This window comes from Saccostrea cucullata, unplaced genomic scaffold (assembly GCF_032062105.1).
Source record: "Saccostrea cucullata isolate Sc308-1 unplaced genomic scaffold, CSIRO_AGI_Scuc_v1 ctg74, whole genome shotgun sequence".
NCBI classification, from domain to species: domain Eukaryota; kingdom Metazoa; phylum Mollusca; class Bivalvia; order Ostreida; family Ostreidae; genus Saccostrea; species Saccostrea cuccullata.
In genome coordinates, this window is record NW_026934212.1 from 379,816 (window position 1) to 930,632 (window position 550,817).

Here is a 550,817-nt window from a genome sequence, read left to right on the forward strand (position 1 = left end):
TATTCCCCGAGGGCTTGCCCGAGGGGAATAGTTCCTGTCAAGGGCTTGGATGAAAGAGCTATCCCACTCACAACCAGTGGATAAGTGTTTTATTATATGTATATTATTATTTCTAAGGTTTGAATTTTCTTTGGAGTTAGATAATACTGCAAGAATGAGCTGAAATTGTGATGACTAAAATAATTTGAACACACAGCACAGAAATCAGCCTATTTTAATCAGCAAGTTGCCTTGCTTCAAGTTTTCAGGTGTCTGTGTAACTTGTCTATACCCTTAAAGCCCGAGATAATAAGCACCACCTTCAGATCCCCCTGTCAATCAAATAAATTAAGGTCCATTATTGGGTACTTGAAATTGATTGACATTTAGCTACTTGTCCCTGTGTATATCTCTTTCACCTTGTTTGACACGCGTGGCCACCATCAAATTAACTTTCGGTCTTCTGATATTTACCGCTAAATTACCATCGCAAAAAAGAAGCCACTTCGATGCAAACAATATCAGCTTGATTATAATTAATTAATTATCTGTATTGCAAACATGTCATTAAAAAATGAAATTTTCTTTCATTGTATTTCAATAAAATAAATCAAGATTGTGTACTTTTTTGTGTTGCAGAGGTGAATGAATTTCAGAAATCTTGTTTTCACTCGTAAAAATTAAGAATGTTTCTTATTTTGAGACGCGGCAAAAAATTAAAATGAAAATAAAGGAGAAAATAAGCTGGTAACACTTTTGAATAACTAAGGATAAAAAAAATCTGATAAGTAACAACTTCGCCTGGACAAGTATTAAGAGTTTCTTTGTTCTCTTTTCCTTTTTATAACCGAGTATTTCTTGCTTTGTGGGTTGCTTTGTTACCTCCATTCAAGGTCACAGGTGTTAAAAATAGTTTTGAAAGAAATACATAATTATGTTAGCAATAATCTAATATTTTGTTTTAAGTTGTTTAATTATAATCTCAATTTACTTAAATAAACAAACACTTGTATGTAATTTTAAATTTACAAAACGATCATTATCGCGAATTTTTCACAATAGGATACAGAATGTACATTTGCTAAAAATAAGACCACGCGACTTTTTAAACAAACGGCATTAGAGTTACTGTTACCATTTGACCGTGATCGAAGCTCTAATTAATTGTTACTATATTTACGATAATTATGAATAGTTTTTAAGATTTTGAAAGGGACAGACAAGGATGAGTATTTTACTTTTGAAATTATACATGTATTTCATAATGATGATTATTTTTTTTTTTCACAACAAACTCAAGTCGTTGCTGCTGTACATGTGACGTGCAACATACCGTAGATTTTTTTTTGACAAAAAGTCGGCCTGCGAGATTTCTGCTTGTTTGATATTAGATATGAGTATGAAATTAGGAAATTTTACAATTATCGTTTATTATTATTGATATTTTTTATTCACGATGTCGAATTCTTCTAATTTTATGATGAACAGTAGGCCATCAAGCTGTACCACAGGCACCTGAAGTATGGATAATACCCCCCCCCCCTTTTTTTGTTAATGAAAAAAAATGTAAGAGTGTACAATATCTCAAAAATATAATACCTATTCGGTATAATAAAAATTACCGAATAGGGTCATTCTTTAAACGTGAGAAAAAGTACAATCTGCTTGCATATAACGACATACAGATGTGTTTGACGGGGAAATTTTATATTTTTGAGATATTATACACTCTTACATTTTTTTTATTAACAAAAAAAAGGGGGGGGGGGTATTATCCATACTTCAGGTGCCTGTGGAAGAAACGAGATCTCCGCGACATTCACGTGGGGCTCACGAAGGTTCTACCCTACAGGTTTGTTGATACATGCTATCATTTCTCATATCTCCATGGCTTTCAAAGTAAAAAAAAATCAGTGTAAACTCAACGTAAAAATGCACTTATGACATATAAAAATTATTGCAATTTGAAAAGCAAACTGTATTGGAACTGCCGAAAGATATTTTGTTTGACATTTTGCCGCCATGAGAGAGTCCTGCACCCGAATACACAAAACGTCAACATTTGAACTTAATCAAGTTAAATTCGTCTGAATGCAGACTAATATGTTTAATATTAATCATTTACCGGAAATTTAAGATATTTTGATTCTCAGAGTTGCTTTTACTTAATATTCCATTATAATTGTAAACCCTACATTGTATGCACGTGCCATTTTAGAATTCATGTGGTACAAATAAACAGAACTAAGTTGTACGACCCTTGATTTTACAGCAGATTTTAATTACGTTAATTTTACATGAGGAGAGAATATTAATTTTTCTCAAATGCTTACTTCAACTTTTTACCTTATTCCTGAATGATATATTGGGTAAATTTGAATGAAAAAGCACACGATTTGCAGCCGTATTGCCGCTTTAAAAATTTGAGTGTAAACCCCCCCCTTTAAATCTAATTTGTTCTGTGAAGTTATCACCATACCTGCACATCCTATCTTATTTTATTGAACGATATTTTTTTCTTGATATCTGGTATGGAGTTCACGTGCCCAATACATGTAACTGCAAGTTAACTCTCGCCATTGAATGCTTTCCGGTAATTTGACACTTAATTTGCCTGCACATTTATATAATTTTTAAAGCAAAATAAATTAGAGCAAAGTGTTCTAAATTTGGGAAAAGAATATAAACAATATGAAGATGTACATTTTTTTTTTCAAATGAATGCTGAAAATCGTTTATCGAAACTCGCACAGTCTGAGTTCAGCATTATTACAATTCGCATATAATATGGAGAATTTTTTGTGAAAAACTAATTAATATTTCTAGTATTTAATTTTGTTTCTTGTTAGACTCTCAATAACACACACACACACACAAAATAATAACCAATTGTAATGTAAAAATTTATTAAAATTTTCAATTCTAATTCAAATTATTATTGATAAATAGAAACAAAAATAAACATATTTTTTCTTAGTTTAATTTCTATTCATCATAGCAAAATAAATAAAAATTAATAAACATACAGTGTCATTAATTTTTATTGTTACTGGGAAAATTTGCAAATTACAATTCAGGGAGATAATTAACTCCCGTTTGTTTACGATACTAATTGTCAGTAATTAAATGATGATTTAACCTCGGCGGGGACAGGTAGGTGATGAATTTCCCGTGGAGGGAACGCGGTTTACCTGTCTCACCTGGTCAAATACCGCGTTGTGATTATACTGCGCCGGGGCGCCGGAAATACAGGATCTGCGTTGCCTGTACTGTAATTCTTTGCTTTGTGAAAGAAATTCTTCCTTTTTGTCATGTTTATTTTTTTTAGACTTAAGGACAAATGATACAAACAAATTTTTGTCAAAAATCTTGAAAATAACAACTGAAGTCATGTCCAAAGAAGTAAATTGAACAAGAGATGTTTGTAAAACACTTACTAGTATGCCCCCTCCCCCAAATTGTAATTTTTCCAAGTCCAAAGGGCATTACTCTATCAAACACAGGTAATCAGAGATTACAGAGCTCACCTCAATGAATGTTGTCTTTAAGTAAGGCAAAGTCACACAACCAACAAAAAGTGAACATCCAAAAATGCAAAATTTATGCAATTTTGATCTGATATTTTGGAATAGACCTATATAAAAACTTCAAACTAGTTCTTCATAATGAAAACATAATTAAAATCCAGCATCTGAAGCAAGTCTCTGTCTGGGAGTTTTCATCCCTTGATGCATCATTTGTGCAAGTTTGGTTTATATAAGCCATATAGTTTCTTGGTAACAGACCTGCACCCATAACTTTTACCAGGTCCATTATCTGGAAAATGTATGTCGAATCCAGCATCCGGAGCAAGTCCATTTGTGTGCATCCTAAGATGTATCATCCATGCAAATAATGCTATATATGCATACTGTTACTCACCATGCGTTTTCAAAAAAACACCCATTACAAAGTGTCAGTTACCTCAATATACCCCACAGGTGTTACTAAAGGGCAAATTATCACCATTGTATGGGGGAAAGTTTGGTAAAAAAATTATAATACTTGTAAATAAGAAATAATTTGCTTAATCATAAACTGTTATTTAGTATTTTTGTTCACTTTATAATTACACATCAAGGCTTCATCTTAACAGTAGTTGTTGTTACATGTAAAGTTCATGATGATAATATTGGCTCAACCATTGACATGATTGCATGATGCAAAATCTGTTTTGAAATAGGAGGAACAACAAAATGATTTAAATTTAAAAATTGTTAAATACTACAGCCAATAGAACAAAATATCAACCCTGGATGTTTTTATTACTTTTTAAGTGTAAGACGTCCAGATTTTAGTGCAATTAAATATATTTATTTTGAAATTGTGTATGTAATTCTAAAACTATATTTCTGTAAATTATAAAATAAAATCTTCTGGTCTCTTAACAATAGAGCTAATGAAGAAGCATTAAATGTTTTAATATCGAAAACGGTAACTCTATTTCTTACTTCTGTGAGATACAAAATCTGTTTCACAGATGAAACCAATTTTGTTCATCACCATGATCACCAAATTCATTATATTGCCTGATTTTTAAACAAGAGGTTCATGGGCCTTATACGTCACCTCATGTAACAACTTTCCAACAAACGTATTTGGTTCGTCTTTTAAACCAAAGGCCATGAATTTCACAATTTTGAAAGAGGCACCATTGCGCATTATAGCTACATGTACATGCTGGGCATGCTTACTTTGATTACTTTAATAATAGCCAGACAGAGCAGAGGAACAAAGAAAATATGCATTTTCACTATATAATCAGTAGTGCCCAACCCCAAAGGAACCCTTGACCCTTGGGCCACACATTTCACAATTTTGGAAAAGGCACCCTTGCTCATTATAAATGTTTGATCAATACCCACAAAAAGCAGATTTCAAAGTATTAATTCATTTTCAGTATATAATCATTAGAATCTCCCCACCCAGACAACCTGCCCAAGGGCTTTGAAATTCACAATTCTGGAAGAAGGACCCTTAAGCTTGCTCATCATAACTTTGTACTTAGATCATCAGTTTATTACCCAGTAACAAAGGAGATTTTCAAAGAATTAGTGCATTTTCACCATACATATATACATGTACTCAATAGACCCTCACCCTAACACCAGAACCCCTGACCCAAGGACCATGAAATTCATAATATTGGAAGAAGCATCCCTCTTCATCATACTCATGTACATTGTTCATTGGTTAAATATCAAGGAACAGAGGAGGAGATTTTCAAATAATTAATGCATTTTCGCTATATGATCAATGAAGCCCCGTCCTAACACCAGAACCCCTGACCCTGGGGCCATGAATTTCACAATTTTGGTAGAGGCAACCTTCCTTATCATAACTATGCATTTAGTGTGTTTTCATAATACCCAGGAACAGAGGAGAAGATTTTCAAAGAATTATTGCATTATTTTTCACTATATGATCATTAGAGCCCCGCCCTAAACACCAGAACCCCTGCAGACCCTGGGGCCAAGAATTTCAAAATTTTGGTTGAAGGCTCAATGCTGATTTCAATCATGCCAACAGTTTGGCTGCTTGATGTTCAGGAGTAACGAAGAAGAATTTTAAAGATTGCATTAATTTCAGTGGCCTTTGACCCACCCCTCAGGCCCCAGAGGGTAGGGGCAGTGTTATTCAAAATTTTAAGTCCCCTTCACCTGTAGATGCTCTATGCCCATATTGGTTGAAATTGGTTTAGTGGTTTCAAAGAAGCTGAAAATGTTTAAATGTTAACACACGACAGACGACGCACAGCCACAGACGAAAACAGATAACAGTAAACTCAGGTGACCTAATTACAAAAGGTGGCTGTTTATTGAGAATTGATATTAACTTTAAAATGATATCCTAACAATTCATACCTTGCTTTGAACCTACACTATGTAAATAACATTAGAAATGTTACTGATCTAGGTCATAACATAAGAGAACAATATCTGGTTGTGAATAAAAAATACAGTGGTAATAGTTTAAATATAAGTGAGTACAACTTTAAATAAATTTCTTTTGATGCTGACCTAATTAAATAAACTTATTCTAAAGAAAGTCTTAGAGTACATTGCTAATCTTGCAATCTTGCTAATTAAGAAACAACAACCTGCCAACCCAATAAAAACCAACTCTCTTATGCTACAGAAAATAATTATACCTCATTCATTATGTCAGATTAATTAATTTGCCCTTATACCAAAGCAAACCCATTAATCTAGAAAGATTTCCTTGACTTTTCTAATTAATGCCTCACCTTGGGTGAGTCCTCGACTTTTTTGGCAACGGTCACCTCCTTTTTCGGGGTGGTCTCCTCCACCGGTGGTGCCACCTTCCCCGTACAGATCTTACAGTTGAGGTCAAACACGTGAAGTTTATGTTGCCCGGTGGTGTCGGTGATGACGTCCGAGGTTTCCGTGTTAGCCTCTTCTTCCTGTGAGGTATCATGCTTCTTCTCTCGCCCTACTCCTTTATCCTAGGAAAATCAATAGAAATTTGTATATAGTACACACATTCCAAGTACAGGTATCAATCCTAAAAAGCAATGAGTTCCTGTCTTTAGCTCTAGTGTGCTTAGATGTACTGTACAGTGTATGTAATAATCTGTCTTGACTGAATTACTAGTAGTTAACTGAGATGTACAAGTATGTACTGTAAAGTCATGTTTATATGAAGCTCCTCTTTGATCAGAAAATTCTTCAAAAGTTGGGGTGCATAGGCTGCATAGGAAGTAAATTCAACCCCCCCCCTTTCTACATCTTTTTCTTCTCTCTATGAGGATTGATTTTCATTAATAACACATTGTAAGTTTATTGCATATTCCCCAATTTTTTAAATGATTGTTATGTATAACATACAGTAAAAACTCAGTTATAATGAAGTCACTGGGACCTATGAAATTACTTTAATATATCCTATAGGGAACTCATTAAATTTATTTACTGTAACTGGGAATCCAAGATAACATTTGCTATATCCATGGATTTGCAATATCTGTTTTTGTACTAAACAAGTTTACTGTAGATCCTCACTACCTTTGTAAATACTGTAGGTGTACATAAATTGGCATATTCAAAATTTAATGCATTCACTGGGTATGGAGTTGTTGGCGTAATCATGAATTAGCGCTAAAATATGAAGCCCGCTTTTTTAAGTACACAAACAGTAAGAAAACTAGAAATATGTCCATAGGACATGAATGCCCCGCCGAGGATATATTAGTAAAGCAACATGAAAATTTAATAAAAAGTTTGGTTTATATGTGAATAAAAATGTAAAATTTGCATCATCCATGAAAGTTTGGTTCAGGCAGGGCTTATAGTTAAATGGGAATGAAAATATAGGCATAGGGCTAGATGCATCATAGTTGCTTATAGTTACTGGGGAATGAAAATATAGGTCAGATCCAGCATCCGAAGAAAGTCTGGTAGTGTCCATCCCTAGCTGCATCATCCATGCAAGTTTGGTTCAGGTAGGGCTTATAGTTGCTTGGGAATGAAAATAAAGATCAGATCCAGCATCCAAAGCAAGTCTGGTAGTGTCCATCCCTAGATGCATCATCCATGCAAGTTTGGTTCAGGTAGGGCTTATAGTTACTTGGGAATGAAAATATAGGTCAGATCCAGCATCCGAAGCAAGTCTGGTAGTGTCCATCCCTAGATGCATCATCAATGCAAGTTTGGTTCAGGTAGGGCTTATAGTTACTTGGGAATGAAAATGTAGGTCAGATCCAGCATCCGAAGCAGGTCTGGTAGTGTCCATCCCTAAATGCATCATCCGTGCAAGTTTGGTTTGGGTAGGGCTTATAGTTCATTGGAAATGGACCTGCTCCAAAAACTTTAACCTGGTCACTCATCTGGAAAATGTAGGTCAGATCCAGCATCCGAAGCAAGTCTGGTAGTGTCCATCCTTAGATGCATCATCTATGCAAGTTTGGTCCAAGTAGGTCTTCTAGTTCCTTAGGAATGAACCTGCTCCAAAAACTTTAACCTGGTCACTCATCTGGAAAATGTAGGTTAAATATCCAACATCCGAAGCATGTCTTGTAGTGTTCATCCCTAGATGCATCATCTGTGCAAGTTTGTATCAACATGTGAAGTTTGATAACACCATCTTGAATGGTATGTTTAAAACTGAGCTAAACACTAATTTAAGAAAAGTGAGGTCAAGGTCAAAGGAAAGGTCAAGGTCAAAAAATGTTGATGCAGTTGCATAGCTATCATCAATATCTATCAGCATATGAAGTTTGATGAAAATATCTTGGATAGTTTCTTTGAAACTTAGCTTTGAACAGAGCTAAATGCAAAGTGTGACGGAAGGACGGAAGACGGACATGACAAACACTATATGCCCCGGCCATATTCATGGCGGGGCATAAATATACTTTTTAAAAATATATACATTTTTCATCATTTGAAATTAAAAAATAAATACCATACAGCAGGTTTTCTTGACAGCTATGTGTAAAATTTGGCATTCAGCTAGCTAAAAGGTATACATGTACCAACAATTTTGTTGTAATTAATTTTAGCAGAAATATGATTTTAACACGTTGCAAAAGAACACTTAGAAGAATATTATTTTTGTGATTAAAATTTTAGCAGGTTAAAACCAAAACGCTAAAATAAGCCAAAATAACCTGCTATACAGTAAATATTTTCTTCCAAAACCTTTTTTCAAACTTTTTTCTTATCTGGTTAAAATCATTGCCAACATTTTTAAACTCCAATTGAACCTTATCAAGGTCGTATTTGTGCAACAAATTCCGCCAAGGTTATTTCAATATAACTGCCATTTTAAACAACACATTCATAATCAATAAAATCTATTTAACAATAAATGTGTACTTACCTTGTTAAAATACCTGTTATCAACTATCAATTATATGTGTGACACTTATTACCTTTGGACTAATTTGTTTATGTAACCTGTACATGTACAAACATGTGCTTGGAATGCACTGTCAGCAAAATATTTTAATATGCATTGGGGAAAAATATATTTTATAGGTACTTCAACTAATAACTAAAAATATAATTAAAGAACTATTGAAATACAAAATAAACTTTTTAATAAATACATGTTTATGTAGCATACATGTAAACTGAATTTGCTTTTGTTTTTGAAATGAAATAAATTTTTATGATTTTTTCATCAAACACTTTCTTCACAATACTTGTGCTGTTAAAATAAGAATGTGCATGTGCATTGGTGCATTTTATCCATAGGACCTGTTTTTTTCCTAAAAAAAAAAAAACCCTGACAACTTGGGGGAAGAGAGACTTCCTTATATGAGTGTGGCCTTTACATGTGACTAAAGATGTACTCTATTTTTACCTCCAGTGTGCTGAGATCTTCGTCCATATCAATCTCGCCTTTGTGTGTTTTCTTCACGATGTGTTGTCCCTCCATCATGTGCTCTTTCTCCACGGCCTCAATCATCTCAAGTTGCTGTTAATTAAACCAAAATTTCTTAAACAGATATAATTACTGTCCAAATTCTCTTTAGGAATCATACATGATTGATTGATTGTTGTTGTTTTAAGCCAAGTAGGCAATATTTCAGCCATCTTTCAGCAGAGGAATTATACATGAACTAATATTTAAATTTCATGCAATGCAGTCACTTCTTATATAAATGTACAATAAAGGTGATTTGTAAATTATTTAAACAGTCAATACATTTTTAAGTGTACACTTTTAAGATACATTAGAATTAACTTTTATCATTATTTCAGTAATATCAAATCAACTGAAAACAAAAGAAACTTTGAAATTTCATGCAGCAAAGGATCCAAAATGGGGCAATCATAGCAAGTGGAATTTTCATATATGAAGGTTGCTCGAAAAGTTCGTTGAGGATGTCAATCTTCGTTATATTATTCACTACAAATTTAAAATAAGCACAATATAATATGTAAAAATATTTGTTTTACTGATGTGTGAAGTTTCATTCCGTTCGATTTAACAGAGATCAATTTACTTCATTTTAAAATCAACGTTTTGTACCCGTGGAGCACACTTCACGGCAATGTAACGTCAAAATATACAGTGTCAAAAATTTCTAAAATATACTATTCCTATATATTTCACAAAGTATATTTCAATACTCACTCATTAAATCCTTTTTCTAATACTTGACATTTAATTTTTAAGAATTGCTCTCGTTGTAAAATTTCCTTTGTTAGGATTTTAATTTCTTTTATTAGTTAACTCGGCTTTCACAGGGTAAGCGACTCTAAAGTGCCTATGTCTTTCCTTGACATTCCAACTTTTTCAAGTTTTTGTTAAGATTTTTACAGTTAAACCTTTTCTTCACAGATTGTCCTCATCTGATAAAAAGTCCCTGTTACTCAAATACTGTATGTACTTTTTGTACACACATGCACAGCTCGCTTGTGACATATTTTTTTGATTCTTTCAATTCTTTTTTTTTAGTTTATTCAGGATTTTTCCTCAGTAAAAGACAAAATTGCATCGCTATCAGCTGCTCCGTGACGTTCTAAAACGTCATCGTTTTTACCATTTTAATGAGGACTACCTATCTTCTCAGGCTGATTTCTTTTAAACAAAGCAAAATATTGAGCCATAATTTGGAATACGAATCGATGTGACAATTCTAAATTAAAATTTTTAGGTTGTTTTTCAGTTGTACTCCATTTTACAGAGAATATGACTGCAGAACATTATTTAGTTTATTGTTTGTAACTTACTAAATTTTTACCTGCTCCGTGATCAAATTTTTCCATTTTTAAAGTCTGGATAAGTTTTGAAAACATAGGTAATCAAAGATTATGAAGCTCACCTCAACGAATGTTATCAGTTTAAGTAATGCAAATCTCACATCATATTTTCTTAACAGTTAGTATTTATCCTGACAACAATATTCAAGCAAGTTCAGTTTAAATAGGTCTTTAAGTTCAATGGGGATTATTCTGTTCCAAAAACTTTAACCTGGTCACTCATCTGGAAAATATAGGTCAGATCCAGCATCCGAATCAAGACTGGTAGTGTCCATCCCTAGATGCATCATCCATGCAAGTTTGGTCTGTGTAGGCCTTATAGTTAATTAAGAATGGACCTGCTCGAAAAACTTTAACCTGGTCACTCATCTGGAAAATGAAGGTCAGATCCAGCATCCAAAGGAATTCTGGTAATGTCCATCCCTAGATGCATCATCCATGCAAGTTTGCTCTTGGTAGGGCTTATAGTTACTTGGGAATAGACCTACTCCAAAAACTTCAACCTGGTCACTCATCTGGAAATTGTAGGTCAGATCCAGAATCCGAAGCAAGTCAGGTAGTGTCCATCCCTAGATGCATCATCCATGCAAGTTTGGTCCGAGTAGGCCTTATAGTTTATTAAGAATGGACCTGCTCAAAAAACTTTAACCTGGTCACTCATCTGGAAAATGTAGGTCAGTTCCAGCACCTGAATCACGTCTGGTAATGTCCATCCCTAGATGCATCATCCATGCAAGTTTGGTCCGGGTAGGGCCTATAGTTACTTGGGAATGGATCTGCTCCAAAAACTTTGACCTGGTCACTCATCTGGAGAATGTAGGTCAGATCCAGCATCCGAAGCAAGTCTGGTACTGTCCATCCCTAGATGCATCATCCATGCAAGTTTGGTCCGGGTAGGGCCTACAGTTACTTGGGAATGGACCTGCTCCTAAAACTTTAACCGTGATGCCGACGCTAACACCGACGCCAACGCCGAGGGTATAGCATAAGCTCATCTTGACTTCATCGAGGTGAGCTAAAAATCGTGGCATTTAAAAAAATTTAATACAAATCATTTGGATTTATTGTTAAAATATTTCTACCAAATTTGGATAACATATATAATGACATCAAACAAGCAAATTCAAAGAATTGTGGTCCCCCGCTTTCGGTGTCTTTGTTGGTGAGATGTTATTTTTTATGACATATTGTTTAATATAAACATCCTATCATATGTCATTTCATAGAAATTATCATTGAAGTTGATTTTTTTGAAGGAGAAAATCCTTACATAAAAAGTTATGGCCAAAGTTAACGTTTTTTAAAAGTAGGTCAACTCCAAGGTAAAGATCAAAGGGTCAAATTTGTTGATGAAAGGTTTTCTCACAAGGATTACATATGCGAAGCAAAAAAGCCCTAGCCCTAATCGTTCAAAAGTTGTGGTCAAGGTTAAAGTTTTTACATAAGTACGTAAATCTTTAAGGTCAAGGTCAAAAGGTAAAAGTTGTTGATATCCAATGAAGGACTTGTCACAAAGAATACATATTTGAAATATAAAAGTCTTAGTATCTACCGTTCAAAAGTTGTGACCAAAGTTAAATTTTTTTTTAAAGTAGATAAAACTCCAATGTCAAGGTCAAAGGGTAAAAGTTGTTGGTATCCAATGAAAGGTCTTCTTAAAAAAATTACATATGTGAAGTAAGCCATAGCCCTCATAAAAGTTATGGTCATGGCTAAAGTTTTACATAAGTAAGTAAATCTCCAAGGTCAAGGTCAAAAGGTCAAGGTTGTTGGTATCCAATGAAATGTCTGCAACAAGGAATACATTTGTGAAATATAAAAGTCCTATTATCTACTGTTTTAAAGTTGTGACCAAGGTTAAAGTTTTTAAAAAGTATTTGAAACTCCAAGGTCAAGGTCAAAGGGTAAATAGTTATTCATATCCAATGAAAGATCTTTTCTTCAGAATTATAAATGTGAAGTATGACAGCCATGGAGTATTTATTGTTCAAAAGTTATAGCCAAGGTTAAAGTTTTTTCATAGATACGAAAATCTCCAAGGTCAAGGTCAAAAGGTCAAGGATGTTGGTATCCAATGAAATCTTACAACAAACAATACATTTGTGAAATATTAAAGTCCTAGTACCTTACATTCAAAAGTTAGAAGTAAAAGTTTGAAATTTCTGTGTTAAAGTGGGTCAAACTCCAAAGTCAAGGTCAAAAGGTCAAATTTGGTGGTACCCAAAGAAAGGTCTTGTCAAAAGGAATACACATGTGAAATATGAAAGCCATAGCTCCTCTCAATTAAAAGTTATGGGCAAGCTTAAAGTTTTTGTGATGGACAGTAAGGGACTGAAACAGGTCTGATACATTATATATGTGGGTTCTCATTAATTACAGTAAATTGTTTTTTTTGTTTGAAAACTTTACTGTAAATGTATTACATTTGGCTATGTATTCTTTTTAGCAGCTTTGGTGGATGCCAGCTCATCAGGAGTCATTTTTACCAATTCACTGGGCTTTATGTGCCCATTCAGGATCTTACGGAACAAACCCTGCAATAAACAGAACAGATTATTTTTAAACAATAATGTAACTTGACTGTTTTGTACCTTACATCATTTCTATATCTCTGTTCAAAATACTGTACATGAAGTAAATACCCATAAAACTTATTCTATTGTTATACACATGGAAATTAGCGAGAAAGCATTATACATGTATATTTTACAAGTGGGTGCTCATTAATTAAAGTAAATTGTCTTTTATGTTTGAAAACTTTACTGTAAATGTATTACATTTGGCTATGTATTCTTTTTAGCAGCTTTGGTGGAGAAGAACTCCTGCTAATTCAAATACACGCTAAATGTCTTCAATATATATACATAAATACGAACAATAAGAAATGCACTAAATCAAATCTACGCTAACTTGTTCAAAAATTAATTTCCGCCAAATATCATACACACTAAATATAATACATTTAGTATTTTCCCTTCGCAAATATTTTATTGTCAATTTATAGATCTATTTTATTAAAGATTGTGTTTAATAATAATTAAACAAGTGAAAAAATTTCTCAATAATAACTATCAAGCAAAAATGTGCATTGAACAATTGATAATCTACATTATACAGGTTAAACTCTTTTCTTTTATATCTAATTCTATAAAAAAAAAATCCTTTCATGTGCTATACAACTATATTCTTCTAAAAACATATACCCTACAAAAATACCTCCAGTCATCGATTCTGTAAATGCATATTCTACATAATGAGCAGAATCATTGACAGTAATGGTCTTTAGATCTATGGTCACCTGGTTCCTTGAGTCCTTGATGTTGAAGATGAGGCTCCTGTATTTGGCCTTGTACTTGTGACTTGTCTCCTGAAACACAGCAAACAGCTCCTCCTCTATCTTCAGCGCGATGGTTCGAATCTCAATAGTCGACAACATCACGTCATCAGCTCCCTCAGCCCTGCATTAGCAAACAAGAATTGGTTTTGAATTATAACTCATTTATTATCTGTGCTAAAAATGTAATACAAGTATCCAGAATTCACAGAAAATATAAGCAAATCTTTAAGGTTAACATTGTTGAAATGAAATTACATGTACTGGTAATTTAGCAGGGCAATGTTACCAGTCTAAAAAGGAGTGGGAACTGACTTTCTCACTCTTTTGTGCTTATAAATTTTTAAATCTTTGAACTTTCAAAGACGTAAGTTAGAATGCTGGATCTTTGATTAAATTAAAATAAATTACTTCTGGCAAGGATTCACACAAATATGCCACTCCTTAAAAAGGTAACTAAGCGATACATGTAAAGTCTGGGTAAAATGAGAGGTAAAAATTTTCTGGAAAATTGATTCTTTTTAAGTCCTAACATATTCTCTTCACCTGTTTAATAGTGCGTCTCTGAGTGACTTCCTGACATTGAGACGGACGACATCGGGCCCGTCCTCTTTCTTGCCTTTAGCCTCCTCAGACACCTTATCCAGGGCTGGACCACTGTGACTGGGTCTGTCTTTACTGTCACCGTGCTTGTCTTTACTGCTGTGGTGTTTATCCTTGCTGTCATGGTGAGCGGGGGACTTCTGATGCTTGGATTTCTCTTTATGATGATCTTTGGATTTACCATGACCTGTGAAAGAATAAATGACAAAGCAGTTTAACAGATATAAAATAAATATTTTTTTAAGAAGTCTGATAATCTGAATAATGCCCCTTTAACCAATTTTTTTTCTGTTTTCCAGTATATCAAAAGACCTGATTACAAGTACTTCAGAGAGATAAATCTTAGTAAAACATTTACTCAGCAACATAGTTTTAGGTGCTAATACTAATGTTAGATTGTTCTACACAGCTGATGAGTTCTTACCTCCACTGGCTGAGCTTTTGGGGTGGATCACTTCAAACGTGGGGTGTTGTAGGAGCCAGGTGATGAGTACACTCTCCAGTGGAGCGTTAGTACCAGTGTACACCCTCCCTGTCTTCCTCTCCCTAACAGGAACACGCCAGAGGGGACCGTGCTGTTAAATAGTACCAGGAATAATAAATCTATTGGGAATGGAAATCTTAGAAAAATAAAATATCTACTTATAAGTCTCACATCTCCATGATGTACAATATCAACAGATTTTATTAAAATCTGTTGGGAACAGAATTTTTTGACAAATAATATTTTCATTATATATCTCACACCTCAGTGAGAATTCCGAAAATATTTTTTTTATCTTCTCAGGAAACTTCAGCTTGACTTTTCAAATAAACATATCTAATACAAACCATGTACTTCATATTAATTGGTTTTATTACTTACAGTTTTTCCCCGCTTTGCGTCATATCTATTGAGTGCTCTCAGAGAGTCTTTGGCGTGCTGATGTATACAATCCGTACCACAGTAAACAGACTCTCTCTTGGCATACTTGTTACACTGAGTATTCACACATCTCTGAGCTGCAATGTCCTGTAACAAAAGTATGAAGGGTTTTTTAAATCATAATGAACTTTTTAAATATTTAAATTGTATTTCAAAACTATTAGAAATAATAACATTTGTCAGAAACTATGCTGGAACTCAAATAAATTACACAACTTATTTCCAACTATATATATTTTTAATATATACTGATTATTGCAGAGGAGACAACTGTGAAAAATGAAAATTTTCTTCTCTCTTAGGCAATAAAAACACATCAACATATAAATGACCATACCTTCTTCACTGACTCAGACTTTTTCTCCCCGTGATTTCTGTCTTTTGAAGTGGAGTGAGATCTCTCTTTTGTGGGTGTTATCTTGGAGTGAGACTTGGAATCCAGGGAATGCCTGCGTTTCTCATCACTAGGCCGTACATGAGTGGAGGACTTGCTTCCCTCAAGCTTATCCTGTGGAGTAAATGAGCATTCATTTCTACAGTTGTAAAACTAGCAAAGTGACTTGGCCTGTCAAGCAGTTCTTATTTTGACTTTTGTTTCTCATATATGTTTTAAAATAGAAATTTTTTTAAAACAATTTACTGGCATAATTTTTTTTTCATTCTTTTCTAACCGTTAATGATTTTAATTTGAGGCCTTTGGGTCAGTGTTCATGGGCAAGGAAAGTTTTGTTGGTTTGTGGGGACATATTATCATAGGCAACTTGTATTTACAGAAGGTTCAAAGAATAAATATGTCAATAAATTCATTGTTCATGGGGATGTAAATTTGTGGATATTGGTGACCCTCGAAAATTCTCATGGGGATGTAAAATCCTGGATAAGGGTAACATTGATGATTCGAGTGATTACTTTTACCTCCTTGAGTTTTTTGAGGGGGGACTCGGTGTGATGCTCCGCCTTCCTCTTGCCTTTCCCCTCATCAGACCTGTCCGAGTCCCTCCTTCCTGCCATCTCCCCCTTCCTGTGTCTCTCAGGATCTCCTTCCTTCCTCTTCTCCCCACTTCCCGGTCTCTCCTCTTTGGTTCCTTTCTTGTGTTTCTCCTCTTTATCACTGGACACTGTGCTGTCTGCAGGCTGAGCAGATTCTTCCTTGCCACCAGCCTGCTTTTCTGTTTCATAAAGTATAACAATTATTATACTCATATAGTTTCCATGAAAATACATTGTACACATGAGGGTTTTAAACATGGTATTAGTGCATTGATAGAAGTGGTTGCTAACAGATTAAAGATTTACGTCAGTACTCTAAGCCTTTAACATAATAAAAGTTACTTTTCCTACTTCAAGTTCCTTGTAAATGTTACAGTGAAATGTTTCAGAGGACCTACTTTTTCGTAATGATATAACTAGATACAGTATCATTGTTTCTGACCTTTACAAGGAGGACACAGATACTCTTCATTATTCTTCTCCATCTCTTTCCCCTGAGCTTTAGTGATGCCAACACAGGAACCATGGTACCAGTTCTCACAGGTGTCACAACAGATCATAAACCTGTACAAAGAAAACAAGCATCAACATATCATAAATATGTCCAAAGAATGCAGATATTAAGGAACATCCTTGTTTATCTGCTTACCTCTTGCCATAGGGCTGTTTACAGATGCAGTATTTTTCTCCTGGGGCCTCATAATCCGAGTCATTCTCATCATCCTCAAAGCTTAACTCATCACTGTCATCTAAAAATAAACAAGTACATAAATATTACAATATCTGAGAAAAACTTTTTCTGCAATAATAACTATTTCAAATGCAAGACTCAGATGAAAATGAGATTCAAATCTGCATTGGTCAATGCATTTTAAAGTGAAATAACTAAACATTAATGCATGTTCTTTAAGTAAATTTAAGGGGGGACCTATGTCGTTCTACGTCAAGGCAGCGTTATGTGACGTCACCATAGTGACGTTTGTTTTTACCTGTTGACTTATGCAACTGTGATATAGGCATAACATTGTTAATAATCAATAACATACACAATTTACTAAAAGAAAATTTATTCATCATTAATAACAGTTTATTTGATTTATGGAGTTTGTTAATATTAGAATTCTCTTCCTTTGGTTGATAATTCATAGCAATTTCAGTTGTGAAAAAATACTTCGATAATATGCTGATATTATAGTGCAAAAAAGAGATAAAATTCAGCAAAGAAAGCGGATTAAATCAGGGAAATATGTTAAATATTATGATTACCATTATTTGTATTTTCTAGGTAAAACTAACGGGTGAAACACAATATAGGGCGCATTTAGAATACCACATTGTTATACACGATTTTAAGAAATGTTATTTTCTTTATAATACTTGCAATTTATTGTAATTCATTTATAGGAATACTTATAAAGGACTTGTGTGCAAAATTTTGTTGATCTAGCCTTAACAGAATTTAAGTAAATACAAAAAATGTACCCCAAAAATGACTATTTTTCAGCGTTATGCGGTTGCGCTTTGAAATTACAGCATTTTTCAATTGAAATAATTGTTAAATATCATATATTTTCATGACAATGATCATTATCAGACTTTAGAATTTATTTTACAAGTTATTTTGGTGCTTGAATTTTCAGAATTGAATAACAACTTTTGAAGATATGAAGAAAATTGTAACAGGGGTGCAATGTTATACATTTTTCACATAATTGTACCCCTCTCATTATGCCAAATAAAGATAATGTCCATATTATTCAATTTTTCAGATTTCTGTCTAAAAACACAGTATTAATGCTCTGTTACTTACAGAAAAAAAATTGGGTTATGTAACCATTGTAAAGAAACTTCATGTTTTAATGTGGAAAATTAAGTTTATACAAAAAACTGTAGTGTCCGTAACCACTTAAATTCTGTGAAATTGGAAGGCTCTATAAATATCTTAACAAATTTCCTAGAGAGGCATTTTATATAGATGCTGATACGTGTTGTAATTTTCCTGATCATCACCACTGTTTCTCTGTTATGATCACAAATGTGGTTACGGACACTACGAAATCCTGTAGTGTCCGTAACCTGTACTTGAGGCAGTTCGAAACAGGCTGTGTTAAAACACTAATGCTAGTGTATTCACAAAGGTCAGAGGTTTGTTTAACAAGTTAATCAATGTACTTTATTTTCTCCCTCATTTTGATAATGCAACTAATGGGAAACCCAGATTGCACCATTCCATACACAAGATCCTTGGTGTTGCATCACCTTGATATTGGCAGATGCTATTGACATCCTAGGATTTAAGTCAAATATCATTTCATTACTTTTTCATTGTTTAAGTCAACTGGTGTTACATTTAAGAAAATCTTGTTAGAATTCCTCTATTTAAGGTTAAGTTTCATCCTATTTTAAATAACTTGTATAGTGTAGTGTCCGTAACCCAAAAGTTGAAAAATGAATATCTTTATTTTTTTCTCCATAAAATTTACAGATAAATTTTTGAACCGGTGTATTCTTAAATTTAGAGATAAAAAGGTGTTTATTGGCTGGAATTCTTTTAGATTAGGTGGTTTTTTCTTGACTGCTAGTACTTAAGATAATGACTGGACACCTAAAATGACATAAAAATAGCTAAAAATTATTATCATGAGTTACATAATCCATATTTCTTGTAATATATTGCTTCAATTGTCTAGTTGCTTATTAGGTAATATCTTAAAATGTGTTAAATGCAAGTAAATTTGCATTCAAAATGTTAAACAGCAGGGAAGTAATTTGGTTACGGACACTACAAAAAAATTCAAAAAAGAAAACAACTAAAATTACACCAATTTCAGATAAATTATTGTAACTGTTTGAAGAAAAATACAATGCTTCATAGAATAAAAAAATAAATTAAAGAAATATAAGTGAGCTACACCTGTATAAAGTTACATGTGTATATATTTATTCAAAGTATATTCGTTTGGTTATGGTATGCTTTTATCAGATGAAGTTGAGATCTGAAGAATAAAAAAAATCGGGAGAAACAGAAACGACAAATAAAATCCTGAAAAAAGTTAGGAAAAGGGCTGAAAAACAAAAACTTCATCCTCAAGCCTGTGAAAAATTTAAGTATTGTGTAGTGTCCGTAACCCTTAAATTTGGTTAATTGACTTCGTTGATCAGTGTACCTATATTCTAAATAGTTTTCATAAAACTTTAATGAATTAGAGAACTTTTCTTCTGCACTTCAGTTATATAGTTATGTGAAAAAAGGAAGTTTCAGGATTTCTTAAACTGGATTTTTTTTTACTATTGGCATTAGTTCTGCGAGTGAATTGTTTTTACTTAAAACAAAATCTAATTTTCATGCATTTTGTATTTGATAATCATTTAAATCTGATTTCTAATAGTTCAGAAGTTTATAAAATGTTTTTTTTTTTACCACAAACCAAAAGCCAATCATATATATTTGGGTCTTGTATTGTCCGTAACTTAATGAAGCTATCAAATTATTTTAGAAAATAATAAAAATGATATTTCCTATTTTAATGGAAGTATTTATATTTCAAAAAAGGCATAAAATTTTAATTTATAAATAGTTCTTTCTTTATTTATATTGGTTTTAAAGAGTTCACATAAATTGAAATACTACCATTTTAAACAAAAATGAACGAAGTAAGAACTGTTTTCATTTTAAAGTATAATGCAACCTTTTTTAGTACAACTTTTGTCCATATTTTGTATTTTTATATGTTGTTTGTTTGTGAGCAGTTGAAAAAATTAAAGTTTATAAACAGTTTTCAATATTTATTTAAAAAACAACAACACTTGTAGTGTCCGTAACCTGTGTAAATGAGGTTATTACCAGCTTGTAAAAAAACAAAGTTCTAATGTGAATTTCACAAAACCATTTATGATTCAGATCATCGAGATAATCTACTTTTTAGAGAAAAAAAATTTGGGCCAAAATAAAGATATTAATTTTTTACCCTCAAGCACAACCTTACTGTCCCCTTTATTGTGTTTCACCCGTAAGAAAAAAAAATAAGAAATGTACTTGTACCTATATTTGCTTATTGATTTATAGTACATCTAGTTTTTATTGTATAAAATCATTCCTAGGTTCTAATAGGTGTTGGTTGTTGACGGGGAAATGGGGGGGGGGGGCAGAATGATTTTAATGAAGAAGAAAATAATTTATCTGTTTAAATTGTTTTTAATCAAAACAAAATACTCGTTTTTCGCAAAACAGTTTTATATTCAGATGTTTGTCAGTGCTTACTTACCCTTTTTTTTAGTGCAGAAAGGTCAATATTTATGACACAAGAGTACGAAAATAAAAGAAAACGTCATTTTTTATCGTTTATTTTATCATAAAGGTATACTTTTCTCTTTGTTAAAATAAAGAAATAAATAATTTCTTTCAAAAAATATGAATTACATTTTCACACAAAAGATATTAATTTATATAATATATATATAAGATATATTTAAGATATTACCTGTTATGCATGTCGGAATTGTAAAAAATACGACAAGAAAAACGGGGTGATACTTACATTTTGTTCCATTATAATTTTTCATGCGGGATGAATTTCAATGAATTTGCCTTCATTTTAAAGATACAAGTGATATAAATTAAAAACATGTTGATTTCGAATGTAATTTGACATTTTTGGTTCTTTTTAGCGGATATTTGGGGTAAAACAATAATGTCTAAAATAACCTATTTTTAGCATTTCACACTGTTTTTGCACGTGCTCTTGTGTAAAAATAAGCATATAAAGGTATTGTTTTTAATACCTAAAAATTAAGAGAAGGTGGTCAGGAAAGAAATGTCAAAGTTTTGAAAATTTCACACAAAGACTTTTCGGACATAGGTCCCCCCTTAATATGTATATGTAAAATGGTTGACCTTGAGAAAATTCATTAAGATAACAGTGTTTTCCCTTTATTTCAAAGTAAAGGGTAAGAAATCAGTTGTAACAGGCTAGGGGCTGAGGTTTATGATTAAAATCTCTGTGGACCTTACAAAAGAAAAATTATTTCAAAGCGGCATTTTTGTCAGTTGAAGCGGTCAATTTGGCCGGTTGCCGGTTCTTAAGGAAAACACTAAGATAACTGTTTTAATCAGAGTTATCCTTCATTGCAAGCTATCACTGTAAACCAAGAAATAAAATCCAGCTGAACTTCAACATTTCTAACATTCCTTATAATTTTTACATGGATAAACTAAAAATAAAATATTACCACTGTCCACCTCCTTCTCTTTCTCTTCGGCTGGCTTTTTCTCCTTGACTTGCTTCTTTTTGATTGGTCTTTTCTCTTTCTCAGTCATTTCAGGCAGCTTTTCCCTGAGGAATTTCAGCTTCGCCTTCCTCTGAGCCCGCCCACCAGGAGAAGCCTCCACATCTTCACTGGGTGGTGTTTTAGTTTCCTCTGTCTTCTCCACACTTTCAGACACTTCCTCTGTTTGTGTTATTTTTCCCTCAGTGACTTTTTTCTCCTGATCAGTGTCTGTATCCTTTTTATCAATTGCTTTATCATCAGGAAGAGATTCATTTTCTCCTTGTGTTTCTTCTTTGTTTTCACTAAGAGATGATTTACTTTTCATTGAGTCTTTTTCCTCAACATCAGCACTTTCATCCTTTGTTTTCTTTACATCTGAATCCTTCACTGTCAGTTTTTCACCCTCTTTTATAACTTTCTCTTCTTTTGTGTCTATTTTCACTTGTTTTTGTTTCTCTGTGTCTTCACTTGTTTCTGAACTTTCACTCTTTATGGCACTCTTTTCTGCTGTTTTAGATTCTTTGTCAGATTTTTCCTTCTTATCCACTTTACCTACCTTAACATCTTTACTGTCTTTTTTATCACCACTTTCACTTTTATCTTTCTCTTTTTTAACATGAGTACTACTTTTCTTCACATCCCTTTTAATCTTTTCCTTTTCAGAATCTCTGCGAATTCTTTCATGAGATGATGTTTCCTTTTCAGAATCTTTGCGACTCTTCTCTATTGCCGTGTCTTTAGAATCTTTATGATTCTTCTCTGTTCCAGTGTCTTTCTTGGGTTTTCCAGTATCTGCAGATTTATGACTTGAACCTTTATCAGAAACCGACAGTTTTCTCTTAGCGTCACTTGTCTTTTCCCCTGATTTAGCTGTTTCTGTAGCTGAAGGCAGCTCTTTTTTCCCACTCACACTGCCCTTTCTTTTGCTGGACACATCCAAGTCAGGTTTGAACAAATCTAACATGCTCTGATCTACCTTGACTTCCTCTGATTTCCGCGGTTTCTTTTTCACAGGCTTAGGTTTTGTCTCACTGTCTGCTGTCTCCTTCTTGGCAGTAACTTTGGGTTCTCCCATAGATGTTATAAAATCCTCATAATTAACTTCCTCTACTTTGGCTTCGACTTCCAATGTGAGCTGTTCTGATTCCCCAGAATCATTCGCATTCGTTTGATCACTTGTTCCTGCTGCGTCCACATCTGCAGGTGTTTGGTCTCCACTTTGTTCTGATTTTTTACCAGTGGTAATGGGCAGTTCCAACACCTCTGTCACAAGAGAGGAAACAACAGGCTGGGAAACTTCAACAGTCTCCTGTTGTCCCTCTTGAATTAATCCACTTTCAAACATTTTAAAAATACTCCTTGGGGAATCCTCAGAGTCTTTATCTTGAGCTAGTTTCTTCCCTGGAGTTTGTGGGACTGAGGTTTTTACCGAGTCTGATTTCTCATCACTCTCCTCCTCACCCTGTCCTTTCCCTTTCTTTTTGGGCGACTTTTCACTCGGGCTTCCTTTATTCTTTTTAATATCCTTCAAAGGCACATCATCCTCACTCTCTGAAGAATCTTCTTCCTTCATTTTCCCTTTTCCTTTTTTCTTTCCTTTAGGACTTTCCTTTTCCTCCACCTCCTCTTCCTTTCCTTTCCCCTTTTTCCTTCCTTTTTTCCCCTTCTGAGGAGTGCTGTCTGTGTCTGACTGGTCCCTCATCCCACTCCTGGTCAGCCTCTTCCCCTGCTCCTTCGGGGACTCAGCTTCACTGTCTGTCGCCTGGTCCTTCTTCCCTCTTCTTCCTCTCCGGACTGGAGGTTCCTCCACCTCAGAATCCTGCTGTTTCTTCCCTTTTCCTTTGCTGTTTTTATCTGTGTCTGTTGCTGAAGATTCTTCTGTCTCCTCTTCAGACTTTTTCCCTTTTCTCCCCCTTGCATTCCTGGCAGAGGTTCTCTGAAATTCGCAAGATTCCAATATATGTGAAATTCTGAAGATGCATCCCAAGACTGCATCACAGTAGACAAAAATATTCTACTTTGCAAGATACATCTATACATAAATCCTTCTAGCTAAATTCTATGGATTTTTTTGGTAACAAAATTATTTACTTTAGGAGTGATGCTTTCATCTTCACTGCTCTCCTCTTCATTCTGAGATTCTTGCTGGGATTTCCTCCCCTACAAATAAAGGCAACCAACACTTATAAAACACTGACTTTCACATTCAGATTTACTTTATTATTAGAATTACAGACACACTTTATGTCTGTGACAGTTAAGCTATAATTTAGATATAAAGGCAAGTTATAATGTACAGTGAAGTTTATACATGTACCCACCCTCTTATTCTTGGCTACTGAGGCTTTAATGCCTCGAGGTGCTGATTCTGAGGTGTCTAAGGCCTCAGTCTTTGGAGGTCTTCCTCTTCTTGGCCCCGTCTACAGAACAAAAATGAAAGTCAGATATGAAATCTGGATAATTATGTCAAAAACAGATTTTAAGTTATCACTTACTTTCAAAACAGCCTGAAATAAAACTGGCATAAACTCCATGTATTACTCTAATTATATATCACTAAAAGTTAATGTTTTAAACCTTAACGGTCTCTTCCTCTGGTTCCTCTTGTTTCCTCAGTGCCTCTAAGGCTGCCTTTTCCTGTAGGAGATTCTCCTGTCTGATCTTCTCTGCTAAGTCCCTCTGTTCCTTATCACTCACTCGACTAGATCTCCTGCAAGTTATACAGAAAGGATCAATTTTCAACATCTTAAGTTTTTTGTCTTTTGTATCCCCAAATAAAACTCTTGAGACATACAACAACAGCTTTGAATAAATAATGCCATTTTTTTAAATATAAAAATTGAATAGCTCCTCGTGTACCTAATATTAGTGGGTGTGTCTTCAGGTATTAGACTCCTCCTGCCCCGTCCCCTTCCTCTTCCTACACCAGCATGTTCAGGGTGAACTATCCCAGGATGCACTGCTCCCACAAATCCAGGCTGAACAATCCCAGGATGCACTGCTCCTACGAAGCCAGTAGTAGAAGACTCTGCCTCACTCTCCTCCTTTGACTCTCCCTCTGGGTCTCGACGAAGAGAAATTCTCGCTGATTTCCTTGGGGAGGTGGTTGGGGTGGTGCTTGTGTTTGTGGCTTCAACAGTGAGAGGTGGCACCACTGATGACTGAACTCCAGGATTGGGTACAACTACTACTTTAGAGTTAGTTGTCACAGCATTTGCAATATTCGGCTTGGACACTTTCACACAATAAGGATGATCCAAATTAGTTGAATGTGTGTTTCCATTCTGTTTTTGAAAAACAGCATATAACTTAGTTATCATTTATCAAACTGTAATGAAGGCAAGATGTAATACACTTTTTGTTTTATTGATTCTTTGTGAAAATTGCATTTTTAAAGTTTACTGCAAAAAACATTTCTTCAAATGTTATAAAAAAAAATAACAAGTAAAATAGAACATAATTTTAGTAGAATTCCTTCTGAAAATATTGAAAAGGGCCTCAGTAACTCAGTAACCTCAATAAATAACAATGAATCATTAAAGTTTTCAGTGTATGAACTATAAACAATTTCCTCCTTACATCCAGCATTTTTAGTAGATCCTCTCCCAGGACCTCTGCTGTAGTGGATGGCGGGGCGGTTTCCAGCTGAGCCATCGTGCTCGAGAAATCACCCTCAGATGTCTGCTGCAAGATTTTCTTGGCCTCTTCTGAAGAAAGAAACTCGTCTAGTTTGCTCAAATGCTCCTCGGAAAACCCACTGAAAGGATTCTTATCCTGGAAGAGAAAATGCAGGCGTTAATCGTTATAAGGACAATTTTGGGAAGAGTCACAGCCTATTTTCTGTATTTACCTTTTAAAGTTAAATCTGAATGGGTAAACAACAAAATATATACAAATCCTAATTAATGCATCTCAAAGTAACAACAAAAAATATACAAATCCTAATTGATGCATCTCAAAATATATGTGTTAGAAGAAAACAGAAAAATATTCAGAACAAAATTCAGAATTGTCCAACTTTACTAACAAAATTTTGTCTGCTTGGTAAAATAGTGTACTTCTTCCAAGATTCAAGATTGGAAATTCAAAAATGAACCATCCGTTTTAGCTATTAAACAAACCTCTGTTGGCCAGCTGACATCGGTGTGTTCCACACCATTGGCTGGAGTTTCAGAACTGGATACACCGCTATTAACTGCCGGAGTTGGAGCTACTTCTGTAACGGAAGTGCCTGAGGTATCATTGTTTTCAGTCGACATCTCCATTTACTTTCTACCTGCAAAACATATCAATGAAATGTGTATTTTAAGTGAACAGTTTAAGTTTTCATGAAGTTTCAAAAATCTTGAATAACAAACTGAGAGACTACAAATTTTATTGTAACTTTAATGCATATAAAACTTATATATAATATGCATTTTGATATCCCTGATTTGACATATAGGGTAAGTTGTACATGTAACAGGTGGGGAAAAATGTCAGCAAGAATGTGACTTGAACCCAGGACTTCCCACTTATGTTTCAGGTGCTCTAACCACAGAGCTACCACGCCAACATACCCGAAACCCATTACAAATAAATTTCTACTTTGCATTAACCATGTTTAGTCCAGTGAATATTTTCTACCTTTATACTTGGGCATCTAGACCTATTGACACTTAGCTACTTCTACTTACTTTTTTACCTGTCTTTCAACATGTTCAAAATATAAATAAATCATTTATAACTTAAATAGGGCTGGGACGATACAACTTTTTCTATATCGATACATATCACGATATTTGAGCCACGATACGATATTTATCACGATATGTTTAATTGCTTATAAAATCTTTTTTTGCATTGAAATAAACAAATTATTTCTTTGCAAATGAGAATAATTTATTCAAAATACTATATACAGGGAAATTTTCACCCCTTTCGCCCTAGCCTCATTTGGGCGAATTTAAAATGGGGCAAATTCATATAATACAGTATAGGTACTTAAACAAAACTTTGACAGAGCGAATTTAAAACGGGGCAAAATTGTCCGCAAGTGTTATAGGGCGAAAATAAAACGGGGTCGAAAATAACCCTGTATACAGTAGTTGTTTATATGTTGTAAAACAAAAATATTTTACTCAAGTGGTGTTATTATTTATTTCATATCTATATCTATATTTAACTTATTCATTTTATATATTAAACCCCAAATGTTAAATAAACAAAGAAAAACAGAGGTCAGATTTTTTTGGGCAATATTTCGATATTTTTTCAAATGTATCGATATGTGTATCGTCCTCACATATATCACGATATATCGATATCTCGATATATCGTCCCAGCCAGAATAACTAAGGAATAATATATTATGCATGTTGTTAAACATGCTCTGAAACTGCATGGCCAGATCTGTGTGCAAGTATTTAAAGGAGAGGCAATGCATAAAGAGTAGTTTCCAAACCTTTTATCTGACTAGATGCAAGAAGATCAGATTATAAGACATTTTTGGCCTCCTAGCCTACCACTCAGCTTTCATACATGCCAACTTTTGAAAATTTTCTTGGGGGAGATTGCGCGTAACGACATTTTTTAATGTTCTTAATTCGCGGCATTTTGTCGTGAAAAATAGCTATTTGTAGGTTGTTTTTTTAAATATCAATCTACTACCTTGTATCATATATTATCACTACTTGTAAAAGTGTTTTCTTCTCTATATAGCAACTTCAACAAAAGCACAAATATAATATCATTTGAAATTATAAAAAATACTTTATTCAAAATTATTTAATATGTTTATATTAGGATAAATATACTCCTTGTCTCAAAGAATGTGATACACAAACAGATATGTAAGGATGCTACACTCTTCAAATAAGCTGTTGCAAGTTAATTCATTACCATGTGATGACTGTTCATTGTCTGTTGGTAAATTACAAAGTTTATAAGGCTACTGTCACAGACACAGAATTATTTTTTTTAGTCAGAGAGAATATTAAGAAGTCACTTTAAACTATTTCATTCAAAGTCTTCCAAATCATGGTCTTTTCCTTTCTTTTTCTGAATGACTCCTAATGGTTTGTACTTGCACTCTGCACATCTTTTCATGTTGGATTTTGGCAGTGTCTTTTTTCCATGAAGTAGATCATAATTTAATGAGGAATGCCATATTTTCAAAACTTGAAACTTTTATAGACGGTTTATATGTATATTGTCAACGTTTGCTGTAAAGTGTGAACTCTCACAAGTTTGTCAGTTTGTATCCTGTCGTGTGTATTTCTAATATTTCCCACATCTGGCTTAATTGTCCAGGTTAAAATACACTGTTAATGAGGTTCAGGAGCAATTAAAACCACTTTAATGACCGGTAGCACAGTTGACACCTTGTTGATTACCTGTTATCAGCGGCAATAAACAGATATCCTACCGATAAACAATGAAACAGCCATGTTTTCTGCACATGGAAATACTGTATTATTCAAAGCAAATCGGTAAAAAATCCGGATTTTCGAAATGTCGGTAGAAATGGTGGGAAAAAAATAAATCGGTAGACAAGCGGTAGACAGGGTTCAAAATCGGTAGACTCACGAAAAAATTGGGAAAGTTGGCATGTATGAGCTTTGATCCTCAGTTCCTACATGTTCTAGAAAATGGAACTGAATGCAGATAGTGACGCCTAACTACGATAGTGATTTATTAGAAGGTAATAATTTTTTTTTCCAAATTCTGTACTGTCTTCATCGTCAGTGCGACTGTATAAAGAAATTTGGTACCTGCCATCCCGAACATATTGCCACCTCCCCACATTTGGCCACAAAATGCAAGTAAAGCAGAAAGTAAGTGAAATAGTTACATGCAGTAGGTTAATTACCAAGGTAGCTAAAAATAGCTAGGTTGGTAGAAATAGTTTTTGGACTAGGCCTGCTAACCATGAAATCAAAATCTAACAATAACAATTAGCACAATAACTCTGACAATGTAAACAAATTGATAAACATAGAAGTGCAAGATAATATAAGATTAAGCTTTGAGTTTCTCTTCAGAACTTCAGTGTTTCTTTTCTATATATGCATATTCGCTTTGAAGTTAGAGTATATAATTTCCTGAAAGTTATAAAACAAGGTTTCAATACCATGCTAATCTGTCAGAAAAGGCAGGATCCTCGCCCACACCATTTCTCTCAATTTAATTATTCTTTGCAAACATATATAATAATGGCATTCTTTTATTTTTACTAATGAGTAATCGGACATTTTTCTCATGCAAATTTAACGATGATGTCGTCAGAAATATCGGTCATCATAACACAGAATCTCGACCACATGTTTTGAGGTCTGCATAATGAATCAACACAAACCTCGTTTTCAAGATTATAAATATGTTTACCTTTTGCATAACAGCGATTGTTTGAAGAAATCCTATCCTTTGTCCAGATTTACTTCAAAATATACGAAAAGAGTTTGAAATGAAACACCTAATAATAAATGCGTGTCATTCAATAATCTTTCATTTCGATATCGCTTCCAGTCGCCATGTTGAAAGTATGGCATGCAGTAACTGCTTAAGTTTACTGGTCAGTATCTGTGGGGCCTTCAAAGAAATACCTGAACAATTACGTGACATGAATGTGGAAGGATTTATCAGTTGAGCATTGCTGCAAAATGCTGCCACATTTTTATGATTTTCATATATAATACTCGTCATATCATAATTCATTGCAGACATTTCCACTTATGTTCACCATATTTTTCTAAGACCACGTGATAATATTGATATTGTTTATATATTCAAGAAGCATATTTTACACAAATTGACGAATTTGAGCATTGCATATTCTATAAAATTATATATATTTATAACTTTTTGACACAAAAACACAGTCGAAAAAGAAACACGGGTATAAAATTTATATGAAAGTAGATATCTTTGAAAAGTAAAAATGGCGCCAAATTTAATGATATACCTTTGGAATGCGCTCTCGAGAAATTTAACGTATAAGTTCAAAACAACGATCATTTTGCTGTTTTGGAAGACGGAACCATTCGTTACTTTATATCATGCAATTACCCGTGGTAAGTGATTTTATTTTTAAAAATTGCTGTTATATTTTTTAATTAAATACGTATTAGGCCCACTCAAAGGCGATTCTATCTAGATAGGCTTTAGATACATCAAGATGAATTATATAATTTTTATTTCGGTGTATTTTTTTATTAAACGCAAAAATCTCTTTGCACTAGGCCTAGGCGTTCAGATGGAAAGTATTTTTGCCATACACCGAACCTAGCTGAAGCTTACTATTGTACGTAATGAATTATGTAATTTTCAAAGTGAGTGTGGAAAACAATACGTATACTCGCTTCTCATTATATCGCGGGTTCCATTGTATCGCGCTATATTCCAAAAATTCAGATACACAGCTCATATCCTTTCTGTTTAAATACTACCTGTTTGTCGTCCGAATGTAAACTTTTGTGACGATTAAAAAGTATGGAACATGTGTCAGTAATTTTTTATTCAAATAAAACGTAATTTTACAGATTTCCATTACCGTTTATATCATATTTAGATCATTGATTTTATAACTTAGTATAAGCCAGAATAAAGTTCATGTTTCGAAAGTCTTTAGTTTGTATAAATGTTTATTTTTAATGTAGAATTTCACCGTAAATATAAAAATAAAAATTGAAGTCCATGTCAGCCACAAGTTTTCATGTTTTCGATACTATGAGACTCTACAATTTAGGAGGTAAATAAGACATCCCGTTTTAGATATAGACAACAAATTAAACAATGCAAACTTGAGAAATAATTTGACACTAAAAAGTTAGGCCATAGATTGGTTTATGATTAGTATTTGATGAAAGTTAAAGTAAAAAATTGGAATAACACTTTTTATGCAAAAGGATTAAGTACCGCGATATTATGAGACACCAGTATATACGACATTTAACTCCGGACACTACATTGTCCAGACTTTTTACTACCGTTTCTATAATTATGATATCCTAAATATTTTTATATCGCTTGGTGGGATTTATTAGCAGTATCCCAGGGTTTCATGTTGAACCAGGACAAACATCTCTCTTTTTTACAGATATGAATTATAAATTTAGTCCTAAAATTAAGAATCCCATGGGAGAATGGTGGGATTTTCAGTCCCACCAACTACCCCACTTTTCTCCCATGGGAGAAAAAAATGTCAGATGGGATATTTTCACCCATGGATTTTTTTCTTCCGTGACTTTGTAATGGGATAAATCCCACGAATATTGACAATGAATTATTTTCTCCAATACGTTGTTTAACGTGGAATATATGCTATAGATTATGATGAGTGATTTGTCATTGTGAAAATATGAAAACCCCACCATTCTCCCATGGGATTCTTAAGGACTCACTGTCTAGTTAGTATACTATAGTATGCCAGGGCATCAACGCTAGTGGGAAACATGGGGTAATTTGCATAGCGGGCGAAGGTGGAAATTACTGATTTGTAATTCATATACATGTAATTAAAGAAATCAGAGTGCCATTTTTTCCCCTAAAACGATTTTCCGACAGAGATTTCATAGCGAACAAATGATAGACTGTGGGCTAAACTAAAGAGATGTTTGTGAGTTTAACATGAGACCCAGGGATGCATATAAGAAATCCCACCAAGTGATATATATTATTTACGATATCAAAATTAGAAATGGTAGTAAAAAGTCTGGACAATGTCGTGTCCGGAGTTAAATGTCGTTCGTTCGAAATCTCTCCATGCCATAATATGCAATGTTTATGTTGAGTAGAAAAGAATTAATCAAATCAAAACCGACAAAAAGACAATATTTGCCTAAAATTTTATTTGATTGACATCAATTAATATTTTCAATAATGAAAATGGTTTTTTTTTAATTCAAGAACTTTCAAATTTAAAATGAAATCATAAAATATATAGTTATAATCATGAATTAAGCTCATTCAAAATTATGACTCACATGAAATGTAAAATTGTTCGGTGAAAAAGTCCCCAAGACTCGAAGTCTCAACACGGACCCTCGTTCGGCGTATCATAACCTCCATTTCGATATCTGAAATCTTCATAAAAAGTGTTGCTATAATGCATTAAAAATAAATCGTGGATGTAATGAGCCCCTTAAAACCCTCCTTAGTAAATTTATAATTTGGTTGTCCATGCAGCTAGTATTTTATTTAATGATCGATCCTTTAAATCAAAGAAAACAAGGAACACCGCTTTTGCTAGCCGAAGCATAAGTTTGTCCCCCACATTCCTACTGGAATTGAAAGCATGCAGAGAGCCAATATTCCGAAAACTTGGAGACGCTTAGATACCAATAGTACGTGTACATGTAGTTTTACATATACCAGTAACTGGAAAAAAATCGATATAAAATTAAATACCGTATTTCCATTTCTAATTTTTCTCTCTGTGATAACTCTTTGAAAGTTAGCGGAGTTGATTTCTCGATAATTCTACCGGAATGTAAATTAAGCAGGTCGATAGGTCAGGAGCTAAGGAGGCGTATTTGCATGCAAATCTCGTGCACATCTGTCTCTGTGTCTGACGCTATTAAAGAGGCCAAATATGCATGTAAATCTCGTGCGACTGCCTTTGTGTTTGACGTCAGTGGGCGAGGACTATTGAAATTGGCATGGGAGTCCTCGTGTAGTTTAAATCGATGTCTACATTTTTAAGTCTAAATCTACAATTAAATTTCACAATGAAATGGAAATATAAGGAATCACTGTATAGTTAGTATAGTATGCCGAGGACATCAACGATAGTGGGAAACATGGGATAATTTATGCATAACGGGCTTTATATATTTTCTTTCAGATGTAATTATCCTGTATGTTGAAAAATTAATTTACATTTGCTAAATGTAAATTACACGATGACTTTGACTACCGAAAAAGATAGTGACTTCAGCGTCAACTGGAATGACAACAATTACAATGACGCAGAGAGACGCGAACACATCAGGCGTCACCTTCAGCACATGCCTTATATTTCCAATGCGAGGAATCAAAAGATGGCGGTTTGGACAGATGTCAAGGAAATATTCTTCCCTTCCTGTACTAAAAGCTGTGATATTGTTCTTAGGGAACTGAAATCCATTCTCAATTACCCAAAGTCAGAGAAATTCATGCATCCATGCACACCACGTGACCATGTTGCCTTCCTTAGACAATTTCGATATGTCTCTATTGGAACCCTTCTGGTTCAAATAAATAAACTTGATTATGGCGAAGTTTCTTTGTGGGAAAGGGTTTTGAAACGGCATATATCTCCTAGCAAAGACAGACAGTTTTGTTGCTCTCCAACAACGAAAGGCCATCCACCTGCTCACGAAGAAGTGAGTTTCACAATTACAAAGTTTCAGAAAATATTCGTGGATGCAACTCTCGATACGGTAATTTCTTCACAGGAATTTCTAGTACCAGCTATTGATGAAGGTAAAAATCAGACTGGAAATATCAGAAGGTATATCCCTTTGCACATTCTGGGAAATAATGTACCTATTGTTCGAAAGAGGCTGGTGGATTTTTGTGGACGTCACGTGGTCAAATTCGACAATACCATTAGTCGTTGCTGCTCTGCTGCAGAGGCAAGAGAGATCACGACCTGGCAATACAATAGACAGGGTGGCTGGGGTAGGTACACTGATACAATGAGGTATAATAATTTATGACTGCTTAATGAATTATGTTTTAATTTGCAGATCAATGAGGCAGTTATTTAAAGACAATATCATGTATTTTTTGACAGGAGGTCAGTGGCGACATCTCACAACCCGTGATCTGCTGGTGTCTTTTACAAGCTGCATGAAGTTCCTTAATAAATACTGCAAGGACTTAAACGTAACCCAAACAGCAGAGAACGAGATAAAGGTAACATACTTAGAACTTGCTTTCATTTTTTATGCATCAGTAGTCGGAGATTCAGATAAAAATATTTTTGGTTCGTCTGTCTGTCAATTTGTATTGGTCCACAAAAGTTTATCATGACCATAGAAATTGAATGGGAGGGACTTTAAGACCTTCATATTTCACGTATGTATTCCTCGTGATAGGTCCTTTCTGAAAATACCAACATTTTACTTCAGGGAATTAAAATGGTAAGGTTAGAGTCAGACTGAAATCAAAAATGATTTATTCTATTGCCCCCAAGCCTTGGGCTTGGAGTTTGATTTATCTATCTTTGAAAGACTTTCATTTTGTACATGTCTTCTTGGTGCTAAGGCTATTTTATTTCATATCAGCCATCTTTTTGACAAGTCCTCTCTATTCTGTAGTTCTATACCCTCTCTATACTAATGCTTTTAGCCTCATAACCTTGGTCTTAGAGTTTGGCCTACTTAAAAAAAATTAACCATGGTCATGAACTGCAATACGGGGCATGCCTGCTTCACAAACACATCCAGATCCTTAATTTGCTTCATTGTGCTTTACATATACATGCAAATACCAAATGATGAGAGATAGCAAGAGAGGAAGAGGGAATAATTTTATTGTAAAGATGAACCACTAAGTTTCATTTTGTAGATTAAAATGGAAAGTGGTATCTGTCAAACCGGAAATTTGACCAGGGCCTTTGAGGTAAAATTCAAGGAAGTTAAAACAAATCCAGAAAGAATACCCAATCTCTTCCCAAACCTTTATTGCAATTATCAAGAGCAAACTCCCAAAACTAAAGCAACTGTGAAGACTCCAGAATGTAACACGAGCAAGGCCACCTTAGAAAAGAAGCGCCAAAGAATCAAAAGCCCTAGAGATGGTGCAGACATCAAATGGGAATTCACTGAATCTTCGAGTCAAGGAAAAGCATCAATCCGAACAAAACCGTCGCCAGAAAACGTAAACAAGTCAAACAATTTACCAGCTGTTGCAACTGCTGCAACCGTGTCCGCAAATAGTTCTTCAAAATCTGAGATAATTAAAGGTGGTCATGCAGACGGTACAGCGCAACAAAAGAGCATGACGAAATCAACTAATTATCCTGAAATAAACCAAAGTAAGGAGCCAACAGCTTGCAGCAATTCAGGTCGAAATTCTCTGAGGCATAAATTTAAGAAGTTTCCAAGTCAAAATGTGGATGAGCAAACACTCATGGATCTTGTGTCATCTAATCCTTTTAGACAGAGTATTGAGTCAATGAAAGCTATTAGAGAAATTAATATGGAGAGACAGAAGAAGGAGTCAGACATACGGACAAATGGAAAGACTAGTCAAGAAGCAAAGAGGGATGGAAATATGCAAGAAAAATCAGAAAGGAAGACAGAGAGCAGACCGAACTGGTCGAAACATACTGTTGTTCTACCAGTCATAACAGGAGCTCAGAAACTAAAGACGGTATCCAAGGGTACAAGTCTGCAAAATAAAGTTAGGGGTGTTGAGTCAACGAATGGTGTTCAGGACAGAAAGAAACATTTGTTAGGTAAATCAAATGTGAATGATACTGAAAATGAGACTTCCAGCAAAGAAAGGAAAAATCATGGCTCTATCTTGAAAAACTCTTCAAATGCAACGACAGATTTACCTTCCAGTGAATCATTTTGTACAGCTACAACTAGACAGGCACCTACTTCTGATGTATCAAAGTCTTCAGAAGATGGACAATCAGACACGAAGTCTCGGTGTTTCTCAGATAGCAATTTAGAGAAGGTAAAACACCATGGAATGAAAACAGATAGAGATTCAGCAAGAGGTTTAGTGACTCAAGCTGGCAGGAAGATTAAGTGCAAAGTAAATCAGGCTTTTTTAAAGAAAACTATTACAACCAAAAGGGTTTCGTTTGAAGGCGATGGCCGTATCCAACTAAACATTCCAAAAGCTGACTGCGGTTTACCAAGTGACAGGAATGATTCTTCAGAAAAAGCCCTAGAATCAAATAATGACAGTTTTACTGATTGCATGTTTACTAATGAGCAAGACGACACTGGCTTGAAGATAGTGTCTGTGCAAGGAAGTGATGCGACGAGCATGAATTCCGTTGAGGTTTGCAAACCTTTGGAAAAAGCAAGACCTAAATCTGACATGAACGAGTCAACCGTTTACATTGACCTTACTCCAACTAAAAATGATGGTGATACTTTTCATCCCAAGAAGAGATGGGTGAATGACTTTCTTTCTTTTCATAGTGACCAAAAATCAACGATGGTTGACGCTCAACAAAACAAAGAATTAGAACAAAACAACATGATGCAAGCTATAGAACAGGATGTTCAGGAAACAGAAGAAAAGCAAAACACACCCTCTACCGCAGCTGAGGTCAAACATCCAAATAAAATGATTAAAAACGACGAAACAGTTACCCCAGCTAAAGAGAAAACTGTTACCGAGTTATTCCTTCTGCAAGACTCAAATGTTGATCACGAAGAAGTGATTGATGAGAAACTTCGCGAGGATGTTACAGTAATTAATGACTCAGATCTCTCTATACATCCGCAGGAGACCGATTTTGTATCAAAGAAAGACTTCAACGACAAATTTAGAGTGGATTCACCAACTGTCGATGACATGGCAAATACGTTTAATAAAACAATCAAAAGCATAGAAAAGAAAAAGGAGAAACCTGATGAAAGCAAAAGCTCTCACGAGTTTCAAGAATCGCATGTAAAAAGTATAGCCGAGGAAAATAGAAAAACAAAGATAACAAGCAAAGTTAAAAATGGTTCCAATATGAAAACAGTCATAGATGTTGATTCTTACATTGGAACTGAGATTGTTGATGCAGAATCTAATCATTTAGACGCAAATAAAGGAAAAAATCATAAGAAAAGCAAGGGAAGAAAGAAAAGCAATACGGAAAAGAAAGCAAAGAAGGGCAGAAAAAGAAAGCCAAAGACTGCAAAGAGTGTCTGTTCAGTCGACTGTGAAGCTGAAGAATTGCAAAAAGCTATTCGAATCCAAAATGTTATCGAGGAACAGAAAAGAATCCTCCATATACTGACAAGTAAGAAACACGTAGAATCGAGAACCCCTCGGGAAAATGAAAACAGAAGGCGTAAAAGTGTCAGTGAAAATGAACTGATCGACATGGAAGCAGGTTTTTCAAGAGGAGCACCTAGCTCGACTCCAACTCAACTTCTAGAAAAAGTCAAACAAAGCGATGATATCGGGCGAAAGAAGGGAATACGGATCAAAAGAAAGAATAAAATAGAAATCAAACAGGAAGGAGAGGGTGCGCCGCAAACTTCAGAAAGTCAAATATCATCGTCCATAAGCACTGGACATATATATCCAGCGCTAGGCATTGACTTGTTCGATATAGGGTAAGTCGATTTTTTTAGTGGAATATTACCAAGACAAAGTTTTTGAGCATTCAAGTCATATTGACTGGTTGTAAAGAAATTATTCGGATACTGATTGTTGCCAGTTTCTCTCCTCCAGATATGACGTATTTCGAGACGATTCTGGAACAGAGACTGGGGGACTTGTCCTACATCCGGGGTTTATTCTTCCATACGTTCTTGTCAATGGCTTCCAATACATCGCCTTGGCAGACGCGTACAGGTTGTTTCCTGGATGTCAAAAAAGTTGTAAGATACTGAGGAGTACCCTGAAGAATGAACCGGCTTTACAGCTGACATACTGCACCTGGGAACAAGTAAGTTTTTTTCATTTTTCTTTTAGGGGTCATACTTTAAGTTAGATAATGGGCATTATATTGATTACTGATGCAAACAGTTTTACAAAAAAAAAAACCACACGTATAAACTATTTTTCTGGATATTTAATTTATGTTGTATAACTTGACATTTCCAGCTGTATGTGTTGGATCTGATCTTCTTTGCCAAAGGCCGGAGGCTGGTGACGGGAGACCCGATGATAAGGTTTGATGTACTGATTAGCCGTTACCAGGATCTTCTCTGTGCTTTATGTCAAAGACATTCAACTGATACCAAACATAAGTGTTCTTACTGATTTACCAAGACCTCTAAAGTCAAGCAGTGTTTGATCATTAAAGATTGATGAAATGATTTATAATACGTTTTTAATTATTTTGTAATTTTTTGTTGTTGTTACATGAGGTAGACTACATGTATATACATGTAATTCAGTTAGATATTTCAAGTCCCTGTGTTGTTATCATAATATGCCAGTCCATACGTTTTTCTGTGGTGAGTAAGATTTGCTGGAATAGTACGTACACTGATTTTCACTTTCATTGTATATTCCTACAGAAGGCTCTTGCTTTACCGGTATGAGAACCCTTAATAAGTTGTTTTATGTGTGTGTATGTGAGGGAGGGTGTGTGTGTGTGTTTTGCGAATTTAATGTATTAAATGATGAATAGTTCTTTAGGATTAAAAGATATGTGAGCACGAATTGCATAACTTTGTTGGATTCACTGAAGAAAATTTTCAACGGGTACTTCATACATGTATATTAAACTACTGTAACAATTTGTCCTTGTTTGTTATTGAAAAGTCATGTTTCATTTTTATAATAAAAGAAAATAATTTCAATCTATAAGAATTTATCCAAAAAAAAATGCAATTATTGTTAAAATCTTTCTGTGTTTCCCACTGCCTACATGTGTCCGCCTTTGCTCAAGATGTTTGCCAGTAAGAATTCTAAATATACAGTAACAGTTGATTCATTTATATGAAACTTACCGGTACTTTTGAATTGTCATGTCATGGGCAATAAAAAAAGTTATATTTTTGGATGGATTTTGTGGGGAAAAAAAAAAGAAATCCTGGAACGCCATTCATATTCCATGTGGAAGACTATAATTATATCGGAAAACGAGGAAAGATGATTATATGTATCGATGTATCTGTCATACATTTTGATAGACTCAGGGTGTTGGAATATTTTCTCCAACCTGTTTCTTCCATAAAGCTGATATTACGATTCTTATCATCGTAATAAAGTCTTACAAATAAATATGTATGAACATAGCGGGTTCCAGTAAATGTTCCACCCACCTTCTTCCTCTACTCCTCACTAAAATATTAACGGTAATGAGTGACAATCTTCAGTACTGTGCAACAATATATATTCCAGAATTGGTGTTTATCAGAATGATGTGATGATGTGGATACATTAAAACTCAAAGGAACTTTTAGAACATTTGAAATTACAATTGTTTTAAGGAATCACTGTCTAGTTTTGAGAGTATGCCAGGGCATCAACAATAGTGGGAAACATGGGATAATTTGCATAACGGGCGAAGCCCGTTATGCTAAAATTATCCCATGTTTCCCACTATTGTTGATGTCCCTGGCATACTCTCAAAACTAGACAGTGATTCCTTATATTTCCATTTCATTGTGAAATAAAATTGTAGATTAAGACATTAAAAATCTAGACTAATAGATTTAAATTATACGAGGACTTCCATGCCAATTTCAATAGTCCTCGCACACTGACGTCAAACACAAAGGCAGCCGCACGAGATTTACATGCATATTTGGCCTCCTTAGCGGCAGACATAGAGACAGATGTGCACGAGATTTGCATGCGTATTAGACTTCCTTAGCTGCTGACCTATCGACCTGCCTAATTTAAATTCCGACAGAATTATCAAGAAATAGATTCCCCCAACTTTCTAACAGTTATCACAGAGAAAAAAATTAGAAATGGAAATATTGTCAAATCAATAATAAAGCATACGACTTTTCAACACTTTATGCCACCATTTCCTAAGATAGATTTTTTTTACATCACAGAAAGCTGCTTTTTCAATAACAGTGGAACAATGCCCACCTTTTCACCTTTTTTCTGATCAGTTGCAAACTTATTTTGTTAAAACATTTTGTTTTACATACAATTACACTGAAGTTTATATTTTTATAAAAGACGTTCAGAGAAGTTTCTGAATTTTTTATTCATGTATTCCTCCGGGGCAATAAAACTTGTCCACTCACGTTTGAGATCAACATTAATTGAAACGGTCTCATTTTTTGGACTCGAGTTAGGCGTGCCATAAAAATTGTCAATCAGTCTCACTTTCCTTTCTTAAGTTTGGCCTCACTTTGATTTTGAGTTAAAAGAGTTAGACAACTTAAAAGGTGTTTAACTTTTTGATTTGTGTTCTCACTTTCAATATATGGCGTCTTCGGCAGCAAGATTGAATATTTACAACATCATTAAAAGGCAGAGAAAGGCTCCACGTCCGCGTGTTTTTTCGAGATAGAAGTAACCGATTGGAGGATTTGGGGCCGATCGAATGGGGTCTATATTAAATATCGTTTTAGGCCTGCTACATCCTATTCTTCGTGAAAAGATCATTATTCAATCAATTTCAATTTATTATACTGAATTACTGAGGTAAAGATGACATTATTTTTCTCATGAATATACGTTTGTTAAAGCCTCTATTAATTCATAATTTTAAGATTGTAAATATTTCCCCCCATATATTTCTTGCAAGCATGTTAAAAATTGGTTTCTCAAAGAGGAAAAATCACTACTTTGCCCTACAAGATGGCGGCTAAGGCGAAAACTCCGAGGCAAAATATATGTCCTAGGAAAAGCTGTTCAATGATCTTGTTAGACCCACAAAACGGAACTCCGCCCTGTCTCCTCTTTTACAAGTTCTGGTGGCCCTAGCTACTATTCCTAGCCACTGGTTCATTCTATAACCTCGTCGGTGAACCGCTGGAAATCGCCAAGTGTTCGACTGGAATGGCCACTCGTGTGTAGATCTATCTACAATGTACATTGAAGAGTAGATTTTTTGCGGGTACGTATATCATGTTTAACATCATCGTTATGAAATACAAACTTTCGTTTTACATTCAACTGGAAATTACTCTCATGCCGCTGAATGAAATTTAATGAGACTTTCACAGAATCTTATAAATTTATATACATAATGCCATTGTGTACCTCCTATTTTACCTTTTGATCAAGATATGTAAAGTTAGCTACTAGTAACTGGCTACTAGTAGCTGGATACGACAAGTGGGTAAAGTTGGCTACTAGTAGCTGGCTACGAGAAGTTAGTAAAGTTAGCTACTAGTAACTGGCTACGAGAAGTAAGTAAAGTTGGCTACTAGTAACTGGCTACGACAAGTAAGTAAAGTTGGCTGCTAGTAACTGGCTACAAGTCAATGACTTGAACCTTTTAGTACCTTTTGTGTAAAATTATGCAAACTTGGGATACAAATGTTTATATTCTTGAAGTAGCAGGATTTTTACATCGCTGATATCCACTAGTATTGTTGATAAAAACAATCTCTGAGCTTTTCCAAATGATATGGCACTAAAGTTACCAAGATATCTGTATTAATAAACTCAGCTACTGGTACCTTTTTTGTAAAATTATGCTATTTCAGGAGAATAATCTTGATATTCTTGAAGTAGATGGATTTTTACATCGCTGATATCAACTGATATTGCTGATAAAAGCAACCTCTTAGTTTTTCCACATGATCTGGTCCTGATGTCACCAAGATATCGTCAGTAATAAACTCAGTTACTACTACCTTTAAAATTATGCAAACTTGGGATACAAATTTTGATATTCTTGAAGTAGCTGGAATTTGACACCGCTGATATCCACTGATATTGTTGATAAAAACTATATCTGAGCTTTTCCACATGATCTGGCACTAAAGTTACTAAGATATCCTTAGTAATAAACTCAGCTACTGGTACTTTTTGTTTAAAATTATGCTATTTTGGGAGACAAATCTTGATATTTTTGAAGTAGCGAGATTTTTACATCGCCGATATCCACTGATATTGCTGATAAAAACAATCTCTGAGCTTTTCCAGATGATCTGGCACTAAAGTTACCAAAATATCGTGAATAAATTGATATTGTTGATAAAAAAATATCTGAGCTTTTCCACATGATCTGGCACTAGTAGTACCTTTCGTGTAAAATTATGCAAACTTGGGATACAAATGTTGATATTCTTGAACTAGGTGGATTTTTACACCGCTGATATTGCTGATAAAAAACAATTTCTGAGCTTTTCCACATGATCTGGCACTAAAGTTACCAAGATATCGTTAGTAATAAACTCAGCTACTAGTATTTTTGGTTTAATATTATGCTATTTTTGGAGACAAATGTTGATATTCTTGAAGTAGCTGGATTTTTACACCGCTGATATCCACTGATATTGCTGATAAAAACAATATCTGATCTTTTTCAATGATCTGGCACTAAAGTACCAAGATATCTGTAGCAGGTCATGAGGAGAAGCTAACAGAATGACTTCATCAGCTATACAAATAAATATCAGCTTAGTAAGAATCAATGATTCAAAAAATATATTAGTTTCTGTAAAGATATCAAAAGATAAACGTAAGTCGTAAACGTAAATCATCGGTAATGTGTTATGTGAAGAGAAGTTTCTGATTAGCCGTGTCAGTAGATATCTGCTCTCTAAATACCCAGCTACTTGAAAAATGTCGACAAAAACTATATTTCACAAAATGTACTAGTAGCAAAAGACACCGGTATAACTGCAGATATCGTGGTGACTTCGATGCAAAATGTAGTGGAGAAGCTATAAGAATGTTTAGATCAGCAATATAAGTAAATATCTGCTTGCAAGAATCAAGTTTGTTAAATGATGTCGATATTTATATCCAAAGCTAGCTTTTTATTACACACAAAAAAGCTAACAACTTCAAATATCTAGGTCATTCAAGTGTAAGATCCTTGGAGAAGTTAGGAGAAAATTTACATCAGCATTATTAGTAGATATCAGCTAAGTAATTATTTCATTAAGTTACACGAAAAGTACTAGTAGCTGAGTTAAATAATTAGTACAGATATCTTGGTAACTTCAGTTTCAGATCATGTGGAGAGCGTGAGATAATCTTTTTATCTCTGATATTAGAAGATACACATGTATCAGCTATATAAAATTTATTTTACTTCAATGGTGCTAACATTTCTTTCCCAAAAGTGCATTATATCACACAAAAAGGACTATTAGCTGAGTATATTATTAGTACAGATATCTTGGTTACATTAGCACCAGATCATGTGGAAAAAATAAAGAGGTTGCTTTTATCAGCAATATCAATGGATATCAGCGGTGTAAAAATCCAGCTACTTCAAGAATATCAACATTTGTCTCCAAAAATAGCATGATTTTAAACGAAAGGTACTAGTAGCTGAATTTATTACTACCGATATCTTGGTATCTTTAGTGCAAGAACATGTGGAAAACCTCAGAGATTGTTTTAACAGCAATATCAGTTGATATCAGCGATGTAAAAATCCATCTACTTCAAGAATATCAAGATTTGTCTCCAAAAATATAATTTTAAACAAAAGGTAATAGAAGTTGGGTTTATTACTAACGATATCTTTGTAACTTTCGTTCCAGATCATATGGAAAAGCTCAGAGATTGTTTTTATCAACAATATCAGTGGATATCAGTGATGTTAAAATCCAGCTACTTCAAGAATATCAAGGTTTGTCTCCCAAAATAGCATAATTTTAAACAAAAGGAACCAGTAGCTGAGTTTATTACTAAGGATATCTTAGTCACTTTAGTGCCAGATCATGTGGAAAAGCTCAGATATAGTTTTTATCAACAATATCAGTGGATATCAGCGGTGTCAAAATCCAGCTACTTCAAGAATATCAACATTTGTATCCCAAGTTTGCATAATTTTACACAAATGGTACTAGTAACTGAGTTTATTACTAACGATATCTTGGTGACATCAGCACCAGATCATGTTGAAAAACTAAGAGGTTGCTTTTATCAGCAATATCAGTTGATATCAGCGATGTAAAAATCCATCTACTTCAAGAATATCAAGATTAGTCTCCCAAAATAGCATAATTTTACAAAAAAGGTACCAGTAGCTGAGTTTATTACTACAGATATCTTGGTAACTTTAGTGCTATCATGTGGAAAAGCTCAGATATTGTTTTTATCAGCAATACCAGTAGATATCAGCGATGTAAAAATCCAGCTACTTCAAGAATATCAACATTTGTATCCCAAGTTTGCATAATTTTACACAAAAGGTACTAAAAGGTTCAAGTCATTTACTCGAGCCAGTTGTGGTAACTTTACTTACTTCTCGTAGCCAGCTCCTAGTAGCCAGTTACTAGTAGCTTACTTTACTTACTTCTGGTAGCCAGCTACTAGTAGCCAGTTACTAGTAGCTAACTTTACTTACTTCTCGTAGCCAGCTACTAGTAGCCAACTTTTCCCACTTGTCGTAGCCAGCTACTAGTAGCCAGTTACTAGTAGCTAACTTTACGTATCTTTTTGATCACACATATTTTGGGTTTCCCATATCAAAACATGGACACTGCCATTCTTTCTATAATATGCCATGTATAGGTAGGTACCCATGCATCACATCCCTTAGCTGGAAGCATATTAGTACCTAGCTGCAATAATGTAGCCCTCTCCGATTTTTTTTTATCTGATATTTTCTGGAGAGGGCTACAATTCCATCGCATCTCCGTAATGGTGCAAATATATTTTTTTGATACGGGTGATTGGAGGCAAAATAAATTATTTTTACATTAAACTTACTTCTTATAAGACGGAATTTTTATTCACTGTCAGCAACATAGCCTTTTAAACTCTAAAACCATGTGAAATAAATCTGTGTCTTTCCCAGCTGCAATATTCAGCAGCCATGACAGTTCACGCGTGACGTAGTGATGCTTTCGCTTGAAATTTGGAACAACCAAATAAAGCAGTTGTCGATGTTTATAAACGATTGTGCTATAATATATTACAAAAACACGATAAATAAAACCATTTCAAGTATTATTTTTGCGCAAACAGCGATACATATGCTTAAAATAAGGGAATTCCTTGTAGATCCGCTCCTATAGAACCTAAATTCTCATTGGCTGTCCCAAAATACAATCCATCAAGGTCAGTAAACATGGCGGATAAATTCAAGTTAAGCTGTTGACACACACGAAAAATAACCGATATATGGATTGTTGTGAATATTTTTGGATCGATTTATGTTTTGCATAATTACATATTTGAATTTCAGGTAAGAGATGATAATAAAATAGCCGTTTACTGATAATTTGAGCCGAAATCCGTGCGGGAGTGATCCACTGCCGCATCTGCGCCATTATAGAGATCCTATGGAGTTGTAGCCCTCTCCCAAAAAAAAAAAAAAAAAAAAAAAATCGGAGAGGGCTACATTATTGCAGCTAATTAGTACCTGATATAATATGTTTTAAGTTGGAAATTCCAACTTTAAAGTTGGCTTTTCCAACTATCTTCGCTAGTTTGCCACTTTAAAGTTGGCTCCTACTTGACCCTTGGCTTTTCCAACTTCAAAGTTGGCTTTTCCAACTTGCATCTTGGATTTTCTAACTTAAATCTTGGCTTTTCCAACTTAAACTTTAATCTTGGCTTTTAACTTTATAGTTGTTAATTTTAACTCTAGAGTTGGCTGTTCCAACTCTTATCTTGGCTTTTCCAACTTTAAAGTTGGTAATTCCAACGGCTTTTCCGACTTTAAAGCCAAGACTTGGAATTGCCAACTTTAAAGTTGGTAAATTAAAGCCAAGAATAAAATTGGAATTACGAACTTTAAACATGTTAAAGTTGGAAAATTAACTTTTAATTTGGAATTACCAACTTTAAAAAATTACTCTTCCGAACGCAACTCCTCCTCTACCATTAAATACAAATTTATTCGAATAGGTGATATCACCTTTTCAATTTGATAAAATGATATCACTTATTCGAATAGGTGATATCACCTATTTGAATACTAGTAGGTGATATCAACTTTTTGCCAGTACTTCAAGACCAAAACGACGTCTCGTAAATTGATGTTTTTATAAAGCAATGTAATTTTTTAATGTCTGGGTTTTTTTATCATATTGTAAAATATTTGCAAATTTTTTTCTTTCTACTATTGCCAGAAAAAAAAGAAAGAAAAAAACATGATTGCGGCTTTCGAGTTATTAGCCATCTTGAAGCACCGGCGGCAAACGGTAAATCTAGTTTTCCAGATTACCCTCAAAATAAGTTTACTATGCTGAATTATCATTGTCACCAGTCCAGAAGAGCTAAATTTATGTGCTTTTGTTGATAATTTTATGCATTTCGGATTGTTTTAATCAAAAATCTAGTACACAGCATTCAATAAAAACTGGAAATCCTGGGAAAGTCGGCATTTGCGAGTACTAGTTTTACCGCATTCCAACGCCATTAAGCTTTCAGATCGGAGGAAAGGTTAACAAATCGTGGTGGTTTTAAGAAACAAAGCACCTAATAATTGACAATTTCTTCCTGTTTTTAGGTATTCTTGTTGTTGTAATTGTCAATTATTAAACTTTGGAATGACCACGCATAGATTTGTCGAATGCACAAATGCTACCTTTGTGCAGATTTGCATTACGAGGCCATTTGAGAATTTTACATGCTCTACGAATAGTCTCAAATTTTCAAAGTATCGGCATGATTGTACATTACAAGAGTGAGACAAATATGTAGATATTATGTAAACTTGAGATGGTACGTAAGACTGTGAAGTTCTTATTTGGCCGTGGGGAGGGGAGATAACGCGGGTTGTCTTTGCCATGCATGGTGCATTGCACGTTCATTTATTGACCAACATGTATAGATTAGACTGTGAAAGGTACAAAAGATTGTTTATGGGCATTAAGAATGTAAGAGTATAAATGATTATTTGTTAAATGTAATACACAACAATGAATATGGGCATGATAACCCACAGGAGTCATCAGTTTTATCTATAAAAGGAATGCAATCTAATAAAATTAGGAATGCAATCTAATAAAATTAGACTTGTATTTTTCTTCCTCTACTATAGTATAGGCCTACGCTTCAATACATTGAAGCATATAACGTTACATGTAGTAGAGGAGAAAAATAAAAGTCTAATTTTAAAAAGATCGTAAAGGAAGATAAACTATAACCAGTGAGCATATTGAAGCTCACTGGTTATTGTTTATCTTGTTTTAGGGATAAAATTATTGAATCCTGTGCATAACCATAGGCACCTTCAAGGCTATTGATGAAGAATAACCACAGGAGTTTGCAAATTTCCTGAGGAATAACTGAATGGTTTCACAATAGACAATTTTCACATTCTACGAGATATCTCCCATTTTCAGTGTAACACTCATTTTTATCACTACACTCTTTATTGTTTGTAACATACCTGTGGAAATGTTTCCACCTTCAAATGCTATTGGACATATTTGATCTGTTCCTGTATTGCCAAAGGATGGGGCAACATTTAAAACATATTCAAAATAGATTTCATTCATTACAGGAAGTTGATAATGTTATAGAGGGAAAAGAGTATGACACTAGATTCAGTAGTAGATTGACCCTGTAAAAGTTGTCTATACGGAAGAGACCTATCCTCCACTGATGGCAGAAGTGCCTATGTATGAATCGGTAATTGAATTCACAGTGACATTGCCCACAAATTGACTTGTACACTGAATAAACTAGGCCCTTTACAAGCGATCAAGTCATTAAAAATAACCCAAACATTATGTTGCACGCAAGGTGTTCTCAAGAGTGCGTTTCTGATTGAAATTGTCATTGTTATCATAAACTTTTCGCATTTTCATCTTTTTCTCCTCAAGAACCACAGGGCCAATATCAACTGAACTTAGCACTAAGAAACATTGGGTGAAGGGGAATCAAAATTTTTGAAATAAAAATCATTCCATCTTTTTAAGGGTAGATGATAAAAAAAATTGAAAATTTGGTGTGATCAATTTATAATCTTAAGAACCTCTGGGCCAGAAAAGATGAAACTTGTAACAGTATGAAAGCTTCTTGACATATGTTCAATTTATGACCAATGGGGGTAGGGTACAACTTGGAACCATCATTGGCAATCAAAGTTTAATATTGAAATTTATTAGTAAAATCTTCTCAAGGACAACAGAGACATAATCATTTATATTTATATGAAAGCATCTTCCGGTACTGGTAGTGTAGATTAAAGCTGAACACGACTCGTAAATAGGCATACGCCATTTTCGATAGCATTATCTACGATACATCAATACTAGGGTATTCTTGTCGCTTTCGTTACACCTGACTGCTTTATTGTCAAGAGTATCGGCGTGGAATGGCGACCCGTGTTCGTGATTTTCACTACCTTTGTTTACATTTTATTGCAGTTACGTTTATCTGTGTTGTTGTATAGCCTACTGCACTGACTTATACGACTATAATTGTAAATTTATTTGGTATCTTACTTGCCTGCATTTGCCATTAGACGAAGTATTACGTTATTATTCTTGCTACCAACTCCTGTATAGCATACATCCGTCTACACCGGTGTTGACTGATTACAATGAACAATGACCAACTCCTGCCCTATTTATAGGGGTCTGTAGAGTAGCGAGACTCGGGAACTAAAATGGCGAACACATTCTTTTTACAAATCATGTTCAGCTTTAAGTTTAACTCAGACATGACCCCAGATGCTAGAGTGGGTCCACAATGGGTGATTCAAGATTGACATAGGAGTAAAAGTGAATTTATGATCAGTTAAAGCAAAAAAAAAAAAAGTAATAAATTTGAATTCTATGAATATACAGGTTTTGTGAAGAATGGAACAGACTGTTGTGACTGATCAGCCAATGGCAGATGCCAGCAAAATAAAGACTGAAAACATTAACTCAGTGTATCAGTCTTACGTCCAGTATCCAAACCCTGGACAAACAGCCAATCAGCAACAGCAGGCAGCTCCGGTCAACCAACCAAAACTGTCCAACAAGAACCCAGTCATGCATATCAATGAACTCAGGAAAGGTAATTAGGGACACAGAAAACAAAGGTTCAATGTCAGAACCCATAGGTTTTCTCTCTGTTACACTACATTAAAGAAAAGAAAACCTATGGGTTCCAACAACAACAAAGATTCTTGCATTATTGTCATTTGAAGTACTATTCATGTGATCTTCATTTAATTAGATCTTTGCTCCTGTACATGCTATGCTCATAGGAGTATGAGATTTTTTTAATCAGCATTATTTAACATGTTATTTAAAATGTTGAACAGCCACTGTAAGTCTATACCTCCACTTCTGAAGAGAATGTGCAATTATAAATATCTGTGGAGCTATTAACTTCCAAGTTTTTTTTTAGTTTTATTTATGCTATTTTTTTGTTGATGTTTTTTAGGACTGGTGTTTGATATCAGCACAGTGACCACAACAGAGGAGAATGTCATCGTGAAGACAGAAGCCTCTACGACAGAGGACGGTCCTGGTCAGACTTTGGCAATCACACCAGAGCCAGCCAATAAAAAGAAGAAGAAGCAGGAGACGGCCTACAGCTGTAATGTTAAGGTGGACGGGGAAGTGTTTACAGGGACGGGAAGGTCACAGAGGCTAGCCAAACTGGAGGCCTGTAAATACGCTCTGTTAAAGAAGTTCAACATCCTCTATGTACCAGGTTTGTTTAAAATTATTTATATTTCTAGCTCACCTGAGTCAAGGTTGAAGTAGATTTCTCTCATAGATAGTTTCCTTGGAGTGCATGTATGCACATACACTGAACATATATATTTTGATGAATTTTACAGTAGTCTTGGTTCTTATGAACATGAGCTAATTTCAAACGGTCAAATACATAAACATCCAAATCTCATTTGATATCTCGCACTTGATGGGGGTGTAATTTCAACATTCTGTAATTGATATTGCTAAGGTAACTAAATTTAATTAGTTTATGCTGCCATATGTTTTATTTATTAGCATAAATGTATGTGCATATTTGTGAGAAAGGTAAGTGCTATGGCCCATGGGCCTCTTTTCTTTCAAGAAATAAAGAATGCAAAAATGTAGGAATTTGAAATTCATCAGTGATAATATTTATAAGCAAGAAATTTATAGAGAAAAAATTGTTTTTAAATTTCTTTTCTAAGGTTATGAAAATCTAAGTGAGGAGTCCACAATTTTCACTGGGATAAAGAGAAAAAACCCAGGACCTCCTAATGTCCCTAAACCCAAGAAGCAGAAGAACAGTGCTCCCAAGAATGCTCTAATGGTGCTGAATGAAAGACACCCAGGATTAAGTTACAACGTGGTGTCCCAGACTGGACCTGTGCACGCCCCAACATTCGTGATCTCCGTAGAAATTGATGGACAAACTTTTACAGGAACCGGAACATCCAAAAAATCGGCAAGACTAGCAGCAGCACAAAATGCCTGTAATGCATTGAACTTAGCATATGTTTCATAATTTCATATGTTTCATAATAGAACTCTTTTTCAATATTTTCTTGTGTGTTTTACTGTGAAGACAAATGGCATTTTGTAGGAATTTTGTAAATATTTTTAAAAAGTATTTAGATAACAATGAAACTAAAAAGGAGAATTGCATGTATCTTGCATGCATCTTTGTTAGCAATCCTATTTACATAGTTAACATGTTAGGGAGTTTTTCACAAGGTAGTTTATTCTTTATGACACTTGTTTTTCTTTAGATTTTTTGTTAAGAGACTTTCAAGGTTTTTCTTAAAGATGATTATATTGTAAAGGCCAAGTTTCAGTTGTGTGTTCAAGATGGTAGAATTATGTCTTCCTCATAGGAAGGAGATATGCTGAATATGTTTGATTTTAATGTCCATTCAAGAAGTTTTTACTCATAACAAGACGTTACTTTTTGTCAGTCAGGGAAACATCCATTAAACGTGCCATCTTGAAAGACAATGTTTTAGTATGGAAGTGGTCCTGTTGTTTCTGTGTACATGCAACATGTACTGTAAACCAACTTTTATTCACGTGCGAGAAATTTTCGCGAAGTTCGCCAGAGCCTCGTCATCGCGAATATTTCATGCCGCGAACCGGTCCTCAAAGTCTCTTTGTCAATCAGATCAAAAAAGGCTTGATCGCAAAAATTAATCGTTGTGAACTAGTTTAACCCCAATAAATCGCGAAATAAAGTTGTCGCGAATAAAAGTTGGTTTACAGTAATCTAGCATTAAAACATAAAACATGATATATTGCCCCCACAAAAGTCAAATTTTGAAAACTTCCTGAAATGTGCTGAATTCAATATTAAATTGTATGAGAAATATAAATTAACAGAAAATAGTATAGTGTCAAAGCAATGTATTCACAATTTTTGTTTTATGACGTCACAAACTAGTTCGATTTTATATTCAGAAAGAGGACAAAAACAAAATTTCAACAATTTTAGCTTTAAAATTTATCAAGTTTGTTCAGGAACAATATGACATATTTCATTGATATTATCATTCTACACATTATATCAAAATATTGATCCTGAACACACACTACTCAAAATATCGACAAAATATGTACATTTTTCTGTAAAATTCATAAAAAAACTGAAATTTATATGTTTGTGACGTCTACGTACATATGGCGTCATTACTTATGAAAATAATCAGTGCTTTGAAGTCAGCATATACTCCCCTGTTTAAGAACTTAATTTAATATATCTCCATCAAAGTTTGATTTGGGGGGCAAATAATGGTTATTACCGAATAAAGTTCTTTAAATGAGGATGATAGGGGATATTGAATCTCATGGAACACAACTTTGTCCAACAAACAAAACATTCTGTAATCTATGTTATATTTCTTTTCAAAACTATACACAGGAATAAATATGGTTGAACAATGTTTGTTTCATCTTGGTAATAAGATGTTATAATAAACAGTTAACAGGAGAACTTCATGGTGAATTTTTGTCCTTATTAACTTCCACACTTGTTGTATATGAGCAATTTCAAGAAAAAAAATGGACTGAAAGTCGTGACTCATGGAGTAGGCAGTGATGAATTTAGTCTTCTATTGAAATTGTTAGCTGCAATACCTACAGGACAATATGTTGTACCTTCACACACTCACTGTGTGCCTCTTATCATGAATGGGTAAACAGAGAAATACATAGAAGTATGAAAAATGACAGAACAATTGTTGGTGTAAGTGCTTTTGCATAGCCCTTTATTCACTGACAAGCTTGAAATGCTTCATACAGAAAAATGTATCACTTTTGTGAAACCGATTGTATATTGACCATACAAATACAATAAATTATTGGTGATAACAGTTTCTTAAATGAGATAGGCTACAGACATACAAGTGCATGACACAAGTATATCAGTTATCCCATTTAAAGTCAACATTGTTGGTAGTGCATGCTCCTATATTTCCATCTCTTTTTGTTTTCTTTTTGAAAATTCATTGAATGTTCGATGAGTTGATTTCTTGATAATTCAACCAGAATGTAAATTTCGCCAAGTAAAAGGTCAAGAGCTAAGAAGGCAGAATATGCATGTAGATCAAGTGCGTCCAGCTGTCGGTGTGTATGACGTCAGTGGGTGGGAACTATTGAAATTGACATGGGAGGCCTCATGTAATTTAACTAAAATTAAAACGATTTTATTTCACAATGAAAAGAAAATAAACGGAATCACTGTTTGGTTTGTGGGATATGCCAGGGACATAGCGATAAGTTGGATGCCCGTTATGCAATTATATCACGTTTCCATTTATCGTTGATGTCTTGGCATATCCAACAAACTAGACAGTGGCTCTTTAAATATATTCCCGAAAAAAAATAGACGTTGAAGATGGCATTTTCGTTAATGAACTTCTTTCGGAGAAAAATTTAAATGTTCAGATTGCTTTCGGTGTGTGTTTAACAGTCCAAAATATCTGACGTTTTCCAGTTTTTTACGATTTTGATATTTTACGTGCAGGTGTAACGTTGAATATTGACCCGAGTTGAAAATTGACCCGAGGTTCATTTTTTCAACGTTGAATATTGAACCGAGGTGTTTTTTCTCCGTTGAAAATTGAGACCAAAAGTCATTGAATTTATACCCGGGGTCATTTTTCAACAGCTTGATAATTTTTTTCTTATCCCTGATGACCTCAATAAGTTGAAAATTGACCCTGTTGAATATTGACCCCACCTCAGAGTTTGAACATTTTTGATTAATTGATTGATTGATGACAGTTGTCATCCCGTGTATATAGACATATGTACATTTAAACAGGTTGGCCAACAAAGGAGCACAATTAGTGCCCATCGAAATTCCAAGTTTTGAAGGAATAATTGGTCTCTAAAGACTGCAAAAACGGTGTCGATAAGGAACTACAGGTTTTTTTTAATATCAACTTCAGGATACTTTTAGGTAGAATTTAGTACTTTTGGACATTATCAGTTATTAATGTTGTGCATTAACTAAATAAGCATAAAAATGTACGTCAGTGCATCATGCGTTTAACTCTTACCATTTCCTAAATACTAATATTACGAATTTTAAGTTTAAAACAAATGAAGTGTTGTTAACAAAAAGCAAATATAGATAAACAAATTTCTGAACAAAATTGATTTGTATATTGTGTAACTATGTATACTAATATTCAGGATTTACAAATACAAAATTAATGTACTTAAATGTTTTGAATAAATACTGTTGAATCACAAGTTTTCCTGGGGTTTAATTTTCATAGTTTTTGAGGTATGAAGAGACCCACGAATTCGTGTCCACCACGAAACGTAAAATATTACATAGATAACTACTCAACAATTCTACATCCACGAAATCAAATCCTCACGAACCAAGAGTTTTTCCTAAACCCACGAAAATTTGACTAAACGAAAATATGTGATTTTACAGTATTACACGAAATATTGGGATTTCAAGCTACATGTACATGATGTAACTCCGAAATCTAAGATATTTTTGTTTATGTTTTATTCTAATAATATAACTGAATTACTGAATTAAGTGTGTATTGATTACATTAGCATCGGAAGCAAATTAAAAGTGCGCGGGGGGGGGGGGTACATTGTAATTCAAAAATAAAAAAAGATTAAATCTGAAAAAAAATGACAAGAACAAAAAGAAAAGGGGGTTGGGGTGGGGGAGGGTAGGATCCAATATTTTTCAAGCACTACCACTTACTCCTCGATTCATTGACAACACTGTTACGTGTCTGGTGAAAGGGGGAGACTAAACCAATATCACTTTGTTAAAAAAGGGGGCTAAGCATCCCTAGTCCCCCCGTTCCCGACTCCTATAGATTTAAAACCAAGTCATAAATATGTGTTTTTATGCTGTTGAATTTAGAACCGGTTTCATGATCAAAATTCCACGACCCGGCTCAGTTTTCAATGGACTAGGGTCTAAATTCAACACCTTTGGTCTCAGTATTCAACGTTGAAAAATGACTCTCGGGTCAATTTTCAACCCGGGTCAAAATTCAACGTTACACCGGGAAACCTGGCACGAAAAGTATCAAAATTGTTTTTTTTTTAAAAAAGCCTCGAAAACGTCAGATAATTGGGACTAGTCTGACATTGCAATTTAGATGTCTGAAAAATTTACACTTTAATCTGTAAAATTAGCAGTTTATTGATCTGTTAATCTTTGAAATTTACACCTAAATCTGTAAATTTTGTACTTTAATCTGTAAAATGTACACTTTAATATGTAAAATTTACAATGTTAAGTGTGGAAATGAAAAAATAAAAAATGGTCCTAGTGGCGCCGTACTCTTCCGTACAATGTAGAATATATAGTGTTGTGAATCTTTTAAAATAGAGATAAAGAAAACATCAAGGTCAAGAAATCATGAAATATCTGCATTTTTTAAACATTTACTAATTGTGTGTATTGCTTATAGCGGGGGTTAGTCTATTCGGAATTAATTATTATACACATTGACAATATTGTATTCGACATATTCTGTTAAACGTACTTCGAGTAACCATTATTCATTGCTAGAGGGTAATATAGTAGAAAATTTTATGCAAACTTTATGAAGGTTTAACCTATCTAGGTTTAAAACTGTGTTATTTAACATGAGAAGTCAACGAGAAAAGGAAACAATCAATTAAGACTTGACAATAAATGCATGCCTTTAAATACTGACTTTCATTGTTCTTGTAACGGGATACAATAATTCAAGGTAAATCAGTGTGTGTTTTAACAATTGTCTTTGGAATTCTTCTGTCTTGATGGACAGTTATGGATATGACGATGCAGGCGATGTCAGTTTGGAGCGCGGTACCGTACACCGGAAACAGCGGCGGATTTTTTCTGGTTCGGATCTGTATAGGATATTTTGTAGACTTGCTACAGTTTATATCCCTAATTTGTGTTAAAAGGATAACATTCTGGCCTATAGTGTACATATACATTGTGTTCATATTCATGTGTACGTGCATTTTCTTTTACACAGTGCCGGTTGACTTTAGTACAGAATCAGAAGCTCTTCTGACGTTAGTTTTCTTCAAATCAACGTCATTTACGAACGCTGTTTACATTTTTGCGCGTCTGCGCACGCAGTCAGATCGACTTCCTTTTGATGTCGTACTTCAGTTAGTGTGCCTCATTGATTTGATTATTAACCTGATTCAAACTTTACAATGTTACTGGCTCCTTTTGACACTACCGCGTGTTTGATGACGTGAATTCTCTATTGGCAGTGCTTTAAACATTTTTTAGGACATCATTCAAAACAATTCCCGGATTGTTCTTAGACTTCATACCTGGTTCAGAATCAATCTTAACGGGAAGATAATATTTGCTGATCGTCTTCATCAATGCTCAAAAGTACAGAATCTTTTGTGTGTTTTATGACTAAAGAAGAGCTTGTCTCTCGACTTTAATTCTTTTCAAACCAATTAACCAGGTTCCACAGGTGCAATAACTGGAATGCATGCTATGACGCTTTTACAAATATTTTTTGTATGAACCACTTAATCCAAAAATGTTTTAAAAAGATGGCAAAATATTGCCATAAAGTGCATTATATTGAGTAGTAGATTAATGAGACAATCTGTATTGTATATATTGACGCATCCTTGAGCACGAAAAATAACATTATATGTTTTTATTCCTTTGTAAAATGGTATTGTTGAAAAGATTTTTTATCTTCTTTGATGTCTGAATAGTGAATAACACATTATTCGTTAAGTACAAGTTTTTTTTCATCAGTCAGGTAAGGTTTATTTTTTCCCGGGTACGGACCAAAGTCATCTTCAGCTTACTTAAAAATTAGCTCTTTGAACTGTATGCACAGTTTTATTAAGAAAACACTGTTTGCAGTCTATCTGGGTCATTTTCAAAAGAAGTCCATTTTTTGAATGACAAATTTTTGAAAAATGCAAGTGGTTTGACTATGATTTTTTCAACTCTATCTGAATAATACAGTATTAAACTACTAAAATTCATCGCATTGCAAAAAAGAAAATATTTCTCTAAAAAATACATGTATTGACATTTTATCTTAGTCATTTAAATTTTAATGTCCTTCCTGTTACTTTCATAAAAAGGGCTGTAAAACTCTATTTCAAAATGTTCATCAAATCATCTTTTGTATATATTGTTAATTTTTTTTTAAAAAATATCATTGAATGCCAAAATGCTTGACATTTTTCTAATATATGACCGTTTAAAAGCATGTCAAACTACCATATACCAATCAGAAGCAAAATCTACGGGTTTCTCTTCATGAAAAACCTTATTGCAAAATGTTTATGCACTATAGTTGAAAAAAACATACTTGTACATTATTATGGTAATGAGAATAAACAATTACAGAAAGTTAATTAAACAGGTGTTCTGCCAAAGCAATTTAAACTAGGAAAATATACTGGTAACAGTAAGGACCCGGGTAACAGGAAGGACAAAACAGTAACAGCATGGACAAAACAGTGTAACAGGATGGACAATGAAATCTAGAATTAAAACAAAAATTAGACTTTTTATAACTTTATTGGTTAAGAAATGAGAAAGAAATGTAGAATAACTAAAAACATGATATTGTTAAATCTACGCAAGTTTCGAGAAACTCTTCGATAGAGGCGCAAAAAATACATTTCATTAAAGACATAAACTGCATAAATAAATGAATGTTTATGACTTTTAAAAATTATTTTAAGTTATAGAAAGATAATAATGTTAAGCAGTGATGCATTTCATGAAATTTAATTGTAAAGTGCTATGAAAACGAAATAAAGTATATATCTTAATTGTACAAACATTTTCTAAAATTTTTTTTTCATATAATAAGGAAAATAATCGATGTGTCATTTAGATTGCCAACATGCAATGTTCATGCTATTGCAAAACTTAAGAAATTTTCACTTTAAAAAAATTATAGGTAAAACAAATGATACAGTAATCTGAATATATCCAATATATAAATACACCATAACTGTCCCACCTGTTTGTTTACGCGACAACGAAACTCCCCTCCGTAAATCACCAGGATATATCTGTATGGACATTTAAGTAAAGTGCTATTAAAGTATATATTATTTTTTACCATTGTTAATTATGAAAACTAAGAAATTTTCATAATTATAGGTAAAACAAATGATACAACTGAAATAGGTATATAAATACCAGTATAAGGCCAGGATATATCAGACATAAGTGTTTTTTTCGTCGATATATCTAAATGCAGTTGAAGGCCACAGCAAACGCATAACGAACAGCAAGCATTTTCTTCTCATGTAAAATTTTTTGAATAAAGTATGCTTCATATACAACGGGTAATAATATATAAAGATATATGTCCGTAATATTTGCATTATTCATAATCGAAATGTTAACAATGATGTTTATTTTTTTTTTCAAGTATATTATAGTATGGAAATATTCAATGATTTATAAATAAAACAAGCAAATTCAAAGAATTGTGGTCCCCCGCTTTCGGTGTCTTTGTGGGTGAGATGTTATTTTTTATGACATAATTTATTGTGTCTAATATGAACACCCTATCATATGTCATTTATTTAGAAATTATCATTGAAGTTGATTTTTTTAAGATAAGGTCAATCATGAAGGTCAAGGGGGTAAGAAATCATAGCATGCTCGGAATTATCTTGTCACAGGTAATGCACATTTAAAATATGAAAGCCCTATCTCTTCTCAATATAAGGAACAAGATGTGTTTGTGAAACACTGATGACCCATGCAGTATGGCAACATAAGGAAGAGTAAACTTTTCTTAAATGCAAATTAAATATATTATTACCCAAAGTAGGGTTTTTCTCACAAGAAATACGATTGTGAAATACAAAATCCCTAGCACCACCTGTTCAAAAGTTATAGTCGAGGATAAATTTTAGGTCAAACTCCAAGGTGAAAGGGTCTGATTTGTTGGTTTCTTAAGAAAGGTCTTGGCACAAGTAATAAATATATGTGAAGGATGAAAACGCTAACCCTAAATGTTCAAAGGTTAAGTTATGGCCAAGGTTAAAGTTTTTTAAAAGTAGGTTAACTCCAAAGTCAAGGTCAAAGGGTTAAATTTATTTCTTGGTATCCAATGAAAGATCTTCTCACAAGGATTACATGTGTAAATAATAAAAGCCCTAGTCTTACCATTTAAAAGTTATGGTCAAGGTTAAAAGTTTTTCATAAGCATGTAAATCTCCAAGGTCAAGGTCAAAGGTCAAAGTTGTTGGTATCCAATGAAAGGACTTGCTACAAAGAATACATATGTGAAATATGAAAGTCCTAGTATCTACCATTCAAAAGTTGTGGTCAAGGTCAAAGTTTTTAAAAAGTAGTTAAAACTCTAAGGTCAAAGGGTCAAAGTTCTTGGTATCTTGTGAAAGGTCTTTTCACAAGGATTACATGTGTGAAGTACGAAAGCCCTAGCCCTTACCGTTCAAAAGTTATGGTCAAGATTAAAGTTTTTTCATAAGTACGTAAATCTCCAATTAGGGCAAGGTCAAATGGTCAAAGTTGTTGGTATCCAATGAAAGGTCTTGCCACAAAAAATACACTTGTGAAATATGAAAGTCCTAGTATTTACCGTTCAAAAGTTGTCACCAAGGTTAAAGTTTTTAAAAAGTAGTTAAAACTCCAAGGTCAAGGTCAAAGGGTTAAAGAGTTGTGGTCAAGGTCAAAGTTTTTAAAAAGTAGTTTAAACTCTTAAGGTCAAAGGGTCAAAGTTAATGGTATCCCGTGAAAGGTCTTTTCACAAGGATTACATGTGTGAAGTACGAAAGCCCTAGCCCTTACCTTTCAAAAGTTATGGTCAAGATTAAAGTTTTTTATAAGTACGTAAATCTCCAAGGGCAAGGTCAAAAGCTCAAAGTTGTTGGTATCCAATGAAAGGTCTTGCCACAAAGAATACATTTGTGAAATATGAAATTCCTAGTATTTACCGTTCAAAAGTTGTCACCAAGGTTAAAGTTTTTAAAAAGTAGTTAAAACTCCAAGGTCAAGGTCAAAGGGCTAAAGTTCTTGGTATCCAATGAAAGGTCTTCTCACAAGGATTACATATGTGAAGTATAAAAGCCCTAGCTAGCCATTACAATTCAAAAGTTATGGTCAAGTTTAAAGTTTTTCATAAGTATGTAAAAGTCAAAGTTGTTGGTATCCAATGAAAGGCCTTGCAACAAAAATACATATGTGAAATATGAAAGTCCTAGTACCTACCATTCAAAGTTATGGCCAAAGTAAAAGTTTTGAATTTTTGTGTAAAAGTGGGTAAACCTCCAAGATCAAGGTCAAAAGGTCAAATTTGGTGGTACCCAAAGAAAGGTTTTGTCACAAGGAATACACATGCGAAATATGAAAGTCATAACTGCACTAAATCAAAAGTTAAACGGAAAGTTTTTGTGACGGACGGACAGACGAATGAAATTTAATGTCTCCTCGCTTTCGCGGACAATAAATTACCAATTCATGGAGCTCCTGGCACAACAGGTAAGGTATCTATACGAAGTGTTGCCTCAAATATTGAGAATAAACATTTTAAACAAGATGTGTTTGTGAAACACTATGCGCCCGGCGGCAACAAAGTTTGAAATAGCTATTTTAGCATATAGGTAAAAGTCAAGGTCAAAAGGTCATTGACCTTGATGTCATTTGAAAGAACTTGAATAGTGGAGTATGCATACCAAATATGAAGTCCATATCTCCTATGTTTCAAAAGTTATGGCGAAAAATCGAAAAAGCTATTTTTAACATATAGGTCACACTCAAGGACACAAGGTCATTGACCTAGATGCCATTTGAAAGAACTTAATTAGTGGATAATCCGTATTCATACCAAATATGAAGTCTCTATATGCTATGGTTCAAAAGTTACGGCGAAAGTTTGAAAAAGCTATTTTTACCATATACATGTAGGTCACAATCAAGGTCATAAGGTTATTGACCTTGGTGTCACTTGAAAAAAAAACTTTATTAGTGGAATATTCATACCAAAAATGAAGTTTCTATCTGCTATGGTTCAAAAGTTACATCGAAAAGTCGAAAAAGCTATTTTTAGCATATAGGTATGCATTCCAAATATGAATTCTCTATCTCTCATGGTTCAAAAGATATGACAAACAGATAAACAGACAGGACAAAAACAATATACGCCCTGGATCTATCGATCCGGGCGCATAAAAAAGAATACTCCCGGTGGGCATAGCAGAATTCCTTGTTTGATTGAATCAAAGTGTTTATTAATTACAAGCCTTACTTAGAATCCTTTCAAGTATCACATACAAGGTTGTTCGTTATTCAAACTTAAGTAATTATCCAATTAATACATGAAAGAAAGAGCGAACATATTCGGGGAACGACTTTTTATAGTATATCAAATTTCCTCGAATTAATTTTGCACGTATCAGTTTATAAGTATGTGTTCAAAGATAAGATTTTTTTCCTGTAAAAGGGATTTTCTTTTTTTTTTTAATCAATTATACAAAATTTTATTAAAAAATAAAGTGAATGGGATCGGGCAGCAGGCAAAGCCTATTTTAGCACTCTCCCTAAAGAGGGATGCTCCACGCGTGGAAAAATGCTTCGACCTTCGTGTTCCTCCACCTCAAATCATTAGTGGGGGACATTAATTAATTTACAAGTCAAATATATACGTACTGATATACATCAAGTTTCCTGAAGGTGTCAGATTATATGCACTTTTACTTACCCAAGATAATATCTCATTGACAAAATACAGTCATTGTTTTAACGTTAAAGAGTAAAAATATCAAAAAAGTGTATGAATGAAGTAATTATTACATTTATTTCTATTATCTTTAAAGAAAATAAATTTTTGAAATAAAAAAAAGAGATGTAAATATTAAGTCCGAATCACAGACGGGATGTGGACGACCTTACTGAGTAATCAAACGGTTTAAATTTTGAACGCTGTTAATCAAAATAAAATAGCACTTTTCAGTTCCATTTACCGATAATGTTTACTTTTGCTTTTGTATCGGAAAATACATGGACGCATCAAGGTGTCCGAATGATCAATGTCGATCTAACAACCAGTTATCTGTCACAGTCTCAGCTGATCAGTTCATTGCTGAGCACCAGGCGAAAGACAGTTTTTACTGAAAAATGAAATCATGCTTCTGGGGATTATATTTGCTGGTGAGTATGAATTTATTTATGAAAAATAGAAAGAAAGTGAAAATGTTATTTTAATTCATTAATAATTTTATTCTCTTTTTAAAATGACACTTTTTTCTATTTCTGTTCAACAGTTTTTCTGATAAAAGATACAGTGCATTCTACAAATGGTGAGTATTTTTTTTTTCTTTTACTTCCCCAAACCATTAAACTCGTCCTGCTCTGGTCTGCACGCGATTTTCAATGGGTTTTCCTGTGGACCGGAAAGATGCACGATTTTCTTCGTCGTATTTTGACCGAAAGGAAGCCCTGAATTCTGCATAATGGGCCAATGGCTGCTTGATTTTCAATCGCTTCCGGTAACAAGTTAGTCTTCTGACGAAAAGGAAGACAAACCTCTCCTCACATGGTATGTCCGAAAGTCCACCTAATGGGACGGAGCAAATGAATTATCAAGTTGTCATCTATTAAATTTAGAATTTTTCTCCATTTTATGCAAAGGGACAGAAATTGTTAATTTGGTAAAAAATAAAGTTCTAAAATATGAAATATAAACTTATTTTCACTTTCAGCATTATTAATCATAGCTTATTAAAAATGTATGTTCCTCTCTGTCCAATTTTAATTTTCACTTTTCGTATCTATAGCGATTTCGTGTGATTATCATAGAAAGTTCTACATTTGTTCTAGGCATATTTTTTACATATGACAGACAGACAGACAAAGTGAATGTGTCTGTCTATCGTAAGCGTAATGATTGATTGTTGTTTGTATCCAATTCCATTATATTTTACTCATATAAAGACTAGTCTACTGATGACAGGATTCAAATTTTGACCTTTACTCGGTTGCCTAGTTTTTATCGACTGGGTTCGAATTTGTTCAAGACCCCCAGATCATGGAGCGAGCGCTCTACTAAACGTAATGAACTGATTATAACTTTGACATGCAAAATTCATAAACACAAAGAATGCTATGTACAGATTAAAGCATAAATTATCCATAGTTCCAGTTAAATTCTCATGCCTGTTACCAGTCGACAACATAAATCTTCTCAAATAAATAAAATCCGTTGTCACTGGACCCAAGAACAGTATTGACTTTAATAGTGTGTTCGACATGTTTCCACTGACAGAATGTTAACAACCAAATTCATTGGACTTGCTTGTATCGAAAATATTTCTATGTACATGTATAAGAAAGTTATTGCTTTTGAATGGGTATAGTCAGGGAATATAAAATACCAGATGCATAAAAACCAAAGTTTTGAGGGTTTGGTCTTGAATACTGTTTTTCTCGCTTGGTGCATACATTTTATTTTCCAAGGAAAAAAGAGAAATTCTATCTTTATGAAGATTTAAATGTCCATAGTTTGTCGACATGAAAATGTTATCATTGACCTTTGTCTGGAAGTAAAAATATTTATTTAATTTTATGATGAACTTTGCAAACCTGATACAACAGAAAGAATGACTCCACTAACGACAGTAGTGACGACACCGATCACGTGGTACCATAGAAACGAGACTCGGAAAAGCCAAGGTGTGCTTCAAAGAGAATTATTTACAAAATGTAATAGTTGTTTGGCTATTCAGGACTCAGTGGGAATCATAATGTTAACATAAATACGAAAAATATTTTTATGCACTCAATTCCCGTAGATGATTGAAATGACAGGTACAAATCTTTTCAATTAACAGTAATCATAAAATGTTAATAAAATTGATTTTTGACATCCCAGAATTAATTGACCGTACTATACATGCCTGTCATCTTCGCTTTGTCCAGTGGTAGGAATCAAAGTATGGTTTAATGCATCAAAAGGTTCAAATTTGTCGTCATTCGGTCTTTTATCATACTGTTCACTAATCGTGGTATTGACGGAATGGTTTAAGACATTATATTGGGGATTTAGTGTGGAGTTGAATCCAGGACAGCCGTATGTAGGGATAGGGTCGAGTTGAGGATACTTGGTGGGATATAGGTTCGATCCAATGGTCATAGACAGACATAGAGAAAAGGCAAGAACCCCAGACACAACGGCAGACTGTTAAAACATACAGACACATGCTACAACATATTAGCTAAAGGAAAAGTTAAAATATACTTTAATTTTTAAAGAATAAAATAATATTTATTGATAAAATCCGACTTTATCAAAATAATAAATAAGAATTGTAAATACTTTGCATTATTTTGTCTGAAAAAATTATATGTTAAAGAAAAGAGAGAGAGAGAGAGAGAACCAAGTAAGCATAGCTGTCTGATGCTACCTTAGCTGTGGCCCATGGGAAAATCATTCCTAATAGATAGACTCCCACGAGAGGTCCCGATGTTGCAGATAGGGTCCCTAAAGTAATCTACCACCAAAATAATTACAAATGCGTATCACAGAGTTTTCAATGATTAAAAACATACTATTATTATATGTTTAAATTAATCCTTTACGATAATGATAGAAAAATCAAAATTGGATAATTTTTTATTTTTATTAAAATTTTAGAGATGAACAAATTGCCGAAAACAAAAATATGCAGCTTTCCGAAAAAAAAAATGATCAAGAGTTGAATTTAAGTACTATGTACTAGTATCATATACGTACTGATGATTAAAAAGTGAAGATTGAGATCAGTAAACAAGCTGGTCAAATAGATCTTTAATATTTCTGATTATATACTGCAGTCCATTAAAGTTTACCTGTGTTATTGTTCCAGGTAAATTCATTGTCAGGAATGACATCCCAACGATTATAATACCAAAAACAGGAACTTCAGTTTGGAAATAAAATAAATATCACATCAGTTATGAACTTAAAATCATGAATTGCTTTATTTTGGTTTCTATATATTTTTGTGATAACACATTAAATGGTGAACAGTGCTCAATCTCACAGATCCTGTAAATAACATGAATTAACAGGACAAAGACAGATTACTGGAAACACCATCGTTGGGATGAAATGCCTATAGGAGAAGAAAACATCCCCAAGTTTACCAGTGACGCTCGCCATGAGCTGTCTATTCAAATTACGTAAACGGGGCAATTTGAAGTCAAAATTAATAAGCAAACTATGGGCTAATACATATAATTAGTACATTCCAGTCAAAATGCTACCCAACCATAATTGCAACCAGGGTTATTATAACTGTATACAGTGTTTTATTGTCTTGTCCAACCAGACTCTCGACTGTCTCCGTCACGTTTACAGATTAAAAGCCAGTTGTATTTTTTAAATCAACCCACGGCTGGTTTTACGGTGAATAGGAAATGCCTACTACTCCTAGGAACTCGGTACCTATTCCTAACTGTTGTGTTTCCAGGGATCTGTTGGTTCGTCCATGTCTCTATTCGTTTTGTTTACAGGTTTTGTGAGGTTGATCACTCTTCTTTTCTTCACTCGTATTTCAAATAAACTTATCTCCCTTTTTTTCTATCAGATGAGAAAACATGGTTAAGATTTATATGTAACCTCGAATCAGTTATATTTTTTTTTACCAAGTGCTTTGCTCTATCAAAATAACAGAAAGTATCAGACCATATCTTATTCTGGGAAACTGTTACATGTTACAGAAACAAACGAAATCATTCGGAGACAAGGAAAATTGATATATTCTAACTATATTTATTTATTTTCTAAGAAGAAAAAAAAACTTTATTTTGGTTAATAACAGTTTGTAATTTACGGATCAACAAGCCATACTCACCTGTACTCTTGGTGACAATACTAACCTGTACTCCTGGTGACAATAGACCCTTGTCTCAGAGAGAAGCATTGGAAGTAGGGCTGTATAATGTCCTCCCAGACCAGGGCAGAGATGGCATTTAGTCCAGAGGACATTGTACTGAAGTGTAAAAAAATCCTTCAATTAATTTTTCCCTTAAGGACAGATGATACAAACAAAAAAAAAATGGATGCCTGGATTGGTATATATTTTTTGACCTCATTTCATTGCAAATAATGCAAATAATAAATTTCTAGAATATAATGAAATTGTAAACATTTGTGATGTTCAAAATTCTACCCTTATGAAACCATCCTTATTATTCTTTACAAATATTTTTCACTTTAAATTTCACTTTTGTTCAACTTTGAATAAAAAATTGAAAACTACGTGAAACTTATTCATTTAATTCATTAAAACATGACCTAAGTTATTATTTTCATAATTTTTGACAAAAGTTTGTTTGTATCATCTGTCCTTAAATAAGCGTCATTTTTAAAAAAATATTTTTATATTGTAATGCTTGAAAAATTATATCAGTTCTGAAGGGCGTTAAATTCACATTAAAGATTCATAAAATAAACAATTATGAAGAGGGAAAATTAGAGGATAATATGGGGTAATGTAAATTATTGTTCTTTCTTTTCACTGCATCACATTTTCTTCGTATTGTCATAAGCATAAAATTATTTTTTATGCGCCTGGGTCGATAGATCCGAGGCGTATATTGTTTTTGTCCTGTCTGTTTGTCTGTTTATCTGTTTGTCTGTCTGTCTGTTGTCAACTTTAACCTTCTCCATAACTTTTGAACCATGAGAGATAGAGACTTTATATTTAGTATGTATACTCCACCAATGAAGTTCTTTTAAATGACACCAAGGTCAATGACCTTGTGACCTTGAATGTGACCTACCTGCTTAAAAAAGCTTTTTCGAACTTTCGCCAAAACTTTTGAACCATGAGAGATAGGGACTTCATATTTGGTATGCATACTTCACTAATGAAGCGCTTACAAATGACCCCAAGGTCATGACTTTTTGACTTTGACTGTGACCTATGTGCTAAAAATAGATTTTACGAACTTTTGCAATCAGTTTAAAACCATGAGAGATAGATACTTCATATTCGGTGTGCATACTCCAATAATGAAGTTCTTTCAAATGACATCAAGGTCAATGACCTTGTAACCTTGACTTTGACTTATCTGCTACAAATCGTTCTTTAATTTGAACTTTGTTGCCGCCGGGTGCATAGTGTTTCACTAACACATCTTGTTTTTTAAAGTAAGTAAATTAAAATGTTTGATTGTTAATTTATGTTTGATTGTTAATTTAAGAAAAAACTAGAGGTATTGTGAGCACTGAGCTCACTAAATGATACCCCATCCTTCCATATGACTAAAATGGGAAAGTCCAAAGTTTGCTCTGGCCGGGAGACCCAAAATAAGTGTCAGATCAAAAAGGAAAATAGAAGCTAGGTGCATAATGGAATAATATAATAAAGAATCTATGAAAGTATCATTTAATTTTATTCAGTGGTATAGAACGAGTTGCAGATAAGAGATGGGTACCCTTCAATATTATAGAAAGGATGGCAGTGTCAATGTTTTGCTGTGGGAAACCCTAAATAAGTGTCCGATCAAAAAATAAAACAGGAGGTCACAATGGTACTGTGTAACAAAGAATTTTTCAAAGTTTCATTTAATTACATTCAGTTGTATAAGAGAAGTTGCGGATAAGAGTTAGGTACCCCAAAGCTTAACAGACGGACCTACGTACAACTAGACGGACGGACGGACATCCCGAATTACCAGATCACTATTATACCCTCCCACCTTTCACGTGGGGGGGGGGGGTATAAAACATTAATTTTAAAGTCTGTCTTTACTTCAAGGTCAAACAGTATACAGTTAAAGTATATCATTGAGGGAGTCAGCAAGATTCCAGTTCCCCAAGAGCAAGTCTATTTCCCGAGGCGCTTGCGCCTCAATGATATACTTTAACTGTTTTATTATACCGGTACAAACAAGACATTTGAAAAAGTTATATTCACTCGCCATTTCTGTTGTCGTTTGCTACCAGTAAACTGGTTCTTTTTGATTGATATGGGACCAGTTGACTCGCGATGCATTTCGATTCATTAATGAATATTCATGAGTTTATTCGGAACATTTCTAAGTTTGTCGTAAGTTTAAAGAAAATGCTAAGTGTTCCGAATAGGTGTGTATCAGTTCATGAACGAGCTTTTTTTTGCAGGGAATCAGTCTGTTTTGTAGGGAATTTGTAGGTTTATTCACGGTGATTTTCAGGAAATCAGCAAAATATATCGATTTACTTTTATATAGTGAAAAATCTGTAGAGGTATAATAAAAGCAATTGTCAATAAAGTCGTTCTTGTAATTGCAGAATACCACGTAATCACAGCCAAAGATCAAATTTAAATGCTCCAGATGTTTATTTTCTACTTTAATGTTGCAGTAAATTACTGAAGGCAATAGAAGTTTCAATTCCGTAGATTGCTGATAATTGCAGTTGGTTGGTGAACGTGAAAAATCGACAAATAATCCGTAGCACAGACAATCCCTGAGAGAAAAGTATCATTCTCCAAGTATGTACATCATGTCTGATCTTTTTTACTGAATCACTTATTTCTTGAGAAAAAAGGAAATAAAAGACAACCAAAAAATAACATAATTTGATGATGTTTTCTCTCATAATATCCCCGCTTAAAAAGTGAGAGGTTGATTGGAATGTCCGACCTTCTGTACGTCATTTCGTCCGTCCGTCTGTTACGCTTTGGGGTACCCATTTCATCTGCAACTCCTCTCATACCACTTAATGAATTTCATTTCACTTTTTTGATCGGGCACTTATTTCGGGTCTCTCAGAGCAAAACATGGACTTTGTCATTTTTATCATATGGGTGACAGAATCATTGTGATAAACCTAACAAATTTACATGTAGTATCAACCTAACACGGATGGTGCATTAACGAACTCATGGACATATCTTTAGCGAAATATTTTTTTTCTTCTGTAAAGTGCATATATTAAAATTATATAGATATATAATTTTTAATTTGAAAGAAAGAGATGTCTTTGTTTCTTACGAAGGATATAAGTTGTTTTTGCTAATCTGTCCCTTTCTGTCATTTTCACGCAACCAGTATTAAAATTAAAACCGTGTAAATAGAACATCAATATCACAGAAAAACAAGTATTACTGTCGATATATTCTGGGAAACCTGCAGCAATTGAACAATTCGTTTGCTTACACATTTCACTCGTACAACTTAATTGTTATCGAACTGTCTAGAATTGATGGTATCTCTTTAAATACATACTTGGTGATCTCTTTCATTGTTTTTATAGATGAGATAGGAATATTTAAATTTGGGAAGTCAGGGAAAACATATCCAATAATAACTGCAAAGCAAAATAAAGAATTTTTTGAAGTAGTTCGAATAAGCTAAAACAATCACCCAAAGAAGAATACTAGCTAGTACATAATTACAAGTATGTCTACTTGCTGCAAGCAAATGTAAATTTGTAGTATATTGAGGCAGTTAATAATTGCAATGAATTGTTTTGTTTGTCCAAAAATCTTTCATTTCTAGATGAAATCAAACCCAACCCCTTAGGTCTGACTTAAACCAAAGGAGACTCGCTCAAAATGATTATCTTTTGTTGTTCTAAATAATAAATGTCTTTTATAACGTTTATGTTCTTTATATCGTAAAGACATCTCTCAGAGAAACCGGTATGTTTTTCTTTATTAGAAAAATATATATTAAAACATATAATTATAATAATCTTTTAATTATTGACATGTATATACTTTTATTACCGAATAAAAAATAGGAATACACTAGTTCCTTTCCTCATCTTCTATCTTCTATCTGTCCGTCTGTTTCATTTGGTTTTTCACCTTTTTCTACGAGTTTGCAGATATTAAGCTTATTTAAATATACGAGTACGGAAGCGTATTAGTGCCACTTGCACACTTTACTTTTTTTTTGACACTTTAATCTGTAAATTTTACACTTTCATCTGTAAATTTTACACTTTAAAGTGTAAATTTTACACATTAATCTGTAAAATTTACACTTTAAAGTGGAAATTTTACACTTTAAAGTGTAAATTTTACACTTTAATCTGTAAATTTTACACTTTAATCTGTAAAATTTACACTTTAATCTGTAAATTTTATACTTTAATCAGTAAATTTTACACATTAATCTGTAAAATTTACACTTTAATCTGTAAATTTTACACTTTAATCTGTAAAATTTACACTTTAATCTGTAAATTTTACACTTTAATCTGTAAATTTTACACATTAATCTGTAAAATTTTCACTTTAAAGTGTAAATTTTACACTTTAATCGGTGAATTTTACACTTTAATCTGTAAATTTTACACTTTAATCTGTAAATTTTACACTTTAATCTGTAAATTTTACACATTAATCTGCAAAATTTACACTTTAAAGTGTAAATTTTACACTTTAATCGGTAAATTTTACACTTTAATCTGTAAATTTTATACTTTAATCTGTAAAATTTACACTTTAATCTGTAAATTTTACACATTAATCTGTAAAATTTACACTTTAATCTGTAAATTATACGCTTTAATCTGTGAATTTTACACTTTAATCTGTAAAATATACACATTATTTGTTTTTTCACATAGTCAATTTAGCATCTTCACACATCCTCAGTAACACATTTGTAAGCCAATAAAATGTTAGTTTAAGCAAATTTTTTGAATTGATAGGATTTATAGATTATATCACAATTGTGTCATCCATATATTATTTATTTGAAATAAGTCTAACAGGCCCTGGAATCTATATTGGGGGGAGGGGTCCTCAAGCAGCTGTGATCGGGAATATGTGCATGTATGTTTGATATGCTCTTCACTTTATATTCAAAGAAAAGTTTTACTTTAATATAAAACATCAGAATTAAATTTTATCATGCACGAAACATGGTCTGTTGGCTTAAAAATGTGTTACTCAGGATGTGTGAAGATGCTAAATTGACTATGTGAATAAACAAATAGAGTGTAAATTTTTTTGTAAAATTTACAGATTAAAGTGTAAATTTTACAGATTAATGTGTAAAATTTACGCTTTAAAGTGTAAAATTTACACTTAAAGTGTAAAATTTACACTTTAAAGTGTAAAATTTACAGATTAAAGTGTAAAATTTACACATTAAAGTGTAAATTTTACAGATTAAAGTGTAAAATTTACACATTAAAGTGTAAATTTTACACATTAAAAAAAGTGAAGTGTCCAAGTGGCACTAATACGCTTCCGTAATAAGTGTATCTTGATAAGTTACAGATCAACTTTGCATTACTGAGATTTTTGACGTATTCCTATTCATTTTAATTTTCTGCGTTTGCTTTATTTCCAAATCTTGCAGATATTTAGCTGATTTTCTGGTATATCCCTCTGAGTTATAGAATACGATTGTATTTTGCTCCGCTTCAGTATTTTTTGACGGAACTATGGCGTTCTCAGATTTAAATGGGAACCATATTTCACTTGCTGGTATGGAACTAGTATAGAATCTAATTCAAATACTCCCAGAAAGCGTGTTTTAAAAGGCCTATCTTTCACAGGCACGTGACGTTACTTATTTTTCTTAAAAAAAATAACCACACACCTAATACAATACACGTGTGTTATTAGGTATGGGGGTATTTTTATATACGAAAAATAAGTAACGTCAAGTGCCATTGGTAACTATACAGTAAGTGATAATTCGGTCATTCAAAGCGAGCTAATAGTAAAATATCTTGTCATATAATATACAATGAAAAAAGACCCATTTTTCGTCTATGTTTTCGTAAATTAAATGAGGATCTATTTTATAAGTGAACACATGTCTACATGTGCTCCAAGGTTATACATGTACATGTATTCCTTTTAAGAACAAGAGGCCCATGGGCCACATCGCTCACCTGAGCACTGTGGCTAGGAAAAAGCAGAATTGGTTTATACTCGAAAAGCTTAAATCCAAAAGTAGTCCCATGACAAATCATGGCTTTGCTATTCTTGAGAAGAAGATTTTTAAAGAATTTTCTTATACATTTCTATGTAAAACTTTGGTCGGCCATTTTGGCCCCGCCCTACCCCTGGGGGTCATGATTTGAACAAACTTGAATCTACACTACCTGAGGATGCTTCCATATAAATATGATCAATTATGGCTTTGCTATTCTTGAGAAGAAGATTTTTAAAGGATTTTCCTATATATTTCTATGTAAAACTTTGGTCGGCCATTTTGGCCCCGCCCTACCCCTGGGGGTCATGATTTGAAAAAAACTTGAATCTACACTACCTGAGGATGCTTCCATATAAATATGATCAATTATGGCTTTGTTGCTCTTGAGGAGAAGATTTTTAAAGAAATTTCCTATATATTTCTATGTAAAACTTTGGTCGGCCATTTTGGCCCCGCCCTACCCCCGGGGGTCATGATTTGAACAAATTTGAATCTACACTACCTGAGGATGTTTCCCCATAAGTTTCATCTTTCCTGGCACAGTGGTGCTTGATAAGAAGATTTTTAAAACATGCTACCAAATTTTCATTAATTCCCAATTATCTCCCCTTGAATGAGGGCGTGGCCCTTCATTTGAATAAACTTGAATCCCCTTAACCCAAGGATACTTTGTGGCAAGTTTGGTTGAAATTGGCCCAGCGGTTCTTGAGAAAAAGTCGAAAATGTGAAAAGTTTACAGACAGACGGACGGACAGACGAAACGCCGGACAAAATGTGATCAGAAAAGCTCACTTGAGCCTTCGACTCAGTTGAGCTAAAAATAACAATATTTTCCAGTTCTCAATATAAGATAAAACATATTTCCTTGTAGTTTTCGAAAAGAAAACAGATCTTAATACAGTATTCCAGTGTTGTCAGTTGATATAGTAAATCAAACTTGACAGGGTCCCTCGGATGAGACCTTAAAAACCGAGATACCGTGTCACGGCAGGCGTTGACACAAACAATCATGAGATATAAACAACAATCAATCAAAATTGACATTACTAGGGGGTATCAAAAAGTTCGTGGACTGGTGTCATAAAATTAAAATCGCTGCAGGTATATCAATGAATTCTAAACTCTAGTTAGCATCATCTTTTCTTTCTATAGAAAAACCACAAATCTTAAGTTTCATTTTTTAATAACTTAGTTATGTTTTTGTAAGCAATGGTATGTCCAGGCGGCGCAAACTCGAACACGACGTTTTTTCGACCTAAGTGTAACTTAGAAAAACTCTTTTGATATGAACATTTAACATCCAAAATCCCGTTAATCCAGGTTGGGACACTATTGTTCCATAAAATATGGAATTTTTACCTTATTCCGGAAGTTCTATTAAGTCTTATCGTAAATTTTACATGTGTCCATACAAAAAAGGCCTGGAAAATGACGTCAAAAGGGGGGATGGGTTTCCTTTTCCAACATTCTATAAAGTTTTGCCCTGGAAAAAACTGGTATAGACCTAGGAAATGTTTAAACTGGCTACGGAGAAATAAAATTCAGAGTACTTGTTTTTAATGCCAAAAGAGATTCAGAGAGAAAAGAGATGCACAGTTTATGTCGATTGGTAGTCACGGTGTGAAAAATCAATCACCTCAAAATATGATGTTGATCATGAGTTGTAGATATTAAACTCCAGAAAGCAAAATATGTTGGCACAATCAGGCGAGGATCTCTCCCAATGTATAAATCCATTTGGAATATTATATGCATTAAAAGCCGCTGTTCATGGCATTGTGAAGTTATATAAACAAGTTGGGTTTAAGTCCTTACTCAGCTCCTGGAAATGTCATCAAAATAAGTGTATGAGGTAGAAGAAGCATTCATTAAAAACAGTGACGTTGTCGGACGTCATGAAACTAGATGGCGACGGTGCCAGGTGATCATATTATGTCGTTTTTATTAGCTCACCTGAGCTGAAAGCTCAAGTGAGCTTTTCTGATCACATTTTGTCCGGCGTCCGTCTGTCCGTCCGTCTGTCCGTCCGTCTGTCCGTCTATCTGTAAACTTTTTACATTTTCGACTTCTTCTCAAGAACCGCTGGACCAATTTCAACCAAACTTGCCACAAAGTACCCTTGGGTGAAGGGGATTCAGGTTTGTTCAAATGAAGGGCCACGACCTCATTCAAGGGGAGATAATTGGGAATTAATGAAAATTTGATGGCATATTTAAAAAATCTTCTTCTCAAGAACCACTGTGCCAGGAAATATGAAACTTATGGGGAAACATCCTCAGGTAGTGTAGATTCAAATTTGTTCAAATCATGACCCCCGGGGGTAGGGCGGGGCCAAAATGGCCGACCAAAGTTTTACATAGAAATATATAGGAAAATTCTTTAAAAATCATCTTCTCAAGAATGACAAAGCCATAATTCATCATATTTATATGGAAGCATGCTCAGGTAGTGTAGATTCAAGTTTGTTCAAATCATGACCCCCGGGGGTAGAGCGGGGCCAAAATGGCCGACCAAAGTTTTACATAGAAATATATAGGAAAATTCTTTAAAAATCTTCTTCTCAAGAATAATTCATCATATTTATATGGAAGCATGCTCGAGTAGTGTAGATTCAATTTTTTTCAAATCATGACCCCCGGGGGTAGGGTGGGGCCAAAATGGCCGACCAAAGTTTTTAAAGATATATATAGGAAAATCATTTTCTTAAAAATAGCAAATCCATGATTGGTCATGGGACTACTTTTGGATTTAAACTTTACAATAAAACGCCATTTTCTGCTTTTTCCTACCCTTAGTGCTCAGGTGAGCGATGTGGCCCATGGGCCTCTTGTTCTGTAATAATTTGGCAAATAATCAACGTATCAAGCTCAAATTTTCAACATTTCTTTATGTTTTGTTGTTTTATGTTCCTCATAAATTTTGAAAGCACAGACTACACAGTACTAATTTTATAGCCTCAGTCCACGAACTCTTTGATAATCCCTCGTACATTATCTCCGCTAGCCAAGAAGCTACAGATATTACATGTACATGTACCATCTTACCTTAAAGTAGCACTGAAAAAACTAGCAAGAAAGAGACCCGCCAATCCCGGAATCTCAGCCAACTGGTCCATCATGAAATACGGCACAATCTGAGAGAGAAATCAACGGTTTTGTAATAAATTTTAATGGAGATAACGAACAGTATATAAGCTCAAAAGTCCATTAAACAATGCAAAATAGGAGCAGAGTAAACATGGGACTCTAAAACATCAGAGGTGGGATCAGGTGCCATGGATATATGAGCATCCCATGCCGACCGGTCACAACCGCCGTGTGCTCCTTGTAATAGGAATACAAGGTTAAAGCAATATTAGCCGCATTTTTTAGAATTTTGTTTTGCTGTTAAAATGTGCTATTATGATAAATCTGTATATAATTTAATCCTTTTGATCAAGTGGACTTAACTGAATTGTTATTCATTCAGAAGAAATATTTCTGTACAATGGAATGTATGGTATTATTATATAAAAACTCAATATTGTATTGGACGATAATAATGTGATTTTGCTTCAATTAAAGCTTTAAGATAGTTCTTTCATCGTAAATATGAACAACAGGACTTGAAAATGTTTTTCTGTCATTGAAAAAGATTATTTTAATATTGCAACAAAAATTTCCGACATCAAAGTTGCAGCTCATATTGCTTTAACATCAAATACAAATAAATGATAAACAACATAACATTGAAATAAGTTTCGATCTTTAAAAACAATCTTTTTAAAAGCAATGAAACATTAGATCAAATTATTAAGGAATCTCTTTGAAGTAAGCTACATGTAGAAGTGTTACTTAACCGAAAGTATCACTAATTTATGTCTAGGTCAACGTTACACATAAGACAATAAAGATGAAAATCGACATCGATAATGGAAACAATTGTTGATTTTTTATATTTGTTTGATAAATGAACCCGTTAAAGGGAATTTTCAAAAGTTTTTACATCATTGCAATGCTCAGAACAATACTTGTGTTTTATGACTTAATATTAATGGTATTTTTTTTATTGATGTTTGTGATCTAAGAATCCTACCCACACTATATTATTAACAATGTTTTTATGAACATGCATTTATAATACTATGTATAACAGAAATTAAGACGGAGGGTCACAATAAAAGTTTATGTTTTGACTTTTTAAAGATATCAAATACGTGCACTTCCTTTAAACAGTTAGCACTGTTAACTTTTCAAGTAATATATATCTTCTTTGTCGGACCAAAGGTATACATTTGTAAAACAGTTAGAAACGAAAAAGTAAGATCCATTTCATTTTCATAAAAATCTACAGAGGGCATTAAATTAACACCGAGGTTATTAAGTTCATACGCTTTTAAATGACAGGTTGAAAAGGACGACTTCGTTGTATCTGGGTTGGAATCCATATATATGTAGATATTTTAAATCATTTCTGACTGTTTCAGTAATTAACAGGAAGCGTTTTACAACAAAGCAAACCATAAAGTGCTAAAATCAATGAGAAATACGCCAGTTTAGTGTGATTGCTTCCATAGAAAGCGGGGTAATGTTGTCTTTATTTGAAGATTTCAAAAACATTTTAAGCCAATCGATGAAGGGTGAACACATGGTTTATTCAGAAAATGAACAGTTATGAAGCTCAAAAGTCTATTAAAACAATACAAATCAGGATCAGAGCAAACACAAGAGTATTAAAATATCAGAGATGGGATCAGGTGCCATGGAGGAGTGAGAATCCCCGGCCGATCGGATTCACACACCGAGCCCTCTTTGTCATGATCTGACAAACGGAAAACGTACATTATCTTTTGATGAGATCTTTGTATTGAACACAGAATTTGCAAACCTATGGTGACATATTTATGCCATCCACATAACTTTTTTGTTAACATAGCAAATCAAGATAACTATCTAGTCAAGTCATGATAACTTTCTGATTTGTCGACGTACACCGACTTTATATCTTGTACAGTCAAGATAAGATATCACATTTGTTGCAATAGCTATTTTGACTTGACGAGATAACTTATCTTGTATCATGAATAAAACAGCCATATCGCAAAAATACGATTGCTTTTATTGACTGGACAAAATATAAAGTCAGCGTTTGTCGACAAACAAGAAAGTTACGAGATACGAGATAGTTATCTTGATTTGGCATGATATGCGATGTTAATAAAAAGTTATGTGGATGGCATAAATATGCCACCATACAAACCGATGATTTACAACGAGACTCTTAATATTTTTCAACTTTGTTTGTCAGTACCTTGCCTTCTATTAGAAATTATTCGTACGTAGAATATGCATTTGCGTAAGAATGTTTTATAACCAAACTTTTTTTGTAAATAATCCACAAGGAATAGGTTGGTGAATACACGAGTCCCATTTTGAAAAAAAGAACCCCGCTATTTATGATGTAAAAAATCCATTGACTTTCATTTATCACAGGGAAGTGTTACACACCGTGTTTAAAAGTCAAAGGTTTAATGATATTATTTTTGATTTTAAAAAAAATTAAGTTAAAGTTTTCTTAAAGTTCATTGGAGTGTTTTTAGAATTCGCATCTAATTTACAACACTGCTCGTAAATATTGATGTACAGTCCATAAGTTTTTCAATCAATGCCTTTCAGTGACGACTGAATAAAGATGCCTTGTAGAAAATTTACTGAAACCCGCTATGTAACTTTGTGAGATTTTTTTTTGTTGTTGAAGTTTTGGAGTCCATTATTGAGAAGGTAATTCAAGTTTATTTTGATTGTTGGAAATACTAAAAATATTTTAAATTGGGTATGATTTTGAAAAAAATATTCTCTTCGAAAGGAAGCTCTATGGGTATCAGTTGGTTTTCCATTTGCGGGTTTAAAAATCCCTGTTCTTCTAAAGTAAAATCCAAATAACCCTAACAAACAAAAGACAATATTAATTGTTACCAATGTAAACTAGAGGTACTGTGAGCAATGAGCTCAGTAAATGATACCCCCGCCTCCCATATGAATATAATGGCAGTGTCCATGTTCTTTTGTGGGAAACCCAAAATATGTGTCGAATCAAAAAGTAAAATAGGAGGTGCACAATGGCAATATGTACTAAAGATTCAGTGAAAGTTTCATAACATTTCATTCAGTGGTATGAGAGGAGTTACGGATAAGAGATGGGTACCCCAAAGCATAACAGACAGACGGACGGACGGACATACCGATTAATACGTCAAATTTTATCAATCGATAATGAAATGAATCATATTTGACAAAATGAACAGTAAATAAATCAAACCTCATTCGAACTCTGAACTAGCCCAGCACCTAGTAAATCACATTTGGCAATAGAGAAATAAGCAAACATAACCACGCCCAGAAATGTCATCAGGCTCTCGTATAACACAGCGGCAGGTAGGTTGAAAAATACAGACCTGAAACAAAACCAAAATTAAAAAGTATTTCGTTTGCAGCGAAAGACTTAAACCTATCAGAATTTGAATAAAATAAATACTTGTAATGTTGAAATTAAGAAACTTATAATTAAAGCAATTTGTGCCAAATTCTAGAAATGTTAAAAAAATAAAACAACTGTTGATACATATTTTCAATATAAAACACCCAATGGCATATAATTACATTTTAAAACTCGGGTAAGTTTATTGTATTTGTGCATTGTTCTTGAAATTTCCTTGCACAGTTGCAATGTTCTGTTCATATGTATACAAACTTATGTTGTAGTGGTACAATAATCTTTATACATATATCTTTTTAAGTACGTATATGTTTGTTATATTACTAGTAATGGAAACATTACCAGACTGTTAACATAGTGATTTTAAAATCAAAATTAAGCACCATGAAAGGAAAACTATGAGATCAATTTTTTTTCCTCAGTTTCATGAAATAGTGGCTTGAAGTTGGATAAAAGGTAGAACCATTTTTTAAATGAAGAGGTAGATTATACTACCATGATCAGTATATAATAAAACAACATTATTATGAAAGCACCAGGAAAAATCCCCTATACAAAGGTTTATTGATCTATTAGCGTGAAATTTAATTGATTAATGGGTGATATGCGAGTCTATAAGTAGCCTCACTTCGTTAGTAAAAATGATACGAGGCTGTTAACTGTAATAAAAAAAAAAGCAAACAATAGTTTGATTCTCATTTTAAAAAAAAAGGTAAAAAGGGGTCTCGACTCCGATAACATTGACCTATCCATTTTAAGGCTAACTGGAACTTCCGGTTTTGATTTCAGCTTACGACAATGAGACTTACTTTCTTGCTTCTCCTATAGATTCTGTTGCGCAGATTCTTTGAATTCCGGACTGGCTTAGAGCGTTTCCTATCCATGAGGTGATAGTCCCTATGGTCACTGCCCAAAACGTCTGCCTATTTGTCGGATCAGCATCAAAACTTAAAAAAGTTTTTTTTTGTAAGTTACATATATGTGCTTGTTGTCACTGCACCACGGAAAATTGGACCATTTGCTCCGTCATCTTTAGAGTGAAGGAGCGAGTAAACGAATATTAAAATTTCAGGGAATAAAATACCAAAATGAAAAAAACTATTCTGTGTCAAATTCATGCATATTAATTATTCTTAATGAAAGTACTTGAAAAATTGAAGCCTATCTTCAGCTTTGGCTGTGTTCCATAGTTCTTCCACGCTTCTCTGATGACAAACCTTCGGACAAACAGAAATCATTGTATCACAATCGAACACTTATCAATAAAAACATATACATGTACCTTTCAAATCAGGTTTACAAAATACAGTATACCTTTATTAAGAGTGTCAAAATACCGGCCAACATTACGACGAACTGAAACACGTCCGTCCACACCACGGCTTTTAATCCTCCCTACAACAATTTCCGGTATGACGTCATTCATGAAATTTTGTTTGTTTTCTTGCTTGATGATTGATAATATTTGTACAATGAAGAAATGCTTAAATGCCTAAATTATATATTTTTGATGATTAATAATTTGTAGCATTAGCTCTATTGTTCAAAAATATAATTTGAGGAAGGGGAGGGGGAAACTTACCAACATAGTGTAAATTATAACAACGACAGCAACAACAACTATAGAAGCCCATTTAGGGAACCCAGTAACTGAAAAGAAAACAGAAATATGTTGCATTAAAAAATGTTTGATACAAGCAATTTCCTTCCTAAAACAAGAATAGAGGGATAAAATGATTTTTTTTATTGCAGTTTTGCTTTTTATTTTTCTAGGCTAGTAATGATTTAATGAACAAGGCACAAGATTTATTTTTTTTCCGATTTTCGCCTTTTGAAATAAAAGACACACATATTTATGCGTTAATAATAGTGAAAATCTAAATAATTAAATCGACTCAATATTTTGATTTTGCCTTTCTTACTTTTTCGAAATCTATGATCAATTTCTTACATTCTTTGTAAGAAAAAAGTAAACAGCAACGTTTACATCTTTCATTAAAGGATGTTTTTTAAACCATATGAATTCAAATCGGGTCCTTTTCTTAATTTCATTTTCCTTGTTGAGAGTGGATAATAAATAAATTTCATTCTACTTACAATCTCGATTAATGGAATTCAGTATCAATTAGTTCACATTACCAGATTCCAATGCAAGTCCCGGAAGGAATAGACAAACTGCCATGTACGTCATCTATATGTATAAAATTTCATTTTTATGCATCTATTGTATCCTTGTATTTTATCTCATGTATTTGACAATGTAAGGGTTCTGAAGACTATAAGATGAAAGGACGTACCGTAAACAGAAGTCCTAAAACACAGCCTACCAGTCTAACTGATCTGGACTGAAACCTCATTTCCAGATACTGCAAGAAAAAACAAATTGCAATACTTTAATAAAAGTATGCCAGTTAGTTAAAATATGAACAAAACAGCAACGTTTACATCTTGCTTAGACAGCAAACTGTATGTTTTACCTCATACACACTAGTGATTTGGAGAGGATGAAGAACAGGGACGATGAAAATGGCAACGATTGAATAGCCGACAACCAGACCCACAATTCCCATGTAGATCTGTGTTCCGTAGTAGTAAATTTCCACTGGAAGTCCTAATAAACTGATGCCTGATTGAAATGTGACAAGCAGCGACAATGCCACCGGAAGACACGTAATCCGGCGGTTTCCCATCAGGTACTCCTCCACAGAGCGTTGTTTCCCGCCAGAGCGAGAAAAATAGACTCCGATTACCAACGACATTACCAGAGAAAGTCCCATTACAATGTAATCCACGTAGCCAAGCACTTTTGACGTCTCCATTTCACTTTGGGTTTTATGAAAGTTATTTTTCCAGAAGTTTTTAAACTGTTTTGTGCAGTCAAACTTACAATGTAGGAAATGAAACAATGCTCCAAAGTATCTACAATGATCAAGGGAAAGAATTTTATACTACATTCAACGAAGAATGATAACACCAGAAATTACTTTGTGAATAAATGCAAACTCATTCACGGCACGGTTTAAGTGACGAATATTATATAAACATATATATGCAAGATCATTTAAAATGAATGGACATTAAATAGATACACCTGTAGCCAGAAAAAGCCAACACTTTGAGATGGGGGTGGCATGAATTTCTTATCTTCGTTGAATTGATCGGTCACGGTAGCCTAGTGGTAGAGCGTTCGTTTCGTGATCGGGAGGCCCAATTCTCGTTCGCGGTGCCGCGTCAAACCTAAGACGCAAACATGTAGTAACTGTTCCTTCGCCAAGTGCTCGGTACTAGAAGTGAAAGTCACGGGTCTTTCGGATACGACCTTAAAACGGAGATCCCGTGTCACGGTAGACGTTGGCACGATAAAAAAAACCTCTCTGCCCAATGGCCCTCAGTGCCTAAGTTTAGGTCTTAATTTGAAGCCTTCCACCGGCATACAGTGACGTCACTATATGAGTGAAAAATTCTCGAATGGGGCGTTAAGCAATATACAATCAATCAACCTTTATTGAAGTGTTTATATGGCTCCTGTTTATATTTTAATATTCTAGTTTCATGTTTTTTAAGCGTACAAGAAATATATTGAGTTAAATGCCAGGTTTCTTGAGTATAAAATATCAAGGTATTGTGTGTTTACAGCCATAATTTTGTTTACTGGCTGTACGCACTAGGTATACACAATGTAAAATACCATTTGACTGACTTATATTGCATCAGCACAAACCAAAGTTTCTATTATGATAAATCCATATGATACAATGTTTCCTCATGCATTTTTGCTTGTAACATATGACAATTTTTTTCAGTCCCATGTAACGTGACTGTAACACACAATTCCCACGTGGTTTTTCTGTCCAATGACAGTGTTGTTTATGCTTGTAACGCTGGTTACAACCAATCAGATGGAAACACTCTTCTCCACTGTACACAAGACGGCGTCTGGAATGGAACAGAACTTATATGCAAACGTAAGTATCATGGGGTATGAAATTAATTGGTTATTTTTTCATCAAATTTTTGAGTGACAGTTATAACATCTTTCCAAAAATTGTTATTCAATATTTAAAGACTCACGTTTTTAACTCCTATTATTGTATGCAAATGTTATTTATATTTTAATCATTAAAAACACCCAATCTCCTATATAATTGTCGAGCAGCCCTTGACTGTGGACCTCCTTTAGTCGGAGATAACATACAGACAGACTATAAATCAGACTCCAACACCACATACGGAGCGGTGATAGAGTTCGTCTGTAATGAAGGGCACAGGAAGAAGGGGTTACACTGGGGAGAATATATCTGTATGGAGGATGGCAACTGGGCATTGAAAGGAACAGATTATAATGGACCATTGTCATGCAGTTGTAAGTATTTTTTTTGTTGAAAACTCTATTGATCGGGTATTAGAATTTCAAATCTTTTCCTTACAACTTACAATCTTTGTTAGAGCTCAGATCAAAATAGTGGGAAACCCATAATACCAGTAAACGAAATAAAGCGAGCAAAGCATCTTAATTTTGTACGGAGACATATTGCTAATTTCCGTTCTTATTGTCATATTCACATACATTGCAAAGAAAGTTGGATATATTTAACATGGATTAGGCAACGGTGGCAGTTAAATTAGAAATCTATGTGTTGACGAGTTTTCTCGTATCAAGAATATCTAGAAACAAACTTACTCAAATCAATTTATATTTTTGATTATGCTGTTTCAACTGTTTTGTATTCTTATAGCTTCTGATATATACGCGGGCTGTTATGCGACAGAAAACTTCACAGTCATTTCACAGTTTACCCAGATTTCAAATTGTCGACTGAAATGCACAGTGCAAAATGCAAGATTCGCTGGTATGTTATTTGGAACATAAGAAAATTTTCTAACGTACTAGTTAACTGAATAATTATTATTTCTTTGTTCTCTTATTTTTTTGTCTATCTTTTGCATTTGCGTTCTTTTCAGGGCTATTTTTGTCCATACCTGCCCCTACATGTGTTTCTTTTCAGGACTTTCGTCGAACACTTGCTACTGTGGTGATATTGTAATTGGCACAGCATCACCAAATTCGAGCGACTGTAATGAACCGTGTCCCAACAGAAACAAAGTGAGTCCCTATTATTGTGGAGGACCCAACGGTCAACTCTCTGTCTACACATCTAGTGAGTCGCCGGAATAAGTATGATTTTCAATCATGTTCAATGATAGTAGTAGAAATCACAAAGAATGCCCGGGGTTAAAAGGTCGAGAAAAAGGTTTAGTTTTTTTTATTAATCTCAGGTAAATATCATATTGATTGACTTTTCTTTTTCCAGGAGAGAAAATGAGTTCTTTTATCAGTGTTGGAGCCTTAAACTTCTCATTGAGAACTGCTGTGTATGGAAACGAGGAATTGGCCTGCAAGCAACTCTGTTCGGGTGCAAATGCGTATTATGCCTTAGTACAACTTGGAGAGTGCATGTGTACTAACACGACAGACAATGGAGAGTTTGTCCAGCCCAATTCCACAGCTGCATCTGAGGATTTGATAACCATGCATAATCTAGGTATGGTTTACATAGTAAAAATTATTAAGGACGTTCGATCCTGAGCTTTTAAGCGGATTTTGGTCCTGTCCTTTAATTATAAAACCCTGCATAAATTTTAAGTTCTAACATTAAATCTGAATTCTTCAATGCAAATTGAACTATATTTAATGAAACCAGAAGTCTCTGTCGAGACTGTAGCTCTACTGGTTTGTATTTATAATAAAGGAAGAAAAAAGTAGCAGTTGGGACTTAAAACTTAACAAAAGTAATAAATAGAATAATGATCCTTGATTAAGTCTCTTTGTGGCAAGATTGCAATAAGACTACAACTGTAAGAGTAGCTTTTAATAAAATTTTACAGAATTTTCAATTTAAATTACTTTGACAACACCAATCATCAAAATCAAAAATACAAAACTGATAATTATGTATCTCAGTGTAGTCTACATGCATACCGGGTATTTCACAGAAATTTCTATTTTTAGTAACCAAGGCAACACCGTTCATCGAAATCAAAAACCGATATAAAGAATTATGTATCTTAGTCTAGTCTACTTGTGTGCCAAGTTATATTGAAATCATACCAAAATTGTAGGAGTTGCATTTTGAAAAATTGTTTACAGACAGACAGACAGACAGACGACGGACGCATTACTATCGCATAAGCTCTTCTGGTCTCTGACCAGTAGAGTTAAAATCCGCGATTAAATTTCATTCAAGTAGAATCAAGATAGGAACTATATTTTGTGGCGGAAGGTTTTTCAGAAGAAAATGATCCGTTTTTTCCCTTTTGAACTATAACGGTACTGTTAATTTTAGATTCCTATTTTTCCATGCTGGTTGCACACAAAGTTGTTTTTGCGGTGAAATGTGTTATGCTGGTTCTGAAATATCTATTAAATTATTTCTTATGAATTTGTTCAACGAATTGTGATAACTGTAGTTAATATATTTTGAAAATCCGGAGAAAAATTGAGCCAATTTTAACGTAAAATCGTCACTTTATTAGTAATATCTGAAAATTTACATCATATACCCCCACTTTTGATGTTCTTTTCTAAATATTTAAGATAACTTTAACCTATTTGCTTAAATTCAGTAAAAGTTTAAGACTTTCAAATAATTTTCTTGCAAAATACATTTTCAATGCCAGAAAAATCACACTTTATTAGTGCAAAAATGTCAAATAATTTTCTTGCTTAATAAATTTTCAATGCCAGAAAAATCACATTTTATTAGTGCAAAAAGGTCTTGATTAAATAAATTGATTATGCGAAGCAATTTGAAACTTTTTTCTTAGTCACAATTTTAAAGGGTCTTTTTTTAAATAGAATCAGAGTTCATTTTGTTTCATGCTTAAATTGGATAAAGAATATTCGAGGGAAAACGTCGAAGATGTATTTTTTAATTAAGACACACATTTCAGTGTAAAAATGTCATATTAAATGTACTGTAGCGCCAAAAGAAGCATATTGACCCCCCATTTTTTTATTTGAATTTTAATTAAGCTATATGTATGAAGACACTAAAAATATACTTGGCAAAAAAAGTTTAAGACTTTAAATATCAGGATCCAACGTCGTTAAAGAGGCTCGGTCATGAGATTCAAAAAGCCAGTAACACTCTTTGCTTGATTTAATGTGTTCACTCGACATTGTATGTGCAAAAAGGAACTAGGGAACCAAATCCCCCCCTTATTTACACGCGATGAAGAAAAAGATATTTATATATAAACATAACCGTGTTTTTGATAAAATATCTTGTGGCTCGTGTTTGGAATCGATCAAAAATAACTATTCTTAATAAAACAAAATATTACCAGGGTCATTTACGAGCGTTTATTTCGTGTTTTGCAAACCCGTAAACCTGCAAGCCAGTTGTAGTTTTCAGAAGTCTATCACATTTCCCCAAACACTATATCCGAGATTCAACACGGGATTGGACTACGGAGTTTCTATAGATCATATTTGACCTATCACTAACAGTGTTTAATGTATTAAATGAATTTTAATCAAATAGAATATATTTGAAATCGTTCTGCTTTATTTCATTCTTATTCTTTCCAAAAATTAGATATACGATTCGAAGCAAAGATTCATGAGTAATTTTACACACGTCACAAACTACGTTTTGACGTCGGTGTTGCGCCAACGGCTATTATGTAAGATCAATTAGATTAAAAGAGAACCATTAATAGAGATAGTTTAGTTAATTATCAGAAGCATTTAAAAATATTCATAATGATGCATGTTAATTTTAAATTCTATTGCATCCCATATAAGTGAAAAAATTAGCTTTTCTGATTGAAATTTGTCCTTTTTCGTCGTCGTAGTTGTATACGTTTCACATCTTCTTTTCAAGAACTACTAGACCAATTTCAACCAAACTTTGCACAATGTGTCCTTTGGTATAGCGAATTTAAGCTTATTCATTAGAAGGTTCACAACCTTTTCCAAGTACTTATAATAAAGAAATAGTGAAAAAGTGGGTGATGTAATGTAAAAAAAAAAAAAAAAAAAGAATGTGCTTCAGAGGAACCACTGGGCCAGAAAAAGTGAAACTTGTTTGTAAGCTACCTAACAGTAAGTTCAAGTTAAAATCATGACCCCTGGGTGTAGGGTGGAGCCACAATAGGGGATCCAAGTTTTACATAGAAATATAAAAGGAAAAGTCTTGATTAGTAATATTGATATAGCAGCATCATAAGGTTATACAGATTCAAATTGTTCATATCACGACCCCCAGAGGAATGTGAGGCTACAATGGTGGATTAAATTTTAGGATAAGGATATATAGGAATACTAATTTATGATAATGATTATACAAATTGTCACAGATGAGCGTTATGTCCGTTGGCTTCTTCTTATTGGGAGTTGAACTATGTTTAATCTCCCTTGGTCATCACGCATTTAACATCCGCAGTAATTTGTGTTGATTATATAGAGCCGAAAGCGAGGCTACTGTGTCGACCAATTTACCCCGATGATATTCAACAGAAAACATGCATAAACATCGGCCACAAATAGTTCATGTCATTTTCTCCTGAATTGATCTAATTTTTATAATTTGAAATGTAAGTAAATGTAATGATAAAGTAATCTTATTTTGAATATTAGATTTCTTTCAAAGTAAAACTAAATTATAAAGACGGCAAGTGGTAAATCTAGTCTTCCCGACGCCCGACGGTCCCGGATTTTGGATTTTTAGCAATTTCTTTTTTACCGGTGCACAGAATTTATTCAAACTTTTCATGAACATTTTCTTGGTTTTATTGAATTCATTAAAACATAAAACTTTAGGAAACATGCGTATTTATTACTAAATCAGCAGTATCACCTGCCAAAAAGCGGTAAATCTAGTACTCTGATATAAATGTTAAAACCAGAATCGCGATTAAAAACAACAAAATGAAGTATATATATTTTTTTCAAATAAAAGGAAAACCTCATTTACATACCAGATAATTTGTACGCACACATGTACAAACTCTCACATATACCACTGTTTTTATGTTTGGTCATTTTAAAAATATTTGTTTTTTACTTGGTATTGCTTTTTTCTTCACAATATTAAAAAAAATTAAGTTCTGACGTACTCCATGTATAATGTTCGTGTAATTGAAATACATTTATATTCACAGAGAAGTTTTATAGAACAAACCTGTTAGCTCTTAAAAGGATGCTGTGTGAAAATCCACATTTTATCAACATTGATATTATTCCTGTGAAACTGAAATTTTCATAACACATGGGTAAAGGTGCCAAGGAAAAATATACCCGGTATTACAAATTTGAAGATGAACTAGAGGTACTGTTGGCGGTGAATTATATAAATGATCAACCGCCTCTAATATGAATATAATGGCAGAGTCCATGTTTTGCAATGGGAAACTCAAAATATATGTAGGATGAAAAAGTAATAGAAGGTGCACAACGGTAATATGTAATAAGATTCTATGAAAATTTCATTCAGTGGTGTAAGAGGAGTTGCGGATAAGAGATGGGTATACCTAAAGCGTAACAAACAGATGGACGGACATCCTGATTAATGAATACCCTCCCGCTTTTTAAGCAGGGGGTATATAAAAAAGGACTAATGTAGGCAGGCAAGCATTATGGCCCATGCATTTTTTCTTTTTGCTGTTCAATGTCTCTGAATGTCTTTCTCGAGATTGTTGCAACACAAAAAATCTGAAACAGTTGTCTGTATTTGAAATGATAATATTGTTCACTTACTTAACCTCCTGATCAAAGATTTTGAATTATGTATGTTTAGCTTTGTACCTGTGGCGGGAAAAAACATGTGAGAAATTGTATGAAAAGCAAGTTCGAAACAACGGCTGGTACTACATGCAGGAGAATGACGCACCTGTATATTGCAGTTTTGCAGGTTAGTTTGATATTTGAATGATTTAATGACTATATACGATAAGGACCAACCAACAACTAAAAAGATTGATAAACTAGATAACTTCAGCTTTTCCATAAGCATTTTTTTTTTAGTTATGAAGTATCACCTGCTCACGATGTTCATTTCGGTAATCAAGAGCATGCTCAATTCTTTAACCTAGGAAGATCTATAGTAGGCTACTGTTTATATATATATATATATATATTAGCTCACCTGAGCCGAAGGCTCAAGTGAGCTTTTCTGATCACATTTTGTCCGTCCGTCGTCCGTCCGTCCGTCCGTCTGTCCGTCCCTCTGTAAGCTTTTCACATTTTCGACTTCTTCTCAAGAACCACTGGGCCAATTTTGACCAAACTTGGTACAAAGCATCCTTGGGTGAAGGGAAATTGAAATTATTAAAATAAAGGGCCAAGTCCCCTCACAAGGGAAGATAATCAAGAAAAGACCAAAAAAGGTGGGGTCATTAAAAAATCTTCTTAAGAACCACTGGGCCAGTAAAGCTGAAACTTATGTGGAAGCATCCTGGGGTAGTGTAGATTCCAAATTGTTCAAATCATGACCCCCGGGGGTTGGGCGGGGCCACAATGGGGAATCAAAGTTTTACATATAAATATATGGGAAAATCTTTGAAAATCTTTTTCTCAAGAACCACTTGGCCAGAAAAGCTGAAACTTATGTGGAAGCATCCTGTGGTAGTGTAGATTATAAATTGTCCAAATCATGACCCCCGGGGATAGGGCAGGGCCACAATGGGAAATCAAAGTTTTACATAGAAATATATAGGAAAAATCTTTGAAAATCTTTTCTCAAGAACCATTGGGCCAGAAAAGCTGAAATTTATGTGGAAGCATCCTGGGGTAGTGTAGATTTCAAATTGTCGAAATTATGATCAGTTGGTAGGGTGGGGTCACAATATGTATTACAAGGGGGAAATCTGGTAAAGAACAGAATGGTCAAAGCTTCTCAGGTGAGCGTTGTGGCCCATGGGCCTCTTGTAAATATTATATTGGTTCAGATGGCACTCCTTGTGAAGATGGATGGGTTGGATACGCAGGGAGCTGTTACTGGTTTGAAATGCAATACATGAACTTTGATGATTCTTTGTCCGAGTGTTTGTCCAAAAATTCTTCACTTGCTCCCCTGCGAAACAAGGATATAATGTCCTTCGTGGATGGTTTTATTAAAGGTAAGAATTAATTTTCCTTTTCTGTGTTAATTCATTTTAAGCTGATATCCATGTATGTAAATATGTTTGGTATAATGCATATGTAGGGAAAGGATGATAATATATTTCTAATGCTTATATTGGCCAGTCTTTCTTCATTTAAATAAACATATGAAGAACATACAATAAGTGAAATAATAACAATTTATTTAAAATAATATCAGATCAAGTATTCCATTGGAAAAAAAAAATTTAAAAAAAAAGTAGCAACTTAAAGATTTTTTTAATTAACGATAAAACTATAGCGTTGCTTTTCTGATTCCACAGATTTTCATTCGGACCTGTATCAGGTGATGTGGCGCTTTGGTGCTACTGATGTTCACTCTATGTCGTCCTATGAATGGTTAGATGGCAGCCTGAGTGATGAGTTTTTCTATAGGTCTGGCTTTCCAGCCTATGATTACTATGATTGCTTATATTTACACAAAGGATCTTGGATCGACGGTCATTGTGTCACTGAAACTCCATTTATCTGTAGTAAAGAACAAGGTAAATTATTGGGTTCACATGCAATTTAAATTTCTTCTCAAAGAATATTTGTTCTGGATAAATCTCAAATACATGGGCTTTCTCATTTTAATAGTGACAGGCCAGGGTTATAATGATTTTTTTGGCAGGAATGTTCAGATGCGTTGATTTTGATGAGGGTAACAATCCAGATGTTGAAGTGTCCAAACAAACAAATGCACAGATGAACAGACAGCTGTGTATTCAAATTTGTGGTGGACAGCTCTCCGTGAACGCCTTGCTGAAGAAGAAGGACTGTTTGTGTACCAACACGAGTATTGAGTCACGTGTGACCTACTTACCTGAGTCAGAATGTAGGTCACCTTGTCCAGGAAATGAACACCAGCTCTGTGGAGGGAATAATAACAAATATAGCTATAAAAACGGTTTGAAAATTATTAACTCACCATTAAATTTAGCATGACACATATTTAGCGATTAATTTAAAAAAAAATGTTAATAAATATGTTATTTCAACGATTCAACTTATAAATGAAAAGTTTAGTATGACACATATATATTTAGCAATTAATAAAAAATCGAATATTAGCGATATCAGTTTGAACATACGCAAATAATGCCAAAATCTTTGCTAAAAGTACTGTTTATACGCCTATACAAAATGAGCTTTTTTTTCTTTGTATCAGAACATTCATTTATAAATTGAAATATAAATATATACAAATTATTTTTGCTTTTAATTTCAGGTTTAAATAATATAAGAGCTGCAAATTGTAAAGTCCTTGAAAGACAAGGAATTGGTGACATTAATGTTATGTTATTGAATTCATCACAACCGACATTTTGTCCAAATCCAGGCGAGTTTATTTTTTTTTTCATCTCAAAAAAAAAAAAAAAAAACACCAGATTTTTTTGTAAAAAAATAACATGCAAAGACTGATATTGGCGCTGAGTGCCAGTATAGATCTAAATTTGAAGCCCTTCACCGGCATACGGTGACGTCTCCATATGAGTGAAAAATTCTCGAGAGGGACGTTAAACAATTTACAATCAATGATCCTCCGCCAAAATAAATGTTGACCATTGAATAGTTTATCATGGTAAGCAAAATTGTGAACTTATTATTTATTTATACCTAACAGAATGCCCGTTTTCATGGATAAAGAGGCCGGGATATTCTTCATGCTACAAGTTCGCTCTCTCAGTGAGCCGCGTTCGGTCAGCTTTAGAGTACTGTTCTTCCCATTCAGCGTCATTGGTCTCTGTTGATGATCTCGAAGAACTGGAATTTCTGCAAGGCTTAATCACGAACGTTCAGTCCGATTCATCGACATCCAATTGGATAATAGGTAAAGTATTTTAAATTTGTTTCTTTTGGAAGATAATTTGAAGATATTATTTTAAAAACAAAATGGTAGCATTCCTATATATAGATTCGAAAAAAAAATTCAAAATCATTTAATGCAATTTTTGAGGGAATACATTTGTTTTGAGACCGTTGATGTTGTCATACAGTGTTTGACAGCAGAAGGATGAACATAGGATGAATAAAACTGTTCAATTTAGATAAAATGGAAAAAAGAGAGTTATTTGATATAATATATTTCAAACCTGTGTGTATGTTAAAATTTCATTGGGACAAAAACAAACGCAGCTCATTTTACAAATTGGATCCTTTCATAAATGACTTATGGGTAGCTAATATATTATAAGTTAATATATAGTTATATAACCAAGTATAAATCAAATGTATTGGCTGCATTACGATAAATTTTGAAAGAAAAAAATGTAAAGAAAAATTATCTTTACTAGTAAAAAGATTGGAGATGTCAAATTTAATCTTAATCGTAAAAGATTTGTGAAAAGGAAACGGCTAAAATTGGCTTTGCCTGCTGCCCAATTCTATTCACTTTTATACGTGGATAAAATTTTGTATAAATAAAAAAAAATGAAAGGGTCTAAAATGATCATATCAAATTCTGTATATTTTCCACCTCATAAAACGCGAAATTTTAATTTTTTCAAAAAAAAATATGAAAAATGATTTTTAAATCTGATGAATAGCTTTTCTTACCATCTTACAAAAAACTGTAAAAACCTTTTTAGAATGTAGTTCTTTAATCGTTTATTTCAATTTCAGAATACTGATGTATTTCCTCTGTGTGTTTCTTTACCTTTCAATGTTATGCGAATGCATATCCATATTGTTTTTTTGTTATTTGTAGGTTTTAAGGCCACAGGTCAATATTCGCCTTATTTCCGGTCGTCCATGGGGAGACAAATAGGAAATCTGACTTTTCTTGATACAACCCAAGAGGAATACACATACATTTACACAACAGGACCGATAAAACGCTTCGAAAGCACGAGAAGAAATTTCATTTGTGAAATGTCTCCAGGTAATAATTTCTTTAAAACAATTTCATTCTTATCTTTCGTTGAATATAATGAATAAGTTTTCCAGAAAAAAACTAATCTAAAGTCATGTAATGCCAAAATATGATGAACTGGCTGTTCTCTGTGTAATATATTTGTTAAATTTCAAAAAGTGATACAGTAGGGAAAAAGATTTAAACATGTTTTCTCAGAAAAATCATACAAGTTATTTTTTTCATATGCATTTATGAATGCTAATTGTGACGTCACAAACATATGTATTTTCCAATATTTTCATAAAAAGTTGCAGAAGACACCCCATTTTTCAATGGAATTTTCATTTAGATAATATTGTCCATGGGCATTGTCCACCATAATTTTGAGATATGTGATTTTTTTTAAATTAAAGTTTGCACAACACATCCAAAAATTAAAGTGAGCGACGGCTGTGGACACTATTTTCTGAAGGAAAATTACCCTTGAAATTGGTTATTTTGAGGCTTTTTTTGTTTTTTAAAATAGAAAAATGCATCAAATTAATGATGTCATATTTCCAGAACAGAATGGTATTCCTTTAAACCATATTCTTTTTTGATCTATCACAGTCATAAACTCAACTAATATATAAACTAGTTTCAAAACTTTTTGAAAACATAAAATTTTTAGGGCACAATAAAGCTAAAACCATACCTTCTTCTTTTGAAATAAGACCAATATTTACAGTTAAATTCTTTCATCTACTTTGCAAAACTATAACATGTTGAGGAAAATAATAAATTTTTTAAAAAAATGCCTTATCACAAGATAAAAGATTGATAAAAATGAATACTATTACTTATCTTTAATGCCTTTTTACAGAGTATGTGGGCTGTTTTTTGAGCAACGATAGTTTTCCTGTAGTCTTGACCTCGGATACCATGACGATAGAACTATGTGTGGAAACCTGTCGTATTAGAAATACAACCTACGCTTTGCTGTCTCCGTCAGAATGTAGATGTAATGACACACATCTGATGAACACCTCAAAATCCTGCAAGTCCAGATGCGCCAACTCCAAGATTCAAATTTGTGGTGACTCGGCATCCAGTGTATCCGTCTATAAGATAGGTATTTTAATGCTCTTACTTATTTAATTTTATTGTAATGTTAAATATTTATTTTTGTTTGTTCCAAAGTAGCTGCTTGTGATTGTAAAAGCAATTAAAAACAAGATCTTATATATTGATCATCAAAATATATAAAATCAAATAAACATGCAGACACTTACTTCATTTGACACTCTTTTATAGATGAATATTCCCTGTATAGCTCCTGTGAAACACTATTTGATTCGGGAATACGAATACATGGCTATTATGCACTGAAAGATGGTATTCAGTATTGTAAATTCTATGGTAAGTTGAAATTCAATTTTAAAAGTACATATTTAGATAGCAAATAAAAATTATTTTTGCCCAAATAAGAAAAATTGAAATGTTACAAAATTTGTACATTTCACATGAAATGAAATGAAGATGGTTCCGCTGATTGCGAGGAGGGATGGTATGCTTTGAACGGAACCTGTTACAGTGTTCTGTTGAACTCGACTACTGGATATGGATACCAACCGATTCTGGAATGGAGGTCTGCTTGTGCACAACAAGGAGGTAGACTGGTTTCGATCAACAACCAGGAGCAACATCTATTCATTGCCAAAGTTATCATGGGTGTGTCCTCTTGAAAACTTCTTTTGTTATTATAGAATCATATACAAGTATATTGTATGTAAACAGATTTCAGCAGATGATCAAGAGGGAAGAAAAAAAACCTCAGAAGAGAAGAGAACAAGTTTTGTTGTTTTGATATTTTGGGATTACAATACCTTTTTGCAAATTGTAGGTTCAGAACGTTTAGTTAAGTCCGTGGTGTTGCTTGGATATTTTGAATCGATCTTGCTAGGAGCACCTTCATGGACTTCTGGTTCAATGTCAAAATACATGATTGACGCATATTTCTCTGGAGATTCGTATCAAGAAAGAGCACTGTTCCAGGACCAGAAATACCTGAACACTGTCATTGGTACCTCGTCCGACACCCCTCAGGCCTCGGCAGCTGTGTGTGAAACCGAAAAAGGTACCAGAAGATCTTATGATCGAGTTTTCATTTTATTGATCACTCTGTACATTGTTCTATTAGGAGATGTTTTGTTTTTAATGATTAAATTTCAATTCGTTTTTTCTTTTGTTATACAAAATTAAAAAAAAGAAATTTTAAGAAAAAACTGAATACCAATTTTTTACATTAGAAAACTTTGATTTTATCATTCAGATTTTGTTGGAGTGTTTCAGCAACCAACAAACCTGGTACCTTTAATTCTTCGATATGGCATAATGACTTTAACTCAGTGCAAACAAGTCTGTGTTGGGGCCGATCAAAGGTTTGCCATGGTTGGAAGAGATACCTGCTGGTGTGGAAATTCCACAGATGTTGATTCGCTTACCCTTGATTTTTCGGGTGCAAGCAAAAGACGTACTGGCACAAACGAAACCTTTTGCCAAGGAAACAACATCCAGCGCTGTCCAGATGGGGAAAAAGTTGATGTTTATAATCTAGGTATCGGTATCTTTGAATGAATTTATTAAACACGGCTACCGTCGAAATTTTTGACAATCTTATTATTGAATTATCAGCTTTGTGTGATTCATTGTGATTTTTTTAGGAGAATTATCGAATATATATACATATCCAAATTTCCAAAACTTCAACATGTGGATCTAGAAGGGGGTTGGAAGTTTCAAATCTACTTCCCTTTTCGGATTTTTCAGTGAAATTAAATTTGTTTTTAAGTTACAAAAATGTCCTTAAACCCCTTTCCCTGAAAAAAAATTAACCTTTTGTAAAAAAGTAAAGATGGTCAAAATAAATATGAAAGTAGTTTTCTAGAATTAGGAAAGTAACGCCAACCCCTTTGTTTCTGGGCTTAACATTTTTCATTTAAAAGTTTTCAAGTCTTGTGCTATTTTTTGAGTGGATGTTCACTCCCAGGAAAACAACATGGATCCGCTCGTGACCTCTATGTTTATATATGTTGTATAAATCATTAAATTTACTTTCATTTTAGAATACGATAATGAATACACAGCCTTCTCTTGTGATCATCTGTATTCACATGGAGTGTTTTATAACGCTACATACACAATTCAGAACGAGAATGGGACGTCAAAACAGACTTGTGGATTTACTGGTAAAAGAGTCATTTGTGTATACTAATTGGAAAGATTAAATGATAAAAGCTGTTTGAAGTGTATTCATTGTATACCTGCTTGACGAAATAAAAATCGTAGGATGATACTTTGTTATAAAAATTAATGTTGATGCTATAAATGCACATCGGAAAAAAAAAGAATTTTAATGTCTAAATTAAGATATACTGTCAGATATATATGTCTTCCATCGTTTGACTTTGATTATTTACTGTGCTTTGTAAACGGTTTATATATATACCTGAACATGTAGAAGACTGATTATATTTTTATTATTGACATGAATAATTTATCTTGATTTCTAGACCAAACAGATTGCCAATCAGTCCCCATGTTTTGGGGTTACAGAGACCATTGTTATAGATTTGGAACAATGTTAACATCCGGAGAGACGTTCACCTCTCAGTGCATTGAGAGCGACAGCCTTCCATTTTTTCCCGCGGAGAATGATGAACTCGTCTCTGTTCTGAAACTTATAGTTCCAGTTTTTCAGTCAGAAACTCATCTTTTTATCGGAACATCCAATAGGTATTTCAAGATGGATTTTACCACTTAAATCTTTGAGAGGTTATGAAACGTTATTTAGATACGGTCCCGAAATTCTATTTTTGCAAATTTGATAAAGTATTACAAAAGTATTTCAAGTGGGCTTTCTTCTATGACAGACAAACTTATATAATGGACAAGGGCAATTTGGCTTATATTCGTCCATATTAACAAGATCTGTTTGTATGCTTGGTAAATAATTTCGAAACATCTAGCCTAACAATTTTTTGGAATGTCACGTTTTAAAATCGATGTTTCTAGTCAATGCAATACTGATGTATGAGGCCAAATTTCACTGACCGGAACACAAGTCGATAAACTTTTTGTAAAAAATTAAAAACCAGTCCCAGACCTATAGGTCTTTACTTTGTTTATAACGAAGTTATCCTTTCATTTATTCAGACTGCACAACAATCATTACACATCAAGTGAAGGATTCTTTGTGAGGTCACACCCTGATGTAACCTTCAATGGTTCCATAGGATATATGACGTTAAAAATGGACACATTTGAATGGGAAGAGGCTTCGGGAAAACACTTTGGCATATGTAAATCCCCAGTTAATGGTAAATATACATTTCGTTTTCCAGTTTCAGAACAGGAATACTGTTTTATATGTTCGTTATTGAATATACATTATGGTTTCTTTTTCTTTTTCTAGGTAGTATTAGATGCATCGCCATAAACAGTTTAAATGGGTCATTACTATTTGAACACCAAAATATATATCCGATGACGTCATCAATATGTATTCAGCTTTGCCTCGGTAGAAATGCTAGTTATGGTGTTGTTCGTGAACAAGGGTGTCTCTGTTACGCTAACTTGACCTATGAGAAAAAAATTGGCGAATGTAAGGCTTGTTCTGGCCACGAAACCCAAATGTGTGGAGATGACTCGAAAGGAAGTGGAGTTCTGGTTGATTTAGGTTTGATGTTTTAGGCAACTTATTAAATATTAAATGATTTTGGTTATATTAGAAAATAAAGCACGTTAAAATTTGTACTTTAAAAATTTGAATAAAATAAACCTGTAAAAATGATAAAAGATATGTGAATTTTAATCTCTTTTATTATACCTCCACTGGTATTTTTCCTATATAAAAGTAATGCAGTAAAATGTGGATGATTTCCTAGAAATCTCAGTGAATGGACTAAAAGGTTAAATGAGCTAATCCCTTCTCGGAAGTATTCCTCGGTTATCCGTAAAGATTTTACTTTTGTATCAGTCTATTATGTTAATGGACTAATTCCCCGTGCTTTAGTCTTGAAGCTATTTCCCCGAAATTCGTAATCCTCTATTTGTATCGGTATAATAAAACAGTTAAAAAGTATATCATTGAGAAAGTTAGCAAGATTCCAGTTCCCCGCGACCTCGGGAAATAGTCCTGGTCTTGGGGAACTCCCTCAATGATATACTTTAATTGTATGATAATTAACTCCTTAAACATTTCTATACATGCTTATTATCTTTTTGCAGACTATTACAGAGAGGAAACAGTTCAATCATGTGAAGAACTTTATTCTTATGGTATAAATATTCCTGGTCAATATTTCATCCAAAGAAACGGTACAAGTTACCTTGTGACCTGTTTTGACCGAGGTAATACCTCATAACAGTACGAGTTTCTTTCCTGTGATAAAAGAAAAAAATTAATAATCAATGACTATCTGTATACAGATATATGTATTCCTTTAGGCTTATACGAGGGCTGTTCAATAAATAATGTCCTCGGTGCTCAGAAAGAAGCAAAAGACGCTTTTCAATGATTTAGTCTCTATGATTTTACTTATTAATCACTTTTAATTAAAACACATGTCCGTAACATTATTTATCCAATTTCTGATTGTTTTTAGAATCATTTTTTATGACCCTTAGTATATGGAAAAAGTCCAATGATGGACTTGTTTCTTCTGAAAGGTGTTTTTTTCAAGTTTGGAAATAAAAACAAGTCAACAGGTCAAAGACCTGCCCAATACTTTTAATGTGAAAAAACATTAACTTTCTATTTATCCCGAAAACCTCTTTACTCTTCAGGGCACGCGGGTTTGGACGCTGTCATGAAGAAATTCAATGTAGTGGATTCCTGATTCTGGGTCCTTCCTCTAATAAATCTTTCGATTTTTTTGGCAAAAAAATTGCTTTCTAGACTCCTCCAGAAATTAAACTGTCTCCCCGAATACGAATTTGAACAACAATACACTAATATTTAAGAAAATTGCAAATAAATCTGTCTTTGTGCTCTTGCATACCTTTGCTCTTGTGAGACCTTCGCCGTTTTTATCGAGTACATCTTATGGTAAATTTTGTTTTGAGGGTTTTAAGCAAGAGATTTATGTTCCAATATCTGTTTGAATATAAAACAAAAGTAGATAACTACAATTACTGATATCTTAAAATAATTGTTAAGACTTTTGTACACGCTGTCATTTTCACTCATTTTTCAAAATATGGGGTGACCTTTGAGTACCAAGCTTTTTTACCGCCAAACGTTTCTTAAAAACAGTGTAAACTACTCCCGATATGATGTCTATCAAATTTGCTACCAGGGTATGTGTCTTAAAGTCAATCATACATCATAAAATATTATTTGTCGAAATTTGGCGAACAGAACATGTTCTTATAATTTTTGTTGGCAAAGACGGTACCCATTTTTGATGCCCATTATATAATTTTTTATCATTGAAATCCACCTGCTCATTTGTCTATAAAACAGGAATTGGTTGCTGTAAATGTCACATATTTCAGTGAATATTTCTTTTGAATTTTTAACAATTTTTATGGCAGCTTTAATGAAGCTTATATTTTCACTCTATTTTACTGATTCTTTATCATTCATTTATAATGCAGTGTCCCGAATAGCCCTTGTTTCCCAGCTTCTAACGATGAAACTATGTGATGAGAAGTGGTCACATAAACTGATATAAATTCATTAAAGATTCAATAATGAGAGAAAGTCAATTTTAATGCCATATGATATCTGTATTGTATGACATACAGTTCAGGACATTATTTATTGAACAGCCCTCGTACAGCATTTAAAATATTTGGCATAAAGTTTATGGTAGTTGCTGCTAGATATTATCCACATACTGAATTTGCAAATGTAATTTGATTTTTTTTACATTTAGATCCATCATTATCAGTTATAACAGATTACTCCATTACTACATCTACAGAATCTGGCATTTCAAACGAGGATTACCGGTAAGGTTTCTTTGATATTCACGCTTATATGTTTAAAAGGCATATGTTCAGACCAAAGGCGTACTTAGTTTTTCAATATAGACTGGTTTTATCTAAGTTTTTTTTTTTCATTTTTACGCCTTGTGCTGAGTAAGGACAACTGGAAAGATTTTTTGGTTATATTCATGTGATAGGAAACTGTTGTCAGCAAAGATTGTATAAGTTGATTTAGTGAAGGTTTCAAATAAACAACCGACCAGAAATGAAATCATTGTCTTTTCAGAATTAATGTATATACTAACTACAACACAGACAGTAGCTGGAAACCGGAATTTTCTGACACTGAACCACAGATAAAGTTCACATTTACAGAAGACTACATACTTACTGCTATTCAGACGCAGGGTAGGATATTGATGTCATGTTAAAACTAGTTTTCCAGTGCAACGAAGGATGATAGGAGTTGATTGGAATAAAATACGTACTTTGGAAGTATAGCAGATTTTGAAAGATTGTCCATTTTGTAATATCGTTTCTCCAGCAACTGGTTTTACAATTTGATCTGATAAAGAATTGATACCGGTATATTGTGGGAAATATGATTTCATCTGTATGTCTCTTGAAGGTGATGTGGTAACAGAGTCCTGGGTGACGTCATATAAATTAATTTACAAGAATTTAGAGAATGAAGATATAGATGTTTCAATTAATGGATCAACTAACGTAAGTTGGTATTTCAGTGGTCAACTTATTCACTAACGTCATAATTTTTTATTTGAAAAAAACATTTTGAAATTGAATCATCAGTCCATTAATATGAATTATGATTCATTAATATTATTTTGTTTGAGCTTGTTTTTAGTTTAAACTTGCTGCGTTCCAGTTCCAACGTAAATTACTTTTGTGTTTCTCAAAAAAGAAAAAAATCAACGTAAATAAAAATTGTTTAAAGAGGCTGGGGGTGGCGGCCATTTTCAGACTATTTCGATCTCCTTTAAAAGAAAAGCTCCATATAAAGATATACAAAAATGATCAAATTTTAAAACTAAAATGTATGAATTTTTTCTTTGCCAAATGATAGTTGACAGCGGAAGATACCGCATCTAAAAAAATAAGTTAAATCTGGTGGTTAATTTGTGGTTATTTTGTTGACCCCCCAGCCTCCTTAATGGTATACCTGTTTGAATTCAACTGGAAACTTGTATTTTTGTAATAAACTTTGTTAAACGAGAAATAGGCTAAATGGTTTATATATACATTTTTCTGTTTTAGATAACTGGAAATATTGATAGATACAGTCGTGTTACACAGTTTTTCTCCCAGCCAATCATAACACGAGAATTAAGACTTTACCCGCTATCTCATCAGCAGCGGGTTTCTCTCCGTGTTTCTTTATATGGACAACCTTTGTCACTGTTTAACCGTGAGAATATATTTTGTCATTGAAAATTAATGAGTGAAATGCATCGTTTACATAAATTGTGTACTGATAAGTTGAGAAGATATGTACTCTCTAAATTGTTTATTTAGATTCCACTACATATTTGGGATGCTTTTTGAATGTGGAAGGAGATATTGTTGTTCAGTCTTTAGTGTCTTCAGAAGAAGGTTGCAGAACCACATGCAAGGCGTTGTATTACCAGTTTTATTCCTTTTATGAAAATCAAGGTATTCAAATTTTGAAAAATCTCATTTTTAAGTGTTTGATCTATATGAATTGCTTTTTATTTCTTCCAATAACTTCAATATGCGTGTGCATTAATTACAAAAAGACTTACTGATTCTTGTCTTCTCTTCCAGATTCCTCAAGACATTGTTTTTGTGGAAAATCCCTTTACGTTTACGGAACAGTACAAGATAATTGGTGTTTTCCTTTTACAAATAGTCCAGCCCTGCCAGTGAACAGAACGTACGGTTAGTATAACTTTTTTGGCCTTAGGTTTTTTGCAGATCTTTTGATTTATGTACACAATTTGTATGCAACATCAGCCAATAGAGCCTTCTTCCTTACAGATACTCACTGTGAAGAAAAGATTGAGGAAGAGGCTTCCTTTATTTCCTCCTTTCATCCTCACTCGATTGACTTCTTCACTCTTACTTCCCAGATACAATTTGAATGTAACCCAGGCTATATTCTGAGCAATAATGCGACGTTAAAGACGGTTACGTGCCAAGAAACCGACGGAGAGTACTACTGGAAAGATGAACTAGGAAAATGCATAGGTGCGATTTTAATCATCCTGTTTGATTTAATAAATTTATTTCTACGTCTATGTTCGTTAAAACTTAATAAAATAAAATATATGAATTAATTGTCATAATTGAAAGCAAAATGCATATAAGAATTTACTTCCGATGTTTTAGAGGTCCATATTTGCTTTACTTCTATTTTGTATTGTTAAATAGACTTTTGATCTTGAATACTGTTCATCATCTCCATATATTTATTGAATTATCAAAGTTTTATTTTCAATAGCATTGTAACTGTACTAATGATGGTCTCTCTTTTTTAAGTAAAGAACTGCAGCTTACTTGAGTTACCAGACACGGGATATACCTTAAGCACCAACAACGTAACCTTCGGTACTGTTGTCACGGTGACCTGTAATAACAGCCTACACATGGCTGACGGTTCTGGTTCCAAGACAGTGACCTGCCTCAGTACGGCACAGTGGAACGACAGCGTATCTTCGTGTTCATGTTAGTCCTTCAGCTTGTATAAACCATTATGATACAGATACATATGATTTAGTATCGTATAGCTCATATCATGACAAAATTAAAAAAGGGAATAAGCTCTTTCTCTTATAATTTATAATCTAAGTAATTACATTGTATACGTATAAGATAAGAATCCTACTTTTTTCCTTATCACAATTCTAGATAATTATTGTCCTTCATTCCCACCCACGTTACCCAATGGGGTTTATGTTTTGAGCCAAAACACGCTTTCTGCAACGTTCACTTGTAACCAGTTCTACACGCTCTCCAGTCTGAAAAGTCAGGAAACAATTTCTTGTCAACAGAATCACCAGTGGGAAGCTATCAATTTTACCTGCGAAGTCAATGGTAATTTTATCTTTAAACTTAAATCAATACAAAGAACCATTTTCTATTGAAATTAATCGTGTTTGCGCCTATATGTTGTGTTTTACCCCGCATATCCTTTAAAGGATTATACATGTATACTATTTAAGTATGCTTCATTATCTTTAATCATTGGCAATATTAATTTTTTTCTAATTCTAGATTCGGCTGTGATCTTCAAGCAGGCGGAGTTTGATCTGATTGGACTCTATGAGAGACCGGGTCCTGCAGATTCGGTTATTACTGAGGCTGTGTTCTCCTCCATCTTTAAATGTACTGACAAGTGTGTTAAGACTAGACATTGCACGGCCTATGCCTATAATATGCAGGGAGGAGTGTGTATCTTGTTCAAAAGCCGTGTTAAAATTTCCGATCTCATTCCTACTTCATCATGGAAATATTTTGAACTAAAGCTAATTGTGATGGAGTAACATAAACTGGACTAACGTATGCTACATTTTCTACCAGTTAATTTGTTTCACTGGTGGTGAATCAACCCAAATTATCTTTTTATCTCACCATCTGCCATAATTTACTTCTTTAATGAGTTCAATGTTCTAACAAACTGTTGCACCAAAATTTCAATCCGAATTGCTAACGAATTAGTCCTTTTATCCAGTCTAGACAAAAGGCTAACGGTAGGTGCGAGCGGTGAACATGGAATGCTTACTCTTTCATTCCACCTCCGATGTTTTCATTGGTCCGATTTTACTCTTTATCAAATTTCTTGGACAGGATGGGAACCTCTCAATTTCTTCTCATTCACTTGGTGTAAAATTTTCCTTGAATCTAAGTTTTCTTATACTTGATACATGTATATACACTAAGTGTTTGTAATTGTCATCAGATCAGGTTGCACGGTCAATAACCCTTCAATAACCATGTAATGGTCCAGTCATAATGATTTTGAAAATGGTCTAACCGTTATGATATTCTAATAATGGCTAATTTTATATCTACAAGAACTAATAAACAAAAAAAAAATATTCGAAGATAAAAACTCCTTCAGGAAACAGGCAATCAAGTCTTTTTAATGATACTGGAAAACATTCTTAAATTATTTTTGTTTAGGGTGGTTTGAATTAAACATCTTTTCAAAATTTCTTTTAAAACATCCATGTATACATTATTGCAAATGTTCAATACTTAGTAATATTAAACCTATTAGATATTAACATTAGGCGAATTATACTTGTTATGCAACATGCATCCTCTTATCCGCCAATTATTTTTGTCCCCCTGTTATTTACCCATTTCTTCGCTGATCTGATTGTATCTTAACGATATTGTATATTTTGATAAGGTGTAAAGCTTTAAGTAATAATAAAGTAAAGACAAAAGTAACAGCGATTTATTTATAAATGCAACATATAACACTATTTTATATCACATAATTGTGACAAACAAATAAAATCCACTTCATGAATAACCGGTATATCAGGATAGGGTAATTCGATATACATAATTTCTCCGTTACGGCAGAAAAATTGACGATTGAAATTGTTTAGTGATTAAGCCGTTGAAAGCTTTTCAAAATAGTTGCTTTAGGTGCTTAGTATGAGTGTGTTTTTTCACAAATACATGTTGTGAATGTTTTTGATAAATCTATCAATACATGTAATCCTTTTTTAACCTTTAATTCTTGTTGAAGTAACCATGGTTATAAAGTTAACAAGTAGCTTTTGTTTCACATTTTTTTAAGTTGGATGTTCACTAGTCGAATATTCTTTTGGCATTTTGATTTAAAATATCCATATACACACGTAATGCATTTCTGCAGATTACAAAACAGAGGAAATGCAAAGTCCAAAGACTGTAAAAATCTCCGTATACTGTCTTCCTGGAAATGGGTATTTTTGCGCATTTCATGTAAGTTTTCATTACCCAGCCTACCGAGAGACGCGCCGACTAGGTGTGGCAGAGGACGTGAAATTATTCGTTGAATAAAGAATTTAGTTGATGCTCATACAAGGCAATTAACAACATTATTCCAATTCCTACCCCAGCACCTCCTAACTGAAAGAGGAACTGTCGGAACGGTCTTTGCTCCCGATTCCCTGCGTCCAGTAAACTCATCTCTGGCAGCTGAAAGATAAAGGCCTTATATACAGTTTAATTTACGGACAATTATTTCTTTTTTAATATATATATATCATTTCACAAGAAAACTTAAAGTAAGTAGAAATTTACTAATTGCTATTTGGTTTTTTTTTAAGAAAAGGCGTTTTTATTATTAAATTTTTTTGTGACATTTATGTTTAATTAATATCTATTTATATTATAATTATTTTGTTATAACTTTTTATTTGATATATAAAGTTCAGTATTATTGAAATTGCTTACTAGATCTACCAGTGAGATGTACAGGAACATGCCAGCGATTCCAACAAATATCCACGGACTAGAGTCTCCCATGTTTCCTACCGCCAACCCAATAGCCATGCCAATAAACGACAATAAGGAGGACACACAGTTACAGAGGATTGCCTTCTTAATTGTCATCCCGTTCTTCAGAAGAACAGCAAAATCACCTAAATAAACGGACACAAAGTATACTTTAAACATCGGGTGAGAGTTTCTGTTTTCTTTGATTCGTTATTGAAACTAAATCCGCTTAAAAGTCTATAAAATTTTGTTTCTATAGCCTAGATAGATATCTACTGTAAATAGTGAAATTATCACTCTTTTTTCGCCCTCGTTGTAAGAATGCTTATTGAAAAAGGCACTGTATAAAATATTGTTTAAATACTTTAAAGACCTACCCATTTCGTGTGGTAATTCGTGACACAGTATGGCGACTGAGGTACTAAGACCTCCAGTGATACTGGCAGCGAACGCTACACCCACCGCTATTCCATCACTGAAGTTATGAATGCCATCTCCAATAATGACCCTCCACACTAACCCTCCCATACTCCGGGGGACAGGGTGGTCGTGTGAATGGCCGTGACCTTTAGGGTGTTCATATTCGTGGGAATGTTCATGTTCAATTGAATGTTTGTGTTCATGTAAATGGCTGGTTTCATTCTCTTGTGTCTGTTTTTGTTCGGTAGTATCCTGGTCGTCAGAAAGTTTAAGGGCGATGCTTTCTGATTTTTCCTCGTCTGAAATAAAATTTAAATTTCAGATCTTACAGACACAACATTTTAAAAGAGAATTTATTAAGTTGATGCTACGCAAGTTTGAGAGACAAAGAAGTAACGTACCCTCTGAGATTATATTCAGTGTCATGTCTAAATAGTTTTCTTTGGTGCCTTTATCTTGCTCCTTTAATAATAGAAATCATGATGCAGAATTCAACAAAATTGTACAAGACTTAATATACATTTCTGATTATTACTTCATAAGACATCGATCTTTTTTTATCACGTAAATTGCTATAAATGAATCTAATCTTCTTAGAATTTTAAAAACTGTTTATGCGTTAAAACTTTTTAAAAAATTGACACCCAATTAACAGGCATGTGACGTAAACTGACAGTCCTATTGACTTACCTTGACCTTCCTGCTCATGTAGATGCCCTGTAGACGACCAATAATAAAGAAGCAGTAGATGCCAGCTAAGCCACACAACCCTTTATATACCTCTCCTCGACCCCCATCTGTGTCACCTCCTTCGCTAGTGAAAGCCTATCACACAATGGGAGAAAATGCATTGACTTTAAAGATATCACTGTAATTATTAATGATTATTCTTCATATAAATCAAATAAATATTAAATTGAAAAACAAAATTATAGCGATTTGTCATGGTTGTTCTTTTTTAAAACATCATTTTGGGGGGGTTTTCCCATGATTTGGTTAAGATTAAATGATATCGTTGTAAGCAAATTCGCTATGTCAGAACTCGCTATAAACGTGTTTCACTGTTTCTTTTATTTTTTTTATAATTTTATATTTACATGTGGGATGAGATGAAGCAGGGCGTCGCCGGATAGAGCCCCCACAGCTAGGGAGACCAGGAACTGAAGGACGGTGTTCAGAAAAACCCTCTGTAAACAGGGAATCACGGTCACAGCCAGGAGGCCTAGGACACTGATGGTAACGATAGAGGCGGATCCATAGCCCCAGGCTAGATTAAAAAAAATACAGAGATTGAGGCGGATCTATAGCCCCAGGCAAAAGAAAAAAAAAATACAGGTTGAGATAAGGTGGGTCAATAGCCCCAAGGTAGATAAAAAGAAACATACATTCTTAAATATTGTTCTCCATATATTTCAATCTATTTATAATACAAGTAGATTGAAATATATGGAGAACAATATTTAAGATCAAAAATCCATAAAACAATACAAAATAGGAGCAGGGCAAACACGGACCTCCAAAACATCAGAGGTGGGACCAGGTACCATGGAGGAGTGAGCATCCCCTGCCGACCGGTCACACCCGCCGTGTGCTCCTTGTCATTGTCGGGAAATAACGGAAAATCCATCGTCAAAATATTGTCTAAATAATGTATTAACAATTATTATGAAAAACGTCAGTCAGCATTTAACTCAATGATAAAATGTATTTGCTGACAAGGTCATTGAACCGACCGTAGAACTTACGAAATGATGACTTTAAACGAGACTGCTGTTATTTTTGTTTCATCAACTTGTTTGTCAATAATTTATCTCGTTTTAGAAATTGTTCATACGTAGAGCATGCTCTTGCATATCGAATCAACTGAAATATGTAAACTCCGTATGCAGATGTTGAAGGTGTATTGCTGCATAAGTAAGGGGAGCTGACAATTGAAAATTGAAATTGAATTGAAAAGTAAAGGTCATCACTTTTATCATAGAGTTTGCTTGTTAGATAACCATTAACGTCTTTTCCCAAGTAAAATATCCAAATATGAAACAGATACGTTAGACTTGTTTTTAACAAATTAATTTTGCAAATGACCAATGACAAGGTAAGTAAATTTACGAGTTCCATTTTGATTGAAAAAGCAGCTGTCAATGATATGAAAAAGCCAGGACTTTACTTCATCGTAGGGAATGGTTGTGTATAAAGTTGAAAAGTCGTAAGTTTTTAAAACTGTTAAATTTGGTAAAATCTTGTGATTTCAAATTGTCCAAAAATTCCTTGGAATTTTTTTTGTATCTAGATAAGATTTACACCACTTCTTGAATATATTTTTGTACGGTACCCTTGAAGTTTCTCCTTCACTACTGTTAATATCTTCGTGAAGAGGCTTGGTTGAACATTTACTAGATCCCGCCATGTATCTTTGTTTGAAAGGATTGTTATGAAGTTTCGGAATCAAATATAGATTAAAATTTATTTTGGTTCTTTGGGATAGAGACGTATCCATTAAGAAAAACGAAAACATGATTTGCGATAAGTTGAAGAGCTCCGATCTTTTATTCAAAACATAATAGGGGCTTGCACCAGGAATACAAGAAATATTTAAACAATCAAATACTAATATAACCACTTAAACTACAGTTCGATTTAGTTTTAGTAATTGGTGTTTGAAATTTTTAAATAAATGGTTTTTACATTTTGAGAGCACGTCTTTGTTATAAAAGATTTTTAAAAAAAAATGCCTGTAAACTTCCAGGGGTTCAAATTTTTTTTTGTCATAGTCAAGTCCAGGACTTAAAGAGTAAATTTTAGGCAAGTCCGCGAAAGAAATTTCAGAGTCCATATTTACCTATACATCTTTAACTTTATGTTACTTATAATTTATTTTCATTTGTTGCATTGAATGAATAAAGACCATATGTATTAATATTATATGTTTTATTATTCCTCCATAAACTGTCATATAGTCATACATGAGTATTTCAACACAATACCAGACTGATAGATTATTGGTACAATACAATAACTTTTACAAATACTCACTACTGAATAAACCATCTGTTACAATAAATAGAAATTAGAATGTGCTGTAATTTAACAAACTCATTGCTGTTTGTTATATTGAGGAAACATGAGGAATTGCGTAAAAGCAAGAGTCTTACCGCAACAGAAAATAAAAAGACGGATTGTATTTTCGAAACGTTCATAATGTTTTATGGGTATTTTATTTTAACGTCCACAAACCCACATTTTTACTTAATACATTTGAGAATTTGCTTTATTTTTAGCTTTACGATCATTTTTTTAACTTAAAAAAAAGATTAACAAGAAACATAGCCAAGTCCCAGGACTTTGGCAAGTTCTAAATGTCGAGTCCGGATCTGGAATTTGTTAGTCCGGGACGTCGGGCTTGAGGAATTTTGAACCCCTGACTTCATAATGATAATGATAAATTATTGTATTTTGATAAAGAGACCTGAAAAGTTTATTTAAATATATTAATAATAATGTTATATACATATAGAATGATTATTTAATTTTAAACAATTTCTCTTGCATTGAATTCTTTTTTTAAAAAATCACAAAGGAATACCATAACACTGGGAAAATTTAATAAACACTATAAAGTCAACGTATCAAGGATACCTTCCTATTATGTGGGTGATTATACCTATTTCTTGCCCTCAATTTTACTCTATTGTTTGGGACGCGAGTAAATTGTAATGTTCATTGTTAAATAGAGATTACTTTAATTGCATATAGATTGTTTCCATATGTTATGCAGTGATGATAAATAAGTTTCAATAATCTCATGCCCCTCGGACAGTTAATACTAATGAAGTTACATACGATTTCACGATTAATATGGACTGGTAATAATGTTAGCATTTTTCTATATGTCATGAAGGATACACAAACACAGAGACCCTTGAATATACTCTAAAATAACCATTCATGTAGTTACTTTAAGATGTTTTTGATAGTTTGTATTTCCCTATAAATTAAACCATTTTTTATTTTATTTTACTTCCGTATTTGGAAACAATCTGTTGTAAATTAAAGGTCAGAGTTTTTTAAGTGCCAAGTTAATTGGAGTGCATATGTGTTCTTATAGATACAGATACTATAGCATTGTACCGCAGAATATCATTTTATCAGCAGAATATCTTTTATATCATCGTATCATTGACCTCACTGGAAGAGTGTTTACACTAAATAAAAAACAAAGGAAATAGAGGAATACTAACCTTCTGGTAGAATCTGGATAATTTCCTCCATCCCATGGGAATCTGTCAAGAGCTTATGATGCTGCACATGCGCCTGGGGACATGCGCGACCATCGAGCTGGGCCATCATGACAGGACACATGTGATGAAATTGGTCAGCGGTAATGACATTGAGAGTACTGAATCCGAAAAGCCTCACCATGTCAACAGGAAAAAGGCACTTTAAAAATAACAGACAGGTTAATTCGTTTATACTTATATTGAAGTACCAATAGATTTCAAGCTTAAGTTTTAGAATCACACGTGGATTGCTTTTTTCGGAGACATCCCTTTATCACTGTTCATTTTTGCCTTTGGATTCAGGAATTTTGATACAGTCATACTACGATGCTGGACATCTGTTAAGTCACTATTTATAAATTTGTATCTGCGTATTAAGTACTACACTTCATACAATTGGAGGCACTTGATGTTTTTAAGAGGCCGTGTCAGTAACCATTGAGATTTACATGGAAAGTCAAAAATTTTGAATTGGGCAAAAACCACCCTAAAATATTTGAACAACAACAAAAAACACATTTAAGACAAATTTTACAAATTTATTCATCATCATTGGTTTCCATGGCAACAAATGTGATTTGCATAGTAAATTCTCAATGAAACATTGTAAAATAATACAAATTTAGACATATTTAAATGCAGAGGGGGGAACAATTGGAAGGTCTAAATTTGTTTTCTTATACTGAAATAATGAAAGATGCATCAGAAGAAAATATCTTTATGTCTGTAAGTATTTTTAAAAATTTTGAAATGGTTGCTATGGCAACCGAAAAATGACAAGGTTTTCATGATGGGAATATCCATGGAAAATTAAGTTTTTCAAAAGTTGAATACTTAAAAACGCAACAACCATAGATATTGTATGTCATACAAAGTTAAAGATATATCCCAATCCTATGTAATAATAAAATAAAAATTGGTAGTCGGATGTCCAAATTTTTTTTAGGAATCAAAATTTGCATTTTTTTCAAAACACTTTCAATGGATTTTCGCAAGTTTTGGCAATTTTTTTTTAATATTACAAGAGATATTTAACAGTTAGATGCCATATCTACAGAAACATAGTACTTAAGAAAAAACTCCATAAAATGTACGACTTTTTTACAAAACAATAGGAAAAGTAATCTCCATAGCAACGGAATTTATACCCTAGCAACTGACTTGACTAGGATCGGCAAAACATGAAACATACACCCAAGAAATTAAAGCCTCTCAAGTGGAATATTTGGGTCATGGCATCCTGATCAACTGTCAACCCTGTTGTACTTACCCCATCATATAAGTAATAATAAGTACCATTGCTCTACAATGTCTAATAGTTATACAATATAGTCAGAATGTGGACCAAATACGCAAAAAATTGACCATATATGACATAACAAAAGCTGAAGTTATATGTCAAAATGACGCACTGTTCAACCCAAAGGGACTCCAATGCTGTCTACTGGCTAATTTACATTGCTGTATCATGTTTATTATTCAAGTTATAAACCTAAAAACAACTAGAACTGTCCAAATGGGACAAAATACCCCCCGCTGGGTTTTTCAGAAGTGCTAAATCATGAATATTTTATGGATCTAAGAGAAGAGAGAAAAGCTAAAACATTTTAGTGCAAATGTAATGGCTTATTATTTTTTTTATAAATGAAACGAGGGTGCAGCCTAAAAAATAAACTAAATGTATGGATCACACATGAATTATTATTTTTTTTGTCAGTGACCTTGAACTTGCATAAATGACCTTGGTTTAAAGTCATGACAAGTTCTCAGGTCAAAGCAATGTTTGTGTAAAATGGGAACCTTCCAAGTTTATCAATAAGAAAGATATGGACCAGGCATGAATTATAATTTTTTTTACTGTCTGTGCCCTTGAACTTGGACAATTGACCTTGGGTCAAAGTCATGACACACCCTATGTCATAAGTAATCTTTGTGTAAACAAGAAAGTATCCAAGTTTATCAATAAGAATGATATGGACCAGGCACAAATTATGAAGTTTTTCCTTTCAGTGACATTAAACTTACACACAAAGAACCTTTGTTCAAGGTCATGACACATCCTCAATACAATAAGCGATTTTGTGTAAAACAGGAATTTACCAAGTTTTTCCATAAGACAGATATGTACAAAACATGAATTATGAACTTGTTGCTTTTATAACCTTGAACTTGCATAGATAACCTTGCATCAAGGTAATGATACACCCTTAGGTTATAAGGAATCTTTGTGTGAAATAGGAACTAACCAGTTGATCCATAAGCAATATATGGACCATGCACATATTAAGAAATTTTCCTTTCAGTGACCTTGAACTTAAATAAACTTTGCTGAAGGTCATAACACACCAGGTCATAAACCCTCTTTGTGTGAAGTAGTAGATTCAAGTTAATCCAAAATAAAGATATGTGCCAAACATGACTTTTACAATTTTTCTTTTAGTGACCTTGAACATGCACAGATGACGTTGGGTCAAGGTCATGACACATCCTTAGGTCATGAGGAATCTTTTTGTAAAATGGGAACTTACCAAGTTAATCCATGAGAAAGATATGGAACGGACACAAATAATGAAATTTTTCTTCCAGTGACCCTGAACTTCCCCAAATGACCTTGAGTCAAGGTCATGACACACTCTTAGGTCATGAGCAATCTTTGTATGGAGTAGTAGATTCTAATGTTCCTCCGTAAGAAAGATATGGACCGTACATGTTTGCACACCTAGACAGACGGACGGACGGATAGACAGACAAGCTGATTCCTATATACACACCCCCCAAACTTCGTTTACAGGGGGTATAATGAGAAGTCGTGTCTGTGAAACACAAGACGACATTATACTTATTCAAATGAAAATAAACCTTAACATCAGCAAGGCTTGTGAAAATGTAGTTTACAGCAACTTTATATTTCAAGTTTTATCTTATTTTACTATCAAAGACCAATCAACTGGTCAAATATCAATGCTCACTAAAAGTATCACAGATATGAACGTAAAACAAGAGTTTTCCAATAAAATGTGTGTCTCAGGAATGACATATCAAATTGTGACAGACAGATAGACTGATGGTCAGCTAGTCAGACTGACAGACAATGGAGAAGTGATCCCTAGGAGTCCCCTTGCTATACAGGCGACACAACTAGGCACCATTACAGCATATCTTGTACCTGATTCTGAGACTGAATTTTTTCTGAAGTGTACAGTCAAATATTTTACAGAAATATTTTGCTAGAAATAATAATATTTCGTATAAGTGGAAATTTTAGCGAGATGCAAATTTAGCGATTTCTACCAAAGTCTGGTATTTTATTTTTAGCCAGAAGTAATTTTAGCGATTTTAAAATGTTTACTTAAGAAGCTTTTACAAATAATAAGACATTAACTTCTAGCAATATTCAATTTTAGCGATGTCAGCACCCTCTCTAATAATGCCAAAATTAAATCCTCGCTAAAAATTCTACTTATACAGTATGTTCTTCAAAGTACATTTATGCACAGTAAACAAGAAGTATGACACATTTGATTTTAGACATTATCTATTTTAACCAACTAGAGCTAGAGCAGTATAATCCAAGTGTTGTCCACAGACAGATGGACAAACAAACAGGGTGATTCCTATATCCCCCTTCCAAAAACTTTGATATCAAAATCTTAAACTTAGTAAGAAAATGTTTTTTAGTTCACTGCTTTAAGAGCCATATCAGAAATCTGATTCAAATTGTTCATGTTCCCTTCAGCTGTCAAGTCATTTTCTTCACAGTCAGTGTTAGACCTCTGCCTTTTCACCAATGGTATCAAGATACATAATCAAGGTCTTCCTTCTATGTAATGGACTATCTTCATGCTCTTGAGAATCCTGGCATTCAGATAACTTTCACAAGGTGTTTGGAAAAGTTGTCGTCTGAAGTTGATTCCACCTGCAAAAGAAAGATACAAAATCAATCCAACTAACAACTTCATTTAAAACAAGTTCATTTTGACACAAATAATACTCATGCTGAGACAGTGTTTCACAGCCCTGAGCCAAAGTCACACCTTCAATGTCAAGGTCAAGGTAAAATTTGATGGAGTTTTCAGGTCTGTATTTCTATTAATTCTATATGCCTCATGGAACAGCTTCATACTTGGCATACAATGCTCCTAATGATAAGGTGGTGTGCCATGACCCTAACTCCATGTCAAACTTCAATGCTCAGGTCACAGTAGACTTCAATGAAATTGTCTTATCTGAAATGCATTTCATACCTGCCTCAAAAGCTCAGCTTACATGACACAAATGTGCATCATGATATCAGTCTTTAACAACCTTTGACAGAAGACCAGGTGAGCAATATTGGCCCATTTTAGGCTTCTTGTCTGGGTTTAAAATATGAAGATCATAGGTCAAATGGATTTAAGTTATTGAGTCACAATCCTTTCAAGTTTGAAGTTTCCAGAACATATAGCATTTGAGTTATCTCTCAACAAAGAAATGGATGAACAAAGTGATTACCGGTACTCTTTGAGGCTGGGCTCTTATTAACAAGCTGATGCTCAAAGTAGTTCTTAACAATTCAGTACATGTAAAAAATTCAGTACAAACCTCTATTTGTTCCATATGCTTTGAATCTGGTTGTACTTCATGGTTATTTGGTAGTTCACATAGCAACTCATCATCATCATGTATTCTGAAAGTATTTCATATCTGTTTACAAATTTCCATGACCCTACTGCATATAGTTGCTGATTCTTTATAATAAACAAGCTGATGGTAAAAGTAATTTAAAGCAAGATAAGTTTGTGAAACAGTATGCCCCAATCGTCAACAAATATAGAAAAGCTAGTTTTAGCAAAAAGATCAAGGTCTAAAGGTTACTGATGTTGGTGTAATCTTAAAGAACTTAATTAGTGGATTATGTATACCAAATATGATCTCACAGTTCAAAAGTCATTGTAAAGGTTAAAGCTGACAACAGATAGAAAGAAAGGACAAACAAAAATATATTCATGCTCTTTGGGCATAATAATTCAGTACATGTAAAAATTTCAGTACAAACATTTATTTGTTCCACATTAATTGGATCTGCTTGTACTTCATGGTTATTTGGTAGTTCACATTGCAACTGATCATCATCATGATTCTCCTGAAAATATTTTAGACCTGTTTACAAACTTACTTGAGCCTATAGCATATATAGTGACTGGGATATGATATAAGACATTAAACTGGACAAAGGGGATACTCCAATACTTCTGATACTTAACTTAGTGGAACTCTTTCACGATGGAGGTAGGGAACGTCTGTTGACTGGGGACAAATGTGCTATTGAATACAATGCAAGATCGATCATTGTAGAATTTATAAGGACAGATAAGTAAATAAATCCTGGTGGAATACTGTCCTTAACAATCGCTGAACCAGCCTAATTAATTTTTGAGAGGAGCTAATCCTTCAATGTTACATTTTTTACGATATTTTTAACTAAGCGGGCTCTTCTCATTCAATTTTCATTGAAAATCATGGCATTTTAAAGCTGATAAAATAATCTAAACTTTCCTTATTTGACAATCTACTATTTGGAATTCAATTCTTGGCAATACATTGTACTTTCGGCATAAAATTGTTCAAATCATTCGATTGTCCCTACTGTTAACAATGCCATGTGCCCTGGTAATCTCGTGAGATTTGAGCTTTCTCAACTCCCCCACAAAAGAGTGGTAGTAAGTTAGATAACTGCGAGGTAATCACGATATTACATATTTAGTCTCACATTTTCAGAATTATCGTATTCAGAAATTGTGCCAAACCTGATCAAGGGCTTAGGAGAAATAGCACCCCACCCACTCCTTACTTTTTTGGGAAGTCAAAATTTCCTGTAGTTAGAATTTATAAATCCTGGTTCCCCTCCCCTCCACTTTAAGGGTCAGGAGCAAATTTTGAAACCAGAGTTGAGTCTGTTATCCTAGTTTCCCTTCCCCTTTTCCAACCAATATTAGCAACCTCAAGTTTTGTCATCTTGTTTTAGTGTAACTGCAGAACTGTAGCTCTCCAAAAAAATATATATTGATAGACCCGAGATAATGAGGTATAGCGGGTATGGCTATGAATTTTAAGAAATATTGTTTGAAATATTACTTATCAAAGGAACACTAATATGCAGACATACACGATTGGAAATCTACCAATTTGACCTTATCAGTGATTGATGAATATGCTCTAAGTAATAAAGTCTGAAATATCTGGCATTTTCCAGTTTTTTTTTTTTTAATATTTTCTGTGCCAGGAAAACGTCAGAACCAGCGCCATTACGAAAACTGGAAATTTCGCCATTTCCAGTCAGAGTTGATTTCCCATACTTGGGAACCGCATTAAATGCCGTTGTCACAATTTATCAATGGCACAATGCTTTTAGTACTTGACAATATCAATGAAAAGAAAATAATCACTCATCATTTCGATACAGGACTTGTATATTTTTTTTTTTAATTTGTAAACGCACGAAATGAAAACAAATCTCGACAGTCAGAGAAAATGTTTCCATCGGATCATATATTTACAAACAAACCATAAAAACTATATTGGTAAGTACTAGAGGCATTGTACTATTGATAAATTGTGAGTTTGACAAGTAATTGCAAGTATCGAAAATACACCCGAGAATGCTGCCTCTGCTTGGAATTCCCAGTTTTCGTAAAGGCGCCGGTTCTGGCGTTTTCCTCGCACGTAAAATATAGAAATAGTTAAAAAGCCAGGAAAACGTCAGATATTTCGGACTATAAATAGTACTTTTCAGTCACCTACAAACTCTTGATGCTGTCATGTTCTGTCATGTCCTCTGTAACCGCACAAGACCTGCTTTATACATCTTTACATAGTGTTTTTCTTCTCAGACTTCTGCTGCAACAGCAACTTTCTGTTCTTTATCAGCAGGAGAGTTCCACAAAAGGGAGATAATCGTTCACGCGTTTTCATATTTGTGGTGCATTCTAAATCAAATTATTTGCTATAGACTACCCAACTACCATTTTTTATTATTGGATTTATAACTTCAAAGCTCGTAGTTTCTATTGCATGTATGATTATGATAGAGTTTGGTTGCGTTTTCGTGTAAAATATTTATAAAAATCATGTTGATTTTACAGCATTTGGTAGAAACAAAGCAAAGTAGGCCCCAATGCTTTAAAATGAACATGGGAAAAATTAAATCTCCCATATATATTGAAATTAAGAAAAACATAGTTTGATTCTGTAATTAATTTTGACAGGGTTATCAATAATCAAATTTCACACTTTCCAAGCATTAAAATCACCGTTGCTATGGTAACAAGGAAGATGTGACCCAAATAACTCATGTTTGAACGGACATTCATCTAAACTTCCATGCACCCAAATATTAAAGCAAAATATTTTTTTTCACATTCCACTCACTTTATATACAATACTCAATGGTTACTGACACGGCCTCTTAACTTTCCTTTAAGTGACATACCTATGGAATGCCATATACGACAGCCAACTGCTTACTGCCAACTGCTGACTGCTTACTGCCAACTGTCAGCTGCTTACTGCCAACTGCCACACATATTTGAATAAATTTTATTTTCATATTGATATTTATGTAAATTAAAAAAAAGGCGCGGATCTATAGGACATTTTTTCCAAGGGGGTTACTCTATTAAAAAAAAAATCCAACCCAGAAATTTCTTGACAAGATAAAAATACGTAAATACCTTTCCTAAATGTGAAAATTAATTTCGGCCGGGGAGAGGGGGTTCTTATGCGTTATACCTTCATGTGTATGACATTTTCAATACCACCTTAACACGAATCCACATTTTCGGTTGGGGAGGGGGGGGTGGGTTCTAAGGTCCCTTTTAGTTGATTTATTTTATACATTAAATAACTTTTAGTTGGTTTAGTTTGTGCATTAAATAACTTTACAAATTTTAGAGGGGTGTTCCGGACCCCTCTCTCTAGATCTATGCATGTAAAACATATTTTATTTGTACAAACAAAGAGATATAAATGTTTGATCGGCGTTTTGTAAGTGGAGGGTCCAAGGTCAGTTATACCGATAGTTCGTTTAGTTTATTTAACGTATTACTGAACAATTTTTAAATGCCCCCCCCCCCTGATCTATGCATGTGAAACATTACAGGGACGTAGCAACGGGGGGGGGGGGGGGGGGCAGGCCCCCCTGCTTTTTTTCCCCCAACATTACCGTTACTGTATATTGAAAGGATGGTTGCCCCACCCCACTTCTTACCATAGTATAATGATATCAAGGATATGTAGTATTGTATGGAAAACAATTGGAAGTGAAAGGTAGTTGGCCTTAAAATAAATTTAGCCACCTACCCCCCCCCCCCCCCCCTAACTAAATAGTATTTTCGACTTCGTTCAAATTTTATTTTTTTTTTTTTTTTTTTTTTTTGCTTGTCAACTTTTTCAGGTAAGTAACAAAAAAATTTTCTCTGTCTGGCCCCCCCCACTTTCAAAAACGATGCTACGTGTCTGCATTATAACACACAGAGATATACATCTTTAATTTGAGGAAATTTTTAACTATAGAATATAATGGAAAACGGTAATTTATTTTCAAAACGTCTTTCTCTGCGAAAGGACAAATCTTTTTTATTATTATTCTCTCTTCAAAGGTTTTGTTGTCCCAGTGGGAAGGGGGTGGGGCTTCTTCAAAGATTAAAAGCAGAAAATAGTCTTTTATTACCTATTTCAAATGGGAAAACAAATAAAAAAAATTAACAATGTACTTTATCAACCGCATATTTTGAATATACATCATTCAATTCAATTTTACCGGGTGACCCCCTTGGAAAAAATATCCTGGATCCGTGCCTTTTTTTCCTTTTTGTGAAAATTCATATAAATATCAATACAAATATAAAATTTATTCAAATATGTGTGGCAGTTGGCAGTAAGCAGCTGACAGTTGGCAGTAAGCAGTCAGCAGTTGGCAGTTGGCTGTCGTATATGGCATTCCATACATACCATTTCATCCCTATCTTAAAATAAATTCATGCGGAGTTCAATTTTTTATCAAAACACGTCAAATACGAGTGTAAGTGTTCTCAAATACTATTTAGAAGATTAATAGACGCAAAAAGGACAGCAGTATCATATAGTCTCATTTTTAAAATATTAACCAATCTAAATACGTACAGTGTATAATAATATGATAACAATATAATTGTATTTCAACCAACAAATGAAAAAAAATTTACACATGTCTTTCATTCTTTACTGTACATTAGGCTAACAATATAAAATACTTTCTTTTTTATATTTTAAAACATTGCGAAAATGCTTTGAAAATAGGACTTTCTCCAACAGTTGCAACAGTCACTTCCCATAAACTCTTTGAAAGAAAGACTTTTATTACGTTAAATCTGTTATAAAGTACATTTAAAGAATTGTATCGTAGATCTGTGTGTTGCATTTATGGAAAAGTCCACTTTTTAAAAATTATTTCATTTTGAGATGAATTTGGTCAATATTTTTTCTCAAAACTTTATAACCTGCGTATTCATGACCATCGCCTCATTATACAGAGTCCAACTTACCTTAGAAAATATATCCTGATGCCTCCTATGCCTATGTCTCCTTTGCAAAACTCTTTTCTTCTTCGACTGATGTTCATGGTCCGAATGCAAGGGTACAAACTTGGCATTTTTAAAATGTTCTTTTATATCGTGTGCTATTTGAATATCACCTATTTCTAAATTTTGGAAAAGGTGTTCCAATCCTTCAAACGATATAAAATACTCGTTTCCGTACTTTTGAAAGATATGCTTGATGAACATTTTCTCTATAGAAGACATGTTCTGATTATCTCCAGCAATCTCTTCCACGCATGTTATAGATAAAATCACGGCAATTACAAGTATTGTCATACCTAAAATTGAAAGATTATTCAAGATTATATCTTTCTGATACACTGTGAATTCTTTGTATCTTGCATTCGATATCCTTTTTCATTTCACTCAACCCATGTGGTTATGTTCATACGTGTGATTATATTTTATCATTCTGATTTTTTAAGAATTAATTATTTGTAAATTTTCATCTCCACGTGTATCAAAGATTATTAATTTACTTGAACACTTTTCTTGGCGAATGCTTTCCAAAAAAATATTTATAAACCTCCAGGCTGACCAGTAGGTTTAACAAAATTTGCCTTCTAAGTATGAGAGTATCAGTGGACAAATAGATCTTTGGATGACAAACTTTTTTGTTCATCTCTGTTGTTAAAATTTACTAGAATAACAAGGAGTTTAAGATTTATTAATTAAAATCTCTTGGAAATTTCACCCAGTTGACTCTTATTTATTCCACAAGTATCCTTTCGAGTTTAAGTAAACAATATTTCAGTAAACTGGCATATTAAATAATCTACCATCCAATAAAATAAAAAACAATTATTTACTTTCATATTAATTTTGTGTTTTAATATATTGTAAATTTTATAAAATATAAATATAATCAAGCAGTATTTACCCATTTGGCTACGTGACTTCTATCGATTTCCTCGGTATACATAAACGGTAAACACCTGACAATTTAACTTCATTCAAATCTTTTTAAATCAGATCTAATGGTTTCTATGGCAGCATTGTAAAAAAAAAAAATACGTCATCGTTCATGTTTATATGGGGTCATTAAACAATCTACTGTGAAGTGCTCTTCACATTATCTGTTAGTCTCCATTCAAATTCTTAACAAAGTACATCCGACTTCTATCAGTTCAGGCCTTCTGACGAGTCAAAGAAAAGGAAACAGTTTTCTCCTTGTGTAGAAACTGATAAAAACATAAAGCTCTAAATATGCAGCTGAATAAGGCAAAATTATCGTAGGAGTCTCGAACTTTCGAATTTAAATTGAAGCATCCGTTTTCCTTAATATCTTCTTGTATAAATTGAAAACATGCACACGTACATGTAGTTCCTCCTGTCATTGAGTGTGTTATGTATAACTGCAAAGAGCATTGACGCAATGAAGATTGTTACTATGACATTTTTAATCAAAGTACATAAAATTTTGCAATAATTTTTTAACAATTAAATAACAGATGGAATAATGGATTAAATATGACATTGACATTTAAAAAACAGAGAATTACATGTACATAGAACTTTTAAAAAAAAATATTAACATATCACATTGGTTTAAACAAACAGCTTGGTTTCATTGCTTAATATGGTAAATGTCACACTTATTAAACTAATTATAAACACTGTACAAATGCAGAGAAAATTTTAGTGCGTAATTCTAATAAACTTCAGCATCATGTTCCTCAGTTTATTTAAATAATAATAGTAGCCGTCAAATATGTCACTTGGGTCCGAGGATCTGTGCTTTAAAAATCTTTAATTCTATATCGTAAAAGGCTTTAAACTTAATAATATAACCAACTGCAAAATCTTTGCAACAATAATTTAAATACATAAAAATAAAGAAGGTACATTATCTTAGTGGTATACAGCTGTACATGTCAATATAATTAACTCTAATACGGTTCAAGTCAAACTTTTCACATACTTGTATAATGTTCAAATACATTACAAAAAATTCTCTTTACATCGGTTCTTCAAGAAGGAATAAAGAAATCGTAATCTGATGTTTTGGCACCTGTTGTCTTGAATTTCCTTTGACGATGATAAAGGCGTGTAAAGGCATCAAATTTATGCCCCTGGTACCAGCTAGGAGAATGACACTTTGGTCTATAACTCTGGTCACTATAGCTAACCACTGGGTCTTCTACTGGCTGATTTAGCAGATTCTCAATGGAGGTCAGCAGATACTGTATATTTTTATACTTCTGGATATTTGCAGGTTGTTCCGTGCAGTTGTTTTCATGATAGCTACTGGAAGGTCCAATCGCCAAAAACATAGAAGCATTTAATATGGTCGAAACATTTGGTAAAACAGCGGAAAGGATAGCTATCGATTTGAAAGTACCATTGGTATCGGATTGCTGTCCTGTTTTTATGACCTTGTACAGACCTTGAAGATTAGTGTCGACTTCAATTTCAGTTATAGCTCCAGACACAGTATCCATTGTCAAACGTACAGGATAATCATCGAAGTCATTCCAGCGCTTTAATCCTGCGTCTGATCCGTTCTTTATCCTGAAACATGCAACGGTAGAAATATGCGTGTAAACGTCATCTGTACTGCGCTCTATGTGAAGGACAGGTGCATACACTCGAATATCTTCACCTTTACCAGCTCCATTCAAAAAATCTACTACCAATTCGAGAGATTTAGGTTGCGGTGCTCTTTCTTTCGCCGGAATCAAATCCAGAATCTTCGAAAATTTCAGCTGGTCTTTGCAAATGTTTTTGAAGTTGTTCCTCTTTGGAGCAGTAGTTTTTCTTGTGCGTTTTTTCTTACTAACAGCTCCATCCATTTCATCATTTGTGGTTTTCTTCTGTTCCTTCGTTTCTTGCTTTGGGTTTCTCTTTGTAGGATGTTGTGGTTTAGAATTAGCAACGGAATAAGGCATCAGTAATATCTTATCGCCCAACTGAAAAGTATAAAATGGCATTTTTCCTAATAGCTCTTTTGGCGTATTGTATGATTCGTCTGAGTGCAATTGCATAGGTAAGTTCAAATTTTCCACCGACCGTTTGAATTCTGCAATGGGGTTTTTACAATTTTCAGCTGTGTTGGCATGCGGTTTTGTGTAATCGTGGTCTGATTTGTCTTGAGAATTTTCACTGAGAGAATCACTATCAATACTCCTCATCAACCGTTCGTACTCACAGTAAAAGCATCCACTACAATCTTTCTCAGGTGGAGCTGGACTTTGTCTAAAAGGCGAATTACTTGGAACTGAATAGGTCAACGGCTTATCTAATCCCGTACTTGAATTTTGTGCATTATTATTTGGCATTGGTTCATTCTTTGTTTGAGGAAGTTTGTTACAACACGGACGCGAAATCCCAGAGCTTGATGTCTTCTCGGCTTTTTTCTTGGTGAAACATCCCTTTTGGTGCATGGTTTTAAGAGGTGACATCTGGTAGTTTTTAAACGATTCGTATTCTGACATCGTCATAACCGTATCTAAATAATTTTGCTCAGTCACAAGGTCTCGAACTCTTTCTGTAGATTGAATTGAATAAAATTGCAAACTTGCTTCATCAGAACTTTGCTTTTCTAGTCCCGGGAGCTTGTCGTATGATGTAGAAAAGTTTTTAGTCGGTGATACAGATGGTGTTCTGGATGAAGTTGCTTTACATTCGAAGGAGTTACAAATAGGCCTTTGCATGGCTGGCATACTACGTACATTAAGAAGACCTTTGGTTTCCTTCATGGTATGGATACCAGGCGATACCTCAATCAGTGACTCCGAAGTTTTTGATACTAGTGGTGTGGTCGTAATTTTACCTGTCTTTTTGTATCTCTGCCTCATTGATTTACTTTTATCCTCTGACATTTCTGATATTTTCACCGCTGAGTTTTCAAGCTTCGATTTTGTTGCTCTGATGAGTGCATCGTAATTTTTTGGAACGATGATTGAAGGACCACGATAGGGTATGGTGTAGCGTGTGTTTTTATATCTCCTTGTCAAAGATTTCTGGCTCTTCTGTAGTGATGCTTCTTGCTGTTCGTCCTTCGCATGATGATCATCTACACCTTTTAGATCCACCATCAAAGGAACAGAAGTCCTCTTTCCAGGTATGCTTTTCTGGGGTGTGATCGTGTTCTTAATTCTTTTCTGTTTTGTATCTTCATTTGAAAAATCTTTGGAAATAATTTCTTCGTCAAGTTTCTCTTTTATTTCCATTTCTTCCTTCTTTTGAAGAAGTTCCCGAACAGTTGGAGGTCTTGTCTTTGATTTATTATGAGAAAGGATGGTCGGGGCAACTTTGCACTTTTTCACTTGCATTACGTCTTTATCTAGAGGAGGGATTTCAGCAGACTCGTTTGAGATTTTGTTTAGCTTGGTAGTGAAGTGGTTTCTGGCTTCTTTCAGAGGGGAAACTGACTCTCCTTCCAGTTTACCTGGAGTATTTGTTTTTCCAACCACTTCTAGTCTCTGAAGAGCCGGTTTATAGTCCTGTATTTCTAAATCACGCTTCACATCTGAGAGCTTTATCAGAGAAAGATGGGTAGGCATTAATTTCGTCTTTTGTTTTGGGGGACTTGTGTCTGTTGATACTAAATCATTTTTCATTTTTGCACCCAATGATAGTCTCGGAGATGTTACCATATCCGTTATGAATGATTTGTTTATTTTCTCTTCGTAATTAGAATGATTTTCCAGCGAGGAGGAACTTTTGTACTTTTCTCTTGAGATGTAATTTCTGGTGCAAAGACTATCTTCATGTTTGATGGTTACTGACGACATATTTAGACCAGAGGCAATTTTTTGCTTTTGAGAAATTTTCTCATTCGAAAAAGCATTGATAAATTGGGGGTTTTGTTGTAGGTCTGTTGACGGCTTGATTGCGTCATTTCCTATGTTTGAACAAGTTCCTTTGGCCGTTGTTTTCTGGTCATCTATAGACCCTGGCTTACTAGGACTGATAACGCTGTTTCTGGTGGATTTATTCACGCTGTAGTTGTGCTTAATTTTGTATTCTATTGTAAATGGAAAAGATTTTGCAGAAGGTGTATTGTTGCTAGGGGACTTTTCTACACCTGAAGGGATACATTTTGGTATATCTCCCTCTCCTAACTTTTCTAACACTACAGATGCCTTTTTGATATGTATTTTTTCCGGAGTGTTGATTTTAATTATCTCTCCCGTGGGACTTTTCATCAGAAAACCTTCTCCATTTTTGACGCAAGCCACTGGTGACGGAGTATTAGGTTTGTCCAAATCTTTGGATGAGCTGGCCATTTCTAAATAAAGATGAAGCAATCAGAAAGAAAGAGTACAGTTATGGTTGCAAGCCTTTCTTTGAAAAAAAAAAGTTTGAAACACTTGTTGACTTGAACCACTTAAATATCATTAAAAATTATATTTTATATTATAAAAAAAATAATTGGTATTAACATGCTATCCATTTTATTTGGGGGGTTTCTGTTCCAGTTGAAGGTTAAAGAAAAACAACCATTTTATAAACAAAAATTTCAATTCTACATGAATCTAATCTACATTAGAGACCTGAAAGGCATGTACATGTACCAATGAAGGTGTTCTGATTTTATTTTAAATTCGAAAGTCAAAATTTACAATTTAAAAGTCATACCTCATTGTGCTCACGCTGATTTTAAGAAACTTCAATTTGCGCAAGATTGAAATTGAAACAAAAAAATTGCTTTCATCATATCGGGACCTGTTACTTTTTTGTGAATCTCTGTTTAATATAAATAATGTTGTCAATATTCTGTGAGAATTTTTTTTCAAAATATTTTTTTAGTTTTAACTATTTTAATGCAAGAATACCGATTTACTCCTATAGAATATACGTGCTTAATAAGATTAATTCTCTAACCACGGCAAGTTTCTAATAATTAAATAAATGTGATGTTCCTTATCTTCATATTTTACATGATGTTATATACAGGACTTTGTACGACCTCGGTTAAAACCAGCATTTCACAAATATGGTCGAAGTAAATTAATAATGTAATAAAGTATTATAAGTTCATTGTACAACAATATTGACTACAGATTAAGAGACTACCGCTGATGTGACAGGTCGACAGGGGATGCTTATGGCACGCCAAATTCACAAGAATGAGCTAGTCATAGTTTCACAGTCGATAAACTAGGTTTATCGGTTGTAAACTATAGTTTACGGACTGTAAACTATAGTTAGCAACGTTAATCTATATTTTACATCTGTAAACCATAGTTAACGCGATAATCCATGTTTCACAACCGTAAACTATACTTAACACCGAAAACGATCATTTGCGATTGCAAAACATAGATTATCTGATAAATACAGTTTCACGATTTGTAAACTATAGTTTACAAACCGTTAACTATAGTTAACGATCTGATAAATATAGTTTCACGATTTGTGAAACTATGATTAACAACTCTTAACTATAGTTTACGGTTGTAAACTATAGTTTACAAACGTGAATCTATGTTTATCAACAAAATCTATTGTTAACGCTTTATTCAGACAGATAAACTTAGATTAACATTCGTAAACTATAGTTAACGACCGTTAAATATAGTTTTACAGATGAAAACTATACTTAACGAATCGTTAACTATAGTTTACGGTTTGTAAACTATAGTTTACAGTCGATAAACCTAGTTTATCAAATGTGAAACTAGGTTTATCTAATTTTTGTGAATTTGGCGTGCCATAGATGCTTACTCCTTCTCCACACCTGATCCCTATTCTGGTGTTTCCAAAGCTCCATATGTTGTCATGCTGACATGCACGATTCATGATTCCCATTGATCGTTATATTATCTTCATTTTATTGGAGAAGTGCAAGGCGGTACTTAGGGTGTTGATACTCATAAGTTATGTTATTTAAGTTGATGATTTTGAGAATGAGTTAATAAATAAACAGATCAAGAGGCTTGTTAAATGTCCTGATGTTGTTGATGTGGGATTGTCACTTTATATAGAGAGAGATAAGTCGAGGATAAGTAAAATGCATGCATGGTCAGGTGGTTGATGTGAATCTATTTAAATCTAAATTTATATTTGTAGCATCTGCATTTAGACTGCAGGAGACTATTGTTAGGGTGGATAGGGGGACCAAAAATAACATTGTACAAATATTCGTATGAACTTCGATTTTATATATGAATTAAATTTTGTTTTAAAAATGCAATATTTTTTACTTAACATAAGGGGATTGTTGCGGAAATGGAAATGAACTGTGTTCATTGTTTAATAAAGTCTATTAATTTACTGAAATAATAACCGACTTTTAATATGTATTGAACGAACGCTCTCCCACAAAGAGATCACACGCAAATCTCATCCGCAATTCCTCTTAATTATACCACTGTAGAGACTTAATTCACAGAATCTTTGTTATATAGCGCCATTGTGCACCTCCTTTTTTACTTTTTGATCGGACATATATTTCGGGTTACCCACAGCAAAACATGGACAATGCCATTCTTTCTGTAATATTGAAGGGTACCCATCTCTTATCCGCAACTCCTCCTAAACTATGCACTGAATAAAATTTAATGATACATTCACAGATTCTGTATAATATAATAAAATTGTCCACTAGCTAGCTCCTCTTTTACTTTTTGGTCTAACACTTATTTCGGGTCTCCCAGAGCAAAACATAAAATTTGCTATTATAATCAAATGGGAGGCGGGGGGGGTATCATTTAGTGAACCCATTGCTCGCAGTATTTTGTTGTTGTAGTACGAGTGTAACTTTCTACAATATGACTTTAAAAACGGCTGATTTTCAAGAATTTAAGAAAGGAGCGTCTGTACTAAATATATAAAGAAAAATAAAAAAAAAATATGTTTGCAGGAAACATGTCTAAATGAGTATATTATACAGGCCTAAAGGCATAAAAAGCTGACATTATGTTTTAACTATGCGTTTTTAATTTCCATAATCATAACTGAAGATCATTGGTTAAATGAAAAATGGGTATGAATAACTAAGTATTTCGGTTGTTTAATAGTTTTCAGTTGTTTACTTGCGTTATAAAACATAAAAAATAAAAGATGAAAAAAAATTATGATTACATTTAGAGAGACCAATCATTATCATATGATGATATTCTAAACAAAATCATAAAATTGATTCTTAAGTTTCAGTCAAAAGGAATTCATTCTAATTTTTCTGGACATCATTTTGGCTGCTAAATATACATGTAAAATACATACAAGTTCATCATAGGCGTCGGAACCGTGGGGGGGGGGGGGGGGCTTTTTTTCCATATATGTACTTAGTATAGACATTGAACATATATTCGTAGGTTTAGCCCCCCCCCCCCCCCACTTGCCACAGATACGTCTAAGTAAAGGTTAAAAATGGGGAAAGTGGTGGTGTTTGGAAAAAAATTGTTGGTACTGAAGTTCCAACCTTAACCCCCCCCCCCCCCCCCCCCCCCACGAAATAGGATTTTCGTGCTTGGGAAATGGATTTGGGAAATGGATAATTTCCCTTTTTTTTTTTATTTTGCTTGTCAGATTTTTTGAAGGTACAATTTTTTTTTTACACTTAGCCCCCCCCCCCCCCCACTTTCAATTTGCTTCCGACGTCAATGTTTTAGTAACGTTTTGTAAAAAATGAAAGTGAATTTGAGAGCGGTGCCGAATTTGAAAGTTTATGTTTATTTCAAAGGTTTTGCTTGTTTCGGTATAATAAACAATTCATTGCATGAATGTTCGGGAAACATGAAGACTTATTCAGCCAAGAAATATCATATTCCCCTCTGGCGAAGCCCTCGGGGAATATGATTTTTCTTGGCTGAATAAGTCTTCATATTTCCCTCATTATCATGCAATAAATGTATATTATATATAAAAATATGAAAATGATTTAATACTGTTCATCGCTACTGTACAGTATACTAGTATTACACTTTGTATTTCTCTTTATACTATATCACCAGCATCAAGAATCAACAATGAGAACTAATGAAATCATAATTAAACTCAATGTGAATTAACGAAAATAATAATTTTTGAATATAAATGCAAATTATGTACATAGTCTTTCAGGTAACTTTTTAAAAATCAAAATGAGTATATAAATATAAATAAAATCGACTGATATCTTTAGGTGCACATTGCATTGTCCTGTTTTTGCCCATTTAAATGATTTTTTTGCAAGGGATATAACTTACCTGGAATGAAATCTTCAGAAGGTCAGATTCCTGCAGAGTTTTGAATCAATAGATCTGCATATATTAGAAATGACGTCAAACTTAACGAATTTGACGTCATCCATTGTTCAGGAAAATATGCCGTATACCGAGGATTAAATTTTAGAATCTACGTGTATTTTGGTAAATTCATACAATTTGAAAAGTTAAAGTACATGTATAATTATTTTTATTTAATCTGACTTTTTAAAAATTGCCTTAACTGTATTTCTAATGAAAAATGCTGAATTTCTGACAAAAAGACAATTTTATGCGATTTTTTTTTTTTTACACCTGACATCGATAAGAAAGTTATGATAAAAAAGACTGACTAGTACAGTTGATTTGAATTTTAACTCTGAATATTTTTATATTGAAATATTGCTGTTATTCATTGTTTAGTTTCACAGATACAAACACTAGTACCTTGACACAATCCTTTCCCTGCAAGCCCCCCCCCCCCTCCTCACTTTCACCCAAGTTGTTTTACAGGGGCGTAGCTACGTTAGGCTCGAGTAGGCACGTGCCTACACATTGTCACAAAAAAAAAAAAAAAAAAAAAAGCCCATAAATTTTTGCAAAAAATAATTTAGGCCCAATGTTCATACATACAGGTTTTAAAATCGGATATAAAATTATTATTCGTCTGACCTTTTCTTTTTATAATGTTCCTACATGACATTAAGGTGCTTGTCGTAATAGAGAATTAGTACATACACGTCAAGCGTTTAATTGATTATTTAAGTCATGGATAAGTTTATCACCCGGAAAAATTTAAATTCAGTGTGTAGACCAAAATCTGTATCTAATGACAGCAACAGTGCCATAAATAACAGTGATGTGCCTACCTATCCAGATCTTGGTAAAATTATTCCCGAGTCAAAACACCAAATTTCAGATCACTGCAAAGTGGAAATTCTCAAATCTAAATGGCATCAGCATGACTTTGAATTTCCGTCAAGGTTAGTACATACTACAATATGAACACATGAAGAAACCTTACAGTCTTCTAAAATTTGTGAAATATGCTGATGGTGCCGACACCGTGCGAGCGGAGTACTTGTTATTTAAGGCCTAAGGGCCTATAAAGATCAGGCGCGGATCCAAGATTTTTTTTTCCGGGGGGGGGGGGGTCCAATTCTGTCCAAAAAATTCTACCCTAGACCTTTTCCTCTCCACAACTCATTTAATGAAATAAAAGATGGTCTTCCCAAACCCCAAATTCTCAAAATATTAATTCGGGGGGGGGGGGGGGGGCTAGTACTTTTTCAAAGGACAGTAACTCTTTCCAAAATTCTCAAAATCCTAATCGGAGGGTGGGGGTGGGGGTGTGAGAGAGAGAAGAGTTTTTGCTACTCGCTACGTCAATTACATACCCCTCTTCCTTCCACCTTTTACCAATATATTCCGGGGTGGCAAACGAATAATTTTTTGTAATCCACAAATTCCAGTGGGGGGGGGGGGGGTCAGAGGTCATTTTTTAGTTACTCTACATTCTCTATTTTGCTATTCCGCAAATTCCAGGGGGGGCCCCTCAACCCCCCCCCCCCTTTAGATCCGCGCCTGAACATGTTAACGCATTCATTTAGGGGTGGTGCATGCTGACGTAGGCCTAACATCGTATTTCATTTGAAATTGAACCAAAACGGGCTAACCTTAGACTATAACTTTACAACTGTTTTAGATATAAAATAGCGACGTTAACAATGTGTTAATGACAAGATTCAAAATATCCTATAGATCTAGTACGTACAGGGTTCAATTTTAACAAATATAATTCTTGTAATGTTTACTACTAGGCCTAAAATAAAATATCGTTTGTTTCCCCTTACCCACCGACCCACCAAAATCGCCGCGACTCAAAAAATTTTATTGCCTCATCTGAGGAAAAAATATTTTTTAAATGATTTCATTCCTATCATACCTGAACTCGGTGGATGTGTCTAATATATTTGCTATTAAACATTGATAAACAAATTTAAACTTAATCAAAAAATTACAAATGATTGAACTTTATTGTCTGATATCTAATAATTGTTGTTGGAAAAAAAATAAAATATTTTTCCTACCTACCGACCCTTAGGTCACAATGCTGAGTCGGAAAGGGGAAACAAACAATATTCTAATTTAGGCCTTATGATAATATATTTATGGGATTCAACATACCTTTCTTTGCATATACGTAAATACTAATAAAAGGTATGTTGAATCCCATTAATCTAATTAAACTTTATCTAATTATGTGCGAGCTCTCTGTGACAGTCCGTGTTGCTTTGAACACAATATTTGCTGCTTTAGCTTCGTACCTAAATATCAGTAAACAATGAATTTATTTACCAAGATCATTGTTCAGATACACATCTACAAACTATAAGAAAGTAGAAAATTATTTTCATTCTAAATATTACCTTTGATCTTTGATATTTAGTCCTCAGACACTTGTGACATGGATCAAGACCCCCACCCCCTATTCCCACCTTATTAAGGTAAAAACTCATATACATGTGTCCTTCTAGCATGAATTACATTGACAGGGTTGCATAGTACTTTACATTGGTTTTCCTTTATTATGTTATCATTTGAATTGTAGATATTTGTACATAAAGCAGTCATATAAAAACAAGTCACACATCAAATTATCAATTTCATCATTTATTTATATTGATATTGGATAGACACATTTAATTTTTCTTGTACTTGCAATATAGATTTAAATCAACCACCCCTTTTTTTGTCTTTGTCAAATTTGGTTTAAAAAATGTTGATAAGATTTGCTGATTACATAACTTTAATAATCCATGTCAGAGACAATAAATAATTTTTTGGGGCTTAAATACAAAAAAAGTCAATCCCAGATTTAAAAAAAAAGAAATAAAAAAAACAAAAAAAGAAGAAATGAAATTAGCTGATTAGAGGAGGGATGGAATATTGATCCAAGTCCCAAGTACCGAACGTAAAATAATAAGCATTGTTGGTGGTTTGCACAAAGAAAATTGAGAGTTGGATGAGTGTACCTGAATGCTGGCTATATTTAAATTTTACAGGTCCTTTGGTACCAAATCTCGGCGATTCCAACCATCTTGGTTGAAAGACCATCATTGGATGCGCTATTCTATTTCCACCGACTCTGTGTTTTGTGCGTACTGTTTCTTATTTGGCAATGCTGATTCGAAAGAAAAATCGTTCTTATCCAGTCCAATGACAGACTGGAAAAATCTGCTATCAATTGCGCGGCGCCATGAAAATTTAGCATTTCATAAGGGTTGTGTAACGGCGGGGGAAGAATTTGTACGAGTAAGTGAAGGGAAGGGAGATACCGTTGTGAGCATGCTATCATCAAGCCACAAAAAACATACTGAGAGAAATAGACATATACTTAAGACAATTATCGAAGTGCTATTACTATGTGGTAGGCAGAACATCCCTATAAGGGGACACACTGAAGATAAGAGTAACTTCATTGCCATCCTTTCTGAATTTGCCAAGAGAGACCCCGTCTTAAGCGACCACCTTGCCACGCGTCACGCGTCACGCTCTACCTACTTATCCCCTGATATCCAAAATGAACTAATCAATCTGCTTGGAAACCAGGTGCGCAAAAACATTGTGGATTCTTGCAGGAATTCTAAGTTTTTGGGCATTATTGCTGACGAATGTACCGATTCCTCTACAAAAGAACAGATGTCTTTGTGCATTAGGTTTCTTGATAGTATCGATGGTTGTCTTGAGATACGAGAAGAGTTTGTTGGCTTTAAATATGCAGAGAGTGTGAAAGGTATGGCAGTTTCCAATATCATCATTGGTTTTCTTGCTGAATTGAACCTGAATATTCAGAATCTACGAGCTCAGTGCTACGATGGAGCTGCTAACATGTCGGGGAAATACAGTGGCGTCCAGGCCAGGATACTTCAAGTTGTTCCCGAGGCTTCTTATGTTCACTGCAAAGCACACTCGCTGAATCTTGCATTGATACACAGCAGCAAGGTTATGTGCATTCGAAACATGATGTCAACAGTGCAGGATGTGGCATTTTGTTTTGATTATTCTGCAAAGCGTTTGAAAGCATTCTCCGACGAACTGGCTGAAAACGATGACGTACAGGAGCAGATGGACCGACGAACAAAACTCAGAACACTGTGCGAAACGCGTTGGTCAAGTCGAGCAGATTCACTGTTCACCTTCCGCTCAGCTTTCCCCGTGGTCGTTGCTGCCCTCCAATCACTTGAAGATGCTAAAGATGAGAAGGCATCGCAATACTTAGCTGCTATTTTGAGATTTGAATTTATCATTGCACTAGTTGTAGCGGAACACGTTTTGAGCTCTACAGTAGCCTTAACAAACTATCTTCAAAAAAAGGACATAGACCTTTTAGAAGCAGTAACAGAGGCCAAAGTCGTTATCAGGAGATTAACTGATGAAAGAAACGACATTAGTGTTTGGGATGCATTGTATGGCAGGGCAACTGAAATAGCTGCAGAGCATGACTTGCAGCCATGCGTTCCAAGAAGAGCAGGACGTCAACAACACAGAGAAAATCATCCCCTAAACAACCCGTCGGATTACTGGAGAGTTTCGTTGTATCTCGTCTTTTTAGATCACCTGGTAAACGAAATATCTAGTCGAGTAACAAAGAACGAAGAGAGATTTTTAATTTCGTATTTGCTACCAGCCAAACTGCAAGACCTTACAGCGGATGTTACAGATCGTCTGTACAACGCCTATAAGTCAGACCTCACTAGCAAAGTAGAGTTTGTGGATGAAATAACAAGATGGAGGATTAGATGGAATCTTGCTGGTACCGATACAGGACCGAATAAAATCATCGATCTCCTGAATAAAACCAACAAAGACATTTATCCTGGCATTTTCTGCGTTCTGTCCATTTTCTTGACCATGCCAGTATCCTCGGCCTCTAGTGAGCGTTCGTTTAGTGCGATGCGTAGAGTTAAAAATTATTTGAGAACAACTATGGGAGACGAAAGGATGTCCAATCTTTCTCTGTTGCATGTACAACGTCATATGCCAGTTGACATTGATGCTGTAATTGACAATTTTGTTGCTGTGAAAAACAGAAAAATCAATTTCATTTGAAGGAGAATTTGAATTTTAAAGCAATAAAAAATGATAAAATTTTGTGGATAATCTTTTTAAAATCTTACACTAAATCCTATCAATTTCATATTACATGCACAAGTCATTTTTAATACAACACGTAATACCACATGTCATGACTATGCGTGCAAAATCTGGTACAAAAATTCTTTAAAATTACATCATTTTAAAGATATTTGTAATACAAAATTTAATGTCTATTTCAATATTTTTGATGCTCAGAGTAGTGCAAATGAGTCCTAATATTTCAAAAATTTCTCGGGGGTGACCCCCCGAACCCCCCCAGCGGGAGGGGGTGACCCCCTCCCGCACCTACCCCCCTTTAGGCGCTTCGCGCCTCGGTGAAACCTTCGGTTTCATTCTTCGGCCTACACGTTACAATAGTCCTAGCTACGCCCCTGGTTTAGAATATTGTTCAAGAATTCATGGTAGTTTTTGGACTCATCAGGGTAACACAGATTTAATATTGTATACTGGCTATTTTGAGGATTTATTCTACAACGTTTCACAAGCTGTGATGGAGAGGTTGAATGATCTGTAAAGGAACTTGATAATTTCGATCTAAACATTAACTTGTATATAACTGAGGAACATTTTTTCTTGTGATACTCAACTCTGGAGACAGTGAAATAAATTATTTTACTTTTTTTTTATTTACAGACGATAAGTTATGGATAATATTTTTTAAACAAATTGTGTCTATTATTAATGATTAACCAACCGACATCGTCTCAAGCCACGGTTCGGAGTCCGCATATATAGCTCCTACCAGAATGGGAGAGGATCGTACATTTTGGCCTTGGTTTGCGACGATGACCAACCGAGTATATGCAAGTTCCGACACCGATTAAAGTCTACAAAGAACCTTTAATTCACATTTAATACATGAATATTCCGTTCTGCATTCATATGATACTATTATGTAGGTTATGATCTGTATTGTTGTATTCTGGTATTTGGATGTACTTAACTATATTATTTATGCTTAGATACTTCATACTTAGTAACTTCAACACCGCCCCCTCCCCTTCATATTATTAATATTCGTTAATTTTTATTCAATCTTGTATCGATCTAGTTTAATTAAATTAATTAATTGAGTCTACCTTTTTATTTATTTTTTTTTTATTTAGTTATTTATTTATTTATTACGAAAGCCGGATAGGCTCATTTGTGAAAAGATAAAAAAAATATTTAACTCGTTATAACGAGTTAATTATCTCGTTATAACGAGTTAGTATCTCGTTATAACGAGTTAGTATCTCGTTATAACGAGTTAATTACCTCGTTATAACGAGATAATTATCTCGTTATAACGACTTAGTTTTATCTCGTTATAACGAATTACTTATCTCGTTATAACGAGTTAGTTATCTCGTTATAACGAGTTAATATCTCGTTATAACGAGTTAATTAACTCGTTATAACGATTTAGTTATCTCGTTATAACGAGTTAATTAACTCGTTATAACGAGTTAGTTATCTCGTTATAACGAGTTAATTATCTCGTTATAACGAATTAATTATCTCGTTATAACGAGTTAATTATCTCGTTATAACGAGTTAGTTATCTCGTTATAACGAGTTAATTATCTCGTTATAACGAGTTAGTTATCTCGTTATAACGATTTAATTATCTCGTTATAACGAGTTAGTTATCTCGTTATAACGAGTTAATTAACTCGTAATAACGAGATAATTAACTCGTTATAACGAGATAATTAACTCGTTATAACGAGTTAGTTATGAATTAAGAATGGCTGTAGTTTTAATGCCATTGATGTTTAGTTGATAATTATCAGTCATACATCACTTCAATATTGATAAAAAGTTGCAATTTTAATTTGCGATATGGTTTAAATAATATTCATCCTGAACTATCTTGCTGTCAATAATCACAATTTGATAAGTATAGCAATCATTATTTACACATTTATACGTGAACTTCTCCAAGGACACAATATAAAAAGAATCTATTACCAAAAGTACTTGCTTCAAAGTTTGACAATTTATTTATGACAACTTTCTCCGATAAAAGACACTAATTTTTCTGATATGTTTGGATGACTTATTAGCTTTCATAACCAATGTCTTAGTACCGAAATTAATACATTATAATAGGAAGCTAACGCAGGCGTTAATGCAACATATATCATATACACTTACAGTGTGATATATATATTATTTTGAGAGTCAGAAATGTTTTGAAGAAGGGGGATATGGAGACATCAGCAATGAGGCCATGGGCGTAAAATTCGAGGGCTACTGCTCACTCATAACACAACATCAAGAGGCAGTCATAAGTTTCCGTATACATGTATATGTATTTGTCTTCGGTTTTTTAAGTATACAATACAAATCAACTGCATCGTTTATACATAAACAGAATACAATCACAGGCACAACCCCTCGAAAAACAAAAAAAAAATAAACTAGTTTGCTGTTTTTCAAGAAAAATCTTTATCATACACACTATAAACAAACTTGATCAACTTGGTTTTATATGTTATACTATTATACTTCCTATCACTTAGATATATCAACTTTAGATCAGTTTTTAACTCGTCATAACGAGAAAATTGACTCGTTATAACGAGAAAAATTAACTCGTTATAACGAGTTAATTTTCTCGTTATAACGAGATAATTAACTCGTTATAACGAGATAACTAACTCGTTATAACGAGATAACTAAGTCGTTATAACGAGATACTAATTCGTTATAACGAGATAATTAACTCGTTATAACGAGATAACTAAGTCGTTATAACGAGATAATTAACTCGTTATAACGAGATAATTAACTCGTTATAACGAGATAACTAAGTCGTTATAACGAGATACTAACTCGTTATAACGAGATAACTAACTCGTTATAACGAGATAACTAAGTCGTTATAACGAGATACTAATTCGTTATAACGAGATAACTAAGTCGTTACAACGAGATAACTAAGTCGTTATAACGAGATATTAACTCGTTATAACGAGATAACTAAGTCGTTATAACGAGATACTAACTCGTTATAACGAGATAACTAAGTCGTTATAACGAGATACTAACTCGTTATAACGAGTTAATTTTTTTTTATCTTCTCAGAAATGAGCCTATCCGGCTTTCGTAATTTATTTATTTATTTATTTGAAATTGTTTTATTTGCATCGGGCTCGAAAAACCGTTTTCTGTTGTCTTTTCATCTCGCCATTTCCGATTTGACATCCCTGTGATCATGAGTTTTCAGAGTTTATACTTGTAGTAACTAGTTGTAGCCCGACACGGAAGTAAACGAGCAAAAATCCTTTGTGAAGCAAGAAATAGTCCTTGCAGAATTTTATACCGTAAGTTTATGATATCTTTTTTTTTTTTTTTTAAATTTTTACATTTTTGGTTTGACCGTGACTTGAGCAGCTGTTGAGGTATTGGCGCCAGTTCGCCATGATGCCTGAACGCCTTGTTGTCCTGGCCACGACAACTGAAGTCGTTTCACCGGTTGCAATTTGCCACTGTTGAATAATTATTAGATTAATTAGTCTTGAAAAAAACAATGATAAGTAAAATTAATATTTACTAGGTGAATAACAAAATGAACTTACGCGAATGTGTGTACAGGTGGTTATCATGGTTATTGAAAATAAAAACAAGTGAATTTGGGACATTAACCACGATGTAACAATAAACCAATAACCTACAAGTAAAATGACTGAGTTAGCCCAAAATAGTTTATTTTATTAACACTGCATGAAGTTAATTCTCTTAATTATTATGAATTTAAATTTCGTGTGACAAATATATGTACACGTAATCAGCAATCATTGATTGGAAAGGGCTTGCACCATTGGAGAAAATTGAGGCGTGAAATAAACTATTGATGGTTCTAAGGTGCACATTTAATTTTTAACGATTCTGTTAAAAATGTTGTGTGTAAGAATTTCATAATTGTTTTTCATTAAATTTTGTTTTAAATGTAATCAATATCATCAGTTAAAAAGTCGTCAAAAACTACTTCCTGATATATGATATATTTAATAGCAACAAACTTTGAACAAAGGTATATCACCTCACTTATTTCTATGCTTATTCCAAATTTTAAAAATGTAAATCCCCAAATATGGAAGATTTGATCATATTGTTTACTTGATCCTTTAAATGAGCAGAACTGAATGCATGAAAAAAATCAGCTAAGTAATGAACAAAAATGTTTTCTAACATATTTCCTAATTTGGTATTTCTTTAAAAAATAAAATATATATGACCCCTTCATTTTCAAAATGAGACATTGTAAACAGGGAAATGTTGACAGTTGTGCCAGTGGTTCATTGACCTTCATATTTTTCCAATTGAAATCACTATGGGAACTAGTTTTAGCATTTTTAACACTTAATATGTATATACCTTAGTTTAGAAATTTTACAATGCTACATGATCCAGAGACCTTGTCACCTTCATCATATAAGAAACTTTACTCCTGTGTATTCCCATACCAAAATAAACTAGTCATGATCCTATGATAACTAGAATATGCATGGTTTTAAAAAAAATATTTCTGAAATAGCTTGTACGTACACAAGTTAGTGAATGACACTACCGGTACTAGTGAAAATAATAAAAAAAAAAAAATAAACTAATGAATAGAGAGGTTATCATTTTATTAATTGTTGGCCCCATGGTTAGAACTTCTGCTCTAGAGTTGCAAGTAAGGAGTAGATCCTTATATCACTGAATTGATTTCCACTGTGGGACATTGAGACTGGTCCATTGGATTAGACTGTATAAACCATGCAAGGTCCAGTGTCACAGTAGGTGCTGGCACGAAAAAGATATCTAGCTGTTCATTGATGGGCAATTTGCAGCTCTCCACCAGCAAGTGGTGGCGTCTTCATATGAGTTAAAAATTGTCAAGAGGGACGTTAAAAAAATAAACATTTTATCAATTGATATATGTACTAAACTAGAAGGAACGTTAATTTTTGTTATGCAAACAAATTATTTTTAAAAAATGGTTTGGGGGGGTCTATATTCAGTGCACTGGCACTGGATCTACCTTTGATTATTGATTCCAGGCATATCCAGCATTGTATTGATTTCTGTAGCTGTATAAATTCATACAATTTAAAAACACAATGAAAGTATGGTGTAATGATTGATGCATAACAAATTTAAGCATTTATCTAACATTCACAGTAGAGGCAAGTATTGAAATTTCGGAGGTAATCATGCATATTGAATGAACACAACAAGTATTTAAACAATGTGTTATGAATAGGTTGTAAATTTGACACACTTTTTTAGGTCACCTGAGTCACTCAGGTGACATATTGCTATCCGTTTTCGTCCGTCGTTGATCGATGTCCGTCGTCCATCGTGTGTTAACATTTGAACATTTTCAACTTCTTCTCTGAAACCACTGAAACCAATTTCAACCAAATTTGGTATACAGCATATATGGGTAAAGGGGAACAAAAATTATGAATTTTATGATCCCTGCCCCCCTGGGGCCTGAGGGGTGGGGCCAAAACCACTAAAATTAATGAAATCTTTAAAAATCTTCTTCTTTACTCCTGGACATCAAGCAGTCAAACTGTTTGCATGATTGTAATCAGCATTGAGTCTTCTACCAAAATTGTGAAATTCATGACCACAGGGTCAGGGGTTCTTGTGCTAGGGCGGGGCTCTATTGATTATATAGTGAAAATGCATTAAATCTTTGAAAATCTTCTTCTCTGCTCCTGGGTATTAAATAAACTAATTAAGTACATAGTTATGATGAGCAAGAGTGCCTCTTCCAAAATTGTGAATTTTATGGCCCCAGGGTCAGGGGTTCTGGTGCTAGGGTGGGGCTCTATTGATTTTTAGTGAAAATGCGTTAAATCTTTGAAAATCTTCTTCTCTGCTCCTAGGTATTAAATAAACTAAGTTATAACGAGATAATTAACTCGTTATAACGAGATAACTAACTCGTTATAACGAGATAACTAAGTCGTTATAACGAGATACTAATTCGTTATAGCTCGGTATAACGGGATAATTAACTCGTTATAACGAGATAATTAACTCGTTATAACGAGATAACTAAGTCGTTATAACGAGATACTAACTCGTTATAACGAGATAACTAAGTCGTTATAACGAGATACTAACTCGTTATAACGAGATAACTAAGTCGTTATAACGAGATACTAATTCGTTATAACGAGATAATTAACTCGTTATAACGAGATAACTAAGTCGTTATAACGAGATAATTAACTCGTTATAACGAGATAACTAAGTCGTTATAACGAGATACTAACTCGTTATAACGAGATAACTAAGTCGTTATAACGAGATACTAACTCGTTATAACGAGTTAATTTTTTTTTATCTTCTCAGAAATGAGCCTATCCGGCTTTCGTAATTTATTTATTTATTTATTTGAAATTGTTTTATTTGCATCGGGCTCGAAAAACCGTTTTCTGTTGTCTTTTCATCTCGCCATTTCCGATTTGACATCCCTGTGATCATGAGTTTTCAGAGTTTATACTTGTAGTAACTAGTTGTAGCCCGACACGGAAGTAAACGAGCAAAAATCCTTTGTGAAGCAAGAAATAGTCCTTGCAGAATTTTATACCGTAAGTTTATGATATCTTTTTTTTTTTTTTAAATTTTTACATTTTTGGTTTGACCGTGACTTGAGCAGCTGTTGAGGTATTGGCGCCAGTTCGCCATGATGCCTGAACGCCTTGTTGTCTGGTACACGACAACTGAAGTCGTTTCACCGGTTGCAATTTGCCACTATTGAATAATTATTAAATTAATTAGTCTTGAAAAAAACAATAATAAGTAAAATTAATATTTACTAGGTGAATAACAAAATGAACTTACGCGAATGTGTGTACAGGTGGTTATCATGGTTATTGAAAATAAAAACAAGTGAATTTGGGACATTAACCACGATGTAACAATAAACCAATAACCTACAAGTAAAATGACTGAGTTAGCCCAAAATAGTTTATTTTATTAACACTGCATGAAGTTAATTCTCTTAATTATTATGAATTTAAATTTCGTGTGACAAATATATGTACACGTAATCAGCAATCATTGATTGGAAAGGGCTTGCACCATTGGAGAAAATTGAGGCGTGAAATAAACTATTGATGGTTCTAAGGTGCACATTTAATTTTTAACGATTCTGTTAAAAATGTTGTGTGTAAGAATTTCATAATTGTTTTTCATTAAATTTTGTTTTAAATGTAATCAATATCATCAGTTAAAAAGTCGTCAAAAACTACTTCCTGATATATGATATATTTAATAGCAACAAACTTTGAACAAAGGTATATCACCTCACTTATTTCTATGCTTATTCCAAATTTTAAAAATGTAAATCCCCAAATATGGAAGATTTGATCATATTGTTTACTTGATCCTTTAAATGAGCAGAACTGAATGCATGAAAAAAATCAGCTAAGTAATTAACAAAAATGTTTTCTAACATATTTCCTAATTTGGTATTTCTTTAAAAAATAAAATATATATGACCCCTTCATTTTCAAAATGAGACATTGTAAACAGGGAAATGTTGACAGTTGTGCCAGTGGTTCATTGACCTTCATATTTTTCCAATTGAAATCACTATGGGAACTAGTTTTAGCATTTTTAACACTTAATATGTATATACCTTAGTTTAGAAATTTTACATTGCTACATGATCCAGAGACCTTGTCACCTTCATCATATAAGAAACTTTACTCCTGTGTATTCCCATACCAAAATAAACTAGTCATGATCCTATGATAACTAGAATATGCATGGTTTAAAAAAAAATATTTCTGAAATAGCTTGTACGTACACAAGTTAGTGAATGACACTACCGGTACTAGTGAAAATAATAAAAAAAAAAAATAAACTAATGAATAGAGAGGTTATCATTTTATTAATTGTTGGCCCCATGGTTAGAACTTCTGCTCTAGAGTTGCAAGTAAGGAGTAGATCCTTATATCACTGAATTGATTTCCACTGTGGGACATTGAGACTGGTCCATTGGATTAGACTGTATAAACCAAGGTCCAGTGTCACAGTAGGTGCTGGCACGAAAAAGATATCCAGCTGCTCATTGATGGGCAATTTGCAACTCTCCACCAGCAAGTGGTGGCGTCTTCATATGAGTTAAAAATTCTCAAGAGGGACGTTAAAAAAATAAACATTTTATCAATTGATATATGTACTAAACTAGAAGGAACGTTAATTTTTGTTATGCAAACAAATTATTTTTAAAAAATGGTTTGGGGGGGTCTATATTCAGTGCACTGGCACTGGATCTACCTTTGATTATTGATTCCAGGCATATCCAGCATTGTATTGATTTCTGTAGCTGTATAAATTCATACAATTTAAAAACACAATGAAAGTATGGTGTAATGATTGATGCATAACAAATTTAAGCATTTATCTAACATTCACAGTAGAGGCAAGTATTGAAATTTCGGAGGTAATCATGCATATTGAATGAACACAACAAGTATTTAAACAATGTGTTATGAATAGGTTGTAAATTTGACACACTTTTTTAGGTCACCTGAGTCACTCAGGTGACATATTGCTATCCGTTTTCGTCCGTCGTTGATCGATGTCCGTCGTCCATCGTGTGTTAACATTTGAACATTTTCAACTTCTTCTCTGAAACCACTGAAACCAATTTCAACCAAATTTGGTATACAGCATATATGGGTAAAGGGGAACAAAAATTATGAATTTTATGATCCCTGCCCCCCTGGGGCCTGAGGGGTGGGGCCAAAACCACTAAAATTAATGAAATCTTTAAAAATCTTCTTCTTTATTCCTGGACATTAAGCAGGCAAACTGTTGGTGTGCATGTAATGAGCATTGAGTCTTCTACCAAAATTGTGAAATTCATGACCACAGGGTCAGGGGTTCTTGTGCTAGGGCGGGGCTCTATTGATTATATAGTGAAAATGCATTAAATCTTTGAAAATCTTCTTCTCTGCTCCTGGGTATTAAATAAACTAATTAAGTACATAGTTATGATGAGCAAGAGTGCCTCTTCCAAAATTGTGAATTTTATGGCCCCAGGGTCAGGGGTTCTGGTGCTAGGGTGGGGCTCTATTGATTTTTAGTGAAAATGCGTTAAATCTTTGAAAATCTTCTTCTCTGCTCCTAGGTATTAAATAAACTAAGTAAGTACATAGTTTGATGAGCAAGAGTTCCTCTTCCAAAATTGTGAATTTTATGGCCCCAGGGTCAGGGGTTCTGGTGCTAGGGTGGGGCTCTATTGATTATATAGTGAAAATGCATTAAATTTGAAAATCTTCTTCTCTGCTCCTGGGTACTAAATAAACTAAGTACATAGTTATGATGAGCAAGAGTGTCTCTTCCAAAATTGTGAATTTTATGGCCCCAGGGTCAGGGGTTCTGGTGTTAGCGCGGGGCTCTATTGATTACATAGTGAAAATTTAATTGATTATATAGTGACAATTCAAAATTGTCTTCTCTGCTTCTGTGTATTAAGTAAACTAACTTAGTATAAAGTTATAATGCCTCATTCAAATTTGTGAATTTTATGACCCTTGTTTCAGGGTTTGCCATTTGGTGTAAGGGTGGTGGGGCTCTTTTGATTATATATTGAAAATACATTCATTCTTTGAAAATCGTTTTCTTTGCTCCTGGGTATTATGCTAATGATCCAAGTTTATATATATTTGATGAAGTAAGGTGCATCTAGCAAAATGGTTAATTTCCTGCCCCCTGGGTCACCGTCAGGGGTATCAAAGGGGGGGGGTACATAGTCTGAAAATAAATTAATGCTTTGAAATCTGCTCTTTGGTATTAATCAACCATTTATGATGAAATAAAATTTCTGATAAAATTTCCAAACTTTTGAAATATGTGGCCCCAGGGTCAGTGGTTCCTTCTGGGTGCACAACTGGTTATAAAGTGGAAGTGCATTTTCTCTTTGCTATTCTGGTCTACCTCTTGGTGTTAAGTAAATAGAGTAAGCATGCCTGCTTAGTTTTATAATTATGATAATCAATGGTGCCTCTCTCCAAATTTTCAGAATTTCATGGCCTCTGGTTTAAAACAAGAACCAAATTCAATTTTTGGAAAGTTGTTACATGATACTCAGGTGACCTATAAGGCACGTGGGCCTCTTGTTTCTTTTTATAACAGCTTGTAATTTTCCATGTATCCGCTTACTCTATAGTTTGGAGAGGAGAGGGGGGTCAGGTAAACTCAGGGTCTAAAAATCTGTTTTATTGCTGGTGGATATATATTTATTGTCAAAATTTTAAATGAAAGAATTTTTTTTCAAGCACCCACCCCATTAATATTTTATCAACTTTTGCTTTATTATTTATGCTTATAGACGAACAAGTGATCGAAAGAGGGAAATGTCTCATTATTTTAGAAATGAATCAATACTCTAGCAATTTTCATTTTGATTTAGATATGTATAATGTTTTGTTCACATTCCATGACTCCAAAACAGGATGGTCTTTGCATCTCCTTCGATAATTACAGTCCCTTTATTTATGACTACCCAGCTTGTGCACAAATGAATTCAAGTAATACATATAGATATTTTTGTGATAGAGGGATACAGGTTTTAAGATGTAACCGGAATAAGTCCTATTAAATTTAACAAGATTTTTTTTGACAGATTTATAAGCTTTCAAAGTTTAAAAGCATATTTACTTCCAGTCATAAAACAGGCTCTACTTGTACAAATAGGAAGATGATGAAAGGCTTATTGTTTTCTCGATAGGGATATAGTGTTATGTCATATGTCGCTGAGATATAAAGAATGACCCAGCTTGTTCAATTAAAAACAGCAGGAGTGATTAATAATTAGCGTATTAGAGAGAATCCTCCACTTGAGTTTCTCATTCTTCGTCTCTTGCTGTGATAACACAACCACCTGTTTGGAACCACTGTTCCACACCAGTGGTAATCACTAAATCGTGAGATTGTGTCCCACTGTTTATTTTTTTTGTGGATGTAGAAGAGTTACGGGCTAGGGATTTGTAATTCTATCTCTGTGTGGCAGCTCACTTGTTCAAATTCTCAGTGCTGGTTTTTTTTTGTTCCAGTGAGAGTACAGTCCAGGACCAGTGAAGTACAATCATGGCTCAGTATAAAATTCCTGACCCTGAGGAGATGATTCCCTGCCCCTACGACAAGGTTCACATGATTAGGGCCAAAAGGATGCAGTACCATCTGATGAAGTGCAGAAAGGTCAGTGTACTGTCACTCAAGCTTTTGACTGTTATGATAATTCTATAAATTTTATCTTAAAATTGGAATTTTGAAATTACACTTCTTGGGTTATGCTCTGAATTTTAATAATTTATAGGCATTGCTAGAGATACACTTAAATACAGATTCCATAAATACCTTAGATTCATTCAACTATTCATATCTATAATTATAAGAATAGGCATTTCCATTAACACTTTATTCAGATGAAAAGCTAAAATTACAAATAGATACCATCTAAAATACTAAAATTGAATTTTGTGTTACTATAATAATAAAATTTCAAAATACAGCTTTTGAGAAGGATTTTCAACTCTTGGTTATTTTGTCCCTTCAGAACTATGTTGGAAGCGACTTTGCCACTTGTCCTTTCAATGCCAGGCATGAGATGCCCAAACCAGAGCTTCGTTATCACTTAGCTAACTGTCCTGACAAGGCTGTCATTGAGCCGATGCTGGCCTATGGTAAGTCATTATAATCAAAAAGTCCATAAGCATTGGCGTCGGAATCAAATTAAAAGTGGGGGGGCTAAGTGTAAAAAAAAATTTTTTTTGTACCTCCAAAAAAACCTGACAAGCAAAAAAAAAAAAAGGAAATGTCTATTTCCCAAACACGAAAATCCTATTTCGTGGGGGGGGGGGGGGGGGGGGTAAGGTTCAAACTCCAGTACCAAAAATTTCCTACCTATACTAAGACGTATCTGTGGAAAGTGGGGGGGGGGGGGCTAAACTTACGAAGATATGTTCAATGTCTATACTAAGTACATATTTGAAAAAAAAGTGGGGGGGCTAAGCCCCCCGTAGCCCCCCCGGTTCCGACGCCTATGATAAGTGTGCAAATTTTTATTACTGTAAATAAGTTTCTGTTGAAATCATTCATTTTATAATCAATTTTGTTCCATTTTGTTAGGAATTTAAAGTGTGACTTGTTTAGTTTTGGGGAAATTTTTGCTCTGAACAATAATACATTAACCTTTTATGTGAGAATGAAAACTCTGAACAAAAATACATTGACCCTATATACAACAGTGAAAACTAAAAATGTGTTTTCTATGAATATAGAGTTCGGTAGCCGTAAAATGTCAGGTTAGGTAAAGTACAACTCTTTTGAAAAAAAAAACCACACTCATAATTTACAATTATATGACCCTAAATATATATATGTACTTGTTCATATAATGATAAAATTGAAAAATATTTGACTAGAATTTGAAAGTTGAACATCTGTGCTTTGTTTTGACAGAGAGCAGTAAGAGGAATGGAGAGGCGTCCATGTTTAGAGGCTGTACTGATCTACCTGTCTATGATAATGTTGTAATTAACAGTGAGGAAAACTGGGACGATGGTAAATACATATCTAACTTTGACAATTAATTCTATCAGAAATATGTATTGAAAGGGAAAGTCATTCTTAATGGCCATAAATCTCTGCTGCCACTTTTACTTCACCCTAGCCACAGGGAAGTGAACTACAGCGTCGTGCCATAAGTATTCGCGGAAAAATGGCGGACGTGATTTGAGAGTTATCGCGCTTGCAACATAAAAGTCACCCAAATACAACAAAAACAAAACAAACGCTTACCTTTAGTACTTTGTTAAATGTCCCTTGGATCGTATACATGCCATGATGCGTTTTGGGATGGATTTATAAAGGTTTTGAATATATTCTATGGTGAAATTCTGCCAAGTGTGCAAAATAACAGCGAACAGCTGATCAGGGGTGGTAATATCTCCGGCGTGATTTTGGATCTGTCTTTTAATTCTATGCCAACAATTTTCAATGATATTAATGTCCGGACTCTGGGCAGGCCACACCATACCCCAATATTATTTGCACGCTTATATTCCTCTACAACACGGGCTCTATGTACCGGAGCATTGTCGTCTTGAAAAACGTAGTTGTTTGCAGGGAAATGTCGGGCAATAACAGGCCACAGGTGGTTGTCAAGGATATTTATATATTTCTCAGCATTAATATTACCTTGTACCTTGCATAGAGTCCCTGGACCATACCAGCTGATGCATCCCCATATCATTACGGAAACTTTTGGTTTTGAAATCGCATACATGCACTCCGGACGGTACGATTCCTGGGCGGATCTCCAGACGTACACACGATTATTTTATCCTATAACCACTTGAGATTCATCACTAAATATGATAGATTTCCAGTTTTGTTCAACAGTCCATCTTCGTTTGAGTAAACACCATGCTAAACGTTTCTTTCTATTTACTTCTTTGACAACCATTCGTTTTCTCACTACTCGTCTGTAAATTTTGTTATTATGTAAAATCCGCTTGACTGTCCGTTCACTAATTGGTTCACAATAATTTCCATTATTAAAATCAGTTGTTATGTCCTTCAAAACACTTCCCCGGTTCTTCCTAACCATACGAAGTAATCTTACTTCACCACGTTTTGACACTTTCCTGGGACGTCCCGAATGAGGAGCTCTTTCCACACATTTTCGCTGATGAAACGTTTTTAAAATTGATCTACATGTAGATTCGGGAATTTTCATAATTCTTGAGATCTCACTGACTTTTTGTCCGTTTTCTTTCAAATCTATAATCAGCTGTTTTATCTCTAGTGACAGTTCTTTTGATTTTCTACCCATGTTGTTTACAGTCCGTAATATTCGGCAGTCTAACTTTAGCAGACGTCAAACATGACATCACGGTAAACTTTGACCTTACGCGGTTTTGGGGATGATGTCAAAATACAAAAAAGCGATTGCATATTGATTTAGAACAATTTGAAAAACGCGAAGCGTGAACGTTTTACGACGGCTGCCATTTTTCCGCGAATACTTTTGGCACGACGCTGTAGGTAGTATTATTGTGGATCCATTGAGCAGAAATGACAAAATTATTGTTAATTTTTTTTTTCTTTTTTTTTTTGTAATTTTATAACAAGTGTTTTTTCCACCCCTCCACCCATTATTATGTATCCATTAGATTTACTAGTATTGCTACAAAAGCTATTAGAGGTCCAAAGAGGCATGTTAAAAAACAAACAATGGTGTCCATTTTGATAATTTTCAAATTCTGAAAGACCTCATGATAATATTTTGTCAGTGCTATCACCATTTGTAATGTTAAGAAGACTTGCTTTGGAATAAATGTGTCAGCTTTGTGAAATAAAATAAAAACATAAAAATATACACTTGTTTTAATTTCTACGTACAAGATTTCTCAATCTTCTTGTTTGTTGTTTTACAGAGATTCCTTCTGTGGCCAGGATCGGGGTGGATCCACAATTTTTTGCACGTCAGGACCACATGATTATCCCAGGGTACTGTATATTTAACTTGAATGAGAATTTTTGTTTTAATTTCTACATTGTAAAGTTAATTAAGGTTTAAGACATATTATATTGATGATTTTTTACTATTTCAGTCTGACAAAATCAGAGAAGAGAGAGTTTGCCAAGCAGATGCACATTCCAGCAGAGGACAGGAAGTATGTGTTTCCTTATGATTTTCCTCTCTGCTAAAAAAGAAGGGGGTACAGTTGACATTGTTTGTCTGTCTACCTGTTTTCGTGATTATATCAAGTTCATAACTTTTCAAGAGGGCAAAAATGGAAACATATCAATCAAAAATAGTTTCAAACCTTGAAAATTTTCATATTAACCTAAATTATTTGTTCAAGTTCAAGGTTATAGTGAAAAAGTGTACAATTTATTTACTATGTCTTCACAAGAAATTTTGAAACTGGAACTATTAAGATTGCTCCTGATCTGCCCCATGGTTTGCTATGTAAATGAAGAAAAGTAATACCTGTTCCTGCCATATTTTGATCATGGAGAAATACCTGGTCATTTTCTTAAGAACTTTGTAACAAAAACGCATCAAAAGTGCATACTTCATACATGCACAATGTATTTATTGCCAGAAAACATGAACTGACCAAAGGTTATTAACTTAAATTCAAGTTGCAGAAAGAATACTTAAAATCTGAATTGTAACCAACAATCTAGTTCTGTTCTCTGATTAAAATTTAATTTCACTTTTATAAGGTCGTTTTCTTGAAATAAGTAAATCTGTTTCTCAAAATTTGCCAAGCATTTCAATGTAAAACCTCTGTGATACCTTATTTTCCGTGTTCAATAACAGATACTTGGCCCACTACAAGGAGGCAGAGGAGCCCATTAAGGATGAACAGCCCAAACTCCGCCTCCCAAAGACTGCAGCTCAGACTTATCTCCCTCACCAAAAGAAGCTCGATCAGCATCCATCGGCAGTGTTTGCATATTCATTATCCATGGCCGGTGTGGGGCGAGGGCTTCCAGGTATCAATGCTACAGAATGGATCAGTTATTAAAACAAGAACATCTTAAGATTGTAAATTGCTAAGGCCTACAATATATTTTAAAGTCAAAACTTGACATTTGATATTGTTATATTGACAGCCAGCAGTCAGAATGGAGTAATGAATGGCTCTCAGAATGCCCCACCTGGTATGAGTAGAGGGAGGGGGCGTGGGTCCAGCCCCGCGGTGGGGAGGGGAATCAGCGTGACTGAGATGAACGGTGACGTACCTCGCTCTCTAGGACGGGGAATGACCTACGGTGAGGTTCCCTCCTCGTCCCAGCAGGAAACCCCAGCAGTGAGACCAGCAGAGCCCCAGACTAACAGCCCGGTGTTTAGCGTGGGGATCGGCAGGGGATACAAAGTGCCTAATGGTTTGTATGCATTATTGATATTCTAACCCACAGGTTATGAATGTTTTTATAGGGTATAATTGAGGCCTATTCTCAAAAGGAGGCATTGATAAAAATATTTTTTAAAAATCTTATGTTAGTGTCTTTCACAGTATTTGCTATGTAATTCAAGATTACACTGTATTTTATCAAAACAAATACATACATAGAGAAGAAAAGAAGTTTGTCTTTGAAATCTCTTACTTCATGATGATGCTTTTCAATTGATGAGGAAGATTTTGATTAAGTTTCAATGTTCTAATTTAAAACCAACATTTACATAGAATTGTTTTTCCAGGAACAATTTCACCTCCATCCTTTGTGGTTCCTACAGTGCCCCAGCAGAAGAATAATGGTAAGAAATAACTCTCAGTATTATTATATTTTCATGTTACTCTGTAACTAAATGTAACTGGTTCACATGCATTTAACAATGCATTATGTTACCCTTAGTATTAGCAATACACTTGGCAATATGGTTGCAATAAGTAGCACAACAACCTCATCACAAGTTTGTAATTTGCAAATGTAAGGGTTGTAGATTTCTCGTAACATCAGTTATGGTAAATGAATCAAAGATTGCATCCAATTTAAGAGTTGATTGTAAACAGCAAATGAAAGACAAAAATAATTTGATGTGCAAAAATAGTCAAATTTAAGATGATAAAGAAGTGATAGAAAATTTTAAAAGCTTTATTTTGAGTAAAAATGAATGAGGAGTTTGAAATGGGATAAAAGTGTTAACACTTATTTGTTGGATAGGAAAGGAAAAGGAATCAGACTTGGAATCAGAAGGCTCGCAGGTGATTGAAGATGTGGACAAGAAGCTCAAAAAGATTGAGAAGAAGTTGAGACAGATAGAGCTTCTGGAGGACAAGGTGGGGGAAGGATACACCTTGACTAAGGAGGAGGTAGGGGTTTGATATGTTGGCTATGGTTAAGTATATCCCCTTTTAAGGAGTGTAGTTGATTTTATATCCATGACGTTATTAAATAGATGAACTACTGCTTTGCAATCTGTGTAAGTTTGTTTTACTATGATGCTAAATAATGAATGTGAAACATATCTTGGGTTACATTTCAAGATGTACTGTATATCTGAACATGTATAATAATGTACATGTGTACATACATGAATATATTTTTAAACAAATGAATCAATGTTGCTTGTTCATCTTGACTTTTAAATATTTTGCAGACTGCAAAGGTGAACATGAAGGAGAGCCTTACAGCAGAGAGGGAGAATCTACAGGAGAATGCCAGGTTAAACAAGTAAATGGATAAATGACTAGCAAGGAGGAGAGGATTGTACTGTACATATAGTAGTTACTCAGGATTGTTCTGTATATATAGCTCTTGGATGTGTTGCAGGAACTTTACATCTTTTATTTTATACCCTTTTATATGACTTGTTTTAAGGGGAGTTTTATTTCTATACCCAATGCTCAGATATAAATTGTACTGATAATACCAAAGTTTTGTAATTCTTTGTACTTTGTACATTGATGTTTGAGGTTTGTCTGAAGATGTTTAAATAATCTTTAATGTAGGAACTGATTGGGTTTTCTGTTGTCATTCTTCATTTGTTTATTTTTTTAAGCCTATCTAGTATTGTCATTCTTGTGCTTTGTCCATTTAGCACCATATGGTACACAAAATTCTTTTTTGTATAGAAATGCATTGTGACTTTTGCCTACTATGATTTTTCAGGGCATTATGATAGGCATGCTAAGTTAAAAAAAAATTTCTTGTTGAGTGGCCCAGAGAATTTTTAGGGCACAAATAAAAGTAATATCTACACTTGATACATTTCAAAGAACCAAGATGTTTTGAAGATTGAAGATACAAAATGAGATCTGACAGTGTACTTTCATGTAACTCATAAAGCAATGTCATCAAAATGTATAGACAATTCAGCTGTTTTACCATTACATATGCTGGTGATGATAATAAAATTGTTTTGGAAGTTAACATTTTACACTTAACCAAGATGGTTTTATATACTACCATGTATTTTACAGTACTGATGTATTTTAAAGTGCAAGTATTGTTTAACATAAAGGAATGAAGATATTGCTTGTTTCTTTTTCTGCTCATTAAATTGTAACATATAATTTGACAGGGACATGAAAATGTTTCAAGAACATGTTGATCATGAAGATCATACATGATAATTTTTGCAGTATGCTTTTTCCTCGTGGTAAAAAAAAATGAAAACATTTTTCCTATAGTAAAGGGGGGGGGTTACTACTACATGTATCCTATGAAAGAGTATGATGTAAATAACGCAATATACAATTACATAACATAGATAAACGTGTGTAGTACACATTGAAATTTGAAAAGGTAAACAAAAATCAAGGTCATTTAGTTCTTTAAAGAAAAGTCTTGAAATCACTGAATATGCAGCAGTAATTTAAACAATGAATTTGCCATTTTAGATCAATCGAAATATTCCAACTGTTCATCATGTACTGGATATTGGCAGGCAGCATCAGTGTTAATTCATTCATGCAGTCCATTCCCAAGTAACTTGAAGCCCTACCTAAATCGGAACTTGAATGGATGATGCATCTAGAGATGAACACAACCAGACTTGCTTTGGATGCTGGATCTGATCTACATTTACAAGATTAATGAAGTTAAACTTTTGTGAGCAGGTCCTGTCCATTCCCAAATAGCTTGAAGCCCTACCTGGACCAAATTTGCATTGATGAATGATGCATCTAGAGATGAACACTACCAATTGCTTTGGATGCTGGATCTGACCTACATTTTCCAGATTAATTTCGGTTGATTCCCCAGCTCCCCAGTGTCAATGAAACTAGCCAATATTATATAGTTTCCCATGATATTCATAATTTGGGTCAAGATCTCAAAAATGAATAACCCCCCTTTCAGAATTTTTTTTTTAACACACGTTTTCTACAAAAAAGCCAAGTTATTTATTTTCTTTTTTATCACAGCTGTATCAAAAAGAAAATCCCAAAAGAAGAAAAAATAAATGAACCCATGTTCATGGAAAAAAAATTTAGATCCGTCCATGTGATAATGCATAAAAATTACGAAACAGTGGCTGGCGTTTGCATTCTATATTTAGAGGTCGCGTCATCAAGCACGTGACCTGGTGTATACATTGTTGGCGCTTAGCTTTGCAGTATCTTATTACAGACGATGTCCGTCAATATTTTTTGACTAATTTCAAGAGTTATTCAATTCTAAACAGGTTGGTAAGATTTCCCTATTATGCTTATTAATACAGACTGTTCTCTGGTTTGTATGATGGAAAAAAAAAAAAAAACTTTCGATAACGAGCATCATAACTACGTACTTTGGGGAATCTACTTTTGTTTTGCCGCTTTGTTTATAGTCTCGTTCAACCAGACCCTCGGCTCTCTCCGTAAATCTCCGACCAGCCTGAGTTTGGTGTTCCAAATTAAAGATTAGTTTGTTAATGTAAAGTCACAATCCAGAAGAAGAAACATATATACCATTTGTTTTAAAAAAAGGATCGTCAAAATGAAAACAAGATAGCGCCCTCTGACGGTTACAAACGAAAACGTGTTTTTATACTTCCAAGTGCCTAAGAATTTCGCTATGCGAAAGTCTTACTTCCGGTTTATCCAAACTGAATAAAAAGACAAGTTCTGATTGGTCAATAACAAAATAAAATTTTACAGCTGGATAGATGTGAAGGTAAAAAATTTATTTTTCATGGTATATTAAACGTTTGATAAACAGTTAGTTGCAGTATATATATATATATATTAGCCAATTTCAAAATAAATATCTGATTAATTTTTATATATTAAAAAAAAGTCATGATCGTTTTTGTGTATGTGTATTGACATTGACCAAGGGTCAGAACTTGTCTTTTTATTAGATTTGGATAAAATAGTAAGACAGTCTAGCGAAATTCTTGGGACTTTTTTTTCAAATGAACATCAAACTTGAGCAACCATAATGAGTTGTTTCAGGAAAAATAAATATATTGAAAGTGCATATTAAATTGAACGAATTTTTTTTGATACAGTGTATGTTGTAGAAAGGCACAAATATGAAGGAAAAAAATACATGCAATTGTATAGATACCTTTTATATAAGGAAAATATATAAATAGTTAACATGTCCATGTCACTCTTTGTTTATATTCATTTAACAATAAGGCTCTCTTAAATTTCACAGTGAGTTTGGTGTTCCAAATTAAAGATCTCAATATCATAATGATGTATGGATTTAAAGGAAAAAATATATACCATTTGTTTTAAAAAAAGGATCGTCAAAATGAAAAAAATTTGATTTTTACCAGACATTTTGTCTGGTAACAATTTTCAACTTTCGCGTAGACTGGTTTACGGAGAAATGATGTTTTATTTTGAAACCAGGAAGGAAATCAGGAAATGTAAGGTTCACTCTGCATGCTGTGATAAGATAAATACCAGTAAAACTATTTGGGGGAGGGGGTTGCCAGTCAGAGTTGACTAATAAGAAGCCAGTTAGAGTATGTTTACTTAGAATACACTTGTAGGAATAAGAAACAAAAGACCATTTAATTTCACACCTCCCCTTCAATAATCTGCTAATTGGACCAATCTGCAATCATATACATTTACTAATGTGTAATTCTTGACAATATGTCAAAGGGACTGTACACAAGTTAGAAAAGCTTGTATAGTCCTCTCCAAACTGGACATAAAATCTGAATTATAAGCCATACAACATTTATTAATAATTTTTTTTTTACAATATTAAACGTGTACATAGAAGAACAATTTTTTTTTTAAAATTTGTTTTTTTTTTAATAACTGAAGAAAATTTTGACAATTGAAAATAATGAAGATAATACAATGTTGATTATCGTTACAAATAATAATTTCTATGCTGTTATTGCTTATAATCTTGTTTTTGAAAATAGAGTTATATTTCAAAACAGTGCTGTTATTTCTTTAATTAAAAAAGGAGACTAGAAGATGAATTTAATAATGTTTCAAGAAATAAAATGAATTAAAAAAAATTATTTCAAATTTGGTATTTAAATGTATGAATCTGAGAAGAAAAGTATGTAATATATGCATAGGATCATACAGACTTTAATCATATGAGAATCTAAGAATATTTTTATTATGGCCTTACACCCCATTCAGTTTGTCTTTAAAAGTTCGTTAGATGGCAAAACGTATTCTACTCCAATTTTGGAAGGTAAAAAACTAATCCTCCGAAAGGGAGTTCACCAAGACCTGTTCAGCCCTTTGACATTTTATCAAAACATTTTCTTTGATTTCCTATTTTGTTGTTCTCCTACAGAGACATCACAGCAAGCGTAGGGACAGTATGGCGCAGTACAAAGTGCCAGATCCAGACAAAGATGAAGTCTGCCCTTATGACAAATCACACGTGTTTCCAGCCAAAAGGATGCAGTACCATCTCATGAAGTGCAGAAAGGTCAGAAAATGTATAATGTACCATGCTCGAGAAAATACAATTTATATCAACATCATGAAAATTAGACATAAATTTTTACTATTTCTACATATGGACAAACGTATATTTCAGTATTTCAAAGTCATTATTTCTCCACAACCATGCTGCCAATTTTACCACAAAGTGCAATTGACCTGCTGTACTGATTTTTTACATTTTCTCTTGTAGAACCATAAGGGAAGTAGCTTTGCCACCTGCCCTTTCAATGCTAGACATGAAATGCCTAAACCGGAGCTGCGCTTTCATCTAGAAATTTGTCCAGACAAGGCAGTGATTGAACCATTGCTGGCTTATGGTAAATCAATGATGTCCTGTTTTATTTTTATAAATGTATGTTGGATTAAAAACAAAACAACAACATAACAACAACAAATCCCACTGATGTTGTAAAGACAAGGTTTATGCAGATCACAGCATCTCTTAAAACTGTTAAAAATGGGAAAAGGACTTACAAATTATAATGGGTTCACAAAAGGCAGAAATATAGTTCCTAAATCTTTGATATTAAGAGTTGTAGGATAGCAAACTTTTAAGAGACACGATCTTGAGACCAGATGGTAATATGGTCACAATTACCTACTTTCTGTAATTTTTAAAAAAAACAGTTAAATTAGCCTTTTTAGATGCTAAGAATCATTAAACTTTGTCATTTAGTACATGATTATACTTTAGAGCAATAAAATTAGCATGTTCAGAAGTAGGCAATTAACTGTTATGCATTTCATCAGAAGAACAATTCTAGATCCCTAAACCTATAGGTTTTCAAATTGAATTCTGGCATTACTGTTTAGTTTGAAAACAAACTAATTTCAAAATGTTAAAACTTATTTGCTAATGAAAAGGTTGAACATTGTGCATTGTTTTTACAGAGAACAGTAAGAGAAATGGAGAAGAGGGGTCCATGTTTAGAGGCTGTACCGATCTACCTGTGTATGACGACGTCACAATTAACAGTGAGGAAAACTGGGATGATGGTAAATCTACACAAGTACCACTTGCAATAATATCTGTAAAAAAGTACTTTAAAAAGAGAGAAATCTTCAGTACTTAAAAATTATATCTCTATAATTCTTATAGCTGTCAGTCCAGTAAGATTTGAGTTGAAGTTATATACAAGAACATTCAATTTTAAAAACAAAATGGCATGTAATTTTTAAAATCATGACTCGTATGTTTGAGTCATAACAGTTGCAATAGTTGTCCAAAGTTGTATATAGGATTTAGTGTAAGAAGCCAAGGCCTATTTATACACTGATGCATTTTTATTTGGATTAAAAAAAAAATTGTTTGGTATATGAAGGTATCGATAATTTGAATTTTCAATAATTAGAAAATTCATATATTGAGATATTGGAGTGCAGTTGTTAGACTATTTATTTTTTTGTTGTTTAACAGAGATTCCTTCTGTGGCCAGGATTGGGGTGGATCCACAATTTTTTGCGCGTCAGGACCACATGATTATTCCAGGGTAGTGTATTCTTAAATTGAAAATATACATTTGTTATATGAATATAGTGGTATGTTTGTTCATTGCTGATTTTGAATATTTCAGACTGACTAAATCAGAGAAGAAAAAGTTTGCAAAACAAATGTATGTTCCTGCAGAAGATAGAAGGTATGTGGTATTAATTGTTGTTGGTTCCTTTATAAGAAACATTATCAATGCTTTGTCTGAGAATATGGAGTAAATGAAAACAAAAGGCCAGTATAAACATGATTATGAATTTACTTTATAACAGATACTGGACACATAACACGGAAACAGGACCGCCATTAAAGGATCATGAGCAGTCCAATCTGCGTCTCCCTAAAACAGCGGCCCAGACTTACGTATCGAATCAGGAGAAGTCGCTTCAGCAGCCATTAGCAGTGTTTGCATATTCGCTATCTATGACGGGTATAGGAAGAGGAATACCAGGTAACTGTATCTAAGGAAGTATTAAAATAGTTCACAGATAAATTAAAATAAATTGTTTTGCAAAATTTTTCATGCTGAAAGAGTTATAAATTTAATGCTAGTTTCATCAAGTTTCTTGTAATTTGCCATTTCTGTACAGATAATGGTATGAGAAGAGAAGTGGATAAAAGACTAGGTCGCGGCAGAGGGAGGGGCCGTGGCTCCACCCCTGCGGTGGGGAGGGGGACCACTATTGCTGAAACAAATGGAAGGATGTCCCAGTCCCATGAAAATGGGTTAACTTTTGACAAGGGTGGTCAATTTTCCGCTGTCCAGACAGGAACCCCAGCAGCTGTTAGATCTGAGGGCCTGAAAAGCACCCCTGAGTTTAGTGTGGGGATTGGGCGAGGATACAGAGGATCTGATGGTAAGCGTGCAATTTATTTTAGATTTCAAAAAAAGAGTTTTGTCTTTCCTGAATTATTTTCAAAAACTCAAGGAAGAGGAACTGGAAAATAATGCATTCTGAACTTTTGATTATTTCAGGAACAACGTCATCCCCATTCTCCTCTGTATTAGATGCAATGCCTCAACAAAACAAGAATGGTAAGAAACTATTATTTAATGATATTCAACACATTATTCTGATGATTGTGGATTGTTCAAAGATAGAAGAGGTACATGCCATGAAAAAGTTAATTAAAGCAGTCTGTTTTATAAAACTACAGCACAAGAAGACTTGGACAGTTTGAAGGATTTGGACAAAAAGCTGAAGAGAATTGAGAAGAAGCTGAGACAGATTGAGCTGCTAGAAGAGAAGATGGAGGAGGGGTATACTCTGACAAAAGAGGAGGTAGGAGCAGGTTGACTTGATTGTACAGTCAAACCTTATTATCGTGAACTTAGTGGGGCAAAGAAAATAACTGAGATATATGTCCAAAGATTTGAGATACCGTATAAGTGGAAATAGTAGTGAGACGCAAATTTAGCGATTTCTCCATAAAAATTAGTATTTTATTCTTAGCGATAAGTAATTTTAGCAATTATAAAATGCTCACTAAAGAAGCTATTACAGAATTTAATAAAATGCAATTAAAATTTAGCGATATTCAATAGTAGCAATCTTAACACCCTCGCTAATGATGCCAAAATTATTTCTCGCTAAGAATTCTACTTATACAGTATCTAGGGTAAAATACTGAAAGAATAAGTATTAATTTGGACTTCCATATTATTTCAACAAATCCTTGGCGTTCATGATATTGGTGTTTAACTGTGCACAGCCCCTTAGTGAAACCATATCTGTATCATGTGTAATGAGAAACAAACTTGTGATTTAGTTTACTGAAAATTGTACGCAAGATAGTGCAACATACAGTATTCATGCATCTACTATGTACAGTATTTTGTTCATATACCTGACAGTTACATTTTAGTTAAGTACACATTAACTGTACAGTATTCAGATCACAAACACACACATTTGGTACTGTATGTACACATATACTCTGTATAAATATTCATTTCTCTGATAAAAATTTTCTGATTTTTTATAGGCTGCAAAAGTTGGCATGAAGACAACTCTGAGAAATGAGAGAGAAGAGCTGCAACGGAAGAACGTGTCAAGAAAAATTTAATAACTCTGTGCAAGACTGAAAATGACTCCAATCTATTATCAGATAATTTTTTAGCTCACCTGAGCCGAAGGCTCAAGTGAGCTATTCTGATCACATTTTGTCCGTCGTCCGTCCGTCTGTCCGTCCGTCTGTCTGTCTGTCCGTCTGTAAACTTTTCACATTTTCGACTTCTTCTCAAGAACCACTGGGCCAATTTTGACCAAACTTGGTACAAAGCATCCTTGGGTGAAGGGGAATTTAAATTGTTAAAATGAAGGGACATATCCCCTCGCAAGGGGAGATAATCAAGAAAAGACAAAAATAGGGTTGGGTCATTAAAAAATCTTCTTCTCAAGAACCACTGGGCCAGTAAAGCTGAAACTTATGTGAAAGCATCCTGGGGTAGTGTAGATTCTAAATTGTTCAAATCATGACCCCTGGGGGAAGGGCGGGGCCACAATGGGGAATCAAAGTTTTATATAGAAATATATAGGAAAAATCTTTGAAAATCTTCTTCTCAAGAACCACTGGGTCAGAAAAGCTGAAACTTATGTGGAAGCACCCTGGGGTAGTGTAGATACTAAATTGTTCAAATCATGACCCCCGGGGGAAGGGCGGGGCCACAATGGGGTATCAAAGTTTTACATAGAAATATATAGGAAAAATCTTTGAAAATCTTCTTCTCAAGAACCACTGGGCCAGAAAAGCTGAAACTTATGTGGAAGCATCCTGGTATATTGTAGATTCTAAATTGTTCAAATCATGACCCCCGGGGGAAGGGCGGGGCCACAATGGGGAATCAAAGTTTTATATAGAAATATATAGGAAAAAATCTTTGAAAATCTTCTTCTCAAGAACCACTGGGCCAGAAAAGCTGAAACTTATGTGGAAGCATCTTGGTATAATGTAGATTCTAAATTGTTCACATCATGACCCCCGGGGGAAGGGCGGGGCCACAATGGGGAATCAAAGTTTTACATAGAAATATATATTGGAAAAATCTTTGAAAATCTTCTTCTCAAGAACCACTGGGCCAGAAAAGCTGAAACTTATGTGGAAGCACCCTGGGGTAGTGTAAATTCTAAATTGTACAAATCATGACCCCCGGGGCAGGGCGGGGCCACAATGGGGAATCAAAGTTTTACATAGAAATATATATTGGAAAAATCGTTGAAAATCTTCTTCTCAAGAACCACTGGGCCAGAAAAGCCGAAACTTATGTGGAAGCATCCTGGTATAATGTAGATTCTAAATTGTTCAAATCATGACCCCCGGGAGAAGGGCGGGGCCACAATGGGGAATCAAAGTTTTACATAGAAATATATATTGGAAAAATCATTGAAAATCTTCTTCTCAAGAACCACTGGGCCAGAAAAGCTATAACTTATGTGGAAGCATCCTGGTATAATGTAGATTCTAAATTGTTAAAATAATGACACCTGGGGGAAGGGTGGGGCTACAATGGGGAATCAAAGTTTTTTATAGAAATATATAGGAAAAATCTTTGAAAATCTTCTTCTCAAGAACCACTGGGCCAGAAAAGCTGAAACTTATGTGGAAGCACGCCTGGGGTAGTGTAGATTCTAAATTGTTCAAATCATGACCCCCGGGGGAAGGGCGGGGCCACAATGGGGTATCAAAGTTTTACATAGAAATATATAGGAAAAATCTTTGAAAATCTTCTTCTCAAGAACCACTGGGCCAGAAAAGCTGAAACTTATGTGGAAGCATCCTGGTATAATGTAGATTCTAAATTGTTCAAATAATGACCCCCGGGCAAAGGGCGGGGCCACAATTTGGAATCAAAGTTTTATATAGAAATATATAGGAAAAAATCTTTGAAAATCTTCTTCTCAAGAACTACTGGGCCAGAAAAAGTGAAGCTTATATATATAGAAGCATTCTAGGGTAGTGTAAATTCTAAATTATAGGAATCATGACCCCAGGGGGAAGGCCGGTGCCATTATAGGGAATCAAAGTTTTACATAGAAATATATAGGAAAAATCTTTGAAAATCTTCTTCTCAGGAACCACTGGGCCAAAAAAGCTGAAACATATGTGCCCATGGAAGGATCATGGGTTAGTGTAGATTTCAAAATGTCTAAATTATGATCAGTGGGGTAGGGTGGGGATGCATTATGTATAACAAGGGGGAAATTTGGTAAAGAACAGAATGGTCAAAGCTTCTCAGGTGAGCAATGTGGCCCATGGGCCTCTTGTTTTTGTTATGTAAAAAGTGTTCAAAGTTGAAAACATTTTGTATGTGTAAATATTCAATTGATATCATTATGTAGTACATGTACTTTATGTTTTATAACATGCCAAGAAGCTTTTGCAGTTGTAATAAAACAATTACTTGTATAAAAGTTGTAAATTTAGAATTTTATTCTTTTGCATAACAATTTCACAGTGTTCATGCATTTATTAAATTCTTCCTTTATAAATGAAGCTCTGCAAGATTTTACCATAGACTTAAATTGAAGGATTGAAAGATGTGGCGTATTTTTTATAAGTCCGGACTAACTAAAATTAAAATGATCTTTTTATTTGTTTTGTTTCTTTATATTAAGATAGGACTTTCATGTAAATTACACAATTTAAATCATTCGCTTTTCATAGATATCACAGAATTGAAACAAAAACTGATTTATTTCCTGCTCAGAATTAAATATCAAACACAGTTTAAGGTCAAAAGTTGGGGTATTTAAGTTCAAAATCTGTGAAATTTTGAATTTGAACGTAAATAAGAAATATCATGTAACTCTACACTTGATCTCGTATTTTTATTTTTTAGCTCAGCTTTAATTAATTTTGCAGAAAATTATATGTATCAGTTACATGAATAACAATTGAATAGTATACTACCTATCAGTGCCAGATCCCTTGAAACTCTTAATTAGCACTGTAGTCCCTTAGATAAGTTTTATGAATTGTTTTACGGATATTTTACATACAATAAAATCAATATCTAATGACAACAAAAAATGATTCATTCATTTTATTAAATGTTTGGGAACAAAAGGAGGGAGATCCCCCTACCCACACACCCCCACCCCCACCCATGCTCTTTATATCTACCAGTGCCATTGACTGTTGTATGAAAATTGTAATAATTTCTTTTTAAATTTTGCTTAGGACAAGCAATTTAAAAATTTTCATTGTTCATTTATAAAATATTTTCAATGTGCATGTAAAAGGTGTACCAGTTACTGTATGAATATTATTACGAACGAACTGTCCAAAATATAGTTTGACGTCATGAAATATATATAGCGGGAAAAGAAGAAGCTGAGAAAGTTGTCCAGTGTCACTTTAGGACGATGTAAATTTTGTTAGTCAGTTAAGGTAATAATAGGAAAACTAATATAATATTTGATGACGGGGAAATACTTACCATTCTTAAAATCAAGAAAATGCGCGAAGATCGAAGATGGACTGCCCTGCATGCCTGACCAAATGAGCACGATGAGTGTTTAGTTCTACTACACATTAATTAAAAAGATGACAATTAGAATTTGACGATTTAAAATCATAACTGATAATATAGGTAGTTTAAAAAATAAAAAATTAAAAGTAACGCATTTCTATACACAAAAAAACTTTTACAGAATTGTATTGCTTCGACATGTTTTGGATGAGTAAATGAGCTCCATACATGCTGTATTTAATTTATGTACTAAAGCCCTTTTGAACAATGTTGAAAGCTCGGTATTCCAATGCTTGGAAATTTAAAAAAGAAGTGAAGCTTGCCAGAGAAAAAATATTTGCCATTAACTAGAGCAAAGGCCGATACAAGGCAACGAGTAGGTCTTCAGACAGAGGATGCAGGCCTGTAGGTAGGAAGGAATTTCAGTTCGGGGGTTGGGGGGGGGGGGGGGGTACAGCCATACAATTTTATTTATGGGCACTATCAACTACCAAAAACCCTGGACAAGCAGAAAGTCATTACTTTTATTTAGGGGGCACAAGCATATGTAGTAGCAAAGTTTTCTACAGTATTCTGTATACATGTATTTGCAATATACCCCCTCCCGGTGCCCCCTGCTTCCTATATATGGCCATGCAATGGATGTCATAAATAATGTATATAGTCTTTATAAATTCAGACATTTCTTTGCATTAGATTGTCTCTTCTGGTTCAAAAATTGCAACACGAAGGCCAAGAAAATCTTTACAGATTACAAATCATTTGAGTTGCGTCAAGCGAAAAGGGACCTTCGTGACATAAACGTAATTACGTCACAATAGCGTTTCAAAGACGTGACGTCGCGCCGGTGCGTTTGCCGATAAAAAAAATCTTATACGATGAAGCAAAACAAAAATTTATTTGTGTAATACTAATGTTAAGAAAAAAGACACGCCTATAACTGTCCGAAAAAAATGTTTAATGTCGTCAATTTATAGATTTACTGGTAATTTTTCCAAAAAAAGTATTCTAACTAATTGAATTTTTGATAGTTCATGAATGGCCTTATTCTTCATAAGAAGTGAAAACTATCTACAGTCTATATGAACAAATCCATGTACATGTATGTGTTTACCTCAGTAATCTGTGAAGACAAGCGCGTCATTGGCATCTCCGGCTGAGCTCCGGACTCTAAAGACAAGTGGTCTCCTGCATTTATTTCAATGTTTTTTTTGTTTTGTTTTTGGTGTGGGGGTGGGGGTTACATATTAAACATTCCAGGTTGTTTCTCTGTTTGTCAGAAAAGCCCTAGAATTGGCGATTAAGTAATCGAATCAAGTTAACTGATACTAGCATAGTTCAATAGCATTTTGTCAATATACATATAAGTAGGAAAAAAAACATGAATGCAGCATCTAGGAAGCTGTAGCAATGTCATAAAGGATGAAGAGGCAAAAACCATACGGACTTCTGTATCTCCTCATCTACACCATCACCTTTTATTAAATTTTCTCAACACTCTGAGGTTTGAAAACTGACGTAATAAAATGTGAAGATAATCATCAGTGGTCATTTTCAAAACTTATTGAAGGTCTTGTATTCATTGCCTAAATTTATTGAAATAAATTAAAATTAAACATGTTAATTTGGGTTAAACTGATGTTGTTAGCTTCAAGTCGAAAATTAAGACCGATGACTTCAAATATTTTCTGATTTGAAGTTTACTAATTTAATTTAAGACAAATACAGAAGTTCCAGACATTTTGAGTCGAGCTTATAATCATGCACAATATTGTATAATTAAATGATTTAATTACCCCGCCCCCTCCTCCCCCACCCCAACCCCCACACATCCTCGAGCGCGCACATTTTTTTTGGGGGGGGGGGGGGGGGGGGGGGCTTATGTTCGTTTTATATTACTATGGAAAAGGAATCTTTTCAAGAATTAATTCCGATTTTTTTTCGTTATTCTCTCTCTTGATTTCCTTTATTTTTTTTTTCTTTTTAATAAATTTATTTTGTTTCGGTTTTGCTTGTTCTTTTTCGTATTTATGCATTAATTTACTATTAATTTCTTTTTTATTTTGACTAAAGGCACTTTGAAAATACAATCTCACATGCACCCCCCCCCCTCCCTTCTCTAAAAAGATCGCTCCTATATTTGATCAATTAAGTGCCGGAACATTAATTGTCTTGTTATTCACATCATCATCAATTGGTGGTAAAGATTCTTATTCTGTTTTTCAAACAGTATCTCAATAGTTCCGTTTTCTTTATCATACACTGTATATGTAATTGCAGAAGATTAAAAGAATTTCATATTTTTAAAGTTGTGCAACCTCTTTCTTGATGTTGCCGTAGACCTATCTCAAATTACACTGCGATTGTGAAATCAATGATTATTTTCGCTCGTGCATGTTCTTAATAATATTGTCTGATGACTCCTTTTTTAAATATCAGACTGTAAAATAATGTACTTTTATAACGAATGAAGATTCTTTCTATGTGTCTGTTTACTGCATATGATTTTAAAAATATATACATTCTGTATATATATATTCTTTTGTTAATTATGTATGAGAGAAAGTTTGATCTTGTTACAACCTGACTATAAGAATAAGAAGTTGGACTTGAAAGAAAATACTGCGTTTTGTAAATAATATCCTATAATCATCATTAATTCGTGACTATAACTTTTTTTCTTTCTTTCTTTTCTTCTCTCTCTCTCTCTTTTTGGATATCACTCGGAGCTCCTCGGATGGCTCGAACCTGTTTGGAGTGAAGCGGAGTCTGCCGAGGATTACCGATTGAACAAATGCATAATGATCTATAACAAAATGATGCTGACAGGGGCTGACAAATAGATTTTTCAAGCACTTGCCCACGGGCAAGTGCATGGTCAAATTTCACTTGCCCTACTTCAATTTTTACTTGCCCCACCAGCACCTTATATTCATCAAAATGAATTAATTTGTCTCTAAATCAAAAAAAATTTCAGCCAAGGATTGTTATTTTGAATATTAGCGACATTTAAAACCACCTGCCATTAAGTACTGCGTACCATACAATCTGTTGATTGACTGAATGCTGTTTTACGTACCGTTCAAGAATAATACTTTCTTTCATATAGAGACGCGCTATAGTTTTCCACGAAATTAAAATTATTTTGTTATAAGAGTTATCTTCCTTCCTGTCACACTTCGTATGCAAACCACTATACTGGTTTGCATACGAAGTGTGACAGGAAGGAAGATAACTCTTATAACAAAATAATTTTAATTTCGTGGAAAACTATGACATTTTTAAAAATATTTATTGATTGGTTATTTTTTTGAGCCACTTGCCCACGGGCAAGTGCCTATTAAAAATTCACTTGCCCGCCTCTAAAATTCACTAGCCCCGGGCGTCGGGCAATGGGATTTGTCAGAGCCTGTGCTGAGTATAAATCTAAAGAAAGTTCCTCCGATGGCAGCGTGTATACGTATATTATATTCTTTGGATTTCAGGGGATGAGGCCCATGCATCCTACACCATTTAAACATATATTGTCTTGATCTCTTTGATACAGCTGAATATCAATTAAACTGATTATTTAAATACATGTACATGTAGGTAACTGTGTATCAAATGTTTATATTATACAGTTAGAATGTCATCCGGTACCATTGACTTATATAACGATTTTAGTATACTCTGAAAGTATGAATTTTCACGTCTGACTTTTATTGTAGTCTGACAAATTGTTCTGCATCAAGCCTATATATCTACATAACTTAGATATTTTTATCGGTATATTTTAGTGCTGAACAAATTCAATTCCTCAATATTTTAAGCATGAGAATAAAATACAAGATTTTCTCTTTACAAAATTGTACAACATACGATATTAGTCTTTAACAAATTTTTAAGAATTGCAAGCGAAGTAACGTGTCTTTGTTCCATGGCAAGTACAACTTGCAGGGCTAATTTTTGAAGAAGGCCTACCCCCACCCCGTTTCCCCATATAGTTAAGTCAAAATTATTGATACAATGTGTACCGCTATATTTTATTTGATTTTAGCATATCAAATCACTGTAATATATGCAAGTAACATCGTTAGGGGGGGTGCTAAAACAAACCCGTTTAATCTAATTAGATTTGGGGAATTTTCAACATTACAATATAATTTTCAATTGGAATGAAATAAAAGGACATCGATTTTCAAAGTGTGATATAATTGATAAGTAAAAAAATAACAATGCCTGAAAGCTGCACCACACCAACACACCCCTAAAAAACATTGTTCAGGGAAGTACAACTATATCATTTCCAAAAAACACATGTACATGTAAGTACTGGGTAAGGGTTTGTTTTTGTGGAGGTAAGTTTGCTGACATTCCCGAAAGGGGAAAACAATACTTTGACCGGGATTTATCCTTACGACCTTACTACATGAATATAAATTTTAGTCCCTTGCAAGCAATCGTAAATACTCGGTCATTTCTGTGCATATAAAATATTTCTCCCTTGGAAAATATCCGTGTTGTTACGAATGCCTTGCGAGATAACTTCTGATTAGGAACTTTTTTGGTTCTGTACAAATGGTCAGCGGCCTCTATCCCCTTATGGAGAGGGCTTATTTAAGCTATGCCTGCTGCCCAATCCATTTATGTAATTGTTACATAATAAAATATGTTCAAATCAAATCCCCTTGTGAAGGACCCTTTCAAATACTAATTTTTCAGAGATTAAAGCATGCTTATATTCATGTTGTAAAAAAGATGAAATGATGTTGTTGAATATATTCTTTAAAAATGTACGACTTACTTTATTATTTCAATATTGACCAACATATACATATACAAAAAATGCTTTTTTCCCAACAGCTAACGCTATTTTACAATGTATACGATCATATAGATGCTAAAATTTGGGGGGAGACGTTGAAAAACTTAAATACATGTAGAAAAAATAATTCATACCTGATACAAAAGGGTTATTTAGTAACAATAACGTTCCAAATATCAATAACGTTATGTGACGTTATTCAACGTTTTATAGCGTTATCTTTTTAAAATTGCATTGCTTTCATTTTGAGTTTTAATAAGAATTTAGAAGGTATACAATAAAAAATTTGGTATCAAAATATTCAGAAAAACTAGCTCTTACAGAATCGGTGAAAAAACGATTTTCTAAAATTTTGTCACGAAGGTCACTTTTCGCTTGACGCAACTCATTTTATACTTATTTGTGAAAATGGAAATCGGAGAAAAAGTGGGTGCAACGCTTTCAGTGTTTTGGTGGATGGGATGCCAATATTTACAGCTGTATAGGCTAATTGTATGTAGTATTGTGTATGTCCTATCATATATCATGCAAAAATAATCTCCAGAGTTAAAATTTTTGAAAATTTGGTCAAAAATCAAGGTAAAGGGGTAAATAGCATGCTCAGAATTATTTTGTTAAAGGCAATGCACATGATAAATATGAAACAGTTACTTCGAGTAGGTCATGGGGTCATATCTCTTCTCAGTCAAAAGTTATGACCAAGGTTTAAGTTTTTGTGACAGACTGACAAACAAACAAGATGTAATATCCCCATGCTTTTGCGAAAACAAGGGGCAATAATAGGAAACTGAAGGAAAACATTTCAGTTTTCCAAAGGAAGTAAAAAGACCTTAGTTTGGTACATATAATAGAGTGTAAAAAAATTTTTTAAAGTTGATCCTCCTTTTAAGAAAAGCAAAATCTTATAAACAAAAGCCGGATTCAGGTGAGCTTTGTGGCCTGTAGACCTCAATATAAAATTTTTTACAGATTCCCTTGTTATTTCTTTAATTTACAGACTATCCTAAATGGCGCAGTACAGAGTGTATGATCCTGAGCAGGAGATTCCCTGTCCGTACAACAAATGTGAGATGATACGGGCCAAGCGAATGCCGTACCACCTCATCAGATGCAGGAGGGTCAGTCAGTTTTATTAGCTCACCTGAGCTGAAAGCTCAAGTGAGCTTTTCTGATCACATTTTGTCCGGCGTCCGTCTGTCTGTCTGTCTGTCTGTAAACTTTTCATATTTTCGACTTCTTCTTAAGAACCGCTGGGCCAATTTCAACCAAACTTGCCACAAAGTATCCTTGGGTAAAGGGGATTCAAGTTTGTTCAAATAAGGAAAGATGAAATCAGGAAAGATGAAACTTATGGAGAAACATCCTCAGGTAGTGTAGATTCAAATTTGTTAAAATCATGACCCCCGGGGGTAGGGCGGGGCCAAAATGGCCGACCAAAGTTTTACATAGAAATATATAGGAAAATTCTTTAAAAAATCTTCTCAAGAATGACAAAGCCATAATTCATCATATATATATATTCAAGCATGCTCAGGTAGTGTAGATTCAAATTTGTTCAAATCATGACCCCTGGGGGTAGGGCGGGGCCAAAATGGCCAACCAAAGTTTTACATAGAAATATAGGAAAATTCTTTAAAAATCTTCTTCTCAAGAATGACAAAGCCATAATTCATCATATTTATATGGAAGCATGCTCAAGTAGTGTAAATTCAAGTTTGTTCAAATCATGACCCCCGGGGGTAAGGCGGGGCCAAAATGGCCGACCAAAGTTTTCAAAGATATATATAGGAAAATTCTTTAAAAATCATTTTCTAAAAATAGCAAATCCATGATTGGTCATGGGACTACTTTTGGATTTAAACTTTACAATGAAAAAACATTTTCTACTTTTTCCTACCCTTAGTGCTCAGGTGAGCGATGTGGCCCATGGGCCTCTTGTCATAATTAATGGGGGGGGGGGGGGGTAAAATTAAGTATCAGATACCTTTGTTAAATTGCATCTGAGGTGCATGCTCTCAGTGTAGCTTTCAGGGCAAAACTTAAACATGACAGATATGGTTCACTTGGTCAAAACTTTCATGAAGTTATTAGCTCACCTGAGCCGAAGGCTCAAGTGAGCTTTTCTGATCACATTTTGTCCGGCGTCCGTCTGTCCGTCCATCTGTCTGTCCGTCTGTCTGTAAACTTTTCACATTTTCGACTTCTTCTCAAGAACCGCTGGGCCAATTTCAACCAAACTTGCAACAAAGTATCCTTGGGTGAAGGGGATTTGAGTTTGTTCAAATGAAGGGCCACGCCCTCATCCAAGGGGAGATAATTGGGAATTAATGAAAATTTGGTGGCATGTTTTAAAAATCTTCTTCTCAAGAACCACTGTGCCAGGAAAGATGAAACTTATGGGGAAACATCTTCAGGTAGTGTAGATTTAAGTTTGTTCAAATCATGACCCCCGGGGGTAGGGCAGGGCCAAAATGGCCGACCAAAGTTTTACATAGAAATATATAGGAAAATTCTTTAAAAATCTTCTTCTCAAGAATAGCAAAGCCAGAATTGATCATATTTATTTGGAAGCATCCTCAGGTAGTGTAGATTCAAGTTTGTTCAAATCATGACCCCCAGGGGTAGGGCGGAGCCAAAATGGCTGACCAAAGTTTTACATAGAAATATATAGGAAAATTCTTTAAAAATCTTCTTCTCAAGAATAGCAAAGCCATAATTCATCATATTTATATGGAAGCATCCTCAGGTAGTGAAGATTCAAGTTTGTTCAAATCATGACCCCCAGGGGTAAGGCGGGTTCAAAATGGCCGACCAAAGTTTTACATAGAAATATTTAGGAAACTTCTTTAAACATCTTCTTCTCAAGAATAGCAAAGCCATAATTCATCATATTTATATGGAAGAATTCTCAGGTAGTGTAGATTCAAGTTTGTTCAAATCATGGCCCCCAGGGGTATGGCGGGGCCAAAATGGCCGACCAAAGTTTTACATAGAAATGTATAGGAAAATTCTTTAAAAATCTTCTTCTCAAGAATAGCAAAGCCATGATTGGTCTTGGGACTACTTTTGGATTTAAGCTTTTCAAGTTTAAACCAATTTTCCTTTTTCCTAGCCACAGTGCTCAGGTGAGCTATGTGGCCCATGGGCCTCTTGTATATTTCTATGACATACCTCTTTTCAGAAAGTTTAATTAAGGTATATAATTAAGTTGTAATTTTGCTTGTAGAATCATCCCTGTTCAGAGTATGCTAGTTGTCCCTTGAATGCCACCCATGTGGTGCCAAAACCTGAGCTACGGTACCACCTTGAAAACTGCCCAGATAAACCACGACTGGAACAGGATATCTCCTTTGGTGAGTATGAAAATTACTGAATAGATTTTTAACTCTTTTGGCAGTATTCTTTAAATTCTTAATAAAAAAAACCTTCTGTTGGTTGAAATGCCATTTTAGAAATGAATTAAGATATGGGTTTTGAATTTTTCCAGGAATTTTCTTAAATACTGTAAATGTTTATTATTTTGATGACTTTTGAAGTTAGCATAGATTTGATTTGGAGCATTTCTAAATTTTCTTATTTATGTGAAAATGTGCAAGACATTTAATTGTATTTGATTTTTGTGCGATCCACCAAAGCTGCTAAATAGAATACACAGCCAAATGTAATATGCTTACAGTATATATATGTCTTTTTGCACAGCATAAAACTTATTAAATGATGGGGGTTTAAGGACACCAAAAAAGAAATTCTACCATGCATGGTTTGAACAGAAATTGTGATTCTTTGGAATTATGACCTCATAGAAACAAGTACATTTACAATATATATACATGTACTTGCATCATTTCACAGCATTGATTTATTTACCATTACAAATCTGACAGAATAAATAACTAAGTCATGGAAAAATGGAAATATATATTCTCCCTGTTTTATTGCTCTTCATTCTAAAATTGTCTGATTTTTAAATCAGAAGCACAGAAGAGGGAAGGAGGCACCCTGTTCACTGGTTGTACAAAGTTACCCACATACAGCCAGATAGACTTAAAGATTGAAGATGACTGGGATAAAGGTGGATTACTCATACAGTAGAATTTAATGTTACTGTATTCATCAAAAAAATTCTGAAAAGAAATGAATAATGGATAAGTACGGGTAAATGTAGATGTAAATGTTTTATTTTAAATACTCTGTTTTAATTTAATTTTACTAACATTGTACATGTACTACTTTTTTTCTTGCTTCCAGAAATTCCTCTTCTTCCTCGTATTGGGGTGGATCCAAATATTTTTGCCAAAATGGAAGGAATTCAACTACAAGGGTAAGTGTTGTGTATACACCATTATGAAATTTAAATTTGCCTGATTTCATTGTAAAAATTTTTAGCAGAGATTATTTTTTTTTCTCAAATTTCTAAACTAGGCTTACAACAGCAGAGAAGAAACACATGAAGGCACAGTATGCTCTGCCACAAGAGGAAAGAAGGTACGTATACATATATGTGCAAAGTAAAATTAAAGTGGATATTGTAGCAATTTTTTAAACCATCTCAATACTGTATTCTGGGAATTTTTTGCTCAATCTTATTTTCGCGGCTTCCGTCCTAAACATATAGATTGGCAAATTTAAAACTGGGCAAATTCAACAAACGCAGAATAATTTTTAAAAAAGAAATGTGACGTGGCGAATTTAAAACGGGTAATGTTGTTTGAAAGTACATAAGGTCATAAATATCACTGGACAAAAATAACCCGTATACGGTACTTATAAAGATAAAGTTGTTTTCTGATTGTCACCAGTAATGGTTGTTATTTTAGGTACTTTAAGAATCCAGATAAACCAGAGGAGAAGCCAGTAGCAGGTGCCCCAAAACAGGAGGAGGAGGAGGAAGAAGAACTGAGGATTCCTAACAAAGCCCCCCAGACCTACGTCCCTAAACCCCAGTCAACCAAACAGCAGCCCCACACTGTGTTCGCCTTCTCCTTATCCTCTACAGGAGTTGGCAGGGGTCAGACAGCATCAACGGGGGAACAGCCCTCCATGGAGGGGCAGGGGGTGGGGATGGGAAGAGGAATGGCAGGTGTGGGTCGGGGGATCACAGGGGTGGGCAGAGGAAGGGCGGAGTCAGTCTGGCTTGGCAGTGAAAAGGTGGACAATTCTTTGAACTTGATTGGGAGAGGACAGAGTATTAGAGGGGGTCATGTGATGAGGGGTAGTGCAGGAGGGGGTCAGGTGATGACAGGTAGTGTGGGAAGGTTGATGATGGCAGGGACTGGACGAGGTATTTCCGTGGACAAGCTAGATAAACAAGGTACATTGGATTATGTTTGTTAAGCTGAGCTTTGTCTTCATTTACATTATGGTACTGCAGTGCCGAATTTGCCCTTCTATTCAGGAAAAAAATAATAAAACTGGAACAATATATAAATGTTGAAGATCATACAGTAAATGAAAATGATTAATATTTAAAAATAATCTAAATTTTATTTGTGGGGATTCCATGTATAAGGGGAGAATTGAATTGAAAACAGTAAGGAGCTTGCTTAAAGCAACTAGTGTGGGAATTAATTATTAGTATGTTTTATTTACCATTTCAGATTGATCAAAGTCTGAGAGGAAGTACCTACATTCAATTGTTTAACTTTTAGAAGGCTAAATATGAAAAACTGTTGTAAATTGTATTTAGGATGGCCACTTTAAAATATGCATTTCAAAGAATTTTTTTGTTCCCAAAATAAGAATTGTGTTTTTCTTTTGATTACTGAAAGTGACTGTTTTGAATTCAGATTGAGAGGAGTTAACATTGAGAGTCTAATGAGAGGATTTTTTTGGTTATTTGGATATGTACTTGTATGCAAAATTTTCATAAAATACATGTAATGGACATTTATATGAGGCACAGAGTTTAGTTTTGTTAGTGAACATTTTATTGATATCATTTTAGCTGTGTTGCAATTTTCACACACTTCTTGCATCAAAGTCAAATGCATAATTTTAATTTACTAAATATTGTTTTACCTTTGTTTAGAAATTTGCATAAATAGTGCATTTACCCGTCCCCTTTTTTTTTAAATGTACAGTGAATTGGTACATCTTGATAGGAATATTTTTATGACTTTTTTGTGTAAAGCTAAGAATGAAAATGCAGTTAATAATATACATATGCAGTGAATAGACTGCTGTGGCTGTCTAGTATTATGACATGTACAGATTGTGTGACACATATTGCTATAAACATTTTGTAAAAAAAAAAAAAAATGAAAATAGACTACAATCTTTTTAAAGTAAATACAAGTAGTTACTTTAAACTTGAAATAATATCAAAAAATTTTGAGAGTTTTCCATACTTTTGTTACAGTATTGTTTAGGATATCTTTTGTTTGTTTTATACAAATAAAGTATTTGTGAATCTCGACATTTCGATATTTTTTGTTTTATATACATGTATATGAGAAGCTTTTCATATTTTAAAACAATATGTGTTTTTGAAACACTGATGCCCCTGTATGGCAACAAAGCGAAGGTTAAATTTTTTCAAATGCAAATCAATCATATTGATACCCAAAGTAAGGCCTTCTCACGAGAAATACAAATGTTAAATATAACTTAAAAACCTTAGCACCACCTAATCAAAGGTTAAGGCCAAGGTTAACCATTTTTAAAGGTAGACAAAATTCTGGAGCCAAGGTCAAGGTTGTCATTTTTATAGAGAGACCTTGTCACAAAGATTTCATATGTTCATTATGAAAGCCCTAGCCCTAACTGTTCAAAAGTCAAATTGCCAAGCTTAAATTTTTTTTTAAAAAGTAGGCGAAACTCCAAGGTCAAAGGGTCAAAGTTGTTGGTATCCAAAAAAGGTCTTGTCACAAGGTTTGCATATGAGAAGTATGAAAGCCTTAGCCCTTACTGTTAAAAAGTTATGCTTGTGACAAGACCTTTCTTAAGAAACCAACAACTTTGACCCTTTGACCTTAACCCTGGATTTTGACCTACCTTTCAAAAACTTATCCTTGGCCAGAACTTTTGAACAGGTGGTGCTAGGGCTTTCTAATTCACAATCGTATTTCTTTTGAGTGACACTACTTTGGGTACTGATATACAGGTGACTCTCGATGGGTCGAACTCCGATCTCTCGAAGTGAACCTACGGTCCCGTTTTTTTCCTCTATATAACTAAGCAAATTTACTCCTGATCTCTCGAACTTTTATCTCTCGAACCAAAACCTGGGTCCCGTTACACATATTTCATTGAATTTTACTCTCTATCTCGAGAAGTTTTGATTGCGCGTGTATACTCGCCAATCAACCGTAAAATTGATGCAGCCTGGACTTACCTGGAAAACAGTAAACGCCTGGGGGTGGCTTGTAGGTGTTAACTGGGTGTTTACATAGATGACACTTCACCTGTGGGTCGTCCATGTGTTGATATAATTACAATGTAATTGATTATTATTGGTAAATAATAAACCATTAATTCACAATTTATTTTGACTTGAAAGCGAGACGATAATTTTTAGAAAATTATTTATAGATGTTCGGTTCATTAAGTTCCCATAGACTATGACCTTTTATTAGAGGCTAGATAATCCCAGTATGGCAAATATTGCACAAGAAATTCCTTTCTCAAGGACTAAATACTGGTTAAGAAAAATCTGGTAAACACTGGTGAAGGAATTGTCCCGATCAAGCCGAGGAATAGTAAAACTGACAATGATATTTGGGTATCATGTAATCATGAAAAAAGAACAAATAAATATTGAAACTGTAGGAATTCCTTTTATTTATTCGAAATATGACCATAATTGTTGATATCAAGTAAATTACCTGTAAAATATGATTGGAAACGAGCAATTACTTTATTTACATATACTTCCGGTATATTTAAAAGTAAAACATCGATGGTCGGAAGTGAAAATTCAGGATTTTATTGACTTTCTATATCTCGAACCCTTCGATCTCTCGAACTTTTCTCGCGGTCCCTTTAACCTCGAGAGATCGAGAGTCACCTGTATTTAATTTGCATTTAAGAAAAGTTTATTCATCGCTAAGATGCTATACAGGGGCATCAGTGTTTCACAAATACATCTTGTTTACTTATAACAATTAAATCATAAATTTGTATAATCATAACAAATTTTAATTAACAATACTTTGAAAAGAAGACAATATCTGATCGAACAGACATGGTCAAATATGTTCCAGGGTGAACAAATCTGATACCATAGATCATAGAGGTGGGATTTACATGTAGTACAAATTAATTGCTCTATTCTGTTAACTATATAGCAGATTGTATGGAAACAAATTTACATTCTTATTTGCTCCTCGAGCATAATTTATCAACTGCTAGGATATGATGATTCTATGGAGAACACGTTGAATTCTGTTCCCTAGTGTTGTGCAGATAGGTCCTCTGGTGGAGCAAATGTCTACAGTGTTTTAGAAATGTCAGTTTTAAATATATTCTGCATGTAAACGCATTTATGTTTATTTTCTAGCCATGAAGTGAAATCTAAACAATTGGTGCCTCGACCAGGATACTCCAATGATGTGGCGATTTCACTGAGAGGGGAAGTGACAGGAAGATAGGTTCATATGTGACTTAATAGCTAACTGATAAATAATTTGCTAAGAGTTCATGGGTCATGAGTCTAGCCAGGCTACACATGTACGAGCATATTGATAAATTATTTGTTACATCAATTCTTCAATTAATTTTGATGTCTTAATTTGCAATATTTTTTTATAAAGACAAAGGTGTTGTATGGTATTTTCTAATATCAGATAATTTTCCAATGTCAAATAATCATTTGTTTTAATGCCAGAAATTATCATTCTCGAGAAACTGAACTTGCAAATGAAATTACATCTTTATTATGTACAATATAGCAGATTTTCGTTGTTTAATATTCACACAATGTTTTTACTTTTTTATTGGAAAAAAAGGATTGATAATCTCTTAATCCATTAATATGTCATATTTTTATATTAAAGGGAATATTAGAAAATTCCAATGTATTTTTTTTTAATGTACGGGAAAAAAAAAAAAAAAAGAGTGTTCTGATTTAATAAATTCATTTTTTTTTTTTTTTTTGTAAAATTGTTCTTTATTTCTTTTTTCTAAAAAAATCAATATTAGAAATAAAGCTGTTAATTGAAAATTATCTGTTATTTTTAAAATACGTTTCTGATAATGTAAATTAGTCCCTTGATATTACGAATATTTTACGTATGACTATTTCAAACTTTTAGGTCTGTCTTGCGCTTGTAAAGTACGAAAAAATCTTCAACGAAAAATACATATGTTATGACGCAGATCGTAACACACCACAACAACCCGAAATGACTCAGTCGATTGTTGTACAAGGTAAATATTTTGTTGTGATTGATGTTGTAGTTAAATTCTTTGATTCATAAAGCATATGATATGATAGATGACTTGATATACAATATTTAGCAGTAGAGACTTAGATGACAGTAGTTATAGCATGCAAGTTTTTTTTTGGTATCTTAAAATTCCTGAATACCAGTCTCATTGCATTGTTGCATGCAGTTTATATTTAAATGGCTTTGACAATATTTGTAGCCAAAAAAAAAAATTAATTTGGAGACTAAGCCAATTAAGTTCTTAAAGTTAACATTTTATTATCACATCAAATATCATTTTAGTTGGTCAGTGTGGAAACCAGATTGGATGCAGATTCTGGGATTTAGCATTACGTGAGCATGCTGCTGTCAATAAGGTAGGTGACATTTTTGTGGCATGACATGTCTACTGCTTCTGATCTAGTTGATGGATTACTTTTCAGAAGAGTGAATTTTGTGGTTTAGAGTCACATTTTCATTTTTACAGAATGGTGTCTATGATGAATCTGTAGGGAGCTTTTTTAGAAATGTTGATTCTCGATATGAAAACCCATCAGACATTCCTTTGGGCCAAGGACAAGGAAAGATTAAGTCTCTAAAAGCAAGAGTGAGTCAATGTGAGATAAAATATTTACTTAAAGCTCACAAATCATTGAATAATACGATTATATCTCAATTTACCTAATAAAACTTTTATTAATATGGAGCATCCTTTACTACACTTAAATTTTAATAAAGAGTTACCTAATTGAGTTTGATAATTTTTTTTACACACATTTTCCAAGCAAGGTAATTTCTCTGGTTTGACTATATATCATATCATTAGTTTATCGTTTCTGTTCCTTATAGGCAGTCCTGGTGGACATGGAGGAGGGAGTGGTCAGTGAGATGACCAAGGGACCACTAAGGGAAGTGTTTGATTACCAGCAGCTCCTCACTGATGTGTCAGGGTCAGGAAACAACTGGTAGGTCACTGCTTTATACTGTAGACTCAGGAAGATTAAATGAACATCAAAGACACAAGACTTCAGATTACTGTAATTGGACCGACATGCCAGACATAAAAAAAAAAGTTTAAAACATTTTAAAGTACATGTACTTTCACAAGCTCAGAAGTAAACATTCAAGATAAATGCAAGATTAGATTTTTTTAAGTGGGTCAAACTCTAAGGTCAAGGTAAAACATACTTATAACATTTAAAAGGTCTTGTCACAAGAAATACACATATTTAGCATGAAAGCACTAGTACTAGCTGTTCAAAAGTTGTGTCCAAAGTTAAAATTTGGGGGGCTTTTTTGTACAGAGGTCAAGGTCAAGGGGTCAAATTTTGTGGTACCCCAAAAAAAGGTCTTAACACAAGGAATACACCTGTGAAATATGAATGTCACAGCCTCACCTACTAGTCAAAAGTTATTTGCAAAGTTAAAATTTTTGCAGACACACAGATAAACAGACAGACAGACAGACAAGGCTAAAACTATATACACCCAAACATTTGATTGTGGGAGCATCAAAAATTGGTCTAAATTTAGGAAGCAGTTTCATTAATTTATAGATGATGAATGCTAAAAATGGCATTTTACTGATTTTAAAGTTATTTTTTAACAGTATAAAGTTAATTTCAGTACAGGAACATATACCTGTATTTCCTGTATTCAATCTCATTGATTTTTTTTCTTACTGTTTGTATGTAGGGCAGTAGGACATAAAATGTATGGTACGATGTACAAAGAGAAGCTATTAGAGGTTATACGGAGGGCAGCAGAATTCTGTGACTGCCTTCAGTGTTTCTTTGTTCTGCATTCAATGGGTGGAGGTAAGTTCTATTATGCTTGTATAGATTTCTTTTACATTGAGCTTTGTGGCATTATATACTTAAGTTATGCCCCCTTCAAACAAGTACAGACATACTGTAGATCACAAAATTTTGTGACACTTTATTTTCGGGAGATAGTCATTGACTCTTTATTTGCAAGACATAATTTTCACGAATTGTTGCTTTTCATCTATATAATCGTAAGGAATACTTTTGTACGCAAGAATGAAATTTTTGCGAGCCCATTGTCCCGCGTAATAACACGTAAATAAAGTTCTCACAAATAAAAAGTGATTTACAGTTTGCTTCTGTCTGTCGGTCCACCAACAATTTCTTTTCATTTTCTTCACAGAGGTTGCACATACTGTAAATTCCTTATTATACGCGTGGAAATAATTATCGCGTAATTTCGCGAGAAGCACCAATCGCGAAATAAAATTACTCGCTTTTATTTTTTTGATGCTAAATACAATGTAAAATCTCTTGATTAACCTTCAATTCGTGAATTATTATTCTCGCGATTTGACGTTGAAGAGGCCTTTCGCGATAATAAGTACTCGCGAAAAATAAGGAATCTACAGTACTAAAATGAAATTCAATATTCAGATTTGTTATAAGAATGTCCAAGTCAAGTTCTGTTTTGGGTACAATCGAGCAATTTTTGTCAGAGTGAAGGTTCCTCAACTTTGCTGAAAGAAGCTAAAAATTTTACTGTATTGTGATACAAATACTGTATATCACAATACTGTTTGTCATATTATATATGACATTTCAAGAATTTAATATAATAAAAGAATGTGTTTTATGATAGATTTCCTATGTGTCTGTCTAGCTGTCCATCTGTTTGTCTCTGTTAGGTAACCTTAGTAAACTCAGGTGACTTAAGTAAACTCAGGTGACTTAAGTAAACTCAGGTGACTTAAGTAAACTCAGGTGACCTAATTGCTATCCATTTTTGTCCTTCGTGGATTAATATTTGAACATTTTCAGCTTCTTCTCTGCAACTGGTGAATCACTTTTAACCAATTTGGTGTGTAAAGCATTTATGAGTGGGACAAAAATTGTGAATTTCATGGTCCCTGCCCTCCTGGGGCCTGAGGGGTGGGGTCAAAACCACTAATGGAATCTTTAAAAATTTCTTCTTTACTCCTGGACATCAAACGATCAAACTGTTGGTAAAATTATATTTAGCATTGAGTTCTCTACCAAAATTTTGAAGTTCATTGACACAGGGTCAGGGTTTCTAGTGCTAGGCTGGGGCTCTATTGATTATATAGTGAAAATGCATAAATTCTTTGAAAATTTTCTTTTCTGCTCCTTTGTATAAAAAAACAAACAAACAAACAAACTTAATGTATAGTTATGATGATGAAGGGTGCCTCTTTCAAAATTGTGAATTTCGTGGCCCAAGGGTCAGGAGTTCTAGTGCTAGGATGGGGCTATATAGATTATATAGTGAAAATACATATGACTGCTGTCATGAGAAAAGGGCCCTTATCTTTTGACGTCACAATGCTCAGAAAACGACGTCAAAGTCGCGGTATTGAAAACACGGAAGTAATTTTTGTTGACTACATTTTGTTTACAACAAATAAAATTGAATTTCAAAGCGTAACAAAAATTTGAAACATGATGCAGACATTTTTTAATAGATCTATGCTATATTTACAGTTTAGTACGAAAATTTATTCATAATTTTGTTTTAGTATTTAACTTGATGTAGATATACATGTACGGGGCATTGGACATGCACGTTGCTAGCTCTGAAACAGCGATCAAAACGATGTCTATGCATGACTGAATTAAAGATGCTGCATATTTGTTTTCTGAGCAATTTACAAATGCTTAATTGAATTTTGAATTCATGTTAAGAAGTCTTAATATTAAAAGTTATATTCCATGTACATGTATATTTTTTTTCAGAGAGAGAGAGAGAGAGAGAGAGAGAGAGATCTATGCATATATAGTAATTACCGTTCTTTTAAGCACTACTTTTTTCTGAAAAATATATACCATAATTTAAAACGCATTTACATGTAGCCATTTTAATTTTAATCCATAGTTTATCATACTGATATACCCCAATAACCAGCCTTGGTGAACTGTCGATTTAAAAATGTGTGTAAAAAAGGGGGGAGGGGAGAAGACAAGCCAAAAAATCTACGAATAAAAAGACCGGTAAAAATTATAGCTAAAAACATAATCCCTCTTTGTTTGAATAAAGATACTGGTAACATGGGAGATCCAAACCTTTTACACAAACAATAAATATTTTTTTTTTTACTAAATTAACAGTAATAGAATATGCTAAGGGAAAAAAAAATACGAATGATGGGGATGCTAAGTAAATTTTGCTGAAATAAATTTTGTTTCAAAAACTAATTTTAAATGATCAAATAAATACATTCCAAGGAATTGTATGGTACAGATTACTATTGTTTCAAATTTCTGAAATTGTTCCGATGAAATGAATGAATGAAATCCCTCTGGAACTTTTTTTGCAATATGTTAAGAAATTAAATACAGCTAATGTAGACTTTTCCCAAAAGCAATATACCCAATGTTGAAGAAATTAACAATAATACATCGACAGTGATATTATGAATGAGGATATTTATAAACCAAAAGGAGGAAAAACTATATCTAAGCAAAAAGACGTACAAATTTGTGGATAACATCAAATACATGTACATCACTGAAAGAGCAAAAAAGTATGTGTGAAAAATTGTTATGGGTGTAATTTCCAAAAGTTGTGAAAATGTTTAAAATCTTAAAAAAACTTTAATGAGCGTGAAATATATATCACTGACTATTCATGATATGAAATAAATAAGTCACATTTTGCGTTGAAATCTTCAACTCTGATACATGTATCAAAATACCCGGCATATCTTGACATTAATTTCTTAAAAGTTCCGAGATAAGACTTTATACATGTATTATAATCCTAACATGACTCTACGGAGAGTAGTTAATAAACAAACACAATTTTTTCTTCTCTTAAATAAAATATTGGCCATTACAGTCGCACGCAAGTAGCAACGGAGGTTGGGGTGTACATTGATAGTCCCCCCCCCCCCCCCCCCCCCCCCCAACCTACACACACACACACATTCACACTTTATGTTGCATCATAGTCAAATTCGCACACTATAGGGCAAAAGAATAAGGCACTGTATAATGCTTGATTACGAAAATTTGATACTGAAAGAAGACTGAACCTAATCCCCCCCCCCCCCTCCCCAACAGCGAAATTGGATTCGAGTTTCGACACACACACACCCTGTTTTTGGTTGAGTAGGTTTTTTAAGGTAGATTTATTTTTTTCCTAACTGAACCCCCCCCCCCCTCTTTTTTCAAACGAGTTGTGTGGGGACAGGCGAAGGTAAGAGTCAAATTCTTTTTTTTTATTTTGATTTGTTTGGTATGTTGTGAAGTAATAAGGGAAAATGGCTTGCCTTAATATTTTCAGCGAAAGAGAGTCAAATTAGAGCGGTATACTTTTACTTAATTAACAGCATCGCCTCATACAAAGAAGCATTAATGAATATTGGACGTAATAATTCATTATTGGATAAGACAAACGCATCGAAATGTGAAAAACATAAGGTATCAAGTTAATTAGCCATTGTCACGGAGGTAAATAAATAGATGACCGTTCGTGGCAGTTAAAAAATTGTTTTGATTGTCAAAGAAAATTGGTGATTGGAACTGCCCACAACTGAAAAAAATATAGCTAACCCTCCCCCCCCAACTGAAATGGCTTTCTAAGCCCCCCCCCCCCCCCCCCCCCCCCCCCCCCCCCCACTGAAATGGCTTCCTCAGGCCTTCCTTTATTGCGTAAAAATATATTCATTCAGTTTCAAATAGATTTCATCAAAATTTAGAACAACACAATTCCCATCTCTTTGATTAAATTATACAATATTATACATACCGGTAAATCATTTTTTTAGATCATAGTAGCGGTCCTTGTAAGAATATACAAATGTTGTGTTTAAGTGAAACAGGGTACAGGTGCCACAAAATTTAAAAATAAAAGGTTAATGTGCAGAAATATTTCTAACCGATTTAATTGTTATTCACTTTAAAAAAAAAATAAGAAGTTAAAAGACGGTTTCAAATTGAGGTATAAATTCAAAGAAAGTTTAAAATGATGTAACTTTTAAAAATAAGTATTATTCCATCATTGTAAATTATTGTCAATATTCTTTACATTTGTAACCTTGACCTTGGAGAGGACTTATATAGGCCATGCCTGATGTCCAATCCAATTATGTAATCTAACATAATAAAATATTGATTAAATTAAATTAAAGAAAGTTTCAATTTAAAGTACGGTATATAAATCATTCAGATTCATTTGTCCTTATTAGCCTATTTACTACGTTTCTACAGACAGGCGAAGAAAATGAATTGTATAAACAATGAAAACTTAAGAGCTTTAAACATTTTAAATAAAGTATTCAAAAAAAGTAAAAAATTTATAATCCGCTTGCATGGAATATTGATTGTATATTGTTTAACGTCCCTCTCGAGAATTTTTTACTCATATAGAGACGCCAACACTTGCCGGTGGAGAGCTGCAAATTTTATCCTATACTCGGCATTTAGGGCCATTGAGCAGGGAGGGATCTTTTTCGTGCCAGCACGTACTGCGACACGGGAACTCGGTTTATACGGTCTCATCCGAAGGACCGGTCTCCACGTCCCACAGTGGGATTCGAACCCGCGACGTAAGGATTGACTCCTTACTTCCTTGCATGGAAGAAGGGAAAGTTTATTTTTTCATGAATGTTTATATATAAGGAATAAACGTTTTTAAAAACAAGTTTACATATCTTGGCGTATCTGAATTTATTATTTCTCAATTGAATTCTTCGGTGATACAGAAAATACATGGTGTTTTTTTTATTGTAACAGTTATAGGGAATAAATTTACGTTCGTGTGTGTTTGTTAGTGGATGCTGACTTATAAGATTTATTTTAAATATCGGGATCGATGTGCTTTTTGCGAGGGGTGTCCCGTTTTGCGCGTGGTGTCCTTCTGTATCGGATTCTCTCTACATACCGTATATATTTCTTGTAATCTTTAGGTGTTACATGTGCTTTATATATTTTATAAATTGAATTAGATTATTTCATATAAGAAGAATAATTTGTATGGATATACACAAATACTTTTTTCCTACTGATTATGTTATAAAGCGTTCCTAGATTCTGTCTAGACCCCCCTTTTTTTTAACGAAATTACCAGATCTGGTCTAATATTAGCATGAAAATAGTAATAACATACGATATCCCTTAGGAATAGTTAGATACTAGCCGCTTGAAAGAAAAAAAATGAAATCTCAAGTTGTTATTTCTCAAAACGATTGATGTTATTTAAATAACATGTAATTTCAAGATTTTTTTGAAAATTGTATTAGACGCAGGCGACGTCATTACGTTTTCACTGAGTAACGTCAAAGTTATTTTTGGAGCGCCTCACTAAAATGCTCATAAAATAGGAAAAAAGTGAGATATTTTCAAAATTTATGTATATTTGCATTCAGAAAGAGTCCGGCTATCAAAATTTACCAAAAAGTCAATTTGTGAAAATTTGACCTTAAGGGCCCTTTTCTCGTGACGGCAGTCATATTTCTTTGAAAATATTCTTCTCTGCTCCAGGGTATTAAACAAACAAACATAATGAATAGTTATGACGACAAAGGGTGCCTCTTCAAAAATTGTAAATTTCATGGCCCCTGGGTCAGGGGTTCTGATGATAGGGCAGGGCTTTATTGATTATATAGTAAAAATGCATTAATTCTTTGAAAATGTTCTCCTCTGCTCCTGAGTATTAATCAGATGAACTATATATAGCCACGATGAGCAAGAACCATTCTTCCAGAATTTTGAATTTCAAGGCCACTGAGTAAGGGGTACCATAGAGGGGGGGGGGGCTAATTTATTATATACTGAAAATGAATTAATGCTTTGAAATCTGATCCTTGATACTAGTATTAATCAAACATTTATGATGAGCAAGGGTGCCTTTTCAAAAATTGTGAAATGTGTGGACCTCTAGTCAGGTGTTCCCGTGGGTTGGGGTACTACTGATTATTGCTGAATATTACTGATTAGTTGAAATGCATTTTTTGTTCCCCTGCTCTGTCTATGGGTATTAAGTAACCAAACTAAGCATGCTAAGTGTATAGTTATGAGCAATTGTGCCTCTTTCAAAATTGTGAATATCATGGCCTCTGGTGTAAAACATAAACCAATTTCAATCATTGGAAAGTTGTTGCATGATGCTGAGGTGACCTTTAAGGCCCATGGGTCTCTTGTTTTAAATATATATGCAACTTTGCATAAAGAAAATTCTATGGAAAATATTTTTAGGAAAATATAAATTACCACAGAAACTAGAGTGTGGATTTAAAGGATCACTTTTTATGCTGACGTAAATGAAGATTCCGGAGTATGTAATTTTGGCCCTGTCTGACCATCTGTTTGTCCACAAAAACTTTAACCTTGCCCATAACTTTTGATTGGTTGAGGCAAGGGCTTTCATATTTCAGATAATATGTGCATTTCTTGTGACAAGACCTTTCATTGAATACCAACAAGTTTGACCCTTTGACCTTGACCTACTTTGAAAAACATTAACCTTGGCCAAAACTTTTGAACTGTTAGCACAAGGGCTTTCATACTTCACATATGTAATCCACGTAGTAGGACCTTCCTATAGATACTAACAACTTTGACCTTGGAGTTTAATATACTTTTTAAAAACTTTAGCCTTGGCCATAACTTTTGAACAGATGGCTAGGGCTTTCAAATTCATACATATTTTACAAGTGTATTTCTAGTGAGAAGACATTACTTTGGGTACCAACAAGACTAGTACCAATATATTTGATTTGCATTTGAGAAAGTTTAACCTTCACTATAAGTTGCCATATGGGGGCATCAATGTTTCACAAACACTTCTTGTTTTATGTAAAATTTATTTGTGTCAATTTATAATAACAACATAAATAATATTTAGGTTTTTTTTAAACAAAATGATTGGAAATTCATGAAACCTAGTTTAACCTACAAATAATCACCAGGACAAATAAAACTAACAATTCGAAAGAAAAAAACCCATAAATGCCATATCAGATTTCATTTCAATCTCAATAGAATTGATTTTATATACATGATATATATTGTACATGTAACATGTTAATTTCAAGTCAACAGGTACATAATAAATTATTCAATATATGTACAATTTACAAGCACTTTATGGAACGCAATCAAATGCCTAGCTTATATTGATTCTGTGTATTTAATGAGTTATGTGATCATAAATTTTACCTAAATACCAGATACTTTTACTCCATGCCTCATATATCATTTAAATAATATAACAAAGTTAGTAAGAGCATTGCATAGATAAAGGGGATATTTGTACAACAGAGAGTTCATATCACACCAAGGATCTAAGCCAACCACTTGTAGACTCGGATTTCAGAAAATTGTGTTCCCCTCAGCAATACAGCCACATTTCCCGCTTTTGTTACTGCGACATTTAAAGGTTTAACATCAGGTGCTATGTCATCCGTGTTTTCAACCAATGATCGTTGATAGTTACCATGACTGTCAAACACTTGCACTCTAAAATTCCCAGCATCCGCCACTATGACGTTATCTCGCTTGTCTACAGTAACTCCCATGGGACAGCAGAGATTGCCAAACTTCCTTTTAAAGTTCCCTGCAGTGTCAAAGACTTTGATACAGTTATTGCCTGAGTCACTGACTATGATGTTATCTTTACTGTCCACTGCGATAAAGTTTGGGCCATCAAAGTGTTTGTCACCAGAACCATGCCATCCAAATTTGACAGACATTTTGTTTTGATCTGTGAATACAAAGATGTTATTGCCTTCAAGATTAGAAATGATGGTCTGATTCTTGGAAGTTATTGCTATGCCACTGGGTTTATCAAAACGATAGTAATCCCCGATAGTCTTGAGCACATGACCATCCATATTGTATAGTCTCATTATTGCTGATCCTGCGCCATTTATTGCCAGAAGAATTAAATTGTCATGAGTCATTGTAACTCCACTTATTTTACAGTCACAGCTAAATCGACCGATCAGTTCACCGGCATTTGCGAACACTAAAACTCGACTGCCTGCCAGGTCTGTTACTACATATTCCCCATTCTTTCCCACTGCCAGGCCGTAAGGCTTCATGAAGTCTGCTATGGTAGTTCCATGATGACCAAATCGGAGAAGAAGGTCCTCATTGCAGGGTGTATTTGTTGCAGTAGCTATGTTGGAGGGAATACCACTTGGTGCTTTTGGGTAGAGATTACCAGAAACTGGAGACACTGAAAAAATAAATTATTTTTTGATTAGAAATTAAAAAACATTCCTTGACATCTTAATGCAGAGACTTGCAAGTCAAGATGATAAATTTAAAATTTCTGTGTTCTTTCGCAAATTTACACATCACAATATATAATTACCTTCCATTTTAAATTCTAAACTCTGATTAGAAATACAGTCGCATAAGAGTAAATTGATGACGAATACACAGGCGAAAGCATGAGAGTGATTCACTGTTTAGAGTAAATTCGAGTTACTTACCACTTCGTAGATTTCCATCAACAGGGCTGCCTTTAGGACGAGGAGGAACCGCTGGTCTCTTGACCACGGTGTCTGAAAGACTTGATAACAGGTGGTTGTCTGGAAATTCACTCACACCTCCATGTGGAATGATCGTCGGTTTCTGGCAAACGGGGCATGGAAATTGTCCAGAGGATTCAAACCCACGACTCACTATGAAATCAGTCAAACAACCTTGACAAAATGAATGTAAACATGGCAGGGCTTTAGGTTTATCAAACTCGCCAAAACATATTGGACAAGTTAAGTGGTCCTCACGAATTTTTGTTCTCAAACTCATCGCCGAAATGGGGCGAAATTTTGGATCCGTATCCATGTTTGTTTTTAACGGAAGTTTAAAATGTTGCCGTTCTGTCAACCTCCCTACGATATGAGATTCTAAAATTTGAATTGTTTACGTTCTTCGATTCCGAATTAAAAAAAAACATGAGCCTACACCTTGTACACGCGACCAGAATGAGACAGAGTATATAAATTGAAGAGTTAGATATTAGGGGGTTATTTTACACAAATGTAATGCATGCTTAAATAAAAGGTTGTGTGTTTTTTTTTCAGTGTGATTTATTTTCAAAAAAATTAGATATGGACTTTAAAGTTTTCCTGGACATCCCTCTAATTTCTATTTTTTTCAGTAATTTCCAGCATCTATAATTCAATAAATATATTTATAAACGTGTTATTCATTCAAATATTAACTGGATGCAGTATATGGCGTCCCGACCACAGGTGCGTGAGGACACTGAGACAACCCCACCCCCGATATAGACCCTGGGCTTGGCCACTTTTTTCTCACAAATTATATGTGAATGACACATTTGTGATATAATCTATTCCATCAATTTATCAGAAAATTGACATAAACTAATATTTCATAATTATTTTCACCCAACTCTATTAAAACAAGATGTGTTTGTGAAACACTGATGCCCCTGTATGGCAATTAACATAGCAAAGATGAAACTTTTCTTAAATGCAAATTTAATATATTGGTACCAAAAGAAGGGTATTCTCACTGGAAATACAATTGTGAAATATAAAAGTAGGCAAAGGTTAAAGTTTTTCATAAGTACAGAAATCTTCAAGGTCAAGGTCATTGGTATGAGAGGCCTTGCCACAAAAAATACATATGTAAAGTATGTAAGCACTAGCCCTAACCGTTCAGAAGTTATGGCCAAGGTTAAAAAAAATTTGAAAAGTAGGTCAAACTCCAAGGTCAAAGGTCTTGCTATCAAATGAAAAGTCTTGTCACAAATATAGAATATGTAAAGTATGAAAGCACCAGCCCTAACCCTGTAAAAGTAGTGGTCAAGGTTTGATTTTTAAAAGTAGGACAGACTCTAAGGTAAAAGTTCTTGGTTTCCAATGAAGGGTCTTTTCACAAGGATTACATAAGTGAAGTATGAGATCACTAGCTATTAGCGTTCAAAAGTGATGGCCAAGGTTAAAGTTTTTACATAAGTACAAAAATCTCCAAGGTCAAGGTCAAAAGGTCAAGGTAATTGGTATCCAGTGAAAGGTCTTGCCACATAGAATACATGTGTAAAGTATGGAAGCCTTAGCCCTAACCGTTCAGAAATTATGGCCAAGGTTAAAAATTTTTTAAAGTAGGTCAAACTCCAAGGTCAAGGTCAAAGTGTCAAAGGTCTTGGTGTCAAATGAAAGGTTTTGTCACAAGGATTAAATATGTAAAGTATGAAAGCACTAGCGCTAACCCTTTAAAAGTTATGGTCAAAAAGTTTGCTTTTTAAAAGTAGGTCAAACTCCTAGGTCGGTTAAAGAGTCAAAGTTCTTGGCGTCCAATGAAGGGTCTTTTCACAAGGATTACATATGTGAGCTATGAAAGCACTATCCCTTACCGTTAAAAAGTTATGTCCAAGGTTCAAGTTTTTTTTTCACAAGTATGGAAATCACCAAGGTCAAAACGTCAAGGTTGTTGGTATCCAATTAAAGGTCTTTCAACAAAAAATACATATGTGAAGTATAAATGTCCTGGTATCTACTGTTCAAAAGATATGGCCACAGTAAAACTTTAAAATTTTTGTGTAAAAGTGGGTCATACTCCAAGGTAAAGGTCAGATTTGGTGGTACCCAAAGAAAGGTCTTGTCACAAGGAATACACATGTGAAATATGAAAGTCATAGCTCCACTAAATCAAAAGTTATGGGCAAGATTAAAGTTTTTGACAAACAGACAGAGAGACAGCTAGACAGACGGACGTACACGACTAAAACTATATACCCCCGAAACTTCGTAAATACGGGGGAATAAAAAATTGATTTATATACAATGTATTATAATATATAGAGAGTAGGATAGATTTTATAAGCTGCAGGACTGTAGCTCTCCGAAAAAAAATAATTGACAGACCGGAGAGCTACAGTGCCAGATATTGTAAAGACTGTATATTTATTGCGCACAAAAAGTTGCGCTTAGTTCTGAATGAATTCTTCCAAATTCTTTCCCCAATCGCGAAGAAGATAGATTTAAAAAAAATTCCTTACTTCTCTGTGAAATACTCTCGTAGTTGACATCTGCACGGAGTGCGTTGGACCGTATTATATTGCAAACCAAAATGGCAGTATAAATTGACGAAATTTTCGATGATCTCAATTTCAGGGCCAGGAGGGCTATGAACAGTAATTATAAGGAATGTTTTGTTGTGGAAACAGTGAAAAAATATGTTAGAAAAAAACGGTTTAGTAATACTTTGAGAGGACAATTTAAAAACACGGTGAAATAAATCGAGAAACAGCGGACTTTTTTGTGCGGAATAAATATACAGTTTTTTCAGTGGATGGTACTGTAGCTCTCCAGTCTGTCAAAAAAAAATTTTCGGAGAGCTACAGTTCGCGACATCATGTTTTCAAAGTTGCATAATTACTAGTGCATCTAAGTTGTAAAATGAATAAAAAATCTACATTAATTTACTTTTTTTTAGGAACGGGCTCCGGAGTAGGAACTTTTATCTTGAACCTTTTAGCTGATGAGTACCCGGATGTGTACAGGTATAAATTAATAACTTAAGGAATTAAAACTTGTTGTGAGTTTTACGATCGAAGTTTGCTTTCAGACTTGGCCTCTCGCCTTGTCATCGGTAAATTAAAAATGTTTGTAGCTCTGTTATGGAGAAAGGATTATATGAGGAATATAAATTGGGTCTAAAAATCAGAGTTGACAGCATAAGTCTTGATGAAATATGGAGGTAACAAAAAATGTCAGCTCAAAATCCTTCGGAAGCAGAGCAAACACGGTTCTCCAAAACCATCAGAGGCGGGATCAAGTGCCAAGGAGGAGTAAGCATCTCTTGTCAACCGATCCCACCCGCCATGTGCTACTGTTCATAATCTGGCAATTTACAGAAAAATCCGTAAAAAAAAATTCAGTGTGTAAATGATTGCCTAATAATAAGTAGGAAAAACGTCAGTCAGCATTTTATCTTATGATATATTGTATATACTGGTAAGGTCAATTGTATCGATCATAGACCTTGCGAAATGATGACTTCAAACGAGACTGTTGATATCTTTGTTTATCAACTTGTTGGTTAATAGCTTGTTTCATTCTAATTAATGATCGCACATAGAGCATGCGCTTGCATATCGAATCAACTGAGAAACATTCACCCGATATGCTGTTGATAAGGGTATATTTCTACAATGTATGCACACCAATAAGGAAAGATGACGATAGAGTTGAAGTCGTCAAGGTTGATCTTTCACCTTCGCAATGGTAAAAGAGACATGTGTATAGTTATGACAGCTACCGTTATATAAACAGTCGGATCAAATAGACGTTATGAGTTGACAAAGCCTTGAACTTTGACCTTGAAAAATAATATTCGATTGATGTTTAAATTTAGTAATATATTATCTTTAGTAATATATCCTTTTTTGAAAGATTTGTTACGGCAGTTTATCCATCATCAGAGGATGATGTTGTGACGTCACCTTACAACAGCGTATTAGCCATGCGCGAGTTGACTGATAAAGCAGATTGTGTGTTGCCCATAGAAAACCAGGCTCTTGTGGACATCGTTAATAAAATAAGTCAGTCTGTCCCTTCAGCCAAGCTTGGCAAGCGAGTGTTTACAGCCAGTGGGGTGAAGGCCGGAAGTGCCATTTCGGAGGGAGAAGGGGGGTTATCGAAGCCGTCAGACGAAAGACCGTTTGACAGTATGAACAACATTGTAGCTAACTTGCTTCTAAACATGACCAGGTGGGAATCACTTGTTTTTTGTTTTCAGTATAACAACCGACCTATGCGTTTAAAAAATTATCAAAATATTGTTTCAATGTTTGTGAAGATTTATCTTTTATTCCTTTTACAGTTCTACCAGATTTGAGGGATCGTTAAATGTGGACTTAAACGAAATCACGATGAATCTTGTTCCTTTCCCAAGGTTACATTACCTAGTATCTAGCCAGACACCATTATTTTCGTTGTCCGATGTTCACCTACCTCCCAGAAGGTATATAATAAAAACAACAACAACAAAAGTCTACTGCTTCCGAAATATAAAAAAAAAATTAAGTGGATGGTTGTGGCTATTTCCGAGGTTTTTGTAAAATTTTCAATAGAATTAAGTTTGTTCAATTGAAAGTTGCGTAATTTTATTGTCACCTATTCAGGTTGGATCAGATGTTTTCGGATGCCTTCTCACGAGACCATCAGCTAATTAAGGCGGATCCTAAACATAGCCTTTATCTGGCATGCGCATTAATGGTCCGAGGTAACGTGGAAATCTCTGACGTCAGGAGAAACATCGAAAGGTATTACTTATAGCTTAAAACTCATTGCTGTCAGTGATTTGAGATGTTTACTTGTAAGTGCTGTCTATTGTCTTTTCATTGAACAATTAAAGATTTACTGATTTCGGAAAAAAAAATTGTAGGTTGAAGCCAAACTTGAAGTTTATCCATTGGAATAACGAAGGCTGGAAGACTGGTCTCTGTTCCGTCCCCCCTGTAGGCCAGAATTACTCCCTCCTGACCCTGGCCAATAACACCTGTGTACACAATACCTTTGTGGATCTTAAAGATCGCTTTCACAGGCTCTACAAAAGAAAAGTATATTGTCTATATTGTATATATGTCTGTATATATTATCTATTTTATAGCTGAAAATAATTGGAAAGTGTTACATGTATATTTGCTTTTACATTGATTTTTGAAGACTTTTTGAGATGCAAACGCCAAAAATATAATGTTATTAATAAACTCAGTAATTAATACCTTTAATGAATTTGGAATATCCATCATGCGATGGGATAGCTGCAATTATGTAGCCCTCTCTCTCTCTTTTTTTTTTTTTGCGGGGGGAGGGCTGCAACTCCTTTGGATCTCCGTAATGGTGCAAAGCGGGAGCGATTCACTCCCGCACGGATTTCGGCTCAAATTGTCAGTAAACAGCTATTTTATTTATATGTCTTACCTGGACTTCCAAAATATAGTTATCCCAGACATAAATCGATCCAAAAATATACAGAACAATCCATATATCCGTATTTTTCGTGTATGTCAACATCACAACTTAAATTTATCCGCCATGTTTACTGACCTTGACAGATTTTATTTTGGGACAGCCAATGAGATTAAGGATCTATAGGGAGCGGATTTCTTTGGAATTACCTTATTTTAAGCCAAAATATCGCTATTACAAAAAAAATGACACATGGAATGATTTAATTTATCGATGTTTAGTGTTACTATTCATCACAATTATTTATAAACGTCGACATTTGCTTTATTGAGTTATTCTAAATTTCAAGCGCAAGTCTCAGTATGTCACGCGTGAACTGTCATGGCTGATGAGTAAGGCGACAAGTAAATAAACAGATTTATTTTACATGGATTTCGCGTTTTACGAGCTATGATGTCGTCAGTGAATAAAAATTTCGTCTTATTAGAAGTAAGTTGAATGTAAAAACAATTTATTCTGCCTGCAGTCGCCCGTATCTAAAAAATATTTTTGCACCATTACGGAGAAGCTGTGGAATTGTACATGATATAGCCCTCTCCAGAAAATATCAGATAAAAAAAAATAGGCTAGCGATGGGACAGAGATGGATAAAAAATGCTGGTAAAAAGTTTGAAAATTTCAGGCGCATGTTCACCATTACACGTCAGTAGAGGGCATGGAAGTGATGGATTTCAGTGAGAGCCTGGAGTCTCTGATGTCACTGATAGACGACTACAAAGGCCTAGAACAACAAATGAACAATCCCCCTCCAACAGAGCCTCGTCTGGAAATCTTCAAGTGACGTAGCGTGTTCGTTGCTAATGAAGATTATCCGGGTCTCCAGACACCAGCAGTCCAAAGTCACAACGGAGGAAGGACATCGTTTTGACGGCGGAAGCAGTATTACTGAGACTGTTGCAAAAGCCTCGAGAAACGCGCATGTATACAATACTTTCAATGACGATGAAAATACATGTACGTTTGTCATGACAAGACTGGTTTGTCATTATGACAGGACTGAATGTGTATTCAATTATGGATGGTATCGTACTATTGTAACAGTGCAATGATAAATCTGACGAGTACTGTATCAAAAGTATTTATTCTTGAAATGCTAATAAATGAGAATGGTAAAGTCTTTTGGGTAATTATAACGATTGTAGCAAGTGTCCATTATGAAAATGGATTTGAATTAGGAATTTATATATTTTATGAAACTATATGAAATATCATAAAATGGTCTTTGTGTCGACCATTAGTTCAAGGTATTTCATTTAAGGTAGAGAGAACAATGTGAGATTGAGTTTGTCAAAATTCTGGCCGGGGGGAGGGGTCCGGCCCTTATTTTTTTTTTTTCAAACAAAATAATGTTGATTGAAAGGCCGGTTTTTGGTACAATGTATTAAAGTATTAATAAAATTTGGTACTTTTTTTGGCTTGTCAACTTTTTTCAGGTAAGTAAAAAAAAATCTCTGGCTGGCAATTGACATCTTTACGGAAGCCCATTTAGGACCTATCGAAAAATGTTTTTGAATCCGATATAACGAATTGTCGAATTTGTTATAACGAATTTAATTCGTTATAACAAATTCAATTCGTTATAACAAATTAAAGAATTCGTTATAATGAATTCAACAAATTTGCTATAACAGATTAAAATCGTTATAACAAATTCATAGAAATTGTTATAATGAATTAAATTCGTTATAACAAATTCGACAATTCGTGATATCGGATTCAATAATATTTTTCAATATGTCCTAAATGGGCTTCCATACATCTTACATGTAGCACGCAGAAAAACAAAAACGATTCAAATTCAAATCTTTAAAAGGTCATTGATTAAGCATTGTTTATACTGAGCTAGTTCAGTGGGTCAGGATAAGAGACGTTTATTTATTTACATCCGTAAACAGTGCAGATTAATGCCTTTGTCCCTAGAGCAAACGTGGGAATCTGGTATGTTATTGCATCACCTTAATGCTTTTAAATATTTCCTAGTCCGCTGTACTTAAATGAGTCTGAATATTTTTTGTGAACAAATTCAAATTGGCAGACGTTTGAAAATGATGAACCACCACTGTGAGCTTACCGGGAAGTGTGTATTGTATTGTGACCTTTGCTGGTATCATCCTTTTTAATTAATTTGTACATTATTACCCTACCGATATCCAGCATTTATATGTCCCTGATGCTGCATTTGATCATGAATTCAAGGTTAATGAATTACTAGATATTATAAACAAAGCCAAGAAATATATAACGAAACTTCAGCTCTGCTGGAGCAATACCCCAGAGTGTAGAGACCTACTCGTAAATGGAGGATCTCCCCAGTTTTCTGATTGGAAATGATTTTTATCCAAATCGTTGCTAACGGCTTGAGGATAGAAATACACAATCCATTCAAACACTTCCTATTATAACCTTTTTTAAACGTCGGGCTTTCCCATCGAAGCATAACAGCATAATCAAGCTAATTCTTAGGATTTGTATCCCCCACTTAAGAAAAAAAGAAGGGGTTGGGCTGGAAGACTGTGAAGATATACTGTATACAGGGAAATTTTCGCCCCCGTTTCATTTTCGCTATACCCTTATTTGGGCGAATTCAAAGAATACAGTATAACTTCTTAAAGTGACTATATGAGTCAAAATCATGTCTTTCTCTTAAGATATCTGTAGCATACAGAGAAAGACTTATGAGAATTATGAGTATATAGCAAAGATATGACAATTAAATTACAAGGAAAAACTTCACGATAAAAGTGCCGGAAAAACAAAGGTTGTATCTACCGTTTCGTTGTTTTCGTGTTTTTCAAGGTCACGCTATTTTTTTTTTTAAGCTCAAACTTGTAAACAACATTCAGCCGGAGCATGCAAAGGTGAAAAATATGTTCTAACAACGTTTTAAAAAGATTGCCTCTAAATTTTTGGTCTACTTACATTCATTGCTGGGAACTTGAGACCAAGGTAACTATGGAAACTTATTCAACTTTTCTGCGCACGCGTACAGTGGGGTGGAAAAAGTATTGAGCAATAATTTCGGTCTGGGGCATACAAAAATTATTTTTATTTTTCTCCTTAAAAATAGAATTTTTAGGTTCTGAAACCTGTAAGTTTCCGAAACCTAATAGTTTTAGGAATTGAACAAAATTAACAATTAAAGGTCATGCAAAAATTCTACATTTATCAATTTTCCCCTTTGTGCGTCACAGTGCCGCTTTAAACAAAACTATGACTGGGCGAAATTAAAACGGGACAAAATTGATTGCAAGTGTGAAAGGGCGAAAATAACCCTGTATACAGTATATACAGATTGTCCTTTTAACTTTTCACGTTTCTTTGCAAAAGTATACAGAGAACAAAATATATCATCTGAAAACTGAATATGCATTTATATAATTTTATGATTTTTTGTCTTTGAGCTTTCTACGTTTAAACCATTCTTTTTTAAAGGATAACTACATTTGGTACCAGGAAAACCCTTTTTTTTTTTTTTTTTTTTTGCAAAATATGAATTTTTCTCTTGACCTTTTGACATATGAATCCTCAAGAGTTTTATTTTAGTCAGTGTGAGTTAAGATTTCATTGAAAAGGTTCTATAAAAAAAAGTTAAGTTTAAAAGTTATCTGGAAACAATTGTTTCACTTAATATGCATTTCTGACCATGACCTTTAATCTTTTGACCACAAATCAAAAGACGTCATTCAGACCTATAAATTTCGTCACGAAAAGCAGTTGGTTTATACAGTATCATTTTTGATAATTTAAGGAAGTAAAGATCCAGCATGAGTATATTCATTTCAAGAGCTTTGATTACTTTCGCTCCTTTTCGTAACCGATTTCCGAAAACCGACAGGTTTGGAAGAGAGAATTTCCCATAGAACGCCTCTAAATCGCCGTGACGTCATCACGTACAGGAAAAAATTCAACGCATAATTCAGTTGCTCCAACAGTTGGGAAATTTCTTTGAAGAGATTAAACCCAGCGTTGTCGCTGGCAAATGCGCTGATCTTGAGTTCGTATGCGGCATTGTGGAGAATTGTAATTGGTAGAACCAGAATGATGTAGGCAAGAACAATACCAATCAACATGGCCGTGACTCGGCGATCATCCTTACTCCTCTGTGCAGTGGAACTCTGAGGCTTCATGGTTTTTCCTTTTTGGTTGTGGCGTATCAGTTTAGCAATAATAAGCGGGGTCAGGGTCAACAGAATTACCATAGGAACAACAGAATACAAGCTCGATGCTGTCCGAAGAATGGCGCCAAATCTTTGTGTAGCGGTAGGATCTTGCCTGTCATACACATCTGGTTGACATTTTCCTTCTACAATCTCCGAAGCATAGCTATATGCACCCGTAAAGGCGAAAATGATAATATAAATGGCTAGAATCCCAGAAAGTAGTGTACGTTTAGTGATATAAATCTTTGCTTTTAACGGAAACCACACCGCTATAAATCGCTCAAGGCAAAGACCTACCACAAACCATGATGACGTCATCTTAGATGCCCTTCGTATAACGAAATATAGCTTGCAGGTTGCGCTATGCAACGATCTTATGTCCTGTCCAATCAAGTCAATAACAAAGTCTTTGTTTAAGGGCTGGACCAAGAGGAGAACACTGTCTGAGACAGCCAAACAAATGAGCAAATATGAGGAGAGGGCGGTGGAGAATTGTTTGGACTTCATTACGATAATGGTCAGAAGATTTCCCATGATGCCCATGGTAACAGTTGCCGGAAGAAACACGTAATTGGTGTAATCTATCACACTTGGTCCCGAATCCTGTGACCCGGAATTGGAAACCGACAGGTTAGTAGAAATAATTGTTGTTGGTATTTCGTTAATTGTACTTAGTGTTTTATTGTTTTCAGCCATGTCTGAAACGAATAACAAATAATCGTATATTAACATTTCATATTCAGCGAAACATTTATTGCCCCAAAATAAAAAATAAGGGGGTATATGGCTTTTGCCCTGGCCCTCCGTCTTTCATATTTCATTCCTTGTGACAAGACCTTTATTTGGGTACCAATATATTTGACCACTTACTAGTAACCTTGGAGTTTGACCAATTTTTGTAAGAATTTACCCAATTTTAACCTTGGTCATAACTGTTGAATAGTTGGGGATAGGGCTTTCATACTTCGTATGTGTATAAAGTGTGATAACACCTTTTCATGGATTCAAATATTCTTGACCTTGGACTTTGACCCACTTTAAAAAAAGCTTAAACCTCGGTTATAAATTTTAAACAGTAAACCCTAAAGCTTTCATATTTTACAGATGTATTTTGTGTGAAAACTGAAAAGCCCTTTCTTTGAATACCAACCATTTCGTCCTTGACCTTGGAGTTTACCTACTTTTAAAAACTTTAACCTTGCCTATAACTTTCGAAAAAGTTGCTGCTAGGGCTTCATTATTCCGCATGTGTATTTACTAAGTCAAGGCCTTCCTCTGGCTTATTTTGACCGTGGCCTTGGGAGTTTGACCCATATTTAATATTAAAAAAAAACTTACCCTGGTTTTGAATATGTTAAATTTCAAAGTTAGGTCAAGGTCACTGGGTCAAACATGATATATTTAGAAATGTCTTTTCACAAGACAAATATAAAAAACCGTTATTATTAAGTTTGCCGTTTTGCTTTACGTACCAAGCCATGATGATAGCTGCGCTTAAGGTAAATCGTAAACGCCTTCTTACCGCGAGCTTTATGACCGGAAGTTTCTTCTAAAACCTGATTGGTTGCTCATGCAACAGACTATTTCTGTTAAGTAATAAGTTGAGTTGACCAATCACAGCGGGGGCGTGACGCTGAGTGCATCTGTCGAAAAGATCGTGACGTAATGCAAAACAGCACACTTATATGATGGAATTAATAATATCTTCTCTCTTGTATGAATTCTTGAGAAGTGTCAAAAAAATATTGAGTTTGGAAAGGTCTCTTCTCGGATAATGAACATGTAAAACATTAAAGCCCTGTCTTTTCTCATTCAAATACTATGACCAAGGTCAAAGTAACAAACTGACAGACGAATGAAAATTGATGTACCCTAGCTTGCTTTTGAGAAAACGGGAGATGATAAATTTTGCATTAAAGGTCACCTTTGAAAAAGAAATTATCACAAAACTTTTTTCCTGATTGTTAGTGTCTATGACCATTTCAAGTGATCTCTCCTCAGAAGGGAGAGATAAAGCAAGGTGGTCCTCACAGAAAATAAACTCGGACTGAGTTCCAGATGCACCTTTTCCATTTCTCTCGGACTGAGTTCCAGGTGCACCTTTCCATTTTTCTCGGACTGAGTTCCAGATGCACCTTTTCCATTCTTTAAGATCAAGGAGTTGAAAACGATAAATACAATACGATACCGGAAATATTATCAGTGATCTCCATCTTTCGAATAAATGTGCGCTTGATTTACACTTAATTCTCCACTTGACAAGATTTCATTGCCTGTCATGTATTTTCACTTCGCTAATTTTGTTTGAAAATATCCGGTTCAATACAAGCGTAAAGGAAATCGTACATGGTTGAATTCAGTTGGGAAAGAGAAAGAATAATTAAATAACTATCTTTTGAGAAGCACGCCATTTTTTAAGATTATTGTTTTCTTTTCTAAGAAGAAAAATCCACGTAAAGTATCAGTCACATTCTCCAGCGATGGAGTATAAGATGAGAAACCGATGCGTTTTTGATAGAAATGGCGTGGTTGCCGGCCGGACACCTTTATGCCTAGGTCACATTTCCCGGCCGGTGGCCGTAGACTGGTGGTAATCGCTGGTAATCCGTGGTGTGAGCGATGCCCCAACATCGGTCCACATCGGTCTAGACTCCTTAAAGTATCAGTCACATTGTCAAGCGGTGGGTATACGATGGGTAACCAATGCGTTTTTGGATAAAAATGTCGTAGTTGCCGTCCGGACTTACAAAGGCCCATGGATGCATTACTTATCATAAAACGGTGTTCCAGGTAATCGGCCGATGTATATTACATCGCTCAGACATTGGTAAACATCGTTTGTACGTTGGTCGACGATGGTCCAATGTTTGGTCGAACATTGACCAATGATCGACCAATGTCTCTTGCCAACCACTCAACCCTCCGATGATCTTAGATTCAACGGACACTTGACGATGCTCAGCCATACATCAGCCATTCCTTGAAAGGTGTGTAAATGATGGGTTGTCGATGAGGAGCGATGTGGGACATCGGTGGAGACATCGCTGATTTTTAACTGCGAATTATCTTCTTCCGATGACCCCACCGATTCGCAAAATGGCCTCAGTCACCGTCCGATTACTAGTGGTGTCCGGCCGGCAACCACGCCATTTTCATCAAAAAATGCATCGGTTTCTCATCGTATACCCCATCGCTGGACAATGTGACTGATACTTCAGTAATTGGATGATGACTAAGGCCATTTGGCAAATCGGTGGGAGTCATCGGTAGAAAATATGTTGAAGTTAAAAATCAGCGATGTCTCCACCGATGCCCCACATCGCTCCTCATCGGCAACCCATCATTAACACATCTTTCAAGGATTGGCCGAGCATCGTCAAGTGTCCGTTAAATCTGAGGTCATCGGGGTGGGGGGGTGGGGGGTGGGGGGTTGAGGTATGGGCAACAGACATCGGCCGAGAATCGGTCGATGTTCGACCAAACATTGGCCCATAGTCGACCGACGTACGAACGATGTTCACCAATGTATGAGCGATGTAATATACATCGGCCGATTACCCTGGAACATCGTTTTATGATTAGCAAAACACCGCTGGGTCTTTGTAAGTCCGGCCGGCAACCACGCTATTTTTATCAAAAAACGCATTGGTTGCCCAGCGTATACCCCATCACTGGATAATATGACTGATACTTTAAGGACTACTCGGCCGATGTGGACCGACGTTGGGGCATCGCTAACACCACGGATTACGACCGGTCTATGGCCACCGACCGGGAAATGTGACTAAGGCATAAACATGGAGCTTCAAAAACCAAAGGTGCGAAGGACGGTTTCCTTTTACTGTGTAATTATCAGTCACATTATCCAGCGATGGGGTATACGATGAGAAACCAATGCGTTTTTTTAATATATAAAAATGGCCTGGTTGCCGGCCGGACACCTATAGTAATCGGACGGTGACTGAGGCCATTCGGCGAGTCGATGGGGTCATCGGTAGAAAATATGTTGTACTTAAAAATCAGCGATGTCTCCACCGATGCCCCACATCGCTCCTCATCGGCAACCCATCATTAACACATCTTTCAAGGATTGGCCGCGATGTATGGCCGAGCATCGTCAAGTGTCCGTTGAATCTGAGGTCATCGGGGGGTTGAGTGGTGTGCAGCAGACATCGACCGAGAATCGGTCGATGTTTGACAAAACATTGGCCAATAGTCGACCAACGTACGAACGATGTTCACCAATGTATGAGCGATGTAATACACGTCGGCCGAATACCCTGGAACATCGTTTTATGATTAGTAATGCCTCACTGGGCCTTTGAAAGTCCGGCCGGCAACCACGCCATTTTTATAAATAAAAAACGCATTGGTTGCCCATCGTATACCCCATCGCTGGATAATGTGACTGATACTTTAAGGACTACTCGGCCGATGTGGAACGATGTTGGGGCATCGCTCACACCGCGAATTACAACCGGTTACCACCGGTCTGCGGCCGTCGGCCGGGAAATGTGATAAGGCATTACTGGTATATTTAACCACGAGCTGCAGAACTGTAGCTCTCCGAAAAAATATATATTGACAGCCCGGTCTGTCAATATATATTTTTTGGAGAGCTTCAGTTCTGTAGCTAATATAACCAGATGGCGGAAAAATCGACGCATGCATTAAAGTCGTCCGCGGCGCGGTGGTAGAACATCTGCTTTAGAATCGCGGAGTATGGAGTTGATCCTAATGTCATGAGTTCAAATCCCACTCTGGGACGTGAAGACCAGTCTTTCGGATGAGACTAAATAAACCGAGGTCCTGTGTTGCAGTAGATGCTGGTACGTAACTAAAAGAAACATCACTGCCCAATGGCCCAGAGTGCCGAGTATAGGTCAAAGTTGGCAGCTTTCAACCGTCAAGTGGTGGGTGACGTCTCCATATGAGTGAAAATTTTTTTGAAATAGACTTTAAACAACAAACAAATAAGTGACAAAAATACAAATGTGACGACCCATTTTTCCCTATAGCTAGCTTTAAAAAATATAGTACATTTAATTCTCATCTTTTTGCAAACGTAATAGATTATTAATGCCTAGGTCACATTTCCCGGCCGGTAGCCGTAGACCGGTGTTCTATATATGGTTGCGTTACATCGTGTGCAAGGCGTAGTCCTTAAAGAGACGTTATTCTTTACTGGACAACCAATGCGTTTTATGAGAAAAATGGCCTGGTATTTTTGCTAATCATTAAAATTAGGATATTTAGTATATTAAAATGTTTTACGTGGTACATGAGTGAATGCGGGCCAATGTTTTGTCAACAGGATATTATTTGTTGAACACCACTAAACTCCCCGTAAATTCAACAGATATTGGACGATGCTCGGCCATACATCGGCCGATAAAAATGTGTTAATGATGGGTTGCCAACGATGTGAATCGTTGGAGACATCGCTGAATTTTAACTACGAATTATTTCCACCAACCTAGAAAAGTTATGCAAAAAATTTTCACAAACGCATGGTTTTGGATTTGATACATGGATAAAAAAAACAAAGCAACGCTATATATGGTTGCGTTAGATAGTGTGCAAGGCGAGTTGAGACGTTATTCTTTTCTTAAATATGATATTTTTCACATAAATTAGAATTTAGAATTAAAATGTTTTACGTGGCCTGAGTGAGTTCATAGTATTTTGTCAAAGGATATTATTTATTCTACAGACTTTTGTAAATTATATGGAGCCATACTACATTAATGAGAGTACTGTCAACGTGGAAAAATTCGCGTCGAGGAAAATTTTGCGAATTCAACAAACTAGAAAAGTTATGCAAAAAATTCTTACCACAAAGCTGGCTTTGGATTTGATACATGAATAAAAAAAACAAAGCAACGCAATTTGTAAATTCCTTAATTTCTGAAATAAGCCCCAAGCGAAGTTCAACGCTTTGTTCCCTGAAATTGCAGAATTTTCCCGGTAAAAGATATCCACCTTTATAGTATATAAAATTACAAAATCCTTATTTGAATTTACTCAACATATACGTCCCTTTCGAGGACCCGCGAAGGACCCGCAACGTTCACTTCAAGGTGCCGAACGCATGGAGAAGGAACAGTTGCTACCTTTTTTTAGTGACTTTGGTCAGTCGCGGTCTAAATTCAAACTCATGACCTTCTAAACACGGAGCGAGATCAGTGCTCTACCGACTCAGCTACTGTGAAGGTGATGGAAATACAGATAGTGTATACAAGCTTTTTTTCGCCCAATGTTATTTCGCCTTTTTTCACACTTGCAATACTGTAAACCAGCTTTCATTCGCGTGCGAGAAATATTCGAGAGTTTCCGACCTATTCGCGAATATCTATCGCCGTGAACCATTTATTTTTGCTTCATATTGGTATAAAATGGTCCTCAGTCTCGAAAATTAATCGTCGCGAATGGATTTCAAACTGACGAATCGCGAATAAAAGATGACGCGACTAATAGTTGGTTTACAGTATATTTTTTTCTCTTAAACATTTTAAATTAACAATTGAAATGTTTTGATGTAAAATGAACTAATTCATTGAATTCATTTTTGTTGGCATTTTTTTTCCAGAAAAAAGGAAAGATACTAACCTGGTCACCGCAAAACAGATTGAAGTAGACGATAGACTCAAACCGCCAGAGAGAGAGCAGACGTCATCCTCCCGGGTATATATATGGACACTTATTACTAATACAACCGCTATAAACCTTCATAATTGACACTTTCCTTCCTACTGTGGACAGAAAAGGGGATATTTATGTGTGATACTAATTACAACTACTGCCCTAGCTGTAGAAAATTGAATAAAAAAAGTGGTAATTGATTTTCAACATCAAAAATCAAAAACTTCATTCAACACATTGACAAAAAATGATATAACACATGTTTGAATATAGCTGCAGTTCAATAGCTCTCCGAAAAAATATATTGATAGACCGGAGAGCTACAGAGCCACCCATTGAAAAAACTGTATATTTATTGCGCACAAAAAAGTGCGCTCGGATCTCGATTTATTTCTCCATGTTTTTAAAACTGTGATCTCAAAATATTACTAACCGTATGTTCCTAACATATTCTTTCGCTGTTTCCACAACCAAACATTCCTCATAATTGTTGTTAATAGTCCTCCTGACCCTGATATTGTAATCATAGAACATCTCGCTTATATATATATTGCCATTTTGGTTTCAAAGACAATTCGGTCCAGTATGCTTCGTTCAGATGTCAATTATGAGAGTGCTTGATAGAGGAGAAAGAAATTTTTTTAATCGTCCTGTTTTTGCAATTGAGGTAAGAATTTGGAGGAAGTAATCAAGAACCGAGCGCACTTTTTGGTGCGCAATAAATATACAGTTTTTTCAATGGATGGCACTGTAGCTCTCTGGTCTATCAATATATTTTTTCGGAGAGCTACAGATCTGCAGGTAGTTTGAATAATGTTAGAAAACTTATCTCAAATTTCATAATTATTCAGCTTTTCCGTAGTGTAACCTGACAGTTACTAAGAATTCACATCTAAACAAAGTCTGATTTAAACCAGCCCCCTTCTCCTTTCACTCGTCAGGCTGACGAGTGAAAGGAGAAGGGGGCTGGTTTCAATCATACTGCATCTAAACACTAAATGTATATTAATGTTTGGCGTAGGAGCATTCCAATAGCAGTATGAGTTTATAGCTTTTAATCAGCATTTCCATTTTTAACTGCTATACATGAAACATATGGAGATAACGAACAGTACTCAAGATGAAAAGTCCATAAAACAATACAAATTAGGAACAGAGCAAATACGGACCTCCGAAACATCAGAGGTGGGATCAGGTGCCATGGAGGAGTGAGCATCCCCTGCCCCAGCCGTGTGCTGCTTATCATGATCGGAAAATAACGTTAAAATCCGTCGTCAATTTAGTGTATAAATAATGGACTAACAATTAGTATGTAAAACGAACTACTGGCAAACAAGTTGGTGAAATAAGTATATTTCGCAAGTTCTATGGTCAATACAATGACTTTAACAACAACTACAATTTATCATTAAGTCGAATGCTGACTGCTTTCGTAGTAGTTGTCAGTCATGTCTATACACTTGGTGTACGGATTTTGTTTTCATTTGCCCGATTATGACTAGGAGCCCACAGCGGATGTGGCCAGTCGACAGGAGGCTTACACCTCCATGGCACCTGAACCCATCCCTGATGATTTAAGAAATTTGTGTTTGCTTTGCTCCCGATTTATATTTTTTAGGTCACCTGAGTCACTCAGGTGACCTATTGCTATCTGTTTTTGTGTGTCCGTCGTCAAGGTTAAAAGAAATGTCAATCGGTCGTAAACTTTTGGACATTTTCAGCTTCTTCTCTGCAACCACTGAACCAATTTCAACCAAATTTGGCACAAAGCATCTATGGGTGAAGGGGAACAAAAATTGTGAATTTCATGGTTCCTGCCCCCCTGGGAAATAGGGGTGGGGCCAAAACCACTAAAATTAATATATCTTTAAAAATTTTCTTCTTTATCCTGGACATCAAGCATAAAATATTTGCATGATTGTAATAGCATTGAGTCCTTTACCAAAATTGTGAAATTCATGGCCCTGGGGTCAGGGGTAGTGCTAGGGCGGGGCTAAAAAAGTATATAGTTAAAATGCATTATTTCTTTAAAAATCTTCTTCTCTGCTCCTGGGTATTAAATAAACTAACTAAGTACATAGTTATGATGAGCAAGAGTGCCTCTACCAAAATTGTGAATTTTATGGCCCCAGGGTCAGGGGTTCTGGGGTAAGGGCTGGGCTCTATTGATTATATAGTGAAAATATATGAATTCTTTGAAAATCTTCTTCTCTGCTCCTGGGTATTAAATAAACTAACTAAGTACATAGTTATGATGAGCAAGAGTGCCTCTACCAAAATTGTGAATTTTATGGCCCCAGGGTCAGGGATTCTGGTGTTGGGGGAGTGTATTGATTATGCATGTATAGTGAAAAAACATTAAATCTTTGAATATTTTCTTCTTTGCTCCTGGACTTTAAGCAGATGAAATACCTATATAGTTATGAGCAAGGGACAAAATCTTCAAGAATTGTAAATTTCAAGACCCCAGGGTCAGTTGTACCATAGAGGGGGGGGGGGCTGTACTTATATACTAAAAATGAATGAATTGTTTGAAATGTGCTCCTTGGTATTTATCAAATATTTTTGAAAAGCAAGGATGCCTTTCCAAAAATTGTGCAATGTGTGGATCTAGGCCTAAGAGTAAAGGGTTCATGTGTGGTAGCGGCACAACTGCATGATTATTGCTGAATATTACTGATTTGTTGAAATGTATTTGTTCCCCTACCATGCCTATGGGTATTAAGCAACCAAACTAAGGAACTGCTAAGTGTATAGTTATGATGACCAAATTGTAAATGCTATAGCATCTGGCTTAAAACATGGATCAAATTCAATCACTGGAAAGTTGTTGAATAATGCTCAGGTGACCTATAAGGCCCATGGGCCTCTTGTTTTAACTCGGCTTAAGACAAATTTAAAGAATGTGATTCAAGGTCAAAAGAAATGTCAAGGTGAGAAAACACTCTTCATTATGAATAAGCATATATAGTTTGATAAAGATATCTTGAATAATTTATTTTCAACTGAGAAGGTTAGAAGAAAGACGGAATTGACAGATATGAACCTGAAATATTCAAAACAAAAACGCGAGTCGTGTGTTTTTAATTTCTTTTATTGCAACAACTGCAACATAAAAATTCCCAAACTAACAATCAAAGAAAACATGGTTGACAGAATGGGAGAGAATGAGGGGAAAAGTTATGAAAATGTAGAAATATGGAAATGATATTTTATCAGGTAACTGTATTGTTTATACATATATCAAGATTCATAAAATGCAGTCATTTATTTCTTCATGAAATATACACAATTACAGTATATACAATTTTTTAAGAATGATTTTCCTCTGTATTCTTGTACAAAATATTGATTAATTTTAATAAAGTGATTGAATTCGAAGATTTAATTGTCTAGGCATCGCATCCAAACCTTTGGGATTTCCAGAGGTCTGTGTTTTATGCTGTCTTCCCAGATTCTTCATCTTCACCTTTTATGCCCCCATTTTATAAAATATAGTTTTACCTGTGACTAGTTGTCTATCTGTCTGTCCGCAAATAATATAACCTTGCCCATACGTTCTAATTATTGTCTTTTAGTTCGCAAGTGTATTCCTTGTAACAAGACTTTTCTTAGTGAACCAATATATTTCATATCTTAACCTTGGAGTTTGACCCAAATTTCCAATTTCCCCCTAAAATTTAGCCTTGGCTTTTTTTTTTTGAACAGTAGGTATTAAGGCTTTCATACTCAGCATGTGTATTTCTTGTCCCAAGAACTTCCTTTCAATACCAACAATTTTCCCCTTGACCTTGGTATTTGACCTACTTTTGAAAAACTTAAGCCTTGGTCATAATTTTTTCAACAGTTGGTTCCAGAGCATTTATATATTTCACATGTATATTTCTTGTAACAAGGTTTTCCCATGGGAACCATTATCTCTGACATTGACCTTGGAGTATGTTGCATTAAAAAAAAACTTTGCTTATAACTTTGGAAGGGTTTATGGTTGGGCTTTCATATTTGACAGGATTTTATTGAAACAAGTCTTCTCTTTGGTTTTTTTTTATCTTTTCACCTTAAGCTTGTTGTTTAACTTGCATTTGAAAAACTTTAACCTTCTTCAAAAGCTGTCAAAAGGGGGGAGGGGGTTAACAAACATAATTTATATCTTGTTCATCTTGTCCTTGTGGCGCAAGTACGGACGGCGATCGAAGGGGAGAGAGAAGGTCGGAGGGAATTGGGATAAGTTTCAAGTTCTGTTCAATAATCAGGGGTTATTAAGGGGAGAATATATGCTTATCAAATGAAAATGTAGGCCATTTCCCCTTGAATATAGTTCCCCTGGAACTACTCTTCATGTTAATATTAAGGGGTTTGTTCCTTGAATTAACAAATAATCCAAGTAAATATCATTTCTTTTCCATAAAAGTAAATGTCAGTGTCAGTGAGTATCCATAAAGTAAATATTTACTTAGATAGTTTCGACGTAAGTGTGGTGCTCTTTGACTTTGATCTTTCAAAACTGAAAGATTTGCAGGTGATCACTTCCAACAGAACGCTTCTGAAACGCCGTGACGTCATCACGTACAGGAAAAAATTCAACGCATAATTCAATTGTTCCAACAACTGGGAAATTTCTTTGAAGAGGTTAAAGCCATCGTTGTTACTGGCAAATGCGCTGATCTTGAGTTCGTATGCGGCATTATGGAGAATCGTGATTGGTAGCACCAGTATGATGTAGGCAAGAACAATACCAATCAACATGGCTGTAACGCGACCATCATCTTTACTATTGTTTACAGCTGATCCAGTCATCTTTTTCCTTGTCTGGTTGTGGTGGATCAGTTTCCCGATAATGAGTGGCGTCAGGGTGATTAGTATTATCATAGGAGCAACAGAATACAAGACTGTTCCCGCCCTTAACATGGCACCAAACCTCTCTCTAGCAACAGGATCCTCCAGGTCGTACGCGTCGGGTTGACATTTTCCCTTCACCACGTCTGTTGCGTAGCTGAACGCACCAGTGAAAGCAAAAGTGACAAAATAAACAGCCAAAATCCCAGCAAGCACTGTACGTTTTGACATATAAAACTTTGCTTTCAACGGAAACCACACAGCAATAAAACGTTCAACGCAAAGACCAACGACAAACCACGATGACGTCACTTTGGAGGCCCTTCGAATGACGAAGTACAGTTTGCAAAGAGAGCTATTTAATGCTCTGACGTCTTGACCAATCACATCCATAACAAATGATTTGTTCAAGGGCTGTATCAAAAGCAGAACACTGTCTGAGACAGCCAGACAGATGAGCAAATATGAGGAAGGGGCGGTGGAGAATTGCTTAGACTTCATTACGACAATAGTCAGAAGATTTCCCGTGATGCCTATGGTAACAGTTGCCGGAAGGAAAACGTAATTGATGTAATCTATCACACTTGGTCCCGATTCCTGTGGCCCGGAAGTGGAAAAAAGTAGGATTGAGGTAAAAGGCGTAGTTTCGTTACCATGGTTACGTTGTGTTACATTTAAGTCAGACATGGCTGAAAATAAGCAAAATATCTACATTTTTTTTTAATTCATATACTTTTTTTTCAGATTAAAAAGTTTTCTTCAAGTTCTTTTGAAGAAAATATATTATATTTTATACATTATTAATATATATATTATAAGTTGATTTAAAACGTATATGTATCTTTTGACTTCTAGTGTATCAACTTTTCACTTCAAAGAACTGTTTTCGAGGTTGGGTACGTGAAATCAATAAAAATTGTCGTCACGTTATAATATATTTCGGAAATAGCAGCTACACGTTACAACAGAACGCACCGGAAACGACAACAAAGACATTTTATTCCTAGTAGTAATTATGTGCTTGATTAACACTAATTTTGTCCATGAATGGGCATAACATCATGTGAATTGTGATTCACTAATTAATTTCATCTCTCTTTTTTGTTGCCCTCACAGGAAATTAACAAAGGTCTTATATCAATCCACGAACAGATCAGAATTGGAGTTTTTCGTGCAAGAACGGTTATATTAAAAACATTCAATAAACATGATTAAAGTGTGCTAAAGTCTGTGGGATTTTTTTTAAAGAAAATGTGATCAACTTTTTTATAGTAGCAAAATGATACGTATTTTGTTATGTCTAGAGTGATTTTTTGTGTGTTTTGATTATTGGTTTGGGCATAGGCAGGATGTATGAAGCGGAGTAAACCTTTAACCTTTTTGTTTAACTCACAGGTACTTGTGGACAGGATAAGGTCCGAGAGAGTTTTGGCCTGGCGCTATTATCTCTCTCGGGTGTTATCATAATAGGTAATACATTCTCTATGCACCTCCGTTGCGATTACTAAAGGAAATTTCAATGTTCTGACTGGAATGCTGTTTAAGGAGATTTTGTGGGATTTTTCCCTATTGTACACATGATGAAATATAATTTGTGAAAAAAGTAATAACAATAAGCCTTCGGGTTGAATATCGGGGTGGGGGTCCTGTCCAGAAGTACTTGCGGTTTAACTATAGACAACTCTTAAAGATTTCACCAAGTCGGAGTGTTCTATAATTTCCAAGCATTAGCAGTAAACTTATAGTCAACTCGTTGAAAAGCAGTCAATTGACGGTCAACTGTCCATTCTATACAAAACAGAGGACAGCTTTTAAGAAAAGCATTCAACTTTAAGTGGTCAACTGTTATCCTGTATTCAGTTGGAGACTGGTTGACAGCTAGTTGACGGTCAACTAGACATTTTCGTTTAGGTCATTTTCTGGCCAGCTTAAAGGCTTCTCAAAAATCTGGCATTAGATCGAATAGTCAGTTTAATAAAAAGGTTATATTTGAAAGTAACATCATATAAATATTAACATCATGCTACAGGACCCATTCGTATTAAAAGTTATTGCTAAGTTGATCTAATTTTTACACTGGATATACGCTAATTTATTTTTTATATCTTCTGCTTATCTTCTGCTTAAGGGCAAAATAAATGGGTTGAAACTTAAAAAAATGACAATAGGAAAAGAAGCAATGACCTAGCTTAACTATATTAAGTTTTACATTGAAACAAGTTTATTCATTTTTAGGTCTTTTAGATCTTCTGCTTAAAGGCAAAATAATAAGGTTGAAACTTTAAAAAATATAGAGAAAAAAAAGCATTGACCTAGCTTTACCATACACCTCTTAGATTTCAAATTAATATGGGCATTTACTACGCATAAAAAAGCTTTATAATTTCTAGAAATTATAGTTTATACCATCTGGATGCAATGTTTTGCAATATACGAATTTCTTACCTTGGTTGTAGCCCTTTTACTTTGTAAATTATAAATCTGAAAATCATAGCAGTCTTTTTTAAGTCATCTTGAGTTATTTAATTAAAATTAAAATTACATTGCAAAATTTCAATGGAAAGTAAAAGTTATCATTTGGAGGCCATTTCGTACAATTTATGAATATTTGACTGAAAAATTTTGACCCCATTAATAGAAATCTTCTTCGATATTAAATATTTTTTTCAGTTCAAAAGCTCTCTGCAAAACGGGGAACATAACATAAATACTTTAGGCTGAGATAAAGTACCTTGTAATTGTACGACAAAATTTACAATAGAATATTTTTAGGAGGTTTTTAATCATTTTACAGAAATGAAAATTTCATATTTAAAACAAACTGAGCTGAACTTTTCTAGATTTGTCTCTTTTGAATTTGTATTCCAGAAAATCACAGATTAAAGAAATTGATACTTCAGGATTTCATAAAGATTTTGAATATAATTTTACTAGGAATATAGAGCCAAGGACAAAAAAAGTTGATAATGCTTACCTTCTTCCCAGGTGATCTTCAAAACAGACTGGTACGGACAGCGCCTCCGTATCAGTTATTTATAGGATCATTAATTTATTTAACCGATTATTTCATCACATGTCTTCTACAGTCGCTGTTAACTTTATGAAGACGTACGATTTTCAATATTATAGATACATTTGATTAACCAATAATTCTTTTTCTCCATTATTGGGGATATAATCATAAAAAAAAAGCTGTGGACAGATGACGAGGTCTCTTTGGAAGGATGCTGTTTTAACGGGAAATGCACACAGTTTCAGTTTTATTTTCCCATTTTTTTAATGTTTACTAATATTTAACTCAGGTGTTTCTAATGATCATCAAAAATTTGAATTTCAGTTGTCGAGGTACAAGACAGATTTAGAACTCCAAACCTTTGTTATGTAAACAGGGCCCATGCCTTGCTTTTTTTTTTTTTTACATAGGCTAAATATACATGTACTAATAAATGTCCAATCAAATCAGATTTTTTCAATTAAGAAGTTAATTTTAAATACAATTAGACAGTTTCTAGTGATTTGCTATCTCGTTTTGTTATAAATATGATATTTTCTATGTGTAAACAAAAACAAGGCACGAGCCTTGTTTACATTATGAAGAATTTTAAGTTCTGTATCTCCTTTGTAAATCAACAAATGATGTTGAAATTTTTGTTGATCATTATGTCTTTGTTAGGAATTATAAACATTAAAATTGGTTTTTTTAAAAAAAAAAAATCTGTTGAAACAGTGTCCATGTCCGTTTAAGCTAGTCTACCAATAGATATTTCAAATACTTGATAAAAAAGGAGTGTTACTCAAGTCTAGAAGAAAGATTAGTGCTAAAGCATTTAGAAAAGCTGTTTGGCGCTTATAGTTCAAATGGACCAGTTATAATTCTCAGTGACATCAATGCTCATCTATCAGATAAATATGGATGCAAAAATCGCGTCAAATCCAACGAACGCGGGCGGATCATCGAGGATTTTATGAATGAACGTAGACTCGAGTCTGTGACAAGCCCAAGCAAATCAACTGGTCCAACTTGCTCCTATATTGCTCACAATGGAGAGCAAACGTCTTTAATAAACCATGTGCTTGTTGCACAGGATAAACTCGACTTTGTAAGGATCGCAGGAATAAATCAGTGAGAACCGCTATCTCAATTGCTCCGACCATCTCCCGATTTTTGTTAACATCTCTTTCGAAGGTAAATTACCCGGAAGAACGAAAACGTGTGTTGAAAATTTTGGTATCAACTGGAGCTTACTTCTACAACGAGTTCCTCATCAATAGAGAAACACCATCAAAACTCAGCTGGAATCAGTACATCAGCAATCTTATAAATGAGGCCAAAATAAAAAATACATGTACCTTTGTTTCCTAAATCTCTCAATTACCTATGAGACGGAAGAAGTATTGTACAAATTATGCAAAAGAAGTACACAGGATAATTAAATCGCGCCGATTGTTAACTGTGAAAAGATTTTTTGAATAAGATGATTCAAATATTTTTTTTATTGTTAACAAAGTTTTTTAAAATACAATTTCATCAAAATCAGTTTTTTATTAGAACGGCCGACATTGTTCTACTGTGATGTTTTTTTTTCAACCATTTGTTGGAAACAAATATCAGTTACTTGTTCATGTGTTTTTTTAATAGAAAATATATACTCCATAATTTTAGTGACACAAGTGTGTGATAATACAAAAGAGAATTCGTTAAATGTCATAAGTACTGAAGAATTTAAAATCAAAGACAGTTCAAGATCTAAATGTCATAAGTACTGAAGAATTTAAAATCAAAGACAGTTCAAGGTCGTTAAAGATCAATATCAGGTATGCTCATCACAGATATCAATGATAAAAATTCGATAATAAAATGTGTAAAATAAAAACTTTAACTAATGTAGCCCTGGTCAGCTGTTGCAGAGTCTGGGGATGCGATTGTCTTCGGCAAATCATGACAATCCATTTTGTTCAATGCTTACTCAAGTGGGCTTAAATCTTGCGATTTTGATGACTATGGCAGAAACAGGTTGCTGTTGCTTTGCAAAGCAATTGTTATAGAGCAACAGAAAAAATTGAGAACAAAACAAAATTGTCCTTGTGTTTGACGTCACTGGACGGGGACTATTGAAATTAACATGATACCTCATGTGATTTTAATCTGTTAGTCTACATTTTTTAAAATCTAAATTTACAATTTTTTTCACAAGTAAATGAAAAAAAAAGAAAGAAAATCACGCGTTTCCAACTATCGATGATGCCCTGGCATACTAGAACTAACAAGGCAGTGATTCCTTAAATAAGAGATACCACAGAGTTTGAAACATCTGTTTCATATTTGGATATTATAGAAAAGACATTTATGGTAACCTACAAAAAAGCTTTGTGATAAATCTTTTGTTGACTTACTTATGTAGCAATATACCCTAAGCTTATTATCTGCATATGGCTATTTAAAATGATTTTAATATTCTTAATAAAAAAATACTTTGAAACACCTTTTTGCGTAAACCTGTTTATATATATATGTAGAACAAAAAGAATACATTCATTTTTAGGTATATAATTAAATAATTGATTAATTTGTATGTAATGTCAATTTTAAAAATTTAATATATAAATCGATTTTTTTTCAAATAATTTTTAATCAGTCAATAATTTATTTATTCGGTTATTTTATTTATTTGCTTATTTATTTATTTATTTCAATCCATTTGAAGATATATTTTTATTAACATAATAAGTGAATAGAATACGAGAGTTGTCCAAAAAGTTCGTGGACAAATACTTAATTTTCTTAATTAAAAAACGCGTATCGGTTTCTCCGCAATAGCAAAAGTGTACAGTAATATCTTTTTTTACTCATTTCTTAGTCATTTATTTTATTCATGTTTTATGCATGTACATGTATATCGTTATTTTTTTATTCTTTTTATTTAATTTCTGAAACAAATCTCATGGCCGAATATTTCAAAAAAGATAAACATTAAAAGATTGAAATTCGATGAATAAATGAAAAAGTTAAGAAATATAAAAAGCATTTATATACTGGAGATGCAATAAATTGGTAATTTAATGGAAGGCATTCTTTTGGCGAAAAAATGATAATAATTCAAATCGTAACATGGGGAAAATGAACAACTGTCTATGTTTTCACAAAACTTAAGAATTTTTAAGACTATGGTATTTCTCACTCTAAATTGCCAACAAGAATATATCTTAAATCCCTTTTCTTCGCCAAAAAAGTCAGGGGACAACAGGGGAAGTTAGAATAGACAGGAACAGCGACAGGGGAACTAAACGCGGATATTTGAATATTTTTTAGTCATTCCAGTTTGAATGGCGTATAATACTTGGTTTACAGTACTCGAATGTCCGGTCTTTGCGTATTTGAGAATCTTGTCTTGTTCATTCAGTGTGTATATAAATGTATCAAGGTCACTGAGAAATTCCTTAGTGTCCGGCGTGATAAACTTGGTAAGTTATTTACACAAAGTTCAATGTGAATAACAGTTGTGAATTAATTGAAAGAAAAATCATGAATTTTGCTTGATTATAACGGAAAAATGTATGATACACACAAAGATTAGCATTTTGTTCACAAGGTCATTTGTGCTTTAAGGTTTACTGAAAGAAAAAAGTTCATAACTTTTTTTATTTATAAAGGTAATTTTACACAAAATTTTATGACATGAGGGTGTGTGTGACTTTGACACAAGGTCATATGTGCAAGTTCAAGGACACTGACAGTAAAAAATATAATTCATGTCCGGTCCATATCTTTCTTATGAATAAACGTGGTGAGTTCCCATTTTATACAAAGATTGCTTATGACCTGAGTGTGTGTCATGACTTTGAACCAAGGTCATTAATGCAAGTTCAAGGTCATTGACAAAAAAAATTTCAAAATTCGTGTCTGGTATTTATTTTTTTTATTAGGCTGCACCTTAGTTTCATTCATATAAAATATAATGGGCAAATATATTTGCACTAAAAGTGTTGCAGCATTTCTTTCTTCTCTTAGATCTTCTCATCTTCACTGAAAAACCCAGCGGGGGGTATTTGTCCCTTTCTAGTTTACACAAAGATTCTAGTTTGAAATTTGTTTAAACCATATCATTTGCTTTATTCCATAGGAATGGACTTTTTATCTATTAACTAATTAATTGTCTGAAAAATAAACATTAAAAAATACAAATTGCGTGAATTACGCAACTAAATATTTAGCATCACAAAAACATGCACCCAAAGTTATTGGTATTCTGGGTAAAATTATGTTTAGTAAGCATACATTAGACAAGATTAATTGGACGTCTATACAAATCATCAGTAATATACCCTGAGAAGGTCCGCTTTATTTTCAGAACATTGAACTGAAAGTTTCTATATGAAAATGATGAAGAGAACGAACAGTGATTAATTTATACATGCAATAGAAACTTGTGAACAGTACATAAAACAACGACGAACCCCCGGGAATTCTACAGGTGGGATCAGGTGCCTCGGAGGAACAAGTACCCCCGTTGACCAGTCAAACGTCTTAGAACCCCTTTGTTATCGAGTTTTCATGCTCTGTAGAAGCTTTCATGCGTTATGCTTTCTCTGGCTCATGCAGGTTTTTTTTATTTTTAGGTGACAGTTATATGTTAGTAGCCAATAAATCACTGAACACACCGAGACTTATTCATATCATTTTAAAAAGTTGTAAAGCAGGTGACACGTGCATTCCCTGGTACATAATACATTTAGTTGCTTTCATTTCACTTTTCCAACACACATTCCTTTAGTGAAATGAAATAAATGGAGATACATGTAACATACGGTTTTCATGCTCAAAAGTCCATTAAACAGCACAAATTATGGAGCAGAGCAAACACGGACCTCCAAAACATCATGTATGGAACCAGATACCATGGACAGGGCACACCCGCCGTGTGCTCCTTGTCTTGATCGGGAAATAACGGGAAAATCCTTCGACAATTCAGTGTGTAAATAATGGCCTAACAGAGTATGAATAAAGTCAGTTAGCATTTATTTTAATGAAATATGTGTTTGCTGACAAAGTCATTGTATCGACCACAGAACTTATGAGAATGCTTATATTCTTGCTTCACCAACTTGTTTGTCAATAACTTACCTCATTTTAGAAATTCTTCATACGTAGAACATGGTATTGCATATCAAATCAACTGCGAGATATGAACCACATATACAGGTGATAAAGGTATATTGCTGCATTAAGGAAGTTGATGACTGAAAAGTTAAAGTCATCTCTGTCATCATAAAGCTTGGTTGTTAGATTACCATTAACATCTTTTTCAATTAAAATATCCAAATATAAAATAGATTTGTCAGAGTCTGTGGTATCTTTTACCAGAATTTATTGTATCGACATCATGCAGAATGGAAATGCCTGGTAAACATTGTGAATTGACAGTATGTTGTTGATTTATCTTAATGTCCAGTTGAAAGCAACAGCAAGTGTTTTCTTCTTTTCACATACAAGATAATGAACAAAGTCTGTGTCATATGAATACAAAAATAGGTCTGCTAAAAATGGGTCACAACTGGTCTGCTAAAAATGGGGCACAATTGGTACCCATGGGAATTGTTGGAAGACCTGGTCTCTAAGCCAGGTATCAAAAATGATTTCACCTAAGTTTTATGGTCCTCTGTGTTGCGAATTAATCCAAATTCCAGGCAAAGTCACAATGCACTCATCAATATGTATCCTTCTGATATATGATAAAAGGAGCAGATAAAATGAAAAAATAAATGGATTAAATATTTTATTCTTTTTTTTTAACCTATTATTTAAATAGTCTATACATAAATTTATAACATAAAACACAACCAATATATTAACAATTTGGTGAGCTTAAATCAAACTTGCATACAATGATTAATATCACTCAATGACAAACAATAATATTTCTCATATATACATCCTCCAGACATATTAATTAAAGCATACTGTAGCAAAACATACTTCTTTAAAATGAAGGAATACTATACATATCTGAAATAAAACATAAACAATATAAATAACAACACTTCTTAAAAAATAGTACTTAACAAAATGCATATGATATTTTTAAAATTTGCTGATGTCACTTCAAAAGGGACTAATAACTTTTAAACTTTTCTGTAATTGAAAATGAGGTATTAAAGCTAGATTTCTAACAATTTGCACAATTATACAGGTAAGATATCTAAGTAACATACTCGTACATGTCAAACGTAGGAACAGATGTAAACTGTACACTAAATTCCAGTTCCTTTGTATTTTATGCTGTTTCAGTGATCTGCCCTTAGATTTAAAATTATCAATTAATAAATATGTAAATTTTAAGCATTCTTAACATTTCATTGAGTATAAATGAATTAAAAAGACACTTTTTGGTATTTACTTTTCCCAAATAAATTATAGCAATAAATGTTTACTAATACACATGTACTCTATTTTCTTTGAATATTTTTCCTTGAGTAAATAAATACTACCTATATATTGAAAATTAAATAAGTAAAACATCATTGTACGATATGTTTTTCCACTGTCCAAAATTTTTTTCACAAGTATAGAGAGGTATATTTTTAAGTCCTCTGTAAGCAGCCATTTTAATAATATAAGAAACACATAAATTATTCTCTATGTTTCGATCAAATGTTGATTGTAGTTTTGTGGAAGGATGACTATAAAGCTGAATTTCCTTATAAACATTCAATGATTCGAGAACCAGCTAAAGCTGAATTTCCTTATAAACATTCAATGATTGAGAACCAGCTACAAATAAGTTTTGTGTCCACTTGCTGGAACTGTGTTGTGATCACATCCAACAAAGACCATTATACATTAATGAATACTGTAAAATTACATATTTTTGTGGGGTTAATTTTTCCCGGTTTAAGGAAAAAACATTTGGTTCCTGGAGATTTGATTTCGTGGATGGAGAATTATTGAGTTGTTATGTATGTAACATTTTACATTTCGTGGTGGACATGAATTTGTTGGTTTCTTCAGACCTTGAAAACAAAGAAAATTAACCCCACACAAAAATTTGTGATTTCACAGTAAATGATAGCAACTTTTTAACAAAGGTTTGTATCTCTGATACTTGATTAAAAGTTGACCAATAGCACCTTTCTCTGTCAAAATTTGAATATAAAAAGAAAATTTTATCAAATAATAAAATGCAAAAGATTGGGAGAAAATTTTTTTTAAAAGGGGGAAAAAAGTGAATATTTTGCATCTTGGGGATAACTGAAAACATCAAACTTAAAGCTATTAAAAATATTTCTTAATGGGAGACTAGGTTCAGACTGGATACCACTGGATCTTTGCAAATTTTTAAGCTTTGCTTTAACAAAGTTATTGTTAGAAAGACTTCTTTAGAAAATTGTGCAAGTCTTTCAATGGAAAATAAAGCAACTTTTTCATTATATTCTTTTAACATACACAGCATAAACTAGGAAATAATTAGTAAATCTTTAAAAGATATAATACACTTTGTACACTTTTCAACACATACATATACATGTATCTATAACTATTGTCTGACTAGATTTATTCACTTTTTTGCCATTTTGATATGTGAAGATGTATTCAATCTTCGCTATTTTTTTAAATGTACCAATGGAACTCTTGGTTCCTGTAATTTTTCTAATCATAACATACTTGAAAACAATCTGAGTAAATGCAAATAACAGGGTAATTCAAGGTTCTCCTTTGTGAAAAAATAAAAATATTTAAAATATAAGTACAATTTTCAACAAAATATGAATTCCACTTATGGAATATAAAAAAGGGACATATAATTTAATATGAGAAGATGAAATCCATTTTTATCTGCATGTTCAGAGTTATCCTTCTTAGCCCCAAAGTTAAAGTGAACCAACTTGACTTCCCATACAAGCATGACAGCAAGATTTGTAACTTATGTTTTTTTTTAACTTGGGTATATTTTTGCTGTGGTCTAAAGATTTTGCGTCATATTCAAGGAAAAAATAATTTTCATTGCTGCAAAAAAAAAAATAATTTCAAACTATTAACAAATTTTAAATTTGATTTACAGAAATTTGAGAATCAGAGCATTTAACAGAAATATTCCTCCTGAACTCCTGCAGAAAATGAACATCATTCATGACACAACATGAAGTTTGCATAATGCTCTGGGTGTTTTCCTTAAAAAAAAAATTTACAAATACTGGTACCACTTTTTCCTTTGATTTACAGTTGCAACTGCAGAAGCACCAGAAAAAGTAATATTCTTTGACAACTTTAAAACTGATAAAAAACAAGCTGCCACATCGCTCACCTGAAAAAAAATTTTACCCTTGTTATACAAAATGCATCCCCACCCTACCCCACTGATCATAATTTAGACATTTTGAAATCTACATATATCCTTCTATGGGCACATAAAGTGGCAGAGAAGAAGATTTTCAAAGATTTTTCCTATATATTTCTATGTAAAAAAAAGTTCCCCCGGGGGTCAGATTCCTACAATTTAAATGACACTGGCTAAGCTTCACTTTTTTGGCCCAGTGGTTCTTAAAAGATTTTTCCTATATACATTTTGAAAAGCCTGCATATAACAATTTAGAATCTACATTATACCATCAAAATGCTTTTCTGGCCCAGTGGTTCTTGAGAAGAAGATTTTCAAATATTTTTCCTATATATTTCATGTAAAACTTTGATGCCCTATTGTGGCGGGGGTCTATGAAAAATTTAGAATCTACACTATACCAGGATGCTTCCACATAAGTTTCATGCCCAGTGAAGAAGATTTTCAAAGATTTTTCCTATATATTTCTATATAAAATTTGTTTTGTGCTAAACATTAGAACAATTTAGAATCTACATTATACCAGGATGCTTGAGTTTCAGGCTTTCAGCTTTACTGGCCCTTTTTGAGAAGAAGATTTTCAAAGACTATATATATAAAACTTTGATGCCCTGTAGCCTTTTGATTTACAATAGTCTACAAAAACATACGTTTCAGCTTTACTGGCCCAGTGGTTCTTGAGAAGAAGATTTTTTAATGACCCAACCCTATTTTTGTCTTTTCAAATGCAGAAATTTTAACAATTTAAACTTTACCCAAGGATGCTTTGTACCAAGTTTGGTTAAAATTGGCCCAGTGGTTCTCGAAAATGTGAAAAGTTTCTATGTGATCAGAAAAATTCCTCGGCTCAGGTGAGCCTGAATGGCATATAATCATAAAATGCAGACATATACCGGTACCAAAAAGTTGAGCAAATCATGGCTGTTTTCCATTAAAAATGATAACATTTTGAAAAGCCTGCATATAAAGCTGTAGGATTTCTTTCATCAAAATGTGCTCGATTGTGGAGAAATGAGGATGTCAATATTTCGTATCTTTCATGTAATGAGCTAGCACTATCATACGGAACACCTAGTTATGCAGTGGATTTTTTTTTTTACATGGTGAGACATTTGTTTGGTGCTAAACATTAGCAAGTTAGTCAGTTAAGGACTTTGATTCCTTGTACCCTTTTTAGGCATAATATATAAAGCTGTAGCCTTTTTTTAAATAGTCAAAAAAAAAGGTCTTCGGTAGATTTTCAAATGCAGAAAATTCATAACTTTACAGACATTTGATATATCATCTTTGTTCCTCCAGACCTGTTCATTAAAAAATAAACGATTTTCCCCAACAATAACATTAACCTGTGTTTGCTCAGTAAACCATACAAAATACAGCTCTCTAGCACTGTTCAAAATTTCATGCTGGTATAAATGCTCCTAACTTGTCTATCTGTATTACATGAAATAAATATAACATGCTTGAACACTCTCTTTTCCCGGAGTAACCTGGAGCTGAATAGTTTGGATTAATCTCAATATGTGGATCTGGGCCGGATCACTGGGCCTGTCCATTCATGACCCTTGTTTCTGGGTTAACACTTCTTTTTATCTCTGTTCTACAGAGCTTAAAAAGATCATGTGAACTTCACTTGTCAAGGGGAAGTAACTCGTGTCCATATTTCACAGCTATAGTGGCCAAGGGAGATCATTGAAGTCGATGGGTCCTCCTAAGCCAGCATCTGCCTCTAACAGACTCATGATGATTGACATGGCTGCCTCGTCATTTCCTTGTTCACTGCTCTGGCCTGCGTCATTCTCTGTCGACTCCTGCTCCGCAATCACGCCCTCGATCAGATTCGTCTCCGCTGACGTACTCGCCACCGCTCCCGCTATAACAAATATTAATGGTGAAATGTTTGAAGCATTTTTGCAAATTGTTACAGGATTATATATATCTTTCAAATTCTGCATTTTCATCACTACCTGGCAATAAAAGTGCATTAATATACTTCTGGTAACATTTTGAACAAAACCTATTCATTTCTCACAGAATTTTACAAATTTTACACAGAAAGAAATGATTTTTAAAATCAATTAAACCAATAAATTCTGAGCACTTAAATAAATTGTTCTAAAAAAATCTGAAAGCACATTGTTCAAGAAAAAGCCTTTTATTTCCTCAACAAACCTGTGGTAGGTGATTGAGTGGGGACTGTCAGACCATTTTTCCGCGTGGCGGCCACCTGATTCGCCAAGGTTGCCGCGACGTCACTAGGGACAACCACCTCTGTTGCCGTGGCAGCTGGAGGATCCGTACAAGGAACTACAAAGGATTTTGATGTTAATTTAACAGTAAAGGAACAAGACAGTGACAAGATTTAGTAAGAGGGAATAATAAGCTACATGTACTATCTACATGTAAAATTTGACCAAATTTAAGACATGATTATTACCTGGGACTTTGACAGCTAGACCATTAGACAAACCAAAATGTCTTCCCTGGAAGAAAGAAATAAGAAATTAGTCATGTTTGATTTTCAATAATAAGGCTTTTAGGATGCTATCTTCATATGAGTTGTGGCCCTACTTTTTTTTTTTTACTGATAATGATTCAAATTACAGGTTGTGACAAAATCTGAACCACTTTTTGGCCCTTCAATTGGCAGATCTTCATTATTCATTTACTTGAAACCCATTTTCATTTGATTTCCCATACAGGAAAATATAAACATGTCAACATACAAACACTACCAGCATGTATATCTGAGTACAAATAGCCTCCTATACAATGTATGTCTAATGTTCTGTCCACCAATACAATACATGTACCTATATGAACCAACATGTAGATTTGTATGTAAAAGCTATCACACAATGAACTAGGTATACATGTATATAGATTTGAAGACAATGTAGATTTGTAGATAATAGATATATCTCATGTACAAATATCAACATTTAATATAATAGCTATAAAATACAAGTCTCTCATGTTCGTAGAGCTGCCACCATTGACCTAAGCATGAATATATAATATGTTATAATTTATAAAAAGATTAGATTTATATATAATTCTAGCATAACAGATCTTTACCATGCAAGTACTCCGAAATCTATAACTGATCTAAATAAAAATTTAGTACTGTTAAGTATCTTCATATTGAAAAGTAAAAAGATATAAATCTTGTAATATCAGTCGATCAGCTGCTCGGCTGTAGTACTTACAGGTATGGTGGCCGTGCTCCCCACAGGTACGGAGTTAGTACTGTCTGCCAGCGTGGTATTAAAACCCCTGAAAAAAAACCAAGATTTATCTAGAGTTTGTAAAATCTTAATTATATACATTATTATTCCAATAAATCATTTGACCAAATACAGACTTGTCTTCCTTGATTAGACACATAAAAAAAATGTGACAAAGAAAAAGTCTCCAATTAGGCTACATAAAATTGAAATTGTGGTTCTCAGGCCTGCGCACATCCGTTTTAAGGTTGCCGCATTGCTAATTTTATTGTATTTTTGATAAAATAAAAAGTTGGTATTGTGGAGACCAATCCAGAAAAAAAAGTTTCATCCTCATTTTTTCGTAGTTTACTTTAGTAATCAAATATCACTTCCGGTAGCCATTTTCAAAGAGAATTTGGCTACTTTGTTTGAAAATACATTCGAAGACATTGCCTACGATGTTCACACACAGATAAGCAATGGATAAAGCAAACCTTCTGATCAGACATGGAAAGTATATCTGTGAAATAAAAATTATCTTTATTTTAAAGGTACTTGGACACAGATTTGAAGTTAATATTTTCTCTGTAATATTACAACTTATATATTTTAATAGCATTTCACACAAAAATTAATTAAAAATCTTATTTCATTTAAAAGTTATTAAAATTTTAATTTTTTTGGCGGATTTGATTGACACATCCATGCACTTTCACAAATTTTAACTTTATTCTTAATCCTTAGGAAAAGTGGCAATCTTTTTGTGTATTAATGAACAAGAGATGTTTGTAAAACACTTATGCCCCCCGCCCCCCAGATTAGAATTTTTCTATGTCCAAAAGGGCATAACTCTGTCTGAAATGGTGCGATCCTACCTAAAACATTTCTTGACCTAGATATTCAGCTGAAAAATCTGCATACTAAAAATTTCATTTCAATATGTGCAACCTCTGCAAAAAAAAAAAAAAAAAATGAATGGAAACAACAATTAAGTGGAATTTTTCTAAGTCCAAGGGGCATAACTCTAATAAAAAGGATGCAATGGTAAAAAAAACAGAACTTGCCCTAGATTTTTATCTGATATATCTGTATACAAAATTTCATTTCAATATGTGCAACCTCTGCAAAGAAAATGAACGGAAACTGCAAATAAGTGGAATTTTTCTAAGTCCAAGGGGCATAACTCTAACAAAAAGGATGCAATCGTACCCAAAACAGAACTTGATCTAGATATTTATCTGATATATCTGTATACTAAATTTCATTTTAATATGTGCAACCTCTGCAAAGAAAATGAACGGAAACTGCAAATAAGTGGAATTTTTCTGAGTCCAAGGGGCATAACTCTAACAAAAAGGATGCGATCGTACCCAAAACAGAACTTGACCTAGATATTTATCTGATATATCTGTATACTAAATTTCATTTCAATATGTGCAACCTCTGCAAAGAAAATGAATGGAAACTACAAATAAGTGGAATTTTACCGAGTCCAAGGGGCATAACTCTAACAAAAATGGCGCGATCATACCCAAAACAGAACTTGACCTAGATATTTACCTGATAAACCTATATACCAAATTTCATATCAGTATGTGCAACGGTTGTGAAGAAAATGAACGGAAACTAAATGGACCGACAGACCGACCGACCGACAGACCGACCGACAGACCGACGGACAGCAGCAAAGCAATATGCCCTCCCTTCTTCGAAGGGGGGCATAAAAATATTAATACTATAATCCAGAAAATTCAGAGTAGACATGTTCGAAAGCAAAACAAACACACAATATATTGTCAGCCCATGCAGTTGTGGTGAGCAGACTTTGGCAATTGAACGCACCCAGTGAATAGAAAACAACAATCAATAACAGAGCTCGTGCCCTGTTTACAAAAACTGTGTACATAACACGAGTGTGCTCTATTTGCTAAACTCTGTACACAACGGAATGACGATACTTGTAAAGGAGTTTTGCTTTCTAACATTTCTACTCTGAATAAAATTATTTTTCTGGATTTAAGTTTTTAATTTAATATTTCTCATTAATACACAACAAGATTGCCACTTTTCCTAAGGATTAAGAAAAAAGTTAAAATTTGTGAAGGTGCAACGATATGTCAATCAAACCCGCCAAAAAATTTAAAGTTTTAATAACTTTTAAATGAAGATTTTAAATTAATTTTTGTGTGAAATGCTATTAAAATATGTAATTCGTGATATTATACAAAAATATTAACTTCAAATCTCTGTCCAAGTACCTTTAAAGAAAATTCGAAAATTAAAATAAAAAAAATACCTCCCTCATCTACTTCATTGCCAATCAAATGATAAATAAAATGCCTCCCTCTAGCATCTGTTTTGGAGAAAATTGGCCTGAGAACCAGAGAATTAAATTTAGGTAGCCTTACTTTGCATTAAATAATGACCTTTCTGCACTTATCTAAATGTCAATTTTTCTGGCATTAAGAAACCCACAAGCAATAAAATTATGTATATATAAAAAAGCTAATTATCAAGCCTCATAATCAGAGGTTCTTTTGATATTTAAAAAAATCCTACTGTTGCCATGGCAACAAGCACAATTATGTCTAGTTTGATCATTCAAAGTCCACGAGTCATTGCTATAAATAACTTGATAACTGCTTACACAACCATTCCTGATAATTAATAACCAAATCAAGCATTTTTATGACTATATTAAGAGGAAGATCATTACTCCAGAGTAAGAAGAAGGCTTCCTTTGAGAAAATCAAATGAAAAAATTAATTTTCTACAGTTTCATAACCTATATATCCACGAACTTTGATGGTACATTGATTAATCCTTTGGTAGATTTATCTCCCACAACAAAGAATAACTGAAAGATGCATTCATAGATGTGGCAATATTTTTCAGGAGCAGATTCACATAATTATGTTCCCTTATTTTGAAGTACATTATCCCCAAAACTGTAGTAGAAGTAACATTTACAGACAGGCCAACAGACAAATGGACAATACACATTTTATTAAATATTCATTAACATTACCTCTTCTGTCGTTGACTAATTGGGCAAATAAGCTATTTAAATGGTAGAAAGAATTTCTGAAAACCTGACCTCTTAAGATTTCAAGTATAAATGCATGAATTCTGAACAAAGATTTTACATACAATATTTATTCCCAGAAAATGGACCATTAATTTTCTAAAGTCAGATGCTGCCTCTAACTGCATTTCCACTTTGCAAAGGATCATACCCATACACATGAATATACTCTCATTTGTTAATGGGGAAGAATTTTTAGAGATTAAAAATAAAAGGTTTATAAAGACATCATTTTGTGACTAATCACTTGTGAAAGAGATAATAATCTATGTACATATAATATGCACTATATACCTTTGCATTTCTATCATCTCTTCCGCAATTTGTCGACCTATCCTCCCAGCACCCAGTTTGGTTCCCGTGGCAACAGCTGATGTCCCGGTTTTCCGCTTGTCAGCCATTGCTGCCTGCTGGTCTGAAAGACAAGAACTCAAAGTAGGCATAAAATTTGTAAATATTTGTGACATAATTTAAAGCCTTTACATTGTTAAACTGCACATGTATACCTACTTTAAAACTGTTATTCATAAAACATTAACGTAATAAACTTTGTCTAGAGAATTTCTAAATTAACATAAGAATTCATTTTTGTACAACATGACTTTAATTAGGTTTCAAAGTTTGACCTCTAACCTTCTTTATACTCCCAGTTACAGTTGCCCTCCATGACCTCTGACCCTGCATCCATACTCTGACCTGAGCTCGTGACCTCCTGTTCCCTAAGAGTGAAAAAAAAGGTTTTTCACAAATCGTAAAAAAACTTGACTTCTTACATAGGGAAATTTTCAACTTCCATTTTATTTTCACCACTTTCCTCCTTGTTGGAAGTGGGCATGCAAATTGTATACATATGGATAATTCAAATAAGACAGAATTTTTTCATGTACGTTTCTTGCTGAATACAAAATAGAAAAGAACTGTTGTAAAGTGTGAAAACGACAAAATAAAACTATGGTAAAATATCCCTCCATACAGTTATTCTTGCTATCATAATTATGACTGCATATTTGATTTGTTTTCTAAAGCTCGAAGTTTATAGACAGGAAAATAAACTTTTTTATGTTAAAAAAAAAGCAACCAATAAGCTTTGATTGTCTCTAGAATCATGAGTTTTCTTACACTTTGAACTGTCTCTTAAAAATTTGCAGACTTTCAACCAGAAGTCTTCAGTGAGACAGTAGCTCTGCTGGTTATATAATAATAAAAAAAAAAGGGGACTTGATCTTGAAAATTCGAAGTTAAGGCAATAACAATATATGTAAAGTCACTTTGCAACACACTTTGTCAAAATCAAAAAAAAACAAACTGGTGTTCAAAATTATGTACCTTAGTAAAGTCTACTTGAGTAACAAGTCGTATTGTAATTGGACCAAATCTGAAGGGAAGTATGTCACAAATAATTCTATTTTTAGTAACAATATGACAATACCATTTTTTTTTTAAACAAAAAATGACAAAGAGAATTATATATCAAATTGTGGTAGCATATTCTTCTTGTTTATCAAGTCACTAAGATTGGACTAAAACTGCATGTAGGTGGAATAGATTTTTTTTTGGAAAAATTGTTAACATGCAGACAATCTGTCAAATGAATGATGGAAACTTCACCATTGCAAAAACTCTTCTGGTCTCCAACCAGCAGAGCTAAAAATAAAGTTGGTCTTCATACTAGGGGTAACAAACGTTTTCCAAACACAAAATATATGATTGTTGACTGCATATCAAATGAGATGGATGCAAAAAAACCATTGGACATTCTAGGTTTAGTGTACAATACTTGCATATCTAATGAGATGGGATGCTAAAAACCTATGCCACTCTAAGCTTTACTTACAATTCCTGCATAACTTACGAGATGGATACTAAAAACCATGGTAAAAAAGGTTTTATATACTGATTACCAACTGACACCAAAATTGTTTTTATGTTTTTAGTACTCTGACTGATATATATGACCAGGGGAATGAACGTCCTTGCATAATATAATGTACAATTATTATGAGGCATTTTTTTTGTGGCTTCTCTTGAAAGGGGGGGGGTAAACAAAATGATATAGATTGTACCTGACTGGTTTTACTCAGAAAACCATCACTTAGTGCATCAAATATATGTTCAGATTTATTGAAAAATAAATTCTTCTAAAACTAGAACTGATTAGTCCCATTGTATATACATGTATATGCATGAGGACCAGATTTTAGTAATATTGTAGTTAATTATTTTTATATTAATATATTCCTATTTAGACATTGCAAATGGTGATATATGGAGCAGTGAAGATCTTAGATGCAAAATATTAAATATAGAATCTGACATTTTTCTCACAATTTTTACGGAGTATATAACATGATATAACGTATTTGACCTTGTTCATGTTGTTTATTTCTTTGTTGTACATTTTGGGGTTGTTAGTTATGTAGAAACCAATGTTAAAATTAAGATAACTACCACTGAGTTGTGGGGGTTGACAGAGCAGCTCACCTTTGTAAAATTATGAACTGATGAAATTTGAATTTAGGAAGTTTAAGATAAAATACAAACAAAAATTGTATTATTTTTAAAAAGTGTTTGGAAATTTGAATGTTTAGATTTTTGAACTAAAATATCCAAATACATTCCCAGTAAATTTTTTTTTCGTAAATTTAGAAATGTTTATTGACAGAAATTTCGAAATTATCCCACCCAAATACTATATAGAATTAAAAAAGTTTGAAATTCAGAAAGTTGAGATAATTTTACACCTTTGATACTTGTTTTATGGAATAAGTGGTAATGAATATTTACAAGAAATAAATCTTAATTAGACTGAACATATCTTTGGAAAATTTCATAATAAGTGGGAATCGTACATGTATTGATGATTTAAACTTAATATTGGATCTGCTTACGGTACAAAAGTATTCGTTGACACAATATATTCCACTTCCTTTGTCCATGGATTCCGAAAGCTGAAGCACTCTGATCGCAAGTGAACAAATGAACCATCTTTAATTTTGAATCTGTACACATTTGATTTCACTTTCTCTTTTGACTTTAAAACTGAAAGGGAAAAATAAAGAAATATAAATATCATTCATATATCATTTATTATACATGTATATATATAGCATATAGAGAGAGACTCTGAGACAGAGAGAATAGGTCATGCAATTAGTCTACTCTTTCTTATATGAAGCAAATGTTATAGAATGCTTATCCATGTAATTGTATATATAATCTAACCAATGATTAATATCAATAAATCTGTTGTCCTTAGCTTCAATCATAATTATGATAGATGATATGATAATTAACCACAATGGTCAATGCTCAGACCTAGGGTCCCCACGCATACTCTATGTGCTCCACTAGCGAAGGTCACACTAAAAATGATTTATTAGGCTGAATGTGTCAAAAACTGCATTATAGATTTCCCTCCAATTAATATTAGATGTGTTATACGGGTTCAGAAATTTGGTCAAAATAGTCCAGTGCACCGGCCTTTTATCCGACTGACCAAATAACCAGTAAATAGCCGATGAGACATATTTTTATGACAAGATATATCAAAACATAACATAATATATGTGGTGATACACTGCTTTCGTTTAGGCCAATAGAGTACACAATAATGAAAACCAATAAATTAGTTGTCTGTAAAGAAAATATTAAGAGTTTTATTAACTGAGGTTAAAAAAATGTTGGTATCCAAAGAAAGGTTTTGTCACAAGAAATACACACACAAAACGTAAAAGCCCTAGCACCAACTGTTCAAATGAAGTGGCTAGGGATTAAGACAGATGAAGATTTACCAAAGTGGGTCAAACTCCGAATTCAAGAGGTCAAAGATGTTGCTACCCAACAAAGGTTGGTCAAGGGGAACAAGCATGTGAAAAAATGACAGCACTGGTGCTAACTATTTGATGTTATATCCAGGGTGAAGTTTTTGAAAATAGACAGTTAGACAGACAGGCCAAAAACTACATTCCCCTTAATTTCAGATTACAGGATTATAAGAAGGAAAGGTGTCCGAAGTTGGAACAAAACTTCTCACAGACGTAAGATAGAATATTCTGTTATTGCCAAGGATTACAACATTCCAGTCAATACATTATCAGCATTGTTAAAATTGGATACCCAGTACAATTTTTTATTTTTTATGTCTGTGATTTAAAAATTCTAATGCTTTGCAATGTAATGTTTAAGTATTTGCTTTTTGATAAAACAGTGTAATGTAAGAAGTAAGTTTGTGGTTTTACCTTTTCGATGTATATCAGACATTACAGAAATATCATCTTGATGGTAGAACTCATAAACTGAGGTTCCTAATAACTCTTGAGGTAGATATCCTAACAGAATCGTGGCTCTGAAAAAAGGAAAAGAATTATCATAACTGTATCTTAACTAGGTTTTAAATAGTCACATGATAGGACAATCGAATTCTATATTTCCCTGTCATTGTCATATTTTTCATCCTTTTTAACCCCATTTGGGGGTCCCCATCGACGATCCTCTCCCATTCTGGCCGTGGGTGCATGAGACGAGAATATCTTGTAGCTCATTAGAGTGTTGACCAATGCGAGTAAAGCATAGTCGGAAATTGACCTTTCATGCGACCTTTTAATGCCCAATCACAGTGTACGAAATACTGCTGATGTAATTTGTTGATTTCAATTGCGATGCGATGGAAACAAAACTTGTCATTGACTGAATATGACGTCACAATAGGGAGGCGTAAATATTCAAGATTACGACACTTTTTGTGATCAAGCAGCCACAGGTAGGAGAGAGCTATATGCGGACTGCGGACCGTGGCTTGAGACGATGGGGGGTCCCAATCAGAGTTATTGTATGTTTTAAAAAAAATGCAAAAAGCATCCAAAATCACATCACCTCAAATGATGGAAAAGTTTCATTTTAAAGGTGGTGACAAAATTTGAGATCTCCTTTTCAAATAAGGTTGCTGAAAATACCAAAAAATCAAGGATATTGCTCTTGAAGTGTGCATAAGGGACTTAAATTTGAGGAGACTTAATCATTAAAAGGGCATTTGAAAGCAGCACGGAATTTGAAAGATTGAGAATGCTCAATTTTTAAAAGTTGGCATGTTTCCCATATAATCAACTATTTATTTCATGGTTGTTCTTGAAGTATGATTCATTTATTCAATGAAGAAAATCATATTTCCCAAAACCATAACCCTCAGGAAATGTGATTTTTTCCTAGGCTGATCGATTCAATATTTTTAAAAGTATTAATTTTTCAGTCTTCACTTAATAAAGCTGAAGCTAAAAAAGATGCGAGATAAGAATGACCCAATCAATTTATAATGCCTATACAATGGTACCATGTCCAATCTTATTTATTTTCTTGATGATTGTTAACTTCAGGCAAAGAATACAAGATAAATTGGACTATTTACATGTCATGACATCACAAATCAATTATTGCAGTCATTGAATTCTCTTCTTAATGGGGTCAAAGGTCATACAAAATGGTTCTTAAAGGATTTTACTTTTCAGACATAAAGACTGGTATGAAAGAATGACAAATTACAATTTGTAAGAAAAGAAATTGCTTTACCAAGAAGTGAAGACATCATAGCTAAACTTATACACTTGTTTATTTTTCCCAGAAATTTTTTACATTTTGTACACTTTAAATTATAAACTCAAAATCTATTATTAGTATTAATAAATTTACATAGTTTGTAATGGGTTGTAAAAATTCTGGAATGAATTAACAAGATTTAAGAAAATCAGAATTTCTGTAGGTTTAATCTAGTTTTCATTCTGTCAGGTTTAATCAGTCTGTAAAAAGACCCGGCAAACAAACAATTTTCTTGAAGATGGCCTATTAAATGTCTCATTAATTAAGATACATGTAACATTTTCATCAAAGATCACTTATATAAAGTTAACCTTCTTATCCAATAGAAAGACTTAATTCTGAAACGTGTGCATAAAGTCATGCACTGACTTCCTTATATAATTAACACTGTTCACTGTAAATAATGATCTATAATGAAACTTGTATAATCCTGAATCTATACTGTATAGCAGGTTAAAATCGCGGTCGGAAAAGATCGCGATTTGTTCAATTTTCAGCAAATCGCGGTCGTTTGAATTCGCGGAAAAGAAAAAAACATAAATTTCTTAAACAGTACTTGCAAGCATTTTTCTGTAGGTATATATTGTGTGAAGTGTTATTTCCCGTCTCTATAGAATATATTACGAAAGTCTGTAATGTATATGAGCTGTATATCGCGCATTCGGACAGAAAAGTAAAGTCTATATATTGTGTCGATTTTGATCCCGATTGAATAATAACTAAACACCGGACTGATCCCGATTTGAAGTCAAAATAATGCTACGCATTTAATTTTTATTTATTTCCAGGTCCAAATCAGAAAAAAAATTATACCGTAGTAAAAATGTTGAACTTTTAATCATATAATTGAAATTAATTAATTGTCGTTACCCTGTTTACTAAGTAAATGCCTTGACTAAAGGTAATGACTGAGTGATACGCACGGGTGAAATTAAACAAACATGTTTTATTAAATAATTACATCGCACTTCTACTAGATGGCAAAATTAATCGTAAGCTATAGAAATGAATTAAACAATTAATAAGCTTTTAAAACAGCAACAACTACATGTTTGTAATTGATCCAGGCACTCGCATAATTATAAAGACAGTCTACATCTAATCACAGAAAAATTTCAATTTATCTTTATAATACTTTTTAAGAATTATTCACTGTATGTTGAATTCGCGGAATTTCTTTTTCCGCGAATATAGCGAAAATTAACTCCGCAAGTTAATTTCCTGCTGTACAGTACTCTGTACAAGTGGAAATTTTAGCAAGGATTTAATTTTGGCATTATTGGCGAGGGTGCTGAGTTCGCTAAAATTAAATATCCCTAAAAATTAATTGCGTTTTATTTGTAATAGCTTCTTTACTAAGCATTTTAAAATGGCTAAAATTACTTATCGCTAAAAATAAAATACCAATTATTAAGGAGAAATTGCTAAATTTATGTCTCGCTGAAATTTTCGCTTCTATGGTATTCCATAACCTGTCTTATTATGGAAACTTGAAGTCCCTTTCCATGAATTCAACTGTCTATGTGCTTTTTAATCTTAAATATTTCCTAATCTGACCAATTTCTTCGAAAACAGTGGACTGGTGCCCTGAATATACAAGTTTTACTGTACAACTTTAATTAATATAATAAATAGTCTCTATCTCTGAAGCAAAAGACTCAAATATTTTTTTTTTTTTTTTTTTTTTACATAATCTGGTGTTAATTTTACTTACCCCTGATCAACAAAGGTAAACTTTCCGTCGATGCTCATTCGAGACACATATTCTATAGATCGGACATTTATATCACTGTCTCTGTCCACAGTTTTACGATCACAGGTTGATTTGATTTGTCCCACGGCCACTAAACAACTTAAATCACAGTTATCTTCAGAATCCTCCTGCTCCTTCATGTCCAGACTTGATGAGGGCCAGGATTTGAGGTAACCCGTACAGTGTATCACAGTGAAAGACTTCCTATCTGTAACATATATCATACAACACTGAGTATAATACTATATCATGTATCACAAAGAGACTCCCTATCTGTAAAATATCATACAACCATGCAGAGCTACAGATAAGGTGCGTATTTGCAGAAATACACATTAAATTTTACAAAATACACATTGTAAATTAAAATAGAGCGTACAATTATGCATTAGTAATCAGAGCTACGCATTACACCACGAAAGTACTGCGTACAACAAGTTGAAGAACACAGGTACGACTTACTTAATGATACGAATTGCGGTTAACTCAGTGTTTGATTTTTCTCAAAACGAAGTACAGATTTAAAAGCCTTTTAGTGACCAGGAATATTCTAGTAATGACGACGACTATCTCCATTTAGGGAGGAAGAATCAGAGGTTTAGATTAAAATCAATTTCCATGAAGAAAGACTATGCACTAGGCAAAACTTTTTTTAGCAAATTTTTCATCTCTCTTAACTTGCCACATTAACGAAGATTCTTTTCTCTCAGTTTACTCTTGGTACAATATCTGAAATGAAGGAAAAGTTTTCTGTGCCTCTGACTCTATGGTACCTTGACCTACTGTATAATCTTCCATGTCAAAAAAAAATGCTTCCCAATCTTAGCATAAAGTCTTTTTGGTATTTACAAAATTTATTTAAATAAATGCAGGAATTGACCTTTGAAGTTTTTCCCCTCTTCAAAAACACATACTTCAATTACAAACTCAAAATAAAGGTCAAAACATTTATATATAAACACAATACTCTTCATTTTGCTGAAAATCAAAATCTGCATTGATTAAAAAGTCAGGGAGTAAATACACTTTGGGGTAAAAAATTATCTGGAGCTCTATGTGTATCATAGACATGATAGAGAATGACTTTCTATAATTATATATCATACAACTAGACATATCAAAGGATGAAATTTAATATCATTACAAAACTCTTTATCTGTAAAATACCGTACAACGGGTAATTTTTACTGCTGTAAATTTTTACGAATTTTGATCAAAAAGGGTGATTTAAATTTTTACGCGTTAGTTTTTTACGAATTGAACATGTCCGTAAAAATTAAAATCATCAGATGTAAAATTCCAGATCACTGATTGTTAGCACTTTGAACGCGTTTACGTACAAATAAGGTGTCCGAAAACCCGATGTAAGAGAGAGAGAGAGAGAGAGAGAGAGATTAAATTATGACAAAATAAACAATGCAACAAATTACATAATGTGTTAACAAAAATTTTCATTTACCTTTATATACACAAACCATGTACGCTTCATGTATTCATGTTTTTTAAAACACATAGCTAGGCACACCACGTGTTCGTCTGGATTTACCGAAAATAAGAGAGACAACTCAAACTATCATAATTGAAGTGAAAGTATGCATGTACAGTGTATTCAGAAGTTTTATTCAAAGCACATGAAACAGAAGATTTAAGTGTCAAAGATTGAAAACATGGGTATAATTGGAAGACCTGTAATTATTAAGTTATTATCAGAATTCATGCGTCTCGTAAAAATACTAAAAAAGAGTAACCAAGTAGGTCTAACTGATTAATTAATTGACGATGTTTGTATAATTTTTACAAGTTAATTGAGATTTACCTCTATGATCCCTATTGATGATTGACTTAAAAGTGTTCAAAATACCAACAGTACACTAATTATATAGCCTCCAGGGAGTGAGCTTAATGACAATGAGCATTACTTTTACACATACAATGTTGAAAATTTACACGAGCCGTTTTAGAAATTATTTGAAATTTTACGCGTTTAAATTTTACGGATTTATAAAACTTGTAAAAATTAGTAAAAATTAGCAGCACGTAAAAAATACCCGTTATACGGTATATCATACAATTACATTTGTGAAGGACTTTCTATACATGAATAATACATCGACATGTATCAAAATAAGAGACTTCCTATCTGCAAAATATCATACATGTACATTCTGATATACTGAAGAACCGATAATATGAAACTTTCTGGGGGTGTTACGGCGGGTAATAAATTACTTGATTTTTTTTTTTGTGTTACAGCAGGTATAATAACCACCTCATTTTTTTCTGTTGTTTTTGTGTATCAGAGGGTAACTAACTACTTGATTTTTATGTGTAACAGCGGGTATAACTAACTACCTGATTTTTTCTTCCGACTACAGAGCTCCAGATCTATGTCTTTCTCGGATTTGAGTCCTGAACACAGATCTGACACAGAGCTTCCAGATTTCATCCGACAGAAGAACGACCGTCGAGCCCCAGAACAGAGGTAGGTGGGTCGTCGGATTAGTTCCGTCTTCACAGGCATCATGGCTAAATCAAATCAAAATCATTGCATAAATGTACATAATGATTGAATCATCTTTTAATAAATTTCATTTTCTTTTGTAACAGATGATGGACTTTTATTACTTTACTTTAATTATTATTCATATTTTTATAATTCATATTTACTTAATTTTTTACTTTATTTTTTAGTACATGTACATCATAAAAATAAGTTTGTACAATGTAAATCCTCTTTTATAAAATAATATATACCTGCCTGCGTGCAAAAACATGAGATCTTACATAAGACATTCATAAATTTATACCATATCTTATTCCTTGTATAATTAATTAGCTTCTTTCCTTTTATAATATTTAAAGGACACACAGTAAGCAAGATAACAGATCCAGGAAATGCTGAGCTTGGCTAAAATTCTACCAGGTGTATATTTCTGTGGCATTTTACTCAATGATACAAGGAACTTCAAATTCTACAGAAATTTTGATTCTGTATCATCATCGTCAGACGAAACAACCCATAGAGGCTGACAGGGCAGCAATCCCAGAAATCAATTATGTTACAGAAAGTACAACAGAGAAATCATATATTTGATTACACACAACATGGTGTTGCTTCAAAATGACTAACATAGTCAAAAACTTTAAACTTATGGTCATAACTTTTGAACTGTAAGCACTAAAACTTTCATATTCCTTGTGACAAGAACTTCTTTTGGATGCCAAAAAATTTGACCTTTTGACCATGACCTTGGAGTTAACAAAGTCAAACTCAATCCTACAGCCCTTTTAATGGGACCTCACCCTATCTCAATGAGGCACAATTGAATGAACTTGCATTTAATACAGCACATTTCTGCTGTTCTTAAAAAGATTTTTTTCCTCCCTATATATTCCAATGTCATGAAATTTTCTTCCAATTATATGGCAATGCCATATTACAATATTATTTGAACACATTTTAATTGTATAGTTTCACTTTCACATTTTATCTTTCTTCGACCTATGGGTCTTGAGAAGAAGATTTATATTAAATGACCCCCCTCCCCCCCCCCCCCTCTTTTCTTGATTGACCCCTTGGAAAAGGTTAAAAGGCTTGACCATGTGAATTAATTCTAATTCCCTTTATCCAAGGATATAACCTCTGTGTCAAGGTTGGTTAAAATTGGTGTACTGGTTTTAAATAAATATAAATCAATAGTCAACTCTGCCAAATCAATATCTTTGTCTCATTCAGTTATTCGGAAGTTCAAATTACCCTAAAAAAATACACTGAATGCTTGCATCACTTTTTAAGAAAAATTATCCTTCTATTGAGTTTGAAATTTCAAGGGAGAGGTTTGATTGGGTTAGAAGATTTAGTAGATTTAGCAGAATTTGGACAAAAAAGCCTGCTTCCATTCTCAAGAGTGATGCATGGGCCCATTAAATAGTTTAATGAAGAACTAGCAGAAGACAATTTCAGCCATCAAGCAGACGACAATCTAAGCCATCAAACAGAGGACAATGTTGGCAATATCCAATCTCAAATGATGGCTTATATAAGCTACAGGCTTACATAAGCTTTAATATCTCCTTTTAAATCTCTTAAGGTTTCATGCAAATAATAAGGTTTCTGTAGGAACAAATCATAATTACAATCAACTGTTCCAATAAAGTGATAAATACACACACTATGGAAGGCTTTATTATCAATCAGTGAGTTACTGGAAACATTAAGTTTTTCCTTCAACTGCATGGATGTAACAAACAAATACATTTAAAGACATACGCAACGTAGTTTGAACTTTATTGCATTTTTCCCTGCATGTGGCGTTGAAGAGTTTCAATACTTGAAGGAACTGTCTACTAGATTTTATTGTCTGCATATGCAATTGTACACATCTTTTTAATCAAATTTGGATAAATAAAACACCCAGAATATATGTTTAGTAATTTTTGTATATTTTTCTTTGAATAATACAAAAAAAAAATTCATCAATTGATATCTTTTCAAAACCCCTGGTAATGCATGCTGATTTTTTGTCTATGAACATGCGATGGCACTATAATCTTGAATTTAGAATATATCTTATAAAGTTATCAGTAAGCAAGGTACGTTGCGTATGTCTTTAAAGAAAATTTACTCTTTGTTTAGAAATTTCCATGTTCATTCTTTGACATATTTTCATTTATCAATGCACATATTCTCTTCTATTTTGGTGCTAGTGGTGTTGTGGAACTCATTCTTTAAATATCCTCTAATGATCTTCATGAAGGATGGAATGCTTTTTGTTGGGGTGGAGGTGTTATCCTCCAATGATCTTCAAGCAGGATGCAGGAGGTTTTTTTTGGGGAGGGGGCTTATCCTTTAATGACCTACATGTAGAATGCATTTTTTGGGCGACCTCTAATGGCCTATATGAAGCATGCTGTTTAGGGGGGGGGGGTATCTTTTAATAACCTTCATGAAGGATGCAGGTTTTCTTAGGGGAGGTAATGATAAATCAATGAAATTTTATTCCCAAGAAAATTTGTGCTTTTTACAGTACCACTACTACTCCCTTTTACAGAAATACCATTTCCTGTCCCATGTTTACAGGATGCAGGATTACGACTTACTTCTGGCATCTATTAATCGTTCCCTGGGGTAGACATCTGATGCTGACAACTGCTCTTTGACCTTGTTAATGTCATGTGGGTGAAGGTAATCCAAGAGGCTCTGACCAATCAGATCCAGCTACCAAAATAATTCAAATTACAGCATACAAATCTAATCAGTAAGAATTTAGATCTAAGAATTTGATACATGTTAACTCAATCTGTACCTCTTAGTCTTGCAAAGGTCCTGAATGATCAAATCAAATATTGCTTGATTTACCACTTATGACATTTGTTTTATCATCAACAAGTGTCCTATTTACCCTTGTGTAGTTGAGAATATTACGGACAGACTCCGACACGTAGAGAATTCTGGCTCGGTCGCAGCTCACAACAAACAGGAAGCCCTCCGCTGCCTAACAAAATAGTTACCATAGTAACCATCAGTAACAATCAGTAACCATCTTAAGTATGGTATTATGAAATAAATTCCCCATGAACATCACATACCTGCAAACCATTAAAATTTTGGTTGCCAATGAACATTAATTGACTTCCATTAATTAAATGATTGCAAAGTACATGTACAGTGGACCTTCAGATATCTTGTCGCCAGATATCCGGATGCTTCTGTATCCGGATGATTTTTCATCGGAACGGAATTTTTAAAAATTATTTTGTCTTGTTGAACTGGTAATTGAGGTATCGTTTGGTAACGTTTCACATATCCGGACAAAGTGACTAGGAACCAAAGCGTCCGGATACATGAAGTTCCACTGTATAATAATTGTCATTATATAGACTTGCAGAATTCCCTCATTATATTGTAATGTAATCTTAACAATGAGCAGTTCTTAACTCTGCGGAGAACATTGGGCAAGAAACATGAGAGACATGCAATTTGTTATATTTGTGTATGGAAAACAACTAATTCAGGATTGCACTTAAAATTTTTAAAGTATGGAATGCATGTTTATTATTTGGATGTTAAAATAATCCCAACTTTCATCTTTCAGTTTAAACTTTCAGTTCATAACCTGTGATTTTTATATTGAAGACTGTTGTAAGGTACATATATATCAGATTCTACTTCTATAATAAAGGGTATGGCCGTCAGAGATTGAGGTGTTGGTAAAGTGATCCCTGTATTAAATGTCGATCACTAATCTGCTTTGCACTTTGGAGGCATTGATTAACACAAATAGAGGAACTTTTATTTGTCAATGAAATATTTTTTTCATGGCACCTTTTTTTTTTACTTTTAATATTGATTGTGATATTGACAATAGCACAAAGTATTTTTTTTTTTTTAACTGACTTAATTGTGGTCAAGAATTTTGAAAAAAAAAATAAATAAAATGTAATATTTTTATCTTTTTCTCTCAGATATCTGCAGTGAAAACATGAATAAAATATCTATTTTCTTTTTATTATCCACTGTAATTTATGGAATAAAGTACCTGTAGGAAATTTATAAAGAAAAACGTGCAATACATATTAGTAAACAAAATTGAAAATGTCTGATTTCCTGTAGGAAAAAATCTATTGAAATACCTGCCATATCATTGAGGTTTAGCATGACGACAAGGATGAAATAGCAGCCTACAATCTTGTCACCTTATAGCGATAAGCAGATTTTAAACCAATATTTCGTTCATCCTTCTGTCACAAACCATGACGTCAAAATTAATTACAAGTCCTAACAGCTGCCTTGTCAGCTTTCAAAAACAAAGGCTTGTTCTATAACACATTCAGAGCACAATCTCCAAGACGCAGCAATGTCATGTAACAATACAGGCAACTTTGATTTAAATAGTCTATTTTTATTATTTGCGGGAATCTAAATATTCTTTAGGAGAGCTGTAAATGTAATAGAACATTTACACTTCCGATCTTATAAGGTCTGCTATCTGTGAAATTAAGGTGTTTTCATTACAAGTATTTATCAAATTAAAGTACAGTCAAACTTTGTTATCTCGAACCTGATGGGGCTGCGAAAAAAAACCTTTGGTATCTCAAATATAAAAATCTCAAAGTTTCCACCTAAGAATGCATTATATGCCCAAGTCTGATAATTCTAGGCCACAAATAATTTCAAAGAATGAGATATAGGCAGGGTTTTGCCACATTTGGCTAAATTTTCTTCATTAAAGGGCACAGTACCAATCAAATAAACCTAACACCATCTTGTAACCCAAGATGCATCCACAAAAACATAAATTGGTATATAAATATTGTGGACAGGTACCCTGAATACAGTGAAAATCACTTCTACTGATCTTCAAGTAGAGCTAAACAGAGAGTATTATTGCTCTCCTAGAATCACGAGGAGAATCATGGTTTGGCATCAAATAAATGTTAAGGAAATGAAACTTGTTTTTATTTAAGTTCAAGGAACTCGGAAATATTGCCTGGAAAATATTAGTCTGATAGGCAGACATGCCAAAAGCAATGTCTGATTTGGTTGGGGGATACATTATACAACTGTAAGAAGTTACATGTTATACCGTGGAATCTCCCATTTTAATGGGAGTTTATTTTCACTGTTTTCATAGTATGACGGGAAATCTGAACTTCAGCCCTCCATGAATTAGAAAATTTCAAATGTGTAACACCACACTTCTTCAATTACAAAATTATCCCCCTTGAAACAATGCTTTTTCCTCAAGCCTTGAAAAGTTACTCTTTGAATATATGATTTATAACTTAAGTTGAATAAAGTGGGACTGGGGTAGGAAGGGCCACAATATATTTAAATTTTATATAGGAAAACATTCATAAAGAAAATAGATTCAAATCTAAACCCCCTAAAAACTATTTATCCCTAAATCTTTGATTATAGAGGCATAATAATTTATGATACAAAAAAAATTAAAATTAACATTATAGTCTATGAATTGCAGATTGGTTATAGCTGATATGGTTAAGTCCAAAGTCATCACTATGCATATAAACAGTCCCATACATATATACACAGGTCATCATGCAAAAACAGATACCAGTCTTAAAACGTGGACCTTGGCAGAGTCAGTGATATAGTATGGATGCATTAACATTAATCTAGTTGGACAGAAAGCAATTTACAATTTGACAGATGATCATAATTGACCAGATTCTGGTGTTTTTAGACACTGTAAGGGATGTCCAAGGATCTCCTGGTAATTTAAAGCAATGTACCAGGACACCTTCGAGGTGTTTGTTTTTATTACACTTACAAGCATAAGAAATCTCTACCTCTAAAATGAGATGTTTGAGATTAAACAAAAATGCCTTCAGAATGAAATTTTTGAGATAGACCAAAATTTACTCTAGAATGAAATGTTTGAGAAAGAACAAACTTATCTCTAGAATGAGATACCTGAGATAGAATGAACTAACTTCTAGAATGAGATGTTAAAGAAAGAACATACCTCTGGGACAAGATGCTTGAGATAGAACAAGCTTATCTCTAGAAGAAGATGCTCGAGATAGAACAAGCTTACCTCTAGAATAAGATGTTTGAGATAGAATTCTAGAATGAGATGTTTGAGATAGAACAAGCTTACCTCTAGAATGAGATGTTTGAGATCATCGTCAGATAAGAATGACGGTCTAGCTTCAGGTATTGACATAGCTGCACCTTCTGTAAAATATAATATTGACCAATTTTTTTCTTAGTTTCATGTACACTTATGATTAATAAATTTGATTGTTTCCTTAATTATTCAGAATTGTAAATCAGATGATAGATCAATATTAATGATTAATTTTTAGCCAGATTTTTGGGGAAAAAAGGAGGGATTTTGCAATTGGCAATCGGCCCCATATTCGGCCCTACATGGGGCAGTGGAAAATCCTTGTGTGCCTACCAATAAACTAAAAGTTTGAATTTCCATATCTGTTTGTAATTTAGCTTTTCTTTATGATCACTTCTCAATATTTCTGAGCAGCACCCAGCAATAGTTTATTACAGCTTTTTTAATCTAATAATAAGCCATCAACATTTAGCGATATTTTCTGAAAACATTGCTCTTAACAAAACTCTGTAACCCTTTTTTAAAAAAAACTTGTCTCTCAAACAGTTAAAAGCATTAAACAAATTCTGTTATTATCATTTAAAAGTTGTGACCTGCCCTGCCACAGGAGAAATAATTTTTATCTTATTCAGAGACAGTTATCTCTGAGGGACAATTTTTTTCATGCATATATCCTGATTGAGGGACTTGTGCTGAGATCGTTTCTATTTTAGGGACTATTTTTGTCTTATATATCCTGAGATTGTTTACCCCTGAGGAACTATTTTCTAACTGACATATCCTTAGATTCTTCTGAGAGACTTTTTTAATCTTACATATTCCAAGACTATTCACCTCTGAGGGACTATTTTTCATCTAACATATCCAAAAAATTTACCTCTGAGGGACTTGAGCTGAGATTGTTTACCTCTGAGGGACTATTTTTTAATCGAACATATTTGAGATTATTTACCTCTGATGGACTATTTTTTTAATCGAACATATCGGAGATTACTTACCTCTGAGGGACTTTATTTTAATTGAACATATCTGAGATTATTTACCTCTGAGGGACTATTTTTTAATCGAACATATCCGACACTTACCTCCAAGGGACTATTTTTCTATCTTGCATATCCTGAGATTGTTACTACTAAGGGACTATTTTTTATCTTTATACATATCCTGAGATTGTTTACTACCCGTACTAAGGGACTATTTTTCATCTTACATATCCTGAGATTGTTTACCTCTAAGGGACTTGAGATGCTGTACCGCCATGCGTAACACAGTTAACTTGTCCAATTTTCTGTTCATGGCGTTACACATTGGCAGCATTGAGGACAACTCTGTGATGTAAGCATTCATCTTGTCCCTCCTCCTTTTCTCAATCTCACTGTGGTTTTGTCTGTCAATATAGTCGTGATAAAAGAATTACAATTATGTGATTAGTTTTTTGTATAACTATTTAGTTTTTTAAATTGTAACATCATTAATGTCAACTTTTTACTTATTTAGTTTTCAAATTACACAATCTATACAACACAAAACACTATTTCTGTTTTCAAGGTTAATACATTGACTAAATTACCTGAGAAGTGCAATATTTACCAAGGCTGAAGGCCGAGGTGAATATTGTACGCTTAGGATTGCTAATTCATTGTGTGGACTGACAAAACTAAAATATGTTTTATAATATGTCATTTTTCTTGACTATTTACATTTATTAAAGTCCTAGAGCAAAATGTATCAAGAGGAGTGGAATTACAATAAACCCAAAAAGTTTATGTAAATTTGGAATTTCTTGATCAGATCTAATGTAATCAATCAATCAATCATTCTTTATTTCCTCCTCATGGAGATATATGAAATATGACATACAATTAAGTAAATATTACACTAGCAGACCTGCCAACCAAAATTGATGCTGTGAGGGGTCATGACCCAACATTCAGAATTGAAATGTTGGGTCATAGTGCGCTGCGACATTTTTGTTGAGGTTTGAGTAACAAAATGCTCCCAATTTTTAGGCATCAATGCAAACAGTCAAACACATGCATGTATATGTTATATTTTATTGCAGACTTGATTTTTACTTAGGACAGGTTACTTACAATTGCTTGTATAAGAACACTTTCAGATTGATAGTTAGATTCAGATACTTTTAGTTCAATAGAATTTTTGCAAAGTTTTAAAAATTTAAAAAGTTTCTGGGAAACATTGTTAGATTCTACATTAATTTTCAACATATTACACAATCAGAAAATTGTAATTAGACATTAGGCCTACATTGAAAGATTAATATTGAAAAATTGCTGCTGCATGGGGTGGTGGTATATAAGAAATATGTGCCATCTAATTTCCTATTATTAATTTTAAAACACACACAAAAAAAATTAAATGAATCAAATACTACAAAATAAATTATGAAGGATACCTAACACCCCAAACAAAAACTTAAAATCATTAGAGTCATGATGTGACTGACAAGTGGGTATTCCCTTGTCATAGCCATTTAACAAAGAAACACAACGTACATTTTGGGAGGGGGGAGAGAAATTCAATATACTTCACTTTAGACTCTTTTGCTTTATCTTAAATTAATATCATTTTCTTTTAACCACTACACTTAACAATAATTTCAATATACGAGAGCTGATAAAATCAGCTGTTACATGTATCAGTTATGCTTTGTAGTTTCGTTTTTTTACTTTCGTTTTTAAAAAACGATCCCAATGTTTATCATATCATTGTATTTAATTAATATCTGTTTTTAATAAAATGATATTTAATTAACCTCTAAATCTATGTGGTTCACCATGCATATACCCATTCAAATGGTTACTTAATTAATCCCCTAAATGCTCCAGGCATATTACCTGTACAGCTGTGTAAGTCTGCAATCAAGCGTGAAGTGATTTCCTGTGGCTAATTAACAGTTTTTTTTAACACCTCGGCAAACAAAGATACAATCTGTGTGCATTGAATAAACAAGATGTTCATATCCTGATTTATAGAACACAAATCGGAAATTTTAGGATGAATTTTCAGATCTTTCTTGTTGAGACAAACATGCTAAATCAATATTGGGTCAAAAAATTGGGATGATCGATTTTGCGTGTGAAAACAATGACACGCCGCGGGTCATTATGAATGGGGGGTGAGAGGTCAATTTTGCGGGTGTGACCCACCGAATGCGGGTCACTTGGCAGGTCTGCACTAGTTCCATTTAAACAGATATAAACATACAAAATATGAAAAAACACAAAAAGACAATATATGAGAAAACAAAAGATCTGTTCACATGGGTAATTGAAATAACCCTCCTAACAACAGTGTGCTATTTCAGTTTGGGGGGCACTTAAATACACTGGACAAAATAAGTTAAGGGTCATGATTTATAAATTATTTAATTTACAACAAATAACAATATATTCCATCCTAGCTATATAAATCTTTGACAAGTAAACAAAAATTTTTTATAGTGTTTATCAAAAATCAATGAAGAGTTAAGGTGCATTGGGATTAATTGTCACACAAGCCCCAAAACAGAATGAAAAACAGCCTTGGTAAAGGCGGGAAAATTCAGACGTAACCGTTTGCGCAGTGTTTTTATGTGTTCAATGTGCTGTATGACCCCCCCCCTCGCTTGAATAACCGCACGACAACGCCTCTACATACTGCAGATAAATCTCAGGAAGATTTGCGGCAATCTAGTCAATTCCTCGACGAGTGCAGCAGAAAGCTACTCACGTTTCCCAAGGAGTACTGGGCGCGCTGAAATGGCTTGCTGTAGCTTGTCCCAAGCATTTTCTATGGTATTCAAATCAGGTGAAAGACTCGGCAAGTCCATTCACTAAATGGTTTCCTTTTCCAGGTAGTCTCGTTACCACGCGAGCCCTGTGGGGTCTAGTATTATCGTCCATTAAAATAAAATCATCACCGATAGCACCTGCATACAACCTGACAATAGGGTGCAGTATCTCATCTTATCCCTGTAAGATTTCCTGCGATAACGTGCAAGTCAGTCTTTCCGGTTATACTGATACCACACCAATCCATCACAGAACAACCCCCGAAACGATCATGCTCAGCAACACAGCAATCTGCATAACATTCACCAGTCGTACGCCAAACTTGTCTACGACCATCATGAAAGTCTACACAAAATTTCGATTCATCTGTAAAAAGAACAGGGGTCCAGTGAAACAGTTGCCAATTGACATGGTTTCGTGCCCATTGGAGTCTGGCAGCTGTTCTGTGTCTTGGGGTAAGTTTGGGCACGACTGCTGGTCGGAATGCTCGGATATTAGTCGCATGGAGTCTGTTTCGAACTGTCTGTGGTGTTACTTGCACTCTTGTTGCTGTTTGAAAGTTTGTATTTAGCCTAACAGCACTCTGGAACTTCTGCTGTTTTGCCATATTGACCAGATAACGGTCCTGAAGAGCCGTGGTTGACCTCGGACGACCAGAACGTGGTCTCTCAGCAACGTTTGAATCGATTCCATAATGGTGAAATCACACTTTGGAACACATTAAAGTGTGCAGCAGCTGTTCTTTGAGTATTGCCAGATTGAAGCATACCTATAGCTTGGGCTGCCTTAATTTAGCTGGTTTAAGTGATGTCTCATTGCTTTAAATGTCACAGGGTCAACAAAAAACTAGAAATATGTCCATAGGACATGAATGCCCCGCCGAAGATATATTAGTAAAGCAACATGAAAATTTGTATGCATGTGAATAAAATTTGATCAGTTTGGTTCAGGTAGGGCTTCTAGTTAGTAGGGAATAAAAAAGTAAGTCAGATCCAGCATCCGAAGCAAGTCTGGAAGTGTCCATCCCTAGATGCATCATCCATGAAAGTTTGGTTCAGGTAGGGCTTATAGTTACTTGGGAATGAAAATATAGTTCAGATCCAGCATCCGAAGCAAGTCTGGTAGTGTCCATCCCTAGATGCATCATCCATGCAAGTTTGGTTCAGGTAGGACTTATAGTTACTTGGGAATGAAAATACAGGTCAGGTCCAGCATCCGAAGCAAGTCTGGTAGTGTTCATCCCTAGATGCATCATCCATGCAAGTTTGGTTCAGGTAGGGCTTATAGTTACTTGGGAATTAAAATATAGTTCAAATCCAGCATCCGAAGCAAGTCTGGTAGTGTCTATCCCTAGATGCATCATCCATGTAAGTTTGGTTCAGATAGGACTTATAGTTACTTGGGAATGAAAATGTAGATCAGATCCAGCATTCGAAGCAGGGAATGAAAATATAGGTCAGATGCATCCGAAGCAAGTCTGGTAGTGTCCATCCCTAGATGCATCATCCATGCAAGTTTGGTTCAGGTAGGACTTATAGTTACTTGGGAATGAAAATACAGGTCAGGTCCAGCATCCGAAGCAAGTCTGGTAGTGTTCATCCCTAGATGCATTATCCATGCAAGTTTGGTTCAGGTAGCACTTATAGTTACTTGGGAATGAAAATGTAGGTCAGATCCAGCATCCGAAGCAAGTCTGGTAGTGTCCATCCCTAGATGCATCATCCATGCAAGTTTGGTTCAAGCAGGGCTTACAGTTACTAGGGAATGAAAATGTAGGTCAGATCCAGCATCCGAAGCAAGTCTGGTAGTGTCCATCCCTAGATGCATCATCCATGCAAGTTTGGTATGGGTAGGGCTTACAGTTCCTTGGAAATGGACCTGCTCCAAAAACTTTAACCTGGTCACTCATCTGGAAAATGTAGGTCAGGTCCAGCATCAGAAGCAAGTCTGGTAGTGTCCATCCTTAGATGCATCATCCATGCAAGTTTGGTATAGGTAGGGCTTATGATAGTTCCTTAGGAATGAACCTGCTCCAAAAACTTTAACCTGGTCACTCATCTGGAAAATGTAGGTCAGATCCAGCATCCCAAGCAAGTCTTGTAGTGTTCATCCCTAGATGCATCATCTGTGCAAGTTTGTATCAACATGTGAAGTTTGATAACACCATCTTGAATGGTATGGTTAAAACTGAGCTACACACTAATTTAAGAAAAGTGAGGTCAAGGTCAAAGGAAAGGTCAAGGTCAAAAAATGTACATGCATTTGCATAGCTCTCATCAATATCTATCAGCATATGAAGTTTCATGAAAATATCTTGGATAGTTTCTTTGATTTAATTTTTGCATTATTCGAGAGGGTGCTAGAATCGCTAAAATTGAATATCGCTTAAAATTACATGTAATTGCATTCTATTTGTAATCATGGTAATAACTTCTTTGGTGAGCATTTTAAAATTCCTAAAATTATTTACTGCTAAAAATAAAATACCAATTTTTGTGGAGAAATCGCTAAATTTGCATCTCACTAAGTTTCCTCTTAATATGGTATGTGAGGGGTGGAAGGGTCTAGAAAACAATACTTGGAGTTTCCCAAGTTTCAAATACATTTTTAATTCACACGTAGTCCAAAAATTTCTCTCAGGCGATAACTATACATGCAATCACTGCATATAATCCTGTTATGCTTCTGTCAAATTCACTGGTAAGGTTACGAATTTTATCAGTACGGAAATTGAAAGACGTACCCTATAAATAAATAGTGAGCTTACCTGTCATTTCCCGTTTGAGAGTCCATCATTGTGCTTTTTGACCTAACCGAAAAAAATAAACATGAAGTTAAAATTCAATCAATGAGAGATTTCCGTTAGTAAGATCAACCTAACTGTCAGTGCACTGAAGGAAATCTTCAGGAAATCAACCCGTGCCTGATAGGCTGGTATTTTCTGTCTTCAACAGACGTTTCTAATCGTGGAGGATAATTAAGGGTGTTGTTTATAAGAAGATGGAAAAAGTAAAGGTCATATTAAGAACAACTTACCTCATCTGAACAGTTCTCAGATTAAAAATTTTATTTAAAAAAAGCGCAAGAGAACTCGGAAGAACTTCATAAAAATTATATTATATGCCATACTGACTCATCATAAAAAGTTTGAGTTTTATATTTTTGGCTGTGTACTGGTATAAACTGTATAAACAATTATTTAATCTAATTCATTGACCAGTACTTGAAGCATTTAGGGGGTTATTTGAATACAACTTTGTGTTTGATAAATACAAGTTGTCTTGTGAGTGGCCATTTCTGATGATAGACGATGAATTAAATGAAATTTTACCTTAAAAAAATTTACAAAATAATCATAACAGTTACCGTGAAAGAGGATAGGCCATGTGGTTGCATGGGTAGTTTCCCTTACAGAAAGAATGAACTTTAATTTGGGATCGGTACCAACTTTAACTGGTTTTTTTTTTTTTTTTTAAATATTGACCAATCAAAAAATTATAAGCCCGCACCTCAGATCTCCACATTTTTTCCTTATTCAAAATAAGGAAAAAATGCGGACGGGAGTATTTGGACTAATTTTCCGCATTCATTCCAGATTTTCGTAGATTCAAATTTCCAGATTTTCTCCGTATTCAAAATATGGAGAAAATGTGGATGGGAGTATTTGGACTCTTTTTCCGTATTCTCTCCAGATTTCTGCATTTCCATATACACAAAATATGGAGGTATTTACTTGGTTGATAAAATGCGGAAATACGGAAATCTGGAGAAAATACGGAGTTAATCACATGGTTATAAAATGGCTAATAAAACCGCTACATGATGCATACATACATAAATATTTACAAAACCATCAACAATGTGCAAAATTATATACAATTTATTATATCATTATGAGAAAAAAACATAAATGAATGAACAAAATTACACATTATGTTCATGAGCAATGTATTGGATCTTATATCTTTGACAAACAAATAGGAGCATGTATGGAAAAAAAACTGGAACTCTTATTTAAGCCACAAGTTCATCATGGAAAAAATGTGGCATTTTTTAATATTCATATGAAATAAATGGAAATTTATTCATTCTATTTAAGCAAAAGCGGGAGTGAAATGTTCAACACTATTAGGTATTGGGGAAAAAATAACAATTGACATAGCATTGAGTATTTACAAAACAAGAAAATTTTTTTAGACATTTTTTATCAATCTGGATCACATTTGCCATTTTCTACCTGCATCCCTGATTCATATTTCTCACAATTCAATTTATATCTCAGGTCTGTGCTTTACACCCATCTGTCCAATAAAAATTTTCTTCAGACTTCTTTGTAATTTGTAAGGTCTCTGCATGCTTAATTTCTTGCAGCAGCACTTGCGGTCGAATTGGCAAATCCTATCAATTAAAAAAAAAAAGTACTTAAATTATAATGGTGCAATATTAATAAAATTTAAATTCATTGCTTTTATTCCTTTTAAAATCTTTTTATAAACACAAGTTTGGGTTCTTCAATTTAATATCAATTTTTTTTTAAATATTATTTATAATAATGACAATCATAGTTGACTGTTTTTAATTAAACAAGCAATAAAAAAGGAAAAAAAGAATATATATACCTCAAACATAACCATCCATGGACCAAGCTTTAAGCCTGTTAAAATCGCAGTAAGTTGAATAAGCACTTATTCTTTTTCAGAAATCTCCTCCTCATGCACAGACGCTACCAAAAAAAAAATGTATGGTAAATCATTGCTAGAGATTACACCCCATGGCTCCCAAAAATTAACACCTTTAATTGTGGTTAACCATAATAAAATTCTATGAGCTGATTGAAAGATTTGAATCATGGGCATATTGGCTGAAACGTACGTAGCCTGGTAGCTCAGTCCTAGGCCTAGAGTATTTATTTTGGCTGAGGCTATCCGCACGACGGTCGTGCTAATTACCGATGTTATCCGCACGACGGTCGTGCCGACAACTAAAGTTATTCGCACGACGGTCGTGCGAATTATAAACGTTATTCGCACGACAAACTTAAAAATTAATTTATATTAATTATACGTTTATTTTTACTATATTTTTACTTTGATATAATTTTTATTACATGTCATTCTGCTTTTGTACGTTGAAACTCAAAACAAATTTTATTTATTAGACATCCACATAAAGTTAACCTACCTTTTTCCATGCTTACTATTCAGGAGTTCCTATGCAAGAGTTTTTTTTTTAAGTGATTTAGCCGTTTTTTGCATTGATATGATTTTTCCAAGAAAAAAAAGAAAAGAAAAGAAAGACCCCCCCTAAAAACGGCATTTTTATTTCGAAATACGACACGCAAATTTTAATTTTATATACACCCTTGATATGATACATGAACTATTATAATATATGAATCAAGATTACGATCTCCCTATGGTAATAATTAAAAGAACAAACAAGGTTACCCTCTTTCAGAACGTTTCTTTCATGTTTTGTGATGTTTTGTTTTATCCTTCATGTTCACAGTTGTGTTCCTTTCTAAATAAATAAAATTTCGCATTTTTACACTGAGTAATAGTGCTTTCTTATTTGTAAAATAATGCTGTACCACAGACACTTGTTTCGGAAATAATTTTAAAACCCATAATATAATAATAACACCTTGTGTTATTATTATACTATGGGTTTAAAAATTATTTCCGAAATAATTTTAAAACCCATAATATAATAATAACACCTTGTGTTATTATTATACTATGGGTTTAAAAATTATTTCCGAAACAAGTGCCTGTGTGCTGTACATAAAAATTAAAATAATAAAGCATAGAATAAATTTAAGCTAACCATGATTATTATACATGTATTTTTAAGGGGTGCGGTGTTATTTTGGAAATTCAAAACATTTTTATACATGCAGTATACATATATTATAGCTAAAATGCATCTAATGAATGTTTATATCATATTTATAAATAAAATAAGATTAACATATACTGGATTCTCTCTATCATTTTGGGGACTAGGGGTCGCCCCTATCTAAAAATCCGCGAGGTTTTTTCACACTTGAATCCTTCAAACTATCGCAGTTCTATTTACCGCATGATCAATTTCTCGACTGTGGGCGCAATTCACGTGCACAATTTCAGCGGCACTTAGGGACTTACATCATGTACACTTCTCAAAAAATAATACGGAAAATTCGACATAATATTTTACCCATATTATAATTTTAACGTGAAGTATCTGGAAGAAATGAGAGAGAGAGAGAGAGAGAGAGAGAGAGAGAGAGAGAATTAAAATAGGGAAAGACTAATTAAGACCGTAAACAATGGAAAGTATATTATTATGAGAAAAATATTTGTGTACAGGCTATAATATATACTCGATTCTCATAATATCGCGGGTTCCACAGTATCGCGGTATATTCCAAAAAATCAGATACAGAGCTCATATGCTTTTTGATTGAAAAAAATATCAGTCTGTCATCTGAATGTAAATTTTTGTGATGATTAAAAAGTATAGAAAATGCGTCGGAAAAAATTATTCAAATAAAACGTAATTTTACAGAAATCGATCTCCGTTTTTATTATTTTTAGCCCACTGAGTTTATAATCTAGTAAAATCCATAGAAAGTTCATGTTTTGAAAGTCTTTAGTTTGTATAATTGTTTATTTTCTTATGTAAAATTACATTGTAAAATAAAAAATAAGAATTGAAGTCCATGTCAACCTCAAGTTTCCATGTTTTCCCGTACCGCGATACTATGAGACTCTCCAATTTAGGAGGTAAATGAGACTTCCTGTTTTAAAAATAGACTACAACTTAGACGATGCAAGCTTGGGAAATAATTTGATAATAAAAAGTTAGGCCATAGTTTGCTTTATTAATATCAATTGATGAAAGTTAAATTTAAAAAATCAAATTACACTTTTTTATGCAAAAGATTTAAGTACCGCGATATAATGAGACACCTGTATATATATTTTTTGCTCCAATCAACATAACCTTAGAAAAATACCCAAGAATGAAATAATACAAAGGGTGAATAATATTTAAAAAAAAATGTCAATTTATTTAGACACGACGAAGAATAAAATAAAAATATACGTTCGTTGGTTCGTTGGTTGGGGGTGAAAAGTATACGTTCGTTGTACATATATAATTTCCCCCCACCAACAGCGTTCAGCGTTGATATAATAATTTATTAATGTTAGAGTTATCTCTCTTGTGTCGTGCGGATAAGAACTGTTATTAGCACGACCGTCGTGCGGATAACGAAATTTATCGGCACGACCCAATCTCCTATGCAGAGTTGTCGTTCGTTCCTCTCTCAGACACCTCTGCAATGGGCTCACGTCAAGATTTTTGACATAACGTATAAAAAGTAATATTTGCAGGATTGTTTCAAATTAAATTAATAGTTATGGATTAATTGAGTAAATATCTATCTGAAAAGTCAGACATAAACATATGAAATAAATTTTAATTAATGAATTAAAACAAACGCATCATTTCTCGTGTTTATCACTGTGATATACGCGAGCTTACGACAGAGGTGAATGTATGAGCCGATGGTAGAGAGTGGGCACGACCGTCGTGCCGATAGACACTTCCATTTATTTTCATCATCACAGTGACACACATATTAAAAAAAATATGACTGACCTACCGCATATGAAATACGTGTATCTGGATCTTTTGGTTGATACAGCAATACGATCTCCGGCTGTCTGGTCAACAAACTTCTTCCTTTAGACAGAGCAGACGTTGCAACATGGAGGCCAAGGTTAAATTTTGGCGGTCTGTTGTTTAAATTAATTGATCACTGAGCCCGACTTTTTAAAACATTCTTCCGATCCTGATCAAAATGTACATAACATTCAGGAGAAACAGAGAACTGCTGTTAACTCCAAGACAGTTTTTATGCACCCAAATTTTTTCGGGGCGCATATTGTTTTTGTCCTGTCTGTCTGTTTAGCTGTATGTCTGTCTGTTTGTTTGTCTGTTGTCAACTTTAACCTTCGCCATAACTTTTGAACTGTGAGACTTAGAGACTTCATATTTGGTATGGATTCTCCACTACAAAAACACTTTCAACTGACACCAAGATCAATGACCTTATGACCTTGATTGTGACCTTTATGCTAAAAATAGCTTTTTGGAACTTTTGCCATAACTTCTGAACCGTGAGAGATAGAGACTTCATATTTGGTATGCATACTCCACTAATTAGGCACTTTCAACTGACACCAAGGTCAGTGACCTTGACTGTGACCTATATGCTAAAAATAGCTTTTTCGAACTTTCGCCATAACTTTAAAACCGTGAGAGATAGAGACTTCATATTTGGTATGCATACTCCACTAATTAGGCACCTTCAACTGACACCAAGATCAATGACCTTGTGACCTTGATTGTGACCTATGTGCTAAATATAGCTTTTTTCGAATTTTCGCCATAACTTTTGAACCATAGATGATAGAGACTTAATATTTGGTATGCATACTACACTAATAAAGTGCTTTCAAATGACACCAAGAACAATGATTGTGTGACCTTGACTGAGACCCATTTGCTAAAAATTGCTTTTTAGAACTTAATGTTGCCGCCAGGTGCTACTGTGTCTCACAAACACATCTTGTTCTTGATGAAAAAATTCTAAGTCCAGAGCTCCGTATTTTTTCCGGATGAAAAATATTCTAAGTTAAGAGTTCAATATTTTTCCAGATGAAAAATAGACTAAGTCCAATTCTCCATATTATTTCCGTTTATTTTCCGGATTATTTCCGTATATTTTCTGCTTTTCCGTATTGTTAATTTTCTCCGTATTTTTTTCCACATTTTTTCCATATTAAAATGAGGAAAAAATGCGGAATAATGCGGAAATCTGGAGATCTGAGGTGCGGGAGGCTTTCCCTAAGAATTTCAAGCCCCCTATAACAGTTTCTCCGATTGTTCAAGCAGTAGATCAGGTTTGACAGAAAATTTTTACTATTCATTGCAAGTGTAGTGCACCCCTTTGGTTGCACTAGTGTCAGTAAAGTTTAGACCTTGATAGACTGACTACAGAATGAATCTGGTTGCAAAGAATTTATTTAGAATCTACAAATTGATGTGTCCAACCAAGAAAAAAATCAAGAATGTGTACAATGAATATTACTAGGTGAATATGACTTTGTGACTGCAAGTTTACACAGTATTTGGATGTAGTTCTACAGTATGTTCCAAAATTTTTACTAAGTTGAAATAAACAGTTACATACTTTGATCCGGGGAGTTTTCTATGATCATACTCCATCAATGAATCATCCTCGTTGGTATCCAGTGTTGTGCATGTACTCCAACTGACCAATAAAACATAAACTCAGATTATAGTACATGTAATATCCCATTAAAACGATTCGCTAATTTTGCATATATTGTTCTCAGTTAAACATATTTTTTGAAGACAAAATAAGCCTCTCCATTCTAGATTGAAGCCTGACTTACTAATATTAGCAAAAACTGGTTTCAAATTGTACGAAATGCATTGTTCCTGACTTAGCAGAAAGATCAAATATTGTTATTGCAATAGAAGTTGAGAAGATTCTCTTTAGGTATAAGATATTTTCTTATTGGTTTTTCCAGCTTTAGAATACTTAATAAGACTATGTATGGTGTATGTACAAAACCAATTTTTGTATAATGATTACTTCATGTTCTGCAAGATATAGGAGATACCCTGGTCAAGTATATCAAAGACATACTGAAATTTTTAGTAAATTTAGGTAGTATGTTTTCCTAACTTAACCCTTGTACATCAGCAGTGGGGTTACTAATAATATAAACTCCTAGCATTCTTTACACCTGGTCACTGCTGCATATTACAATTTTCATTGTCCTTCTTGTTTCCTCTCATTGAATTTGGGTTTAAGTTATACAGTATAACGTGTGCCATGTGCAGAATAGATATTGAATATCTGTGGTAACTTTTTTTACCAACAAGAGGCCCATGGGCCACACTGCTCACCTGAGCACATGGGCTAGTTAAAAAACACAAATCAGCTCAGTATTGAAAAGTTTACTTGTTGGGGGAGAAGGGATTTGATTTTTTTTTTACTTGAGAATGTCACTATATCAATAAAGCATACAGGTATAACTTTGCCATTCTTGAAAAGATTTATCCAACATATTACTTGATCTCCCACTGTGAAACTTCACTAACCCCTGACTTGAGCCTTCAGCTCAGGTGAGCTAAAAAGTCATTTTTGTTGCTCCCAAGTAAATCACAATGACAATGAGGGAGATACTGGTATGTGCTAAGGTAGGATCACTGAACCTGGAACAGCACTGACTTATGTAAGGGGTGAATGCATAGGTTCTTGAGAAGACAAATATGACAGAAAAAGATCATTCTCTTGCTTTTAAGAATTGCTTTCAGTTTGAGAAAGAACAAGAGGCCCATTAGAGTTATACTTGTCACCTGAGTGTAATACACAACTGTAAAGGATCCTGGCTTTAAAATAAAATAAAACAAAACTGATAAAGATATGTGGTACCAATATTGGATGATTAGGGAGTCTACATTAAAGCAGTACTCAGTAATAAATCATAAAGTAGATGCTTGCTTGCTTGTACTTATACACTCTCATTTGTCATTATCATTATCCAGAAAAATAATACAATAGTGCTTCAAAACATGGTGGGAAAAAATTCATATTCGGAACTCTTGGTATTAGAAGAATATATCATTACCCAGAGGTCATGAATTTCGTAACTTTTCATTTATGTGATATTTAATCTCAGCGAGATTTGTCGAGACTAAAAATTCTGGACGGATGTATATCTTCAGAATCTCAGAGCAATGTCTCCCTGAGATTATGTTATATCATACTGTGTTAAAACACAAATTGAAATTAAAGGTCAATGTATAAAATAATTTGTATTGGTATACTTCACTAAAGTCATTTCGTTGGAAGCAAGATGGAAGCTTTCTCAAGTTACAACTCTGATGGATTGCTCAGTTGAACACATATGTTAACTTTATAAATCAAATGTTACAGGACCCTCTTTACATTGCATGTAAATAAAGAGTTCTAATTCTTGGTTTATTTCTGCAGTTTGAGGGATCTGCCCTTTGATCTTTATAAATATAAAATAAATTGATTTTTACACTGTATTACTCAATTTGTAACCAATTCAACGTTCAAGAATTCTTAACATTTTATTAGTCAAGACAAATTAAATACTTTTTTGCATGTCTTTCTCCAATTTAAAGGCTGAACACGACTTATAAAAGATAGAGATTCATCACTCGTCTGTCCATATTTAATTTTTTTCCATTTTGTATTCCGTACTCATGTTTTGAGCCCCTATTAAAGCCTTAGACTTTATTAAGGTTCAATGCATTTCACTTCAAAGACTTTGCTTATGTGTATGTCTGCTCAGTTGTCGGATATACTCAGTCAAAAATGACTTGTATTATTCAGTGTTATTAGAAGGAAAAGTTACCAAATGTATACCACATCAATTACACAGTCCAATGCACTAAAGAGTGAAAAAAAAATTAATGTTCAATATAAAATAAGATGTAAACACAATGGCAGTGTAAGGTTTGTACATAAAGTGCCATTCTGGGTTTATATGTAGGACTCCAAAGTCCGATGGTCACGCCAAAGTCCGATGGTCTGCGCCAAACCCCGATGGTTCGACACGCCAAAATCTGATGGTGAGGAAAACAATTAACGTTTATGACGTCATAGTACCACTGCGCCAAACCTCAATGCAGCACCATGCCAAGGTCTTAAAAATAAGTGTAAATAAATAAATGCAAAAACTAGCCCTTATTTCTCAGATAGGTGCGAGATTAACCCTAAACGCTCGAAAAGTGTGCATTAACAATAACTTAGATATCTTGGGTGGGTGCAAGACTAACCCTAATCACTCGATATATGTGCGAGGACTAACTCTAAATCTCTCGGGTTGTGCAATACAATGACTTAACTTAATCAATCGAGTGTTGTGCTAGGACTAACCCTAATATCCCTGAAAATTGCAAGCAATAAGCAAAATCAATAAAATTGAATTCCCGGACGATTTAAGAAATGATGGCTTTTGAATGCAGGACAACGGCGTCAAGGATTGACGTCGGATTATTGTGACGTCATAAACGTTGATTGTTCATCCGCACCATCGGACTTTCGCGTGTCAGACCATCGCACTTTAGCGTAACGTGTCTCCCAGGAAACGAGCCATCGGGCTTTGGCGTGACCATCGAACTTTGGCAACCGGAAAGACAGCAAGCCATCGGGGTTTGGCGCCGACCATCGGGGTTTGGCGACACCATCGGACTTTGGCGTCACCATTGCACTTTGGAGTCTTACATATACCCCTGTGCTGATATTGGAGTCAGAAAAACTAATATGGCACGCAAAAGCCGGCCTATTAAGTATTTAAAAGTTATGTATTTTTTTTCAACACTTCATTGTCAGTCTTTGCACATTTTTTCTTGTGTAAATGGATGGTGTCTTCTGTTCAAAGTTAAATAGATAATTATTATATGTACAATTAAAATATAATACATAATCTGACAATTTTCTCCAGGTACAACTAGAACTGTCCAAACGGGACAAAATACCCCCCGCTGGGTTTTTCAGAAGTAAGTTTTTCTATAATAAAGATATGTATCAAACATAAATTATGAAATTTTTCTTCCAGTGACCTTGAACTTCCCCAAATGACCTTGGGTCAAGGTCATGACACACCCTTGGGTCATTGGCAATCTTTGTGTGAAATGACAACCTACCAAGTTTATCCATAAGAAAGATATGGACCGGACACAAATTATGAATTTTACTTCCAATGACCTTGAACTTCCCCAAATGACCTTGGGTCAAGGTTATGACACACCCTTCAGTCATGGGCAATCTTTGTGTGAAATGAGAACCTACCAAGTTTATCCATAAGAAAGATATGGACCAGACACGAATTATGAAACTTTTCTCCCAGTGACCTTGAACTTCCCCAAATGACCTTGAGTCAAGGCCATGAAAAACCCTCGGGTCATGGGCTATCTTTGTGTGAAATGAGAACCTACCAAGTTTATCCATAAGAAAGATATGGACCGGACACGAATTATGAAATTTTTCTTCCAGTGACCTTGAACTTCCCAAAATGACCTTGGGTCAAGGTCATGACACACTCTTGGGTCATGGGCTATCTTTGTGTGAAATGAGAACCTACCAAATTTATCCATAAGAAAGATATGGACCGGACACGAATTATGAAATTTTTCTTCCAGTGACCTTGAACTTCCCCAAATGACCTTGGGTCAAGGTCAGAACACACCCTTGGGTCATGGACAATCTTTGTGTGAAATGAGAACCTACCAAGTTTATCCATAAGAAAGATATGGACCGGACACAAATTATGAAATTTTTCTTCCAGTGACCTTGAAGTTCCCCAAATGACCTTGGGTCAAGGTCATGACACACCCTTAGGTCATGGGCAATCTTTGTGTGGAGTAGTAGATTCTAATGTCCCTCTGTAAGAAAGATATGGACCGGACACGATTGCACAGACAGACGGAAAGACAGACAGACAGACAGACAGACAAGGTGATTCCTATATACCCCCCAAACTTCGTTTGCGGGGGGTACAAAAAGTATCATTAATTTATAGAGGGTTCTTTTAGTTTGTTTTTTTAACGATGTGTGCAAACCCTGCAGATTTATACCAAATAATTACATGTACATGTATATACTGTGTAATTCACTAATACAGTGAAACCTGTCTAATCCGACATGCACAGGGAGATACATTTTACGTCGGAATAGACAGGGTGTCGGATTGCAAAGTGTTCAAAACAAAGAAAATACTAAAATGGGGAAAAAATTTAACGTCAGAATTCACAGTGTGTCGGATTATTCAGGTGTCGGATTAGACAGTTTTCACTGTACTTTGCAAACAGTGGGACTGCAACTGTATTAACATGATTAAAGGCTTTGATTCATGATAAGTACACTTTATGTCCTTTATATGTGATTCTAGAAGGTTAAATACACTTTTATCTCTTTTTGTCCATATGCTCCAGATGGCAATAAATAACATAACTGATTAAAATAAAGAAACTTCAGTGACTAAAAGACTGAGATGGTTAGCCAATACTGCCAAAAGTACCGTTCCATGCACTAATGCTGAAAATATTCATTACGTAATGAAAATGAGTATACCACTCGACCATTTCCTTATTAGATCAGATGTACTGGTTTTTACAGTAAGCTCTATATGATAATGTAGATATGTGTATCAGAGTCAGGTGTCAATAGATCGATGTAATACCCCCTGTCAGGCCTGTATATTTAATACAGAAACGTAATTTACCCACCCTAACCCTTTTTTTCACAGTTTATTCTCAGAACTTAATTTGCCCATGTTTCTACACCAAACAGGAATAATCCAATTTTGTTTTGTTTTAATGTTTTATTTTACACTGATATTTTCATTTATTTAATTAATTATTTAGTTGTTAATGTTCGACAAATCATAATGCAAGATTCAACAACAATTGTTGTAAACATGCAGTGCATGGAGAAAACAATTCTGAAAGGTGATAATTTAGAATTAGTAATTCATAAAAATTTCACTTTCTGTTAATTTATATTTATTCTAGATTTAATCATGAGGATATAATGGAATTTTGTTTCCGTCTTATTTATCCAGTTTAAGCCAGTTTTGATTGCACAAAACTTAATCATCAAATTGAATTTTTGTTTTTGTTTAAGTTTTTGTTAAGTTTTATTTAATTGGGGGGGGGGGGTTAAATTAAACATTATTTTACCCATTTAAACTAAATTACTAAGTTTACATGAAATTGGCACAATTTGATTTTAATCATAGGAACTTATTACTTTCCTAATGGCTGATCTACCATGCAATCTCCAAGAATCTGGAAATCTCAATTTTCAGAAATTATTGTGCATATGACAAGGGCATTGAAGGGTACAAAAAAGTTGCACATAAGGAAAAGCCACAGGCACCTGATGTTACTTATTTTTCTTTTAATAAAAAAAATATACCCTTACCTAATAATAAACACGGTACACATTGGGCACCATCTTGAATTTTTCTTCTCGGTCACATCCACTTGAATGTATTTTCGTCTGAAACTCCGTAAAATAAATTCCCTGCCACCATATTCTTTCTGTGGCCAGTCTTTCGAGGTCTAAACTTATGGACAGTGCAACCAGAATGGCGCATCACACTTGCATATATCAAAATTCTCTCGTCAAACTCAATCTACTGCTTCAACAATCCCAGAAATGACTAAAGGGGGTGGGCGGATGTTTACATCAATAGCTAATGGGAATTCCGTATTTGTAAGTTTTTGGGTGGATCTAAAGCGACATGTTGTAATTACTTTGAAATTTTAATGTTTTTCATTTAATTTTCAATTATTGAAATAAAAAAAAAATGCAAAATGGGAAAAATAAAACACTTCTTGTAAAGAATGATTGCACTTAGTATACAAAAAGTGGCCCCCGGTAAATTGCGCAAAAATAAAGTATAGAAAGTAGCCTAATGAGATTAATAAAGCAATTCTTCTAGGTTTTAATTGCAACTTTGCAAAATTACAGGAATTAAAAGTAAGTAAAAATAAACAACGAGGGTGTGTTTTGTAGGAGGGGTCACTGCAATTCATGAATTTCCATTGTTATTCAAAGTTATTCTGATCTTTAAAGCTGGAATACATGGTGAGCGCATTCTTGCCCTAGCAAATTTCTCAAAAGAACAGAAGGTGTAGAACTGTTGGAAATACATGTACAACATATTTAAAGGAGAATTTAAAGGGCAAGCCTGCACTTGGGGTAAACTTTTTGAAAAAAGGTACAAAACGCCGACCGTTGTCTTCGCTACTTACAGGTATTTACATGTCATTGACCTCATGGTGACCTGTTTAGTATTCCAATATATCACGTGATTTGTAGACTCAGGTAACTTTGTGAATACAAAAAAATCAATAAATCACGTGGCTGTAGCTCCGATTGATAATGTACATTGCATTGAAAAGTGACCGACTTATACCGTTGCATGTACATTTTCAATTAATCAACATCGAATTCTTTTTTTCGGCTTAGTATTTTTTATAGGGTTATGGAATATAAAATTGGACAAAATGTAATATTTTATTTTAGTCCTTTGGATTTAGGGGGCACGTTTGGAGGGTCAAAGAATTTCAAAGAGATTTAGTCCCAATCTTCGCAATACCATCATTCCTCAAAGCGTTTTTTACTGTAAAAATATATGCACACAGGGTATAGAAGTACGTACTAGATGGTTTAACACTGGAATTTAACTTTCTGGGAACCCCCCCGAAAAAAAAAGCAAACAAACAAGCAAACAAAAAAACAATCACACATACATTTAATAAAGTTGTTTTAGCAATAAAATATCACAACATGCAGCATCGCAACAACAACAAAATCTGTACACTATTAATATTATATGTGCTAAGTATTTACTATACTTTTAAAAGTACGTAGGTAGAGAGAGAGAGAGAGAGAGAGAGAGAGATATTTAATAAATTCGATACGGCACTAATCTTTTAGAAAATACAAAAGAAGTTTTTTCTTTAATGGGATTTTATTCTGTTTTTATTTACAAACTTGTAGGCTTCCTTTATCAGCTTATTATAAGTGTTAAATTTTCACCTAGAAACGACTAAAAATTGAGGGAAAATCTATATTTATGGACGGAGTACTTGTACATCCCCGCGAAAGATCCCCCCAGCGCCCCTCTCTCCCCCCCCTCCCCCCAAAAAACAAAAACAAAAAACTGGAGAAAAGCTTGAGAAGTTCTTTGTGTTTACTTTTCTGTATATTTTGTAGCCATTACATGTTTTCAATCGATCTATAAAATGCCCCGCCTACTCCGAATATTAATGTGACACAATTAAAACCCAACTCGGACAAGCACAACATTCCGGAATTAACATCCACTAGAGGGCTTTTTTAATTACCTTAGATAAAACTAAAGCGCTGTTTTCAATGAAAATTTTTGTAAGTAATGTACCACACTGATAACAAAATATCGGTTAAAATTATTAATATTTGAGTTAATTAGATAAAGTTAGAGGGGTCCGAAAAAGGGGCCACGGCACTATGCTTAAGTGGAAACATTCTTTGTAAAAATATACTGTTTTAATCTACATGTATACCATATACAGATGGTTGCATAAAACAATTTTTAATAAAAGAACGGGGGCGCTTGAAATAAAAAAAAAAATCATATAGAGTTTATTGAATGTTTTTTAAAAAGCATTAGACATCAAACCATCCAAATATATATATATATATATCTGGCATATGCTTAATTGAAAACAGGGGGTGGGGTCACACTAATAAAACTATGTTATGTTCAAATATTAGCTTATGCATGTTATATGTATAATCTGTCACCAAAAAAAAAATGGTTCAGACACGGTTTGATCAAGATAGATCAATAACGAAATTATTTTTGAGGGAAATAAAATCAATGTTCTTATATTACATTGTATAACTGTCTGAAAGATTGTTTTTGGAATCATTGCTAACTTTAACTGATTATTTTTAAAAATAAATCTTAAAAATATATTGACCAATCAAAAAATAGATAATCAAAGATTACGAAGCTCACCTCGATGAATGTTATCAGTTTAAGTAATGCAAATCTCACATCATATTTTCTTAACAGTTAGTATTTATTCTGACAACAATACTGAAGCAAGTTCTGATTAAATAAGTCTTAAAGTTCATTGGGATTGATCTGTTCCAACATTTTTTAACCTGGTTATTCGTTTTGAAAATGTAGGTCAGATCCAGCATCCGAAGCAAGTTTTGATTGTTCATCCTTAGATCCATCATCCATGCAAGTTTGGTCCCGGTAGGTCTTATAGTTACTTGGGAATAACCTTGTCACTAATCTGGAAAATGTAGGTCAGATCCAGCATCTGAAGCAAGTCTGGTAGTGTCCATCCCTAGATGCATCTTCCATGCAAGTTTGATCCGGATAGGGCTTATAGTTACTTGGGAATGGACCTGCTCCAAAAACATTAACCTGGTCACTCATCTGGAAAAAGTAGGTCAGATCCAGCATCCAAAGCAAGTCTAGTAGTGTCCATCCCTAATTGCATCATCCACACAAGTTTGGTCCTGGAAGGGGTTATAGTTACTTGGGAATGGACCTGCTCCAAAAATTTTAACCTGGTCATTCATCTGTAAAATGTAGGTCAGATTCAGCATCCGAAGCAAGTCTGGTAGTGTCCATCCCTAGATGCATCATCCATGCAAGTTTGGTCCAGGTAGGGCTTATAGTTACTTGGGAATGGACCTGCTCCTAAAACTTAAACTGGGACGCTGACACCAACACTGACGCCGACGGTATAGCATACTGTAAACCAACTTTTATTCGCGACGACTTTATTTCGCGATTTAACAAGGGTAAACTAGATCGCGACGATTAATTTTCGCGATCAAGCTTTTTTGGATTTTTTTTATAGACAAATAACACTTTAAGGACCGATTCGCGGCGAGAAATATTCGCGATGACAAGGCTCTCGCGAATTTCGCGAAAATTTCTCGCACGTGAACAAAAGTTGGTATAGCATAAGCTCCTCTCGACTTCGTCGAGGTGAGCTAAAAAGAGGTTTCTGTAAGAATTTCAAGTCGAATGTAAACTTCGACCCGCCCCCCTTTAGTCATTTCTCAGATTGTTGAAGCAATAGATCGAGTTTGACGAGAGATTTTTAATATTTGCAAGTGTGATGCGCTCTTTTGGTTGCACTGTCCATAAGTTTAGAGCTTGAAAGACTGGTCACAGAAAGAATATGGTGGCAGGGAATTTATTTTACAGACTTTCAGACAAAAATGGAAGTGGAAGTGACCGAGAAGAAAAATTCAAGATGTTGCCCGATGTGTACCTTGTTTATAATTAGGTAAGGGGTATATTTTTTTATTAAAAGAAAAATAAGTAGCGTCAGGTGCCTGTGGGATTAAAGCAGTACATTGAAAATGTGACCTTATAATTTTACTTTGTTACCGGCCGCCAGGAGGCGGTCGGTTATATGATATGAAAGTTTGAAGTCTCTGTGCGTTTCTGCGGAGTAAAACAATTTAAATAAAAATATTTAACATTAATATAATAGTATATTAAAAAAAAAAATGTTTAACAAGAACGCACAATAAACATAAGATTAATTTTTTAAATAAAAAATGAAGTAAATATTTCATCCAATCCTGATTGAGAAACTTAGACATGTTTGATGTGCGGAGAAAATTAGGACGTGTTGGCATAGTCAAAGGAAAGACCGCGTTATGTATATTGCACAATTTTACTTTCTCCATTTAAACAGGATTTGTTGTACGTATTTATTTTAAAACGACGTGTACACATGTACAAATATAAAAATTTTCAAAAATATGGTTAAATGTTAATTCATCAAAACACCTAGCAGGCTATAGAATATTACAAAAATTCAATATAGTGCACGTTTTACAATGTGACAAACGCTTCAACTCAAAGAAACCGAAAGAGAAGAAATGTAGTGGCGGATCTAGAGAAAAGTTTTTTTCCTCCAAGAGAGAAAGGAGCCCCACATATTTGTTGCGTTTTTATTAGATTAAAACTACACTGCATATCTAGTTGTAGATTACATTAAACTTTAGTTTTAAACTTTTAATGTAAATGCCTCTTAATTATACAGGCCCACGGTTTGTTGCCAAGGACCAGGGGTACTTTGCTTATATATACATGTAATACAACATGCATTATATAATTAAGAAAATCATGCAATGTCGTGCACAAGCGTTTAATGTCACGAGGATATATATTAACAGATAAATATAAGATATTTTAAAACAGATCACCATTTCAGTCTTTAGTTGCTTCATAAAAGGAACAATTAATTGGTTTGCGGCCGATTTTTGACGCTTGCGTCAATATATGTTTCTTGTTTATAATTAATGTTTATAAATAATGATCTCTCCCCAGAAAGGATGTTTCTTTTACAGCTGAAAAAAAATCTGATTCAATGTCATTGAAATATTAATATTGGTTGACTATTTTTTTCAAAATTTACCTCTGAGTCAGTAATATCAGGCGGGGGCGAAAAGATTCAACAACATGCAGATTGATTCGAGTCAAAGTAATTTGTAATTTCTGTATACAAAAGATGCTTTCCAAATTTTGGTTTTTAAAAAGTTAAAATACAAAGAATATGCATATTTAATAGTATTATTTACAAAAATTCAATATAGACAAATTAGACAAACTTTCAATCATGAAGTGAGAGTCTAATGTATGCAGAGAAAAGCTGGAAACAGCTAGATTTGCAACTGAAGACAATATTGGAATCAAAAAGCAATCAATGCATGCAGAGCTGCCAATATTCTGAAATGACAAATAGTAAGGCGGGGTCAAGGGACCACCTAGGCCCCCTGCCACTGAAGATGTTTTGTAAATGGACATGCAATCAGAGGCATGTTTCCATTTTGTTTACTTTAAAATATTAACTTGAATGTGATCGGCCTTCTAAAACCGAAATGATGATACAAGCAACCGTTGTAAGAATTATGAATATATTATAATAGTAGAAACTATAGACTTCCAGCTATGAAAAATACCTGTGTTATAAACTTTGAACGAGAAAAACTGAAATCGGAAGAATATAGAGAGAAATCATAAGGCATATTTTAGACATTGATTTTGTACGCCTTACGCCAAAATGGTAAGGGTTGGCAGCTCTGTGCATGGTTTAATTTATATATATATTTTGCAGATATACATGTTGCCTCTAATTAAGACTTGATAGCTATTGTAACAGTCTCTCCAGAAAACTTACTCGACTGACATCCTTTTTTTCCGATGGTTGAAGTACGGTTCCACGACCCCGGGAAATTTGTCCACTCCCGGTAAGGAAGGATCCATCTGCCCACCTTGGTCCGGAGTTAAGAACAGATTGTCAAATAGGTTAAAATCTGAAATCAAAAAATTATATAAAAGTATGTGTACATGTATACACCGGTATATATAGATGTAAATAGACAGGCATGAAACCAACAAATAAACATTTGAGGGCTAAGCCCCAATTTATATCTATTTTTGTGAAAAATAAAAGGGGGGGAGCCAATTGTTGCATGAACATCTTGCCAAGCAACAATTAACAGAGAAACTAGAACAACCTGAAGTCTGTGACTAGACTGTAGCTCTTCTACAGTGTATTTACAATAAAGAGAGAAAAACAGCACTTGGATTTAAACTTAATTGGTAAACAAATAGAAATATGGTCAATCATGTAAGAATTATGGCCTTTGATAGTTAACTTATGTACAGGTTTGACATAAACCTAAGTCTTCTAAAGTTATGACTCTGAAAGTATCTCACCTGTGTTGGCATGACAAGAAACCAATTTTAGTGCTTATACATGATGTACATGTAACTTATTAATAAAGCTCTAAGACAACAGTACTTAATAGGTTCTCGATGTGGCCCTGACCTTTTGTCTACTAAATGTATACAGTCCTTAAATTCTGCTGTCTAATTCTGTACTTAGTTGGTCACTTTGACCCTTTCTGCTCTAATTATGACAAATGGATGTCACTTTCTTCATGTAAACTCATGCTTTAATTGTCTATCAAAAGGTCAATGATATGAACATCCATGGAGGTATATAATTAATGCATAACAAGATGAATAAGAAAATCAGTAAGATTTATCATGATATTTGTATGAATGAATCTTAGAAAAAAATTGTGCATTTAATAAGTCTATCAATACACTTCAAACACAACAATAGCCTATTATCAAAGAATAATTTTTTTTTATTTCAGGAAAAAAATATAAATATACATTTACTGAAATTGAGGGAAAATGAATTATTAAATTTAATTCTTGAAATTCTCCATGATCCTCTGTAAAAGTGTTAAAAATTCTGATTGACTTTTTAAATTAAGATATTTAATAATGTAGGCAAAATACTATAATCATTATGAAGGGCTAAAGCTTCAATTTAATTTTGGAGCACAGAAAGTGATGACAACTAGAGCCGAGCTTGTTGCAAAGCAACGAGTAGGTCTTCCGTCCTGTTTGATAGGAAGTAACTTATTTTTTAAAAGAAGAAAAATTACGTCTCTAATGATTTCAATCTTCCAAATCTATGTTGATAATTGCAAAAGTAAGCAATTTTTGCTACTTCCTGTTCGACCGGAAGTGACGTCGACGGACGGAAAATTAAGTTTTATACTTCCAGTGACAAATATTTCCCAAAAACGTGTCAAGAACGGCAAAAATATGCATTTTCTGACTACTTCCGGTTTGGCCGGAAGTGACGTCACAGGACGTATTTTGATGATCTCAATAGATTTTACTAAAGATTTTGAACAGTTTTGCTTCTTTGATGTTTGACAAATTCTTAAAAAAATACTTTTTGAGATATCTGGAAAAAACTTTTGGCCCCTCTAGATCCCCTAATTTAGGGGCCAGCCCTTTTTCAGAGATATCATTTGAAAGATCTTGTAATTCTGCACAAATTTTGTTCTATATGTTTTAAAAAAATATTTTTAGTTTAGAAGATAACAAGTAAAATATTTGTAAATTTTCGCTCTTTTATGCGTTCTAATTTTTTACCCCTATATAGCTCCATTTTGAATACAGAAATCTAAAAACAAAAACCTATGTGCACAACTTCAATCCTTCTATTATCTAAAATCAGTAGAATTTCTGTTCCAGCCTTTGTGGTCTCTGAGCCTTTATCTGGAAATGAAAGCCTAATAATTTTCGTTTAAAGGGAAATAACTCAAAACCGGAAGTGAATTTTTGAATTATTAGACAACATACTAATAGAGTTTAGTAACGTCTAAAAACTCTGAAAATTTGAGCAAAATCTATTGAGAAATGAGTGAGATATGAGGCTTCAAAGTTGGTGTCTAGGAAGTAGAAGAAAAAAAAAAAAGAATAATACACATGTAATCTTTACCAACAGAATCAGTAGAAGGTCTTCCGTTTCGTTAATCAGCACATCAGAACCAGTTTAATAAAGTGTTCTGTATTAACCTCATCCCTTACAGGATAATATGCAAGTAAAGGACGAGAAGACTGAACACCTTATTTTCAATTCTTCTACCAACTTTCCATGCTGTAAGTAAAGTGATAGACAGATCCACCAAATGAATTATCATATTACAGTGTTTTCCCTTTATTTTAAAGTAAAGGGTTAAAGATCGATTGTTACAGGCAAAGGGTAGATGTTAATGAAAAGAACTATGTTAACCTTACAAGAAATTTTGATTTCTAGGTGACATTTTTATCAGTCGAAGTGGTCATTTGGCCGTCAGCCGGTTCTTAGGGAAAACACTGATATTAGGTGGAAAATTCAAACAAAAATGCCTATAGGACTTGTGAATAAAAACATTTTTGTTGCAATCTTAAATGTGACATCTTCCCAAAGTGGAATATTTGGGTAATTACCTTCTCTATATCATAAATGGTGAAGCTATAATTATATCAGCATCCCCCCTCCTCTATCTCTCTCTAAAGTCACATAAGTAATCATTTTACACAATTACAGTCATGTCAATATGAAATTCAAAGATTTTGTAAGTAAATATTGTACGGATCAACACACAACATTATTGCAATTTGCTGGCTTACAGTATCAGTTTCAAAAGTGGGGAGATGGTCATAACTTTTTTGGGTTTTTTACACATCATAATATTACTTACAAATATTTTACCACATTACCATGATTTCACTATACCACAAGAAAAAGGTGAAAGGGGTGGTAAAGGGGAGCGGGATGTGTGTGTGTGGAGAACCACTGTCCCTCAATGAACATATTCAACTGTAAAAACTGGTTTAGAAAAAAAGGGAGGGGAGATTCCCATCTGATCTAAAAAGACACACTCTCATCCCTGAATAGGACCAAGGTCACATTTTAGCACAAGAATTGTTTGTGAAACACTTATCCTTCCCCTCCCCCATTCCCCCCCCCATCCCCCTCGGACCCCCCCACCACCCACATTAATTGAAATTTTTCCAAGTCCAAGGGGCATAATTCTGTCCAAAATGGATTGGTTTGTACCTAAAACAGAACTTGACCTAGATATTCTTATGATGAATTTGTATACCAAATTTCATTTCAGTATATTGTGCAATCCCTACAAAGAAAATGAATGGAAACTTAGTGTACCAACAGACCAACAAACAGCAGCAAAGCAATATGTCCATTTATTTTATTATACTGAATGTCTTTAGGACGTCAGCTATCTTTACGTTTATGTATAGAAAGCTTTCACACTCACCGGGTCACTAATCTCCTTAATGTTTGTTTGATACTCGAATTAGAGTCATTTATCATATAAATAATCGTCTGTCGTTTTCAAGTAAGCTATATCGGACGCACAAACATGCAATGACGTTTGTAGAATTCTACGACGTACACGCATAATTTTCACGCATGTGGCATTACCGTTGTGTTACCCGTTGTCACGTGTGTTGCTAAGGCAGATTGTTAACTGCGTCTAAACCAATCAGATTTTAGTATTTAACATGAAAGTATAATAATCACAAATACACTTATACCTGGGCAGCAAATGGTGTATCGTAATATTCAATATGTCAATCATCAAGGTCAAATCAAGGTTAACACACTCCTTACAAATTGGAAGCAACAAGCTTGTTTTGAACATTTTTAGCAGAACTACAAATGAGAGCATATTGTTGGCTCACTTAGCTCCTTTAACCAGTGTTTACAATGACATTATTTTGTTCAATATACAACTACTGTTCTCTAAGGCCATCTATAAAAAAAATTTTGTTTGTCCTCTCTCGACTGCCTAAAAAAGGTCCAATTTAAAACTTTTTTAATCTCCAAGAAACAACATTTTTATCATTATCTTTATTCCTAGATTTTGGACACTCCCAGTAAAACAGAAACTTTCAATCATAGATGTCTGACCTAATATGTTTTAAAGAATACACCATGATTGTTATAGGTAAGATTAAGAACGTGCATGGAACTTCATGCAACTGAGATTAATTTTTTTTTTATAATAAATAAAAATTGTGATTAACACGATTAAACAAAAACAGCAATGTGATCATGTCCAGAAAGTCAGTCTTACTCAAGTCTCTTTGTTTTTGTGTGTCAACTAGTCTAGAACATAAAGGGAGACTTGGAACTGGGCTTCCTCCAAGATCGTAATACATGACAGAGAGTCCTGTAGTAAGTACGATAAGAAGGCACTGGTTGTTTCTTTTTCAAGATTAAGCTTCACTATTACCATGTAAAATTTTACAATTGCTCGGTTACCATCAGAAATTATCATACTAACACAGATAATTATAGGTCCCTGGTACTAAAAAAGTAACCGATACCTTGTTCATCAGTTTATTGTGATTTCAATGCAAATCTCAGCAATAATTCTAGAATGATCTTTGTTAGATTATAAGCTTTATTGTTCCTTAAAATACCCAACCCAACCATTTTAGGATAAATAATTGAATGTTCATTTTAAAAAAAAATGTTTCAGGTAATAAAGTACATACAGTGTTGTCCAAATATTATAAAATTAAGAAAAATATGTTTCCCGGGGATAAAGTCCAAAGAGTCAGAAATATAGTTGGGATAAAAATAACAGAGATAATTTTTTAAAAAGTTTTACAATACCATAGACAATGCAAATCTATTTCAATTCCTGAAATCTACAATATATGTGTAAGACTTACTCATGGTTGACATGAATATTTCCCCCATCAAAGATCACAGAAACAAACTATTTTTACATAACACAACAGAAACGCAGCTTCTCTAAATGAAGAAATCAATTCCTAGTGAGCAGAATTCAGCAGGGGGTTTTAAGAAGCGTGATCTAGCTAGCGCTAAATCCTCACGGAGATAGATAGGTAAGTTACAGGTAACTCCTGATGACACCTGTCTGGTCAGTTTGTATAGGACAGCTCTCTCTCATGGCCTTCCACTTGTAGGTGGACTAACCTCTAAATAATCATTATCACTTTGCATGAACTTCTAATATGTTTCATGACACAGAAATGGTTTGTGACATTTAAATGTGTGCTGCAATTTGTTTTTCAATTTACTGTGAGATCACAAATTTTCGTGGTTTTTTGGGGTTTTTTTGTTTTTTTGTTTTCAAGGTAAGAAGATACTCAGTAATGTACTGTAAATGTACATAAATTGGCATGTTCAAAATTTACAGCAATCACTGGATATGGATCATGAAATAGTGCTATACACATCCATGCCATGTATTAATAAATCATTTTTTAGCGATATTCTAGAATTAGCGTATCGTTGTCCCACCAAAGCTGCTAAAATATGAGGCCCAGTTTTTTAAGTACACATACAGTATGTCCTCCAAAAAGAATTAATATTGTAATGAAGACAATGCTAACTCTTCTTCAACCATGTCATCAGTTTCCCACAAACCAATATTGTTTTCAAACCCTGAAAACTTGACCCCAAACAAATCAGTTTTTCTTTTTATAAAGTATCTAATCCCCAATATCTTGAATCCTTGGATAGCTCAAAGTTTTTTCTTGGTCCCATTGAGTTACAAATAATGATTGAGATTCGACTGTATCTGCTTAAAGAATTTCACATCGAAATGTTGAAATAGTGTGAAGAAAGTAAAATCATCTTAAATTTTCTGAACTCCATCCCTGCTTTGGCAAAAAATATTATATAAAAACTAGTTCTGTTAGGAAAAGTACTCACCCAATGCAGACTCCATGTTTCAGTAAAGATCAGCTGATAAAATTGTATTCACTTATATAACTTTTACAAAAGATGTCAGACTACCTTTATATTAATATTTGCATTCCAAAGTTTATAAGAGTTTTTTTTTTTTTTCAGAGAAAAGAATCAAGTCTTCAGCAAATCACTATCAAAATAAAATTCTCACAACATACTGTCGATTAATTTTATATGAACAGTCAGTAGACATCAGTCATATTGTAAAAAACTTCTCAGCAGACAGGTAAGAAAAAATCCTATACAAATTTCTATGCAGACACTTGGTTTTTTTGTTCAGTATAAGAAATTTTAGCCATAAAGTTTCCATTTTATATTGGAAATGTAGTCAGACGGCCTGGATCAGCTTATATAAAGGCCTTAAGTAACACCTCAGCAATGCTCAATATCCAACACGAGATATTTTACAGGATTTTAAGGGAGTATCAAAGGTAAGCTTCTATTTTCCATCATCCTGAATTAACTCTCCATTTACATCATCTGATTTTCACAGCTTTAATCAAAATACGTAATTACAGGTAAAACTATTAAATATATTTTGTATGTTGCAAGTCACAATGAAATTAAAACTTTGGCATTTTATTGATCAGTTTTATATAAAAAAAAAATTTATGGGAGTTTTATAATAATTCGATGAAAATACAAATTAATTAAAAACTAAAAAGTACATGTGCATTGTTTAAAAATCTACTTTACACAGAACACCAATGGAGAACAATATATTAACCCATGATATTGCACTAGTAATACTGTATATTAATACAGTAATAACAGTGTAATATTTACATTTATTATATAGCTAGTAAAAAGTCTCTAATGAAATACTACCAAAAATCCAGAGAATTTTAGCGTTCAATATCTTGACGTTTTATTGAACGCTAACTTTGTATGAATTACTTATATGAGTATGCCCGAAACATTCCGAATACGAGCATTCAATATCAACGCCCCATTGTAAACAAAAAAAAGTCATCTGTTCAAATTCTCAGAGCTAAATTAAAGAAAGAAAGTGGCATCTAGGTAAGATGTGTTTATTTTTCACACAAAAATGAAATTATTCATTAAAATATAGTACGTTTTAGACCCATTATAACCTAAATAAGCAAATCATATCGCTCCGTAGGGTCATCAGAATGATGCGATATTGAACGCTAATAGGACAGACATTAATTTGAATACCGATACTAAAAAATTATTAATTTGAGGTTTTTTAGCTGGAATAATTATTATAAACTAGAGCAAAGCTCGTTGCAAAGCAACAACTAGGTCTTCCTTCCTGTTTGACCGGAAGTAAATTTTTAAGGGAAAAAAGTAATGGCGTCCAAAAATGGTTTAAATCCTCCAAATTTATGTTAATTAGTGCAAAAGTGAGCCATTTTTGCTACTTCCGGTTTGACTGGAAGTGACATCGACGGATGGAAAATAAAGTTTTATTCTTCCAGTGACATATGCTACCCAAAAACTTGTCAAGAACGGAAAAATATGCATTTTTGACTACTTCTGGTTTGGCCGGAAGTGATGTCCTCGGACGTATTCTGACGACCCCAATAGATTTAGCTTGACGTTTTGAATTACTTTGCTTCTTTCATGTTTAAGAAATTCTCAATACTTAAAAAGATATCAGGAAAAAACTTCTGGCCCCTCTAGTTCCCTTATTTAAGGGGCCAGCCCTTTTTTCGAGATATCATTTGAAAGATCTTGAAATTCTACACTTCTTTTGTTCTATATGTATTAACAAAATACTTCCAGGTAAAAAGATATTGTAGAAAGGGTGTTAGAAATTTTGAAATTTGCGATATGACTTTTTTCGGGCCATAGCAAGCGCCGACGTGCGGCACTTGGTAAAAATGAACTTCCGTACAAATTTACATTCCTTGCTCTATCATCACTGAAAATCTCATGTTCCTGTGCTAAGTCTTTTCTAAGAAGTGCTGCAGACAAAATTACCCCCTAAAATCACTAAATCTCGAAAATTTCTAAACCGGAAGTGCAACATCAAAATAAAACAAGAGGCCCATGGGCCACATCGCTCACCTGAGCACTAAGGTAGGAAAAAGTAGAAAATGCTTTTTATTGTAAAGTTTAAATCCAAAATTTGTCCCATGACCAATCATGGATTTGCTATTTTTTAGAAAATGATATTTAAAGAATTTTCCTATATATATCTTTAAAAACTTTGGTCGGCCATTTTGGCCACGCCCTACCCCTGGGGGTCATGATTTGAACAAACTTGAATCTACACTACTTGAGCATGCTTCCATATAAATATGATGAATTATGGCTTTGTCATTCTTGAGAAGAAGATGTTTAAAGAATTTTCCTATATATTTCTATGTAAAACTTTGGGTGGAAATGTTTTGGCTATACCCCGGGGGTCATGATTTGAACAAACTTGAATCTACAACACCTGAGCATGCTTCCAAATAAATATGATGAATTATGGCTTTGTCATTCTTGGGAAGAAGATTTTTAAAGAATTTTCCTATATATTTCTATGTAAAACTTTGGTCGGCCATTTTGGCCCCGCCCTACACCGGGGGTCATGATTTGAACAAACTTGAATCTACACTACCTGAACATGCTTCCATATAAATATGATGAATTATGGCTTTGTCATTCTTGAGAAGAAGATTTTTAAAGAATTTTCCTATATATTTCTATGTAAAGGTTTGGTCGGCCATTTTGGCACCACCCTACCCCAGGGGGTCATGATTTGAACAAACTTGAATCTACAATACCTGAGCATGCTTCCATATAAATATGATGAAACATGGCTTTGTCATTCTTGGGAAGAAGATTTTTAAAGAATTTTCCTATATATATCTATGTAAAACTTTGGTCGGCCATTTTGGCCCTGTCCTACCCCGGGGGGTCATGATTTGAACAAACTTGAATCTACACTACCTGAGGATGATTCCACATGAGTTTCATCTTTCCTGGCCCAGTGGTTCTTGAGGAGAAGATTTTTCAAAATTTTTCCTATATCTGCCTTTGTAAAACTTTGATTGACCATATTGGCCCCACCCTACCCCAGGGGGTCATGATTTGAAGAAACTTGAGTCTACACCACCTGAAGATGATTCCACATGAGTTTCATTTTTCCTGACCCAGTGGTTCTTGAGAAGAAGATTTTAAAAGATTTTTCCTATATATTCCTATGTAAAACTTGGGTCGGCCATTTTGGCCCCACCCTTGCCCCGGGGGTCATGATTTGAACAAACTTGAATCTACAATACCTGAGGATGATTCCACATGAGTTTCATCTTTCCTGGCCCAGTGGTTCTTGAGGAGAAGATTTTTCAAAATTTTTCCTTTATCTTCCTTTGTAAAACTTTGATTGACCATATTGGCCCCACCCTACCCCCGGGGGTCATGATTTGAACAAATTTGAACCTACACTACCTGAAGATGATTCCACATGAGTTTCATCTTTCCTGGCCCAGTGGTTCTTGAGGAGAAGATTTTTCAAAATTTTTCCTATATATTCCTATGTAAAACTTTGATCGGCCATTTTGGCCCCAGCCTTCCCCCAGGGGTCATGATCTGAACAAACTTGAATCTACACTACCTGAAGATGATTCCACATGAGTTTCATCTTTCCTGGCCCAGTGGTTCTTGAGAAGAAGATTTTTAAAAATGCCATTAATTTTTTTCTAATTCATAATTATCTCCCCTTGGAAAAGGGCGTGGCCATTCATTTGAACAAACTTGAATCCCCTTTACCCAAGGATACTTTGTAGCAAGTTTGGTTGAAATTGGTCCAGTGGTTCTTGAGAAGAAGATGAAAATGTGAAAAGTTTACAACAACGACGACTACAACGACAATGACGACAACGACGACAAGGACAGACAACGGACAAATTTTGATCAGAAAAGCTCACTTGAGTCTTTGGCTCAGGTGAGCTAAAAAGTGGGAAAAAAAAACTAAGAATAACAGTAAGGTCTTCCGCTGAAGATGGAAGACCTTAATTATGTGGAAATGTTTTAGCCATATAATAAAGGAGTTATTGAACTTCGTGCATTTGAACAGCCAACTTGTGCCAATATTCACCAATATAAGTTCAATAACCCTATATTTGAGAATGATGGATGTGGATTTATAATAATATATTAATGCTACTCTCCTATATAACTCAGCCTTTTCTTCAAAAAAAGAAAATCAAGAGTTAGTTTCTTTACTTTATGATCAGTCTTACCTTTTGACCTCTCTAAGTAAGCTGACAAATGTATAATGTATAACCTTGGACAGAACTTACAGTGTACATTTATGGTAATATCTTGGACAGAACTTATTTTTATGTGGAAACCAAGTTCAAGAAAACCATGGACATAAATACTGTCTAGTAACAAAAAAAAACACACACACACACACTCAAAAACAAAGAGGCATAAAATCAGAATAAGGACATATGGAACAGACACATTTTTATTTTTTTTAAAAAAATGACAATTTGACTCACGTTTATGTAAGTAAAATGAAGAAGTATTTATACCACATTTTTTTAATCTTTCATTTAATTTAAAAGTTTTACGAAAGTTGGACTTGAAGTGACAAAAATTTAATTTTAAGTTATGAAGGAGGGTTGCTAAAAGGTACACTTTTAAACATCAAAGAAGGTTTACAATTTCTTAATTAATATTTTAGAAATTTATTATCTGCATCATTTGCAACAGAAACAGACCCCAAAATATATACCGTACCAATCCAGGCATCCATACATTTATTTTATCGCATGTCCTTAAGAAGTTACTATTATCATGGTTATAATATCAAAATACATATTCAGAACTTAAACCTTTTTTTTTCATTTCCATGGTAACAACAACAAATTGAAATAAAATTTAAGAACATGAGGAGATGGAAAATAATATTTTAAGATAAAGAAACTTTTTGGTTTCTCTGACATTCAAGGAATAGCTGAGATGATGGGCAGTAAAAATAGAAAAAATAAATTTCATATAACATCTGTTTGAACTTTCTATTATACATTTATTGCATGATAGTGAGGGAAATATGAAGACTTATTCAGCCAAGACAAATCATATTCCCCGAGGGCTTCGCCCGAGGGGAATATGATATATCTTGGCTGAATAAGTCTGCATGTTTCCCGAACATTCATGCAATGAATTGTTTATTATACCGAAACAAGCAAAACCTTTGAAATAAACATAAACTTTCAAATTCGGCACCGCTCTCAAATTCACTTTCATTTTTTACGTAAAGTTACTATAAAACCCTTTGTTCAACACATCATCATCAATTTTGTGACGTAAACCAGGCTATTGTGACGTCTACTACTCTTGGGAGTTTTTGTTCAACGAACGAGAACTAGAACGGCCGGTGTAGCATAATATTTTGATACCGCGATATATTGAACCCGGGTTCAAAATATCGCATAATATTTTGAACCCGGGTTCACTTTTTCGCTGCGATATATTGAACCCCCTTATAAAATATTGAACCCCTACATTTTTCATTTCAGAGATAGGGGGTTCGAAATATTATGGCCATAAAATATTGAGTCCCCGACCCTTTTAATTTATAAGGGAGGGGGTTCAAAATATTATGGCCATAAAATATTGAGTCCCCCTGCCCATTTAATTCTACAGGGAGGGGGGTTCGAAATATTATGGCCATAAAATATCGAGTCCCCCTGCCCATTTAATTTTACAGGGAGGGGGGTTCAAAATATTATGGCCATAAAATAAAAAGTCCCCCTGCCCCTTTAATTTATAATATCAAAATATTATGGCCATAATATAAATGGGTAGGGGACTTGATATTTAATGGCCATAATATTTTGAACCCCCCTCCCTGTAAAATTAAATGGGTAGGGGACTTGATATTTTATAGCCATAATATTTTGACCCCCCCCTCCCTGTAAAATTAAATTGGTAGAGGACTCGATATTTTATGGCCATAATATTTTGAACCCCCTACCTTTTAAATCAAATGGGTAGGGACTCAATATTTTATGGCCATAATATTTTGAACCCCCCTCCATGTAAATTTAAATGGGCTTAAAATTTTATGGCCATAATATTTTGAACCCCCTACCTCTGAAATTAAAAGGACAGGGGACATCAATATTTTATGGCCATCATATTTTGAACCCCGGGTTCAATATTTTATAGGGGGGTTCCTTAAATATCATCGAGCGATATTTAAACCCGGGTTCAAAATATCGCGGGGTTCAATATATTATATGACACCGGGAAATATGAAGTTTTACGGCCCGATCACGTGATAACCTAGAACCAATCAAGATAACGCGTTGTGTAGAATATTTATAATGAGGTATAATAATGCTAATTATTGAAATTTTGAAAAATTCTTTTAGCGTTAAAGCACAATTAACAGTTAAACCATAAACGATTCTAACAAAGAAGACAAAATGTTATGTGAAACATTCAAAATATATGTACATGTTATATGTTGCCAGAGTTCATTTGAAGTGATATATTATAAAACTCAATTAAGTTTTAATGCACATTCTTTAAATTCAATGACAGTGACAATTTCTTTTCATAGCATCATTAAAAAAATGCCCTATTTAGGCAAAATGTGAAAATGCTATCCCGAGAAAACTCTTGTTGGCTGAGGCATAGCTGAGATAGACTGAACAAAGACTGACTCTATCATCACTGCACTTTTTGTATTCACTAATATGAAAGTTAAATCATGTTATTGTAACACCAACAAAGCATATAAATCCCTTTTCCTTTTTAAACAATTGATAGTCATTTAAATATCATCATTCATGTAAAAACTGAAGATTAGATACAGTGTTCAAACAAATTGATTTCATAAGAGTTATAAAGATATCATCAACATTCAACAGGGCCAGAGAGACCCCTGAAAACATCAGAGGTGGGATCAGGTGCCTAAAAGGACTAAGCATACTCTTTAGAGCAGTCTCCTCCACGGTGAGCCCTAGGAGTGAAACGGTTCACCGCAGTATCAATTCACCGCAGTATTTTTTCTCGGTTTGATACACAGTACAAAATCTCTATTTTCGGTTCCGTTTTCGTTTTTTCGGCCAGGATCGTTATTCAGTTGGGTTTGGCATAAGGTATAAATATTATATTCCTCCGTAAAATTTAAGTTCAAAGATGTAAATTTTTGTGGACTTTTAGTTTGTAAAATAGACTTTAAAAGTCAAATCAATTGAATTGATTTCCTTTATCCATTTTGCACATAAATTCTTTGACTAGATTAAGTATAAGGAAGCATAAAACAATGGTTGAATTTGTTTCATTCTATCAAAATGTATCGTATCAAAAATAACCGAACCGAGACCAAATTTTACGATACGTATCAAACCATGAATGAGTAGGGCTGAAACGATTCACCGAAATATCGATATTGTTTGATATAAGCACAGGCACCTGACGTTACTTATTTTCCTTTTAATAAAAAAATATACACATACCGAATAATAAACAAGGTACCCATCGAAACCCGCCATCTTGGATTTTCGAAGTAGGTCATCACTTGTATTTTCGTCTAAAACTCCATCAAATAAATTCCCTGCAACCATATTCTTTCTGTAGCCAGTCTTTCGAGGTCTAAACTTACGGACACTGCAGCCAGGAAGGTGCATTACACTTGCAAATATTGAAAATCCCTCGTCAAACTCGACCTACTGCTTCAACATTCCGAGAAATCGCCAAAATATGAAGTTTACATACGACTTGAAATTCTTAGGGAAAGCCCTTTTTTGATTGGTCAATATATTTGTGCAATTTATTTTTAAAAATAACCGGCGAAAGTTAGTACTTATTCCAAAAACAATATTTCAGACAATAATACAACGTAATAGACATGTAAGAACATTCTTTTTATTTCTCTCAAAATAATTTCGATATATCTTGATTAATAAAGCGATTATATTTTGTAAATGTCGAAGATCGGCCTGATCATGCTAGCTGATCAATGAACATTTTCGAGACAAATCGAGTTGGTTGTAAGGCCCTACTTACATGCACTAAATATAATTAATAACACTGTCATTATTGATGCCCTGATTGAGCGCTATCCGTGCAGAAGATTGACTTTATAAGTATGTACGCACGTGTGTGGGGGGGGGGGGGTCCACACTAAAATTATCCCAGGGAATGTTGAGATCTGCAATTTTATGTATTGCAATAAAGTAGTGACATGGCGACATTTTTACTTTTTTCTTGGTGACAGATTATACATATACATGTCGCATAGGCTTATATTTGATTTCATTACATATCCTTTTTTCAGTGTGATCCTTCTCCTTTTTCAATTAAGCATATGCCATGTATATATGTATACATATATATAACTGGATGGTTTGCAGTCTATTGTTTTTTGAAAACGATTCAATTAACTCTAGATGATTTGTTATTGATTTTTTTTTAAGCACCCCCCCCCCCCCCTCTCTTTTATTCAAAATTAAAACGCAACGACCTGTATAGATTAATATAGTATATTTTACAGGTATATTTATAAGAAGTGTTTTATTTTTCCCATTTTGCATTTTTTTCATTTCTATAATCGAAATATTCATAAAAATTTCAAAGTAATTATGACACCCCGCTTTAGATCCACCACAAAACTGACAAATACGGAATTCCCATTAGCATATTGATGTAAACTTCCGGCCCCCTTTTGGCGATTTCTCGGAATGTTGAAGCAGTAGGTCGAGTTTGACGAGGGATTTTCAATATTTGCAAGTGTAATGCGCCTTCCTGGCTGCAGTGTCCGTAAGTTTAGACCTCAAAAGACTGGCTACAGAAAGAATATGGTTGCAGGGAATTTATTTGACGGAGTTTCAGACGAAAATACAAGTGATGTCCTACCTCGAAAATCCAAGATGGCGGGTTTCGATGGGTACCTTGTTTATTATTCGGTATGTGTATATTTTTTTTATTAAAAGAAAAATAAGTAACGTCAGGTGCCTGTGGATATAAGTGCTCGGTTCAATGTTCGATTCACCATCTCGATTTTCGGTTCAATACGTTTTTATAATCGGGTTTGGTTAACTCTTTGAAATAGATCGGGTTCGACCTTATTTTAACAGTTTGACACACACGAGGGAGAAAATTGGGACGGTCAAGTTTTAGAGTAGGCTGCCTCTGCTATTATCTATACGAATAAAGTATTCTTAATCAACAGAACCACAAGTATCAGAGATGTGCAATTAACAAATTAGTAAATTCGGGCTAGTAAGAATTATAACTACGCATGTAATACATGAAAAGTGCAACCGGTATTTTACTCATTTTTTGTTATCAAATTCCCAATCAGTGAATATTTTTCCAAGCAGCATGCTCCTACTGTCAATAAATCTCCATAATTTTCTCCATTTTGCAGTACCTCCGGACTTATTTACTTCCAAAAACGATCGTTTTTTTCCTAATCCGAATTTCCTCCATTCCTCCGTTTATTATAAATATATGCAGATATCTCATTAAATTATTTACGATCACTCAATCAACTGAAAGATCAGTGTGATTCACATGAAATATATTTCTAGTGTATTTAAGGATTTAATATGAAAACAAAATGAATTTATTTTCATTCTAACTGAGCTAGTGCAAAATAATCAGAAAAGCAAAGATCTTCAGATAATTTTTTTAAATTCATTTTTATTTTCTGTCATAATCATTAATTTTATATGATTTAATTTTAATAGTGAGAATAAAATTTTAATTTTCAAAAGAATGACCTTAGTACCCTGACTTTTTCAATGATTAATTTTTTTTCAACATTAGTTTTATTTAAATTTTTGTCCCTATATTTGGGCTAGTAACTGTTTACTTGGGGCTGGTAACTTTATTGCTGCCACTAGCCCGCGGGGTAGAACTTGAATTTTTAAATTGCATACCCCTGGTAGTATATTTCTATTGTATCACCTCCTTTTACTCTTTTTTTTTTTGAAATCTGAATACGTTTTCTTGAACCTTATGAATAGTTTCATTCTTAAATTGTATCGTTTTGAAAAAATTGAATTGTGACACAACTATTGCAATACGTATCGTATCGTGGAGGGGGCGTTTCGTTTCAGCCCTATGAACGAGGCATATCGTTTCACCCCTAGTGAGCCCTTTGTATTGATGAGGTGAACAGAGTAATCCCTAGTCAATATGGTATCTATACAATGGACTAGCTCATGTAGTTTTGCATTTATGTTATCACTCCTGTCAACGCACGATTGGCAACGCTGATGCGATCGGCAACATCGATAGTTAAAATCAACTACATGAGGAAGATGAGGTTAAATAAAACAGAATTCTTTTCCTATTTCCTCGCGATTTTCCTTCAACATTTCTGACTTTTTAGATGCAACTAGACATGTTTAACACCATGAAAGTCCTCTACATTAAAAATCACCATATATTATGTTAAAGATATATATGCCGTATTAGTGTTTTATTGTTAAAGAAATAAATATATGTGGTGTCTCATCAAGTTACATAAGTTATGTAATTTCTGCAATTAAGACAATTCCACTCCATCACTTTCAAAAGTTATGAAATATTATTTTGTAAAAATTATTTTCTCTCCGAATCGGATATTAAACCGCCTCTTATTGAAATATTCATGAACACGTGGTCTCGCATGCTCACAGCAAACAATGGTCCAATCTCGTGAATGAACCGAAAAGCATGATGGTCTACTACGTTTTCACTACAAACACGTGGGTTAGGGAATTGTACGGTGCGAGTTCAATTGACGGCTGGAAAGCCAATTTACATTTCTTAAAAAACCTGTTTTAGAAAAATAGGTAGAATAGTTACTAATTGAGAATTCCCATGCTCACATAAACAAACAAATGCAGTTTTTCATGTTAGCATACTGACCTATATGTTTCGAAGTTGTACACATTGTAAACATTGTCAATACGTGAGCACACCTCAGAGTTAGTTGCTTTTTGTACCGAGGAATATATAGTCACGTGAAATTGTCTTTTCACTGTCAGTAGAGCACGGGGAAATTGTAAACAAACGGACCTGTACAATAGAATGGGGAAACTCCTATTTTTATCATTGTTCATTTGTATATTGCAAATGTTAGCATGGGATTTGTAGATGATAATGTACATAATGCATTTAGCGTGTAAATGCTTGGGAAATGTACCACGTCTTTCTGCGAGCTATTTAAAAAAAAAGCTAGCCTGTTCGAAAAACACATGAAGTATTTATGTACTGAGAGTGTAGTAACCCATAAATGCATTAAATACAACTCATTGAGCTGATTGGTCGATTTGTCAGTCTTGATGGTTCCTCGCTGAACAGACGTCACAAAAAATAGTTTCCTCGACCTGATGATTCTGTGACAGGTACAATAGAGCCCTAAGTCCTGAACTGACACTTCTGGTTAATGTGGGGGGATGTCTAACAGATACAACAGAACCCTAAGTCCTTAGCTGAAGCCTCTGGTTAGCTTCTGGATAATGTGTGTGTGTGTGTGTGGGGGGGGGGGGATGACTAACAGATACAACAGAACCCTAAGTCCTGAACTGAAGCTTCTGTCAATGTGTGGGAATGTCTTACGAGTCATCATCTTCTGATAAACTCACAGACCTAAAATTATATCTAAGTCAACATATAAGAAGTTTATAAGCTTTAAAATCCTTCAGCATAAACTAGAAATTTAAATTGACTCTGAGGTCAAAAGTCTAGGTCATATTTGACTCTGAGGTCAAAGGTCTAGAACAAATATAGGAGATGATGTTATTATAAAGAATAATATATGTTATACAGGTGACTCTCAATGGCTGACACGATCTCTGAAGTCATCTCTGTGTGTGTGTCTGTCCCGTTTTTTCCCTCTATATAACTAAGCAAATTTACTCCTGATCTCTCGAACTTCCATCTCTCGAAGTTCTCTATCTCTCGAACCAAAACCTGGGTCCCGTTACGCATATTTCATTGAATTTTACTCTCTATCTCTCGAAGTTGATTGCGCGTGTATACACGCCAATCAAGCGTAAAATTGATGCAGACTGGACTTACCTGGAAACCGTGAAGGCCTTGGGCTGGCATGGAGGTGTTAATTGGGTGTTTACATAGATGACACTACACCTGTGGGTTGTGTGTGTTGTAATTGGTTATTATTCACGGGGTAAATTAAAAACAAATTCACAACTTATTTTGAATTGAAACCGAGACGATAATTATTTTTAAATTAATTTATAGATGTTCGTTTTAGTAAGTTCTCATAGACTATGAACTTTCATTTTGATTATATAGAGTCTACATAATCCCAGTATGGGAAATATTACACAAGAAATTCTTTTCTCAAGGACAGAATACCGATTAAGAAAAATCTGGTGAACACTGGTGAAGGACCCGATCAAGCCGCGGAATAGCCAAACCTACAATTGCTATTCGGGTTTCATGTAATCATGAAATAGGAACAAATAAATATTGAATCTTTAGGAATTCGTTTTATTTATTTGAAATACAATCATTGTTGTTGAAATCAAGTAAATCACCTGTAAAATACGATTGAAGACGTGCAATATGACATTATTAACATATACTTCCGGTATCTGTAAAAGTAGAACTTCGATGATCGGAACTGAAAATTCCGGAGACCCCTCCATCTCTCGAACTTTTCTCGCGGTCCCTTGAACTTCGAGAGATTGAGAGTCACCTGTATATTAGTCTTATCATGCTTATTAGTAGCAATGAGTGATAGTTTCATCATCCAAATGCAATAATGTTTTGAGGTAAAATTTTTAGTTATGGTGTTTGCAGTCCATTCCTGGAAAATTAATATCATCAGAAAGTTGAATTTAGACAAAAAAAGAGTTATTCAAAGATTATTTACGATACTTTAGGCTGAAATTAAGCAAATTAAAACTGAAAGCAAACAACAAAACACTTAGTCCGAACTATCTGACGTTTTCCAGGCTTTTTTACGATTTTGATATTTTACGTGCCAGGAAAACGTCAGAACCGGCGCCAACCGGAGGCGGCATTCTCGAGTTGATTTTAAATGCTTGCAAGCCAAATTAAATTTCAAAGTCAAAACTTTTCAATAGTACAGTACTTAACAATATTGTTTTTACGATTCATTTATAATATATACAATCCGTTGAAAAGATTTTTATCACACTTTCAAGATCTGTCTTCATTTCTTTCCCTTTTAAAGCTTGCAAGTCCTGTAACTAAATGTGGAGTGATATTTTCTTTCCATGGATATTGGTGAGTACTAGAGGTATTGTGCTTTTGATTAATTCTGATTTCCGCATTTAGTTCGGTTCGCAAGTATTAAAAATGAACTCCAGTTGGAGACAGTGAAATTTCCAGTTTTCGTAATGGCGCCGGTTCTGACGTTTTCCTGGCACATAAAATATCAAAATCGTTAAAAAGCCTGGAAACGTCAGATATTTCGGACTACAAGACACTACGTAACAACTAAGCTGTATAATATCAGAAACCTTTTATGTGGCTTTCTAGAAAATTCTCCCATTTAATAGGCCTAATGAAGCACCTTTTGAATAAAATCTAGGAACATCAAAAAGTCTTTGCAAATGCAATCTTGCAGTGTACAATCAGAGACATAAATAACCAAACAACCTTAAAATATTTTTTATGTATCTGGTACATTTCTGCTTAATTCATAAAATATTTCACAATGTAGAACAGATAGTAGATACATGACTATATATGTAAGAAGTAGACTAACTCCAGTGCCTTCCCCCACTGTGACAGCTGGGAGTGAGGAAGTATTTATAAAATCATACCTGAAGAACAGGTACTGATGTTGTCCTGAAAATCACGCTTAGCATTCATGTTACTATTACAGATCCGGTATTCCTCTATGTTTACACTACACTAACACAGCTGAACGCTGCTGAAGGAGTTAACGAAATATTGTCACATTACTCAATCTTTACGTAATTAAATAGATTTTCTGGTTATATAACAAAAAAAAATCCGAAATAGATAAGATGTTAAACAGTAGAAATGTAAATTATTGAATATTGACATAGTTGTGAAAAACAAACTGTCAACTGTGTGTTTCCATCGGCCATGTTCATATACCTGGCCGACCAAAACGAAGAGGCCATGTTAGCCAGTGCACTGGTCAGTTCAGATCTCGTGACTTTTGCAGCGAAGAGCGAAAGGGGCAGAATAATGTGCAGTCATTTGACAATTATATCGTTCATTAAATTATAATCTATGAATATTACCTAAACATTGTTCATCTTTTTCGGAATGTATCCACTTTTCTTTAGCATAGTAATACCATCAACAATACCGTACTCTAGCGACCTTGACCGCACGTGTGGAAATCCTCGGGTGTTATCATCGCCGCAATGTAAAACATTACTGATAAAGTTATATTATTGATATCGATTACCAGTAGTTAAACCACTTCACAATATATGATATTATATAAGTATATGTTTTTCATTTAGGTTTTGAGTTAAGAGCAAATGAAATAAAGTTAACAACTACCTATGCTACAAAAGAAGCACTAATTAACATCGCTATTTTTCTTTTCTTTTTTTTAAACTTTAAATGCCACGTACCAGATACTATAGTGAAAATTAAATATATTAGCTCAATATCAACATTTATATAATATATTTTAGACACGTGTCTTGTTTTAAACGTGCCAAATTAGTGCAGATAAGTAATGCTATTCTTTTGCGGTGTTACTCATATTCATATAAAAATGGAAAAAAAAACACAACACAAGAAAATAAAGATTAATTTATTCAAAACCACTAATATACATATACCCAGGTCGAATAAGGGTCTTTTTTAAAAATCAAATTCAATTAACTTTTTCTCGAAAAATAAATTGAAATTGAAATTAAGATACTCCGATCGTCAAACCATTACTCTGGAAATTCAGAGACATTTTTGAGAGCAGTGAAATGCTTGATTTTCAGATCCTGAGTTTAACTTTTACCCACGATAATTCTTCATATTTCATCCTTGAAGTTAGTAACATTGTGTATGGAAAATTAATCAAATTTTCAGGAAATTCGAATAAAAACACCTACTATACATCATGTACATTTTCCAATTCAAATTTGATCAACAATTAAACACATTTTAGAAGTAACTAAAAATCATAGGTATCCAGGCTTTAGAAGAAATTGCACAATTTTTATACATATAAGGTACTTTCGTTTCTTCCATTTACTTCAATCATTGTACAATGCATAGCTTATAAATATTTTCCTATAACGACTTCTTATTTCACAACATATTAATAAACATTAGTTAATATGGTTACATTATAGAATTTTAATTTAATTTCTTTAAATAAATCATTTTAGATTCTTTTCTGGGGTAAAAATTTCGACTTTTTAAAGACCATTCTGAGAACTTCAAGCAAATTGAGATGTATAAAAATGATAAGTGTTGCATGAAGAGATTTAATTCTTAAGCTCCATTTTGATACATTTTTATTTAAATAATAAATTAAAGAGTAATCAAAAAAAAATCCTGGCTGAGGATCGCAGTACATTAAAAACCACATTCATTTAATATTCATTATAATAAAAGTTAAATTGAAGTTATGGGGGGGGGGGCAAAAAGTAGGCAGTGGGTCTTGAGCCTTGCGGCCTCCATTGGGTCCAGGGCAAAATCCTGGTGGGGGCCCATGGAATGAAGCCCCCGTACATGTAAGCGCATGAATTCTAGAGATTTTGTGGGGTTGAAATGAACATTTTTACATTTTCTTCACGAAACTATAATTTACGCTAACTTTGAAAATTTTAGCAGGGAGGGGGGGGGGGGGGCTATATCCGCCTTTTACTAAAATAATAAAAAGAAGAAAATGAAAGGTTCTTTAAACCAAGGTATCCAAGACCAATTAAGACAAGAAGTTTTGCAAGATACAATACATGTATGACATACATTTTTAAATCGAATCGAATTATTGTTATCTAGATCTATAGCTGCTAATTAAGAACGACGTACGTTGCTTCAGTGTTTCTCTTTTCTTCTTGCATAATTTATTTTCATTGAGTTATTTTCAACAAGAAATTAAAACTATTCATTTGTGAACAACATGATAATTTGAGAAACCGAAACACAACCCGGATAATCAAATATGTAGTACTCAGGCGCGGATCCAGAATTTTTTCCAGGGGGGGGGGCATCCCAGAAATTTCTTGACAGCAAAAAAAAAAAGAAAAATAAACTCTTTCCACAAACGTGAAAAACCTATTTCGTGTGTGAGGGTGTGTGTGTGTGTGTGTGTGGGGGGGGGGGGGGGTTTGAGGGTGATGGTGGTGGTGGTGGGGGGGGCTTTGAAAGCTTCATACCAATGACTTTTCATACAAATACCAGGGTCTCCGTTTTCTAAGTGGGGGGGGGGGGTTCCAAGGTCACTTTTACTTCGTTTAGTATATACATTTAATAACTCTGCAAATTCCAGGAGGTCCGGACCCCCCTCCCCCTCTAGATCCGTGCATGGTACTCGTCCTAACTGTAAAGGTAATAACATTAACCTGACAGACGTCGCGCACGGTCTTGGCGTCAAAAATCACCATTACGGCGGCATTTGTGAAATATAAAAGTCCTAGTTTTTATTGTTCAAAGGTTAATGTCAAGGTTAACGTTTTTTTAAATGTTGATCAAATTACAGGGTCAAGGTCCAAAATATTTCCATGTATACCAAAGGAAATACACATTGAAGAATGAAGGCCCTGGCACAAACTGTTCAAAAGTTATGAATAATGTTAAAGTTCGGTAAAATTTTGCAAAAGTGGGTCAAACTCCAAGGTCGATAGATCAACTACAATATTGTTAAACCTAAAGAAGGTCGTGTCACAAGCAAGCACGTTGCATCAGAACCAGGGATGATTATTTTTTCTAAATGTAACCTTTTTGACTGTATTGGAAAATGCTTGCCCTCACTCCAAATTTTGTTGTGCACAATATACAAAATTCCAACGGTTTTCTTCTTCTTTTTTTTTTTAGGTAATAAACTTTTTCTATCTGTCACTTCCCCTATGTCATTTTCAAAAAAAATAAAAAAATAAAATAAAATAAATTCATACCCCCTAGAAAGTGCTGGAGAGGGAAAACCAAACAAAAAGTAAAGATACTGAGAGCAAGAAATCACAAAATGATACCCCGCCTCCCATATGGTTACATGTTTAAAGGCGAAGTCCATGTTTTGCACTGGGAGACCCGAAATAAGTGTCAGAACAAAAAGTAAAACAGATCGAGATGCACAATGACATTATGAAATAAAGAATCTGTGAAAATATAAAATTTTATTCACTGGTAAAGGATGAGTTGCGTTGAGTTTTTGAAAATCAGGGCAAACATGAAGGTCAAGGGTTAAAAATTATAGCATGCACGGAAAATACACATGTGAAATATGAAAATCCTATCTCTTCTCTATCAAAACTTAATAAATATATCAATAAGGACGGGAGAGATAACATTTTCGAAAATTAGGTCAAACTTTAAGGTGAATAAGGTCAAGGTCAGGGGGGTAAAAAAATCTTAGTATATTTAGAAAGGTCTTGAGACAGTTAAAACACAGGTGCAATATGTATGAAAGCCCCATATCTTCTCTATCAAAAGTTATGACCAAGGTTGATGTTTTTTTGAAAAGTAGATCAAACTTCAAGGCCTGGTTCACAGGGTCAAAAACCATTATGTATTTTGAACGATCTTGTCACGGGCAATATCGAGTGTAGTATTTTAAACTGTCAATTTCAATGAAAAAAAGCCCAATCGTTTTTTTATTGGCAATGATTGCCAATAAAGTCCTCTTCTTTCAATCAATATCAAATCATGTCCTCTTCTTTCAATCAATACAAATATAAAGTAATGTTGAAATTTTTCCTGATCTATTCTCTTGTGACTTTTCTGTAACAAGGGTGTTTCTATTTCACGTTTAAGTAAAGGTATTTTCAATGTTGAAAAGTAGGTTAAAGTTGAAGGTCAAGGTCAAAGGTTAAATATAATAATATATTTACAAAGGTCTTACAACAGCTAGGTAATATACCATGGTAATGTGAAAACCCTCTCTTCTTAATCAAAAGTTATGACTGGTCACAGGGGCTTGCTCCCGGCGTGTAATAATTATTTATTGAAAAATTCACACGGTAATAATAAAACAACACATGTTCTTTTATTATTACCGAATATGATTTTTTAAATACTTTAGTAAAGCCTCTGTGGACTGGTCAAGTAATTTTTTGTGACAGACAGACCGACTGACAGACTGACGGAGGGACAGACGAATGAGATTTAATATATCTCCTCGCTTTCGCAAAAGCGTGAGACAATAATAAGTACTTGATGGTTTTTGGTCAATTTTTAAAAGCTGCTAATCTAAGTCAGTTCTAGGACTCTTTCTTTTAGTATGAGGATCATGGGTGGGAACCACAGACAGTTGATTTTGGAAACAGGGCAACACCTACTTATTCTAGCTTGTGGTAAAAATCAAAATATAAGTAGTGGTGTCATAATGATGTATTTAATTGTGCATGGTATAGAATACACTTGACTAGTATATTGGAAGAAGAAAAATAATTTTGTTTCATTTTATATTATATAAATATTAAAATAGGTAATTCATAACCTGGCCAGTATTTGCATCCTCGCAAGTCATGGGTCCTGAGTCAAGACTCATAACGGCAACGTGTTGACTCAGAACCCCTAGCTTGCGAGGATGAAACTTTTGAAACTTTTTTTTATTAAAGCTCCCACATGGGGTAAGTTTAAAAAAAAAATTAAGAATAACAATTAAATGAACAGAAAGCATAATGATCTTTGATATGGACAATACTGAAAGTTGTCAAAGAATTCATTTAATGTTTACATTGTAGGAATTTCGGGTTTGAAAAAAAAATTTAAGAATAGTTTTACTTTTACAAAAACTTAGCTAAACCTATGATATCCCCTACTGGAAATTAGCAAAGAGTTATCTCGCTTTTTTCGTCGGCCTCTGATTGGTTACGCAAGCACACACCTCTGACGAAGCCGTGAGCATGAAAACAAATCAACTATTGAAAGGTAAAACTCTTTTGACAAATAAATATAGACAATCAGCGCATTTATATGTAAAGAACTTTCCAATATTCCCCCATATTTCAGTTAAAATCGAAGTGTTGACTGTTCTTGAGGAGGAAAATCCAAAGACATGAAACATATTGCAGGTCGAATTTCCTCGAAGTGTGTTGTACTTGTTGTGTGTCATTTTCATTTACTGACGTGTAGATAAGTTAATTGTCTTTTAAATTTACATATGTATAAATCTGGCAATAGATTCAGTTGATGGTGGTCGGCTGTCAATCCTCAGGTAAACCACAAATAGCTCTTCAAAGATACATGTACAACTGCAGATTGCATGTGTTTTGGCATGTAAAGATAGTTTCAGGTAAATTTCTATGATATATGTTGACATTAGGCCTATTATACAGACCAGTATTTGGAAAGCTTGTTGTAAATAAGAAATCTGACATAATTCTGTACAGGAGTGAGGACACAACAGGGCATCCAAAGACAAATGTTAGAAAATATGGTATCATTTATAAACATTATGCCAGCTATAGGGAAGTTAATACTTTGACGTGATTAGATTTAATTTTTATTGAAATAAGCAAGAATTTTATTTTTTTTTTGTATTATGATGTTTGATTTACAAGGGTTAAGCATAAATTTTCGAAATATGTGGTAAAAATTTGAAAATTCCAACATGTCCAAGGGTAGGGGTATTGCATATGTTAAATTACTAAAACCAAGTTTTCATCAAATTTTAAAATAATTCAATAAAAAAAAAAAAAAAATTTCAATTAAAAAAAAAATGCTGTTTGAAGTAGTTTGTTAAAGAAAAAAAAAACAAAGCAAAACATCAACATTGTGTTTTGTAAGAGGCATATATTTACTTATTCCTACCTCAGGGCAATTATTATTTAAATTTTTTTGTATTAATTTTACTTTCGATTTTTTGAAGTTAAATAGACATTAAATATTAAAGAGAACACCAGAATAACTGCCCCCTTTTTGCAATTTTCTAATTTTGACAATATCTTATACAAATTAATAAGAATATGAAGCTCTCCCCAGTCTAAATCACTTGATTATGCAAAGGAACATAACTAAGAGTTTACAGTGTGTAAAGTCATGAGATTTGAAAACTTTGAAAAATATCAGTGCTAAATAGATATAATAATGTGTACTTATTATTTCAGTCTGGAGGACAGTATTTCTGCAGGGGTGGGCGGGCACGGCTTCCTTAGCCCAGGTCAGAACAGACCTAGAGAAAGAACTGGAGGGAATTAAGGAGGCTGGGACCTGGAAAGGGGAGAGAATCATCACCTCCAAACAGGGACCAAGTATTCATGTGAAAGGAACCTCCAAAGATATCCTTAACTTTTGTGCTAACAATTACCTGGGACTTTCAGTTAGTTTTTTTTAATGTTTTCCTGAGATTTTGATCTTATTTTATTGTTACCTGTTTTAGGTTACCAGAGTTATTAGTAAAATTGAATAATAAGATTTGATATTATCCATAATAATTCTATTTTTAGAGCCACCCTGAAGTGATAGAGGCTGGGAAGAAAGCTTTAGATACACATGGAGCAGGCCTGAGTTCCGTCCGATTTATCTGTGGCACCATTGTAAATTTTTTTTTGTCATTTGTAAAAATGTTGCTTTAAATGTGCTACATATAAGTACATTTAATATATATAAATTTATCTGAAACAAAATAAAGAAAAATAGAGACCTAAGAGTCAACCAGTCAAAAGTCAAGTTCATTTAAAAGGGCATTATATGTGTGTAATGTTACAGCTTTTTTAAAATTATCATTTTTATAAAGATATTTAATATTATTCAGTCAAGTATCTGTGATTTTACTTTTGTATTTTTTCATGATTTCAGGATCTGCATAAAGAATTGGAGGAGAAGATTGCCAAGTTCCACGGAAAGGAAGATTCCATTTTGTACGCCAGCTGCTTTGATGCGAATGCAGGCCTGTTCGAGGTTCTATTAGGAGCAGAGGATGCCGTGATATCGGACGAACTTAACCACGCCTCAATCATTGACGGGATTAGGCTGTGTAAGGCAAAGAGACATCGCTACCAACACAGGAATATGGCAGGTACGTAAAACGCGCAAGATGAGTAGAATGTAGTCTCAGTTTGTGTAACATTACATTTTGAAGGTCAAAGGAAATAAATACATGCATGAGGTATCAACAAATTTGCCTATAACAGAGCATACATGATGTTCCATATCATTTTCAATTTCATTTTCAATGCTATTCAGACAAAAATTTGAGAAAAGTTTCACCATTACTGGGTATCAAAAGAAAAGCTTATGGAGAGGTAAAAGTGAATGTTGTCTGCCGATCTCTTTGTTTGTTAACCATTTTTCAGAAAGTTTATCCTCCAAATATTTTTCTCTGTACCGGTATATGAAAAAAAATTTTGTAAATAATATAAGACTACATTTACTTTATTTGAAGATTTTTTTTATTTGGATAAATGACATTGCCATGGCAACTAACAATAGAAATCCTGTCATTTCCCCCTGTAAAATGATGCTCTTTCTTCAGATTTCATAATTGATTTTAACAGAACTTGGTACACTTTGTCGAAATAAAGATACAGCTGAACATTGTACTATATGTTATTAAGTTCACTGGCTTCTTGGTTTTGAAGATGGATGCAAGAATACAGAATGATTGGTTGCATTATTTCAAAGTGCCATATGTAAATTAACAGTGTTGGTCTTGTAAAAAATATAAGTATTATATACAGGAAGACATCGAAATGTATAATTCTGTTTTTAGATTTTTGAGTTTGTAGAATAGCTGTTTATATGTTGTCTGTCTACAAATTAAGATATTTTTAAATTCTGTCAAAATTTTACTACTCTTACCATTTTGATTTCAAGAGAATTTGGTCAGTGCTTTGAGATAAATAGTTATGAAATAGAATAATCTGTTGATTTCTTTTAAAATGCAAATCCTAGTCCTTTTTCTTATTAATGTCACAGTGGTTTGATTTAAAAAAAAAAATTGACATGAGTTTAGGAAATGTCAAGATACAAAAATCATAACCCCCCTCCCCCCAAAAAAAGTCTAAATGCAACTCTTTGACTACTATTAGTGTAATTTAAAGCCATAGTCAGAGACTTGTGCCTACAACTCTTTAAATAAAAAAAAAGAATCGCAGCATACCAAGTCATCACACATAGTACACTATTTGAACATACATGTAGTACCCTATTTCCTCTAAGAAATGTGAAAATTAAAGCATTGTTACTAAGCTGAGCGATTGTGAGCATTTTCAAAACTAAGCATAAAATGAATGCTTCATAACACTTCCACAAGGTGAGCTTTGTAGCCAATGGGCAGCTGATTTGTATCTCCTCTGCAATAAATTATTTTTATCTATTGATTCCTTGAATAATGATCAATTATGTAAGCAGGAAATCATGAAATCACAGCATGAAAATCGAAGAATTCCAATATCTATGGAAAAATTTTCAACGATTAAAAAGAAAAACGATGACGAACACAAAGCTAGCACAGTAATCACAGATCTGAGCAATTTTCCCCATTTCTTTAGAAAGTCCACTGAGAAATGTTGGTGGTCTTCTTAGAATATCAAAGACAATTAATTATTTACCTATATTCACAATAAAATGTCAAATTTCACAATTTATCTTAAAGTTTATGAGTGTTACGGTACTTTAGGAAGTTTACGGTGTGCTTTAGGAAAGCAATCAAGAGCGATGATCATTAGTAAGAACATAGACATGATTATCCCCCCTGTGTAGCCAATATAAGCAGAGGATGGTCGAGGGTCCTCAGCACACGTCAGTTTTCGTACTGTCGCAGAGAGGGTGGATACATCAACAGTTAGATTTTGCTTAATGTTCTTTACTTTGATATCAATTTCATATGTTTCGTAGTTTGTGTAACAGACTTCTACACATGGACACTGAGTTTCTCCATTGTCCAAAGATAAATTCCTGTACGAATCTGAAGAAGCTGTGGTCAGTTGGTCACTTGCTGTGGTTAAGGCTTCAGTTTCACTTCCTGTTGTCAATAAGGCTTCAGTTTGACTGTTTGTTGTTGATAAGGCATTAGTTTCAATCTTTGTTGTTGATGAAGCCTCAGTTTCAATTTTTGTTGTAATTACTGTTGTGGGGAAAGCAGATTCAGTTGTCAAGATGGAACAGCCTGTTATGCTAGTAAGACGCACAGACATCGTGCATACTGTATAACTGCCATCATTACAACTTTTAACAACAGGTGATGGACTGACCCCATTACCTACGTAACATGTTGTGGGGTCCTGTCCTGCACCCAACCAGAAATCTTGAAACATTGCCAAGTTGATAACGAAATCTCGTTCCAGTGGATCAGTGGGCATTACAAGAGAAGATTCATATTTAGCACCAGAACAGATGCTGTAAGAAACAAGATAGCTGACATTTTGTAATTCAACCCAGTAACATCCGATATGTGTCGTCCTGTTACAGAATTCTATCCAGTCCTGGGGACAGTTTCCAGCAAAGCATTCTCTACATACACTGCATACACCAAAACAGCACAGAAAAATTCCCCAAAACCTCCTCATTGTCACTGAATCATGATGTTCTCCATTTTACATGTTTACTCGAAAGATCGTACAGGGATGATGATAGCGCGGTAGAAAATGGGTCTTTTGGTCCGAAAAGTCAATAAAGATGGAGATTGCTATAGAAAAGAAACATTGAGTTCACGGGAGACAGGAAGCATGGAGAGAGAATGTTCCTTGTTTTGTATAAATCCACAAAAAATACAGAAAGGAAAATCAATTTCTAGGTCTGCTATGATATATCAGATGTAATGGATTTTTGTTTGGTTTACCTGTCAAAAGCTTATAAAGGAGGACTTTTTAAAAGGCCGATTTCAGAGGATAGCTTAAATGAATAGTGAGTTTTATGGGGAAAGTTGTACAGTATTGTTTCAGCAAGAGATTTTGGAAAAAGGAGAAAAAAAATTAAAGAAAAATAAATATTTAACTTTAATTTTTCTAAACATACATAAAAGTCATTATATTTAAGTGAGAAACACAGAAAAACACCATTTTCAACAGTTAATAGCAGTTGAATAAACAGCAATATATATATTGAAATTACCATATTGATGATAAGGATCAAGCATTTTTATTTGGAGACGCTTCCCGAAAACAAAGGTTTAACTGCTGTGGAATAATTATACCCAAACATCAAACTTTGTAATTATTTGAAATGTGTTTCATCTGGTTTATTTTCATAGATATTAATTCAAATTTAGGCAAAATAATTCATTTCACAAACCCTGATGCTGCAACAGAGCAATAATAGAAAAGCAGACTAATCCATTTGATCTTAAAAATACTTAGTATCCATCTAGGAAACCCCAACTGCTTCCTGAATCTAGATCTGACTATGTCAATTGAAATTTTATATTTATTAGATACTAGCTTCATGTATTGAAGTAGCTTATAACAAGAAATCAAGAATTTCTTGCATTTGGCCTTTAATTCATTAGGAATTTGTGTTTTTCAAAGTGCATTTTTATATATAATTGTAAATCTTTACTGTTGTCAGTTATGCAACATCAACAAGGAAGCTAATTTTTGGCCTTATTGACATCTCTCTATTTACTTTTATACAATGTGTTAAAGAAGGGATTAAATGTTCATGCAAATTTTCATGCATTTGCATTTTATCCATTAATGTGAAATCAATTTTTAAAGCATTAACTTAGAAACATCACCAGTCCAATCAAATTGAAAGTTTCAATCTGAAATCAAGCTGGTATGATCAATAAAGTGTCATATAAATTGAAAATGGGACAAGGATTTATTGAAATTTAATTTAAAAATTGTATTCCTGGCGATACCCATTTTGTCCAAATCTTTTTTACCCAGCAGTGGGCACAGTTTAGAAATAATTCAAAATCCATGCAGATGGCTGAGTTTAATTGTGGATCATTTATATCTGTTTTCTATTCAAGCTCTAAACTTTTTCAATACCACAAGCATATAGATTGGTAGTGTTTTGTCTGTGTCAATTTGTTTTCAGGCGAAACAAGCTCCACTGTTGAGGCCAAGCAAAAAAGCCCTACTGTTGAGGCCAAGCAATACAAGCCCTACTGTTGAGGCCAAGCAATACAAGCTCTACTGTTGAGGCCAAGCAATACAAGCCCTACTGTTGAGGCCAAGCAATACAAGCCCTATTGTTGAGGCCAAGCAATATAAGCTTTCTTATAACCTCAAGCAATACAAACTTACTCTTGAGACCTAGCAATACAAACTCACTCTAGAGGCAAAGCGATACAAGCTCTACTGTTGAGGCCAAGTAAATACAAGTTCTACTGCCAAGCAATACAAAACTGTTCAGGTCAAGCAACACAAGCTTACTGTTGTAGCCCCCCAGAAGAGTGTGTTTCCATGTTTCTTTAATCAATCATATGTAGCTAAAATGAAAATACAAGGACATTCTCATTTGCTCTGTCCATAATTTTAAAACTTTGTATCTCTCCATAGCTACCAGAAAACTACAATATTAAGTTCTTGCTTGATAACTTTAAAAAAAATTTGAGGAGTTTTAAGATATGTAATTTTAATTGCTATTTTGCAATTTCTTGAAGCTTAAGTCAGGGAGATACATGTATTATCTGAGACAAATGACAAATGCTGAGTTTAGATCGAATGAATTCTCTGTGGTAGTGGAAGGCATTGATTTTTATAAATAAATTATTCATTTTGATTTTACTGTAGATTTGGAGGATCAGCTAATTGCTGCTAAAGACTCTAAGAAGAAGTTAATAGCCACTGACGGTGTGTTCAGCATGGATGGAAATGTAGCTCCACTGCCGTAAGTGTTATGTGCTGTATTAACACTCTGAAATGTGCTTTCCGAGTTTGAGTATTGGAATATTTTGTAAATTTAAATAAGATACGATGTTGGTAAACATTCTGACAGCAATTATCTTTGAAATAAACTTTAGAAATACTATTCGAACTAAAAGGAATGAAATGTTAGAACTTTGGTTTAGTTACTTGTTTAATGTTGTAGCTAAAATATTTCTCAACCAAACTCTCTAACCACTGAACCATGCAAGCAACTAATATATTGATGCATGATGAAGCTAATTTTAGATCATTAAAAATTACATAATTTATTTAAAACTAAAAGATATGAAACAATTAAATACAAGCAAAAAGGAACAAACTTTTCTTTACCCGATATATGTATGTCCATAATTTATCTTTCAACGTGCATTGAAAATACATAATCCAGTTCTTTAAGAACTAATTTACTTTTTTCTTACAGGGATATATGTAACCTGGCTGATAAGTATAATGCTATGGTGTTTATTGATGAGTGCCATGGGACAGGATTTTTTGGACCTACTGGGAGGTAAACAAAATGGGAGAGGAAATAATTTTTTACATCTTAATGGAAAAAAAAAATCCATTTATTGAATCAAGCTACTTCAATCATACCAAGAATTTCCTTGGAGTATTGGACCTGTATTAACATACTGTAAAATCACTAATTTTTGTGGGGGTTTAATTTTTGTTGTTTTCGAGGAATGGAGAGACCCATATATCTATGACCACCAAATGTAAAATTCATCTACATTACTACTGAAAATTTTCCAACATCAGATTCAAATCCCCACAAAACAATTTTTTTTTCCTCAAACCTAGAAAATTTGACCCCATGAAAAAACGTGATTTTACAGTATTCAAATTAAATGATGTGATATATATCTGATTATAAGATGGAATGAATAGCTTTCCTATTTTTAAGTTACTCCAATATATGAGTGATTGTTTTTTTTTTCTACAGAGGTACTGATGAGCATTTTGGGGTCAGTGATAGAATAGACATCATAAACTCCACCCTGGGTAAAGCTCTAGGGGGAGCTGCTGGTAAGTAGCAATTATTGTAACATCACATTTTTCGTGTTGTAAAATTCTAGAGGTTTGAGGGAAAAAAAATTGGTTGGTGGGGATTTTATTTCGTGTTTGGAAAATGTTTAGTAGTAATGCATATAAAATTTTACATTTCATGGTGGTTATAAATTTTTGTGTCTCTCCATACCTTGAAAAACAAGTATACTGAAAGGAAAAAGAAACGCATAATAGCATAATAGCGAAAAATATTTAACTATGTGGCCGAAAATTATGAAAGTTGGTCAGATGTGTATTTTGGTTACTGTGCACTAATATCGCTGGTCAAAATTACTCAACCTTGAAATGTATGGTGTCACGTAGGGGAAGTGATAAAAAGCCAAATACACGTGCATTTTGATGATGACAATTTTGTGATCACATTTTGTAGTGCCAAGAGATGCATTAGAGTTATAGACATCGTTTTCCGATATTTGGAGTCAGTATAAATTTCTTGCAATCATGGTATGGCTGACAGAAGTAACATTGGGTCAAGTAATTGAATTGCATAAGTGAATAAAAAGGCAACATCATGTTGCTGTGCAGTGTGTTCTTAACTTTTCAGTCCAAAAAGTTTTTTTCGGTTGTCAGAGAGTAACTTAAAAGGTTTCCAACCAACCATGACTGTGACGTTGGCGTGTAACAACGTCACATCAAGATTTGGCTTTTAATCATGTTACCTTGGTTATTGTCAAGTCATTATCACTGAAACCGATATTTTTACGGCAGGCAATCCTACTCATATTTTCACCCTAATACTGACAGAAACTCTCTGCTCTAATTTGGTATGCAAGCTTGGCCACTTTAAGTCGATTTTACTCTCACACGCGCACGTACGCGCCGTATGCGTATTGTTTTTAGCATGTTCACGCTGAGAAAATGTAGCCAGTGTTTGTCGATACTTCCTTACAAACATTCACGTGTACCAAATCAGCTAGATTCTGTAAATTCTTACCTAAATCGGAAATTCGTGGGATTCATTGGGCTGGGGATTTGTTGGCTTTGGAATAATACAGCTACTCTCATTCAACCATTAAGACAACCGTCGGAAGGCTTGAATGATAATCCTTGAGAAAGATAAATGCTCTGGTGAACTTAATGCACAAGAAAATCAAGGCTGTTACTTATGCACAAGGGAGATGATGATAATTTTTATTTCAGTTTTGGGGGGTATCGACATATCAATTTCAATAACTGAGGAATTGTCAGTCAAAGTCACACAAGATTTCGGTTACTTGTTGTTTAAAAGTGTTGAATTAAAATGTTTGATAACAATATTGGAAATAAAAGTTTTAATTTTATTCAAAAGTTTATGATGCGTTTCTTTTTCCTTTCAGTATAAATTAAACCCCAATGAAAATTAGTGATTTCACAGTATTCAACACTAAGGGTTTTTTAATCATAATAAAGTTGCATATTGTTAATTTAAGTCTGTCTTATTGTGTGTACTAGGTGGATACACTGCTGGACCTAAGGAACTGACTTCACTGTTACGTCAGAGGTCACGACCTTATTTGTTCTCCAATGCCCTACCTCCACCAGTTGTTGCTTGTGCTAGTAAGGTAAATATAGCTTTCACTGACAGTAGGGTAAAAAAGGCTTGTATTGGCAGTAAGGTAAATTAACTTTGTATTGACAGTAAGATAAATATAGCTTGTATTGACAGTAAAGTAAATATAGCTTGTATTGACAGCAAGGTAAAAAAGCTGGTATTGGCAGTATGGTAAATTTACTTTGTATTGACAGTAAAGTAAATATAGCTTGTATTGACAGTAAGGTTAATAGCTTGTAGTGTCAGTAAGGTAAATATAGCTTGTATTGACAGTATGGTAAGTATAGCTTGTAATGACAGTAAGATAAATATAACTTATATTGACATTAAGATAAACATAGCTTGTAATGACAGTAAGATAAATATAGCTTGTATTGACAGTAAAGTAAATATAGTTTGTATTGACAGTGGGGTAAATATAGCTTGTATTGACAGTTAAGTAAATATAGTTTGTATTGACAGTGAAGTAAATATAGCTTGTATTGACAGTAAAGTAAATATAGCTTGTATTGACAGTAAAGTAAATATAGTTTGTATTGACAGTGGGGTAAATATAGCTTGTATTGACAGTGAAGTAAATATAGCTTGTATTGACAGTAAAGTAAATATAGTTTGTATTGACAGTGGGATAAATATAGTTTGTAATGACACTAAGGTAAATAAGTGTATTTTAAGGTGATATAGCTTGTGTATTGACATTTATAGGTAAATAAACGTTTTCACAGATAGGTTAAAAATACTAGAGCAGATGTATATAAATATCTAATTTTGGAATAAAATACTCCATTTTGTTTGTTTCCTTTGTCTTATCTTTTTCTCATGCAAAGACACACCTGCAAGGAGGTACAATTAGAAGTATTTTATTATCTTAACATTAATGTAGGTAAAATGCTTTTCAGCTCCTGTACAGGGAAATTTTGGCTTCCTTTTATTTTCACACATTTTGTCCACGACCAGAGTTTGCTAATTTAAAATGGGCAAATCTTGAAAAATCATTAATCCTTTAACATTAATATGTCATTGCAAATTCAAAATGGGAAATCATTGTAAGTTTAATGGAGAAAAATAAGGCAGAACCAGGGTGGGGGGCATGTACATTATAAGTAATGGTTATATCGTAGCTTCATAATCTTTATTAAACGTGCCTTTTTTTGAATTCATGCAGGAAATATTTTGAGGTGTTAGTTGGAATTTTGAAGAGAAAACTCTTATAAAATTTTATTTTTCCTTCATTTCAGTAGCAGAAAGGAACAAATGCCTTTCAAAATGATTTTAAAAAGCTCTAAACATTGTTATTTCTTTATTTTAAAAGTAATTGTATATTAAAAAGATGCATTTTTTTCTGAAATGGAATTTGCGCTTAATTTTCAGTTATACAGGTAGATGCAATGGACCATTTTAAAAGTTCATTGACCTTTATGAATTCAAGAATCATTGTTCTTCAGTACAAATAGATATCCCAAACTTTATGTGATGTAAACCAGTTTCGAAATGCGCAAAGAATTCGTCCCATCGCTTTGTAGATCAGACTTGCGGAAAGATTTAATTAATCATATTCATTAAGTTGCTGAACGTGGCAATTACATTTTTTGATTTTAGTGCTGTTGCACTCATTAAGTACACACATTGTACAGAAATACACATTTTACGGAAATAAAAAAAAATCTTAATTTAGCACTGAGCTGTAATAACTATATGAATTTTTTCTATTGCGCAGTTTCAAAGGTATATTACGCCCCGGGAATTTCATTGGCCATGTTTAAAAGTAGATATATAATTCTCTCACAGTACATTGGACCTTAACTAACATTTAAATAGAAGTATTTAGAAAAAGAAAGCAATAAAGTTAAATTTTGAAGCCCTTTTACGCAGTTACGCAGGTTTTACGTTTATGATTGATCATGTTAGAAAGCTGTGGACACGTGTAGTCGGTAAACGTGTCCCCGTAAACGTGGTGCATAAATCTAATGTTTAAAAAGAGTAATTTATAATAGATTAATATTCATATTTATTTCTTTTCATCATCACATTATTTTTCTGGCGGAGAGAGAGAAAAAAAGATTGCGTTGGGGGGGGGGGGGGGGTCGTTGATTCGTTTATAGAATTTTTTTCATGTGTCAGTCGTCATCATTCAGTATTGAAAATTTGAAAACAAATGAAAATGCATGAAAGATCCGTAACTTTGTTGTTTAAAGAAGGCATGTTTTAATAATTCCTGCCCCTTTCCCTCCCAAAAAAAGACCTCCCCCCTCCCATGGCCAAAGGGGGTTTATCCAAGAAGTGAATGAGACAAAATATTGATACTACATGCCGATCTTAATAGATTGTCATTACTAATAACTCATTCGTTTGAAAAGATGCATTTTAGAAAAATTAAACAATGCTTAAGTTGACGACTCTTGACAGAAAACCACAGAAAATGAGATGTTAATTATCGTCATTATATTAAGCGCATCACGCCTCCAGGAATACACGTGATGTCCAAAACTCGTGTTGTCATGTTTTCTTTTTGTAATTTTTTTCAAATTTTTTTAACAGAAACTAATCTTTATATTTTTTTCTCAAAAATACAGTGTTATGAATACTTGTACTATTTATAGCAATGTTTACGTAACATACCTATAAAAATGTATCACATCGTAGTTCATGGTGTGGATACATTAGGCATAAGTAAAAAAAATAATGAAACTTTATATAATGTACAATAATATATTATATTACATGTTTGCAATGAATCTAGATTTCGAAACATTGCGTGCTCTATATTGATCTTGTCAGTGTACTTTCAGTGGTTGCTATTCAAAGAAGAAAACTACAATGTACTGAAACATTTCCTTTTTTTTCACTTTTTATATGAACATTATTTTTTTCAATAAAATTTACGCTGTTAAATTTCAATGAAGTTTTCGATGTATTTCTCCCCGCCCCCCATCCCCCCGATATTTCGATCTTATTAACACGATGCGCATCGATTGTCACATTTATTATAACATGAATATGTTTAATTTTAATTCAGCATTAAGAAATACGAGAGATGGCCTATGAAAAAACGCATTTAACTGAAAACAAATTCTAGGTGATTCATTTTATAAAGGTGGCATGATTTTATGGTGGCACAATTTAACATGACTCCTAAAATTCCTTACGGGCAAGGAGAGCTGCATGCGATAGTACTTAGGCAAGGCTTCAGAATTTTATTTTAAAAATTCGCCTTAAGCCAGAACCGTTTATAAAAGACCATAGATGTTACAGTTTTTCTTGCAAATTTTGTCTCAAATTGCGCTTAGGAAAATTGACCGTTTTTTAAAAATCTGATTCAAGTTTTTTTTCATCTGTTAAGGCCTACAATTAACAACTTACTGATAAATTTTAGAGGCTGGATTTCACTCTTCAGAAGAACTCTGATCCATTCCAATATAGTATAATCCTTTTTTTTACTAAATCTAATTAACAATTCTAATTAGTAACAATTCTGATTAAGTCCCGTCAGCCAGGGCTTATATAGTAAAAATTTTGTGGCCAACTTCGTCTAGAACATTCTATGGTTCAGACAGCATGTTTAAACAATACATGTTGAAAATAATGACATCAAAGTTTATGGGAAAAAAAATTATCAAAATCATATTTTGATACCGTGAAATATTGAAACGGGCTCAAAATAAATTTATTTTATTTTCAAAATATTCAACCCTTATCATTATTTTGAAAATAAAATAAATTAATTTTATTTTGGATTGAATTATTTCGCGCGAATAATAAGAGGGTTGATCGAAAAGTTCGTGGACTACTGCCATATTTTTTTTTATTTGACGTAATATGTTATCCAAATTTGGTGAAATATTTCATATAAAAAATCCAAATGGTTTGTATTAATTTGTATAAAATACCACGATTAATTCAAAACTTATCCAGATTTTTAAAATGCAAAAATCGGATCGCGGAGCAGGTCAAAATTTAGTAAGTTACAAACAATGCATTAAATAATGTCTGTAGTCATATTCTCTGTAAAATTGAGCATAAACGAAAAACAACTTAAAAATTCAAATTAAGAATTGTTACATCGATTCATATTCCAAATTATGGCTTAATATTTTGCTTTGTTGAAAAGAAATCAGCTTGAGAAGATAGATAGTCCTCTTTGATTACGACAAAAACGATGACGTTTTAAAACGTCAAGCAGCAGCCGATGATGATGCAGTTTAGTGTTTTACTCAGGAAAAATCCCGAATAAACTCTAAAAATGTTGGAGGAATAAAAAGAAATGCCAAAAGCGAGTTGTGCGTGTGTGTACAAAAAGTACAGGCAGTATTTGAGTGACAGAGACTTCGTATCGGATTAGGACAATCTGTGATCTGAAGAAACGGTTTAACTGTAAAATCTTAACAAAAACTATAAAAAGTTGGAGCATCAAGGAAAGACAGGCGCTTCAGAGTGGCTTATACTGTAAAAAGAGAGTTGAGTAATAAAAGAAATTAAAATCTTAACAAAGGAAATTATAAATAAATAAATATAATAAATGTCAAGTATTAGAAAAAAAAAAATCATGAGTGGGCGTTGGATTATACTGAGTGAAATCTGTGGGGATAGTACTTTTTAGAAATTCTTGACGCTATATGTTTTTACGTTACATTGCCGTTTAGTGAGCTCCGCGGGTACAAAACATGTTGATTTTAAAATGAAGTTAATTGATTTCTATTAAATCGAATGGAATGAAACTTCACACAAAACAAATATTTTTACATATTATACTGTGCTTGTAAATTTCTAGTGAGTAATATAACGAAGATTGACATCGTTCACGAACCTCGTACATATTTCATCTAAAAAAAAAAATCCTTCAACGTGTTAAATCTTTCACGATTTTGGCACAGGCACCTGACGTTAGATTCCAGTGAAACGTTCAACCGAAATTTTTACCAATAGCGTTCGCAATGTACGTAAATTATACGACGTTGAATAAAGGCCATGCTAAAGAGTGAAGATGGGCCTTCATTAAAGCATTATAGTTTTCATTAATAATCTTCATCTCTACTCCTGGGTGTCTAGGAATATAAAATTGTAAAAAGCAATGATGTATTTTCCAGAGTTTTAAAATTTTGGATCGCTTAAATAAGATCTGTAATAATAAATTACTAAAAGTACATAAATATAATTATTTGAAAGGTCAGTTGAATAAAAGGAAACTAATAAGAGAATTATACAAGAATTTTTAGCGATTTGTATTATAATAAAAGTACTCTCAAAGTTTTTAATGACCAGGTAGAGTTGTAAATAATAGATAATGAGTCAATGTATGTTGTCTTTGTACCTTAAATGATTAACAAAGTACTGGAGAGCCAGGAGAGGTTAAAGAGAAGGAATTAGATTGATTTCCCAATAGTGTACACGCACTATTGTTTTATTAATTGAATAATTTATATAATGCTTATTTGGTATGATTTGGTATATTTCGAATCATTTGACAAATGATTAGCACCAGGGTATTGTATTTTTTCAATTTCCACCTTCTGTTCCATTCTGTATCTTTAACAAGTAGACTACTAAAAAAATACGTAATATTCTCTGCATCATTTTAGTTCAGCTTATATAAATGCTCAAGATAGATAATTCTGTAGATATTAAACATTATACACGCAGATAATTCTGAAAATGTAATACTGGAAAGGTTATTCTGTATTCTGTAAATGTAATTTTAGAGGGGAAAATCTGTAAATGTAATATTTGAAGGGAAATTTTGAAAATGTAATTCTAGTAATATAATTCTGTAAATGTAATACCGGTATTTGAAGAATAATTCTGTAAATGTAATACTAAAAGGAAAATGTTGTATACTCAATAGGAAATAAATAATTATGCAAATGCAATGCTATTGAAAAAATTCTGTAAATATAATACTTGAAGGAAAATTTTGTAAATACAATACTTGAAGGAAAATTCTGTAAATGTAACATTTGTAAGATAATTCTGTAAATCCAATATTAGCAAGAAAATTCTGTAAATGCAATACTAGTTAGAAAGATCTTTAAATGTAATGCTAGTAAAACAATTCTGTATATGTAATACTAGTAAACTGATTCTGTGAATGTAATACGAGTAAAATAATTCTGTTAATGCAATGACTTGTAAAATAATTATGCAAATGTAATACTAGTATATAAATTCTGTAAATGTAATACTAGTAAAAAAAATTCTGTAAATGTTATACTTAGTAATACTGGTAAGATAATTCTGTAAATGTAATATGAGTAAAAAAATTCTGTTAATGTAATTTTATTAAGATAATTCTGTAAAATACTAGTAAAATTATGTTTGGAAGTCGGGAATACTTGTACATTAATTTTCCCAAATCATGAATATAAAACAGCAGAATTATTTCTCATCAGAGATTTGTTAATACTCAGAAGAGAAATATACAGTTTAAGTTTAAATGTATATTGTTCTGTTTCAGGCCATCGACTTAATCACCAGTAACACAGATCTTCCACAGCAGGTGCTAAGCAACACAAAACGATTCCGATCACGTATGTCAGAGGCAGGATTCAATCTCTCCGTAAGTTTGCTTTTTAGAAATAAATCATTTATCTAAATTGGATTGTCAAATGATAGTTAGAAAAAAATTGAAATATTGATGACCAAGTTTAGCAAGTGCAGGAAATATGGAAAATTATTCAAAAAGGTTAATACACCATGTAAGCATTCTATATTATTAGTGTCTAATATAAATTTTTGACAAATAAGCGAGCTCAAAACATAATTCAGTTTAAATTTTACTCCAAATACATGTACTTAAAGGTTGTTGACACATAAAAACAAAATTTGAGAAGTATTAATGACTGATGTTATACCAGTATGCTTGTATTACAGGGCGATCCAGAGCATCCTATCTGTCCAGTGATGCTAGGAGATGCACGACTTGCCAACATCTTTGCTGATGAAATGCTAGGTATTTTCAAGATTGTATTAATTTTTTGTCTCACTTAATTTTTTCATTTGTTTATTTTGCATTGAGTTGACTACTATTGTAAACTAATTTTCAGAGAGAGGGATCTATGTGATTGGCTTCAGCTACCCTGTGGTGCCCAAAGGTAAGCTTTCCAATGTGTAGTATACTAAGTATTCTAGGGAATACAGTAAAACACACTTATAGTGAACATGCTTACAATGAATTTACGCGAAGTGATTTTCCTTCCCCTGACTTTAAAATATAAACTTAACAGATAAAACGAATTATGCTTGTAATGAAGCAAAGTAGTCTGTCCCTGGCATGGGTTATAAATGTGTTTTACTGTCATTTTAATTTTAAAAACTTGGCATTTGGAATATGGAAACAAAAGATTATTTTAAAATGTAATATTTAACACAAAGATGTTGTTTTTGTAGGCAAGGCCCGTATAAGAGTCCAGCTGTCAGCTGCCCACTCTAAAGCCGATGTAGATCGTGCTGTAGACGCATTTATAGAAATAGGTCGGAAGCTCAAGGTCATTGCTTGAAGGCAGCCACTACTACAAGATTAGCCATTATTTGTACATTTGTTTTGTTTTGTGTATATCAGCAATTTGTTTAGATTTGGGAAAAGACATAGTCTCTTTATTTTGAGTATATACTTTAAACAACAAAAGAACTGTGAAAAATAAGTTTATACACTTTATCAGAATCTCTGCAAAGAATCTCAAACAATTTTCATACATTTATACTTTAATTTTAACCCCCTCAAACCTGAATCTCATTTTACATACATGTAGTACAGTGTATATATGATTTTTTTTTAAATTATGTAACTATACTTAATTTTGATTAGAAGAAAATGTCACTTGATTTTTTTGTGGGTATTTCAAGATTCAATTACAATGTGTATTTAATTTTCTATTTTTTAATGTTAATTAAAATTTTTGAAAGATATTTAGCTTAATACCAAATTGTATTGGTATTTAACATTCCATATTTTGCAAGGTTTACCAGTTTATATTCTCATTTCATATTTAAGTTTATACAATTAACATTCCATTGTAAAATATGTATTTAAAAGTAGAGCAGTGTTTTTTTTATTGTTTGAATGAAACTTTCCTTTAAAGCTTGGATGAATTTTTGTTCATGCAGACCAAGATTCAGTGTGCCATTGATGGAAATAAAAAAAGTGCTTTCAGTTACTGTAGAAGTACTTTTTTTCCGCGTGGTATTAATTTACGCTATGTACGTGCTCACAAATTTTCCGCGGAAATTTGTCCAAGTGTACTTATTATAAATGCAAGGCATATAGAGAAAGTCTGAAAAATCCGCGTAATTTTCAACCCGCGGATTAAATGGAAATTGAGATTCCGCGGAATTATGACCCCCTGGAAAAAAGTACGTCTACAGTATATACATCTACCTTTCCATTATACATTTAATTTCTTTGAGGGAATTTTGGTTATTTAGAAGGTACATATTTAAGTAATTACATGTATATTACAACCCATGAGATTGTTATTTTGTGATGTATTCTCTATGAATCTCAACTTTATTTTCATATCATCTTTTTGTATTCAGGCAATATGTTTTTTTAATTATTTATGCAAAGTACATTCCTTGTTAAGTTTATGTATATACAGTTGAACTTCCATATCTTGAATACCAAAGATATGTTGAAGTGAGTTGCATTTGCAAGTCTCAGCCATTATTTTTGTAGTATATATTTGAGCCTTTGTGTCTAAATTTCCTTGGGTATCTTGGAGTTTTTTTTTCTTGGTCTTATAAAGTTTGATATATCAATGTTTGACTGTATTTATCATATTTGATTTGATGAATTTTAATGTTTATATTTTGAGCAACATTCCATAATTCTCCTAAATTGTTTATTACTTTAAATTATAATTCTCCTAAAATTAATTGTTTATTACAGTGTATATATTATTCCTTAAATCTAATATAAAAGCTTAATGTAATTGGCCGTATTAAATAATAAATGTTGATAGTGCATTTTCCTTAAGTACATTAGTTCTTTAAGAAGGTTCATTATCCTTAAAAGGAAATTTATTTTCTACATATTACAATGTAAACATTATAGATTTATCTTCATTTAAAACCGTAAAAGTAAAAATTTACAGTCAGTACTGATAAAGCTTTTCACTGCAATTCTTGGTCCAGAAATTGTGTATTTGAAATATTTGCACACGTCAGTTTATTTCCATTGAACCATAAAATATTTACATGTGTATGATTGTTTTTTCCAAGATTATTTTCAAATTGTTTTAATGGAGGAATTTGAATCTTAGACTTAAGTAAAATATTTTTTGTTATACAATTTGCTCAACATACTCAGGTTTATAAACTAACAGTACATATATTTTATAACTTAATGCATAGTACTTGAGTTATATAACTATAAACATTAGTACAGGTGTTATTGATAGCTTTTTGTTGATTTTTTTGTTGTTAATTTTATAAGGTGTGCAGTGTTTAAGGTATTGTGTTGGAGATCAATTGTAAGTATACAATAAAACATTCCTACTCATCTAACTTGTTAAAAAAAAGGCTGATTACCAATAAAACATATGAATTGTGTGTGAAATGTTGGATTTATTCTGTTCTCTGTTTTCACTGAAAGTGGAAAATATGAATTTGGGTTTGTCTGACCATGATCATTCTTTCTGAGTGTGACACATATTCTTTTCCAGAAGATAAGATCTCGAAACATCCTTTAAGCATTTGCAGTGAAATTTCATAACTCTCTATGGCCTTAAAATGACCCTTATTGATTTTGAGGTTAAATAAGCAAAGGCCAAGGTAGGAAATTAATACACTGCAAATTAAAACCATTCCTTAAATCTTTGAAAACCTTCAAATAGTTGAAATATTGCACAATGTTTTCAATAATTTTACTTCTAAGGATGAGATGCCAAAAGAAAGCATGTATTTTCTGAAAAATCTAAATCTGTATTCAGGTTAAACTCTGAAAGTTTACAAGAAGAATGCACTACAATAAATAAATATAGAAAAATACGAATCATTTAGAGTTTTAATTAGCACCACATAGAAATATCACAAGACAATTTAGTTATTTGAGCAACAACTTTCAGTACAAAAGACACAAAAACACTAGCTTCTTTTCTCTTGATTTCATGCAGAAATTATTTCTCATCAATATTAAGGAAAATATATATTCCAAATAATGCAATAAATCTTACATTTGATGTAGCTATGATTATCTAAAAAAAATGTTAAAAAACATGATAGCTACCATTAAGAGTTGACTTAATTTTTTTCAATAAAAGATTTCATTTTCCTTTATATCACTGCACATTGTATGCTTTGATACAATAAAAAAAAAATGAATAATTTTAAAATCACATGAAAAATACATAAATTTGTAACAATAAAATCTGGGAATTTCAGTCACATTAAGAAAACTCTGCACCTGTGCATGGATTGAAGAACACAAGGAAAAATTAAGTCTTTGAAACATGAATATCAGATACAAAACAGGTTTGAACTCCAAGAATTCATAAATTATGTGACAGTTATGTATACAAACAAGCACTAAGTTATGATCTCCATGAATACTGATGCACTACGATTTAGTACTGGTGCACTATGACTTAACCGTTTGACCTTCTGCTTCTAGTAGATGACTTTTGGATGAGCAGGTACCAGCTCATTGGTTGATCCCTCTGAGTGCATAGGCACAAGGAGCTGTTACTAGCTTACCGGTATTCGATAAACCCTTTTAGTACCAATGTAAGGGCTTTACTTGACTTTTTTTGAGTACTGATGCAGCAAGAGCTCTACTTGACTTTTGGACGAGCTGCAGCCAGCTTATTAGCAAACACCTCTGATATACTACCCTCTAGTCTCTTGAGCAATCTATCATACTTTCCCTTGCCACAGTTCTGTCCCCTGCTAACTGACGCTCTCTTGTCATGATGTCCGGTGCTGATCTTGGAATCTTTTACATTGATGTTTTCTTTCTCAAAGTCTGTTGTGGTTGTAACATTGTTACGTACAGATTTCTTGTAAATCTGTTGCAGACTAGAGTTTTTATTGTTTTTATCTTTTTCGGTAGGATTTGATGAATTTGAACAAGGTCTGGTGCTCTTTTCTTTGGCGAATGTATTGGCTGTTACGGAATGGTTTCTACATCCAAAGCTAGGTCTATGACTTCTAGGAGTTGGAGAGTCAATGTTGTCTCCACCTTTGGATTGATTTTTCCTTTGTACATCTGGGTTGAGATTTGATTGGCTGTTCTGGGGGTCTGAGGATTCCACAGAAGAAGTGGATGTGGTATGTTGTGTGGAATCAGATTTCAGACTAGTTTTCCTGGAAAATACAGTCACTCCCATTTTCTCCAGGTTTGAGCCTTGTAGTCTCTTCTGTTTCTTTATTCTGGCTTGTTTTTCCCTTTCGATCTTTTCTTCTATAGACATGGCTGGCATCTCATTGCTTGCTCTCGAGTTTCTCTTACTGTCTTTTCCCCCATCAGCACTCAACCTGCGACTTAGCAGATTGAGGTTATCTTCCAGGCTTTTCTCCTCACCCTCCACCAGTTTTTTGTGTCCTGGATCCTCCTGGAGACTGGGATTGGGCATGCTCTCTGGTCTGGTGGAATCTAAGTCTTTTCTTTCTTCCGTCTCTTCCTCCCACTGTTTAAGTTCAGAAATACTCTCCAGCAGGGATATCTTGCCTATTCCTCCTACAGCCACCACTTTTGGCTTTGAATGCTGCATTTGTGGAATGGGTGCAGAGTCTATTGAAATTTTCTCTTTCTTTGGCACTATTACAATTTTAGCACTATCTAATGGGACACTGCTAGCTCTCTCACTTGTATCTAAATGGACCTTTCTGGTAGGTGAAGACTGGTCTCTATCATGTGGTTTTAGCTGAATCATGTCATAATCTTCAGTGCTCCTGGAGGTGACAGACATTTCTTCACTTTCAGCCTCAGGTGGATGGTGGGGTTCGATAGGACTCTTAGAAACAATACTGTCAACTTCACTACCCCAAGCTTGTGAAGGAGTCAGACTAGCCTTGGAACTGGGAAGACTTTTGTCATCACAAGATTCGTACCCTGTGTCAACAGTATGTATGGATTCTGTGTGATAGAGGTCCTTCTCTTCAGAGATTTCCTCTTGTTCCTCTTCTTCTTCAACTGGATTCTGCATGACAGCAGGGGCAGTGTTAGGTCGGCTGGCCGTAATCTGAGCTCTCTTTTTAACTTCACTTGATTTGGTGTATCGATAAGCAAATTCAGAGGTGACTTTCTTGGCTTGCACTTTTGTCCTCAAGTGTAATTTTTTCTGAAGCCTGCCTTGGTAAGAATTCTCAAATGTTGGGGAAGTTAGAATAAAATGTCCTCCTTTCTTGGTTTGCACCTCATGCCATCCACGATACCTAACATAGAAAAAAATCTTTTTAGCTTTCTTTTTCTACAAGGATTACCCTAGTTGCACATCTTTACTAATTAAGGGTTTTCAGTCCACTCTGCTCCCCACAGTGAATAAAGTGGACCAAAACCCTTGGCTAGCAAAGATGAACCTAACCAACCGAAAAAACATATGTAATCTTAAAACTGTATTTGACAGTAATGACTGTGACGAATTTCATCAAGAAAATATTTCAAGTCTCTGGAGTAGCTAGTTTCTACTGACCTTGCATCACAAGCCTTTGAGTGACACTGATTACTGTGGGATTCTGGGTAAGCTAAGTGGTTGATGGTCTCCTCACTGGGTGTTTTCCTCCGAGGACTGCTGGGTTTATCCTCCACAACCACCTGACACTCCTCAGCTGCAACAGAATATTCACATTTAGAGAGAGTACAAGTAAAAATCAGGAAACCTTGCACAGTTAAAATTTTCAGCTTATAATGTTAATTACCTTCTTTCTTAGCTATTTTCTCCATGATGCCAGGGATGTAGAAATCCAGTGTCTGTTCCATTTGAAGTCTATGTCTTTTTTCCTGAGAAAGAATAATGTCAGTTATTTACAGGTTAAACATATATTTTAAAAATAACTATAAACTCTATAAACTTCAATTTCAAACATACAATCGATATCTTCAATATTTTGATGTAAGCGTTACTGCCCTTTGCATTGCATTAATTGTGTATTTGTCTTGCTATTCTAACTTACTTACTTCAAGGAGTCTATTTACATAACTTTTCAGGAATAATCTTCTACACATACCACAGTTTCTATATCAAACACCAGGTTGTCTTTCTTGAGTTGAGTCTCCAGAATTTCCTCCTCAGAGACAATGGGTGTGACTGTTTTCTCTGGGGGTCGGACGTACTGGGGACGATCTGAAGTGTCACACAGGGGGCTGTCCTCACCGCCGGCTAAAAACACAGAATAACCTTACAATCAATAGCAAAGTTCTTTCAAATACATCACATGTATCAACAAATCCATTTATTATTTCACCCCCCCCCCTTTTTAGCTCACCTGAGCCAAAGGCTCAAGTGAGCTTTTCTGATCAAAATTTGTCCATTGTCTGTTGTAGTCGTTGTCATTGTAGTTGTTGTTGTCATCGTTAACTTTTCACATTTTCATCTTCTCCTCAAGAACCACTGGGCCAATTTCAAACAAACAAATTCACTGGGCCATGAAAGATGAAACTCATGTGGAAGCATCCTCAGGTAGTGTAGATTCAAATTTGTTCAAATCATGACCCCCGGGGGTAGGGTGGGGCCACAATAGGGTATCAAAGTTCAACATAGGATTAGATAGGAAAAATCTTTAAAAATCTTCTTCTCCAGAACCACTGGACCAAAAAAGATGAAACTCATGTTGAATCATCCTCAGGTAGTGTAGATTTTAAGTAGGGTAGGGCCACAAGGGGGTATCAAAGTTCAACATAAGAATACATAGGAAAAATCTTTAAAATTATTTTCTCCAGAACCACATTGCCAGGAAAGATGAAACTCATGTTGAATCATCCTCAGGTAGTGAAGATTCAAGTTTGTTCAAATCATGACCCCCGGGAGTAGGGTGGGGCCACAATGGGTGAACAAAGTTCAACATAGGAATAAATAGACAAAATCTTCTCAAGATTCACTGGGCCATGAAAGATGAAACTCATGCAGAAGCATCTTCTAAAAGGGAAGATTCAAATTTGTTCAAATCATGATCCCTTGGGCAAGGGTGTGGCCACAATGGATGATCAAATTTTACATAGAAATTCATGGTAAAAATCGTTAAAATTCTTTACAAAGCCATCATGATATTGATCATCAATTTGAAAGCATAAAAAAAGGTAACATAGATTTGAAATTCAGGAGAACAGAGGAGCCATAAAGTTGACAAATGAATACAAAAGCTATATCAATAAAAATTTTCATCCTATAAACAACAAAACCATGATGTGTCATAAAAGCATTCTAAGGAAGTGTAGCTTTCAGTTTATTTAAATACCCCCTCCCCTCCCCAGAACCCATTTTTAATAATAGATTTAAACTTTTCAATACTGAACTAATTTTTGCTTTTACCTACATGTAGCCAGTTGCTCAGGTGAGCGATGTGGCCCCTTGGCCTCTTGTTTATAAAAGAAAGCTAGGACATGCATGTATTGTTTTGGCAAGTTTCTCTTTGGATTTTTTTCACATACATTTATTGAATAAGCACATGAAAATTGTACAGAACTTGTAACTTTTAATAAATCATCAAATCCTAATTAGGATCATCATCATTAATATTCATTAAGTATATGTGAATTCATATTTTGTTGACCATGAATAACATTAAAGGCCAATAGAATATGATTACTGAAAACTAGGAAGTACCTAAACAATATTGAATTCTATGAGATATTGCAAAATATATCATATATGTACTTTAAAACATTGCTGTACATACTAAAAATTTAGTAGGTGTAATTGGATAATATAACAGTATATTCATTCAAAAAGGAGAGGGAAATAAATTATTATCATATTAATGATACAAAATACAAAAGATGGCTTAATATCTTTTTAAAAGTATTTTTTATACAGCACTTTTCGAATTTAATCCATTTCTGAGAAATAATCGGCAAATCTATTAATTTTATAAGGATTGTTTCCAGGTAGCTGCACTTTTAAAACCAGAGAATTTTCCATTATATAAACTAAAACTCCAGGATTAAAATCCCCATTTTTACTTTCCATGGTGATGGTAATAATATCACTATGTATCAATTTCAATTTACAAATTAGATAAAAATTTTATCCATTTTGTGAAATGCAAGAACCTGTCACATATAACAAATAATATTGTGTTATTAACTCCTCCAGGTAAACATTTAAATGGAAAAATATGGTCAATTGATTTATGCCATATATCCTTCATAAACTAATAATTGAAACAATATATTCATTCAATTATTATCATATTAATGATACACAAGATGGCTTTATCTGCCACTTTCTCAAATATGGTGTTATGAAACTATCTATTTTGTGGCAAAAAGACAGCAGGTATTGAAACAACAATAGACACAATATTCTTACCCCGAGATCTGGCACTGTTAATCCGATGAGTTATCTTGTCATATGCTGACTTGGTTGTCATCTCCGGTTTTTCTTTTATTTTTTGGCTCCTCTGGTACATGGATAAATCTGGTGCTGTCAGGGGGCGATCCCTTACAAAACCAGCTTTCACTCGGTACACCATGTTCTGCGAGTTTCCAATCTCTTTTTTCAGATGTTTGTACAGTTTTCTTTGCTTTCTAGCCTGAATTAAAAGGATTAAATAACATTTAGATAAAAAAGAGTTTGTGTTGAAGCAAACCTAGTAATTACAGGTACGATTCCATATCTTAATTACTTTACATGAAGATTTGTAGAAAAAAAAATTGCCATGTACAAAATTAAACAAGACATTTAAATGTCCACCAATCTTTAAAATCTCTGGGAAAAAAATCATTTTGCATCATATTTCATTCAAAAAAACACAGCAAAGAAAATACAAAAATCGGAAAATGCAAAATTTATCAGTTTTTTTTTCTGACACACCTGTCAAGAAATATGATTAATATCACCTACCTGTAAATCTATAAGACTTACTCTGAGGAAATGAGAGAAACTGACATTGTCTTGTTGCCAATGTAAAAAACAATCAAATTTCTCCCTATATATCTCAACCAAGGAGTGAAATTGACAGCCAGTGTTTTAGGGTACATTATATTTACATAAGCCATTTCAAATTGTTCATTTTACTTACTTAACATCTTTTAGTAATGGCCATACATTACTTTCATCAAAGGGAGAGCACATATTTACTCTCGTCACCATTAAGATTAATGGAAACCGTTGGTCAATATTAAGAAAAAGTGGGTAATACCATTAGAGATATTTAAATGTTCTATTGATGGGAAGTGCTCTTGTCTATACAACACATATTGTGCATGTACTTAATAGATTGAAGAGGGATTTAACAAGGCAAATAGCAAACTCATACAAAAGAAATTTCCAATAATAAATCGTGATCCATATGTTGTTACCCTGTAATCTACAGATATAAGGCATACAGCAATATAACACTATAGAGAAAAGGATTTCAAATGTCTGGGTCAGGGGGTTAAAACTGATTTCTGAGACTTTTCATCTTTAATGTACAATGCATGTGGTCATCGTAAAAATTTCCCCATATATGAACTGTATAGGACTTAAGGTTTTGAAATACCCATTCTAACTGTTTTTCTAGAAACAAATGGAGGAAATTAAATAACAATATTTCCATTTGTTTTCTCTGTGATAATTCTTTGAAAGTTAAGTCAGTTGATTTCTTGATTATTCAACCGGAATGTAAATTTTGGCAAGCAAAAGGTCAGGAGCTAAGAAGGCCTGGTATTAATTTATGCCTTCGCCTGTTAGGCAAATTATCCCACATTTCCAACTATCATTGATGCCCTGGCATACCCAGTAATTCCTTAAAATAACCCCATCATATGAGTAAGAATTTTGTATTCAACTTTGTCTGCATATGTTTTTTTAAGGAGAGTCTTGCATTGTATCTTTAATTACTCAAAATAGATTAGGATGTACATGTACTATTTCAGTGTTTGAAATAACCGTGCACCCAACCGCCCGAGAAGCACAAATTTTGTCATGGGCGAACTGATTTGCACATATTGACGCCCGGCTGGACTTGTAAAATTTTCCATAAATTAAAATTCATATACATGTTATGATATATTTGATAAAACTCTCTCAAATCAACTTATACATTGTATTACTGGTTACAAGGTGTAACAAGCAAACAGGTTGAATTCACCAGTCATGGATTGAATATATAGTGGGATGGCCCCATTCACATTATTGCTAAAACAAACTTATAAAATACAATTATTTTTTTTTTCGGGCTAGTACATTTTTGACAGGGCTGACAACTTTCACTAGCAATCAGCCCTGCATGTCTAGCTGATTTTACAGTGTGTTTCAAACACTGACTATTTCATAATAAACTAGTTGGGGAGCTACATTTGACTAACACATCAAAAACAAACATAAAAATACACACAATTTTTTTTTAACTTTTGCTATATTGCAAGGAACTTTAATCTACAAACTAGCCATTATCACACTTTTTGAAAATGTCAACAAGAGGTCCATGGGCCATAGTGCTCACCTGAAAAACGTGTCTCTAATAAACAAAAGTAGCATTCATAGGAACTGTACTTTATATAATTCTAATCAAGATTTACAGTATCTAGTACTTCTTGTCATCACTTTTCCCTATAATAGTCTTGATTAAGTGATTCTTGAGAAATATACTTGTACATACCCCTAATGTTCAAGTGAATGGGCTTCTATTTTTTTAAATTAATATGATCAATGCACATTTCATACACACTTAAATTTTCTGATAGCAATTAAAAGAATTAATTGATGAACTAGATTCTACAAATAAATATTGCAATCTATAATTAAAATGTGATTATGCAGTGATCTTGATATCAAATTTATATGTGCATGTACCTGAGTGAATATTACATGCCAATACAATTGAGTATGAGCAGTGCTTTAGTAAGTTTTTATGGACAAAAAGTATTTGTTAATATGCTCTAAAGAAAATGGCATATGTTAGTAAGTCTTATGTAAAACTACAACTGAATGTATACTTTATTAACGATTTTTTTTTGTTTGTTTTTCTTGCCTACAGAGAAAGAAAGCAATTACTTGTACTTATGAAAACAGCAAAAACATGTGTAAGCGTAAATTTCTACTACATATATCACTGTGACCTATACAATATCTGCACCTAGCTTTTTACCTCCTCATAAAACTCAATAAATTCATCACAAAAACAAGTGTCAGCCTGAAATGGTTCACAATTTTTCAATGTTAGAGAAAAATACCTAGAAAAGAAATGAAGTTCTGAATTTAAATTTATTTCCTCTAATGTTTTTTACAACAATATTGCAAGTTCTAATTAACTGAATAAATAACTAATATCCTGGGCCATATAAGTAAATGTTCATAGAAAAACACACAGCTGTTTAAACATATTTGCATTAATAATTTCCATAAGACAAACAATTTCATGCTTATAAAGAGTTATCCCCCTTGTGAAAACTTGAAATCCAAAGTCTGAGTAGTGAGATAAGAATACTTATAAGAACACCTATTTAAGGTGGTACGTACCATGTCCATTCTGTCCTGAGCACAGATAATGGGAGGCTCCTTAAACATCTTCTTACTTCCCAGGTTTTCCTGTCCAAAGTCCCATTCCTCTTTGAGGTATTCATCATTTAGTTTCTTGGCAAGACGGGCATCATAGTGTGAAAGGAGCTGCTCAAAGTCAGCCAGCTATAAAGTAAAATCATGGAGTGCTACATGTATAAACTAACTGTATAACTTTGTAGATGGAATGGTAGCATGCAATAAGCTTCACAAAGTCAGATGTATGGCTACAAAAATTATTTTGGATATATGATTTTAGGATAAAATGATTTAGGACACTTTTATGATGAGAAGATATGATAAAGACTGAACAAAAAATAAATCTACACATTATTCTGTTTTTCTCGTTTACTTAGTGCTCATCACAGGCCTACAAACATTTTTTCCTTTGTCACTGGGTACAGGGGAATATCAAGACCCTGAACCCTCTTAAACATGATAAACATGTACTGTATAAGTAGAATTTTTAGCAAGGATTTAATTTTGGCATTATTAGCGAGGGTGCTGACATCGCTAAAATTGATTATCACTAAAAATCAATTGCGTATCATTTCTTATAGCTTCTTTAGTTAGCATTTAAAAAATCGCTAAAATTGCGTCTCGCTACAATTAAAACACCAGTTCTTTGGTAGAAATCGCTAAATTTGCATCTCGCTAAAATTTCCACTTATACGGTATGTATACCATGCTATTGAACCCCTCCCTACCTTATATAGATCTTTGTCCTTCCCCTGTGGTGCTGTGTCCTCCTCGGGCTTATAGTCCTTGTATGTCCCACACCTGAAATGAGGCAATTCCTCCAAACATTCAGAAATTTCATACAATCCTGTCTCTGGAATTTTACCCTTCTCTCGAAAAATTATATGAAAATTCTTGAAAAAATCGAACTGTAATATTTCTTTAACATTTATCTTTTTAGGCTTTAGGCGTGTTCTGTGCATTTTCTCATGAAAAATGTGGGAAACATATGATTATACTGAAGTAAAAGAAACATTTATAACAAAGAACCATAACAAAAACTAGAAGAGGCATTGTCTTAAAGATTGGTATCTAAGTTAAAGCTGAATGGGTGTAAACATAATGATAGCATCAACAGTTGTTAAATAGCAAACTTGTCGGACTTCAAAAAATACATGTATATATACTCAATATTGATGATGGAAATCAATTTGTACACTGATAATGTCAATCTAAACTTCTCCAAGTATGACATTTTTCTAGCAGTATCTGCTTTTGTAAAGAAGAAATAAGCTGCATTGATATGCAACTTGATCAACATGCAATCTTTCAAGCTTGAAATGACTTGTAAGACTTATTATGAAATACAAGAGAAACCACAAGTCTCTGATGAGACTGTAGCTCCACTGATTTGTTCCTTACACTTGCATACTATAGTAGGAATGTTGATTTCTGTAAGAGAAGTAACAAAACTCTTAAATCAAACAGAATTTAGGATGAGAATCTTATTATAGTCTAAATGTTTTTCCAATCATTTCAGATATTTTAAAATCTTTTTCGGATGGTTTGACAGATTTCATTATAATTAAAATGATAAAGATTTTACTGGACTTTGATGAGACAAGTTACTTTTCTTGATACAATCAGATAGGAAAAAGAGAATTTTAAAAATTGTTAGAGACAGCTGTGACACATTTATATTAAATAAAATCAAAATGGATGCATAGATCTTAATTAAAGAAGTAGTTTTGATGAAGTTTTCATTTGCACCTGCTTTAATTAAATCACAGAGAGACTGCAGATGAAAAAGCATTTAAAAAGTATATGCACTAAAACCATATCAAGAGCATGCTTCAAAATTTAAAACTACATTTGCACCTGAGTATTGTGCTCAAACAATTAATAAACCAGAGGCCATAAATTCACAATTTACAATTTTGAAAGAGCATCATTGCTTATATAATTATTAAAGCATGCTTACTCAATTTACTTAATTTAACAAAGAGAAAATGCAATTACCCAGTTGTATGAACCCATGGGCCACATACATGTTTTTCAAAATTTTGCAAATTTTATTATAAAATGGTTGATTAATACCAAAGAGCAGATTTCAAAGCATTAATTCATTTTCAGACTATGTAACCCCCCTCCCCCTCTGACCCTGGGGGCATAAAAAAAACACTTTGCTAGATGTATCTTTCTTCATCATAAATATATATATACTTGGATCATTGGCATAAAACCCAGAAGCAAAGGAAAATATTTTAAAAGAATTAATGTATTTTACTATATAATCAATAGAGCCCCGCCCTAACACCAGAATTAATATTTTGGAAATCTTTCATCACAAAATAGTTATTTAATACCCAGAAGCAGAGAAGAAGATTTTCAAAGAATAAATGCATTTTCACTATATAAACAATAGAGCCCCGCCCTAACAAACCCCTGAATAAAATGCACAATTTTGTAGGAGGCACTCTTATTATAACTATGTGCTTAGTTAGTATATTTAATACCCAGGAGCAGAGAAGAAGATTTTCAAAGAAATAATGCATTTTCACTATATAATCTATAGAGCCCCACCCAAGCACTAGAACCCCTGACCCTGGGGCCATGAATTTCACAATTTTGGTAGAGGACTCAATGCTCATTACATTCATGCCAACAGTTTGCCTGCTTGATGTCCATGAGTAAAGATGAAGATTTTTAAAGATTGCAATAATTTTAGTGGTTTTGGCCCCACCCCTCAGGCCTCAGGGGGGCGGGGACCATGAAATTCACAATTTTTGTTCCCCTCCACCCATAGATGCTGTATACCAAATTTGGTTGAAATTGGTTCAGTGGTTTCAGAGAAGAAGCTGAAAATGTTCAAATGTTAACACATGACACACGACGCACGACACACAACGCACGACACACGACGCACGACGACGGACGAAAACGGATAGCTCTTTAATCATAGTTCAAAATTTAGCTATCTCAGATTTTATTTTATTCAGACTATAAGAGAGCAAGGGGATAAATGCATGTATTACTATTGAAATATTTTAAAATATTAAACACACAGACTGATGGACATAAAAACATTACACGTAATGCTGTTTTAGGAATTGTCCAGAAATGTCATAAAGAGTATATCTCTCTTAAAAAATAACTACATCTATGTATGTAAATAGTGGGTGGGAATTAATTCTCAAGTAATTTTTGAGATGGCAAAATATCTCTGCTTTGTGTTTATCTTCAAAATTATCGATTTAGAATCCATATTTTCAAGAGTATATTTCTAATGTTTGCACTCTCTAATCATAGTTCAAAATAGCATCACACCAAAACCTTGAGCTAGGAGGCAACCTCGTTTGGATAACTGAATGCAAGTTTTATCCAAAAATGGTGTACAAGGATTCCAAATGAACCTTCACATGTTTTAACTTACCACAAGATAAGCTCAAGGTACTCAGATAACTGGATGCGAGTTTTGTCTTCAAAATGAACCTTCATATGTTTTAATCTGTGCATTAACTTCATAGGAGCAATGGATCGTCCACACATCTAAAAACACAAAGTTATGTCAAATTTAATATAGCTTGAAAGATGAAAGGTTTTCATATTGTATTAAGTCTGTAGCTATCACACAAGGGAATCTAATGAATACAATATAAGGGCTATAATAGTTTCTAGTCAAAAATCTTTTACTCTTGAGACCAAAGGTACAATAGGACCTATTGTCAATATGATTTAATTCAATGATACATGTGTCTGAAAATTGAGTAGAATATGTGAATGCATGAACTTAATTTGGTTAATGATTTGAACAAACTAAAAATCTTCACATAGACCATACGATGATGCTTGAAATTTTAATCAATTTCATCAATTGTAAATAATTTTTTTTTACAGAGTTCCAGTTTAGTTTGTTGTAGAAAAAAAGATTGATTATTGTTTAAAGTATAAAATGAGTAATATTTAAGCAAATTTTTTGGCAGAAAATAATTTAAACTGTTATAAAAGAAGACTTGATTAAACTTGCAATGAAAATGCAGGTCACTCTATACGCCACTACCAGGAAAGCAAACATGCAAAAGACAAGTCTTATATATGTACTGTTTGCAGAAGACATAAAGGTCAACCCCTTCCTTTGTATGATCTTGAAATTCCATAAATCAACAAAAGGTTGGTGATATCAAATATTAAATATAATCAAAAATGTCTCCTGCATTTGTGAAATTAATTATTTTTTGGTGATAGTAAATTGACAAATGGTCGTTGAGTCCTTGCAAAGTTTAACAACATTTGACACCATGTTTTCATAGCCATTATGATAGTTGTATTCTTTCTCTCTGAACTCGTTAATTTAACATACCAAATGAATTGATTTATACTGGCCTTTCAAATTATAATGATTTATTGCTTATAATAAAATTAAGGGGAGAATAAAGGATTTAAAAATATCCTTCCACATAATGGATACAATAATATACCTACTCCATCGCAAACAATTTCTAAAACCAACAAAGAGCACAATGGACGGAAATGGCCGGGTTTTAACTTGGGTAGAAAACAGTATTGAAGATATCAATAAAATTTCATGTATTCCTATACCTTTTATGGATTGACAGCTAATTCACTTTTCTAAAATAAACTGGTGGCATTTGTTCATTTTTTTCTCAATAGATACAAGTAGATTTTTCTTCTGTTTATATCCCCATACATGAAGATGAGATCACTAATACTTTTGCATTTGTGGTTTCAAATATATAAGATCTTTCCCCTTTTAGAAATTTAGCTACCAGCATCTATATAAAAAGCTTCAATGCTTTGAGGGCTTAAGTCTAAGTATTAACAATCAAGCTAGTATACACAATGAGATTTTTTCAAATTTCAAAGTATATTTCCCCTTTTTAAAACCCAACCTCAAAAAAATGAAAATATTTAACAAAATTAACTAGAACTTACACCCCCTGCTAGTTTTTCCTTAATAAAGATATGTATCAAACATAAAAATTTTTCTTCAGTGACCTTATAAGGGGCAAGGTCATGACACACCCTTGGGTCAGCAATCTTTGTGTGAAATGAACCCCAAGTTTATCCATAGTATAAAACCAGTGAAAGCTGACCTTAATAAGCCAGGCAATCTTTGTGTGAAAGAAGAACCTACCAAGTTTATCCATAAGAAAGATTTCGGACACAAATTATGAAATTTTTCTTCCAGTGACCTTGAACTTCCCCAAATGACCTTTCTATAACCAAACCTGGGCCACAATCTTTGTGTGAAATATGATATTTATCCAAAATTAATGAATATGAAATTTTTCTTCCAGTGACCTTGAAATTATATATTGGGTCAAGGTCATGACACACCCTAGGTCAAAATGTGTTTAATGAAAAATCAGACACGATTAATATATATTTATGACAGACGGACAGACGGAAAAGGTGATGAATTTGAAATTATATATGAAACTGTATTTTCAAGATTGCTTTACCATTAATTTTGTACATTTAAAATATGTTTTGAAAAAGCAGCTTAATACACAGTATAAATTCCTTTATTTCTTGGCTTATTAAGTGACATCCCTAATTTCTATTTTTGGGGGTTCCTACCACATCAGATCTAACACTGTCCACTTATAATTTGTCTAGAGCTTTATAAGGGCACTAACACTTCTATATTTACATTCCTAATACATAAACTTCTTGTTGAAAGCTCAACAAATATTGGTTTGGGATAAAATAAACACCCATAATAAATTCAACAACAATCACTTATAAGATACACTGTGTACCCAGTACACTTAGCCCTTTGTGATTTAAGAGAGCACATATTTGTCAGTGTCCAAAAGATTTTTTTTCCGCAGTTTAATTCAATTGAAGCTAAATGCCTTTTCTGATTCCACGAGCTAGAGAACCCTGCGATCCTATATATATACTATAGACTGACTTCTCAGTCAAAATAAGAAAATTAAATTACACAAGAGCATCTTCAGATCAATTATGCCTTTGAGGGTCTTATTAATATTTTCTTTACCCTCCAATTATGACGCACTTTAAAGTCAGATATCAAATTACGAAAAAACCAATGAAAGAAGCATTTGATCTTAGTGAAGAATACAGCATTTACAAAACTCACGATAGATAATGTAAAGATAATATCAAACTTTTATCTGACAAGTAAAAATGGATCATTACCTCTCAAATATCTGGTCATGAAAAAATCGATGTGTCAAAGAATTTTGTTCTCGGTGTACAAATATGTGGAAGAGGATGCACTCACAAACTATGAGTAAATTCTTAACAGATATCTTGGTCTGTGCAAATGTATGGAATGATCTCATCTCAAGAGGGTGAATTATAACTGTTTGGACTGTCATAAATTTGTACCAAAAAAATCTTTAACAAAGAAATGCAAATATCTGCACAGTGATTACATAATATGTATTATAGATATTGAACTACAGAATCTTCTCCAATCTTGTTTAATTAGTTCTTTGGTGTTAAACTGTCACTCAAACAGTCCATAAATGAAACCAGGCCTGAAATAAATGTACAATTCTATTTGTTTTCTTGCAGAACGTGTGCCGAGACAATTGTTTAAACAATAATGTGGAAATTCTTGATATCCCATCAAAAAAATATGACAAATTAAAGAAAATACTTTAAAACAAAATGAATACACACCAACATGAGAAGCTTACTGAATAGACCAATCAGAATATTATTGAAATCTAAAATAATGGAATTCCAAAATAGTGATTTGACCTTCTCAACAGGGGCAGACTAAGAAAACAGACAAATTTAATTAAATCGAGAAAAAATATAAACAGGTGATAAGCTTTGCATAACTGCCATACAAGGGACTTAATCACCATGCACCCTGCTGTTGGTATGAAGCAGGGACAGGAATTTCTATTAAATATCGCAGGTGACCATATCAATAACACACATGCATTTTCTGCTTGTCTTACAATCTCTTTTACATACAAATTTCAAGTACCCCAGCCAGAAATATAAGAATTAACATGAATACGAGATTACGCTTTCTTAAACAATCATTTGCATTTGCATAGCAAGTTAATACAAGGCTGATAACGGAAGAAAAGGGAAAAAAGTGAAAAATCAATCTTTTGAATTTACTTTAAGATTTTTTGACTTCAAACATTTCATTTACCAAAGACTTAATGAAAATCCTCAATACCTGCAATAGATTTAACAGTTCAGAAGACATTTTTATACATAAACAGAAAGACACCAAAGCCATATTTTTATCAATATTAAAATGAAATCCTACAGCATTGTACAAGGATTAAGAACTTATTGACATTTTTCTGTTTGAAGTTATTGAATGCTCAGATAATTGAAATGATTCTTTTGACAATTTATCAACAAAGTTTGATTCTAAGGATGAAGGCAAAGATTAAAAACTAAAGACCATATTTTCATTGTAGAGATACAAACCCCATAGAAACATTTAAACAAAGTAAAGAAAAACTTAATTCATGTCAGTTTTCCTTTTAGAGAATAATGTATTAATTCTGAGCAATGCACTATGTTGTCAAGCAATTAATTCATAAAAAATGATGATTGTCACAGTTAATCAATACAAAGATTCAGCTTTTTCAATATTTGGAATATTTTATTTCTTTGGTACTGATTTATATTGGATAAAGTCTGAAAGTAAATAATTTATTTTATTGTTTTTGTTCTACCACAAACAACTACAATATAGAGCTGCTGCTGCAATTACAAACCTTTTAATAAAGTCATTGGATCAGTGTTAGATTCCTACTGGTCTACCTTACTAGTAGGATCTAATAAGTAGCTTCTAAGTAGAACTGAGAAGGATCTAACCAGAACTTAGCACTAGGATCTAGCCAAACCTTAGTAGGATCTAACCAGACCTTAGTAGGATCTAACCAGACCTTAGTAGGATCTAACCAGACCTTAGTAGGATCTAACCAGACCTTAGTAGGATCTAACCAGACCTTAGTAGGATCTAACCAGACCTTAGTAGGATCTAACCAGACCTTAGTAGGATCTAACTAGACCTTAGTAGGATCTAACCAGACCTTAGTAGGATCTAACCAGACCTTAGTAGGATCTAACCAGACCTTAGCAGGATCTAACCAGATCTTTGTAGGATATAACCAGACCATAGTAGGATCTAAACAGATCTTTGTAGGATCTAACAAGAACTGAGTAGGATCTAAGCAGACATTAGAAGGGTTTAACCAGACATTAGTAAGATCTAAGCAGACCTTAGTAAGATATAAGCAGACCTAAGTAGGATCTAACCAAAACTGAGTAGTATCTAAGCAGACCTAAGTAAGATCTAAGTAGAACTGAGTAGGATTTAAGTAGACCTTAGCAGGATCTCAGCAAAACTGAGTAGGATCTAACCAGATGTTAGTAGGATCTAACCAGACCTTAGTAGGATTTAAGCAGACCTTAGTAGGATCTTACCAGACCTTTGTAGGATTTAAGCAGAACTGAGTAGGATCTGAGCAGACCTTAGTAAGATCTAATCATAACCTACCTTGATACTACTGAGTAGGATCTCTTGGTCAATCAAAAGTCCCTTCATGTCAAACTGTTCAAAGGCCTGGTATGCCACTCTGATGTTATAGAGCTAACCAGAACTAAACAGTATATACACTGTATACAAAAGTACAATTACTTGTGAAAATGGACATTTGGATAACATACAACAGTTATACACAAAAAGTATAGATCATTAAAGAAACACAACTTATCATGATATAGTCTTTTTAGCTTAGTTTACTCAGTTACAATTATTGCAATTTTTCTATTTCAGTTTTGAAATGTGTGTAGAGACTGTATTCTTTATTAAACAGTGATCTGATGAAAAAATGGAACACCAGACAAAAATCAAACTAAGGGATCATCCATAGATAGAATCTAAGACACTATACATAAAATAAACCAACTGAAAAGATTAATGAAAAAGTCAAAACTCTCATCTATAGATGACAATGTCATTTAATTTAAAGCCCTTTTTCCATGAAATCATAATATTTGTCTAGATCATGAAATTTCTTGTAAATTAAGACTTATGGCACCTACTTAGTATGTTTAATAAGGGAGTAAAGTAATTAAAGCCCTGTTAATATTTGTCTTGTTCATAAGATACATTGTAAAATAATCCTCTTTGACATCAACTCAGTTTATATACTAAAGGTGTGAAGTGTTAGATTGAAGACTTATTGGTGACTTAGCACACTTCAAATATGAGTTGGGTAAACTTCAGGTCATTTCATGCAATAAAATCAATGCAGATTAACTCTGAGCTAAGATAACCCGGATTCACTACTACATGTAGTGTACTAAGTAATGTTGCAGTAAGAATTAATTGCAGTGGATTCAATATTTCAGGCGACAAGACCATAAACTGAGAATCCTAAATGATGGCTATATACATCATCACTTCATCAAAATGTCATATGGTGCATACAATATTATGCTAATTCACAAGAAAAGTTGTATATCCGGGGTTTTTTTTGAGTGTTGGAAATTTTGCAAAAAGGGGGTAAATTTTTACAGTTTTTATTTTGTGTAATTGATTTTTTTTTTTAAAAATGGTAGTGTGTTTATGTCACAGTATAGCTGACATAATTTCTGCCTGTTTTATATTTTGCAAATAAAAAATGATCACAGAAAAAGTGAAAAATAGATCATTGCGAAAAAAACAAACGAATATACAGTAAGACAATTAATCAAGGACATAAAATATTGTACATCTAGACATTTTATAATTTATCTAATAGCAGACATGGACAGTAACCATACTAAAGATGACTTTGCATACTTAGATACATGTAGCAGAATGACTGAGAAAGTACAGACACTTACACTGACGATAAAATAACTTAAAAAGTTCAGTCACCTAATTTGATGGCTGAATGACTGAGGAAGTGATGGCCCAGACACTTTTAAAAGTGATGGCTGAAGGACTAAGAAAGTGATTGTCAAGACACAACATGATGGGTGAATACCTGAAAAATACAGACATTTACCTGATGGATGAATATCTGAAAAAAAGAGAGACACTTACGTGATGGCTGAATGACTCAGGAAGTACAGACTTTTCCTGACCACATTCATGTTCCAGTCTCCGGAGTGGAGATTACAGGTTCTGTGGAGTGCCCTCTCCAGCAGGCGATGGTCCACCATCTTGTAGGACTCCTAAAAATAAATAACATGGGTAATTAAAGATTAGAAAGCTCAACAATATTAACTAATATATGTAAGGTTAGGTCTCATAGTGTGTTATCCTTAAAGCTTTTGATCCAGGTAACACTGAATGGACCTGTTCCAAAACGCCAACTGTTCAGTTTAAAAGAGAAATACACTCCTGATTCAGGTACAAAATCTGAAGCCGGCCTGTTAGCTACTGTACATGGTTAAATGCAACATCTGTGTAAGTAATGTTTAGGTAAGGCTAACAGTTCCTTGGAAACTTGCTCCAAAATAAATCTGTTTAATTCAGTAGAAAATTTAAATCAGACATAGCATATAAGCATGGTTGGTAGTGTGTACCCCTAAATTGTCAACTTCCAACAAGTTAGGTCAGGCAAGGCCATTAAATTCATGATAATGGATCTGCTCCAAAAACTTTCACCTGTTCAATCACCTGTAAAATATCTAATTGGTAAAATCCATGCAGCATCCATGCAAGTTTGGTCAGAGTAGATCATAAAGTTACATGGAAATGGACCTCCTCCAAAAAGAAAGGTTCAGTCAGATAGACTACATATGAATATCAAATATTCTACACTTTGTCTAGGTGATGGACATCTGAATTCTTGGCTTCTGTCTTATAATGTTTCTGCTTTATGTTTTTACAGCATTACCTTGAGACTTAGGCCATGTTCTTCAATGACCAACTCCGACCCGTTGACATTCTTCTTAAACAGGTCAACTGGGTACTGCAAGACAATAAAAACATTGTTACAAGGAATTTCAGAATAAATATAACATTGTTAAGAAAACAACATATCTGTCCTTACTATATGAATTATGTACATGTATACATTATACAACTACAAGTATTAGATATTGTTACACGACTAGAAATTCAGTGGAGAATTAATTCTCAAGAGGGTGTTCTATCTGATGGATATCCGAGTTTCACTAAAATTTCATTATATTAAAATAAAGAGGAATGATGAATTTTATAAATCCTTTAAAAAAAGGAATCTGTAAGCAGGGCAGAAAAATGGGCCCATGGCAACATCAGAGAGGGGCCAGATGCCAAGGAGAATAAAGCATCCCTTGTTGATAAGTCACACCTTACAGGAGCCAATTGAAATTGACAATATTTTTTTTCAAAAATAGATTTAAAAAAAATAAACTTAATGAAAAATCTTTAAACAACAGGACATTTATAATTATCTTTCCTATTTTCAAAAGTGCAACTTTACACAATTTAACAGTTGAAGGTCACTTCTGCACATTGCATTGTCAAGAACTTTAAATTACTATAGAAGAAACAATTTAGCTCTCTAAAATCAATCACATTAGACAAAAGACATTGAAATATACCACTACATTTGTCAATCATGATTGTTTTATGAATTAAGGCCAGGCAACCAATTGATCAATTATCAGAGTAGAAAATATAGAGGGTGGGCTATGGAATATCTGAGCCAGGTGTCTGAGCATGGCACCCAAAGACAACTTTGATGTGAATTATCACGTGTTAAATCTGCCAAAACAATCAGCTTTCCTTAATCTCTGTGTCAATGTTTGATTACACGAACTGGCCATTTATTTCACAAACTGCACATTGTGTACACAGGAAAGTGCACATTAATCAGGTGTAGAAAGGGATTCCATTCCACAGGTATACATCTCCCTTGTCATCATACATAATTAGTCTCATTTCTATACATATAGATTATATTTAATGTACAAATTAGTCCCATGTTAAAATATATTCTTTTGGCTATCAAAATTGCCTCTTTTCTGTTAGAAAATACTCAAAAATATTCAGCTAATACATCAATTAACGTGATATTTATATATATTGTAACATTTAAGAGTTTATGTGACTGATCCTTTCCATTTGCCCTATACATGTACTAGTATCGGTCAATCACTGTTTTTCACTGACAATATGTAAAAAATTTATTTGCCTACCATTGGCTTAATGAATCATACAAATTGTACATCAAATGCAGCATCTTGAACATCACAGTGCACTTGGATACATCTAAACAGCAAATTTTTTTTTGATACCTCTTAAAATAAGCCAGAAAGTGTGACCTAATTAAATGCGAGACAAGCTTAACAACTGTTTTGTCCACTTCACCAAAGTCACTGGGGCATAAAATGTAGGTCAGAAGCAAGCATCCAGAGAACGGTCACTCCATTGCAGGAGGTACAAAATTACCAATAATCTATAAATTGATCAAATTTTCCTTCAAGCACTTAATCTGCTAAAAAAGAAGATTAAATGCAATAATATGCAGATATTTAATAAATTAATAAAGTCATTAGGGCTAATCCTTTAGTTTATAGGGATTAAGCTGCACATGTTTTATATGGCTGTACATATTATGACCACAACGGACTGTCCCATATATAACACACCTATTGTCCTGCTCGGGGACCAGATTAATTTGCCTTGTTCCTGATGTAGACTAATGCTTGGACACTTAAGAAGATTTAATTCGGTAGTGTTTATATTTAATCATATCAAGTGATAATCAAATTTTTATATTAGTTTTTAAACAGGTTGACCTCTAGTTGATTTTGGATAAGTACAGCTGTATACTTGTTCACTTTCAAAGAATTCAAATATAAATTAAAGCTTAAAATTTCCATGATTGAAATCTGAATCAGATTAAGATAAAAAACTTAGTCTACACCCTCCAAACTTCTTTGTGTACTTTAAATCCATTTGAAACAACTACAGATGAATATAATTACTGAATGTGTAATTATTTTGTCCTGTGCTAAAAAAAAGTATAACTATTCCACTGTTTAATGGAGCGGACATAAAAAAAAACAACTGATGTTTGACCCCAGAGATGTTGAACTGAATATGTCACAGGCTGAGCAGGGTTACTTATTTCTCTGTTGCAATTAGTTGAAGTTTGACAGAACTTCATACAATGGACCAAGTTTAAGCTGCATTGTGGGTAAACAAAATTTACATGAAGTGTCAAAATAAAGTGTAAAATAACAAAACATTTCTTGACTGTGTTCTGAAGCAAAATGCATTTTGTCCATCCTCCAACCAAATGGTTTGCCTTCAGCAAACAACTTGGTTCTTGGGTCCAACTAAATGCATCTTGCCCTCAAACACAGTCAATAAATGTATGATGTTGGCTCTGTCTTACATGTACATCCTGTGTTGAGTACATCTAATGAAATACTAGACATATACTTTATAATTTAATTAATAGTGAAGCCTAATTACTCTGTCACTTCTGTTATCAAGCAAACTGTCTCTAGATTAATGAATCATCCAGATTCATTAAAAAAACAACAAAAAACATGGAATTATTTAGCATAAATTGTTTTCCACAAAATTCTCCAAAATGTGAAGGGTCCAGATTATTGGTGTCCATATTTATGAGGCTCCACTGTAGATTCTTTACCTCTACTAATATAGACATGATCTTAAAATATATATACTTACACCCAGGGCTCTTGCTAGGCATCTGAAAGATAAAGTAAAATTTTTAATTTCAATTTAAAGTAATGAAAAAATAAAATTATTAGAGTTATCCGAGTTTTAATCTCTATATCATGTTGACCATCCCATTAAAAGTACAACAACAGGTATAAAACAATTAACTGGGATTAACTCTGTTAATTAGATTCTATAGAAATTATTTCACTAATGAAAGAATGTATTGATTTTCTTATGAACAATATTCATTTAATGTTCTGGATAAGTTATGAAAACGATACTATAATCAATACTAAATCAATAAATTGAATGATACGGGTATATATTGAATTACTGTTATTAAGTTTCAGCGATAACTGTCAGAACAAATATAAAATAAAACAACAGAATCAATAAAATGAAGAAAAAAAACTGTATTTATCCATGTCTGTATCTCATAACTTGAATAAATTCTACAGCATAATAATTAAATTTCAAATTTCTTATTTGTAACAAAGCAAAAAAACTGAAAATTAAATTTCGATCAATTTAAAATCACAATTTTCATCAAATTCATAATACAGATCTAATATGCCTAGGCACGTAATTTCACTTTACTTTAATTGGTTAATAAAATAAAACAATACTTCAAAACAAAAAGTCAAATTCTACAAATATGATAAAAATTATTAACAGTTAACTTACCCTAATTCTTCCCAAGTAAAAAATCCTCTGAATTTGGGAAACTTTAAATGAAACATTTCCTTCTCACATCCTCCTCATCTTTAACTGAATCCTCTGACAGCTGTATACATCCACAAATTTAAATTGACCAGTTACAAACTGAATCTTCTGTCAGCTACATCCACGAATTTAAATTGACCGGTTACCACACAGCTCAGCGATAGTACACAAGGCTGTTACATTTCCCACCCTCAGTGGGGCTGTTTATGGCATTTTTACTGTTACTTATCTTAAATGTTTCCCTGTTTTAGATTCTATTCAAAACTTCTGAAGTTTGCAAATATTTATAGCTTGTAGGGCCATAACAATACCACTGAAATCCTTAGTAAATCAGGGGACCTTTAAATCTTACTCTGAGGGACCAATAGTTTGTATGAATTAATGGATTTAAATTAAGATATGGTTGGATTAAATACTTAAGAAATTCACTGCACGCCTTTTTTCATTTAAATGTTCTACCATTAGATAATACAGATATGACAGTTTTTACAACATTAAGTTTATAACAATATAATGTCTCTCATTACTTATTGCTTTGATTTTTCTTCCATTTAAAGTTCTTCAAAAACAAAAAAAAATTACATAAAAATTCACTTTGAATTTCTCTTGCTTCTGATGAAAACAGATCTTTCCGTTGCTCTCCTTCTAAAAATTTATTGATCATGGATTTTGAATAGATATGCAAAAGAGCATTCTTAGGACTTTCTTTACAAGCTATGACTTTCAGATTAAAAAAAATGTAAAAAGGAAAATTACAATCATCATCCTTCCAGAAAAATCAATTCACGGGGATCTATAAAGATTAGTTCTGACTTTAACCAAAAGTTTTATCACCCCTGAACACCAAAATAACCTTTTCTTTAACATAAAATCTTGTCACAAACAGCAAAGGTGAACAGTCATTAAGCGAACCAATGGAAAAATAGACATAAATATCCCAGAGAAATAACACTGGAGAATAACACTAAAATGTGAACAGATTAGTACCCAAGTAACGGACCCAGTCTATACAGAGTTCTAATGGAAGCACACTATTACAATTGATTCATTTGGCTAAGGTTGAGGTTAACATTGTGCTTAGAACCCATTTCTGGTAAATTAAACACTCAAACATTAGATATACAATTAATCAATGCCTAATCTACCATGCTTGATAAACACATAGAAGACCCTAGACCAGTCAGTACTGAAAAGGCTTGTGCGAACTATTAATTATGATTTGTAACCCAGCACTTTTTGGTATGTAATGCCACCAGTCAAATTTAGGCAGCGAGTATCATTTCGCCTGGGCTAGGTAAAATTTGGCTCATAATTAAATAAACATCTATAAACAATGATAAAAGCCAAGCCCAGCACTAATGGAAAGTTAAACCTACATACTTTAGAAGAACAAACCAATCAAACAAAATACATGTATTACTTGGACTACAAAACAATATGGGGTTTGTTGGGGGAAAATGTGCAAAAATGCTTCATGTGACAACATTAATCCTAACTGAAAACTTTTTTTAGGGAAATGCACTTAAACTTTCACCAAAGTTTAATACATGTGAAGTGTGCAAATTCTTGAAACTTGATCTCTTGAATTCAGCCTTTCTTTGCCATACAAAAGCATCTTGTTCCAGCAATTTCTACCTAAAACATCATTTAAAAGTGAAATTTTACTCCTAAAATAACAAAGAAATATATAAACTAGGCATCCTGATCAAGTCAATAAAAAAACACAAAAATCAACAATAGGGGAATCCTTGCACCAGCTGAAATTGGACCCTCATAAAAATCACCGAGGTCTGTCTTATCAGTTATAGATTTGTATCTGACACACCCCAGTATAGAGCGATAAATATCAAAATCGTGCTGTCTGCCATATAATTTATCCTCAATCAATCTAATTAAGACAATAGAACAAAATCAATATTTACGTATACCTCAAAGTAGCAACCTGCACTACTGCACAATAATCATGATTGATTCCTGATCTTTGATACATTTAACCCAACAACATATTGTTAAGTTCAAGCTAACAATGTGTAGCATTCAGATATCAATAAAAACACATGTACATTTTTTATAACCAAAACGTAAGAAGTGGCATGACATGACAAAATTTATCAAAGTATGACCTTGAAAAAACAGCTAATAAATGAGGCATGGAACATTAAATAAAATGATAAATTGTAGAGGACTAATTTTTTTATGGACTGTACCCTCTTGTGTGTCAAGGTATTGGAAGATTTAACATTAAACAGGTGGTTGTTTACAGCAAAAGAAAGATGGCATTTCAATTATGAAAGGCAACAAAAGCCTTTCAAAATCTAAAATTTATCATCCCACAACATTATATACCTTTTGAAAAGACACAGGATTCTAAGTCATCTGAGCTGCAGGTATAAATAAAGGAGAACATGACCAGAATGTAAAATTAAAAAGTAGTGACGTACTAAGTACAGTCAAACCTAGTTATCTTGAACTCAATGGGACCAAGAAAAAAAAACTTCCAGATATCTATAAGTATTCACTATTGAAGGTAAAAACTTTAAAGAATAAGGGGTTGAAGACTTCAAAATCACATTGACATATCAATATTATATGCAAAAATCCATTTCCGAGATACCATTCAAATGTACATGAATATTTTTCAAAGGTTTATGACAAGAATACCATTCGATTCCGATACTAACATAGTATGTATTTTATTTGGATAATTTTCCCCCTAAACTATGAAAAATTGCCTTGCACCCATCAAGTACAATTTCTTGAGATAAAACAATAAATCAGACCAAAGTCTGAGTACATATCTTACTCTCTCTCATCATTTGTCAGGGATCAAGACAAACTTCCACTTCTCAATAAGAGGAGTGCACAATAGCAGTAAGAATAACATAAAAAAGAATTACATACATAAAGTGAGTAAAATGTTTAATTCTCAGTTTATAATTATTTGAGCAATGAGTAACAGCAAGTGGGAGATTTTACATTTTAAATACAATAAATTGACATTGAATAAAGACGTATCAAAATGCTTTTTAAAAGAAAATTATCAGCAATTCTTCATAGAGATGTAAATACAACTTGTTTTACAACATACATTTACTTGCATATACCTGTATATACCAACTGTGAAGATAAATTTTAATAGTTAAAACGTTTGATTGATGTGGATTTGTTCAATCTCCTTGCAACCATTTGCTACATAAATTTTCAGCAGCAATATCTTTAATTATTTTTTTTTCTTATCAAAAAAAGTATACAAAAAAAAAACAAAAAAATACAGAAAATAATTAAAAACACTCTCTCCAGAATACCTTAAAAGAAAAGTTAATGGATATTCTATTCCATTCCTACAGGAGTTACAACCAAATATGGTTTGTGTACATCGAACTTACTGCATAAAAGTAGATAATTGAATATATATTGAATTGTATATGTATTATATATTTAATACTGCTATATACCCTTTAATTGTGGACCATCCTTTAAAATATTTTACATATGATACAAAGATAGACTTTTTTCACTCACTCCTGCAGATTACAGTACTGAGTATTTATTTCACAGATATAAATGTATCACTTTCTTCAGATATCTTAAATAGGATTATACCTCAAAAAGCAATCAGAAAGTCAACAATTTCTCTGTTATTTTCAGATTTAACCCCCCCCCCCCTTAACACCCACATATCCCTGGACTTAAATGATATTGTAACAAGAGTTGTCTTTCCTTGTTTAAAAATTGAGTGTAAACTTTAACAAGAGGCCCATGGGCCACATCGCTCACCTGAGCACTAAGGGTAGGAAAAAGTAGAAAATAGCTTTTTAATAGAAAGTTTAAATCCAAAAGTAGTCCCATGACGAATCATGGATTTGCTATTTTTTAGAAAATTATTTTTAAAGAATTTTCCTATATATATCTTTAAAAACTTTGGTCGGCCATTTTGGCCCCGCCCTACCCCTGGGGGTCATGATTTAATAAAATTTGAATCTACACTACTTGAGCATGCTTCCATAAAATATGATGAATTATGGCTTTGTCATTCTTGAGAAGAAGATTTTAAAAGAATTTTCCTATATATTTCTATGTTAAAATTTGGTCGGCCATTTTGGCCCCGCCCTACCCCCTGGGGTCATGATTTGAACAAACTTGAATCTACACTACCTGAACATGCTTCCATATAAATCATGATGAATTATGGCTTTGTCATTCTTGAGAAGAAGATTTTTTAAAGAATTTTCCTATATATTTCTATGTAAAACTTTGGTCGGCCGTTTTGGCCCCGCCCTACCCCCGGGGGTCATGATTTGAACAAACTTGAATCTACACTACCTGAGCATGCTTCCATATAAATATGATGAATTATGGCTTTGTCATTCTTGAGAAGAAGATTTTTAAAGATTTTTCCAGTTCCTATACATTTCTATGTAAAACTTTGGTCGGCCATTTTGGCCCCGCCCTACCCCCGGGGGTCATGATTTGAACAAACTTGAATCTACACTACCTGAGGATGTTTCCCCATAAGTTTCAGCTTTCCTGGCACAGTGGTTCTTGAGAAGAAGATTTTTTAAATATGCCACCAAATTTTCATTAATTCCCAATTATCTCCCCTTGAATGAGGGCGTGGCCCTTCATTTGAACAAACCTGAATCCCCTTCACCCAAGGATACTTTGTAGCAAGTTTGGTTGAAATTGGCCCAGCGGTTCTTGAGAAGAAGTCGAAAATGTGAAAAGTTTACAGACAGACGGACAGACAGACAGACAGACGGACAGACAGACGGACAGACAGACGGACGCCGGACAAAATGTGATCAGAAAAGCTCACTTGAGCTTTCAGCTCAGGTGAGCTAAAAAGGATGATCCAACTTTGAAACTTTAATCGTGATATATATGGTCACTGAAAAAAGAGAATAGTGTGTGTAATTAAATTCTAAGAGTAGATTCTTATCATAGTTTTAATATTTGTTATGAGAATTCCTAAATTTAAACTTACATAGTCCATTTTTACATGTATCCATGCACTTCATCATTTTAAAAAATTCTTCCTAATACATGTATATTTAAAATAGTCCAGACCAAAATGAGTTTAATTAATAAGAGCCCATAACCTTAATAAGTATAAAAGCACTATACAACCAAGATGCGTATAAAGTACAAAATTATTTGCCCTAATAATAATCATGTAAATGGATATTAAATCACATACTGACTAACAATAATGGAATGTATGTACTAAGGGAAATGTGTAAACAACGGCAAAAGTTAAATATTAGATACTAGCTACAAGAAAGACAAGAGTTAACAAATGGACAAACATCCTTAAAATCTTAAATTAAAAGAAGGACAAGAATTAACAAATGTATATACATCCTTAACTATGATACATTACATAACATTCCTGTTAGTGGCACAGTTATATATTGCACTTGTTAATTTTGCTACATGTTTGTTTACAAATAAAAATTTTCTTGGATGAGAGAAAGATTATCCCAGCTGTTTTGTTCAAAGATATTGAAATTTTTAAGAAATTTCAAAACTTGTTTATATTCATTTACATGTACCATGTTCTTTGGACAAATGGATTAAATGTAACTGTAAATATAATTTCTTGTGTTGATACAGTAGCATAACTATAAACTGACATCCTCTTTTATAATGATAATTTTCATAAAGTGAAACATTAAAGAACCTTCTTGTATGCAAAGGAATTCTGCTCACACAAAGCAATAGTTATTTAATTGTTGAAAGAAAAGCTGGAAATCTCTATATACATAATTGATTAATTATCTCTCCTTCTCACTATGATTGTTAATTAGAAATGTATCTACATATAGTTACCATAAAGGGATCATACTATACATGTATGTGTGTTTTGCCTGATAATCAAGAGTAAATGCAAGACGAGTTATATAGTTTACAGATACCTCTGGCTAATTATCACAGAAAGCTTGAAAGCACCACAATCCAAGCAAAACAAAGTTTAATGTCAATGGGCTGTAGGGGGTCACTTATCAAAGCCCTACAAAGTCTAATGTCAATTTCCTATGGGACGTCACGCCACACTATAGTCGAAATCGTACAAAGTCAATATCAATGTACTAATGTTACTAATGTCAATCTGCTATAGGATGTCAAATCTGTCACATTCATAATCAATCTCATAATCTCAGGCTGAAAAATAATCACAATTCAGTTGTATAACACGAAAAAGTTGCAATGTAAGAACAATTAGCTTTCCACTGAACATCATAAATACAGAGCTACCCTTTATCAAAAAGTAAAAAATCTAATGGAATATCTATTTGATAACTAAAAGCTGTAACATTATGCAAATGAAAAATAAAATCTACTCGTACATGTATATAACCTTGTTTTAAATTTCTACATTAAATACTAAATATTAAAATGAATATATATAAAAAGAGCCAGATTAATGTATAAATACAGTGACAATTCGTTATAGTAATTAATTAAGTCCCAAGGACCAACAATTTTACCTTGCAATTTGTTTAATATATGCATATAAAATAATTATATCAGCATAACATTTTTTAAAGATTTTCCACTTAAAATCTTTCAAGATATAAGTATATAAAAAATTAAACCCTTCACAAAATAGCACTTACAACAAGAATTTCTAAGCATACTCTGAAATGTATCTTTTTCTGTGGGACATTTCTTAAAATTAATTTTTATTAAGGATATATGCAAATGAAGTTTCCAAACCTGTTTGCATGAAATGAAAAAAAAAAATGTTTGAAAATAAAAGTTTTTTTGTACAAAACATACAAAAAGTGTCATCTTTGGTAAGCTTAAAAAATTACAGTTCACAAATAGAACTTTCATTACATAACATGCAGCACTCAACAATAAAACATTAATACACAGGACATCATAGACTAGCTTATAGGATGGATTGTCAATCCAAAACTCCTTTCTCCTTCAATTATTAAAAATGTGTATTTTTTACTGTTTCATCAAAATCATTAAAGAAGGGGGAAAATGATACATTTGTTATCTGCTCATTGATTGGTTGATCTTCAGAGATTCTCCTGGGTCCAATGACTTTATCCTGTCAGCTCATTGGCTGTAAGTAATTAGATGGAACATAACCTTTGACCCCATCAGCATCTACATACCACCACTCACTGTTACCCTGCTCATCGTGTTTGACGTACACAGTCACAACCTGTCCTTCAAACAAACTCACTTCGTTGGCTGCCCGGGACTGGAAGGCATACTCAGCATAGAAAAACTGAAAATGCAGGGCAAAAATATTTTTACATAACAGTACATTATACATAACTGAGACAATAGCAAACTTTCACATTTACAAAAGTCATTTCCCTTTGCAGAGTCAATCTGGTGTAAGGCACCATTTTCCCTCTTCAACATTATCATCTTTATGGGGCAATGTCTTACAAATGAGTGTTACTCCCAACATGGGGGATAACTCTTTTAAGAATTTAAGATTTGACTATAGGCAAGACTAATTCTGCATAGGAATTCCTTGTAAATACATCTTATATTACAAGCATAATGCAGTTCTTATGTATTGGCGCTAAATGGGCTGTTTCCACAGTATGAGTTCAGAGACTTTCATACTTAGATATGAATTGAATATAAAAGAATCTTTCCATATTGGATGCCAAACTCAAAACACAACAAATATAATTTTACACACCTTTCAAATATTATTTCACACAAATCATAGTTAAGATACATGTATATATACCTCTTCACATTCATGTTTGACAGAATCTTCTACTGAAGGTAGATCAGGTGTCATGTCTTCATCTAATAACTCATCTAACTCATTGCTTAGGCTCTTCTGACTGATCAGTGTAGATGACCTTGTTGATGACCTCTGAGTCGACACCTGACCACTGTCTAATGAGGTGGAACTTTGTATCAGACCATCAACTGCAGATGAACTTGTTGACCCTTGACTTCCAGTGGAGGTCAAACGCTGTCTTTGACCAATCACAGTGGGTGAGAGGGGTGATGTTGGTACAGGGATGTTAGGATAAATCTGATTGGTTTCTTCACAGACCGTGACATCTGAGGACTGATACGATTGAAGGAGTCGTGAGGGTATAAACCCTTTAGAAGCTGTCAAATAAAAGTAATCATACATACATATAACCCCATGTGGCAAAAAAAAATTAATGTCGCTGTTTAGTATCTAAAGTCTAAAACATATTGAGATTTCTATACATCTCGACTATATTTTTAAGTCCCTTTTTCATAAAGCTTTGTCACAGAACAGTTTTAAACAAGATTATAAATGAAAGATAAAGAGATTCTCTCACCTCCACTGTCGACAAACCACCTGTCCTTGTTCCCCATGGGGTCCTTTTCCTGGACCACCCCCACCAGATCCCCCACATTGAGGGACAAGTCCATCAGATCACTGGCAGTGTAATTCTGTAACACCCTGTACAGTTTCTCTGCTGGGAACTTTTGCTGAAGGTACACTTTCTGACTCTGAGCCTGGGAACTGACTGTCTCTTCCTTCAACAGCATAAGATCAATCAATCAATCAACAAAATACTCTGCTTCATATAAACTTGTCATTTAAGCAACAAGCGACAATTTCAAAAACTTTGACTTTGGCAATTTACTTATTTGAAATGTATTAGTTAACTTTTGCAAAAATACTCAACAAAATAAGTCCTGAATAACACCTGTTTCATAGTTTATTCTAATCTTTCTTAACAAGGGATATATTAAGACATTATATTTTTTAAAGATATTTTCTCATTTGTGACAAGGAGGAAATTCACTTCCCTCAAAATAAAACTTACAACTAGGGACGGCCTTTTCCCTTTTTTGTCTGGCTGTTTCAGTGCGTCCACTTTAGGGTTGAATCCTTTGGGTATAAAACTAAGACAGGACATCTTGTCGACCACTGCTACGTGCCTGATATTGAAGTTTTCCATCAAGTTATCAGTGGAAGAGAGAAGAGATGGAAGCTACAAATAACACATACTTACAATGTAGATATAAAATAACAGCAGAGTACAAGCTTACAAGATGTCACCTACCATCATTAAAATATAGGTAACTATGAAATCCATATGTATTTATGTCAATTTTCTTAAAAATTTGAACAAGATTTATCATCAGTCATGCAATTTTAACCTCATGTATAAAACTATGCGTATATTTTTTTGCTATCGAAGCCCACAGTTCATGCAATTCCTCTCCAAGTTTTTTCTGATAAATAGGCTGAATATTAGGCCTGACTAGCCATCTTCATTGCCTGCCTCCACCTGAAATTTCTACGCAAGCAAATCAAGCCTAAAAGCATGCAAACAGCATCAAGCAAATAATGTATGATTATGCAAAAGTGATTGACAAGCAAAGCAACAGGATTTATCTCCCTTGACTCCGCAGTACAATGGAGTCGGCAGCCATGTTGTGAGTTTGTTTACTGCAATGCTGCTGTAGCGCTACTGACTGACTGACTTACAGTAGATATGTTTGGCGATTGAGATTTAGTTTCTATTTCATGCTGTGTGACTTTCTGTAAACAAAATGGTGTTATATACAAGCAAAATAAATCAAAATCATATATATCAATGTAACTAAAATGCAAATTATAAATAAAAATTGGATAATGTATAGGCAAATAAATGAGAAAAAAAGTCAAGCAAAGTACAAAATTAATGGTGTCAGTTTTTAAAATGATTAGTTATATATAACAATTAATATTACCGTTAATTCAAATATGCAAGGATGTGAAATCATATCACTGCAGAACATCAGAAAGATGGCAACTTATTTTAACGACTGAATGATAATGGAAACCATATTCTTAAGACTACCATTCACTACTGTATCTGATTTCAACAATACTGCTGTGCAAAAAAAAAAACAACACCTAAATGAAATGGCCAATGTGCTGAAAAATTTGTGAAAAAATCCCAAACAAACTGAAAACTGTGAACCGTATGATTGATTCCCATTAATTTTTTCTACCATGGAAATGAATATGTACATGTATAACACTACAAACTGCCTTTCAGTAAACTTACGTCGAGGGTATCAGACAGCTGTAGAGATCGCTGGTTGATGTACTCTCTCTGAGCTTGTACAAACGCTGCGATACAGTCCTGTAGGAGATGGAGAGACAAGCTATACAGCTTAGGAAGCTCATCTAGAAGCTGGGCATTCAGTCCATCATAATCACTCTTAACAGGCTGAAGGGCCTTCTCTGGCATCTAATAACATAAAGACACAAAAGTACAGGAAAGGAAAAAATAATGCTAATTGCTATAATGCATTTGAAATGTTGTTTTTGTGCATACGAAAACATGCACAATGAAAATTCAGCATTTAAAAAAAAACCATCTGGTTGTACACAACCTTACTGTCTTTCAACATTCTCAACTTATTTAAAAAGTAGACTGATCAGGATCAAAAAACTACTGAAGCACAATATTTTTATTTCTAAAAAATTCTCACCCTTCCATCAGTGACTTTCCTCTGCATGGAGTCGTAGTCCAGCAGTTTATCAAACCTCTTCTGTATCACTTTGTTTGGGGCCTCAAACAGGGATGTCAGTCTGTTCAAAGGGGAGGTAACCAGGTCACGAACTGTCTCTTGCTAAAATTATCAAACATTAATACATTTTAGTATTTATTCTAATTTATCAGGTCATCAAAATTGAAATCTGACTGAAATATACAAAATTTTAGCACTTTTTTTTTATTGACCATTGTTGGTTTGTTTTTTTTTTTTACAACAAGACAGCAGAGTAAAACCTCTACATACAAATGTGGGTAGATGCTTCCTATCCAGATTTTCCTGGGCCTCCTGGTATTTCTCCATTTCTGCGTTACTCTGTCGATCATCATAAAAATCGGCCAGGTCGGCCACCACACACTCATGGCAAGACACTGACTCCTACATAAACAAAAAATATACCAGTCAACTCAATTGATATGGAATTAAGAGATTTGATGTTTTATTATACTGTTTATACATGTTTGTGCCTGTTTTTTTTAGATAACAAAAAAATTAATAAAATGAGCTTGGTACCTGTAAATGGTCCATGTATATCTGTGTGTTTCTTATAAAGACTTTCACCATTTTCTCCATTTGTCTGAACTTTGCCTCCTCTCTATCAAAGTCCTCATCCTTGATCTGCCAAAAATACACAAAATTAAGCTTCCCATACAATCACATCTTTAGACATTTTTCTTATTTCTACAAAACATTCATACAAACAATGCCTCAGTTATAAAACTTGTGCACAGCTACATACACCTACCAGCAGAAGTCCCAGATTGGTACTAATTCGACCTTTGAACCTGCTGCCTTTTTTCTTTATTGTATGGAAGCTCAATTTGGCAAGTTTGTCTCCAAAAGTCTCATCTGAAACTTTCTTATATTTGAACACTGTAAAACACAAAATCATAATTTTAAGTTTCATTTCCCGCTGACATTGTATCAAATACATGTATAAATGTACAAATTACAATAGAAAATGAATATCTGATTGTCTGACCTAGATCCTTTCTGCGTTTGTATTCATTGATGGCTGATGCTACATCTGTCATGGCATTGATGGCTGTCAGAATTTCTTTTTTGTCTGGGTGATCATCCTCTGTTGCCTGTAAGTCAATAATAAAATGAAAACATCAATAGAATATCAAACTCTGATCAAAAACAAGTAAGGTACTAAGGAAACCAGACAGACCTCAACATATACATGTACTAGCATATACTGTTTTGAATAAACTTTGTACTTATTAAATGTAGCTACCAGCATGTTCAAAATTTAGCACATATTGTACATCATAATTTTACCAACACAAACATGACTTACAACTGTTGGTATTTTGTTTAATTATCACACATAAGTCAATAAATATTTTTTAAAGATCATGCATTTTACTAACTAAATCATCAAGAAAGGGGTTCAATAAAAATTTCTCTAAAATCAGTATTGAGTATGGTAGGAGAATGAATCTTATTAAGTTTGTAGGTGACCTTGAAGAGTTCGTTGAGCAGCAGTGGGTATTTGAGGATCCTCTGGACTGGCTTAATGAGGAGAGCCCCGAGATCAAACACCACAGTCTTCTGTCGGAGTTTGTCCAGCATCTTATTGATGTACACCATGATGGACTCACTCTCCTCATACTGGAATTATACATGGCATGAATTAGTGCAAACGGTTAGCAATTTTACATGTAGGAAATCACATTTAAAGTAACTGACACTAAGCATCATCCAAAACTGATTGGCATATAAAACATCAAATACTGTCAGTAAAACATGCTTACAGTGAACACACATAACTTATAAAGTATTTGGAAATCCCAACATTTTGCTTTAAGCATGGCTTACTGTTTCAATCTAGGTTAAATGAGCTACATTTGACCTGTTTATTTACCTTTTCAAGCAGTGTGATGACTTCATCATGGTTACGGCAGTATGGAGCAAAGGCAGTTTTCATGTCTTCTGATAGCACCACAAAACATACACCTACAAGAATGTCAAATATGTGAAAAATGAATAAATACAATCAATGGATTTTGAATCAAAGAGTCCTTACAGATAAATCATAAGTATGCATTTTCAGGTCAATATATATGTACAGCAGCTGGCTATATGCCTTATAATGCTTTGCTACACTGTAAATCTATTTACCTATGACTTGTTCCTCGAAGTCCTTCCCCTGTACGGCCCCCTCCAGGGCACTCAGTAATCTCTGTGATATGTCTGCTACGTCCTCAATGTTCCCCATCAACACGGTCAGATCCACCTCAGGATGCTGGCAAATTTCAAATGAGACAGTGTAAATATATCTACATGTCATATCTAGTTGCATATTAAAAATATTAACTTCTTATAGATACTATTCACCATGTAAACTTTACCTTTCAGCCATGAGAGATGCTTACATTAATGATCCTGAACAAGCCCTCCCTCACCCCTTAATGAAATTTTTTTACGTCTTCCTGAACAACTCATTATCCCACTCTAAATAATTTCCTTGAGGAGCTTTCAGTTACCCTCTTCTTCTTACCTTTTCTGCCCCAGAAGACAGGAATGTCTCTACACACAGACCCAGACTGTGCTGGAAATCCTTCTACCTACCTTTTCTGCCCCGGGAGACAGGAAGGTCTCTATACAGAGACCCAGACTGTGCTGGAAGTCCTTCTCTGTCTGGATCAGTTCCTCTATCACCTTCCCCCTCTTCTCTCTCCTCTTCTCCTTCATCTCCTCGGTCCTCTTCTTCTCCTCCTCTCGCTGTCTCTCCTCCTCCTCCTGCCTCCTCCTCTCTGCCTCTCTCTGAGCCTCCAAATCCCCCTCCTCAGGGCACAGCACCACCAGGTTCTCTGTCAAAATCATGAGTAAATCTCTTATCGTTACTACAAGATTTTAAAAAATGTTTTCTACATTGTACTTTTTAAGTGTGGTGAGTTTTCCAACAATTGACACTAAGAGTTAAGCATTTCAAAGCTTGAAAATTCATTTTTAGTTCCTCGCGCTATTAATTGAGAAGGGTTTATACTCACTCCTGAGTTCGCTCAACTCAGCATTAAGACCACTAATGTTGTCTGTGTAAAACTCAATGTTTTCTTTTATTTCTTCATTATCTTCACTTCCTTGTAGTGTTCTTTCTAGCTCAGTCCTGGATTTCTCACAGTTCTAAAAGAGAGTTCAATAATTGTCAAATACCTATTTCACAACAAAATATCTTCTATCAATTTACATATAAAGCACTGCTACTCACGTCAACGTCCATTTCTAGGTCTTTGATCTTTTTTCTGAGGTCAGCCACAGCCACAGAATGAGCCTCAGCTAAAATAAAAAATAAACACTCAACTTATAAAAATGAGGCTTGAATTTTCATTTCAATCTTAATTTTAGAGTAACAAGAATTTTGATTTTCACAGCAGGCAGATTCTTTAACAAGAGGCCTGGCCCCACATTCTCCCAGACAATATGTTTTGAATCTGAATCTACAATACCTCAGAGAGCTTTCTCTCATGTTTCATCTTTTCTGATTCAGTGGTTGTTGAGTAAAAACTTTTCAAAATTTACTATTTTTTTTAATTACCTCCCTTGCAAGAGGACGAGGCCTTTCAATTTAATAAAAATGAATTCCTTTTACCCAAGGATTCATGCTGATTCAACAACAAAATATACAAATGCATTCTAAAGAGTTTCTAACAGTACAGGACTTAATTTTGGTAATGATCACTTCACACTTTCATTTCACTTAAATTTCATTTGCTCTGGTTATCATCAACTGATCAATATTCAATATTTAACTAATTCCCAAACGTATGCTAATTGCTTGGTATGTATATTTGTGCCAGAAAATTAAATTGGGAAAAAAATATAAATACACGCATAAAATATTTTAAAAACAATCCTGATTGATTATTGAGGAAAACCCTTTAAAAAACAAAAACAAAAAAATTAAAATTTCATGAATAACCAAAAAACATACAGAACCAAAGAGGAAACTTGTGAAATTACAGAGATAACATACTGCAATAAAACAGACAAGAGACAGCCAAACCTGTAGACTAATCTTCCTTGTTGTCTATACCAATAATAAAATTACATCTGAACTGACAAAATTCCACAAGTTCTCCCAAATGTTAACATCGACCTTCACTAAATGTTCTTACCATATACCGGTAGTAACTTTTGATTCAAAAGATTTAATGCACATGTATAATGAAGGTTAAATATTTTTCCACCGACCTTCACTAAATTTTCAATCCATAGTAACTTTTTTTAAAAATGGTTGGAAAGATTTAACTCACATGTATAATGAAGGTATCATATTAAAAAAAGGTAATTTAACATACTTCTAAATATTCTTATCACCATGCTCTCACTTCACAAGGTATTTTAAAACCTGCACTGTACATATATACAATAAAATGTTACATCATGATCTTTACCACACTGGCCTGATTTCTGATTGAAAACATCCACATAAAGTTACACTGTTGTTCCTAAATCTCAACCAAGTCTGTGGTGATTTCTTACTGACCAATTCAGTCAGCTTATCATTATTTATAACAGGGTACTGACAATTTATATCTCTAAGCAATATGCTGCACATCTTCCAGGTAGATAACTTTTGGGGTTTGTCAGTGATCACAAACAGCAAACATGTGAGACATTTGGGGGATCTAGACTTTGATATTGTGAATCATTTTTAATTTTTAACTTTGTTGCTTTTCCATAATGGAACTCAATACTGCAAATTTTTCTTTGTGTAAAGGGGCACCAAAATAACAGACCATACCAAATCAAATATTGTTTAAAATTTCATCGGAATTTGAAATTTTAAAATATGTCATCAAATCTACTTTATTTCATATCCCAATGACACTCTAAAAATGATACTCTACTTCAAAATTATCGAGGTTCTTTCAATGTTTATCACTATACAACAATACTGCATATCTTCAATTCAAAGTAGATACATGTAGCTCATTACCCGTTTGAATTTGATAGGGGGACCACTTCAAACAAGCTAGTGTCCATATACTTTATGACAGCTAAACCAAGAATTTAACTCATGCCCGTATCTGACATTTTGAAATTGTTCTACCCAGGATACATGTAAAATAAGTTTGTTGGCAAAGATATAAATCAAGGCATATTTATTTATAAAATATTTACAACTTTACATGTTTGTGCAAAATCTTTTATTTGAACTTGGATTTTCAGTCAGTATAACTGGAGGTCTTTTAAGGTATGCATTTGTTTCATCTTGTAGCAAATATGTTCTTTTGCAAAAAAATAACAATCTTCATGATTTTATCAATCAAGGTGTTTTACCATATAAGTGGAAATTCTAGCGAGACACAAATTTAGTGGTTTCTACCTAAAATCTGGTATTTTATTTTTACCGAGAAGTAATTTTAACGATTTTAAAATGCTAACTGTAAAAACTTTTACAAATAAAACGCAATTAATTTTTAGCAATATTCAATTTTAGCGATGTAAGCACCCTCGCTGATAATGCCAAAATTAAATCCTCGCTAAAATTTTTACTTATATGGTAGATATCCTGGTAGCAAAACAACTCCACTAAAATGAGGAACTTTCATTCATTGTAACACAAAAAAAAACTGACCTTGTATATTTCCCAATATTCAATGAAAAGGGTGTAGATACCTAACTGTGATTACAGTATCTACCTTTATTTACCTGATAAAAGTCCTTACCTTTAAATGTATCCTCCAGATCAATAAGTCCCTCCCCAGGTCCCGGCTGAGCTGGTCCTGTGGATGATGGCTGTGGTCTTGTTGGCGCAGGGCGGGTTGGCATGGGTCGGGTTGGTGCGGGTCGAGAGGGAACGGGACAGGAAGGGGCGGGTCTGGATGGCCTTGTCCTGGGTGTCTGACCATTCTGTTTCACATGATTAGTATCGGTCACTTTTACGGGAATTAAAGGAACAGTCGGAGGTGCAGAGGCCAGTCGGGGGCCGGTAGGGCGGGGTGGGGGGTCTTTTTTGAGGGAGGGTGAACGATCAAACTGCTCAAATGACCTTTGTGGAATGGGAGGAGGTTTTCTCATGGAGGGGTAACTTTTTTTGGATGGAACTGGGTCCACAAAGAAGACTGAATTTCCTGTTGAAAATGTACCATGGAAGTCATCATTGGAAATTATTTTTTGATGTGCCGTGTCTTGAATTGGAAAATTTACAGAGTGTCTCTTTGGATCTGTTTTAATTAAATTTGAAGAACTAGAGGATTTGTTACTGGCTTGATCTCTTTTTAGTATTGGCTTGCCTGGGTGAGCTGGCTTATTGCCCATTTTCTCTTTGGCATCATCAGGTTTCACATCATTTTTTGCTTTGGTTAATTCACTTGATATTAAGTCATTTAATGATTTTGATGTATCTACATCACCAAAAGAAAATGTAGCTCTCCTGTTTTCAGTTTTGGTATCTGATACTGAACTAGACAATTCATTTGTGGACAGAGATTTTTGCAATGTGCTGCTAGATTCATCAGGGCTGTGAAGAACTTGGGCAGATGAAGACTTGAGAAGTGACGCCTCGCTGTCTTCGGTTTCTTTTACGGGATGTAATCTCGTTTTGTTTGGTAGATTGGGTTTGGGCGATAGGCTTGGTTTGGGTTTTGTTACAGGTTTAGGGTTCAGCTGAGGTTTAACTGGTAATACTGGCTTTTGCTCCAATGTAAAATTTATGCTTTGGCTCCCACTTTTCTCTTTAATATTACTTTTATGTATGTTTTGTTGAGATGTTTCAGGAGCTACATTGTGTTCTCTATGTTCTGTGGTATGATCACTTATCGATAAACTTGGTTTTATGACTGGAACAGATGATATTTTGTCATCTATCGTTTTTTTCACTTTATCACTAGATGGTGTAACATGAAATTGGGTTTCAACACTCAGTTCCTCTTTATCACTAACAATTTCACTACTTCCACCTTTAACTTCATGATTTCTGTAATCTGGAGCAGGAGACTGTAATGGACTATCATCAATAATGTCAAGGAAAACCGTGGGAACTAATCCCGATTTCCCAGAATTCTCATTTAATGCCCTCACCCATTCGGTGTTCAGATACTCTAAAATCTTAACGGTGTCCCCTTCCGTCACAGTAAGGTCCTGGTCAGTTTCTGCAGTGAACGAAAACAAAACAAGTGCATACTGGTCCCTGCTCAAATTTTGTTCAACTCCATTAACACAGCCATGAGATTTGTTCAATGTTTCCTCCACTGTTGAAAAATTCTGATTCTCATTTATATCTAGATCTTTATTTTTCACCTCTTGGTCAATTTCTGATGGTTCTTCATGATAACTCCTTGTCCCTTCTTCCTCAGAAGCATTTATCTCTGTTCTATTTATTGCCTCATTTTCAGAGAAAGCGTAAGGACAATCGACAATAATGGACACAAAACATGTGGGGAACAGACCTATCCTCCCGTCAATCTCTCCCTCCATCCACTGGTCGTCCACATGTTGGACAAGGTACACAATCTCATTGGCATCAAAAGAAAGTTCATTGTCCGACTGACCTTCAAACCTGTACAAGGTCATGGCATATGGACTAACAGAGGAGTCCAGACTCTTCAAGTTCTCGCTGGTGTAGGCAGCACTTTGATCTGGTATAGTTAACTGTGATTGGCTATTTGGCACATCGTGTGATTCTGATTGGCTGACATCTCCTCCAACAGGCTGTCCATCACTAACACTGCTATAATAAGACTGATCCAAAGAGAAGGATTTCTGAATGGAGGAGCTGGATTTTTTAGTGACCTGATGAGAGACTGGCCCCCCTCCCCCTGGTGCTGTGTCCTGTATCAGCTCCACACAGGAGGAAAGGAACATCCCCTTCTTACTTCCCAGCTCCCCATAATACCAATCTGAGTCTAGGATCTCAGTCACAGTAATTATATCACCAGTCTTAAACCCCAGCTCCTCATCGAGCTGAGCCACCGAATCACACAGGGCCAGGGCAAACAGGGGCTCCGTCGAGTGGAGACTGTGGCTCCGTTCTTTTAGGGAGGGCAGTAGTTCCAGCTCCATGACATGGGTGACTGGAAAAATCCCCTTGCTGGACCCCAGCTGACCTTTCCACCAGTTGGCATCAATCTGGTGAGTTCCCAAGATAATAGCACCTACAAAGGGATTACAATGAATAGATATACATGATATTGAGGTATTCTCTGACAAAGGAATGCAAAATGAACTCATCTTGCCATTTTGAGTAACCAAATTAATAAAAACACTTATGGTTTTCAGAATCCCTTTTCGTTCAAAACAAGTTACTATACTGTATACAGGGTTATTTTCGCCCCGTTTTATTTTTGCCCATTCACACCTAGAAAGTAGAAAGTATTTTCCCCTGTTTCAAATTCGCCCAATTTCAATTCTTTTTAAGAAATCATACCGAGTTTCTTACAATCACCCCGTTTTATTTTCGCCTTCCTTTGAGTAGGGCGTATGGGGCGAAAATAAAACGGGGGCGAAAATTTTCCTGTATACAGCAATGAAATTATATTTAATAATATCAGAACTGTCCCTAACAATCAAAATAGCATGGGACATTTAAAAAGTAGAAGGGGTTCTTAGGTTCCTCAATTAAGAGGGTAATGAGGAAGAAAAACAGAGTAATCGGGGGATAATGTTATTAAAAGTGGGGAAATGCCCTGACTCCCAAAATCTTAGGAACAACCTGACATACATATAGATTAAAATTACAAAAATATATAAACACTTAAGTTACACATTTATTTTTCACCTTTTCTAAATTCCAGATCACCATCTTGCTGAGCAGGGAAGTTTTCTACAGCACCAAACAATACCTGCCCCTCTTCTACTGCTGGTAAACTAAGGACCTCCACAAAGCTGGAGGGGAAGTTCCCCTCCCTCCCCCTTAACTGTCCGCAGTACCAGTTATCATCTATCACGCTGGTCACTCTAATGATGTCACCCTTAGACAGACTTATCTCCCTTGGATGGTTGGTTTCAAATGGATAAACAGCTCTAACATATTGACCTGACAAGTTTTCTACGCCCATCTGAAATGTTAAAAATACTAGTGGTTTACTGACTGTTGGCTTTAGATTCAAAATTACTGCCTGCTCAAGATAAATTTCTGCACGGTAATTTCATATTGCCTTCAAATGGAATTTTGTCAATATTTTTTTTCACATTATACAATGGTACACTATATTCCAACACAAATATTCAATATTTTGATAATATTTTTTTACTCCAACAGACTTTTTAATTACTTTCTCAAGAAAAACTTATAAGGCAAAAATCCTAAATAAAATGTTGACTGTTAATTAGTATGTAGAAGTATTAAGGTACTCAAAGCCATATTTCAGCTATTGTTTTCTCTTGAAAGAAAGCAAAATCTAACTGTACTGTACATCTACTATGCTTCATACACGCATCATTACATGAATCCATCATATGAAGGACGAATGATGAATTTAATTTTATGTTGTTTATTTTACATTATCCTTTTACATCATCAAATTCAGAAAGATTTATCAAAAACTGGGATCAAGTGTAGATTTCAGGTGTGATTTTTCTGACAAGACAATTCATCGGACTTTCGACCATAAAATAAAATTTGTCATTTGGCAGGAATTTCCTTATGTATATGTAATGGTCATTCTATTACTGCTCTCAAACAAAACAGAATGAATAAATCAAACTCTTATTCTATCCAATGCTGTGTGCATACTAATGTATAATAATCACTAGCTTCTTCAATTTCTCAGTACCATGTTTATATTCATTTTTCTGTGTGAGAAGGCTGCACTTCTCAAACCATGCATGATAGCTGATAATGACAATAATTTTCAATAGGTCAGATGTGCTAAATTTTTTCAATGTCTGATCTAATTTTGAAATATTAATTTCATTATGTCTTACATTTATTTAATTTTTTGTTAAATCCCAGTATAACAAGGTGGGCAAAATACTTCCAAACAGGGGTTTATCTCCCATTTTAGAGACATTAATCCTTATTAGATAAAATATAGGTAATTATAACCACAAGTAGTTGTGGATAGGACCCCCCCCCCCTTTCTCCTCACTGATATTCAACCCCAGGGCTTGTTGGACATTTTTTTTTCACAAATTGTATTTATTACACTTGATCATCATGTGTACCATAGGGACAAAAATTGTGAAAACCCGGGCCAAAATAATCATTCCACAAAAAATAACCCACTCACAATTTTTTTCCTTTGGTACACATTATGAACATTTTTACTTATAACGAGAGCAGTGAGCATCGCAAAGCAAGGCTCCTAACTACGAGCTCTAATGACAATGCCTGGGCGAAGAGAGAATTCGGACTACTGCACATTCGATAGATTTTTTTCCCGCAGTAATTTGGACCCACAATGCATTGCTTCGTACACAACGCTAAAGCAACGTTCTCACGAGAATAAGAACTAAAGTTAAATGAAATAATAAACTTGCCTTGATATAATGAATTGTTGCTGAAAAATAGTCAATAATTAAATGGTTCTTCATTAAAATCAGCCCTGTTCAGGCTTCGGTTTGGTAAAGCAACATACGACGTCATACGATGTCAGAGTCTTAGATGCACCGAATGTCACCTGTGGTTTGACAAACGCGGTTTGACGAACCCAATCTAAATGAAAACTAGATAAGTATCTGCGCTCGCCCTAACGGTTGCACCGTCAACATATTAACAATCATTAAATTACTTTGCTTCAAAACCAGACACTTGATTATTACGACTAAAGACATCAGTCATTCCGGTCCACTGTTAACCAGAAGTCTCTGTCGAGACTGTAGCTCTACTGGTTTGTACTTATCTAAAGGAAGAGCAGCAGTTGGGACATAAACTTTTATAAAAGCAGTAAATAGAATAATGATCCTTGATTTAGTCTCTTTTTGTGGCAAGATTGCAATAAGACTACAACTGTGGGAGTAACCTTTTTAAATAAAATTTTACAGAATTTTCAATTTTAGTTACTATGGCAACATCAATCAACAAATCCAAAACACAAAACTGATAACTATGTATCTCAGTGTAGTCTTCTTGCATGCCAAATTATATTATAATCAGACTAAAACTGTATTTGGAATAGCATTTTAAAAGTATTTTACAAAAAATTCTATTTTTAGTAACCATGGCAACATCGTTCATAAAAATCAAAAACCGATATTGATACACAGAATTATGTATCTTAGTGTAGTCTACTTGTGTGTGAAGTTATATTGAAAACAGACCAAAACTGTAGGAGGAGTAGCATTTTAAAAGTATTTGACAAAAACGTCTATTTTTAGTAACCACGGCAACACCGTTCATCGAAATTAAAAACCGATACACAGAATTACGTATCTTAGTATAATTCCAATCTTAATTTTATTTATCGATTCCTTGTGTTTTGATTGGACGAGAACAAATTCAAGAAAAAGTTTACACATCGATGAATTTTTCAACCAGAACTACTTTCTTGACTGTTGTAAAAATAATGAAAACAGATACTTCTAGTCCGTTTTAGCTAAATTACGATTACAAGAAACTTATAATAAAAAATGAATGAATGAAAAGGAGATAAACAGGACTGACAGACGGGAATATTATGTTTATGTCAATGTCGCATCACGAGTGTGAATTTTTGAAATCGCTGATCATGCTGTCATTTTCTCGACGTTCCATATCAACTCAGTTGGTATCGTAATGTGATAGGGAAAAGAAACGTACCTCAGACTCTTGCCTTTTCAGCATCAAATTCATATATTTACATCATACAGATCCCATATTCTCACTAAATCTTTAAACGAACCAGAGCAAATCGAGGACGTCGTCGGTCTTCAACTTTCGTCATGACGTCAACATGGCCATGGTCAAGGACGAATTATTTTGGAGAATACGCGTATTTACGATATTTGTTGCCTTAAGCAACATTCATTGAGTTTTTATAAGTTTAATTATTGATTGTTTTGACAAATAAAGTTGGATTTTATCTATATTCATTTTGTATACGTTTCTTTGCGGCATAAAGTATTCCTACGCGGTACAAAATAACTGATTGTATGGCGGCCTCAAAGAGAAATAATTTGAATAATTTAAAAAATTCGTAATTGGAATTATAAGAATTAAACATTCTTTTTTCAGAATTTATCGATGTGTAAACTCTGCCTTTTTACTCACAAACTTTACATAAAAGTGCTTCACACTTTTATTCAGTTTGTGAGTAAAAAGGCAGAGTTTACACATCGATAAATTCTGAAAAAAAAACGTTTAATCCTATAGTAGTCTCCTTGTGTGTGAAGTTATATTGAAATCAGACCAAAACTGTAGGAGGATTAGCATTTAAAAGTATTTTACAAAAATTTCTATTTTTAGTAACCACGGCAACACCATTCATCAAAATCAAAAACCGATAAACAGAATTATGTATCTTAGTGTAGTCTACTTGTGTGCCAAGTTATATTGAAATCAGACCAAAACTGTAGGAGGAGTAGCATTTTGAAAATTTGTTTACAGACAGACAGACGGACAGCTAGACAGACGGAGGGACGGATGATGGACGCATTACAATCGCACAAGCTCTTCTGGTCTCTGACCAGGAGAGCTAAAAATGACGCACCCGACCAACTGCACTGCACATCAGTCAGGTATGATGGTCCAATGTCTTTCACATTGACTGTGTTTTTATAAAAAGCAGAAGAAATTAGAAATGAATACCATATAGTCAGTAAATTTAACACCCATATACAACATCCCCACAGGTGATCTTCTCCCAAAAGGGGGATAAAGCACTGTTTGGTGGGCTGGGCCCAACTTGATAATTATATATTATATATATAGTCAGAACATTGACTCGTGTGTTAAATAGAAATTACTCACGGATATACTTTTTCTACCCGCATTGCTTGCCTTAATAAAATTGTTAGAGATTACCCAATCTTCAATTATTTATAGATGCTGTAAGCTTAGTGATGATAAACAGCATTGTTGCCATATTTGTCACAAGTGTTACACATTCAACATCTTTAGGATATTGAAAAATAAAGACGTAATAGATGATACAACGACCATAGTTCCCTTTAACGTTCTTAAAACATGAATGGGTTGTTCAAATTAATTCTTTATACCTCTAATATCAAGATCCTAAACTACGCTGCATTGACAGGAACTCGCACTTCACCACAGGCGCCATGTTTAAAAAACGCCATCTGTAAATAAATCTTTAAAGGGACGTAATCATGGTAATCTGTCTTATCAGTACTACATTTTTTTTATCATCGAATACAGGGGCGTAGCAACCGGGGGGGGGGGGGGGGGGGGGGGGGGGCCTGCCCCCCCCCCCCCCCCCACTTTTTTCCCCAACCTTACTTATACGTTAGGAAATGTTAATTGAAAGCCTGGTTGGCCCCCGCACTTTTAGTGATGTACCGAAAATGTAGTATTAGAATTGGTACTTAAAGTAGCCTAGTTGACAGTGAGAAAAAGTTTACCTACAGGTGTATACACCCCCCCCCCCCCCTACGAATTCGGATTTTCGACTTTGGGCAATTTAACTTTTTTTTTTTTTGCTCGTCAACTTTTTCAGGTAAGTAAAAAAAATTTTTTCTCTGGCTGGCCCCCCCCCCCACTTTCAAAAACGATGCTACGCCACTGCGAATATTTACCCAAAGTGAAAATAATGAGGGTTATTCATCAAGAGACAGATATGATTTTTATTTATGTCTCTGCCATATTTTAAATATATTCATCTTAGGAAAAAAAATGAAAACACTCATAACACCATGGATCGACACAACTTTTTTTCCCCCAAACAAATATTTACAACTCCCCTACCCCTTTTACAAGCAGAAACTGAAATAAATTTTAAATATATATGTCTTTGCTTTATTTTAATATATTCAACTTAAAGGAAAAATAAAAATAAAACACTTTTTTTTTCAATACAAATATTTAACCCCCCCCCCCCCAACAGCACTGGGACCCGTTTCATCAAAAGTCGTACGCCTAGTCGTAGCTGACTAAATTTAGGCCAAAATTTTACGTCTACTCATGGGTAGGCGTAAGTTAAAATAAAGCCTTTTTATTAATTTTAAACAATTTAGAGAGTTCTACAGAAAATGTACGGTTCTAAGAAGAATTTGAAATACAAACAATGCATTATTTAATTATACATATTAAGAGTGGGCGCGGGGGGGGGGGGGGTTGTCACAACTACTTGGGGACGTAGTTGATTTGAGCAAGTTGATTTGAGCAATAACGTACTTAATATTCTAATAATTTCTGCTGAGAAGAAAAACTTGTCTTATTAGAGATTTCTTCGATCATCATTTCTTACGTTTTGACAATGCATTCATACACATTTGATTGTGGTATTATATGTATTGTTAATCAATATACATATTTAACTATATTTCTACACCCCGCTTGAAAAGCGGGAGGGTACATTATAAACTATATAGTAATCGGGATGTCCGTCTGTCTGTTACGCTTTTGGGGTACCCATCTCTATCCGCAACTCCTCTCATACCACTGATTGAAATTTGATGAAATTTTCACAGAATCTTTATTACATATTGCCATTGTGCCTTATTGTACTTTTTGATCCGACACATATTTTGGGTTTTCCACAGCAAAACATGGACACTGAATTAAAATATTTTCCCAAAAACATATTTTCTGAAAAACAAAAAGTAAAACAACAAAATAATCGGTTTCAAAAGCATAGTGATCCTCTTTCTGGTAATTTTCTACATTTAAGAAAAAAATTCAAAAAAATAACCCATCTTAAAACCAAATAGTTTTTTATCATGTTTGAAGAGTCCATTTCTTATTTACTTCTCGTCCACATGCGTGGATCTAGAGGGGGTCGGAGAGAGGGTTCAGAACCTCCCGAATTTGCAGATTAACACTGAATGTACAGTGTACTCAGTTAAGGAAGAAAGTAATTATTTTTCTAGGTATCTGGGACAAGTGAACCTCCTGGCGAATCTAAGACGGAACCCAGGGAGGGGGGGGGGGGTCATAAACAATAAGAGATTTTGAAATGGGGAAATATATTATTGCTTTTATAATATCGGTGTAAGACGGTAATAATTACACAGTTAAGTTCAAGAATGAATTATTCCTAATTTTTTTTTCTCAGACAACATTGATGCAGAAGACATGATTTTGTTTAAAAGAGTAAATTTTACATAGTGTAAGATAATCTGAGCGCATATAAAGCACACATATAAGATAAAAATATACATGTTTTTGATTTCCTGCATAACTTACATTTTTATTGAAAACAAAATAAAGAGTAGCTGTAACTTTATTTTAAAGACAGAGACTACACAAGCAGAGAATTTTTGTAAGAATATCTTTGAAGAATTTTTTTTTCGAATCTCTCTCTTTCTCTCTCTCTCTCTCTCTCTCTCTCTCTCTCTGCGTACTTTTAAAACGGTACGTTACATTTAATCTGCAGATAGTAAAGATTTTTTTCTATAACTGCAAGACCTAGAGTCTAGTATTTTCTAATTATATTATGAACCTTTGTGTCATGTTAATAAACAAAAGCAATGTTATAATGAATCATTTGAATTGACAAAAATTTAATAAATTTAGAGAGGATTATCTTACATGTACCGTAGTAGTAAACGTGTAAAATTTATTTCTTGACTCAAAATGTGTACATATGTAAACTGTTTGCATTTTGTATTCATTATTTTTGCTTGCATATACATTTCTAATGACAGTTTTTAAATCTTATTCTGTCTCAAACTTAACTAGTGCTAATTGTAACGGGAACCGTTACAGATGTTCCCCAAACGTCCCCAAACTCCCTTTCGGTGCCATATTTCCTGTAAGCTTCATTAAATAAGACAAACTATGTGCATTTTTGACTTTAACAACGTTTTCCCAGAAGGATACCAATTATATTCAATTTTTAGCATTGCACCCAAGCGCATGTGAATGCATGTGCGTTATGACCATATCATCTTGTCTACACTATTTATATATTTTAATATACTATATATTAAAGCATTCAGTCCAAAAGTAATAAAAATCACTCATTCAAGAGTATTTTTAAATATACTCGTTTCAAATGCACGCACGTGCGTGCACGTGCATGATGATCATACCTTCTTGTAGGAGTCCCTTACATCTATCTATGTTCTAAATCCCATCCTGTTTGGTTGAAAAACAAGGGAGTTATAGCCATTTTAAGTTTCAGCCAATCAGATTGCAGCACACGTGCATGCGCGTGATTTCATGATTTTTTTTTCTTTATCATTTTGTAGGATATTCTAATGCATGACTATATTTTAAATTTCAAAGCATTTCGTCAAAAAACAAAGAAGAAATAGCCATTTAAAGTTTAGCCAATCAGATTGCAGCACACGTGCATGCGCGTGATTTCATGATTTTTTTCTATATCATTTTGTAGGATATCCTAAAGCATGACTATATTTTAAATTTCAAAGAATTTCGTCAAAAAACAAAGGAGATATAGCCATTTAAAGTTTCAGCCAATCAGCTTGCAGCACGCGCACATGCGCATGCTTTCATGAAAATTCTTATATATCATGCGGTAGATCTTCATAATGTAGGACTATGTTCAAAATTTCAAAGGATTATGACAAGAAACAAGAAAGTTATTGAGACTTTAGTTTCAGCCAATCAGAGCGAAGCGCACGTGCATGCGCGTGAGATCTTGCTATTTTGACCATGCTATCTTGTCTATACTACTAATGTATCCTTACATTATGAGTTTCAAAGCATCTCATCAAAAAATAGAAAAGTTACGGCAATATCCATTAAATTGGTAATTTCACCTGTTGCACGTGCGCGCTCTTGCAAGCACGTGCGCGCAAAATGACCTTTGTTTGGCAACTCTACATAACATGCCTACTGACCCTAAAAAGGTTTCACCTAAGTCGGATGTGTAGTTTACAAGATCACTCGTGGACAAAATTTTCCCAGGAAGAAAAAAAATAATAAGAACTAGAGCAAAGCTCGTTGCAAAGCAACGAGTAGGTCTTCCGTCCTGTTTTGACCGGAAGTGACGTCAACAAATGAAAGCAAATGAGCTAAGTGGTCTCCATTGACTTTATAATTTTGATTTTGTATTTAAACCTTCAAAAATAAGCTATTTTGGCTACTTCCGGTTTGACCGGAAGTGATGTCAACGGACAGAAAATGAAGTTTTATGCTTCTAGACACATATGTTACCCAAAAATATGTCAAGAACGGCAAAAATATGCATATTCTGATGACTTCCGGTATGACCGGAAGTGACGTCGCCCGACGCATTTTGACGACTTCAACAGATTAAGCTTGACATTTTGAACAACTTTGCTTTTTAGACATATAACAAATTCTCAATACTTTTTGAGATATAAATGAAAAACTTTCGGCCCCTCTAGGCCCTTTATTTTAGGGGCCAGCCCTTTTTACGAGATATCATTTGAAAGATCATGTAATTCTACACTTCTTTTGTTCTATATGTCTTAACAAAATATTTGTATGTGAAAAGATATCGAAGAAAAGGTGTTAGAAATTTTAAAATTCTCGACATGCCCATTTTTGGACCATAGCGAGCGTCGGCGTGCAGCACTTCCGGTAAAAATGAAATGCGTATGTCACATCTACAGACATTGCTCTATCATTGCTCAAAAAATTCAAGTTTCTATCTTAAGCCGTTTTTGAGAAAATTCGAGGACAAACTGACCCCCTGAAAATCACTAAATCGCAAAAATCTCAAAACCGGAAGTGACGTCATCAAAACAAAAAATTATATATCAGCTTTGTTTGATGCTTTATCAGTCCTGAAAGTTTCATGAAAATCGAGCGAGCCGTTTCTGAGAAATCGTGTACACAAAATCGGTAAGAAAAAAACCCAATAATAACTAGTGCTAATTGTAACGGGAACCGTTACAGATGTTCCCCAAATGCTCCCCAACTCCCATTTGGTGCCATATTCCCTGTAATCTCTATTAAATAAGAAATACTTTATGGAATTTGGACTTAATCGAGGTCTTCCCAGAAAAATAAAAAATATATTTAAAAATAGGCATTGCGTGTTCATGTTCGTAACGACCATATTATCTTGTCTACACTATCTAAAATTTTAATATACTTAATATCAAAGCATTTAATCCAAAAGTATTAAAAAATACACTCATTCGAGGGTATTTTTAATTTTACTCATTTCACGTGCACGCACGTGCATAATGACTACACCTTCTTGTAGGAGTTCTTTATATTTATCTTTGTTCTAAATCCCATCCTGTTTGGTTGGAAAACAAGGGAGTTATAGCAATTTGAAGTTACAGCCAATCAGATTGCACACACATGCATGCGCGTGATTTCATAAATTTTTATCTTTATCGTTTTGAAGGATATCTAAATGAATGACTATATTTTAAAATTCCAAACATTGCGTAAAAAACAAAGAAGATATAGCCATTTAAAGTTTCAGCCAATCAGATTGCAGCACACGTGCATGCGCGTGATTTCATGAATTTTTTTCTATATCATATTTAGGATATCCTAATGCATGACTATGTTTTAAATTTCAAAGCATTTCGTCAAAAAACAAAGGAGATATAGCCATTCAAATTTTCAGCCAATCAGATTGCAGCACGCGCGCATGCGCATGCTTTCATGAAAATTTTTAAATATCATGCTGTAGATCTTCATAATGTAGGACTATGTTCAAAATTTCAAAAGATTATGACAAGAGACAAGAAAGATATTGAGACTTTAGTTTCAGCCAATCAGAGCGAAGCGCACGTGCATGCGCGTGAGATCTTGCTATTTTGACCATGCCATCTTGTCTATACTACTAATATATCCTTATATTATGAGTTTAAAAAAAATTCATCAAAAAAAAGAAAAGTTACAGCAATATCCATTATATTGGTCATTTCATGTGTTGCACGTGCGCGCTCTTGCAAGCACGTGCGCGCAAAATGACCTTCGTTCGGCAAATCTACATAACATGTCTACTGACCCTAAAAACATTTTACCTTAGTCGGATGTATAGTTTACAAGATCACTCGTGGACAAAATTTTCCCAGGAAGAAGAAAAATAATAATAATAATAAGAAACAGAGTAAAAACAATATGTTCCCCAACTTCGTTTGGGGAACATAACAAGAAGGTCTTCCGCTGAAGACGGAAGACCTTAACTAGATGAGATCTCGTTGCGAGCAACGAGTAGGTCTTCCGTTGACTTTCTCGATAAGATGAGATGTGATTTTGACTGAGATATTCGTTAAAGGAGAATGCCATTAAGTTTTCCTTCATTAAATTTAAAGATTCTGATTTTTATGACGATATTCTGAACATCTTTTGTTCAATATGGCTTATAAAAATACTCCCCCTTTTTGAGACATAAAGCATAAAAAGTATAGTATTTTAGCCCCTTGCAACCCCTTATTACGTAAGATATGACCAAAATTTTATAATATATTGTTGCAAATCGTTAAGATGAATAGCTTTTCGTCTGTAATGTATCACAAAATATTGGTCATTGAAGAGGTACAGATGCCAGACTTTTGGCCCCTTTTAAACCCTTATTTAAGGAGTCAAACCAAATGAAATGTCTTGTGATTTCAAAGCCTTTTTGTTCAACACTTATTCAGAAATTTCTTTTCCCTTCTGGAGATATGCTTCATATAAATATTTAAGGGCCACTCCCACAAGTCCTTAATGGGACTGTCTTACAAAAATTCAAAGTATGCGTATTGTTTAGAACATTATTCTGGCCATCTTTTGTTCAATATTGCTTATCAAAATATTCCCCCTTTTCGAGATATAAAGCGTCAAAGATTTGACATTCTGGCCCCTTGTGACCCCTAATTACGTAACATATGATCAAAAGTGTATCATATATTGTTGCAAATCGTTAAGATAAATACTTTTGCTTCAGTAATGTATTACAAAATCTTGATCATTAGAGAGTTATAGATAAAAGACTCTTGGCCCCTCTGAGCCCCTAATTTGAGTAGTCAGCCCTTTTTTTTTTGATATCAAATGAAAGGTCTTGTGATTTGGAAGATTTTTTGTTCAATGCTTATTCAGAGATTTCTATTCGTTGTGATGATATGCTAAATGGATATATTTAGGGGTCACTCCTACAAGTCCTCAATGGGACCGTTTTACAAAAATTCAAAGTATGCTTATTGCTTAGAACATTATTCTGGCCATCTTTTGTTCAATATTGCTTATCAAAATATTCCCCCTTTTCGAGAGATTTGACATTCTGGCCCCTTGTGACCCCTTATTACGTAACATATGATCAAAAGTGTATCATATATTGTTGCAAATCGTTAAGATAAATACTTTTGCTTCAGTAATGTATTACAAAATCTTGATCATTAGAGAGTTATAGATAAAAGACTCTTGGCCCCTCTGAGCCCCTAATTTGAGTGGTCAGCCCTTTTTTCTTGATATCAAATGAAAGGTCTTGTGATTTGGAAGATTTTTTGTTCAATGCTTATTCAGAGATTTCTATTCGTTGTGAAGATATGCTAAATGGAAATATTTAGGGGTCACTCCTAAAAGTCCTTAATGGGGCCGTTTTACAAAAATTCAATGTATGCATATTGTTTAGAACATTATTCTGGCCATCTTTTGTTCAATATTGCTTATCAAAATATTCCCCCTTTTCGAGATATAAAGCGTTAAAGATTTGACATTCTGGCCCCTTGTGACCCCTAATTACGTAACATTTGATCAAAATTGTATCATATATTGTTGCAAATCGTTAAGATAAATACTTTTGCTTCAGTAATGTATTACAAAATCTTGATCATTAGAGAGTTATAGATAAAAGACTCTTGGCCCCTCTGAGTCCTTAATTTGAGGGGTCAGCCCTTTTTTATTGATATCAAATGAAAGGTCTGTTGATTGGGAAGATTTTTTGTTCAATACTTATTCAGAGATTTCTATTCGTTGTGGAGATATGCTAAATGGAAATATTTAGGGGTCACTCCTACAAGTCCTTAATGGGACCGTTTTACGAAAATTCAATGTATGCATATTGTTTAGAACATTATTCTGGCCATCTTTTGATCAATATTGCTTATCAAAATATTCCCCCTTTTCGAGATATAAAGCGTTAAAGATTTGACATTCTGGCCCCTTGTGACCCCTAATTACGTAACATTTGATCAAAATTGTATCATATATTGTTGCAAATTGTTAAGATAAATACTTTTGCTTCAGTAATGTATTACAAAATCTTGATCATTAGAGTTATAGATAAAAGACTGTTGGGCCCTCTGAGTCCTTAATTTGAGGGGTCAGCCCTTTTTTATTGATATCAAATGAAAGGTCTGTTGATTTGGAAGATTTTTTGTTCAATACTTATTCAGAGATTTCTATTCGTTGTGGAGATATGCTAAATGAAAATATTTAGGGGTCACTCCTACAAGTCCTTAATGGGGCCGTTTTACAAAAATTCAAAGTATGCATATTGTTCAAAACATTATTCTTGCCATCTTTTATTCAATATTGCTTATCAAAATATTCCCCCTTTTCGAGATATAAAGCGTCAAAGATTTGACATTCTGGTCCCTTGTGACACCTAATTACGTAACATTTGATCAAAATTGTATCATATATTGTTGCAAATCGTTAAGATAAATACTTTTGCTTCAGTAATGTATTACAAAATCTTGATCATTAGCTATAGAGAGTTATAGATAAAAGACTCTTGGCCCCTCTGAGCCCTTAATTTGAAGGGTCAGCCCTTTTTTCTTGATATCAAATGAAAGGTCTTGTGATTTGGAAGATTTTTTGTTCAATACTTATTCAGAGATTTCTATTTGTTGTGGAGATATGCTAAATAAAAATATTTAGGGGCCACTCTTACAAGTCCTTAATGGGGCCGTTTTACAAAAATTCAAAGCATGCATATTAGGGATGTCAAATCGGTCCATTTTTAATACTCGGTTACTCGGACGTTTTTCCGATCGAGTACCCGGGTACTCGGTAAAAGTCTAAATAAATATGAAGTTGATTGATAACTGTAAAACATTGCAAACTCTTGTAGAAATAAAACAACATGGTCTGATGGGAGGTTTACCTGTAAATGTGTTATAACAATTATGCCCACTTTGTGCCCGACAAAATTTAATCTAACAATTTTGTAAAGTTCAATTTATTTATCAGATAAATACGAGAAATAAAATCATAAATGGTTCAAAGTGGTTTTGTTTTAAAAAAAATAATCTGTTCCCTAATCGTAATGTAACTCTTTGGTTGCTTTTGACGTCCAAGTGATCAGTCGTCAGAGCTACAATATCAACTTGATCAAGTGATCCTGTGACAGAGCGGATATACGATCTTCGTACACTTTTCGATCCTAGATTTTAAAAAATTACGAGACGGTATGTAATAGTGTGGTGCAACGATGGACATTAGATTTTTAAATCCTTTGCCTTCAACCATTTGCATTAATTGGCATGTAATCAAACGCATCCATATCAACAATCGCACGTGCAATATCGTCTGTCTCTTTCCCCGAGAATTTACGGCTTATTGGAGAATTGACAAGATTATCTAATTTATTTAAACATAATATAGACCTTACACGATGTTCAATGAAAACAAAAAATTAAAGCAAACAAAACATAGGGGTAGAAGACAGTCGAAGGTGAAAAAAGCCAGGTAACAGGTGCTTGGTCACGGTAATTACTGTATAAACACTGCCACAAGCGATAACAGTCATTTAGAGGCGCAGGAAACCCTAATTACTGATTTACAAGTGCAGTGAACATTTTACGTTTTAAAACCGATGTTTTAATGCATTAATAAAGAAGCTTAGAAATATTTAAAAATATACATCCGAGTAACCGAGTACCTATTTTGGTATTCGATACTCGGACGTTCGATCGAGTACCCGGTTAACCGGGTACTCGTTGACATCCCTAATGCATATTGTTTAGAACATTATTCTGAGCATCTTTTGTTCAATATTGCTTATCAAAATATTCCCCCTTTTCGAGATATAAAGCGTCAAAGATGTTACATTCTGGCCCCTTGTGACCCCTAATTACGCAAGATATGCTTCAAAGTTTAAAATATATTGTACAAAATGGTTTAAAATTTAAAAATATTCAAAAATCGAGCAGAAAAAATGATAAAATTTTTTGGTCACACGGGGGATCGAACCCGGGTCGCCTGCGTGACAATCCAACGCGCTAACCATTTAGCCAATGAGATCGCCGCTTCGCGTTTTCAAATGCATATATCTCGAGATTGGCTTTTCCGATTTTTAAACAAATTACATATTTCGCTTCTGCAAAAAGGTCTCTATTCAATTCTAAAAGAAAAATATAAAAAAAGAAAAGTTGAAAAATTGCGTTTTTTATATTCGCTTCCGGTTTCGACCGGAAGAATTGACGACGCACGAAAAGGCGATTCTGCAACGCTATAAATCATGAACTATCATCTCCAATTAATCTTCAGCTCATATCTTAAGCAGTTTTGGCTACTAAATCAAGACAAAATTGCATTTTAAAATCAGAAAATTGTCCATATCTCACGACCGGAAGTGACGTCATAATAACGATTAAAAACCTATCAAGATCGATTAATTAGCTATTACATATGAAAATTTCATGTAAATCGGCCGAGTCGTTTCTGAGAAATCGCGTGCACAAAATCGGTTGGAAGAATAATAATAATAATAGAGAAAAAGAAACCGAACGAAAACAATAAGGTCTTCCGTTGGAAACGGAAGACCTTAACTAGATGCGATCTCGTTGCAAGCAACGAGTAGGTCTTCCGTCCGAATTTTCGATAAGATGAGGTATGACTTTGACTATGATCTTTGATAAAACATCATGGAATCATGCCTTTTCTCTTTTGATTAAATCCTTTTGATTTAGATAATATCATCAATGCGTACTTAATTTGCACATTAATTCTTTTCTTATTTTCTACATTGAGAAACAACCAAAGCCAATTAAAGAAAACTTGTAAGGAGACCTTATGAATGTAGTTTGACACAGAATTGCAACGAATCTACGACGTGACAATCAAAGTATCCCTACACATTTCATTGCTCCTTATGTTACTTTCGTTCAAGCAAACGCTCGGCTGCCTCTGTTAACCGCTATTGCGAAATGTCGGGATTAAGAGAGACCGCCACTATTTGGTCCCGCATCAGATTTTTGAATGTTAATATCTCGAGTTTGAATTTATAAATTTACAAACGAATTTTATAATCAGCCTAATAAGAAATGTTTCTATCAACTATTCTAATATAATTTGAAAATATTGAAAAACAAAAAAGTTAAAGACGAGAGACTTTTGGCCTCTCTATGCCCCTAATTTGAAGGGTTAACCCCGTTTACTTGATATCAAATGAAAGGTCTTACTATATTGCACATTTGTTATTATATATGTCTTAACAAAATATTAACAGGTAAAAAGATATAAAAGAAAACGTGTCATTTTTTACGAGATAAGTATGAGGCTATTTTTCGAGCCCAGGCGAGCGTCGATGCCCTCTTACCTGGAAAGCTCTATATGCAAAATGTCACATCTACTATCCTTCCTCTACCTTCACTGAAAATCTCAAGTCGATATCTTAAGTCGTTTAGGAGGAGATCTCAGGACAAGCAGACCCTCTAAAAATCAGTAAATCGTCCATATCTCACGACCGGAAGTGACGACGTACTTATGAAAAATTTCCGACAAGGTTCAGATAGATATCTATCAGATCTGAAAATTTGGTGAGAATCGGTTCAGCCGTTTCTGAGAAATCGCGTGCACAAAATCGGTAAGAAAAATAATAATAACTAGATACGATCTCGTTGCGAGCAACGAGGGGTCTTCCGTCCGATTCAGGAAAAAAAACCTCGTAAAATTAAGCTGAAAAGTGATTCAAAATTTTGGTCACAAGGAGTATTGAACTCAGGTCGCCAACGTCAATGCACTTTTTTTTCTCTTTTATCCCTAACGCGCATACCATTATGCTATAATTTGGAGCACTGCTCTAAATATACTTTTGTATACTTTTGCAACAGTACATTTGTCTAAGAATTATAAAAGGCGGACCACTATTCATAATTTCGCGCTAAACGCCACGAGTAAATATTCGCGCCTTTTCTTTGGACTGATCTATTAAATAGGTGTGATAGCTTCAATGAAATTAAATAAATAAAACGTTCTTATGGCCTTTATTTTATTTCGACATTAAGAAAGTATATTTAACACATTGTACACATTACTGTACATATCGTATCTAGCCCAGTTACACTAAAGCAGTGAAACGGAAATAAAGTTTCAAGATTGACACTCAATTGCTACGTACTACCACGTGAAAGTCCAGGTAATTTTTCACATTTCATGTATCATTATGTTAGAATGGTTCAATCAAACGCTCAGCTGCCTCCATAAACCCCTACTCGCGAAATGGCGGAGTAGACAGAGACAGCCGCCATCTTGGGCCCGCTTCAGATTTTCAAATATTAATATCTAGAGTTCAGATTAACCAATACTAAAACAACTTATATAGTAAGCATCAATGGAAAGGTCACTATTAATATTCCAAAAAGAAATGAAAAATATTGAAGAACAAAAAAGTTAGAAAATGCAATTTTTTAAATTCGCATCTCCTAACGACAGGAAGTATTGACGACGAACGAAAGGTCGCGTCCTGGATAGTGAATATCACGATCTATAATCCCTGAAAGTTTCATGTTGATATCTTCTACCGTTCTTGAGATTAACCGTAGACAAAATGTCATTTTAAATTCAGAAAATGTCCCGTAACTTGGCACCAGAAGAGAATTTTCAAGAAATCTCTCGGAAAAAATAACTTCAGATAACAACACATAATTTCTGTAAATTTCATGAAAATCCACCCAGTAGTCTTCGAGAAATCGCGTGCACAAAATTTAGTGTACGGAAAAATAATAATAATAATAATAATAATAATAATAACTAGAAACGAAACTCGTTGCGAGCAACGAGAGGTCTTCCGTCCGATTCAGAAAAAAACGTAAAATCAAACTGAAAAAGTGATTTTAAAAATCGGACACACGGGGGATCGAACCCGGGTCGCCAACGTGAAAATCCATTGCGGTACCCATTTCTCCTTTGGGAACCCGCTTCAAATTTAACATTCGAATATCGCGAGATTGCTTATTTTGATTCCAACATACATTACATTTTTTTTAAATTCAGTTTGGAATTATAAAATGACAGCCAGCTTGCTAAACTTTGCTCAAGATGATCACATCGGAATCTGTTACTTGAGTTTTAACAGTAACTTTTAGGTAGAAAATCTATTAGTGATGAACAGATGATACTGTTTTCTTTCCTTTTTTCGATATGTATTCAACTTTTTATTCCATGCAACTCCATAAACAGGCATGCCAATGTTATATATTTCTGCACTATTGTCACCATTTGTCTACTACTTAAGTCGGGTCACGATACATTATTTCGTGCCAAACGTCACAAGTAGTTCTTAACTCTATTCCTTTGAAATATTTGATGGATTTGATAGCTTCAATGAAAATTAGAAATGTATGTTCTTATAACCGGAATTTCGAGCGTTAGAAAGTATATTTATCACATTATACAAATATAATATCGTACACGGCCAAGTAACACTAAAGTGTTTTCCACGAATTTTGTATCCTGTTTTCCCCCAAAGTGGAGATGAGTTACACGTTCATGAAAAGACTGGAATGTTTCACTGAAAAAAAAATCGCCCTCAGACGGTCAAGGAATGTGATACTATTTTTGTTCAATAACTTGCATTTATTACAAAATATCTATATAACCTTTAATAAACAATCTTTTAAAAAAATGTTTTTCTTATTTTTGTCTTTACTATTCATTTAATATGTCACAAGCCTGCGTGGAAAAATAAACAGAAGTCAAGTAATACTTCAGAAACATAGTGAATATTAAGTCAGGCAAGTTTCTTGAAAAGCTATTACTTATAACCATGGTTTAGGATAAGTTTTCCCTGGTGCAAAACAAAAGATTGTTGTCATCGTATTTCCACTTGTAGTTATGTTGTATTCTACTTTGAGATGCAGACAAAAGCAATTTCATTAGACGTTTGAGGAAAACTCATATTAAAACAATACTCAATGCAAAGTAATTGCGATGTAGCAATCTAATGAATCCTTTACATTTCATAAATCTTTTTGGTAGAAGTTTCGTTCATCTAAACGCTCAGCTGACCTTCTAGAACCCGACTTGCTTAATGGCGGAGTTCACGGAGACGCCCCGCCATCTTGGACACGCTTCAGATTTTTAAATGCGAATATCTAGTGTGTGGATTGATCAATTCTAAAATAAATTATATATTAGGCCTTTCCAGTAGGGTCTCCATAAACATTAATTATATCAAAGAAAAATATTGAAAAACAAAAAAAGTTGAAAAAGTGCACATTTTGAATTCACTTCCTGTAGCGACCGGAAGTACTGACGACGCAAACGAAGGCAAAATTGCACATCTATAAGTCATGGTCTACCATCTCTAATAAGTCTCCAGTTAATATCTTGAGCCGTTTTCGAGAACATTCGAAGACAAAATTGCATTTTAAAATCAGGAAATTGCCCATAACTTGGCACTGGTAGCGAATTTTCCAACAAATGGAATTTTATATAAAATTCATACAGTGACCTATTATTCCTGAAATTTTCATTGAATTCCACCGAACAGTTTACGAGAAATCGCCTGCACAAAATTTTGTCTAAAAAAAAAAGAATAATAATAATAAGAAACAATAGAATCACTATAAGGTCTTCCGTGAAGACGGAAGACCTTAATAATAACTAGAAACGATCTCGTTGCGAGCAACGAGAGGTCTTCCGTCCGATTCAGGAAAAAAAACCTCGTAAAATTAAGCTGAAAAGTGATTCAAAATTTTGGTCACAAGGAGGATTGAACTCAGGTCGCCAACGTGAATGCACTTTTTTTTTCTCTTTTATCCCTAACGCGCATACCATTATGCTATAATTTGGAGCACTGCTCTAAATATACTTTTGTATACTTTTGCAACAGTACATTTGTCTAAGAATTATAAAAGGCGGACCACTATTCATAATTTCGCGCTAAACGCCACGAGTAAATATTCGCGCCTTTTCTTTGGACTGATCTATTAAATAGGTGTGATAGCTTCAATGAAATTAAATAAATAAAACGTTCTTATGGCCTTTATTTTATTTCGACGTTAAGAAAGTATATTTAACACATTGTACACATTACATATCGTATCTAGCCCAGTTACACTAAAGCAGTGAAACGGAAATTAAGTTTCAAGATTGACACTCAATTGCAACGTACTACTACGTGAAAGTCCAGGTAATTTTTCACATTTCATGTATCCTTATGTCAGAATGGTTCAATCAAACGCTCAGCTGCCTCCATAAACCCCTACTCGCGAAATGGCGGAGTAGACAGAGACAGCCGCCATCTTGGGCCCGCTTCAGATTTTCAAATATTAATATCTAGAGTTCAGATTAATCAATACTAAAACAACTTATATAGTAAGCATCAATGGAAAGGTCACTATTAATATTCCAAAAATAAATGAAAAATATTAAAGAACAAAAAAGTTAGAAAATGCACTTTTTTAAATTCGCATCTCCTAACGACAGGAAGTATTGACAATAGGGATTTTTAACGAACGAAAGGTCGCGTCCTGGATAGTGAATATCACGATCTATAATCCCTGAAAGTTTCATGTTGATATATTCTACCGTTCTTGAGATTAACCGTAGACAAAATGTCATTTTAAATTCAGAAAATGTCCCGTAACTTGGCACCAGAAGAGAATTTTCAAAAAATCTCTCGGAAAAAATAACTTCAGATAACAACACATAATTTCTGTAAATTTTATGAAAATCCACCCAGTAGTCTTCGAGAAATCGCGTGCACAAAATTTAGTGTACGGAAAAATAATAATAATAATAATAATAATAAGAAGAAGAAACAATAGAATCACTATAAGGTCTTCCGTGAAGACGAAAGACCTTAATAAGAAACAATAGAATCACTATAAGGTCTTCCGTGAAGACGGAAGACCTTAATAACTAGAAACGATCTCGTTGCTAGCAACGAGAGGTCTTCCGTCCGATTCAGGAAAAAAAATCTCGTATAATCGAGCTGAAAAGTGATTCAAAATTTTGGTCGCAAAGAGGATTGAACCCATGTCGCCTTTTTCTGTTTTATCCCCAACGCGCAAACCATAAAGCTTTTGGGAGTACTGCTCTAAATATACTTGTGTGTATACTTTTGCAACAGTACACCTGTCTAAGAATCATAAAAGGCGGGTCACTATCAATAATATGCGCCAAACGCCACGAGTAAATATTCGTGCATTTTCATACATTTTATTTGCTAAAAACTCGACTCTGCAGAACCAGAGAAGGTTTTCTACAGGTCCATTCCCCATCACGGGGAAGACCTTACCTGCACATTGGCACCATGTGTATTACCCGCGCAGCCTATTTATGAGAAAATGAAATGAATATTTTTTAGTGTTTAAGAAAACGTTGATCCTACGCTTGCGAAAGTTCTAAGACATTCAAAGATATTTAATTTCTTCTTTATCAAATCAAGAAACTGATTATACGTTAAATCAGCAAATAGGGGCCTTTACTTATGCCATGAATATCACAGAAAAGATTCAAAATTTTGGTCGCAAAGAGGATTGAACCCATGTCGCCTTTTTCTGTTTTATCCCCAACGCGCAAACCATTAAGCTTTTGGGAGTACTGCTCTAAATATACTTGTGTGTATACTTTTGCAACAGTACACCTGTCTAAGAATCATAAAAGGCGGGTCACTATTAATAATTTGCGCCAAACGCCAGGAGTAAATATTCGCGCATTTTCTTTGAACTTTTATGAAATAAAATAAATAAAACGTTCTTATCGCCTTTATTTTATTTCGACGTTTAAAAAGTCTTTGTACACATTACATATATCGTATCTAGCCCAGTTACACTTAAGTAGTGAAACGGAAATTAAGTGTTAAGATCGACACTGAATTGCAACGTACTACTACGTGAAAGTCCAAGTAGTTTTGTTTACATTTCATGCATTCGTATGTCAGAATGGTTTAATCAAACGCTCAGCTGCCTCCATAAAACCCAATTGCGAAATGGCGGAATTGACAAAGACAGCCGCCATCTGGGGCCCGCTTCAGATTTTCAAATATTAATATCTAGAATTCAGATAAGCCAATTTTCAAACAACTTAGATAGTTATAATCTAATTGTTAAGATGAATACTTTTGATCAATAATGTATAACAAAGAATTGATCATTAGAGAGTTATAGATAAAAAACTTTTGGCCCCTCTTAGCCCCTAATTTGAAGGGTCAGCCCTATTTTTTTTTATATCAAATGAAAGGTCTTGCGATATTGAATATTTTGTCTTCAATATGTTTTAACAAATTATGAACAGGAGTGAAGATATGAGACAAAATGCGTCAAATTTTGTGAGATATTTCTGAGACATTTTTTCGGCCCTACCGAACTTCGGTGCCTTTTGCGCTAGAAAGATTTGGAGACCCAATTACAACTCACCAAACCTTCCTCTATTTTCCCTAAAAATCTCAAGTCCATATCTTAAGTCGTTTCGGAGGAGTTTCCCGGACAAGCCGACCCTCTGAAAATCAGAAAATCGTCCATATCTCACGACCGGAAGTGAGATAATCAAAAAGGAAAAAAACCTATCAAGATCAATTGAATATCTTTCAGATCTGAAAGTTTGGTAGAAATCGGACGAGCCATCTCTGAGAAATCGCTTGCACAAAATCGGTTGGAAGAATAATAATAATAACTAGAGCAAAGCTCGTTGCAAAGCAACGAGTAGGTCTTCCGTCAGGTTTTGACCGGAAGTGCCGGAAATGACGGAACAAAATAAAGCAATGAGCTAAGTAGTCTCCAGTGACTTTATAATTTCAATTTTGCATCAAAACCTTCAAAAAAAGCCATTTTTTGCTACTTCTGGTTTGACCGGAAGTGACGACGACGGACGGAAAAATTACTTTTTATGCTCCCAGAGACAAATGTAACCCAAAATCTTGTCGAGAACGGCAAAAAAACGCGTTTTCCGACTACTTCCGGTTTGGCCGGAAGTGACGTCACCGGACGTATTTTGACGACTTCAAAAGATTAAGCTTGAAATTTTGAACAACTTTGCTTCTTTGACGTATTACAAATTCTAAACACTTTTTGAGATATAAAGAAAAAACTTTCGGCCCCTCTCAGCGCCTGATTTAAGGGGCCAGCCCTTTTTCCGAGGTATCAGTTGAAAGATATTGGAATTCTATACTTTTTTTGTTCTACATGTTTTAACAAAATATTTCCAGGTAAAAAGATATCGTAGAAAAAGTGTCAAAAATTTTGAAATTCGCAATAGGACTTTTTTCGGCCCATAGCGAGCGCCGACGTGCGGCACTTCCGGAGAAAGAGAGTGGTGTGTGACAAAAGAGCACACGTTGCTCTATCATCGCTGAAAATCTCATGTTTCTGTCTTAAGGCATTTTCGAGAAAAATGATGGACAATGAGACCCCCTGAAAATCACTAAATCGCGGAAATCTCAAAACCGGAAGTGACGTCATCAAAACAAAAAATTATATATCAGGTTTGTTTGATGTTCTATCAGTCCTGAAAGTTTCATGAAAATCTATCCAGCCGTTTTCGAGAAATCGCGTGCACAAAATCGGTAAGAAAAAAAACAATAATAATAATAATAATAAAAATAGTGGAAAAGAAACCTAAGAATAACAAGAAGGTCTTCCGCTGAAGACGGAAGACCTTAATAATAGGGAAAAAGAAACCGAACGAAAACAAGAAGGTCTTCCGTTGGAGACGGAAGACCTTAATAATAATAATAGAGAAAAAGAAACCGAACGAAAACAATAAGGTCTTCCGTTGGAGACGGAAGACCTTAATAATAATAATAAGAAACAGAGTAAAAACAATATGTTCCCCAACTTCGTTTGGGGAACATAATTAAGACTCTCACCCATGCATCTGAATTAAGGTAGGTCATCAAAACACCGGCGCAGACTGATATTGATATCGATCACTATACCGTATTGGTATTTCCTGTTCATTTCCAGGTTTACATGATAACAGAAGTATCATCTCAACAAAACATTAAAAGTTATTGTAAATAACACGGTCATGATGTTTCTGAAGATCGCAAACTCTTACAGAATTAATAAATAAAACGTTAAGCAGATAATTTAATCAATTAAATAAATAAAGTAGAAGTATACTGTGAGCACTGAGCTCAATAAATAATACCCCCGCTTCCTATCTGATTATAACATAATGAAAAAGTCCATGTTTTTCGCAAACCATGGCCAAAATAATAGCTTGTTTTACGGGATGAATTTGTCCGTCTATATACTGATTCTAGGTCAACCGTGGGCTTTCCTCTTATTGTTGAACCCAGATTCTTTTAAACCTCAAGACACAAACACGAGTTACAATTTGTAGTTTATATAAGGAATGAGCAAGGATTAAACTTTTACATGAGCTTGGGAACTATCAGCACCGAAGGTCTGATTCCAACTGACTGTAATTTTCAATAACAAACTTTACATACTGTAGATCACTAAATTTTTGCGACACCTTATTTTCGCGAGATAGTCATTGACTCTTGATTGCGAGACAAAATTTTCACGAATTGTGGTTATTGCGGCATATAATCTTATGGAATACTATTATATGCGAGAATCAAATTTTCACGAGCACACTATCTCGCGTAATTACGCGAAAATAAAGTTCTCGCGAATAAAAAGTGATTTACAGTACTGAACAAAGAAAGAGTAAGATAAAGGGATTAACAAAAGTATATAGAAATCAAGTATCAAACAATTATTGAGCGAATGATGACAGCATGTGTATAACAGAATTAAAGATGAAAGGTTAAGTGTCAATAAATATAAACAGAAGTCTATGGCACGCCAAATTCACAAAAATGAGCTAATCATAGTTTCACAACCGATAAACTAGGTTTATCGGTTGTAAACTATAGTTTACGGATTGTAAACTATAGTTAACAACGTTAATCTATATTTTACATCTGTAAACCATAGTTAACGCGATAATCTATGTTTCACAACCGTAAACTATACTTAACACCGAAAACAACCATTTGCGATTGCAAAACATAGATTATCTGATAAAAACAGTTTCACGATTTGTAAACTATAGTTTACAAACCGTTAACTATAGTTAACGATCTGATAAATATAGTTTCACGATTTGTGAAACTATGATTAACAACTCTTAACTACAGTTTACGATTGTAAACTATAGTTTACAAACGTGAATCTATGTTTATCAACAAAATCTATTGTTAACGCTTATTACAGACAGATAAACTTAGATTAGCATTCGTAAACTATAGTTAACAAACGTTAAATACAGTTTTACAGATAAAAACTATACTTAACGAATCGTTAACTACAGTTTACAGTTTGTAAACTATAGTTTACACTCGATAAACCTAGTTTATCAATTGTGAAACTATGATTATCTCATTTTTGTGAATTTGGCGTGCCATAGAAGTCAATTAAGGGATTAACTGTCCATCTCTCACTTTGCCTCGGGTGGGATTCAGGTAGTGTGGAATTTATATAATTTATCACATTTGCCGAAATATAAGAAAAGTTTTGACAATTTACACAAAGTCCTAAAAGTTAATTTACAAAGTATTTTATAATAAGTCCGAAAATGTCGTATTTTACACCGTAACACTTGTATAGACGCAACGTGTTTTACTATGGAAAACCCGATATACGTGTCCGATCAAAAAGTAAAATAGGAGGTGCACAATGGCTCTACGTAAGAAAAATTCATTGAAAGTCTTTAAATTTCATTCAGTGGCATGCATATGAAGAGTTGCGGATCAGAGATGGGTATTTCAAACCGTAACAGACGGACAGACATTCCGATCACTATAAACAGATCCAGCTCTCTCAAGCGGGGAGTTTAATTATAATTACAGTTAACTAGAGATATCGTGAGTACTCAGATTACTAAATAATACCCCTGCCTCCCATATGATTATAATGGCAAAGTCCATGTTTTGCAATGGGAGACCCGAAATAAGTGTCAGATCAAAAAGTAAAACAGGAGGTTCACAATGGCGTTATAGAGAAAAGAGTCTATGAAAGCATCATTAAATTTTATTCAGTGTTATAGGAGGATTAGCGGATAAGAGATAGGTTCCCTTCAATGTTATAGAAAAAAATGGCCATATCAATGTTTTGCAATGGGAAACCCAAAGTAAAAAAGGAGATGCACAATGTAACACAAAATCTGTTAAAGTCTCATCAAATTTCATTAAGTGGTATAAGAGGAGCTGCGGATAAGAGATGGGTACCCTAAAGGTAACAGAGGGATGGACGTAGAGACGGACATTCCGATCACTATATAATCTCACTTTTAAGCGAGGGGTACGTATATACATATGATATAATAAATATAAAGAAAAAAAAGAAAGAAAATAGACGGAACAGGGTTTGCAACTTGATTAGTTTATTGAACATTTGACAAACAGAATGAACAACAAAGATTTTAGCGTCACTAAAACGATGTATCATTTACAATTTCTGACAATTTTAGACTGCATGGGAAGCGATCCCCGGTCCCTGATCAATGGAGGGATAGATGTTCCAGCGCAATACCCATTCCTAAGGGTATCTGGAGTCCAAAAGTTCCGAAATACATTGAACAAATTGGAATAGTTAACCGAATTTTGTTCGCAGTGCTATTCTCATATCTGTCTCCATGGCCCATATTGCAAAAACAAATCCAAAGAAAAAATTTAGGTGTTTAGAAAGCCACATGAACATACAGAGAAAGAGTTTTGGTGTATCCTCTTTGGCTTTGGTTCCAAGGTTTGTTTAAATTACAAACTTCAAATTAACAATTTAATTCAGTTTAATTTTAGACAAACATATATAAACATGAAGAGGACATGCAGATCCATTCTATTCGGCAGTGACGTTGAAATATTTCTCAATCCTCTCCAACTCCTTATGGGCGACTTCGATTTCTTTCTGGACACGGGCTTCCTCACGGTTCTGTTGGGCCCGACCATGCTTTTCGGCTTGGGACTTTTCCTGAGATTCTGTCAAACAAATTAAAGTCAATTATAATCATTTCTTTTATGTTACAACATTACTATTTATCAGGAATTAAGATCATCTTAAATAATTACGGTATATTTCATAAATAAATCTATGACAGTAATTATCTTGCAGACAAATACATTTATGCCTTCCATATGATAAAAGTGCAAATTTAAAACCAAGTTTCCCGCAGCTCTGTTATTTTTCAGATTGAATTAAAACCAAGAATGAGTATTGTTGTAAATATGTCATTTATTAATGACACATATGAAACACATGAAATTTGGGAGATCCTATGACTTTCTACAATTTGTATCTACAACTTGTTATGGATCTCCCAAAACTTAAAATAACATCAGGACAATACTCAAAAAACACAAATATATCAAACATTTAAGCTGAAAAATAAGGTGGCAACTGTTTTTCTTACAAACAAGATGTGTTTATGAAACACTGATGCCCCCCTATGGCAACAAAGCGAAGGTTAATTAAGCATTCTCTAATGCTGATCAATTATATTGGTATCTTAAGTAAGGCCTTTTCAGAAGAAATACATATGTGAAATAAAAAATCCTAGCACCACCTGTTCAAGGGTTATGACCAAGGTAAACATTTTTAAATGAAGGACAAACTCTGGGTCAAGGTCAAAGGGTCAACGTTGTTGGTTTCTAATGAAAGGCCTTGTCTCAAAGATTACATATGGTAAGTATGAAAGCGCTGGTCCTTACTGTTCAATTGAATAGATATGGACAAGGTGAAAATTTGTAAAAAGAAGGTCAAACTCCAAGGTCAAGGTCAAAGTTGATGATATCCAATGAAAGGTCTTCTCACAAGGATTACATATTTGAAGTATGAAAGCCCTAGCCCTTACCGTTCAAAGTTATGACCAAGGTTAAATTTTTTCGTAAGTACGGAAATCTCCAAGGTCAAGGTCAAAATTCATGGTTTTAAATGAAAGGTCTTGCCAAAAAGAAGTGATATTTGAAAAATGAAATTCCTAGTAACTACCGTAAAAAAATTATGGCCAAAGTAAAAATTTGCAATTTTTGTGTAAAAGTGGGTCTAACTCCAAGGTCAAGGTCAAAGATTTTGGTATCAAATGAGAGGTCTTGTCACAAGAATTGAATTTGTGAAGTATGAAAGCCCTAGTACTAACCCTTCAAAAATTATGGTCAAGGTTGTATTTTTAAAATAAGTCAAACTTCAAGGTCAAGTTTCTTGGTATCAAATGAAGCGGCTTTTCACAAGAATTACATGTGTGAAGTATGAAAGCCCTAGCACTTTTAGTTTAAAAGTTATAGCCAAGGTTAAAGTTTTTTTGTAAGTACAGAAATCTCTAAGGTCAAGGTCAAAAGGTCAAGGTTGTTGAAATCCAATGAAAGGTCTTTTCACAAACAATATACATATCAAGTATAAATGTCCTGGTATCTACTGTTCAAAAGATATGGCCAAAGCAAAAGTTCAAAATTTTTGTGTAAAAGTGGGTCAAACTCCAAGGTCAAGGTCAAAGGGTCAAATTTAGTGGTACCCAAAGAAAGGTCTTGTCACAAGGAATACACATGTGAAATATGAATGCCATAGCTCCACTAGATCAAAAGTTATGGGCAAGGTTAAAGTTTTTGCGGACAAACAGAGAGACAGACGGACACGACAAAAACTATATACCCCCGAAACTTCGTTTACGGGGTCATAAAAATGGTGTGTACAAACACTTGCAGCATCCACCAGCGATAACAATCACGTGATATCTCTGACATTAGCTAACGACTAATCAACGCAAAGCCCCAAAACCTGAGACTATGCATTACATAACGTCCTATCTCTGAAACCTGAGATATACATAAAATATACTACAATCACTATTCTAACCACAGAAATGGAAAATTACATATGTATGCATAAAACATATTATTATCAATAATATTACAGCATTTAACAACCTTTACAAATGTACAGGAATTAGTTGATATTGTTTTGGTAATTGATATTCATGCACATACTTCTCCATTTTTCAAAATCTTTCTTTTTGTTCTCCAGCAATCTGGCAGGGGGCATCTTTGGGGTTTCCTCTGAAACGAAGGTGAGATCAGAGGCCACACCGCCTTTCTTTTTTGTTACTTCCTTTGTAACCATTGCTCGTCGTACTTTTTCGTACACCTCCATCTCTTCCTTCATCACGCCCACTTTGTTATTTTCGGCAAAACAACTCTGAAATAGACCCATGATGGTTTCAGAGCGTAAAGGACTATATGGATATCAACGAAGTTTTTGTTGATATTCTTCCTATTGTGATGTCACAGAATATGTACACCCGCTATTTGTCCATGACGTCATAATATGCAAAAGTATTGTGTATTTGGTGACGTCAAAATATTTTTATTTTCAATTGTTTGGAAGAAAAGCCTGGTTTTATGGTTCGTGTAACACTTTTAATTCAAAATTCTAAAATCATTAAAAGTTTTAAAATTTCAAAACATTAGATAAAATAGCTCAAAATGATTTCGCATGTTGAAATTTAATTTTTATTAGTTGAAAATTTTAGAAATCTTCCGATTTCTAAGAATGTAATAAAATGTAACCTTTTTAGATTTTACTTTAAATGTTAAAATTTCCAGAAACGATTTTGATATTTTACAATTTACTTCAAACCTCTAAATTTCAACTTTCAAAACGTTTAAGATTTTTTGAGAATTGATAATTTTAAATCAAACATTCAAATATTCAATACGCTTTGAGATTTTAGATTTTTTCTTCAAATATCCAACCTATTCACTTCCAAACCCGATCTGATCTGAATATTGAAACTTTATTTATATCACTTCAAAATTCTAAATATCAAAAAAAAAAAAATTTTCTTCTACCAAAAGCATATTTGACAATGTGTCAAAATTCAAAACACCTTTGGATTTTTTTTATTTTGGATATTTCAGGTAAAGTTCTAAAAACTTGTTTTGGTTAATATTTAAAATTTGAATGTTTAAATAAAAATTCTAAATTTCAAAAAATCTAAAAAGTTGGATTTTAGACGTTTGAAGTATATTTTAAAATATCAAAAGACGTAAAATGATACTGAACCTAGGCCTCAGAATTGTTAACTAAGTGTAAACTTTCTAAGCAAAAGATAGATTAATACACAAAAGTATAAGATAACAAAATCGTTTTGGGAAATTTGAATATTCAAGGTTAAAAAAAGTAAAGATTTAACGTTTAAGTCAAGAATGAAAAATCATACAAATGTATCTCATCTCTTTCAAGTCACTTGCTTTAAATACATGTATCTTAATTTTATATCACAGGGAAGAATTTTAATTTTTTTTCGCTGGTGGATATTGTCATTCTTAAAAGTTAAACTATACATGCTCACACAGCATTACCAGTTTAGCTGTAATTTGTCTACGAAATTGACGAAAGCACTGTACACATAACAATATTTCATTCAGAATGTGGCGTCCGCTGTCGGCCATCGAACTGTCATGTTGTAAATCTTGAATTTACCGGGTGGTAGTAAATACAAAATTTACAACATGACAACCAGTAAATACAATACAACTACATGTAGTTTTCATGTTGTAAATTTAGTATTTACTGCAACCCGGTAAATTCAAAATTTACAGCATGACAGAAATACTGCGAGTAAAACATCCAAATATGAATTTGATGTGACAGACTCTGTAATGTCTTTTAACTGTACAGATCTGGAGTAGAATATAAGCGTGGGGCTCTGAAATCATTACATGTTGGATCAGGTGCCATGAAGGAGAATGCATTCCCTATCGACCGACATCCGCCACGAGTTCTTGTAATGATCCGGAAAGTCTTGAAAGTGTTATACGTTTTGATTTTCCTGATTTTGGTAAATCTGTCATTTCAAATTTATTGAAAATTCCTTTGAGTGTTTAAGTGAAAACTCAACATAATTATTGAATCTTGTTACTTGGAAACATAAATATGAGGTGGTTATATATAGAGTCAAACACCTTTTTGCGGTCGAATGACAGCATCTCAAGTTTGTTTTGATGCAGCTTGAGATAGGTGACCATATTTTACCATATAAATGGTGTTTAACGTAAGGTGAACATTCAGACTTCAATGATAATACGGCATGAATGAGTCGATATTAACTGATAATTTCCTCCAAAGTGATACGTCATTTTTTTCTCTCGCCTCACCGTAACGTGGAACCGACTCTTTTATCGTTGTATATAGACTATAAAAGTCTCTGCGTAATTTATACAAAGGTTTTCATATATTTTGTATGCATTGTCAATAAAATACAAATAAAAACATCTTTCATCTTTGAGGATTTTTCAATGACTGCTCAAAAATTAATGACATATCCTCAGTTAAATTAGTTAAGCACAGTTTTATGAGGAAACATTAAAATTTTATGTTTTCGATTTGTAACACCCATCCACGCATCCCATCAAATATTCAAGAGTTTACCGTTCCCGATTGTAGTATACAGTTTTAGCTATTAATAATTAGCGAATCTTCCATCTGTTTGTCTTTCAAAAGATACACTTCGCTCTAGAATATTTTAAAATTCATCGATATTAATGAAACTACATAAATATCATAAATATCATCTATAATAAAAAATGAATCGGATGAATAACAGATGCTTGGTGAAATCCTATAAAGATAAAATAATAAACCATGTGAGGCATCATTTTACTGGTAACTTTTTAAAATGAAAAAAGGTGTTTTATTTATTATGTTTATTAAAATTATGCAACCTTTTTCTTCAAAAAAAAAGTTTAATCAGTATGTAAAAACAGTAGGTGACCTGAGGATTGTTTTAATCTTTATCTGAGTGTGTTACAATGAGAACTTTAATGACACAAGGCATGGTGTATCTTGCCGTTGGGATTTTCCTAATAAATAAAAATACTGGTAAGTATAAATATACGCATGCTTAATTTTAAAGTTAAAATTATCGTGAATTAAAAAGGAGTGTAGATTCCGATACATTGTGTGAATGTTTGATTGTTTCTCGTGAATGAAAAAAAAGTTTAAAATATATTTTAAAAAATTAAATTATTCCCCACCAAAAATTCATTCAAGATAAAAATAAAACAAAAATTTCAATGTTGAAACAGAAAAAAATTTAAAAAGGAAATTAAACTAAATAAAATCTTACACTTATGGGTGACCATGTTTGACGATTATAGTTAAAACTGATAAGAATTAAGGTTCATAAACCCTCTGCTCACTCATATAAATTTTTGCTTGAACCTTAATGATTTTCCAAAAGAAATGCATTTTAAAAGTAAAATACAAACAATTATAATATAGTGTTCTTTCTGACATATTTTACTGCAACATGAAGGATGTCAGAAAGGACAATAGCTTGCGGGGCAAAATTGGACTTTGACGCGCTCGCAAGTGAGTTAAGCTACGTATTCAGGTTTCTATGCAAAAAATCTAATTAAAACCCATAAGGGCTTTACCAACAGCATATTAAAAGTTAAGACTTGTTTCTAATACATTCTTGGTACCTACGATATGTGGTAGCCAGTGCACATTATGACGTCATCGGCCTCTACTACACAAGTTTATAAGGAACATAAACAAAATCGCTTCGGCGCAAGGGCATACCACACTTAGTTTTACAGAAACAAGGTATAAATAGACGCAGGATATTCCAAAGATTTCAGATATTGCTGCACAAATTTTGACACTGCAATTGTTTAGTTACTATTCGTACAGCTCTAAGTTGAAACTGGGTAAAATTCACAGTCCGGTGTAATTACCTAAAATTTTTATCAAATGAGAAAGTGCATAGGATTTGTGAAGCAATTTTATCAATTTTAAGTATATTCTCCTTGATATTACATATTATTTATTTTAAATTAAATAGGATATGCCCTTGCGCCGACGCTATTTTGTTGATGTGTTTTATTACCTCTAATGGGAAAGAACAATGACGTCATAATTACTAGCTTTGCCATGCCTTGGGTGCTAAGTATGAATAAGAAAATAAATTTGAACTTTCTCTGTATATGAAATAAACAACTTATGCATTTTATTGACTCATTTGTATAGAAACGCCCATACCTTGCCTTAACTCACTTGCGCTCTTTTGAGAACGTGATGAGTTCAGCTTTTCTATCGTGAACTCCTCTTATTTCTAAAGTGGCATAACTTTAAGTAATCAAGTTAAAAAAAAAAGTTGTGTGGACATGGACCATCTTTAAAACGTAAGAGACAGCTAGGGTTATGTCCATGGTGGGGTAATAAGCATTCCCTGTTGATCACTTTAAAAAATGTGTGCTCCTTGTCATGATTGTAGAGAAGATTGACTGTATGTTGTTTAACGTCCCTCTCGAGAATTTTTCACTCATATGGAGACGCCACCACTAACTAGTGGAGGGCTACAAATTTTGACCTATACTCGGCACTCAGGGCCATTGAGCAGGAAGGGATCTTTTTCGTGCCATCACCTATGTAAACGGGGTCTCAGTTTATAGGTCTCATGATCCGAAGGACCGGTGTCGCATAATATACGTTCCGGGTAACTTGGCGTTCCGGCCGGAACGCTAAATACCTATAATATTGGTTCCGGGCCATAATAAACGTTCCGACCCGCGTAAGATTGGTTCCGGCCGTAAAAAACGTTCCGGGCAACCAAGCACCCTATTAAACTCTCTATTTATATTTAATATTGGCTGTTAATTTTAATTTTTTTCTTTCTTTTATACCTTCGTATATGATATAGCAGGATTTAATCGTAAGACATACATATATGTTTACATTTCAAGTCAGAATATGCGGTCTTTTTACCAGAGACATTATATATTTATTGATGTCTCTGATTTAAATATTATATTAATCCATGAAATTCCAGTTGATTATTTTGATTCTTTGTAAACAAAAGAAGGTGTGAAACTTGTTTACATTGATATACCCCCGTCGTGCTGTTTTACGACACACTTGGCTTCTATCGATACGAATAATTGCTCAGTCTTGCGAAGCACACATGACCACCCTGATCAGATGATAATGGTGATAGATTAATTATATTTACGATAAAATACTTTAATTATTAGGTAATATATTAATTTCCTTACAATTTTTTAAACACCCATACATGTAGTTGCTTTTTTTTTAAAACCAAATATATTAATAAATTAAAATACAAGAACATAATGGGAAACGAGTGCATGCCGGATCTAAAAAGGGAATTTATAATTTAATTAAGCATTTAATACGAAGGAAAAGTGTTTCCCTTTTGTTGATTATTTTTCTTCGTCAGGTGAAGTTTTTTGGGTTTTTTTATTTTAATGTTATATGTCTACAAAACATGCATATAATCAACTTGGAAATGTTTCAATGACACGGCTAAAAACTTTTGAATAAAATTCAAATCATTTTTATTTATGCACGTAAGTACAAGACTTAGTACATTTGTATTCATTTGTAAAAATAACACTGAAGAAGAAATGTATTACAGACACAGATCTGTATTTTACTATTTATATGAATATCATTGTGAAGTCTGCTCACCCCCCTTCCCCTGCAGTGAACAATAGACAAAAAACTTGATATGCTTGGTATGAAATTTTCTATATTTTAATTAACAATTTGTTGAATGTGTTCAACAAACAAAGGAGTCTTAGTGGGGAAGGCAACCGCGAACGTTTGTTCTATCGCCTACCTGATTTTTCAAAAGACATCTTTGAATGACTTTTCCTATATATAGATTTAATAGATTTTTTTACGAACTTTCAAAAACTATAATTATTTGGAAAAGAAGAAAAAGTTTCTCTTTAATTCTGATAAAACGTGTATTTCCGCTCTAGAACTCGATGGGAATGTAAAATCTTAATTTAAAATGAAAACCTGCAGGCATGCTTATGAAACTATCGTAGGACTAAGACATCTCTTAAGACGAACTTACGACATATCTTAGTCTTAAGTGAGGCCATCGAAGCTATCCTATTTTAGGAGACCTCCTAATCTTAGTCCTAACTTTAAGGTGACTGCGGACATATCTTAGGTGATTTTAAGAAACGCTGGTGTCAGGAAAACAATTAAGAATGTTTTTCGTTTAAAAAATCAACTATTTAAACAACTAAGTAGCAAATAGATATGAAATATCTTTCAGTAATTGCAACCCGGAACGTTCATTATGACTATAATTTTTGGTTCCGGGCTAACTTAGCTTCGTCAAAAACTGGAATACAAACAACTAAGTAGCTAAAATATATGAAATATCTTTCAGTAATTGCAACCCGGAACGTTTATTATGAACATAATATTTGGTTTCGGGCTAACTTAGCTTCGTCAAAAACTGGAAAACAAACAACTAAGTAGCTAAAATATATCAAATATCTGTCAGTAATTGCAACCCGGAACGTTTATTATGACCATAATTTTTGGTTCCGGGCTAACTTAGCTTCGTCAAAAGCTGGAAATGAAACAACTAAGTAGCAAATAGATATGAAATATCTTTCAGTAATTGCAACCCGGAACGTTTATTATGAGCATAATTTTTGGTTTCGGGCTAACTTGGCTTCGTAACAAAATGGAAAAGAAACAACTAAGTAGCAAAAATATATGAAATATCTTTCAGTAATTGCAACCCAGAACGTTTATTATGAACATAATTTTTGGTTCCGGGCTAACTTAGCTTCGTCAAAAGCTGGAAATGAAACAACTAAGTAGTAAATAGATATGAAATATCTTTCAGTAATTGCAACCCGGAACGTTCATTATGACCATAATTTTTGGTTCCGGGCTAACTTAGCTTCGTCAAAAACTGGAATACAAACAACTAAGTAGCTAAAATATATGAAATATCCTTCAGTAATTGCAACCCGGAACGTTTATTATGAGCATGATTTTTGGTTCCGGGCTAACTTATAAGCTTCGTCAAAAACTGGAAAACAAACAACTAAGTAGCTAAAATATATGAAATATCTTTCAGTAATTGCGACCCGGAACGTTTATTATGACCATAATTTTTGGTTCCGGGCTAACTTAGCTTCGTTACAAAATGGAAAAGAAACAACTAAGCAGCAAAAATATATGAAATATCTTTCAGTGGTGATTGCAACCCGGAACGTTTATTATGACCATAATTTTTGGTTCCGGGCTAACTTATTTTTGTCATTAAGTGGAAAAGAAACACCAAAGTAGCAAAAATACTTGAAAATGCACTCAGTGATGCTAATCCGGAACGTTAAATATGATCATATAATTTTGGTTCCGTGCTAACTTATCTTCGTCAGAAAAAGGAAAGAGAACTTCAAAGTAGCAAAATAGTTGAAATTGCGCCCAGTAATGCTTATCCGGAACGTTAAATATGATCATAATTTTTGTTCCGGGCTAACTTATCTTCGTCATAATGTGGAAAAGGAACTTCAAATTAGCAAATATAGTTGAAAATGCGCCCAGTGATGCTAACCCAGAACGTTAAATATGATCATAATTTTGGTTCTGGGCTAACTTATCTTCGACACAAAGTGGAAAAGGAACTTCAAAATAGCAAAAGATTTTTAAAATAACTCTCAGTAATAGTCACCCAGAAATATGACCATAATTTGGGTTCCAGTCTGAGTTATCATAGTCAAAGATTGGAAAAGACAGACAGACAGCCCGAAATACAGGTATACAGACAAAAAACCTTTGAGCTATAGGAAAGAAGTTTTAAAAACCTCCTATGGCCTAAAGAGGGGGGGTGCACGATAGAACGTCTTCCAGTGCCAGTATTTTTTCCAAACACTACCATTTCCCCTTTTTAAAACTCAACTGCAACGTGTCGGTTGAAAAAGTGTGTGTGTGTGGTGGTGGGGGGGGGGGGGTTAAACCTACGCCCCAATGTACGATGTCTATATTATGTCTATTTTTGCAAAAAAAAAAAAAAAAGTGGGGGCTAAGCCTCCCTACCCCCACCCCCTCCGGTTCCGACGCCTATGAATGGCATGTATAAAACGATCATATTTTTACCAACTTCATCGTGTTTTATGTACACACACCCATGCAGAAATAATTATTTTTACCACATATCTTAAGCGGTTGGTGGTTAGGACATTCCTCGAGGTAACACTAATGTGCATTTTAATTCCTTTAAAACAAACAAATGGCCAAAAAAAAAAAAAAAAAAAAAAAAGACGAAAGAAAAGTAAAAGAAAAAAAATGATTTTTTTTTTTAACTTGATCGTATTAAATAAAAAGCCGAGCCAGTTAACATATATTGTCTTTACTTTTCATATCTCAATTACTATTTTTTTCTTCCGACGTTTAAAAAAATTATCATTTTCATTAATTACACGTGCTTGGCTTTTTTGGTATTAAAGGGAATAAACCATACTTGTATTCTTATGTTTTCATGTTTATTTCACTACAGAATAAATCACATCATCATGAAATACATGTACTGTACCTACATGTAGTATGAAGATTAATTTAGAAGAAAATAAACCATATACGTAAGTAGTATAAACGGCCTCGCTAGCCCGGAAGTGACGTCATAACCGGAAGTGGGCTAACCGGAAGTGGCCGGAACTGGTCTAGCGGAAGTGGGCGGAAGTGGTCTAGCGGAAGTGGGCCCTAGCGGAAGTGGTCTAGCCAGAAATGTCCTAGCCGGAAGCTGACTGGATGACCGGGTCAACTGAGTGCAGTTCTAACCCTAACCCCCTAGCCCCCTAACCCTAACCCTAGCCCTAACCCTAACCCTAACCCAAACCTAACCCTAACTAACCCTATCCGTAACCCCCTAACCCTATCCCCCCTTAGCCCTAACTAACCCTAACCCTAACTAACCCTAACCCCCTTAGCCCTAACTAACCCTAGCCCTAACTAACCCTAACCCTAACTAACCCTAACCCCCTAACTAACCCTAACCTATTCCCCTTAAATACTGGAGTTGTTTACACTGTGTTTTTACATTGGTACGTAGGTACTACGTTTTTGTTTATGCTGACTATACAGGTAAAAAATGCGCCGTGTGCAAAACATTGCAAGAATGTGATTATGACGTCACGCTTCACAGTCTAGACAGTCCTATAACCGGTTTGAACTGGTTTTACTGAAAACAAAAACACACACAAGACAGATTAGAACACAGATTTTATTCACAATGAAAAATACAAAAATGATTTTAATTTCCACTGTATCTGCCAAATTTTCGGGGGCAATCTGGGGCCCAATGTCCTAACTTTTTGCAGATATAGCATGGATCCATCTGTTTCTTACTCTCTCCTGATCCGCCCTGGGTCCCTTCTTCTTTTTCCTGGTCAGTCCTTCCTCCTTTCATTTTACTGATGTAAATTATCAGATGATTCAGCTGGTTTTGAACATCACTCACCTTGTTGTTCATATCATTCATCTTGTTCTCCAGATCAGACAGCATTCCGTCCAGAGTGGTGTTTAAGTGGTTTTCAACATCACTCAACTTGTTATTCATCTTGTTCTCAAAAGCGGACAGCATGTTTTCAATTCCATCCAAAGTGGTGTTTAAGATGCTCATATCTTCTTCTTTATTCATGTCCTCAGGAAAATTAACCATGTCCAAATTCAAATCCAATTCCACTGCATCCTTTATTATCTCTGTCATGGGAGCTCCTACATATCCTTCAGGTGTCACATAATACTGGGAATTTTCTGAAGTATTCATCCTTGCTTTCTTTTTTTTCACCTGTGTCCAGTTCGAAGTGCTCACGCAGAATGATCATCAAATTTTACAGTTTTTTTAGTTTATATACCTGCTATGAGCCGTGTGCACCTTTTTACCTGGGCTTTATATACCTGTTCCATCATCTATAAAGGAGCCGTGTGCAAAAAACTGAGGGTCGTGTGCAAAAGAAATATACCTTTTACCTGTGTTTTCTTATATACCTGTTTGCACCCTCTATAAAGTGCCGTGTGCAAAAAGTACGATAAACTTACCTATGCATTGTGACGTCATCCACTGTATAAATACAATGTGATTATGACGTCACACTTTTTCATTTACAGTCTAGACAGCCTAGTCTAGCCAGCCTAACCGGTTTGAACTGAATTTTTTTTACTGAAAGACAATAACAAATAACACACAATACAAAAAACATGTGTGTGTTATGTCTGTCAAGTTATAACACCAGGTCACTTTTTAAAAAAAACTTAGAATTTCTTTTTAAATTTTTTAAACTTTTTTTAAAATTAACTTTAAATTTTTTATCTTTTAACTTTTTTAAAATAACTTTAAATTTTTTTTTCTTATAAATTTTTTTTTGGTAAACTCCCCTTATAGTTTTTAAGAAATAAAATTAAAAAAAAATCATGTAATACCACATCAGTGTTATGTTATTGTATGACTTCATCTTTTATACATTCGGGTTCGGGGTTTCGGGCGGCCATAGCGAATTTCAGCAAGATTTTACCCCAGTGAAAAAGGCTTGTAATCCACAGTGTAGGTCGTTTAAAGTTGTTTCACATTGTTTATGATTGTGATAATGTTATCGCTCGCCTATATGTTTAATGTCAGCTATGCTAAATAACCCATTTCTGTGTAATTTGAGAGAATGTTTTGACATGTGGTTAAAGTATGGCGTGCTATTCATGTTATCATTTAAAAAGTCGATCCTAAATAAATCTGTCTTAAAAAATACATTTTACGAATGACATTTAATATGATTCATTAGAGTATAGGTATCCATATATAAGAGATATTATTTTGCATTACATTTAAACATGTTTTTCTGTCCTGTTTGTCTGTCAATTGTTGCTTTACTTCCTTTGTAAAATGAGGTTAAATTGAGTATCACTGAATATTGTATGCTTTTTTTTCAGGATCAGCTGAGATGTTGTTTCACTGGATTATTTAATTGGGCATATAATTGAATAATTCTGGTAAGTTTGTCTTTGTTTTGTTTACCTAATTTCCTATATGAAGGTCATCTTTGCATTTAATCATGATTATGTAAAGTTCAATTTTGAATGTCAATGCTGTATTTATCCTCATTTCATGTGATTTACACTTGTATAACCTGCATGTAACTCAGAGTGCATTTAATAATTCTATGATGGGTCATTCTATGATATTGAATTTCAATCAGAAAAATGTTCAAATTCGTATTGGTAAAATACATGGTATCTTTTACATTTCTGTCCCTTTTGTCTGTAAATTACTTTGCTTTACTTACATTGTTAAATGAGGTTAGTTGTGTATCACTGAATTGTATGATTTTTTTCAGGATCAGCTGAGATGTTATTTCACTGGATTATTTAATTTTAGACTTATTGGGCATATATTTGGATATCTCTGGTAAGTTTGTCTTGTTTTTTTTACATTTTCCTATGATGGTCATCTTTGCATTTAAGCATGATTATATGGTTAATTTAATTACTGTGTAATACTTATGTGATCTGTTGTCTCTAACTTACATTCATATAAGCACACCCTTATTTAACCTAAAATATATTAACACATGATTAAGGGATCTTCAGAATTTTAATAAGTCCTTTTGTATAAATTATATGATTTAATTTCATAATTCATTATGTATGTTACCCATGGCCATGGAATTCAGACTTACTAAATGGTGATCAAAGAGATATTAATTAGGAATCTAATATAAGAAAAGGAGGAATTTACAAAAGATTAATCCTAAGTTATTTACTTTTTGTTTTGATTCTAAATATGTGGGATATATGGCATACATATATTTTCATTTTCACTTTTGTTTCTTAGTAATGAGCTTTTCAAAAAATTAAGGACTACATGTTGTACTGTGATGATGCTAAAAAAAGATGTATTTTTCTGTATGCAGTACTGACAGATATTAATCAAAATTGAATCTGTTGTTAATAAAAAATCTTTTAGTGTCTAAATAATTAATTTGATAATCATTTTATTTGTGATATCAATACAGTAATTGTGCTTTTTTTTATTATCTAAAGATAACATGATGAACTTTTCTCATCTGGAATTAATGTTAAAAACAATTTTTGAGATTAAAAACAAACATTTTCATGATCTTTTTTTTTGGGGGGGGGGGGGGCATTGTACATGTTTGTTCAATTTTTAAACATGCATTGTTTCATGCAGTACTCTGTCATATTAACAAAATGGTTTTATTTCTACAGTCATCAACATGGAAGATATGTATTGTTCCTAACCATCTATAATCCATTCTCTATGAAGTGAAGCCTGGCTGCTCTTCCTTTGGAAATACACAGTCAGTCAACCAACATAGAAACACGCAAACTTGAAGGTAAAGTTTCAATGAGATACAATTGTAATATATATTTATTTATTATTTTATTATTTTTTTTTTTATTTATTTGTTTTACATATGCATGTTTATATTTTTGAATTGATAAGTAAATGATATATTTAAATAAAAAGGGCTTGGTGGTCATGTTTAAACTATATTGATCTCCTTTAGAAGAAGAAGAAGAAGAGCTCCATTTCAATATATATATACAAAAATGCATGATCAAATTTTGAAACTAAAATGTATGAAAGTTTTCTTTGCCAAATGATAGTTAACAGCTGAAGATAGCATATCTATAGAATAAGTTAAATATGGCTAATTTGTAACCCCCCCCCCCCCCCCCAGCTCCCTTAATATCATAGTTGGTAAAGATAGCAAGTTTTGACTCCAATTGCTGATGAATTCTGAATTTTCCATTTAATATTAACATTATATCACAGGGAAAGAATACTATAATGTAGCACATCAGGATGACCAGAAAAGAAATCTTAATGACCCTCTTAACTATGTATAAAGACTGTAACCTTATAACTGATGTAAGATAATCTGATTGTGTGGAATTAAAATTCCCTGGTGTTTCTACTACCCAAGATCTTCTTATGAGTGCATGGGACTGTTGTAAACCTTCTCCTGTTTATAAAAAAAATACCTTGGAGCATGACACTTTATTCATAAATATCTTATGTTACAACTTGTATTTATACCCTTTTTGTCTATATTTAGATTTCAATCAAGCTCATGTTATATAACAATTTTTTTTTTTTTTAAACTGAGACATTTTTTTTTCAGGATTCTCTAGTGAGGGCTTATGGAAATGATCTATGTCTACTCTCAGAATGGTGAAAGACTATCAGATTATGCAAAGACTAACAGAATATCCTCTCTTGGAACACTGAAACAAGAAAATCAAACAGGAGATGGATGGAGGATTTAAGAAGCACATAGATAAATATGATTTCCTACGAATTTAACCAGTATTATCATAGACTGTGGTTTACAGGATGACAAAGTAACAGGATTGTATCATTTTACTGTCAGACACTGACTATGGATAAGATGTACCCATTTATTAAACTGAGATCTAGTCAAATCAAGTACAATTGTATTGAAAAAATGATTTTCTGATAGCATGAACTCTTTAAAAATTAATTCTCACAGACCTCAAAGTATCTGAATGTGACTTTTATTTTTACCAATTTCTATTGAAGACTGTTGTTATGTATGAGAAGTATACATTTAAATCTTTTATTTTTCATCTTATTTCTATAACCCCCTAGAAATTACACAGATATTCAGATGCTGAATTTAATATTATTATTTAACTTTCCTGGAATGGTAAATATATTTTGTTTGTGTATGTATCATTTTTTAATTTTGAATTTAAAATTGGTCTCAATAAGACCCCCAATAAAGATGCAAGTGTCCCATAATCTGTGGTTTAATAATATCTTGAATATCTTTATCATATCATATTCATCATACTAATTACATATTGAATGTTTGTAGGAATACACTTTGTTGTTTAGGACACTTTGTCAAGGTCAAAGCATAAGTTTATTGAGATGACTTCTTTGACAATAATTTGTAACTTACAAACTTCACATCATAAGTACACAGATGAAGAATCAATAAGATATTTCTATAGATTTTTTGGATCATTTACTCCTGGGTAAAAGTTAGTTACTAACTGAGATTACTGATTTGAATCCTGTAATGCAATAACTTAAACATTGTGTGATAACTTATAGACTTTATAAAAATTAGGTGCAAATTCTTAGGAAAGGATTGAAATGTACAAATCATATGCACTATGTTCAAGGATGTTTATATGACTATTACTATGTAATACCTTAGAATTCTGTAAAAAAAATTTATTATCACTGCGTAGATAAAAATGGTGCATTACAGCAACTCTGGTGATTTACATACCTTCAGTCATAAATACATGTAGATAGGTATTTGGAAGACTCCTTTAGATTTTGAAATTTTTATTTCAAAAGTATAGAATTTAAGTTTGAAAGATTTAAAATGGCAGCATATCATTTGCTTGTGAATTAAAAAAATAAATCCAAACATATACATCTTTGGATGATAATTGTAGCATTTTATCAATTCCTGGACTTCGGTCTTGATATCATCCTTTAATGTCCTTAAAATTTTAATGACTGTCTTTTAGTTTTAGTTGAATTAGTTTCTTTTCTACATGTGAAAATTACATCATCCAAAGAAGTTCTTCATCTGCATGTTATATGAAGAAGACAATTTTCATCACAGTGAAAGAGATTGTTTTGTTAAACATATTGCATTGATGCACAAATATACTTTTAGATTTTTAATAGCTAGGGTTCATATTTCTTAATATGGAATGCTAAGTACTGTTGATTTCAATTTTTTGTGAACAAAGACATACTTGTAGAAAAAAATGTACATGATGTGTAAGAAAAGCATGTGTAAACCTTATGACTTTATATTTGCTGATTAATTCATTTATGAGTTTCATCTTTGTTTCAATGTAAACATTTCTAAGTAGGGCACACACCAGAAACTCTTAAAATTATTATATCAGGGTTTTATTATATCAGGGTTTTACACAACAATTCCAAATGATTTTTGAATGCTTTTCATGTATCAGAAAGACAAAACAGAATGTTTGTTCACAGATGTTCCAAAGGAAAACAAACACAAAGAAATGATTTGTAATGTTCTTTATGTGATTCATGTAAAATGTGTTTTAAAAGTGTACCCTAACATTTATCTTTTGCATTTATATTTTTGTAAAGAATTTCTCATAACTTTGAAAAAGTAGTCTTATTGTATAATATGGGTAGCTTAAAATCTTGTAAACTTGAAAGTTGTACATGATGTGTTACACATCTTACATATGTAACCATTTCATTTCAGGGTTTTCAGCATATATTGTAGTTTTGTCTTAAATTTGTTTACTTATGTAATCAATAATTTGCTAATACTCAAATTAGGAAATATATGAGAGAATAAACAAGAAAATCAGGTTTAAAAAATGTTTTTTACTACAAAGGGGTTAATCCATAAGTAAATTCAGTCTATACATTTAAGGTATTGGTTTATGAAATAAACTTACATATGAACATTGTAAGACAATTGTAATCATTAGTTTAACCAGTTTTTAAAAAAAAAAAATAGATTCACTGTCAGCATGTTATTTCTTGTAAAATAAATGAGAAAACAATTTTATTTGAGTCAGTTTTTGTTAATGTAAATAAAAAGCATTGGAAGTTGGGAATATTTCACAAAGTTAATTAATTTATACAAAATTTGTTATACATAAGTGAATAGAATTGGGCAGCAGGCAAAGCCTATTTGAGCCCTCTTTCTAAAGAGGGTAATTGAGCATAATTCTCACTAGGATAGTTGGAATATTTTGATTTAAGCATTAAAGAAACCATTTCAAATTTCAATATACAAATCATGTTTAGTCATGCAGTATATAGTTTACACTTGCCAAAAAGTAAATGGTTATCTCAATTCAGGATCAATCCAAAGGTCAAAAAAAGGAATGAAAAAAATATATCTTTTTTATGTATCAAACATGTAGGTATTGCAATAAATTCACTGTATTCATTTTTTGTCCTCTTTCTATGTATGAATAGGTCTGATTTAGGAAATCAAAATACAAGAAGTAAATAAATTATGTCAAATGATGAAGGTATACACCAGAAAATGACATGAACAGATAATTTTGAGTTTCCCTCAAATATGGTTGCCAAGGGATGTGAAATAAAAACAAAATGTGAATTCATCCATTAGGATTGAAACTTGTACATAATATGAATGATGGACACTATGACATTAAGAATGACATGAAAGAAATAAGTTTGACTTAATTATATGAACAGCTCTTAATCCATACTGTCAAAATGGAGGAAAAAATTTTCTTTATTAGGTATAAAGTAACAAACACTCACCCAATGCATCAGAATTTTACCTTTTGAAGAAAAGGAACCTTACTTTGTTGAGTTGACATTCAAGTTTTTGTGTTTTGACAGGTAGAGCAATGGTTTCTAACTATTATAATGAGAACTTTTTTATTTTAGAATCATAACATTGTTCTGATATTCTGGTTATCTGCATGACATCAAATCATTTGTTCATACAAAGGAATAAAAGATTTTCCAGGTTTCTTCTTTACTCAGATTAAATAGTGTTCAACTAATATATTCAAAATACATTATACAAGATAATCATCCAAGTTACACAAAGGTAAACAAATGACCTTATTATGTTTTAAGTCAAAAGGTCAAAGAGATGTGGACATCTTGTTTAATTGGACAATTGTTTAGTTAATATTCACCAAACTTCATGGAAAGGTTCATTAAACAAACTTCATCTATTTTAGATTTTCAGGTCAAAGATCAGTACAATTTTGCTATACCCTTGTTGTCCATGAATATCTTAACACCTCAATATTGACTTTTTCAGATTAAAGGTCAATGTATTCCTGCTACAGTAAAACTTCATTATAAGGATCTCATAGTGATATTTTTTATTTTATATTTAATTCCTTACAAATAAAAAATATCACTATGAGATCCTTATAATGAAGTTTTACTGTAGCAGGAATACATTGACCTTTAATCTGAAAAAGTCAATATTGAGGTGTTAAGATATTCATGGACAACAAGGGTATAGCAAAATTGTACTGATCTTTGACCTGAAAATCTAAAATAGATGAAGTTTGTTTATTGAACCTTTCCATGAAGTTTGGTGAATATTAACTAAACAATTGTCCAATTAAACAAGATGTCCACATCTCTTTGACCTTTTGACTTAAAACATAATAAGGTCATTTGTTTACCTTTGTGTAACTTGGATGATTATCTTGTATAATGTATTTTGAATATATTAGTTGAACACTATTTAATCTGAGTAAAGAAGAAACCTGGAAAATCTTTTATTCCTTTGTATGAACAAATGATTTGATGTCATGCAGATAACCAGAATATCAGAACAATGTTATGATTCTAAAATAAAAAAGTTCTCATTATAATAGTTAGAAACCATTGCTCTACCTGTCAAAACACAAAAACTTGAATGTCAACTCAACAAAGTAAGGTTCCTTTTCTTCAAAAGGTAAAATTCTGATGCATTGGGTGAGTGTTTGTTACTTTATACCTAATAAAGAAAATTTTTTCCTCCATTTTGACAGTATGGATTAAGAGCTGTTCATATAATTAAGTCAAACTTATTTCTTTCATGTCATTCTTAATGTCATAGTGTCCATCATTCATATTATGTACAAGTTTCAATCCTAATGGATGAATTCACATTTTGTTTTTATTTCACATCCCTTGGCAACCATATTTGAGGGAAACTCAAAATTATCTGTTCATGTCATTTTCTGGTGTATACCTTCATCATTTGACATAATTTATTTACTTCTTGTATTTTGATTTCCTAAATCAGACCTATTCATACATAGAAAGAGGACAAAAAATGAATACAGTGAATTTATTGCAATACCTACATGTTTGATACATAAAAAAGATATATTTTTTTCATTCCTTTTTTTGACCTTTGGATTGATCCTGAATTGAGATAACCATTTACTTTTTGGCAAGTGTAAACTATATACTGCATGACTAAACATGATTTGTATATTGAAATTTGAAATGGTTTCTTTAATGCTTAAATCAAAATATTCCAACTATCCTAGTGAGAATTATGCTCAATTACCCTCTTTAGAAAGAGGGCTCAAATAGGCTTTGCCTGCTGCCCAATTCTATTCACTTATGTATAACAAATTTTGTATAAATTAATTAACTTTGTGAAATATTCCCAACTTCCAATGCTTTTTATTTACATTAACAAAAACTGACTCAAATAAAATTGTTTTCTCATTTATTTTACAAGAAATAACATGCTGACAGTGAATCTATTTATTTTTTTTTAAAACTGGTTAAACTAATGATTACAATTGTCTTACAATGTTCATATGTAAGTTTATTTCATAAACCAATACCTTAAATGTATAGACTGAATTTACTTATGGATTAACCCCTTTGTAGTAAAAAACATTTTTTAAACCTGATTTTCTTGTTTATTCTCTCATATATTTCCTAATTTGAGTATTAGCAAATTATTGATTACATAAGTAAACAAATTTAAGACAAAACTACAATATATGCTGAAAACCCTGAAATGAAATGGTTACATATGTAAGATGTGTAACACATCATGTACAACTTTCAAGTTTACAAGATTTTAAGCTACCCATATTATACAATAAGACTACTTTTTCAAAGTTATGAGAAATTCTTTACAAAAATATAAATGCAAAAGATAAATGTTAGGGTACACTTTTAAAACACATTTTACATGAATCACATAAAGAACATTACAAATCATTTCTTTGTGTTTGTTTTCCTTTGGAACATCTGTGAACAAACATTCTGTTTTGTCTTTCTGATACATGAAAAGCATTCAAAAATCATTTGGAATTGTTGTGTTAAACCCTGATATAATAATTTTAAGAGTTTCTGATGTGTGCCCTACTTAGAAATGTTTACATTGAAACAAAGATGAAACTCATAAATGAATTAATCAGCAAATATAAAGTCATAAGGTTTACACATGCTTTTCTTACACATCATGTACATTTTTTTCTACAAGTATGTCTTTGTTCACAAAAAATTGAAATCAACAGTACTTAGCATTCCATATTAAGAAATATGAACCCTAGCTATTAAAAATCTAAAAGTATATTTGTGCATCAATGCAATATGTTTAACAAAACAATCTCTTTCACTGTGATGAAAATTGTCTTCTTCATATAACATGCAGATGAAGAACTTCTTTGGATGATGTAATTTTCACATGTAGAAAAGAAACTAATTCAACTAAAACTAAAAGACAGTCATTAAAATTTTAAGGACATTAAAGGATGATATCAAGACCGAAGTCCAGGAATTGATAAAATGCTACAATTATCATCCAAAGATGTATATGTTTGGATTTATTTTTTTAATTCACAAGCAAATGATATGCTGCCATTTTAAATCTTTCAAACTTAAATTCTATACTTTTGAAATAAAAATTTCAAAATCTAAAGGAGTCTTCCAAATACCTATCTACATGTATTTATGACTGAAGGTATGTAAATCACCAGAGTTGCTGTAATGCACCATTTTTATCTACGCAGTGATAATAAATTTTTTTTACAGAATTCTAAGGTATTACATAGTAATAGTCATATAAACATCCTTGAACATAGTGCATATGATTTGTACATTTCAATCCTTTCCTAAGAATTTGCACCTAATTTTTATAAAGTCTATAAGTTATCACACAATGTTTAAGTTATTGCATTACAGGATTCAAATCAGTAATCTCAGTTAGTAACTAACTTTTACCCAGGAGTAAATGATCCAAAAAATCTATAGAAATATCTTATTGATTCTTCATCTGTGTACTTATGATGTGAAGTTTGTAAGTTACAAATTATTGTCAAAGAAGTCATCTCAATAAACTTATGCTTTGACCTTGACAAAGTGTCCTAAACAACAAAGTGTATTCCTACAAACATTCAATATGTAATTAGTATGATGAATATGATATGATAAAGATATTCAAGATATTATTAAACCACAGATTATGGGACACTTGCATCTTTATTGGGGGTCTTATTGAGACCAATTTTAAATTCAAAATTAAAAAATGATACATACACAAACAAAATATATTTACCATTCCAGGAAAGTTAAATAATAATATTAAATTCAGCATCTGAATATCTGTGTAATTTCTAGGGGGTTATAGAAATAAGATGAAAAATAAAAGATTTAAATGTATACTTCTCATACATAACAACAGTCTTCAATAGAAATTGGTAAAAATAAAAGTCACATTCAGATACTTTGAGGTCTGTGAGAATTAATTTTTAAAGAGTTCATGCTATCAGAAAATCATTTTTTCAATACAATTGTACTTGATTTGACTAGATCTCAGTTTAATAAATGGGTACATCTTATCCATAGTCAGTGTCTGACAGTAAAATGATACAATCCTGTTACTTTGTCATCCTGTAAACCACAGTCTATGATAATACTGGTTAAATTCGTAGGAAATCATATTTATCTATGTGCTTCTTAAATCCTCCATCCATCTCCTGTTTGATTTTCTTGTTTCAGTGTTCCAAGAGAGGATATTCTGTTAGTCTTTGCATAATCTGATAGTCTTTCACCATTCTGAGAGTAGACATAGATCATTTCCATAAGCCCTCACTAGAGAATCCTGAAAAAAAAATGTCTCAGTTTAAAAAAAAAAAATTGTTATATAACATGAGCTTGATTGAAATCTAAATATAGACAAAAAGGGTATAAATACAAGTTGTAACATAAGATTTTTATGAATAAAGTGTCATGCTCCAAGGTATATTTTTTTTTTTATAAACAGGAGAAGGTTTACAACAGTCCCATGCACTCATAAGAAGATCTTGGGTAGTAGAAACACCAGGGAATTTTAATTCCACACAATCAGATTATCTTACATCAGTTATAAGGTTACAGTCTTTATACATAGTTAAGAGGGTCATTAAGATTTCTTTTCTGGTCATCCTGATGTGCTACATTATAGTATTCTTTCCCTGTGATATAATGTTAATATTAAATGGAAAATTCAGAATTCATCAGCAATTGAAGTCAAAACTTCCTATCTTTACCAACTATGCTATTAAGGAAGCTGGGGGGGGGGTTACAAATTAGCCATATTTAACTTATTCTATAGATATGCTATCTTCAGCTGTTAACTATCATTTGGCAAAGAAAACTTTCATACATTTTAGTTTCAAACTTTGATCATGCATTTTTGTATATATATATTGAAATGGAGCTCTTCTTCTTCTTCTTCTAAAGGAGATCAATATAGTTTAAACATGACCACCAAGCCCTTTTTATTTAAATATATCATTTACATATCAATTCAAAAATATAAACATGCATATGTAAAATTAATAAATAAAAAAAAAAATAATAAAATAATAAATAAATATATATTACAATTGTATCTCATTGAAACTTTGCCTTTAAGTTTGCGTGTTTCTATGTTGAATGACTAACTGTGTATTTCCAAAGGAAGAGCAGACAGTCTGAACTTCTTAGAGAATGGATTATAGATGGTTAGGAACAATACATATCTTCCATGTTGATGACTGTAGAAATAAAACCATTTTGTTAATATGACAGAGTACTGCATGAAACAATGCATGTTTGAAAATTGAACAAACATGTACAATGCCCCCCCCCCCCCCCAAAAAAAAAGATCATGAAAATGTTTGTTTTTAATCTCAAAAATTGTTTTTAACATTAATTCCAGATGAGAAAAGTTCATCATGTTATCTTTAGATAATAAAAAAAAGCACAATTACTGTATTGATATCACAAATAAAATGATTATCAAATTAATTATTTAGACACTAAAAGATTTTTTATTAACAACAGATTCAATTTTGATTAATATCTGTCAGTACTGCATACAGAAAAATACATCTTTTTTTAGCCTCATCACAGTACAACATGTAGTCCTTAATTTTTTGAAAAGCTCATTACTAAGAAACAAAAGTGAAAATGAAAATATATGTATGCCATATATCCCACATATTTAGAATCAAAACAAAAAGTAAATAACTTAGGATTAATCTTTTGTAAATTCCTCCTTTTCTTATATTAGATTCCTAATTAATATCTCTTTGATCACCATTTAGTAAGTCTGAATTCCATGGCCATGGGTAACATACATAATGAATTATGAAATTAAATCATATAATTTATACAAAAGGACTTATTAAAATTCTGAAGATCCCTTAATCATGTGTTAATATATTTTAGGTTAAATAAGGGTGTGCTTATATGAATGTAAGTTAGAGACAACAGATCACATAAGTATTACACAGTAATTAAATTAACCATATAATCATGCTTAAATGCAAAGATGACCATCATAGGAAAATGTAAAAAAAACAAGACAAACTTACCAGAGATATCCAAATATATGCCCAATAAGTCTAAAATTAAATAATCCAGTGAAATAACATCTCAGCTGATCCTGAAAAAAATCATACAATTCAGTGATACACAACTAACCTCATTTAACAATGTAAGTAAAGCAAAGTAATTTACAGACAAAAGGGACAGAAATGTAAAAGATACCATGTATTTTACCAATACGAATTTGAACATTTTTCTGATTGAAATTCAATATCATAGAATGACCCATCATAGAATTATTAAATGCACTCTGAGTTACATGCAGGTTATACAAGTGTAAATCACATGAAATGAGGATAAATACAGCATTGACATTCAAAATTGAACTTTACATAATCATGATTAAATGCAAAGATGACCTTCATATAGGAAATGTAAACAAAACAAAGACAAACTTACCAGAATTATTCAATTATATGCCCAATTAAATAATCCAGTGAAACAACATCTCAGCTGATCCTGAAAAAAAAGCATACAATATTCAGTGATACTCAATTTAACCTCATTTTACAAAGGAAGTAAAGCAACAATTGACAGACAAACAGGACAGAAAAACATGTTTAAATGTAATGCAAAATAATATCTCTTATATATGGATACCTATACTCTAATGAATCATATTAAATGTCATTCGTAAAATGTATTTTTTAAGACAGATTTATTTAGGATCGACTTTTTAAATGATAACATGAATAGCACGCCATACTTTAACCACATGTCAAAACATTCTCTCAAATTACACAGAAATGGGTTATTTAGCATAGCTGACATTAAACATATAGGCGAGCGATAACATTATCACAATCATAAACAATGTGAAACAACTTTAAACGACCTACACTGTGGATTACAAGCCTTTTTCACTGGGGTAAAATCTTGCTGAAATTCGCTATGGCCGCCCGAAACCCCGAACCCGAATGTATAAAAGATGAAGTCATACAATAACATAACACTGATGTGGTATTACATGATTTTTTTTTAATTTTATTTCTTAAAAACTATAAGGGGAGTTTACCAAAAAAAAATTTATAAGAAAAAAAAATTTAAAGTTATTTTAAAAAAGTTAAAAGATAAAAAATTTAAAGTTAATTTTAAAAAAAGTTTAAAAAATTTAAAAAGAAATTCTAAGTTTTTTTTAAAAAGTGACCTGGTGTTATAACTTGACAGACATAACACACACATGTTTTTTGTATTGTGTGTTATTTGTTATTGTCTTTCAGTAAAAAAAATTCAGTTCAAACCGGTTAGGCTGGCTAGACTAGGCTGTCTAGACTGTAAATGAAAAAGTGTGACGTCATAATCACATTGTATTTATACAGTGGATGACGTCACAATGCATAGGTAAGTTTATCGTACTTTTTGCACACGGCACTTTATAGAGGGTGCAAACAGGTATATAAGAAAACACAGGTAAAAGGTATATTTCTTTTGCACACGACCCTCAGTTTTTTGCACACGGCTCCTTTATAGATGATGGAACAGGTATATAAAGCCCAGGTAAAAAGGTGCACACGGCTCATAGCAGGTATATAAACTAAAAAACTGTAAAATTTGATGATCATTCTGCGTGAGCACTTCGAACTGGACACAGGTGAAAAAAAGAAAGTAAGGATGAATACTTCAGAAAATTCCCAGTATTATGTGACACCTGAAGGATATGTAGGAGCTCCCATGACAGAGATAATAAAGGATGCAGTGGAATTGGATTTGAATTTGGACATGGTTAATTTTCCTGAGGACATGAATAAAGAAGAAGATATGAGCATCTTAAACACCACTTTGGATGGAATTGAAAACATGCTGTCCGCTTTTGAGAACAAGATGAATAACAAGTTGAGTGATGTTGAAAACCACTTAAACACCACTCTGGACGGAATGCTGTCTGATCTAGAGAACAAGATGAATGATATGAACAACAAGGTGAGTGATGTTCAAAACCAGCTGAATCATCTGATAATTTACATCAGTAAAATGAAAGGAGGAAGGACTGACCAGGAAAAAGAAGAAGGGACCCAGGGCGGATCAGGAGAGAGTAAGAAACAGATGGATCCATGCTATATCTGCAAAAAGTTAGGACATTGGGCCCCAGATTGCCCCCGAAAATTTGGCAGATACAGTGGAAATTAAAATCATTTTTGTATTTTTCATTGTGAATAAAATCTGTGTTCTAATCTGTCTTGTGTGTGTTTTTGTTTTCAGTAAAACCAGTTCAAACCGGTTATAGGACTGTCTAGACTGTGAAGCGTGACGTCATAATCACATTCTTGCAATGTTTTGCACACGGCGCATTTTTTACCTGTATAGTCAGCATAAACAAAAACGTAGTACCTACGTACCAATGTGAAAACACAGTGTAAACAACTCCAGTATTTAAGGGGAATAGGTTAGGGTTAGTTAGGGGGTTAGGGTTAGTTAGGGTTAGGGTTAGTTAGGGCTAGGGTTAGTTAGGGCTAAGGGGGTTAGGGTTAGTTAGGGTTAGGGTTAGTTAGGGCTAAGGGGGGATAGGGTTAGGGGGTTACGGATAGGGTTAGTTAGGGTTAGGTTTGGGTTAGGGTTAGGGTTAGGGCTAGGGTTAGGGTTAGGGGGCTAGGGGGTTAGGGTTAGAACTGCACTCAGTTGACCCGGTCATCCAGTCAGCTTCCGGCTAGGACATTTCTGGCTAGACCACTTCCGCTAGGGCCCACTTCCGCTAGACCACTTCCGCCCACTTCCGCTAGACCAGTTCCGGCCACTTCCGGTTAGCCCACTTTCGGTTATGACGTCACTTCCGGGCTAGCGAGGCCGTTTATACTACTTACGTAACATTCTTCAACAGTGAATCATATACATATTTCAAATGGAATATAAACCATATTATCATGCCATTTCATCAATAATATCTAATTATGAAAAAAAATCTTTAATTATGAGGAATGGAAGCCGTGTTTGATCCTCGACTTGGTGAAATGTCAACATGTTTAATATCATTTAAACAGAGAATTTCATTCCGTAAATATATAATTATCAATATTTGTTCTTTACTTTTATCGAATTCTGAAATAAAAAATTTATCAATTAATTAATTCTTTGACATTGTGTTTCTTTAAATGTTAGTCTTTCGTAATCCCGGTCTTAAACTGTTTTTCTCCTAACTATGCTCTTTACCTGTCTTTACGAGTTTGCGTGCATTGAAGCGAGAGATTCACACCTGGCATGCACTAAATAAACAAAAGGAATTGAGTTGTAGATAACCGATTTGTATACATAAGATAAACAAAGCCTTATAATGCGACCAAAGTCATATGTATCAGAAAGAGTATCATCAGGCTATTTATTCATCTATTTTTTAAAATTGGTAAGTACAAAACATTGCGCGACGCACGAAAATAGAATGTCGCTGCGTCATGCTAAAACCTCAAGAAAATCAAGAAAACCCCCACTACTTCCATGACTCAATGTGGAATGAAATCTGGACAGATACCGCGATTCGAAGATTGAACTCATGGCCGGAACCTATATTACAGTAAAATCCGGAACCAATATTATGATTTTAAGGTTCCGGCCGGAACGCGAAACACCCGGAACGAATATTATGCGACACCGGTCTTCACGTCCCACAATGACAGTGGGATTCAAACCCGCGACGTAATGATCAACTCCTTACTCCACGACTTTAGAACAGACCCTCTACACCGTGTCAAACCGTTACTTTGAGGGAGTCGCGAAAAAGAACGCGGGAGTCGCTTTTTACGCCAGGGGGAGTCGATTTTCTTCGCTTGAAAAACTTCCGAAAGGTAGGTCACGGTGTTTTGTTGCATTTAGAAATAGTTTTTGCACAAATACTATATCGCACGGAACAATACGATAACTAAGGTACATGTACATTAGAAGTTTACCAGTCTTAACCATCTAGTATGCTCAAACACTTCGGATCTTTTTTCAGTATTCACAAATTTTACTTTGCCGATGACAAAAAATATGCATTAAGGAAAATTTATGCAGCATAACCAGGTTGTAGGTGATCTAAATGTTTTATTATTTGATAATCTTTATTGTTTGACAATTTGAATTTGGAAAATGATCGTTTAAGGAATGTACGGAGGCGATTTCTAATTTCAGTGCAAAGGTAACGGAGGGGGGAGTCGATTTCTGTTCATGATTAAGAAAGGGGGAGTCGCAAAGTAATCTAAATAATGAATTTTGGCTATCAATGTTGTCGAAATGAGCATTTTGAATGTTGAAAATGTCGTATTTTATTGTCAGTATCAATCTTTGAACTTAATTATTCTGAATTTTTAAAAATGACAAAAAAGAAATCATCTTTATGGCTCCATCAACCTAACAAAAAGGGAAAATACAAAATACCAGTAGTCCGTACAAATAGAAATGGACAGCTGATATATTAAACATCCCCTAAAAAACTCCTTCTAATTCAAGATCTCCAACACCAAAAAAAGCTGAAAGTTCATAGAGTTTTTCAGTGCAACCAGACAAGAGGGTCACCTTCCCCGTTGAAAAGAACTCCCAAAAGACAACGGGTTGACAAATCTGATATACAACAATTCAGCGAAATCGAGTATCATGATATATGTACAGCTGCCATAGGTATCCAAATACAGGATGAAAATTCAAAAACAATATCTAAAGACATTTTTTCAAAAGCTTCTGGGAAACTCTTCAAATACGATAAAGGCATATAGCAAATAAATTTTTAACATTTTTGCGCCTTATTGATCAAAGTTTTAAATAGAAATATGTAAGAAAATTCTTTAAAAATCTTCTTCTCGAAAATAGCAAAGCCATAATTGATCATATTAATATGGAAGCATCCTCAGGTTGTGTAGATTCAAGTTTGTTCAAATCATGACCCCCGGGGTAGGGCGGGCCCAAAAGGGCCGATCAAAGCTTTACATAGAAATATACAAGAAAATTCTTAAAAAAATCTTTGCAAAGCCATAATTGCTCATATTTATGTGGAAGCATATATCAGGTAGTATATCAGGTAGTATAGATTCAAGTTTGTTCCTAGCCACAATGTTCAGGTGAGCGATGTGGCCCATGGACCTCTTGTACTGAATTATTTACCAAAGGTTGTCTTTAGAAACAGCATCACACACATTTGTAATAGACTGATGGCAGGGACGTAGCAACGGGGGGGGGGGGGGGGCAGGGGTGCCTGCCCCCCCCCTTTTTCCCCAACATTAGAAAATATTCATTGAGAGTATGGTTGCCCCCCCCCTTTTTCCCCAACATTAGAAAATATTCATTGAAAGTGTGGTTGCCCCCCCCTCCCAATTTACCATAGTATAATGATATCAAGGAATTGTAGCAAAAACTGAAAGTGAAGTAATTTTTCTTTGAAAAAGTTGCCCCCCCCCCCCACCACCACGAAATAGGATTTTCGAGTTTGGGCAACTTTTTAATTTTGTTTTTTTTTGCTTGTCAACTTCTTGAGGTATTAAGTAAAAAAAATTCTCTGGTTGCCCCGCCCCCCCCCCCCACTTTCAAAAACGATGCTACGTGCCTGGATAGTAATCTTTTTATTTAAATAATGCACATTCTTTATTCAAAATGTCTAATTTCACAATCTTTTACAGGGGGTCTGATAGTCCACATTTCAAACTATGTGGGCAAAAACGGTGTGGTTAAATTTCTTTGGTATTACATCTAAGTAATAGTTATTGTATATTTATTATGGTGTATCTTGAGTTATTTGGGCGAGGGGCGGTGACGAGTGCGAAGCACGAGTCTCCGCCCTTCGTCCAAATAAATCAGGATACACCATAATAAATATTCAATAACTTTCTTGTATCATGGCCAATCAAACGTCATATCACAAATAATATGCATGGTTTTTAATTACACCAATAGAAAATGTAGTTTTTGTCAGGTGACCGCATGGATAATCTCTCCTTCCTGCCAGTATTTTTAATAAACTCATTTTGCGTGTGTGTGTGTTCATGAGAAAGGACGTCGGATTGCAGCATCCCGTCGCAATTTAAGAACGGATTTTTTTTAAAATGAATATCACAAGAAAACCTTTGGATATCAAACAGGAAAAAAAATCGAAGTTAAGAAGGAAAACTCAGATGTTATTCGAAAGTCCAGAAAAAAGGTACCCGTTGATCATTTGACATATTTGATAGCTGTTGCGTTCACGAAAACGCTGTGTCAGGGTCTTCATCTGTGGATGCAGTACATCTGCACTTATTCTCGTTGAGCAATGAACACGGCAAAGATGGTTTGTTTTTTGTTTTTTTGCTAAAGCAGTTTATTACAATAGGTGTGATGTTTTAATATAATTCTGTGTGAAATTCGTGTCAAGAACTTGATTTCTCGTTGTGGAGGATTGAATATTTGCAGAGTTCCGTAAAAGCATTTCGTAGTGTGGGATACGCACTGTAATTTATGTAAAAGACTTTTATTTCACTTGCAGAAATTTAGCATTTGTATAGCCCATTTCATTCTGTAATTCATATTCAATATACATGTGATTTAAATTGATGAAATCGCGTAAGTGTTCAATAATTTATTTACACGGCACAGTACAGGTTTTGCTGCCTCCGCCCATCGGTGTATCTCCAGTTATTGTACACTTTACTTCAAAGGAAAAACACCGCAGCCATGATACAAAGAGAAATTTTGTATCCTAAAACAAAATGATAAAAGTTTTTTAAACATTGAGTTAGAGAATAATTTTGGCCTATTTATTTTGTACGAATTAAATTTGTCTTTCTCTTTGCAGGACTTTGTAGAGAGTGGTGCTCATTAACATATGTGCAGAAATCGAATAGACTGGCTCAGACTGTGATATATTGTTTTAGGTTGATGGAGTTAAAAGGATGATTTCTTTTTTGTCATTTCTAAAAAACCATAATAACGTTCAAAGATTGATATTGACAATAAAATATGACATTTTCAACATTCAAAATGCTCATTTCGACAACATTGATTGCCAAAATTCATTATTTAGATTACTTTGCGACTCCCCCTTTCTTAATCATGAACAGAAATCGACTCCCCCCTCCGTTACCTTTGCACTGAAATTAGAAATTGCCTCCGTACATTCCTTAAACGATCATTTTCCAAATTCAAATTGTCAAACAATAAAGATTATCAAATAATAAAACATTTAGATCACCTACAACCTGGTTATACTACATAAATATTCATTAATGCATATTTTTTGTCATCGGCAAAGTAAAATTTGTGAATACTGAAAAAAGATCCGAAGTGTTTGAGCATACTAGATGGTTAAGACTGGGAAACTTCTAATGTACATGTACCTTAGTTATCGTATTGTTCCGTGCGATATAGTATTTGTGCAAAAACTATTTCTAAATGCAACAAAACACCGTGACCTACCTTTCGGCAGTTTTTCAAGCGAAGAAAATCGACTCCCCCTGGCGTAAAAAGCGACTCCCTCGTTCTTTTTCGCGACTCCCTTAAAGTAACGGTTTGACACGGTGCTCTAGATAACCATTGCGCCACGCGGGTGTCGTTGATGAGAAGAAAAATTTCCGTTGACAACGTAATGTTTTTAAAAATAATACTAGTAGCCAAAAAACATCAGTCCCCATTCGACAAAATGTTAAACTGTTTTTGCAGACAAAGTCACTGTATCTATCATAGAATTTTTAAATACTTGATTCATTTATAAATTGGTCGTATGTAGAGCATGCTATTGCATATCGGAACACTTATTAGACGTAAACTACACATTTGATGCAGGTGATAAGGGATTAGATTTTCTAAATTATCCCATAAAAGCAACATTGATATTTCAGTTCCTCTCTGAGAATTTAAGATGCAATATTTGAACGAATTAACCAACGTTTTCACCCGTCTATTCCACAGCAGCTCAGATCTGTAATTTGGGACGCGAATACCGAGAAAATACTTCAATATCATCAGAATATGTATATGAAGAATATGAAGGGAAACCAAGACTCTCAGCAGAGAAGGCATTGGATGGAGAATATCACAACCACTCACACGGATGTGCCGGTTCAAGGGTCGACAAACCCTTAAATAAGGAAGCTTGGTGGCAAGTTACCTTCAAGTCGTCTTCCAAGATTTTTAAAATCAATTTGGTCTTCAGGGAGAAATGTAAGTTCATTTATTATATATTAACCTGTATATCACTCAATTTTACTGTTGAATTCATGAAATCACATTACGTTGTGATCCTACTTTCCGGATCACCGCACATAGCGGCCGTGATTTTCTAAATCATTGTCACCCCCTCTAAAACTGATGACGTAGTGCATGGCATATGTGACTTTTTTTTAAACTTGCGTGTCAAAAAGTTCCTGGAAAAGCTGTTTTGTTTCAAATAAAGGAACAGGTGGATATAAAAATTCAGAAATGGTAAAATGGAAATCAGAGATGAATCCCGCCCTGGTGGACCAAGACCAACAACAACCACCAATGCAATGATAGCTAAAATTCAGAAACATGCTACTTATGATGATCGATTGACTGTTAGACACATAGCGAAGTTAGTAGGCATATTTTCGGAGGTTGTCCACACAATTTTGAGGGGAAAAACATATCACACTAAAAAAGCTAAGGACGGAAGATACCGAACATTTTGACAAATGAATAAAAACAACATGGAGTTAGAACAGAGATGTATAAAAGAATATATGTCTCTGGTTAGAAGTGCTAAAAATTTTTAATTGAAAAAATATCAAAAACTGTAATGAACGACGTTTGTTAAAACTTCTAATAGGTAATAAAACCTGAATTCATGACTTTGAATCCCAGTGAAACATTAATAATAAATTTCTTTTTCCGATAGTTAAAACACACCTTTCAGGAAAAAATACAAATCTTGGAACTGCCATATATCACATATAACCTGATAAAAAGGTTGCAAAATCTGTTTCAGTTAAAGGAGAGTATTTTTAGAGAAAATTTAAAAATTGGCAATTTTTTTTTTTATTTCTTTCTGAACACCAAGCACACAATTTATTGAACAGCCTTCGTATATTGTTCATAACTTAATATAGTTTTAGGAAATAATAGTAACATTTGTGCATTCACATGGTTAACTCAAATTGTGTGAGCCAATGACGAAACTTGCATTTATTTCAAAGTTTATTATATAAATCCAAATTGACAGTGATCGTATAGTTTTGATGCGAATAAAGCAATACACTGTTTATATAAATGTCTAAGGATCCGTCCAAAACAGAAAGAGCTGAAGGCTGAACTCCCAAAAAACCAGAGGTACTGTGAGAAATGAGCTCACTAAATGATACCCCCGCCTTCCATATGAATATAATGGGAGTGTCCATGTTTTGTTGTGGGAAACCCAAAATATGTGTCAGATCAATAAGTAAAATAGGAGGTGCACAATGGCAATATGCAATAAAGATTCTGTGAAAGTTTCATCAAACATTCAGTGGCATGGGAGGAGTTGCGGATGTATTCCCCAGAGCGTAACAGACAGACGGACGGGCGTACAGCTAGACGGACGGACGGACGGACGGACAAACCGATTACTATTTCAAGCGGGGGTATAATAAATAAAAGTCCAAAAGAATGATTCCCAAAAATAGAATGACATGCGAATGTAATAATGAGAGAGAGAATTGAGAATTAAATTGAGAATCTGAGATGAGAATGAGAAAGAAAGATGCCGTTTTCTGGCAAACCAGGGTATTTTGTGCTCAGAGGGTATTCATGATCCAGGATATAAAACTGCACATTTCACTGGCTGTCCCACCATTACTTACCATCTACGCTTTGTCTGTCCGTTAACCTATGAACCCCAACATGGCACCACCCTCTAATACAGCTAAACACTTATTACTAATATTTATGGGCTCAGTCCCCATCTCTACACCTAGCCCTAAGCTCTTTTACTTATACCCACCGCTTGAAAAGCGGGAGGGTATATAGTAATCGTTATGTCCGTCTGTACGTCCGTCCTTCCGTCCGTCTGTACGTCCGTCCGTCTGTTACGCTTTGGGGTACCCATCTCTTATCCTCAACTTCTCTCATACCACTGAATGAAATTTGATGAAACTTTCACAGCATCTTTATAACATATTGGCATTGTGCACCTCCTATTTTACTTTTTGATCCGACACATATTTTGGGTTTCCCATAGCAAAACATGGACACTGCCATAATATACATATGGGAGGGGGGGGGGGGTATCATTTAGTGAGCTCATTGCTCACAGTACCTCTAGTTTACTTCAACGTTCCCAATTTTATTGCTCTTGGTCAAAATCTTATTAATACCGTTGCATTTCCGTTCCAATTTTATTTCTTACTATCAATTGGCTTGATTGGTCTATTCGGATCAATTTCATTGCAAAATGATTTACCAAATTATGTAGTACATTGGAACAAAAACAAAATTCAATTTGTTTTAACAAGATAATAATAGTTCATTATAAGTACTTTTTCCAGTTATAAAGTCACCAAATTTGAGATACTATTAATATACATTCTGATTAAATAAACTTTTATTATGCCCCCGCTTGTAAAGCGGGAGGGTATATAGTTATCGGGATGTCCGTCTGTCCGTCCGTCCGTCCGTCTGTTACGCTTTGGGGGATCCATCTCTTATCCTCAACTCCTCTCATACCACTGAATGAAATTTAATGAAACTTTCACAGAATCTTTATTGCATATTGTCATTGTGCACCTCCTATTTTACTTTTTGATCCGACACATATTTTGGGTTTCCCATAGCAAAATATGAATTCTGCCATAATATACATATGGGAGGCGGGGGTATCATTTAGTGAGCTCATTGCTCACACTAACTCTAGTTATACCTCCCGCTTGAAAAGTGGGAGGGTATATAGTAATCGGTATTTCCGTCCGTCCGTCTGTTACGCTTTATCTCTTATCCACAACTCCTCTTATACTACTGAGTGAAATTTAATAAAACTTTCATAGAATCTTTATTACATATTGCCATTGTGCACCTCCTATTTAACTTTTTTATTCGACACGTCTTTTAGGTTTCCCATAGCAAAACATGGACATTGCCATTATGTGTTTACCTATGACGTCACATATAGAAGCTTCTGGATAACATTTGATAGGACGAGTTATTCTTCTTTACACATTACCTTAAAACAATATATAGCAACACATGGACATTATGGGAGGCGGGGGGAATCATTTAGTGAGCTCATTGCTCACAGTACCTCTAGTTTCATTTTACTTTCACTACTCATAACTAAAAATGATTATGATATTAATATTGTCTAAGTTTAAAATGTTTAAATAATATGTCTGTGCTAAACCCTATAGGTTTACAATTGACACAACTTTGAATCAATACCGACTTATTTAACAATTTAGTTGTTCATCTTGTTATAACAAATGATGTTTAAAATAAAGTTTTAATATTACCTTCTGTATACTGTATATAAACTATGTTAACGAGCTCCAATTTCATGATATTTTTATGCAGATAGTGTTAACTGTCCTTAGATTTTTGAGAAAGGACATTATTCGGTAATAACCAATTTTTGCCCCCCAAATCAAAGTATGACGGAGAGATATTTAATTATGTTCTAGAACAGGGGGATATATGCTGACTAAAACGCACTGAATATTTTCGTAATGACGTCATATGTTTGAAATGACGTCACGAAAATGACGTAAATTTAAAATGTCCTTGATTTCTACGGAAAATGTATATATTTCGTGGTTATTTTGAGTTAAAATCACCGAGCGCAGGTCTGATCAGGCTCAATATTTTGATATAATGTGTAGAATGATAATATCAATGAAATTTGTAAATTTTGTTCCTGAGCAAACTTGTGCTTTATAAATTTTAAAGCTAAAATTTTTGAGATTTTGTCCATTTTGTCCTCTTTCCAAAAAAAATAATATAAAATCGGACTAGTTTGTGACGTCATAAAAACAAAAAATTGTCAATTAACTACTTTGAAACTATAATATGTTCTGTAAATTTATATTTCTCATACTATATAAAGAATTCAACACATTTCAAGAATGTTTCAAAATTTGACTTTAGTGGGGGCAAAGATATGCAATATACCGCATATAGTGTTTTGCAAGCGTTTTCTTCTTTTTAAATGAGCAGCAATGAATTCTGTTTACCAGAGCTTTCTGTTTACCAGAGCTTCAATGGCTTTGAAAATATTTCATATAGTTAAAAGACTGTACTCTATTTTGAAAATGAAATAAATATATTTGAAAACATATGAAATGGTTTTATATTGTCCAAAAATAAAACATTTTTCCTCTGTGTACTAGAGCAGTTAAAAAAAACCTCATTGATAAATAATTAATTATAAAGTATCCTAAAGAATTGTTATCGAGTACAAATGAGTAGGCCTAAATATAAAAAAAATTACAGCTATTACTTGTAAAATCATCCTGTCCAAACAAAATAATATAGAACTACATGTAGAACATAGCTGAAATGTTTAAAGCTAAAATTGACAAAGACAGCAAAAATATGATCCTGTTATTTCAGTTACCCGACATGATGGTTATTATGTGTTCATCACAAATAAGACTGTAATGGCAGAGGAACTGGCCTCTCTTAGTCCCGTGTACCATGACGAAGAACCCAGTCCCAGCTATCAAAATACCATCGTTTTCCCCGGGGGAAGGGACGGTATACAAGTGTTCCTGTACGTCAACGAAACAAATCCACGAACCGAAAACTTTGTTGTGATTGAGCCTTGCGAGGTGGAAATTTATGGTAAATTGTCGTTATCTTAAATAAAAGTTAAAACTTATCAAAATAAATCATTTACATCGTACATTGCAAATTTTTTTTCTCGCTTATTTTTGTGTTGTGAAAGACTTTGTACTTCAATTAACAACCCAAAATTGGTGGATATATTCACACTTATAAATACCAGAAACCATTGATGTTTTTCAGTCTGTTGCCTGTCGTTGTTGTTAATAGCTATTCACTTTTTCATTATCTCCAATTTCAACCATTGTCACAAAGCATCCTTAGGTGAAGGTGATAACAGTTTTTTTTCTCTTACAAGGGAAGTTCACTGAGACAACTAAGTCAAAAAAGTGAATATGTTTTTTATAAAGTAAATTCAAGTTTGTAATAGATCATGTTCCATGTGGGAAGGATTGGGTCACAACATGGGCTCAAAGTTTTATAAGGGAATGCATAGATAAAATCAAATCTTCTCAAGAAATGCAGGAAAACAGTCCCTATGAAGTGTAAGCATCCTTATACCAGTTTGTTCATATTATTTATTATGTATAGATATAAGTTTGAGAGAATAGAAATATTTTTATGCATTTTTAGGATGTGTTTACGAAGAATCTGAGAATTGCACTTGCCCAAGTGAAGTTGCCGAAGACAGCTTTAGTAAAAGTTGGTTATTGTTTGTTGATAACTGCATATAACTTTTGAAATTAAAAAGTAAAAAGGCATATCATATACACCGTAGTTATTATAAAACTAATTTTAAACGATCTCCTTTGAAACAAGTAATTAAAAAATACACGAAAACTTATAGTACTAGTACATGTACATGCATATATAAAAAATGAAACGTCTTTCTATAATGGTTAAGCTAGACTATTCCATGCATTTTAGAATTAAGAACTTTTATTTAAATTTTAAATAAAATAATTCTTACATTGATATTAACTTTAGATTAACTCATTTCGATTTTATAATTTGTATTTGTTACAGCTCTTTGGAATTCGACAGTGGTTTTTGAACACGGAACATTCTCACTCAGGTGTGATAACAATTACCTGTCTCTAATGAATGTGGGAGAGTTGGAGAACTCTCAAACAAATTTAATGTTAGCTGAATGTGACGGTAAACAACAGTGTTCATACAAAACTGACTCCAACATCCAGGGGCAATCCATCAATTTCTACTGCCATGGTAAGTGTATCTATTGTTGACGACTAGTTTTCTTATAAAATTTGACTACCATTGGACTTCAAAAAATCATTTATTTTAGCCTTGTAAATGTCAAAACCTCTGTGATATATAGCGACTTGGATATCAGAATTGTTCTTTTTTAAAATGCAGTTCAAAACTTCGTAAAAATCATAGCAGAGATACATTGCCAGAGAAAGGGGGTCCATAAAATTCCTCTTTACACCAAAAAAATATTAGCACAGCCTTACTAGAATTTATGGTGAAAATTAGATTATAATTGTATAAAGGCATATTTCGATTCTTCTGATGTTTGGACTGTTTTGAGATATAATTTTTCATTTATTTTTGAGTTCTCTAGAATCAACATCTTATTTACACTACTTCTTGACTATGTAGGAACACAATATGTCTAAAGTCTCTAATATTAACGAGGAGTAAAAAGAAGAGTTTTGTTGACCATTTCTTGATCCCTACAATATACATTTGTAAGGATTTTTATGAAGTTTTAAAATTTAATATGATACAGTGAAGCAGTCTCACTCCCATTGATTAGAATGATACAGTACTTAAAACTGAAAGTTATTTCGAAAGGAAATTCTGAGTAAAGATTGAGATAGGCCTACTAGATGTGGAATTAAAACTGAGTTTTCCTAAAATGCAGTTGAAATAATGAGACTTTTAAAAATTAAAGACTATATTGTTGCAAGCTTTGTTTAAGTTGAAGATTAACTAACAATGATCAATGAAACGTGTTTTTCATGTTGTCTTTCTAGTTTATTTAATTATCACTTTTGGTCTACCAAAATGGAAAGGATAGACAATTCGCATTCTGCCCATTTATCATGTTTTTATTTTAACAATATTCTTTGTATCTAGGGTATCATTGTCTTCCACTTCAGTTTAAGTCTAGCAGGTATACATCTTTTATCAACAACTTCTCCTATACCATAGAATAAAATTCAATGATACTTTCACATATTCTTTATTGCAAAGTGCTCCTCCTATTTTATTTTTTATCTGACACTTATTTTGAGTCTCTCAGATCGAAACATGGAATTTATCATCATAATGGTATGGAAGGCAGGGGTATAATTTAGTGAGCTCAGGGCTCCCAGTACCTCTAGGTTTCTTTCTACGTTTTTCATGATTTTAAAACATTTTGAAAATGACTACATCTAATATAGCTGAATTTAAAATGCGACAGTTTGCTTTAAGTTTGATTAGAATAAACTACAGTACAATAATTATTGAAAAGAGTCTAAAACTGCTCTTTTAATTTTTCAAAAAATGCTACATGTAGCAAAATGTAACCGTTTTGCTTCAAGCAAACGTATAATCTTTTGTCATGTGCCAAAAGATTTTAAATTCTTACTTCTAAAATTGCAGATAGATGTATCAACGAAAACTACAATAACACACGATTCAAATATAATTTGGATGAAGATTTTCAATATCGTCCAGACGTCAGAGAACCTTTCACTGGGTATCTGAAGTCACGTGTCTTTGAGTGTGATGAGCGACATGTTCTGACTGATGGAAATCTCACACTTCAGTGTAGAGAGAACGGAACGTGGTCAGGAAAACCGCCGGTGTGCAATGGTCAGGCACCTATTTTAATTTTTTCAACCTACAGACTTGAGAATATGTTAATGCTACAATCAAACTTCTCTAATAAATCAAAAAGTATCAATAATGTCAAAGTAAAACAAAATAATTATAATTGAAAGTTTTCCAATGGCAGCGTAAGATTATTAACGTGTTTCTGTGGATTTGGGTACGGATATCAATAAGACGTCGATAAAAAATCACTATAATTTATTTCTTATTGTCAACAGTCACTTGTATGGAGCCGGTTCACGAGAATCGCTCTACTATTCTTGAATATGGGCATCTGCCGATCTATTTTGAGGATGAAAATGTGACATACAAATGTAGGAAAAACCATCGCCACGTGGATGGCAATCTTATAAGACTTTGTAACAAAAGCGGTGATTGGACAGGAAAGAAACCAGTCTGTAAACGTAAGTTGTCGGAACTTATAATGTAAAATGCGTAAAATTGATATTTCAATAACATCAAGTATGTTTTTCAACATTATATCTGTTTTATTTAATTTGCATTTTGGACAGGTTGTAAGTGCCCATGCGACAGGGTAAAATATCAGAATTTTATCAGTGATCCACAAATTCTTGAAAAAAGACTAGAGGATATGAAGAAGGAACTAGAAGTTCATAAAGAGAAACTCTCTAAAACAGTGAGAGCAAAAACCTGTGCCAAGGATGAGAGAACATCTTCAAAAAGACTGGGCTCTGTTTTAGGAGTTGGTATTATCGTGTCTGTGCTGATGTTCATTTGTTGTAGTGACCTTCCATTGCTTTGCAGACATATCCGGTATGGGCCTTGACTTTTGCGTACTGTTGACATTCTTTCATTTCCTTCGGTTAATAATTGAACTGTCCCCCTTGACTTCTTTCTTTCAGTTCGAATTCTCAAAAAAGACTGAAATTCCAGTAGCACTTCGAGATAGGCAAAACAGACAAAACAGGCATCACGACTGCTCGTCTTGATGCCTTCAAGGGAAGGTCGGGCGCACTGATAGATAGAGGATAGCTTTTTAAGATTTATTTTGAAAATGCTCTTAATATTATTTTTTTCCTGGAGTTTTTCCTTCCTAAGATATATTCAATTTTTTCACAAACGTATGAGAACACAGATTTGAATGACATTCCTTCTGTTATTCAATCGTTTTAGTAGGGATACAGTGATACCTGTGATGTTTAGAACAGAATAGGTCGTCACAGTATCACTAGTGACGACATCGATCATGTGTTCCGATGTGGTCTGTTGTAAACACTCGGAGTACACGTATTTGATACTGTTCCCAAGTTTGTTGCAACAAGTATGCTATTACCACCACCAGGATCAATTTCTCTGCTACGGTATTTAAGCCCCCATTCACACAGTGCTGCTTTTTTGCGACGATCATCCCCAGCAAGCCGTGACCCGAAAAAGTTTAGATCCAGGCGGATGGGAGCTGATCGGCGTCTAAATCGATCAGTTTGGCTTATGGTCTTCATTACGACCGTAGTAGGATGCCCCTAAGTCAAATGCGCTGCTAACACACTTCTACTTCGCTGCCTCTAAGACATTCAAGATCTTACTACGACGCTACGCAGACCTAGATGACTTTTGACGATATCGCTACGGTGGTGCCGATCAAAAAACGATTGTATTACGCTTCTAGTATGATTTTGGCGATGATGTAGATATATCTTGCAACCACAGATTTTTCTAGAACGATTTTGGCGATGATGCATACATATCTTGCAACCGCAGATTTTTCATGGCCTTTACCATGTGGTTTACGGGACATATCACGTAACTGTAGTAAGATGTGAAAAGTTTCAACTCCAAATGATCATCAAGTATAGTGTCACCCTTTACATGTAGTTGACAGATGATAATTGGTCAAATATCAGCGCTATGAAAACAAACTGCTGCCTGATTGTTCGTGGTATGATCGGCGTAGTGGGAGCGTTGTAGGAGCGTACACTCTACTTGATAAGTTCCTACGCTTTTAGTGCGCTTTTACTACGATCACGAAGATCTCTCTACGATGCTTCCGCGCTGCTTGTACGATTACGGCGCTTCTTCTACACTCTTATTACGACTTGTTGGCCACGGTCCACTATGCTAGTTTTGAGCATGTTCAAATGAAGCGTGGCGCGAGCGTAGAGCCCACTGCGCTTCTGAAGACTTCACTACGTTTCTCTTGCGATTTGTCACGATCGGCTAAGTTTTTTTCCACGCTTTGATCGTATTAGAAGCGGCCTCTATGTGTGAACGGGGGGGGGGGTTAAAAGTACTATCCATTTTGCCATATATGAGGTTAATATTATCTTCTTAGTTTTAAGGAAGGAAGAGTTTAAATTCAAGATGACGATGATTTTTAAATAATCTTTCAATTTCGATTAAAAAAAGTGTAGTGTACTAAAGTCCATACTTCAAATATTTTAAATGTATTGTCCAACAACACTGATACATTGTTTAACTGTTATTTGATGAAATTTGTTTGACATTAAACTTTATTATATTTGTACATTTCTTAGATGCTATCTTGTTCAATCCTAATACTACCAAGCAGCATCCTCTAAAGTGCTTACAAATTAAATACAGTAAATCTGGAAATTTTTACGTCGATTTTATTTTGCGAATTCGGGTCAAAATGCTGTTGATTAATTTTTACGTTTCGAAATTTTGCAAATGACTACTGCTTTGTTTACATTTTCTTATTGGTAATTTATTTTTAAGAAAAATACTTTTGCGAATTTGCTAAAAATTTATCTACAGCAAAATTTTCCAGATTTACGGTAGTCATTACAATAACAGTGACATCGTTTGTAAATAAAACATATCGTTGGGCCGTATTTCTGCTGACATTTTTCATACTATCACTGTAAACAAAATATTTCTCGCGTTCTCTTTTATTCGCAATTCGTCAATTTGAAATCATTTCGCGACGATTAATTTTGGCGACTGAGAAAACGTTCTTTTCCAATATAAAAAAGGTTTGCAGCGATATATATTCACAAATTAAAGTAGGTCGCGAAACTTGCGGATATTTCTCGCGCGCGAATTAAAGTTGCTTTATAGTACATGTATTTAGGCTATTGTTATTTACTCCTTCAGCCACAAAATACCCCCGTTTCCCTGATCAACACAGAAGGCGGGCGTGGCTGGTCAACAAGGGAAGGTGTTAGTTTAAAAAAAATGTAAAGAAACAATTTCTATTCTTTGGATTAGCAAAGAAGCATAAGTAATTGACCCCCATATAAATTACGTCTCTGTATAAGGTTAAAAAGTCACATCACATTAACATTGTTACATTGTTACTGGAAAGATTTCCAACACTATCGACATTGTCATTACATCCATAGGTAAAGGCTACCCCTAGTTTTCTAATCCAAAATTCTTTTCGTTGTCTACTGAAAGGTGTTCTCAGTGAAGGAGTGTTTGTGTGGTGATAAAACTTTTCGAGAATTCTAACTTTCATTGTCAAAATAGAATGATCAGATAAATTGAAATGTTTGTATAAAAGCTGCTGATTTATTTGAAATCCATTATCTGATATTTTTTATTAAGTGATCCATTGGTTTCACCAACATAAACATGTCCACACAGATTACATTCTATTCCATAGACAACATTAGATTTTCAGTTCAGATTTTCTGAAGTTTGTATAGAGGCTCTGTCGAGTAAGATCACTGGTGGAAAAAGTGTTATTTATCAAAATGTCAGAGGTTTTTACAGGGATATTATTTTTTCAATCCGTTCATTTCCAGTTGGATACGTTTCTTGTCCATTATTTATTCGGTGAATACGTTCAGTTTCCTAAGAAGTCAAGTGAAGTTCGTTTTATCCAGTGAGTTAAGATTATGCTAAAACGGGGAAGTGTAGAATAAACAAGAAGCCCACGGGCTTTATAGGTCACCTGAGTATTGTGCAACAACTTTCAAACAATTAAATTTGGTTTGTGTTTTAAACCAGAGGCCATGAAATTCGCAATTCACAATTTTGAAAGAGGCACCATTGCTTATCATAATTATAGACTTAGCATGCTTACTCTATTTACTTAATACCCAAAGGTAGATCAGAGTAACAAAGAGAAAATGCTCTTCCACTTTATAACCAGTTGTGCACATCATTCCAAAGGAACCACTGACCTTGGGGCCACATATTTCAAAATTTTGAAAATTTTATCATAAAATGGTTCATTAATACCAAAGAGCAGGTTTCGAAGCATTAATTTATTTTCAGAATATGTACCCCCCACCCCCACCCCTGACCCAGGAGGGGGACATAAAAATACATTTTGCTAGATGCACCTTTCTTCATCATAAATATATATTCTTGGATCATTGGCATAAAACCCAGGAGCAAAGGAAAGATTTTCAAAGAATTAATGTATTTTCACTATATAATCAATAGAGCCCCATCCTAACACCAGAACCCCTGACCCTGGGGCCATAAAATTCATAATTTTGGTAGAGGCACTCTTGATCATCATAACTATGTGCTTAGTTATGTGCTTAGTTAGTTTATTTAATACCCAGAAGCAGAGAAGAAGATTTTCAAAGAATAAATGCATTGTCACTATATAATCAATAGAGCCCCATCCTAACACCAGAACCCCTGACCCTGGGGCCATAAAATTCCCAATTTTAGAAGAAACACACTTTCTCATCATAACCATGTACTTAGTTAGTTTATTTGTTACTTAGAAGCAGAGAAGAAGATTTTCAAAGAATTAATGCATTTTCACTTTATGATCAATAGAGCCCCGCCCTAACACCAGAACCCCTGACCCTGAGGCCATAAAATTCACAATTTTGGAAGTGGTACTCTTGCTCAACATAACTATGTAATTAGTTAGTTTACTTAATACCCAAGAGCAGAGAACAAGATTTTCAAAGAAATAATGCATTTTCACTATATAATCTATATAGCCCCGGCCTAGCACAAAAACCCCTGATCCTCGGGCCATGAATTTCACAATTTTGGTAGAGGACTCAATGCTCATTACATTCATGCCAACAGTTTGCCTGCTTGATGTCCAGGAGTAAAGAAGAAGATTTTTAAAGATTGCTGTAATTTTGGTGGTTTTGGCCCCACTCCTCAGGCCCCAGGGGGGCGGGGACCACAAAATTCACAATTTGTGTTTCCCTTTACCCATAGATGCTGTATACCAAAATTGGTTGAAATTGGTTCAGTGGTTTCAGAGAAAAAGCTGAAAATGTTCAAATGTTGACGCACGACGGACGACGACGGACGAAAACGGATAGCAATAGGTCACCTGAGTTACTCAGGTGACCTAAAAAACCACTGAACGATTGTGTCTAATTTGGGAGATCCGTTTAAAGAACGGAAAAGCTTCAGTCACATTTCCCGGCCGATGGCCGTAGACCGGTGGTAACGGTAGTAATCGGTGGTGTGCGCGATGCCCAATCGGCCAAGTAGTCTGTAACACCTCTCACAGCAACAGACATACCCCCGCCGATGATTGTACAGCGAGCGACTCCAGAGGATATCATTTTTGACATGCCTGGCATCGATTACCGATCAGACATCGTATAATTTCCACCTATCATCTTACAATGCTCGGACGATAACGCTTACACATTGGTGAACATCGTACGTACATCTGTCGTACAATGGTCGACTATTGGCTGTTTGGTCGAACACCGACCGATGATCGACCGATGTCTGTTGCCCACCACTCACCGTCCGACGACCTATGATATTAACGGACATTGGATGATGCTCGGCCATGCATCGGCCGATCCTTGAAAGATGTGTTAATGGTGGGTTGCCGATGAGAAGCTATATGTGACATCGGTTAAGACATGGCTGAATTTTAACTACAACTTATTTTCTTCCGATGACCCCCACCGATGCATCGCCTATGAATTCAGTTACCCTCCGATTACTATTAGTGTCCTACCGGCAACTACGCCATTTCATCAAAAAACGCATCGGTTTCTCATCGTTTACCACATCGCTGGATAATGTGACTGATACTTAACAGCTTGAGTATTCATTTCTTTTGAAATTCAGGCGCCACTCTCCATTTTTTTTAATTCATGCGCTACAATTCATTGTTTTAAAATTATCCATTTTTGAGAAATTCTTGCGCTTCCTCTGTGCAAGACAGTTTTGTTTACAAATCTGTTGACGTCCGTTAGGTTTAGTAACAGTCACATTATCCAGCAATGGGGTATACGATGAGAAACCGATGCGTTTTTAGCTCACCTGAGCCCAAAGCCCAAGTGAGCTTTTCTGATCACATTTTGTCCGTCGTCCGTCCGTCTGTAAACTTTTCACATTTTCGACAAGAACCACTTGTCCAATTTTAACCAAACTTGATACAAAGTATCCTTGGGTTAAGGGGAATTTAAATTGTAAAAATTAAGGTCCTCTCACAAAGGGAGATAATCAAGAAAAGACAAAAATAGGGTGGGTCATCAAAAAATTTTCTTCTCAAGAACCACTGGGCAAGAAAAGCTGAAACTTATGTAGAAGTATCCTGGGGTAGTGAGGATTCTAAATTGTTCACATCATGATCCCCGGGGGTTGGGTGGGACCGCAATAGGGAATCAAAGTTTTACATCGAAATATATAGGAAGAATCTCTAAAAATCTTCTTCTCAAGAACTACTGGGCCATAAAGCTGAAATTTATGTGGAAGAAGCCCGTTTTACAAAAGAACTTACGGCTAAGACCAAAAACTTTAGATTGTTGTAATATTTTGCAAAATTAATATTTCTCTTTGAAAATTGTTGTGTAAAAATATAATACCACATTCCTTTTACTTTTAACATAATGTTTATTAAAAAATTTACGAAGAAAAATTTGGTCCCTTTATAAAACGGGCCCCTGGGGTAGTGTAGATTTTAAATCATCCAAATTTTGACCTGTGGGTTACGATGGGGTCACAATAGGTCACAAGGGAAAAATCTGGTTAAGAATAGTATGGTCAAAGCTTCTCAGGTGAGCGATGTGGCCCATGGACCTCTTGTTTGATAAAAATGGCGTGGTTGCCGGCCGGACACCTATAGTAATCGAACGGTGACTGAGGCCATTTGGCGAATCGGTGGGGGTCATCGGTAGAAAATAAGTTGTAGTTAAAAATCTGCGATGTCTCCACCGATGCCTCACATCGCTCCTCATCGGCAACTCATCATTAACACATCTTTCAAGGATTGGCCGATGTATGGCCGGGCATTGTCAAGTGTCCGTTGAATCTGAGGTCATCGGGGGGTTGAGTGGTGGCAACAATCATGGGTCGATGTTCGACCAAACATTGGCTCATAGTTGATGGACGTACGAACGATGCTCACCAATGTACGAGCGATGTAATATACATCGGCCAATTACCCTAAAACATCGTTTTATGATTAGCAATGCATCACTGAGCCTTTGTAAGTCCGGCCGGCAACCAAGTCATTTTTATCAAAAAACGAATCGGTTGCCCATCGTATACCTCATCGCTGGATAATGTGACTGATACTTTAAGGACACTAGGCCAATGTAGACCGATGTTATGGCATCGCTTACACCACGAATTACCACCGATTACCACTCGTCTACGGCCACCGGCCGGGAAATATGACCAAGGCATAAGTATCAGTCGTTGTTGCTTGCCGGACACCTATAGTAATCGGACAGTGACTGGGGCTATTTCTCGAATCGGTGGGGGTCATCGGTAGAAAATAAGTTTTAGTTAAAAATCTGCGATGTCTCCACCGATGACCCACATCGCTCTTCATCGGCAACCCATTATAAACACATCTTTCAAGGATTGGCCGATGTATGGCCGAGCACCGTCAAGTGTCCGTTGAATCTGAGATCATCAGGGGGTTGAGTGGTGGGCAACAGACATCGGCCGATCATCGGTCGATGTCCGACCAAACATTGGGCTCATAGTCGACCAATGTACGAACGATGTTCATCAATGTATGAGGGATGTTATATACATCGGCCAATTACCCTGGAACATCGTTTTATGATTACCAATGCATCGCTGGGTCTTTGTTTGTCTGTCTGGCAACCACGCAATTTTTATCAAAAAACGTATACCCCATTGCTGGATAATGTGACTGATACTTCAGGGAATACTAGGCCAATGTAGACCGATGTTGGGGCATCGCTCAAACCACGGATTACCACCGGTCTACGGTATCCGGCCGGGAAATGTGACTAATGCATTACAGCTTCCTGAAACAGATAAACTAGACATGCTCTCAACACTGACCAAATTACTGACAGGTTACTTAAATGTTCGAAAACTGTTTTTTTCCATTTCTTTAAGCATTTGACTTCAACGATACACGCGCTTTACTGAAAGAGTGTATACGTCCTTAAGTGACAGTTGCTTGCACCGTATATATCTTGTTATCGTTCGGTTTCTGCACATTTTAAATGCTTCATGTAATGGGTGAAAGAGCCTCTAAATGCGACAGGACACGACTTTCGCATACGTTTAACGAAAAAAATGTGTTCCGTCGCTTTCTCTTTTATGCGATTGAGTCCATTGCAATTAGTAATATCTTTTGTGTTGCAAATCTCTAAAATCCATTCTATAAAAAAGAAATTCACTGGCAAATTTAAAAAAAAATGATTCAATTTCTTATTAAAAAGTAAAATAACAACGGGTAAGAATTTAATCAATTTTTCAATCAGAAACAATTTATTTTTTTTGCTTGTTGTTATTAACAGTTGCTCAACTGATTTCTTCACTACATTACATATGCACTTTCACTTCTTCCGATTTCCTAGCGAAGACCAAAATTTCACTAACCCTTGGAGGTTACTTAAGTCCATTAAAATAATCACTCCCACAAAACTAAGCATCACAACGATTCCGCTCGCCCCGATACCTTTCGATGAAGGGCGCCCGTCGGGTGCACTGGTTAGTTTCCGATAGCTTGAGGATAGTTCTTTTTTATTAACTCTCAGAATGCTTTCAATCTTTTCTATCTTTTCTTGTAGTTCTTCTTTCGTTAAATTTAGCCCATTTTCTTCACACACACACGGACACAGAGGATGTGATTGAGACACATTATTATTATTACCAATCTGCTTCACGTGGGTAGTGACGTCTGTGATGCTTTCAGCATAGTCGGTCACATTGACGTCGTTACCCAACTGTTTTGGGGTTGTCTGTTGTATCCACTGGTTGTATGTTGACTCTGTATCAAGTATTGGTGAAGTATGTTGTATCCATTGCTTGTCTGTTGACTCTGTTTCAAGTGTTGATGAAGTTCCTGAACCTGTTAAATCTGTTTCCTCAGTTATACTATTTACCACTGTTACAGCTATATTTCCGGATCCTGCACGAAGAATATGGAGATAACGAACAGTACTCAATATCAAAGTCCATAAAACAATTCAAAATGGGAGCAGATCAAACAAGGACCTCCAAAACATCAGGGGTGGGATCAGGTGCCATGGAGGAGTGAGCATCCCCTGCCGACTGGTCACCTGTCGTTTGCTCCTTGTCATAATCGGGAAATGACGGGAAAATCCGTCGTCAATCCAGTGTGTAAACAATGGACTAACAATTGGTATGAAAAACGTCAGTCAGCATTTGACTCAATGATACAATTTACTGATAAAAGTAAATTGTATTTGCTGACAAAGTCATTGTATCGACCAAAGAACTTACGAAAAATGACTTTAAACGAGATTGCTGATATTCTTGTTACCTCGTTTTAGAAATTGTTCATACGTAGAGCATGCTCCTGCGTTTCGAATCTACTGAGAGATATAAAGTCCGTATGCAGGTGATGAAGGTATATTGCTTCACAAGTAGGGGAAGTTGACGATAGAAAAGTTAAAGTAATCACGTTTATATCATAAAGTTTGGTTGTTAGATTACCATTAACGTTTTTTTTTCTTCAAGTAAAATAACCTAGTATGAAACAAATGTGTCCGACGCTGTCCATCAGTTTTACCTTCGACCTGTTGGTTATTGTTAGTAAAGGTTCCTAATGTTGTTACCCCCTGTTCCGTAGTAGACATCTCTGCGTTGCTATCTGGCTTTGTATGATTGACCCCAATAACAGCGAGATAATCAGCAGGAAAGAAGTATTGCCCTAAAACAAAACTTTAATTATTTCATTTTCCAGATATCTGAAAATAACGAACAATTATAGCAATATGAGCTGCAACTTTTATGTCGGAATTTTTTGTTGCAAAACTGTAAATAACTATTTCAATGACAGAAAAAAATAACATTAATAAACTTCTGTTGTTCATATTTGCGATGGAAGAACTATTTTACGTGTATAAGCTTTAATAAACAAAAGTATAATGTTAAATCAGAAATCAAAGTTTTAACTCGATATTAATTCAAAAAAATAATATTCTATTATCTGAAGAAAATATACAGGAACAAAAGTCAATGTATAGTAATGTAGCGGAAATAGGGACTAAATTTTTAATTTTTGTCAAAATCTTCTATTTCTTGCAATATTAATCAAATGTAAAGATTACATGTATTTTTAAAAATCGTTTTGCAAATATTATGTGTTTAAGTTCATAAATTATTTCAAATAATTGAATGCTATAAAATAAGGAAAATCAGAAATATGAACAAAAACCACTCCAGACAACATATCTCAATAATGGGATCATTGACCCCATATAATGTTAATGCCATGAGAATTAGGGCAACAAAAGTAACCTGAAGCTTTAATTAATTTAGAGTTTTTATCATTCAGATTTTTGTAATATTCGATTAAGAATGGGGAAAAATATAAATATGAGAGGAAATCCGGACTGTAATAATTATCAAGTTTGTGGTCAAAACTCTAATCGTTTCTTTATTTGAAGCAACGCTATTCCATTGCTATTATATTTCAGTATTTAAAGAGTTTTGTTGCTTGTAATATTTTGTGAGTGAAGAAAAAATTGGTCATAGTGTGAAAAACTGAGGTATTTCCCGAGAAATACTCAGGGGCCACTAGCATGAAAAGTAGGTCATTGACTTAGTAATTTGAAATTGAAATTTAACACCAAAATTATAGGTGCTCAATGTGTAATAGGTGGTTTTTCGTTTTTTTTAATCAGTGGAAGTTTTAGTCATCTGAGTAAAGGTATATCTTAACAACTTGTAAAAGTGCATGCAACATTGCTATTGAAATACTCGGTTTTATTATATTTTTAAATTAATATTAATTATTATTAATATTAATTAATAAGTCAAAAACGTTAACTTCATTTTTCTTTTGGTTTCTTGAACTTAACTACATTTTGGGATGTAATGATGTTAAAAGTTACGTAAATTATCCCTAATTAGGAAAGATTTGAGTGCATATTCTGTTACAGTGTACACTTTGGGTAACAAATCCTTGGAGGGAACAGTACATCAGTATTAGAGCAACATTTTACCTGATGTAGGAGTGCAGACTTGAATGTTCACCTTGAAATTCAGGACACCAATTTGTTGATTAGGTATAAACCATACACATACAGCCTTGATCAGAGCCGTGTTCCAATATTTGCCGTACTCATATTTCTAAAGGATATACAGAAAGTGACACCAAAGTGAACACAATCATTGTACTGTCTGTTTGATAAAGAAGACTTTTCTTTGGTCATTTGCCGATGTTTGAGTAAAAAAACAAATTCTTTAGTCATTGGTCGATGTTTGATTAAAAACTTTCTTTGTTTATTGGCCGATGTTTGATATAAAAAAAAAAACACCACTCTTTGTTCGTTGGCCAATAACAGGGGGTATGAGAAAGGCGATTGAAGTTCCCTTTACTGTAAGCAATGTCACTGCACTTTTAAAACGATGCTTGAAATGATATAGTTTCACCATCAAGGTGAAAAAGTACATATTAACTTTTGATAAAAAAGAAATTTACATCGTTCAATAAATTGGCGGAGTTCAAAAAGTTCAGAAAATTTTACTATATGCATAATTTTACCCTCTATCGAAGATATTTAAAAGAATTTTTTTCTGATTTTTTTTCAAATATTATCTTGTATTCTTTATTCAGAGAGAGAGAGAGAGAGATTTCAATATACCATCTTTGTTTCACTTATATTTGTATAAGGTTTTCGAGTTCCACTGTCACAGTCTTCCAAGTTACTGTAGATCACAAAATTTTCGCGACACCTTATTTTCGCGAGATCTTGAATCTTGAATAGCGAGACAAAATTTTCACGAATTGTGGTTATTGCTCTATATTATCTTAAGGAATACTATTATACGCGAGAATTTAATTTTCGCGAGCACATTGTCTCGCGTAATTACGCGAAAATAAAGTTCTCGCGAATAAAAAGTGATTTACAGTATAATACATTGAGTAAGTTCTGGCTGTTGCCCAAGATAATAAATCGGTTGCAATTTCGTGTCCTTTAAGATAGAAATAACGCGAAGAATCGTGGGATATATTCTCTTTAGAGATCTGCAAAATAATTATTTACGAATAATAAATGATTTTGTAATTCACCTCATTCTTTTGATTAAAAAAATTTAATCATGCGTGTAATTTCTTCACAATAGATAAAATTAAAAATAGTTTAGTTACTAGTTACTGATCTTTTCTAATAGGAGTATCTTTAGAACAAAAAACATATATAATAAATTGTTAAAACGACATGCAACAACATACATCTGTACAATACAAATGAGATCCTTAGGTCTTCAATTTTACATACCAATATTTCCCCATCTGTCACCGTATGTTTAGCAGGATACACAGAACACGGAATTTCTCCAAGATTTTGCGGTTCCTTTTCTATGTTTATGTAAAAAATATAAATATTTAAGATAAATTTTGAGTTAGTTTTTTTTAAAATTATTAGCTTACTGGTCCGAGACCAGAAGAGCTTATGCGATAGTAATGCGTCCAGAGTCCGTCCGTCTGTCTGTAAACAATTTTTCAAAATGCTACTGCTCCTACAGTTTTGGTCTGATTTCAATATAACTTGGCACACAAGTAGAATACGAGAAGATACATAATTCTGTGTATTATCCATTTCAGATTTCAATGAACGGTGTTGCCGTGGTTACAAAAAAATAGAAATTTCTGTGAGATACTTTCAAAATGCTACTCCTCCTACAGTTTTGGTCTGATTTCAATATAACTTGGCAAACAAGTAGAACACTTAGATACATAATTCTGTATATAGACCAACACCAACAAATATAAAAACTCAATCATTTCGACGGCTACAAATGACTACAAATCCTCTATCATATGGATTGTACCAAATAATAAACATACAGTATGTTCTAAATTTAGGCTACAAACATCATGCAGTAAAAACTAAATCATAACGAGTGTGCAATAGACAAAATAACCTCTATCATTTAGATTGTGCCCTCCGATAACAAACCTATCATTTAGATTGTGCCCTCAGATAGCAAACCTATCATTTTGACTGTGCCCTCAGATAACAAACCTATCATTTTGATTGTGCCCCCAGATAACAAACCTATCATTTTGACTGTGCCCTCAGATAGCAAACCTATCATTTTGATTGTGCCCTCAGATAGCAAACCTATCATTTTGACTGTGCCCTCAGATATCAAACCTATCATTTTGATTGTGCCCTCAGATAGCAAACCTATCATTTTGATTGTGCCCTCAGATAACAAACCTATCATTTTGATTGTGCCCCCAGATAACAAACCTATCATTTTGACTGTGCCCTCAGATAGCAAACCTATCATTTTGATTGTGCCCTCAGATAGCAAACCTATCATTTTGACTGTGCCCTCAGATAACAAACCTATCATTTTGATTGTGCCCTCAGATAGCAAACCTATCATTTTGACTGTGCCCTCAGATAACAAGCCTATCATTTTGATTGTGCCCTCAGATACTGTAGCAAACCTATCATTTTGATTGTGCCCTCAGATCTATAACACACCTCTATCACTAAATTGCGTAGGCTTTTACATAAGGAGACAAACCTACGCATGTTAATAACTATACAAAAATTTTATGAATTGGGATCGTTCCAAATAATAAACAAACGCTCTAAATGTAATGTACAAAATTCAAATAGCAAAATATCTAAAAAGTACATTGAAACAACATATTCTTGTAGATTAAAAAAATTTATTAAAATGATATAAACAGATATAAAAAATATTTATCATGTATCTTGTACCAAAACACAATAAAACCTTTGTTAGGTAGCTTTTACTAACAAAAAAAAAACCCTAAAGTCTTTATCGTGAAGATTGTACCAAAACAAACCAAAACTTTTATCATGTAGACTGCTTAAAAAGGACAAAAAAGTGAATCATGTTCATCATATTGAAGGCTAAAAAATTTTTAACATGTAAACTTAATAAATGACAACAAACCCAGTATCTCGTAGACTGCTACAATTGTGGAATCCTGACTGCCACACCTGTCGTTTGAGTCCGGACAATATTTCTCACATTTAGTGTGACTATAGGAATTGGTACTGAAAGTTATTCCGGACCTTACTGTTCCACAGTTACATTTGTATCCCATCTGTTATAAATATATATACTGGGGTAGCAACAGCAAAACGATTTATATTTATCATATTTTTTATTGTCCCCCGCTTTCGCAAAAGCGAGGGGACATTAAATCTCATTCGTCTGTCCGTCAGTCTGTCAGTCTGTCAGTCTGTCAGTCTGTCAGTCTGTCAGTCTGTCCGTCACAAAAACTTTAACCTTGCCCATAACTTTTGATTTAGTAGAGCTATGACTTTCATATTTCACATGTGTATTCCATGTGACAAGACCTTTCTTTGGGTACCACCAAATTTGACCTTTTGACCTTGACCTTGGAGTTTGACCCACTTTTACACAGAAATTTCAAACTTTTACTTTGGCCATAACTTTTGAATGGAAGGTACTAGGACTTTCATATTTCACGAATATATTGTTTGTGGCAAGACCTTTCATTGGATACCAACAACTTTGACCTTTTGACCTTGACCTTGGAGATTTACGTACTTATGAAAAAACGTTAACCTTGACGTTAACCTTTGAACGATTAAGACTAAGGCTTTCGTACTTCACATATGTAATCCTTGTGAAAAGCCCTTTTATTGGATACCAAGATATTTTACCCTTTGACCTTGACCTTGGAGATTTAACTACTTTTTAAAAACATTAACCTTGGTCACAACTTTTAAACAGTAGATACTAAGACTTTTATATTTCACATATGTATTCCTTATTGCAAGACATTTCTTTGGATACCAACAACCTTGACCTTTTGACCTTGACCTTGGAGATTTACATACTTATGAAAAAACTTTAACATTGACCATAACTTTTGAACGGTGAGGGCTAGGGCTTTCGTACTTCACATATGTAATCTTTTTGAGAAGACCTTTCATTAAATACCAATAACTTTTACCCTTTGACCTTGACATTGGAGTTTTAACTACTTTTTAAAAAATTTAACTTTGGTCACAACTTTTGAGCGGTAGATACTAGGACTTTTATATTTCACATATGTATTCTTTGTGGCAAGTCCTTTCATTGGATATCAACAACTTTGACCTTTTGACCTTGACCTTAAAGATTAAGGTACTTATGAAAATACTTTAACTTTGACCAATACTTTTTTTTTTTTTTTTTATAATCGTTTTTAAGAATTTTATGAGACAATCTGATTTTCGGAATGTTATACATGTTAAAAGTTATGACTGATTACAGAAAAAGAAAAGGAAACGCCTCACGATCATTTCACATCAGAAAACATTCATTTTTAAAAAAAAATCTTTTACAAAAATATAAAAGTATTAGAAATTGATCTTTTTTGTTCTTTTTAGTGTGTGTATGCTTTTCAGAGGTAAATAATATCAGTATTTTTGAAATTTTTGTAAATTATAGATATTTTACATTAGGTATACGTTAATAGTAGATGAAATATCAAAGAATTTGTATATACATGTAATTGAGATTTAATTTTTCACTTCATGTTTGTCGCACCATAGGCACTTCGTCCGCCATATCCCCCATCTTCTTTATATAGCGGTATAGAAGGAAAACCGAAAGTACATGTATGTGTCTGATCAAAAATTAAAATAAGAGATGCACAATGGCTTTATGTAACAAAGATTCTGTAAAAGTTTCATTAAATATCAATCAGTGGTAAAAGATGAGTTGTGGATAAGAGATGGGTACCCAAAGCGTAATTACATTATATCATTATGCACCTCCTATTTTACATTGTACTTTTTGAGCTAACACTTATTTCGGGTCTCCTAGAGCAAAATATGAACTTTGCCATTATAATCATAAAAGAGTCGGAGGGTATCAATTAGTGAGATCATTGCTCAAAGTACCTGTACTTTCTTTGGATTTCTTTTGAAACACTTTCTTAAACAACTCCTTGGACTATACTTTGGACTCTGATTTTTTGATCTTTTGAAATATTTGGGACAATTTTTAAAAAAAATTCTATAAAAAGTGCATTGGTCTATTTTAATTACATTTATGAAATTAAAAAAAAATCATATAAACTTTATTACTAAAGTAAAATAGAGTCAACTGAGCAAAATTTGAGAAAAATGACATCGATCAAAGCTCTTTTTTACGAGATACTTACCTGCATTAACATGTACTGGAATTTTGTACATGTTTCCTGACAATCCCGGATATTCTTGGTTTCATATTGGTATTCCATGGTAAATATCTCCTTTGATTCACAGCCAATATAAGTGGCCTCCCGTGTGGCTGTTAAAGGAAATATCTTGAAGTTATCGAGTCATAGCTCAGATTTTAAATTACAAGTTTGTTACTTTTGACGATTGACTACTAGTACATATATATTGGGGGTCGAAAAAATTATCAGTAGGACTTCTAGAGATTTTTTTACTAACTGTGACGGGCTTTTGATGAGTACAATTTGATTTTTTTCGCATTCATTTATAGCTTGCAATTAAATTATGAATTCCCTTCTGTGGCCCCATCATACCCCTGGAGGTAATGTTATGGAAGATTTATAATGAGAAAGGTGCGTTTGCATTTCATGAAGACCAATTTAGCGTTGACTATCGTCGCCCGCGTGGCACAGTGGTTAGAGCGTCTGGCCTGGGGGCCATGTAAAGCTTAGACGAGCTCACTTTTGATCTCAGTCTCACTTTTCCGCTATTAGTTCCTTTGGAAAAAGTGAGACTGAAATCAAAAGTGAGCTTGTCTAAGTTTTATGGCCCCCAGGTCTAGAGTCGCGGAGGAGGGAATTTAATCCTTACGCCGCGGGTTCTAATCCCACTGTGGGACGTCGAGACCGGTCCTTCGGATGACACCGCATAAACCGAGGTCCCGTGTCAAACATGTGCTGGCACGAGAAAGATCCCTCCCTGCTCAATGGTGCTCACTGTCGAGTAAAGGACAAAATTTGCAGTTCTCCACCGGCAAATATTGGTGTCTCCATATGAGTGAAAACTTCTCGAGAGGGACGTTAAACAACATACAATTGTCCAATAAACGTTGACTATCTTTAAATAACTTTTGTTTTGATGCTGTCCTTCTTGTACAGCTACGAGTCAATTCTAATCTGAGCCATAGAATGAAACTTTCAAGTAAGTTTTTTAAAGGATTGTCAATTGACCTCATCCCTCCATTTTACAATTTATTAATTATAGAGAATTCCAAAAACAAGAATTTCCATGCATTCGGAGACGCCTCTACACCATATACAAGATTAGAAACCATCACTTCATTTGATTTCGGTCATTTTCAGTGTATCGAGAACGTTTGGGTTTACGGTATGTGCAAATCAAGAGTTTCAAGCATTTAGAAGCTAGATCTAATCCGACACTAGTAGGAAAGTGTGAAACGAGGCACCCCTGGAATCCAAGATTGCAAGTCTCTTTTTATAATTATTTAAACAGAGGCAGAAAAACACACAATAAGAAACAGAGCACCTGAAATCAAGCTTCTACCCTAAAAAATCTCTCACGAACAATCCAGAAAATTTGTGAAATTTGACCTGGAATAAGACTAATTCCTTTGTTGCATGAGTTATTTTTATAATTTTTATAAAACTGTGATTTTAATATTTCCAATAACAGAAAATACACACATTAAGCTGCTTTGATGAATGCTCTGAAAATTGTCCTCCACAATGAAATTGCATGGCAATAGCAATTATTGTTAATAAGGTGATGGTCTATTTCGAAGGAAAATATGCTGTTGCTTTCATTATAATAGGACTTGAGACCAGCGATCAATTTTACTCTGAAAGGGGATCTCTGAGGTTTGAAAGAAGCTGATACTATTCGTATTTAGATATTTTTCTGCTGGGCTAGATATCTGGACTGACGCCGTCGCAGAATCCCTGGACAGTCACTCATAATTCATGTCTGGAGATTAAGTCCCAACTTCGGTAGACTATAGCAAGAATTATTCACCTAGACAACACTGCCATTCACTTCATTTAGTTGTTTATTTGGCTCTCTGTCACTTTTATTTCTACATAGCTTACCGTTTAGGCATGTAAATCCCAAAATAAAATATTCACTGAAATCTCCGTTCGAAATATGGCTCCCGTGACGAAATTGTTGTTTACCTCCTCGAATAAAAGAGTTCCTATAGTTTGTTTTTACCCTATGTGATTCTGAACCAAGTCTACTGTGGCTATTAAACATCACATAGGGTAAAAACAGACTATAGGAACTATAGAAATAATAGTGACAGACAGTCAAATAAACAACTAAGTGACTAAATGGAAGCGAACGGCAGTGTGGTCTAGGTGAATAAATCTTGCTATAGTCGACCGAAGTTGGGACTCAATCTCCAGACATGAATTATGAGTGACTGTCCAGGGATTCTGCGACGGCGTCAGTCCAAATATCTAGCCCAGCAGAATTTCAACACAGGGATTATGCCTAGATATGTTAATATATTCCTTAAGAACAATCTCAGCGTGAAGAATGATTTTATTCATTATGAAGATATGTTTTTGAAGGTGCCAAATATTTTTTTCACATCAAACAATCATAAAAGTTTTATAAGTTGTGTCATCAAACAAGTCTTATTTGGGATATTAAATGACCTCCGTGATTTCCGTAGTAGTTAATACCCTATTCCCCAAGAAAAAAGTATACTAGTATATGGGAAAAGATTCTGAAAAAAATAATGGGGCGTAAAGGTTCGTAGTAGGTCAAAGTTATATAGAAAGTTTAATCGCCAATTTCCATTCTTAAAGTATAGCAATATACCATTATCACCTACATATGGAGTTCATTTATCCCAGTTTATTCGATACACAAGAGCATACTCTACGTAAGAACAATTTCTGAAACGTGGAACTCTGCTGACAAAAAGTTGATGAAACAAATGATACACATAATCTCGTTTAAAGTCAACATTTTCTAAATTCTATAGTGAATATAATGTTCTTTGTCAGCAAATGATGTTTCTCATCATCAGGCCACTATTTTCCCGATTACCCGATCTGAAAAAAAGCACAAGAAGGGTGGAGAAAGGGCTGTTTTCCCTCAATGGCACCTAATCTGACTGATGATTACCGGCCGTCAGGAGGCGGTCGGTTATATGATATGAAAGTTTTAAGTCGCTGTGCGTTTCTGCGGAGTTAACAATTTAAATAAAAATATTCAACATTCATCATGTTCATATCGCTGGCGAGTCAACATTAAACAAAGATTGTCTACACGTTTAGAAAAAGCAAAATAATCGTAAAATTAAATTTTATAAATAATGGGGTAAATATTTCATCCAATCCTGATTGACAAACTCTGATTTAACTGAAGTGCGGAGAAAATTGGTACGAGTGTTAGGCATAGTCTAAAACAAAGACGGCGTTGTAAATCAACAATATTACTTTCTCTTTTTAAAACAGGATCTGCTGTATTTATTTGAAATGAAGTGTATATTTAAACATTTCCTATAGATGTTTTTCAAAAATATGATGAAATATTGATTTCTTAAAAGCAAAGAATATTACGACATGTTCGTCTAGGAGACTAGGATAGAGCGCGTTTTACAATGTGCCAAACACTTTCCCGCCACATCTCAACACCAAAACAAAGAGATTGAAAGAGAAGTAATGTAGTGGTGGATCTAGAAGGCGTTCGGGGGGGGGGGGGGGGTTTAACATCCTCTAAGAGAGAGAGCTAGGAGCCCCACATATTATATATTTGTTGCGTTTTTATTAAGTTAAAACTATAGCTAAGTTTAAACTTTAGTTTCGTACGTTTTATGTAAAAACTACTTAAACAGCAAACTCACAACTTGAGTTCGATCGTTAAGTTGTATCAAACTGAGTGCAGAGACGCAGAGGACTATGCACAGTTTATATTGCCTATACATGTAATATTGTACATGCATTATTCATGAATAAAATCGGCATTGTCGCATGCATTTTTTTTCCGTGTTACGAGGATATTTTAACAGAAAAATATAAGAATTTTTTTTTTAAATCAGCGAATTTCAGGTTCTAAAATAATTTCAACAGTTATATAAATTGATTTGCGGCCGATTTTTGACGCTTGCGTCAATATGTTTCTTGTTTATATTTGATCTGCATTGTTTCAATGGAAGTTTCAATGATTTTTTTAGCATAAATACATTGTCTTCTTAGGGAACAAAACTGAAAAAAAATCAATGTGCGTTGAATTTAGAACCAAGTTAACGCACTTTAAAAAATAGAAATTTCCTATCAAATTTAATTGCGTTAATTTCCACTATTTTTACACGTTTTGAAAAAAATGTGCTCAGCTTGCACCTTGGTTTATATTCTAATCACTTGAACCTGGTTTGATAATTTTACGCTGATGACGTCACTTCAGGATTTGAGGTAGCCTTTGTAAAGGATTTTCGGGTTGTCTTGGGCAATAACAAAATGATGCTGTCTATTACGATAATCTTAGACCAGACTATTTGTTATGTATTCTTTTAAAGTGCGTTATGTGTTTTCTTGGTAAAAAAAAAATGATGTACACACTTAACACACTTTGAAAAAAAAAATCAAATTGTTTTAATTTTGTCCCAAATTAAATGCACTTTGAAATGTTTTCAAAGTGCGTTATCACAAAGCTGTATGGAATGTATGGAGATATCACAAAGTATTCAAGTTCAGAAACCCATTCAAACAATATAATTAAGAAGCAAAGCAAAAACGGACATCTTAAACATCAGAGATGAAATCATGTGTCATGTACGGGTGATCATCCCCTGCGTCCCGATCATACTAGCTGTGTGCTCCTTGTCATGATCGCGAAAAATCCGTCGAACAACTCAGCGTGTATGAAAATAAGTTTGAAAAAGCCAGTCAGTTTTTGACTTTTATTATAGAGAGTATTTGCTGAAGGTCATTGTATTGATCAAAGAACTTACAAAACGATGACTTTAGTCGGAACTGTTGATATCATTGTTTCAAGAACTATTTTTCAATTACTCGCCTCGTTTTAGAAATTGTTCATATGAAGCGCATGTTCTTGTATATTGGATCAATTGTGAAATATAAATTGAATGGCACCTGATCCCACCTCTGATGTTTTGGAGGTCCGTGTTTGCTCTGCTTCTGTTTTCTATTGTTTTATGGATTTCTGATCTGGAATACTGTTCGTCATCTCCATATGTTTCATCCTATACTAGTATAATGCTGCATAAGTAAGGGAAGTTGACGATTGAAAACTTTGTTCTTTAAATTTTCTTTCTTGTCTTTTTCTGTTAAATTTCAAAATTCTCAATCACTTTGTATTATTTATGTAAAAATGAATTTTGTACTTACGTTGTGGAAGAATTCGCGGAACTTGTTGATCAGCATTAAAGAGGAAAAGGGGAGACTCAGTGAGCTTGGACCTCCAAATACCCGCCCAAGCCGGATCTATGCATCCCCCAGTTCCAATGCAAAGAGGATAGGGGGGTTGCCTGGAAGTATTAAACTATTTGTAAATCTTTTCATAGAATCTTAAATAAAAACAGTGTGTCTAGAAATGTTCTAATTACACTTGTAAATATATATAATATAAAATAAAGTCAATTGATAACAGACATGAATTTGTGAAAAAATCTATGATAAATTTGTTCCCTTCCCTCACTTCAAATCCCTGCATGATCATTCCTATATAATGCTAAAACAATAACAAAATACGTGACATATATTGCATCTTAAAGCGCCTCATTTCATGTTCAAGATACACCACCTGATTCGCATTATCATTTAAAACTCAACTTTCAAAAATAAACCAAATGACCTTGAATCTGTTATTGTGAAGTTATAACCGGAGATATTGGATGACGATCTCTTCACTTCTTCAAACCATTTTCCACTTCTAACGGCTGTTCTATTGAAAACCATTCGCCACAAGGGATCCGCCACAGCATTAAGAAATACAAGATGTACCTGCGGTATAGTAAGAAGCAATATCATGTCATTTGCAGAAATTTTCACCATTTACTGCATTTTTTTTTTTCATTGTTTTTCTATAAAATAAATATAGATGTCTGCCTTTGTCTTTATTTCAATTTCTTTAAACCTACAAAATTTGGTGAATAAGGACGAACTAAAAAGATTTAGTCTGAATTCAAATAAGAAGGGAAAATATAACTCCATTTCTAGCAAATAAAACTTTAAATCTGAAAATAAATTTCTAGTATTATGAAATTTTTTACATATGCTACTTATTTTTTTCAAATTATTCTGGAGGGTTGGTCATGAGATTTTACACGGATTCCAAAGAGCGTAAAATACAACTAATTTTATTTCGTGAGTGATGTTTCTCGTGAAAACAAGCAATATGAATTCATTGCGTAAATTAAAGCAATATGAGTTGCATTTTTGATTTAAGAATATTATTTTGCTTTTAAATGTTATATTTTTATTAAAAAAATTTTGAACTTAAAAATAGTTGAATACTTTGCAAAGAAATTTTCCTTTTTCAAACTTGTTCACATTGCTAAATAAGGAATACTTAAACGTTCAGTACACAATGTGGTAATATTGATGTCGACGTTATGTAGTATACTGGTATTACAATAGTGTTAGACTGGGTACTTCATAAATATCATAAATATCAATATTCAAATACTTGAAGTACTTGTATGCCATTCTTTTTTAAAAATTAATTCCTCGTGTAAAGATGAACCGAGGTCAAAGTGAGCTCCGAGAAAAATCGGATTTCACCGATGCCATTAACGCAAACATTGTTTTATAATGTTATGGTTAGATTTACTTCATCTTGCTGTTTGTCAGTAATATCCGAAAGTCCTAGCTCTTGAGAAGGTTCTTACTTTACTTTTTTTAGACTGTTGGAAATTTCAGTTTAATAGTTTCATTACTCAATGAAATTACCTCGTCGTATGACATTGAGTCTACCGATTGGTCAATCCTGTAAGTACCCTGTCCAATCAACTCTCTCAGAGGAAGGCGTTGTCTATGTACCTGGGTTCTATTTGCGTTGTCTATCCAAACATCCCGAATGTTAGTACCCCCGCCTTTCTGAACAAGCATCAACACTTCTCTCCAAGCTGAGAAAATAAAATTAATAGGTACTTGTGATGTATAATTCAGGTTGTATAAAGATATAATTGAAAATGAAAAAAAATTATGAATAAATTTTTTACATTTTTTTTAAATTTGTCCTTTAGAATAAGGAATAAATGTACATGTATGTTAATTCAGGAAATAATGGCTAATTGTAGATTTCATGGTATCACTAAAATTGGTGATCTTAATTCATTGAATCCGAAAAGATTCTTATTACGTTTATATATATCAAAGCTTACCATGATGAACAGGTATTCCTTAAGAAAACTCTAGCCATGTATGAAAATAATTCCTGAGCACCATGACCATACGGCAAGTAGAAGAATTACACGCTTAGTTTGGACTTTCAGTAAGGCGTGGCATTCTCGACGTTGCCTAATTAGCTTCTGAAATTTACACAGTTTTCCTTCACTGTTGAAATATACAAATGATAGAAATGCGGTCGAATGTCAACTGGTATAGTGAATAGCCAATTAAAAGTTCTCTCACGGCACAGAGGTGGGGCATAAGTCGTCTCATCGTTATCAACAGCAATTTTAAGTCCCTGATGTTATTAATTTCGTAACCAATGAGAATCTACTAGTATTCGCCATTACGTAGCGCCGAGAAAGTCACGCCCTACTGAAAGTCCAAAGTAGGGGTAAAATTATCCTAAAATAATTTCAGATGTGTATGGAAGGAAAAAGCAAAAATTGGGGGTTTCGCAGCAAGTTCTCCCTATTTGTCAAAGTGGTATCGTATGAGTATTCACTTCTCCTTTATAACACAGATTATTAATGTGTTGGTTTGTTATTTTCCACAGAAATGAACTATAGACATGATCATATAACGTCCTAAGGTATTGTGCAAAATCAAGAAACATTTCTTTGTATCATTTGAATTTTCTTGTCAGACTTGAAGATAAAATAAAATAATTTTATTTTTTCGGACTTTCTCTGTTCAAGACGAGATAGCAGCATTTGCATGTAGCGTCGTTGCAAGCTACAAGGTACATGTACCTGACTCATGAGATTGAAAGTATGATTCTGTTTGACAACCATAATCTGTAAATCCTTGGGCAGCTGTTTACCAATTACAAAATGAAATTTTAGCGGGGGAATGTTTTTAATGAAAGATATAATTTTGGTAGGTAATTTCTGATAATATTTCGTGAATAAATTTCTCTCCTTTCTTAGTTTAGCCAAAATGAATTCCTATAAGCAGTATTTGGAATTTCCTGTATCGTTCATAAAAGAATCCAATAATTTTTGTCTGTATAGTCGATTAACTTTTATAAAGATATATGTATCGTTCAACAGCCTGTACGATCATCAGCCTGTACGATCATCAACATTTGTCTAATCAATCTAACACCAAAAATCGCTTCCCAGCTGGTAAAAACACATTTAGATTAAGAAAGTACTTTACTTTTTTTGTGACCCAAAATAAAAAATGTAAAAAAAAGAATGCATTTTCTTAATTGCAAGAAAACACTGTTAAAAAACCTAGTTTAATTACATAATATAAGAAGATAACGAACGGTATTCAAGATCAAAAATCCATTTAACAATACAAAATAGGAGCAGAGCAAACACGGACCTCCAAAACATCTGAGGTGGGATCAGGTGGTATGGAGGAGTGACCAGTTTAATTGGGGAAAAAGACCAAAAAAAAAATCGATCGGAATTTTGCTAATAACTATCTATTTTGTGACCAAGCACTTTCTTAATTGCAAGAAAACATTGAAAATGTACATGTAGTTTAATTGGTAAAAAAAAAAAGACAACAAAAAATTAATCAGAATTTCGCCAAATGCAGTGTTTTGTTTTGTTTTAGTTTTTTTTTTTTTTTTTTTTTGGTCAAAGACCAGTTTTTAGAGGTATGATTCTGTACAAATGCAGGTGCTACTTTGTTCCCTATACTCTAGGGGAAAAAAATCTCTCATCGAGTATTACAAAAAAAAATTTAACTAGTTTACAGAATATATATTACCAATTCATACTAGTAATAGTATCCAGAAAAATTGAACTCTTACGATGAAATACTATAGTATACAGTATACGGAGATAATGAATAGTATTCAAGATTTAAAATCTAAATTCACAATAGAATACCCCAAGTAATAAGTGGCGGCCGCCAGATAAAATATTTTTCGTACGTGGCACCAACGGGCTTTCGTAGGAAATGGCAAATTGTAGATTTCATGTTATCAATAAACTTGGTGATCTTAATTCATTGAATCCAAAAAGATTCTTATTACGTTTATATGTAAATTAAAGCTGCATGTATACAGGAGCTTCTCCCTATTTGTCAAAGTAGTATCGTATGAATATTCACTTCTCCTTATTTAATACAGATTGGGCGCACTTGTTTCATAAGCCGGGTGAAGCCGGTTAATATCCCGGAAGCAGGCCGGCAAGTCACTTGTTTCAAATATTTTTAAGCCGCCGGGCGGTCAGAAAGTAGCCCGGATCGCCCGAAAAATTTCGAGCGGCCAAATGAAAAGCAATATGGCGGAAAACGGAGGTAGAAATGTTCTTGATGGTGAAATATTCGTTTTTTATCATTTGGCGCTCAGTGTCAATAAACATACAGTACTGAGATAATAAGTGACTTTTACAACATGTTTGTTTATATTTGCACGACCAACTTTTTTTTTAAATTTTAAAGCTGCTTTTCAATGCGATCAGAATTTCGCAATTACATACCAAATGCAGTGTCTTTTTTGGTCAAAGACCAGTTTTTAGAGGTATGATTCTGTACAAATGCAGGTGCTAAGTAACTAGTACTTTGTTCCCTACTCTAGGGGAAAAAGTTCTCTCATCGCGTATTACTAAAATACATTTTTTAAGTAATTTTCAGAATATATATTACCAATTTATACTAGTATAGTATCCAGAAAATTTGAACTCTTACGATGAAATATACGGAGATAATGAATAGTATTCAAGATTTAAAGTCTAAATTCAAAATAGAATACCCTAAATCTGATATATTTTATCTAAGGTGCAGTTGACCTATTGTGATTTGACAGTTATAACATTTGTTTCTTATAATCAGAAATCCCCATTCTCTCGATAGATCCTACATTTTTAGCACATTGAAAACCAGACGCAATTGTCATTTGACATTACATCGTTTAATAAACTTACTAGTATCTTACTAGTACTTTCGTCATTTTAGGAGATGCAATTAAAAATAAATGTATCTGAAATAAGGATTATAAAGGAATTGGGTGAATTTGAACTTGATGATTTTTTTTCTGTAATATTCACACACATACAAAATGATTTCATTATTCAATTTTCAAAAAAGAAAAGCACATGTAATCTTACCTAAAATAGATAAGCAGTTTGATAAAAACATCACTGCTCTTAAAACGTCTATCCAAATCATAGCGTACACAAATGCTTCCGATGATGCTTCTAAATCACTGTTACTCAATTGCTTCAATCCGTCAAACTTTTGTCTGTACACTTGAAAGAATTATTGGAAAATTGTGATATTGATTTTAATATTTCATGATTTTCCTTGAAGTTTCAATTATAAATCCGAGATCGATGATTTTGTTCTAATTAAACTAACGATAAGCATATACACAATACAACACTCGTAAAATGCTTTCCTTTTTTATTTGCAATCTTATATCTTCTTTTCTAAGCCTTTGATAAAATCTTTTGCTCACAAAAATTTAGAAGCGGATGGAATCATTTAAAATTTCAGTGAGATGATGCTCTTTCCTGGTTCTATACTTATTATGAATATATGCAACAACAAAGATATAAAAATTTCTTTGCCATTTTAAATTAAAAGTATAATTGTCTTCGATAGATCTTGAGAAAACGTCATAATGGGTTAATATATACAATCAATATTTTTTTTGTCTTGATAATCTCCGTATTTCTAATCCTTATTATCACACACTTGTATAAGTCATACGTGAAGACTGGCACAAGACCATATTTTATTGAAATCATCGAATAGCACGGTTTTATCCGTACAGAATAATATCAACACAACAGATGAAAATGAATTGTAACATACAGGCACAACTGTGAACAGACTTATCGTCTCATTTATCGAACAAGTACTGTCAGACTGGTATGGAGACGAGAAGGCCGAATGTAAGGCGATTTTGTTTTTTCTTGATTAAAAAAAAAACAGGTATAAAAAATCTAGTTGTGCATTTTCGGTCAGCCGATCATGCCCAGGAGCACAATGCGTGTCGACAGGGGATGTTTACTCCTCCATGGCACCTGATCCTGGCTCCAGGGCCATAAAACTGAGATGAACCCATCTTTGGTCTCATTCTCACTTTTACAAAAGGAATTCATTTTGGAAAAGTGAATATAGGATCAAAAGTGAGCTCATCTTACCGGTAATTAGAAGTAGAATTGCTCTTTTTCTAAATTGTATTATTTCAATAAACTTCTATGTTTGATCACTGTTCATTATTTTATCTATATTTGATTGTAGGATCTAAGGTCTATTAATTACATAAATCTTCACAAAAAATCCACTTAACTTCAGTTTTGTTATCATCAACTCCTCTTATTTGTGAAACAATATACTATTCCCACCTGCATATGGAGTATATGTCTCCCAGTCGACGTGTTCCTCGTACACAAAATTCTGAAACGAAAGAAGCTGTTGACAATTAAGTTGATGATACAACAAGTATGTGAACAGCCAGTCTCGTATAAAGTTTATATTCTGAAAATTCTACAGCGACCTTTTCAGCAAACACAGTCTATCGTTATATCGACTGTTGGATGACATTTTCATACAAATTACTAGGCTATTATTTTCACACTCAATTAATCGTCTTAGAATTTTTCTCTTTGCCCGATCATCACAAGAAGCATACAACGGTTGTAACCGGTCGATATTGGATACATACTCCTTAATTCATGGCACCTTACTTCATCTCCGATGTTCATTCTCATCAACATTTTTTTTTGTTTTACAAATATAAACTATCGTTGGGACGTGCATTGACTAATATTTTCTTCAGCTGTTTGTCTATTATTTTGCATCATTTTGACTGTGGGTTTCTCCCTTTACCTGGTCATACAGAGTGTTCACGGCGGGGGTACTCACGGATGCTTACTCCTCATAGGCACCTGATCCCTCTTCAAACATTTATTTGTAAATACTTTTTCCGATCACAATTTATCTTCTTTTTTGGATTTTTTAGATTGATTTCTTTTTTTCTTTTGTTCATCTGTATATCTTTTCATTCGTTGTATGTTAAATGTTGGTGCATACGTATGAAACAACAAACTTAAGGATGGGATCTGACAAAGGCGTTACTTATGGTTTATTTAAATTGTCTATTTGATATTATCAAAAAAATTTCTAAACTTTCAGTTCAATCGAAAGAAAAAAAAATTACTAAGGTATGACTTACGACTTAGAACAGTATTTCAAATTTACAAAATGGACACAATCACATTGTAGGGTAGCTGCAGAACTGTAGCTTTACGGTTTCATATATTTGTCTTTGACCATAACGCTACAGTTCCACCAATGCGAAAATGCACTGTTAGGGATAATTCATCGTCGGAAACCCACGGGTGATCTCGTCTTTACTTATCACCCGTGGGCAAACTTGCCGAAAAATTGTCGTATGTAATTAAATATGCATGGGTCATTTGATTGGCCGCATCACAGAGTCGCGATGCGAAACAACGAATCACAGTTCACGTTATATGCATGTTCGGCATTGCCAAAAACATGAAAAACTCATTCCTTAGTTAACACAGCTGATAAATCCACTCATCGGTGCATTTTTCTGTTAGAAAGAGGTACTCCTTCATAATATCTGACGGATATTAATGCCAGTGACCTGTACGAATTGACTTTCATTGTTTTAAATCAAACTTCGCACGTTTTAACGAGCGTCAAAATATTTACCATAAATAGCTAAGTAATAAACGTATTTTTTTAAAATTGAAGAATTCCAACTTTCTGATTGGTTGACTAAAAACAACAAATTAGCATATTTTACTTCGATTTTTCGGCGAGTTTGCCCACGGGTGATAAGTAAAGACGAGATCACCCGTGGGTTTCCGACGATGGGGATAATTCTACACTTTCCAACCTTAGTAAATCAACTACCTTTCACGTCCTAATTCTATGCACATTACGTAACCAATCTGTATGTTTTGTCTACCTCCCATCCCTTAAAAGGCGTCTTTACAGGCGGTAAACTAGCTTGATTTGAATTGTCTGTTGGATTGCAGAAAATTCATATCAAGAAAGTTTATCGATTGTAGACACAACTATAAAAGGGTTGGAAGATGGATAAAATAAACAGATTGATTAAATAATGTCTAGAATTAGGAAGTGAAAGACAGTTGATTTACCAATGCTGGAAAGTGTAGGAATTATCCTTAATTGTGCGCAAAAATTCTTGCGCCGTAAATTACACTTTTTTTGCATTACGGGATCTGTAGCGTTATGGTCAACGACTAATATATAAAACCGTAACGTTACAGTTCTGTAGCTAATTATAGGGTAACGATTCATGGACCTCCGAGGATATATATGCATATAACAGATTCATATGCTTTTAAACCAAATTCTGTCTGTCATCTCCTTACTTATGCAGCAATATACCCTCAGCACCTGCATACGGAGTGTATATATATATCAGTTGATTCGATACGCAAGAGCATGCTCTACGTATGAACAATTTTTAAAACGAGGTAAATTATTGACAAGCAAGTTGATGAAACAAGAATATCAGCAGTCTCGTTTAAAGTCATCATTTCGTAAGTTCTATGGTCGATACAATGACCTTGTCAGCAAATACAATTTATCATTAAGTCAAATGCTGACTGACGTTTTTCATACCAATTGTTAGTCCATTATTTATACACTGAATTGACGACGGATTTTTCCGTTATTTTACGATCATGACAATGAGCTCACGGCGGGTGTGACCGGTCACAAGGGGATGCTTACTCCTCCATGGTACCTGATCCCACCTCTGATGTTTTAGAGGTCCGTGTTTGCTCTGCTCCTATTTTGTATTGTTTTATGGACTTTGATATTGAATACTGTTCGTTATCTCTATATCCTTTTATTTTCTGTTTTTTTTTTATTTTCCCAAGGTTAGTCTTAGGATGACTAAACATGTATCATTCAATTACATTTGCACGCAACTTTTGTAATAAGTGTTGACATTCTCAAATTAATGGGTTCATGTATATTTCTTGCATTGCTTGTTGCACTTTTTATATTGCAATTTATTTTTAGAAAATCCATAATTGCCAGACACATTTATTTACAAATTCTATTCCAAATTCATAAATATTTCATAACTTTAAACAGACTCTCTTTGATCTCTTTAATGAAAATTGACAACATTCATTATCTAAATTAAATGAAAATTATTTAAATGAACTTGCATTTCACAATTTCACATTTACACGCATTTTTCGCATTTTTCATGCGCATGAATTCAGTATTTATTGAATATTTTACCGTAATATGAAAAGAAGAGGTTATTTTACCGTTATATGAAGAGAAAAAGTTCATTTCATTATTATTGGTTTACCTGAGCCAAGTGCTCAAGGTAGCTTTCCTCATTTAATTCTGTTCGTTGTCTGTCCTTTGTCGTTTGTATTGTCATCGTCATTGTAATTAATAGCTTCACCATTTCACATTCTCTTCTCCAGAACCACTGGGCCTTTTTCGCACCAATATTGAGTTATAGTCAAGGAAAAAGTTTCTCCTTCTTTCATGGGGAGATTATTAAGAATAAGTGAATATTTGATAGAATCTTTCAAAAATCTTCTTGTCAAGAACCACTGGTCCAGAAAAGATGAAACTGTAGGTGAAAACCTTATTACATAATGTAAACTTGAATATAAAGTTCGTCACTATACTCATATTTATCAGGAAGCTTCTTCAGGTAGGGTTGGTTTAAGGTAGTCCGATCCCCAGCACTGAATAACTGAAAATGCTGGTGTCTTGAATTTAATCACAATACCATTAGTAGGGTTGTGTATTGTTAAACATATTTAGTGATGTAGAAAAATACAAACAAGATTTCAAAGAGCAAAACGAAATTACGAAAGTTTAATACATGTATATAAATGGTGTTAAGAATGTGCACTCCATATTTTTCTTTCATTTTCGAAAAGAAATGCAATTAGAAAAGAACTATATGCGGTATACTGCATATGCCCACAGGCACTTGTTTCGTATACGGGGTCCCCCTACCTATATTTACCACAAGGTACCTAACTCATTTTCGGGCACCCCCGCTTCAAGCTCGTATTTACTAATAAATCAATCATACACCTACATTATCTTGACATAGTTCGCTCCAAGAGATATTTTTCTACATTGCTGACGTCTCCTATAAAGATCTTTTGTTGTAAAATGTTTATTTATTCATCGATAATCAGCTGGAATCGTTTTAAGACAAACTATGAGCTACTAACATTAATTCACTTCTGGTAATTTGGGTCTAAATGTTATAATACAGTGATTTCATTGGTTGCTAAGTTAAGCAACGCAAAAGTGAAAGTAAAGTCATGGCGTTGACAAAATCGCAACAGGAGATTCTGGATAAGGCTAAGGTATAATAAGTACCTAAAAATATATTATCTATAAAAATGTTACCAATTATTTTTCACTTGCAGATTATTTTAATTTCATAAAAAATATTTTGTCCGTAACCGCCAAACCTGAAGTGAATGTAGCTTATAGTTTGTCTTAATATGATTCCAGCTGATTATCGATGAATAAAATTTGTTGGTACCCAAAGAAAAGTTTTGTCACAAGGAATGCACGTGTGAAATATGAAATCCATACCCCAACCCATTAAAAAGTTATGGGGTTAAAGTTTCTACAGACAAACAGACAGGCGGACGGAGAGGGTAAAAACTAGAGATCCCCAAATCATCGATTACGGGGGGATAAGAAACATGCTAAGATACTTTTTAAAAACATATTTTTTATCCTTTTAGCTCACCTATGCCGAAGGCTCAAGTGAGTTTTTCTTGTCAAAATATGCCCGTTGTTTGTTGTTGTCATCATTATACCCCCGCAAACGAAGTTTGGGGGTATATAGATAGAATCTATCGTTAAAATAATATTGTCCTACGGACCCGGTTTAACGATAGAATTCGTTCCGTGTATTCGTTATGTAGCAAAAGAAACATGGGCGATAACTCGTACTCACTATAACTCAGTGCATTTACTACGAACAATCTAGAGAGTTCCGAATGTAAACATGGCAGGTAAATTTGAAGCGAGAGAAAAACGTTGAGAAAATTAATTGGATTTTCGTCTTTAGATGGATTATTTTCTGGGATAAAAGGCATATATAATTTCAAAAAAGGTTTGTTTTGATTAATTTGTTTGTTATTTCCAGTGCAAATCCTTCTATATTCTTCAAAATCATTTCGGAGCGGATCCGCTCCGATTTGCTACATTGCAAGTATATGGGACGTATTCTAACTGTGGCGAGGGCTTGTACCGAGACACAGTTAGATCATTCTAACTAGGGGGTATATAGGAATCACCTTGTCCGTCTGTCTGTCCGTCTGTGTCCGGTCCATATCTTTCTTACGGTGGAACATTAGAATCTACTACTTCACACAAAGATTGCTCGTGACCAAAGGGTGTTTCATGACTTTGACCCAAGCTCATTTGGGGAATTTCAAGGTCACTGGAAGAAAAAATTCATAATTCGTATCCGGTGCATATCTTTCTTATGGATAAACTTGTTAAGTTGTCTGACATAAAGATTCCTAAGGGTTTGTCATGACCATGACCCAAGGTCATTTGGGGAAGTTCAAGGTCACTTGAAAAAAAAATTTCATAATTCGTGTCCGGTATCTTTCTTATGGATAAACTTGGGAAGTTCTAATTTCACAAAAAGATTTTTCTTGACCTAAGGGGTGTGTCGTGACTTTGACTCAAGGTCATTTAGGGAAGTTCAAAGTCACTGGAAGAAAAAAAATCATAATTCGTGTCCTGTCCATATCTTTCTTATGGATATACGTGGTAAGTTCCCATTTCACACAAAGATAGATTCCTCATGACCTCAGAGTGTGTCATGACCTTTATCCAAGGTCATTTAGAGAAGTTCAAGGTCACTGAAAGAAATATTTTATAATTCGTGTCTGCTGTATATGTTTCTTATGAATGAATAAACTTGGTAAGTTCCCATTTCACACAAAGATTCCCCATGACCTAAGGGTGTGTTATGACCTTGACCCAATGTCGTTTGTGCAAGTTCTAGGTCACTGAAAGAAAAATTACATAATTCATATTTGATACATATCTTTCTTATGGAACTTTAATCTACTACTTCACACAAAGATGGCATATGACCTGAGGGTTGTTTCTCTTTCATTGACCTTAAACTTAAATGACCTTGCCTTAGGTCATTTAAGTTTAAGGTCAATGAAAGAGAAATTTCAAAATTCATCTCTGGTCCATATCTTTCTTATGGATAATTTTGGTAAGTTCCTGTTTTACACAAAGATTTCTTATGTCTTGAGTGTGTCATTACCTTGACCCAAGATTATTTGTGCAAGGTTAAGGTCGCTGAAAGAAAAAAGTTCATAATTTGTGCCTGGTCCATATCTTTCTGATGGATAAACTTGGAGGGTTCCTATTTACACAAAGATTGCTTATGACCTGAGGATGTGTCATGACTTTGACTCATGGTTATTTGTGCAAGTTTAAGGTCACTGAAAGAAAAATGTTCATAATTTGTGCCTGGTCCATATCTTTCTGATGGATAAACTTGGAGGGTTCTTGTTTTATACAAAAATTGCTTCTGACCTGAGGGTGTTGTGTCATGACTTTGAGTCAAGGTCATTTGTCCAAGTTCAAGGACACTTATGAAAAAAAAATAATTCATGTCCGGTCCATATCTTTCTGATAGTTAAACGTTGCGACTTCCCATTTTACACAATGATTGCTTATGACCTGAGGGTGTTTCATGACTTTGAACCAAGGTCATTAATGCAAGTCCATGATAATTTTATGCATAAACGCCTTCGGCCTTTATGCAAATTATCACTCAAGGCACTCGATTGTACGGTGATATATTTAGGACACGCAATTATTTTTATTTTAAATACCAGAAAAAAATTATCTTGTGAAAACGACATACAGTGTAATTATCTTGTGAAAACGAGATATTATCTTGTGAAAACGACATAATAGCTTGTGAAAACGAGATATTATCTTGTGAAAACGAGATATTATCTTGTGAAAACGAGATATTATCTTGTGAAAACGACATATTATCTTGTGAAAACGAGAAATTATCTTGTGAAAACGAGATATTATCTTGTGAAAACGACTTATTATCTTGTGAAAACGAGATATTTTGTGAAAACGAGATATTATCTTGTGAAAACGAGATAATATCTTGAGAAAACGAGATATTATCTTGTGAAAACGAGGTATTATCTTGTGAAAACGAGATATTATCTTGTGAAATCTTATGTCGTTTTCTTGACGTAGATGGTAAAAAGTTGATGGCGAATGTATGGAATAAAGTTTATCCACTAGTGATTAACTGATATATTTGGTGATTAAATTTGACACTTTGGTAACTTTATGACCTTATGTGATATTTTTCTATCTGTTGAGCAATGAATAGTATGAGAATGCTAGTCATATAAAAGTTTTGAAGGGGAAAATGTCCAAATATGTTAAAAATATTCTTCATTGATAATGCTCTTGAAAGTGTAATTGTTTTTTAGTACAATGCACTATTTAGTGTTTACGAGAACCGGAGTTTTTATTGAAATGATTAATGGATTCACATCTCACTGATCACCTGTGGAAGTTTTTTAAGGATTACATAATTTCTGTAAACTGTTTATTTGACCTACAAAGTCTTCAGACCCAATCTTTGTTACTTTTAAGCTCTGTATGCTCTTCGTTTTATAAGGAATTGTGGTATATGAATTAAGACTTTTTAAGCGACATTGATAAAGCAGAAGCACAATGTTTATGATATTTAAATTATTACTGATGGTTTGTATTAAGAGATCTTACTGAAATTCACTGACACAGTAGGTAATAAAAAGACTGGTCAACACAGAAATATTGTCACATATTTTTATGATACAGGGGTTTTCAGAACTCTCTGTTGACCGTAAGGCTGTTGAGCTGACAGGGTTCAAGGTCTTGTCAATCTGTATATAAGTATCTCTCAGACCAAGTATTTATTTCTGATTGCTCAATCTTCAAGTCTATACATGTATACATTTAATTGTGATAAAATGACAAACTTTAATTAATTCTGAGTTCTAACTCTTACGGCTATAGGGATAAAAAGAGAGATAAGGCCTAAATTTTAACAGCTAGATAAATTTGTTTCACTGCTTTTTAAATTTAGGAGTTTTTTTTAATCTCCGAAGAATTGAAGATAATTAGGATAAAGGGGTATGACATTTCAGCCAGAGTAAAATATTCTTTTGTCTTTCCATGTGCATGTCGTTACCATGAATAAGTACCGTTTTACTGTGTGAGAAAACGAGTTCAATTTGGAGAAAATGTAAATAAATGCTCTATTTTAGTATCGTATGTAATTTAAGAATCCAGTTTGTTTAGTTAAAAGTATTTATTGGTATGTTTGTAATACATGTACCACTTTTATACTTCATCTAGATCACCTTATATTTGCAACAACTTATTTCCATGAAACAGTTACCATGGTTATATGATATTAATATGCAAGAATTTCAGGAATGTTAGTTTTTTTGTAAGTAAATAAGCTTTATTAAAAAAGAAATTATTTTATCAACAAATATTCAATAAGCAAAAAAAAAGTTATGAACACACAGTTTTGTAATGACATAAAAATAAAGTTTTGCAAATAAAAAGTGATTTACAGCAGTCTGTTTCATAAACACAAGGAATCAGTAATTCTTATATAATTGTATGTATTGTACAGTATTGAAAAGTATGTATAAAACTATATATATGGCACTATATAAACATTTAGCACAAAAATTGAATATAAACAACGAATATAAAGTATGGCACTGAGAAAATAAAATATCTTTAAACCCAGTTGTTTCCATTTTTAAAAAATGCCCCTGAGCAAAAAAAATAATAATGAAAAAAAATCAAATTGAAACTGGTTTTCAAAGTGAAACCTGATGGTACTTTCATTTTAAATTTAGATCTTGGTGATCATGAATAGCTCCACAGAGGTGCAGCCTTGGTCCTTGTATGCCTGACAGGCCTCCTCTTTTGTTAAAAACTCCACCTTAAACCCCTCCCCAAAGCCTTTCTGTAAGTCCTCAGTGGACATGCTCCACGGAACATCACTCATAGACTTATCAAAGTTAACAAATTCGGTCAAGTTGATGCACCCCTTTCCCATGAAGGTTCGAATTTTGTGAATGTAGGACACCCTGTCTTCAATATCCATAGCATTTAGGCCACCGCAGTCCCATATCCCATCAAATTCTCCACATATACCCACAGTAAGATGAAAAAAATCACAGGAATAAATGACAATGTTTTCATCCAAGCTTTCATACTTCTCCCCTTGGATGGCCCCGATCTCCGAGATCTTATAAGGAATGTTATTTTCCTCAAAGAATGCCTTGCAAGGAACAGGTGCTACCTCTAGTCCCACCACTTTATAACCATGATCCGCCAACCATTTCATCTCCACTGCTTTTCCACACAGCGGCACAAATATTCTCATGCCAGGCCTTGTTAGCATTCTCTTGTTATATTTTAGGAACTCTTCATTAAGATTTGGGTTGTGGAAGCCTATATCGGAGGTCTCCCAGCTTTCCTTCCACGATTCCACCGTCATCTTCTGTTGTGGGTATTCAAAATCTTGTGCCATGTTGAATCTACACTAGACTGATTTCTGTGTTGCACGTCAGGTCATTCATGCATGCATTTGTATAAAGGGGTTCACAGACAGGGAATTGTTCTTATTTTCAAAATTCATTTTTTATTGTTTAGTTTCAATAATTACCGGAAAAATGTACAAGAAATTGAAAATGAGAAGAAATAATTCTTTTGTGCATTTTTTGAAAAGTCAGGTACATGTACATAATTAAGATGCTTATCATAAATGTTATTTATGCATGGGTAGCTTAAGAAATACATTAAAACTTTTAAAACCTCACAATCCCCTGGGCAAAAAATAGAGAAAAATTTGTGAAAGCTTACTGGGGTAGAGTATATTAAAATCTGTAAAACTCATGACCCCATGAAAGGGGGAGGGTTTGATGAGGCCACTATGGGCTATCAAAGTTTAACATAGCAATATACAGATTTTTTTTTAAATACAAGTACCTCTTATCACAAACAGCAAAGACTGATTAATCATATTTGTATGGAAGCATCCTCAGCTAGTGTACGTTTTGTTCATATCATGACCCCTAGGGGTAAGGGGGATACTTTGAATGCTTTAAGTTTTACATAGGAATACAATGGGGAAAAAAATTAAAAACCTCTAAAAATTCTTATCATGAGCAGCAAAGTCATGATTAGTCATATTTATACATACTGATTACTTTAAAGTATTCACAGTTGACATTGCTTACATCAAGCTTTCCTGTTTTTTTTAAGAGGAAAATTTCCCAATTTTATTTCTCTTTACTTCGAAAGTAAAACTTTTATCTAATAAAACCATGGATTTTATTACGGACCCATCACGATAAAAATATAAAATTTATTTCTCATTTCACATTTTTTTAAGGAGTCTTTTAATTTGTATCAGTTGAAATCAGTTGTGTGTCGAAAAACCTTCGATGTTATGCTCTGAAACATATTGCATGCATGTGATGTTGTGTATGTTCCCCCATTGTCCCTTTCGATTCCCTATGTTTCATTATTGAGACATTATATTAATCCATCTTGGCATGTATAATGTTAAATAATCTGATTCTTTTTTGTACGTCATTGAGGAATTTCCAGCAAAAATACTTGTAAAAGGAAAATGCATAATGTGTTGTATTTAAATTCTTTTATTAGAGTGATGGATCCTGCAGTACGCTTATCATGGCAACATATTTATCCCCACCTTTGCGAATCTATGTCATTTATTCAATCATATCATATGATGTATTTTTCTAAATGCCTATTATATGATATTCAATATTATGAGATATATACTTTTGTGAAAAAATGACCTTTTCACGCAACATGGGTATTGTGTCTAATTTTCGCAAAACAAGCTCGGACTCTGGCTGGATATAATTCATTAATACTTGGTTGGCATAAATTCTTTTATTAGAGTGATGGATCCTGCACTACGCTTATCAAGTGATGAAAAACTACTAAGGCAAAGTTCGTTGATGGTTATAATGCGCTATAAATAAATAGTGAAATTACTACAATTTTAAAAGAAAAAAGTTATTGCCCCAAAATTGTTCATTGTTAACTAATCATTTTTATCATAATGCAGTGTCCTCATTATCATCCAGGAACGTTGAAGTTCTCCTAAATGCTTATATTGCTATGACAAGAAAACATTATCTTGAAAACTACTTCTGACATACACTTCCCCGTTTTCTATGGTCATGACACTCTTGGAATTACTATAGGCCTAGATTGTTTTTGTGAAAGATATTGTTTCTAAAATGAAATTAAAAATAAATGAAAAAAATTAAAGTAAAACCTCATTAACCATGAAGATTAAAAAAACTCTGCTATAAATGAAAAAAAAAAGATGAATATTTGTAAGAAATGGCTTTTGAGTCGGAATTTCTAGAAACTCACAGGTCAACAAAACAGCAGGAAAAAAGAAATTCCAATTGTACAATTTGTCAAAATAATTACCAATGTTTTTACAAATCTATAAGACATAAAGCAAACTAATCTGTTTTTATGTTTTGATAACTAAAGGAAAGGTGCATTGGTTCAAAATGGTTAAAGTTCTAATCGCCTTGTTGTTAGTTGGATTATTCTGCACATGTGATAAGATTATCAGCAGCAAGTTTCTTAAAATAATTCAATTCAAATTCAATTTAAATTTTATTATAAGTTGATGAAAGAAGAAATTCAACAACCTCACTTAAAATCAGTATTTCGTCAATTCTGTAAATTCAGTGGTCTTTTTAATATCAGTTGTTAGATTTTTTAATAAACTGAATTCAACTACAAAATGATCTATCTAACTGATAGGCACTTAATCCCTGTAAAATCTTATTTTATAAATAAAATGTCAAAAGTATTATTCAAGTTGGTTTGTGATTGAAAACAAATACTGGTTTTGATAAAATCAGATGGTATAAAAATATGTGTAAAAATAATCTGGATGCTCCTATACTTTTTCACACCAGCAGATGTTTTTTTTAATATCGAACCACCCTGGAAGATGCCCTGCTCATCGAACACGTGGGGTGAGGTCCAGTCGAAGCATTTGCTTGGCCCGCTGTACATTTGATACGGACTGCTTGATCTGGGAGAAGTGCTGCAACTTTGGTTGTCTTCGGGAATGCGCTGCAGCAGTCTGGGATTAACTTTATGCACTATGTATGAGAGAAATGAATTCTTACGAATATACTGTACACTCATAAGATTTGATTTTTATGCTCACATCTTTTAATTAACAATAAATTAATTTTCATTGAGAGAGTTATTAATGTCTTCCTATGGGGACGGAAAGGGCAAAAATACCATATAAAAGAAAGCAAATTTAATCATTTTGATTCTCATTAAAACTTTATAAATGATATTTAATGCATAATTAAGAGCCCTTTCCTAATATGCAACTGTGAAACCGTCTCTTACAAACAAAAATAATTTTATATGAACATTTAGAGCTGACAATTTTCTTCAAAACTGTCATTTCTGAGAAATATAATGTTTACATGTAAATGTATTTTAAATTCTGTTTAAAATTATTAAAAACATTGTTTCCCAAATGCCGGAATAGTACGATAAATTCCTCGAACTTTCGTGGGACATTGTGTGGAGAGTCGGTGTAGTTTAACCGTAAATTAAAGACGGCCTGACCCTTGTTGGATTCACTGCTCTATAATACCTTAGTTTTGAGCATTTACTATAAATAAAATTATAATACATCGTTTCAATCACTATAGTGAATGTATTATTTCCATTTTTTTGAAGGAAACTCATTTGAAATGAGTTTTATTCGACTTCATTACAAGTCGGTCTTTATTATACATGTCGATGATTTATAGACACGTATAATATAGACCGACTATAAACAAGCTCAAGTGAGCTTTTCTGATCAAAATTTGTCCGTTGTCTGTTGTCGTCATTTGTCGTTGTCTCGTCGTAAACTTTTCACATTTTCATCTTCTTTTAAATAACCAAACTTGCCACAAAGTATTCTTGTGTGAAGAGGATTCAAATTTATTCAAACGAAGGACCACGCCCTCTTCTAAGGGGGAATAATGATGAATTAGTGAAAAATTAATGGCATCTTTTAAAAATAAACTTATTAAGAACCACTCGGTCTGGAAACATGAAACTCATGTGGAAGCATCCTTAGGTAGTATAGATTCACGTTTGTTCAAATCATGATCCCCAGGGGTAGGGTGGGGCCACAATTGGGGATCAAAGTTTAACACAGAAATACAAAGGGAAATTTTTAAAATTCTTCTTCTCAAGAACCACTTGGTCAGGAAAGATGAAACTCATGTGGAAGCCTCCCCGCGTAGTGTAGATTCAAATCTGTTCAAATCATGACCCCCAGGGGTAGGTTGGGGCCATGATGGGGGTCAAAGTTTAACATAGGAATACATGGGGAAAACCTTTAAAATTCTTCTTCTCAAGAACTACTGGGCCATGAACAATGAAACTCATGTTGAATCATCCTCTGGTAGTGTAGATTCAAGTTTGTACTAATCATGACCCCAGGATGAAGGATGGGGCCATAATGGGGGATCAAAGTTAAACATAGGAATACATGGGGAAAATCTTTAAAATTCTTCTTCTCAAGAACAGCAAAGCCATGATTGGTCATAGTTTATGGAAGCATCCTCAGGTAGTGTAGATTCAAGTTTATTCAATCATGACCCCCAGAGGTAGGGTGGGGCCACAATCGGGTATCAAAGTTTAACATAGGAATACATAGGAAATATATTTAAAAAATCTTCTCAAGAACAGCAAAGCTGTGATTGTTCATATTTATATGGAAGCATCCCCGGGAAGTGTAGATTCAAATTTGTTCAAATCATGACAAACCAGGAGAAAAGAGGAGCCATAAAAGTGGATCATAGTTATACTAAGGACTATAAAGGCTATATCAATGAAAATTTGCATCAAATAAACATGCAGCAAAGCCATTATGTATCATATTTATTTAAAAGTATCCGTAGGAGGTATAGATTGAAGTTTGTTCAAATACCCCCCCCCCTCCTCCATTGAACCCACTTTTATATTTAAACTTTTCCATACTTAACTGAATTTTTGCCTTCTAGGTTTTACATAGCCAGTTGCTCAGGTGAGCGATGTTGCCCCTGGGCCTCTTGTTTCTGTTTATCCAGCTATTGAAAGCATATTGGACTTTTGCGAGAAGCTGACGGTTTACTTCTTTGACATTTTAACCTGTGTCGTGTACGGAGATACAGAAATGATAAAAGATAAGAAAACATTTCTAGTGGCATGGTGTTTGGGGCACTTGCATGTGAAGGCCGGGAGTTAAATTAAAGGTAGGGTAGTTGTTGTTTTCTTCAAGGGCAACTCATTTGTGCATTGAACTAACCCGTTATTTTCGTTTAAAATTTTAAATGTTTAACTAAATATTTAAATCGTTGAAGAGCCCCCGTACTTTGTCCTAGTGTAAAAGTAAACCACCGTCAACTGTAAAAGTCAGCATTCCTCGCGAAAGTCCATTAGTGCCATTTGAATACTTGCTAAATTTTAATTTTCCACATTTTCATCTGTAAAAAATACATTTAAATATAATCTTTATACACATTAATCTGTAAATTTCACACAATAACACAGTTTATTTTTATATTTTACAGTTTTATCTATATCATTTTAAAAATGTATTTAAGAACATATCTAAGCGTAATTTTTACAGAATAAAGTTTATATTTTACAAATTAAAGTGTAAGATGTAATAAATGCCTGCAAATATTCTCGACCCTCTTCGAGATAAACTGAATGTATATATTACTAGTACTAATAATCAAAGCATCTGAACAAAACTATAGTTTCGTGCCACAAACTCAGCATTAACTATAGTCCTATGTGATAACCATGTATCACATGTGCCACAAAGTTTAAGAAACTCTGGATTCAAAGTAGCCAATACAAATGAACCTCTTGGGTCCCCTATATATTATGCCATTTTTTCTTCAATTTTTAGGAAATAGGCTGGTTGTTATAGTAAAGAGTTGCGCCTCTTTCTTTAAAGTCCCAATTTTTTTACCGTACGGTTACCTGAGGAGGGGGAGTGGTCGAAGTACTAGTGGTGTTATTTACCTGGAGACCCCCAATACCCAAGATGTCAAAAATCTGTGTATACGTAGCATTACACAGGAAGTCTGTGTTTGGTAATCAGGGTCATCATTATGTGATGAAGGTTAAGGTACTCCACCAGGAAGGATAACTCTTTAATTTATAATATGATTCAAAAAGTCTCAAAATGAAGCTTGAAAATTAAATCTTTTCATGCAACAATTTCTATTTTATACGTCTCAATGTGCTTCAAGATTCTTTGAAGTTCTCAGAAAGGTCTTATAAAAAGTCGAAATTTTACCTCATAAGATAATGCCAAAATAATATCAAGAGAAAAAAATGAGGGTTAGGAAAACTGCAAATAACAACAAAAAAGGGGTTGATTTTGTTCAATAATTGCTGAACAAAAATTATAGATTTAATATAAATTAAAATGAGGAGGGGGGGGTATTAATTTAATTAAATACGATTTGGTTGAGTGGATTTGAAATCGAGAATAAAGCTTTTTATTTTTCATCTTATGAAAACCCGGATTTTTAACGTACCTGTTACGATAAAAATATATAATCAATTTTTTCATTTCAACTTTTTTAAAGGAGTCTTTTAAATTGTATCAGTCGGTTCTGTCGAAAATCTTTCCATTTTATGCTCTGAAACATTAGCAAGTTGTTTATGTCACATGAGGAGTCTGGAAAAATCCAGAAAGAAAATTCCCACCCTAAAAACGTTTCATTAATTGAAGGTGGGAACATTTTTTCCGATTTTTTTTTTTCACGATAAAATCTTCTGACTCCTATGTTTATGTTCCCCCTCTTGTCCCTTTTGATTCCCAATGTTTCTTCATTGACGACATTAAACTAATCATCTTGGCATGTTTAATGTTAGATAATCTGATATGTTTGTTTTTCTGTAATTGACAAATTTTCAGCAAAAATACTTGTAAAAGGAAAATGCATCATTTGTTGAATTGAAATTCTTTAATTAGAGTGATGGATCCTTCTTTACGCTTTTGAACTGATGAAAAACTACTAGGGCAAAGTTCATTGATCCTTATAATGCGCTGTAAATAAATAGGGAAATTACAACAATTTTAAAAGAAAAAAAGTTATTGCTCCAAACTGTTCATTGTCAGTCTTTATCATAATAAGTATTCAATGAAGTCTTCTCAGTATAATCCAGAAACGATGAATTTCTCCTAAATGCTTTAATCATGACATTTCAAGAAAATATTGAAAACAACTTTGGACATACACTTCTCTGTTTTCTATGGACATGATGTCACTCTTGCAATTACTAAAGAGTATTTTTTGTGAAAGTCATTGTTTATAAAGTTAAATGAAATTAAAAATAAAAAAATGAAAATAAAAACAATTGTAAGTGAAAAAATCCGTAAATTTCATCTTTAGAAAAAATAACTTCATTACCCATGCAGATTTTTTTTAATTCTGCTAAAAATGATAAAAAAATATATAAATCAATATTTGTAAGATATAGCTTTTGAGTCGGAATTTCTAGAAACTCACAGGTCAACAAAACAGCAGGAAAAAAGAAATTCCAATTGTACCATTTGTCAAATTAATCACCAAGGTTTTTCCATATCTATGAGACATAAAGCGAACTAATCTGTTCTTATGTTATGACAAGGTGAGGTGCATTGATTCAGGATGGTTAAAGTTCTAATCGCCGTGTTGTTGTTAGGATTACTCAGCACATGTGGTAAGATCATCTGAAGCAAAAATTTCATAAAATAATTTAATTCAAATTCAATTTACATTTCATTCTTTTGGTAAAATTCATTTCTTTTATTAAACTGATGTTTAGGGGATTTTATAGAATTTTATGTTAAATACTATACGTCACAGCGTGTGCTACACCCATTTCATGCTTGGATTTTTCTACTGACTGTGGGCAATATGGCCAATTAACAACTTTATGAAAAACGAGAAGATTCAGTCTTTCTATCGTCAATTAATATTTATATACTAGTAGTAATATTCTCCAACTTCAACATCTCCCAACTTATTCTAAGAGCATGCTCTAAAAAAGATAAATCTTTAAATTGAGACAGACTACAGACAAATAAGTTGATGTAACAAGAAAAGAATTTCAACACCTCACTTAGAATTAGTATTTCGTCAATTCTGTAAATTCAGTGGTCTTTATAAAGTTCTTGTTAACAAATATTAGGCCTACCGGGTATTTATCATTGGGTTGTATTTTTAATACCAGTTTTTAGGTTTTTGTTTTTAAATTGAATTCATCTACAAAATATCCTATCTGATAGGAACTTGATCCCTGTGGAATTTTATTTTTTTTTCAATAACAAGAAGTCAAAAGTATTATTTCAAGTTGGTTTGTGATTTTAAAAAAAATGCTGCATGCTTTTGATAAATAGTTTTTAAAAATTGATGCATGTTTTTGATAAAATCAGGTAGTATAAAGATCTATGTAAATTGAAATAATCTGCATACATGTACTTATACTTTTTCACACCAGCAGATGGTTTTATAATACGCAACTACCCAAGAAGCTGTCCATTCGATCGAACACGTGGGGCGAGATCCAGTCGGACTATTTGCTTGGCCCGCTGTACATCAGATAGCGACTGCCCGATTTCGATGAAGTGTTGCAACATTGGATGTCTTCTGGACTGCATATGAACAGTCTATGATTAACTTCAATATGCACTTTATATATGAGAAATACACATTTAACGAATGGACTGTGCACACATAAGATTTGATTTTTATGCTTACAACTTTCAATTTCCAATAAATTCATTTTCATTGAGAGAGTTATTACCTTCTTCCTGTAGGTGACGCAAAGGGTGAAAATACCATAAAAATGAAAGCAAATTTTATAATTTTGATCTTAATTTAAAAGCTTTATAAATGATATCTAAGTAAGGAATCACTGTCTAGTTAGTAGAGTATGCCAGGGTATCAACGATAGTTGGAAACGTTGGCTAATTTCCTGCGAAGCCCGTTATGCATAAATTATCCCACATTTTCAACTATCGTTGATGTCCCTGGTATACTCTACTAACCAGACTGTGATTCCTTAGATTTACATTCATTGTGAAATAAAATAGTAAATTTAGATTTTGAAAATGTATACTAAAAGATTTAAATTTCATTAGCCCTCTCATGTAAATTTGAACAGTCCTCGCCCACTGACGTCAAACACAAAGACAGCTGCATGATATTTACATGAATATTAGGCCTCATTAGCGTCAGACACAAAGACAGACGTGCATTAAATTTACAAGTATATTAGGCCTCCTTAGCTTCTGACGCATCGCTTTGCCTAATTTACAGCCTGGAAGAATTATCAAGAAATCAACTCCAATAACTTTCAAAGAGTTATGATCACAGAGAAAACAAATAGAGATGGAAATATTGCGTAATTAAGAGCCCTTTCTAAAAATGCATCTTTGAAACCGTCTCTTGCAAACAAAGAAAAATTATATGAACATTAAGAGCCGATATTTTCTTCAAAACTAACATTTCTGAGAAATATGCTTACATTGTTAAAAATTATCAAAAACTTAATGCTTTCAAAATGCTGGAGTAGTACAATAAATTCCTAGAACTTTCGTGGGACAATGTGTGGAAAAAAGTCTAGTCGTAAATGTTAAGAAAAGGTCAGCATGTCTAAAAATTTATTTTTACAATAGCTCCAAAAGTATGTGAGGTATAAAGTTAGAATTTTTACAGTGTATAAATATGTAACTGATAAACAGATAGAAAGTATCATTTGAAAACAAGTATTTAAAAAAATATATTTTTGAGAAAAAATATAATTTAATTTTTTGCATATTTAAAAAAATACACCTGTTTCATTCTGTACTTTTAGTGAAAACCATCACAGTAGAAATTATATATATGCAGTGTATTTATCAATGAAAGACAATTTGGACTTGAATTGTCTCTGAAAGGTTGTTATTGAAAGCATGATATGTATAGAGACAAAACCCCTATAAAATCCGCCATTCCTACTGAACTTTCGGTTTCAGGTCTTAACATTTGGACAAAATAGACAGGGAAACAACTTTCCAGAAGCTTTTGAAGTCTACTTGCCCTTCATTGAAAACATATTTTGTTTCTCCAATGATGAATTTCAGTAAAAAGTTTGAATGTATATTTAGATGTATTTTGTAAAAGTACATGGATTGCATTTTTTAAAAAATAATTTTTCTCGATAAATATTCTTTTTTAAAAATTTGTTATCAAGTGATACTCTTTATCTGTTAATCAATGATATATTCTTAAAACATTCTGTTATGTAATCCTTTGTGATTTTAGTACATTATATAGCATAATAGATTTGGATATTTAAAACATGTACATTAAGTCACCCGTAACTTAATCGACAGCGTTTTGTCAACTTAATGTACAATTAATGGTAACTTAATGTACAGGTTTTAAATGTTCAAAACAATACATAAAATTGCAAAATATTTCCTGAGCTTCATTAGCAGTAAAAATAGGAAAATGATTTTTTCTTATTTAATACACAATTATGCATAAATATCAAACATTTGTATATGAAATGTTCAACCAGTACAGTGTACTAGTATATCATCTTGGGAAATAACAAATCCAATGCAGAAAACACACATATGTGCCCCTCGGATAATCCTCAGGGATATGGAACGTATGTCATATGTACAGTCTTTAAATTCAACCAAGCCTCTTTCGTTACTCCTCACTCAGACATATAATAGTGAAGGAAAAACTTCAAGAATACTGTGCAACACTATATTCAAAAAGTGGTGTGAATCAGATGTGGATACTCAAAAATTTCAAAGAACTTTTGAACAATTTGAAATCACATTTTACCAAAATATACAGATTTAAAACTTAAGAATTTTCAACTCTATACACAACCATTCCCCACGATAAATTAAAGTCCAGGCTTGTTGATATCATTGACAGCTGCTTTTTCAATAAAAATGGAACTCATAAATTCACTTACCTGGTCATTGGTCATTTGCAAAATTAATTTGTTAAAACACATTCTGACTGCACAAACAAGTACTCTGAAATTGACATCAAAAAGATGCTTGAGTTTCTGATTGACAATATCTATGCGGGTTTTGGAGACCATGTATTCCAACAATCTATTGGAATTCCCATGGGTACCAATATTCATATGAAGCAGAATGTGTGCAAAATCTTATGCGTGAAAAGAAGAAAATACTTGCTGTGGCCTTCAACTCAACATTTCGATATATCGACGATGTTTTGTCAATTAACAATGGTAATTTCCATTCCCACGTCGATTCGATGTATCCTGGTGAGCTTGAGATAAAAGATACCACAGAGTTTGACACATCTGTTTCATGCTTGGATATTTTACTTGAAAAAGACGTTAATGATAATCTAACAACTAAGCTATATGATAAACGTGATGACTTTAACTTTACTATCGTCAACTTCCCTTACTTATGCAGCAACATACCTTCATCACCTGCATACGGAGAGTATATATCTCAGTTGATTCGATACGCAAGAGCACGTTCTACGTATGAACACTTTCTAAAACGAGGTAAATAACTGACAAGCAAGTTGATGAAACAAGAATATCAGCAGTTACGTTTAAAGTTATTATTTCGTAAGTTCTATGGTCGATATAATGACCTTGTCAGCAAACATAATTTTTCATTGAGTCAAATGCTGACTGACGTTTTTAGCTCACCTGAGCTGAAAGCTCAAGTGAGCTTTTCTGATCACCCGTTGTCCGTCGTCCGTCCGTCCGTCCGTCTGTAAACTTTTCACAATCTCAACTTCTTCTCAAGAACCACTGGGCCAATTTTAACCAAACTTGGTACAAAGCATCCTTGGGTGAAGGGGAATTTAAATTGATAAAATCAAGGGCCAAGACCCATTCCAAGGGGGAGGTAATCAAGAAAACTTAAAAATAGTGTGTGGTCATTAAAAAATCTTCCTCTCAAGAACCACTGGGCCAGAAAAGCTGAAACTTATGTGGAAGCATCCTTGGGTAGTGTAGATTCTAAATTGTTCAAATCATGACCCCTGAGGGTAGGCCGGGGTCACAATAGGGAATCCAAGTTTTACATAGAAATATATAGGAAAAAACTTTAAAAATCTTCTTCTCAAGAACCACTGGGATAGAAAAGCTGAAACTTATTTTGAAGTATCCTGGGGTAGTGTATATTCTAAATTGTTCAAATCATGACCCCTGGGGGTAGGGCGGGGTCACAATAGGGAATCCAAGTTTTACATAGAAATATGTAGGAAAAAACTTTAAAAATCTTCTTCTCAAGAAGCACTGGGCAAGAAAAACTGAAACTTATGTGGAAGCATCCTGGGGTAGTGTAGATTCTAAATTGATCAAATCATGACCGCCGGGGTAGGGCAGTGTCACAATAGGGAATCCAAGTTTTACATAGAAATATATAGGAAAAAAACTTTAAAAATCTTTTTCTCAAGAACCACTGGGCCAGAAAAGCTGAAACTTATGTGGAAGCATCCTGGGGTAGTGTAGATTCTAAATTGATCAATCATGACCCCCGGGGTAGGGCGGGGCCACAATAGGGAATCCAAGTTTTACATAGAAATATATAGGGGAAAAACTTTTAAAATCTTCTCAAGAACCACTGGGCCAGAAAAGTTGAAGGATCTTGGGGTAGTGTAGATTCTAAATTGTTCAAATCACGACCTGTGGGGGTAGGGTGGGGCCACAATAGGGAATCCAGTTTTTACATAGAAATATATAGGAAAAATCTTTGAAAACCTTCTTCTCAAGAACCATTTGGCCAGAAAAGCTGAAACTTATGTGAAAGCATCTTGGAGTAGTGTAGATTATAAACTGTCCAAATCATGACCCCTGGTGGAAGGAAATCTGTTAAAGAACAGCATGGCCAAAGTTTCTCAGGTGAGCGATGTGGCCCATGGGCCTCTTGTTTATATTAATTGTTAGTCCATTATTTATACACTGACTTTACGACGGATTTTTCCGTTATTTCCCGATCATGACAAGGAGCACACGGCGGGTGTGACCGATCAGCAGGAGATGCTCACTCCTCCATGGCACCTGATCCCACCTTTGATGTTTCGGAGGTCCGTGTTTGCTCTGCTCCTATTTTGTATTGTTTTATGGACTTTGATATTGAATACTCATCGTTATCTCCATATCCATCCTGATGCATAATAATTTCAGAACATCCACATCCAGAAGTTTATTATTTATTCCAACGTCTCACCCTCTTGACAACAATTGTACATGAATGTTGGCGTGGTAGATCCATTCCATGAATGTTAAAAATATATCCAACAGCAATTTAATTTTGAAAGAAAAGGGCATATTTCCTGATTAAATGATAATCTCACTAGACGCACTGCAGACAGAATACTCTCTGCTGTTATTCATCGTTGGTTCAATTGTAAGATCAAATTGTAATTATATTTGTGGCCTGTTTTTTCTGTTATTATAGCTGTTCCTTTATCTTAACTGCATACAAGCCGGTTGCTGCTACTATTCTCAAAGAATGTTTCGTATAATATCCCTTAAATCCTGATTGTTCACAAATATTTACGATATTTTTTCGTCAAGACTTGAACATCAACTTCAGAATGTGCATATACCTGCAGATTTCTGCTTGTGCCTACCTACTTCACAGTAATTACCACCCTTTGGCCTGTATTTTGGAGAAATATGTATGACTTTCCCCGTGTTCTCCATCCGATTAGAACATCTTCACTCATGAAGCTTTACATGGGAAGTAGGGAAGTAGTCTGGAATCATGTGAGCTAGCTATCATTTAAATTTTACCTGGCCCTGTCTATTAAGTTTTAAACAATACAGATATATTTACTCCTGGGATCAGCCCGGAGTTGTATTTGTGCTTGCCTTTAGGGATCAGCCCTAGGCAGAGTTATGTCTAGTTGTTTTTGGGATCAGGTTGGAGTGGCTTTAACAGTTAAGAATAGGAAGGAAAGGTATAGAATGTATGAGTAGCCCCCAGAGTGCCAAACAAGTATGAGTTTTGAGATTTAGATTATTGTATATATTTTTTCTATGTGTGTCAAGTGTTTGTATGGATTTGATATGTTAAAAAATATTAAACCAACTGAACCTCGTAAACCTTGTTTCGTTTTGTGTATAAACATCACTTTTGTTTTCAACCCTCACTTTCTGGACAATCAAGTATGTTACATAATCATAGCCAATACTTAACCATCACCTGGGACAGTATATTAAGGTTCATAAACCCTCTGCTCACTCATATGAAATGTTGTTTGAACCTTAATGATTTTTCAAAAGAAATGTATTTTATAAGTAAAATACCGACAAGTATAGCATAGCTTGCGGGGTAAATTGGACAAAAATGACACTTCAACTTGGCAAATCTATAAAGGAATAATAGACATTTATGTCATTAAGAGTTATCTTTCTTATCAGAGTATCAATGACCCTTAAGTTAACAATAGAGAAAAATGCTTTTACTATAGGATAAAGTCCTCAACGTGTCCATTCTGTGAGAAAAAAACTTAATTGATTAGCGTAAACTTTCTGAACAAATAGAGGCACACAGGGGACCATGTTGGTACTTGTAAGAATTATCCGTCTTTGAACTGTTGCGGCATCAAACAAAAACTAAAATATCCCGAATTCCAAAGCTTTATTAAAAATTATGACATACTATGTTTTCAAGAAACCAAAACTGACGGTTTCGACACACTTTATTTAATTATTTAGATGATTTTGAAATTTATCTGAAAAACAAAAGGTTTTCTGGGAGAATTGCATTGGCATACAGGAAAGAATTCAGTAAAAATATTGTAATTCACAAAAATAGTAACGATTTTGTTCTTTGGTTTGAAATATCAACAAAAATTTCAAAAACAAATAAGAATATTTTAATTGGAAATGTGTACATTTCGCCAGAAAACTCCAAATATAGCAACAAAGATGCATTTAGTTTATTAGAAATTGAACTACAAGACATGCTTAAAAATGACAAATATTTCAATGCCAGGACCGGAACAGGATCTGAAATCCATCCTGTTGTGTATGAAACCGCAAACAATTCAATGATATTTAAGAAATGAAGCTTATTTCAACTTATATTATACGATATAACATAACTTGGGGCAGTTTACGCTTTATAAACCGCAAAGCAAATTCACAAAGTGAATTTAATTTAAGGAGGCTTGGGGGGTCAACAAATTAACAAGAAATTAAAAACCAGACATAACTTAATTTTTAGATATTATATCTTTAGCTGTCAACTATCATTTGACAGAGAAAAATTTCATACATATTAGTTTTAAAATTTGACTATTTTTGTATAGCTTTATATGGAGCTCTTCTTCTAAAGGAGATCGAAATAGTCTAAAAATGGCTACGAACACCCGGCCTCTTTAACATCAGAACATGTAGAACGTATTAATGTTAAGAGCGCAAGTAAAACTAACTTTAATCGATCAATTTAAACAAAAATGAAATTCGGATGTTCAAAATTTATCAAAGACCCTAAATTACAGAATATACAAAGACGAATTAAATTCTTTGAAAAATATTTAGAAATTCTATCACAAAAAGAAGCCATTAATTTTTGCAAATTTTACTTGTAATCATTACTTACCAGTTGAAACTATACGTTGGTTAAATGAACTAAGAGAGATTAGATTATGTAAGAAATGTCATTTAAATGAAATAGGAGGTGAACTCCATTACATATTAAATTGTACATCAGTGACACATAAAAGAAATAAATACGCAAAAACAGTTACGATTTAAAAATGCAATTACTTAATTAAAGAGAAATAATGAAATCAGAGAAACAACCATTTTTAAGAAAACTGTGCATATTAAAATAAATACTACAACGTGCTCCTCGAATTAGTAAAGATCTATATCTATAATTGTACTATTTGTCCATCCATATACTCACGCATGCTATAGATGTATTTTTATTTGTCATCATTGTTGTTTACATTTATATCTCGGTATACAATCGTTTTTGGAAATTTGAATTTTGAATGTTTAAAGTAAAAAATAATAATAATAATAATAATAATAATAAAATTGTTAACCTGCTTGAAAATTTGATAATTTAAATTTTTGAACTAAAATATGAAAATTCACACACCAAATCACTTGAGATTTTGAAATTAAAAAAATTTATTTAATATATTAACATTCTAAAACTCAAAATCATTTTTAAAAATGAATTGTTAAGAGTTACACAGACCTAACCATTATATTAACATTCTAAAACTCAAAATCATTTTAGAAATTTGAATTGTTAAGTTTACACGACCAAAGTCAATGGCATTGAACCTATTGAGTCACATCTTATGCCATTTTTCTTTTCGGGTAATAGGCTGGTGGTTTTACTAAAGAGTTGTGCCTCTTTCTATAAGTGGAGAAGATTACAGGAATATGGTCTGCATTTTTGAAAATTTTATTTTGCTTTTTAAAATGTGTTAACATTATAAATTTGTATGTAAGGAAGGATTTGGAGATAACGAACAGTATTCAATCTCAAAGTCCATTAAACAATATACTAAATAAGAGCAGAGCAAACACGGACCTCCGAAACATCAGAGGTGGGATCAGGTGCCATGGAGGAATGAGCATCCCCTGCCGACCGGTCACACCCGCCGTGTGCTCGATGTCATGATCAGGAAATAACGGAAAAAATCCGTCGTCAATTCAGAGTATAAGTAATGGACTAACAATTGGTATGAAAAACGTCAGTCAGCATTTGACTCAATGAAAAATTGTATTTGCTGACAAGGTCATTGTATCAACCATAGAACTTACGAAATGATGACTTTAAACGAGACTGTTGATATTCTTGTTTCATCAACTTGCTTGTCAATAATTTACCTCGTTTAAGAAATTGTTCATACGTAGAGCATGCTCTTGCGTATCGAATCAACTGAGATATATATACTCCATATGCAGGTGATGAAGGTATGTTGCTGCATAAGTAAGGGAAGTTGACGATAGAAAAGTTAAAGTCATCATGTTTATCATACAGCTTGGTTGTTAGATTACCATTAGTGTCTTTTTCAAGTAAAATATCCAAGTATGAAGCAGAAGTGTCGGACTCTGTGGTATCTTTTATCTCAAGCTCACCAGGATATATCGTATCGACGTAGGAACGGAAATTATCATTATTAATTGACAATACGTCGTCGATATATCTAAATGTCGAGTTGAAGGCCACAGCAAGTGTTTTCTTCTTTTCACGCATAAGATTTTGCACAAATTCTGCTTCATAGGATTACAAAAATAGGTCTGCTAACAACGGGGCGCAATTTGTACCCATTACCCATGGGAATTCCAGTAGATTGTTTCGCAGACTGGTCTCTAAAAACAACATTAGATATTGTCAATCAGAAACTCAAGCATCTTCTTGATGTCAACTTCAGAGTACTTATGTGTGCAATCGGAATCTGTTTTAACAAAATAATTTTGCAAATGACCAATGACGAGGTAAGTAAATTTACGAGTTCCATTTTTATTGAAGAAGCAGCTGTCAATGATATTAAAAAGCCTGGATTTTAATTTGTCGTGGGGAATTGTTGTGTATAAAGTTGAAAAGTCGTAAGTTTTTTAAGCTGTTGATTTTTGTAAAGTCTTGTGATTTCAAATTGTCCAAAAGTTCTTTAGAATTTTTAAGTATAGTTGCACAGTACTCTTGAAGTTTTTCCTTCACTACTGTCAATATCTTAGTGAGAAGTAACGAAAGAGGCTTGGTTGAACATTTACTGGAACCTGCAATGTATCTTTGTTTGTAAGGATTCTTATGAAGTTTCGGAATCCAATATATATAAGGTAGTTCAAATTCATTTTGGCTCTGTGAAATATTAAAGTATTCAAAACTGACAGGTGATTTTGAAGAATTTCTTCCTTAGAAAGAGAAGTATGAGTATAAGTAGGATTACCACTTGTAGAATTAAATCCAAGTTGTTCTAGAATGCAATTTATATAATGAGCCTTACAAACGAAGATAATGTTGTTACCTGCTTTGTCGGCAGGAACCAGTGCGTACTGATCGTGTAATCTATCTAATTCTTTTTTCACTTCTGGTTTATTGAACACAGAAGGATAGATGGTTTTCATTTTGCCCCTCAATCTTTTAATACGTGACTTTAACATGGATCTGATACATTTAATCCATTCTGGCAAGGTGTCAACGTCATTTTTATATCTGGTCCATCGTCTGGCGCAATTTTCAACAGAATCCATAATATTTATGAAATTCCGACGCCAGATGAAGGATCGGGGTTCCCTATATTTAGGACCTTTTAAAATAAGTGACCTAAAGTCCTCATTACGAACTATATTTACGTCACCTGTAATAACGTGTCCAGCAGGACTATAGTTATAGGGCGAAGAAGAACTAATTCTTTATGATCAATTAGAATTAAATAAGGCAGAAAAAATAGTTCTATATACCATCCAATATATTTTTACAATTTTATATAAGAAATCATTATCGTACAGGACGACAGTAATAAAATTTTGATTCAATCGAAGCTTACATTATATAAATAGTTCTTAAGGTTCTTAAGGGGGATATTTGCAAAAATATTATTGTGTTTATATACTTTTCGTTTTTTGAGGAAGTGTGGTATATGCATTAAGAATTTTAAATTGACATTGATAAACCAGAAGCACAAAATTCAATGTTTATAATATTTAAAATGTTATTGATGGTTTGCATTAAGAGATCTTACTGAGATTCACTGACACAGGTAATAAAAGTAAAAAGTAATAAAAAGACTAATCAACATAGAAATATTGTCTTATATTTAAATTGTGTTGAGATGAACATGATACAAGGGTTTTCCGAACTCTCTGATAACCGTAAGGCTGTTGAACTGACGGGGTACAAGATCTTGTCAATCTGTATATAATATTATAAGTATCTCTCAGACCAAGTATTTATTTCTGATTGCTCAGTCTTCAAGAAGACGTGTACATACATTCAATTGTGATAAAATGACAAACTTTGATTAATTCTGAGTTCTAACTCTTACGGCTTTAGGGATAAAAAGAGAGATAAAGACTAAATGTTAAGAGCTACATGTAGATAAATTTGTTTCACTGCTTTTTAAATTTATAAGTGTTTTATCTCCGAGGAATTGAAGATAATTAGGACATATAGGATCTTCCATGGTTTGTGGTTTGATATGAATTTTATCCAACGATTTGTGTGTTTTCTATCCCCGAGCCTTGGCGAGGTAGCTTAAGAAATACATTAAAACTTTTAAAACCTCACAATCCCCTGGGCAAAAAATAGAGAAAACTTTGTGAAAGCTTACTAGGATAGAGCATATCAAAATTTGTAAAACTCATAACCCTATGAAAGGGGGAGGGTTTGATGAGGCCACTATAGGCTATCAAAGTTTAACATAGGAATACATAGATTTTTTTTTAAATACAAGTACCTCTAATCACAAACAGCAAAGACTGATTAATCATATTTGTATGGAAGCATCCTCAGCTAGTGTACATTTAAAATTTTGTTCACACATGACCCCTAGGGGTAAGGGGGATACTTTGAGTGCTTTATGTTTTACATAGAAACACACTGGGGAAAAATTAAAAACCTCTGAAATTTCTTATCACGAGCAGCAAAGTCACATTTAGTCATATTTATACATACTGATTACTTTAAAGTATTCACAGTTGACATTGCTTACATCAAGTTTTCCTGGTTTTTTTTTTTAAGAGGAAAATTTCCCAATTTTATTTCTCTTTAATTCGAAAGTAAAACTTTTATCTATTAAAACCACGGATTTTTGACAGACCCATTGCGATAAAAATATATAATCTATTTCTCATTTCACATTTTTTAAAGGAGTCTTTTAATTTGTATTAGTTGATGTATGTCGAGAAACCTTCTATTTTAAGCTCTGAAACATAAGCCAGAGTTAAAGGTTGCATGCATGCGATGTTGTTAATAATCCCCCTCTTGTCCCTTTCGATTCCCTATGTTTCATCATTGACGACATTAAATTACTCCATCTTGGCATGTATATTCTGTTGACATAATCTGATGGGTTTTTTTGTACGTCATTGAGGAAATTCCATCAGAAATACTATACTTGTAAAAGGAAAATGCATAATTTGTTGTATTTAAATTCTTTTATCAAAGTGATGGATCCTTCTGTACGCTTTTGAAGTGATGAAAAACTACTAGGGCAATGTTCGCTGATGGTTATAATGCGCTATAAATAAATATTGGAATTACTACAATTTTGAAAGAAAAAAGTTATTACTTCCAAATTGTTCATTGTTAGTCATTTTTATCATAATGCAGTGTTCTCATTATCACCCAGGAACGTTGAAGCTCTCCTAAATGCTAATATTGTTAGGACAAGAAAACATTGTCTTGAAAACAACTTTTGACATACACTTGCCCCTTTTCTTTGGTCATGACACTCTTGCAATTACTATATAGAGTGTTTTTGTGAAAGACATTGTAAAAAACCGTAAATTCCAACTTTAAAAACATAACGTCATTAACCATGCAGATTAAAAAAAAATCTGCTATAAAAGAAAAAAGAAATAATGAATATTTGTAAGAAATGGCATTTGAGTGGAAATTTCTAGAAACTCACATGTCAACAAAACAGCAGGAAAAAAGAAATTCCATTTGTACAATTTGTCAAATTACCAAGGTTTTTCCAAATCTATAAGACATAAAGCAAACTAATCTGTTTTTATGTTTTGATAACTAAAGGAAAGGTGCATTGATTCAAAATGGTTAAACTTCTTATCGCCGTGTTGTTAGTTGGATTACTCTGTACATGTGGTAAGATTATCAGCAGCAAGTTTCTTAAAGAATTCAATTTAAATTTTCTTCTTTTGGTAATATTCATTTCTTTGATTAAATTGATATTTAGGGAATTTTATAGAATTTCATGTTTTATACGATACGTCACAGCGTGTGCTACATCAATTTCATGCTTGGATTTTTTACTGACTATTGACAATATTGGCCAAGTTGTTATGAAAAACGAGATTATTCAGCCTTTTCATCGTCAATTATAATTCATATACAAGTAGTAATAACTTCTACATTATCGTGTTAACATCTCTCAACTTATTTGATATTCCGAGAGGATGCTCTAAGTAAGATTAATTTTTCAATCGAAACAGACTATAGACAAATAAGTTGATGAAAGAAGAAAATCAACAACCTCATTCAAAATCAGTATTTCGTCAATTCTGTAAATTCAGTGGTCTTTTTAATATCAGTTGTTAGATTTTAAAAAAAACTGAATTCCTACAAAATGCTCTATCTACCTGATAGACACTTAATCCCCTGTAAAATCTTATTTTATAAACAAAAATCACAGTATTATGTAACAGGGTTATGGTATCGTAAATAACGAAAACACCAGTCAGGGTTCGCACTTTTATTCAATAATAGAAGTAGAAATATTGCCCTGAAATAAATAATAACAATATTGAAAATATCATAAAATCATTAATGCACAATCCAATGTTATACACAATGCTGCAGAAAGGGAGGTAACTCTTACATTCATTACACATCTTGACATAATATAATTCTCCCTTAGAATTTACACTTTGTGCATGCAATTAAAATACTTTACAACAAAATATTTATTACTGTTAAAGCTATAATATCTTCATAGACATTATGTACCTTTTACTTATAAACAATTAAGAAATAAGATATAATTTTTTGAGTTTTATTGAGATGTAAAACGGGTTTGTCACGTGATCAAATCCCATAAAGCCCGAAGGGCTTTATGGAAGATTTGATCGTGTGCCAACCCGTTTTACATCTCAATAAAACTCAAAAAATTATACCTTATTACTTATATTTACATTTGTGACTTATTCCTACTTTAAATTTGCCTGATTGTTACTTTTAACGTTACTTTTCAAAACCAACGGCATGTATGTAATCCACTAAACGCGCGTCGACCCTTTATGACGTCACACAGAGATTACGTCGAACGTTTATCCAAACGCACATCTATGACCTCTTGACCCCGTACCTGTATTTATACAGTTATAAAAACGCTTGCTTTCAGTAGTGCAATGTTTTGATTTTTGATACGACCCCTAATTGTAGCTACGAGTGTATTGAGCATTTTTTTAAAGTAAAATATTAATATAATTTACAAAGAAATGAATATAATGGTTGTATCTTTTATAAATATTATCAGAACTATTCATATTTCCGTATGATATTGTATTTAAATAAGTATTCCGGTTGATATTAAGATGTAAACACGTGTTGGCCTATTTTACGTTGACATGCATATTGATACATGATGTTATGTACTGTAAATCACTTATAAACGGTTCTTTTTCTGTTATATTGAACAAGCATTATCTAAATTACATGTAATTTAATATGTTACCTGTATTACGATTGTAAATGTGTTTATTTGGCTGCAAACTGAAGTTTTCTTACCAGTCGTCTTGTTTACATTTTTTTCGTCTTCACTATCACCCCTACTAATGTTATTGTGATTTAAATTCAAGACACGTGGTTTAGGTTTACCTATTCAAAGGTTATAGGAAAGAACCGGTTTTATAAATAAAATTGGCAGTAAACAGGAAATTGCTATAGTCTGTTTCTTCTGAAAACATGTCCAGTGAAAAATGTGTGTTTCCACATCTTTCTGAAAGACTCTCATGATTTTCAACAGCAAAAAATTACGCTCACTAGCGACCGATACGCTGGTAAAAAATGTGTAATATCATCTACACTGACAGACCTTTGTTTGCCTTATATGGCTATTGCTATTAATGCGCACAGGGGATCATACCACGAGTAGCTGACCAATTGTTGATTGAATACGTTTACGCCAAATACATGTTTACATGTTACTTCGAACACGTGGTTCGGGTCAATCTATGATCATGTCAATGGAGTGCAAAATAAAAAAAGAAGTGTTCTTATAAACAAAATGCAAACAATAGAAACTATGAAAAATATCACGGGCGTTTTTTAATTTGTTGTTAACTAGAGAAAAATATGTTTAATATGTTTAATAAAATGTATACGTAGTTCGTGTCAAGTTCAGAACACCAGCACTTCAAGGGTAAGGAAAACGATTAGCTTCACGTATGCATTTAAATGGACAAAACATTTTTTACATAACTATACTCTGTGATCACGTGTGTTGGCCAGGGAATCCACCTGGCAATTGTATTCACTGATAGTACAATAAAGAAATTTATCAAGCGTAAAATTCCTGTAGTATTCGTATAGTAACCCATAATGCAATTCTCATTCATCTGATTTGTCAGTTAAAGTCACATTGGCGTCTCATTTGCTAATCTCACGCCAAAAAATATAGTCCCTGTTCCCATGCAAAATATTTGTCCAAAAAGAAATTTTAATTCATGACAGCAGAAAATTGTATCACAGATAATACTTAAAAATAATTGAAACTTGAATGAATTCAAGAAAGATCGATTGAAGTACATTTCTACAAAATGATATTATAGAGTGGTGAAAATTAAAACGCAACATAACTTTCCTGTTTACCATGTCTCCACGTGCTAGTCACTTCCTAGCCACATTTCCGTGAGTAATTTACCCTATCTCGCTGAAGTCTCGCTAGTTCTCGCCAGAGCCACTGTCAGAGCTACTCTAAACTCATCGGATTTTATAATGTGCAGAACACCGAAAAATAAAAGGCTCCGAACACATTAGTAGGGGTGACTATGCATTGTGGTATACTTCCGGCGTATTTTATTGGATCCGCCGTGGTATATTACTTCGCTGTCTTGACACGCTGAATATTTAGTTATTACGTTTCCAAGGTAAATAATTTACTTTTATTATTGTGAATAAATTAAACTTATATTGTCTTTTAATATTGTGTTCAGAAATAATAGTTTTTATGATGTGGAACTATTTTCCGTTAAGTTTTCCCGTTTTCTTTGAACGGGTATTCCGTTAGTTTTCATCAGATTACGTTAGTTTGGAACGGAATCCGTTCCCTGTTAGTATATAAGGAGAGTTCCGTTGTTCAACGGGGACTCCAGCCTTTTTCTCTTTCTTAGAAAGATGTAGGTCTATTTTCTCTAGATTTTTTAGACTTAGACAAATTAATTATTCACTGAATAGGAATTATCTGATAAAATTTTAGTACTTGATCTGCATATTTTTGGTATTTAATTAATTAATTGGGGAAAGTTAATTATTTTTGATTAGAGTATTTTTTTACAGACGACTGCAGCCACATATTTTATAGTGATTTTCGATTATTGGTTAATTTTTGTTGTTTTGATTAATTAGTTCTATCTCTGAATAAACCATCATCTCAAGTTATTTAACTCTTTCTCTTATTTATTTTTATTTTGCTGGAGTACATTTTATATTTTTTTAAGGACTGCCTTGGTGTCTAAAAGGGGTGGAGGCCGGCCATTCCCTCCCCTCTAATTTACCGTCATACTTATTTGGGAGTAGCCATACCCAGGGCAGCGGGCAAAGAGCGCTAGCCCGCTACAGTAGTGTTATATAAAGGAAAACATTTGCAAATGTAAATATTAGATCGTAAAAAACAATAGCATACCATTCTGAGGGAATGGGCAAGCTCCCATGGTTCAATATTATACAAGTAGTATATGGCTGGGAGTCCAGATGATAACTATAAATTATCATACACTTTATACAATTCTCTGATCATAAAACACATATGTACAGTTGCGCAGGTGAACGATGTGGCCGCTGGGCCTCTTGTTTCTGTTCATCCTGCTATTGGAAGCATATTGGACTTTTGCGAGAAGCACTGACTTTACAGTTGACGGTTTACTGTGACATTTTAACCTATGTCGTGTACGGAAGTACAGAATTGATAAAAGATAAGAAAACATTTCTAGTGGTCATAGGTATGGTGTTTGGGGCACTTGCATGTGAAGGCCGGGACTTAAATTAAAGGTAGGGTAGCTGTTGTTTTCTTCAAAGGCAACTCATTTGTGTATTAAATTAACCCGTTATTTTCGTTTAAAATTTTAAAAGTTTAACTAAATATTTAAATAGTAGAAGAGTTTCCGTACTTTGTTCTAGTGTAAAAGTAAGCCGCCGTCAACTGTAAAAGTCAGCATTCCTCGCACAAGTCCATTAGTGCCACTTGAATACTTGCTAAATTTTAATTTTCCACATTTTCATCTGTAAAAAATACATTCAAATATAATCTTTAAAATTTACACATTAATCTGTAAATTTCACACAATAACACAGTTTATTTTTATATTTTACAGTTTTATCTATATATCATTTTAAAAATGTATTTAAGACCATATCTAAGCGTAATTTTACAGAATAAAGTTTCGATTTTACAAATTAAACTGTAAGATGTAATAAATGCCTGCAAATATTCCAAAACCTCTTCGATAAACTGAATGTATATAACATTAATTACCAAAGCATCTGAACAAAACTATAGCTTTGTGCCACAAACCCAGCATTGAATATAGTCCTATGTGATAACCATGTGTCGTACGTGCCACAAAGTTTAGGAAACTCTGCATTCAAAGTAGCCAAATGGAAATGAACCTCTTGGGTCCCCTATATATTATGCCATTTTTTTCTTCATTTTTTGGGAAATAGGCTGGTTGCTGGTAGTAAAGAGCTGCGCCTCTTTCTTTAAGTGGAGGTTAAGGTACTCCACCAGGAAGGATAATTCTCTAATTTATAATTTGATTCAAAAAGTCTCAAAATGAAGCTTGAAAATTAAATCATTTCAGGCAACGTTTTCCATTTTATACGTCTCAATGTGCTCCAAGATTCTTTGAAGATCTCAGAAAGGTCTTATAAAAAGTCGAAATTTTTACCTCATAAAATAATGTCAAAATAATATACATGTATAGAGAAAAAAATGAGGGTTAGGAAAACTGCAAATAGCAACAAAAAATGGGGTGCTTTTGTTCAATATTTGCTTCACCTAAATTATAGATTTGATATAAATTAAAATGAGAGGGGGGTATTAATTTAATTAAATACGATTTGGTTGAGTGGACTTTAATTTAAATCCAGAATAAAACTTTTATCTTATGAAAACCCGGATACCTATTACGATAAAAATATATTATCCATTTTTCATTTCAACTTTTTTAAAGGAGTCTTTTAAATTGTATCAGTCGGTTCTGTCGAAAATCTTTCCATTTTATGCTCTGAAACATTAGCCAATTGTTTATCTCACCTGAGAAGTCTGAAGATTTTATCGTAAAAAAAATCTAGAAAAAAAATTCCCATACTACACTAAAAACGTTTTTTTTATTTGAGGGTGGGAACATTTTTTCCGATTTTTCATTTTTTTTTTTTTTTTGAGGATAAAACTTCTGACTTCTATGTCCCCCCTTTTATTCCCTGTTGATTCCCAATGTTTCGTCATTGACGACATTTTATTGGACTTTTACGAGAAGCGCTAACTTTTACAGTTGACGACTTACTTTTACACTAGGAGAGTGTGCGGAAACTCTATTACGATATTAATATGTAGCTCAACATTTCATTCAACAAAAATAACGGGTTATTTCAAATCACAGATAAGTTGTCCTTGAAGACAACGACAACCATACTACCCCCCCAACTCTCGGCCTTCATATTTTAGTGCCACTAACACCATTACTTTGACCACTAGAAAGGTTTTCTGATCTATTTTCAATTCTGTACCTCCGTAGACAATACAGGTTTAAATATCCATGTTAACAGTCAACCGAAATGTCAGTGCTTCTCGTAAAAGTTCATTAATCCATCTTGGCATGTTTAATGTTAGATAATCTGATATGTTTGTTTTTATGGACGTAATACTTGTAAAAGGAAAATGCCTAATTTGTTGAATTCAAATTCGTTAATTAGAGTGATGGATCCTTCTTTACGCTTTTGAACTGATGAAAAACTACTAGGGCAAGTTCATTGGTCCTTATAATGCGCTGTAAATAAATAGTGAAATTACTTCAATTTTAAAAGAAAAAAAAGTTATTTCTCGAAACTGTTTATTGTCAGTCCGTTTTATCTTAAAAAGTAGGCCTTTCAACTGCCGCTAGGGGTCGGTTTTATGAACGATAACTCACTGCTGAAACATGTTTAGAGCAGGCTTGGGGTATCTAACTGTTTACACGCAAGGCAGTTTTTAGCATTTCCCAAGTGTTTCTTTGCTCTCAGTAGAATCCAGTGGTTTTAAAATTTAGCAATGTTAAACTTATTTACTGTATGGTTGCGGACACCGTTTAACTACATATAATTAAAAGTTTTAATTAAAATAAAAAGTGAAATCTACCCTCCTTCTTAGTTCTAACCTACTTAAATTTTTATGCTCTGTCGTTCCCCTTCGTGCTTAGTAACACAAATAAGATGATCAATTGTTGCATTTACTTGTAAAAATATATATATTTATATAGGAAGCGAAAAAGCGCGAACACAAAAACATGACATGAAAATTTCTTCTTCATAATAATCGTCAAAGAGAGTTAAAAATATTGAATATAGTCTGTTCCTCATTCTTTTGACCCTGTTATTTCAGGTAGAGTGAAGGCATTTTCTTTCTCTTGGTCAACACTTTTGTGTACAATACAATGTAAGGGACCCTTTTGTGTACATAACAATACCAATGCTGAAGCAGCCTATATGTCATTCCTCTAAACGATAACTCATAAATCGGTACTAAGTTGGTCATTTTTCACACCTGAGTTACCCGTCCTTAAAACAAAACATAGGAAAAGTCAATCATAAATGATTAAATTTTTAATGATGTGATTAAAAGTATCCATATGTTATCATCTTTTTTTTTAATTTCATGTACCTATAAATCTATCTATGCAATGTTTTTACCATTATGTGCAACTTGAAAAATCAGTTTAAAGGCCTATAAAAAGTATTCAATGAAGACTTCTCAGTAGAATCCAGAAACGTTGAATTTCTCCTAAATGCTATAATCATGATATTTCATGAAAATATTGAAAAAAAAAAACTTTGGACATACACTTCTCTGTTTTCTATGTACATGATGACACCCTTGCAATTACTACAGAGTATTTTTGTGAAAGACATTGTTTATAAAATTAAATTAAAATTAAATTAAAAAATAAAAATAAAAATACTTGTAAATGAAAAAATCCGTAAATTTCATCTTTAGAAAAGTAACTTCATTTAATACTCATGCAGATTTTTTTTTATTCTGCTAAAAATGATAAAAAAAAATATTAATTAATTTTTGTAAGAGATGGCCTTTGAGTCGGAATTTCTAGAAACTCACAGGTCAATAAAACAGCAGGAAAAAAGAAATTTCAATTGTACCATTTGTCAAATTAACCACCAAGGTTTTTCCAAATCTATGAGACATAAAGCGAACTTATCTGTTCTTATGTTATGACAAGGTGAGGTGCATGGATTCAAAATGGTTAACGTTCTAATAGCCGTGTTCTTGCTAGGATTACTCAGCACATGTGGTAAGATCATCTGCAGCAGAAATTTCATAAAATGATACAATTCAAATTCAATTTATATTTTATTCTTTTGGTAAAATTCATTTCTTTTATTAAATTGATATTTAGGGGATTTTATAGAATTTTATGTTATATACGATATGTCACAGCGTGTGCTACACCCATTTCATGCTTGGATTTTCCCACAGGCACCTGACGTTACTTATTTTTCTTTTAATAAAAAAAAATATACACATACCTAATAATAAACAAGGTCCCCAACGGCGCCATCTTGAATTTTTCTAGGTCTGTCACATCCTCTTGTATTTTCGTCTGAAACTCCGTCAAATAAATTCTCTGCAACCATATTCTTTCTGTGACCAGTCTTTCGAGGTCTAAACTTACGGACAGTGCAACCAGAAGAGTGCATTTTGATTATATCAAAATTTTGAGCCTGACCAGACCTGCGCTCAGTGACTTTTATTCAAAATATTGACGTAATACGAGGGGCGTTCAATAAATAATGTCATCAGCTCGATGACATACGACATAGAAATTATATGACATCAAGCTTGACTTTCTCTAATTATCAAATCGTAAATGAATTGATAACAGTTTATTTGACCACTTTTCATCGCATAATGTCATTGTGGGAAGCTGGAAAACAAAGGCTACTCGAGACACTGCATTAAAAATGAATGGTCAAGAATCAGTAAACTAAAGTAAAATTAAACGCATCATTAAAACTGCTGTAAAACTTGTTAATTTCCCAAAAATCTATTAACTGATATATGTGAAATTTACAGCAATTTATGTCTGTTTCAGACACGCATGAATAGGTTGATTTCAATTAACAAAAATTATATAATGGGCATCAAAAATGGGTACCGTCCTTGGCAACAAGTACATACAACAACCAATGTATATTAGCGATAATTCAACAAATTAACACTGATTATGTTTTATTGATTTTAAGTTACATACCAAATTTGATAGACATCATTTCGGGGGTAGTTCACACGGTTTTAAAGAAACATTTGATTGTAAAAAAGTTTGATACTCAAAGGTCACCCTATATTTTAAAAATTGAGTGAAAACAAGAGCGTGTAGAAAATCTAAACAATTATGTTTAAAAAATCAAAAATTGTTCTTATCCACGTTTTTCTGAAATTCAAACAGATCATGAAACTTGAATCCATTTTGAGTTAAACCCTCAACAACAAATTTAGACACACACACACACTTGACAAAACTGCAAAGGCCTAAGAAGAGCAAAAATTTTTAAGAACACAAAAACAGTTTTATACGTTATTTTCTTAAATATTAGCGGTATTGTTGTTCAAATTCATATATAGGGAGGCAGTTCAATTTCTGGAGGAATCTAGTAAGCAAAATATTTGTCAAAAAAGTGAAAGGTTTATGAGAGGAAGGAAACAGAATAAGGAATCCACTACATTTAATTTCTTCCTGATATCGTCCAAACCCACAGGCCATGAAAAGTAAACGAGTTTTGGGGTAAACAGAAAGTTACTGTTTTGTCACATCAACAATATTCGCCAGATCTTTCAATCTTTGACTTGTTTCATTTCCCAAACTTAGGAAAACACCTTTCAGAAAGAAAAAAATAAGTACATCAAATCATATGATCTACCATTTTCCAGTATACGAAGGGTCATACTCAAAACTATGTTCTATAAACAATCAGAAATTGAATAAAAATGTTACGGACATGTGTTTTAACTAAAAGAGAATATCTTAGCTAAATCATTAAGACAAAATCATAGAAAAACGCTTTTTTGGTTCTTCCCGAGCACTGATGACATTATTTATTGAACGCCCCTCGTATATATAGTTTTCTGTAGAAATCATTGAAATTTTAAATTTACGTCATTTTCGTGACGTCATTTCAAACATATTACGTCATTGCTTATAAAAATATTCAGTGCTTTGAAGTCAGCATATATATCCCCCTGTTTAAGAATAAAATTAAATATTTCTCCGTCAAAGTTTGATTCGGGGGGCAAATATTGGTTATTCCCGAATAAAGTCCTTTAAAACCAGTTTTTAGGTTTTTGTTTTTAAATTGAATTCATGTACAAAATGCCCTATCTAACTGATATGCACTTGATCCCTGTGGAATTTTATTTCTTCAATGACAAGAAGTCCAAAGTTTTATTTCAAGTTGGTTTGTGATAGAAAAAAAAATTGCTGGTTTTGATAAAATAGACCCTGTAGTATAGAGATCTATGTAAAAAAATAATCTGCATGTACTTATACTTTTTCACATCAGCAGATGGTTTTATAATACCCAACCACCCAGGAAGATGTCCATTCGATCGAGCACGTGGAGCGAGGTCCAGTCGAAGCATTTGCCTGGCCCGCTGTACATCAGATAGCGACTGCCCAATTTCGAAAAAGTGTTGCAACATTAGTTGTCTTCTGGACTGCGCAGAAGCAGTCTAGGATTAACTTTAAGCACTATGTATGATAGATATACATTCTACAAATGGACAGTACACATAAGATTTGATTTTTATGCTTACATCTTTGAATTAACAATAAATTCATTTTCATTGAAAGAGTTACTTTCTTCCTATGGGTGTATACAACCAGCAACTGTACCATTTTTTGTTCATCCTTCTATTGGGAGCATATTGGACCTTTGCTAGAAGCACTGACTTTACAGTTGACGGCTTACTCTGACATTTAAACATAATTATGTTGTATACTGGGGCTCAGAATTGATTAAAGATAAGAAAACATTTCTAGTGGTCATAGGTATGTTTTTGGGCACTTGCATGTGAAGGCCGGGAGTTAAATTAAATGTAGGGTGGTTGTCGTTTTCTTCAAGGGCAACTCATTTGTGCATTGAACTAAACCGTTATTTTCGTTTAAAATATTAAATGGTTAACTAAATATTTATATCGTAGAAGAGCTTCCGTACATTGTCCCAGCCGCCGTCCACTGTAAAAGTCAGCATTCCTTGCAAAAGTCCATTAGTGCCACTTGAATACTTGCTAAATTTTAATTTTCCACATTTTCATCTGTAAAAAATACATTTAAATATAATCTTTAAAATTTACAAATTAATCTGTAAATTTTACACAAAAACACAATTTATTTTTATATTTTACAGTTTTAGTTATCATTTTAACAATAATGTATTTAAGAACAAATTTAAGCGTAATTTTTACAGAATAAAGTTAAGATTTTACAAATTAAAGTGTAAGATGTAATATTAATGCCTGCAAATATTCCCGACCCTCTTCGACATAAACTGAATGTATAATGCTAATGATGGAAGCATCTGAACAAAGCTATAGTTTTGTGCCACAAACTCAGCATTAACTATAGTCCTATGTGATACATGTAACCATGTGTCACACGTGCCACAAAATTTAAGAAACTCTGGATTCAAAGTAGCCAGTGCAAATGAACCTCTTGGGTCCCCTATATATTATGCCATTTTTTTTCTTCAATTTTCGGGAAATAGGCTGGTTGTTATAGTAAAGAGCTGCGTCTCTTTCTTTACGTGGAGAAGGTTAAGGTACTCCAACGGGAAGGATAACTCTTTAATTTATAATTTGATTCAAAGAGTCTCAAAATGAAGCTTGAAAATTAAATCTTTTCATGCAACATTTTCCATTTTATACGTCTCAATGTGCTTCAAGATTCTCTGAAGTTCTCAGAAAGGTCTTTAAAAAAGTCGAAATTTTTACCTCATAAAATTACATATTTAAAGAAATTGAGGTTCATTTTAATCAAACCATAGACACCAATGTTTTTAACATGATATGAAATTGCAAGTGATTAATGGAGTCGTTTTAAGAATGATGATAGAAAAGTCTTATTCACTATCTATTGTAAAATGATCGAAGTAAATAGAAGAACATAACCTACCTTAGATGTATAAAAACTGTGCAATTCCTTCGAAAGCCTGGATACCTATGTTTTTTTTTTTATTTCTAAATGTGTTTGTTGATTAAATTTGAATTGGAAGATGCATAGTAGGTGTTTTTATTCGCATTTCCTGAAATTTATTTGAGATTTACTAGTTTTCCTTTTCCCTATATTATATGATTAACTTTAAAGATGAAGTTTTAAGAAGAATCGTTGATAAAAACACATTACCTAAAGAATTTAGAGACATTTTTGTAATTACTAAATGCCTGATTTTCAGAACCTGAGGATTGGAGTACCTTGTAATTTGAAATTGCATATTTTCAAATATATGCAATAAATTCTGCTGTGGATGGTGACAGCTTTTTCTGTAATTATGTTTTTCTTTAAGGTATGTCACTCGTCAGCTTTTTAGAAAAGTTCACGCAGAACCTCTTACTTAAAAAATATTTATTAAAATTCAATTTTTATAAAATATTTATATTCAACAATGTTAATTTTTTAACATTCATAAAAAAACTGCTTAAAAATCTACATAGAAGCAAGATTTATGAGGGACTATTTCTTGTGGTGGAAGGATATTCAGCAGAAATTTCTGCAAATCTGCACATTTATTAACTTTAATGTCTTGAAACTTTAGCCTCACATACTTTTACTCGGAGAACATTTTCCGTTATGATATTGCAGGAATATTTAATATAGGTCTTAATTTATATTTTAAGAGCAAGTTTTACACCTTCCCTCAACAAACCTTGCCAACAAATGAATTTATATTAAAGAAGTCAAGATAAAATTTACACCATTTTTTGCCCCAAAATCACATATTTTGACCAATATTTCAAAATTAACATCACTGACCCCAACTTTTTCTTTCATTATTTTAAACTACTCAATACTTGTGACTGATCAGCACTTAACTCCTAAAAAGCTTGATACAAGAAAATATTTCTTTGCCTATTTAGTTTTTTAATACCCAAAATATGTTATTTTTTAGTGCAAAAAGGTCACACAATAATAAACTCGCATTAATTTGCAAGATTTGTTCAATGATAATTATTATTCAAACAATTTTATGTAGAATAAGATTAAATTTATTAACGTAGTAACATCTGATAAAATAAAATTAGAGATAAAGTAATAAATCAAAGAGTTAAAATTTAAGTGCAAAAAGGTCAACTTAATTGTACCATAGATCAGTAAGATGCACACTGACCCCCTATTTTCTCTGCGATTTTGAGTCATACTATATGAGTACTTATCCAAATATACTTCCAAAAAAATCCTTGATTTAAGAAATTTGACGAGTGACTGACCTTAAGGTAGGATTCTTCTCTGGATTCTGAGTAGATGAAATATTCAATATGTCTTATATATTTAGGTGAAAGAGATTTAAAAAACCACATTTTTGTTCCCTCTTCACAATTGTACAACTTTAAATAAAAATGATAAATTGTGTTCGATAACTAGCAGGAACTATATTTTTTGCGGAATGGTGGCGTATGAAAATATTTTCTTTTCTGCTTCTCAAAATTATTATAGAACTACGAATTTAATTATAATTTTTACACAATCAATTAAAGATTAGAGGTAATTTTCAAATGTTAGCTAAATTGATAATAAGGAACTAAAGTTTTAATATCTACATGCATCAAATAAATGTGAATTTCCAAACAATCTACAGTTATGTTTGCTTTTAAAAGCTTCAACTCTAAGTACTGATATGAGTCAAAAATCCATAGAAAGTGTTTTTACTCTCTTACTAAACGGTCAAAACTTTTTATTTTTCTGTCATTTTGTATCTCTGTATGACTGAATTACCATATGTAAAAATTAAGAAAATTTTAAATATAGGGCGCATATAAAAATAACTTAAATATCCTAAACAAAATTAAGAAAAACAGAGAAAATTCGGATTAACCAAATCCATTATTGTTAAACTATTTGTGTCAACTCGGTAATATCATCTTATAGATCCTATATGGTAATATCTTTTTATTCAAAAAGAAAAACATTTAATCTTTTGAAATAGAAGACCCTATCTCGTGATTGGAGGCAGTTATTTTTATTATTAATGACCAGGGAAAAGGTAATGACCTTGAACTGACCTTGTCTCTAAAATATGATACGGTCAAAACTAATACCATTACTTAGTAAAATTGTCTTCTTGGTTCTGAGAAAATTTCATTACTTTTTAAATACAAGAAACAAAGTTTTGTGTGAGAAGAATCCAACCTTAATGCTTTAATGAATAGGAACGAGAATATAATAAATCTTTTTTTTTTTGCACTGATAATAAAAAAAAAAGATGTGCATGTACGTATAAGTAATTGTAAATGCTTAATAATATACATAATGTAGTAATATATGGAAATCAAAAAAATCTCGAGTTTATATATTTACATTACCATGTCTTACCTTCAACATTTTTCTTGTCGGAATCAAAAAAAAATCCACGTTAGTCACTAGTTTCTTTTCCATAAAGGAAGATAACGATTTGTATATATATATATATATATATATAATATAAATGGGAAAAAATATATATATATATATATATATATATATTTTTATATATATATATTTATATATCACCTGAGTCATTCAGGTGATCTATTGCTATCTGTTTTTTTTTTCGTTGTCGTCCGTCGTGCGTTAACATTTAATATATATATATATATATATATACTATATATATATATATCATATAATATTATACATATATATATAGCAGTCAAAGCCTGGACAAAGAGGAGTCTAACTGTTGGCATGATTGTAAAAAGCATTGAGCCCTATACCAAAATTGTGAATTAAGGCCCCAAGGTCAGGGGATCTGGTGCTAGGGTTTGGATCTGTTGAATGAAAGGTGAACATTATTATTTCTTCAAAAATCTTTTTCTCTGCTCCCGGTATAATACCAAATGAACTACATACATAGTAACATGTATAATGTGGAAGGGTGCCTCTTCCAAAATTGTGCATTTCATGGCCCCTATGGCAGGGGTTCTGGTGTTAGGGCGGGGCTTTGATTATTTTATAGTGAAAATGCATTTGTTCTTTAAAAATCTTCTATCCTGCTCCTGGGTTTTAAACCAATGAACTATGTACATAGTTGCGATGAGTAAGGATGCCTCTTCCAAATTCGTGAATTTCATGAACCCTGGAGCTAGGGTTCTGGTGTTAGGGCGGGATACTTTTGTGATTATATAGTGAAAATGCATGATTTCTTTGAAAATCTTTTGCTTTGCTCTTCGGTAATATGCCAGCTATCAGGAAACATATTCTTATTACCACTACATGAATATTGTAAATCAAAAAGCCAATATAAGTATATGTTTATGATGAAGAAAGGTGCCTCTTCCAAAATGATTAATTCCATGGCCCCTGGTTAAAGGGAACGTGGGGATGTTACATATTTTAAAAATGAATTAATGCTTTGAAATCATATGCTCTTTGGTATTAATTAACCATTCATGATGAGTGAAGATGCGTTTTCAAAACTTGTGAAATATGTGGTCCCAGGGTCAGTGTTTCCTGTGGAGTGTGGCACTGCTGGTTTAATAGTGGAAGTGCATTTTTTCTTTGTTCCTCAGATCTATTTCTGGGTACCGTATTAAGTAACCAAAGTCAGCATGCTAAGTATATACACGTAGTTATAATTACTAATGGTGTCTCTTTCAAAATTGTGAATACCGTGTCCTCTGGTTTAAAATACGAACCAAATTCAATGTTTAGAAAGTTGTACATGATACTCAGGTGACCTATAAGGCCATTGGGCCTCTTGTATATTTTTTTTACATGTAGTTATCTGCGTAAAAAGGCACTGCATGTTGTGAAAAGTTCTTAAATCTTACCACTGAAGTCAATATTATTCGGGTATTCGTTTTGGACTAAATGCTCAACAGACTTGAACTAAGAAATTTTCCTTTGTTTTATTTCCAAATATCGCCATCTTTGCAGACTAAGCTGTTTCAATGCTTCTCAAATTTATTTTAGATCCAAGTGTTTTCTGGACAACAGAATTGTTTCCTACCTTTGTGACAGTCTTTTATGATGTATTCTTATGTTGACGTCATTGTTCTGATGTGTCATTCTAACCTGATGTTTACAATAAAAGTTTTGTTTTTATCAAGTCTTATTAGTCCCCTACCGGCGACTATAGGTTTCCTCTGCGTCTGTCCGTCCGTCTGTCTGTCCCTCAATCCCACTTGGTTTTCTGCACTTTTTTCTAAACGCTTGCAGATATTATCTGAATTTTGGTTTGCAAGTGTCTCTTGATAAGTTAGACCAAGTTTGCATTTGGTACCGCTTCAATGATTTTTGACGGAATAACGACCTTTTGAATTTCTCAGGGTTGTCCGCACTTTTTTCTAAACGCTTGCAGATATTGAGCTGATTTTTAGTATGTGACTCCACCTTGATGAGTTAAAGATCAAACTTGCATTTGGTTTCGCTTCATTGAATTTTGACCGAATAATGGCATTTTTAATTTTTTATATAATTGGGTTCACGATCGGGTTCGTGTTGCATTAAATTAATGTTCCAAACGAGTTTGCCATGTTAATTACTGATTTGAAACTTGCTGGATAGCTTTATAGTGACAAATTATAGATCAAATTTGATTTTTTATAAATATTAAATTGTTTTTTGGGGGCATTTTTACATATAGAGGTTCTTGTAAATGACATCCTAAAATGAAATGGGGATCCTGGTAGAAATGTATTACTTATGCATGCAATACCCTCAGAATGCTTGTTTATTATTCTTTTGTTTGGAACAGTTCTCTATGAAGAGCATGTACTGTAATTCACCCCCAAGAAAAGTCTTGTAAGAAGGAATACAAATGTGAAGTATAAAAGTAATAACTCCATCCACTCAAAAATCATGGGCAAGGTTAATGTTTTTGCGGACAAACTGACAGATAAACAAACAAGACGGGGGGTCGGACAAGACTAGTAAACTATATGCCCCGAATCTTTGATTACGGGGGCAGAAAAATCAATTGAATTGGTTAAAAGTGGTTCTAGAGAAGAAGTTAAAAATGTAAAAATTTTCCAGACAAACAGATGGACTACAGACGTAATGTGATAAGGAAACAAGAAAAGCTCAAATGAGCTAAAAACATATGATTCACAAGTATATTGAAAGGGTAACCATGGTTACATTATTTGAAAATCTTTTTCTGAGAAGCTGAAATTGTATGACATGTATCCATTGTTAAAAAAAATTGAACATGTCAGAAAACAGTATGATTGAAAACAGTTAATCAAGGTTTTTTGAGTAGCAAAATAAAGCTAGTAAACTTTTATAGCTAATTCAACCACAGAACTTAGTCAATTTTAAGATGCCCAACCTTTTTAACTCTTATAATGATTATTTCGAAATGCCTAATACTAACAAGAACTATTCAATAAAGGTTGATAATCAAAGCCTTTGAAATTTTCTAATGAAAAAAACATTATTCTAGCTGATAGAATTTGAAGAACAACAAAAATTTACTGTATTGGCGGAACTGTCATGGCTTTTATTACAAATTACATTCACAGATAACATGCAACTGGCATGTCAAACATCAGCAACATGCAACTGGCATGTTCATAAAAAAACTGGTGAACATGTCACAAATATCAGACAAACCATATCATAGCTGGGGGACCTTGAAAACAGTTCAGCAAAATCAAGGTTTTTTGAAAAGACCAAGCACAAAATCAAAGCTCAAGTATTATTGTAGAACTTTTATCCGGAAAACGGTTTGCACTTTGTAGCTATTTATAATCTCAAAAAAAAACAAAGCCATAAACGGCCTTCTCAATAACTGTATTTATCTTTTAGGGATAAATCTGATTATTTTAAAAATATTTATATCATCATTTCTGATTCAAGAGAGAATAAGAGATATGACTAACATGTTCATGTTTTATATTTTTTAGTAATTTGTTTGTTTATTGTGAAAACATCTTTCTCGGGATTTTTCCCTCATCTGGAGACACCACCACTTAAAGATAACAAAGACAGGATGTGTTTGTGAAACATTGATGTCCCCGTAGGGCAGCCTATGGTGACGGTTGAAGATTCTAAAATGTATGTCAAACTGAAAGGTCAAAGGGTTAAAATTGTTGTTATCAAAAGAAAGTCTTGTCACAAGGAATACACGTGTGAAATAAGACATCCCTAATACTTCCTGTACAAAAGTAAATTGCCAAGGTTAATTTTTTTTTTAAAGTGGGTCAAACTCTATGGTCAAGGTCAAACATATTTATACCCGTTGAAAGTTCACAATGAATACACATCTTAAGCATGAAAGCCCTACTGATCAAAATATAAGTTTAAAGTTTGGTAGTCTTCTTGTAAAAATGGGTAAAAATCCAAGGTCAAGAGATCAAGAGGTGAAAATTGGTGGTACCCAAATAAAAGGTCTTGTCACAAGGAATTAACCTATGAAATGCGGAAGCCATGTGTACAGCCCATCCCACTTAAAACTTATGGGCAAGGTTAAAGCTTCAGTGGAACAGACAGACATAATATAAACACAAGAAACAAAATATGTATATAGTCAAATGGAAAAAAAATCTATTATTTTGGAGTCCCAAGATCGATTGTAATTTCAGGAACAGGAAGTGGCTAGGGAGATTGGATCCCTCCTTGGAATTTGCTTCAAACTGTTCCTTGAATAAGACTGTATACTGAAGCAAATAAAAAAATGACTTTGGACATCCTCTCCCTGAGAAAACATTGACCCTACAATCATTGTTTTTATTTTGTTGATTTGCTTTCAGTTTTTTTCTTTGCTTAAAACAAATTTCAGAATATGTTATCTTGGTGCTAAAAGTGATATATAAACTTTTGAAAAATATACCAAACCAGGTGAATTTTATAAGGAAATACAAAATGACAAAAAATCAGCAATAACACATAGACTTATTTTCACCATTTTGCTTTTCTTAATAAAATTCACCTGGATTAATATATTTTTATAAAGATTAAATTGCATGTACACTTTTAGCACCAAAGTAACATATTCTGAAACTTGTTTTCATCTGTAAACCTGCACAGAGTGTGTTTTATCCATACATTTGTATTTGTAATTATATTGAAATACCGGTATTACATGTACTAATATTTTCAAAGTCTATTTCATTTTCCAGTTCTTAGGAGAAAAAAATCTAAGCATTATCCACTTTTCTAAACTTGTGACATGATATTTAGTCTCCTCCAAAGAAAAGAATTTTTTGTGTCATCTGTCCTTAATATATCCTGGTGAGTTACAGATCAAGTTCGAATTTTGTTCCGCTTCAATGATTTTTAAAGAAAAACGCCTTTTTTTTAAACGGGTTTTCGCAACTTTTTTTTTTAAACGCTTGTATATATTGAGCTGATTTTTTTTAAAATATGTAAATGTATTTTGATAAGGTACAGCTCAACTTTGAAATTCGTTCCGCTTTAATGATTTTTGAGTGAAATTGGGCACTTTTAATTTTAAATGGGAACCAGATTACACATACCGGTAAGGGACTAATATTGCGAATGCAATACTTTCAGATAATGAGTTTTCTTCAGTCTTGAATACTCAATATTTGGGGATGCTTTGAACTGTAATTGCATCATTACATGTACTTTCCTGTTCTTGAGAGGAATTTTTTTTTTCAATTTTCAGTCCTTTTTATTTGAAAGTAAAACTTTTACCTTAAAAAGCCTAGATTTTTAACGTACCTATTACGATAAAAGATATAAAATCTATTTCATTTAAAGTTTTTGAAAGGCGTCTTTAATTTGTATTAATTTCCAATATTTTATCATTTACGACATTAAATTAATCCATCTTGGCATGCACAATGTTAAATTATGTGATTTATTTGTTTTTGTTTACGTAATTGAGAAATTTCCAGCAAAAATATTTCTGGAAGGAAAATGCATAATATGAAGCATACTTAAAACTCTTTACCTAAAGTAACGGGTCCTTCTGTACTCTTTTGAAGTGATGAAATACCATTGGGGCGAAGTTTATTGATGCTTATATATATAATGTTCTATAAATAAATAGTGAAATTACTGCAATTTTGAAAACTAAAGTTATTGTCCCCTATTTGTTATTTGTTAGTAAGTTTTATCATAATAAATATGCAATGAAGCCTGCTCATTTATCATCCAAAAATGTTCAAGTTCTCCTAAATGCTAATCATACTATTTCAAGAAAACATTGTCTTGAAAACTACTTTTGGACATATACATTCCATGAGAACATGACACTCGTGTAATTACTACAGATTAAATATTGTGATAGACATTATTTCCAAAATAAAAAATAAATAAATAAATGAAATAAAAATGAATGAATCGAAAGAAAAAAAAACGAAAATGCATCTTTAGTCAAGTGGCCCATGGGCAACATCGCTCACCTGATTACTTTGTTCTTTACCAGATTTCCCCCTTTGTAATACATATTGTGGCCCTGCCCTACCCCCAGGGGTCATGATTTGAACAATTTAGAATCTACACATCACAAGGATACTTCCTTGTAAGTTACAGCTTTTCTGGCCCAGTGGTTCTTGAGAAGAAGAAATTTCAAGAACTTTATAAAACTTGGATTCCCTATTGTGGCCCAACTCTACCCTCGGGGGTCATGATTTCAAGAATTTAGAATCTACACTACTCAAGGATGTTTCCACAGCTTTTCTGGCCCAGTGGTTCTTGAGAAAAAGATTTTAAAAGAATTTCACTACAGTGTATATAATTCAATGTAAAATTTGTATTCCCTATTATGGCCCCATCTTACCCCCGGGGTTCATGGTTTTAACAATTTTAAATCTACACTACCCAAGGATGCTTACATGTAATGTTCAGGTTTTGTGGCCAAGTGGTTCTTGAGAAGAATATTTTTAAAGAATTTTCCTATTATCACAATGGGTGATCAGAAAAGCTCACTTGAGCTTTCAGCTCAGGTGAGCTAAAATACATAACTCAAGCATGCAGATTATTTTCTGTATTTTTTTCTGCTATAGATGTTGAAATATAAATCAATCTTTTTTAAAAGATGGCTTTTGTGTGGGAATTTCCAGAAACTTTTAAGTCAGGCAAAACAGCCAAAAAAATCACAATTTTACAATTTGTCAATTTTTTTTTTACCTAGGTTTTCCAAATCTGTGAGATATAAATTAAAGCGAGTCAATTTGTTCTTATGATACGGTAAGGTGCATTGATTCAAAATGGTTAAAGTTCTAATAGTCGCCGTGCTGTTGGTCGGACTACTCTGCACGTGTGGTAAGCTAAAGATTATTAGTAAAAGTTTCAGAAACTTATTAGATTAAGATTCAATTTACAATGTATTCTTTTGGTGTTTATTAATGTTCTTAATGTATATGTGTGTGTAGCTAGGGAACTATACAGAATTCGTTAAATTGTAATCTACAATAAGCTACAGAGTTTGCCACATCTCTTTCATGTGGATTTTTTTTTACTGAATATAGAGGATATAAGAGCCAACTAACAACTAAATAACAGTATGATAAACTGGATTATTTGAACTTTTCCATCGTCAACTTTCCTTTATGTGTAATATTTTGCTATCATTTTGATACTCAAGAGTACAGTGTATGCTTTGAATACGATCAATTTTTTACCCATTCAAGCTACTGACAGATAAGTTGATGTTACGAGTATTTAAAAAACCTCGTTTAAAGTCGGCATTTCTGAAATTTCATGGTCTCTGGCAACGCACTTCAAAAAAAATTACGCACCAAAAAAATTGAAAGTGCATTAAAATTGGGACAAAATCAACAAATTTTGAAAAGATATTTCAAAGAGTGTTAAATTTGGGACAAAATCGACGCACTTTGAATATTTTTCTCAAAGTGTGTTAAGAGGGTACATCAACATTTTTTTCACAAACGATACACTTAACGCACTTTGAAAAAAATGCATGAATAAAAAACTGGACTTAGATTTATTATAAGTAACAGACAGTATTGTTTTTTTCATATTTCTCTTGAAAAACCTATGAATTTATTTACCCTCATCGAGAACGAGGAGAAGACAGGTAGAAGGTCCCTCAGCCCAACTCTTTATCTTTCCTACTCAAATACATGTACATGTATTTACATAATTTGTAAGATGTTGACATACTTTCTCTAAATAATTTTGAGTCAAAGTTACATGTAAGTAGATGAAAAATTGATGCAAGCTTTCCTTAGGAAAAAGCAGCCTTAAAAAGGAGGAGAGGCTCAGGGCAATTTAAATCTTAGCAACAGTAGCCAACTGTCTTTTTAAAGTTTTATTAAAATACTCTGGTAAAGAAGCTTTACAAAATCTTTAAAATGTCTATATCTCAGATCCTGAAGTGATGTTTTTTTCAGTGTCAACGAAAAATTATCCAACAGGTTCCAATAATTATACATGTATATCATACTTTAAATTTGCAAGTATAATAAACAAGACGTGTGTTCTTTTTCAAAATGCGTCAATGTCGATATTAACGCACTTTGAAAAAAAAAATTCTCTTTTCAAAGTGCGTTAACTTGGTCCCAAATTTACTGTTCTGTGAAAAAAAAATCAAAGTGCGTTATATTTCAAAAGTGCGTTGTAAAAATGGTCGTCATACATGTACAATGACATTGTTAGCAAATACTATAGGGTTATCGGACTTACATGTACTAAGTATATTGGTGAATATTGCAAGCTCTAGCATTTCTACAGCCAACTCGTGCCAATTTTCACCAATTTAAGTTCAATAACATCTTTAAAACCACATAGATAATAAAAAGCTATAGTTTCTAATTATAAAAAAAAAAACTACAAAAAGAATTTTTGGGTGCAATTTATAATAAAACCTATTATTGGATCGTATTTGGGCTGATATCATAATTGTTAAGCCTTTGTTTTTTTTAACTGAAATCTTAAAACTGAATTGAATTGATGAATGTTCCATCTTACTGATCAATACGTTAGAGGCTCGTAGGGATCTAGGACGGATGTGATTCCTCTCTGAAACTTCCGGGGGTCCGTCTTTATGCCCTGTTCACAAATTTGTCTTGTTTATAGATTTTTCTAGTTCGATCATTTTATTCTTTTGCAATTACCAGCAAGTTTACTTGCTGCTATTTAAGTCTTTCCAAAATGCTAGTAATAATTGATGGAATATGCATCAAAGTGATAATTATATCTTTGTGTGGGTCAAAATTAACAAACTTGGAAGAGATTGCATTAAAATGTTGCTTCTTTAGAAACTAAATCTTAGTTGAAATGTTACAAACCAGATCTGTTTCAGAATGCTTATGACCATGCAAAGAAAAGGAAAATTAAAATTAAGATAACATGCGATATTTTATTTTCTCAACTAGATTAATCTTATTGCTTTAGACAAAGAATTATTTGCAATTAGTTTTTGACTTGAAATTCATATATCGCTGGTTGTGATAAAATCAGGCAAATTAATTACGGATCTATGTAAAAATTTTTGGTTTATAATCATTATGAAACCTTTTTTTTTCACCAGGCGATGGTTTTTTAGTACCAAAGCACCCAGGAAGAGGTGCAATCGAAGCATTTGCTAGGCCCGCTCTTCAACTGATACGGACTGCTCGGTCTGCAAGAAGTGCTGCAGCTTTGGTTATCTCCAGGAATGCGCAGAACATTTAACAGTCTGGGATTCTCATTAACGCACTATGTATCTTACGAATTGACTGTACACACATAAGATTTGATTCTTCAGCTTACAGTGTACATCTTTGAATTAACAATAAATTCATTTTCATTGAGAGAGTTATTATCTTCTTCCTATGGGTAAAGGAAAGGGCGACAACAAAAATAATTTCATATGAACATTAAAGGCCGAAAATTTTCTTCAAAACTGTCATTTCTAAGAAATGTGTTGACATGTATTTTAAACACTATTTAAAATTATCAAAATCATTATGCAGGAAAAGTTTTACATAGAAATATATAAAACAAATCTTTAAAAACTTTCAAGAACCACTGGGCCAGGACAGTGTGTGGAAGCATCCTTGGGTAGTGTAGATATTAAATTGTTAAAATCATGACGGGGCTCGGGGCCACTCTCTAGAAATATGTAGAACAAATCTTTAAAAATCTTCTTCCAAGAACCACAGGGAGGAAAGCTGAAAATGTACATGTATATGATATTAAATTGTTAATAATGATCAAAGCAGTTTTAACAAAACTATGAACAAATCTTTTTTTGTGCCACAACCACTGGGCCAGGAAAGCTATAACTTATGTGGAACACCCATGTGTCAAGTTTTAAAATAAAAAACGAAGGGACAAGGATTAAGAAAATCTAAATACAAAATAGTCAATGGCATTGAAGCTCTTGTTATCTTCTTATATTGACGGAAAGGGTGACAACAAAAATAATTTCATATGAACATTAAGGGTCGAAAATTTTCTTCAAAAGTGTTATTTCTGAGAAATGTGTCGACATGTATTTTAAACACTGTTTAAAGTTATCAAAATCATTATGCAGGAAAAGTACAATAAATTCCATATAAACTGTCGTGTGACAGTGTGTGATATTGCGTAAATTTTTGGTTTTGGATTCACTGAATATCCCCAACCCTCTGCGAGCTAAGCTGAATGTATATAATACTGTAGTAATAATGATCAAAGCATCTTAACAAAACTAGAATATTTTTTGTGCCATAAAACTCAGCGTTAGCTATAGTCCTACGTTACACCCATGTGTCACAAGCGCCACAAGGATTAAGAAAGTAGTCAATGGCATTGAAGCTCTTCAGTCCCTTATATTATGCCATTTTTCAAATGATTTTTTTTTGAGAGAAACAAAATTGTATATTTTGGTTTTATACTATATTCAGGCTGTCATTGAGAACATGTCATTTGAATAATAAATTTTATCGGAAGTGTTTTGAACCCGTCAAAATTGTTGAATTCGATATAATAATTGATAAAAAAATTCGTTTTAACATTTTTTTATGTTCGTTATATCGAATTTACTGTGTTTTAACAAAATTGTTGAATTCGTTATAATGATATAAAAACTTGTTAAAAGGAATTAAATACTTAAAACGAATTTTTTAAATTCGTTTAAGCAAATTCTAAAATTGTTACAATGAATTTAATTCGTTTCAGCTATTAATTTCAACAATCGGGACCCATATGAAATATAATTATATATGAATTTGATATAACGATTGGTCGAATAAGTTTTTACGAATTTAATTAGTTTTGACAAATTAAAGAATTCGTTCTAAGGAAATTAATTCGTTGTGACTCATTGTTTGAATTCGCTTTAACGAATTCAACAAAGAACTGCGAATGATTGTATTGTTCTCCTGCCTACCTCAGAGTGAATTTTCAAAAGTTAACCTATTCGAATGATTTTCAGATATTTATAGATATTAATATGGATTTTCATAAAACATTACTTATTTATGAAAACAAAGAGAGATAACTCTATAATTTTGCTGAAACGTGTTTTTCACTAAGAAATCAACGGAGAACTGAAAATATTTTACAGCCCCCATGAAACAAAAAATCCAACTCTTTATTACAGGTAATATGGACTGTCATTTTACAAATTCATACCAAAGCTTTGTTTGTGTTTGGGGGGGGGGCAAATGTTTATAGACAAAAAAGACACAAATTCTTTTTTTTTTTCTTTCACCAATTTCAAACTGAATTACAACTACATGAACTAGAACATTTTATTTTATTCATTAATATACGATTAATTATTTTATTTGCATATAACACAAGAAAAGATATAAGGAACATGTAATCATATGCAAGACTATTTAATAATATGGCGATTCTTGAAAGTCTGATTTCATTTGAAAATATCGCCTACCCCCATTATTTCAATAGCTGGAATTCGGGATAATTTCCTATTTAGCGCTGGTGTTAAAAAATCAACCAATGACCGTTCAACTTTTTTTTTGTATTATTCAAGTTCATTGAATTCGTCATAATAGATTAAATCTGTCATAAAAAAATTATTGAATTCGTTATAACAAATTAAAAATTTGTTAATAAGAAATAAAATCCCTTAAACAAATTCTTTAATTTGTTGTTGTTATAACGTTGTTATAATTTGTTAAATTCGTTATAATGAATTTAAAAATTTGATATTATGAATTAAATGCGTTATAACGAATTCTAAAACTTAGAGGGAATATTTTTTGTAATTTTATATAGAAACACAAACGTGTGTGTGCGTGAGGGTGTGTGTGTGTGTGTATTTGTTTGTTGCATTGTCATGCAAAAAATAGTGACGTAATTTCGTCATATGTTATAATGCTGAATCAATGTGCTAACACATTATAAAATTTTTAACTTTGGGATAACAAATTTTAAAACAAGAGATGTTTGTAAAAATTAAATGCCCCCCTCCCCCACAAATTGGAATTTTCTAAAACCAAAAGGGCATATTTTTTTTGTAAATTAGATATAGCAAACGTGTGTGTTATGATACATGTAACACAATAATATGTATGTATATATATGTACAATTTATCAAGAAATAGTGAAACTGCAAATAATTGGAATTTTTTAGTCCAATGGCAATTATGTCAAAAATGTATGTAATTAATATGTTGATCTAGATATTCATGACTAATCTACTAAATTCCATTTCAATGTGTGCAACCTTTCCAAAGAAAATGAACGGAAAGTGCAAATGTGGAATTTTTTGTCCAAGGGGCATAATGTCATATGCAAAACACAACTTGACCTAGATATTTATCTGATATATCTGTATACCAAATTTCATCTCAGTATGTGCAACGGTTGTGAAGAAAACACAGCTATCAGACCGTTACCTAACTTTAGGGACAAGCAAAAGTGACCAATTTATAGAAATAAGAGAAGGAGAATTTTTGAATAGACTTTTTTATATCAATGGAAATACAATTTTTTTTATTCAAGTGTAATACTTTGATCAATTATCAATTGGGTGTATTTAACCCATGAAACATGAGAAAGACTGGATTTATTATTTTATGCACCCCATAGATGCATCTTTATATTTCCCTTGATCAACAAGCAGCACTGCAAATATCTGTCAGAAACTGTCAAGACAACATAAGTTATATATATTTCAAAGAACAAATCCTACGGTTTACTTATTATTTTTAGGGTACATTTTCCAGCTTTTGAAAGAGATATATGAACTGCTACTTAAAGCTTCACATGTGAAAACCGTGTGTTTTTCGGAGTTATCTATACCACTATCCAAAACTCTCATTAAAATTTATTTTCATATAAATATATACATCTTTTTTCCAAATACCTGGGTATGTATTTTTAAAAATATAGTACTCTTTGTAAATTAAAACAAAATATATTAATGCAGTTTTTGATGTAGACTTCCTATACATAGCAGGTTTAACTCCCTAACCGCCATGCTTCTCCCTTAGACACCCCCACGTGAATGTTATACGATCCTTTTCGAAGGGATGATCAGCTTCGCGGAGTCTGTGTTCGATTCAAACTTTCAAAAAATTAGCAAGGTCATTGTTTCTTTGGAAAATCATATTTATTTAATATTATTTCAAAACTTTGGTGCATATTTATGAATTTTAGTTACTCCACAAATTGTTTAAAACCCTACATTTAATGATTTCTATAAAGTCAAAGTTTTCCTTAGCAGTTCTGAGAAGCAGAAAAGGATGTTGCTTCACACACCATCTTCTCGCCAAAAACGTGGTCCCTGATATAGAGCTCTATAGATTTTAACCATTTTCTATTTAGAGATGTAGAACTACGAGAGGGAATTAATATGGTCTTTAAAATTCTAAAAATCTAAATATATAGAAGGCACGAATCCCTTTTTATTTAAAAGGATATTGAAGTTTGACATATATGGATTGACCAGGGGTGATAAAACTTTCTCAAAAATTATGAAATAAGATGTAGGTATTACTTAAGTCAATAAGATTATCTTTTAAGAAAAATAACAACAAATATATTCATTTTATATTTTATTCAATCATGTTAAATATGGCAAGAATTGAATTACATTTTCTTTAAAAATCTAACACACATCGTAAAACTAAACTGAATTGCAGTAATCAATGAGTTATTTCCCTTTGGCCCCATTCAATCAATTAAATTATACATCTACGTATATTTCATTACACAATTTAAAATTTCAGTAGGTTTTGATATGCATAGTAAAATTTTTTACACATAATTCAAAATATCTATCTAGATAACCACAAAAAAAAGAATACGATTAAAGTATAACATCAGAAATGTTCTGATAGTCGACTAGCCTTCATAAGATATGGCAAACCGATTCACGCCCAAATATAGCACCTTTATGTTCACTCACTCGCGTTTACAAACAAACTTACGTTAAAAGTGATTTATACCCTGATAAATACACTACGTCACGTGACAGGGAACAAGGGAAAGCAAGTTTAGCTTTCTTTTCTATAGGATTTAAGTATTGTTTTTGAGTATGATCACCGGGAATGGTACCGGTTATTTTTTTTTTTTTTTATTTAATCCGTTGTTGAACATCATGAACATCATGCTAGTATGCAAATTTTACGGAGATGGGTGTTCAATGACATTGATCTCACGTGAACACAGTACGTTAATTGTGAGGTAGTTGTAAAGTTATTTGTATTTGATTGATTTTTTTCATAATTGGGTATAAAATTGGTAACTTCCTAATGGATATTAAAATTTATATCTATATAACATATCCCTCAAAAACAAGCAGTTTCAAATACATGTTTTAGCAGACATGCATTTCAATACAAGTATATACATTTCGAATCTATATATAGAAATGAGACAATCAACAATTTCTAGGATAATAATGTATTCCCTAGAACCAACATATGAAAATAATATAATAACGTATAAACTTTCATTTGAATATTATAATAACTTATAAAAATCTATATCAAATGTAATGCGTATGAATACGTTGTAATGTCTGCGAGATTCGGCTCACTTCCGGTTAATTGGCCCCTACAGTCACAGCACTTAGTGACCCGGGTTCAGAATGAAGAGGTCCACCGTGTCCATGGAGACTGTCACTTTCAGTTTTGACCAGAACAGCTTTAGGTGGTGATGGCGATGAATAATGCGGGACGGAAGCTAAGTTCACCGGACTCCCTAACCCGCTTTCATGATCGACTCCGACGGAGGTGAGTGTTGTCATTGACGAATTGTGGCTCATCACATTGGAACTGTTAATGGAACTCGCCAAGGCGTTGTTCTGGTTGGAGGAATTGTTGTTTAAGGTGTTGGGCGAGACGGCTGGTTTTACATCCGCTAATGAAGAGAGAAAACATGTTAGGAAAGCATGGTCACTTAAAACTGTAAACACGATAGCAACACGAGAAACGTGTAAGTGGCTAATCGTAAAGGCGATCTTCAAATCGCTAGTGATGACTTATTAAATAAATATGAAGTTGGGGTGATAAACCAGTGATAAGCATTACAGGAATTCTTGAGTCTGTGGTCAGAACTTTCAGCGCCCACTTAGCGAGGAACAGTGTTGACGCAGCTGAGTGCATGTCGTTGGCAAATTAGCAAATAATATTTCATATGTTTGTGAAACTTGAAACTTCAAAAATATTTAACCACATTTGCTCCCAAACCCTTCGAACAGACATATATTTAGATGGGCCAGAATACACATTCGGCATTGAGTTAATAAGCCAATTTATACAATTTCTACTTGTATCGTAACCGGAAACAGACATCGTCAAAGAGAATTAAATCTAATTTTACCAATGATTTAGCAGAACGAGACCAAGATTTTGTTTTGAGAAGGTAAATGTACCAAAGTTAATAAATTCAAACTAAAAAAATTAACCCCATCTGCTCGATTTCAAGCTTAAGTTAATTAGTGTAAAAGAGGAAAAATGGATCGCTGCTTTCTACTATGGTTGACTTTTTTACAGAATATTTCGTTAAACGAATTTTAAAAAACGTAAAGTAACAATCTGTAGCCATGCAAATTAATACTTTTTAAATGGAGTCAGATTTTTTATATTCACTCCATGATAAACATGTATATCCAAAAAAAAAGGAAATATTTAGTTTAAAATCTTATGATATCAGACAATTCCTAAGTCAAAATATTATAAAAAATATAATTACAAATCAATTTTATAAGAAATCATATAATGTCTGCTTTATTTAGCTGAAATTTTCAAAACAGACAAAATATATATCTTACAGTGTCTCCCACATGATTCTTAGAGCGATGAACTTACTGAGTATACAATTCTCATGTAATAAATGCAAAATTTCAAGGTTCTAGATCAAGATGGAGAGACGTAGTTACCATTTGATTCCTGTTTACTAGAATTTTTATTCTTGGCAAGATTCTTGGGTTTTCTCTTCCGTGTCTGAATCCCATCTTTCTTCATGGCGAGTGGCCTGTTTACCTGCAAGTTACGATCATTTTATAGTTTTGCACGAAATACTCAGTAGTCCCTCCAATTTGAACAAAATATCGTCTATCAAATTCATTATTTCAGTTTTTACTATTTTCCTTTAGTTTCTCCATCATCATTAATTCTGACATTTTTTCATCCAACAAAATGGTGAACTATGGGTTAACAGCCATTTTTTACATCCATTTTATGAAGTCATTTAGACTATGCACCTCTCTTTTGTGATGTAATGAGAAAATTTTCAATTATTTCATTGGTTGAAATGCTGTTCAAGGCAAGGGAGATAACTTTTTGATGATCTAATTTTTACGACTTAACAATTTTGCAAGATTTTCAATCTTAAAAAAAAATGACAAAACGAACAACAAAATCAGCAGTAATTAATTCCTAATAACATGATTTTTTGTATAGCAAAAAATAAAAAGATCTCTTTAACTTCATTATAAATAAAATTTGATTTTTATTGCTTGCAGGCTTTACAATTTGTTAATGTTGTCGTTGTGGTGCGTTTGCCAAAGTCAAAGTTGGCACAAGTAATGCCAGTAAAATACAAAATCAAGAAATTCAAAAGAATTAACCCTGATAGGTGTAGATCAGTTTACAGTTTAAGAGCCGACTGCAAAAAATAAAAAAAAATTAATATGGAAAGACTGCAAAAAATAAAAAAGGTCATTTTTATGAAAAGTCGTTGTTTTTGAGCGTGTTAAACGGTTACAACTATTTTGTGTCGGAGACGGTGCTTAAACGAAGATTTCTTTTCTTCTTTTTTTAAATTTCTGTCTCATGCCTTATCAATCTTTTCCCGAGAAGCAGCTGGGTCTGTTGTTCTAGAGGGAATCGATTAAGTAGCCTTTACAAAGAATTGCTTTTAAGGGGAGAGTTTTCAAATTTATTTGAACCAACATACGACGCGTTTAAGGCCAGGCTAAATACTGATGACAGATGTGACCTAAAGGATGAGGTTCATTATCTCCCCTTTGAAACAGGAGCTGTACGTCGTGATATTTTATTTTATTTCAGTCAATGATTCATTTATCAAATTTATTTGTGTGCTCATGTTTTGAAATCATTATATACTTTCTTAATAAATATTTTTTGTAGAAGACGATAATTGACAGTTTTCAAAAATGTTCCTAGTTGTGAATTTTAATACCGGTACCTTTACAAGTATTTCTGACATAATACCTTAATAATTAAAGAAAAATACATTGTTCTCAAATTAAACTAATACTTTATTCTCAGGAAAAGCACTATACATGTATAATATCCAGAATTAGAAGCAGGATAACATGATTTTCATCATATATTTTGATTTTGGTGATAAAAGAAACCAAGATTTGAACTTGTTCCTTTCAAGAACAGTTAAAAACATGTCGATTCTAGAGTTTTTACTGTGCTTCGTTACATCGAAGGTAATTTGTAGAAGTTTAAGAACTAATTACATGAGTGTTTTTATAACCCAGTAGCTCATTTGTCAGTCGGGAAAGAACACCGTCTTTGTTCACAGCGCACGATGTGTATACTTTCCTTTTACCAAAGAACACACTTGTTATGTAACTACTAGCATTTGTTGGATAAATACAAGAAGAAATGTTTATTATAAGAAAAGCCATTTACAAACACGTTTGCATTTTCTGTTTCAGATAAAGTGGTTAACCCAGAGTCGATATGACAGAATCTCCTAAGCCATCGCTGGGAAAAGACGGAATCCATCAGTGAATTTTATATTGATGCCATTACTTTTAATCACTTTCGAAAGAGACAGCTTCCAAACTTTCATTTTAACCACACACAGCGATGACTGTTCGAGAGAGGATCTTTTTTTATATCGTCATAAAATGAAAATATCAATTCTTTCAATGTCCGAAATAACATCGGTGAGAAGTAAGTGCAATTTGTGAAAATTTTCAAGTGCCTGTTAAAATATTCTTATGCAGAAAGTATTTCAGAGGTGCAAGTAAGGTGTAAACCTACTCTTGATTTCCCCAGTCCTTTACCACCAGTGGTCCAGGGCCCGAACGCCTGAAGGGTAGGGTCAGCTGATTGATATGGGGGCGTGGCCGGATAGGTCTCGCCGAACTCTCCCTACAACACATTGATGGCAGTGCTTAGTTTACGTGCTAGGGGTTGCCTACTTTGTTATTGTTGTTAATTAACAATCAATAAAGACACATAAACATCTAAAACAAAATAAGGAACACAAAGAAAAAAAAACGCCAAGCAAAATTTCGAAATGGTGCCGCCCCCGGAAATACCACCCGAGCATTCAAACTAACGCGATCCGGAAGTCAACAGTTGGTTAGTATTCTAGTAATTTAGTGTGTGAAAAAAATCAAAAATGCAAACGGTTTGTAAAATAAAAAAAAATAAAAGAAGCAAAAATATACTGCAGCTACACGAAAAATGATGTAGAGACTGTTTTCCGTTATAAGAGAGGCGAGGAAAACTGGCAGGCATTGAAACTAGCGCGCTTCATCTTACAACGGAATCCATTCTCTACATTCGATATGAATATAGTAGATACAGTGACGAATATTTAAACACTAACCAATCGTCTTTGTGGTTTTATAAGGGGGCGGTTTATCCCATTCATCTTATGATATAATCCACAGGCATTACACAAATAATGACCGGTCCCGTCCCGGCGCCATAAAGGGGTGGATATTGCTCCGCAGTTCACGCATTCCCGACCCTCCAAATCCGCGAAATAGTCCTGTCCATCTAAACAAAGAAAAGAGCTATCTTAATATAGAATGCAAAAAGTACTTACGTAATGTATAGGGCTATATTCCGGATACATCATGCCTGGTATTCCCTTGGTGTGATCTGTGAGGTAAAGAAAAATGTGTCATCACACGAATCAAGATCTGACATTTTCAAGTAAATTAATAATGGAAAGTCTTATAAACTTTCTTTTATTTGTTTTGAAATTTAACTGAAGTTAGATTCTTGAGTAGTCTCAAAGTTTATACTTAAATTTTGTTGAGATCTATCTATATTGAGTTTCTTTTCTTCTTGATATGTTTTGGGAATATTTTATGTTGCCATGTTTGAATTTTTTGGTCATTATTTTTAACTTTGAAATTTTAAAGGACCCCAAAGGTGCCACCCAAAAAGAAAATGCTAATATCCGAGAATGCTTTTTTATTTTGAGACTATAGAAAAACGTGCCATTCGAACCCTCGCCATCAAAGTCTTGTTTCTCTGGTTTCCAGTTAACGCAAAAAATTTACGGTCAAGACAAGAGGCATTAAATTACATATTTTATAAGATGATTACTTCTCTATTAAACATTTCTTTAACCTTTTACTCTAACGCTGACCTAGACACATTAAACTTCGTAAAGCTGTCAAGTGATTGGGCCGCGGTCCTGCTACGTCACGAGTTGCCTCCGAGAACGGCGCCGAGGTAAAAATATACCTGATAACGAACTTATTAAATTGTAAAAATATCAGTGTAACACTGTGTCAAGACAAAATAGGCATCTAAACTAGTATAAAACATTATATCAACGCAAATTAGGCAGAAACTACATCTTTATTAAAATTCATGGTCATTGTTCAATTAATTGTGTTTTACGGTGGCACTTTGTTGTAATTTAGAGAAGAAAAGTAGAGATTTGTTGAAGAAAACAAACAGAAAGGATCAAAGAATTTAAAAGAGCATTGAACGGATTAAGTGATGCAATAAACATTCTTCATCTTCAATATTAAAAAAGGGTGTAAAAGCGCTTCGGTCGTATTTAAAATAAATTGTATGTTTGTCCTCCCCCGACTAAACTTTAGGATGGTGTGACTTTAAACTTCTCTAAATTTTCCAGGAAACGATCAGTATATTTTTTAATTATTTCAAATTTCTTTCATCTAGTGATCAATTATCTCATATTATTTTCGCATGGACTAAATTATCATTCATTTATAAATATATTAATCTTTAATTAAGTCCATTAAAAAATTTCCTATCTACCCATTTTATCATAAGTCGGTGAAATATGACCTTATAATATTCCATCTTTAAACTGACAATGTTCTTGCAATATTCTAGGTTGACGTATGTGAATTCTGGTAGGTTTTAATTTGGTATGCCTTCAATTTTTCCGAGAAAATTACAAGAGAATTACAAATAATTTTTTACTTATCAAGATAGAATTTTTATAATGAAAATTATTTTCTTTTTTTTTATATTTTGAAAAAAAATAATACTTTTACATAATCTAATGATTTGATCTTTTATAATGTGTGTGAATTCACATCTGATAATTTTTAAATCAAAATTGCCATTTTGTATCAGTGAGATTAAATTGATTAAGATTCACAAAGTCAATTTTGAATTTTCATTAGCTTTCATTCAATACTTAGGAGTGGAGAAATTGCTTCACTCTTTAAAACAACAGGAAATTCTTCACAAATTGGTCGACAAAATAGATAAAATCGTAGGGTTACGAGCAGGGATGGAAAATTTCAGGGCATATATCATCAAAATCTTTTTCGCAATCGTCAGTTAAAGATAACGAAACGGAGGATACACAGCGAAAAAGTAAATCGGAATCCTTTTCTTATCTTGGAAACATTTTTATATCAACGAGATTTTACGATACTTCAAACCCCAGTGAATACATGTCACTTGGTGCTCACTTGACAACACGCGCAAGCACGCGCGAGATTATCACGAAACTCCGGACGACACGCTGATTCAAATATAAACATTTAATACATATTCTCAATGTGAAATATAGCATCCGTGCCCTCAGCTTTATCTCATTTTTTTTATTTTCATTTTTTTTCTAAACTAAGATGGGAACTGATAAAATGGATAATTTAAAGCTATCTGATTGTAAGTGATAAGACTTTAAGTAAACGAATTTCAGTATTTTATTCTTAATGAAGCGACAGATAAGATCTAGCGAATCAATACTAGTCGGCTGCTTCCCTGGTTGATATACTTGTAGAGAGGAACTCCGACATCAAACAGACGAGATCGGGTAACGGACCCGCATTCTTCAAAATGTTGGAATCAGAAAAAATGGTCATAACTCGTCGTGCCGACTACCTTAATCTTGAGATCTTGTGATGTCATCAATGTATCATATGATATATAGATACCATCTCGGTTCATTCATGAATATTATTCATTCGCCTGCCACGATCCATCATCGTCACACTTGGGACAAACGGTATCAAAGTCTTTTTTTCTAGAACCCTTCTATCAATGTTTAGATTTTAAAATACCGATTAAAGACGATTTGTTTTTGCAACTTGATGTTTTTTGTTCGGGAGTCTCGAGTATTTTATCAATGAAATTACTGAGGAACTATACGGTGTCTCGGAGAAAGAAAGATGTAACGCGGCCTTCTGTCCAACGGTCGTGAAAAGTTAATTCTGTTGAATCCTTTCGGTGATCCTTTGCTTTTAACAGAGATAACCTTCTTGTTCAGGATTATACTAAGTCGAAATCAAATTGATAAACTTGAATGTCAAATTGGCAGATTTAAAAGATAAAGGCAGAGGCAAGAGATCATCTCTAAAGCTGGCGTTGCTGCTGTTCCGCTGTACGCGAGGGGGTCGGGACCCTCTAAAGATTGCTTAATGCTTCGTTAACCATACATTGCGTCATTAAAAGATTCTAGATATTATCTAAGAATTTTTTGTTTGTAGTCATTGTTTTAAACATATCATGAACATCCCCAGTGACTTTTTATTCTATACATATTTAGGACGCTTCCGTTTTCTGTGTGTTGTCTGTGGACACCCTTCACAATAGATTCTTGTGTTGTGTAAGTTAAAAGATCGGAACAGCTAGTCATTAACATTCCGTCACGATTTGGAACCAAAAACCACATTTCCCCAACAGACGCAAAAACACAAACCAAATATTGCTGAATTGAAGCATTTAATAAACCGTCAAGCGGAAAAGAGGTTTCATATTAACCATGAAATTTAACTTAAAAAATGGTTGAAATAAAAAAAAACTTAGTTTTATCGATTATAAATTTGGTAGTGCAGATTTTAGAAATACGGGTATTCTGCATTACATTAGAACTCTTCACTTTTCAAAACTTTGTTCATTTAATATTAACAAAAAAAGTGATGCTACATCGCCAAATGAAAAAAAAAATTGGATGTTCCCCCTCATCAAATGTGAACTATATAAAAATTGGACCTGATTTTCTTATCTATTTTGATGTAAAATGCTAAGTTTCATCAGATAAGCCCAGCGCTCTAGGAAAACCCCGCACCTTGTGAAGGTAAATGTCAGCTCTGGGACAGACTCCCATAAAACCCATCTTTCTGGTCTTTCACTAGCCGAGAGCTCAGCAGATCTCTATTTTATTTATTTTTTTCTAAATGAATTTCTTATCTCTTTTGCATCATTTTTCTTTTTATCAGATCGGCTTGGTCGTCATTGGATTTTTCTCCAAAGAAAAATGAGGTGCTTTGCTTTTCGTTCTGTGGTCGCGGTGTTGCATGCATCTTATGCTGAATTTTTATTTACAAAGATATACGCTTCAAAAATAATATACGCTATAAAAATAATAAATAAATTGATTTTGAGTATAGGAATTTCACAATATATGGAATACGATATTGGAAATACATGTAACAAGAATCCCATATCGTTGCTCCTCCAACATGAAGGTTCATGCAACATAGCTTTCTACTCTTTACGGTCGTTCAACGTTATTTTCTGTTTGACAAGTTCATTCTTTTGCAAATAATTTCAATTTTAAAACTACATATATCTGGATTTTATCTGATTAGAAAATTGAATATGCTTACAGAAATTTACTGGTAAATATTTTTATCTGATTATTTGCTATTTGATGTTATTGTAACTTTTCAAACAATCGTATCAGTTTTGACAAATAAACTTGGTCTTATCAATTGCCAAAACGCAATGAACGGGTCATCAGGGAGTGAATTTCACGTACAATTTGTAACCGCTTCCTATGTTTGGATATACCCCTATAAATAACGTTTTAGGATAAAATTAATTGGCAAAATATATTCCTGCCGTTAGATACATGACGAGCTTCGCGGCAACCTGAGATATTTGTGCTTCAATTTAAGCGATGGTGTAATACTTTAAACCCGAGGAGAATGCTTAAAAATCAATTTATTGAGTTAAACCTGTGTGCATGGCAGGTCTTATCTGACCTCTGGGGTGATTTTTGAATCTCGTGTGTTCTCTCGAGATTTCAATGTTACCTTTGTCTTGATAAAATATACCTACTCTATAGCTCCGAATTATCAGATAATCGGTTTATTTGTTAATCTTTTTACTCCACAATATTAGATAAAATGGTTTCCTGGGATCACACTTTGCAGCCCGACACTTCAAGAAGATTAAGTGTGGCGATTTTGTCACAAAGAAAGCTACCCTGACATATTGGTTATAAATGATTTACTGCCAAGCAATCATAAGCAAATTATGCAAAGCAACAAGTTTGTTAGACTATTAGGCTTAAAGCACATGTATATAAAATTTAAAAAATAAACAATGATTACTGGATCATCTATATGAATTGATATTAATTGCGCAAAATATATTTATTAAGGAATATGTATCACAGAATTATAAACCTTGCGCTGGTAACAAACAGGAATGCCAAAGACGACAGAGAGAGAGAGAGAGAGAGAGTACAAACAATTAATAAGATTTATTAATCTTCAAAATACTTAAATTATTTTATAACTCTAAAGGGCGTCAATTTAAGCGGACCAAATCAAATAGAACCTTTGGTTGTCTGTGGCCACTTATCTATGTTTGATCTAGAAGATAACACGGAGGTTTCTTGACATTTTCCCCTAGCTGGGTAGAGGAGGGCTATTTTGTTTGTGGACCCTGCCATCCCAGGAACAGGTTCGGCTTCGTTCAGGTTATCTTTCTCATCATATTTAGGTTACTTCGAATCATCGTGTCGGTTTCAAGTGCTAATAGTCATGATGGGCCCTTACAATATGGTCAAAAGCCTCAAGTCTTAAGCTGAAAATCACGATCTTGTATTCCAAATCAAACATATAATAGGTAATAGAATATCAACCTATAATACATGCCAAGTTTTCCGTTTTATTTTTATTTGTACGAATTATAGAACTATGCGTATTTTCGTGAAATGTGCAGATGGCATGCATCGGGGCCCAATTTTACCGACATCTTTCTTCTGACACAAAACAAGTGTCACTTGTATAAATCTTTGACGAAAACCAGCGTACCCAAACATTTATACTCAGCAACGCAACTAACAGCCCAATCAAAGCTCGCATTACCAAAATAATAAATGCAGAAACTCGCCCATAACGAGATTTGGGATTCCGAGAATGGGTGTCTGCATCCACACGGGTCAACTGCTACTAGATTCGCGTGAAATGTTCAAAATTTTACGCTACATGAGGAAACACTGGGTTGGAATCTGCAGTGAAAACAAAAGTTGTTGGATTTGTCTAGTAATTTCTCTGTACCCTATGCTTGGTCAGTTCTGATATATGGGGGATCGTGGCTATATTTTTCAGACATTGACACCATGCGAAGCAGCTGTTGGTCGTTAGTACAAAATGCCCAATTCCTTTAATACGATTGGACAACAGTCTGTCCACTGCAATTAATTCTCTTCGTCTCGTTAATAAAATAAATAAAATTTTGCAAAGAAGGTTTTTTTTTATTTTTAATTTACATTCAGTTAAGTGTGTCTTTTTATGCAATATTTAAATGGATTCGATGATCAAAACATAGAAATTAACATGTTTCTCCAATTTCTGTTGCTACGTTTACGAATTTCATGAATTTTCTTATAAGCTCAAGAAAAAAAATCCGGAAATTGATATTTCACATCATCAATAATTTTCGTTCATGGAGTAATTTTTAAAAATCAGAAATCAAGTAGTTTTCGTTTGTCAGATATTTTACTCGCATAAAAGAGATATCGCCTCTTGACATTATTAACCGAGTTAAGAGGTGGGTTGTAAATCCTAGTTATACGGCTGTACAACCTTGTGAACAACTTCTAAGTCATGTCTTCTTATACCAAAGAGTACAGCCAACAGTACACATCAATAAACGGCTTTGTTTGGGAAAAGAGTTCCAGGGTGTGTTTAGTATAAGAAATTTTATACTTTTTAACGATAGAAAAATATTTTTTTTTAATTTAAAAAGAAATCATGTGGTCCCATTGTTAATCCTCAAAATGCTTCTGTAAGTTTTTAAAATATATTTTAAAAGCATTTGTTTCAAAGGAAAGAATTTCTCTACATCTGAACAAAGGAACAAAGGAAATAAAACTCTTGGATAAATTGCAATGTAAAACACAAATAACTACATTTATCAAAGAACGAACGAATTTAGACTAGAATAAATCGTTTTCGAAATTGGATCGAACTTTTCCTTTCACAATGGAAGACAGAAGTCAAACATTTCTAAGTGACAAAGGTTACGATTGGTATGTAAAAGAAAGGTAATTTTTCAACTGTTCCATAATAGATCGAACAGTTGGAAATATAGCTTATTGACTGCTGTTTGTAGGGACCTGCGTCACTAGTCCTTAAATCACGGAAAAGCCCGCCTGGGAAGATAGCTTGATGAATGAACAAATGATAAAGACCAACCAACCCGGGACTGGTGTTTGCTTTAAGACCGACCAGCAAATCACGGGGTATACGGTCTTTTGAAAGCGAGACTGGAAAAGGAGTCCAAACGACACACGAGGCGCTCTATTCCTAGCAACCCTTTGTTATTACGAGTTTTCATGTTTGCCTGTTTTGTTCTAAGTCGACCAAATACTCCCTAAGTAATATTGACAAATTGTCATAAATTTCCTCAGTCCAATAAAGGTTTGAAGCAGATATAGCGATACCGGTATGTAACTGCGTTGACCACAAGTTCTTGTAAACAATGCTTTTCCCCCCAAACGAAGCAAGTCCCATCATTATATAAATCCTTCCAGTCAAATTTCTCATTAGTTCTTGAAATTACAGAAACAAATATTTCGTATGATTCTAAACCGCTTAACTGGGTAAACAGTGGAAATGCTGAAATAGGTAGTTTTGGGTTTGTCTTGTGATATAAATTTTCCTAAAAGTGTGAAAGACTGTCAAATAAAGAAATAATGATATTTCTGCTAGGGGCCCTAGAGCTCGCTGGATCTGCAGACTCAATAATTTATGTGTGTTCTATATTGTAAATACGCGTTTCATTTGGCGTTTAATTTCAATTTTAAGATTTGCAGTGTTTATTTTAAATTTTATTCCAAATCCAATAAGACGTTTCCCCCTGACACTAGAATTTACGACACAATTAAATGCTTGTCTTGTTTGGTTTCTCTTCTAATTAAGACATTCTGGGTCTTTTTTCTATTGAAAGTGTCAATCCCCCTAAATGACGCGGCGGAGTTTCCTTCCCAATCCCTGGCTAAATATTTCGGAGCCTACACCCCTAACCCGTTTCTCACCTTCGTTTATGACAGCACTATTTTGGTAACGTAGGATTTCGCGATGGAATCCCTGCGTTGGCAAAATATTAAAGCATCATTTTATTTTGATGGACGTAATGTACTCCTTGACGAGAACGCCTTGTTACGTTCGCTGGACAAAGAATTCTACTCTCCTCTGTTTTATGCTCTTGAGGAAATTCCTAGATTTCCACGATGTTTGAGCTGCTTTTTCCAATATTCCATGAAAATGTTTATTCTTAGAATTAATCAGTATTTGTAATTCAACGTCCTGTACATTACTTCGAAATCGAACGTGCAAAATTATATTTGGGAATATGGTTTTTAATGTGGAGAAATCACACCAGTATTTGTTTAATATTTAGTCTTGTAATTTTATCACGTACTAGCTTCATTCATGGAAATTTTTGTAAAAGTATTTTAACAAATGAGCCTTTCTGAAAACTAATTTGTATTAATTTTCAATTTTAAAATCTTTTTCGATTTAAAATATAGTTTTGTGAAATAGCTTATCTGGAAAATAATTTATTTTATTTTGAAAGTTCGAAGCATGCCTCAATACAATATAATTTTTTGTTGTTTGTTTTAGACAAGGCATATAAATGCTCATTCTGTTATGCTGTGCACGTGTACAGCTGTGAAATCTGGATTTCTTTATTTCTCTTTTCTTTTTAATTTTTATGCACATTTATAATCATTTTTTTGCTTATAAACTTTTTTCCAAAGACATTTTTTTATTTCTTTAAAAAAATGCCGATATTTAATTGTTCTGTGTTTTTCATTGGTTTGTTATAAATTATTAGCATTTATTCTTCTTTTTCATATATGCACACTATTTTTTAAAGCATATTTTTTTATATTATGTTTCACTGAAAAGTAAAATTATAATTTATCTAAATTTCCATTTTCTTCTCTTTTATCTATTCATTTATTTTTGCCCGATCTATGAAATATTTTGGGGGGATTTCTTTGTTTAATTTTAACCATGAGCGTATAATAATGAGCCTCATTCCTGTCAGAAATATAATCTTTCCAGGAACATCCGTCAAACTACAAACTTAATCACAATTACCATCATTTACTTTCATTTTTATCAAGCTATTGCGGTGATAAAACCTAATCATTTTATAACCTTTGGTCCTCTCACATGCTTAGAGAGTAAATAAAAATGATTTTTTTTTTACAATTATTTTTAATCAAAATGTTAGCATATATATGTATATATTTAATTTAGGAATTTCTTCAAGAATAAAATCTGATTAAAAAAAAAATCAAAGAGCCACAGAGCGATATATTCCCTGTGTTTTCACAACAATAATTGATAATACTCATAAATTAACTCTACACACATGCTTTGATAACTGTACCCTCTTCTGAGTGGATATAAATGCAACACTGTTATAAATAATTATTTCGCCACAATAGGATAATAATTATCTATATATTATCATATCTGTAGTATAATTTTATCTCAATCAAAAATCCTTTAGTGGATATTTTAAGATTTTTTTGTTGAATAAGCAATTTCTAGAATTGTAAAAAAAATATCATAAAATAAAGCTGATTTTGCGCATGAAAATCAAGAAATTATCAAGATTACACGTTAGTTGTGTAACACATGATTTGGTCCAGTAATTAATGTAAATTTCGACATATTCTAAGAGATGTAATAGGAAACAGATACGGACGCTGGCCGACAGACATTGACAAGGGCTGAAAGATTTTGCCACTAATTGGACATTATAAGCTCGTGTTTATGCGCATGTATTATATTGGCATTTGTGTATTTACAATCTTCTCACTAAATTCAATAGTTCCTCTAATTATCTGAGGGGGAGCAAGCGGCTATAGAGAATGAAAAATACAGATTCAAGGTAGATAAGAAAATAACGAAAACAGAATCAAAGAGAAGGTTGTAAAAGGTGTAAAGCGATGCCTACCTGCCCCGGGTCTTCTCAGTCCTTGCTGCAGTGCCATGTTGTAGTTCCACGACAGCTCGGGGCTCCACGCAGAGTAGGGGCTGATGCCGCTGGGTCGCAGGGAAGGGTTAAATCCAGCCTGGTCTGCCCTCACCGTGGGGGAACTGATGGGAGAGTTTGGCGAGGGCGCAAAGGCGAACCTCGGGGACACGGAGGGATGGGTATTTGGGGTACTGTACGAGGGGTCGGGTTGCATCCACATTGCAGACCCTCCACTGGGGTTAGAAGTTGGCTGTCCCGAGGCATACTGCATGGGGAGCACGGCTCTAGTGGTGGGGACATACACGGGACTGGAACCTGCGTGCATAAAACTGTTGGCCCCCGCGGTCTCGTGGTACGTCGGGGCTGTTGCCGTGGGGAGGGACATTGCGTGCATACTGTTCTGAAACATGGTGTCTGACTGATGCTGAGTGTTCTCTAGTTTAGAAGACTCACTATCTCCGGCGTTTCGCGTGGTTGAGTTTTCAGTGGCGCTGGGTCGGTCCAGGTGATTAAAGAATACTTCGACTTCTTCGTTTGGCAAGAGTGGGCTGCTCTCCTGGAAATTAAGCATACCCTGCTCCCGGCGAGCAGAAGATTCGTCCGAACCGCTAGCGGGGGGATCGGTGGTCTCGTAAGAATGTTCCAAACGATCGACTGGCTCTTGTTTGATATCCGTATACCCTCTTGCACTAAGCCAGGAACATTCGGAATATGCCATGAAAATTAGCCATGAAGAGAATTCCCAATTTCGTAGTTTCTACACACAGGTTTCTTTCTCCAAATTTGGAAGGCACTGGTATATCTATAGTCCTAAGATACAGTGCGTAGGAGTGCGCGTGTATGAGGCAGGTGAAACTAAATGGTTGACGTCTGCTGACCAAAAGGCGCTAAAAGATAAAAATAAATTCGTGAGGACTGAGACTTCCAAATCGTCTTGCTGTAAGATGTCTTTCTTGAAACCTCAAATCAGCTCATTGCCGTTTGATGTTTTCGGTAAATCGAGTATATTAGCGGTTCTTTGGACTATTGCTGTTTATTTTACAATTATAACAAACACAACAATAAGAAGCCGTTGTTTACAATCACTTACGGAATCAAATCGAAGAACAAATAACTTAGCGGGATTAACTGATCAGACTGTCGGTAATTAAACAGATTATTGGAGTAATCTGTACACGCAGGTGATGCTTTATTAATTAACAATTACTTACATGTACATCGAGCGGTATTATGATATTAAAATTGAGATATTGGCCAGTTTTCTTTTTATTTATCAAAGGAAATTTTTGAAAAAAAGTTTCTAAATTTTATTATAAGGGATAATTCTAAAACGTGCTTACTGCAAAATTAGGATTTTTAAAAATATATTTATCCAACAAAATGTGGAATTAGAAATTTAATAAAATATTATAAATTTAATAAGTAAAAAATAAACAAAGAACAAATCAAAACTTTGAAGAATATTTTTTAAACCAAAATGTGTTCATAAAATTCCTTAAAGTCTTCAAATTAATAATAGTTGATAAAAGTTATTCACAAGTCATTGATAGTTTAATTAACTGATAGCCCAAGAGGAAACATCTCTCGCTGATTATGATATAACACTTGAAACGCTATTATTTTATCATTTTATCAAAATAATAACATTTAAAACCAATATGATAATAAGCCAGCACGATAAATACAATTCGTTTAGAACCAGGGAATCCTATCTTCATTTGGGAACTTTTATCTGTCAACTATCTGTATATCACATAAACGTACCCCAATTATCACAACTCACTAAAAAACCCGATAAAAGCAAAGAAACTTACATACCCACAAGGATTTCGGAGAAGTGTCGGTGTCCGGTTTGAATATTATACGTCAGACCATCAGTAGATGAAATGGTCAGTTGTGGCTGAAATAGTCACAAAATATGGCTTTAGAAACAGAAAAAAATTGCTTCGTTCTTATCACTATCGCTTCGTGCATTTACATTGAATTTAGTGTTTGCATTGGTATCAAGAAAAATCCCGAATGATAACAAAAAGGGGCGGGGTTTAGATTTACATCATGGCAAACTAGCCTATCAGGACTCTATTGCATAGGGGCTCATGTAAACAAGTTACAACGGACATCGAAAACTTATTAGGTGGTTCAAATTATGCACAAAAAATTTTCTTCAGTAAAATGTAAGAAAAACAAGACCTAAGTAGGTTGAACATGTCTTCCAAGATATGTGTAAAATTCCTCGGAGCTGCCCGTGTATTTTTTATCTGATAAAATCTTGGGGAGTAGAGATTACAATCATAAGAGGAGTTGGTGAGGAAACTTCGGCACACATCTGTATCTATCGTATAAAAAAGCCTGGTGTCATTCCAGCATGTTTTGGTCTAAAATCGTGTTTCAGGTCCTTGCAATATCTCATTAACCCTTACGCAAGAAACAATAAGTTCAAGGCACTGCTTTGAAAGTGTCAATCTTATCTTACTATTGGATAAAAACCTTTTCGTGGGAGAATTCAATGTTTCACTTTTTTATATGGCATTTTTTATTGTTTTAATTAAACGGTTAAAAAAATTCCAGATGCTAAAGATTTTACACGTTCTAAATTCCCGACTTATTTTTATATTTTTCTTTTTCCTACTCTAGGTATATATTTTCTCACGAATTCTTGCACAAAATAAAGCTTTAATTCTAAAAGCAAATTTTAAAGAAAGGTGGTCATTATGATGCACCATACACATTTAAAAATTTGCAAAAAAAAAAAGGTTCTTTCTTTTTAGGGAGGAAAAAATATCAACTTTTAGATCAGTAATACATAAAAATCAAAAATTAATTCAAAAGCCTAAGTAAAACAGGGGTGAAAGAAAATGGGAACTTCTTCAGAATTTCAACTTTTGCGTCAAGCGCTCTAGAATGGGAAAAAGAATCAGTAAAAAAGAAATTCTGAAAATTTGTTGCTTTCGCATAAATCACAAATTTACAATTTTGACGAATTCAAAAGAAAATTATCACCATTATCTCAGGAAAACAACGTGAATTGTGATAACGCGTACAAAGTGCTTTCTGTGTGTTCATTTTCAGTTGTAGTTTCATTTTTGATAGGATCTTGTAGTGTAGTTTTTACGAGAATAACAACCTATTTCCTGGCAGAATTTAGATCGTTGACCAGGTCGGGGATTTATTATGACTGTCAAAATTTAAATTGAAATTTACAATCATATATGGCATATACTGACCACGCTTGAGAATATATCGTAAAACAATAAATCAGTAAGCAATCTACCGGGAACTTTGGGGTTGTCAAGCACCCCACGGCACCAACTCGGACAATAGCATATATTCAAAGTCTCAAATAAATCTCGGGACCCGTGTCAACAGCATTCAACAAACCCGGACCCTAAGCAAACTGGGGGATAATGAATTTCGTGTTTATATTTCTACCTATGCACCGTAGACGTTTTAGCGTTACCTGGTGATAGTACAAGAAACTGATAATACGTTGCTAGGGAAAACACAAAAGATCAACGCTATTAGCGAATCCGCCATTTTATGATCGGCGAATATTTATCTGGCAATAGAATTACGGTTTGCTAATTAATAAACATAATAGCTTTATGCGTCAGGATTATTGGCTATATACTTCCGCTGCTATTCTAAGTCATGATCGTAAATGCAATAAAAATTGCATAATAATAACATATTAGAATGTGACACATTCCTTTGCCTAGGTTTGATTCCAAGATTGATTCTGAAAACTGAATTCGACAGTTGGGTGGACTTTAATAAAATAAATATCTCTATTATAAAATGAATATCGTAAAACCAGAGAAATTGAAAGAATATTCTCCACGCAAATATTAATAATTAAAGTGTAAAATCTTTTCATATGAGGAAAAAATTATTTTTAATGTTTGACCGCGGTTTGATCGCCGCACGTGCACTCTAAGTAATACACGAAAGGATACGCCTGCTAATGAAGACTGCTAGAAATTTCACACCATCCGAGATTAAAAGACCGACCCTCCCCACGGGGTAGCGAATTACCGATAGAAGCCGATTACTTTTCTACATAAAAGTGATATATAACCCCAAGTTTATGTTCAGGTAATTTGCAGGAATTTTTGCCAATCTCCAAACACTTCTTATGAGGTAATAGTGACTTTCGAGTGATTGTAGATTGTATTCACAGAATGCATGTCCATATCATCAAGGTTTATCAACAAAAATGCATTATCTTCACAGTTTACATGGATTTCAATTCTCTTATTTGTTGATAAGCTAATAGAAACTGATAGACAACGTTAATGCCTGTTGATGTTATAACCATTACATTAAAAAATAAAATAATGGCAAGTAACTGTTTTTAAAAAATGATTTTGAAAATAATTATTTAATGCGATTTTTTTTTTTTTTTTGCATATTTTTTTCTATTCGCGCTAAATTAAAGTTATTACACCTAAGAAAAAAAAAATGAACTTAAAGATTAACACCCAATTTAAAAATTACCTGATAAAAATTCAGTCAAATGTTGTCTGTAGCTAAGCAAGCTGTTGGAGAATGAAAATTTAACTTTAGCATTGATTTTAATGATGTTTGAACATTTGAAGTTTCCCTTGACTTCCTGTAGTTATGTACAGAGAAGGGAGTGAGAGGGCGCTAGTAATCACACCGCCATAATTCACAAAGAACTCAGTCGGAGAACATGGAATGTCCACTTCTTGTTTCTTCTGTATTGTTCCTTTTATTTTTATTTAATATTTAATTGGTAGAAATAGATTGGGATTAAGAATTAAGTCCCTTTGTCAGAAGGGCTCTCTATTGTCACTTGGGTGACGCGGAAGAATTTGTTAGGTGAAGAGGAAACTGAGAGAAATAGTTCCCGTTCCAGCAAGTACTCTTAATCCTATCAACAAAGGAAACTTCCTGGATTTTTTACTCTGATGAATTTTCGGGTATTTCAATTTATAAATTACCGATATAATTGAATACACGTATGTGACTTCTAAACGTGGAATGTCTTTAGGAACTTATCATATGCCCTTCAAATAGTGATTTTATGTAAGAAAAATATTACTCAAAACCTTGTTTATTTAAATTACTGAATACAATAAACAAGGTTTTGAGTAATATTTTGCTCTATATTGAGGTTTGAAATTTTTAAGGTATGGCTTTATGCAAATTAAGCATTTCAATTACGGATTGCGATGCCATCATGTTATGACGTCATAGGAACTGCTTACTAGTACAATGTAACGGACTTGCCAGTGACAAATGCTGCACAATTAAGAAAACTGCTGGAAGAAATCAAAATGGCTATCTTAGAGTATTGTACAAAATTTTATGAAAGTTAATTCCTGCAAATATTCTATTTATTTAGGATAAAATAAGAATATTTTATTCGATGAAAATTGCATTGCAATTTTTAATCACGCAGTACTCAATCTTTGTTGTTAACTTGTTTTCCCCCAAAGCTCTTTAGATGATAAAAGTGTTCAAAATATTGAATATCGGGGGGAAAAAAATCAACGGAAAAGTTCGAAATAAAACGCCCCAAACGACTTCATCAAAATGTCAAAATTGTACAACAAAGTTGCGTTCATACCCTAACTACCAACACAAAAAACTTACTAAGCCAAAAAATAAGTGTCAGAAAATTACCACAGTAAAGCCAGACGTACTTTTTATTTCGTGTAAATGATAGGAGCATATATAAAAAGGTTTTGAGGGGTATGATTGAGCCTGAGAAATATTCGACATAGCAACGAAGCCTGGCTTCTCAGCTGAGAAGTTAATTAGAGGGACAGGTGTGTGAGAGGGCATTGGACGTGAGAATACGAGGGAATCACCGAAATATCATAGGGTGTTAATAGTAAATACGATAAATAAATAAATGTTAAAAATTATTAAATAAATAAATAAATAATATTATAAATAAATAAATAATATGTTGAATAAATCCTTTTCTCTGTAAAAAAGACTTTTGCATTCAAATGAACGTATTTTTTAGCATTGCAATATTCTCAAACATTGTATTTCGCACTAGTCTACTTTTCACAGAGCTCGAAGATTTATACGACTCGTATGTATATGCGTGTATTTCTTCTCCAATTCTACTAAAATGGAACATTTTTGAGTTTTGCAAAATACTACTGTATTGTTCTTTACAGAAATGTTATTATTTCAGAAACAAAATATGCACCTGACAATTCTTCTTCTGCAAATGAGATATCAAATTTTCGTAAAGGACAATCTTGCCTTTTTAATGAAAAAACATGAAACACAATTCCTTACTTAGTTACTATATATATAAATATATAAATACACTATTTTAAAAAAAAAAGATGTCCTTAGAATATACATGTATTTATCATAGAAAGCGCAATAAGTACATGTATCCTCAAAAAAGATTTTTTTTCTTTTAAAAGATTATTTGCAAAATAGTTTTACACTCTAGGTCAGCTCTAGCCTGCAATAACATATGTACAAACATTACCTTCTTTTTCTGGAAAAGGACTTTTTTCTCATTCAGTCTGAGTAAGTATGCAAGGACAAGTGTTGAAGAGACAGAAGAAAAAACGACAGAGGCTGCGAATTTATGGACTGAAATTTTTTTTCCTGGTGGTCAAGAAGAATAATTATTGTCCACATGTCAGTGTGTGTCAATAAGGCGACATTTTACTTTTCTTGGTCCATACGTTTTTCATTCATTTCTTTATCAGTTTTACATTGTTCGTCTATAAGATAAGTAGGCAAAAACAAACAGACCCCGATATGATTACGTCACGCCGCTGGCCCCGTATCAAGTAACGGGCTACATTTGGACGGGCACCTGCCTCAACTTTCTATTTTCCGTGTAGATACAACTGATATGTAACAAGATAAAACTCATCCTGTTATCCAACGTTTACATATTGTACAACTTGTTGAAAAATGACAGAATTGATATAAACATTTTACACTTTATGCATGCATACTATTTAGCAATAAAACCAAATGATACAGCATAAGGTACAAGCAATATTTATTCAATGCTGCATAACATTTAATAAAAACATATACCATATTCAACCATTATTTCATAGATTTAGGTAAAAAAAAATTTGACATTTGTGAGAAACCACTCAAAACTGAAACAGATGAACGAAAGGATAAAATGGAGTCCAAGTCGAATAAGGAGTATATCCTATTTTAAAAAATTATTTTATACGCGTACCGGTAAATTTTCTATTTTAAAAAAAACATTGTATGCTTGAAAATATTCCCTTCCATAAAAATTTTCTTAAAATAACCCCCCCCCCTTCCATATTCTCTGATAAACAATAAACTTTTTTCAAAATATTTTTTGTAAGATTAAAAAATATTTATTTATCTATCATCTATTCTTGAGCCCAATGAAATGACGAGGAAAAACGTCCCTTAAAAATCTAGATTCATTCGTGAACAAATTAAAACGAGTCAAAAAATTAATAAAATATAGATTGACAAAACCCAAATTTTCTAGATTATGTATATTAGATATTTGACTAAAGTTTGAATCTAATTTTGCAAATGATAAGATCAAATTTCACATACTTGTTGCTTAATTTGGATAGATGTTGCCTCACAATTAAGAGTTCATTTAAAAAAAGCACAAAGGCAAAACTATAGAATTTAACCAGTATAATCTAGTACAAATGTAGCATAATTCATTCTTAGAACCGACACCCTTGTAAAAAAAGTTTAATATTTATTACCGTTATTTTGTTGATAGGATTCTAATGTCGCCCGTGTGGAGCAATTGTTCCAGAGTAGAGGAACAACGTTGCAGGTTCAAATCTTAATGCGGAAAGCGGAGTCTGACTCTTTGGAGGTCCCGTGTCGCAGAATTAAGATATTGGCATGAAAATGATTCCTTACTTTTCAAGGACCAAAAGTGTCGAGCAAAGGTTTAAAATTGCAGCACCCACTGGAATTGATGCGTCTCAGCATGAATTAAAAATTCTACAAGTGACGTTAAACAACAAAACAAAACAAACAAAGCAAAAACAAGACAAAACAAACAATTCTTATGCGTGGAAGAAAGTTCCAAAATACATGTCCTTTAAGAGCAGTTCCTCTTAATATTCTTCAATAGACATATGAAAGACACCCGTTTGAAATGCTCCCTTAAAAAATGACCGTTTTGGTATTTTAAATTTATGTTACATGTACCCAGAAGATGAAGATGAAAATTTCTTGCTATTGGTTAATTGTGTCCCTGAATTTCAAAGAGCTTTGCAATTTTCTAGAGCTTTTTTTTAGAAGATTCGGAATTATGTTTTCTCTCAAACGCTTCAATCTAATTTATATTTAAAGTACATTATTTTTTACTTATAGTTTTATTTCCAGGGTACGTTTTAGAACTAATTTTGCCTTGCGTGAGTTTCTTTATCTTGATATTCATACCATTTCAAAATAATATTATCTTGAAGACTACATACTGAAAACAGTATGACGCGTTTTTATTCTAAAATTGAGTCTCAAAGAATTTCTATTAGCTTATCTGGCACTTTTTAATGATTGTTTCAAAACATTTTATGTTTGAAGTTTGGTTCTTAAATTACTATGTAAAGGAAACTTTTTTCTATTTCATGAATTTAATGTTCACGTTGATATACAGTTTCAATAAATGTGTCTGCAAAAAAGGGATATGTTGTGCAAACATGATATTTTTTATTTCAAAGACCCCACTTTGCAACTTAAAAGAAAAAATATTCAGCAAAACATAAAATTTTGTAAGATATTGAAATAAGAAACAATTAATCAATAAAATGAGAAAATATCATAACTTTAAAATATTCAAAAAAAAAAACCTAAACAATAATAAGTTTCAAAATGTCAAAGTAATTGACATTTCACATGGACATAAACACAGTGTGTACATGAAAGAACATCCATCTTGAATGGGACCTGTGATCAATTACACTGAGATGTGAATGCATTCAATTATAAATGAAATTTTTCATTACAATAAACGCTGCTATTACTTTTATTTAAAAATGATTAAATTACAATTAACTTTGCTAAAGTAATAAAATTATTACATTAGAATTTAAAGAAAAACTTAAATTATTTAAATTATCGTTATTAATTATTTTGAATTTACTTTGCCATATTTTAAATAAATGTAGAATAATGTCATTTTATTTGAAAAAAAACAACATCTTGTTACATGAAGTTGCATTTTTACAGTATTGTTTATATGAGAACATGTTGCTTCATTCGGGTCTGACAACTTTCCTGTGATGCTAAAAATTCCCCTTCCCCACAAGGAACTAAAAATTAAATTGAAATTGAAAAAGTCAGCAAAAACATGATTCTAAAATGCTGTAATGTTACAATTATTTTTATTTGAAAAATGAGTCAATTACACTTTGCATCCCATTATTACAATGCAATACATTAAACATTATCGAGAGCTGTCTTAAGGAAAGATGATACAAACAAATTTTTGTCAAAAATTTTGAAAATAACAACTTGGGTCATGTTTTTACGAATAAAATGAGTAAGTTGCACAAAAATGGAATTTGAAAGGAAAAAAAAATAGTTGTATAGAATAATAAGGATTGTTTCAGAAGGGTAGAATTTTGAATATCACTGAAGGCTTACAAGATTTCTTTATATTCTAGAAAGAAGTTTATTATTTGCATCATTTGCAATGAAATTAGGTCAAAAAATTTATACCAATCCAGGCATCCATTTTTTGTTTGTATCATCTGTCCTTAAATCAAAATAAGAAAGTGAGCAACATAACTATCATACTCAGATTATTACATTACATGTATCAGCATGTATAGTAAATGTATAATATAAGAAGCTAATTTTAACATGACAAAAAATACAGTTTACTAACAAACTATTGTTCTCGCGATTTGACGTTGAGGAACATATACTACGCGATATACGTATCTATTAGTAATTGTTCAAACGTTCAATATAGAAATGTTTGGTAAGTTAATAAAATAATAATGATGATTTTTTTTTTAAAAGGCACATGCAGGTGTTTTATATACATGCAATGCAATTCTTGTGCAATTAATTTTTTTACTATCTCAAGTGTCTTGTTTAACACATTGCTTATTGTTGGACAAAAAATGTTTTGCAATCTCGGTTTATATAAAAAAGTCTATTTACAGATATTTCATCGTTGTTATATAGAAGTTAAGCTTAGATGAAAAATCCAAAACAAACGACAATTAAATGCAAATTAAAATAAAATTTGGTTGTAACGCGTCATTTGATTGAATAAAAAAAAATAGTCTATGTCGCATAACCTGTGTGGCCTACATCAAAATGACTTGTCAAGCCGCTTGCATTTAAAATTTGCTCAATTTGAAGGAATTTTTTAACGATAATTTACTTAATTTCAATACTTCAAAAAGGAAAATTAAATTTTAAGGAATGGATTTCATAGCTGGCCAAGTTATACTGGTATAACCTGGGTTGGAGCAGTTCATGCTGTTTTATTAAGTGCTTCGCGGTTAAAATGCGTAGACTGTCCCAACCCAGATTACGCTGTATAACTTGGGTAACTTCTAAATTCATTCTAAAATAATCATAATTATTTTCTTATAGAAGACTTTTTTTTAAAAAAAAAAATTATGGTTTAAAACCCAATAGTTCAAAGTGTATGTTTGAATTTTTCCCGTTTCACTTCAGCCGAAGAACAATAGTAAGTTAACTAGTGTATTGTGAAAATCTTAACAAAATAAATAAAAATACATGTAGTAACAATCGATTTTGAATTCTTTTTTCTTCAAAGACTCTGCAAATATTTCATTTTGAAATTAAAGCTGGGCTCAAACTTGCATCAGAAAGGATGGCGGTACAAGAATAATCACAACAGCATGGGCATGCAGGAACGAGTTTGATTTGAGGAAACCTATAAGCGAAAGAAGTAAAATAATTATATTTTGAAGAACAATCCAGAAATACCTCTCGCTGATGCGATACAGAATATAGGACGCTAATGGGACAGGTGGAAAATGTTATGTCTACTTTTTCAAATAATACATCTGTCCATCGTCACGAAAAGACGGCCATCTTTATCTCAACTGCTGGACATAGATGGCGCTCATTGACAATAATGCGTTACTTATGGAAGCAGGCATGTTCAAATTCTATGAAATATGACGACGATTTGGTCTGTAATCGATCCTATACATCGCTGGATATCCAAGGGTTATCTCCAAGCAGTAATTCTTGTTTCTTGTTTTCGTAAAAGAAATGAAGGAATTTATCTGCGTAGGATAAACTCTCTCGAAATCGCACGATACCATATCTTAAGAAAAGATATTGCGAAAACGCATTATTTACGGTAAACGGAGTGACAATTTATATATTATTTATCTCGGGTGAGATAGCGGATCTTCTTGTTACAGACCCTATAGGCCTCCATTATCAGGGAGGCATTTGAAAATGAAGTATATAATGATATATACCTTAAATATTTTTGAATTTATTACATTTAATTAACAAAAAAGGTTAGTTTTTAGCCCTTCCCGCGCTTGTCCGCCCCTCACGATAGCTATCGATCATCGAATTAACTTAGAAATTTGTCTTCATAATCAGGAGATTCTATATTGGGTTGTCAGAGTTTCATCTACAGATGAAGTTTTATAATAATCAAAAATGCTGTATATTAATATTTCTTATCATTACGTTGACGGCAACCCGAAGTTTTGAGGGAGATATGAATTTTATATGATGACAAAAAAGTCTAGATATTTTTGAAGATGTGAATGAGAAAACATATAATTTATAATTCTAAATAAACTCTGGGAGAAGATTGCGTGATAATTTGTGGACCTCGAGATTTCACATTTTAAGAGTACCGTATCACATGTACGTAAACTAGCGAAGTGTGGCGTAAAATGATAGGGCGCCAATTACCCACCAAAACAGATTTAAATTCTAATGAACAGATTAGATAATACCGCCCGACGAAATAGTCCCTTGATAAGACTTTGAATATTTGAAGAAGACCGGAGAAAACCCTCCACAAAATGGCGATAAATCCATTCAACAAGTTCCAGCTAGTAAAAAAAATCGTTTATATCTAAACATTAAGGAGAATCCTATCTTGTAACAATCCTTCTCACTTAAACAAAAGCTCAGATTATTCCGCTTGAAAACGAATTTTATGAAAATCTCAAATATATGCTCATTTAAATTGATTTACATTTGACAGACCCAAAAACTAAAATTTATCATTCTTATTAATACAAGAACCGATGGTACCTATTTTCGTGAAAACAAATTTTTATAATTCAGAAAGCTATTTTCACCATGTAGTCTATAGAATTCGAATCAAGATATAAACACATTCAATTATATGTTAACCTTAGCCTGATTTTCGTAAGATTGTTATAAAAGTAATACCCTCATGCCCGTGAGTTTGTTACTTAACTAATGTTTGTTAATAAACAAAACCCCTTTGGGACTAACACAGCAAGTCAAATTCCAAAGTGAGTTCCGATAGTTACCAGAGATATCCAAATGCAAAATTAATTTATTGTAAAACACGTCTGTGCTTTCTTTTTGACAAATGAATATCACTGGTATCGGAGCTCAACTGCAACTTTGTTCATCTCAGTAAAATTTATCAAAGTAAAAGAAGATCAGCTTAATGCTGAAAACTGACATTTTATGTACAAAGATATAAGTTCGAGATTATAACAAATGTTTAAAATGACCATTAACATAACCCTTTAGGTTTTTTTTTTACTGAATGGAATGTCATATTTGATAAAAATGTGTTTTCCATGTTATTATTTTTTGACATCACCAGCAAAGACTTCCCCATTTCAGCATCTTTCATCAGGTGAACAAATATTAGCTATATATTAAATATGATAAAATTATCATTTACTTCCTGAAATGACACGGATGGACAGATAATTTGTATCTGATTATAATAACTGAAAATTTCCCTTTGATATTTGAACCAGGTTACCTTGCATATATAAACATACAATAAATTGAAAGGCGAGCAAAATTGTTTGTTTGTTACTTTTTGTTAATTTTGTTTTTGGAAAAAAGTCGGGTAACATGGAACAGCCGTCGCTATGACAACCGGAGTCTGGAGAAACTCCCCAGTTAGCCGACTTATTAATCGCCAATTCCTAAATCACCTCTTATCTTGAATTTAACCGCCATTGTTTGCCGTGAGAAGAAAACGATCATATATTCAGAAATTATAGTTTCATAAATTAAGTCTGATTACAAGGTTTTTGTAGCTTAATCAAGCGTCTGATTAGCTTTCCTGCATGTCACGGTGAATTTTCTCGGGCTCTGGATTTCGTCTAGAGCGGCTTGTAAAGCCACACACGGATTTGCAGCCGTCGTTACACATTCTGCTTTTTTCCCTAACACAACAGACATCCTCCTAATGTTACGCCCCATTTCAAATGCTTTCATTCAGTTTCATGTCTTGACCCGAGGTTTCATCTGCTTTTTGTTTTATCAAAGTGAATATCTCATTGAAGCCAAGTTTTTTTTCCAATGCAACAAGAACAAGCAAAAGGTGCAAGGACCATTCTCTTGTATATTAGAGTGGGATCTTTTTTACTTCATTTATACTTTTTAAAATATCGATATTGACATACATTTTCTGAATAAAAATTACTGAAAATTTTCTTCAAATTATGGAAGAAATTATCACTTCCATGATATATAATATAAAAAAACAAAACAAAATAAACTACATTCAAAAGGAGGTCGTAAAAATCCGGGGACGGCGGGACCCCCAAGCAGGCTCGTTTGACTTCCCTGACCAAATGTATTGGAGTTTTGTCCCCTGATAAGATAAGACGCGTAAATAAAGCGACCCTCCGAATCAAAGGGCAGGTCAGCGGGGGACGGACACGGAGCTACATGACGATAGGTCAATCGGGTCCAAATTTAGATTACAGCCGTACGGACCTGGATACTAAGGTCCAATGTATACCGAGGATGGACAGATTTGAACGATATGGAGGAAACTGCTCCCAAAAATCTGTCTTTGGGAAAATAAAGTTTATCTTACCTGTCAAGGAAACTATAAAGGATTGTCGATGACATGAAATGCAATATTAACTTTAATATCAATACATGTATCTTAAAATAATTTATTTTATTTTAAAATACACATCTTTCCTTATTTTTCTATTGCTGCTTCCGTTGTACATTTAAAAAAAAATAAATTGAAAAATTGAAGTACATGTTTTAAATTCACATGCATTTGCTTGATTGTGTGAATCTGTAGAAAACAAACTTACTACTACCAAAAACAATTATCAAAAATTAATATGAAGCTGTTTACACAAAAAATATTGAAAACCTTACGACATTCTGTTACATGTATACATGTAGTTCAGAAACATTGCCAACAAAACAGGTTCACAATGTAATCATTACAGGTATATAAAGATAATACTTTGATTTGTTGATATCATTATATTATCTATTGAGTGCTAGTGATACCCTAAATTTACCGGTACTAGGTTTTTTGTAATACATGTTATACATGCCTCTATCGTTCATTTCTTGAAACAAAATAACTATATCATCAATTCTATTTAAAATCATTCCCATCCCTTGACACAGGGTGGATACTCAACTGACATGCATTGTTAATACTTTAAAAACAATACTAAATAACAGATAAGCAATCTTTAAATTAGTACATGATTCAGATTGATAAAAAAGCAATGTTTGAAATTCAGACACAAGATGGCAAAGAGTCCGCCCTTGCACCCTAGGTTTTCAGCGAGTTTTCATGGCATTTCCGTATTCTCAATAGAAAAAATGATAAAAAGGGCTCTACTACGTTCTGATTTATAAATGAAAACAGCAAGGTTTATTTACACAATGATTTAATTAGAAACAAATTAACATGCATCATATGCATGATATTTAAATCGCAGCAGTACAGTAAAACTCGTTTAGTACGAACACGGATATTGCGAATTCACGGATATAGCGAAGTTTTTTTTTATCCCCAATTATATTAATTTTACTAATTCCCTATACTGATATAACGAATTACGGATATAGCGAAGTAATTCCACATGCTCCAGTGACTTTGTTATAACCGAGTTTATGTACAGGTTTTCATTGATGAAATTCAGAAAACTCCGAGGAATTTTGAGAGAAAAATTGCTATGCATGTACTTTACTTTTACAGAGTATATCATACGAAGCATGAAAATTTGAAGAGAAGGAAATTAACAATTAATATTATTATCGTTCACATTATTTTAGAAGACGTTTTACAGTTACATGTATCTATATCCGTTTTTTAAAAAAGTTCGTTTTTTTTTATCAAGTAGCTTTGCCATCTTTAGCAAAAATCATTTGAATGACCTACATCTTTCAGGCCATATTAATTTTTCATTTAATTTACATGTAAATGTATTTCTTGGCTTTCTAAGGGTTTTTTTCATCAGCTTTTTATCAACATTAGTCATAAAAGCAAAACAAACGGAAATAAAAGAATTTAAAAAAAAAAAAAGATGAGTTGCTTGCATGCGATAAAAATTATTTCTGTTTATAATGAAACTATAGAAATGTTTTTCACTAAAAGTCTTAAAAAAATTAAAATGAATAAATAAATAAAGGGTCATAATACATTCATTCATTGTCTTTTTTCGTTGTTCGTTTTGTCGATTTTTTTAAGATTGAAGGTCTTCGGGAAAATATTAAGGACATATGATAAAAACAAACTTTTGTCAAAAATTTTGAAATTACAACTATGGTCATGTTTAAATGAGTAAAATGAATAAGTTTCACCGCAGTTTTAATTTTTTATTCAAAATTTCACAAAAATGGGATTTGAAGGGAAAAATATTTGTATAGATTAATAAGGATGGTTTCAAAAGGGTATACTTTTGAACATCACAGGAAGTTTACAATTTCTTTATATTCTAGAAATTTATTATTTGCATCATTTGCAATGAAATTAGGCCAAAAAATATATACCTATCCAGGCATCCATTTTTTGTTTGTATCATCTGTCCTTAACTCGTACGAAAACTTAGAAGATAAAATATAAAAACTCCCTTGCCTTGAAAGGCATTCCAACCAATACAATTATTGAAATTTTTCCATCATGCAATTTCTACCAATCACAAAAGAGAAGTAGTGCATAGTCCAGAGAATGTAAAATACTCCAACTTTGCATTCCAAGGAAGACGCTAATAATTTTCAGTCAGTTATCTCTTTTTTCAGAGGGTTTAAGTAGCTTTTTAAAAATTCCTGTTTGGGAACACAGAATTTAAACTAATTTCTTAATTTGAACTTGCATAAAACCGTTGTACGTGTGATTTGAAAACACATAGTCTAAAAAGCAACACATGTGTGTATTAACAAACTCATCTTACTGTCGTTTCCCGCAACAGTTGAATCCAAATGATGAATGAAATAAAATAGAATAAAACATATATTTTTTAAATATAATTTTAAGCGCATCACATTCATTTTTATATTAACAATTTATTCCTTATCTACGTGTATATTACACGTACAAGGAAATATTAGATTGTATAACCTTCTATTAAAAGATTTTTTCTTTCAATTTGACAATCGACATCATAAAAGGACTGATACAATACTGTACTATATTTGTACAATATATGCATTTGTATTCATGATTAGCAGTACAAGTATACTTCAAGTGTACTTCAAACATATTTTTAAAATTTAAAAAAGTTTTAATTGGGATTTGGAGATGACTGATCACGTGTTTAAATCGTTCAAGAAATGATTCAAGAAATTCTTTTCGAACATTCAGGATTTTTTCTTACTCACAATGACATTGTCTTTTTGATTGTTTACCTACATCAATATTCATAAGATATTTATTTGTCAGTTTGCTTGTTATATTTTTTCATGAAATTTGTTGTATAAAGTGAAAGTCGTTTCATTGCAATTTGAGGGAGATTGAGCACGCTATTATAAAATTAGATAGTTTACCAAGTACAATGTTAATTTTAAACTGTTAATCAAGCAGAGGAATTCTTCGTTTCTAATGTTTTTTTTCTTTAATACGTCACCGAATTGTCAATTATATACCTTTTTGTACGCCATCTTGATTAGAATGTTGTTACTCTGTCATATTATTGAAATTAATTACACCTCTCGCTCGCGAGGATAAGAAAAAGATACCGGGTTCCTTACCAAACGCAAGAAAAGCGGAGTCCGTATCTCAGTGAAACAGATAGGACCCGTATATCATCATCATTTGTGGTCTTTCGCAGTTAATAATGATAAAAAGGATAAACTGTTCCATGATAGGAACTCTTCAATTCAAGGAAACCAGATATGTACTATCATATATATCCAAATGTTAGCTTATACACATCACTTCGCTGATACTCGAGTAAGTCCTTGATTAGATTACTTCACAAATTCAGTTTTACTTGTGTTGTTTTTTTTTTAAATTGATCTTTAGAATAATTTCATTCCATGCTTTTCCCCTTTTACATTTCTCTTTGGTACACGAAGCAGGAAAAGTATTTTCGGTCCAAGAAAATGTTTCAATTATAGATCCGTACTTTTGGTCTGATTTTAATGAAATTTTAATTTAATTATACAATGAAAATTTGCACTTTGAAGTGACATTTTTATTTTTAAACCATATTACCACCAAGTAAACCCTAACATTCCCTTAAGTCTTCAACCCTTTTAAATCATAACATCTAAATGTAAATCTAATACACCATTATTCAATATTTAAAGACAAGGATTTCCTAAATAGGTTGAATACAGAGGGACCAGTCGTGATTAATTTATAACAAATAGGTAAGGTTTGTGATGGGTTTTCCTTATCACTCGATGACCCGCTAACTGTCCACCAACAACAAAGCCACCCCGATAAGACAGATTATAGCTGATTCCAATAAACATTTCTAATGACTTTTATCAATCTAATGAAATTTGATAGGTAATATCTTAGAGAATGTTACAGATCTTCAACACTTTTCCACATTGAAGATCTATGAGGTCTGAGGACAAATCATTTTACTTATGACGTACTAGATCTCAAAGCCAGTGTTTGGTTCTATTCTCCAAATTCGCGATCGTGAAACAGGGTTTCTACGCCTCGTTTTCGCTGCATTTATAGGGGTGCTCATTTAGGTATTTCAGATTCCAAGTTCCTCTTTTCGGAAATCCCTTTTCTGGCTGCTTGAGACAAACACCGCACCAAACAATGAGTAAACAAGTCTTATCTTCAAAGGTTAAACTGTGTTGGAGTCCTCTTATGTAACTCAAAGATAAGCGAAAGAACCAAGAGAAGCCCCTAACCACACAGAGGAAATGCATAGTTTGGACACCAAGTAGAAGGACCAAAATGAAGTATGTTGTGTACAAACCATGCCCTGGTCAGCGAGCCGACATTTTTGTGCGACCTGGTCCGGTGGATCTGGACGTCTTTTATCATCGTTATCTGGGCATTGTCTGTTATTACGGGATAATTGCTGCGATCCCTTTGCCTTCCTAGGTGTGATTCACTTCCCAGAATATTATCCCTCGAAGACATTCTTCTGTCGCTCATCAAGCTGTTGCGTTTATCTGAGCTCTGAAAAATATATTTTGATAAATTAAATCGAACCAATAACCTCAAAGTTTACTCTTTAATTTAATTGGTTTACATGTATAGGAAAGGTCTAATAAAAACCTATATCTACATAACTGAGTCAGTGTTTTTCTTTGCCATATTTGTAAGACTGCTGCTTAATGCATGGTACTTTCTTCAGTTGACTGCAAAAAAATATGAATTTCAGAATAAAAATTGAAAGAAAAGATGTCGCCTTTCACACTGAGAGCTCCTTGCAAGACAATGAAATACAATGCAGAACTTTTTGAATACAGAACTCTCTAAAAGTTAATTTTATTGCAGGATAATAAAGAAACAATGCGTACATTATACATGTATACTATTTTGAAAGAAGTATCTCTAAATTTCATTGCAAATTATACATTTCAGCCAGATTTTTTTTTTTAGATTGTCTTAATTTCTTTATTTCATGTTTTCAATAATATTTCAAAAAGTTGAGAAATATTTCTGTAAAAATTCTCATTCTACGAGAAATACAGAAAATTTGCAAGCAGTGTGTGCGTCTCTCTTGTATAAGCGATTTTTCTCCGACAGAATCTTTCGCAAGGAGGATGTTTTATTGTTAATTAAATGCAATATTTCATGACAATATCAGAAAATAATTTATTTTCCATTATTTATTAAAAATGACTTTGAAAAGTTTCATGGCAAAGTAAAGAAAGAAATATTGATCGGGGAGGTGTGGTTAAAAGAACAAGATTATGGAACATAATGTTTAAAATGTGCTCACTTGAAGTGTTATTAAGTACATATTATTAATTCTGCACTGCAAAACTCTTATCAAAATCATTTCAATCTCTGATTGCCTGTGATAAGAAAACCCTGTCTTCGAGGTTAAAATCATTTTTAAGGCCATAAATCAAGAACCAGACCGATTCTGATTTTCATTCAAAAAGGCCTCATCTAAGTTTGGATTTTCCTATTGGACAGAATTTGATCTATCTCTGTTTATTGTATATGAAATATTATGTCATTTAGTGTGAAGTAGACATTTATCAATGCATGTCAATTTGTTTCACAGCGTTTTTCGATGCACCGACACTGGTTCCCTGTGTAATAGGCGAAGGTCAAGTACGAACAAGCACTGTCCCACTCCAAGATGGCGCCAGACGAAAACGAGGCACCGCGGGTAACATGCTTCAAACTGACAATTTAGGCAAGAAAATGTGTCAAAGTACTTCTATTTTGTGATATCAATTTTATCGTTATCCTATTGTATTTTATTTGTACTTAGCCGTTTCAAGCAAAAGATACAGCAAAGCATTAAAGAGGGTTCGGTGGTCATGGTCGATTTTAGACTATTTACTGGTAAAGGTCCTTAAAAAAAACGAGAGTTCTGTTATAAAAGAAATAAAGAAAAACCATTTAATAAAACTATCGCTGAAACATGTGGATTTTCTTAACTTATCAATATATTAAGGCTATAAAAATCTTAAATTATTTCATATTTTTACAATTTGTAGACCACTCAGCCTTCTTAAATGCCTGTATTGGTATGTCTGTCTTGCCATCTATTCGGTACTGAAATTAAGGCTTCAAAATGAAGATGAATTTTTAAATTTTACACTCTAAACTTTTCAACAGTTTTTTTTAGATATAAAGACTTTATTGTTAATTTAAAGAAATAAAAGAGTTGAAAAAAAAGTTGCAAAGCATTAAGATTTCGGTACAAAGCGGCATTTCCCATTTGACATGACAAAAAAAATTGATTGACACAAACGAGATTTCTCATTAATAAAAATATCCCTCTTTTTAAGCGTGACGGAATGAGTCTTTAATAAACTGGAGAACGGATTCCCTCAGCCGCCCACTAGGAGCTGCCATTCTTAGGACTGTGTGGGTAATACAAGTGGACAGGCTGAGAACTGATGCAGGGAAATTAGGGACAACGAACACGAAATATACAAGGACGAGGGGCTTATAGCCTCGGGTTAATTCAGGACAAGCTCTGACTGAAATAACTTCTTTTTGATAATCTCCTATGATAACTAACGTGATCATTTTGATGAGAGATGTGTACATTTTCGTAAATCGGAAGGCACCAAATGTTTGCAGCCGGCGAGAAAGAAATGGGTAAAAAATGGCATTGATTTATCGAAATGTCTGGGACAATCTTTTTCTCTTAAATGATATCATCTTATTTGTTGTATCTTTGTGTTCTATGATGTCGGTGACGTATCTACACTAGTACTATCTGTGTAATCAAAACACACAACTCACAATCTTGTTATACAAGAGGGTCGCAAAAAGTATTTGCAAACACCTCTACCATAAATAACTAGTTTAAGAATTTGCTATACTAAATCCTATGTCACTATTCTTTGAAATATTTATTTGAAGAACTTGCAGTAAAAGAAAGCAATAAATTCAATCAGGTATATTCAGCTGTACTTCATTACATATTGAAAATATCACGTCTTCTTTTCTATCATTAGAAAGAAAATTTTGGTGATTATTTTCTAAAAATTGAAGGATGCCATTCGAGAAATATGGAGCTGCAGTATCTAGCAAGTCTTTTGAAGATCAAGACATCGCCATATATTGACTGGAAATCAGCTCTAAGTGGCGATCCTTTATCTCCAACAACTGTCCAAATGTCGTTATTAAAGACTCCTGATTGATGGCGCTTTATCTTCGCACCACTTTACCAAGATAACTACCAGTCAAGGCAAGAACGCTCATCGAACACTCGCTCATCCCTCTTTATTTTCGGGTATATTTTCCTTCGATTGGTGTCTAAATATTGACAAAACAAAACACTCCAGGTTTTGTATTTTCGAGTGTTTCTGGGCTTTGTCACAACGAACAAGCCATCTACCAGATTTTGAAGACATGCCAATAAACTTTTTTTTTCTTGAAGTGTTTGCATATACGTGGTGGATATAGATAAGATACGCTTTGCATAACTTGAACAACAGATTTTGTGAAATTTTATCTAGCTTCTTACTTTATTTGCTACTCTATTTTCCTGCCAATAAAGGGGTCTCGACATTTATTAAAAATGAAGATCTTAAAGGTCCTTTCAATATTTTATGAATGAGTTTTATCACTTAAGTTCGAGTTAATGTTCCAGCTATGGTCTGGTCGTATGGTAATTGTGTTTTTCTTATCTGTAAAATTCCCTCGCAGTTAGGTATACGTTTTACGATCGCATATGAATGATTTCAATACTTAATGTAAAACATTATGAAGAGACGTTTTCACGGCAATACTGATAAGATAAAATTGTTGCGTAAATTTCCGGCCGAAAATGAAATGTTAAAGACTCGAACACGTCGTGCTTTTCTTGGCGGGGGTTTGCGCTGTCCGACTAGAAAAGAATATTTCAATTCTACTTTAGATTCGATTTTAAAAATATAGATAAGATTTTATTTAATTTTCAAAATGAAACCTATAATGTTCTTTAATGTACTTTTGTTTTCTGATATTCCTATGTTGCTTTGTTATAAGCCCAAGGAGATTAAACGTTTAACATATAAAATATGTAAAATCTTTAATAATAAAAATTCAATATATAATATTTCATATAAGTAATTTATAACATATAATTATATTTCTTTATTTTAATTCATTGTCTGTATTGTTTACATTAGGTTAATATTAAGATATCATCTTCACTAACACCAGCAGATATACATGTACCCGTAGATTGTCAGAACTTAGGCCAAAATAAAATTATAGTTTGTTTGGAATTGCCTCCCGCCTCATTGAAAAAATTGCCCTTTTGTGTATGACCAAAAGTAGGAAGATTTTTTTTTTAATTAAATTAATTTTTTGCCCATTATATTGCACCATACAAAACACTGAAATATAGTGTCAGATCTACGTAAAATTAAGTAGATACTTTTTTAAAAAGTCAGAAAATGTATTTACTGTTTACTTAGATTTTTATCAAAAATTTTAAATTTATCTTCAATTCAAAAAAATTTCCCTCCCTCCCTCCTGTGTCTGAAACCCTTCAGGCGGCAATTCCAAACAAACAATTTTTTAAGGATGGCCTTAGTTGTTTCCGATCCTTTTGTGTATCACAATATAATATATTTCAAGTTATAAAAGTGCAATAAATGTTTTAAATATTTATTACTTTTATTGTAAGAAAATCATATTCTGACAAAAAAAATTTTTTTATAAAGGAATGACATCTTAATTTTGATAAATATTTTTTAAACTAAAACGATGTCATTGATATCGGTATAGTAGTAAGCAAAATATATACTTCAGATTTTTAAAAATTTGATATCTTTAATTCTTTATGCTTGATACGTCAATTGTAGCCTTGAAATTCCACTTTCATTCAAAAAGAGTAAAATCGTGTACTATTTTCTTTCTTTGCATTGATCCAGAAAGACAACCCATATATCTAAGACATTTGCACCACCAAAAATCTAGATTACGTGTGATTATGCGATTCGGGGTTTTGTAACCTTTCAGATTTGCACGTTTGGGGTTAGATATAAGTTACATGCATAAAATGAATTCGTTTTTTTAAAAGATAAGAACAAAATTGAGTTTCCAAAATCATATGTCGTGTTAGCTCAATCGCAGATGCGAGTGTGAAAGTGTCAGAGGCTGTTTATCTTGAAGAAATAATTTTTATCTTAATTAGCAATGTTTCATGTAAAAGTGGTGATAAGAATTAACCAGGGATATTGTCATTAATGTGGGGTTTGTCATTAAGGGGGATGAACGTCACCTCCAACACAGAAACGCCTCATTAACTTAGAACAGGGCGAAGAAAGTCAGCTATGTAATAAGATAGCGGGCTATATTCTCCACATTCCCTAAAGTTTTTTCACTAAATTTGTTGAATTTTAATGAAATAAAATTTCAAAGTTTCGCCCATTACTTTTACAGGCAGTCAATATTAATTTGATTCTTATAAAATATTTTTATATGTAATACATCTTAAAAATAATTATACATATTCCTTCCAAAATTGTTTCGAACAATTTTGATGTTATCAAATTAAATCCCATAGAATTTTAATAAGCATGATAAATTTCAATTGTATGACAAAATTGAATTATCTTCACCAAAATCATTAAACGTGTAATAAAAATTTAAAGTATCAAGACCTATTTTTGGTCACAATTATAACATTATTAGAAATTAGCTTTCTTCGTCTAGAATGAATAACTTCAATAAATTTGCTAAAGACATGCGTTACAGTGCATTTGAATTTTACAAACCAAAGAATTTATAAAGAAATCAAAACTGATGTCAAGCTTATCAATAAAAACATAAAAGTCAAGAATATAGACATCATTTTTTAGAATTCCAGGGCAAACATCGTATATTTTATAGGCAGCTGATAAAGATCTGTACGTATTCTCCATGCTTTTCTTTTTAGAATTTGGTATAAAATGCCTTATTTTAGTTTAATTTCAAATTTAGAAAAAAGGTAAACATTAAAAGTTTTGAAAATTTCGAATAAATTCAATGGTTGCAAATATCTAAATAATTTTCTTGATAACTCAACAAAGCGTCAAAGAAAGAAAAATGAGGTTTGTTTCTAACATAATCGACCCAAATACTTGAAATTTCTGAATTTCAGGCTTTTCAAAAACGCCGTTAGTTAGAAAAGATGTCATAGTCCGCTACATGAAACTAAAACGTTTAACATGCACGTAATTGAGTGTGACAAGATAAAATGAAGCGGGCACCTGCTACCATTCATACTAGTTTCGTCTACCAGGTGCTTGGCGAACTGCTCCATGGGGACATGATATCTCAAAGAACCGTCTCGGACAGCATTCAACATTACGATTTCCGAACGTCGGACACTGTCAATTTAAGGGGTATCTAGGGAGACGCTAAATTCTGAAAGGAAGAATTTTCCTCATTATTTGACGGCGGACGTAAGTGTGTAGTAATTCTGAAAAGTCTTTGAAATAGATAACCAAGTTAATTGGCAAGTTGCGTCAATTTTCTTGAAGCATAACACCCATGCAACATATAAAGAATCTATATCCAGGACCATTGTTTGCAAGGGAAAATAAACCATCGTTTTCTTAAATTTCTTACAAACTCGGAACTTGAATATTTAACTTGAATATATAAAAGGAGAAGTCGGCATTACATGTATCAATTGTTGTTTTATTAATTTTGCTCATTTTCTTTGTCAAAAAATATGTTTGATGCACCTATTATTAAGATTTCTTAGGATTTATTTATTTCCACCGAAAAATTCTGAAATGAAAGAGAACGAAATCAGAAGAAAGCGAGGGGTGTCAGAGGCACTGACATATGAGAGCTATTGATCTCCACATCCCCTGGTATCGTTATGACAATATTTAGTCACGGCATGTCTTTCCCCTTTGAAACAATTGCTCATAGCGAAGCGTTTTGACGACGTCATGTGGCGCAGGGCGTTTTAGGCGTGAACGCCAAAATAAACTACCAAATAGCTAATCAAAATCAGACATAATTGACGCATCTTCCTTCCAGGGGGTCCTCTAGTCTGTTCACGGAAAATCGACATACGAGGGGGGAGAACTCTGGCCACAAACTTTGGTAAATTCGTGAAATTGCAGTCTGGGAGTATTTATACTACACTGTCGTAGTAACCTACATCTTTTTACAATATAAGGGTTTCATTGAAGACTTAATATGCTTAATTTTATCTTTATATCTAATTTATTATAAATGTAAATTTAAAGAATTGAATTCAAGTACATGTGAGCATTCCGATACTCTTCTGCAAACGAAAATTGTTCTCTCTGGTAAATTTCGGCAGATTTTTTCCAAACGTTTAACTGCCATGATGAAATAAAAATCAGTTGCCGTGACTTTTACGCGCTTTATAATTGGATTTTGGTCATGTGGACTAATTAGGAGGAATTTGGGTTATGGACCGTGCGTGTTTATTTCCCTCTCCCCCTCGTTGCCCCGTATTTTACCCTTGCCACTAGTCTGTATATAAGTGTCACCCATAAACCAAGAAAGTTCATTATAAAAGAAAATAAAACTACAAATGAAATCAGCATCACCGACCTCCCTGTAATTTAAACGACAATTAAACGTCAGTGTTAGTTTATTAACACGGGCACTAATTTGTCCTAGTGCTCGTGAAACCTTTCCCCTGGGAACCGCTCAGTTTTACCAGGTTCTGGCATGTGTAACTACAATATGACGATTTATAAAAGTAGACAGATGAAATTTTAATTAATGGATAATCTTCCAAAACTTGGTGTATTCTGTTGTACCAGCACATGTTTTCACTTTCTGAGGATCAAGAAAACTAATTTTTACAAGGGTTGTGAAAACGTTTTCCAATTAAATAATGACACGTTTAGTTAACGTTCCTGAGAAAACTTTTGAGAATATAACATGCACGTAATAAAAAGCCAATATTTCCACTAACTATACCCCCCACACAAGGTGCTTGTTACGACCAAGATTTACGGTAGCATTTTAAAAAAAAATTGAGGGAAATAAATGGAACGTTCATATAACTAAAGCTGAGATTTTTCTCATCTTATCAAATACTATATAATTAGCATGTGATTGTCCTATATATTATCAAAATTGACGATATTTGAAATAATTTCAAAACAGAAGCAAAATAATTGTATTTTATAGGTTGAATATTATTCAATCATATGAGAGGTTTATTTTTATAAATATTTATTTGCCCTTAAAAATAATAAAAAAAAAAAAAACAAACAAAATTCCCTTATTAGAAAAAGAATTGTTCCTAAATTCTAAAAATACAGTCATCGGTACATGTATATATGAAATTATGTTTTACTTTATTTATGAAGATATATATCTTTGATTGCATTAAAAAAAATAATAAATTTGTTCATTTAAATATAATTATATATTTTCTAAAAATAAAATTCAAAAGAATATTTTCTGACAATCAAAATAAATACATGATATGTCTGATCATTTTTAACCTAAATTATGCAAAATTCGAATAATTTTTGTGCTGAATAAATACTTCTAAACATATTTCAAAACGTTTAAAATTAAGCGAACTAAGAATCTATGTTCTTTTACTCTAATTATTATCCCCACTACCCCATCCCCCTAAAAACTTTTAAACATATTTCAAACATCTTGTTTTATAGATAAAAGTATTCGTTTTCCTTATACTAAATTAATTGACAATTTCTTTTCACTTCAATATACATGTACATGTAAACTTCTGAATAATTTTTTTGATGACAATCATCTTTTTTTAAAGTGTTAGTTGATTGTTTCTTTTCTATTTGCTTTTTTTTGGGGTGGGGGGGGGGGGGTTGGTTATAGAGATGGAAGACATTTTTGACCATTCGTATACCAGGCATATCAGATACAGTAACGAGATCTCAAATGTTTCCTGTGAAGATATTTTCTACTGCTTTAAGTCACATATTTCGATTACTATATAGAATTTTAAGAACATTTATACATAATATGAAACAACAGTTTTGAATTTCATTGCTTCGACTTTCATCATGTAGGAATTGTGTTTAAATAAACCTTGCAACGACAAACAAGCAATTGAATATAAAATGCTCATCGTTTTATATTCATATTTAATTTTCAAAAGAGGCAAAAAAAAAAAAAAAAAAAAAAAAAAAAAACTATTTCTAAATTTGGAAATTTTGAACAAACTAACAAAATGTAAATAACAGTAGTATAGTATTTATGATACGATATTTCCTAATGTTGTGTAATAAAATGTTTTAAGGTTCTTAAAATAAAATGTTTTTCACAAAATTGTCCAGAGACCGAGCTCAGTGTGAAAGCTATTTCCCCTTATTATCTTGAATTTAAATTTAGTTTAGGTTTTGCAGTGCTTGCAAAAATACTTCATTACTAAAACAGGATACAGTAAAACAGCCCCCCATCCCAGGCATTGATAACAACATATCACTAAATAGGTAGAAATTTATCAGTACCCAGTACTATAGTAGTATATAATGTTATCTTTATATAAACATTGATCATCGTCAGCTGATTTCCGTCTGTTTTACTCTGATTTAAACATTTTATCTCTTATTGTCATATTCAGATAAATGTGCAAATAAATATTAAGAAGACATTTATATTTCACTGTGCAAGTTTTTTGACTGTGTAGCCTTAATTCAAATTTCTAAAATTTTCAGGAAAAAAAGAACAGTCAGTTTTTAATATATATATTCTAATTTCTCTCTTACACATGTATTAACCCAAATAACGACTTTATCATATAAATTTTTGTGAGAAGATGATAAAATATTCCATCGCAGAATACTTGAATCATGCAATGTAGAATACAAGGAATGCAGATTTCATTTCATTGTATTAAGAGGAGTATTTAATTTTTTTTTAATATATTTATTTATTTTTTGCTTGATATTTAATCTTTTTGTATTTTAAAAGGTTTTCTTTTTTGACTCTCAATTATCATAAATTTAATGCTGTTTCTTTTTAAGGAATCCAGTCCATATCAAGAACAAATAATTTTTTAAGTAATGTTTGAATCGATAAATTTAGCCACAGAAAATAACAAGCGAAGCAAAAAAACCTTCAAACCTATACTTGTCTGAAAAATACTACATGTATGTACGTTTCATAGTAAAAAAGTCATAAATATGCTAATACAAAAGTTGCATGCATAATTGATTGGGAAACAATTTCGGCACGCGTTATTCGTCTCAATGCCTTGGCATAATCTGTCGGGGATCATACACAAATTGAAAATTACCTAAGAAAACAAAATAACCGTACCGTTGGTGCTAGGAAATTTACAGCTCATTATTAAGTTGGTTAATGGGGGAGTGTTCGAAGAGAACAGTCTTTAGTTTATGTGGCGGAAAAAAGCTAGTTATAGGACGACGGTGGTTGACACGTAGATAAGCGGCCCTGATTTTTCCCTGTAAAGTCAAGTTGTATTTACACTTCTAATTCAGATTTCTGACAGATTTGGACAGCCGGAATAGAAGCAATAGACCTTGCGATCGGGTTCAGTTCCTGATGCTTAAATTAGGAATAAAGACATAATTTTGAAATAAAGGCGTATATAACCCTTAATATAAATGACAATGATCTGTATGCCTTATACGTGCTTTTCTATATGCTGAAAACTTAAAACAGATGCTTTTAAAAGATTTAATTTTATATCATTTGCATATGAAACTTGTTGATAAGCAATCACGAAATTCACCACGAAAACACTATGACTTAGTTTCTTTTGCTTTAATGTCGTAGAGTTGTCAACATGGAAGAAACCTCAAGAATCTTGTATAGTTCTATGTTTCGGACATTTACTGTATTTATATTTTTCACAGTTGATGGTGATTTTCTCATTCAGCTGGTGAATTCTACGTACATGTACCTTGAGAAGAAAAACCAAACTCCGGCTTTATTTTTGTACATGCATATACCACATGCGTGTAACATCATCGAAAAAAGGAAAAACAAATATCTCACTGTATAAAAAAAATCTGACTGGACCGTAACAACTTTTTAGTTTGTGAGGGTTCGTTAGGTTAACTGGTTTGCTCCTGAATCGACATTGAAAATACTAGTACATCCACCCTATTTGCCAGTTCGTCGAAACGAAATCACTCAACATTTTTAACAACAGGGCATAACATGTATTCATTAAAATCTATGCAAAAAACCACTAGTTTCAAGCAGCAGAATTCGTTTTGACAATCATACTGAAGAATTTTACAACATAAAAGTACGATACCAATATTTCGAGAAGATATAGAATACTTACGAAATGCCTTATGTTCCGAAAGAAGAAAGTTTTAATTCCTATTGAAAAAATAAGCTAATTTCAGCATTAAAACACATTAATATATTTCATTGAAGTAAACATTGGGTGCAAATGGTGTAGGTAGGCTGAAACTCTGTGTAATAAGCTTGGTTTATCGGCAAATTGGAGATTAGGAGGGAACAGAGGTAATTCGAGAGAAAGATAAAGGGGAATAAACTAAGACACATAAGATACAAAATTGATAATTTTTATCCGAAACCTCTCTATATTCAAGCGCATGTTATAATGCCTCTTGTCAACAATACGATAAAACGTTTGTATTATCACTAGAATGGGTATATTAGTCAGACAAGTGGATTTCGGCTGAAGATTGGAAGCTTTTCCGAAACACTACTGTATCAAGCGGCTCATTACAGCGTGCATGTCGCGACATCCTCTATAAAACGTTATTACCGACTCCATTAGATATCAAGGGGAATATTCTTTTTATTATCATAGCAACAGATAATCGCCATGTCAAAAAAATAACCCTTAGTGTTAGCACTGGAAAACATCATTGAATGCATGGGGTATAATATTTTATGGAAATAACTGGAATAAAAATTCCTTCAAGTATATTTCATTGAGAAATTTGAGAAAAATTTGTAATATATATAAAAAGATTGATTTGGTTTGAGATGGACGGACACAGCTGTGATACAAAAACTCTCCTAATTAATGTATGGGGAACCGTGCCGCACGCCAAGGAGGGCTCTCCGACAGCCATTACAGATCCGTATCTAATGTTTATCGAAAATATCACAGTATCGCACACTCGACGCATTTATCTTAATTCCCGCCGTTTGATAGTTGTTTTAGAAACTTGTAGATATGTGGAAAGATACATTTAAGTTTTCGTTAAACTCGCGCTGTCTTATCGGCCCTGAGTTAAAATCTTACCACCTAACTCAAGAAGGGAGATAAGTGCCTATGACTGGTAGTGCTTCCGGAAGTGATTAGCATTAAAGTCCATGTGAACTACATGCAAAGAAAGATAACTCTTACTTGACATTGTACCTTCCTATAACCATGAATTTCTGCTGCTAAGCTCTTTATAATAAAATATAACATTCATCATGTATATTCATTTCTTCGTTAATTTTTGTATATGTAAATAAATCAAAGCAATATGCAGACAAAAAATTGTTAATAAAGAATTGAATTACGTAAATATCACTTTTCTGTTATTGTCGTTTGATCAGTTGCATTGCAGCAGAACATTGATGCTGAGCATTCGTCTCTCTTTGACGGTCGCCTGACATAGGCAGTGTGCTTTCTTTCAGATCTCTCGTTTTTTATCGTCGCTTCAGTAAGAATTCACAAACGTATCATTAGCTCACCCACACAGATAAGATGGGAATCTTGCAATGGAGGAAAACATTTATAAACATCTCATTATGACAAAACCAGATGTTTTAGATTCAGTTTCTATTCTGATGGAAACATGAAAGTCCGGACTGATGTCGGATCGAGAAGAAGAAGAATATCATTAGGACTCAGGGGAAACAAGAACGAAGATTAAAATCTTTTTCTCACGTAAGATGACGAGATTTCAAAACTCAGGGTAGAAGTTTGCGTGTGATCTCTTTGTGGGAGAGCGTTCGTTCAAAACATATTTAAGTCGGTTATTATTTCAGTGAAGTAATAGAAATGAATTATACATATTTAAAAAAATGAACATAATTCATTTCCAATTCATTGAATGATTCGATATATAGATCCATAGGCGCTCCCCATTATAGAGGGGGTAGACTATATATACTTATATTTCGTCATTTACAGATTTACAGATGGGGAGCGCCTTTGTGAAAATCCAATACGGGGTCACCAAATCTCCATCTAATGTTTTGCATTAATTATATGTCTTTAATAATAAAATAATGAATTAAATCACATGAAAATAACAATGTGTATAGTCTGAAAAAATTATATTGAACGGATTCCTTGAAAGTTGAGTCCTTGTTCAATACCATCCTGGCAGTGCCAGGGGTCCGGAGTCAACACTCTGTTGTCATTGGACAACACGTTGACTCAGCACCCCTGCATGCATTGCGAGGATGGTTCAATACCTGACTCAGGTCAACATAATTTATGTAGTTTACTTATTGTACTAAGGAAGATAAACGCGACATATTATTTAGCTTTGTTGAATAGTCCAGTATTCCCAGTAACTCGAAGACCGAAACCCAGGTGGGTGGTATACTTCTTCTTGGTTTAGATATAACCGATATAACCCTGGCCGTTTGTCTGTCTATCTGTCTGTTTTTAAACCTTGTCCTTATTTTTTGATTAGTTGGGGGCAATGGCTTTAAATTAGGGGCCTGGTCACATTTTCAGCCAAAAATGTTCATACCATTTTTTATGTTTACAAAAACTTAACTAAGGTATTTCTAATGATCAGCAAATTTTTGAATTTCAGTTTTTGAGATACAATACAGATTTAGAGTCCAAGCCTTTGTTATGTAAACAGGCCCGAGCCACGTTTTTGTTTACATAGGTTAAACATGCTGATATGTGTTCGTCTAAGCAGATTTTTAGGCCACCTGAGTAAACTCAGATGACCTATTGCTATCCGTTTTCGTCCGTCGTCGTACGTTGTTCGTAAACTTTTGAACATTTTTAACTTCTTCTCTGGAAATACTGAACCAATTTCAACCAAATTTTATATACAGCATCTATGGGTGAAGGGGAACAAAAATTGTGAATTTCATGGTCCCTGCCCCCCTGGGGCTTGAGGGGTGGGGCCAAAACCACTAAAATTAATGCAATATTTAAAAATCTTTTTCTTTACTCCTGGACATCAAGCAGTCAAACTGATGACATGATTGTAATTAGCATTGAGTCCTTTACCAAAATTGTGAAATTCATGGCCCCTGGGTCAGTGGTTCTGGTGTTAGAGCGGGGCTATATAGATCATATAGTAAATGTGCAATATTTCTTTGAAACTCTTCTTCTCTGCTCCTGGGTATTAAATTAACTAACTAAGAACATAGTTAAGATAACCAAGAGTGCTTCTTCAAAAATTTTGAATTTCATGGCCCCTGGGTCAGTGGTTCTGATGTTAGGGCGGGGCTATATAGATCATATAGTAAATGTGCATTATTTCTTTGAAAATCTTCTTCTCTGCTCCTGGGTATTAAATTAACTAACTAAGAACATAGTTACATGTATGATGACCAAGAGTGCCTCTACCAAATTGTGAATTTCATGGCCCCTGGGTCAGGGGTTCTGGTGTTAGGGCGGGGCTATATAGATCATATAATAAAAGTGCATTATTTCTTTGAAAATTTTCTTCTCTGCTCCTGGGTATTAAATAAACCAACTAAGAACATAGTTATGATAACCAAGAGTGCCTATTCAATAATTGTAAATTTCATGGCCCCAGGGTCAGGGGTTCTAAACAAAAACAAGGTACATGTACTAGCCTTGTTTACATTATGAAGAATTCTCAGCCCTGTATCTCCTTTGTAAATCAACAAATGATGTTCACATTTTTGCTGATCATTAGAATTGCCTTAGTTGGGAAATGTAAAAATTAAAATTGGTAAAAAAAAATTCAGTTGAAACTGTGTCCATGCCCCTTTAGTATTTCATGGACTACGTATTCACCACTTATTCCTTGTGACATTTTTAGACCATATTTGGTCCTAAGATATTTGAAATCTTTTCCTTGAAAGTGAATTTGTCCTACTTTTGCATAGTTTACTAAACTTATACCTTGGCCATAAATTTTAGCAGCTGAGAGTAAATGGCTTTTATTTTTCACATGTATATCCATCTCGCTTGTCATGCAGTTTAGTTGTGAATTTTCCATATTCGTCTAGAGTTTAATAGTATCCAAATATAATACAGATGTGGCCGAGTCGACATATACATAAATTCACGTCGATATATTTAAAACGATTCTGAATAAATTATGTCATACTCATTAGGCCAACAATTGTCGAAGCACAATTAGTACCCATTTGAATTCCAATAGTTTGTTGGAAGACCTTGTCTCCGAAGACTACAAAGATGCAGTCAATGACGAACTCAAGGCCCGGGATCATGAAAGATCTTAAGGTTAAGCCAAAAACTTTATCTGGTGATGAAATTTTGTCATTCAAAATCAATTAGTTCAGGAGAAACATATGACTTAATATTGAACCACCAAAGTGCTCTCCAAAATAGAGAGTAAATCAG

The 550,817-nt window shown here is 33.5% G+C and overlaps 25 protein-coding genes and 6 long non-coding RNA genes across 36 annotated transcripts in view; 15 read left to right on the forward strand and 16 right to left on the reverse strand.

Moving 5' to 3' along the window:
• The window catches only part of LOC134240150 (death-inducer obliterator 1-like), a 44,480-nt gene extending 15,089 nt beyond the window's left edge, over positions 1 to 29,391 (reverse strand). The window contains 19 exon segments of the mRNA XM_062722250.1: positions 6,266 to 6,484; positions 9,346 to 9,459; positions 13,175 to 13,285; positions 14,050 to 14,209; positions 14,632 to 14,875; positions 15,113 to 15,263; positions 15,554 to 15,700; positions 15,951 to 16,115; positions 16,523 to 16,782; positions 17,046 to 17,167; positions 17,253 to 17,352; positions 21,833 to 23,807; positions 23,963 to 24,031; positions 24,193 to 24,291; positions 24,449 to 24,581; positions 24,731 to 25,155; positions 25,451 to 25,645; positions 25,993 to 26,147; positions 29,237 to 29,391. Of these exon segments, the coding sequence (XP_062578234.1) occupies positions 6,266 to 6,484; positions 9,346 to 9,459; positions 13,175 to 13,285; positions 14,050 to 14,209; positions 14,632 to 14,875; positions 15,113 to 15,263; positions 15,554 to 15,700; positions 15,951 to 16,115; positions 16,523 to 16,782; positions 17,046 to 17,167; positions 17,253 to 17,352; positions 21,833 to 23,807; positions 23,963 to 24,031; positions 24,193 to 24,291; positions 24,449 to 24,581; positions 24,731 to 25,155; positions 25,451 to 25,645; positions 25,993 to 26,136 (4,833 nt within the window). The 5' untranslated portion in view covers positions 26,137 to 26,147; positions 29,237 to 29,391.
• The window catches only part of LOC134240152 (interleukin enhancer-binding factor 3 homolog), a 141,954-nt gene extending 91,183 nt beyond the window's left edge, over positions 1 to 50,771 (forward strand). The window contains exons 2-5 of one of the 3 annotated variants that reach the window (XM_062722252.1): positions 46,006 to 46,085; positions 48,376 to 48,589; positions 48,962 to 49,234; positions 49,707 to 50,771. In XM_062722252.1, the coding sequence (XP_062578236.1) occupies positions 48,388 to 48,589; positions 48,962 to 49,234; positions 49,707 to 50,023 (792 nt within the window). In that variant the 5' untranslated portion in view covers positions 46,006 to 46,085; positions 48,376 to 48,387 and the 3' untranslated portion in view covers positions 50,024 to 50,771. Of the gene's footprint in view, positions 1 to 46,005; positions 46,425 to 48,375; positions 48,590 to 48,961; positions 49,235 to 49,706 lie in introns of those variants that run through there. The other 2 variants (XM_062722255.1, XM_062722254.1) reach the window with 2 other exon arrangements.
• LOC134240151 (uncharacterized) lies at positions 29,898 to 37,840 on the forward strand. The gene is made up of 6 exons (XM_062722251.1): positions 29,898 to 29,922; positions 32,694 to 33,511; positions 33,627 to 33,748; positions 34,403 to 37,131; positions 37,250 to 37,466; positions 37,625 to 37,840. The coding sequence occupies exons 2-6, from the start codon at positions 32,752 to 32,754 to the stop codon at positions 37,781 to 37,783; spliced, it is 3,987 nt and encodes a 1,328-aa protein (XP_062578235.1). The 5' UTR covers positions 29,898 to 29,922; positions 32,694 to 32,751; the 3' UTR covers positions 37,784 to 37,840.
• Positions 50,772 to 60,703: 9,932 nt separating the features above from the next.
• LOC134240162 (sodium-coupled monocarboxylate transporter 1-like) lies at positions 60,704 to 80,276 on the reverse strand. 2 transcript variants are annotated; one of them, XM_062722268.1, is made up of 15 exons: positions 79,834 to 80,276; positions 79,654 to 79,722; positions 79,496 to 79,547; positions 78,939 to 79,006; positions 78,671 to 78,751; positions 78,503 to 78,573; positions 78,166 to 78,303; positions 77,180 to 77,315; positions 73,927 to 74,015; positions 64,871 to 64,983; positions 63,839 to 63,909; positions 63,415 to 63,501; positions 62,908 to 63,188; positions 62,594 to 62,688; positions 60,704 to 61,568 (listed from the first exon to the last, which is right to left on the reverse strand). In XM_062722268.1, the coding sequence occupies exons 1-15, from the start codon at positions 80,173 to 80,175 to the stop codon at positions 61,348 to 61,350; spliced, it is 1,914 nt and encodes a 637-aa protein (XP_062578252.1). In that variant the 5' UTR covers positions 80,176 to 80,276; the 3' UTR covers positions 60,704 to 61,347. The 2 variants fall into 2 exon arrangements, with proteins under 2 accessions (XP_062578252.1, XP_062578251.1); XM_062722267.1 differs by having other exon boundaries at positions 62,899 to 63,188.
• Positions 80,277 to 82,131: 1,855 nt separating this feature from the next.
• On the forward strand, positions 82,132 to 90,531 carry LOC134240178 (C-type mannose receptor 2-like). The gene is made up of 10 exons (XM_062722288.1): positions 82,132 to 82,206; positions 82,363 to 82,515; positions 82,669 to 82,899; positions 87,157 to 87,270; positions 88,307 to 88,477; positions 88,784 to 89,005; positions 89,134 to 89,409; positions 89,731 to 89,841; positions 90,127 to 90,333; positions 90,500 to 90,531. The coding sequence occupies exons 3-10, from the start codon at positions 82,677 to 82,679 to the stop codon at positions 90,529 to 90,531; spliced, it is 1,356 nt and encodes a 451-aa protein (XP_062578272.1). The 5' UTR covers positions 82,132 to 82,206; positions 82,363 to 82,515; positions 82,669 to 82,676.
• On the forward strand, positions 90,135 to 102,436 carry LOC134240154 (uncharacterized). The gene is made up of 22 exons (XM_062722257.1): positions 90,135 to 90,333; positions 91,210 to 91,383; positions 92,219 to 92,467; positions 92,650 to 92,754; positions 92,875 to 93,066; positions 93,239 to 93,472; positions 93,668 to 93,952; positions 94,461 to 94,583; positions 94,908 to 95,130; positions 95,551 to 95,714; positions 95,810 to 96,073; positions 96,625 to 96,747; positions 98,277 to 98,352; positions 98,615 to 98,736; positions 98,957 to 99,054; positions 99,604 to 99,754; positions 99,862 to 99,999; positions 100,132 to 100,245; positions 100,345 to 100,554; positions 100,846 to 101,031; positions 101,215 to 101,400; positions 101,581 to 102,436. The coding sequence occupies exons 2-22, from the start codon at positions 91,254 to 91,256 to the stop codon at positions 101,847 to 101,849; spliced, it is 3,642 nt and encodes a 1,213-aa protein (XP_062578241.1). The 5' UTR covers positions 90,135 to 90,333; positions 91,210 to 91,253; the 3' UTR covers positions 101,850 to 102,436.
• Positions 102,437 to 103,283: 847 nt separating this feature from the next.
• Positions 103,284 to 119,351, reverse strand: LOC134240155 (zinc transporter ZIP10-like). 2 transcript variants are annotated; one of them, XM_062722258.1, is made up of 9 exons: positions 118,995 to 119,351; positions 118,061 to 118,392; positions 108,462 to 108,660; positions 105,321 to 105,490; positions 104,914 to 105,048; positions 104,625 to 104,685; positions 104,181 to 104,522; positions 103,762 to 103,949; positions 103,284 to 103,503 (listed from the first exon to the last, which is right to left on the reverse strand). In XM_062722258.1, exons 1-9 carry the CDS (start codon positions 118,996 to 118,998, stop codon positions 103,351 to 103,353), a joined length of 1,584 nt encoding a protein of 527 aa, XP_062578242.1. In that variant the 5' UTR covers positions 118,999 to 119,351; the 3' UTR covers positions 103,284 to 103,350. The 2 variants fall into 2 exon arrangements, with proteins under 2 accessions (XP_062578242.1, XP_062578243.1); XM_062722259.1 differs by lacking the exon at positions 118,995 to 119,351 and adding an exon at positions 118,594 to 118,621.
• Positions 119,352 to 119,542: 191 nt separating this feature from the next.
• Positions 119,543 to 127,315, reverse strand: LOC134240156 (uncharacterized). Its single transcript, XM_062722260.1, has 2 exons — positions 127,252 to 127,315; positions 119,543 to 123,347 (listed from the first exon to the last, which is right to left on the reverse strand). Exon 2 carries the CDS (start codon positions 123,343 to 123,345, stop codon positions 120,085 to 120,087), a length of 3,261 nt encoding a protein of 1,086 aa, XP_062578244.1. The 5' UTR covers positions 123,346 to 123,347; positions 127,252 to 127,315; the 3' UTR covers positions 119,543 to 120,084.
• Positions 127,316 to 128,016: 701 nt separating this feature from the next.
• LOC134240179 (52 kDa repressor of the inhibitor of the protein kinase-like) lies at positions 128,017 to 132,922 on the forward strand. Its single transcript, XM_062722289.1, has 3 exons — positions 128,017 to 128,231; positions 130,314 to 132,309; positions 132,830 to 132,922. The coding sequence occupies exons 1-3, from the start codon at positions 128,017 to 128,019 to the stop codon at positions 132,920 to 132,922; spliced, it is 2,304 nt and encodes a 767-aa protein (XP_062578273.1).
• Positions 132,923 to 138,879: 5,957 nt separating this feature from the next.
• Positions 138,880 to 150,414, forward strand: LOC134240157 (uncharacterized). Its single transcript, XM_062722261.1, has 11 exons — positions 138,880 to 138,989; positions 143,469 to 143,613; positions 143,972 to 144,098; positions 144,877 to 144,978; positions 146,856 to 146,928; positions 147,033 to 147,095; positions 147,752 to 147,927; positions 148,048 to 148,320; positions 148,637 to 148,693; positions 149,101 to 149,249; positions 149,537 to 150,414. Exons 2-11 carry the CDS (start codon positions 143,503 to 143,505, stop codon positions 149,612 to 149,614), a joined length of 1,209 nt encoding a protein of 402 aa, XP_062578245.1. The 5' UTR covers positions 138,880 to 138,989; positions 143,469 to 143,502; the 3' UTR covers positions 149,615 to 150,414.
• Positions 150,415 to 151,484: 1,070 nt separating this feature from the next.
• On the forward strand, positions 151,485 to 157,405 carry LOC134240159 (uncharacterized). 2 transcript variants are annotated; one of them, XM_062722263.1, is made up of 11 exons: positions 151,485 to 151,564; positions 153,643 to 153,780; positions 153,988 to 154,114; positions 154,689 to 154,793; positions 155,215 to 155,287; positions 155,372 to 155,434; positions 155,559 to 155,737; positions 155,877 to 156,143; positions 156,263 to 156,322; positions 156,445 to 156,569; positions 157,273 to 157,399. In XM_062722263.1, the coding sequence occupies exons 2-11, from the start codon at positions 153,670 to 153,672 to the stop codon at positions 157,351 to 157,353; spliced, it is 1,191 nt and encodes a 396-aa protein (XP_062578247.1). In that variant the 5' UTR covers positions 151,485 to 151,564; positions 153,643 to 153,669; the 3' UTR covers positions 157,354 to 157,399. The 2 variants fall into 2 exon arrangements, with proteins under 2 accessions (XP_062578247.1, XP_062578246.1); XM_062722262.1 differs by having other exon boundaries at positions 151,496 to 151,568; positions 157,273 to 157,405.
• Positions 157,406 to 160,605: 3,200 nt separating this feature from the next.
• On the forward strand, positions 160,606 to 171,168 carry LOC134240180 (protein D7-like). Its single transcript, XM_062722290.1, has 8 exons — positions 160,606 to 160,677; positions 166,564 to 166,684; positions 168,793 to 168,919; positions 169,540 to 169,638; positions 169,815 to 169,887; positions 169,989 to 170,051; positions 170,384 to 170,877; positions 171,164 to 171,168. Exons 2-8 carry the CDS (start codon positions 166,574 to 166,576, stop codon positions 171,166 to 171,168), a joined length of 972 nt encoding a protein of 323 aa, XP_062578274.1. The 5' UTR covers positions 160,606 to 160,677; positions 166,564 to 166,573.
• A 3,704-nt stretch (positions 171,169 to 174,872) lies between these two features.
• Positions 174,873 to 192,009, forward strand: LOC134240191 (tubulin epsilon chain-like). Its single transcript, XM_062722298.1, has 11 exons — positions 174,873 to 174,932; positions 175,235 to 175,308; positions 175,419 to 175,538; positions 175,781 to 175,896; positions 176,627 to 176,748; positions 188,353 to 188,419; positions 189,312 to 189,629; positions 189,742 to 189,882; positions 190,043 to 190,183; positions 190,306 to 190,480; positions 191,515 to 192,009. The coding sequence occupies exons 1-11, from the start codon at positions 174,908 to 174,910 to the stop codon at positions 191,671 to 191,673; spliced, it is 1,458 nt and encodes a 485-aa protein (XP_062578282.1). The 5' UTR covers positions 174,873 to 174,907; the 3' UTR covers positions 191,674 to 192,009.
• LOC134240160 (tripartite motif-containing protein 2-like) lies at positions 183,801 to 185,771 on the reverse strand. The gene is made up of 2 exons (XM_062722264.1): positions 185,376 to 185,771; positions 183,801 to 185,116 (listed from the first exon to the last, which is right to left on the reverse strand). Exons 1-2 carry the CDS (start codon positions 185,728 to 185,730, stop codon positions 184,221 to 184,223), a joined length of 1,251 nt encoding a protein of 416 aa, XP_062578248.1. The 5' UTR covers positions 185,731 to 185,771; the 3' UTR covers positions 183,801 to 184,220.
• A 2,662-nt stretch (positions 192,010 to 194,671) lies between the features above and the next one.
• On the reverse strand, positions 194,672 to 195,748 carry LOC134240181 (probable G-protein coupled receptor 139). The gene has a single exon (XM_062722291.1). The coding sequence runs from the start codon at positions 195,746 to 195,748 to the stop codon at positions 194,672 to 194,674; it is 1,077 nt and encodes a 358-aa protein (XP_062578275.1).
• A 10,380-nt stretch (positions 195,749 to 206,128) lies between these two features.
• On the reverse strand, positions 206,129 to 207,217 carry LOC134240192 (growth hormone secretagogue receptor type 1-like). Its single transcript, XM_062722299.1, has one exon. The coding sequence runs from the start codon at positions 207,215 to 207,217 to the stop codon at positions 206,144 to 206,146; it is 1,074 nt and encodes a 357-aa protein (XP_062578283.1). The 3' UTR covers positions 206,129 to 206,143.
• Positions 207,218 to 219,410: 12,193 nt separating this feature from the next.
• On the reverse strand, positions 219,411 to 284,940 carry LOC134240161 (protein cycle-like). Its single transcript, XM_062722266.1, has 18 exons — positions 284,831 to 284,940; positions 264,723 to 264,858; positions 253,132 to 253,212; positions 246,655 to 246,696; positions 241,323 to 241,480; positions 240,124 to 240,200; positions 236,902 to 236,994; positions 236,600 to 236,717; positions 233,852 to 234,025; positions 231,461 to 231,707; positions 228,396 to 228,502; positions 227,046 to 227,196; positions 224,791 to 224,876; positions 224,452 to 224,572; positions 221,073 to 221,139; positions 220,301 to 220,346; positions 220,036 to 220,170; positions 219,411 to 219,736 (listed from the first exon to the last, which is right to left on the reverse strand). Exons 2-18 carry the CDS (start codon positions 264,806 to 264,808, stop codon positions 219,534 to 219,536), a joined length of 1,992 nt encoding a protein of 663 aa, XP_062578250.1. The 5' UTR covers positions 264,809 to 264,858; positions 284,831 to 284,940; the 3' UTR covers positions 219,411 to 219,533.
• On the reverse strand, positions 247,381 to 251,944 carry LOC134240163 (uncharacterized). The gene is made up of 3 exons (XR_009986377.1): positions 251,539 to 251,944; positions 248,507 to 248,610; positions 247,381 to 248,285 (listed from the first exon to the last, which is right to left on the reverse strand). It is a non-coding gene; the product is annotated as an uncharacterized LOC134240163 (long non-coding RNA).
• Positions 284,941 to 289,538: 4,598 nt separating the features above from the next.
• Positions 289,539 to 308,663, forward strand: LOC134240164 (2-amino-3-ketobutyrate coenzyme A ligase, mitochondrial-like). The gene is made up of 13 exons (XM_062722269.1): positions 289,539 to 289,637; positions 290,816 to 291,027; positions 291,155 to 291,244; positions 291,507 to 291,726; positions 296,390 to 296,486; positions 296,946 to 297,032; positions 297,468 to 297,550; positions 299,024 to 299,133; positions 305,572 to 305,673; positions 305,988 to 306,066; positions 306,161 to 306,208; positions 306,504 to 307,272; positions 307,479 to 308,663. Exons 1-12 carry the CDS (start codon positions 289,613 to 289,615, stop codon positions 306,611 to 306,613), a joined length of 1,263 nt encoding a protein of 420 aa, XP_062578253.1. The 5' UTR covers positions 289,539 to 289,612; the 3' UTR covers positions 306,614 to 307,272; positions 307,479 to 308,663.
• LOC134240193 (uncharacterized) lies at positions 292,723 to 294,361 on the reverse strand. Its single transcript, XM_062722300.1, has one exon. The coding sequence runs from the start codon at positions 294,215 to 294,217 to the stop codon at positions 293,315 to 293,317; it is 903 nt and encodes a 300-aa protein (XP_062578284.1). The 5' UTR covers positions 294,218 to 294,361; the 3' UTR covers positions 292,723 to 293,314.
• A 440-nt stretch (positions 308,664 to 309,103) lies between the features above and the next one.
• LOC134240173 (dynamin-binding protein-like) lies at positions 309,104 to 355,778 on the reverse strand. The gene is given in 32 exon segments (XM_062722283.1): positions 309,104 to 311,486; positions 311,744 to 311,879; positions 311,970 to 312,051; positions 312,279 to 312,430; positions 314,579 to 314,801; positions 317,714 to 317,878; positions 318,460 to 318,532; positions 321,144 to 321,259; positions 326,241 to 326,343; positions 327,777 to 327,907; positions 328,576 to 328,650; positions 335,716 to 335,720; positions 336,396 to 336,491; positions 339,192 to 339,333; positions 339,814 to 340,190; positions 340,391 to 340,592; positions 340,886 to 341,053; positions 342,119 to 342,304; positions 342,549 to 342,689; positions 342,858 to 342,989; positions 343,125 to 343,229; positions 343,357 to 343,484; positions 343,594 to 343,699; positions 344,079 to 344,228; positions 344,482 to 344,573; positions 344,739 to 344,862; positions 345,189 to 345,430; positions 345,611 to 345,743; positions 345,829 to 345,896; positions 348,293 to 350,719; positions 351,343 to 351,622; positions 355,701 to 355,778. Coding segments are annotated over 31 exon segments (8,163 nt in total). The 5' UTR covers positions 355,701 to 355,778; the 3' UTR covers positions 309,104 to 309,883.
• A 21,783-nt stretch (positions 355,779 to 377,561) lies between these two features.
• LOC134240194 (uncharacterized) lies at positions 377,562 to 379,925 on the reverse strand. The gene is made up of 2 exons (XM_062722301.1): positions 379,703 to 379,925; positions 377,562 to 377,701 (listed from the first exon to the last, which is right to left on the reverse strand). Exons 1-2 carry the CDS (start codon positions 379,923 to 379,925, stop codon positions 377,562 to 377,564), a joined length of 363 nt encoding a protein of 120 aa, XP_062578285.1.
• A 10,084-nt stretch (positions 379,926 to 390,009) lies between these two features.
• Positions 390,010 to 390,928, forward strand: LOC134240195 (uncharacterized). The gene is made up of 3 exons (XR_009986385.1): positions 390,010 to 390,096; positions 390,477 to 390,536; positions 390,881 to 390,928. It is a non-coding gene; the product is annotated as an uncharacterized LOC134240195 (long non-coding RNA).
• Positions 390,929 to 401,932: 11,004 nt separating this feature from the next.
• On the reverse strand, positions 401,933 to 402,807 carry LOC134240196 (uncharacterized). The gene is made up of 3 exons (XR_009986386.1): positions 402,762 to 402,807; positions 402,322 to 402,381; positions 401,933 to 401,980 (listed from the first exon to the last, which is right to left on the reverse strand). It is a non-coding gene; the product is annotated as an uncharacterized LOC134240196 (long non-coding RNA).
• Positions 402,808 to 410,276: 7,469 nt separating this feature from the next.
• LOC134240182 (uncharacterized) lies at positions 410,277 to 419,518 on the forward strand. Its single transcript, XM_062722292.1, has 8 exons — positions 410,277 to 410,401; positions 411,085 to 411,140; positions 414,382 to 414,612; positions 415,186 to 415,254; positions 415,579 to 415,779; positions 417,166 to 417,378; positions 417,615 to 417,800; positions 417,909 to 419,518. Exons 1-8 carry the CDS (start codon positions 410,277 to 410,279, stop codon positions 418,181 to 418,183), a joined length of 1,356 nt encoding a protein of 451 aa, XP_062578276.1. The 3' UTR covers positions 418,184 to 419,518.
• Positions 419,519 to 426,053: 6,535 nt separating this feature from the next.
• Positions 426,054 to 444,371, reverse strand: LOC134240183 (uncharacterized). Its single transcript, XM_062722293.1, has 8 exons — positions 444,121 to 444,371; positions 440,612 to 440,787; positions 439,515 to 439,663; positions 439,049 to 439,188; positions 433,898 to 434,025; positions 428,730 to 428,856; positions 427,292 to 427,432; positions 426,054 to 426,667 (listed from the first exon to the last, which is right to left on the reverse strand). Exons 1-8 carry the CDS (start codon positions 444,179 to 444,181, stop codon positions 426,093 to 426,095), a joined length of 1,497 nt encoding a protein of 498 aa, XP_062578277.1. The 5' UTR covers positions 444,182 to 444,371; the 3' UTR covers positions 426,054 to 426,092.
• Positions 444,372 to 453,749: 9,378 nt separating this feature from the next.
• Positions 453,750 to 454,662, reverse strand: LOC134240197 (thiopurine S-methyltransferase-like). The gene has a single exon (XM_062722302.1). It carries the CDS (start codon positions 454,638 to 454,640, stop codon positions 453,957 to 453,959), a length of 684 nt encoding a protein of 227 aa, XP_062578286.1. The 5' UTR covers positions 454,641 to 454,662; the 3' UTR covers positions 453,750 to 453,956.
• A 7,171-nt stretch (positions 454,663 to 461,833) lies between these two features.
• On the forward strand, positions 461,834 to 462,976 carry LOC134240201 (uncharacterized). Its single transcript, XR_009986389.1, has 2 exons — positions 461,834 to 461,902; positions 462,683 to 462,976. It is a non-coding gene; the product is annotated as an uncharacterized LOC134240201 (long non-coding RNA).
• Positions 462,977 to 482,541: 19,565 nt separating this feature from the next.
• LOC134240200 (uncharacterized) lies at positions 482,542 to 485,181 on the forward strand. Its single transcript, XR_009986388.1, has 2 exons — positions 482,542 to 482,626; positions 484,896 to 485,181. It is a non-coding gene; the product is annotated as an uncharacterized LOC134240200 (long non-coding RNA).
• A 10,490-nt stretch (positions 485,182 to 495,671) lies between these two features.
• Positions 495,672 to 498,249, forward strand: LOC134240199 (uncharacterized). The gene is made up of 2 exons (XR_009986387.1): positions 495,672 to 495,757; positions 497,988 to 498,249. It is a non-coding gene; the product is annotated as an uncharacterized LOC134240199 (long non-coding RNA).
• A 4,187-nt stretch (positions 498,250 to 502,436) lies between these two features.
• On the reverse strand, positions 502,437 to 519,300 carry LOC134240165 (transcription factor GATA-4-like). The gene is made up of 5 exons (XM_062722270.1): positions 519,112 to 519,300; positions 517,273 to 518,180; positions 507,440 to 507,612; positions 504,780 to 504,882; positions 502,437 to 503,758 (listed from the first exon to the last, which is right to left on the reverse strand). The coding sequence occupies exons 2-5, from the start codon at positions 518,009 to 518,011 to the stop codon at positions 503,442 to 503,444; spliced, it is 1,332 nt and encodes a 443-aa protein (XP_062578254.1). The 5' UTR covers positions 518,012 to 518,180; positions 519,112 to 519,300; the 3' UTR covers positions 502,437 to 503,441.
• Between the last annotated feature and the right edge of the window lie 31,517 nt (positions 519,301 to 550,817).

Bases quoted from the DNA above. Each gene is read 5' to 3' on its own strand.
- LOC134240151 (XM_062722251.1), top strand. From the start codon at position 32,752: ATGACTTTGACTACCGAAAAAGATAGTGACTTCAGCGTCAACTGGAAT. The intron at 33,512-33,626 runs GTAGGTACACTG...ATTTTTTGACAG, and splicing joins CAATAGACAGGGTGGCTGGG to GAGGTCAGTGGCGACATCTC. The intron at 37,467-37,624 runs GTAAGTTTTTTT...TGACATTTCCAG, and splicing joins CATACTGCACCTGGGAACAA to CTGTATGTGTTGGATCTGAT.
- LOC134240162 (XM_062722267.1), bottom strand. From the start codon at position 80,175: ATGGAGACGTCAAAAGTGCTTGGCTACGTGGATTACATTGTAATGGGA. The intron at 79,723-79,833 runs GTAAAACATACA...TTTTTCTTGCAG, and splicing joins AAATCACTAGTGTGTATGAG to TATCTGGAAATGAGGTTTCA. The intron at 78,752-78,938 runs GTAAGTTTCCCC...AAATTGTTGTAG, and splicing joins TTATAATTTACACTATGTTG to GGAGGATTAAAAGCCGTGGT.
- LOC134240178 (XM_062722288.1), top strand. From the start codon at position 82,677: ATGAGTTCTTTTATCAGTGTTGGAGCCTTAAACTTCTCATTGAGAACT. The intron at 88,478-88,783 runs GTAAGAATTAAT...CTGATTCCACAG, and splicing joins CGTGGATGGTTTTATTAAAG to ATTTTCATTCGGACCTGTAT. The intron at 89,410-89,730 runs GTTTGAAAATTA...TTTTAATTTCAG, and splicing joins CAAATATAGCTATAAAAACG to GTTTAAATAATATAAGAGCT.
- LOC134240154 (XM_062722257.1), top strand. From the start codon at position 91,254: ATGGGGAGACAAATAGGAAATCTGACTTTTCTTGATACAACCCAAGAG. The intron at 99,055-99,603 runs GTAAGTTGGTAT...TTTCTGTTTTAG, and splicing joins CAATTAATGGATCAACTAAC to ATAACTGGAAATATTGATAG. The intron at 101,401-101,580 runs GTAATTTTATCT...TTCTAATTCTAG, and splicing joins TTTTACCTGCGAAGTCAATG to ATTCGGCTGTGATCTTCAAG.
- LOC134240155 (XM_062722258.1), bottom strand. The intron at 108,661-118,060 runs GTAAGTTGGACT...TTATTTTTAAAG, and splicing joins ATCAGGATATATTTTCTAAG to TGCCTTTTTCCTGTTGACAT. The intron at 105,491-108,461 runs GTTAGTATTCCT...TTTTTAATCTAG, and splicing joins TATCCAGATTCTACCAGAAG to CCTGGGGCTATGGATCCGCC.
- LOC134240156 (XM_062722260.1), bottom strand. From the start codon at position 123,345: ATGGCCAGCTCATCCAAAGATTTGGACAAACCTAATACTCCGTCACCA.
- LOC134240179 (XM_062722289.1), top strand. From the start codon at position 128,017: ATGGATAAGTTTATCACCCGGAAAAATTTAAATTCAGTGTGTAGACCA. The intron at 128,232-130,313 runs GTTAGTACATAC...TAAATTTTACAG, and splicing joins GACTTTGAATTTCCGTCAAG to GTCCTTTGGTACCAAATCTC. The intron at 132,310-132,829 runs GTAATTGACAAT...TGGACTCATCAG, and splicing joins TGCCAGTTGACATTGATGCT to GGTAACACAGATTTAATATT.
- LOC134240157 (XM_062722261.1), top strand. From the start codon at position 143,503: ATGGCTCAGTATAAAATTCCTGACCCTGAGGAGATGATTCCCTGCCCC. The intron at 144,979-146,855 runs GTAAATACATAT...GTTGTTTTACAG, and splicing joins TGAGGAAAACTGGGACGATG to AGATTCCTTCTGTGGCCAGG. The intron at 148,694-149,100 runs GTAAGAAATAAC...TTTGTTGGATAG, and splicing joins GCCCCAGCAGAAGAATAATG to GAAAGGAAAAGGAATCAGAC.
- LOC134240159 (XM_062722263.1), top strand. From the start codon at position 153,670: ATGGCGCAGTACAAAGTGCCAGATCCAGACAAAGATGAAGTCTGCCCT. The intron at 155,288-155,371 runs GTAGTGTATTCT...TGAATATTTCAG, and splicing joins GACCACATGATTATTCCAGG to ACTGACTAAATCAGAGAAGA. The intron at 155,738-155,876 runs GTAACTGTATCT...ATTTCTGTACAG, and splicing joins TATAGGAAGAGGAATACCAG to ATAATGGTATGAGAAGAGAA.
- LOC134240180 (XM_062722290.1), top strand. From the start codon at position 166,574: ATGGCGCAGTACAGAGTGTATGATCCTGAGCAGGAGATTCCCTGTCCG. The intron at 166,685-168,792 runs GTCAGTCAGTTT...TTTTGCTTGTAG, and splicing joins ACCTCATCAGATGCAGGAGG to AATCATCCCTGTTCAGAGTA. The intron at 169,639-169,814 runs GTGGATTACTCA...TCTTGCTTCCAG, and splicing joins TGAAGATGACTGGGATAAAG to AAATTCCTCTTCTTCCTCGT.
- LOC134240191 (XM_062722298.1), top strand. From the start codon at position 174,908: ATGACTCAGTCGATTGTTGTACAAG. The intron at 175,309-175,418 runs GTAGGTGACATT...TCATTTTTACAG, and splicing joins AGCATGCTGCTGTCAATAAG to AATGGTGTCTATGATGAATC. The intron at 176,749-188,352 runs GTAAGTTCTATT...ACTTTTTTTTAG, and splicing joins TCTGCATTCAATGGGTGGAG to GAACGGGCTCCGGAGTAGGA.
- LOC134240160 (XM_062722264.1), bottom strand. From the start codon at position 185,730: ATGGATACGGATCCAAAATTTCGCCCCATTTCGGCGATGAGTTTGAGA. The intron at 185,117-185,375 runs GTAAGTAACTCG...TTATTTTTTCAG, and splicing joins TGATGGAAATCTACGAAGTG to TGTCTCCAGTTTCTGGTAAT.
- LOC134240181 (XM_062722291.1), bottom strand. From the start codon at position 195,748: ATGGCTGAAAACAATAAAACACTAAGTACAATTAACGAAATACCAACA.
- LOC134240192 (XM_062722299.1), bottom strand. From the start codon at position 207,217: ATGTCTGACTTAAATGTAACACAACGTAACCATGGTAACGAAACTACG.
- LOC134240161 (XM_062722266.1), bottom strand. From the start codon at position 264,808: ATGGATCCTTCCTTACCGGGAGTGGACAAATTTCCCGGGGTCGTGGAA. The intron at 253,213-264,722 runs GTAAGTTTTCTG...TTTATTGGTCAG, and splicing joins AAAAAAAGGATGTCAGTCGA to TTGGAGTACATGCACAACAC. The intron at 246,697-253,131 runs GTATGTAACTGT...TTTTTCGGTTAG, and splicing joins AGAAAACTCCCCGGATCAAA to GTCAAAAAGCACAATGATGG.
- LOC134240164 (XM_062722269.1), top strand. From the start codon at position 289,613: ATGAAAACAAATCAACTATTGAAAG. The intron at 291,245-291,506 runs GTAAATTTTTTT...TCATGATTTCAG, and splicing joins GATTTATCTGTGGCACCATT to GATCTGCATAAAGAATTGGA. The intron at 297,551-299,023 runs GTAAGTAGCAAT...TGTGTGTACTAG, and splicing joins AGCTCTAGGGGGAGCTGCTG to GTGGATACACTGCTGGACCT.
- LOC134240193 (XM_062722300.1), bottom strand. From the start codon at position 294,217: ATGAGGAGGTTTTGGGGAATTTTTCTGTGCTGTTTTGGTGTATGCAGT.
- LOC134240194 (XM_062722301.1), bottom strand. From the start codon at position 379,925: ATGGGTCTATTTCAGAGTTGTTTTGCCGAAAATAACAAAGTGGGCGTG. The intron at 377,702-379,702 runs GTATGTGCATGA...TTTGTTTGACAG, and splicing joins AGATTTTGAAAAATGGAGAA to AATCTCAGGAAAAGTCCCAA.
- LOC134240182 (XM_062722292.1), top strand. From the start codon at position 410,277: ATGGAAATCAGAGATGAATCCCGCCCTGGTGGACCAAGACCAACAACA. The intron at 410,402-411,084 runs GTTAGTAGGCAT...TAAATGTCTAAG, and splicing joins ACTGTTAGACACATAGCGAA to GATCCGTCCAAAACAGAAAG. The intron at 414,613-415,185 runs GTAAATTGTCGT...ATGCATTTTTAG, and splicing joins TTGCGAGGTGGAAATTTATG to GATGTGTTTACGAAGAATCT.
- LOC134240183 (XM_062722293.1), bottom strand. From the start codon at position 444,181: ATGATTTGGATAGACGTTTTAAGAGCAGTGATGTTTTTATCAAACTGC. The intron at 439,664-440,611 runs GTAATTTCATTG...ACTATACCGCAG, and splicing joins ACTCAATGTCATACGACGAG to GTACATCTTGTATTTCTTAA. The intron at 426,668-427,291 runs GTAAAACTGATG...TTCTTCGTGCAG, and splicing joins CAATAACCAACAGGTCGAAG to GATCCGGAAATATAGCTGTA.
- LOC134240197 (XM_062722302.1), bottom strand. From the start codon at position 454,640: ATGGCACAAGATTTTGAATACCCACAACAGAAGATGACGGTGGAATCG.
- LOC134240165 (XM_062722270.1), bottom strand. From the start codon at position 518,011: ATGGCATATTCCGAATGTTCCTGGCTTAGTGCAAGAGGGTATACGGAT. The intron at 507,613-517,272 runs GTAGGCATCGCT...TTCTTTGTTTAG, and splicing joins ACTGAGAAGACCCGGGGCAG to ATGGACAGGACTATTTCGCG. The intron at 503,759-504,779 runs GTAACTACGTCT...TCTCTTCATTAG, and splicing joins TAGTAAACAGGAATCAAATG to CGGATGTAAAACCAGCCGTC.